General features: G+C 40.6%; 19 protein-coding genes and 1 long non-coding RNA gene across 49 annotated transcripts in view; 11 read left to right on the plus strand and 9 right to left on the minus strand.

The window, feature by feature from the left end:
- Positions 1 to 15,069: 15,069 nt before the first annotated feature.
- On the plus strand, positions 15,070 to 47,420 carry LOC130436424 (cysteine-rich motor neuron 1 protein-like). Of its 2 annotated transcripts, none has more exons than XM_056767064.1 (15): positions 15,070 to 15,621; positions 19,177 to 19,338; positions 19,665 to 19,832; positions 26,284 to 26,523; positions 27,660 to 27,839; positions 29,539 to 29,742; positions 31,098 to 31,226; positions 31,541 to 31,694; positions 35,542 to 35,663; positions 38,183 to 38,377; positions 41,041 to 41,259; positions 41,696 to 41,917; positions 43,685 to 43,795; positions 45,130 to 45,293; positions 45,446 to 47,420. In XM_056767064.1, exons 1-15 carry the CDS (start codon positions 15,309 to 15,311, stop codon positions 45,620 to 45,622), a joined length of 2,760 nt encoding a protein of 919 aa, XP_056623042.1. In that variant the 5' UTR covers positions 15,070 to 15,308; the 3' UTR covers positions 45,623 to 47,420. The 2 variants fall into 2 exon arrangements, with proteins under 2 accessions (XP_056623042.1, XP_056623043.1); XM_056767065.1 differs by having other exon boundaries at positions 41,044 to 41,259; positions 45,446 to 47,419.
- A 544-nt stretch (positions 47,421 to 47,964) lies between these two features.
- Positions 47,965 to 73,402, minus strand: eif2ak4 (eukaryotic translation initiation factor 2 alpha kinase 4). Of its 5 annotated transcripts, none has more exons than XM_056767776.1 (39): positions 72,749 to 73,399; positions 71,743 to 71,858; positions 71,511 to 71,613; positions 71,265 to 71,438; positions 71,109 to 71,189; positions 70,906 to 71,030; positions 70,725 to 70,825; positions 69,531 to 69,688; positions 68,731 to 69,266; positions 68,298 to 68,413; positions 67,753 to 67,907; positions 67,248 to 67,681; positions 67,087 to 67,159; positions 66,923 to 67,009; positions 66,722 to 66,844; positions 66,522 to 66,626; positions 65,701 to 65,764; positions 64,417 to 64,496; positions 64,237 to 64,338; positions 64,105 to 64,155; positions 63,791 to 64,027; positions 60,755 to 60,830; positions 60,108 to 60,229; positions 59,969 to 60,018; positions 59,727 to 59,895; positions 59,524 to 59,640; positions 58,721 to 58,786; positions 58,468 to 58,641; positions 58,253 to 58,387; positions 58,063 to 58,170; positions 57,852 to 57,980; positions 53,221 to 53,307; positions 53,036 to 53,145; positions 52,891 to 52,949; positions 52,707 to 52,804; positions 52,365 to 52,433; positions 50,716 to 50,760; positions 49,233 to 49,348; positions 47,965 to 48,208 (listed from the first exon to the last, which is right to left on the minus strand). In XM_056767776.1, the coding sequence occupies exons 1-39, from the start codon at positions 72,845 to 72,847 to the stop codon at positions 48,151 to 48,153; spliced, it is 4,908 nt and encodes a 1,635-aa protein (XP_056623754.1). In that variant the 5' UTR covers positions 72,848 to 73,399; the 3' UTR covers positions 47,965 to 48,150. The 5 variants fall into 5 exon arrangements, with proteins under 5 accessions (XP_056623754.1, XP_056623755.1, XP_056623756.1 ...); XM_056767777.1 differs by having other exon boundaries at positions 72,666 to 73,399; XM_056767778.1 differs by lacking the exon at positions 57,852 to 57,980 and having other exon boundaries at positions 72,749 to 73,400.
- A 2,738-nt stretch (positions 73,403 to 76,140) lies between these two features.
- actc1b (actin alpha cardiac muscle 1b) lies at positions 76,141 to 79,690 on the plus strand. Its single transcript, XM_056768417.1, has 9 exons — positions 76,141 to 76,241; positions 76,987 to 77,134; positions 77,284 to 77,412; positions 77,741 to 77,851; positions 77,948 to 78,032; positions 78,644 to 78,805; positions 78,914 to 79,105; positions 79,184 to 79,365; positions 79,451 to 79,690. The coding sequence occupies exons 2-9, from the start codon at positions 77,006 to 77,008 to the stop codon at positions 79,592 to 79,594; spliced, it is 1,134 nt and encodes a 377-aa protein (XP_056624395.1). The 5' UTR covers positions 76,141 to 76,241; positions 76,987 to 77,005; the 3' UTR covers positions 79,595 to 79,690.
- Positions 77,925 to 78,752, minus strand: LOC130437199 (uncharacterized). The gene is made up of 3 exons (XR_008909149.1): positions 78,612 to 78,752; positions 78,134 to 78,200; positions 77,925 to 78,060 (listed from the first exon to the last, which is right to left on the minus strand). It is a non-coding gene; the product is annotated as an uncharacterized LOC130437199 (long non-coding RNA).
- Positions 79,691 to 79,790: 100 nt separating the features above from the next.
- On the plus strand, positions 79,791 to 87,539 carry arhgap11a (Rho GTPase activating protein 11A). Of its 3 annotated transcripts, none has more exons than XM_056768414.1 (12): positions 79,791 to 80,737; positions 81,912 to 81,982; positions 82,076 to 82,172; positions 82,256 to 82,512; positions 82,664 to 82,827; positions 82,915 to 83,055; positions 83,147 to 83,221; positions 83,643 to 83,813; positions 84,081 to 84,198; positions 84,304 to 84,412; positions 85,263 to 85,407; positions 85,671 to 87,539. In XM_056768414.1, the coding sequence occupies exons 1-12, from the start codon at positions 80,618 to 80,620 to the stop codon at positions 86,903 to 86,905; spliced, it is 2,703 nt and encodes a 900-aa protein (XP_056624392.1). In that variant the 5' UTR covers positions 79,791 to 80,617; the 3' UTR covers positions 86,906 to 87,539. The 3 variants fall into 3 exon arrangements, with proteins under 3 accessions (XP_056624392.1, XP_056624393.1, XP_056624394.1); XM_056768416.1 differs by lacking the exon at positions 79,791 to 80,737 and adding an exon at positions 81,038 to 81,173; XM_056768415.1 differs by lacking the exon at positions 83,147 to 83,221.
- Positions 87,540 to 90,230: 2,691 nt separating this feature from the next.
- grem1b (gremlin 1b) lies at positions 90,231 to 92,433 on the plus strand. Its single transcript, XM_056768302.1, has 2 exons — positions 90,231 to 90,366; positions 91,070 to 92,433. The coding sequence occupies exon 2, from the start codon at positions 91,072 to 91,074 to the stop codon at positions 91,600 to 91,602; it is 531 nt and encodes a 176-aa protein (XP_056624280.1). The 5' UTR covers positions 90,231 to 90,366; positions 91,070 to 91,071; the 3' UTR covers positions 91,603 to 92,433.
- A 919-nt stretch (positions 92,434 to 93,352) lies between these two features.
- LOC130436926 (formin-1) lies at positions 93,353 to 137,934 on the minus strand. Of its 2 annotated transcripts, XM_056767972.1 has the most exons (19): positions 137,834 to 137,934; positions 135,436 to 136,934; positions 129,569 to 129,741; positions 122,473 to 122,593; positions 121,747 to 121,808; positions 119,809 to 120,602; positions 119,168 to 119,309; positions 112,922 to 113,009; positions 112,015 to 112,076; positions 110,583 to 110,671; positions 110,093 to 110,222; positions 109,762 to 109,908; positions 108,926 to 108,985; positions 108,724 to 108,844; positions 101,823 to 101,915; positions 98,236 to 98,287; positions 95,637 to 95,786; positions 94,567 to 94,648; positions 93,353 to 94,485 (listed from the first exon to the last, which is right to left on the minus strand). In XM_056767972.1, the coding sequence occupies exons 2-19, from the start codon at positions 136,802 to 136,804 to the stop codon at positions 94,441 to 94,443; spliced, it is 3,780 nt and encodes a 1,259-aa protein (XP_056623950.1). In that variant the 5' UTR covers positions 136,805 to 136,934; positions 137,834 to 137,934; the 3' UTR covers positions 93,353 to 94,440. The 2 variants fall into 2 exon arrangements, with proteins under 2 accessions (XP_056623950.1, XP_056623949.1); XM_056767971.1 differs by lacking the exons at positions 129,569 to 129,741; positions 135,436 to 136,934; positions 137,834 to 137,934 and adding an exon at positions 123,891 to 126,324.
- Positions 137,935 to 140,015: 2,081 nt separating this feature from the next.
- LOC130437255 (ryanodine receptor 3) lies at positions 140,016 to 235,548 on the plus strand. Of its 10 annotated transcripts, none has more exons than XM_056768514.1 (105): positions 140,016 to 140,144; positions 151,726 to 151,845; positions 154,782 to 154,883; positions 155,984 to 155,998; positions 158,591 to 158,665; positions 158,735 to 158,813; positions 158,896 to 159,008; positions 159,132 to 159,231; positions 159,340 to 159,433; positions 161,047 to 161,121; positions 161,195 to 161,351; positions 162,233 to 162,397; positions 162,600 to 162,721; positions 163,873 to 164,053; positions 164,185 to 164,320; positions 166,108 to 166,203; positions 166,318 to 166,436; positions 167,070 to 167,203; positions 167,636 to 167,877; positions 167,953 to 168,145; positions 168,324 to 168,540; positions 169,724 to 169,828; positions 173,098 to 173,201; positions 174,878 to 174,961; positions 175,300 to 175,459; positions 175,763 to 175,910; positions 176,064 to 176,266; positions 176,366 to 176,540; positions 176,641 to 176,849; positions 176,996 to 177,192; positions 180,269 to 180,335; positions 180,418 to 180,578; positions 180,641 to 180,806; positions 180,919 to 181,005; positions 181,094 to 181,320; positions 181,604 to 182,408; positions 183,518 to 183,718; positions 183,947 to 184,049; positions 184,173 to 184,307; positions 187,069 to 187,342; positions 187,485 to 187,599; positions 188,871 to 189,003; positions 189,098 to 189,201; positions 189,553 to 189,688; positions 191,090 to 191,276; positions 191,353 to 191,461; positions 191,567 to 191,687; positions 191,845 to 192,014; positions 193,027 to 193,247; positions 193,366 to 193,456; positions 194,079 to 194,219; positions 194,324 to 194,487; positions 196,874 to 196,952; positions 197,041 to 197,130; positions 197,214 to 197,360; positions 197,487 to 197,549; positions 198,188 to 198,263; positions 198,345 to 198,465; positions 198,555 to 198,670; positions 198,754 to 198,821; positions 200,267 to 200,388; positions 200,533 to 200,582; positions 200,702 to 200,762; positions 201,910 to 202,148; positions 202,291 to 202,372; positions 203,725 to 203,855; positions 203,924 to 204,247; positions 204,323 to 204,563; positions 204,789 to 204,876; positions 205,308 to 205,400; positions 206,498 to 206,512; positions 217,113 to 217,283; positions 217,362 to 217,421; positions 217,503 to 217,637; positions 217,725 to 217,837; positions 220,035 to 220,134; positions 221,219 to 221,328; positions 221,436 to 221,487; positions 221,567 to 221,620; positions 221,833 to 221,932; positions 222,013 to 222,092; positions 222,183 to 222,259; positions 222,354 to 222,427; positions 223,125 to 223,142; positions 224,415 to 224,495; positions 225,780 to 225,868; positions 226,021 to 226,149; positions 226,399 to 226,503; positions 227,558 to 227,639; positions 228,273 to 229,588; positions 229,661 to 229,716; positions 229,795 to 229,969; positions 230,066 to 230,152; positions 230,907 to 231,101; positions 231,300 to 231,430; positions 231,512 to 231,554; positions 231,669 to 231,796; positions 231,962 to 232,022; positions 232,092 to 232,238; positions 232,394 to 232,528; positions 232,743 to 232,899; positions 232,983 to 233,047; positions 233,122 to 233,222; positions 233,377 to 233,428; positions 234,738 to 235,548. In XM_056768514.1, exons 1-105 carry the CDS (start codon positions 140,097 to 140,099, stop codon positions 234,831 to 234,833), a joined length of 14,667 nt encoding a protein of 4,888 aa, XP_056624492.1. In that variant the 5' UTR covers positions 140,016 to 140,096; the 3' UTR covers positions 234,834 to 235,548. The 10 variants fall into 10 exon arrangements, with proteins under 10 accessions (XP_056624492.1, XP_056624494.1, XP_056624493.1 ...); XM_056768516.1 differs by having other exon boundaries at positions 222,354 to 222,421; XM_056768515.1 differs by lacking the exon at positions 220,035 to 220,134 and adding an exon at positions 220,343 to 220,439.
- Positions 235,549 to 252,373: 16,825 nt separating this feature from the next.
- On the plus strand, positions 252,374 to 264,159 carry chrm5a (cholinergic receptor, muscarinic 5a). The gene is made up of 2 exons (XM_056768062.1): positions 252,374 to 252,597; positions 261,424 to 264,159. The coding sequence occupies exon 2, from the start codon at positions 261,484 to 261,486 to the stop codon at positions 263,008 to 263,010; it is 1,527 nt and encodes a 508-aa protein (XP_056624040.1). The 5' UTR covers positions 252,374 to 252,597; positions 261,424 to 261,483; the 3' UTR covers positions 263,011 to 264,159.
- A 1,334-nt stretch (positions 264,160 to 265,493) lies between these two features.
- On the minus strand, positions 265,494 to 267,844 carry zgc:194887 (uncharacterized protein LOC571819 homolog). Of its 2 annotated transcripts, none has more exons than XM_056768064.1 (3): positions 267,666 to 267,844; positions 267,458 to 267,621; positions 265,494 to 266,496 (listed from the first exon to the last, which is right to left on the minus strand). In XM_056768064.1, exons 2-3 carry the CDS (start codon positions 267,576 to 267,578, stop codon positions 265,802 to 265,804), a joined length of 816 nt encoding a protein of 271 aa, XP_056624042.1. In that variant the 5' UTR covers positions 267,579 to 267,621; positions 267,666 to 267,844; the 3' UTR covers positions 265,494 to 265,801. The 2 variants fall into 2 exon arrangements, with proteins under 2 accessions (XP_056624042.1, XP_056624041.1); XM_056768063.1 differs by having other exon boundaries at positions 267,458 to 267,593; positions 267,666 to 267,836.
- A 145-nt stretch (positions 267,845 to 267,989) lies between these two features.
- Positions 267,990 to 269,663, minus strand: emc7a (ER membrane protein complex subunit 7a). The gene is made up of 5 exons (XM_056768065.1): positions 269,271 to 269,663; positions 269,027 to 269,146; positions 268,737 to 268,875; positions 268,568 to 268,648; positions 267,990 to 268,483 (listed from the first exon to the last, which is right to left on the minus strand). Exons 1-5 carry the CDS (start codon positions 269,501 to 269,503, stop codon positions 268,331 to 268,333), a joined length of 726 nt encoding a protein of 241 aa, XP_056624043.1. The 5' UTR covers positions 269,504 to 269,663; the 3' UTR covers positions 267,990 to 268,330.
- A 417-nt stretch (positions 269,664 to 270,080) lies between these two features.
- On the plus strand, positions 270,081 to 278,030 carry acp7 (acid phosphatase 7, tartrate resistant (putative)). Of its 2 annotated transcripts, none has more exons than XM_056768699.1 (15): positions 270,081 to 270,205; positions 270,299 to 270,361; positions 270,500 to 270,671; positions 271,732 to 271,932; positions 272,010 to 272,192; positions 272,290 to 272,315; positions 272,486 to 272,583; positions 274,602 to 274,664; positions 275,616 to 275,730; positions 275,804 to 275,917; positions 275,993 to 276,059; positions 277,072 to 277,139; positions 277,226 to 277,297; positions 277,379 to 277,516; positions 277,584 to 278,030. In XM_056768699.1, exons 3-15 carry the CDS (start codon positions 270,566 to 270,568, stop codon positions 277,647 to 277,649), a joined length of 1,317 nt encoding a protein of 438 aa, XP_056624677.1. In that variant the 5' UTR covers positions 270,081 to 270,205; positions 270,299 to 270,361; positions 270,500 to 270,565; the 3' UTR covers positions 277,650 to 278,030. The 2 variants fall into 2 exon arrangements, with proteins under 2 accessions (XP_056624677.1, XP_056624678.1); XM_056768700.1 differs by having other exon boundaries at positions 270,148 to 270,205; positions 270,296 to 270,361.
- A 38,719-nt stretch (positions 278,031 to 316,749) lies between these two features.
- Positions 316,750 to 324,857, plus strand: LOC130436698 (thrombospondin-1-like). The gene is made up of 22 exons (XM_056767604.1): positions 316,750 to 316,830; positions 317,041 to 317,112; positions 317,281 to 317,843; positions 318,072 to 318,147; positions 318,700 to 318,786; positions 318,875 to 318,984; positions 319,103 to 319,228; positions 319,622 to 319,718; positions 319,880 to 320,053; positions 320,128 to 320,304; positions 320,394 to 320,567; positions 320,681 to 320,808; positions 320,885 to 321,037; positions 321,120 to 321,338; positions 321,437 to 321,544; positions 321,959 to 322,118; positions 322,217 to 322,570; positions 322,657 to 322,884; positions 322,971 to 323,242; positions 323,329 to 323,426; positions 323,547 to 323,686; positions 323,768 to 324,857. The coding sequence occupies exons 2-22, from the start codon at positions 317,046 to 317,048 to the stop codon at positions 323,773 to 323,775; spliced, it is 3,519 nt and encodes a 1,172-aa protein (XP_056623582.1). The 5' UTR covers positions 316,750 to 316,830; positions 317,041 to 317,045; the 3' UTR covers positions 323,776 to 324,857.
- An 895-nt stretch (positions 324,858 to 325,752) lies between these two features.
- On the minus strand, positions 325,753 to 339,896 carry fsip1 (fibrous sheath interacting protein 1). Of its 4 annotated transcripts, none has more exons than XM_056767608.1 (13): positions 339,721 to 339,896; positions 338,675 to 338,755; positions 338,536 to 338,596; positions 338,095 to 338,279; positions 337,962 to 338,019; positions 337,699 to 337,850; positions 337,547 to 337,622; positions 337,275 to 337,361; positions 336,325 to 336,446; positions 335,386 to 335,508; positions 332,992 to 333,150; positions 329,448 to 329,585; positions 325,753 to 326,193 (listed from the first exon to the last, which is right to left on the minus strand). In XM_056767608.1, the coding sequence occupies exons 2-13, from the start codon at positions 338,741 to 338,743 to the stop codon at positions 325,981 to 325,983; spliced, it is 1,443 nt and encodes a 480-aa protein (XP_056623586.1). In that variant the 5' UTR covers positions 338,744 to 338,755; positions 339,721 to 339,896; the 3' UTR covers positions 325,753 to 325,980. The 4 variants fall into 4 exon arrangements, with proteins under 4 accessions (XP_056623586.1, XP_056623584.1, XP_056623585.1 ...); XM_056767606.1 differs by lacking the exon at positions 339,721 to 339,896 and adding an exon at positions 339,009 to 339,585; XM_056767607.1 differs by lacking the exon at positions 339,721 to 339,896 and adding an exon at positions 339,009 to 339,582 and having other exon boundaries at positions 337,962 to 338,016.
- A 1,192-nt stretch (positions 339,897 to 341,088) lies between these two features.
- Positions 341,089 to 352,129, minus strand: LOC130436660 (TOG array regulator of axonemal microtubules protein 1). 3 transcript variants are annotated; one of them, XM_056767517.1, is made up of 24 exons: positions 351,955 to 352,128; positions 350,346 to 350,593; positions 349,449 to 350,255; positions 348,982 to 349,030; positions 348,650 to 348,781; positions 348,338 to 348,580; positions 348,019 to 348,194; positions 347,716 to 347,939; positions 347,553 to 347,629; positions 347,315 to 347,479; positions 346,645 to 346,710; positions 346,398 to 346,561; positions 346,154 to 346,283; positions 345,881 to 346,078; positions 345,619 to 345,736; positions 345,275 to 345,380; positions 344,497 to 344,732; positions 344,206 to 344,364; positions 343,996 to 344,122; positions 343,786 to 343,877; positions 343,519 to 343,705; positions 343,213 to 343,432; positions 343,013 to 343,099; positions 341,089 to 342,927 (listed from the first exon to the last, which is right to left on the minus strand). In XM_056767517.1, the coding sequence occupies exons 2-24, from the start codon at positions 350,466 to 350,468 to the stop codon at positions 342,641 to 342,643; spliced, it is 4,173 nt and encodes a 1,390-aa protein (XP_056623495.1). In that variant the 5' UTR covers positions 350,469 to 350,593; positions 351,955 to 352,128; the 3' UTR covers positions 341,089 to 342,640. The 3 variants fall into 3 exon arrangements, with proteins under 3 accessions (XP_056623495.1, XP_056623494.1, XP_056623493.1); XM_056767516.1 differs by having other exon boundaries at positions 343,519 to 343,702; positions 349,449 to 350,593; positions 351,955 to 352,129; XM_056767515.1 differs by having other exon boundaries at positions 349,449 to 350,593.
- A 576-nt stretch (positions 352,130 to 352,705) lies between these two features.
- Positions 352,706 to 360,310, plus strand: LOC130436661 (kelch-like protein 28). Of its 2 annotated transcripts, XM_056767518.1 has the most exons (7): positions 352,706 to 352,821; positions 353,069 to 353,117; positions 354,436 to 354,696; positions 355,238 to 355,875; positions 356,021 to 356,464; positions 357,390 to 357,598; positions 357,704 to 360,310. In XM_056767518.1, the coding sequence occupies exons 3-7, from the start codon at positions 354,436 to 354,438 to the stop codon at positions 357,865 to 357,867; spliced, it is 1,716 nt and encodes a 571-aa protein (XP_056623496.1). In that variant the 5' UTR covers positions 352,706 to 352,821; positions 353,069 to 353,117; the 3' UTR covers positions 357,868 to 360,310. The 2 variants fall into 2 exon arrangements, with proteins under 2 accessions (XP_056623496.1, XP_056623497.1); XM_056767519.1 differs by lacking the exon at positions 352,706 to 352,821 and having other exon boundaries at positions 353,032 to 353,117.
- Positions 360,311 to 360,476: 166 nt separating this feature from the next.
- On the minus strand, positions 360,477 to 363,666 carry c15h14orf28 (chromosome 15 C14orf28 homolog). Its single transcript, XM_056767844.1, has 5 exons — positions 363,494 to 363,666; positions 362,681 to 363,205; positions 361,674 to 361,763; positions 361,299 to 361,433; positions 360,477 to 361,215 (listed from the first exon to the last, which is right to left on the minus strand). The coding sequence occupies exons 1-5, from the start codon at positions 363,619 to 363,621 to the stop codon at positions 361,032 to 361,034; spliced, it is 1,062 nt and encodes a 353-aa protein (XP_056623822.1). The 5' UTR covers positions 363,622 to 363,666; the 3' UTR covers positions 360,477 to 361,031.
- A 211-nt stretch (positions 363,667 to 363,877) lies between these two features.
- Positions 363,878 to 404,226, plus strand: LOC130437387 (kelch-like protein 29). Of its 3 annotated transcripts, none has more exons than XM_056768759.1 (13): positions 363,878 to 364,468; positions 372,370 to 372,624; positions 374,766 to 374,898; positions 376,077 to 376,478; positions 379,112 to 379,250; positions 382,886 to 383,082; positions 384,735 to 384,994; positions 391,299 to 391,497; positions 393,185 to 393,367; positions 394,628 to 394,808; positions 398,644 to 398,837; positions 401,128 to 401,272; positions 402,236 to 404,225. In XM_056768759.1, exons 2-13 carry the CDS (start codon positions 372,382 to 372,384, stop codon positions 402,417 to 402,419), a joined length of 2,460 nt encoding a protein of 819 aa, XP_056624737.1. In that variant the 5' UTR covers positions 363,878 to 364,468; positions 372,370 to 372,381; the 3' UTR covers positions 402,420 to 404,225. The 3 variants fall into 3 exon arrangements, with proteins under 3 accessions (XP_056624737.1, XP_056624736.1, XP_056624738.1); XM_056768758.1 differs by lacking the exon at positions 363,878 to 364,468 and adding an exon at positions 365,069 to 365,193 and having other exon boundaries at positions 402,236 to 404,226; XM_056768760.1 differs by lacking the exon at positions 363,878 to 364,468 and adding an exon at positions 369,867 to 369,990.
- A 30,458-nt stretch (positions 404,227 to 434,684) lies between these two features.
- Positions 434,685 to 442,569, plus strand: cdc5l (CDC5 cell division cycle 5-like (S. pombe)). The gene is made up of 16 exons (XM_056768709.1): positions 434,685 to 434,874; positions 435,404 to 435,507; positions 435,621 to 435,782; positions 436,043 to 436,170; positions 436,242 to 436,341; positions 436,474 to 436,692; positions 436,771 to 436,915; positions 437,003 to 437,191; positions 437,278 to 437,426; positions 437,528 to 437,690; positions 437,823 to 437,987; positions 438,078 to 438,158; positions 438,521 to 438,763; positions 440,047 to 440,244; positions 441,708 to 441,920; positions 442,136 to 442,569. The coding sequence occupies exons 1-16, from the start codon at positions 434,830 to 434,832 to the stop codon at positions 442,238 to 442,240; spliced, it is 2,409 nt and encodes an 802-aa protein (XP_056624687.1). The 5' UTR covers positions 434,685 to 434,829; the 3' UTR covers positions 442,241 to 442,569.
- A 7,909-nt stretch (positions 442,570 to 450,478) lies between these two features.
- runx2a (RUNX family transcription factor 2a) overlaps positions 450,479 to 460,000 on the minus strand; it is a 46,524-nt gene continuing 37,002 nt past the window's right edge. For all 3 annotated transcript variants that reach the window (XM_056767196.1, XM_056767195.1, XM_056767197.1), the window contains 2 exons: positions 459,379 to 459,540; positions 450,479 to 452,909 (listed from right to left, as the gene is read on the minus strand). In XM_056767196.1, the coding sequence (XP_056623174.1) occupies positions 452,422 to 452,909; positions 459,379 to 459,540 (650 nt within the window). In that variant the 3' untranslated portion in view covers positions 450,479 to 452,421. The remainder of the gene's footprint in view (positions 452,910 to 459,378; positions 459,541 to 460,000) is intronic.

Here is a 460,000-nt window from a genome sequence, read left to right on the forward strand (position 1 = left end):
TAACCTGAATGCACCCTCTATGGTTCTCCTGTTTTTTTCCAAGTGGTTGATGTCCTTAAGGCAACATGATGTTTACCCCGGGACAACATTTAAATAAACCCATGGGGAGTCGTGTTACCATGGGGACAAAAATTGAGGTCCCAATGGGCAAAAAGCATATTAATCTTACAGAACATGTTTTTTTAACCTAAAAATGCAAAAAGTTTGGTAAAATATACAGTTTGTACACCCCTAGGGACCTTCCCCACCAAACCAATAGAAGTCTAGAAGTTCTGTAGAAGTACTATAGAAGTACTGACTACGGCTGAACTGCACATGTTTAACAACACATGGGTGGTGTTGTGTAGGTTTGTGTCTTCTCTGTTTAGTTCAGTGTTAAACGTCTTGGTTACGTATGTAACCTCAGTTCCCTGATGGAGGGAACGAGACGTTGTGTCGAGAACGACAGATGGGGTTCGCCCTTGAGAACCAATCAACTCTGACTACTATAGAAAAGGCCAATGAAATTTGGCGAATGCAATTTGCATGCCGGGCTCCGCCCCCGGAAATCCGGTATAAAAGGAGGCCGGCGTGCAGCATTCACTTACCTTTGTTCTGAAGAGCCTGAGACCTCTCAAACTGCAGCAGAATACGATACGTGTTCGTGGCATAAGGGACACAACGTCTCGTTCCCTCCATCAGGGAACTGAGGTTACATACGTAACCAAGACGTTCCCTTTCTGTCGGTCTCTCGACGTTGTGTCGAGAACGACAGATGGGGTTGCCTATGGAAAACGCCACAACGCTGTATCGCGTCACAATCTCTAGCGAAGCGACGGTAACAAGCCTGGGCGTGTCATCTCGAAGCTTTCGTGAGACTGTAACCTTCCAGTGTGGTGGTCGGGGGGTTCCAGAGCTTTCTTGGAGAAAGATGGGAACAGCCCTGACCGGTAACATTCATGGACGGGGCCTTAGCTCTCTATAGGCGAGAGGCCGTCCAGATCAGTTTACACCGGGTAAGCGCGACTCTTAATCAGAGTCTCTAGTCGCTACAGAGGCCACCTCCTACCCGTGGGGAGGAATATGGTGGATATAGTTATGGTCTCGTCCTTGGAGGAGAACGCATGGAACGTGCGGACTGAGTAGTTAACCGCGAGGTGGAGGTCCACCTGGGGAAGCTCATGGGTTACCAGGAGTGGGAACCATTCTCATGAGGATACATCAGACGGAACAGCCCACGGAGGGGGTGTTACAGACGTCCGGTAGCACTAGGTCCGGTTAGAGCTATCTGTGATAGCTCACATGGTATCCCGGCCTAAGGGGGAAGGCTGCTCTGCCCAGCCAGCCCCCAGGGGGTGCTTGTATGGTGATGGATGGAATGCCTATTCTTAACCAGTGTCTGGGTAAGAAGGGAGGCTGGTGAGGTACCAGTTTCTTAGCGATGTGTTCGGGTAAGAAGAAAAGGTAAATAGCACACTGACCCAACCTGTTAGAGGGTGGAAAGGTGCTCTCGCAGGCATACGCCCCCCCGGATGCCAGTCCTACATGTCGCCACGCAGGACGTGGGCTGACACCGGGTTTACGCGAAGGTTGTTAACCCTTGCGAAGGTGTTTGGGCATAGCCCAACCCGCAGCTCTACAGATGTCTGCTAGAGAGGCGCTTCTGCCAGTGTCCAGGAGGTGGCTAAACTCCGTGTGGAGTGAGCCCTCACTGCCAATGGGCATGGGAGATTCTGAGATCGGAATGCCGTCGTAACGGCGTCCACGACCCAGTGCGCCAGCCTCTGTTTGGAGACAGCCTTCCCCTTCTGCTGTCCTCCAACAGACACGGAGCTGGTCAGAGCTTCAGAGCTCTGCGTGCGGTCCAGTACGTACTGGACACAACACTAATCGGGTTGGGTCTTCCTCCCCTATGGGGAGCGCCTGCAAGTTCACCACTTGGCCCCGGAGGGAGTAGTGGGAACTTCTTGGGCACGCATCCGGGCCTGGGTCTCAAGAAAACGTGAGAGTTTCCAGGGCCGAGTTTAAGGCAATCCAGGGACACGGAGGATGCTCGGTGGTCCCCTACCCTCTTGAAGGAAGTGAGCGCCGTCAGGAGGGCCGTCTTACTCTATGAGGAAGATCGGAACCTCCGAGGGGCTCTTTGGGGGGCCCTGAGGCTCCCCAGGACCACTTAGGGTCCCAAGAGGGTATGGAGCGGAGATGAGGCGGATTCCGCCCTCTCGCTGCTTAGGAACCTGGTGACCAGGTCGTGTTGCCCTAGAAACTTTCCACCGACTGAGTCGTGATGAGTGGCAATAGCGACTACATACACTTTCAGTGTGGAAGGGAGATGTTAGTCTCCAGTCTCGTGAGAAGGGGAACACAATCCTGATCAAGCACCTCAGTGGGTCTTTCTCGTTGAGAAAGACACCAGGACGAGAAGAGGCACCGTCTAGAGGCGTGTAACCGCCTAGTAGGTGGGGCCCTAGCCTGGGTGATGGTCTCAGCCGTATAGGGGGAGTAGCCATCTTAGGATCTTCTCGTCCCGTCTAGAGACCAGACATGGGTGTTCCAGAGGTCTGATCTGGGATGCCAGAACGTGTCCTTCCCCTGAGAGAGCAGGTCCTCTGTCAGGGGAATGGTTCAGGGGGAGTCGCTGTCCAGAGCATCGGCTCTGAGGCCAAGTGCGGTTAGACCGGTGTGGTGTAACCAATAACACTTGGTGCTCCTGCTCCCTGACCTTGCACAGAGTCTGTACAAGAAGGCTCCTGGGGGGGGGAAGGTGTGCTTCCGCCCATCCCGCGGCCAGCTGTGCGCAAGGATATCTGTGCCGAGGGCAGGGACTATCAAGCGGGCAAATGGTGGTGTTACGGGAGGTGAACAGGTTTTACCTGGGCCTACCCGAACAGCCTCCATATGAGCTGGACTGCACGGGGGTGGAGTCGCCACTCTCCACGAGGCATAAACTGGCGAGAAAGCACGTCGGCTGTCTAGTTCAGTTTGCCCGGGGTGTGTGGCCTGCAGGGAACGAGTCACCTGTTGACTCCACCGGAGGAGGCGTCGAGCAAGTTGTGTTTAGCTGCTGTGTGCGAACGCCACCCTGACGATCTGTATTCGCTACAGCTATAGTGCTGTCCTCGGAACAGCACGTGCATGTCTCGCACGAGAGGCCGTAGCCTGCTCAGTGCAAGTAGCATAGCCCACAACTCTTGGCAATTGATATGCCAGCGCAGGCGGGGGTTCGTCCAACACCCCACCTGCGTGCCCGTTGCACACTACACCGCACCCCTGCAGGGAGACTTCAGTCGTCACCACAACCTGCCTCATAACCTGCTCAGAGGGACCTGAGTCCGTCGAAAAAGTCATAAAGACTAGGGGTTATGGTGCGTCGGCAGCAGGGCGGCATCACCATGCGCCTGCTGCCGGTGTGCCACGCTCTCCTCGGAACTCGACTCTGAAACCAGTGTTGGAGCGGTGTCATGTGCATCAACTCGAGGGGTATTAACCCGCGAGGACGCCATGTGTCCCAGGAGCCTCTGAATTGTTTCAGGGGGACCGCTGTCTGCCTAAAATGTTCATTTCAGACAGTTCAACACTGGTTGGGCACAACTGGACAGGTGCGCCGACATGGTGACAGAGTTGAGTTCCATACCGAGAAAGAGGATTGCTCTGCACTGGGGAGAGCTTGCCCCTCTCTTGGTTGACCTGGAGTCCCAATCGACCTAGGTGCCAGAGCACCAGGTCCCTTTGTGTACATAACAGATCTCGCGAGTGTGCCAAGATAGACAGTGTGGGCAGCTCTCGAGCTCCCAGGGACTGTGACAGGGTGACCAAGGGGACGGTCTGCTTCATCATTCCCACGGGGGGTGGTTCGTCGGCTGGCGGAGCTAACCATGTTGTGGGGAGTCCCCGGAGGGAAGGTTTGCTCCGCCTACTTACCTGCCTGGCGGGACAACGGCACGCACTGTCGGTTTGAGAGTGGTGACGGCTGTCGTATGTGTACGACCTCACGCCTCGCCAGGGTGTGAGGTCGGTTCGCCGAGCACAGTCCAGTGGAGTGTGCGATCGGCTGCAAGTAAACCCGGGGAGAACAGAAAACTCAGTGAGTAAGTGGGCGCCAAGCCCTAACAAGGGCCCGGCTTTGGTGACGAGGCAGGAGTCGTCCCGTACCGAGCGATCAGAGCCGTGGCTGTGAAGGTTCGGGCCCGATGTTGTTCTCCCTGCTGAGCGCAGTCCTCAACGGTGTTACCAACAACCCACTCTGCGAGATGAGTGCATCAAGAAAGCGGACTTCCTTGCTGTCACTCTTCTGCACAAGGTATAGCCGGGGGTGTCTCTCCTGGACCACTACCGTGGACATCGTCCGACCCAGGGCCCGTGCCGCCGCCTTAGTCGCCCGTAGAGCGCTGTCAGCGGTGGCACGGAGATCCTGCATTATACCCGGGTCGGCCTTACCCTCGTGGAGCCCTCTCAACGCCCTGGCCTGGCGGACCTGCAGGATGGCCAAGGCATAGAGAGAGGAGGCAGCCTGGCCCGCAACATCGCAAGCTTTCGACACCAGTGATGCCGAAGTCTTACGTGCTTTGGACGGTAGGAGTGGTCGATCCCCCCCAGGTGGTAGCCGTCCGCGGCACAGGTGCACCGCAGGCGGACGTTCCACCCGGGGGATCTCGACGCAGTCCTTGGCTGCCTCACCATCGAGGGAAGTAAGGGAGCCAGAGCTGGTTTCACTGGAACGGTCCGTGAGTGGAGCGTTCCAAGTTTTACACAGCTCCTCATGCACCTCCGGGAAAAACATGGCACCCGGGGTGGGCGCGGTTTGCACCGCGCACCGACCTCGGGAACCACGCATCCCCGGGTTAGCACGGATGACATCACTTCTGCTTCCTCCTGAACTCGACCGCTGGGGGTGGAGTTTGGATTCGGCAGAGTCGGATGCCAGTCTCCCTCCGATGCTGCGAGCGACATCTCATCTACGTCACACATCGTTTCCGAGTGTGTGCGTGAGGATCCGGACGGTATGCCACCGCCGGTTGGGGAACGTTCAGAGGAGCGAATCGGGGTGCGATCGGCCCGTGAGCACTTGGCTGGCGGGTTTACGTTCGCAGAGTTCCCCATATCACTAACGCTGCTAACGTGGGTGGTCATCGGGGCCGTAGCCACAGATGTCACAGCCCGGGTAGCAGACGAAATGGTGGCTGGTTCCCGTAGGAAGACAGCCACCCGTGACCGCAACTTCTGAATGACAATCTGCCCGCAGTGCAGGCAGATGTGTCAACGAACGCTGCTTCAGTGTGCTGGACGCCCAGACACCTAATGCAGCGATCGTGTCCATCCCCCTCCTCGATGAGGGTGCCGCACCCAAGAGAACAGCGGGACATGCCGCGCTGGAGAATGCTCAGTCAGTCCTGAAAAGGACTTTTAGAAAAAATCTCTAACACCTCCGGAACCGCCGAGACGCCCAGGGGAAGGTCGCTGCAGGAAGGGACGATCCGCTGTAACACGTCGTAGCACCAGCGTGTAGTTGTAGAGGATTGAATCCTGAGTTGTACTCATGAGCGATGGCTCTGAAGAACAAAAGGTAAGTGAATGCTGCACGCCGGCCTCCTTTTATACCGGATTTCCGGGGGCGGAGCCCGGCATGCAAATTGCATTAGCCAAATTTCATTGGCCTTTTCTATAGTAGTCAGAGTTGATTGGTTCTCAAGGGCGAACCCCATCTGTCGTTCTCGACACAACGTCGAGAGACCGACAGAAAGGGAATCTCTGTTTTTATGTGATGTTGTGTTGTTGAGTGGTTTCACAGTGTACTATAGTCAAATGATCAAACTTGAACCTTGATTTGTTTCTAGAACAGTCACTGCTTGAGGTTATCGAGGTCTGTGTGATGTAAACATCATGTCAACACCGGGAAGCACGTTTTACCTCATAAAGCTAAAGAAAAAGCTGATTTAACTGTCTATTTTAATGTTCATGTCACAATATGTCATACAGCAATAATTCATTTTCGCATCTGATCATTCATAGATAAGATTTTGATTTTCTTGAGCAGGCGTAAGCATGTTAGATCCTGACCTCTACTGGCCATTACATATAAAACACTGATCATGTTCTGCATGTGTGTTTAATGTGCACATGCATACTACAGGAAACACGTTTTTGTGCATAGTATACTTGTGTGCTTTACTATTTTAGTAGTTAAATAGAGTAGAAATACTAATGGTCTAATAGAGTCTGGCATGGACTCAATTGTAGAAAAAACACATTTAATAAAAGAATAAATAGGTGAGTGAATCGATGAGTGTTTCTTCTCACGGTGGATGATGACGATGTCATCTGTCTTCCTGTTGTGGTGAACATCTCACAGCTTTCTATCCAGCGATTCACAATGACGGGTCATTTTCACACTTAAGAGAAATCGCGTGCTGATATAAATCAGCCTCCAGATCGAGATCAGATACCCCAGACAGAGATCAGACTCCCGCAGGCTGACAGACGGCCGTCTAGACACTGAGCGGGCTCTTTTCCAAGCATTGTTTGCTGGCTTTTACCAGACCTGAAAACAGGAAACATGCCACACATGCACGCACAATGACTTCTGCTGATACACCAAATAATGAAAACACGACAGCCATTGTGTGAAAACCTCAAATAAAAGACTGCAGGCTTCTCTACTTCTAATGAATCTCACTTGTGCTGACAAACACATCAGCGCACCTCAAACACTAATCCACTCCAGTCTCTTCAGATTTAATACCCAAAATGGAAACATCATTAGGCCTTCAAAGTGAAAAAAAAAAGAGGTTTTATGTTTATTTTCCAAGAGGCAGAAGACAGTACAGGTGTGAGTCTCATAAAAGGACATTTTTATAAACAATTTGTTTTATGCTTTTCCATTTCGGGCAGTAACAGAATCCATAAACTGCTTCCTGAACTTTCACTGAACTTGTATTTTTTTAGGAGTGTAATAGAGAAATAGTCAGTGCTCTGACTTCTTACAGGAGGATGTTAGGAAGACGTCTATGAAACATCTTGGATACGTCGAAACAGCATCTGAATCCCCTGCACTTTGGTTATAGCTCACAGAACTGAAAGGGACACTTCACCTAAAAATGAAAATTCTGATATAATTTCCTCACCTTCGAGTTGTTTCCAAAATCTCTATAAATGACTTTGTTCTGGTGAACACAGAGAAAGATATTTGGAACAATGGTTGTAGCTAAACAGATCTTGACACCCATTGACTCCCATAGTTGTGTTGAACATAAAAGAAGATATTTTGAAGAATGTAGGGCAGCAAACAGTTCTGGGGCACTTTTGACAGCCATTGTATTTTTTCCTACTATGGGAGTCAACGGGTGTCAAGATATGTCTGGTTAAAAGCATTCTTCCAAATATCTTCCTCTGTGTTCATCAGAACAAAGAAATGTATACAGGTTTGGACCAGCTCAAAAGTGATGAAATGATGACAGAATTTTCATTTTTTGGTGAAGTATCACTTTAATGTTGTCTGATAGTCTTTCATGTCTCCTGTGTATCCAGCAAAATCCCTTTTCTACTGAGAAGTTAAACCCTGCAGTGTGTCTGATGCCTCCATCATGTCCTGAAGCTCATGAGAATTCAGTGCATGGATATCATTGTCTAATCGTTATTCGGGTCTTTTAAAAAGAAAACAGGTGCGAAAATGAATTTCCGACATTATTCACAAACCTGTGCCACTTGACAGTGATTCTGTTTTAATAGATCCTTTCATTGTGCAACAATACTGAACGCCACCAGGGGGCGTTATAGACACAGTAATGCCCTACAGCTCTTCAAGTGATCATTACAATGTGATGTCAGTAATTTACTGTAGATTTACATTTATGTAATTTACTGGCAACAGTTTGGCAAACTATAAAATAATGCAAAGCATTCTGGGATCCAAAATTAAAAACTTTATGTGGATTTCTGGTTCCAAGAATGCTTTGCATGAGGCTGTAATTTATAGTTTTTTCTGTAAGAATAAAGACTTGTTAATGTTTAATATTAATCTATCTTTGAACAAACTGTTGCCAGTAAATAAGATAAATATAAATCTACATTGAGTTACTGGCAACTAGCTGCATAACTACAGCAAAAATGTTTAGATGTCTGTTGGTAGTTTATCTGCTGTATATCACGGCACTGAATCTTTAAACCGGAACAGCAGTGTGCTGGTTTTATAAGGTCTAATTTGGTTTGCACACTGGTCTGGATCGAGTCTTTTGTAGTCTTGTCGGCTGGTCCGGTTTGTGACAAGTTGTTGTCCAGGTAAACCTGACCAGCAAACCTGACCCGTATGGTTCTGACCAGCAAACTACCATAGACTGGTTTAAACATGTTCAATATAAAAACATAAATGCGGATTGGGACAAAGATGTACTTTTAAACAGTTATAAAAATCCACATCAACTTCATGCAACTCACATGTGGTTTCGAGACATACATGACTCCCCCTTTACAAAAGTGAACCACGATATTAGTAATGTGCAAATAAAATTCAAATGGTTAAATATAAAAACAGTTCACCTATAGTGTTTGTCGTAAAACTGTGGGTAAAAGTCTTCAATCTGCCAAAAAACATGACTGCTACACTTTTACTGTAATAAAACCTGCTGCTGTTTATTAAGGGCCACGTAATGTCCCGTTTGAATTCCATGCGGTTTATCTGTAACGGTCTGCCTTTTCATTTTGAGATATTTGAACAAAACCACATTTTGCTGAATTTAAGTTCACGAATATAAGCAGAAGTTACGTGTGTCTTCACGTCCAGCCGTCAGTCTCGGGTGAAGTGATGGTTTCACCTTCATGCTTGAGTTGATGACACTGTAATTACAGAGAGAATTTTACGCCCTGAAATGAGACGATTGACATTCCTGAAGCAGACGAAGCGCAGCTGTGAATGGACTCCGTGACCCGGGGCTGATTCTTCCGTTGGAGAGGTGACCCTATACTCTGAGTTTACTGATGTCTCACACATTCCCTACACACACCCTCAGTCTGTTTACATGCGTTTAAACCATCGGTTACCGACCCTTATCTTGCCGTGTGCCAAAGGCGACGGTGTTGATGAGGACAGGTGAGGTGTGTCACTCAGAATCCACTCCGGAATGTTCATCATCACATCAAACAGATTCAGAGATCGGGTCAGTGAGAGACATTCACGCGTGCGAGGCGAGCGCGGACGCTTCAGCGTGTCAGATCAACCCACGGCCCGGGGCCGAGCACTCAAACCCCGACAGAGAACCTTGATGAAAACAACAACAATAGAAACCATTAGAGACTTCTGAAGGGTTTAATGGTTCTAATGGGGGTTGTATTGGTGGTTCTCTATACTCATAATGTGTCGGATGTTTATCTGGCAGATGGAACCAAGAGAGCACCATTACATCCCAATGGAATAACACACATCAATAAGGAATTTTGTAATGGTTTTAATGGTAAACAGCTGATGGTTTGTAATGGAAGCCATTATCATTTTCTTCATCAGGGAAATCGCACAATTATTCCCATGAATAACACAGATTATGTATTATTTGTTTTACTCTTGAGGTGGAAAACGATGGGAATCACAATCCGGCATCACTTTGAACTCTGACATTCACTTCAGTCACACAAAGTTCAACAAAAAAAATGATTTAGAAAATGGATGTCCGTCATCATTCAGGGTGAGAAATGCCTTTTGACATGCTGCACTTCAGCTCAACGGTGAGGAAAACAGGAAAACGTTTTTCTTTTGTTCGTGTACAGTATGTGTGGGAAACAGAGTTTGTTTAGGGGTGTGTGTGTCTGTGTGTTCATTGCACTATCCTCTGGCACACATATACAGTAAAGCCTGACATTTATGGGTAAATGTCTTAAATAAAAGTTTGCTTCCTAATGAGACATCACATCATTGTAATGCATTTATTGGGAGACCTAATTATATTGATTTAAAGTGCAAGATGTAGTTTACATCCCACTGTGTCGACATACAAACTGACATATACCACCACTATATATTGTGCTGTTTGTGTATAATACACTATAATACAATTTCTGCATGCATGGAAAACAAAACTCATTCTGCATCACACTTTTTCCATTTCTTATAAATATATTTTTAAATCTATAATGTAAGGGATAATGTACAGGCATCTGGTTGTGATCTCAGGAATAATATCACACTGAAGGAGCTTATTTAGCAATAAAAGCTGGTTGCATTATACATTATCCCGCTTATTACACGGCTGCCACATGAGAAAAAAATTGGACAATTTAATTTAATTTGAAATTAATTTAATTAGCTCATGTTTACCGAATGTAGAACTTAATATTAAATATGATCAAACGTTTATATACTTTCCTGTACAACCCCGTAAATAAGAATATACATTTATATTATCTTTCAATTTGTTAAGTCTTTTCATTTGAAAATAAATGGAATAATACTTTATAAAGCATTACAATATTACAATATATGAAGAGTTTGGTTCCAAAATGAGATAACTCCGTCTTTTTGTGAAATCCAACCAATCAATCAAACCGCAGTTGGTTTTGACTTAAGCCATAATAACTAATATACAGCTAACTAACACAATAAAAGCATAATTACATAATAAAAACAAGATTTCTGTGAAAAATTAAAACATGATTTATCTCATTTTGGAACCAAACTCTACATATTAATATCAAAGGTGCTGATGATGCAACAGTGATCGGACTGATCTCAGGAGATGATGAATCAGCCAACAGAGACGAAGTCCAGAAACTAGAGCTCTTTTTACCGCTCTTCCATAGAAAGTGTGTTAGTGAACTTCATCTAAACTGCAGCACACAAGAACGGCCTTTAAAGAATAATCAACACAGCCCAAAAAATCAGACAAGGAAAGCATGGCTCACTCCCATTATCTCTCAAGGACCAAAAACATCATCAAGGACACATCACACCCAGGACACCATTCGTGTAATCTTCTACCCTCAGGCCGGAGGTACAGATGCCTAAGAGCAAGAATCAGTCGCTGACAGGAGCGTTTCTTCCATCTGGACATTAAATACATATCTTGCACTAAAGGCAATGGCCATTGTAAAAATATACATAAACATTATTTCATCCATGTCATTCGACTACAGCTACTTTACTTCATTCCAATCTCTTTTCTGTCAATGTGCAACATCGCTGTCCAGCTGTTCTATTCTACTCTAATCTACTCTATTCCAAACTATTCTATTCCATTATACTCTACTCTACTCTATTCCAAACTATTCTATTCCATTATACTCTACTCTACTCTACTCTATTCCAATCTATTCTATTCCAATATACTCTACTCTACTCTATTCCAATCTATTCTATTCCATTATACTTAATATACTTTATTCCACTACTATATTCTATTCTACTATACTCTACTCTACTCTACTCTACTCTATTATTTAATCTCTACTCTACTCTACTCTACTCTATTATTTAATCTTCTCTACTCTACCTTACTCTACTCTACTCTACTCTACTCTATTATTTAATCTTCTCTACTCTTCTCTTCTCTACTCTACTCTACTCTATTATTTAATCTTCTCTACTCTACTCTACTATATTCTATTCTACTATACTCTACTCTACTCTACTCTATTATTTAATCTCTACTCTACTCTACTCTACTCTACTCTACTCTACTCTACTCTACTCTACTCTATTATTTAATCTTCTCTACTCTTCTCTACTCTACTCTACTCTATTATTTAATCTTCTCTACTCTTCTCTTCTCTACTCTACTCTATTATTTAATCTTCTCTACTCTCTCTCTCTTCTCTACTCTACTCTACTCTACTCTACTCTACTCTACTCTATTATTTAATCTTCTCTACTCTACTCTACTCTACTATATTCTATTCTACTCTACTCTACTCTACTCTACTCTACTCTACTCTACTCTACTCTATTATTTAATCTTCTCTACTCTACTATATTCTATTCTACTCTACTCTACTCTACTCTACTCTACTCTACTCTACTCTACTATATTCTATTCTACTCTACTCTATTCTACTCTACTCTACTCTACTATATTCTATTCTACTCTACTCTATTCTACTCTACTCTACTCTACTCTACTCTACTCTACTATATTCTATTCTAATCTACTCTATTCTACTCTACTCTACTCTACTCTACTCTACTATATTCTATTCTACTCTACTCTATTCTACTCTACTCTACTCTACTCTACTCTATTATTTAATCTTCTCTACTCTGCTCTACTATATTCTATTCTACTCTACTCTATTCTACTCTACTCCACTCTACTCTACTCTACTCTACTCTACTCTACTATATTCTATTCTACTCTACTCTACTCTACTCTACTCTATTATTTAATCTTCTCTACTCTACTCTACTATATTCTATTCTACTCTACTCTATTCTACTCTACTCCACTCTACTCTACTCTACTCTACTCTACTATATTCTATTCTACTCTACTCTATTCTACTCTACTCTACTATATTCTATTCTACTCTACTCTACTCTATTCTACTCTACTCTACTCTACTCTACTCTACTCTACTCTACTCTATTATTTAATCTTCTCTACTCTACTCTACTATATTCTATTCTACTCTACTCTACTCTATTCTACTCTACTCTATTCTACTCTACTCTATTCTATTCTACTCTACTCTACTCTACTCTACTCTACTCTACTCTACTTTATATTATTCTACTCTACTCTACTCTACTCTATTATTTGATCTTCTCTACTCTACTATATTCTATTCTACTCTACTCTATTCTACTCTACTCTACTCTACTCTACTCTACTCTACTATATTCTATTCTACTCTACTCTATTCTACTCTACTCTACTCTACTATATTCTATTCTATTCTACTCTACTCTACTCTATTCTACTCTACTCTACTCTACTCTATTATTTAATCTTCTCTACTCTACTCTACTATATTCTATTCTACTCTACTCTACTCTACTCTACTCTACTCTATTCTACTCTACTCTACTCTACTCTACTCTACTCTACTCTACTCTACTTTACTCTACTCTATTATTTAATCTTCTCTACTCTACTCTACTATATTCTATTCTATTCTACTCTACTCTATTCTACTCTACTCTACTCTACTCTACTATATTCTATTCTACTCTACTCTATTCTACTCTACTCTACTCTACTATATTCTATTCTACTCTACTCTACTCTATTCTACTCTACTCTACTCTACTCTACTCTACTCTATTATTTAATCTTCTCTACTCTACTCTACTATATTCTATTCTACTCTACTCTACTCTATTCTACTCTACTCTACTCTATTCTACTCTACTCTATTCTACTCTACTCTACTCTACTCTACTCTATTATTTAATCTTCTCTACTCTTCTCTACTCTACTCTATTATTTAATCTTCTCTACTCTACTCTACTATATTCTATTCTATTCTATTTTACTCTACTCTACTCTACTCCACTCCACTCCACTCCACTCCACTCTACTCTACTCTATTATTTATTCTTCTCTACTCTACTCTATTCTACTCTACTCTACTCTACTCTACTCTACTCTAATCTACTCTAATCTACTCTACTCTACTCTACTCTACTCTACTCCACTCTACTCTATTATTTAATCTTCTCTACTCTACTCTACTCTATTATTTAATCTTCTCTACTCTACTCTACTATATTCTATTCTATTCTATTTTACTCTACTCTACTCTACTCCACTGCACTCCACTCCACTCTACTCTACTCTACTCTATTATTTATTCTTCTCTACTCTACTCTACTCTAATCTACTCTAATCTACTCTACTCTACTCTACTCTACTCTACTCCACTCTACTCTACTCTATCATTTAATCTTCTCTACTCTACTCTACTCTACTCTACTCTACTATATTCTACTCTACTCTACTCTACTCTACTCTACTCTACTCTACTCTACTCTACTCTACTCTATTCTACTCTACTCTACTCTACTCAACACTGCTGTGTTGGTTTTAAGGGATAGTTCCTCAAAAATGAGAATCTGTCATCATTTACTCACTCTCATGTCTGTCAAACCTGTATGAGTTTCTTTCTTCTGCCGAACCCCCAAAAAAATATTTTGAAGAATGTCGAAAACCAAACAACATTGACTTGCATTGCATGACCACAAAACCACTGAGAAATTGCACAAAATATCTTCTGTTGTGTTCAACGGATATGAGAAACCAAACAAGAGACTTCTATTTTATTTGTGAATGAACTATCCCTTTAACTGATTTTGAAACATGACAGCTGGAATAAGGGCTTCTGGAGAACGTTTCTTCTAGCTCTTCTCCAGAGATAAGTCGAGGATACGAGCCGGTCCTGATCACCCACTTCACATCGAGTGCTGGCGGCCGCTCGCTCCATGCAGATGTTCACATAAACACTTTCGCTCCGAGAGGGAGAGCACTTACACAACATTTCACTGTCGTCTTGTCAGAAGCGTCCATCAGCTCTCACAGACGCTCTCGCACGGACACACCGCCACACTCGATCGTTAGACGAGGAGTTATCTCACTGCAGCAGCATCAGACACACCGTGACCTTTGACCTCTTCGGACCTGCTTCTCTGCTGATGTGAAGGGTCAAGTTTCCACCTCTGTGTCAGGGGTCACAGGGTCAGTGAGCACAGAAGTCTGTTATGCAAAGTAACCATCCCATGATCCTCTGCTTCAGCTCAGAAATACGTGTTTTATCTGTGTTTGGTGAGGCAGTTTCATAGCTGAACAAACCGCTGAAATTCACTCACTTGTTATTCATCCGACGTACAAACCACAATCTTGCTACTTTGTTGTCACGCAGATATTTAATATGAACAATTTTTTATAGATTTATGTTTATTTGTGTGTGTGTGTTTGTGTGAGAGAGAGAGAGAGAGAGAGAGAGAGAGAGAGAAACTCTCTCTGGTCATTCTCCTGTACGACCCTTGTCTTGAGCGCGCCCTCCTTTCTGTGCTTCTGATTGGAGGAGCTCAACGTCAATCACCGAGGAGGCGTGGCTTTGAGGTGTGTCTCCGTGTGCTCGTGTTGGCGTCTCAGTTTGAGTCTCAGATTGATACATTGAAACGCAAATCATCATCACCGCTACACTGTAACATCTTCAACTGACCGACAACTTTTCCTGATTGGATCTTACCTCAGAGACTTGAAGTTGAAAAACTTTCTTGAACATTTCATTTTACCTGCAGAAGTCTATACATCGTTTTTCCCGGATTATTTTGACTCTCTAAACATTTAAATTTCCATGTAAGAGACGCGGGGATTCTCAGTTGTTTATATTAAACGTGACGGCGCGTCAGAATGTGCGCGGGTGTGTTTAACAAGAGTTTGTTGTGGGTTTTGGGTTTGCTCGGGTTCTGCGTTCGCGCGATCGCTGCTCTTGAATGTGCGCCGTGCGCGCTTCGCTCGTGCCCACCGGTGAGTCCACTCGGGTGTGATTCGGGTCGGGTTCTGAGCCGTGACCCGTGCGGTTGTTGCGAGCAGTGCTCTCGGCTGGAGTTGGAGTTGTGTGGAGGTGCGGACTGGAGTCTGGGCTACTGCGGGTCCGGACTCACCTGCGCGGTGGTGAACGGAACCGGACCGGTGCGTTTACCTGACGCAGGTGTCTGTCAAGGTGAGTGACTGAATCTTTTTAAATGTGAATCATCTACAGAGCTCGCGCATGTGTGTGAATGGCGTTTAATGCTCTCGCGCATCTGTGTGTGAATCATCTTTGATGCTCGCCTGTCTGTTTGACAGCTGATCGATTGAGCAGGTTTGTGACTGATATTTTTCTTGATCTGTTTTGTACTCGGATTGGTTTTATTTACATGTTAGAAGGTTTTTATTGAATATGCATGACAAAACAAACACTGAGGGTAGAAGGATGGGCTGTTGTATGATACTGAATCAATCAATGCATCTTAGAAGGATCGATTAAAGTGTCTGGTAAATAAATCATTGTAAATGTCAGTTTTATTTGTGCTAAAGTGAGAAACGCCGATTACGTTTCAATCCGTGATCAATAATATTTACATGACCCTCAATATTAGAGGTGATAACACAAAAGTTCGTATTATTTATGTCTAATCAAATTAAAATATGAGATTAGATTCAGTACACGAATTTAATGATATCTCATTTGACATTAAACCCAATCTTTCCTTTAGTATGCAGAGTGTAGTATGGATAAGAGTATGGATAGCATCTACTCTTTCTCCGCATCTAAACATCTAAAGCGCTCTGGACGGAGGTGAAGGAAAACAGAAGCTTCCAGGTCTCAGTTACCCCCACTCTTCATCTTCACCCTGTGGGGTCTTTGTTAATTCATCCCGAGGGACGGTGTCCTTGATTGAGTTTCTTTTAACTGGGGTTAATCCCGGCCTGAACCCGTGACCTCTCATCACATCTGAATGAATGCTCCCCATGATTCAGTTTCTCTTCGAGCAGGTCGCGGGCTTTTCTCGGGTCGTATGCGTTGCAGGTTTGGGTGGGCGATGGTGTGAAATAATGCAGATGTAATCGGAGCGTGCGGAAGTGTGCGATGATGGTCTGGGTTAAATAATGATCCTACCTCCCCAGAAGCGGATTATAGGCGTCTCTTTTTGGCATGATAATACATTATTCATGACTGCAATCATTAATTACTTCTTTCCCCATTAGCAATGGTTTAATGAGGCCGTTTATATTCTGAGAAGACTGAAGATATCCAGCAGACCTGAAAGTGAAAGTGTGCTGAATGTTATACAACATAACGTTTTAGGGAGTTTTTGTGTGCTCGACGTAGGAATATCCTTTTCAGAATGTACGTTATGCCCTTGTTAGTTCTTGCGTTGTGAATTGAGTTTGTGTAGCCACACGTGTTTACTTTCACATACTTTTGGTTATCAGAAGTCTCAAAGACCTCCACTTTAGTAAAGCTATCAGCTGGAGGTCAGTGTTTCTCCTTCTGCCTCTCGGTGCCCAGATAAAACTGTCTCCATGATATTTAGTTTTTTATAGATTATATATCAGCATCTCTTTCACATTTGAACTGTTATCCAAAAGCTGACCTTAGAACAGCAAAATAAGATGTTTACTTGAGATTTATGTTTTTATTAAATAGAGAGTGAAAAAAACACAAAAACATTCACTGAGTTTCTAATGGGTTTAATGGTTCTAATGGGAGTAGTTTTGTTTTTTTAATGGAAACTATAATGTTGTGTTCTATTATACTAAGAATTTTAAAGTGGTAGTTCACCCAAATATTCACCTTCACTTTACATCAAATCTCTTTGGCTTTCTTTCTTCTACGCAACACACAAGAAGATATTTTGAAGAACATCGATAACCAAACAACATCAAAGCCCTCCCATTATATGAACACTAAACCACAGAGACATTTCTCAGAATATCTTCATCTGTGGTCCGCTGAAGAATGAGTCACAGATTCACAAACACGTGAGCGTGAAAAAATGGTGACTTTATGTTTATGTTGGGCTGAAATGTGATCTCATCGGTGATATCCGTCATGGGAATATTCTCAACTCCATTGCACGCTGTCTTCTCTCTATCGAACACAAACAGCAGGGAAACCTGTGATGTGAAGCAGAACTGATCTCAGATCAGCCCAGACTAAAACAGGCCCGCTTTGTGGACGGACACCCTACCAAAAACCTCTTTTGGGGTCGTGTGAAAATATGAAAATATCCTCGCAGGAAGTATTGATATGGAAAGACGTTGGCGGAGTGAACCAGGAAATAATAGAGAGGGTTTTGGCACGGGTAGACGCTGGTGGTTGAAAGGCTTGTTTGTCATGGCCCACGCGGCTTTCCACAAACGTGACGTTTCTGTGCCAAACGTATTCATATCGTCTCTCGGTTCGGTCTATGAATGCGGTTACTGTAAAAAACAGAGGGTGAAATTTGAACAAATTTGTGCGTGAAATTTAAAACCACACTCATGCAATGATCACATAATGTGGTTTGTTTGCCTTATGAAAGTGGACAGAATCGACATAATATCATATTTTTGGTTGGGGCGAGTATAATGCAAATCACTATCCTCAGGCATGAATTCATCAAAAATTAGAGGTTAAGAATGAAGGTTGGAAAGTTCAAATATACCTATAAGTTACAAAGAGTTCTTATCGAATAAGACAATGAGTTTAAAGTTGTTCTAATCTAGTGGAAATAAAAGCCCCCCGTTATGTCGATGAAGTTCTCATGCAAACCAGGTGATCTGTGTTATGCTGTCCAGCTCGATACTTTATTTTCGACAAGTTAATACAAGGAGCTGTGTCATTGCAAGTCTCTCTTGTTGTGAAAGAGAAATCTGGGAGCGTTGCCGTGTCCTCCGTGTCCACTTTCTCTCGTGGTCTCCTGGAGGTCTCCGCGTGTGCGCTTTCTGTGCTTCCATCTCACCGAGCCCTCATTTTCTCTCTGCCAGCCCCATGTGTGATAATTTAAGTCTTGAATGTCCACGTCAGCCGCAGAACCCCCTCCGGTTCCTATAGGTTCTCTAAAGACCCCCCAGCCCGCCGCATGTGAATAAACAAAACCAAACCGGGTTCCACGGCTCCTAAGGTCCCCCGTGAAGCTCTCCCGGGGCTTGGCTCACAAACCCTCTGCGAACAATGCAGAAGAAAAAGCCCTGAAGAAAACTGCAGCGCTCACTGGAGTTTTCAGTCGCAGATGTTTCTACTAAAATCACACAAATGTCCTGAAGAAAATGCGAGTGCTGTTACTGACATGAATTATGAACAGCGGTGATGGTTGACCTTGCAAACGAGTCGGTCGTTGACATGGAGTGTACAGAGATGCGGTGAATGTTGAGAGATAGATGAGAAACAAATGTAGATTGTAGAGGTAAAATGAAACTGGAATCACAGAGATGTTCAGACTCTTTTTCTCGGTAGAAACACAAAAGTGACAAACGCAAACATTTGAAACAAGCCGTTTAGAACTCTAAGAAACACCCCCCGGCCTCAATTTGCTCTCTTTTGAATCTCATTTCTTTCTTTAAGAGACATTAATGAGATTTCACAGGCATGACTTCATTCATGTAGCGGAGAGCTGGGCAACAGTGTGTCCGCTTGGGCCCCCGTTCTGTGGAACGAAAGCAAACAAATCACGACAGCAGCTGAGACAAAGCCAAAACCAGTCTGATGGATGAGTCTGAGTTACCATAGCGACGCTTGTCTTCTTCACAGTGGCACCTGACGGCACAGATGCAGACGGGGAGGACGCCCGCTGCCACCTGTTGAGCGGCTGTGATCGTGAGGACGGAGAGTGTGTTTGTGACTCCACACACTCCTGCGTCAGGACCTTCAGCTATCCAAACAGAGACGCGTGCATCCATGCTGGCAGGACAGGTGAGAAACAATCACACAACACGTGTTGAATCCGTTAAGAACACAGCTGAGTCACGCTTCACCCCTCAGTAAACCGAAATAGGAAATGAACAGAGCAGGACATGTTTTGACAGGTTCTTATTCTTGATGTGCGATATATATTAACATAAACCTTCTTGTCACGTTGTTGAAGTTTAAACTCATTTCAATCTAACATTTATTTAAATCCACTGAGGCTGAAACGTGTCCAAGTTTATATTACATTTATGGCACAATAATGGTCATCTCTGGCCTTAATCGCTCATTCTCTCTTTGTGTCTCTCTCTCTGGATCTGTCTGTCTCTCAGGGTCTCGTCGACATGAGCGCAGACACAAGGACAAGTTTGTGGGTCCTGTGAATGGGGCGTGTGTGTTTTCGGGCTGTAACCTGACAGCTCACGGCTGTGTTTGTTCATCCCATAGCTGTGACGATCACTTCATGCATAACAACCGCAGCCAGTGTCAGCGAGCAGCAGGTACAGCAACACACCCGTCTGTGCATCTGCATGACATGTACGACATCATGCGGTCCATGAGTTCATGTGCGGGCCCTGGGCATAAGCATGTGTTATGCGGGAGTATGTACGGGGCAGGAGTGCATCTGCATGAGTGTGTGTGTGTGTGTGAGTGGTTGCATGAAAGTGTGTGATGCGGAAGTGAATGTGTAGCGCATGAGCATGTTAGTGGATGCAGTAGTGCTTGTGCAGTGTATGAGAGTATGTGTGTATGTTTGGTAGATGAGTGTGTTTGTGTGTGTGTGTGTGTGTGTCTCTGGTTGCACGAGTGTGTGTGTGTGGTACATGAGTGTATGTGCGGTTGCATGAAAGTGTGTGATGCAGAAATTGCATGTATAACGCACAAGAAGTTGTGTGGATGCAGTAGTGCTTGTTCAGTTTATGAGTGTGTGTGCCTGGGTGTGTGTGTGCCTGGGTGTGTGTGTGCCTGGGTGTGTGTGTGCCTTGGTGTGTGTGTGCCTGGGTGTGTGTTTGTCTGTGTGTGCGGTCCATGAGAGTGTGTGTGTGTGTGCCTGGGTGTTTGTTTGTCTGTGTGTGCTTCTGTGCGGTCCATGAGAATGTGTGTTCCTGGGTGTGTGTTTGTCTGTGCGTGCGTGTGTGTGCGGTCCATGAGAGTGTGTGCAGTGCGCATGCTTTCACTTTTTGTATGACTGATCATGATTCAGCTGGTTAAATCACATCCATCAGATTTCAACACATTTAAAAAAACATTTAAACCACAGATCCAGTTCCAGCTCTCAATCTGATTTTAATGAGTCATGTTCACCAGAGTTGACGGTCACATTGTTCAAACTCTCAGTTTGTTAGTCAGTTTGGATCATCAGCTTTAGCGTGAGATGTTGTTAATGTATTTCAAGGTCTTTGTCTACAACTAACCAGTGTGTGTCACACAAAAGCATCTTAAACAGATATGAAGTGTTTCTGATTAGATAACTGTTTTCATTACACACAGCTCTGCAGTACAAACATCTCGTGCCAAAGAAAAACCTTCAATATCATTTCATGTTGGTTGAGTTTATTGACTTTCACCCCGTCTCTTGTTAAGATAATCACTTTTATTCTCCCGACACAGAATTATTTCCATGCGTTGGGTTGTTATGGTGGCAATCTGTGATGTTTTTGACTTTGATCTATTATGCAGTCCAGTGTGTTTATAATGAAACCGACTAATGCATCCAAATAGGACTTTCGTCGTTTCATTTTTCATGTTTGATAAAAAGTTTGATTATGAAATCTCACAGGGCCTGTTGCTGTTTAAAGCTTTAATTTCACCGTACTGTCTCTATGGAGTTGTTATTTCATACACTAACTGTCAAACGCAGGAAACATTCCAGTAATACAGTAAACAGCGTTTCGATCATCTCTCTCTGTCTCTCTCTCTCTGTGTGTTTAATGCAACGCCCCCTTCAGCAACCAAACGCTGAGCGCCACTTGTGTGGGTTACTCAAGCGCACATCTGTAGCTCATTAGCTGGTTTGCATGAGTGTCCGAGTGAGGATGTGAATGTCTGTTTGTTATCAAGCCTTCAGTGTGTAGCTTATATAACACGCTCGTCCCTAAAAACCAGCTTTCAACTGCTTAAACTACCCGCCAGAGCAGGTATAGTCCTCAAACTATAGTCCCCAAATGGACGTATACTGGTTAGATTTGCAGAGAATTGTGGGTAGATTTTATTCTGATATTGACGTAACGCACACTGTTACTTTCCTAAAACAGAAAAGTGCCGTTTAAGGTCTCCGGAGGAAATGTATTGCTCAGTGGTTTCTCTTTTATAGCTCAGAAGATTTGATGGAGTTCTCAGTTGTGTTTCATTAAGTTTCAAATTAATGGAATAGTTCATAATCAAATAAAAATGTCATGATAATTCACTCACCCACATGTCACAAGCTATTGTGTGTCTATTTCTTGAGGAAAACTTTCCAGGGTTCTTCTCCATAAAATGGACTTAAACGGGGGCTGTTGGTTAAAACTTTATCATTAAAACATAATATTTATGTTTAAAAAAGTATCTAATTTTTTGTTTTCTTGGAAAATTACCAATCGTTTGACTAGATAACACCCTTATTCATCGGATGGTGTCGTGTAGAGCCTTTTGAAGCTGTTTTGAAACTGAAATTTGGACCTTAACCAACAACTCCCCATTTAAGTCCGTTATATGGAGAAGAAACCCTGGAAATCTTTCCTCAAAAGCCTCAATTTGTTTTTGTCAGAAGAAATAAACACACAGACGGCTCGTATCACACGTGGGTGAGTGAATTATCATGTTCGTCACATTTTAATTAGACAGTGAACTACTCCTTTAATCTCAGTTGTTTCTCATTTAATTGCTTGAGAAATAAAAACAGACACGGTTGTTAAAACACATGAAGAGTCTGGAGGTGTAAATTAATGTTGATTGTAGCGGTAAAATAATCTGGATTTGAGTAAATTCGATGAGAAATGTTCATACTGAGACTTGAATAATATTGAATTTTGAGAGATCTCTATTATGTCTCATATTGTGCTCATATTTGCAGCAATATCAGTCAGAAAGGAATCTGCATAATTGATTGAAATGATCTCATAGTCTCAATCTTAGACACTTTCAAGCTTTGAGCAACAGCCGAAAATCCAGTGCTACACACACACACACACACACACAATAATTTCTGCTCATTGTTTCTCTTCACGTGAATTGTTTAGAAAATTGATGTCAAACCAGAGGGCTTTACACCGAAAACAGGCACATGGGGCCAGCTGTACTGAGACGCCTTTGTTCAGCACTGACTAGCATCCAAAGTCAGTTTGTGAACAGAGCGCACATTGTACACTGTTTCCATGAGTAAAGCCCTGCTTGTCAACACGGCCGCCTCTGCCTGCGGTGGAAGACTGCCACCCTTGTGTCCTTCACAAACAGAAAAACACCTTCACAAAGAGCCGCTTTACTTTCATGAAAGAGCGGCTGAGATCTCAGATCGGCGCATTGTTTACAAAGGGCCCTTCTGCGCTCGTAAAACCAATTTCCGCCGCCCGCGTCTCGAGGGTCCGCTCGCTTGCACGCAGCCCAGACGCTGTTGTACCGTTGCTAGGCGGCTGATACCATTACACCCTTCTGCCGTGATACATTAATGACAGTTTATCAAGCACCACGAATACATTTGGGCTTTGTAAGCTCAATAAAAAGAACAGACGCCATTGTGCTGGCCAGTTTATTCTCATCCTCAGTTAATAATCCTGTCTGAGACGCCAAACAGAAGCTCAGTGATACGCCGTCCCGTGGAGTTTCTTCCCGCCGGCAGTAATAATGAAAGCGTCAGACCGTCTGAAAATCTGAATGACAATGAAGTTGAATGACATCAATCATATTATAGACCGTTTCATCGTTCGAGCTGGCCGGGACTGCAGTTAATTTCCGGTCTGTCTTTGGCTAATTGTTTAGTCTAATAATTAAACGATTTATATTCAATTTAATTTATGTTAATATTAATTTATATTAGTATTTTATTGTTGAATAATAATTTCAAATAAACGATTTGTTGAATTTTGTTGTGTTCATATTTTTTAGATGATCAATTTGTTGAACGGTCCTGTAGTTTGGTCGCATTTAAAGAAACCGTGCGCTACACTGACATCTAGCGGTTGAGCTTGGTAACGCAGTGTAAATTCAAAATATTGGAGAAACAAGTTTAGTCAAGTAACGCTTCTTCTGGGTTTCTTTTGCTTGTTATCAGAAATAATCTACAGGAGCTCTATTGTTTGTGAATGTGTACTGGAAGTAAATAGCAGTGAACGAACACGTGCATGCGCAGTAACGGTTGTTTATGTTGTGAAACCGTCGAAAAACATACAATGACGCACATTCTCACTCACGTTTTATTAAAGCATTGATTTTGTTAAAACTTCACTGTGATAAATAAAATGGATACAAATTGTTGACGTTCGACAGCGCAACAAAAAGTTTGCCTCTCTATCGCCCCCTCTGTTTGAACGTCACCCCTGACAGCTTAATGTGTAAATCAATTTTACACAATTGGATTTTGATCCAAGTTATTTTGTGTTCATATTGAGATCTTCAATAATTTTGACTTTTGTTCGCAGATTTGACACGTCTGAGCTCAGTTTGACAAAATGTTTGTGAGATTTCTGATTCTTTTTCTCAAGCGAAATATCCGAGACGCAGACGAAAAATCTCCATTTGTTCTCTGTTCAATCTCATTGATGTCTATGAGAAATAATTGAGATATTAAATAGATCTGATCTCTGTACTTGCCTGATAGTTGTTGTTTTTTACCCAAAATTGCAGATTTAACTGTATAGCTATCAAATTGATTTATAGTCTCATTTATTTGGTCACGAACGTGAAATAATTATACTTCGAGCTCCTTTCATGAACTGTGGTTAATTCATTACCACGGTACTAAAACGGTTCAAAAAGTATTTTTGTGAGATACAGAAATGGATCCAGAGAGCATTTCTGCCGTTAACATTTTCCTCCGTGACAATATTCCTAGAGGAAGTTGGATCAATGTGAGCGTTGTGTGCAGTCAGACTTAAGCAAACAGTACAGTACAGATACTTCACTCTACCGCCGTATTTATACAGCGGTTCTGTCGACTCAGTCGCGCCCGTCACATTTCCTCCCCGAATACGACTGGGCTCACACAACCCCTCTATTCACGAGCTGTGTGTGTGACCTCAGATCTCTGTCATCTTCTTCCAGTTCTTCTGGATTATCGAGGATCCAAACGGAGCGATTGGCTTGGCGTGACTCTGCTCTTTGATTCTCTCCGTCCGTGAGACTCGGCAGAATCTCATCTCAAAGCATCATGTTTCAGGGTCAAGCGGGGGGTAAAAACCAGCAGGAAAGTCACTTCACATGTTATGTGACATAATGATGCTCTTATTTCATGTTCTTTCACAGGTCTGCAGTAGATTCTGGTGTGACTGTAAACATTTGTTTTTAATGCTTGTGAGGGCGCCAGTCCAGGGTGTGCTGTGACATGAAATGTGTTAAGAGTCGACACAATTTTCTGCATTTATACATTCTGTTGACACTTTTATTGAGTTGCAGAGACACGTTTTTTTAGGATCTGTTCTTTATACTTTAAATTCTTTTGTCATCGCCTTCAACTGTATAATATGTAGCATATTGCAGTGTGTTATAAAAATATGTGACCCTGGATCACAAAACCAGTCTTAAGTAGCACGGTAACATTTTAGGTAAAAGCCAAAAATACATTATGGTTCAAAATTATAGATTTTTCGTTTATGCCTAAAATCATTAGGATATTAAATAAAGATCATGAAGATATTTTGTAAATTTCCTATCCTAAATATATAAAAACCTTATTTTTGTGAGTGGATGGCCTGCTACAGTGCCTCTGATTAACAACTTCATAGACAATTTTCTCACTTTCGCACTTTCAGATTCCAGAGTTTTAAACAGTTGTATCTCAGCCGGTTGTTGTCATATCGTAACAACCCATACACCAGTAGAAAGCTTTATTTTTTCAGCTTTTAGATTATGTAAAATTCTCCATTTCGAAAAATTGACCCATAAGATTGGTTTTGTTGTTCACAGTCACATATGTTATATTAACTAAAGTAAATTAATAAACTGTACTGTAGTACCGACTGTAACGTTCCTTAATATTTACTATGGCATGGTTCAAAGTATCTAAGATTTTGACCACAGTGTGGTGAATACTAAAGTTTACAGTTGTGTATGAAAATGAGATTTGTAAATGATGTAGTTTATCTTCGTCACTACAATGCTATAATATCTAGAAAATTGACTATAGTTTACAACAGTAAAGTTTATTACAGTGTACTACAGTATAGAGACTATATTTCACATGGTCTGGATGAGATTTGTGCAGTTGGATGAGACGGATGAGAATGTTTTCTGTAAATCATGTTTTACAAACACTACATTATCTAGGAGTTTTACTACAGTTTACCATAGTAAATAGTTACTATTTGTACAGTTGAATTGGGCAGTTGAACGAGGGAAAATTATATTTATCTTCGTCTGTGAATTTAAAGATCAAACTACCCGTGCATTAAACAGTTTTAATGCACACCTTCCAGCCAATCAGAATTGAGTATTCAAACAGACTATGGTATAAGTCTCTATATAGAGTTATAGGTAAAGCAGCTTTATGATGGCATGGATGCATTAGTGATCAGATGAGTGATTGATGGTTGATGTTGACGTTGCTGTGGACATGCCTGTCATGGATTCAAATGAACAGAAAGCTGTAAAACTGTCATTGAAAGTCGATGAGTGTATGAACTGTGTCAACCTGCAACACGAGCCCCCTTCAGCTCTCTCTCCATCCCTCTGAACAGTGTGCGAAGTGTTGAGTCCGGGTGAAGGTGTTTGACCGTTACACTGTGTCTGATGTTCTCTGTGTGTGTTTGTGTGTCTCAGAGGAGCTGAAGTGTGCCGGCATCACATGTCCACCTCTGCCCACCCCTGACTGCCCGCCAGACACGGAGCTGACGCACATCTACACGCCACCAGATGGATGCTGCCCGACGATACCCACCCAATGCACGTGTGCCCGGTGCCCACCGCCGCCCGACTGCAGCGGAGACCGCAGAGCCGTGCTGCTCACGGAGGGCACCGGAGCGCCCGGAAACTGCTGCCACACCTACACGTGCCAAAAAGGTACCTTTACACAGAACTTGTTTTTTAACCAAGCCATTAAGAATAACAGGCCGTGTGAGACAGACAGGAAGTGATGAGGCGTGAAAAAGTGGGCGGAGTCAGCAGGAGCAGGCCTCTCTGTTGACTCTGTGTTACCGTGAAGTATGCCCCGTTTTATCAACAATCTAAATTCCCCTGCTGGGCTTCTTATCCCGGCGGAAAATGTGCTCCGTCTCCTGGAACTAATGGACTTAAGAAGAAGAGAAACGCGCCGGTCAGAAGGACAGATGCAAAGGATGATGGGAAGGTTCAGCAGGTCACCAGCCGCTGGGAATGTGAATCCGAGTGACTAGTTTTGTAGACTCCAGTGTTTCTCTTTTAAACGTTTAAAAGTCATGCCATGGTACATTCACATAGTTGATGAATCAATAAATCAATAAATAATGTTGTAAGCTAACAAAGCCCACGTGATTAAGGTGGTATATACGTTCCTCCGCTGAAGGGGTTTATGGATGTTTAATGAGGCAGTTGTTCATCTGCGGAGGTTTCCGGCTCTTACCGCAGGGTCCGTCCGCTGCCCGTCTGCCGTCAGCACACATTTCTTGGCCAGAGCCGTGGTTTTTCTTTAACCTCACACTGTGTAACCTCACACTGTGACTGTGTTTTTGTGCCACGTCTGAGAATCCAGCAGTAGTTGGCGGTGATGTTTGAACATATCGCCCGAGGCTTCGCTGAAGTGCTGAGCTCAGAATATTCAAAGGGAGCGTGTGTTTTCTGTGCTTTTATTGACGTTACGTTTAAGAGGAATTAAACTCTCATCGGTATAACTGATGACCAAGAGTCATTCATTAGTCAATCGTAGAGAAATATAAAAGAAATTATTCATTTATTTATTAGGATAAATGATGCGTTAGTTTGACTTACTTCGATAACCTCTCTCTCTCTCTTTGTATCTTTCTCTATTTTTATTTAATGTCAATTTAAAAGTACTTTATAAACATGGTTGTGTTCAGTTACAATATTGCCCAAGCATATAATTTATGGATTAAACACAAGAACCATAAAATGGCATGAAATATTCATCTCAATAACAACAAACAATATTTATTTTTTCGTAAATCTAGAGAGAGTAAATAAAAACTCTCTCTGTGTCTCAGTTTCGTCCAGGTGTGTTCGTGATGGACAGGAGTTTTCAGAGGGTGAGGTGTACCGTATGGACCTGTGTTGGGTGTGTCAGTGTCGTGGTGGAATATCATTCTGTTCTAAAGCCGAATGTGCTGAGCTGGACTGCGACAACTTCTACGTTCCGGAGGGGGAATGCTGTCCCGTCTGCAAAGGTGCGTCACTTCTGTTACATGACACACCTTCAATTGTTTGATAAACGCATCGCAGTTGATTCTGTTTTATCAAACACTAGCATCAGATGATCCGACGGCATCATTAAAATGACATAGACACCTACAACGTATCAAATATAATTCTTGCCTTTTAAAGGCTGTCAAAAGTTACAATGTAGCTTACAACTCGTGAATGTTTCCCATCAGTCTGACGGATGTTTTAGCTGCATGTCTTCATCTCACACCGGCTGACAACAGTTGACAGCTGTTCAAGAAATGCTGTGTTGAGTTACGCAAATTAAAAAGTTGTTTTAGTCCAGCTGATGACAGCTCGACAGAGTAAATCTTCAACAAAAACCGAGTAACTGACAAGTGTCCAAACCTTCACGTCCTTTTTTAACGTGACATGATGTTTGTGGATTTTTTCAAAGGGTTTTTGTGCGACAGTATTTAGTGATATGGGGTGATGTATTAAAGGTTCTGTGTGTAAGTTTCAGAGGCCACTATTGGCGATGTAGGAAATTGCAGCCTACAGCTCCGCTACCCCCCTCCCACTCCCATTAGAGAAGCTACGGTTGGCGTCACAGGACAAAAGGGTGTAGTGATAGCGGCAATTACCGGTGGTGTTGATAATTGCAATCTACGTCTCACAGACGAACAACAGACTGAAGTTACGGACACAGTACAGAGATGTAACCTTTGCAAGTCAAGTGACAAGGTTTAGTTACAAAGAAAAATAAATAAATCAAATTTACTTAATTCATAATTTACTCTAATCGATATAGTGAATAGTATATGCAACAAGGAACTATAGTACAATTACAAAGTGCCCGCGGTATATATACATAAAATGGCTCATTGTAAGGTAATATAAACATTTCGGTTCATTTTGTTCGGTTCACTCATAACATAGTTTTGTATTATATATTACATTTTGGTAAATAAATCCTTCAAAATGCTACACACTGTACCTTTAAGGTTGCAAATGAATAAAATGTGAGTTGAAATGTGCATAGACGGTTTCATCTTAACAACATAAACAAACGTTACTGTGCATGCGCACTTTTGTGACCCCCAACTAACTTTTGGTACACATTCACAAACAATCGAACACCTGCTGACTTTTTCTGATAACGATCAAAAAAACAGAGAAGAACGGTTGGCTAAACTTGCCTCCCCAGTATTTTGTATTTAGACTGCGATACCACGTTCAACCGTTAGGTGTCAGTGTGCCATGCAGCTTCTTTAAATGTGTCCGAAGTAGAGGGCCACAAATCGTTTATTTAATAAAATGAATGTACAAAATAATAGACAAATCGTTTATTTAAAGATAATAATATTAATTATTATGAACATAAATATAAATAGTTTAGACACCAGCCAAACCTAAACTGGACGTTAACTGGGGGTCAGGCGTGCATGTGTCCAGTGAGATGGTCTATACACAAATTTCCATGCACATATCGGGATTTATAAATAATAAAAAATGCGAAAGAGCTCTTAAATGCGTTTCTTGAAACTTTGGAAGAAATCTATGCAAGGCAGGGACGCCAACAGGTCATTGTTAAAAGCACATTTGTTACAAACCTAAGACAATCATTGATTCTTTGTATCATGTTTTTTTATGTTGTTCAAGAATCCGTTCACCAAAGATGATGCTGATTGATGGATTCTCTGTTGCTGTGTATCTTCTCTTTAGACGTGGAGCTTCTGTCGGCGGAGAGCACGAAGGCGAGCTGTTGGCTGAATCAGAGACTCCGCGCTCACGATGAACAATGGAAAGAAGACGACTGCACGTTCTGTCAGTGTGTGGACGGAGAACCGCACTGCACCGCCATGGCCTGTAAACTGAGCTGTCAGAACCCAGTGAAGATCCCTGGAGAATGCTGTCCGTTCTGTGAGGGTGAGAGCTCAATATTTATACACCCTATATGACTTTCTCTTCAGAACGCGAAAGAAGATATTTTGAAAAACGTCAGAGTTCGGTGTTGTTTGATTAACGGCGTTCTTCGAAATATCTTCTATTGGGTACAGCAGATGTAAGAAACACTTACAAGTTTTGTACAACATAAAGTTGAATAAATGCTGAAAGAATGTTCACTTCTGGTTAAACTATCCCTTTAAGAGCGCTGTAACCGCAGCTGTAGTTTATAGTATCTTGAAACCCTCACACACACGTTCCACTTACGTTCCCTTAATAGTGTAGAACAGCAGGCGTCTGTAGACTACAAAAGCTTGAGCTTTTACCGCTCCAAGTTGCTAAATGGAAACCACCTGCAATCCTCAATGAAACCTCATTATTCTTTTCTGGAAGAAACACCTTTTTAATTCTGTCCACGCCAACGCGGCCGCACATGTGAAGCGTCGAAGGCAGAAGTATTTACAGGCGTGTATTTGTTCATGCTACTGCTCTTCATGAGGTCATTTTAAAGCGTGTGGTCGTTCATCACGGCTGTCAGATAAGGCGCATCGCTGCGCGATAATTGCAGCTGCGCTTATATGTAATGTGTGCAGACCGCAGGCTTCTGTTCGCAGTTAAAGCTGCGCTGGGATGCCGTCGGACCCCAGGAGCGGCTCATTTCATCGACACGATAAACGCTTTATTTCAACACGCGCACATGCGTCAGTAGAGCACATGAGGATGTGTTTAACAGAAACATCCCAGCAGGGTACAACAGAGTATCAAGAAGTTCTATATTGTGGTATTCTATTCTCATTTGTTTCGATTTGTTTACAATTTTAAGGATTAAAAAAAGACATTTCACCCATAGTTGGTTTTGGACGATAAAAGCAATAGGCCATCGGCTGATAGTTTAAAAACACCCGATGACCGGGGATCACCAATTTGATGTTTAAAATTATTAGTCATTATAAGCCTTAAAGTCCCAGTGAAATTAAAGATTACAATTTCTATTTTTTCATTTAATGTTGCTGCGTTTATTGTAAATGGCTTATCAGTGAGGGTCACTCTCTTTTTAAAAATCTTTGGTGGTGTAGTGACTATCCATCTTAAATGACGTAAGATAGATGGTGTGGGCGGAGCATGTGTTAACTCCTCCCCTTCAGCTGTCAGTCAGCTCCTAGTTTCAATTCCATATGCAACGAGAGAATGAATGAGAGAATTTGAAGCATGACAACCATTGAAAGAGATTCACATTGTGATCCGTGAAGCGTCTGTCAGTGTGGGCCTTAAGATACAGTATTGATCGATTGACGTGTGTGTGTGATGTCTCATTGTGTGTTTGTTTGTTCTTCTAGAGCCTTCATATGAGACGGTGAGTCCTCTGATCTGTCCTCCGCTGGTGAACTGCTCTCTGTCCGGTCACGACTGTCCTCACGGCTTCCAGCAGGACGGCAGCGGCTGTCTTCTGTGTCAGTGTGTCACCAGTGAGTAACACAAACCCACGAGAACTGACTCGCGTGCAGACCGCTTCCAAAATATTCCAAATGCAGACGGCCCGTGACACAAACAAACACAGACTGTGGACACACAAAACAATGATCTCTGATGTTAAAGAGCAGAACACTTCCCATGACACCAATCTCTCTGAAGCCGTTACTTCTCATGTGAATTAAACATTAGTCTGTGAACGTGTGGTTTGACGTTTAGGCACCATGACGTCTGTTTAATAGAACGGTCCGACTAATTTTTTAAAAATGTGTGTTTTTGTATATAAATGGATGTGATTCATGTCTTTCAGATGAGACGTGTCCGGATTTGTCCTCTTTCTGCTCTCTGGAGTGTCTGACGGGTTATGAGAGAGACAGTCTGGGTTGTGAGGTGTGTGAATGTAGCACGTTCACGGCGAAGTGTCGACCTCTGACCTGCAGCAAGACCTGCCCTCATGGATTTGTGTAAGTTGTCTCTTCTTCATCAGCTTTTGTTTGATGTCCGGCTTCTTATCCCCGATCCAAACATACACGATCATACAAGAAACAACAGAAAGATTAAGACACCCATGAGGTTGTACACTTAAAAATACTACAGTATACTTTATGGTTTTACCTAAACCTTACAATATTATATACTACAGTATACTTCAGTATTTACTATGGTAGATACTTTAGTGTTTTTAAACCTTATTATACTACATACTACAGTATACTTCAGTATTTATGATGGTAAACTGTAATAGATACTTCAGTGTTTTAATCCTTGCATTGTGTGTACTACAGTATTTACTGTATACTATATATACACTACTGTTAATACTATAGAATACTATAGTATACCACCAATTATAGTAATTATTACATTTTCTCACCTTCGAGTTGTTCCAAACATGTATAAATGTCTTTGTTCTGATCAACACAGAGAAAGATATTTGGAAGAATGTCAGTAAGCAAACAATTCTTGGTGGGAAATCCATAGCGGGAAAATTACGTTATATGTTTTGTTCTGTTGAACACAACAGGAGATATTTTGAAGAATGTAGTTCTGGGGCACTATTGACTACCATTGTGTTTTTCCTACTATGGTTGTTATTGACGGCCAAGAACTGAACGGTTACACGCATTCATTTGGAACAACTGAGTAACTCACGACAGAATTTTCCTTTTTGGGTGAACTGTTCCTTTAAGGACAGTGTGTGAAGTGCTGAGAGAACCGTGAGCAGAATTGAGTTGTTGTCCAAACTGTCACACAGATGACACGGCTGCTGGAGATCACAGAACCTCTGGAGCCGTACGCCTCTAATGTGTCCCCGCTGTAAACCATTGATCCTGATGAAACATCTGGACTCTTGTGTCATGAAGAGCCAGTGTTCTCTTCATGAACTGATCCTCTGTTTCAAAACAGCGCTTCAGCTGCTATCAAATCCACAAAGACTTGATGGAGTTTGAGGAGATTTTAATGTGATGCGCGGGGTCTGAGGGGGTCCGAAGGGTTTCCTGGATCATTTCTGAAGACGGAAGCTTTCAGGAGTTTGAGTCTTCTGAGCTCAGCTGCACGTGTCTCTGCGGAGGAAATCTCTGTTTATAGAGGCTCGTGTCGAGAGCAGAAGATGAGATTCTGCTTTTAGAGGCTTCACCGTTGACATTTAGTACCACAGCGAGATGTGCAGACGCAACACAAAACCAGAAACCTTTACTGTAGACACACATTATGATAAATCACAGTTTTTAAACAAGTGCATATGTGAACTTCAACTTGAATTCTATCGTGCTTCTTCTAAAGTTTTTTTTAAAATAGGAATCTTGCGTGATTTGTATTGCTGTGTCCATGTTTGTGAATATGAATACAGCAGATAACTGAGCTCTTTGCAAAGCATTGTGGGTAGGGCTATGATACATTAAGATGATACATTAAGAAAAAAAATCTTTAAATTACTAGTAACATTCCCTATAGAGTGACCTTAACAGAAAAAAAGATTGATGGGATGTCAACTTGCTTTGTAGATGCTGCAAATCTGGGATCACTTAAATTAAACTCATAAACACATGCTTAAACATATGCTTTTCAAATCTGATACAACTCAATCGATGAAGAAATGTCATTTTAACGTAACCTAGTGTGCAGATCAAGGACGGTGGATGTAAAATGCTGCTGATCATCCTTATTTTTTAGAGATGTACACTCATTGCGGTTATCTGAAATAATTGCAATGAGACGATTATTGAATAATTCTGTGATTGTCTCCTATTTAAAAATATTGAATACAGTAAACTGTGTTTTTGCTTTTTAATTTAGTCATTTAGCAGAAACTTTTATCCAAAGCGACTTTCATATGACGTAAACAAGAGAAGTTCAGGAAAAAACTTGTCTCATTTAGTCCACCACAGGATACAAAGCAAAGTTTACTTTTTATGGATAGAAATACATTATATTAGTATTTACTAATGGTCATTATACTATATAGGTATACTACTGTACAGTAGACTTGTGTTTACTGTGGTAGATGATGTAGTGTACAAAAATATTTACCATAGTAAACTGTAGTAAAATTCCTGTTTCCTATAGTGTTTTTGAACCTCACACTAGTCAATGATATAGTATTCCAGTCTATTTACTACATTCATTTATTTGCTATAGTCAAAAGTCTGCAATACTACGGACATTTTCAATACTGTACTATACTGTATCTTATAGCCTTATTTTCTACTCTTTATCCATCTTGTATAGTAAACACCAGTGTTGGTGTAACTAGTTACAAATAAATTATTTATTTATTATTTATTTTAAACACTTTTCCCTTGAAAAGGTGAAGTAAGGGATTACTCTTATTTTTTCTGTAATTTAATAACAGTTACTTCTGATGTAATTAAACTAAATACTTTGTGTAATATATGTGTGCAATAGAGAAATTGACATCAAAATTCAAAGTTTAACTTTAAAATCTGTGCTTTAATGTATAATTCTAGCATTTGTAATACTTTAATATTTTAAAAAGTTTTATATTATTTATTTGAATTAATTAAAAGTTTCATGTCTATCCTTGAATCACTGAACTAATCAAGTTTGATGTAGGATATAGAAAGTAATTAGTAATAAGTAATAAAATACTTTATGGAGAGAGTCATTTTGTACAGTAATCTAATTACACTATTGAATATGTCATTAGTAACAAGTAATTCATTACTTTTTGACAGTAACTTGCCCAACACTGATTAACACTATAAACTTCTAACGTGTATTATGACAATTATACTAAACTAGTGTACTATAGTAAACTCTACAGTATGCTTTAGTATTTTTTATTTTCATGTGGGCTGTGATGCTGCTAGAAATGAACCAAATAAAGTGAATCTTGGTCTCTGTGCCCTGAACCCCTGATCCCTTCACATGTTTCTATGTACACTAGATAGACAGCTCACTAAATTAGAACAGCACAAGTAAGACGGACAGATTTAAAGAAGAAGAGCCCGGTCCGCTCGAGCCGTGTCACTGAGGTCGCCGAGCGGCTGTTTAGATTTGAGGTTTTTCACAGCTGAGCGCTCCGGGCCGCTCACAAAAGAGAGCTTAAATCGCTTCCCCTTCTCAAAGGGACTAAAGCATCATGGGATTTGAGGGGACGGCAGGAATTTGTGCGGAGTCAGCAGTGGTCCCGAGTGAAATTTTACAGGCAGACTTCAAACAAAGCGGGAGTCGGGGGTCACGTCGTTTGTGTACGGTGGATGTGTGTGATGTGTGCCGTCTCAGCACAACCGCAGATACTGTACGACTGTCCAGTTTGATCTTTTTCAGGAAAGTCAGCGAAGCATGACCCTTATTTCAATATCTCAAAGAGACTCGAGTGTCTGTGAGATAAATACGTTTGATTCTGTTAACCGTCCTTGAATGCATCTGAATACTCTGTTAGACGCGACCACTTCAGATGCGAGCTGGTGTACTGCAGAGGAAAACAGAAACAGATGTGTACGGGTTGAGCATCCGGACGGGCCGTCGCTCGGGCGATTAGAGACTTTAATGAATCAGGATATTATGAGCATGAAATGTCATTAGGTATCACCAGATCCACCTTCAAGAGAAGTTTACGGCTCTCGAGCAGTAAAGAAGAACCGTGCTTCTGTTGCTCATCACTCAACACCGGTCCAGAGCTATTTACATTCTCATCCAGTCCAGTTTAGTGCTGGTCTGGAGACTTCAGCACTGTCATCACAAGTGATATAGTTCAACATGTTATATTTGCTCTCTCTGTTATTCTTGGTGTGTTTCAGGACTGTGGGATTATTTATGAATGTCATTGTGTTTTTTATTCCTCAGGAGGAATAAACACGGCTGTGAAATGTGTCGCTGTGTTAAGTGTCCTCCGTTCACCTGCGACAAACGCTGCATCAATGGCTACACGACCAACAGAAAGGGCTGCAGCGTGTGCGAGTGCAGAGGTGAGCTCACCATGTCATCGGTCATGTGCTCCATTCTAGTTTACTGGACTCGTATCACGTGATAAGATCATTGAAGAAGCTGTAGATTTGTCAGTGGGTATTTTGAGGTGTTTACACTAAGCGGCAACCGTCCGATCTCTCTCCTGAAGCAATCCCGGAGGTGACTTAAACTTCACTTCATGGACCGGCCGCTAGAGACGGCCTCCGGTGTTAAACCTCACGGCAGAAAAACATGTTTACAGCCTGGTACATAAAAAGATTTTCGTCTATATAGCTCATTTTACCCGTCATGACAACTGTGAGGAGAGTTAATTATTTTATAACTCAACCGTTTGACTGAAATTAAGCCTTTAAATTTTGCACAATTGTGTGCGCGGCCGCTTGACTGATAGGTGGTTTCAGAAACCAGGCGCTTCAGCTCCAACCACGTCCCGCCTCTTTGCCCATTTTCCATTATCCGGAAGTGACGTGCTGCTAAGATGGCAACGGCCGGCTCCGCCCACTTTAGGCTTCAAAACAGCTTCTCAGAAACCTACTGTTGAAGTCACAGACAATTTGTGAATAGCTTATTCTATGATTTACACCAAGAATGATATCAATAACTTAACAGATATTTTTTAATTGAAGAGAATAGTCAAGTTTACCCACTTTGATAAAAATACAGAGAAACAATATATTTTTTCAGTCAAAGAATGCTCAAACCAAAGATAATAGATATTAACGAGACGTAGCATTGCCTTGGCAACGAAAGCGGAGGAATGCAACGCTCAAGATGGCCGTTTGAAAAAGCCAATTTTAGCGCAATTTAAACTTAGAAAACCAAAGTCACGGTACAGTTTGTGTCAGGTTTAAGTATTGGAAATATTCTGTTTAATTCTGATTTGGCCAGTGCTTAATAGACATATTCCCGTACACATTTACACAGTAAACATTTTACCATAGTATAACGAATGACACACTATTTACATACAGTATAACCAAGCAGCAGCAAATGTACACATAATGTGTGTAGTGCACTCATTTTAATGACACATCATTCACAAACTAAGTGTGTGAGTTTGATAGGACGTGTTGTAGTTATTCTGTGCAAACGCAGGATCAGTGTTTTTGGAGTGTATTTGTGTAATTTGGCGCTCATCTGGCAGCGCTGCTATTTTGGAACATCTGGACGAGTTTTCAGCCCGAAGTTAAATATTTAGATAAAGAAAAACTAACCATTTCTGAAAGAAACAAACATACACGCTGACTGCACTAAACATTTAAATGTTGCTTTTAGTTTCTGTGTGTTTTTACACAAGTGAAAATCCTTGAGCTCACTCAGCCACAACGTAAATATAAACTCCATGTTGACACAAATATTCTGAGGACGTTATCTATAAACAGCAGTACATTTCTGTGTATATTCTTGTCTTATTGTGGGTCTTTAAGAAATACTTTTTTGTGTGTGGTAAACAGTGTTGGGTGTAACTAGCTACTGTTATTTAATTACATTTCCCTTGGAAAAGTAAATTAAGGGATTACTCTGTTCATCTGTAATTTAATTACAGTTACTTCTGGTGTCATTAAACTAAATACTGTGTGTAACATACACCCACCTAAAGGATTATTAGGAACATCATTCTAATACTGTGTTTGACCCCCTTTGGCCTTCAGAACAGTATAAATTCTATGTGGCATTGATTCAACAAGGTGCTGAAAGCATTTTTTAGAAATGTTGGCCCTTATTGATAGGATAGAATCTTGAAGTTGATGGAGATCTGTGGGATGCACGAAGCTCCCGTTCCACCACATCCCAAAGATGCTCTATTGGGTTGAGATCTGGTGACTGTGGGGGCCATTTTAGTACAGTGAACTCATTGTCATGTTCATGAAACCAATTTGAAATGATTGGAGCTTTGTGACATGGTGCATTGTCCTGCTGGAAGTAGCCATCAGAGGATGTGTACATGGTGGTCATAAAGGGATGGACATGGTCAGAAACAATGCTCAGGTAGGCTGTGGCATTTAAACGATGCCCAATTGGCACTAAGGGGCCTAAAGTGTGCCAAGAAAACATCCCCCACACCATTACACCCCCACCATAATTACATTAATGAGAAATTGAACAGGTGTTCCTAATAATCCTTTAGGTGAGTGTATGTGTGCAATAAGTCTAACTTTAAAATCAGTGCTTTAATGTATTATTCTCACATTTGTAATGCTTTGGTCAGTTAGTAATACTGTTTTGTGTAGTTTATTATTATTGATTTGAATGAATTAAATAAGCTGTTTCACGCTTGAACTGATCAAGGTTGATGTAGGATATAGAAAGTTATCAGTAATAAGTCATTAAATACTTTCTGGAGAGAGTCATATGTACAGTGATTTAATTTGACTATTGAATATGTAATAAGTAACTTGTACATAATTACTTTTCAGAGTAACTTGCCCAACAAATCACTTGTTATTGTATTTACCTGCTGTTCACTGTGTTGGCAATAAAACGTGTTTAGAAAAGTTTGTTTGTGTATCTTCTTCAGATGTAGATAAACCTGAGCCCAGCGTGTGTCTGACGGCGGACGGGCGGAGGTTTAAGCAGGGTGACAGCTGGCACGACGGCTGTAGAGACTGTTACTGTCACGCCGGGCGTGAAATGTGTGTTCTCATCACCTGCACGGTGCCCACCTGTGCCCACCCGACGCTCAGAGCGGATCAGTGCTGCCCCACCTGTGAAGGTACAGACACAACACTGCATTTCAACACCAGTCTGAAAGACAATTAACTTTGTCTCAGATGTTTGTTTTTTCCAAAACAAAGGTCAGGGAAAAAATCTTAAGAAATTAGAGGTCAGGGAAATAAAACCAGAATCAAACGAGAAGGTAAATGGAATATGAAGGTGTTAATGAATGTAGATTGTGGAGGTAAAATAATCTGGATTTGAGTAAATTTGATGAGAAATGTTTGATGTCTTCAATAATATTGACAAATCATAGCTCAGAGAAACTCAGACATTTGTCAGATTTCTGACTCTAGTATATTCAGACACATTCACAGTTCTACAGATTCAGCTGCGAGGTCAAATTTTTTGAAGATAAACCTGTTTTCACTTGTATCATCGATTTTCAGTAAATGTTTAAACAAAGAACAAATTGCACCGTTTTCCATTATTTCCGTTAGAAATGAACGTCATGTGGGTAAAACAAACGTTTCCTTTAAAAAACAATGTTGCAAATGTTTAACAGCTGATCAAGTGAAAAAAAAAGGTTTAAACTGATGAAGTAATTGTGTTTATCAATCATGATTAATGGAAATTATCATTTGAGCCATTATAGTGCAGTTCTGCAGTATATGTTGTTTACTTCGTCTGTAATTGAGATAAAGTAAACATCTGTAAAGTACATTCTGTGTCTGCACTGGTGTAAAAAACAAAATAATTCTGTGGATCCAACAGGCCTGTGAACATTGTCTGAGTAACAAAAACATGAAGCCGTACAAAACTGTAAAGGATCTGTGGAGGAAACCCGCTGGAATGTTGCTCTTTTGTCACGGTCACATTAAGATTTGACATTTGAACAGTTTATATAAGTACAGAAGTTAAACTAGTCAAAACTTTCCTCTTGCACAACATCACCTGAGGATCTGTGCGCTCAAACGCTTTCCGTTGGGATCAACATGAGTACTGTCAGTATTAAATGATGTTTGAGTCATGTCACGATTGTGAAACACGAACTCCAACATGGCAGAAAAAAAACATTTTCCCTCCTGGAGATCATTGTGTAATCCACATATGAATTGTAAATAATAAGTGAAACTGAAGATATTTTTGATGTCATGATTCACATGAGCTAAATCTGCACATGACTAACTTCACTTTACACATTAGCTTTGGATAACAGTCTCTCAGGTCCCCTCAAAGTTATCAAAACGTTCTTGTAGTAATGTTAAATAAACATTCTATAGTAGTAATGTAATTGCTAAATGTTTCAAAGCGTTCTATAGCTGTTGGTGTGAATGGTTATTCAGCTTAATCGTATTCTTACACACAGGGTTCAAATTGAGGGGTGGCTGGGTGGTCCTGGACCCATCTTAAGCCTTAAGGGACCCCTCATAAGGTCTAAAATAATGAATTTGGGTTTTCATTAAAACTAGACTACTAAAAACCCCAAATTATTTTTTGTCGAATTTTCACGCTAAATCAAAACACTGTTGCCTGTTATTTGTCCAAATTTAAATGACATTTTTTCTGAATAATCCATGCATGCTCAAGCATCCTCACAGTGTTCGAGGAAGACATGTACAGAGATGTTGCTCCGAGACAATGGTGTGTGTGAATCCTCTTATATTGAATGCGTTTTTCTTAAACTCAACAGTTACTATCATTTTGATATGCAAGTCTTTCTTTATGTATGATGTCATCTCACCTTGTCAAAACAGATGTTACGTGTTACTAAGCTACTAATTGGACACACGGATGGTGGAAAAAACAGAAGGAGCGAAAATATTTTAAATCTTTTGCTCTCCCAAAGAATATTTTTCTACCTTGAGAAAACTTTCGCATTCCCCAGAGATTGTTTTGCTCTCCGTTCTGCAAACATAAGCTCCAAATTTGACAAATTTTCGCCCAAAGGAATGTTTTTCTTATTCTGCATTGGTTCATATGGATAGTTACATATACTTGATCTACATTATCAACAGATGAATCATGTTTAAAGCGCTCATATGCTTCTGACTGGCTGGTTTTGCAGCACTGTACATACAGACACTATTGACGCGTCTTCTCATTCACTCTTCCAATGAATTGTTATAGCCTATACATTTTCCAAAAAAAGGAACAGCAATCCATTACAGTAATATAAAGAAAAAGAATCAAAGGACAAGAAAATAAATAAATAAATAAAGGAAAAGGTAATTTTTCATTGGTAAGAAAAATGTTATCATATACAATTTGAAAAAAAAATGAAACTTATCCATAAATTTAAGAGATTGTGCAAAAGGCTAAATCTCAGCGGACATCAAACAGACATCAAACAGGCTAAATCTTAAGAAATTAGTTTTTGTGAATAAAAAAACATAAAATGCAAAATAGAAAAATAACAGCAAGATCAATAGCTCTGGTTAGGGGACCCCCAAGATTCAAACACTGCTTACATATTCAGAAATAACGTTTAAATAACGTTAGAAAAAAATTATTTTGGAACTCCTATTGTTAGCTGTGTTTTTAACGGGGGGGTTTTATGCCCCCCAACGGAAAAACAGCCTTAACTGGTTTGTTGTCTACTAAGCTAGTTTCCAATTGTCACAATAGCTTGGTTTGATGGTTTTATTGTGGTTTCGAGCAGTAAACCACTTCCGGCCGGATTAAGCAGAATTCCTCATGAATGTCTCTCATGTGTTGCAGCAGATGAGTCTGGCAGCGGTCAGCAGGAGGGTGTGGATATGGTTGTGTGTCGTGCTCCAGGCGGTGATCTCTATGTTGAAGGAGAGACGTGGAGTTTGGACGAGTGCACCAGATGCACCTGCAGACAGGGACGAGTTCTGTGTGATTCTGAAGTGTGTCCTCCTGTTCTCTGTCACCGGCCAATCAAAATCAAGGACTCCTGCTGTTACGTCTGCCCAGGTACCACACGCCTCAGCCTGTATGGCATCCAAGCCGTGATGCTTGCAAACATATATAACGTAATATTTTGATCTAGATATACACACTACATGAGTTCAAAACTCCTGACATGTTTATTCGCAGAGATTGGATCTTTCACCATGTGTTTCTTCATCTGTTCTTTTATTGATCTTGGCCAACCTTTAAAAGGAGAGAGTTTTTCGGTTTATTACCATTTTTCTGTAAAACGCCCTGAGTTACTCTGTGACCAGAAACAATAAACCAAGGGCTGTGAAATGAACCCGGGGCAGGAAAAACATGTTCCTCGCGTTTCATCTTTAGATCAAATCGGCATATCGATCACTTTTCCCTCTCCTGTGTTTGGATACTGGTGTGTTGAATGTAGGAGACTGTATGACACATTTAAAATGATTCCCTCTCTGTCGTTCACTCGCAGAGGAAGAACTCAACCCGCTGCTTCCCGTCAACAGCAGCCAACAGGAATATTGCGTTTCCACTAACGGAGAGATCCTATTGACTGGGGATTCGTGGAGATCCAACGCCTGCAGCAGCTGCACGTGTCGTAACGGGACGATCAAGTGTTTTCATCAGCACTGTCCGCCGGCCCGCTGCAGGGTTCCTGTGTTACGAAAGGGCCAGTGCTGCCCGCAGTGTTTGGGTGAGTTTACCCTCGTAAACATCTCATAACAGAGAACAGAAGCGCTCATATGATACTGAGACCAGAATGAGACTTAAGGGCTGTTTACACCAAGAACGATAGACGTAACAGTAACTCTTTTAAAACAACACATGATACGCTAGCTTTTAAACTCGCATGCTGCAGTTTCACATTTTAAATGCGAGAGCCCTTTAAATTAGAATGGGTTTTGATCGGCTGTTAATGTTTATCGTTCATCAGCTAGAATAAAATCTCATATTGTTACACCACGTTGTTATTCTTACAGCTGTGATGTTTCAAAATGTAACTTTTTTTATGTTTAGAACTTTTATTTAAAAAATGTTATTGTATCTTTATACTTCCAGCCGGTTTTATTGGACACATGTGCCTGACCCTGTGTTTGGTTATAATACATCAATTTATTTGATTTTAATTCATATTAATTTATAATATTTTATTGTATATTATTTTGGGCCTTTTTGCCTTTATTGGACAGACAGTTATATTAGAGAGGACAGGAAGCGAAGTGGATGAGAGAGAGGGGGTGGGATCGGGGGAAAGGACCTCGAGCCGGGATTAGAAATCAGGTCGTCCGGGACACACCGGCGTCACATGTCGAAGCACGAACCACTCGACCATCGGCTCCGAGTTAATGTTATATTATCACAATAATTGCATTAAATTTAAATAAAACGACTCAAATGCTATTGCTTCTTTGTGGAGGTCTACTAAAGTTAAGTTTGGGCCACATGACGTTTGTTTATGTTGTTGCTGCTGAAACCGTCTCTAGATATTGTTTTCAGTGTGAATTCAAGTCGATTTATTAATTAGTAAAAAATGTCTTAGTTGTATTTATATTTAATCGTTTACATGTATATGAATTTCTAAGGCCTGGAAAATAATTTGGTCAGTGACTTGAAACTGCTGTAAAAACATTCATTTAAAGAGCGCGCTCATAAACATCACAGTGTATTATTTGCACAGGAATTGTCAGTATGATGTAATTCACTGTAACCCATGTAGAGAAGTAAAGTACATAAACTGCGGTTCTATGTTTCAGACAGAGATGGCGATAGAGAGAAAATCTTTCGGATTCAATCATCAAGAAACTCACATTACGTTAAAACAATGTCACGAATGCAACTTTGTTTCAGTTTGCAAAATCAACGCCTAATTCAACGTTAGTAGGTTTAAAGCTTAATTCACCTGTTGCAAAGTAAAACATTAAAACAGTATAATGATTTTAGCAACAATTCGCAAAATCCAGTAGTTATCGCTGACCCATGATGTTGATTCAGCCGTGAGAGATACCTTGACACCTTGAAATACTAGCGTTGAAATCAAATGATTTGTTCTTCAAAAATGTTGATCTGAGGAATGCATGTCTTCGTTTCCGTTGTGTATCCATCTGAATTTTTAATACATGAACAAACGTCTCCGTCGTCCACAGGAAACATTCCAGTGATTTCCGCACATTGACATGAGTTTCCTCTCTGCTGCTGCTCTCAATGAAAGAGCAAAGCTCCCGTCAGCTTTTCCCTGCAGACCAATAAACCTGCTATTGTTTGTTTCATCTCGTCTTTGTTTTGATTTTAGAAAGCCGAGCACAGAACGCTCGGCTTGTTTTTCTCATATAAACTTGCATCAGATTGACGCAGATAAATCACAGACACGCCGTGATTCATGTCTAGAGCAGATCTGCTGATGGTTTTCTCTTTGCTCTTCTGACTTTTGTGCAACATTTGTTTTTGCTTTTCTCATTCTCAGAGGTCACGACATCAGTGCCAATAATGCTGTCGACCACAGCGGCCAAATCCAGAGTCACAGAGAGTCTGAACACAGTGTTCTCCAGCGTTCCTTCAGTACTTCCAGTCACAGGTACTCTTCCCATCCAACTAAACACACTAACTAGGGCACTTGTTTTCCTCTGGTTTTGCTTCAAGACCTAAATTTAATATCAAGTAGGAAATAATCCATCGCAAAGTGTTTAGAGCAGTTCGATCGTCTTCTACATCAAAAACCTTTAAAGTGAGGAATATTAAGATAAAAGAATGCTTTCTTACATTCAATGAACCGAAAACAAACTTATGTGTGTGTGTCTACCGCATAAGATCAACTTGACGTATGCTTATTTGAACACGTAAGGTTAAAATATTTGAAGTATACTTTACATTGTCAGTAAACTAATATAAATGTACGAGTATACTTGTCAGTGTACTTTTCAATAGTGTGACTTAATTCTCCGGCTTTTTTGTTGAGTGCACTTTTAAGAAACCCAACTCTTGAGTATACAACTAAATTACGACTAAAAAATGTTGGAACTGCAACTAAACTACAAGTGAATTTATAGAATTACTGATAGTTTACTAATTCAATACTTGTTGTTGATCCAAGTTCACTTTGAAGTATGCTCTATTTTTTATACTGTATATTATTTCTGCAATAAATATCCTACTAAGTTTCTTATAAGGGAAGAATATATATTTTATTTTTTAATTAAACCTTTTGAAATAGATCTGAAGTAAATTTCCATGATCACTATGTATAAAAGGATCAGCTTCAGTTTCACACCTGTTTTCTACACTAAATTAATCCACACCAAATCTAATATGAACATGTTCATTTATAACACAGTATGTGAAGTATTTAAAGAAACGATTAAACAACTGCAAGCCCAAGTCCATGTGAACCGGAAGTTGCGATTGTTTTACTTCCGTATTTTGACGCATTTCCAAGTGAATTGGAATTTGCAATGAGAAAAATACTGGCCGTTGCTTTCGTCTTTCCCTGCAATTTGATTGGATGTGTAAAAACAGCCGTTGCGTTTTGAAATGGAACTGGCAGCAGACTGACAGCTGAAGGGGCGGAGTTAACGGACGCAACTGTAATCCAACTGTTGACGTCAGCATCGTTTAGCCGTTTATTTTTTTTGTTCAACATTGAGACCTTTGACATGTTTTGGGTTGAGCTCTGGAAGAGAACTGGATCTGATCCACGTACAGTACAATCTGATAAATGAGCTAATGTACAGTTTCCACACACCGTGAGTGACATGAGAAGATTAGAGATGATTGGCTCATTGTTTCGAGCACCTCGCTCTGAATCTGCCAAGAAAAACAACTGCAGCACCATTTTACATTTCATCTGCACTGGAAATATTGACGTGCTGTCTGTGGGGAGAGATTTTCTGATGCAAACCTCCTCTCATCTAGATGGTAAAGTTCCAAGTCAGAGGGAGAGGAATATCATCTACCAATCAGCAGCCTGGATTCTGGCGGCCATTTTGTTGGCCGTGGTCATCTTCCTCTCCGTCACCATCCTCATCATCCGGAGGAAGGACTGGGTCCAGATGTCCTGCTACAGCGCTCCCAGAAAGGTGAGAGATGCTTTTCTTTAGTCAATCGCGACTCGATGGTTTTATCGTCATTTCATTTTTGTTCATAAAAATCACAAATGCTGATGATTAATGTCATATATCATACGGATAAGAGGCATTTTTATTTGATGTTAAAATATCTCTGTATATAGACGGTGATCCTCAAGAAGCACATCAATAGGAACTCGGTGGTGCACATGGAGCCGTCCAAAGATAACAAGCTCCACGGCACCAAGATCGAATCCGCTCTGAACCTCCCTTTGGACTCTGACCGGATCACCATCCCACGAGCCAAACTCACCAACGGACACGCTGAGGTCCATCGCTAGATGTCCCATCACGGACATCATCATCATCTTCATCTCCTGTCACCTCACACATCACAAACTCCCACCGTCTCATTTGCCGCCGAGCGTCAGGAGCTCCACGATGACGTCTTGGAGTTGAAACTCCTCTTGTGCCGTGACAGTTTCGTGGAGCTCCGTGCCGTGCAGGAGAGACGGAGGAGAATAAACACAGACGGATGATCTTGTAATCCATGATGAGAACTCTCACCGCTGGAGATTCTCCAAATCAATCCGATTTGATCTTACACAGACATTTTTTGGATGCCTTAAAGGACAAGCGTGTGTCCGACCTCTCGAATCTGTTTCACGCCAATTTTATATCAGTTATTCCTAGTTCGTCTTTTTAAAGCATTCGGTAACGATGGACTTAACATTCTCTGCACGCTCGTGCAATTGCAAACGTGCGTCACGATCGTGCCGTGTCTCGCGCAATCCCAGAATGCACTTCAACAGCAATCATAACTCACGAGATGGCTAATTCATATGATTTTGAATCATAGAAAACGTATTCGTTTCGTTATAAATCTAGTGGAGGCTGAATTCGGTCACATCGTGTAGCATGTGTTTTTGGTTGGCTTGTAATGTTAGTCACGGGTTCACGCACACAATGAAGTGTGAATCTGTGCAGTCACATGTTCATGAGCTCACGGCAACAGAAATCTGTTTTTCATGATATGACCTGTTTACATGTCATAGAACATTGATATCATCTCCATAAATCTCCCACAGCGGCCGGAACATTGATCCAGATTGACATCTGCGTAACTTTATCTGTCAAGAACACAAGAACATGCTCAGATTACATCATGCGCCAAATATTTTATGTAAAGCGAGGGGTCTATTTTAGGACCTTTAAAGTGACGGTTCAGCTAAAAACGAAACTTCTCCTCATGTCATGTCATGTCTAACCTGTTCGAGTTTATTTCGTCTCCTAAACACCAAAGAAGATATTTCAAAGAAGGTTGATAACAAAACAACGTTAAACTTCATTGACTTCCATATAACGAAAACAAAACCACTGAAACGTTTCTCAAAATATCTTCTTTGGCGTTTCACTGAAGAAAGAGTCGCGTACAGATGTAAAACCACTTGAGAATAAACGATGACCAATTTACAGTAATAAAACAAATCCGAGGGGCTAATCATCATAAAAATTATGAGAATTCTTCACAGCACTTGATGGTCCTCCAACAGGCTCGATTTGTTTTATTTTGATTTGGGATGGACGTTTTCTCATCAGCTTCACACAGAAATATAATCCTGCGCCGTTCTTCATATTGCCGAAAATTATTCTGATGATTTTTTAATCATCAACCCGCCAAATGATCAAACCACCGAGTGGAACGTTCTGGAAACACATGAAAGTTTTTCTCATTAGCAGATGATTGTAGTCCAGAGGTTTTTGGACTCGGCTGTATTTCAGATCCACACGACGCCAAAACAAAGAGACACCGTCAACATGGCTTTCACTACAAAGAGGATTCAACCAAATGCAGCCGTTTGCTTTACTAGATGTACAAAACACATAGTAGATGATTATTTATTTTTTCACATAGTTATTATTTATTAATACTAAACTTTAGCTGAAGTCGTCGAGTTCTCGTCTGGTTTCTGATGTTGGCTGAGAAACACAAAGCTGCTATACAGATTTTGTCAAAGTTTCTCGTAGTTCTGCTTTATACTCCTCAAGTGTATTTATTTTCTCTTTGCGACATGCACATATGTACCTCATAGATGTTCAACTGTAACATGTACACTTGTTTTTGAAATAAAAATGGATTGTGTGGAATTCCAAAGATGTTGACGTGGTCGTGAAAGTTCATTATTAAAATGCATACCAGATTGTGTCTCCAGATTTATGTAAAAGTTTTTTTTTGTCTCACAAACATCCAACTCAGAAAGTTAATGGAAACGGATGTCTCAGAAACAAAACATAGAATTCTGCACCATGCTCAGTTTAATTATTTAACGTGCCAAATGTGCTTGAACATTATTTTTTATCTTCCAAATACTGTTTCTTCAAATCTCAAATACTGCAAAGAGCACAAGTTCAGATTCACTTTTAAACAATCCAACAGTCATATTTAGACATGCGAAGATATTTCTTATGTGATTATGTGGATTTTGATCTCAGTTTTCATGTGTTTTGTCACGCTGTCATTCTTTAACTGTTGGATGACTTGATTTAGAAAATTGATTGAAACTCAATAACACTGGACTAAAATGAACCCAATTCATCCAGAAATGTTGATTAAATGAACATTTAGAATGCTTTCTTCATTTCTTCCGCGGCTGTATGAGTGTTAAATAACAACAACATTCAATAAGGGAAAATATTTATTTACTGAAATTCAGTACTGTACAGTATTTTGTGTTGGAAATGACATGATCTTCATGTTGGGATTGTTTTGTGGACCTTCTGTGAATCAGCTTTGGCATAAAGTCCTTTAAGACACATGATCATCTTCGTTTCTACAGGAAGACTTGCGTTTGGTCTTGGCAGTGAAAGATTAAAGGAGAATCTTGTAATAATCGTCCCTGTAACTGTAAAGAACCACAACAGAGATCCTGCGAAGACACAAACACATCATTATTATATATACACAAGACAACGTTCCACTGCCACTCCAAACTCCATATCCACCGTCTTTGAAGTAAATCCACAATAATAAAAGTGCAACAGTGTTCACAGAAAATAAGAAAAACCGGCTGTGAAGAAGATCCCGAATATTCCCAAATTCAGTGAAGATTTAATAAACTTCAACGACAGAGTTTAACTTGATAAAGTCGTAGGGATAAAAGTGTCTCACGGGATATTTGAGTTGAATCTGTCGCACACGTGTGAAAACGCACACACATCATTTAAAGAAACAGTAATGACCCAGAAATGACAATGAAATGTTGTTATTCATATAAAATCAGATTTTTCAGAATCGTTGTTCCTACAACATCAGTTGATCGTACACGTTCTCAAAAACTCCTCATGATCCCGAGGATCTATCACACATGTGAGCGCTGAAGATTTTCCTCATATGTTGATGATGATGATGAAAGATCTGTCAGTTTTATTTCATCACCGCCGGACGTGAGCTCAACACCTGGACTGATTTTTACAACACGAGAGAATTTCATGAGAGCTCCGGCGCTCAGGTCGGGTTTTACAATCGGAAACCAGGAAAAAGTGAGCTGTCGCTTATAAACTGCATACTTTGAAACTGTAGCTTTAATGGCTATTAGCGACTTCAGTTAATGTCTTCAATGTAAAGACGAACTGAACAACAGCACAACGAATAATCAGTGAACTACACTAGAACATGTAGAAGAGAGAAATATAATTTGACATTATTTACCTCTGCAATCACTACAGGCACAACAGAAGAAATAAAAGAAAAAAACATCCAATCTTTATTAAACACATTTGAGACGTGACAACATTAAGAACAGCTACGTGTGTCATCAAATAAACATCTCAATGACACATTCAATGTGTGAAAAAAGAAAAGAAATGTAGTATTACCAGACTACTTGCTAGAAAGGTGAGCCGGTTTCAGTTTTATTATTGAGGTCAGATGTTGGATTAAAGCTCTTTTACCTTTTGGAGATTTTGAATTGATGGATCTGTTCACAGATAGATTTGAGATATCGCTGTTTGGGCAGACGAGACAGCAGTGTTTTCACGCTCACGTTAAACTGTTCCTCACTGTCGAACTGAGAGAAGAATAACAGATATTATCATCTGTGACAGATTGACTGTATATATCAATCACTTATTTCAGAAGCCGTAAAATGCAATATGTCAGAATCAAAAACTAAATTGAAAAAAAATTGCAAATTCCTAAAAAAGACATTCCACATCCTTTCAGATTAATGATCACAAGATATTTATAGCATATGTTTTTTTTTCAATTTTAAAATAAATTATTTTAATGAAAGGGTTTAAAAGTCCTGCATTTTTACACTTTTACACAGCCGCAGAAAAAAAGAAGAGAATGGAGACCATTTCAGTTGTTCTGAATTGACTAGTTATAGTTCTGTGTTTGGGAAAAATTATCATTTGTGTCTCAAAACTACGAACAATGTTTCTCCAAAATTTTAAATATAAATCTCGTTTCTATTTGCATTTATTTGCAGAAAGTGACAAGTGGAGAAACAGGTGAAAATAACAGAAAATATCAAATACAAATACTGCAAAGAAACAAGTTCAGATTCACTTTTAAGCAACACAACAGTCGTTTTAAGACATGTATTTGGAAATGTTCAAAAATATTTTTATACTAAGATTATTATTTTTATTGATTAGTTATTGAGAACCTGGATTTTTAGACTTTATGTCACTCCTCAGGTTTGATTTAGTTGAAATTTAACAACAAAACATTTAAAATGATCTCTTAATTTTTTCTGCGGCTGTTTACTATTGCCTTTCTGTTTTTTGCATTGGTAACACTTTACAATATGGTTGTATTTATTAATAAATGCATTAATTGCCATGAATAAAATGTTATGTCAATATAATATTTAAGTTGTTCATGGTGCATTAACTGAGTCATATCTTTTGACTTCAAAAATAAATGTGTACATGTTGAAATTAACATGAACGAAGATGAAAAATGCGGTCCATGTTCATGATTAGTGTATGTTTTCCAATGCAACTCATTATTAACAAACCTCACTGCAAAATGTATTAAAAAAATGTGTGAATGTAGTTAAACAATACGAAACATGTTGTTCATAATCTAGCCTGTTGAACGTTATAATAATTCTCAATCAATTCTCAAAATCTCTAATCTGATAGCACATTGTTGATATGTTGAGCACAAACACAGCAGTGAGTATGCTGAACATGATTCATAAAGAAGTAATTCACATTCATTTCCTTCAGGTCTGGATTAAATCCTTTGTTATGTGCTCTGTTTGCTCATGTTTGTTCCTCTTTCATCCAATCAACACTTTGTGTTCCTGTTGAACGTGACTCATGTGAAAGGAACGAGAGGGTTTCCCTGTCTGCCGTTTTCCTCTCAGGATTCCCTCTCTCTCACTCACTCATAGGGCTCATAATAATGGAGGGCGGTACAAACCTCCAGAGACAGGAAGTTGATGAGCGTTTCCTTGGCCAGGTCAACCTGCGGTGGAATGTGACAGAAGAGATTGTGACATTCACAGACACAATAGAGTCTTATCTGGGTACAAGCATGGCAGCGGTCAACAGGAAAGGTCCGACAGAGTAAAAGTGAGGGTAAAAACAGCATAGGTCTCGAGTGCTTCCTGTCCACACTACCTGTTTATTTCTGTCCTTGTGTTTATCAAACCGTCTGGAAACATTAAGGCGGACACTTTCCTTAAACTGGACAAAATTCTGCGTCAAACTAAAACTTCAGTGCTGGAATCATCCCAGAGCCATTGAGAGAGAGTTCTGCCAACGGAAGTCCAAAGCGCTGGAGCATCACGTGATTCATGGACCTTCGGATAGTTCCAGGATTTTTTATTAATTAAATGGCTTTCATCTTTAAATGGGTTAGAAGTTTAGTCGCAGCTCCATGTGTTTCTAGTAAGTTCCCGGAACTATTGAAACTTTGGCTCTGATTCATCGTAACTGTACAATTGTAAACTTCATCTTAAAGGAACAGTTCACCCAAAAATGAAATTTGTGTTATTTATCAAAAAGCCATGAGGGGATTGAACAACATGTGTTGTTTTAAACCCGATGGCCTTTTTGGGGATCAAAACAGATTTTTTTATGAGGGATTGTTATAGGATTTTACAAACGTGACTTTATGTCCATAGAAAGCACATTAAATGCAAGTTTCTGGTTTCAACTAAGTTTTTGGAGAAAATAATGCCAAACTTTGGTGAAATAATGTCATTCAGTGTAACACAATGGGTACAAATTCAAACAATTTGCTATTCTGACTTGTACATATTAAAATATATCAAATAATATGTATAATTATTGCTCTAATCTTATTGACAAATGGGCAAAACCTAGGAATTTGGCAAATACATTTTTTTTTAAATTACAAATAATTTGCATTTGGGGTGAAAGTCTGTGAGAAAGTCATTTGGGGTCTTTAAATGATTTCTGGTGTAAATATGCCTGACAAGATTGTTACACTGAATGACATTTTAGTCTTTTATAATTCAGGGAAAATGTGTGATATTTATTTTTTTGCACAGAAAAACAAAAATGCAATTAAACAATTACTTCTATTGTTAACCTCATTTGTAAGTTCCTTTGGATAAAATGCTAAATGACTAAATGTATATAAAACCGAACACTTTTTCAATTCAAAGTAGTATTACACTTATTGTTTTTATGCTTAAACCCTTGTTCGTCTTTGACCCACATACCATTATTTTTAAAACCTTGACATGCGCCTCATTTCATAAAAATATCTGTTTGGGTTTTGATAACAAAGAAATCCATTAGGGGTTCTAAACAACACCAGAGTAAATAACACAAATGTCTTTTTTAGGGTGAACTCATTCTTGAAATTTTGATATTTGATATTTTTGAAGTTAATAACATTAATTATAAACGCCCTGTTCAACATCCGCTCGCTCATCTGTGAAACGTGCACATGTAAATCTAAAATCATCCTTTTCTATTTAAACTTCCGCTCTCGGTTTAAATGTTTAAAAATGTAAAGCTCATTGCTCGGAAGTTTTTTCGCTTCAGTATGTCAATTGCGTGAAAGTCTAAAAGCAGGAAGTGACATCATCGACTTACAGCCAACACTTCGATGTCGTTGCTCTTGTTCTGTAAATGACTCCCCAGGTTCTGCAGTCGCGTCTGTATCTGAAACAGAGAATAACCAACACATACACATTTAAGTGTGTTCAATCCATGCATTTTCTGTATATGTGTGACCTCTGGGGATGAAACCCCTGACCCCTGCTGCTCGAGCACGCTGAATTACACGCTAATGGTGCTGATAAATGAACACTGGATGTTTCTCATGAGGTCTCGACATCACACACTAACTCTAAGTCAAAGAGCAGCTTACAGATCGATGCAAAGTCAAGAAATATAAACATTACATGAGCGGTAAAGACGTTGGGTTGAACTGACCTGTGTCTCGTACCTCCTGCGGCAACTGCCTGAGATTTTGTCGGGCGGGACGAGATTGACGTTCATTGTGCTGCTGCTCCCGTGCGACTCCGACAGACCTGATGTAATGAACACACCGCAAGAAAATAACCACCAGAAACCCACAAACCATCTGATTTTGAATTGATGAAAGATTTGACTCTACTTGAGTTTCCCAGTTGCGATGCCTTTGGGTTCTGAAGTGAAACTCCCTCTGAGATCTCCCTGACGGACACAAAACACACACAGCCTTCAGACATCTGCCATTTCTGACACATACGTGTGCAGATGAAAAGATCTCCATCTCTCACCTGTTCCTGTCCTCTGAGAGTTTAGTGCGACTCTTCTGGATGAAGTGATCCACCAGGTCAGATTCTAGGATTCTCTTCTCCGTCTGACGGTCTTTCTCGAAGGACTTCACCTGTACGGGAACATGAAGATCTTTTAGAGTTCAGACGCACAAGGCTGCGGGTGTTTCTGTGGATGTGTGATGTACCTTCAGGTGATTTCCTTCTTTATCAGACACCAGGACCATGAAGGAGATCCCGGCCAGTCTGCAGTGTTCCAGAAGACTCTCCTGAGACTGTCAAACAACACACAACCATCAGCATCTCACACTCAAGTACACACACGACACGTGTGAAAGAGATCAAGTGTGTGCTTTACAGAAAACACAGTCGCATGTAACTGTAAACACAGTACGATTCAATACTGTACTGTCACAAGCACTTTTAATACTTTTATTAGTCAGATATTTGCAGTAACAAACACAAAGAGTGACCAATAATAATGATATATGGAGATGGAATTGAGAAATGAATTATAAAGGAACACAGTGTCAAACACAGGCAGACTGATATAGACAGAGAGAAATAAAAACAGACAGACAGATGCAGTGAGACAGACAGACAGATGAATTAAGACAGAAAGATGAAGTGAGACAGACAGATAAAGTGAGACAGACAGACAGATGAAGTGAGACAGACAGACAGATGAAGTGAGAAAGACAGATGAGATGCAGTCAGACAGATGAAGTGAGACAGACAGACAGATGCAGTGAGACAGACAGACAGATGCAGTGAGACAGACAGACAGATGCAGTGAGACACACAGACAGATGAAGTGAGACAGACAGACAGATGAAGTGAGACAGACAGATGAAGTGAGACAGACAGATGAAGTGAGACAGACAGACAGATGAAGTGAGAAAGACAGATGAGATGCAGTCAGACAGATGAAGTGAGACAGACAGATGAAGTGAGACAGACAGACAGATGAAGTGAGACAGACAGACAGACAGACAGATAAAGTGAGACAGACAGACAGATGAAGTGAGAAAGACAGATGAGATGCAGTCAGACAGATGAAGTGAGACAGACAGATGCAGTGAGACACACAGACAGATGCAGTGAGACACACAGACAGATGCAGTGAGACAGACAGACAGATGAGATGCAGTCAGACAAATGCAGTGAGACAGACACACACAAATGAAGACCGACAGACATATGCAGTGAGACAGACACACACAAATTTAAGAACAAAAGAGAGATGCAGTAAGACAGACAGACACATAAGAAGAACAAAAGAGAGATGCAGTGAGACAGACAGACAGACGAAATGAGACAGACAGATGCAGTGAGACGGACAGACAGACAGATGCAGTGAGACAGACAGACATACAGATGAAGTGAGACAGAAAGACAGATGAAGTGAGACAGAAAGACAGATGAAGTGAGACAGACAGATGCAGTGAGACACACAGACAGATGCAGTGAGACAGACAGACAGACGAGATGCAGTCAGACAAATGCAGTGAGACAGACACACACAAATGAAGACCGACAGACAAATGCAGTGAGACAGACACACAGAAATGAAGAACAAAAGAGAGATGCAGTAAGACAGACAGACACATAAGAAGAACAAAAGAGAGATGCAATGAGACAGACAGATGCAGTGAGACACACAGACAGATGCAGTGAGACAGACAGACAGACGAGATGCAGTCAGACAAATGCAGTGAGACAGACACACACAAATGAAGACCGACAGACAGATGCAGTGAGACAGACAGATGAAGTGAGACAGACAGACAGATGCAGTGAGACAGACACACACAAATGAAGACCGACAGACATATGCAGTGAGACAGACACACACAAATGAAGACCGACAGACAGATGAAGTGAGACAGACAGACAGATGCAGTGAGACAGACACACACAAATGAAGACCGACAGACATATGCAGTGAGACAGACACACACAAATGAAGACCGACAGACAGATGCAGTGAGACAGACAGATGAAGTGAGACAGACAGAAAGATGCAGTGAGACAGACACACACAAATGAAGACCGACAGACATATGCAGTGAGACAGACACACACAAATGAAGACCGACAGACATATGCAGTGAGACAGACACACACAAATGAAGACCGACAACAGATGCAGTGAGACAGACACACACAAATGAAGACCGACAGACAGATGCAGTGAGACAGACACACACAAATGAAGACCGACAGACATATGCAGTGAGATAGACACACACAAATGAAGACCGACAACAGATGCAGTGAGACAGACACACACAAATGAAGACCGACAGACAGATGCAGTGAGACAGACGGATGAAGTGAGACAGACAGACAGATGCAGTGAGACAGACACACACAAATGAAGACCGACAGACATATGCAGTGAGACAGACACACACAAATGAAGACCGACAGACAGATGAAGTGAGACAGACAGACAGATGCAGTGAGACAGACACACACAAATGAAGACCGACAGACATATGCAGTGAGACAGACAGACACATAAGAAGAACAAAAGAGAGATGCAGTGAGACAGACAGACAGATGCAGTGAGACAGACACACACAAATGAAGACCGACAGACAGATGAAGTGAGACAGACAGACAGATGCAGTGAGACAGACACACACAAATGAAGACCGACAGACATATGCAGTGAGACAGACAGACACATAAGAAGAACAAAAGAGAGATGCAGTGAGACAGACAGACAGATGCAGTGAGACAGACACACACAAATGAAGACCGACAGACAGATGAAGTGAGACAGACAGACAGATGCAGTGAGACAGACACACACAAATGAAGACCGACAGACAGATGAAGTGAGACAGACAGACAGATGCAGTGAGACAGACACACACAAATGAAGACCGACAGACATATGCAGTGAGACAGACACACACAAATGAAGACCGACAGACAGATGCAGTGAGACAGACAGATGAAGTGAGACAGACAGAAAGATGCAGTGAGACAGACACACACAAATGAAGACCGACAGACATATGCAGTGAGACAGACACACACAAATGAAGACCGACAGACATATGCAGTGAGACAGACACACACAAATGAAGACCGACAACAGATGCAGTGAGACAGACACACACAAATGAAGACCGACAGACAGATGCAGTGAGACAGACGGATGAAGTGAGACAGACAGACAGATGCAGTGAGACAGACACACACAAATGAAGACCGACAGACAGATGAAGTGAGACAGACAGACAGATGCAGTGAGACAGACACACACAAATGAAGACCGACAGACATATGCAGTGAGACAGACAGACACATAAGAAGAACAAAAGAGAGATGCAGTGAGACAGACAGACAGATGCAGTGAGACAGACACACACAAATGAAGACCGACAGACAGATGAAGTGAGACAGACAGACAGATGCAGTGAGACAGACACACACAAATGAAGACCGACAGACATATGAAGTGAGACAGACAGACAGATGCAGTGAGACAGACACACACAAATGAAGACCGACAGACATATGCAGTGAGACAGACACACACAAATGAAGACCGACAGACAGATGAAGTGAGACAGACAGACAGATGCAGTGAGACAGACACACACAAATGAAGACCGACAGACATATGCAGTGAGACAGACAGACACAAATGAAGACCGACAGACAGATGCAGTGAGACAGACGGATGAAGTGAGACAGACAGACAGATGCAGTGAGACAGACACACACAAATGAAGACCGACAGACATATGCAGTGAGACAGACACACACAAATGAAGACCGACAGACAGATGAAGTGAGACAGACAGACAGATGCAGTGAGACAGACACACACAAATGAAGACCGACAGACATATGCAGTGAGACAGACAGACACATAAGAAGAACAAAAGAGAGATGCAGTGAGACAGACAGACAGATGCAGTGAGACAGACACACACAAATGAAGACCGACAGACAGATGCAGTGAGACAGACAGACACATAAGAAGAACAAAAGAGAGATGCAGTGAGACAGACAGACAGATGCAGTGAGACAGACACACACAAATGAAGACCGACAGACAGATGCAGTGAGACAGACAGACACATAAGAAGAACAAAAGAGAGATGCAGTGAGACAGACAGACAGATGCAGTGAGACAGACACACACAAATGAAGACCGAACGACATATGCAGTGAGACAGACACACACAAATGAAGACCGACAGACATATGCAGTGAGACAGACACACACAAATGAAGACCGACAGACATATGCAGTGAGACAGACACACACAAATGAAGACCGACAGACATATGCAGTGAGACAGACACACACAAATGAAGACCGACAGACATATGCAGTGAGACAGACAGATGAAGTGAGACAGACAGACAGATGCAGTGAGACAGACACACACAAATGAAGACCGACAGACATATGCAGTGAGACAGACACACACAAATGAAGACCGACAGACATATGCAGTGAGACAGACACACACAAATGAAGACCGACAGACATATGCAGTGAGACAGACAGATGAAGTGAGACAGACAGACAGATGCAGTGAGACAGACACACACAAATGAAGACCGACAGACAGATGCAGTGAGACAGACACATAAGAAGAACAAAAGAGAGATGCAGTGAGACAGACAGACAGATGCAGTGAGACAGACACACACAAATGAAGACCGACAGACATATGCAGTAAGACAGACAGACACATAAGAAGAACAAAAGAGAGATGCAGTGAGATAAACAGACAGATGCAGACAGACACTTTAAGAGGATCATGTGATCATGCAGGAAACAGACCTGTGAGACATCATAGACGATATCTGATGAAACTCCAGCAGTCCAGAGTTTCTGAATGACTTTAATAGCTCTGCTCATGGAGGAATGTCCTACTGGAACAACCAGAACATCACAGGAGCTCACGACAGGCTGACAGACAGACAGATGAGAATGACATCATCACACAGGTCTGTAAAGATGAGAGTGTTTCTAAAGAACAGATCAGACTCACCACTTCTTCCATGTTTGCCACAGCAGAGCAGATCTTATCCAGAGCGATGCTGGCACCCACCGCTGACGGCACGGGCCCTGTGGCTGTCGGCCCTCGAAACTCCACGATCTGAAAAACATTACAGTTACACATCAGCATTCATATAATCATTCTCAAGAAACACTTTCAGAGGTTTAACAGCACACATTACCAGATGATCATAACGTCCTCCCGCCGCCAGTATATCTGGTACGATGCGCTTGCGTTTCCTGATGAACGCCACAAACTGAAAGATGATGCCGGAGTGATGCTGGACTTTATAAACCAGCCCGAGATTCACCACCACCTTCACAACACGCAGCACACACATGAGAAGAACATCACATGACGCTCATCTCACATGAATAAGAGAAAGCAGAATCTTACCTGCAGTTTGACGCCCAGTTTACAGATCAGGTTCATCACTTCCTCCAGATCTTTCAGAGCTTGTTTGGCCATCTGAGAGACGGCTGAGCTCTTCTGTTTGACCAGAGAGTTGATGAGAGGAGTGATGTCCTGTAGATCTCCCTTCTGCTCGATGAACTTATACAACATCTGTAACTGAGACATCATCGTCACATGACACGTCAGTCATCACAACACCACGTCTACACCTGTACTCTCTATGACTGAGACTTACACTGTTACTGGATAAAGACAGGTTACAGAATTTAGCTTCCAGTTCTCGCTTCGTCAGTTTTTCACTCTGTGTGTAGAGAAAAGAGAGAGATTCATTTTCTGCTATTTTATTCTGGTTCTTTCTTTTTCTTTTATCTTTAGTGAGAAAGAAAGAAAGAAAGAGAGAGAGAGAGAGAGAGAGAGAGAGAGAGAGAGAGAGTAAACATTTTATACTTCAGATTTCTAGTTTTATCATTTACCCAGCATCCTTTATTAATGCCACCTTATCGTTTGTTGTTATTGTCATATTGTATATTTATTTTCATTATTCTCAATCAAACTGCAGTTTCTAATAATAGCAACAAAAAAACACAATAAAATATGACAACATGATAAAATACATGATTTTGAGAGCTCTTGATTTGTAACTAAATACAATCATGTAAAATATTTTAGAGAAGGTGAATGACAGATGATTATCAGACGAGCGTGAGGAGAGCGTGTGAACTCTTCACAGTGTTGTATGTTGTGGTCATTCTCTACAGCGCCTGTGAATGTCCATCATTCTTCACCTCTCTCACTCTCAAACTGATTCTCTTGTTGTGTGTAAATCTACATGTATGACCTTCAGACAGACTCACAGGACTGAAGCTACAGGACGGAGGAAATCCTGCTTTCCATTACATGAACGTGTTCATATGACAGGAAATGTTTCTTAGGAAATGTTACACCTCACGCAGAGATCATTTACCGCGGTACTGACAGTGATTAGCACAGCTAGAAACACACATATATTGTGTGTGTGTGTGTGTGTGTGTGTCTCACCATAGCATCACACAGTATATTAGAGGCCTGTGTGAGTTTGTCTTCTGGTACTCCGCTGTGTAACAGAATGGCCTTTAGCAGACTGGTGTGATTCAGGTAGATGATGTAATTCTTGTCCTACATCCAAACACACATCACACAAACATTTCTGTCATCTGCTTCATCACATGATGTTAAGATGACCCTCTGAAGCAGGTTTGTACCTGTAGAGCGTTGAACTCAGAGATGATCTCAGAGACGGTGTAGATGGCCTCAGCGTCCGGCAGAAGACTGCTGTTGATGGGAATGATGATGTCAAACGCACACTCCACAAGTTCTCGAGGATGAGTTCGGTCCGGCTTCCGCGTCCTGAACACTCGCTCTATACTGTACCTACAGTAACACACATGTACAGTTACACGTTTAGCAAAAGGTTTTCGAATATGAATATGAAATGTGTATCAACCTCTTAAGATGCGAGATGTTGTTTCTGGCCACAAATCTGGCGAAGGGCAACTGAAGAAAGAGAGAAATCAAATGGTCACATAAAGCATGGTCCTGTAATAGAGCATGATCAAGTCGCTTCAGGAATGACTCGTGCTCACGCGCAGGTCATACGGCAGAGACACCAACATCCCGCTGTGATCCATAAAACTCGCCGTCTCGCATCCATCATACAGACGTCTGTTCTTGGGCAACAGCAGAGGAGTCTGTATCCTCACCGCACCTGACACAGAGACTTTATTACTATACATATTACTGCTTTTTATTTTGAGCACATTACTGTACGCACACCAGCTACACAGTATTTGGCAACACAAATGTATGGAAAGAAAGAGAAAGAAGGAAGAAAGAAAGAAAGAAGGAAGGAAGGAAAGAAAGAGAGAAAGAAAAGAAAGAAGGCAGGAAACAAAGATGAAAAAAGAAAAGGAAAGAAATGAAATGAAGATGAAGGAAAGGAAGAGAAGAAAGAAAGAAAGATGAAAGAAAGATATATAGAAAGAAATGTTATATTTCAAAGGTCTATATTTATATCTGTTTTATTGTGTTAGCAAGAGTTGTAATAACTTAATCAGATCAACCTTACTGCAGTTTGATTCATATAAACGTGTAATGCCCAATAAAACATGATTCTTGACATTAAAGACTGAACTCTTCAATCTCATTTCTCGTAACATTGAGTTTATTTTCGAGAGAAGCCGCTGGAGAGATGAGCTCAGTGTGTGTTTGCTGCTCATGTATGAAGTCTCACCGTGTCTCCTGAAGATTCTGGTTAGCGTGTCGTACACGTGTTGCTGTAGTTTAGCGCTGGTGAAATGAAAGGAGCCCTGCAGCACAACACAATGACACGCTTAACAAACAGAGGAGCATTGATGGACTTCACACAGCACGTGGATTATATAAACCAGATGATGGATAAATGACATCACGACGCCACCTGCTGGTGTTCACACACTCCTGCAACTGCAGCATGAACGTCTGTTGTGAGTTCTCTTGAGGAAACTTCACTTCTGTTGTGCGTTTAGTATTTCTTATGCTATCAATGATTAGCTATAGTAACTGAAACTGCATGTACAAGATATGAGAAGTTTGTTATAAAACCCTTTTGTGCCGACGTCACGCTTACATCACGACATTAGCTGAAGGCAAAACTGGACGCGGCCAATACAAACTAACACAGATTGGGCTACACAAAGAGATTAAAATATCATCTCGTTGTGTTGTTTAAACAGCAAAAATGACATTCTTACTAGGGCTGGGTGATCTTCCCAAAAAAGCATATCACAATCTTCATAACAAAGAATCTCGATCAACGATCTGAATTAAAATACAGGGTGGTACATTCAGTTTTTTGCACATAGCACTGGTGTTTGTTAGAACAGCCCAAACAGTTGTACAGGTCGCACAAGTTTAAAACGTCTGTTATCATCTTTGGAAAACACAAATGCACAGATCATCACATAAATAGACGGGTTATCAACAAACTAAGCCTTTAGTAAACTGCAGTAAAATTCCTAGATATATAAATATTAAAATATACTTCTAATACTACAGTTGATCAATTTACAACAAGAATACCACAATATATCAAGTACTATAGAACATTACAGTATTTTTTCATTCCAGTGTTTAGGTTATCCTGTGTTTTATTTTGAAAGGGTTGTCGTGAAAGACGCTCCCACAATAGACACTTGACCTTCAGTGTAGTAGTTCAGTGATAATAGTTTTCTTCAAACAGTTAAATTCACCTGAAATAAACTCTCAGGGAAACTCTGGACATGATGTTCATGTGTTTATGTCCTCATACAGTGACTCACAGACAAATCCATGAGCGTTAAACTGTGCAACACATTCACTCATACACGCAGATGACAGATCTTCATAGCAGGATTCGGCATCCCCATCACAGGGCTCTAGATGTAGGCTAGGCTCAATCCCAGCAAACACACAGAACGTTCCCCTAACGTTAGTTTTTGGTTGCTTTTTGGTTATTTTTTGGGGAACCGAAAAATTACATTCTAAGAACGTTCTTTTCAGGTTTTATTTTTGCAACCAGAAAATAACGTTCCCAGAACATTGCAGGCTGTTTTTTTTCATCAAAAATAATAAACTAGTTAAGCTAAATAAAAATACAATCATATATATCCATGTGTATTTCTTAAGTGTGGTTGTCTGTTACTGTATGTGTGTGCACGAGCACGTGCATTCTCTGCTCTGCCGCGCACTCCCGTCATTTAAAAATTAAAGGTCATTTTGTTTTACCTCACTCACTTAGACATTAGTTTAGTGGTTTATTTATTATATTTTTTTATTTAAAACCGTACAGATTTGAGAGTACACTTATATTTTCGTGATTTTCGATTGATTTGACACGTCTAAATCAACAGACCATGATTTAAGGACTGAAACTAAGGGTTTTGATTGTTATATCTAAAGACTGAGCCGCCCTATACAGGTGCTGGTCATATATTGAACCTTGTATTGAACCTTTTCACAATATTCAAATTTTCTGAGATACTGAATTTGGGGTTTTTATTAGTTGTCAGCTATAATCATCAAAATTAAAAGAAATAAACACTTGAAATATATCAGTCTGTGTGGAATGAATGTATTCATTATACAAGTTTCACTTTTTGATTGGTATTAGTGAAATTAATATTTGAAACTATTTGAAAATATTCTAATTATATGACCAGCACCTGTAATTCTGTGGTGAGACAAGAATATTGTTAGCCTGAAGATAATTAAATGTTAAATAAAATCTGCTTTAAATATTGTGTTGAAGTCATTGGTTATTTTATTCAATATCTATAATGTCTGATGTTGAGGTAGGTCTACACACAGTGTGGTTTTATTAGAAATGACATACTGTGCTGTCTAAATCGAAAATTAGGCTACTTCAGTAATGAAAAATGTATTATTAGGCAAAAGGAATAATCTAATGCATTGATTTCATCCTCCATATTGTGTGGGAAAATATAATTTACTTATTTTAATTAGATTAGACAAGCGATGGATAAAACACAGCATTGATGTTCATTATTGACGTGTTGTGAGGACAAACACACCCGAGATAAATATTTGAGGCTAACGTTCTGGGAACGTTCCCTTAACGTTAGTTTCTGGTTCCCAGAAAGTTTTTATAAAGTTTGCTTTTGGTTATCTTTACAGAAATAAAACGTTAGTTTCATGGTTTCTATAAATGTAGTTTTTGAACGTTATAAACTAATGTACTATTAACGTAACGTATTAAGAAATCCTTCCTGGAGAATCCAAGACAAACCTTAGAAAATAACGTTATGGGAACAAAAAACTAACATTAGACATAATAAAGTGGAATCAGGACGCCTTCAAGATCGATCTCGATATAAGACCGTCAGATCGCCCACCCGTAATTCTAACTAAGTGTTTTTGTCTGTTTTGTACTACAAATGTCGAAACATTCTTAAATCAAGATGAACTTTCGTGATAAGAAAAGTGCCCGAAGATGTTAAGTCTCTATTTAAAGAGAAAAAAATATAAGAATAAAGTAAGTTGTGGTAAAATTAAGCAAAAAAATACGCATATGGGGCGAGAAAAATAAACTTGAATAAGGTACTTAAGAAAAAGATCAAACTAAATTCAGGTGTAGTAGTGCGGTCTAGTAGTGCGGTCAGGGGGATCTGTCTGGCTCCGTCTAAGCTCCGCCCACAAAAACGCATCACAATGTTTGCTAACAGAAAAGGCGTCTAGGGAGCTTATATAAACAACTTAAGACACATAAAGCGTGCATGCTTTGGCTCTGTACCTTTTGTGCGTCGCTGTCATACGTGAAGTCCATGACGGGTGAGATGTTCTGAGAGAACAGCTGGTTGACCATGGTGCGGTAGGCTTTGCCGTTGACGTTGGCCATGGTGTGCTGTAAGACCTCATGAAGTTCAGACTCTTCCATCAGCGGTGGAGGCAGCAGATCACTCTTCAGGAGCTCCACGGCCGTCGGCCGCAGCGCTGGGTCGTGATTCAACAGCCAGCTGATCACCTTCCTCTGCAGAGAATTGTGGGTAATATAATCATCCGTCTGACATCAACGTTGACATTTGAAACGTCTAGAATAACCTTCACCTGCGTTCCGCTCTCATACTGAGAGAAGTCTTCAGGAAAATTGATTGAGTCCTGCGAGGGGGAAGAAAAACTTGATCAAACGTGACGCGAGCGAAATAATCTCTTGATGATGTGTTTGACGATGGCGCCGACCTTCCTCAGTTGACCGAGCACACAGATGCGTTCGGACGCCGTGCTCATGGGTCTGTAGGACATCTCGAACAAGATGATTCCCAAACTGAATAAGTCGACTTTCTATGGACACAAGAACATCAGTCGTCAGTTACTCATCATGTGTGCGTGATAGAACACACAAACATCGGCTCTTCGCACCTGATTGTAATTCGCTTTAGTGCTTCCTTCGACTTCTGGACCCACATAAAGAGCCGTTCCCACCATCCCGGTCATGTTATCTGCACAATAAACATCAGAACTATTGTCAAGGTTGTGTTTAAATTACTCCATAATTACACCGTCTAAAAACTCCATGAATGAGTACTTCTTCGAAATGACAAAATAGAAACGAAATCTTGACATTTCGAGTACAGTTTAAACAACTGAGCACGGCTAAAATCCTTAAAGTCGGCGTGAAACTAAAAATGATCATTCTAAATCGTTTTACTTAGTGGTCAAGTATTTAGTATAAATTATTTATTCGTGCACATCATTATTTTTTTATTAATTTGCACTTGTAATCTTTAATCGAAAACGTTTAGCTCCTCCCCTTCTTCTGGTGACGTGGAGTGGTGCGAGGGCAGGGCTACAATGACTGACAGATTGCGAACCGGCATTCGAATCTTTAGCCTTTCAACGATCCAATCAGGGGTCGGTGGATGGAGTCCCGCCCTACATTTGTTTCTCATTTCAGAAGTCGTTTCACTCGGGTGTACGTCACGATACGGAAAAAAGACAAGCGCTACTTTTTAAGAATTTGGAAAATTTAACACCAGCTTTTAAAGAATCACTATTCCAATGTCCTTACAATGACATTTCATGCAGTGTGTAGTGTTGCTGTGTGTGAATGTGAGAAGTCTGCCGAGTTGTAAAGCCGAAAGAATAGCTAGAAAGTTATTGGCTTAAGAAAAAAGGAGTCGACTCTGAATCGCTCAGTCGTTATAATTTCAGTTCCGCATCAGATTTCCGTCAATCGGTGTAATGCCCACAAAATAGACCATCTGACCGATCAGATCAGAGTAGGCTGACAGAAAGGAGGGGCTTAGACAGATGAATCACTTAACGAATCATTTGAGAGTTGTTCAAGAACAATTGGACACTTCATAAACCAAAGCAGGACATTAGAAATCACAAAATATTTACTCTTTAAAAATAATTCTATATCTGCTTAAACACGTGTAATCATACAACAAATCTCTCTTACATTAACATTACACAACATCAACAATGAATACAGAAAACAAGATTAACAAAAATTAAGCAATAGACTTTTTAACATATATATATATATTTTATGTATTTAAACCAAATTAACTAATTTCCATCTCACCTAAATGTAGTTTAAAAATTCATTGTTTTATACAGAATTGTATACACAGTATGTCATGCGTCACAAGTTATCATAATTAAATGACCTAAGATTGAAGCAGTTCTTGTTCTTACCCGATGGATCTGCTTTGGGAATAAATATTGAATTGGTTTCCTCTGCTTCCAGTTTACCAGCTGCCTAGAAACACACAAAAAACACGCAATGATGAAATATAACAGCCTAGAATAGATCATGGGTCTCCAACCGGGGGTCCGCGCCCCCTAGGGGTCTTCCGTGGAACTGCAAGGGGTCCGCTAATTACCGTTTACTCACAACTTTTTGTTAAAAATGTATGGCATGGGTACAGAAATATTACAAACAATGTTCTTTTCAAAGGAGTAGTTTACTTTCTACATAAATGTTCATGTTTATTTACTCAGCTTGTTTTTTTTGCTCTGTTCTGTGATGCGTTCATGACTTCAAAAAATACATAATTATGTTGAAGATGTCAAGCTTGACGCAGGCGGAAGCACCGAGTCAGTGTTTACAAGTTAACCGTGCAAGATTTCAACTTAATTATGTATTACGTGAAGTCATGAACGCGCATCACAGAACAGAGCAAGACGAGCATTTGTGTTTATAAAACATATTGTTTTTTTATTAATGAGCGATGGTTTCACTAGATAGGTTTAAAGTCTTTTGAAGCTGCACTGAAACTGTCATTTTCACATTCTACCGTTTGGAGTCCATTGAAGTCACTATATGGAGAAAAATCCTGGAATGTTTTCAACAAAAACCTTCATTTCTTTAGTAAAAAAAACATTAACATCATGAACATTTATTTTGAAAGTGAACTACTTCTTTAAGGTGGGCACATGCAACGCCACAGACCCCTGGACTAGATGAAGTATGTTATTGTGTTTAAAAAAAAAAAGGCTTTTCACTCATGCATTACCACATAAGCTGGGTGGTCTGTCGCCAGGCCGAAGTCTCCGATCTTCATGTGATCTTGAGAGTCTAAGAAGATGTTGACCGGCTTCAGGTCTCTGTGTATCATTCCCTGCGATAGAGACGAGAGACATTACCATACGAACCGAACACCGCAGGAGAAACAAGTCAATTCTCAGATCTTAAAAAGCATAAAAATGAGATCACCTGTTCGTGAATATACGCCAAACCGTCCAGAATCTCCCTGAAGAGTCTCCAGAGACGACTGATGTCCAGGTGCAAACCCTCATCGATCGTGTCTCTTAAAGTGCTTTTCTCACAGTATTCCATCTGACGGGAAACAACACAAATCAGTGCACACACCCAACCGTCTTCAAATGCATTCGATCGTGTCTTTTTATATTTCACCTGTATATACAGATAATGTGCCGTCAGCGGAGCGTTCTCTCCTGAACTCTCTGATGTCACCGCTGTTACACTCCTGATGGGCTCCTCCTGTACAGAGAACAAACAGGATTCAGTCCAAGTTTTGCGTTTCAAACACATTTTTGCAAAACGAATAAAGCAAATACCTGTGAGAAACTGTCTCGACTGCCATCAGTCGTACCAAAGATGATGTCACTCTCCGAGTCGCTGTCGGCCGGGCTGCGTGTCAAAACAAACAGACGACGGTGAACAAACATCCATGATAAACACACAAACAAATGCAGCATCTGTATGCGATCAGCCTCACAGGAAGGAGGGACAGAACACGTCTGCCTCTTCGTCGTCATCCTCTTCGTCATCGGTGGAGTCTGCAGCGCTGCATTTAGCGCTGGACGATCTCTCCAGAGACGTGCTCCACTCCACCGAGCTGGTGAGGGCCGCCGGCGGCGGGGCGTCGTCCTCGATGTTGTCTGCCAGGCCCAGCTCGTTCCATCTCGACGGAGCCGCGGGTCGGTGGGGTCGTTCGGGGGTGCTCTGCGTCTCGGAGGTGTCGCTGTTTGACGCAGCGGTCACGGGCGTCTCGTGCCGCTCTATCCAGGCGTTATAGTAACGGACGATGTTCTCGTGGTTGAGTCGCGAGAGCAGGGTTACCTCTCCTTTGATTCGACGGAACTGCTTACTGGCCGGGTTCACCTGGATCCGTTTCACAGCATAGTAACAACCGTCTAATTTATTCTGAACCTACACAATATAAAACCAAACGTGAGCAAAAGAAATGTTCACATATGATCAGAATGTACGGCAAAACTGACCTTAATAACGGCACCAAACGCCCCTTTGCCCAGCAGCTGAAGTTCAGAGAACTCGTTGTAATAGCGCGAGAAGCGATTCTGCACCTCCGTACTGAAGGGGGCGCTCAGGAGGTGACTGTGAGGAACAACCGTAGAGGCAAAATCAACACCTGTGTCTGAACAAAAGAGAAGAAGGGAGATAAAGATGTTTGTGTGATGTGTCACATTGACATTGGTGTACTTCACTAAACATCATTTTGTTGTACTGTATTTATGGAAACAACATGTCTTAAAGTGACGGTTCACCCCAAAATTTAAATTCTAGTTTGCTCTCGTGTCAAATCTGTATGACTTTCTTTCTTCTGCAGAACACAAAAGGAATATTTTGAAGAACGTTTTTAATCGAACAATTTACTTCCACTGTATGGACACAAAACCACAGAGACGTTTCTCAAAATATCTATTTTTGTGATCCACTGAAGAAGTCATACATGTTCTGAAGGGGAATAAAAGAAGAAGTCATTTTTATTTGTGGGCGAACAAATAAAGCTTTCTGTGCGTGTTACCCTCCGGGCTGGACTCAGGACAGGGCAGGGTGCTCCTGGGAGACGGTGGACGTAGAAAGGAATGATCCAGTAGCTGTTGAGTCTGCCAGCGGTCCGCATCATTCAGACACACACACCTGCAAAAAAACCACACGCGCGCGCATCCAGAAGATTACGTAAGAATGGTGCACTCACAGTTTGCACCCGCACAACTTAACTGCTCTTCGGTGAAAAAATCTTGAGCTAAAATGAATGACGCATCACTCACTCCAATTGAAAACAAAACACACACCACGTTTTGGTTCAGCAGAACAAAGAAATGGGGGTTTGAACAACACTTTAACACGTGTTAGATTTAAGTAAATGATGACAAACCGGACAGAATTGACAAGTCAAAGATTTGCTGCCACTTCACATTGTTTTCTAACCAACGAATGACATATCACTGACTGACCTGTTGAGAAAGTCTTGCAGATCTGCCGGTAAAGTCGTCGGGATGCTCACGGGATATTCCTTCACCTCTCGCCCCTGAGCGAGAGCCAGCAGCATCAGCCCTAAGCTCCACACATCACCTTTCTTCCCCGGGCGCGTGGGCAGCGCGTCCTCGCAGAAGCGTACGTGACCCTGCTCGAAGATGTCTTCCTTACAGACGTCAGACAGACGTTTGGCCAGACTGTAGTCCGACAGTCTCACGTCTCCATGAGCGTCCAGAAGCACGCAGGAGGCGCTCAGCTGTTTGTGTACCACTGAGTTACCGTGCAGGAAGTCCAGAGCGCTGACCAGCTGGACGGCGTGATGACGCAGTTGATCGATGGGCATCGGAACGTTACTGGAAACCTTCTGGGCCAGACTGGATCCGGGAACATGTTCTGCCAGGAGATCCACCACGAGACAGTCGTCCCGCTCGATGCAGCTGAGCCCTTGATAGTGCACCAGATTGGGGTGATGTAACTTCAGCAGGGAGTTGAGTTCACTCTCCGCACCGTGAATCTGGATGAGGAAACAATGGGCGGGGCTTAGACATCTGTACGTTGTTTCTCATTGGTCAGATACGATGAGTCTGGTATTGATTCTATTTGTGATTCACTGTGTTTTTAGAATTCAACGTTTGTTCAAGTGTCCAACTATCATTGATGTCATGTTACTTTTGTCAATGGACCAATCACAGGTGATGACTGTTTAATTGTATTTATTTTACAGAGGTTTGATCACTATAGCGAGATCTTTTACTAAAGGTGTCTGGATGCCAGTCACCTGTTTTTTACACTTGTCTATCTTCTCTTTCTCCTGGCTGGTGAAGAATTTGCCGATGGTCGTGTTCCAGCGAAGGATCCACTCGTACACAACAGCGAAATCTCCAGATGTGGAATTGAAAGCGTAATACACACTGCGGCCCAGACGCTCGCTCTCACCTGACACAAAACACACACACAATTCATTCAGGAAACACGTGCAGAAAGGTTTTTATGTGCGTACATCGTTCGTAAAGTCGTAATGAAGTAAATTTTCAGATTCATGAAAACGTTCATATACTCAAAATTTTAGTTGGTAAAAAAATAAATGTATACCTGCTCCCTACCATTTTCAGAGTTTAACTGAAGATTAAGAGGCTATATGAATTTTAAAAAGAAAATGACCTGCATTGATAAGCTGTTTCCTATAAATGCTGCAATATTTCATAAAAAAAAAGAATTGTTTTCATTTCACTGGGACTTTAATGGTTGGTAACTGTTAAGGTAATATTTTTCAAAATTAAGATACTAGTTACATGCAACTGGCAATTTTTGATATTCTAAATCACAGCAGCCAAAGCACCTCCAGAAAAACACGCAGAGCTTCCAAAGCGCTCTCAAGCGCTACCAGCTAGTCGTTTTCAGAAGAGCACCAGGTATTATTTCAACTGGCTAAATAACAAACTAACTGGTTGAATTAGTTCCACGTGAAAAATGATCTACACTAAACTACAAAATCACTACAGTAAACTACAAAACTCATAGATAGTAGTGTCTTTGAGTCTTTTCATAGTAAATATTGAAGTATACTACAGTATTTGGTTCAATTTACCCGATTGCTACAGTTAATACAACAACATATTCTAGTGCAAAGAATAATACAGTTCACTATAGTAAATAAAAAAATGTTTAATCTAAGTCTGTGTTTTTTGTATAGATTTGAATTATCTGAGACAGCATCGTGATACTACTTGGTTTTAGATACTTCAGCTGGTATAGTATCGCAAGACATGTTAATGCCGTTTTAGTGCTCGGAATTTACTCCTATATTTACGAATGTTTGGATTTTACGAATCATCATCATCTCCTTATATTTAAACATGTCACAGATAATTTCACGTAAAGCACTCAATCCATAACGTCCTTTATCCTTATGTGCTCGCTGGGAATCAAATACATGTTCTTTGTGTTTACACAATGCTACACACAGTCTCACCGATGCACTTTCCTCTGTGAACCATCACTTCACCAAAAGAGCTATTGCTGAAGTGCAGAACATCGGTTTGCCGTGCATTCTCCTCGTTGAATGTGTCACGTCTGGAGAGAGAGAAAACATCACATCCATTAAATGACATTATCACCCACTATCAACTAATCTCTATTTTCACTTATCCGACCTGTGTCTACTGCTGGATGTGGTCCGCCGTCGGTTTCCAGGCACTTTCTTGACATCGGAAGGATCTGCAGGTGAGGCTGATGTTTGTCTTTCTAAACCAGGCTGACTTGTGCTCTCCATACGCTCCTGAATCGTTCACATCTACGTCAATAACATTCTATTGTAACATTTGATTCCAGTGAAGACGAAAGTGAGACGTCTCACCAGCTTGGCCATCTCCTTCTTCTTCTTCTCCTCTCGTTTCTCCTCCTCTCGCCTTTGGATTTCCGCCAGAATCTCGTTTTGCTGCGCAAGATGTAAACGTTGGAATCAAAATCGAACAGAGAGGTTTTCATGTTGCAATGTTGAACTCTGATGTACCGTCTGTTCTTCTTGTCTCCGCCGCTGGTCCATCTTCTGTTGCTCCTCCAGGGCCAAGCGCTCCTGTAAGCGCCGCTGGTTCTTCAGCATCTCCTCGTGGAAGGAGCTCGAAGGAGGAACGTTGTGCTCAGTCAGAAAACACTGAACGAAATCTGCCAGCTCGTAGATCATCACCTGAGAGAGAGAGAGGAAACATGATAGAGATAACAGATCGCTTTGTCACATGACTCATGATGATCTCCTCACCTCTCCGCATCGCTCTTCGGCAAGTTTATTCAGCTCCAGCTGGAGGTTCTGCTGTTTGTCGTACGAGAGACCTTTAGCGTTCCTCAGCTCCAACTCTGGTGGTCTGATGTCACACAACAAACAAAAACACATCTAGTGTGTCTATAGCGGAGAACCGTACATGGCTTTTTTTGATCAGAGAATAAATCACGTTCGGTGCCGTCACACAACAGGACAGTCGGATGAGACTCACGCATCAGGATATGTGGGTGGACATTTGACCTGCAGGTCCACAGAAACAAAGCTCGTCTGACCATGACTTAGAGCTTTAGGACGCAAGTGAATGTGCATCTCCGGAGGTCTTCTGACCTGCAAACAAACACAACACATGGCAGGTCAAGCAGTCGCATCACAGACAATTGCAGCCAGAACCATAGTTCATTGATTTTTTGAAGGATTTGTCTATTTCAGTTCTTGAAAAATGATGCATTCTTAATAGGGCTGTCAAACGATTAATCGCATCCAGAATAAAAGTTTGTGTTTACATAATATATGTTGGTGTATGTTGTAAATTAATTTTGTATTTATGAACACATTCACATGCATGCATATATTTAAGAAAAATATAACAATTAATACACTTTTATTTACAATTTCAATAATTAGTAAATAAAATTAAAACATGTAAATATCACCTAAATATTTATGTATGTGTATGTTTTGTGTCATAAATACAATATAATATGCACAGTACACAGATATAAATTATGTAAACATGATGCGATTCATCGTTTGACAGCCCTAATTCGTACACTATTGTGGCTGTAATGTGCACGAGGCCATGTTTACATATCAAAGAAATGATCATTAACTAATTGATACACAGCAAACTGAGGTACAGAAAAAGACATCTAGACGAACATTACATTATATTAACGTGAATTCTTTAATAGATAGGACAGAACTGTTTTACAATGAATGGCTTATAAAATGACGTCACTTCACGTTTTTTATGACAATCCGAGATCCTAAAAAAGGCAGCAAACTGTAGTAAAGTAAGTGCTACACTTTGTTAAAGTATGCTTAAATTCTGTAGTAAACTTGAACACTTCCAGTGTAAGGTTCAAACCCAACAAGTTTGCCACAGTTTACGACAGTAAATATACTAAAGCATACTTCCGTATTGTTTCGTGTGGGCTGCTGCAAACTGATGTCTGTGAACTCGAATAAAAACAACAGAAAGATATGAAGACCAAAACCTTCCAGGGGATCTGCGATCTGACGTCTGTGAAATCTTCTCCAAATATCGATGAAAGCGCCTCGAGCTCGTTCTCCTGCTCCACCGAATGATCATTCATTCTGCATTATGAGCCCGCGTCACAAACTTAACCTCCGCACAACGTACAACTCATTCAGAAACGCGATAAACGTCAAAAAGATCAATTAAACCTGTCATGTGGAGGTATGCAATCATAACAGATGTCTCGTGGCCCGCGTCGCGCGGATGACGTTTAGTGCGGGAGCTTGATAACCTCTGCGCATGCGCAGTAGCTACAGCGACCTGATAAAATGTGATTTTTGGAGCTATTTGAATAAAAGAATCAACATTGACGGTTGATGTCAGGTTTCATTTTTGCTTGTAAATATGTTGTTTTATGGTGTTCCTAATGATTTTAAAGTTATAAGTCTCTCCCCATGTTAGTAGAAAGAACTTGGTCTTGTATGAGTGAAATAGCTGCACAGGCGCATAGACTTCTACTGAAAGGCACTTTGATTCAACATGAATGAATATTTTTTATGTTTGAAAACATGAAAAATTGTATATAAATGTTTATAAGTACAAGACCGACAATTCAATACATTTTTGACTTTCAGGGAAGAATCATGTGTTTTATGACTCAACACAAGCAAAAAACAGAAAATTTTTTTAAGACATTCTCCAAACATCTCTGCAGCTGTTTTTATAGTCTTCTTCTGTTCCTATTTTGTTTTATTATTTAATTTGTTTATAAAAAATATGACTGAATGATCATTTTTATATATTTATACTACAGGCCATTTATTAAGTAATAAGTAGCATGGGAACATTTTGAGTAAAAGCCAAAAATACATTGTATGGGTCCAAATTATCCATTTTCTTTTATGCCAAAAATCATTAGGATATCAAGTGAAGATCATGGTCCCTGAAAATACTTTGTACATTTCATACCGTAAATATATAAAAACTTTATTTTTGTGAGTGGATGTCCTGCCACAGTGCCTCTGATTAACAACTTCAAAGGTAATTTTCTCAATATTTAGATTCGTTTTTGCACCCTCAGATTCCAGATTCAGGTTCCATCTCCTCCAGATATTGTTGTATAGAAAAAGCTTGACGTCCAATAGAACCAATAGAAAGCTTGATTATTCCACTTTCATGTAAAAATCTCAATTTCGAAAATTGACCCACAAAACAGGTTTTGTTGTCCAGGGTCACGTATGAACAAAATCAAAGCCATTTAGTTTCAGAGATTTTGAGAGTTTCTTTTCATAGCTGTGCTGATGACCAAAACGTGTTTGTGAGAATTTGTGTGTCATATGTGATCCAAGCGTATCTTGCATCACATTTTCAGGTTTCATTTTTACATGATAAGTTCAATAACTATCATTGTAAATGCACGCATAAGACGCTCGCAAGATGTGAACACAAATAAAGTTTTCCTGAATTGTACATTTTTGTATTTCAAATTCCTGTAATTCAGGGTTAATGCATACTATTACTGTATGGATCCATCACATTAAAAGCTGGATCTATTGGACGGTTTCTGTTTATCATTAAAATACCTAGGAATGCTGGACGCCTCCTTCACATGTGCAGACAGAGCAAAACAGCTATTAATAGTCAAACTCTCAAACAGCCGAGTATGTGAAGGAGGAACAACTCCTCCCCTGCCCCCTAAAACCCCTTAAACCCCCCATTACCAACTGTGATATAAAATGACAGCGATCTGACACCCCCCATACACACACACACAAATCTGGCCATCAAACTCTCATTCAGCTTTGAACAAACTATTCCGATATCAAGTGTCCTTATTCGCTTATTTTAGATTGACATTAAGAACATTGTTGTCTAAAGCAGGAGAGATGTTTGATTTCAGGAACACAATGAGTCACAAACATTTTAAATCAATGCAAAAAAAGCTTTCAGTCAAGATTGTCAACATTGTTTTCTATTTCAGGACCTCGCGACAGCCTAGTGTCAGATTTTAAGAACTGTAATGTCAAAAATAAAGACGTTTTGATTAAAATGTCGTTTGAATTTGTACTTAGAAATGAATATATTAGACATTTTAGAGCAGAAATGAATGCCACTGTGTTGATATCTGAATGCAAAACAATTTTTTCTGATTTTTCTGATTAAAGTTTAATTCTAATATCATTCTCCATGTGTCTCGTAATATACATGACATCAACCGCTTTGGAGATCTGTCTCAGAAACTTGATTTGCGTGCACAAACCCTCCCAAACGACCATATGTTGCCATAGTAAGGTAGAATTTCCTAATGGGGCGCTGAGGATTGGGGGTCTGAACAACACCAATGGGAGGACGCGTCCCAAAAGCTTGACCGGGCTCACGTTCATAACACCTGATGAGAACCATGACCCTAAAAGGAGACAGCTAAACCAATCAGAGCTTAGCTACTACTACACACCAGCCAATCACAGCCGGGAAGGGGGAGAGGGCCCGGCTGGTGTTACCCCTCAGCTGTTAACCACATTTAGGGTCGAGCCCACATGCCAGCGCATTGGCCCATTGACATATACAGTATTCTTCCTGGTGAGCGAGTGAACCTTTAAGATGTTGCTAAAACGAGACCCGGCGAGTTCTAGTTAAGGCAGGTTGACATCTTAAGGCACCCGGTCTTGGTAAAAAGCTGAATAATCAAAATGATATCAAGAGGAAGTCAATCTCATGCTGTTTCCCACAGCAGCCTGAGAAGAAAAAAAACAACGTTTATTATGAGAAATATTACACTGAAAAACAACTATTACTGAAATGTCTTCTTCTTCAAAAAAACATCATTTTAATGTGCTCTGGAGGGGAAGACATGTTGGATCAAATAAAGATTAAACCTCAAAAGTGTGTCAATGTATGTAGAACATTTCTACACGAATATATGGGATGCTGTGCATTCATCTGCATTTATACAATAATACTTATTCATATTGTTTACAATACTACCTAAAAAAAGACAAATGTAGTCAATAAATGCCAATATAACACCAAAAGATGCATATTACCAAAAGTGATTTAATCATTTACATTTAATAGTATGCCACTTTTCACAAAACAAACCGTTTCGAAAGCTGCGGTGATCCGTCATAAAAATACATTTTCAAAACATTGCATTTCAAGAGTTGTGGAAATGCGCAAATGATTCGTTTCACATGAATATTGAAATCACCAGATATATCTGTCTGCGTTCTAACCCTCCGGGGAGATTCTTGGCAACCCGCCGGCTGTTTCTAAGGAAGCCCTTCTTAATTTTAGTTGGGGGGTCCGATCGGCCCGCCCGCCCCCCACTCCAGATCAGATTCATGGGTGGAGAGGGTTATTTTCTCTTTTTTTATTTTTTCTTGGATGCACTTATTTGGGCTTGTGTGAACCCGAGGCTCCGCCCCGGCCCCCGGGAGCCGGTCTTATTTAAAGGGGTCTCTCACCTTGTATCTCCGTCCCAGTGGAAGCATCAGTCTTGTGATAACAACTTGGTGAGTCCAACGAAGCAACAGTGTGGCGAAGAACCAGTAGCATGTCTTTTAAAATCTCTTTAGACCAGATGGACTTTTGGTGCTGGCGAGTTTGCGAGGACGTCAGATAGTATTCTACTTTATGAGAGGATAACAGCGGAGCAGCTGCGAGTACATTTAACCCAGTCGCCTTGAAGACATCCTACGTTTGACAGGAATAGATTATTTTTAGGATATTGTATAGAGCGCGTATCTCGCAATAAGTCACCTCGAGTAAATGAGTTCTTCATTCTGTATCATAGCTTTTTGGTTCAGAATGGCACGAATGACGCTGGCCGGTGAGCAGGCGTCATGAAATGCGCAGACAGCTGCGACCGGGGAGAGCGCTTCACTTAAATGACAGACGCACCTGTCCTTCAGTTTAACTTTAGTCTTTCTTTGGCTTTACTGTGACAGCACAAGAGATACGGTTTCATGAGTTCTTCAGGAACAGGAGGGACATGTGTCGCATAGCTGTAACCTTTAACTATTTCACGACTTTAAACTGCAACTCAAAAGTAGCTTCTGAGTGAGACTGTAGGGAATTTATAACAAAAAAACAGAATTTAAGTTTGTTTTGTGAACGTCGAAATTTGGACTTAGAATCTGTACAGCGACCAACTTTTGAGTGCTTGTCAGAAAAGTAATTGAAGCAGTGTTTAAAAGTAAGTCTGTGTTTATTAGTGTGCCTGTGTGTCTGTCACTGACCGTGCAAATTCTTTCACAGACCAACCAGAAAACCAACCATGTGCGACGACGAAGAGACTACCGCCCTTGTGTGCGACAACGGCTCTGGCTTGGTCAAGGCTGGATTCGCCGGAGATGACGCTCCCCGTGCTGTCTTCCCCTCCATTGTTGGCAGACCCCGTCACCAGGTGCATAACAACGACAGACATTATATGGGAAATCCTGTCCTATAGAGACAGAGATTCAGTCAGGCTCTAGTGCCAGATTTATTTATTCAGAATGTCCATTACAATGCCTCAGTGATGTCGGTGGCTAACGCTGATTCTCTCTCCATCAGGGTGTGATGGTAGGTATGGGTCAGAAAGACAGCTACGTCGGTGATGAGGCTCAGAGCAAGAGAGGTATCCTGACTCTGAAGTACCCCATTGAGCACGGCATTATCACTAACTGGGACGATATGGAGAAGGTGAGTCTCAACGCTAGAGAAAGTTCCCAAATGATAACGAAAACAAAAGGTTTACATGTTAATATACTACGACACTGTTTGACTGGAAACAATTCAGGATGTTCAGTAAATCTTCTTGCAGTAACGTTAAAATTGCATTTTATCACCCCCACAAGTCACTGCTAGACATTCTTAAATGTTAAAAGGAATATTCTTACATCAATTGTGGAATGTTTAAAACATTTAGAAATAACATTTTCATAGGGGAAGGTTAGCAAAATATTCTTAGACACAGTTTGTTTGTTACCTTGAAATCCACCGTTTTCATGAACACGTTTTTGGTCTTCAGATCTGGCACCACACCTTCTACAATGAGCTGCGTGTGGCCCCTGAGGAGCACCCAACCCTGCTCACTGAGGCCCCCCTTAACCCCAAGGCCAACAGGGAGAAGATGACACAGGTACGATTGATGTCTCTTCACAACACCTCTGTTACGTCCTCCAAGGTTCTTTCGAGTTGGACCAGTTTGTAACACTTGGCTTGTTTTCACTTGCAGATCATGTTTGAGACCTTCAACGTCCCAGCAATGTATGTGGCCATCCAGGCTGTGCTGTCCCTGTACGCCTCCGGCCGTACCACTGGTGCGTTCATATCATCCTTAGTTTAAAACTTTATATTCAAATTATACATAAGAACATGATTTGATCAAAACTGTGAAAATGTGAAAAGAAAGGTCTCCTACCCGGTCCAAAATTTCGATTCTCCGATTTAATTCAATTTTAGCAAACAGTCGTTTATACATCCGCGTTCTGAAACATTTGGTGAAAATGAATTAAGAAAATTGGAATTGATTAAATGTGTAAAAACAGCTTCAGCATTGATTTTTAAATGAAACTGGAAGCAGACTGAGAGTTGAAGGGGAGGAGTTAACGGATGCTCCGCCCAAGCAGTCTAATTTACGTCAATTAAGATGAATGCTCATTTCAGAGCGGAAGTGCTTTTTCAGATTTTAACTAGGGTATATGAATTTAAAAAAAGTAAAGAACCCACATTGATAAGCTATTTACTACAAACGCTGCAGTTTTTCGTGAAAAAAGAAGATTTTTTTTATTTCACTGGGACTTTAACGTCTTACTGAAGCTGCATTATAGTTATGATATGAAAAATGACTTGGATTCGAATAGATTATTGTCACGAATGTTGTTATGTACACCTGTTACCTGGCGCTCATGACGTATGTGACGCTCCGCAGGTATCGTGCTGGACGCCGGTGATGGTGTGACCCACAATGTCCCAGTCTATGAGGGTTACGCTCTCCCCCACGCCATCATGCGTCTGGACTTGGCCGGTCGCGATCTGACCGACTATCTGATGAAGATCCTGACTGAGAGAGGCTACTCTTTCGTTACAACTGGTGAGTGGCTGTAGTTTAGCATCCCGACGCCCAAAAAGTACAGAATAAAAGTCACCAGCGCATCGATTTACTTCGACTGACGGAGTTTTGCGACTTGTCTCCTCACAGCCGAGCGTGAGATCGTGCGTGACATCAAGGAGAAACTCTGTTATGTGGCTCTGGACTTCGAGAACGAGATGGCCACCGCCGCCTCCTCCTCCTCTCTGGAGAAGAGCTACGAGCTGCCCGACGGTCAGGTGATCACCATCGGTAACGAGCGTTTCCGCTGTCCCGAGACCCTCTTCCAGCCTTCATTCATTGGTGAGGTTTACAGCGGATAGTTTGCGACTCCATTCAGAAAGTTACGATGTTTTATTAAACACGCTCTTTGATGCTCAGGTATGGAGTCCGCTGGTATTCATGAGACCGCCTACAACAGCATCATGAAGTGCGACATTGATATCCGTAAGGACCTGTACGCCAACAACGTCTTGTCTGGTGGTACCACCATGTACCCTGGTATTGCTGACCGTATGCAGAAGGAGATCACTGCCCTGGCCCCCAGCACCATGAAGATCAAGGTGAGGAAAACTATAGACAAGCAGACAAAACTACATCTGTGTCGTCAAACACTGCGAGCTAAATGTTTCTCTCATCTCTCTGTAGATCATCGCTCCCCCCGAGCGTAAGTACTCCGTCTGGATCGGTGGCTCCATCCTGGCCTCCCTGTCCACCTTCCAGCAGATGTGGATCACCAAGCAGGAGTACGATGAGGCAGGTCCATCCATTGTCCACAGGAAGTGCTTCTAAACCCGCAACAATCTCAGCCTCAGCCGTACATTTGTACCGTCCCTTTTACTGTATATACATGTAATGTTGTAATAAAAACATGAAGTGATAACAAAATGCGCAGTTCTGTGCGATCATTGGCTTGCTTGGGTCATTCTACAGTGATGAGTCGTGTGAAACAAATCAACAAAAAAAGTTCAAATGTGTCCAAAATGGTCATGTGTTCAGTGTTATTAATATTTAAACAGCATCCATGCATGTCGAAATAAACAACCTACACATTCTTACAGGTTCTCTTACACATCCATTATTATGCTAAGCATTAAAACCGGTCCGGGAGGTTTTGATCCCTTTCGTCATGCAGATAACATCCCGACACATCACCAAAGACCCGCAGAAACCATTACAGTTTCAATTAAAACCACTTCAACTCTCATTATAACCATTAAGCCTATGAGAGTTTCTGCGGTGGTTATAGTGTTTTGAGTGACGTGCCAAATCACTTTATGTAAGTAAAATAATTCACGCATGTGAGTGTTTTCAGCTCAAACAAACGCGCATCTGATGAACGCAACGTGACAGAGAAGGAGAGGGCGGGGCCACTGGAGAAGATATGTCACGTGACCAGCTCTGGTTCAATCAAAGCGCAGGGAACCGTTGCGTGACGTAGGCAGGGCGAAATTTGAACGTCTCGCTCGAGCTCAGCTGCCGTTGTGAAGTGAGGAAATAAAGCAGACGGATCTGTACTCTGGGTCTATACGAACATACTGAACTAAATACGCTTTAAAAGACTAAAAAGAGATCCGAAAATGAAGTTTATTCGAGGCACGACGAGGATTAGAGATGTTTGTTGACTCGAGTCGGCCGTTTTTTATTTAAACGCGTGAGGCGGAACTGTGAGGAAAGTTTACGGATCGCAAGATTTTGTTTATTTAACAGATCTAAGACCCGCATTTCGCTTTTTAATTCTTCTAGAGCAACACATGCGCTTGTTATTCGTATATTTTGAGGTTTGGGTGATTTTAAACGGTTTAAGGGGTCATCATGAGAGTTTTAGAGAGGAATGTGGTTCGTCTGGCTGTTGTTCAGCATCTGCGGTCCGTTTACGGAATAAAAATCAAGAACTGGAACAAAAACAGAAACAAACAGACTTCGGCAAACTCGGTGAGTTCAATTAAAAATGATATTATGTGATTTAACTGTCGATTTTATGTTGGATATATTACGGAAGCTGTTGTATGTAGTGTTTGTACTCTTACGCCCGTGTTTCACCACGTAACTAAGCTCCCTAACTAGACAGCAGCAGTTTTGGGCCTCATACTGACCGAGCTGGAGGCCATTAGATTCCAAGAAAGGCTGCGTCACGAATTAACACAAATATACATGTTTTTACTCTGTTTTATGTCACAATAACTATGCGTATTTAAATGATTTCCCAATGTTGTCCAGAAAGGCCTTGAGAGAGAGAAGTGATTGATATACTTGCACGGATATCAAATCAAAATCAAATCTCTTTATTGTCACACATCATGTACACAAGTGTACTGATGGTGAAATTATTAGGTACAAAACTTTGAGCCATGGCAGTACAAGCAACAAGGTATGGAAAATGTAGAATATACATTTACACAATATGCAGTACACACATTTCCATAATATACACATAGTACACTGTATTGTCAGGAGACTTATGGGTGAATGTGTAGCATTTATATATAACATCCAGTGATGTATTCACAAATATAGATGTACACAAGATACACAAATGACATCGATATGCTATATTTATAATGTTCTTTATACATAATGCAGCCTTTTATATTAAAGCACATGACGTGTGAATAAGATCCTTTTTTCTAATGGCTATTTGCAGCTTTACTGACTTCAATAACTGCTGCTCAGCTCTGGGTTAATTTTGACACATATATACTCCGAGATAATTCATGATACAGATGATCGTGTGGCTTCTTTGCTTAGTTTTTCCACTGCTTTCCCCCTATGTGAAGTCTGCTGTGTTTCTGGGTGAAAAGTAAACAGTTCAAGGAGAAGTGCTGTTGATTTTCAAACACACAGAGCTTTATTTGTTCATGTTTTCCCTACATGGAGAGCGGGTGGAAAGTATGTCCACAATTACCTGTGCGGGTTCAAACGGAGTCCAGCCCCTGAGGCTTTAACTCTCTGCCAAGCTGATGTAGATACTCCGCTCAGCTGACTTATTAACGGTTATTAGATCTAAAAGGTTCAGTAGAATGGTCCAATGCTGCTGAAATTACAAATTGTACGGTACGCCGACTAAATTGTGTAACAGAACATTAAAACAATGCTTGTTTATTTCTAGGTGAGGGTTTTTGGGGCCCCGCTTGAAAGTCTGCCACACTGTCATGTGCTAGACTACGGAGACTTGCCATGGTAAGAGATGCGTTTAGAAATTACTCTTCTAAATGATTCCAGAATTGTGTTGGGTTTCTTTGACTGTCATTTGTGTGTATTTTCACTTCACAGTTTTATAGCAGATGTTTGCACAAGCCTGATGGACCATTTGGACACAGAGGGTCTCTTCAGGAAATCTGGTTCTGTCGTTCGGGTCAAAAGCCTCAGGGTGAGTCACTTATATCTTATGTCACAGGTGAGACTGTGACCGGTGGCATTATTTAACAGTGGTCGTATTGTTTGGACCCGTAGAGCAAACTGGACCAGGGTGAGGACTGCCTGTCCACTGCTGTCCCTCTGGACATCGCTGGACTTTTAAAACAGTTCTTCAGGGAACTCCCGGAGCCGGTTCTCACCGCAGACCTGCACAGTGCTTTCCTGAAGGTCCAGGAGCTGCCCACAGAAGAGGAGAGGACCTCCGGCACCCTTCTGCTGACCTGTGTTCTGCCCGAGAAGAATTTAAACACGCTGCGCTATTTCTTCAGTTTCCTCAGGAGCGTTTCTCTACGGTACGATGCCAAAAAGAGCAATTGTGCTGTTTTTCTCCAATCTATTGTTACGCTAATTGACGACTCTCCTTTCAATAGCCGTTTCTTTTCAAGAGGCTCTTTTGTGTCTAAACGCATGTCAAGTTTGTGTATTCCACATTGTGTGTTTCAGATGTGCTCAGAATAAGATGGACAGCAGTAATCTCTCTGTGATATTTGCTCCAAACCTCTTCCACTGTGGAGATGGAGTAGAGAAGATGAACAGCAGTACAGAGAAGAGACTAAAACATCAGGCCGCAGCTGTGCAGTGCCTCATCGACAACGCTGCAGCTCTGGGTAAACATCTCTTCAGTTCACAAACTCTTTAAGAGAGAGTTTCTTGCCTGTGTGATGTCACTTCACATGTTGTGTGGTTGTATGTAGGTGTGGTTCCTCAGTTCCTCATGGAGAAGGTTCCTGCGATGTTGGGCTGTGATGCTGGAATGTTCTCACCCTCTTCTGTGTCTCTAGAGGAGAACAACACTCACTCAGACATGAAGAAGAACAACAGACGCAGTTTAGGAGGTACATAGCTCAGAAGTGAAAGTTTACAGGGTCTGAGGTGAAGCACATGTCATGTAGACTTTGAGTTGAGTGGATTTGTCTTGTATTCCAGACGTGGTAAATGGAGCTCTGAATAAGTTTAAAACTAGTAGAACCCCAACAAATACCCCACAGTCTGACAGAGCAGGTGGGTAACAGATCAGACTTTACCGCACCGTCTGTCTCCACATGTACTGTCATTGCATCACAACTGCTTCAATGGCACTTTTCCCTCTTAATGCAATGAATTCATTCTTTAATGAACCCAATGAAAATCTTTTAGTGGATGAAATCCATCTTTCTGTACCCACTGGGGTATTACGGCTCTCGACTTGTTTGCTTCTTATTTATGTCTGTAACCGCATGAACACATTCTGTTTGTGTTGAAGAGGTTCTTCTGCTTTCTGTGGAAATGATCTTTGCTCTTTTTTTCACACACATGGCTGTTTGTTAGTCTGAAACTACATGTCTCTTCTGCCTGTTAAGCACTACCTGATGGCAAAAAAATACAATGTGAAAGATCTGTTCATAATCAATTATAGTCAATGAAGTCTGTTTCATTCCATCAGTTTTCTCTTCTGCCACACCTGTCATCATGACTCCAAACTCGAAGCGTAAGCTGCCACAGGAGTCACACACTCACGGCTTCTCCAACAAGAAACGCAGATCCATCAAGAAGAACCTCGGTCTGGAGCTGCTCCCAAACGCTCTGTTTGGAGGAACATCCACACCTGGATCAGGTGAGTCAATTGTCATTTTGAATTTCATGGACCGCTGTTACGCTCACCTCACATGCTGCAGTTGTATGTTAAATGCATGAGGATATTAACTTACGTGGAATTTGATTGCCTATTTCATTGGAATTTGATCTATATGTCAGCTGAAAAAAGTTGTCCAATATCAATCCTCTGCATTGGTATAGTTCTCGTGTTGGCTGAGAAAAATGTTTTTGTTTGCTTGTGATTGTGAAATTGTATAAATGCATATTGTTGAAACTTCTGTTTCAGCTCACAGTGCATCAGGAGTGCTGGACTTATCTCAGAACGCTTTACTGTCTTCAGTAGGCAGAAATACTCGTTCATCCCGGAGGAAAAGCAACAGGCTGCGAGGTCGCAGCGTCAGCAGGTACAACACGTCACACACACGCATGCGTGTGCTGTCTACATATCTGCTGTATTTCTCTGTCATGCACAATTTATAAAACATTGTAATTGGTTCATTTGATTTCAGAGTTGAATCAGGAAAGACGGGCTGTTTCTCCCCCAGATGTGCTAAAAAAGAGCCCTTAAGGAAATCTCTGCGTCTCCGCTTCAGTCTGGGCAAATCCAGCCGCGAGTCTGTAAGTTTAGATACAACCTCCACCAGAGACTGAACAATCCAACCTTAATCAACTGCTTAACCACCTTGAGTGCAGCAGTGATTTGCATGCGTTTAATCTGCATGATGCTATTGTCTTATTTGTTTATGTTATGCATATTTATGAATAATATAGCACTTTGTTAAAGAAAGAAATGTTAACTTGCACACATACTCTGATGGGAAAAACATTCTTTCAGTTTTGGCTCCATCTAGTGGCAGTTTAATGTAGGTACATGCTGCTGTTAGTGGTGTGCAGTCACTGTAGAGAATCTAACTTTAAATAGTGTGTATTATATTAAGATGCTGAAGAAATGAGAAATAGTGTTCTTGTTAACGGTCAGGGATTGGGGGTTGTATTATACATATTTTATGATAAAAAAATAGGCCACTAACCAGCATGGTGTGAGAAATTAAATATTTAAGATTTAGTACTTTTACTTTTAAGGAATTGAGAAATTCTGCTTGTTAACAATCCTATGACACTAAGATGATGTACTGTAATGTTTGTGTGTGTTTGCCTAATGTTGCACATATTGTCCAATGTGTTAACATTGTGACTTTAGAAAAATAAATATCTATATTTTATCTTATAACCTGATATTACTAAAAATATTTTAAGAAGAAAGAAATATTAATGTTATAACAGTTTTTATGTTTTTGGTTTTGGGTTATTCCTTGCCATTATTTACGCAACCATTTTATGCATGTATTTATGCTGAAATAAAAAAGATTATTGACCAGAAACACTATCAGTATTTCTTTCAGTAGACTCAACACCACATATATGAGTCAAAGCATTGAGTAAAAAGCGGGTGCCTCTATTTCAACAGAACAACATTACACATTCACAACTGGGGCCAAAGAGGTCAGAGGTCATAGGTTGGCGCCTAGCGACACAAGAGAGCTGTTCTGGTTTTCACTTCACCAAAGAGTCGGCGTTTAGTCCGGCGGTTTTAACCGAGAGCCCTTCAAAAGGTCAGTAGCAATGTTTACATGCCTTCAGCTTCCTCCTGCAAACTACACTGAATATGAAGGTAATAGGATAAACAACAAACAAAATATTTTATCTTCAATACTCCGTTGATGGTTCTGAGTGAGAGAACCAGATATAAAATCATTCAAATGTGATCCATCCCAGCACTCCTGGCCAAACTATTTCCTATGAAAAATAAACAATATAAGTTATCTCAGTTTGTCTGTTCGGCTTCTTATATTTCCACACATTCTCTCTTTCACAGGCAAGTTAATAAGCAAGTCTGAGAATAACCTGCTGACCCCAGATCACATGAGCTTGTGGAGTGAAGAGACTCCTCATGTGACCTCCACCTTGCCAACAAATTTGTTCTCCAACACCCCCATGAGCATCTTCCGCTCTGTGCCGGCGATCACCGTGAGTGAAACTCAGACGGTCAGCAATACACCCGAGAGCCTCTGCTGTGTCGATTCCTTCAGTGATGAACGTTCCCACACTGGTTACAAACCAGCGCAATGTGAAGAACCGCAGGATGATGTCTTTAGAAACTCTGAGGTGGTTTCCTCTCATGCGGATGTGCCCTCAGATAAATTAAGCGAAAGTTCTGGTGTTTTTGAGTCCAACACAACGGACGATTGCAATGTGACATTCGGACAGATTGAGTTTGTTCCTCTGTCGCCTCTACACATTGACAGCACTCTGTTTGAGACCGGACTCGCAGCTGAAAACATGCGTGACGGCTCTCTGTGTTTCGAAGATGAAAGCAAGTGTTACTTGAAGGAGCCTGTCATGCGTTCTCAAGACTGCAGTCAACTGATAGACGCTCTGGACATCCAGAGTCCTGTTCCCTTCAGACGGGACACATCCATCAGGGTTCAGTCCACCCCATACACATCAAGAACACAAACCGCATCCCAGTCGAAAGACCTGAACGCCTCTTCGTTGAGCGCAAACACCGACGAGCCTCAGAATAACACAGACAAACCTCAGAACTCACTCCAAACCAGCCGAATGAAAGTCTCGGACCAGATTAAACATTTCAACATGATGACCCTGAATTCACCCAAAAACAAAATGACCCGATCTCCTCTGATGTTCCAGCGGACGCCCGTGCGGCAGTCGGTGAGGAGGATCAACTCTCTGTTCAGAGATGGAAGGACCGGTATGGTCGTGGCCAGTCCGGTTACGAAGGCTGTGAGTTTTGAGAGCGGTTTATACACTAGAGCCAAGCAACAGACAGATGACCCTACATTCACCAAACCTCCAGTTCCTCCTAAGAAACCAGCCGCACGTCACGCCGCCGCGCTAGATGACATCACCAATAGAGCACCAAAGGTGAAGAGTGACACGCTGTCAGCCAATAAAAACACTGCTAGTGAATATCCCAAATCTGTCTGTCTGCACGTGGCTGAGAGCGATGGGACTCGATACAGAGGTTCACCCAGAAACCCGCTGTCGGAGGGCAGACTTCTGGCGGCGACGAAACCCATCGACCTGTAAGACATCGCTCGCATTTCTTCTGCGGGAGATTTGCATCTCTTCAGTGGTCTTAATTTATTTTGCTGGAGTGATGGATTCAGAGGTGAGAGAGACGGCTGTAGATCTCAGCATTGATGAAGAAAGTCATTTCTGAAGTGATTTTTCAGAAGCGATCGCTGGGAATTCATCATTGGATGTTTGTGATGCTGGAGTTTGTATTACTTTAGTTTGCTGAATGAAGACAGATGGTCATGTGAGATGTGTCAGGACTGTATTTAGAGTGAAAATGGCTGTAAGTTTGATTTGAAAAAGTAAAAGTTTGGTTCTGTTATTTATATTTTATGCAAACATTTGATTTTGTTGCGAAAGTCTTAAAAACAGCATTCTCGTGGTACCTCAAGAAAATGTTTGAAAATTTCAAGCAGTATTATGAACTGTAAGATCCTGAGGTGTTAATATTTTACAGTCTTTTAGGAACACGTTATCCTAATAATTTGCATTTGGACAAAGTGAACTGAAATGTTAAATGGCTCATTTGAGATGGCTTTGTTTTCCACATGGTGGCGCACTGGTGTTTGTCAGGACCACAATTCATTGAAAAAAAAAACATGTTTGCTGGACTGTTATGTGACCAAATACAGTGGAAAAGATCAAATGTGTGTTTGACTGTTATTTGCCAAAGGGATAGATTGAGACATGCCAGAGACAACAAAGTTTCACATATAAAGACCCTTGTTGTAACAAATACTGGAAATAAGACATTTGAACTCATGAATGTTTAGTTTGGTGATTTGCTACCAACAGTGTCACCGATTAAGAGATTCAGTCTTTCTGTCCGAAAGTTATAAGATTCCTTTTACATAGTTTAAATGCATTTGGTAGCCGTTTTTATCCAAAGAAGTTACTTTTTATTTGATCAGTATGTGTGTTCTATGGCAGGGGCTTCACACTATATGATGCCAAGGACCCCAAAATATGATTTTCCTTTTGTGAGGGATTCCCTTTTCTACAATATATATCATTCTATATTATTTATGTGTTAAGAAAATGTTTAAAATTTTGATAAATATTAAATAGGATATTATAAAGACAATGCATTGTTTCTCAACCTAAATAGTCAGCAATAATGTCACTGAGTCCCAAAAAAGAAACTGTAGTGAGAAAAACTCACAGGAAAAGTTCAAATGTAAACTTTTCTAGAGACTATCTATAGCAAAAAAAGCAGATAAACACTGGACTTTTATCATTTTTCTGGGGGACCCTTGCATCCTTCTGGAGGCCCCCTGGGGGTCCCTGGACCCCTGTTTGAAAAGCTCTTTCCTATGGGATTCAAACCTGTGAACTCTTATTTAAGGATTCTTGACGTAAAAAAAAGTTTTGTCATAACTTTATCAACCAATAACACTCATGACTGGCGTTATTAATCTTATCAATGTCAAGCAATGACAATAGTTTTGATAAGGTAGTTGCATTTTAAACTTGTAATTCAAAAATAAAAACAACAAACTACTTTTATTACAATGATTTTTTTTTCATTCAACCAATTAAAAAAAATTGGGTAAAGATTCACATCAATATTGTATAACTTGAGCCAATGAAAAATAACTTTTCTTTGTTATTTATCATTGGTTCAAATATAGATGTGAGATATGAATTCTATTGGTTGAATTAAAGCCTTTTTTCGGTGTTTATATTTTCATGAGAAATATTTTGGTGGGTCTGAGAGATGGAGAAAGATAAGGTATGATGGGTTGAAAAAGTTTGGGAATCTCGTTGAGGTTTCTACCTCAAATTGGGGCGATTTGGGAACAATCTTTCCTTTTGTGAAATAAACACAAAAGCTCACAGTTGGAGGCAAAACAACACTTTTCTTCAGCGGTATACGGTTACGGTTCGATATGATTCGTTTTAGCATTAGCAAAAACACGTTCGTATTTGATCCGTTATTTAATAGCCAATAATAAAAACCAATGAGAATCACGTGCTGCACACAAACCATATCGCTTCAAGAAATAATAAAACTTCACCAACGGGTTAAAAATGACACATAAACTACACGTATGTTGTTGAAATGTTCATTGTAATTATAGGTTTAGTCATTTGTTTCGACAGACTCATTTCACTCAATGAAACAACATCACTCAAGTTCAACATTTACAGAATTGAAAATAACTGTTTTTCACTCACCCTCATGTGGATCTGAACCGTTTGACTTTATTTCATTTGACGAGCAAAAACATATTTTGAAGAATCTTCATTTTTTTATTGAAGATAATCTGATCCAGTCAGCGAGCTGCGGCGACCGGATCACTGAATCAGTGAATCGCCAACCGGATGAGTGAACGAGTCGCTCGTTTGAACTGATTCTTTTCAATGAACCGTCGTGTCTGTTTGTAAAGAGAGAACGCGTTGCTCTCCACTGACCAAAAAAACAAAACAACACTTATGTTTGAAACACAAAGGTGAATAAAAACTGACAAAAGTGTGGGTAGAAGTTCGCCATCAATTTTTTTTGTATAAAGTTAAACCATCGTAACATCAAATTCGGGCTATTTGTTTCAATACAATAATTACAGTTTAGACATAGTGTTTGTTATAAACCCACGATAAGCCTTATACAAATGTTAATCAAAAAAAAGAAATACGGTTACTATAAATTATACTTTTACTATTGTAAAGTCATGATTTATTTCCCTATAATGTCATATTCCTTTAAGGTCTATAAGGGTCCAAAGGCCCATGCAACATGATTTAGTCTATTTATTTTTAAAGTGTATTTATTTTTATGATTGATTGTTAGGTTATCAATTCTTTATATTAAGTAGGTCATACATAAGTAATAATGAATGTCATTTGTATGATAGTTAAAAATTAAAAATGTGTTTAAATACTTTCACATGTGTTTTGGTGTTAAGCCATCTGTTTTAAACGTTAGTCCAGAAAACATTCATTTCAGAAAAAATGCAACCTTGTGTTTTCTTTATTTATATTATTGTTTTTTCATTATGATACGTTTCGTATCATAATATATTTCGGTTCATATTTACGTATTTCATGAAAGATATTTTTCATCCATGAACTCTTTTTTCTGTTTTTTTTAACACTTTTCAATGTTTATTTTTCACCCATACATGACAGTGTTTGTGTCTCTCAGAAAATTGTCATTTGTGTCTTAAGTTGGTCTTTGGAGATGTTCAGGTCAGTTTGGACAGACAAATAAACTCCCGTGTCTCTCTCTCTGTCTCTCTCTCAGACTGTCTCTCTGTCTGTTTGTGTGTCTGTGTTTCAGGGGGCGGATAGCTCTGATTCACTTGTATTGTTTCTGGCCAATAATGTAGAGAGATGTCGTGCGCATTTAACCAGACACAGCTCGTGGTCGGGACTCCAGTGAGAGGGTCTATGGGACAGATAACAGCCCTTCAGGACTGACAGCAGTCCTCACAAACATCTACAGACTGATTGAAATCCAAACACACCGACAGGTGAGACATCTTTATACACATTTACCTTGAATTCATGCGAGCGGGAGCAGGTGTCTGTTCATTACGCATTAAGTAAATAAATACATATTCAGAAATGACTTCTTTATCCAATGTCATTCGTTTATATATTTTTTCGTTTATATTTGTATAGCAAACTTGCAGTAGCAGAATGTTTTTTACGCAATGAAGACCACTTGGAAAAAATCAATTTTACTAAAGATATCACGTTTGAACTATGGTTTTGTAGCCAATGGTTACTATGGGTTTACCACGATTAACTATTATTATAATAACCTTGATTTTTGTTTTTATTTGTAGTGAAACAAATACATTTTCGTAAGAGTGGTTCTAATAGACCCACAGCAGCTCTCCTGAAACTTTTTACGCACTAATGATTCTCCAAAAGCGACTGGAATTATGATTTAATATAGGGCCGTAATAAATAATAAATGAAAACTGCTCAATTATTGAAACTGGAAAAGTACGAAATACTCAATAATAATTGTTGTTTCTGGACTTAATGTTTTTGGACGTAATAATGTATCGGTGTTCCCAAATGTCGCCTTTTTGCGATACAGGCCATGATTGAAGTAACAGAATGAATCCATAATTCAATATATTTTTTTTTATATATATTTATATAAATCATTTTGTTTTTTAATATTACTACTGAGACATGTGCTTCTGACTTTTCCCCCTGCAGTAATGATGGCCACATCCGTCCGGACTCTTTGCGCGCTGCTTTTCATCTGCGCCCTCGTTCCCAACCGCACCGAATCCAAGCGCAACCGCGGCGCGATTCCTCATCCCGACAAGAACAATCCGAACGAGTCAGACCAGCACCCCCGTCAGGCCGGCTCCGACTCGAGAGGCAGAACCCGAAGCTCTTCTGAAGAGGTTCTGGAGTCCAGCCAGGAGGCTCTGCACGTGACCGAGCGCCGCTACCTGAAGCGCGACTGGTGCAAGACGCAGCCGTTAAAACAGACGATCCACGAGGAGGGATGCGCGAGCCGCACCATCATCAACCGCTTCTGCTACGGCCAGTGCAACTCCTTCTACATCCCCAGACACGTGAGGAGAGAGGAGGGAGCCTTTCAGTCCTGTTCCTTCTGTAAACCCAAAAGATTCACCACCATGACCTTCACCCTCAACTGCCCCGATCAGCAGCCGCCGACTCGCAAGAAGCGCGTGCAGCGGGTCAAACAGTGCCGCTGCGTCTCCATAGATCTGGTCTAGAGAGCCTGTCTGGAGGATGTAACACGGATGGATCCACGCAGAAAGCGTCACTCAGTAAGAACACACGTTTGATCTGATGGAACTGATCTAAACAGGCGTGCGTAAAAGCTGTCCACATTACACTACTGTAGGTCTGTCCAACCAGACTCACATATCCGCTCTTTATTAGCAGCTGCTAGAATTAAAGTCAAATTCACCACCATCACGAGGAACCAGATGACTATCAAATCATCTTGAATTTGAGTTTCTTTGCATCCTTCATGTAGACTTCAACCATTTATTCGATGGACGCAGGCGCATTTTATATTCGTATAAACTGTTTTAAACATTCTGCGTTTTAAATCACGCGCACACACATTCATTCAGTCACATGTCTGTAATATTTTGTATGTTTGCGTTTCTGAAAGTCAGAAGTGGTTTTCTGTTAGGCTAATGTTAAAACTGAACTGCATTAAAAAATCTCCATTAGTTATTAAATCATATCGATTGGGATTTTACATAAAATATGTGTAACGCAATTTATAACAATTGATCACACGGCAAATTTCAATTATTATTATTAAACAGCATGTCAAATATCTCACAGTGAGTTCCAGAAGTTTGAAGTGATCAGAGGAAGGTTTTTACCCTCCATTACTATTAATAATATCAGTAATTTGAATAATAAGTGAAATTGATTTTGTAGAACAAAACTTGGACCTCTTGAAGACAGAACATAACAGTTCAGAGCTCACACGTAGTGACCACACAGTTATTTTGTGCATGGTTTGTCCGAATATTGTTTATTTTCAAGTTTAACTCAGCACATTATGGTGATGTCAGAACTTTGGACCTCACTGTACATCACCGTTTTACCCCAAATCTTTAAAAAAATGGATTGACATGTTTTTTAACTACTTACACAGATTCTGTTTGCAGGTGGACTGTAAGTGTGATGAGATGTGTGATGTTTGTGTTGAACTGAAGTTGTAACGGTGACTTGTGATTCACAGAAGTGCTTGTCTTCATTAATCTCCAACAGTTTAAAGACTGAGAGTTTCCACTATGTGGAATTGGACTCGAGTGAATATATTTAATGTTTCAAATTCAGTTTTTCTAGATGTTTCTGCTGGATTGCTGTGAATGTTTGTGGCAGACTGACCAAACATTGAGTTATTCGTCTATTTATGATACCAGTCGTGGAGATCTTTCTGTATGTTTAAGGTCTGCTGTATGTTGTTTTGGTTGATGACTGTATAAAGAACAGCTGCATGCGTTCTGTGGATGAATCATATGAATAAAACATCAGACCGTCTGACCTCTGACCTCTCTCTGACAGTCGCGTGGACGTGTCGCCGATTCACTCATTACATGCTTCATAAATAACAGCACAAACTGATTTCATGCCGCGTGAGTTACGCTCGACACATGCACATGAAACCCATGAGACGCTTTGTTAACAGAACATTCTTCAGAAGGAATCGGTAGACTGCTCTTTATGTCCTTCATTAAGAGAAGCTGCTAAACATCTCAAAGACTAAACTAGTTTCTTTCCCTCCAGACTGATGTGATCAAATTCATTATAAAAATATGAAAACATAACTTTTTTTGTTCAGGGGAGACATTTAAAACATTTGTTTTACTCAAAGAAACTGTGTCATAATATTGGTCCGGTGTAATAAAAGTAAAGAACTAAAAAATTATGTGCAACATTAAAAACTCTTTAAATATTTTTGAAAGCAATTTTTCTTTTCATGCGCAGAGGTTGATGTCAAATAAAAACAGTTTATTTCACCTGACGAGAGGCGTATGAACAAACTTAAAAGAACATTTGAAGAGTTGATTTCCAAAATAAGATAAAAAATCATGTTTTTTTTTTATTGTGCATTCCAATTAATATCATTCTAACTGCAGATGGTTTGTTTTGATTTGAGGCATAATGACTCAAAAAAGTACAGCTAACTTTCCCAATAAGAACATGATAACATTATAAAAAACATTTTAAAATCTCATTTTGGAAACAAACTTCATTTGGACCCAGTATCGGCAAACTCACACTGTGACGGTGCATTCAAATGATTTACATACACAATGTTAAAGAACTTTAAACATTAAACGTAAATAAAAGGACCAGTGACAAACATACACACAGATTCATCATGTATAAATGAATAGACAAACCCTCTCTCCAAGCAAAACATTCTTATGCATTTCGTAACAAAACCATTTGCTGAACAAACAGGGCAGTTGTTCGCTCGCTTGCACTTTAGAAAATACTCTGGGTCAACATATTTCTCTAGCGTAACATCACACGGATCATTCTACGTTCAGCAGCGTTCTGAAATAAAAATGTACAGTTTTCAGACACAATATTGCATAGGCTTCATAACCAAAGTGCGTAAAGTGCTTCACACTTAATCAAGTTTCATTTGGCAAAAACTGGAAAAGCAACACGGTGACAAATGCTGAAAGAAAACAAACAGCACTTCAACGAGCCATTAAGGGGATTCGTTTTCCGCTCAAGTACAAAGACAGATGACATCATGTCGGCCCTTGACGTGTTCATGTGATTTCAGGCTGTGACTGACGCACATATGAGGCACTGCTGTTTACATGTCCATGTAGATGTTGGATTAAGATCTACAGATCGAGTCCTGACACATTCAGCATCACTTCTGACGATTTCTTAAAATAAGAAGTTCTTTCAATCACGTGTTCTCTTAGCTTGCTGTTTTGAATGATTCAGGTTTCTCAGGAGTACACCGGCGCTGATCTGAGATCAGTCACAGATTGAACGGTCAGCAGATGATCTGAAGAAGATGTGATGTCCGAATCAGTGATGGGCGACCTCTTCTCGTCTCAGCTGGACGGCACACCTGCTTCTTTCTTCCGAAGTCGTTCTTTCTGAGAAAGCAAACACATTTGTTTTTACTCCGTATTGAAAACGACACATGACACAATATGAACACAAAACGCTCGTCTCACCAGACTGTTTGCGTTGATCTGTTTTGTCTCCACTTTCTTGTCCGCCGTGATCTTTTGGACGTTTTCTTTAGCTGCTTTCAGTCTGAAAATAAAACAGTTGTAATATAAAATCTTGTTCGCTCAAAGATGACTTTTGTCATCATTTGTTCATTCTGATCAAATTTGTTGAGTGTGCAAGTAAACACTTTCATAGTCTAGCAACAACAAAACATTTTTTATTTTCCAACACTATATACTTCTAAATTATTTAGACTGCAAAACATGGAAATATTTTCTATTAATTTGAGAAGCAAAACTTTGGGAGAACTAAACTGTGGCATTATAAAACCTGCTTATATTACAATAAAAAACATTTTCTAAACCGGTTGGCATTATTTTAAGCATAAACCTCATAAAAATAAGTATTATCTTTAACATGACGAAACACTGATCACATGTCTGTCTTTCTATCTGACAAATATGTAAACTCTTAAAAATAAAGGTGCTTCAATGCCATAGAAGAACCATTTTAGCTTCCACAAAGAACCACTTTTTCTTTGTGGAAGTCACTTTTTTATAATCCAAAGAACTTTTGTGAAACAGAAATGTTTCAATGGCATCGAAGCACCTTTATTGTTAAGAGTGTAAATCATATTACTGCTGTTCAACAGCTCATCATCTCTCTGTCCTCGTCTCCAAAACCAGATTCCATTCTTTCGCTCTTTTTTTCTCACGAGAGCTCTCACAGAAAACACGGGGCTCTGTAACCCGTCCCAGACTTGCGCTGTCGCCGTTTTGCGCTTCAAATGAGCCTCGAGACAAATAAAAATCAACAAGTTTGGAGTGTTATTAAAGCACGAGGCGCATCAAAGAAAAGAGCGGGCGGGTCCAGAGCGCAGTCACTCGCTGGCTGGATTTATGATGTCACTCTTGACCCGTGCGTCCAGTTAGCAGAGCTCCCCGCTGGGGGACAGAACCTCTCTCCACATCCCTCGGCTTTTACTGGAGATGTTAAAGGCGGCGCTTCACTGCTTTACTACAGTAAATACTGAAGTGTACTACACTTGATATAGATTTCTATAAAGGCTCACCTCTCTTTAGACATGGTTTTAATCTCACGGTTCCAGGTGTTCTTGAAGTCGTTGCAGAACTCGTACCAGAGCATGAAGATGTGGTTGGGAAAGACCTCTTTTTCTCCAGACTTTGGTTTGAGCCCAAAGTACTTCACCACTTCCTGAAAGCTAAAGGAACACAATCACACCCGTGTCTTTATCATACAGTTTCATGAGTCTCTGAACACATTAAACACATCAGATGTGACGGAGGAGATGACCTGCAGACTGAGGATCAATCTATTACTCACTCTTCATAACAACTGCGTGTTTAGGAAATATTTGGTGCTCGATCTCATGTTTGAGTCACACTTCACATCAACACTAACAACAAACAAAAGGTAACCGCGCAGAGATTTTTTTCATTCTTGATGTTTGTTCATGTGATTCTTTTTCGCTCCGTTACAACACGAGAAACATAAAAGTGAGTGAGTTTGGTTTCTACGGGAGGTCAGACTGAACTCATGTTACTCAACAGATGCTGTTTAAAACCCCATCTGATGGATTTTCTAACGTGATTCAAAACGGTAACAGATCTATTAAAAACCAAAAGCATTCCACTGAAAGAAGTGAAATAAAGAGGAATAAACTGGAGCGTGTGTTTCTGCTGAAGTGTGTTTAATATGTCATCATGCAAGAATGTGATGAATGTGTTGATACGGTGGAAGAGAAGCGTCAGCTGCGTGTGGATGTCGTACTGATGTCATCATGAGTGAAACGCCATGAAAACACCTCAAACACAACGAGGCAGAAAATCACGTTCAGTGACCACAAATCAAGTAAGAGACGGTGATTAATGACAACATGGTGCACTGATGTGTGGGATTTAAAACACACACACACACACACACAAACTCTCTCTCTCGCTCTCACTCTCTCACACACACACATGATTGCAAACACTACCTGAAGCTCTCTCTCACTCACACTCACTTTCTCAAACTACCTGACATGCATACTACATAACACACACATTCTCTGTCACACACACACACACTCAAATTTACCTATTGTGTTACACTGTTATACACACAGACACTCTCTGTATCACACACACATTCAGTATCTGACACACACACACACGCACACTCACACGCTTTCTCACAAAAACACTACCTTAGAAACACTCAACTCACACATTCTCTCTCTCTTTACACATGCACACACACACAGTCGCACGCACACACTCCTCAAACTTACACACAACACACACATTCTCTCCCTGTTACACACACACACAAACACTACTTGACTTCTAAAGCCCCCTCCAGACTGACACACATCCATCAGGCCTCGCTCACCTGTGCATTTACAAAACACAACTATAGAGACTCCAGGACTTCTCACGGGCTGTTCTCTGATCTAATGACTACACAACTGTTTCTTTCCGGCTCATTTCCTGTGTTCAGTTTTGTGATGAACGTGATTTCTACAGAAGAGATGATGATGAACATCAGTCTGAGTATGTAATAAAGCTCTGACGTGTCATCTCAATCTCTCACAACATCTGATGGCAGAAATATCCTGAACGCGCTTCAAACCCTCTGCGTCAGGCTCTAGATGTCTCTCTTAGGTTCCGCCCCTCTTGTAAGATCAAAGGCGCTGGTGTAGCTCAGCGTGTTCGGCAGCTCGCTCACACAGTGGATGTGTGTAAAGGTGATGCCCCTCTGCTTGGGCCACATGTGGACGCCCACCCAGGTCCCGGACGAGTGCCCGAGGCCGCCCGTATCCATCACCCGCGTGTCACTTTAACGAGGTGCGTCCATGGGAACTCTGGGAAAGCCTCACTTACTGCTCCTGTAGGTTCGGCCCGCGTGTGGAGCAAATTAAAGGGAAATTAAAAGAGCGGCTGGACCGATTGATCAATACCGCTCAATTCCACACCTTCGTGCGGTCAGACGTGCCCGAGTGGCGCCGTGTGCGTGGGATCCTCGTCTAAAGGTCTGAAGTCTGGCCCACCACCGTCAAACATGTTTTTTTCTTTGAAACACGGTCTCCGTCTTGTTTATTTGGGAAATGTAAACAAGGGAAAATAATCAATATGATTCGTTCTAGACATTTTCAATCGTGCAGCATCTGGCTGGTGAATATTTTGACGTGAATCAGAGCGGAGAGGTTGTGTTGTCGACGCATGATAACGTTACATGACACGAGCAAGCAGGAAGTGTATTTGAATATGTTATATTATAATATTATGAATATGCACACAGAAAAGACTTGAAATGTGAATCGAGCCTTATTCAGATTTGAAGGAGTAAAATGAGCGCGCTTGATCTGGTCACCTGATAATAAGCGACAAGTTTTAAGTCTTTTAAATGTTTAAAGGAATGTTTGTGAGAGCCACATTGATCCCTTAGAAGTCTGCTCCCTATGTAGGCAGCTCACGAGGGTTTGGAACAGAGCGCTTGTGTCTGTGGACGCAAAGACGTGTCATGTTTTTTCTTATCACTTCAGACTAATAACTACAGACAGCTCATACAACTCTGAAGTGAACACTTATCAGAGCACCACACACCCCACATCAATCACCCTCTTTCTCAAAAGAGCCGCTCGGGGAGATCCAGTCAGGATTTCTCACCTCTTCTGTGCAGCTTGCAGACGCTGATCTTCAGTCGTGTGGTCAGACTGAGCTGTAGAGAAGAAAACACAAGATGAACATTGTTTCAAATATCGTGTGAAGAAACTAAAACATGAGTCGACTTTTATTACATTTAACACACAATCACATTCACCAGAAATAAAGAAAAGACCCGCAAACATTAAACCATCAGACAGAAATCAGATCAAATGAACAACCCCCCCCCACACACACACACACGCGCGCGTAAAACACACAAACAAACATGCACACACACACACAAAGACACGCACGCACAAACACGCACACACACAAACGCATGTACAAACATGCACAAACGCACGCACACACACGCACACACACACACACACACACTCTTTCCAGCAGGCATGTGTGTGATGTTGTTGATGTGTCTGTGGCTTTGAGGTGTGTGTGTGTGTGGCTCCTGTGGAGTTTCTCCATGTAAAAGTGTTTAAATGTAAGGCAGATGTGTGCGGCGGACGGCCGAGGTGCAAGAATTGATCTCAGGCTGGAGAAACCGCTATGATCTCAGATTTATTGCATTTTCCAGATTCATCTCCCTTTTTTTTACTGTGATGGGGGCCTTTCCCACTCAAGATTTAAGAGGGGGAAGTCTCCAAGAAACTGTTCAAAGGCGAGTTTGGGGGTCTTTGGTGGGGGCCGTGAGGAGTGTGAACACGCTTTCTATTTTTCGAGCGTGTGTGTGTGTGTGTGTGTGTGTGTGTGGGGCTGATTGTCTCAGGCTAATGAAGGCAAGGAGGGGTGTCGTGTTGTAACGGGCCGAGCGGGGTGAGCCGTGACCAATGGCGTTGGTCTCAGCAGGGGTGGACTGGCGCCTGTGGTCTCGCTCTGTGTATGTGTGTGTTTGTCGTAATTAAAAACAACAACAATAATAATAAACGCATTTAAAAACACTTCAAAACACATGATGGTGAAGTAAGACATTCAAGTACAAACAGCAAAATTATTAAATGACATTGACAGGTGAGATATTAGGATCTGTGTGTGGTTTTTATGAGCATGTGTAGTTTTGTGTATCAGTACTGTTTGCATATCTATGTTAGCATGTACATGTGTTTGTTGCATGTATTTGTGTGTTTGTGCGCTCGTTGCATGTGTGTTTTGGGCATGATGCAGTCAAGAAAGGAGGTGTGTGTGTTTATCATTACGTGTGTGAATGATCTTCTGTGTGTGTTCTGTTTGTGTTGTGTGTTTCCTGTGCATGTGACGGTGACCTGGTGCCTGTGTGTATGTAGTGTTTGTGCGTGTGTGTGTGTAGTTTCCGTGCATGTTGAATACAGTGTAGTGTGGAAGAGAATGTTTAAATGTATGTGAATGTTTTTGCCTGTGTGTGTTTTAAGTTACTCTTGTGTGTGTGGGATCACATCATAACAGAACTACAAAATACCAACAAATTACAAAAATATCAGTGAAAAAAAGGAAAGGACTCACCCACGTGAGACAAAACAGACAAAGAAGTATAAATCAACAAACAAATAATTAAAGCATTAGTGCTTTCTCTCCTCGTGACATCATTTAACACACAACTTCAGAGTGAAACTGAATTCTGTGAGGTCACCGTGAGCTGAAACTACGAGACAAGACAGCAGCTCGCATCTGTAGATGACAAAACATCACCCAGCACTTTCCATCAAGTACCCATAATCCTCAGCACGTTTCTGTCCCGTGCCTTCGCTCTGTATTAACTCTGAGACCAAAAGCTCTTAACCCCCCTCCATCATCTCTCGCCTCCGTTTCAACACCCAAATCTCCATTTGTGTTGTGTATTCCAGTCACGACAAGACCGATGTGGGCAGTAAAACCTGCCGCGTGTTTATAAAAGAGCGCGGGACAGAACGTTTACACTTCTGCGAAATGAAACGGCCCTGTAGACACTCACGGCTTTGAGTGTTGCCAGATTGGAAATGTCCAAGTATTGAACCAGAAGCTTAAAACTCGTATTTGGAAGAAAATGATCGTCAAACGTACAGAATACAGCCATTTAACTAGACAAGCTATTTTTGACACGACCTGAAGAAGGGGTCATTACCTGAAACGGGTCTTAGCCATCCTACAAAACTGGGGTCCTTTTCCCACTCAGTTCTCACTCAATTTCCCCTCAAACCTTCCTTTTCAGGACCAACCTAAGCGCCGGAAATGACTTGTCCGCAGGAACACTATCTTTCGCTCATGAGAGAGAGTCAGTGCAGTTACGCATGTGAGGCATGCGTACCTGCACGTTCTTCTCACAATCCTGCCAGCAGACGTAGGATCCACAGCGAGATCAATGAGCAGGGTGAATGGGGTAAGTTGATCCACCCACTGTATCTCAGCAACTGAATGCTTTTGTTTACCGCACATTTTGGAATCAATCTAATTTTGCTAAATAGTAGCCTGAATTTGTAATCTCGCTAGTTTCTTCCAAAGGGGCAGCAATGGGGCAAAGTGAGCTACATCCAGTGGGTTAAATCAAGTGGGTAAGTTGATCCACCCACTGTATCTCAGCAACTGAATGCTTTTGTTTACCGCACATTTTGGAATCACCCGTTATGTTGGTGAGAATGTGAAGCACATGGGAGAACTGGACAGCATCAATTGACTTTATAAACGGTTTTCGGCTCAAAGTAAAAATTTTGCATATCAGCTGTAATATTGTGTATACTCAAAGCAAATGTATCTAGGTCTAAAAACATTTATGATGTATGTTGGTGATTTACCAACATGTAAAACAAATAATTTGGCTAAATAGTAGCCTGAATTTATAATCTCGCTGCCTTCTTCCAAAGGGGCAGCTATTGGGCAAAGTGAGCAACATGCTGTGAGTTAAATGGAGGCAGTGTCGACACTTAAGTTAACTTCTATTTCTTATTTTTAAACCTGTATCATTTCAATGAAACTTAAGTCACCTACATTTACATTTATGCATTTGGCAGATGCTTTTATCCAAAGCGACTTTCATTGCATTAACCTATACATTTATATGTAGGTATGTGCAATCCCCTGGGATCGAACCCACAACTTTGCATTGTTATGAGCTACAGGAAAGCTAAGTGGTAAGTCACCTAACATGTTTGGTGTTAAAAAAGCACCGTATAATGCCAAGGTAAAAATTACAATGTAAATCTTTAAAAACATGGTCTTTATTCCAATTAATTTGCATGCTCAGTATATCTCCATGTGGTTCAATTTACCCCCTGACGCAGATCATCTTATTGTGGGGCAAACTGAGCCGCAGGAGCACGCTTTTATAAGCCATATTTTTAAAACCATAACCTATAATAAATGTGTTCTTATAATTTAGATTGATAGGAAACATCCTGACATTAGATTAAATATTTTTATTGCACTGATGCCACATTTTCTTTCATCTTGAGGACCGCGTAAGTAAAAAATGGCTCATCTTACCCCTATTGAAGCCATATGATTACTACGACGATCATTTTGATTATTGATTGTACATCATGCAGAGGTCAAAATGACAGTACGTCTGGGAACACTTCTCGGCTCTTCCCGAGGACGATGACAGGCACTTGATGACATCATTAATAACACCTCACATCACTCACCTGTGCTGATAAAGGTCTCCATCTTGTCTTTAAAGGGTTGGAGATGTTCCTCCGAGGAGTTCTCGCACACCTGCCGGACCTCCTTCTCACAAGCTGCGTGAGACATGAAGAGAAACACGTCACAAGACCTGACAGAGAACAGTCGTGGCACAATAATGAAGAGTGGTTGGATTAGGCACATCACATGTACGGCACGTTCGTAAATGTCGATTTAAATGAGAAACACGAGGACGAGGCGCGTGAATCCCCACAACAGATTACTATTAAAAGACGAACATGTTTGAAACGCGTTCAAAACGTAACAAGAGAAAGAATGCTTTTGATTTCTGCATCTCAACAACAGATTTGTTCTGGTGGCAAACGCTGGAGAGATTTTATGGCTTTTAACGAACTCAGTGTTTGTAGCTCATTATGCAGTCGGGAATCTGAGCTTTGTTTCCAATCGCTGGAGTGTTGACCTTCAGTCCATTTCAAGCCTTTCTATAAACATCAGTATTCACATAGACGCCGCGCTCGACCAGGAATCAAAATCACATTGTTGGATATTCACACACACAGTCAACACAGTCTTGGCCTTTGACTGTTCCAATATGGCGGACAGAAAGAAAAGAAGAAACATGCGTTACTGATCCATCTATGAACACACGTCTACGTTTGATAAATCTCCTCAGTAAACTGGAGATCGTATGGTTTTCATGTCTTGTTTGATGGAGATATGGATGACGTCTGATCTCAGACCAGTTTATGTCTACGAACCAGAAGCAGATGCTGGGTTGAGTTTGAACCTCATTTGCGTTGTTTGTGCTCGATCGGGTCTTTGTTGTGCTGCCAAACAACAGCTTTCACACAAACTCAAAGAAGTACAGGAGGAATACCTCAGATCTGTGCTTTCAATAAACATCTACATGCTTGTGTATAATGTTCACCTGTTTATCATTAAGGGATGCAGTTAATACACACGTGTTGTCGATTGGATGTGGATGTGTCCATGAGACATTTATGAGAAATGAGATTTTAATAAAGAACGAGCGTCTCACTTCTACACAGAACAGATGCATTATGATTCAAACAAACTTTTGAATTGTGCATTGTGTTGATTGAATTAAATATCCCACGAGAAAGAAAAAATCTCTTTAATATCTCAAGTATTTTCCCGAGACATCAATGAGATTAAAATAGAAAACGAATGGAAACTTTTGCTGCGTCTCAGATATTCCTTGTGAGAAAAATGTCATCAAACCAAAGCGTAACAACAAACCACAATCAGCGGGTTAAAGGGAACACTTGCGGTTTTTCGTTTTTTGTGCTTGTTTGTCTGTGGTCTCTGAATTGTCAAAACACTTCTCAAAATGCTTGATACGGATGCGAAAAGCGTGTAAAATCAAACACAGTCCGAATTTACGTGAGGTCATATTGATTTTTTAATGTGTCAAAATTTCGGGCTGTGCAATGGCCTTAACGGCGGTGTGCATTATTTCCAAAGAATTCAACGGCCTGTCGTCAACTATTCCTTATATAAAACAAAAGAAAAATCATAACAATGCTCCTCTATCATGTCAGTATGAGCGGGTTGGTTTATGACGGTCAAAAGGGTAACAGTCAGGATTTATACATGGCTCTGGGGTAATGAAGATTATCAACAGAAATTCTTCAGCGTGGCTTTGATGGAAAAGATCCACCGCACGCCGTATAACTGCAGACAAACATCTCGTATCCCAAAACATTTTCCAAAACATGATGTCTGAGAGGCTCTGCGTGCAGAAACGTGTTTTTCATTAATGCGGTCTTTCGACATTCATAACCGTTGAGGATACAAGGAACCCATCCGTTGTCTTTTGTCTTGGCATATGGGCTCGATCGATGCGCCTCTTACTTTCTAAAAAAAACAATACCCCGCATTGCTAGAACACAAACTTCTAGAGAGATCTGTAATTAAAAGATGTTGGAAAAGTCAACGAACAGGAGAAATCACACAAAGATTCGAGGCCTTGAGAACGTGTAAACTCCTCAGACATGAGTGAGAGAGTTTCATCTGGAACCGCTCAATAATGACCAGTCTATCCGGCCTGTTATTCTTTGATAATCATTACTCATACGCTCATGTTTGCCTTCTGTCATTAAACTGTAGAAAAACAGCTGTGAACTTTCCGTCTCGAGTTGTTTTGTCTTGGTTTCGTTATTTTTGCCTAAAGTCGCCTGGATATTCCGTGGAAACAGTTAGTGGGGTCTTGCGTTTGGAGCTGTGGTCACACTTCTCAGAGAAACGACACGGCTCACCCGTGGAACATTTAAGAGACTGTCTGACCCGAGAAAGGTTAACACTTGTGTTAATTGTGTCTGGAGACAAACATTTCTGACTGAGAAAAATCGTATTGCTCGGCAGATTTTAATTTAAGGATTAACTTCGTGTCAGATCTTCCTCCCAAAGTTCCTCATGAGAAATAAAAAGAGAATCAAAGAAGATTGTTGAGTCTGGAGGTGTAAATGAATGTAGATTGTAGAGATCAAATCATCTGGATTTGGGTAAAAATGTTTGAGTTGATATTGAGATTAGGGCTGGGCGATAAAACGATATTGATATTTATCGACGGTACAACATTGTCGATATCAATATAAAAAAAAGGTTGATATAGCGCTAGATAATTTCCTTTAAATGTGCACGCCCGTGACGTCCGAAAATCTTAAACAGCCTATAATGTTTTGTTACATGAGCGTGCTACGATTGACAAGCAAACAACCAATAAAATCGAATTTGCGTTAGGCTCAATTTGGTTGCGTCATCGCCATGTTGACGTTAGAACATGTGCAAGATAAGTGCCGTGCTTGCCGTCAGCACGGAAATTGTGAACAAAAAGCGAGATGTCAGCTCGCCAGTGTGACAGTTTTTTTCTTTCTTTCTTCCGACCAACATCAGAAGAACGTAGTGTGAAAGCGATGTAAAAAGAACGTCCCGTCCAAGCAAGGAAATACAAGCAATTTATTTCACCATCTAAACCGCTGCAACCCTTTGGAATATACATCATGTCGCCCATCTACCTCAAGTCAACAAACAACCCACAACCAGTACACGATGGAGAGGTACTCGGTAACAATGCCATATGATAAATCTTCAAAGCGATATAATGACATAACCCATGCAATAGCGTACTTCATTGCAAAAGAAATGCTGCCGTTCACCATGGAGGAGAAGTCAGGCTTTTGTTTACTGTTATAAGGGTTCGTTGGTATTACTTATTACAGATGCTGTTGTTGATCTACCTCAAAGTTTGCCTTGATTGTTCCATGTTTACATTAAATTAAGTGGAAACATTTTGTAACATTTTAAGTTCAAAGTTAAAGTTCGTTTAAACGTTTATCTTAATATAAGTAGAGTAAGACATAAAAAATATATTTTGTTTTACTTTTTTTTAATGCTAAAACTAATTTTATTTGCTGTACTGCTTAATAATGTGGGTCAGTAAGGATACAGTGGTTAAATACTTACTGTTCTACTTGTCATTTTTACTTAAAAAAAAAGGTCAATAATTATCGATATCGAACGATATGAAGCATCATATCGTTGATATATTTTTTAGCCATATCGCCCAGCCCTAATTGAGATCTTCAATAATATTGACTTTTGATTGCAGATTTGACACATTGTCGACATCTCTTCTCAAACTCTAATGGCAGACACATTTGTCAGATTTCTGACTCTTTCTCTCAGAATAAACATCTGAGACACAGACGAGACTAGTTCACATTTGGCTCTCCATTATATCTCACTGATGTCTAGAAGAAATAACTGAGATAGAGAGATCTCATCTGTGATGTTTCTTTCTTATGGGCAGTGTTTGGTGTAACTAGTTACTAATTACTAGTGGTGGGCCGTTAACGGCGTTAACACAGTGAGACTCTTATCGCGCGATAAAAAAAATGTGGCCGTTAATCTATTCTCAAAGTTGGGTTGGGAGCTGGGTCTATACTATGCAAGCTATGATGACTTTCACCTTGATATTTTAGCGCGGATGTATACCAGCTTAACTGCAGTGTACGGGGCGAGAACGAGATTTTTCAACTCGCGTGATTCGCGTCATTCGCGCCGCCTCATCATCTCATAACCAGGGCTTCATTCGCGCGATTCGCGCAGCAAGTAGGTCTATTGGCTCTTTGCATTAACATATAAATCACTCGCGCTTGACACGCCATTCGCGTTTGGTCTGAACACAACATAACATTACTGTGAAATTACCGCATCAAACGGGATCTGCTAACATGGATGCAGCTATGAAGCCGCCGGGTTTGCTTCAGGGAATATTCATTTTTAAGAAGCTTCCCAATAGAAACATCGACAAGACTAAGGTTGTTTGCACCTTGTGCAATGCGGAATTGGTTTAAAAAAAACACTTTCTCTCAACAGGTAGTGGTCTAGCTTTAGTTGAAACCAGTAACTTTGTATTGAGATCTAATGTATTATGGCTCCTGTATGACAGGTCGCTTGTTGCTCCCTCACTCTTTGTAAATTGCTTTGGATAAAAGCGTCTGCTAAATGACTAAATGTAAATGTACTGTAGGAGCTCTTCCAGTCTCAAGTACCACCTAAACGCAAATCATCCCTTAGCTAATGCGGAAGTAAACACAAGTACATCTTATTGAACATAATTTAATTTTCTTCACCAATTATCATAGTAGAACAGCTTTCTCAAGCAGGTTGTGATGCATTTTGGAAACAGGAGATGAGCCCCTGGTCTAATGCGCCACCTGGCTTAAGAAACCCGTTCCCAAAGACTTACTTTTAGTCATTATTTGGGTAGCACACATATTCTGAATGCCTTCGGCAGAATTCAAATGAGCCATTTTAATCTAGATTAATCTAGATTAAAAAAATGAATCTATGCCCACCACTACTAATTACACTGAAAAAAAAATTGTGCCTTTCAACTAAAATAAATGATTCAAATATACTAGATATATGAATCATGTTCTTGTTTTTCACGAAAAATTAAGAGTTAAAAATAACGTACTATAAAATCTATTAATTTTGGTTGTTACATTTTTTATTGTTTTGTTCGAGTAATTTTACTTAAACTAATTATAAAGTAAATCCAACTCAATTTTATTATGTTAAACCGATTTAAATTGGTTCGATTAAGTTGACTTATTTATTTTGTGTTGAGACTACACAAATCATTTTTGTAGATATAACTAGCTTGACAGTTGATCTGTAGTTCCAAGACTGCATCTATGTTGTAAAAAAAAATATACAGCGATATGAAAGTAAGTGAACCGTGAAGTTCGAGTTAGACAAGTTTTTGTTCAATGTGATTATTTTTGGCTTACTTTAAGTAATATTGACTAAAATGTTAACAAATACTAAATGTATTTAAAGAGTAAAATGTACTTTATTCTGGTTAGTAAGTTGTACATTTTACTTTGAAAAAAGAAGGAAAAAAATTTATTTCATAAAATCCTCGTTATATGTGCACAAATATTTTTAGTGTAATTTGATTACTTTTCCCTTGAGAAAGTAAAGTAAAGGATTACTCTTATTTATTTCTGTAATTTAATTACAGTTACTTCTGATGTAATTGATACGGTGTAATATAATTTTGTTGTTGTTTCCACTATTGAATACAAATATAACTTTAAAATGTATGCTTTAATGTGTCCCGCTCACATCTGTATACTTTGGTCAGTTAATAAAAATATTTTTTGTAGTCATTTATTATTTATTTGAATGAATTAAAAGAGTCGTTTTACGTCTATTCTTGAATCAATTCCAATCAAGGTTGATGTAGGATATAGAAAGTTATCAGTAATAAGTCATTACATACTTTTTAGAGAAAGTGACTTGTACAGTAATCTAATGACACTATTGAATATGTAACTAGTAATTCAATAATTTTTCAGAGTAACTAGTCCAACACTGGTTATGGGTCACAAGCATCAAGGAAACAGAGGATTTTCAGGCGTGTCTAGAAAAAAGTCAAGCACATAAACATACAGTAAAGTGTAAAACGGTCGACAAAATGCGTAAAAGAGTGGGTTTAAGTAAATCTATAAACATGAGACACAGAGCGAGTGCAGATATAAAGTCTCTTGTTAAAGAAGATCAGATTTCTGGTAAAAGTTGAAGAGAGCAGCGTCGAGGGCAGAGGGCCAGTCAGACTGTCTGAGGTCATCTCTGTCTCGCTCTAGTCTCACAGTTCAGACGTCTGAGCGGCCCCTGCGACTGACCCCGTGTCACGACCCCTCAGCCAGGCCATGTCACACGCCACGGGTGTAAAATCAGCAAACACCAACACTAAAACACACACACGATTCACGGCACGGCACAGCGCACAAGCTTATTTCAGGAGCACTTTAAACAGAAACCACAGCCGTTCGTTTATTCAAGCACATAAATATTTAATCCTGTCATAGGTGCGCCGTTCTCCTTAAAATCTTGTGCCAACACCCCGAGGACTCGCAGGCCAGACATTTCCAGTCTTTTGTTGTGGTGCGGATCAAATGCTCCGGCTCTTATTCTCCATTTACTGTCTTCCATTTTTCCGCTCTATTAAATGAGTGACAGGCGTCTCTAGGTGGGCCGTTGTGTATTTTCCCCCCGGGGGTCACTGAGGATCGAGGTTTTTAACAGCGATTCTCAAATGGAGGGGAATGAGAGGAGAGCAATTCTAATTGCTTTCATATGCCGTGTTATTGGCTGATTTAAATAATTGCAGACACCGGGGGCTGGCGGGGGGGACGTGGGGGAGCGTGACCCACGACCCCTCCGGTGGCCCGGAGCAGTACAGAGTACACCGTGAGTAAGACGCTTTTGTTCAGGGTACAAACTTTTAACCCCACTTTAATTGACAGTCTGTGTGTAATGAGACCGACGGCAACATTTCTTGCAGAATGTTTACTTTTTGTTTGTTACCTGTCAGCTCTTTCTTTAACTTGCGGAGGTCTTTTGAAAGATCTTCAAACTTGACCTGAGCGGCGTGAAAGAGATCCTGAGGTTCAGGAAGAGGGAAAACGCTCTGGTCTGAGGCTGCGTTCTGAAACACGAGACAAGTTCATCTGTGACACCCACGTGATCTTTCATTACAGAAGACAAACTCATTGTGTCAAGTTCTCACCTTGTCAAAGTTCCGAAGGTAGTAAGACGCCACGTAATCCACCAGACTTATACGATTGTCCTAATGGAGAAACAGGATGTTAAAATGTCACATCACAGAACATAAAATTACAATTCTGACACAAGGAGTGCGTTAACATGCAAAAAATAAACGGATATCTACCAAAAATCAGCTAACAATAGAAACCAATTTGCACTTGTTTACATGCATAGTAATAAACCGGCTACGCAGAAAATATTTCACGAATCAGAAGTAAAGCGTGTCGTAATATGACTTCTTTGGGTTGATCTGTGTTCGTGTTAGGTAGTTGAATGGCATCAATAAATTTAAAGTCCCCGTGATCCGGAAGCTGTGACCGTTTTTACTTCTGTATTTTGACGCATTTCCAAGAGAAATGGAATCAGAAAAATACTGTACATGGTTTTCGTATTTCTTTGCAATTTGATTGGATGACAGATGCTTCGGCTAAGCTGTCTAACATACGCTATCTAAGATGGATTGTCATTACAGGATGGAAGTGCCTGTTTAGATTTTTAAACTAAGGATTATGGGGTACACAATTTTTTAAAAAGAGACATGCATTAATAAATTATTTACAATAAATGCTCCATTATTTTGCGAAAAAATAGGCATTGAATTTTTTATTTCACTGGGACTTGAAATAATTAACTCAAAATAATTAACTCAAGACTAAATCAATAATCAGTAAGTCATGCCATCAATATATTCTGATTTATAACATTATACCAAAATATGCTACTTCATGTTCATAATTTAAGCCTCTAATTATAGAAATGAGATGTGTAGGTTTATGGTTAATGTAAAGAAATGCATACCCTGCTTTTGACATCCTTTAGTTTGGGAAGAATCTCCAGTCCAAACCCGTCCGCCTGGCCTCTGGTTCGGTTTCCACCGTTCATGTAGTTTCCAAAAGCCAAAATGAGACCGATCACATCTTTAACGCTGTCATTGTCCAGAAGCGCCTGCAGGAGAGCACAGTACACCGCATAAAAAAATTCAGATAAAAAAATTCAAGAAACTGCCCGGCTCAATGTTTTGTGTTTTTAGACACTAATCCTTTATCTCTCATGCTTTACGTGACAGTAAATCAATCAGGACTCATTTGCGTATAAATCAAACGTATTTGTGTATAAATGGTGTGTTTACCTTGCTCACGGTAGAAATGATGTCCACTTTCCGACGGACAGAACTCACGGATTCCACAAAAACAGACTGAAAGATCATACAGTGAGCACGGCCGGCGAAATCTGGAATCTGTGACAGCTCGTACAGGAACCTTCAAGAGAAGATAAAAGAGCTGAACGCACAGTTTCACATCATCATCATCATCATCATCATCACAAGAAACAGACAATCTGGGTATAACTAAATTGAGAGTGGAATATTAGCGACGCGAGTCACACAGGGTCTTGATCCACACGCGATCACCACTTCCTGTTTCATTAGCATAATAGACAGACTCACACCGACTCAATACAGTGAGAGGTTAAAGGTCACAGACGACTTATTCATCCGTTGAATGTTCCATCCGGTTTGTGGTTTTAACCTAAAACCAGCAGAACTCAAGTGAAGCTGAGTTTCTAATTCAACGTTAAATGATTTGAATCGCTGGTTGTCATGTTAAAAAGCGACCTACTGTTCAGGTTTATCCAGAAGTTTCACCTCCTCTTCTTTAGACGTCTCGTAGTGTTTCTTGATCTTTTGCAGCTCATCGGCTTGAGCTCTCTACAAACACAAAGAACCTCACATCAGTTATGAGGGAAGCAATGATGGTATTTAATCAATAAAATTGATTTATTTTTTCCTTATAAAAACTCATTGAGATTAAAATCTCTTTTACAAGAGGGACCTGCCCAAGACAGCAGCAAATCACTTTACAACAATCATAATTCACCACAACAAGCTTGAAAGGAACGAAACACATCATTTGTTTAAGGTGTCTTGAACTTGTGATGGTGAAAATCACAAGATATGCTAATATACACAGCAGGCACAATCTTATTGAGCGTTCACACCAGATGTGGTAAATAGTTTTTGCGAATTCGCATCATGGGAGGGGCTTCTGCGTGTCTGAGACACCAGATTGTCCGACCTCCTCACTCTCTTTCTTCCAAACAAGATCCTTTTTATTCCCGTTTCGATTAAAGTAAGAAGATGTATCGTTTTGGATTTCTGCTTCTGCTCGCCACGTCATAATCACGTCACTAGTAGAGCAAGCTCCTGATTGGTTAACGCGGCGAGAATATTCGCAAATGTAACATTTTTCAGCTTGCGTGAATCAGGCGTTACGCACATCAAACAGCCGAAAAGCTCCATTCGCGCAATTCAAGCTGCAGGAGCTCCATCACGTCTTTGCATCGACTTAACATATAAATCACTCGCACGTTAACGCTTCATTCGCGTCTGGTGGGAACGCAGCATGAGGATCTTTCTCTTTCTTTGCTGTTTTAATATGTAAAAGGATGATGTTCTTGCTTTTTAAACGCCGTTGTTGTACGAATATAAATATTATGAATTTACTATATATACATTTAACTGTAACTAAATAAGCAAATCAATCACATAATGAACTGAAGTTAGATTGACAATTAAAACTAACAAAAGATTGAGCGGTGTAAAGAGTATTTCAGTGATGACCTCAGATTATCAAGACATCTAAACAGCCGTCTGTCAGTTTATACCAGCGTCGACTCAAGCGCTGATGTAAGTCTCTCTATGTGACAACTATGATAGATTTTTATAATAAAAGGTTTGCGGCTATCCCGCCCGTCACCCAAATGAAGGCTTCAGAAATCCATCTGCTTAGTGTCTCCTGCACATGACCTCAAACTAGGTAATGAGCGCCTCACATTACCCGGATCAAAAATTCATGAGCAGAATTAAAAGTCGGGCTATAAAAAACCTGTAATGAAATATATAACGGCATGTTTATGATCAGGAGAAACAGCTGGAGCTCTTTTCAAAAATGACTGCAGAAAACAAACAAAAGAGAATGAAAATCAGGTGTCAAGCTAGTAAAAATTCTCTGGCGCTATCAGTTTTCTTTAAAGAGGAGAAGTGATGCTTACATTTTCATATAAAGCTTCGATGGTCTCCAGATCCACATTGGTGTGATCCACAGTGAGAACAGCTGCAAAATAAATCACACCACACATCACAGCGGCACTACACAATCTACACAAAAACCTCTTTCTAATAATTAGAAGATATCTAATATCAGTGAATATGTTAAAGTGTGAGAGAGAGTGTGCAAGAACGTGTGTGTTAGAGCATGTACGAGTGAGCGTGCAAATCTGAGATTGTGTGTGTAAGAGTGTGTGGGAGGATTCAAGCGTTTGTGTGTGTGAGAGAAAGAGTGTGTGTAAAAATGGAAGTGTGTGTGTGCGTGTGTGCAAGAGTGTGTTGGTGAGCATGCACAGTAAGTGAGTGTGTATTTGTGTGTGTGCGTGTAAGACAGTGTGTGTGAAGATGCAAGTGTGTGTGTCTGTGTGTGCACGTGTAAGAGAGTATGTGCGAGTATGTTGTGCAAGTGTTTTTGTGCATGTGTGAGAGTTTGTGTAGACATGCAAGTGTGTGTGTCCATGTAAGTGAGTGTGTGTGTGTATGTGATTGTGTGTGAGCATGTAAGTGTGTGTCTCTCTAAGAGAGTGTGTGTGACCATTTAAGTGTGTGTGTGCATGTAAAAGAGTGTGTTAGCATGCAAGTGTGTGTGTGAGCGTCAGAGTGCTTTTGCAAAAGTGTGTGTTTAAGAAAGTGTGTGTGTGTGTGAGAGAGTTACATTTACATTACATTTATGCATTTGGCAGATCCTTTTATCCAAAGTGACTTAGATTGGATGATACTATGCAGTTTCTGTGCTTGTGTGCACGTGTAAGAGTGCATTTGTAAGAGCATGTGTGTATGTGTGTGTGTGTGTGTGTGTGTGCGTGTGTGTGTGTGATAGAGAGCGTTTGTATGTGTGTGTGTTTGTGTCACCTTGCTGTATGTCCTTCATCTCCAGGTGTAGACTGGATATTAATATTCCAACATTCTGGGAACGTTTAGCATCCAGCAGCTTGATAATCTGAAAGTGTAAATGTCCAGCATTAAAACAGCACTTATACAAAATTAATTTAAAATGGCACTAATATGAAATCATTTGTTGTTTAACTGAAGAAAGGAAGAACATTTTGCCGTGAAGTAAACTTTTAAAGCTTCACTGATCACGCTCAATGAGAATGTCAAACACACAACAGCCGAACAACCATCACAGTCACTAAAGAACATAGCGAAACCGCACCATAAACTGACAACTGCACAAGCGCCTAGAAGATTTTATAACAAACTATAAATTCACAGGATTTTTATTTCTACCGACACATGTTCACAATTACTAATGACTGAATTCGCTCATAAAGGCTACAACAGTTTCTGGCACGGTAAAGAGCCGCTTTAAAACTTAATGTCTCTGTCTTCTTCATTAGGTAGCGACGGGTCGTGATTACAGTCGTTCTGCTACCGCGGCGTTCGGTGGGAACCAGCGCGACGGCCCTTTAGAAGTGAGTATTGCGTTACAGCGGAGATACGCTCACACACGCAGAGACGCCGTCTCTTAACACCTCTAATGAACGCTACAGTAAAAGCAAACAGCTTGAGAAAAAAATCATCCCGTGATGTTCTTCATGAGGTTCACTGGGGCTGCCAGGTGTTTGATTTGACATATTTATCAGTATGTTTGGCCAAACATTCTTCAAATGTGAATTGTTCAAATACGCGGTCGGTCGTCAAACGGATCCAAAAATACTCCGGCAATAAACAGGAGGCGTTCGAGGCCCTAAGTCACTTTTGAAAGTCTGAGTCAGAAACAATTAAAACGTCCGATTGTTTAAGAACCTTCGTGACCGTACACGCTGAATATTAATAATGATTCATCTCGCTGTGTGATGTTTACATACTTCACAGGGCCGGACGAGACGCATACCAGACCCTCCTGAACGCAAGAAGAGAGAAAGAAATGACGCTTGTCTCCATTTGAGTTTCTCAACGATGACACAAAACGGGCTCAGATGTGTCAAGTGTCCAATCAGAAGTATTAAAGGAACATTCCTCATCGAATTTACTCAAATCCAGATTATTCCACCTCTACAATCTACATTTAAGTTGGGTGCTCACACGATGCCATGTGTTAGTCATTAGAGCTCTTCTAAAGAGCGGATGAACCTGACAGAGGCTCCGCCCCCCGCGTCGTCCTCACCGCACTTTGATATGATAATCAGAAGAGAGAAAGGGCACATGACACGCATTAGCTGGCCCCGAGAAGAAGATTTGCGCTGCATCTTCCCGAAACACTTTGAAGAGTGTTTTCCATAATATCTACACGTAACCCGGCCCACCAAAACAACCGTCTACCAGCCCCCAAAGTATTTCATTTCCATAATGTCCGCATAGATCAAAACACGCGGGCACTCTCTCGAACCCCTCACGGATGACATTCATTTCCTCTCCCAGAAGACTAAAGCCTGCAGGCAGCAGGTCTGCGCAGATCTGGGAGCGTTTTCAGTCGTGGGACGTTCAAAAGTGCCCCCACTGTCATCAGTGATGTGACACCGCACACGAGACATCACCGTCTCGGCTCACAGACAGAAGGCTGATGGATGGCAGCCAGACCGTCGGCTCAGCCGGTTTCTGCACTATTGCAAACTAAGGACAAGACATTGACACAAACCCTCGCCGGGCTGTCCGGGGCTTTTTCCTGGAGGTGGTTACCGGGGCAGTTTCTCAGAAGGGTGATTCAGAAAGAGTAAACACACATCTGCTGACGTGTCACTTTTGTTTAGCTGTCCTTTCAAATTTGACGTCAGTTCGCCAAGACCTGAGTTCCAGAATCTATTTGTCTTTCCACATTTGCCAAATGAGACATTAAAACTTAGTAATGGCTTCATAAATCACAAAGGATTTCTGGTAAATCACACAGAAACATTGCGCAAGCTAATGTGAAACCTTGAGGTCTACCTTTGCATCCACGCATATATCATTTACATTTCACATAGGTATTTGCAATCCCATGGGATCGAACCCACAACCTTGCGCAATGCTCTTCCCACTGAGCTACAGGAAAGCTATCACAACATATCACAATCTATACCACAATACATCACAGGTTTACAATCTATACATTACATACTATATATCACAATCTACACAACAATATACTGCGATCAACTTAACAATAAATCTGTATACGGCACAACCTACATTCACATTATATCGCCACCTATTCCACAATATATTTCGTTCTATACCACAAAACATCTGTATACACTACAGTCCACGCATATTCACACTATATCACAATTCATCACCACCTATACCACAATATATGGAATTCTATATCACAATATATTGCAGCGTATACCGCAATATACCATGGTCAACATGTCCTTACACAACACAGCATATACCACGGTATATTGTTGCTTGTGGCCCAATATATCTCGATCCATACCACAGTTCATCTATATACACCACCACCTATACCACAATATATCACTTCTTATATCACAATATATCTTGATCCATGCCACAAAACATCAGTCTACACCATAAGCTATATTCACTCTATATCACAATACATCAGTACTTATATCATAAACATGGCGGATAAATAATATTCTCATGTCCTAAAATAACCTGTGTTCTGGTTCAATATACCCATGCGTGTCTAAAGTTTAATATACAGGTTTGTGGCTCTTCATTTCATTTTTTAATTCACCATTGTAAAGTGATATTTACTGATCTATTATAGGACTCAAATCGAATCAAGAGCTTGTGAATCGGAACATCAGACTCGTTACCCAGCCCTAGTCACAATATACCAGGATATATATATAATCTCTCTCGCGCACCTTCTCTGGATCTGTTCCACCTATGTGGAATGATCTGCCTGCTGCTACAAGATCTGCAGATTCTGTAGACATCTTTAAGAAACGTCTGAAAACACATCTCTTCCGTCAACATCTGACTGATCTGTTCTGACTCTATTTTCTTCTCTACTCTTTAAAAAAAAAAAAATGGTTCTGTATACTGTGTTGAGTTATATGAGACCAGCCCTCTTTTTTTTTATTGCACTTATGCTTTTGATGTCCTTATGCTGTCCCAATTGCTTCTATTGCCTACCCCACCTGTAAGTCGCTTTGGATAAAAGCGTCTGCTAAATGACTAAATGTAAATGTAAATATACCATGATAAAAGGAAGCCTGCTTCACAATATACAGTATAACAATCTCAACCACAATGCATCAGAAATTTTCAGGAGATTTGAAAATGGCTCATCCAATTAAAATGTGCAAATGTCTGACCTTTATGATGACGTGACAGCACAGCAAAATAATATATAAAATCACAACATGTTCAGAGCAGAAAAAAACTGTATGTTAGACTTAAAAGACTGAGGCTCCATGTCTGCGGTCAAATGCTGATGTCAGCTAGAGCCCTGAGTGACCACACACACACACACACACACACACACACAGGACCTGGAGCCCCTGCGATTGATCAGAGGAGCTGTGTATGGATCTGAACAGACCTGTGGGTCCAGAATGAATTTTTAACTTCTTGGACGCCAGATCTCTAGCCTTCGCAGTTAGATTGTTGAGAAGACAAATGAGCTATAAAACAGCACATTGCGCAGCGCTGACCCCTAAAATGACTTTCAATGACAATCATAAACTAATGCTTTCACGAATTTAAGAGAAACTCCTATATCGTGATCAGCGTTTAATCCATGATGTGAAGGTTTGCGAGACGTCTACCTCATCCAGATGTGCAGACCTGTGCCATCTGATATCCTGCCGTGACCCACATCTACAATCAATAGGGTTGGGGGGTACACGTATCAGAGCCCGGGCCGGCCAATGAGAGGTGGAGTAACAAACCATCTACCGCTGGCAAATGAGGAATGCTTCAAGATTCTACAAAAACTCCATTTAAGGAAGACTGTTGACTGCCAGGGAAAGCACAACTCTGTAGCGAGCTCAAAAGCTTAAGAGATTTAAAGACCCACATCTTACTTTAAACAAACTCTGATTGATCCAATGAATATTCAGGCTGTCACAGCACACACATCTTCACTGGTCCATGACGTGAACTGAGGTGCTGTTAAATATCAACGCCCCATTTAATATTATACGTTACGAAGTGTGACGATGAAAACAAGCAGCTCAAAGTAAAGAGGAACAATGTAGCTTTTGACATTTAAATGCAGTGATTTGAAGCCAATCAATTTGTATTTGACCGAAGAGATAGTCACATATATTTATATGGGGAGGCATGAGGATTGAAAATTATTCAGAACATTTTGGTGAGATCTATACCACAATACTTCTGTAAACACCACAATCTATATTCACTATCACAATTCATCACCACCTATACCACAATATATGACAATCATGTCACAATATATACCACAACACAACCTATATACATTACCATCGATACCACAATATACCGTGATCTATACCACATCACATCAGACGACGTCACAATTTGAATCCGCAATATATCATAATATATGCCACAATCTATCACTATCTATATCACAATATAGGCTATCGTGATCTATACCACAAAACATTAGTCTACATCACAATCTATATCCACAATAGATCACAGCCTATATCACAATATACCGTGATCAATACCGCAATACATCAGTATACATCACAATCTATATCCACAATAGATCACAGCCTATATCACAATATACCGTGATCAATACCGCAATACATCAGTATACATCACAATCTATATCCACAACAGATCACAGCCTATATCACAATATACCGTGATCAATACCGCAATACATCAGTATACATCACAATCTATATCCACAATAGATCACAGCCTATATCACAATATACCGTGATCAATACCGCAATACATCAGTATACATCACAATCTATATCCACAATAGATCACAGCCTATATCACAATATACCGTGATCAATACCGCAATACATCAGTATACATCACAATCTATATCCACAATAGATCACAGCCTATATCACAATATACCGTGATCAATACCGCAATACATCAGTATACATCACAATCTATATCCACAATAGATCACAGCCTATATCACAATATACCGTGATCAATACCGCAATACATCAGTATACATCCCAATCTATATCCACAACAGATCACAGCCTATATCACAATATACCGTGATCAATACTGCAATACATCAGTATACATCACAATCTATATCCACAATAGATCACAGCCTATATCACAATATACCGTGATCAATACCGCAATACATCAGTATACATCACAATCTATATCCACAATAGATCACAGCCTATATCACAATATACCGTGATCAATACCGCAATACATCAGTATACATCACAATCTATATCCACAATAGATCACAGCCTATATCACAATATACCGTGAACAATACCGCAATACATCAGTATACATCACAATCTATAGCATGAATACCGCACCACATATACCACAATATAATTGGTCTACATCACAATCTTTATCCACAATACATCACATTGCCTCACCACCTGTACCACAATCTATCACTATTTATATCACAATATTTCACGGTGTCTACCACAATACATCAGTCTGCAGCACAATCTACGTTCACATTACATCACATTCATACCTACATCACCATCTATAACACATATTAAAATGTGTATATATGCATATATGCAATAAACTGTATCAAACATCACAATATATTGCAAATGATACCACAATATATTGTGATTTACTGTACATCACAGTGTCAGAATATACCAGGATATACACAATGATAAATCACAGCCTATTTCACAATATATAACAATCTTCACTGGTCCATGTGAACACTGGTGTGGTTTAACATCAACGCTGATTTATTCTTATATGCTACGAAGGGGAAACGATCAATACAAGCAACACAACATTTAAAAAGGTACAGTGTTGCTTGTTTTTATATTTAAATGCAGTGCTTTGAAGCCAAACAATTAGAGTTTGACCAAAGAGATGAAGTCATATATATATATAGGGGAGGCATGAGGCTGGAACATTTTCATTTTCGGGTGAGATATTCTTTAAATACACAAGATTCTCTGTCAACATGTGAGACTGACAAGTTTCTGTACGGCGAATAGTCCAACCCTTAATTTTCTGACCAAACAGCAAACGTTCTGTGTGTGAGGACCAACAAACCTTCTTGGGTTTGTTCTTCTTCTCGTACGTATCCGACAGGGGTTTCTTTTTGGGCTGCACGCTGGCTTTGGAGAACAGCTCCTCAAACTCTGTGGTGTTTACGATATCGGGCTCCTCCAGAGCATTCCAGAGCGTGCCATTACTGCAACACACACATGTGAGGTTATCTGTGCATGTTCGACACATTGTGACACATCAAACACTCTTAACATAACACATCTGACAGAGAAACAGAAAACGGATGATCCAGAGAAAGCTGCGCTTTACAACATCACGTTTGTGGATTATAGTAATCGATGTTGATTTGTGTGTTTTCTGACAGACTCTTGTGATCTGAGAGCGTCTGGCTCTCCGGCTGATGATGAACATCACCGTGGATGGGAAGTATTTGGTTTCTATCGTTGCTGAGAAACACGAGCAATACAAACAGGCGGACGGTGTGCAGGGGAGTCTAAAGCGAGACTGTGTTTTCCATCGCCTTCTCTTGAGCGGGATAACTGATTTTTTGAGAATACAGAAACATAGCCACAACAAGAGCCGGATGATGCCGTTACAAACATTTCTCACATTTAATTATTTCTGTTTCAAGGATCAACTAAAGCATCTCAAAAACCGTGTGCAACAGACCTCACTGTACTCACTTGTTCTCCTGAATCTGAATGCGCGTCCAATAGAGCGGTTTCATGGGACACGCTGGCTCCATGGCCGGCTTACGTGGCGCTTTCTCGGCCGCCTGTCCGAACCCAAAACCCCCGAAAGCCGGAGGTGGAGGAGGGGCGCCAGCACCCGGCATGGGCGGAGGGGGCGGAGGAGCTCCCGGCAGACCTGGTGGGGGGGGCGGAGGAGCTCCAGGGAGTGGGGGAGGAGGGGGCGGTCCAGGTGCGAGTCCAGGTAACGGAGGTGGCGGAGGAGGCCCGAAGCCACCGGGCAGGGGAGGGGGTGGAGGTGGTGGGGCAAAGGGTTGACCCGGAAGAGGAGGAGGGGGTGGAGGCGAGGCGTAGGGTTGACCTGGAAGAGGAGGGGGTGGGGGCGGGGCGTAGGGTTGACCTGGAAGAGGAGGGGGTGGGGGCGGGGCGTAGGGTTGACCCGGAAGAGGAGGTGGGGGCGGCGGTGGAGCTCCAGGGCTCACACCCAAAGTGGATGTGATGGAGTCCAAGTCGAGTTTTTTGGGCAGGTTGGTGTTCACCGCCGGTTTGGTGGCATCGCCGTCGGGAGTTTTGATGAAGGTCTCGCGGTCGGTCTGGACGCACACGTTGCGGAAGGTTTTGGTCGGCACGTCTTCCTCGGTGGAGACGGACACCTCCTGAAGCTCGCCATGGTCCTGAATGGGGTGACACTCATTCTCATTCTGCAACTTGACAATGAGTGACTCCAGGCTGGACACAGTCACTGCGTGCTCGCCTCGAACACGGAAAATCTGTAGCTCGAAGTCTTCCTGGATTCATCAAAAAACACAAATTTTAGATACTAACTCTGATCTAAACGAGCCTTCATACACAGAACACGTATCATGGTTTCAATACTGAAAAGGACAGTTCACCCAAAATTAAAATTCCTTCATTAATAATCTCATTTCAAACCTGTATGACTTTATTTCTTCTGCAGAACACGAAACCAAAAAAGACATTTCTCAAAATATCTTCTTTTGTGTTCCACCGAACAACGAGTCATAAACTGGTTAACAACCACATGAGTGTAAAAATGATGACAGATTGATTTTTATGTTTGGTGCACTGTCCCTTTGAATATTCTATATATTTGAATATTTGTGTGATATTCTCATAAACATGTGATCTAGAACACCTGAGATGCGCAAACAAAGACTTTCACGAAATCTTGCTTTCTAGATGTCTATCATGATTTTCTTAAAAACACTTGTGTACTTCATTTAAAACAAGGTATGACATGTTTAAATGCATTCATTTCAAACTTTTACTATTATAGTTTAACACTATAAATAAAATATCAAATTAAAAACCATTTTAAACAGTCAATCTCATAGCAATATTTTGCCAATAAAAGCCAAGGCATGATGCACGTTTTGATCAGAATTGCACAATAAGACATTGTTGAATTATACTTTAATAGAATATTATATGTGTAAAACAACTTGACAACTCGAAAATGAGGAGGGGAACGCTCTACAAAGCGTGACACAAGAATATTACGTTTTTAACTTAAAAAATATAAAGTAATTTGTTAAATTGTTAGCCATTGAAAAGGTACCAGTAGATGGGTTTCTTTACATAAAATCAAATTGAAAATATCTTTGTTTGAGTTTAAACAATCTTTAAAAAACACTACGGTCTACGGAGAATATCAGTCCTGGACACTTCTTCTTTCCACCATTTCTTTATTTTGAACTATACTGTTATATACTATAGTGTTATCAAACTGTGTCTTATAGTTCAAATCCTCACTGCCATGATGTTTCAGCGGTTCAGTGAGAATGACCCTTATACAAACAGGGCCATGAGTAAAACAGCAGTTAGTGTACATGTACAGTATGTTTGTCTCTCATGACATCTGGTGTTTGTTTTCTGTACTGCAGGTGTGATGAGTGTAAACGTGAGACTTACACGCAACTTCTCGATCTCATCTTTAGACTCTCTCTTCAGCTGAAGGAGGGCGGCCTGATGCTCTGAAACAAATGTGTTTCCTTCAATATTTAGATTCATAGATCATTTTAAAGGGATGAAATTACAACTCACTGCACAGTGAATCTCACTGCTGTCTAGGAGAAATAACAGAGAGTCATATAAGTCAACGACTGTTGTTTTGATGGTAAAAACATGATGAAACATCGCTCATGCGTGTTCACCCGGCCATAGTTCACACTAATTCAAAGCCTACGGAGTTGATCTTTAGTTTGCATGACTTCTTTGACATCAGAAGGTGAGCTGGATGTACCAGTGCGGCTGGTTTTGTGTCGTCAGCTGAAAGCATTATGGGCGATTAACCGGCTTTGGGCTGAATTCAAATTGCATCACACTAACCAGAGCTGTGCAAACACGCCGCACAAATAAAAGTGTGACTACTTTTAATTCGCATACTTCACACGCTACAAGTATGCAACAGCAGGACACCCAAAACCAGTTAATCTGTTTTCTGCGTGATGTTTTGTACGATAGATAATCAGATGCAAGCATGGACATCTATAGTGCATAGCATATCAAACAACATTTTCTCAATCTACTAATAGGAGACTTGCAGAGCGTCTAGGACGGATAGTACAGTATGTGAACTGAGACAGCCCCTGGCGTCTGACGAGTGAAAGTTTGTGTGTTTGTTTCGCATGTGCCCACCTGCTTCAGTGTATCGCAGTCCCACCTTCTCGTCTGCATCTTTGGGTTTGGGTGGAGGCCAGACGGCCTGCAGACGTCCAGGGGTTCTGTCATCACCGTCTGATGGAGACGTGACCTCACACTAAGCAAAAACAGACAGAGACGGTCATGTTAAAAGTCCAATTTGACATTTATATATTTCACTATTTAATCTTTAGCTAGCATCATATTAAAATACCAACATACTGTTTGTTGTTATTTTTATGTTGCATATTCCTTGTGTTTCTTATAATGCATTGGCAATTTTGCAATAAACAAAGCACATAATATCGAACTGAACTGGCAGAAAGATTGAAGGGATAATTTCACCCAAAAATGAAAATTCCGTCATCATCTCCTCACTTCAGAGTTGTTCCAAATGTGTATAAATGCCTTTGTTCTGATGAACACAGAGAAAGATATTTGGAAGAATGCCTATAACCAGACAGATATTGCCACCCATAGTAGGAAAAATTACGTTATAATTATTTTTTTCTTCTGTTGAACACATCGATATTTTTAAGAATGTAGGACAGCAAACAGCTCTGGGGCACTCTTGACTACCAGTGTATTTTTCCTACTATGGGAGTCAACAGAAATATCTTTCTCTGTGTTCATCAGAACAAAAGACATTTATACAGATTTGGAACAACTGGAAGGTGAGGAAATGATAAGAATTTTAATTTTTGGGTGAAGTGTCACTTTAAATGCCATTTTTCTCTAACATGTCCCGGCCAGGATTTCAGGTGTTGTCCACCGCACACGTCAACGAAGGATTTCCTAAAAGCAACAGTTTTATTTCAAGGTAAGAATGTTCATTTGATAATGTTGTTTTAATACTTGATGAGGTATACGACAAATTGCAACTTCCGGAGGACGCACCCGAAATCTTGGCCAGGTGGTGTGCGAGAAAAATGTCACTTGTGGTCACCCTTATTAAACATTACATTGAAATTTAGAGACAAAGAACGAGAAAGACATTGAAAATAAAATTGAAACTATATAATATTTCCCCTCTTTTCTTAATTTTTTTATATTTCCCCAAATATTTTATCCTTTACTTAGCACCTTTCCTTTCGATTCCACCTTTCTTTTTGTACTTATTGTATATCTATTGTTTTATAAGTGATGATTTGGCAGTATTGTAAGCGCAGACACAAATGAAGTCAACGAAGTACCTTTTCAATTAAAACTGACCGAGACAGAGAGAGACAAGAGAGATTAAAAATTCAACTGAAATTGAAAGACAGCAAGAGAAACGGAAAATGGAAAGAATCATTTATCAAATCACCTCACAATTATTGTTTTTGCATTCAAGAACTGTCAGTCTACGCTTTTTATCGGCTCCTCAGACAACATATTAAAGTGGCTTTGGACGAAAGTCCTGCAGTAATACATACATTGACCTCAGTGGGACTCTTGCTCTCCGTCGTCTTGATGCTCGACTGTCTCTCGAAGATGGCTCTCAGCAGCTCTTTCTCGTTCTTCTTCTTCCTCCTCACTGCCTCCAGGTCCAGTGCGGCCTCCAGAGGATCTTTCTTCACCGGTTTACTTCCAAACAATTTCGACCTCAATGCGTCAAACGAATCCACTGAAGATTTGCTGCTGTTCGCCTGGGAGTCAGCGTCCGGCTCGACTGCGTCCTCTCGGCTGCTCAGGGTTTCCTCGTTACGGGCGGCCTCTGCGTTCGCCAGCTTCTGCAACTGACTGCTAACTTCAGACAATGATTTTGGCTCAGGCTTCGGTTTCGAAACAGTGGTGTTAGACAGCGGCTCGAGTTTAACTTTGTTGACGTGTTGCTTGAGGCTGAGGAGGGCTCGATCCGTGTCGCGCTGTTTGATCTCTTTGGTCTCTTTTTCGTCTCGCAACGCACCTTTCTTGAGAACGCGAAGGCCGCTGAACAGAGCGGGCATCTGGTATTTCTCGCTGAAGGAGGCCGTTTTGGGGCTGGAAGTGTTTCGTTGAGTGTCTCTCGAAGGCTCCGGGGCGGTCACTGAAACAGTTTCTGAAAGACCTTTCGTCTCCGGCTCAACACCTGAACTTGTCAATACGGATGAGACCGGAGATGCTGAAGACAAAAAATCCCCCATAGGTGTGTTTTGTTTCAAAGGATCAGATGGGACACTATGCTCAGACTTGGTTGGGGACTGTCCCAATAAAACCATTTCTGAAACATCTTTATTTTCTGACTCTAGACCTGAACCTGTCAAAACAGAAGAGACTAGAGATGCTGGAGACAACATATCCCCCGTAGGCACGTTTTGTTTCAAAGGATCAGATGGAACGCTATGCTCAGACGTGGTTGGGGACTGTCCCAATAAAACCATTTCTGAAACATCTTTATTTTCTGACTCTAAACCTGAACCTGTCAAAACAGAAGAGACTATAGATGCCGGAGACAAAAAATTCCCTGTAGGCGGGCTATGTTTCAAAGGATCAGATGGGACGCTTGGCTCAGAGGTGGTTGGGGACTGTCCCAAAACTATTTCTGAAACATCTTTATTTTCTGACTCTAGACCTGAACCTGTCAAAACAGAAGAGACTGGAGATGCCGTTTGAGATTTTGCCGGTGACTCCGGTCCTTCATTCCCTTCTTTATGAGAGAGCCGATCACCTGATGACACATCCTCACCCGTCGTCTCAGATTCAGGAGGTACAGACAGAGGAGCTCTTCTCCTCCAGCTGCCGTAGTCTTTAACCTCATCTCCATCAGACTTGTTCATCTCTGTGGGACTGTGTGACGTCGATCTGGCGTGAGCTGCCTCCAAGCTGTCCGGCTCCTTCCGAGACAGATCCGACAGAGACGAGGACAATTTCAACAACCTGCTCAGGACCGAGGGGTTTTTGAGTGACCGCTCGACCATACTCTCGGCCGTGGGGACGAACTTGAACTCTTCATGACTACCGCTGCTATAGGTGCTTTGCACATCTTCGTCATCATCGATGTACGTTTCTACTCTGGTTACCTGCACCAGATCTGATGTGTTTTCGGGAGACCTCCACGAAGGTCTTTCTGTACCCCACGGCTCTGTCTTCATGCCATCCGTCCCTTCCAAAGCATCTGTCACAGCGACATCCTCAAAGCGTGTGGATTCAACGTTGCTCTGGTGTGAAACTTTGTCAGCCAGCGTCCTGAATGAGTCTGATGTTAGAAACCTTGTCGAGATTCTGGCCGGGTATTTTCCTTCACTCTCCATATTATTGATTCGTTCAATCCTATAAAAAGACAGCTAATAAAAGCACAAACAGAGCAGTGAAACGCAGTGCACCAGTCCACAAACACTGGCTCTTTCTTTACCTACACCTGAATGCGCTCCAGTTTCACATAGTCGAGAAAACAAAAGCGTTCTCAGTGAAAATCCTCGGGTTTCTCTCTCTCTCTCTCGCTCCAGGGTGTGCAGTTATACTCCGTCAAAGAGCCTCCTATCATTTAAACCCTTTGGAATCGCTTTGCTGTGTTGCCAACACGTCAGAGAAGTTTTTCGGCGATAGGTTTAACATGACGTTTAACATCAACTCTCTCCTTTAGGAAAACCGGTGATCCAAACACACGTGAGCACAGCGAGTAATCCCTCCCAAAAACAACAGTTTAAATCGCTCAGTGTGGCCCACGTCCAGCTGTGGAAAACTCTGCAGTCTCTCGTTTATTTACAAAAAGGTTCAGAGGTTTGCTTTAAATATTCCCAAATATCTTCCAGATTGTGGTAGCATGGAAACTTCCTGTACTTCTGTGTTTCTGCCGGAGAAAGTTCAGCGCTGCGGTGAAGAGTTTTGAAATGGGAGGAGTTACACAGGTCGGATCACCTTCCTGTCTGACCACTCCCTCACCCCTCCCTCCAGCTCTCCAAACCTGCAGGAGATTCACCTGTAAGTGTCCGATTACTCAAAGATCAGAATGCGAGCTCCTCCTATTCCCTCTCTCTCTGTGTCTCTCACTCTCTCTGAGGGTGTGTCTGACAGTGTCTCTCGCTCCCTCTCTCTCTGCATGCGTGTGTGTGTGTGTCTGTCTGTCTGTCTCTGCCTCTCTGTGTGCGTGTGTGTGTGTGTGTGTGTGTGTCTCTCTCGCTCTCTTTCTGTGTCTCTCTCTCTCTCTCTCTCTCTCTGTGTGCGTGTGTGTGTCTCTCTCTCTCTGTGTGTGTGTGTGTGTGTGTGCGCGTCTCTCTCACTTTCTCTGCGTCTCTCTCTCTCTCTCTCATCTCCAGTATGGTCAGGTGAACTGGGCGGTGCTTCGGCATTACAACACCAGCTATAATCAGCTCTGGTGATGTCATTGACCACACCTTCTTCATTGCCATGGCGCTGACAGAGCACAGGGTAATGAATGCACATTAAAGTCAGTGACCAGAGGTTTTGTGAACTTTCTAGAAAAACATGTCAAACTTGCTATGCCTATAGTTATATTTTACTATAGTTCCAAATAAAAAAAAAACATAGTATTAGAACAATATAAAGTTATAGTTGTATTAGACAATGTTGGTGTTTTCTGTCTAAAAATCCTCAATGCTTTAAAACTGGAAAAGACACAAGCTGTTAAAAAAGCACTTTAAATAAACTAAATAAACAAAAATGGATTTGATAGCATAAAACTAAAGCCTGGACGAATCACCACACAAACATTGACCTTTTCTTGTGTGCACCTGTCCCTGAAATAACAGAACATGAGAATAAGCACTTTGTGGACTTTTTAAGGAGTCGTAGTGATGCCCTTTTAACACAGAGATCCTGGAAAAAGTGTCCAAGATTTTGTCCCGAGATGATCCATCATCCCAAGAAGATCCAGTAAACACATGTGACTTAGTCCCAAAAATAAGGTGGATCTCGTTGAAAGAAATTTCCTTGGTGCTTTAGGCGGCTAAATAGAGCAAGTTAATATTATTACTGCGTTCCTTTATTTAGTGCCAAATAGGCCTAAATAATCTTTCTTTCCTTATTATTCTTTTGTAGCATATATTGATGCTTTTTGTCATATGAAAAATCAATAAAAGCTAATTGTTATGGGTTGTTTGGTGCAAAATAACAGAGCCTTATGGAGACACCCTCTTAACGTGTATAGATATCTTTGTTCTGCTGAACACAAAAACATATTTGTAAGAACATCAGTGATCAAACAGATCTCATCCCCCATTTCCTGCCATTGTAGAAAAATAAATACTATGCAAGTCAATGGGGTATTAAACACGTTTGATTTCTGACATTCTTACAAATATCTTTCTTTGTGTGCAGCGGAACAAAGAAATGTTTATAGGTTTTGAACTATCTGAGGCCGAGTAAACGATGACAGAATTTACATTTTTGTGAGTTTACATTTTTTTTTTCTTTTTATTAAATAAAGTTTGAGAAAAGTGTTCTAGCATTTAGCTTTTGTAACCGCACAAGATAAGATCACACAGATCGAATGAAAAACCCGCTAATAAAGCAGATAGCACATAATGCTTTAAAAAAAAACATAAATTAACACTTATGTGGGTATATAGTCATCATCATCAACAAAACCATTCAAATATAGTTAAGAAAGTAATTTATATTCGCAAGTTAATCGAAAACTACAAAATACTATTTGTCTTGGAAATCATGGATGAATGCAAGAGTCTTAATAAACAAATGAACAATTAAACATCTCATTTTGGAAATAAACACTTGATTTGTTTTTACAGTCAAATTATACACAATTTATTATTGATGCATGTCATCACTACAAGGCTCTTACGGCCTTTTGTTCACACAGCCACTTTTATGTACCAGGTCCTATATCCAGAATCCCTTTTGGGATGCGTTTGCGTTCACACAGTAGGCACTCTGGCAATTTAACGGCAATTTTCTTGGATCAGCGGTCTGTGTGAATGGGGTTGAAGTGTTCTCTAGCCTCTACAGCTCTGGATTGTCACGAGCGGATGTTACGTCTGTCTTTCTAAAAATATTGATGATATTGAAGCATCTTTAAAAAGAAAATGACATGTGCCAAAGACACAAAACCTAGTTATACTGTTATCAGCAAAAATACTTCACAATCATATCACAGATCCTTAAAACTACTGTTTAGTGAACTTATAAATCCTATGTTATTCTTGCATGTGCTGTTATCCAAGCAGGCGACCTATATTATTAAGAGTCTTCTAAATCGCTCAAGGCCTCCTGTGAGGTTCTCTTACATAAGAAAAGACTTTAGCATGAGCACAGAGAGGTTTAGATGTGACACATTCATCTACGTTCAATAACCAACGGTTTAACATTATATTATCAGGCTGAATAGAACAATGAAAGTTCTGTGAGAGTTCACATCTGTTACTCAACAAACAATAGAATCCAACGTCAAAAACAAACTATGACAATAACTCTTTTATTTAAACCAGTAATACCACATTAAATTAATGCTAAGCCTTGACATCCTGAAAAAGTTCTGAGACAAAGCTAAATCATCACCAGACATTGTTACACGGGTGACGTTCATCACTGACTGCCTTTTAACTATGTGCCACACCCGTACGAGCTGTTCTGAGATCAGCGCCGTTCAGGTTTATTTCCAGTCTGTTGTCAGGGGTGTGTCGTGTTTTGACCGACAGGGAATGCTGTTATTTTACAGAAGGTTACTGATGTTTAACACAATTGGCTCGTGGAGACTGTCCTAAATATCTGTTTCTAAATGGGTCAGACCTCTTAAAGCCAGAGGGCCTCCCGCTTGAGAAATCTGGATTTTCTAACATGACCTCTGGACTTATAACACAAAGCCTGCATGTATGTGAATTACAAAGCTTTAGTTCAGAAAAAAAATGCAGAAAAACTATATTTCTGATTGAATAAGTCACGATTGCTTCCACAGCAAAACTGAAGAGGAGAGTGTTGGCAACGGCACGGTCTTAGGTTTGATTCCCGAGAAAGAGACTGAAAGACCCGTAAAGCTCAAATGACACAAAGACCCGTCTGCCAAACGCATGCACACAGATATTAATTCATGTTTTTTTTACATTTAGTATACTGTTGATTTTGAAGATTAGCCCCTCGTGCTATCTAACCAGATTAAATATGTAGGGGAGGTCCTCACAGCATCATATAAACAAGATCGTGTGTGCGATTCACTCACTGTCACTCCAAGCTTTGGGTAATATGGAGTGTCTCCGATAATGTCATCCTCTGGAGGAGTGATTCTCAGAAAGTCCAGGTGATCAGGTCTGTTGGGGCGACACAAAGGCTCCTGGGAGATAGAGTCATCTCCATCCAGCATCCAGATCTCTTCGGGTCGCGACAGAGAATTTTCTGTACAACACAAACGATGACATGCTGTCTGATCGGTTTCAAAGCCAGAATACAAAACACGCTAATGGGTCAATCCTGATAGTCTAAACAAATTAATAAATAAAAAGATAAACCCTTTTCAATGATATTTGTTATTTTGAATAAGAATTGACCTCTTTGATATAAACTTCTGCATGTAATTGATAAAAAAATAAATGGATCAGTCTCTGAAAAGAAAAAAGAAAACAATGAAAATCATTCTACAATTTAAAATACCGTTAAAAAAAATATATATATATAATATATAAAAAAGGGTAAGACTTATTCAAGCAGTAAATAAGATATATACATCATATAGAATTAAATAAGATCATATCATACAAAAATCTTTGTTTAAGTTATTGTGATGCTATCTTTACACACCTGTTTTATCTAAATGCAATTAAACTCATGCACAACATTAAAAAACAATTTAGAGAAAATCACAAAATTCATAATATTGGATTAATAAATGGATCTGTTTGTGCTGTTGTATGTGCTATTGTAAATAAATGCAGTAACATCGGAATACAGAATAATGCAATTATGTTCATCCGAATAAAAGCAACAGCAGCCTCCGTGATCAGACATGTCTGATGTCAAATAACCGTTTAACATGCACATGATAATCAGATCACGACTGCTGATAATCACACACAGATGTCCGACTCTGTGATGTTTCCTCGGGTGTTATATTAAAGATCAAACTCAATCCGATGCGCTGTGTGTACTTTGTAATACGATTAAAACATCGCTGTTACCTGAGGGACGTTATTGAAACATCACACAAGACGAAGTTCAAACACTCCGCAGTCTTGACGACGTTCTGTCTTCGGCCAATCAGATCGCTTTTAGCTGCTCTGCGTCATTCTCAAAGCCAATCAGCTGGATAGCACGTAGTTAGTCACGTAACACGTAGTTGTTTAACTACCTGTGCTTTTCACAACTAATATTGTAGTGACTGTAAAAGATAAGTGGGAATAAATAAATCCAGTATATTATTTTTACGTTTGACATTAAAATGGAGCGGTTGTGCACGTGCTCTGCGCCATGCGTGTCTTTGGAGGTTGAGGGGGCGTGTCCAAAAGAAGGATATCAGAATATTAAATAACGTTCGACACCTATACGAAGCTTATTTAAGCGTATTAAAGTCCTAGATAGTATGGTGATTACATCCGATTTTAGAGACATTTCACAAACTGTATTTAATGAGTCCCTGTAGCTCAATATAAAGTGACTTATTTGTGTAGTTTATATTTACACCGGTAAACGAGTAACTTCTGATAAAACACACGCGTGGTTAACGAGCGATGGCTGCAGTGATGAACTATTGATTCTTCATTATGATAAAGCATCTTCAGTGCCGGTGCAGTAACAGTCCATCAGTTTATTGCACACTGCAGCATATACTGGTGTGTCTCTAAATTACCGACATACTCATGGAATTAAGAATCAGACTGAATGCTGTCCATCTGAAAATGAGCTTATAGGATTTCTGTCTTCAGTAATAGAGTAAAACACAATCTGTCTGACTGTTTTAACACAGGTATACCTTTCACGCACGCACGCACGCGCACAGAACCAATGAGCTCATACGCAACTGAGCAGCGCCACATTGTGGACAACAATTTCATTTAAATGTAATATAATGTAGTATACAGTGTCATGGTGGTATTGTAAACATCATAGTGGTAATTGTATTCCGGTAAAGAGTGTAATTTACTTTTGCTGCTTTTAAGACTGTGTCCACTAAAGATTAAGCCTGAGGTTGAACGATAAGAAGTAAATGGGATACACTGTGGCTTTTAGGCTAATGACAGACAGAAAGAAATAGTCAGTCAGACAGACTGAATGAATCAGATAGACAGAAAGAGTAAGACAGACAGACAGACAGACAGATAGACAGAAAGTGACAGACAGAAGGAGTCAGTCAGATAGACACAGATAGAAAGACAGAGAGACATAAAGAGTCAGACAGAGAGACAGAAAGACTCAGACAGACAGACAGAAAGAGTCAGACAGAGAGACATAAAGAGTCAGACAGAGAGACAGACAGAAAGAGTCAGATAGACAGACAAAGAGAGTCAGAATCAGACAGAAAGACAGAAAGAGTCAGACAGATAGATAGAAAGACAGAAAGAGTCAGTCAGACAGAGAGACAGAAAGAGTCAGACAGACAGACAGAAAGTGTCAGACAGAGAGACAGAAAGAGTCAGACAGACAGACAGAAAGTGTCAGACAGAGAGACAGAAAGAGTCAGACAGACAGACAGAAAGTGTCAGACAGAGAGACATAAAGAGTCAGATAGACAGTCAGAAAGAGTCAGACAGACAGACAGACAGAAAGAGTCAGACAGAGAGACAGACAGAAAGAGTCAGATAGACAGACAAAGAGAGTCAGAATCAGACAGAGAGAGTCAGACAGAGAGACAGACAGACAGACAGAAAAAGAGAGTTAGAATCAGACAGACAGAAAGAGTCAGACAGACAGATAGACAGACAGACAAAGAGAGTCAGAATCAGACAGAGAGAGTCAGACACAGAGACAGACAGAAAGAGTCAGACAGACAGACAGACAGACAGAAAGAGTCAGACAGACAAAGAGAGTAGCATTAAAAAGATGGTGATGATACAGTAAGGTCTTGTTTTAAGTTGAATCATTTCATTTTGGATTTTTGTATCGTAGGATCTTCTAAGTTCATAGGACAAAAGCACAAACCATAGAAAACAATATTAACTTTATTTGAATCTCTCATTCGGCCTTCACTACAAACAAAATCAAACTGCTGAACTGCTTTCTGCCTCATTCACATAGAAATATTACAGTCTGGATTCTCATTTCATCTGTAAGCCTGTAATTCCAGTGAAATGAGAAAGTCAAGCGAGGGATGAGCGTGAGATGAGAGTAAAGAGGTTTATGGAGGTGAGCAGTGACGTGGGCATGCTCTACAAATCACAAATGGATTTGGATTTTTCCATAAAGACATTAGAGCTCAAAACGATAGACTTTAAAAGCACTGAGACTGACAAAGCTTTTATTATAGCACATCGAGTTTCTCAGATGCGTTTAAACTAACCTGTGTTTAGCAGAAATAAAACATAGAAAAGAATCAATTACTGACAGCGAGGCGTAAAACGAACAACAGATCGTTTGCTCATGAAATTACTCAAATGACCCTCTTGAAAGACATCTCTAACCACAAACCACTTTTTAAAATCTGTTTAAATTGCGCAACAATTTGGTAAACAACAGTTGAATTAATAAATAAACGTGACATTGACATTGACACAAACTGCAGACCCCGCACACACACACACATACACATGCGCACACAAACACACACACACACATTCATGTTTTATTATCTCCTTGGGGACAGTCCAAAGGCGTAATGAGTTGTATACTGTAAAACTGTATATTTTATCCCCAACCCCTAAACCTAAAGATCATAGAAAACTTTTTGCATTTTTAGATTTTCAAAAATGATATTTCTGTAGAATTTATGAGCTTTTGTGGCCGTGGGGACCTCAATTTTGGTCCCCACACTGACACGGGTCTCCATGAGTTGGTGTGCATTCAGGTTTAGGTCCCCACTAACATATAAAAACCAAGTCACATACACACTCACACACAAATGTGTGGAATGTCCCCGACATATGTGTCTTATTAAATGTCAGATATTAAAAAAAGCAACAACCACAAAAAGGTGAAATGATCGGTCTGTTGTCACTGATGAGGGTCATGGGTCGTGTGCATGATGACTTTATTAGATTTAAATTATACAGAGAAACCCACACTGGTCATGAGCAATAAGACAAGAAGAAGCAAACAACACAGTCTTCCCTTGAGAACATCCAGCTGCTCATTTCATTCACACAGTTTGTTGAGATTCTGCGTTTCTGAGAATCCCACTGACTACAGGCTTCTGCATTAACTGGTTAAAGTCAATAATGTGAGTGTTTACTATCCTGAGGAACTGACCTGTTACACTGTCCTGATATTTATAGTGTCATATTGATTGATGAAATATAATACTGTAACGCAGATAAATTCTTAACCCAATGACTGCTGTTAAACAATCTATAAACCTCTTTAATATACAGCACAAACCTCTGGAAGAACTACAAAGAAATCTAATAGCTATTTACAATAATCACATTTCGTTTCACCCACACACGCACACACACTACTTGAAGCCCCAAACAGAAATGCCCCGGCGACCTCCACATGCCCCTCAGCATCAGGTTGAGGACTTCTGCACAGAAAACACCACAGACACCTCAATATGTGTGCTGCTTGACTTCAAACGCAATCAGCTTGTTTTGAGACGATGATCAAATCAAATTGAGCACTGTGATGTCATAAAGCAGACATGAAGGTTCATGGGAAATGTTTCCTCTGTCATCACAACCATGAGATCCGGCTTATGGCCCTCAGAAGTTCTTTCTTCTGCTCAAGCAACAAAGCATCTTAATCCTTTTCCTCTCATTAACGCACTGGACTTCTGAAGGAACCAATCAAATCTTTTAAAGCCGACACAGGTCGCCTCCCTCCGTTCGGCTCAATGGGATGTTGTTCTGCACATCACATTATTTTCATGACAAGCACAAGGGTTTGAACCTGAACCTGATGACTCAACACACAAACACAGTCACACACACGCAATCACAGTCACACACACGCAATCACAGTCACACACAAACACATGCAATCACAGTCTCACACACACACACACACACGCAATCACAAAAACACACACGCATTCACAATCACACACAAGCAATCACAGTCACACACAAACATGTGCAATCACAGCCTCACACACACACACACACACACACACATGCAATCGCAAAAACACACACGGATTCACAATCACACACAAGCAATCACAATCACACACACACAAATTCAATCACAGACACATGCAATCACAATCACACACACACACACATGCAATCACACAAACAATCACTGTCTCTCACACAAACACGTAATCACAGTCACACACACAATCAAAGTCACAGAAGCGCAATCAAAGTCACACACACGCAATCACACATGTATTCTCAGTCACACAATCACAGTCACACACACACATGCAATTACAGTCACTCTCTCAGACACACAAATCCAATGACAGTCACACACACAAAAAGTCACAAGCACACATTTAAACACACAGTTTTACACACACACACACACACATACTATTTTTTTGACTCACACCCGACACACACCATCACACAAAACCTCTCAACAAACACAGTTTTGGTATTTGCCACAGACACACCACACATTCATGAACACACACGCTCATTTACACAAAATGTAATAATGGATCTCTGGGTTGTTGGCCTGCTTGTCCTCGAGCATTTGAGGCACATGACAATAAGGACCCATTGACTGAACTCAACGCTGGATTCAATTCAAGTCCTGAAACAGTTTTACTGAAAACTTCTCTCATTAACATCAAATATTTGTGTCATATCTGAGCTCAGAGAAACTAAACGCATTATATTTAGTTTGTTAGAAGCGCTAATCTTCCAGCAGCGCTTGTGTCCTTAAATGATCCTGTAATCATGATGTAATATCACCCTAGTAACCATGATAGCAGCACTCACCAACCACTCCAAACCCCTTTGTAACCAATGACATGTTTTTCATGGAACTCACCTGAGACCGTGGCACTGGATGTGCTAGCACCGTTTACATTGACGTCCTGTCGGCAGACGTCCAGGTCCAGTCTCGTGATCGTCCTGCGGTTTCCGTTCCTATCCATGACCTCTGTGGTGGTTTTGGACTGGTCTCTGGAAGAGCGTTGGTTTCCATCGTCCTCCTCTGGTAGCAACACGATACGATGATTCATCTGAGGACTGGGCAGTCTGGACGATAGTGGCGACAGGACGGGTGACATGCTCCGAAGACCGTTGCTTGGAGGATAAGACACATTGAAAACGCCGGAGAGAGAGGATGATGTGGGACTCTTGGTCCAGGCCCGAAGGTTTGAGGTTCTTGAACGAGCATCGATGGGAGATGATGGCGTTACGGTCGATGGCCTGTTCCTCTCATGTTCCGGAACGAAACTCTCTTTTAAGTCTTTGGAGAGCAGAGAAGCAGTGTTTTTCACCTTTAGATTGTCTGTAAACATAAAGTCTCTCCGGTTGTCGTCATCACACAGTTGAACTCCCGTCTTACCTCCAAACTCCTGATGCGTGCAGCGGTTGTCTTCAGTCTCACGTGCATGATTTCTCTCCTGTAGGACACTCACTGGGTTCCCGATTTCATATCCCGGACAGAGCCGATTGTCAAACTCCACCAGATCAGAACAAATATCCATCTCAGACTCAAAACCTTGAGGTTCCTCCATGAAATCCCAGCCATCGTGTGCGGCGTGATAGTGCTCATCCATGGGAAGAAGGGGCTGGCTGGATACACTGACCTCCGATCCCCCAGTGTCCGCCTCACGGATGGAGACGGGCGTTCCGGGCCCTTTTGGATCCTTCGGAACCTCTGAGGTCTGCATCTTCTTTTTCATTTTGTTTTGCAAGGAGTCCTCCGCACGGTCTGTCCGTTTAGAGGCCAGCTTCTTTAACTTCCGAACCCTGGAGGCCGCTCTCTTATGCTCCGGGGATAAAGACGGGTGACCGCTGCTGACATCCCATCCAAGTTGTTCTCCGTACCCTTCCGGCTTCCCGTCCTGGTTACCCATCCTCAGCCTGTCTGCGCAGCCGGCGCATAAAAACAGAACGTCCGTCAGCAGCTGAACGTGTTCTGCGGCCAACCAGTGAAGCTGTGCAAGAGCTCCTTTTGTTGCCTCGCAGGACTGCAAGATCTCAGCAGCTGATTTGTAAGACTGGCCTCTTTGTTGAGTCTCGCCAGTGTCTTCACCCCTCAGGTCACGTTGATGTCTGCACGGAGGCTGGACATCCCGAGCGCGGTCACGTGATGATCCGCGAGACCTCCTGGCAGGAGAGTACAGACTGACGAAACACATCTCCTTGATGGGCTCGTACAGACGCAGCACTGTGTGCGTGCCTTCCATTACCAGAGCACTTTCAATTAATCACACTCTGAAATTAAGTTGGCGGCTGTCTCGAGGGTCTCGTCTCGAGTCGGGCACGGCCCGGAGCAGACCGACAGGGTGGATTTTCGTCACCTGGGCGATCGAAGGCCTGTCAAAACAAAAACGCAGAATACATTTGAAAATAGTCTGTATTCTCTTAAAACCCCCAAATAAGCAAGCAAGACAATAATGCATGATAAACAACTTCTACAAACATTTCTTTTGTCATATTTTATACAGTTGTGCATCGTACGTAGCTGTGCCCGGCCTTCAACTCTGTCCCAGACACACAGTGTGGCCAACGAATAAACTGTGGCCAACAATATGCATGAATTCATATTGACGTAAGCCAGCAGTGTGTCAACACAACACACAATGTCTTTTGGTATTACAGGCTTTGAACTCAGCACAAATTATAATATCAATGGAGATATCCTTGAAACAACCCGTAGAGCACACATCAATCTCACCGGCTCAGAATAATTCAGCCATTAATGCACAAAGCATTTCAAAAGAGTCCAGTCTTTTATAAGCTGCAGTGAATGAATATGCACCAACACAAAATCCATCTCATATGTGCAGAACAGCAGTGCATTGCAGTGAATAATCTGCACTATTTTCGGCATCATTTATTATGCAGAAAGTTATTTTTGCGCTGCAGCCGCATCACTGATGCTGCAAACATGCATACAGTCCACCTTTTAAATGGCATTGCTGTTGCATTAGATTTACATTTTATAAAAATGCTTTTCCTGTTTATGCCAGTAATTATTATTTATTAAATCAAATAAAAATCTAGAAAACATTGACACAGTCACTTGATTGCTGTGCACTCAGCAATAAGTCTAATTAAAAAATCAATAAAATACGATTATAAATATTTATATGACATCTGTGATAAAACACAGTATTAAGTCTCCGACCACATTTGCATTCACGTTCAGCTGATATTAAATGCATGTTTAACAGCAATAATCATGTGTTATATGAAGTTAAAGCGCATCTCACCGTCTGATCTTCATGTCTGATCTGCGTCTGTCCTGCAGCAGCGGAATCGAGTGTCCTGTAGGACGGCGCTCTCGCACTGTGATTGACACACGTGCGCACCAATCAGAGACGGTCTCCTCGCTTGTGATTGGTCGGTGGTGGACGGCGCTGCGTACGCTCGTTTAGCTGCAGGATGTCACATTAACTGCAGCCGCAGCAACTTAAAGGGAAAGATGACAGTGATTTATTAAAACAATTTAATTCAGTCAAAGTGTTTAAGCTCGTTATGATCTTTATTCAAACTGTGTTTATAACTGTTCTAATTTATCCACCGTCCATCTATCCATCTGTCTCAAGTTTTTTATGATTTAACATTCCTAGACTATAGTTTACACATTTAGTTATTGTTACGATAAAACATCTAAATAGAGTTAAGTTATCTATAATATCTGATGTGAAAAGTGAAATAACTTACAGTGCACGAAGAAGATCCTTTAGTCAAGTTTATTGTAGTAACAGTAACTATGTACCTATAGGCCACCCTGGCGGAAATGGACGTGAGGAGAACCAGTAAAACATGCTTTTATTTTAATCTTTAGTGTAATCACACATGCATTAAATACATTTACTGTATATTAAAGACTACTGTTGATTCCTGTGAGTTGTGAACAATTTAAATATTTTCAAGCAGTGAGAAGAATAATGTTTTTTAACGCAAACAGTAACCCCTGTGAATGGGCAAAATTACTTGATTAAACAATATATAGAGACAGTTTTTCTCACATTTTACGTGAGCCTGTTCTCGAGAACATTAATTGTTAACAATAATTTAATTTAATAAAACAAACAAAAAAAAATTTTTTTAGGTCATATACATTTCACAAATTTGAATATAAATGTCCTGCGATGGGTTGGCACTCCATCCAGGGTGTATCCTGCCTTGATGCCCGATGACTCCTGAGATAGGCGCAGGCTCCCCGTGACCCGAGGTAGTTCGGATAAAGCGGTAGAAGATGGATGGAATATAAATGTCCAACAGTTTTTAAACTTATGAAATGTGTCTTTAATAAGTTTAGTTAGGTCACTTTCTAAAATAATAAATGTGTTGTTCTGCAGTTACACCACAGTGGTGCAGCAGAGGATCAAACTCTGTAGTATCCTCTCTATCAGGCTGATAAAGAACCACTGTGTTGAAAAATCCTAATGTTTTCACTCTTTTTTATTTATTTATCATATTTTCATTTTACTGAACGAGCTAAATTAAAGTTGACCAAAGGACGCACTTTCACTTTGCGCAACAGAGAGGTAAACTGCGACAGAACAATAGAAAATATACATCCATTACAAATAGGCTACTATTACAACCATTATCGAACCTTACAGTATACAAATGAAACCCATTTCTGTGATGGTTTCTATTGTTTATTTCAGTGGGAATGTCTCTAAAGAACTCTGAGGAGTCTTAAGAGTCTCCATCATTTTCACAATGACCTTGAGAACAGCAGCAGGCTGTGTCCCAGTTTTACAAGGAAAAAAAACGTCATCTACCTGGTGGGCGTTACTACGGTTACAGACTGACCAAGACGGACAGGGCAGTGAGCCAATCAGCGTCGCAGATCTATGACTTCCCTCAAGTGATACTTCACCTGAATTTGGCGTTCCTCTGTCCTCCGTCCTCGTTTGATTCAATGTTCTCTCTGAAACGTAACCCACTGCATTGGTGTCACTGTTAGATAATGTTTCGTCAGAAGAAACCCTGTTAAATAAAGAGTTTGTTTATATATTTGAAGTCGTAATACTCGAACAAAACCAATATTTTTATATTTACGCATTTGACACTTTTAACCAGTTACAGTAGACTTACAATGCATTGAAACTATACACATTTTATCAGTATGTGTGTACCTATTGAATCATGCAGAATATTTTGTCATTTTTGTGCGGTCAGTTACGTCGCTTATTATGTTGAGAATGCACTGACAGTCACTTTGGTATCCCCAGAGAAATCGCATCTGCTTCCACGTTTTTTCCGGTGTGTTCTACACCGCAATTCAATTCAAACGCCCCGCGTTTAGCTCGGCATTAATATTAAAATGCGCCTCTCTTGACGTCAAAGGCTAAACCCCAATGCGGTCGAACGGGACGCGCGCGCATGCGCACACGCGCCCTCTCTCCGCTGTTTACGCACACACACGAAGCCCGTTGGACATCAGTGCGCGGCGCGTCTCTATGGCTGCTGTGGACTGACGGAGCGCAGCCGGACAGTGAGCGCTCATCAGCGGCCATGGCTGAAGGTGGAGACGCGGAGGATGAGATCCAGTTCCTGCGGACCGTGAGTAGCCCTTTTCTCTTTTGAATTTCTCATGCTCATTGATTTCCAATGGGCATCACATGAGACACTGTGTGTAAATCATTCCAACGCGAGCGACGCGACGCAACCCCGTTATAACGCTGTCCACACTGCAGGTGCGCGAAATTGGAATACGGGGACCGATGTTATGTCGCAAAATGATCCGATAGTCTGGGACTCTTTTGCGCATTGTGTCTGATCTCGTTCAACTTCGCACTGACGCGTCTGATTTCTGCATCTTTTGTATAGTCAAAATCTTTAGATAATACGAGTTTCATTTCAACGTATTTTAGTAAATTCCTGTTTATTCATGATTTGTATTTGCTGCAGGGCGCGTAGAGGATCAGCCAATTGTTTGTGAAAATGCAACGAGATCAAATAAGATGTTTTGTTTTTAGAGAAAGAAATAAAATGTATTTTTTTTGCCTCCTATCTATTGATCAAAGTATTGATCGTGCATTTGTTAATTCTGTGTCTAGAGATCCTCTCCATCCACAGCTTTTAAACTATCAATGCACTATTAGTTTGAGATCATATATTAGGTGAAAACGCTCAAATGATATATTTGGCATTATAAAACATATGATGTGAAACATAACCATGTGCGTCTAACAGTCTGTTTGTTAATTGAGGTGCTTCTATATTAGTATATTAGACTGGAATTGGTGACAGTCCACATGATAAACATCCAAACATGATATTTTGAACGCACATGTTTATTATTTGTTGGAATAAAAAGGCTCCAGTATGACAGGCGGCAGTGATGTCTCACACACACCATGTTAAAATGTAAAAGGTCACGGCTGAGATGAGCACGCACTGAATTGTTTACTGTGAAATTGGGATGCCATTCCCAGTTTGAAATATGTTTTCTTGCAATATGCAACTAAAATATTGTTATAGAGTGAGGTGGATATAACATGAAGTGTTTTAAAATGCGAAAGAAAGATGTGTCTATTTCAAGTTGTACTGTAATGACACACAGAGTCAATTAAATGTGTGTGTGTGTGTGTGTGTGTTGTGTCGACTTCGCTGCTGCATTTTGTTCTCTGGTGCTGTAGTTCATCAGTGTTTGTCAGGTGATGTGTCAGGTGTTATAATGTGTGATGGATTCACAGTGTTTCACTGCAGATCACAGCTCTCTCTTTCTCTTTCTGTCCCCCTCTTTCTCTCTCAATTGGTGTGTGCACATTAAAACCCAAAGGGGTTTATCATATGTAACTCTTGGCTGTACACAATCATTTTATTTTTATGCAGGATTTCCGCTTTACTAATAAACAGCATGTGAACCTTGAAGATGAAGCATTGATTTGATTTCTTCATCAGTATGTGCAGTTTGTTAAAGATGCTGTTAAAGAATATTGTTTCTTTTCGTACTGGTTTCTAAGAGCTGAGGGTGCTCTTGCACGTGAATGTTCTGGTGCGGTTGTTTGTTTGTTTGTGGATGAGTTCAGAGTGATTCTGTGACTGAAGTCACTCAACAGCTTGTTGCATTTCTCCACAGGAGTGGCGGCGCACTGCTGTGTGTGTGTTTGTGTCTTCAGGCTGCAGCAGCAAAGTGTGTATTAGCAGCTATGTTTCACTGCAGGAATATCTCGAGCTGCGCAATATATCTAAAATATTCCAATTAGGCATGGGCCGTATGCCGGTTTCAAGGTATATCATGGTTTGCAAACATCCCAGTTATAGAACCACTCAAAGTTCCTGTTTTACCGTTTCAAAGGAATGAGCTGTTTTGTACAGGTATCCATCAGGTTCTATGCTAGATTCTTTTTATGCTTAATTAGTTGTTTGCTCATCTGCATTTAATTTATTTATGTAAGTTGATTACTGGAAATGCATGTAAAAGAAGACTGGAAAGGGGTGCCATGCTTTCAAGATGTTGGGGAAGCATTGATTTAACCTGACATAGAGATGTTTATTGTTGTTCCAGACATTTTATGTTGCTTATACATCGAATCTATTGTGTTCAATGTTTTCTACTCTATAACACATTTTAAATTCCATCATACCTTGAAACTGTGATAGTTTGGCATAAGGTTACCATACCGTCAAAATGTGACATAACTGACTGTAATTTGATGTATAACTTGCGTTTAAAGTTTGTAAAAAGCTCATACATTTTTTTTTCAGAATGTTTTAGAGGTGGAGTTGTTTGTATTATGATTTTTATTTCTATTTGTCTCGATGTATTGTAAAAAGTACAAGAAAAAAATATCAGTAAGCATATTGCATTAACAGAATAATTAATTTTTTAAAGGTATACATAAAAGTTATGTTAAGACCACATCGCTTTGCGGCAATTCTGGACATTTTTAATCAAAAACATATTCAGTTGCCGGGATGCTGGAACATCAATTATTTTGGTTGGTGGTCTTCATACTATTCATGATAAATTTCTATATTTCCAGCAATCTGTCGCCCCCCCTGAATTCATCTTGTGGCCCTCCAGTTTGAGAACCACTGATGTAAACAACGCTGAGCCAACGCTCCAGAAGAACTTCCTGTTTCACCTTTGTAACACTACACAGAGTTTGACCAAAATATAAACAACAGAACATTTTTAACCTAATATAAATGTTAACCCAATATCTTTAAGTTTAATTTTACATATGAGATTTAAATAAAGAAATACATCTGACACAGCAAGTGCTTCTGGACCTGTGTTTACATCTTGTGAAGTTCTCTATGGTTAAAGTTTTAGGTTGATGCCAACAGCAGAGAGACTGTGTCTGATGTGTGGAAGATGATCAATAATCAGAAATAGTATATGTTTGTTGATAAAAATATATTTTTAAAACTTAAACCATTATTGTATTGCATCGTATATCAAGTTTTTCTTTCTTAATATCGTTCAGTCCTATTGGTTATACAGGTATACATTTTTTACTATATTTAATGCAATTTAAATTGCTATCAGTTAAATAAATATTGTATAGCATATCAAATATTGCATTATTTAGCATGCTATTGCATTTTTCATTTTAAGGCATTACCTGTCTGTCCCTCTTTTATATCAGCCCGGACAAACAGACACATATCACTGTGTTTGTATGTGTATTGATTTCAGATGTGTTTCTGCAGAGTTTTGCCGGTTTGTTTAGTTTTAATATCTGATAAACGCTCCATTTGCATAAAAACAGCCTGTGTTCCGTGTTGTGGAGAGCTGGTACTCAGCACGCAGAAGGTGAATGTGTTTCCTCTGCTATACTTCACCGTTGTATTGAGAGATGTCAGATCTGCTTTAGTCCCAGAGGACAGAAAATCCCACAACCTCTTTAATATCTCCACTGAGATTAAGACAAACCTTCTCATGAGAGGTCTCCTGCTTCTCAGATGTTTCTCCTGATAAAAGACTCCAGTAATCGCTCTGTTTCAGCAGAGAGCTCTGTGTTTTAAAACTGTGCTCAGAGTTCCCTGTCGAAAAAAACAGCATATGTTGGGATAGTTAGGTTTGTGCTGGTTTAAACTGGTCACATGCTGGTTTAAGATGGTCACGTGCTGGTTTAGAATGGTCACGTGCTGGTTTAAGATGGTCACGTGCTGGTTTAAGATGGTCACGTGCTGGTTTAGAATGGTCACGTGCTGGTTTAAGATGGTCACGTGCTGGTTTAAGATGGTCACGTGCTGGTTTAAGATGGTCACGTGCTGGTTTAAGATGGTCACGTGCTGGTTTAAGATGGTCACGTGCTGGTTTAAGATGGTCACGTGCTGGTTTAAGATGGTCACGTGCTGGTTTAAGATGGTCACGTGCTGGTTTAAGATGGTCACGTGCTGGTTTAAGATGGTCACGTGCTGGTTTAAGATGGTCACGTGCTGGTTTAAGATGGTCACGTGCTGGTTTAAGATGGTCACGTGCTGGTTTAGAATGGTCACGTGCTGGTTTAAGATGGTCAAGTGCTGGTTTAAGATGGTCACGTGCTGGTTTAGAATGGTCACGTGCTGGTTTAAGATGGTCACGTGCTGGTTTAAGATGGTCACGTGCTGGTTTAAGATGGTCACGTGCTGGTTTAAGATGGTCACGTGCTGGTTTAAGATGGTCACGTGCTGGTTTAAGATGGCCACGTGCTGGTTTAAGATGTTCACGTGCTGGTTTAAGATGGTCACGTGCTGGTTTAAGTTGGTCATGAGCTGGTCATATGTTGGTCATGAGCTGGTTTTGTGCTGGTTTAATCTTAAACCAGCACAAATCAGTAAACCAGCAACAGGAACATACCTAACCCAGCATATGCTGTATTTTTTCAACAGAGTTGTCAGTAGATGTCAGAGATCTCAATATGAAGTGTTCTGTACAAAGTGTGAGTCTACACTCATTTGTGTCCGAAACATCTGATGGATATTTGAGAGAAAACACAGCTGAAGTCTTCTTTGAAAAAGAACCACGTGTGAGCACATAATGTTCCACTCTGTGTCACTATGTGTGTCTGTTTGAGTTGTGCCTAAACATCATTTAAACCAGAGTCAGTGTTGTGTGTGTGTGTCTTTATACTTCCATTTATGTGTGTCGCACATAAATGCGCACACACACACACACACACACACACACACCAGTCTCAGATGTAAGTATCTTGACTCTTTTGGCTCTCTGCCATTGTCATTGACAAGTGCTTGACAGCTTTCTCTTTACTGTGAGTTACAGCGTGCATGTGTGCGTGTGTAGACTGCACATGAGACATGGTAAGATCACACACTCTAAGAAATGTTGGGTTATTTCAATCCGTCGTTGCGGCACACATGCACATAGCAACCTTTAGGTCATAAATGAACCTATGCTGGGTTGTTTCAAACCCACTGTTGGTTCGGGTTAATTTAACCAAACTGTTGGGTTTGTCCATTTTTTTGACCCAACGATGAACCTTTTTTTGAGTGCACAAGGGATGCAGCGATTCACAAAATCCACAGTTTGGTTCGTATTACTGTTCTTTGGTCACAGTTTTCAGTTTGATTCGGTATACTAATGTTAATTAATGTTTTTTCTCTTTTTATACTCCAGAGAAACCATACATCAGCACAAAGTCTCAACCTTATAATCCTCCATTTACAGTATTAAAATTGCATGTCATCAAAAAACTGATATAAAGACGCAGCTTGATTTTAGGCGTAGACACTGACAATCATGAATTAAACTATAGGTAAGATTCTGGTACAGCAACAGGGGAGATGTTGTTAATTTCAACAAAAAGAGAACAACCAAAGATGTTAATATTAACAAGATGAGCCACTGCTGTTACAATGGATGGTAAGGAATGCAACCCTCAATAAGGCCGCTCTAGCGAAGGAAGTCCCGCCTTCCAGTAAAACAAGCCAATCGTCAATCAGTAAAGACTGAGGATTCTCTGGGTCTTGTGAGGAGTTTGCCAGCCTGTGCGCAGGCGCAGTAGATGAGAAGACCTCGAAAAATGTGATTTTTAGCACAATTTAAGCTTATCAAACCAAAGTTATGATTCAGATCATGTCATGTTTAAATATTGATTGGAAATTTGCTGTTTAAGTGTGTTTTTGCCAGCGATTTTAGAAATATCGGCCTTGCCCCATTAAGTTAGATAGGACTGTGGACTTGCTATGACATAAATTGCTGCCCAGAGGCGTTGCAAACATGGCCGACGAGTGGCACAACTTCCGTACTATGGCAGTCAACATTCTTCCAATATTTTCTCAGTGTTCATTTAATTTATTCAAGTATGAAATGACATGAGGGTGAGCAAATGATGACAGAATTTTCAGTTTTGAGTGAACTGTCAATTTAAGTCCCAAAAGCCTTAGTGTGAGCACAGTGTGTTAGTCAATCCATTGAAGTAAGCAGCGACCATGGGTGTAAAGAAAGGTGGTTGCTTGTCAGATTCTCCCAACAAACTACAATATTTTTTTTTCAAAGCCCCGCGACTCGTGCTGCTAAGTTGTGCTAAAGTTGGCCTAAGTCTGTGCCACATGGAAAAAAAGCATGTTGTGCATTTCAGGACCGAACAACACACGTACATCTCGAACTATGACAAGTGAATTGGATGGAATGAACCGTTCATCCCCAGAGTGCACATTGAGATGTGAGTTCGGTGTGTGTTTGTAAAAGATTGTCGTTGTTTTTTTACACTTTTTGCTTATGGCCTTCAGGCACCAAATGAAACCTCTTTTATTTAAGATGTCTTCTCACTTTTAGGAGAACACAACATGTTGGCCTGAGAATCACTAACTTCTCACCTCTCACAAATGCAGTTAAAGCGACGCCAAACCATTTTCAGCTTTATTTCTTTTAAATAGATCTCTGTAAGGTATTCTCAGCACAGTTCGACAGTTATTATTCTAAAGTATTAATAATTCTGAATCTTTTAAATTAATAATCATCATTAAGATCTCATCTGCCAACATCTGTTTCAGTTTTCCTTCTTTCTGTTGGCTCATGTGATATATTCAGTAATAAAGCTCTCGATGGGTAGGGTGTTGCCGTATAGATCCGTGCATTGATCATCCAGAACAGCGAGTCTTTTAACATATTCATTTTGAAAATGACATATTTTACAGTAATAGCATCATATTGATCACCTGCATCTCACAGTAATATATTCACAGTCACCTTCATTCATAAGCACTGAAATCACACCGATGATTCAGTAGTGTTGGAGGAATGTTACGTGTCTGACGGTGAACATTCAGAAACAGGTGACATTGAGTGTGTGTGTGTGTGTGTGTGTGTGTGTTTGTGTTTGCGTGTGCTGTAATGAGCTATTGATCAGCTTAATGAAGAAATGTGGGACTGTATCAGCACTGACAGACACACAGCAAAGATTTTTTACTTATAAAATGATATAAAAAGATAAAAATTCAAGCATAAAGATACAATACTAGTATATTTTATTATTTACTATATTGTAAGCTGTGGTAACATTCCTCAACCTTACTTTAGAACATACTAAAGAATGCTATAGTAAGTAGACTAAACTACTATACTGTACAATTACATACTACAGCATACAAAGAATTACTACAGTTGCTAATTTATACTAGAGTATTTTTATATACTCACTTTTTTTAAAGTGACCTAAAGAAGTTGTCACTTATGTTGCTTGTATTTGTCAGCTTTGGTTTAGATGTTTATTAAAAAGATTTGTAATAAACAACAATGGGTTAATTAGGGGTGTATGGATACGTTCAGCTCACGATTCAATACGATACACAATACGAATTACGAATAACCTTAATTTATTCATAGTAATTAATTAACAACTAATTTAGTAACATTTGTTATTTTGTTCAATAATTGACAACATTTAAGGTTAAATTCAACCATTTTAATGTAAATAATATAAACTGAATAGATATGCCAAATTCAAGTCCATTTTATTTGTATAGCACATTTACAACAGCCAACAGGCTGACCAAAGTGCTTTACAGGAGAAAACATTTATTCTACATATAGGAAAACAGACCATGCACAAATTTAACACAACCCCATTGGCTATATCATTGTAGTCAACAGTTTAAAACAACCTGATTAAAATTTTTAAATGGCCAAATTACAGTAGTCAATACACTAAGGAAAATAAATACGTTTTTAGCCGAGTTATCTCTTCATTTAAAATCCAACGGTTCCCACCAAAGATGAGTTATTACGGCAATCTGTGTTTGTACTGTTGTACAGCAGTTGGCGCTTTAACACATCTTTGGAAATAACTTATATATTAAATATGTTTTAAATAATAATTTTTATCTAATCTGGGTGGAGTCTTTGACAAAAAAAGCTTATCATCTTCAATCAAAATTATGCATTTTTTAAGAAACCTACCCAAATTTAAGAGGTGATAAAAAAAGAAACGAATAGAAGAAGATAGAAGAAGACTGTTTCCTTTATATAAAAGCAGAGACTCTGTTCTTTCATTTGATATATTACTTGTCCATATTCATTACAGAAAATGTACCGTAAGCCATCACATTAAAGTCAAAATGTCCAAAAATGCTGGCGCTGACTGGCAACTTAAAAAAAAGTCTGGCAGGGAATGAGTTAATAGCTTTACTATATATACTGTATCTTAATGTTTTTTTATTTAGATACTTTAATACATTGTTGCACCCCTAATACAGACTAAAGAGCTATAAAATAAATGTGAATATATTAATTTAGTCTACATTAAGATGATTAACTTTTCATATCACAATTAGGAATCTATGCTAGGACAATTGAAATCTTAACGACTTTAGATATGTATTCAAAATGTAGTTTTTAAAGTATGCATGTTCCTTGAGAATCAAACTCAAAATCTTTGCTGCTAACGCAAAGCTCTAGCATTGAGTTACAGGAACATTGTATCGCCCTATTTAAGATTTTATTGGGAGCGGAAACGCTTTGCTAACGTCAGTCCTAAAGGAGAAAACAAAATATTAATGTAGTGTGTGTGTTTGACGCTTTTATTGAAGAGCATGTCTCACGACACTCGACAGACGTTTGGCTCTGGAAACGCTCGCTGACATCAGCTGGAAAATCTGAGGCTGCAGGTGAAGGATATTAAAACACGCTGAGATCTGCACTGCTCAGATCTGTAACATACGTGTCTATACCTGCTTGAGTCAACGTGTTTCTCTTTCTGCTTTCATCCCGTGTCGTCTCTAGATTATTTTCAGATTCGAATGGCTGTGAGATGTGTTGTGTGAATGACAGTAAAGTGCTGATAGATGCAGATAAATGCAGACAACTGAGAGTCATCATGTTCGCACAGCACATCTCGACGCGTGCGCTGCTGGATCTGCTGTCTTTACTGGACCCCGGCCGGAGATTGTGTTTATTGCTGTGTGTCTCGGTTCAGTATCTGCTTGTTTCATTACAGGAGAATCTGAAAACGTCAGCAGATGTCTCTCATTTGGATCTGCAGTTCACCACATTTCTTTCCACAGGAGACTGTTGAGATATTGGAGATCTAAGTTATGATTTTTGCCCTGTTGATGAATGACTTGAGTTTTTATTTGTGGTGATGGAACATGTGCGTAAAGACCTTCAGTGGAGAATTAATGTTTGTTTATCTGTGAAACTATCTATCACAGTATTCAATTCAATTTGATTTATATAGCGCTTTTCACAATGTGCATTGTTCCAAAGCAGCTTTACTCGAGAAAATAAAAAGGAAAACGACTGAAAAACAAAGAAAAGGTAAAACACAGAACAGTGCATGGTGTTTGTAGAAAAAACAAGATCATTTTGTAAAAGCGATGTTACCAGAATTTTTGCTGAACCTTTAAAGCTAATCTAATATCAACGGTCTCCCGGTGATCACGCCGAAACAGCCATGTGACGAGGAACACAAACTCCAATCAAAAAACCTCAGGAAAAAACAGTCTCAGCAGGGAGGGCAGTCTCAGTCTCAGTAGGGAAGACCAGTCTCAGCAGGATGGACCAGTCTCATTCTCGGCAGGGATGGCCAGTCTCAGCAAAGAGGGCCAGTCTCAGACAGGGGGCCAGTCTCAGCAGGGAGGGCCAGTCTCACCCGGGAGGGCCAGTCTCGGTCTCAGCCAGGGGGCCAGACACAGCAGGGAGGGCCAGTCTCAGCAGGGAGGGCCAGTTTTTGTCTCAGCCGGGAGGGCCAGCATCCGTCTCAGCCGAGAGGGCCAGTCTCCGTCTCATCCGGGAGGGCCAGTCTTAGCAGGGAGGGCCAGTCTTAGCAGGGAGGGCCAGTCTCAGTCTCAGCCGGGAGGGCCAGTCTCCGTCTCATCCGGGAGGGCCAGTCTCAGCCAGGGGGCCAGTCTTAGCAGGGAGGGCCAGTCTCAGTCTCAGCCGGGAGGGCCAGTCTCCGTCTCATCCGGGAGGGCCAGTCTCAGCCAGGGGGCCAGTCTTAGCAGGGAGGGCCAGTCTTAGCAGGGAGGGCCAGTCTTAGCAGGGAGGGCCAGTCTCAGTCTCAGCCGGGAGGGCCAGTCTCCGTCTCATCCGGGAGGGCCAGTCTCAGCCAGGGGGCCAGTCTTAGCAGGGAGGGCCAGTCTCAGTCTCAGCCGGGAGGGCCAGTCTCCGTCTCATCCGGGAGGGCCAGTCTCAGCCAGGGGGCCAGTCTTAGCAGGGAGGGCCAGTCTTAGCAGGGAGGGCCAGTCTTAGCAGGGAGGGCCAGCATCCGTCTCAGCCGAGAGGGCCAGTCTCAGCCAGGGGGCCAGTCTTAGCAGGGAGGGCCAGTCTTAGGAGGGAGGGCCAGTCTTAGCAGGGAGGGCCAGTCTTAGCAGGGAGGGCCAGTCTTAGCAGGGAGGGTCAGTCTTAGCAGGGAGGGCCAGTCTTAGCAGCGAGGGCCAGTCTCAGTCTCAGCCGGGAGGGCCAGTCTCTGTCTCATCCGGGAGGGCCAGTCTCAGCCAAGGGGCCAGTCTCAGCCAGGGGGCCAGTCTTTGCAGGGAGGGCCAGTCTTTGCAGGGAGGGCCAGTCTTAGCAGGGAGGACCAGTCTTAGCAGGGAGGGCCAGCAGCCGTCTCATCCGGGAGGGCCAGTCTCAGCCAGGGGGCCAGTCTCAGCCAGGGGGCCATTCTCAGCAGGGAGGGCCAGTCTCAGCCGGTCACAGTTCATTTTTATTAATTTAGCAGATGTAAAGAAATGAATTCAGACTCAAAACAAGGAACAACCCAGTTTTATTATTTGGTTTAAACTTCAATAGTTTCTGCCTACTAATCTTTTCTTGATGAGACATGACATGCTTGTTTGTTTGTGGGAGTTGTTTATTTTTTTCATATCGGTGATATGGTATGGGTGGGACATTTTCATACAAATCACGACAGACCTGGTCAGCTTTACCAATCAAAGCGTTTCAGAAGGAGGGATTTTATGTACACCGAAAAGAAATCCAGTCGTTTTGTGAGAAGAGGGACAGCAGTTGAACAATAGACTTGAAATATGTGAAATATAAAGCGTTTTTTTAAACTTGAAACATGAACATCCATTGATAAACACCAAAAAAACATCATCAATGCTTCGAAAAACAGCCAAAGAACAGCTCCTTTAAAGATTTATTTGGAGATATATGTGAGTGCACTTACTTTAAGATTCATCTTGATTCCTCTTATTCTTCAGATTTAGTTATAAATCTGGTTATTCTTCTGATTCAAAGATTAATCTAGAGATTTATCAGGAGATTCCTTTGATTCAAAGATTCATGTTGAGATTCCTCTGATTAAAGGATTCATCTGGAGATTTCTTCTTTTTCCACCAATTTAAAGATTTGTCCGGGAATTCCTCATAATCAGAGGAATCTCCAAAGGAATCTTTGGATCATACAAATCTTCAAATGAATCTTTGGATCAGACGAGTCTACAAATGAATCTTCGATTGGAGAAACCGAAAGATCTGCAGATTGACCTGCAACATTTTGGTGGCTTCATGAAGATGCTCACATCATATCTCTAAAAATATATGTCTGCATTTGCATATGTGAAATTGAAACGTCATCTCATGTTAGTCACGTCTGAGTGTTCACTGTGTGCATGAAACGGCGACTGCTTTATATAAAAACCCTGGAACATCATAAAGCAGAAGATGTTAAAATTTCAAACAGAAAATGTAAAAACTCAAGGCAGTGTGTTGTTATCATTGTGTGATGTCTGTGTTTGTCTCACAGGATGACGAGGTGGTCCTGCAGTGTGTGGCGTGTATTCAGAAAGAAAACCGGAAGTTCTGTCTGAGCGCTGAGGGTTTGGGAAACCGTCTCTGTTATCTGGAGCCCACATCAGAGGCCAAGGTCAGAACTCACACACACACATTTTTATATTAAAAGTGTGTTATGTTGTGTATTTTCCACCTGTATTTTGCCTGTTGCCATTTGGTTGGCTAGTGATCATTCATACCTAATCCTACATGTGTTGTCCCGGCACAGCCGGTTGTTGATTTATTCTTGTATTCCAGCACACGGCAGCTGAATATATGGATTTTTGTTTGTGTTGGAGAATTTACAGGCGTGAGATCGGGCAACTGACTCTTGATTCTCGGCACAGGAGAATGTGGTGCGATGGTCATTGGGTGAGACAGGGATGATGTATCGTCTCTCTCACTGCCGGTTTGTCTTCATTGTGTGTTTGTATTGTATCGGCCCTCAGGGAGAGAAATAATGATGTAGCTTTCATACCCCGTGAGCTTCTGTACGCAGACACATGAGCATTGATTCCATTGTGTTTTTAAGTGGTTTGTAAATGAAGGCACAAACATTTGATGCATGTTTATTAATAGCCAATCAGATGCTCTGAAATGAGCAGTCGAGATTATATAGATTACGATAAGAGACGGAACCCTTTTTTTTACTCCGTGTAGATCCTAAACCATTGATACAGGCTGAGAAGTGTAAATGTTGTTTAGATTTTTATCAAAGAAAGAGTCTTGCCCTTCACAATATGGTAGTACTGTTGACCCAATGTCTTAATGGGCCACAGAGTTTAATATGGCATCTGGGTACATCCGTGGCTTCATGTGCCAGTAAAGCAAACAGAGGGATGTGAGAGAATGGGAAATGTGTGAACACAGCTGAACAGAGGTGGAGCAAGTTGTAACGTTCTTTTTATAGGGAGCCGCAGAGAGGACATATTTTTGTAGGCCATCCCAGAAGTTAGTGCAACGGTGATTCCCTTAAACCAAAAGCCTATGCAGTTTTCCCATGGATTTTTGGAAGATCACAAAAAAATAAGCTCTGTGATTAACAAAAATGTATGATGTTTAGATGTTTTTTTCTATCAAGATAATCTTCACAGATTAACACATTATTAGTTACTTTTGAAGCCGAAATACAATCTGCAGAAATGAAAAGCTAACACGATGCTAGAAACACTTAACGTCGCTCGATATCAACGTCACCACCAGTGTTGGGTGTAACTAAGTAATTAAGTACTGGTATTAAATTTAGTTTCCTTTGAAAAAGTAAAGTAAGGGATTACTCTTACAATTTTTTTCTGTAATGTATACAATACAAATACAATCTCTGGAGGACGCAGCTTTCAAATTGGGATGCAGCTGCTTTGTTTAACACCAGTTATAATAAAGATGTTCACTTGCCAGTTTCCATTACAGATTGGCGCAACACTTTCGCAATATCTTTAAAATGTAGATTAAAAAACATTGCGGAATGACTGTTTCCATTAATCTATGTTATGCAATCATAGTGTTTTTAGTTTCTTCTTGCGATAAGTCAGGCTGTACTTCTTCTTTGTACGTTTTATAGCAGGTTGCAAACCAACTTAAGTGCATAGTGCCACCTACTGTGATGAAAGTGTCAAGAGAAATGTCTACATTTCCTTATATATTTTCATATTACCTTACTGTTCTTAAGATATCTCCATACTGCACTCACTCGTTTTCCTGCGTATAAGATATTATGTTATTTAAACTCCTTACATCCTATCCGTCCATATGTTCTGTCAAAACAAACCACGAATGGTCATATTACTTTTTTTTATACGCAAAAAATATGACAGATAATGTTTCCATTGCAGTTTTGCGATATTGTGAATTATGCCTTTATCGTATTGCCTGAAGACACACCTCATGTGAGCGCAATAAAGTTTTGGCGTTACATGGGAGTTTTACATGTGACAAGTTTTTATTGGCCGTATTTTCAATTTTGTATTTTCAACTAGACACATTTTTTGTCGGAGGGTGGTCTGAGCGGGATTTGGTATATGAGTGTAACATGAGTGGAGCGTCCGCTACATGCTCTGGTTCTGGATGGATATACATGTTATTGAACTTTTAGTGAGAAAATTTTTTTTAAGCTTGTTTACAGAACAGTCTTGACCTTTCCAATATGGTGGCGCCATGACTGATCCAAAGCTCTCTGTTTATGTTGAGCACTATTAGAGAATTTTACAGTCATGATGGTAGATTTCATGTGGTTCTTTTGTACGGGTGACATCTGTGTCAGTCTGTCGGTTTAATGTCATCAGAATCGGCAGCTGATGATCATTGGCAAGTATTTTCACAGCCGCTGTAATGAAAGAGTTATGAGGTGAGATGCTCGGCTCTATGGAGGGCAGATTAAAGCTCTATTAAAGTGAACTGGATTTTCTGAAAGTGATTTATAAAGAGCAGCATGTTACTGCAGTCTCACGGCCCGGGCCAGTGTTCTGAAAACCCAGATTCTCTCTCTGCAGTGCAGTTCACATCACTGAAGCTCATTCAGCCGTGTGTCCATCAGTACAGAACACGCTTCAGTCATGATGTCACGTGTTTTTATCCCACTTAAATGATCTGGTGTGTTCAAAGCTGGTTTATTGTGTGGCCCATCGTCTCTTCTGAGTTTCTGGATCTGTGTGGATGTCATGATCTGGTTTCTGAAAGTTTGGGTTTTCTGCAGGTTTCATTGATCTTGTAGCAGGTCTGCGTCTCTTTGCTCACCTCAAACTCTCAGCGAGCCTCTTTGGCTTCAGTCCCGAACCTCGCGGATCATCTAATGACACAGGACATGAAGTCGGGTATTGAGCTGAAAATCATTACATCTGACAAATAACAAAATGCAGATGTGTTAAGAGTAGAGAAACGGTTTCCTTCAGGACAATCTTCTCTGTGCTAAAGGTTTGAGGTTTCCTTGAGTATTCCCTCTCATGACCTACATGCACACAAAAATGAGCGACATATTTATTCAAGCGTGTGTTTTCCATATCTCTAATGATGTTTTCTCTGTTTGTGTGTCAGTATTATCCTCCAGATGTGTGTATCTGTAGTTTCGTGCTGGAGCAGTCTCTGTCCGTGCGTGCGCTGCAGGAGATGCTTGCCAAAACTGGACAAAACAATGACGTAAGTATAAAAATCGCGACACTTTTGCACGTTAACCCCAAAAGCAAAGTTTTTCCTGTTGTTCTGTCCCGTTTTACACATTAGCGTCGTTCACGATGAGAAGGATAACTACGATGACTAATTAAGCCAAAGATGATAACATTATGATTTTATAACATTAACACTGTTTTATTGATCATCAGCTGAACAAAACACCCACAATATAGTAATGGGCTCCACTATTCTTTTTTTTTAAATAATGATTTTTTTGTTATTATTAGTATCATCTTTGGTGTGAATGGATGTTGAGCGTGTGATTGGTTCAGATGAAGCTCATAATAAACACACACGTGTCAGAACAGATCACACAGCAGGAAGTTTGGTTCATAAAGGTTTCTCATTGGCTGCTGTGAATCTGATGAGGTGTGACAGCGCTGATATTTGCATCAAGCCTCAGTTCTGGTGTCACGCGGGCGACTCATCGCTGCAGACATGAGGCCCTGCGGCTGGACATCACAGCAGTAGAAAGGTCAAACAGCTCCAGTGAGCTCCAATGTGACCTCTGACCTCTGGATATTCTTCCTCTTACAGATCAAAGTGTTTGGTGACGGGGATATCAAGCTTTATAACAAACACGATCATTCCTACAGTTTAACCATAATATTTGTAGAAAAAATATCATCAATCTGCACGAAAGAAACTTTTACTGTAATAAATATTACATTTATTGAGATCTTTAGAAAGACTTTTCCTGTTTTTTTATATTAAGTATTAAAATAAAAAAACGTATACTATTTATTATTCACTGTGTAATTTTTATTCTTTACATTGTTTTAGGTACAGCAATTGTATATAATTACCTTTGCTCATAAAGTTTGATTGTATCATGAATAAGTTTGCCATATATCGCCTTTAGTGCTGACATGACATTAAAAACAAATAAATACATTTAATGTAATAAATAAATTATAACTTAATCTAAAACAGGATGGTGTTGATTTTGTCCAAATTTTACATTTGATTTTTGTGATGTCTGTCTATGTATCCGCAGTGATGTTGGTGATGATGGATTTTGTTGTTTCAATTATTTTTCCTTTTGTTGTCTCTCATGCGTCTCACAGCAATTCATTAGAAAGGTGAGCGATTCTTACCATGTCTGATAGAAAAACACATTTCACATTTACTGACATTTAGTTTATATCAGTTTACTGTCTTGATCATCGCTACATGAATATCTGAAATTATTCACCACAAAAAATATTTGTATTACTCTTTTTTTATGTCTCGTTTCCAATACAGCTCTAAATATCCTTAAACAAGTGTATATTTAAATATATTTACTTATAAAGTAAAATCAAACAGGATGTGTCTTGCTTTTCAGAGAAATAGTTAATGTATGTTGTATGTAAATGTACAGCCGCTGAAAAAAAATAAGAGATCATTTCCATTTTTTTTTTTATGTTCTATTTATAGGTTTGTTTTTGGGTAAAATGATGATATTTGTTTTCTACTAACAACATTTCTTCCAAATTACAAAGAAAAAATCTGGTTTCTATGGCGATTTATTTGCGGAAATGTGTAGAAACAGGTGAAAACAACAGAAAAGATGCTCTGTATTTTGATCAGACCTCAAATACGGCAAAGAAAACATGTTCAGGTTCACTTTTAAACAATACAACAGTCATATTTCTACATGTATTTAGAAAAAGTTATTTTTATTCCAGTTTTGTCTTGCTGTCAGAGTGCTGTTGGATGATTTAGTTGGTTTGATTTTGTTAAAATTTAACAGACAATCGACTGGAACGAACACAATACATCTAGAAATGATGATTAAATGAACATTTGGAATGGTCTCTTCATTTAATTTGTTCTACGGCTGGATGTTGTTGTAAAGATGTTCACAGCCAGTAATGTTTTTCTTACATTTGTAGTATTTTTGTTGTGTTTCCTATTATACATTTCTAAACTTTCTTAAATTAAGATGCATTTACTTGACAGGCAAAAAAGGCATTAAGACATTTCTGAAAGTTTTCTGAAAGTAAAAGTTGTTGTTTAAAATAAGCTGCCATAACACAAAGGGTTTCTGCCAATCTCATATTAATCTTGAGTGCCTATAGAGTAGTATTGCATACATTGTATCTTCGAGTATTTAGTTTGATCACATTTATAAAAGAGAGATACAGCTGTACGATTATTTCCAAAAACACACAACATCCTGGGGCTGTGCGGGGGGAGGAGCTAAATCACGAGTACACAACACATCATTGCATAATCTCTGCATATTGATTCACTATACATTTGTGTTGTTTACATTATGCACGTACACGCCGAATGCCAACAAAACAAAGACGTATGACTTAGTGACTCATATCCGGCATGTTTTAGCACTGGGACTGCTCCATCTATAAGTGTCAAACCATCTCCAAATCCAGCGTTTCTATAACATCCATCACTGAAATGCTATGAAAAAACAAACACACCTAAACTTCTCTCACTATTGCAAGAGTAACGAGCTGCAGCTGCAAGCCCAGGGCGCAGCCGATCTCGACACAGCGCAGCCAAAAGTGGGTAAGCGGTAGGCAGGGCTTCCCATCGCTCATCGGTTGATGCGTGGATGGGCTATTTCTTTCACCTTGCCGTGCGCTTGCTTTTTCCAGGACAATTGTCCATAAGGGACTTAGAGAATTTGTTACGCAACTGATTAACATTAAAGACTTTCCAAAACCTATACGAATGGGAATGTTAAGAGCACAGAAATACTATGTCATACGTCCGTGTGTGTGTGATGGTAAATCTGTTTGTGTAAGATTGTTTATGTGCGAGTTTGTTGGTACATTAATTTGTGTGTATGCGTGTGTGTGTGTTTGTATGTAAGTTTGTGAGTGAGTGTGTGTGTTTGTTTGTGTCTGTCCATGTGAGTGTGAGTATTTGCCAGTGTGTTAGTTTGTGTGTGTGTGTAGGTAAATCTGTGTGTGTTAGTGTGTGTGTTTGTATGTAGGTTTCTGTGTGTAAGTGTGTGTGTTTGTTTGTATGTAAGCTCGTATGTGTGTGTGTGCGTGTGTGTCTATGTAAGTGTGAGTGTAAGTAAATCTATTTGTGTAAGAATGTTTATGTGTGTGTTTGTCATAACAATAATTTGTGTGTATGTGTGTTTGTATGTAAGGTTATGTGTGTGAGTTTGTGTGTTTGTTTGTTTGTGTGTGTGCATGTGTCTTCGTAAGTGTGAATGTTTGCAAGTGTGTGTGTGTTTAAGTAAATCTGTTTGTGTAAGATTGTTTATGTGTGTGTTTGTGTATGATCGCTGTGGGAGTGTATCGAGCACACAAACAGTACGTCATACATCAAACTCGTTTTTTTAAAAGTTGAGCATGTTAATCATGAGACCGCACTTTTAACATAGTAAAGATGCATGAAACACCATTGCATGGCCCCATAATAATAAGAATACCAATGCGGTAACAAAATGTAACGAATTCAAATGTATAATTACACGATTTGATTTGAATGCATGTTTTATACACATGATATCTCAAGGCATTATGCATCTCAAGTAAACTTGAGACAATTTAAAAACTGATACTGGAAAACAGCACAAAAATGCCAAGCAAGACGTTTCTTGTTTGCAGTATAAACGTGTTCCTTCATAAGAGAATCGCATTCATGTCATCAGATTTTGTCAGAATGATTTTTTTTAAATACCCAATCGTCTGTGTCTGTCATGTCTGCAGGCGGCTCACAGCGCAGGACACAGAACGTTACTGTACGGTCACGCAATCCTCCTCAGACACTCCTTCAGTGGAATGGTGAGCAAACTCTCATCTCACACCCTAAAATACTTAAGACTTCTTCACAACAGCTCTCTTGTCTTCCAGTATCTGACCTGTTTGAAGACATCCAGATCAATGACAGATAAATTATCCTTTGACGTCGGACTGCAAGAGGATTCAACAGGTAAAAAGTGTGTCGAGTTGTGCGCTTGTGTGAGCACAGACGCTGTTTCGTGTTTACTTCAGATGTGTGTTGTGTGTTTCAGGTGAAGCCTGCTGGTGGACCATTCACCCGGCGTCCAAACAGAGATCTGAAGGAGAGAAAGTTCGTATCGGTGATGATCTCATTCTCGTCAGTGTTTCATCCGAACGCTATCTTGTGAGTCAGTCGATCACTTATTTTCACATATCCCATAATGCCTGGCGTGTACCTCTGCATACAGTAGAGCTGACCTAAGTCTGGAGGATGTGTTGCCATAGTAACACTTGCATCCCTCTGCAGCATCTGTCTATATCCAACGGCAACATTCACGTGGATGCGTCTTTCATGCAGACGTTGTGGAATGTGCATCCCATCTGTTCAGGAAGCAGCGTGGAGGAAGGTGCGTCACATCACACAAACCATGTGACAATGAGAAACAAACAAACATCACTTTTATAGTTCCTCAATTATTGTTTTTACGGTATCTGATGTGTGTCTGGTCCTGTAGGATATCTTCTTGGCGGTCACGTGTTACGTCTGTTTCACGGTCATGATGAGGTTCTGACCATCCCGGCCTCTGATCAGAGTGAAGAAGAACAGAGGTAGAGACTTCATCATCATGTTTAATGAGCTCACATCATCATCATGGATGTTTGTGTAGGTCAATCTGTCTGTGTAAGGTTGTTTATGTGTGTGTTGGTTGGTACATTAATTTGCGTGTGTGTGTGAATTTGAGTGTGTGTGTCTGTGTGAGTGTGTGCTTGTGTGTGTGGGTGTGTGTGTCTAAGCTTATATGTGAGTGTGTGCATGTTTTTATGTGTGTGTGTGTGTTTGTTTGTGTGTGTGTGTGTGTGTGTGTGTGAGTGTGACCATGTGGGTGTGTGTGTGTCTAAGCTTATATGTGAACGTGTGCATGTTTATATATGTGTGTGTGTGTGTGTCTATGTGAGTGATTGCAAGTGTGTGTGTAGGTTAATCTCTTTGTGTCAGAGTGTTTATGTGTGTGTTTGTACATTAATTTGTGTGTGTGTGTGAGTGTGTGTGTAAGTTTATGTGTGAATGTGCGTGTGTGTGTGTCTTTCTAAGCTTAAATGTAAGTGTGTGCATGTTTATATGTGTGTGAATATTTATATGTGTGTGTGTGTGTGTGTGCGTGTGTGTGTGTGTGTCTATGTGAGTGATCGCAAGTGTGTGTGTAGGTTAATCTGTTTGTGTAAGAGTGTTTATGTGTGTGTTTGTTGGTACATTAATTTGTGTGTGTGTGTTTGTGTGCGTGTGTTTGATTGTGTGCGTATGTCAATGTGAGTGTGAGTGTTTGCAAGTTTGTGTGTGTGTGTAGGTAAATCTGTTTGTGTTAGTGTGTTTATGTGTGTGATTGTTGGTACATTCATTTGTATGTAGGTTTATGTGTGTAAGTGTGTGTGTGTTTGTTTGTATATAAATTTGTGTGTGAGTGTGTGTGTCAGTCTCATCTAAACACACTCATTTGACTCTAATAGTTTTATGAATCAGAGTCTGGATGTTAAACGGCTTTACACAGAAGAAAGAGAGTCACAACTGAACCTGCGTCTGCCACTGTGAGCGTCAAAGATGATGATCAGATCTTGTGATCAGACTCTCTCTCTCTCTCTCTCTCTCTCGTCCTCACAGGGGTTTCGGTCTATTTTTACTGCTCTGTTGCGTAGCACGTCATCTTTTGGATCTGATATGATTCAAAAGATGACGTCAATGTCAGTTGAGGCCTGTGGGACCGTGTCCTTGAAATCTAATCAAAGGAACTTTCTCTAAATCTTCTGTGTTTGACCTCCTTCACACATATCAGACATCTGTCAGAGCAGAGGGCACGAGTGAAAGATTTCTGTTATCGTTTGTGTTGTGATAGTGTTTGTGAATGACGCGCTCAAGATGCTGTGAGGTGATCGATAAATCAATTAACTCACGCTTTGACCTTCAACGTCCCTCTTAAAGAGATTCAAGTAAGACACTGCAGCACAATGGAGGATGATCATTATTAGAAACAAAACAATGGCGTTCACAACAAAACTATAACAATACAGAGAAAGTAATTGTATTGTTGTTGATGTGTGATAACCGTTGTGTCTCGTCCAATCAGACTATATTTTGATATGTATTTTGTGTTGATGTTTTGTATTCATTCCTGTGGATGTTATTTATAGGCTGAACACGTCTGTTGTTTTATTTGGTGTTTTGTCAGGATAGTGAACTATGAGACGGGGAAAGCAGGAGCTAAAGCGAGATCTCTGTGGAGGCTGGAGCCGTTACGCATCAGGTGTGTGTCCGACCGACACTCCAGCTCAGAGAAATACCCATAAAAACTGGAGTTTGTGTGTTTGTTTGTGTAGCTGGTGTGGCAGTCACATCCGCTGGGGTCAACCCTTCCGTCTCCGTCACCTGACCACCGGTCACTATCTGGCCCTGACGGAGGACAGAGGGGTCGTTCTGCAGGACCGCGAGAGATCAGACACCTCGTCTACAGCGTTCTGCTTCAGAGCGTCTAAGGTCTGAGACTCAATCATCTGATGTAATGAGCTCGTGTGATGATGAGTGTGAACACGGCCTTCTGTCTTTGTGTCATATGATTCAGTTCACATTTATTATTACAGTATATTTGATGCATTTTGATCTCATGTTATTATTATTTTTTAATATTATTATTATATTACTTTATATATTGTCACATTATATATTTCATATACTATGTTATTAGGGCTTGCTGATGGAAAAAATTATCATTTGTTAAAAAGTGCGAGATAATGATAACAATTTGAAAAATCAAGTTAAAATATATAAATATTCTGTCTTCTCAAAAAATAAAACCATACAATGTATAAAAATGATGAATGAAATGATTTTTCATAATTATTATATATATATAAATATTACGTGAATAAATGTTCCCTGTAAAATTATAGGATATAAGGATAAATAATAATCCTAAAACATGTTAAAAAGACTGAAATTTTCTGGCAACTGGGGCGCAAGAAATATACTGTAAAATTACATGTTTCCCCCATTTTTATTGTATATTTGCGATCTTTTATGCAATTATACGATATTTCAAAAACACATAAAAATATATATCTGTAAGAAACAATATATATTCAGTTTTTTGACAATATACATTGAAATTCTGTTAAAGAAAATAACGTAAAAATGACATATATTTGACAGTTTATGGAGGAACATTAAACTATATAACTAGTATTAAAATGCTTCCATTAGTGCACTTTAATGCTCTTGTGAGATGCACTTTTGTGAAAGTTCGATCATTTGTATTATTTTGCAACCCTGTTTGTCATCTTGTTTTTGAATCAAATTTTCATCTTTATTTTAATGTTGAAGTTGACGGACACGTGTGTTTCTGTGGCGTGTTTGTTCAGGAGAAGCTGGACTGCAGCGTGAAGCGTGATGTTGAGGGGATGGGCGTGGCAGAGATCAAATACGGAGATTCTCTGTGTTTTGTGATGCACGCGGCGACGGGCCTGTGGCTGTCCTATCAGGCGCCTGATGTCAAATCAACACGTCTGGGTCCTCTGAAACGACGCGTGAGTCACAGAAGAACAAACATCCTCACCATAAACCTGCTGCTGTTGACAAACATGTTGATATTCATCATTTGATTCGTTGTTTTGTTTTTGGAGCGTGAAATCTCAGTCGAGAAGTGTGATGTGCATGTAATACTACATTAAAGAAATTAGATTAGTCTGTTTAATGTGTAATTGAAATGTGTGTGTCTGTGGTGTGAAGGTGTGTCTTCACTCAGAGGGACATATGGATGATGGTCTGACTTTACAGCGATGTCAACATGAGGAATCCAGAGCCGCGCGAATCATCCGCAACACAACACGACTCTTCAGTACCTTCATCAGGTAACACAACACACACACACACATACTGTAGTGTACAGTACACACGCAGGCACATATGTGAACACACATATATGTACACACACACATGCAAACTTGCATGTATACACATACAACTTAAAAGCCATCTTCTTTCCAGATGGTGCAGTACACACATACGACACTAAACACTCATGTATGTATGCACCTACATACCTACATACACACACACACACACACACACGCATGTACACACATAAAGTATGCACAAACATTTACACACGTGCACACACAGACACGCAACTAAACACACATGTACGTATGCACCTACACACACACACACACACATCCGCACACACATCCGCAACTAAACACACATATACGTATGCACCTACATACACACATGTAGACACACATACAGTATAGACACGCATTTACACACACACATACACACACACACACAATCATAACCACATGTCTATGGAAATGATTAATTTGATATAATTATACTGTTTAAGCCATTTTCTTTCCAGATGGAAAATACACACACAGACACACACAGAGTTTTCAGGATATTTTTAGATCTCACATGTATCATGAGTGTTCTGCATGAGTTGAGTTGTGTTCCTCAGGGCATCATGTTCAGCTCTCTATTTTCTGCCACTGTTTTTTATCACATATGTTTTATAATGTTACATAAGTGATGTCATTGCGTCTGGAATCAGCAGGGAACTTTTTCTTATTCAGGTAATGTCTCATTACTGTCACACACTTTGTATTCATGAGATATTTCTGTCTGTTAGTTTGAGTTCACACACACCTCCGGGTTCTATTCTTGACATCCGCTCTGAATGAGACGACGCTAATATCAAATGATGATTCAGACAGCGCTGAAGTGTGTCCATTAATCAAAATATTTCTCACATGAAGAAATTAAGATGTCTTTTTTTGAATAAAACATTTCAACTTCACATTTCACATCCAGTTTTTTTCTCATGTGGCAAGTACCCGTGTATTAAACAGTATAATGTACCTTCAGTCACACTGTCGGGGGTTATTTCTGCGGCTGCCTGTACATTATCCCTCTCATAACGTAATACTGTGAAATCATTGTCTAGTTTAAAGCGGTTAAAGCTGATTTCTGAGAGTGGACTTCTGTGATCTTGTTTTGGCAGAGAGCTGGAGAGTTTGAGCAGTAAGAACCATGTGTTTGTGGTTCTGCCCATTGAAGAAGTTCTTCAGACGCTCAATGATCTGATCGCGTACTTCAGACTGCCCGATGCTGAACTGGAACATGAGAAAAAACAGATTCAACTGCGTTCCCTGAAGAACCGACAGAACCTCTTCAAACAGGAGGTGAGCTGTGGACTTTCATTCACTGTGTCACAGTTTGATGTTCTTGGTTTTAAGGCAGTGTTTTGAATAAGCATGTGTGTACGTGTGTGATGATAATATCATATGAATGGTTGTGTGTGTATGTGTTTCAGGGAATGCTGTCTCTGGTGTCTAACTGCATCGATCGCTTAAGTGTTTATAACAGCGCCGCTCATTTTGGTGAACACGCTGGTGAAGATGCAGCTGCAGCGTGGAAAGACATTCTCAACCTGCTCTATGAGCTGCTGGGTGAGAAATACAAGAACATGAAGGTTATCATAGGATAACAATAGCACAACACCAAACATTAACGTTAGCACAACACCGAACGTGAACATTAGCATAACAACAAACATGAACAAGCAGACAATACTGAATTTGAACATTGGTATAACATCGAACGTTACGTAAGCACAAAACCGAAGGTGAACATTGGCGTAACACCGAACGTTACATTAGCACAACAGGGAAAGTACCAGTAGAGCCCCACACCGAACTTGAACGTTAGCGCAACATCCAACTTGACTTTGGCACAATACTGAATTTGAACATTAGCACTACACCGAACATGTAGGTACGAACAACACTGAACATTTACATTTCCACAACACAGAGCGTGCGCGGGAATCTGTATAACGTTTGCGCAATAGTGAACATGAATGTTTGCACAATTACAAGTGTGAAAGTTGGCACAACATCGAATGTGAACATTAGAACAACAATAGGCATGAACGTTGCCGCAATACCAAGGGTGAATGTTGGCACAACACCAAACACGTTACAGTTACACAACACAAAGCCCTTAACATCAAACCTGAAAGTTAGCACAGAACCGTAGCATCAGCACAGAAAGAAAAAGTCATGACTTATTTTAATATCTGGTGTATTAAACAGGCAAAAATTAATGTGTGGGAACAAAATATGAATTCTATGTAAAAGCGAATGCTCACTCAGACCTGCCTGAAACACCTCGTGTAACCACACCTCCACAAATCTACATCAATTCATGCTGTGATGTGACTAAGACCGCCCAAATGTATACGCAAGTAAAGTGGTGTACCTGTCAGTACAATTGAAGAGGAACCTGATGTTCCAAATATGGTTACATTTCCCTCACACGCTTGCAGTATTCCACCAATCACTACACACTGGTGAACTGGACAGCACACCTCACTTTTCAGAGCCATGAGCTTTGTTAAAAATCTGCGTGTTTCAGAGAGGCGGAGCAAAGAGGAGATACAAACAGCTTTCCTGTAGCTCAGTGGTAAGAGCATTGCGTTAACGACGCAAGGTTGTGGGTTCGATCCCAGGGGATTGCAAATACCTATGTATAAATGTATAGGATAAAGCAATGTAAGTCGCTTTGGATAAAAGCATCTGCCAATTGCCTAAATGTAAGTGTAAACATGCACGGTGTGTTGAAAATACAGCGTTATTGGACCTTAAATCGTGTTTACACATTACATTACATCTAAAAAAAACATAATATTAGTTTTAGCTATGTCATGTGAATCCAATTAAGATATTTTTGACTTCCACGGAGACAAAAATGAGAATAAAACGCAAGATTTGTTCATAAGTACATGTACAGATTTGTGCGGTCTAAACTTTCCTCACAGTCCAGAGTCTCGCGCAGATGGTCCCGCTGTGTCCCGACCCACGTCTCATCTCTGTCTGTCTTCAGATGAAAGATTCTCTCTCGTCCTTCATGAAGAGTGATCACAGCTCTCAGAGGAATCATTACTGTGATAATCACGTCTCCAGCAAATACACAAACACACACATCCTCTCAACTGAATTTACACTGCGACTCGTGTCCAGGTTTTCCCATCTGTGAGGTGACCCGATCCGTCGGACGTCCTTGTGTTCGGACCTCATTGAGAAGATGCGGTCATCAATATGCATGAAAGCATCTCCTCAAGGAACTGATGCTCTGTCCTTGGATGACTTTTACTAAGACGTGAAGTTTTCTAGCGCAGTTTTGAGCTGTGATTATTTCCAACGCATAATTGAAACGGACCTGTGATCTCTCGCAGCTTCTCTCATCCGGGGAAACAGAAATAACTGCACGCAGTTTTCACAGAATCTGGACTGGTTGGTCAGTAAACTGGAGAGGTTAGAATCATCTTCAGGTGGGCAGTTTGCTTAAACTCTTTTTAAAATATACTCGATTAGTTGTTTATTGATTTAAGAGTAAATGACAGCCTGCTCTGAGTTGATGATAAACGGTGGGTTTTGTTTGTCAGGGATCTTGGAGGTTCTTCACTGTATTCTGATCGAGAGTCCTGAAGCTCTGAACATCATCCAGAGAGGACACATCAAGACCATCATCTCTCTTCTCTACAAACACGGACGAAACCACAAGGTCTGTCCATCATTAATGCTATTTATACAGATGGGACTGACTCATACTTGGTGTTTTATATGAAATAGTGACAGAAAACTGAGATAAAACTGAAAGCAACAGTTCTGTCAGATACGGTGAATTATGTCCATTCATGTTTTATCTTAACTTGTGAATCAGTTTATAATTTTGTGCCAGATAACCGATATGCAGAGCCGATATTTATTTACTGTTAAACTGCTTTAGTTTATAAAGCAGCACCAACGCTTATATTAACAATATAGGAAAAATAAATGTAAAAAGTCTGATGAACGTAAACGGCAGGGAAGGTAAGAACGGCAAAATTTGCAAATATTGTATAATTTATTTTACAAATATTACAAAAGAAGATATTTTTAAGAATGTTGTTAACATCCCCATGTTCACTTGCATTGGTTACATTAGAAGTGAATGGGGGGGGCGTGCTGTTCTGTTACCAACATTTTTCAAAATATCTTCTTTGGTATTCTGCGGAAGAAACAAAGTCACACAGGTTTGATATGAAAAGAGTACATGATGACAGAATTTTCATTTTGAAAGTGAACTACTCCTTTAAATGTATAATCTTATGTTGGGTGATGTGTAGTAATTGAAAGTTTGTTTGTTTGTGCTCAGATTCTGGACGTTCTCTGCTCTCTGTGTGTGTGTAACAGTGTCGCTGTGAGAGCCAATCAGAATCTCATCTGTGATCACCTGCTGTCCAGGCGAGACCTCCTCCTGCAGACACGATTGGTCAACGATGTTCAGAGGTGACGCATGTTCACTTTTCATCTCCATTGAGTAACAAGACTGCCTCATTAAAAAATGTTAATGGTTTAATATTTCAATATAAATAGATTCAAAATAAATAGATATATTGAAAACGTTTTCTTTAATTCGTGAAAAGTTTTTGGCAAATGCTTTTTAAAAGGCAATTTAAAACAATGTTTATTTTTTCATTTACCTACGTTTTAAAACATGAATTAAACAACCAGCTTTAAATATATTTATACATTGTTTTATAGTTTAACTACATTTTAAAACATGAATTAAAGAAATTCAATGAATTGGTCTATTTATAAAGCCATTCATTTATTCATTACATCTTTATGTTTGATTAATTGATTCTTCTTTTTTTATTTGTCTCGTGTGATTCGTCCTAAATGAGCGTCAGTGAGTTTGTTTGTAAACTCTGTTTGCAGTATGCGACCCAACATCTTTGTAGGAGTGAGTGAGGGCTCGGCTCAGTACAGGAGGTGGTATTTCGAGTTGGTGATCGATCACGTGCATCATTTCATGACCGGCGAGCCCTCGCACCTGCGGGTGGGTTGGGCCTCCACGAGAGGTTACGCCCCTTACCCAGGTGGAGGAGAGGGCTGGGGGGGTAACGGAGTCGGAGATGATCTGTACTCCTACGGCTTCGATGGACTGCACCTGTGGTCGGGTAAGTCGTCCGTTTCTCACAATCAGATTTTGCGTGAGGAACCCGTGAAGAAAATGTGCGTTGCTCGTCCTGCAGGGCGGATCTCTCGTACCGTAGCGTCCGTGAAGCAGCACGTGCTGACGTCTGATGATGTGGTGAGCTGCTGTATGGATCTGAACGCTCCCAGCATCTCCTTCAGGATCAACGGCCAGCCGGTTCAGGGCATGTTTGAGACCTTCAACTCCGACGGGCTGTTTTTCCCTGTAGTCAGCTTCTCCGCTGGGGTCAAGTACGCACAACTCATTTCATGTAACGGTGTGCGTGTGTGTGTCTGGGTGTGTTAAGCTCTCAGAGATGAAACTCGCCATCATTACTTACAGCAGAGTAACATTGGATAGAATATTTATTATTGTGTTAAATCAGAATTATTAGTTAACATCTGTTTCTCTGATCTCACCTCTGCTCAGGGTGCGTTTCCTGTTAGGTGGTCGTCATGGTGAATTTAAGTTCCTGCCGCCGGCCGGTTACGCACCGTGTTACGAGGCTCTGCTGCCTAAAGAGAAGATGAGGGTGGAGCCAGTGAAGGAATACAAACGAGATGTGGGCGGAGTCAGAGATTTACTGGGAAACACCCATTTCACATCACAGGCCTCGTTTATACCTAAACCTGTGGACACGTCTCAGGTACAGACACACACAGACACGCACACACACAAACTCTCTTTCAAACTCTCTCTCTCTCACACACACACACACACACATACACACAGACACGCACACACACTCTCTTTCAAACTCTCTCTCTCACACACACACACACACACACACACACTCTTTCAAACTCTCTCTCTCTCACACACACACACACACACACATACACACAGACACGCACACACACTCTCTTTCAAACTCTCTCTCTCACACACACACACACACACACTCTTTCAAACTCTCTCTCTCACACACACACACACACTCTTTCAAACTCTCTCTCTCACACACACAAACACACACACACACACATTCTTTCAAACTCTCTCTCTCTCTCACACACACACACACACACACACACAAACACTCTTTCAAACTCTCTGTCTCACACACACACACAGACACGCACACACACAAACGCTCTTTCAAACTCTCTCTCTCACACACACACACACACACACTCTTTCAAACTCTCTCTCTCACACACAGAAACACACACACACACACACATTCTTTCAAACTCTCTCTCTCTCTCACACACACACACACACACACACACAAACACTCTTTCAAACTCTCTGTCTCACACACACACACAGACACGCACACACACAAATGCTCTTTCAAACTCTCTCTCTCACACACTCTTTCAAACTCTCTCTCTCTCACACACACACAGACACGCACACACACACACACACACACATTCTTTCAAACTCTCTCTCTCTCTCACACACACACACACACACACACACACAAACACTCTTTCAAACTCTCTGTCTCACACACACACACACACACAGACACGCACACACACAAACGCTCTTTCAAACTCTCTCTCTCACACACTCTTTCAAACTCTCTCTCTCTCACACACACACAGACACGCACACACACAAACGCTCTTTCAAACTCTCTCTCTCACACTCTTTCAAACTCTCTCTCTCTCACACACACACAGACACGCACACACACACACACACACACACTCTTTCAAACTCTCTCTCTTTCTCTCTCTCTCTTGCTCTCTCTCTCACACAGACACACAAGCACAAATACACACAGGATTAAATTATGGCACACAATGTTAGAAATGATGTGATACAATAATGAGTACAGGATGATTTTAACACAGAAAGTGATGTTTGTGTTTCAGACCGTGATGCCTCCTCACCTGGAGAAGGTCCGAGATCGACTCGCCGAGAACATTCATGAGCTGTGGGGTACGAACAAGATCGAGATGGGCTGGTCATACGGAAAGGTATAACTGTGTGTCTTCCACACGCTCTCGTCATTTCACACGAAACAGAATTACTGAAGAACTTGTGTTTCATGTGACGTGTAGTTTGTTGAGTGCATGTCTGCTTTCTCTTTTATAATTTGCTCTTCAAATAAAACAGCGGGTAAGTGATTCTATCAACATCATCCAGTTTCATTGTGCCGTCCTCATGAGCGTAGAAAGATCAGATCCATTCTATGTCCTATCATTGATGTCATTGATGTTTTTATATCTGATTTACTCCAATAAGGGGCCCAATGACACATTTTTATCTCTTTTTTTCTTATCTTTTATAAAGTCAATAGTTTTTTTTGTATATCAAAGCATTTTGGGCTCTTTAAAGCAACAGAAAATCAAATGTACAGATGAATGTGTTTGTGTTATTTTATTGATCAAGGCTGCGTTTCCTGAAACCTTAACGCTACGTTGTTCTTAAGTTATACCTTAAGCTGTACCTTAATATGTGTTTCCCTTAACTTTCTTAGTTAAGAACATCTTCTGTAAGTCATACCTTCATACCATATCTCGGCAGCAGATACAGCAGATATAGATCTTGTTGGTCCGACTTTGTTGAGAAGACCTAAAATCCAGCTGGTGGCTCCTCTCCTCTTCCTGTCTTTTTCTGCTATGGCTGCATTTTTATTGGATCAATGAAGACACCATGGCAACATATATTATGATAATATAAATCAGGGGTTCTCAAACTTTTTCAATGGGACCCACATAGACCCATCTACTTTATTAAATAGAAATATAAGTAAAAACCAGTGTTATCTAAGTTACTCAGAAAAAATTATGTGTTACTAGTTACATGTTACATATTCAATAGAGAAATTAGATTACAGTACATATTAGTCTCTCCAAAAAGAATTAAATTACTTATTACTAATTCATTCCTATAGCCTACATCAACCTTGAGAAGTTAAGTGATTCAAGGATAGACATGACACGGCTCTTTTAATTCATTCAAATAAATAATAAATAACAACATAAATTATTCTTGTTAAGTGAACAAAGTATAAAGATCTGAGAGTGACAAATTAAAGCATACATTTTATATAATTTATATACATTTATTATTTTGATGTCATTTCCAGTATTGTATACATTACACAGTATTTAATTTATTTACATCAGAAGTGACTGTATTAAATTACAGAAAAAATAAGAGTAATCCCTTACTTTACTTTTTCAAGGGAAAAGTAATAAAATTACAGTTACTAATAACTTAGTATCTAGTTACACCAACACTGTAGGCTACATTTGGGTTGCGGGTTAGCATTTCAAAACGAAATAAACGATCAAAGGTTGGATTTAATTTGCAATTAGGGTTATTTTAATGATTTAATGATTTTATCTATTTCTGAAGTGCGTCTTTTATTAATGAAAACCGCTATCTTACATGATGCAGTGAACGATATCCATTAATTCAGCACCACCGCTATTAGCAGCACCTGTTAATGTGGCACGTAGGAAAGTTACCCCCTAAGGGGGATTCACATTTTGCATCTAAAACCGTGCAGAAAACGCCGGGCGCAATGCTTTCTGTAGTCAAAAACGCTGTGATGCGTTTGCGGCACTCTGTTAAGTTGAACTATTTCCATCTCGATGCGCCACCTGTTACTGCATTCTAAGTCTGTTTGTTTGTGGGAGGAGTTGGTGAGTGTCTCTGTCCAGGAAGAAACCTGATTGGCTCCTGCAGACTGATCGTTGGTCAAAGATGACACCTGCAGCCTATAAAGAGCCGGTTTTTACCTCTTTCAGGAACTATTGTGCTCACTTGATGTGTTTTATACTGGGTGTTGTTTAATTTGTGACATTTGAGAATTAAGAGCTTGTTTGAAAATTGAACTGTGATATTAGACATTGAGTTTGCCTTCTGTCCTGATCTGTACATTTTTTCTTCTAAATTCTTCAAAAAATGTGTAAATACTGTTAATCTTGTGAAAGTAGGGAGTCTGACCCTAGACGTGACTGCGTCGCTCCCTATTTACGCTCGCCTACCACATGTCTACATTTAAAATACCTCACTTGTGCGTGCAAAAGACGCTAAATGTGAGTCGCCCTAAGGTGCGGTTCGGGGAAACACGGCTAGAAAATCTGAAGATAAGGTGTACCTTTTGAGTCTTCGTAGCACGCTAAGACAAAACGTTATCTGGAAACGCAGCCCAGTCATCGATCTGTCTTTATCTGATATTTGATGTTCAGTGTCTGTCAGATAAGATGGGTTTGGCATGAGCTCAGCTGCTTTGTGTTTAAAATTAGAGCGTGTTAGGTGATTCAGAGTAACAGGGACCAATAAATTCAGTTTACACGCTAATGCCAAGAGTGACTGTTTCCATTGATCCGTCTTCATCTGTCCTTCCACCAGCACTAATGTTATAGTAGATTATAGATTTGATCTGAATATCTCAAAGGTTTTTATAATGTTGCATCTACGGTCTTATTTCATTAAGAAGAGTTGAAATTATTGTTCGATTGATTTTATTACAATATTTATACATCTTCAGTTTATGAGCAGCTACTGTAAACTTCACATTACGATTGTCACAGTTTTACAACCAGAGTTCCAACACCGGAGATATTAAAGGACTCCTATCATCATTTTTGTATAATTTTTTTTTTTCACTTTTAATGATCAGTTGAGGGTTTTGCCAACAGTCATATTGTGCCAAAGGTATTCATCTGATTTTGACCTTAGAATTTAATGGGCTGTTTCTCTGCTGCTACACCTTTTACTATGATGGATACTTTATTTCCTAAAAAGATCAAAGAAAATCTGTTTCGTCATATGTTTTTAAACCTGTCAAGTTTCATATAAACTTGCGTTTGTTTGTTCAAACGCTGTGTTTCAGAAAGCTTCGCTTTACTATGGTATAACTGTAGTAAACATAGATATTTGGTTAATGTGTAATGCGAAATTTGTTAACCATGATTCGTATAGTAAAACTATGGTAACGCATCAGAATCATGTTAGTTACTACACTTTTGCTATTATAAAACCATGGGTAATTTGCTAAAAAACACTGGTGTAAATGTCGATCATGTTCTCTTGGGTTTTGAGCGGACGTTCATGGGTCTTTACAGCATGTTTATAGAGTTTTACTGTGTTCTTAAAACTCTTCAGCCCAAATCTCCCAAGAAACATGTGACGTTCATGTGTTCTGCTGCAGGGCTCCACAGATTGTTTTTGTTCTCGTGTGTTTTGTTCTGTCCGGTGTGCTGCTGATAAATGTTTGTTCATTCCTCAGATCCGAGAGGATAATAAACGTCAGCATCCATGTCTGGTGGATTTTTCCAAACTGCCAGAGACAGAGAGGAGCTACAACATACAGATGTCAACAGAAACGCTGAAGTAAGATCAAGGCTGAAGAGATAGTCAGTTGTTTGAAATCATGTGTATTTTGAGTTCAGGTTCATTAAGCTCATTATGACTTCATTTTTCCCCCCCTCTTGTTTTATGTGCAGCAGTTTCTTACATCACAAGAGGACATATACCCTGTTATTAAATGTTTCTTTAGAGTCAGTGATCTAAATCCTTACATTATGGCACAAAATGACATTTAGCATTTTTGTCTTTTTTTATAGCATCTAAATCATTTTAAATCAGTTGACATTTCATTGACAAGAAAATTCACCTATAATATTTAGTGTTGTTTTATGAAAAAATATAAGAATTAGGGTAATTTTTGTTTAAAATAAGCAAAAATCTGAGAAAAGAATTAGGTACATAAGAAAAAAGTTAAACTATTGTTCTCGCCCTATTGGCAGATTTAAAAATAATATATCTTTAGAATTTTTTAAGAAGTTTAAGATATTTTTGCTAGAAAACAAGACCAAAATGCTAAAGAAATATAGTTTTTCATACTATATTTTCATGACTTTTTCATTATCTGTCATCGTCTATGATTTTGACATACATGATCGTATAAGTTAAACGTATGAGTTAAACATAAGTTATTAATTCAATGTTTTCTAATAATGTTACTAAGGGGGGGGCATGATATATGGCATGATATATGGCAAGGGCCCTAATACCGATCCTTGGGGTAATCTATAGTTAACCGGAGTTTGATTTGACGATTCTCCATTTAAATGACCAAACTGACATCAGTCAGATAAACCATTTTTGAAACATTGCCAGGCTTGGCCCTGAATACCGATGTAATTCTGTATCTGTATTGACTAAGGTCAATCAAAACTAGGAGAGAAATGCAGCCTTGGTCTGATGCTTTAAATGATATTTGTTATTATAACATGTGCGGTTTCCATGCTATTATGTGGCCTAAAGCCCAACTGAAATATTTCGAATAGGTCATTTTTTGTAAGAAAGAGCACATTTGACCCGATGCTACTTTTTCCATTTTTTTTAACTGATATTGAAGATTTGATCTATAGTTTCCTAGTTCATTAGGGTCCTAGTGCGGCTTCGTAATAAGAGGCTTAAAACAGCTAGCTTAAAGGGTTTTGGAACATGACCTAGGGTGAGTGAGGAGTTTATGATGTTAAGAATGGGCTCTACTCAACCGGTAATAACTCTTATTATAGTCTAGTGGGTATGGGGTCTAATTAACATGCTGTCGGTATAGATCCTGTTATAATTTTGCTTATCTCTTCCTAGAATATGGGTAAGAAACATAGCAGCCATTCTAGAGGGGTGATAGTTGAGGTTGATTCATAGACAGATTTAAAGGATTAGCATTAACTATATTTTCATATATATATATATTTTTTTTTTCAAATTTCTCATTTATTGTAAGACGAGCTGGAATATTCTGATCAGATGTCTGGTTATTTGTCAGTGGCTACCGCTCTATATAAACACCTTGGATTGTTTTGGTTGGTGTCTATGAGGTTCCGTAGGTGCTCAGCCGATATTAGTTTGTTATAGAATGTCCTGTTCGGAAAACACACTAAGTTTTCACCTTTCATTTTACTTTTCATGTTTAAACAATAAGACATTAGATAGCTTTTGTTTTTGTTCATCTTTTCATATTCACTGTTCTAGAGTTTATGTTGTGTGTGTTTCAGGACTCTTCTGGCTTTGGGTTGTCATGTAGTTCAGGTGAGGGTCAATGCCGAAGAAGACCTGAAGAAACTCAAACTCCCTAAGAAGTGAGTGTCTCAAACCTGCTATGAGTGAGTAACTGGACCACAGGTGTCACCAGATGGATATTTAAAATCATGAGGGTCATTTGCAGGTTCAAGCTCCTGTGACCGTGTTCTGACTAAATGAATATCAAATTATATTGAGTCATTTATAGAACGCTCTATCGGACAGACGTGCCTGGCCCAAAGTTAACCTCCGGTCTGTGTTTGGTTAAAATATAACCATTTGTTTAATTTACATTTTTTAAAAGATATTAGTATTTGATTGTAGATATTAATATTATTGTCTGGTTTCACTAGCTCGTGTCGTGTCCCGTCTAGCGCTTTGTGTGGTTTGTCTGCAGCTACATGATGTCTAACGGTTATAAACCAGCGCCGCTGGACCTGTCTGATGTCAAACTGACCCCAGGTCAGGAGCTGCTGGTGGATAAACTGACAGAAAATGCCCACAACGTCTGGGCCAAAGATCGCGTCAAACAGGGCTGGACCTACGGCATACAGCAGGTACCAAGCCCACAGGATTCTGGGACATTAGTTATCCATTTTTATTGACTTTCTAAATAAATTGCATCATTTACTCATAAGCGAGAGTTGATTCTTGGACTAACCTCCCTTCAGCAGAATAATAGACACGTGATGCTGGATGTGTAATTGTGTTTGGTTTGCCTGCAGGACAGTCCAACAGTTCAGCACATTTAAGTTTGATCAATAGCGTGATAATGAAGAGAAATGAATTCCTCATTTAGTCCAGATCGCCCCGGAGCGTTCAATCAGAGTCAATGACAGCATGTCTTTCCGTCTCCATAGGATGTGAAGAGTAAGCGAAACCCTCGCCTTCTGCCATACGCTTTACTCGACGAGCGAACCAAGAAGTCAAACCGCGACAGCCTCCGTGAAGCCATCCGCACTCTGATTGGATACGGCTACAGTGTTGAGCCGCCCGACCAAGACGCTGGTGAGCTTGTGTGGTTTCATTAAGGCGGAATAAAAACTCCCTTTACTCACAACTCTTTCCTTGTTGTTATGTTGAATCTCATCAAGTCTCGAGATGGGATTTATGTTATCGATGTGCCGTTTGAATGGACTCCCTTTGTTTTTGTCTCGTCAGGTCACGTGGTGGAGCGGTTGAGCATCGATAAGATCCGTTTCTTCCGCGTTGAGCGGACCTATGCGGTGAAGACGGGGAAGTGGTATTTCGAGTTTGAGGTGGTGACGGGTGGAGACGTGCGGGTGGGCTGGGCTCGGCCCGGCTGTAAGCCCGACGTGGAGCTCGGAACAGATGATCAAGCGTACGTCTTTGACGGACACCGGGTGAGTTGTAAACGTTGTCACTCAAAATGTGAATCGTGAAAGGTTTGTTTATTCATATCCCATGTGCATGCAAAACTTATGTTAATTGTATGCTAACAGGGTCATCGACTCCACATGGGCGGTCGGCTCTTCGGTCGCTGCTGGCACGCGGGTGATGTTGTGGGTTGTATGATCAACATGGAGGACAAATCCATGATCTTCACCCTCAACGGAGAAATCCTGATCACTAACAAGGGCTCAGAACTCTGTTTTGCTGACTTTGACCTCGATGACGGTTAGAAGGCATATTTTAGTACACTTCACTTTTATTACGCTGACTTTTATCATGCGTTTGCTAAGCATTCAGAAATGAAGTTCGTGAAATCTGCCTGCAGGTTTCATTCCGGTCTGCAGTTTAGGACTATCTCAGGTGGGCCGTATGAATCTGGGGAAAGACGCCAGCACGTTTAAATACTACACAATGTGTGGACTGCAGGAGGGCTTTAGACCTTTCGCCGTCAACATGAATCGTGAGGTGACCATGTGGTTCAGTAAACGTCTGCCAACCTTCTTCAATGTGCCCAGAGACCACAGCGACATCACGGTGAGGAAAGACTTCAACCTAAAACCAATAATCCTCATATCAGTTATTCATACTCGTGTGTTTGTTAACCTCTCTCTTCCATGCAAAAGAAGATATTTTGAGAAATGTGTGTTTTGTCAATGGGGTTTAATGTTGTTTGTGTGCAGGTCACCAGGATTGACGGTACTGTCGACAGTCCGCCCTGTCTGAAGGTCACTCATAAGACGTTCGGGACTCAGAACAGTAACTCAGACATGGTGTTCTTCAGACTGAGCATGCCCGTAGACTTTCAGTCCACCTTCAGAAGCTCCACCAGCCACATGAACGGAGTCTATGAGGAGGAACCGCTGAAACTCAGACACAGGTGAGCGCTTTAGGAGAATTAGGAGAACATGTTAACCTCCTGATTATGACAGCGTTTTATTTTTGCGTCTGTTTTTTTTACACGTATTAACTCTTTCACCGCAATTGACGAGTTATCTTGTAATTTAAAAAAAACGGTACCCCGCCAAAGACGAGTTATTACGGCAATTAGTGTTAGTACTGTTGTACAGCAGGTTGCGCTATTACACACCTTTGGGAAAAAGTACAGACTCCCAGAACCTGGAACGTACAGTTCTGTTCAAAATTATTCAACCCCCAATGCTGTAAATGGTTTTAGGGAATTTAGTGTACATTTGTAATTGTAATCAGAATGAAATCCTACAAGGACTTCTTAAAGAACCATATGCAACTAAAATGACATCAATTAGTTTTGTAATACAGTAGTAAATGTTTCTTTTGTGAATTCTTCATTGACATAATTATTCAACCCCTTAAAGACTACCACTCTGAAGAACAGAGGTTCAATGAAGTGTTTTCAATCAGGTATTGAAAACACCTGTGGATATCAGGGAGCAGCAATAAAGCCTAATAAGCACCAATTAGGCAGCTTTAAAATGACTGTGATCCTCAGCTCCTTCTAGACATTTACTGGTGTGGTTACAAACATGGTGAGGTCAAGAGAATGGTCCAGGAAGACAAGAGAACAGGTGATTACTCTTCACAGGAAGGGCAATGGCTATAAGAAGATTGCAAAGATGTTAAACATACCAAGAGACACCATAGGAAGCATCATTCGCAAATTCAAGGCAAAGGGCACTGTTGAAACGCTACCTGGTCGTGGCAGAAAGAAGCTGCTGACTTCGACTGCTGTGCGCTACCTGAAGCGTAGAGTGGAGAAAAGTCCCCGTGTGACTGCTGAGGAACTGAGAAAAGATTTGTCAGATGTGGGTACTGAAGTTTCTGCTCAGACAATACGGCGCACCCTGGGTAATGAAGGCCCCCATGCCAGAACTCCCAGGCGCACCCCCTTGCTGTCCCCAAAGAATAAGAAGAGTCGACTGCAGTATGCCAAAAGTCATGTGGACAAACCACAGAAGTTTTGGGATAGTGTTCTGTGGACTGATGAAACAAAATTAGAACTGTTTGGGCCCATGGATCAACGCTATGTTTGGAGGAGGAAGAACAAGGCCTATGAAGAAAAGAACACCTTGCCTACTGTGAAGCATGGCGGGGGGTCAATCATGCTTTGGGGCTGTTTTGCTTCTGCAGGTACTGGGAAGCTTCCGCGTGTGCAAGGTACCATGAATTCTCTTCAGTACCAGGAGATATTGGATGCCAATGTGATGCAGTCCGTCACAAACCTGAGGCTTGGAAGACGTTGGACCTTTCAACAGGACAATGATCCCAAGCATACCTCCAAGTCCACTAGAGCATGGTTGCAGATTAAAGGCTGGAACATTTTGAAGTTTCCATCGCATTTACCAGACTTAAATCCGATTGAGAACCTCTGGTGGGACTTAAAGAAAGCAGTTGCAGTGCGCAAGCCTAAGAATGTGACTGAACTGGAGGCTTTTGCCCATGATGAATGGGCGAAGATACCCGTAGATCGCTGCAAGACACTTGTGTCAAGCTATGCTTCACGTTTAAAAGCTGTTATAACTGTAAAAGGATGTTGTACTAAGTACTAAGATTGAATGTCACTTGGGGGTTGAATAAAACTGATAATGATGTGAGCTCAGAAAAGACATTTGTGGTTATTTCATTATAAATGTTATGTTATATTTGTCTGACCTACACGTGTCTCTTTGATTTAATTGTAAGCAGGATGACTGAATGATCATAATCAATGTCAAACCGACCAAAACAATCAATTTCAGTGGGGGTTGAATCATTTTGAACACAACTGTATGTTTTATCTGTTTTAATGATTGTTCTGAGTGTAATCTGGGCGGAATCTTTGACAAAAAACGTTAATTATCTCAGCTGTTTAATCAAAGTGATGTATTTTTGAAGAAATCTTCCTACATCTACAGAGCGATAAAAAGCAAAAAATTAAGATAGAAGAATACGGTTTCTTTTGTTTAAAAGCTGAGACTCTGTTCTTTCATTTGACATATTGTTTGTCCATATATTCTTTATAGAACATTTACTGTGAGCCATTAAATTTAGGTGAAAATGTTAAAAAACGCTGGCGTAGGCTGACAACTTTTGTTTTTAAAAAGGCTGGGAATGAGTTAAGCAAATAATGATATTTATAAAGGCATGTTTGTCATACTGAAACTTAACCAAAACGTGGTGGTCAAAAAGGATATCCACACATAGAGTATATGACCTTAGAGGGAAAATTGAAGCTTTAAGATATGAAGTGTATGGTACAAAATGGATGAAACACTAAACTTTTAGGTATTTATTTTAACAAAAATGATTATTGTTTACATTTCTTTAAAAATGCACAGCATTTATATTGCATATAAATAACAGCTGTCTGATCATTCATTTTATGTATAAACATATTTAGGAAATATTTGCATGTATATATTAATATTTAAATTAATTATAAACATTTATTAATTTTTAGGGTTCATATTGTTCTTAAATATGTGCATGAATACGTATGTGTTTATAAATACAAAATGAATACGCACAGTACACAGACATATATTGTAAATGCAAGCTTTTATTCTGGATGCGATTCATCGCGATCAATCGCTGAACAACCCTAAATTATAAATAATTTTATTGTGAACAATATCAAATGTTCACTGCTTACTTGCTGTTTTTGTTCACTTTTGTTACTTTTTGAAAACTCAATCGATTTATGTAGAACAAAAAAAACGAGCAATTCAGTACTGTGATAAAACCATATTCCATAATAAAAACCCAAGCAATTATCTAATTATTATTTTTTATACCATAGCTAAGTTTTATTAGTTATTAATATTTTCTTGATTCTCTCTTGTCTTGACTACACCTGACATTCTCATTGATGTTTTTTTTTTGCCAAACCTCCTTAAAGTCATCTCAAAGCTGAGCTTTATTTTGCATGCCAAACCTAACTACACCAAAGTTTCTATTTGCGTGAGTGTGTTTGAATAAAGTTCATTGAACCTCTCCAGGTATCCGGTGAAGTCAATGAAACACTCGGAGGAGAGCAGAAGAATCGACTACAGCAGCATCACCACGGTAACATCAATATGTGTTCAAACACGGTACTCATTAAAAATGACAAATGTCTAGGTGATGAATCTTGTATTTTATTCTGCAGTATTATCATTCAGTCCGAATATTCGCGGGTCAGGATCCGTCCTGCGTGTGGGTCGGTTGGGTCACCCCCGACTATCATTACTACAGCAACGACTTTAGCCTCAGCAAGAACCGCACCGTGACGGTGACCCTCGGAGACGAGAGGGGTCGTGTGCATGAGAGGTGAGCGTCAGTCGGTTTCATCTTATTGGTGAGTCTCAGTACTAATCTCTCTTGTCTCACAGCGTGAAGAGGAACAACTGCTACATGGTTTGGTGTGGAGATGTCGGCAGCGCGGGGCAGACCGGCGGCAGAAGTAATGCAGATTTAGAGATGGGCTGTCTTATCGATGTGGCCACCGGTCTGTTGACCTTCAGCGTGAACGGCAAAGAGCTTCCAACTTCACACCTGGTACTGTTGGATGAATTTTAACATCTGAACATCTCATCAGCTAATCTGGTTAAATATCAAATAAAAAAGTTAAAGAAAGTTCAGATAAATGTTGATGAATTTCTTTGTCCAGGTGGAGCCCAGCACAAAACTCTTTCCCGCTGTGTTCGTGCGTCCGACAAGCTCCAGTCTTTTCCAGTTTGAACTGGGCAAAATCAAGGTTAGTGAGTCTTGAGTTGACAGAGCTGTCGTGAATAGATCGGCTCGGTCACTGGATGAACATCTTCATATTTTACACTCTTCTCCAGAACACCATGCCTCTGTCATCAGCCATCTTTAAGAGTGAACACAAGAACCCGGTTCCTCAGTGTCCACCCCGTCTGGACGTCCAGACCATCAGCTCGGTGCTGTGGAGCCGCATGCCAAACATATTCCTGAAGGTGGAGACGTCCCGGATCAGTGAGAGACACGGATGGATGGTCCAGTGTAACGAACCCCTGCAGATGCTCGCTGTACACATCCCTGAGGAGAACCGGTACACACATCTCTCTCTCACACACACACACTCGCTCTCTCACACCGCACACACACAGACACACGCACTCTCTCTATATCACACACTCGCTCTCTCTCTCACACACATACACACACACACGCACACACACACACACACACACACACACACTCTCTCTCTCTCTTATACACATACTCTCAAACACACTCTCTCTGACGAACACACACACACTTTTTTATTGCAAATGAAAGAATTGTGAAAGAAATGTGACTTGAGTGAATCTCATCTGTGTTTCTCGCTGCAGATGTGTGGACATCATGGAGCTTTCGGAGCAGAAGGAACTGCGTAAGTTCCACCATCACACACTGAAGCTTTACTGCGCTCTGTGCGCTCACGGCAACACGCGCGTCGCTCACGCCCTGTGCAGCCACCTCGACCAATCCCAGCTCCTGTACACCATCGACAACCAATACCTTTCCGGCATGCTGCGCGAGGGCTTCTACGGCGTCCTCATCAGCGTTCACCTGGAGACGGCCCGAGCCGCTCGGCTCATGATGAACAACGAGTTCATCATCCCCGTCACCCCCGAGACGCGCAGCATCCAGCTCTTTCCAGACGCGTCCAAACGCCACCGGCCCCCCGGCGTAGGTCTCAGCACGTCCCTGAAGCCCAAACTCAACTTCGCACCTCCCTGTTTCATCAGCGCTAAACGAAACCAGCACCTCTACAGCCCCGAGATCCCGCTGGACGTGCTGAAAGAGAAAGCCATCAGCATGCTGACGGAGGCGGTTCAGGGCGGAGGAGATCACATCAGAGATCCCGTGGGAGGAAGCGTGGAGTATCAGTTCGTGCCCATCCTGCGCCTCATCAGTACTCTGCTCACCATGGGCATCCTGACCAGCCGAGACGTTCACAAGATCTTACTCCTCATTGAGCCCAATGTGTTCGGAGAACGCAAGGAGGAGGGCTCAAGAGAGACGGGGGTGAAGGAAGGTGTGACGGGAGCGGAGGAGAAGACTGTCGAGACTGGAGAAGAAGAACCAGTGAAGGGTAGAAAGGTCATGAAGGGACTGCTGGAGAAGAAGTTACCTGAGTGTGTCAAACGACAGGTGAGAATCTGCGCCAATGACGACCAAAAGTTCAAATAAATGACTGATTTAAAGGGACAGTTCACCCCAAAATGTAAATGTTGTCATAATTTACTCCAGACCTGTACACATGTCTTTCTTCTGCTAAACACTTTTCAGGGCTGTCTTTCTGTCTTTAGCTTTCTTGATCTCTTTGTTAATTAAATTTATTTAGTTAAAATTAAGTAAAAGAGACATCTTTTTATTATTTATGAATATATTTTTAATAAATAAATAAAGTTGTATCAGTGCATAACATGGATTTTTTACTTAAAATAATCCCTAAATCTTGTCATCTCAAAAAGCTTATTTCTGCTAATAAATTGGTAAAGCTTTATATTTATATACGCAAATATTATTTCTCTTTTTAAGCACTTTTTACACCTAATTTTCAGAAAACAAGATTTAGGCAGTGTTCACATTTGACTTCTTTTTTGAAGTGCAATCAGAAGTTATTGAAAGTGAAAATTAAACTTACATTTATACAAAACTGTTCCAACTGACATTTCGACCGCCATTTTATTTTTTCGAGCTCGAGCCTTCTCTAACCAATCACGTTCCTCACATGTTTTATGGAAACAACGTTTTTTTTTAAAGAAACGTTTACATTTTTTCAACGTGAAAAGACGCTCTGAGCTGCAAAAAAAGCCGCTGGCGTTTAAAAATGCACTCAGGACTTTTTTTGAAAACACGGTTTACTCTATAGGATTATAAATTAAAACAGACGCTAGAAGCTTCAAAAAAGAAGTCAAGTGTGAACATGGCCTTAGGTTGTCTTGCTTCTTGAGTACATAAGTAAGCACAAATAGAGTAATACATTTGTTTTAGTCATGTACAACCAAAAATTGTTAACATCTTTTAGATTAACTTGTTCAAAATGTGGTATTTTACACCCAGTATTGTGTATTTTATTAAATCGTGAGCTGATTGCGTCACTACACCCCTGCAAAACACTTAATAAATAAATCCTAGAAGATGTTTTTTAGACTTCCATGAATTATTTTCTGACGAGGAAAAGTTTGGAGATAATGAAGATAAAGCAGCGTGTGAATAACTGGTGGTGTAAATGTTTCTCTCTGTGTTTTCTTCAGATGTGTGATCTGCTTCATTATTTCTGTGACTGTGAGTTGAGGCACAGGATCGAGTCGATCGTGTCGTTCTCCGACGGTTTCGTTTCCAAGCTGCAATTCAACCAGAAGTTTCGCTATAATGAGCTGATGCTCGCGCTCAACATGTCTGCCGCCGTCACCGCAAAGAAAACCAAAGAGTTTCGCTCTCCTCCACAGGAACAGGTACATTCACATCTGTTTATAACCTTATTTAGAAATTCCGGAAATGAGGATTCGACCTCCAGATAGTTGAATTGGGAACCGATGTATGTTTGTTTATAATTGTTAGCATTAAAAAGTTTAGGTAAAGTCTCTTTGTAACTCTTGAATGTCAGAGTTGCGAGTTTTTCCTTCTCATGAACATGCACATTAAACTTCAGAACGGTCTCAGTCGTCTGACGTTTGTTTCAGATTAACATGCTGTTGAATTTTGACATGGGCGAGGGCTGTCCGTGTCCAGAGGACATACAGGAGGAACTCTATGACTTTCACACTGAACTGCGGCTACACTGCGGTACAGACACATTTATTATGTATCTTCATGTTTACAAGCGATTTGTTGATGTTTTGATTTGATTGATACAGAAACAGACGATCAAATGTTCACGTGACCTTCTGATCTGATTTCTCCCTGCAGGAATCCCAGTGGAGGAACCAGAGGAACATGAAGACACGTCTCTTAAAGGTCGTCTGCTCGCGCTGGTCTATAAGATCAAAGGTCAACCGCAGAAATCTGACACACAGCCCCGGGAGAAAGAGCAAACAGCACCAAGTGAGACATAAAGTAGTTTTATGAGCATTTTTCAAAGACGTTACGACTTTTATTTCTCACAAACGGAAGATTCTATAAAACGCCTGTATTCATCTTAAAAAAACACAAGTGCAGGTTATCACACGAATAGACAGGTAACTGACAAATTACATTAAAGTCCCCGTGAACAGGAAGTTGCGATCGTTTTTACATCCGTATTCTGACATATTCCCAAGTGAAAAGTAATAGGCCCTTTTTACATGACATCACGCGTCTTCCGTTCTGTCGCGAACCAGTGTAGCGTTACTTCCACTAGCGCCTCAGAATGGAGTTTACCAAGTCCCTTGCACAGCTGCCGCAAATACGGCTAGATGATGTACAACATCTTGCAGACAAATTTTCGTTTATGACAAGATCAAAGCAAGATAAAGGATTCAAATACTTCATTGAACAGTACCTGCTTGAGAAAGTATTTTGTTTTCTTTTTGTGTTAGCGAAGGTGCTATTTTCTGTCACTGTTGTTAAATTCTAGCACGACGGCAAACGTTCTTCTTCTTCTTCTTCTTCTTTGTTGCAAGACGGATGTCATGATACACTGCTTTGCGAGATGGCAGAAGTTAAGTGAGGTCATTGTGAAAAGGGCCTATTTCAAAGGAGAAAATGAGTGGGCATGGCTTGCGCTTTTCATTGTGAAATGATTATATATGTAAATCAGCTGTTGTATTGATTTTGAAATGAAACTGACAGAAGACAGTTGAAGGGGAGGAGTTAATGGATGCTCCGCCCACTCATTTACTAGTCTTATTTATGTCATTTAAGATGGATAGTCATTTCAGGGCAGAAGTGCATTTTCAGATTTCAACAGAAAATCAAGTGTAAGTGAATTAAAGAAAGAAAATGACCCACATTGATAAACTATGTACTATAAATGCTGCAATATTTCATGAAAAAAAAAGAATTGTCATTTATTTATTTTACTTTGACTTTGATAAATTAGGGCCATTTCATTTTTAGTTTACCTTAATTATTTTTCATTTTGTTAAGTTCTGTACTACACAAAAGTAATATGTTTGTCTACATAAAATTACTGTAGTATAACAGGGGTTTTCAAACTGGGGTCCAGGGACCCCCTGGGGGCCTCCAGAACATTGAAAGGGACCCCAAGAAAAATAATTAAAGTCCAGAGTGTTTATCAGCTTTTTTTTGCTATTGATAGTTTCAAGAATTGTTTACATTTCAATCTTTCTAGTGAGTTCTTATCACTGTAGTTTCTTTTTCGGGACTCAAAGTGACATTATTGCAAACTGTTTAGGTTTAGAAACAATGTCTTGTCTTTATAATATCCTATTTATCTAACAAATTTTAAACGTAACTTTACACAGAAAACAGATAGATTGATAGAGATTTTAGAAAAGGGGGTCCCTCACAAAATATAAATCATATTTGGGGATCCTTGGCAACATAAAGACCATATACTATCACTATTGTATTTATTATATTAAACTGCAGTAAAAGTCTTAGATTCTATAGTATTTTTGAATCTACTATGGTATACTACAATTTTACATCAGTTTATCAATTTACTACAAGGGTACTACAATTATCTGTAGCAAATTCTATTTGATTCTATATGATTTTTTTCATCGTAGTGTTCAGTTTCACAGGATTTTTGTTTAAGGCCTGGTAGAAAAAAATATTTTGGTGTATATGGCTCATTTTGCCCTTCATGACAACTGTGAGGATGGTGAATTATTTTATAACTCCTGTTTAACTTTTATTAAGCCTTACATTTTACATTTACATTTATTCATTTGGCAGACGCTTTTATCCAAAGCGACTTGCAAGCAGGAGAGCATATAAACATTTAACAGGAGAGCATATAAACATTTCGTCAACATGCTAAACAGTACCATTAGTTTTCAAGGCCACGCTACTAGAGGATTAAAGCTGGAGTAATCAAAGCAGCAAAAGAACAAAACATATGTTTCTTTTGGACTGACAGAGTTATTGGTTAGTCAAATAAATGCGTAACAGGTAAGTCTTGAGCTGTATTTTTTAACTTGTGAAGGATGCTGCCGTTCATATGGAGGCTGGTAGTTCATTCCACCAAAGGGGAACCGAATAAGTAAAGGTTTTTACAAGCTATTTGGTGCCTGGCTGTGATGGTACAACCAGGCATCGCTCATTTTCACTTGAGTAACACGTCCCGCCTCTTTGCCCATTTTCCATTATCAGGCAGTGACGCGCTGCTAAGATGACGCCGGCCGGCTCCGCCCGCTTTAAGCTTCAAAAGAGCTCATCAGAAACCTACTGGTGACGTCACGGCATATTAAATACAGACAGATTTTTTTGTAGCACATGTCGCACTGTCCTACAGCCCTGCTCAGTATTGCTGAGTCTCGAATAAACCCCACAGAAGATTTAATTCCGTTTACACTTGAACTCTCCTGAACTCAGCGTTTGATTTATATCCGTCGACTCAGCGGGATTGTAAATGAGCGAAGCTTCTGATTGGCTGCCCTATAAAAGCTTATTTATAAGTGATGATCCTGTGTGCCAGAACACACTTCAAGACATCACAACGCTTACATTACCAAAATGGTCCTCACCTTGATATTACCGTAGTATTGTTGGACGTTCACTGTCAATACCATGGTTAATGAATATCGTATAATTTTCTAAATAGTATAGTCAGTATGCAGTAGGAGAGAAGCTTTGGCCAAACATTTCTAAACGCTAGAAATTAAACAACTGTTTTGATGTCTTTCTGTGGTGTGTGCAGCCAATCTGAAGGAGCTGATCTCTCAGACGATGGTGAGCTGGGCTCAGGAGACACACATTCAGGATCCCGAGCTGGTGCGCGTGATGTTCAGTCTGTTGAGGAGACAGTACGACAGCATCGGCGAGCTGCTGAGAGCCATGAGGAAGACGTACACCATCAGCGCCGCCTCCGTGAGCGACACCATCCACCTGCTGGCCTCACTGGGACAGATACGCTCGCTGCTGAGCGTCCGCATGGGTAAAGAAGAGGAACAGCTCATGATTGATGGCTTGAGGTGAGAGAGTTCTAGATAGACACATCATAAATTAAACGAACTCGATCCTTTTTTACGTAAGAACATTTGCTGGGTTTGTTGTAAAGCTCATGTTCCAGCTGGACTTTGAGTGATGTGATGTGTGATCTTCTGTCCGTCTCAGTGACATCATGAATAACAAAGTCTTCTACCAGCATCCGAACCTGATGAGAGTTCTGGGGATGCACGAGACCGTGATGGAGGTGATGGTAAATGTGCTGGGAGGAGGAAAATCACAGGTGCTGACATGAACATCACTACAAACGTTTGAATCAACAGATCAGATGAGATATCACAGCATTGTTCCCATTAATCAAAATGGCTCCAGGGAGTCATTTGTTGTCATGTAATTAAATAACCTCTCGGTTTGATCGATTGATTGCTGTATTGATTTAAACCGCACTCTTAAAGATGAGGTAACACGCAAAGTTTCTGCCAATTTCTTATTAATGTCGAGTACCTTTAGAGGAGTATTGCATACGTCGTATCTTTGAGTATTTAGTTTAATCACATTTATTAAAGATAGATACAGATGTACGATTATTTCTGGAAAAAGACAGAGCTTGGAGGCGTACAGAGGAGGAAGAACTACAGCGCCACCACACAATACATCTCGCATTGATTCACTATAAGTTTGTGTTGTTTACATTATGCTGATTGCAAACAAAACGCAGAGGTATGACTTAGTTTGACTTACTGCGTGCGGTTCATGTCCGGCATCTTCTACCACTGGGACCGCTCCATCTATCAGTTTCAAACCATCTCCAAATCCAGCGTTATATCCAGCGTTTATATAACATCAATCACTGAAATGCGAGCAAACAAACATATCTAAACTCCTCGTTACGAAACGTTAGAAAAAAACTTTCCGAAACCAGTAGGAACCCTGGCGGAAATCGTAACATTGACCATGTTAAGCTTGAGAAGCTGTGCAACAGTGTAAAGAAATCAGAATGACTGAAATACTGTTTTACCTTCGCTTTAAAAACAAAGGTGCTTAAAATGATTTCACAGCAATGCCATAGAAGAAATTCTCAAAGGTTGTTTGTCAAAGGTTGTTTAAAGATCTCTTTCTTACATTTTTATAATCTCAAGAACCTTTTTTCGCCACAAAGAACCTTTAATGAAACAGAAGGTTTCTTTATGAAACCATTCGGACAAAAAAGGTTCTTCTATGGCATCATGAAGCACTTTTATTTTCAAGACTGTATAACGCACACATACTGTCTGGTTTATTATCTCGGTGAGGACAGTTTACGCCTTACAGTTTACACCTTACGCCTACGCCTTACGTCAGCACCAGTCAATAGGCGTAATGATTTTTATACTGTAGAAACTGTATAACTTAAAGATCAAAAATTGTTCTGTATGATTTGTAAAAAAGGTACCTCAATTTTGGTCCCCACGGTGACACATGTCCACATGAGTTGGTTAGTATTCAGGTTTAGGTATAAAAACACGCATATCAGATGTGATATTTCTCTGTTAACTCATGTGATCTCTCTATCAGGAAATCGCTTTTCCCAAAATGGTAGCGAGCTGCTGTCGATTCCTGTGTTACTTCTGTCGAATCAGTCGAGAGAATCAGAAAGCCATGTTCGATCATTTGAGTTATCTGCTGGAGAACAGCAGTGTTGGACTGGGTGAGTACAGTGCTCCTGCACAAACAGGTTACATGTTTAATCTGTTGCTGAATGACATGCTGCTCTGTGTGTGTGTGTGTGTGTGTGTTAAAAGCATCTCCATCCATGAGAGGATCGACACCTTTAGACGTAGCGGCTTCATCCGTCATGGATAATAACAGTCTGGCCCTCGCGCTGGAGGAACCCGACCTCGACAAGGTGCATTAGCAATGCTGCTTTATGTTTTACTTTCGCCTCTCTGTCGCCATCTGTGTTTAAAACATAAGATTGCGGGATCCTTTGCTTATCTTTATCTTCAAGTCAAGTAAAGGTTTCTCTCAAAATCCTGCTCGACCGTTGTGAATAAGGGTTGAGAGATGTTTTTATGGACTTGCTCAATAGCAGATTATTGTATATTTAAAAAAAGGTTACGGATTTTAGCATTGAGCTATTTTACACAGCGATTTCATTTTGAACAATTACATTGCAATATGCAATAAGACATTTCTTTATATATAAATGACTTCCAAATATCTCAAAACCAGAAATAATGTGTTGAGGTGTTTGCAGGTGGTAACGTATCTCGCCGGCTGTGGGCTGCAGAGTTGTTCCATGCTCGTGGCTAAAGGATATCCAGATATCAGCTGGAACCCTATCGAGGGTGAACGCTACCTTTCCTTCCTGCGGTTCGCTGTGTTTGTCAACGGTAAACAAACACAAACATCTATTTAACACGCACGGATTCCAAATGGACCCTCCTCCAGCAGGGCTGGGAAGGTTACTTTTTAAAAATGTATTTCACTGCAGATTACAAAATACATGCTTTAGGGGCGATTCACATTTCAAGTCTAAAACTGCACGGAAAACACAACCCACGCCACTTTCTCTGTAAATGACCCTCACTTCGAAAAATTAAACTATTTCCATCTCGATCACGTCTGCCATTTAACTCATTCCCCGCCAGCCTTTTTAAAAAAAAGTTGTCAGCCTACGCCAGCGTTTTTTAACATTTTCACCCAACTTTAATGGCTCACAGTAAATGTTCTGTAAAGAATATATGGACAAACAATATGTCCAATGAAAGAACAGAGTCTCAGCTTTTAAATAAAAGAAACCGTATTCTTCTATCTTCATTTGTTCGTTTTTTATCACTCCGAAGATGTGGGTAGGTTTCTTCAAGGTTTCTTATGTCAGAGATTCCGCCCAGATTACACTCAGAACAATCATTAAAAACAGATAAAACATGTACGTTCTAGGTTCTGGGATTCTGTACTTTTCCCCAAAGGTGTGTAATAGCACCACCTGCTGTATAACAGTACTAACACTGATTGCCATAATAACTCGTCTTTGGCGGGTAACCGTTTTTTTTTAAATGACGAGATAACTCGTCAATGGCGGTGAAAGAGTTAAAATAACCAATATGCGAAAAGACACGAAATGTCTTAAAAAGTAATCTGTCATTTATTTTGTTAAAAGTATTGTAACTTAATATAAATACTTTAGAATATTTGGGAAAACTCATAAGGTACATTAAACAAAGCGATCTTCAGACACAGGACTCTTATTATTATTTAAAACAACGTCAGTTTTAAAGTTCTACCTCATTAGATATTATAGTCCACAATTCTAAGAAAATAAGTTATAAACTCATGATTTTTGTGAGGAAAAAGTCTGAACTGTAAGGCAAAAAGTTGCCATTAAGCTAAAAAATACTTAAACAAGAAACTCACAAACAACTAAAAAGGAAGAGTTTGTAAGAATTTTGCAGGTAAAAAATCCAAAACCCACTAGGCCAATGTTATATATTTTTTTCAGCTGAGTACTTACAATATCTAAGTCAACAAGTTATGCCATTGTTGTTGTTTTGATCGTGCGCCTTCTAGAGGCGATTTCTACAAACTGTACCTTCAAGGCCACTGCACATTGAGTAAGAAATTTGCTTTCGAAATTTCCACACGTTGAAACATAAATACGACCTCACATTTACACACTGAACAGACTTGTGTATAGATTGACTAGTTTTCGAATGATGGCGTTAAGAATGAAACAATAAAAAATAAATGTATACACACACGCTAATCGCTTTCCACGTGTCGTCCGTGTGCAGGTGAGAGCGTTGAAGAGAACTCCAGCGTGGTGGTCAAACTTCTGATTCGCCGGCCGGAGTGTTTTGGCCCCGCCCTGCGAGGAGAGGGTGGAAACGGGCTGCTGGCAGCTATGAATGAGGCCATAAAGATCTCAGAGAACCCAGCGCTGGATCTGCCCACCACGGCCCCGGGACACACGTCAGACACGTAAGATACACACATGTACACACATGTGCCTGATGATACCAGCGGTGATGATGATGATGTCATCTCTCTGCTACAGGTCCACTGAAGGTGAGGAAGAGGAGGAGGTGGTTCACATGGGGAACGCCATTATGTCCTTCTACTCGGCTCTGATCGATCTGTTGGGCCGATGCGCTCCCGAGATGCACGTGAGAACATTTATTGTGGATCAACTCAAATCTGAAAGACACATCGGACAAAAAGTGTTTGTATGATGATGTGAAGTTAACTGATGTCTTGTTCCTCACACACAGTTGATCAATAAAGGTAAAGGTGAAGCATTGAGGATTCGTGCCATCCTGCGATCTCTCGTGCCCATTGAGGACCTGGTGGGCATCATCAGCATCCCTCTGAAAATGCCTGTGCTCAATAAAGGTTTGAAACTCTCTCCTGATTCACATTTACACACCTTCTGCTTTAAAGTCATTTCTTTAGAAGAGACACAAACCATCCCTCCAAATATCTGATCCATTACCTCCTTCAGAATAATCCAGCAGACATTTATACTGTTTGAAATCTGTCTGTCTGTCAGATGAGAGTGTGACAGAGCCTGACGTGTCTGCCAGTTTCTGTCCGGACCACAAGGCTCCCATGGTGCTGTTTTTGGATCGCGTGTACGGCATCGAGGATCAGAGTTTCCTGCTGCATCTGTTAGAGGTGGGATTCCTGCCGGATCTGAGGGCCGCTGCTTTACTCGACACGGTGAGACACAAACCTCGAAAATAAAAATGTGTTAAAACTGCAGCATTTTAAAGCCGTTGTAAGCGTGAGAGCTCATACTTCTTGTACTTTTTTTCTTGTTTTCCAGTAAATATGTCTAAAAATTCTTGAATCAAGATGCATTTTCTTGATGAGCAAAATGTCCTAAGAAAACAAGTCTTGTTTTTAGTAAAAAAATATGAAATGTCATTGAATTTGTGCTTAAAAAAAGCATAAAAAATCTGCCAATGGGTTAAGAAAAATATTCTTGAATTAAGGTTTACCTTTTCTTAGTCATTCAATTCAAGATTATTTTTCTTTCCCCGTTGGATGAATTTTTAGACATTTGTACTGGAAACCAAGAAAAAAAGACTAAGTAAGAAAGTAATTTTTTGCAGTTTATATTCTACATCTACCCTGATTAGAATTGATTCAAGGATTGACCTGAAACGGCATTTTTAATTCATTAAAATAATAAAAAACTACATAAAGTATTCTTATTAACTGACCAAAGCATACAGGTGTAAGAAAGATACATTAAAGCATACACAAGTTATCATTTTGAAGTAATTTCCACTATTGAATATAGTAAATGGAATTTAGTTTAATACATCAGAAGTAACTGTAGTTAAAATACAGAAAAATAAGAGTAACCCCTTACTTCACTTTCTCAAGATAAAAGTAATTCAATTACAGTCTTAGTAACGAGTTACATCAACACTGGTCTTAAGAATGTTTAGATACTGGTACTGAAAAACTACACGGAAATATGGAGAAATTATCTTTTTATTTGTTATATGGTCCTTGAATTTGTCGGTTTGTAAATTTAAGTTTCTTTTGTATCGATGTGTGAACAAATTACAGCAAATTTCAAGAAATCTGTTGAGTTTCTCATCCAAACCAAAAGGAAAACACATTGCTCTCATGGCATCTCGTGTGGCTTTTTCTGAGTGACTTCTGAATATGTCTTTGTGAAAGTTGTGTTTGAAATCATGTTGTGTGTGTTTATTGTCAGGAATCTGTGCGGACGACCGAAAGCGCTCTAGCAATGAACAGGTACATCGGTTCTGCCATGTTGCCTCTGCTCACGCGCTGCGCTCCTCACTTCACCGGCACAGAACATCACACAGCGCTCATCGACTCAACGCTTTACACCATCTACAGATTGTCCACATGCTGTTCGCTCACCAAAGCTCAGAGAGACGCCATCGAGGAGTGTTTACTGGCTGTCTGCAGGTGAGGAATCATTACAGTCTGTTATCCGGAATTCAGCTTCAGCATTTGTGGAAACTTGAACCGTAAAACAGTGTTCACCAATAAGATCCCTCATCAGTGTGCTTTGTGTCTCTTGAAGGTATCTCAGGCCGTCCATGTTACAGCCTCTCTTACGCCGACTGGTGTTTGACGTGCCGTTGTTGTCCGAATACTGTATGATGCCTCTGAAGGTAAACACTGTCTCAGAGCTCCTGTCATGTTGTGTGAGTGTTGTCTGCGAGTTGTGTGAGTGTTATCTGCGAGTTGTGTGTGTTGTGTGAGTGTTTGGCGAGTGTTGTCTGCAATTGTTTTGTGAGTGTTGTCTGACAGTTGTCTGCGAGTTGGGTGAGTGTTGTCTGTGAATTGTGTGAGTGTTGTGTGAGTGTTTTGTGTGTTGTCTGAGTGTTTTGCGAGTATTGTGTGAGTGTTGTCTACGAGTTTTGTGACTATTTGCGAGAGTTGTCTGCGAGTGTTGTCTGCGAGTTGTTTCAGTGTTATCTGCGAGTTGTGCGAGTGTTGTCTGCAAGTTGTGCGAGTGTTTTGCCAGTGTTTGGGAATGTTGTCTGCAAGCTGTGCGAGTGTTGTCTGCGAGTTGTGTGAGTGTTTTGCGAGTGTTGTGTGAGAGTTGTCTGTGAGTTGTGTGAGTGTTGTATGAGTGTTGTGCGAATGTTGTGTGAGTATTGTCTGTGAGTTGTGTGAGTGTTGTCTACGAGTTGTGTGAGTTGTGTTTTATTTGTATTAGTCTGTTGTTTGTTTTGTCCCTCATGTATCAATAAGCCTGTATGAATGAAAACGTCTCTTTGTTGGTTGCAGTTGTTATCGAATCATTACGAGCAGAACTGGAAGTATTACTGCCTCCCGTCCAGCTGGGGCGGTCACGGTCTGCCGTCTGAAGAAGAGCTTCTGCTCACCAAGAAGATCTTCTGGGGCATCTTTGATTCTCTCTCTCAGAAGGTGAAGACACTAGCTGTACATGACATGATGTGATACTGACATTTAAAATGTGACATCTGATTCCAGGCTAAAAGATCTAAACGTGTCTGTGTGCTTTTGTTCAGACGTACGATCAGGAGCTGTTTAAAATGGCCATGCCATGTCTGAGCGCCATCGCCGGAGCTCTTCCACCCGATTACATCGACCCGTCGCTCAGCACCGCGCTGGAGAAACACGAGTCTGTAGACACGCAGGGCAACTTTGACCCCAGACCCATTAACACGGCCAAGTATGAGCGAGTGAGAGAGAGCAAGTGAGAGAGTGAGACAGTAAGCATAAGACTGAGCAACACATAAAGAGAGGGAGTTGGAGACCGAGTAAATGAGACAGAAAGTGAGAGCGGTCGAGCAAGAGAACGAGTCAGAGACAGAGGGAGCAAGCAAGGGAGAGAGAGAGATACACCGAGAGCGGTTAGGAGAGATTGACAGAATGAGCAAGTGTGAAAGAGTTAGAGCGAGTTACAGACATAGAGAAAGATAGTGAGAGCGTCAAGAGTACAAGAGAGACAGAGAGTCTCGCAGTGTTGTCTGAGAGATATGTGAGAGTTGTGCGAGTGTTGTCTGCGAGTTCTGCGAGTGTTGTCTGCTAATTGTGTGATGTTTTCTCTGTGAGTGTCTGGTGTGTGTTGTCTGCGAGTTGTGTGATTGTTTTACGAGAGTCTTCTGTGAGTGTTGTCTGCGAGTTGTGTGAGTGTTGTGCGAGAGTTGTGTGAGTGTTTTGTAAGAGTTGTCTGCGAGTTGTGTGAGTGTTGTGCAAGTGTTTTTGCGAGAATTGTCTGTGAGTGTTGTCTACGAGTTGTGTGAGTGTTGTGTGGGTGTTGTGTGAGAGTTGTGTGATGGTTTTTGTGTGTGTTGTCTGCGTGTTGTGTGAGTGTGGTGTGAGAGTTGTGTGAGAGTTGTGTGAGTGTTGTGCGAGTGATGTGCGAGTGTTTTGCGAGAGTTGTCTGTGAGTGTTGTCTGTGAGTTGTGTGAGTGTTGTGTCAGTATTGTGTGAGTGTTGTGCGAGCGTTGTGTGAGTGTTTTGCGAGAGTTGTCTGTGAGTGTAGTCTGTGAGTTGTGCGAGTGTTGTCTGTGAGTTGTGTGAGTGTTGTGTGAGTGTTGTGCAACTGTTTTGCGAGAGTTGTCTCTCAGTGTTGACTACGAGTTGTGTGAGTGTTGTGTGAGAATTGTTTTTAGAGTTTTTGTGAGTGTTGTCTGCGTGTTGTGCGAGTATTGTGCGAGTGTTGTGCGAGTGTTGTGTGAGTGTTGTGCGAGTGTTATGCTAATGATGTGCGAGTGTTTAGCTAGAGTTGTCAATGAGTGTTGTCTGTGAGTTGTGGGAGTGTTGTCTGTGAGTTGTGTGAGTGTTGTGTCAGTATTGTGTGAGTGTTGTGCGAGTGTTGTGTGAGTGTTGTCTGTGAGTTGTCTGAGTGTTGTGTGTGTGTTGTGTGAGTGTTGTGTTTGTGTTGTGCGAGTGTTGTGTGAGTGTTGTCTGTGAGTTGTCGGAGTGTTGTGTGTGTATTGTGTGAGTGTTGTGTTTGTGTTGTGCGAGAGTTGCCTGTTAGTGTTGTCTGTGAGTTGTGTGAGTGTTGTGTGAGAGTTGTGCGGATGTTGTTTCAGATTTGTGCGAGTGTTGTCTGTGAGAGTTGTGTGAGAGTTCTCTGCGAGTTGTGTGAGAGTTGTGTGATAGTTGTGTGATAGTTGTGCGAGAGTTGTGTCAGTGTTGTGTGAGTGTTTTGCGAGAGTTGTCTGTGAGTGTTGTCTGTGAGTTGTGTGAGTGTTGTCTGTGAGTTGTGTGAGTGTTGTGTGTGTGTTGTGTGAGTGTTGTGTTTGTGTTGTGCGCATGTTGTCTGTGAGTGTTGTCTGTGAGTTGTGTGAGTGTTGTGTGAGTGTTGTCTGTGAGTTGTGTGAGTGTTGTCTGTGAGTTGTCTGAGTGTTGTGTGTGTGTTGTGTGAGTGTTGCGTTTGTGTTGTGCGAGTGTTGTCCGAGTGTTTTGCGAGAGTTGTCTGTGAGTGTTGTCTGTGAGTTGTGTGAGTGTTGTGCGAGAGTTGTGCGAGTGTTGTGTCAGTTTTGTGCGCATGTTGTCTGTGAGAGTTGTGCGAGAGTTCTCTGCGAGTTGTGTGAGAGTTGTGTGAGAGTCGTATGAGTGTTGTGTGAGAGTTGTATCAGTGTTGTGTGAGAGTTGTGTGAGAGTTATGTGAGAGTTGTGTGAGAGTTGTGTGAGAGTTGTTTGAGTGTTGTGAGAGAGTCGTGTGAAGGTTCTCTGAGAGTTGTGTGAGAGTTGTGTGAGAGTTGTGTGAGAGTTGTGTGAGAGTTGTGTGAGTGTTGTGTGAGAATTGTGTGAGTGTTGTGTGAGTGTTGTGTGAGAGTTGTGTGAGAGTTGTGTGAGAGTTGTTTGAGTGTTGTGAGAGAGTCGTGTGAAGGTTCTCTGAGAGTTGTGTGAGAGTTGTGTGAGAGTTGTGTGAGAGTTGTGTGAGAGTTGTGTGAGAGTTGTGTGAGAGTTGTGTGAGAGTTGTGTGAGAGTTGTGTGAAGGTTCTGCTAGAGTTGTGTGAGTGTTGAATGAGTATTGTGCGAGAGTTACACCAGGAGAACACAAGATGACTGTATTGTATTGTATTTCATGTTTGTTCTCACAGTGTTTGTCTGCCGGAGAAGCTGGAATACACCGCCAACAAATACACTGAACATTGTCATGAGAAATGGGCTGCAGAGAAGGTCTGAGATCCATCACATCTTCATTTCTGTGGACAGTCATGGTTTACTGTCACTTCATGTGTTTTCTCTTGGTTTCTTCTGTGTGCAGGTCATGCTGGGCTGGAAATACGGAGAGAATGTCGACGAAAAATTAAAAACACACCCAATGATGAGGTCCTACAAAGCTCTCACAGAGAAGGTAGAAAAAGAGCCGTGTGTTTATCTTTATGACATCAACACATTATCTGCATTGTTTATTCACACCTCTGTTTCCACCCGCAGGAGAAAGAGACGTACCGCTGGAGCGTCCGTGAGTCACTGAAGAGCATGTTGGCAATGGGCTGGACAATAGACCGAACCAAAGAAGGAGAAATGACCTTTCAGCTGAGAGAGATTGAGAAGATGCGCAGGACTTCTCAAGTGTCTCAGGTACATTCACAATCAGAAAGATTACACTTTAGAAACTCTATATCTGATATTATTTACTTCACACAATTCATGTGGATCATCTTTATTTTGAAATACGTGCATGAATGTGATGGAAATTGTTTTCAGGGTAACGGCTACAGCCCGACACCTCTAGACATGAGCAATGTGCCTCTCTCACGAGAACTCCAGGTGAGACCCAGATCTCGGGTGATTTCATTAAAAATAATGTCAATTTCTTTCCCATTATCCTCATTTGCCCACTGTAACAAAATTGTGTTGGGTTTACTTAAATATATCAGTTAATTTGTAAGGGTTGTTGATAAAAATTACTGGAATGTGAAAAATATTCATTCCACATTTATTTATTTTCATCAGTCTTGGGTGTAACTAGTGACTTAGGAAAAGTTATTTAATTACATTAAGTAATTACTATGAAAGTAAAGTAACAGATTATTTTAATATTTTTCTGTAATTTTATTAGTTATGAATATGAAATTGGATGTTTCAATATGAAAAATAACTTTTATATAGATTCAATGGATTCATTGTATTTTAAATTAAAAAATTCATGGATTTATTGCAATGTGGGGAACAAAAATATCCATTTTTATAATAAATGGAATGCAATGTGAAATTTTGAAACAGAAAATAGTTTTCATCTGTTTTCATTTTTACCCAAATTAATCTAAATGGATTTATAGCAGATTATATTGGAACCAAATTCTTCATTTATTGAATTATTATATGATCTGTCAATAAAAGCAATGTCAAGTAGACCTGTAAATAAATCTGTTCAGAGTTGTTGGTGATGTGTTTTGTGTCTTCAGTCGATGGTGGAAGTTCTGGCTGAAAACTATCACAACATCTGGGCCAAGAAGAAGAAGAGCGACCTCGTAGCCAAAGGTCAAGTTCAGATACTGAATGTTACGTGTTAGAGCTCAAAGGTCACGTGTTGACATGTTGTGTGGCGATCTGTGACTGCAGGTGGCACTCATCCTCTTCTGGTGCCCTACGACACACTCACAGCTAAAGAGAAAGTCAAAGATCGTGAGAGAGCCCAGGATCTTTTCCGCTTTCTGCTGATTAACGGACATTCGGTCAGCAGGTGAGAACATGCGTGTGCTTTAACACTCATACTGTCAAACGAAGAGTGCAATGACGTGCGATTGTGACGTGTGATGGTTGTCTTCTCAGGGGATTGAAGGACATAGAACAGGACTCCTCCTCTATGGAGAAACGATTTGCTTATAAATTTCTCAAGAAGTTGCTGAAGTACGTGGATTCTGCGCAGGAATTCATCGCTCATCTCGGTACACAAAGCGGCTTTCTTGAATCAGATCTTCCGGTCTGACTATGGCCTGTGAATTCATCGCAACTGTCGGTTTTGTTACAGAGGTCATGGCTAGCAGTGGACAAAACAACAGATCTCCGCATGAACAGGAGATCAAATTCTTTGCTAAGGTGTGAGATTTGTCTTTATATAGAGCCGTGGAAATATGTATGAGTCCAAATCGTCATTTAATCAGCATTTTAGAGGTGTTGTGGCCATTCAAATTTCAACAAAATCAAACCTCAGGAGCAGGGTTTAAATTGAGGTGGACTGGGGTGGTCCCGGACCCCCCACCTCCAGCTAAACAAAACGCTATCCACTGTAACTTATTTAACTTTTAACTGTAACTTGTTTAAATTCAAAAAGACGCAAATCGAAATAACATTTTTAACTGAACAATTCATGCATTTTCAAGCGTGCCACATGGTGTTCAATGAAGACACGTATAGAGACGTCGCACCGAGAGACTGATCACAAGCTGAACCTCTCATATTGAAAGCATTTATCTTAAAACTCAAGAGTTACTATGGTTTTGATATCAAGTCTTTCTTTATGTTCCCTGTTATCTCACATTATCAAAAAAGATGCAACGCAAGCCACTCAAAGGACAACAGATGGTGTAAAAAATAGGAAAGGGAGCAAATATGTTTGACATCGCTTGCTCTTCCCAAGAACATTGAGTTCATTTTTTTCCCCAAAAAGATTTTTCTTCCCTCTTTCCCAACTTTCCAGAGATTATTTTGCGGATTTCATTTTTACATGTGCTCTGATTTTGACAAGAAGGCTTTCGCCCAGAGGAATTACATTTGTTTTTCTTTTCCGTTTCGTCTCGAAATCCGGTCTCGAATGCCTTCCCTGAGGTTACCCTCCGTCTGTTCATGAAAGGGCACTTTGGGCATGAAAAATGGCACTTTAGGCAAAGGGACAGGTGCTAGTGGTTTACTTTATATAAAAAAAATACTTAAACCTTTTTAATTTATAGAAGTTGTATAATTAATTGTTATAAAGTATTTCTATTTATACACATAGCTTTAAGTATTTATGTAAGTATTTACAGTTATAAAAACTCGCTGATTATTGAAAATTACTGCTGCAAAATCCACTATTTTGATCACAAAATTCTCAATATATACATTCACAATATATAATTCCTGGTGGGACTGGTTAGAGGACCCCAAGAGCTTTGACACAGTTGGGACACTGCTCAGGAGTGACGTAAAGTCATCCAACAACAATGTGAAAGACTGACAGCATGATGAGACTGTGATAATTTATTTTGCTTTTCCTCAATACCCGTAGAAATATGTCTGTTGTGCTGCTTAAGTGAATCTGAACTTGTTTTTCTGAAACACGGAGCATCTTTTCTGTTTTTTTCACCTGTTATTCCCATTTTCTGCATATAAATGCAAATAAAAAATGTAAATTTGGGAGAAATATTGTTAGTAGTTCACAGAACGAAACACACACCTAGAAAAAGTAATTTCAGAAGAACTGAAAATCATTTTGAAATTTTTTCATAAAGGATAATAAACATTAAGAGTTTCATCTTGAATGTGTTGTGATGTGTTTTCCGCAGGTCCTCTTGCCTCTCATAGATCAGTACTTCAAGAATCACTCGCTCTACTTTCTGTCCTCGGCCACCAAGACGCTGAGCAGCAGTGGATACGCCTCTAATAAAGAGAAAGAGATGGTGACCAGGTGAAACATCACATGAGATTACTGTAGAAAATAAGATCTGATTAACACAAGTGTTTTTATTTCTTCACCTGCTTCAGTTCTTCTTCTTTCTCTCTTACACTGAATCTTGACTTCCGTCTATGTGTCTGTCTGTCCGTCTGTCAGTCTCTTCTGTAAGCTGGCCGCTCTGGTTAGACACAGGATCTCTCTCTTTGGTAAGATGATGATTTTCTGTCCGCCTGTCTTCTTCTTCTCTGGTGCTCGTGGCTCTGTGTGTTGATGGGACGTTGATGGAGTTTGTGTTTTCAGTCGCTTGTGTTCGTTGTGTTTGTAGGAAGTGACTCCACTACTATGGTCAGCTGTCTTCACATCCTCGCACACACATTAGACACCAGGTATGATCAAGACACCTCGGAGGAAAATCTGATCGCTCACAGGTTGCTCTTTCATAGCTCAGGAGATTTGATGGAGCTCTCAGTTGTGTTTCATTTAAAGTCCCAGTGAAGTAACAAAAATACTTTCTTACTTAGAATGTTTGTCTTGTTTTGCAGTACAAATGTCTAAAAATTCTCTTTTTTAGACTCTTTATTGAATATTTTTCTAACCCATTGGTAGATTTTTTTGCTTGTTCTAAGGTCAATTTGCACATCAAGAAAATGCATCTTGATTCAAGAATTTTTTCACATTTTTACTGGAAAACAAGACAAAAATACTAAGTAAGAAAGTCCTTTTTTGCAGTGTACATAGTATTTTTGTCTTGTTTTGCAGTAAAAATGTCAAAAAGTTATGAAACAATTTAAGAAAATCGGTCTTGTTTTTAGACAAAATAAATATTAAATTTCAGTGAATATCTGCTTAAAAAAAGCAACAAAATCTGCCAATGGGGTAAGAAAAATATTCTTTAATTAAGGTTTACTTTTTTCTTAGTCACTCAATTCAAGATTATTTTTCTTATGCCATTAGAATATTTTGTTTGCTTGTTTTAAGCACAAATTCACTGACATTTTATATCTTTTGTTTTTAAAACAAGACTTATTTTCTTGAATTTTTTGACATTTGTACTAGAGAAAAATACAAAAATACTAAGAAAGTCATTTTTTGCAGTGCAATGCCTATTTTTCATGAAATATTGCAGCGTTTATTGTATAATAGTCTATCAATGTGGGTCATTCTCTTTTAAAAATTTGTGTGCCCCCATAATCCTTAGTTAATATATGAAAATGTACTTACCATCTTAAATGATCCGTTAACTCCTCCCCTTCAACTGTCAGTCTGCTCCCAGTTTCATTTCAAAATGCAATATACATCCAATCAAATCGCAGAAAAGATGATAGCCACGCCCAGTTTCTTCTCATTAGAAATTCCATTTCACTCGGAAATGCGACAAAATACAGAAGGAAACACGATCGCAACTTCCGGTTCACAGGGACTTTAAGTCTCAGATTTTCTTCTTAAAACTACTTTGGTAGTAAAGGAATCAAATGAGAGCGTAATTGTCAGAGGTGTTTGACGTATTGTATCTTCCTCTGGTTGGTCTTACAGGACGGTGATGAAATCGGGATCTGAGCTGGTGAAAGCGGGTTTGAGGACGTTCTTTGAGAACGCAGCAGAAGATCTGGAGAAGACGTTGGAAAATCTGAAGTTGGGGAAGTTCACTCACTCTCGCAGTCAGATGAAGGGAGTTTCTCAGAACATCAACTACACCACCGTCGCTCTTCTGCCCATCCTCACGGCTCTGTTTGAACACATCACAGAACATCAGTTCGGCTCTGATCTGCTGCGTGAGTCTGACTCCAGTATTAGCAGAGCCAGAATTCATCATATCAAAATATGATTCTTAGGGATTTATGCTCCAAACAAAATGAGTGAAATATGAGTGATGTTTGTGATGTTGAGTTTGTTCATCTGTTTGTGTTTTATCAGTGGATGATGTGCAGGTGTCCTGTTATAGAATTCTGTCCAGTTTATATTCACTGGGAACTGGAAAGAACATCTATGTGGAGCGGTGAGTGATGGACAGTAGAGATGACTGTAAACACACTTGAGCTCGTGACTGGTGAACAAAAGAAATACTTGTCTCAAAAAATGTGTACTTGTGTGTGTGCATAGGTGTCCTTGTGCTCTTTGTTTGTGTATGTTTCTCTTTGTGTGTCTCTGTGCTCTTTGCTTGTGCATTTTTGTTTGTCCCTGTGTGTATGTCCACTGTTTGTGTGTGTTTGTGTTTCTCTTTGAGTCTCCGTGCTCTTTGTTTGTGTTTACATATGTGTGTTTCTTTTTGTATGTCTCTATGTCTTTATTTATTTGTGTGTGTGCATCTTTGTGTGTCCCTATGTGCCTGTCCACAATGTGTGTGTGTGTGTCTCTTCTGTTTGTGTGTGTTTCTCTGTGTATGTGTCTGCATGTACATGCGTATGTGTGTCTACATATTGTGTGTGTCTATGTTTTTTTGTCGATGTGTGTGTGTGTATCTGTCTTTGTGCGTTTGTGTGTGTTTGTGTCTCTCTTGTTGTGTGTTTTTGTATGTATGTGTGTATCTCTCTTTGTGTGTATGTGTGTGTGTTTGTGTCTCCCTCATTGTGTGTTTTTGTATGTGTGTGTGTCTCTTTGTGTATGTGTCTCTGTGTTTTTGTCTGTGTATGTGAGTGTCTCTTTACTAATGGGTTTTTGTCAGTGTGTGTCTCTCTTTGTGTATGTGTCTCTGTGATTTTGTCTGTGTTTGTATGTGTGTGTCTCTTTACTAATGGGTTTTTGTCAGTGTGTGTCTCTCTTTGTGTATGTGTCTCTGTGTTTTTGTCTCTCTGTATGTGAGTTTCTTTTTGTGAATGTGTCTCTGTTTTTTCTCTGTGTCTCTCTCTTAGTTTGTGTAAGTGTCTCTGTGTTTTTGTCTGTGTGTGTGTGTGTCTCTTTACTAATGGTTTTTTGTCTGTGTGTGTATCTCTTTGTGTATGTGTCTCTGTGTTTTTGTCTGTGTGTGTGTGTGTCTCTTTACTAATGGGTTTTTGTCTGTGTGTGTGTATCTCTTTGTGTATGTGTCTCTGTGTTTTTGTCTCTCTGTATGTGAGTTTCTTTTTGTGAATGTGTCTCTGTTGTTTCTCTGTGTCTCTCTCTTAGTTTGTGTATGTGTCTCTGTGTTTTTGTCTGTCTGTCTGTCTGTCTGTCTGTATGTGTGTGTTTGTCTCTTTTTGTTTATGTGTCTCTTTTTTTGTCCCTTAGTTTATGAATGTGTCTCTGTGTGTATTTCAACTTTGTCCGTGTGTGTGTCCCTGCGCTGCGTGCGTTTGTCTCTCGATTTCAGACGTGGATGTCAATTTTCTCTCTGTGGTTGTCTGTGTGTGTTTGGATGTGTGCGTGCTGCAGGCAGTTGCCGGCGTTGGGCGAGTGTCTGGCGACTCTGGCGGGTGTGATCCCCGTGGCGTTCTTAGAGCCTCCGCTGAACAAACACAACATCTACTCTGTGTTCAACACGAAGACGTCTCGTGAACGTGCAGGTGAGCGACACACAGGCATAACGGCACTCCTTCATCAGTCAAATCTTCATCTTGTGTCTGGTGTTCAGTCGCAGGAATGCCGGAGTGTGTGGAGGACATGTGTCCTGAGCTCCCTCGTCTGGACGGTCTGATGAAGGACATTAATGACATGTCTGAGTCCGGCGCTCGATACGCAGAGATGCCTCACGTCATCGAGGTGGTTCTGCCCATGCTCTGTAACTATCTGTCATACTGGTGGGAGAAAGGACCGGAGAACTGTTCTGAGAACAGAGTGTCCGTCTGCAGCACCACCGTCACATCAGAACACCTCAGCATCATCCTGGGCAACATCCTCAAGATCCTCAACAGCAACCTGGGCATCGATGAAGCCTCATGGATGAAACGCATCGCAGGTCAGAAGATTGTCTGAGACTTCCTGTAATTGTGATGTCATGCAGCGCTCAGATGGATTTGTGTGTTTGGTGTAGTTTACGCTCAGCCCATCATCAGCAAAGCCCGCGCCGACCTGCTGAAAGCTCACTTTCTGCCCACGCTGGAGAAGCTGAAGAAGAAAACGGTGAAGGTGGTGGCGGAGGAGGAGCTTCTGAAGGCTGACGGCAAGGGCGACACCCAGGAGGCGGAGCTTCTGATTCTGGATGAGTTTGCGGTGCTCTGCAGAGATCTGTACGCTTTCTACCCGATGCTCATCCGCTACGTGGACAACAACAGGTAACGCACAAACACAGACGCACACAGACACACGCAGACGGACACACACGCACACACAGACAGACGCACACACACACGCACACACAGACGCACACAAAGTCTTTTCTCTATTAAAAAACATGTCATGAGACATGGCACTTATTTGAATTGAAATAAATGTATTATTTATTTATTATGATGAACCCTTCCAGATGTAGCATCTTATTGTCATTTATTTTGTTTTAGGTCTCGTTGGCTTAAGGAACCCGACGGCGATTCACACGAACTCTTCAAGATGGTGGCAGAGATTTTTATCCTGTGGTGTAAATCACACGTAAGGTTTAATGTTTTACACTTAAAAACCTTTGAGTTAAATGACTGATGTAATCTCTTATAGTCAATATTTAAATGACAGAGGGTTTAATGAGAAGTCAGTGTCAGAAGAGATTCTGCATTAATGCATCTCTGTTCACTCTCTGAAGTTCTTCAGCCGAAGCAAATTACATTTTGACCAAAAAAGCTTTTCTGTCCTGTTGACGATTTTAAATAAGATGTTTTAAAAAATCACTCTTGTTTTTTTTCCATTGGGTTTTCCATTTTTTGTTCCTCAAACAATGCTCTTGTGACTTTTTATATTTTACATAACTACAATTTGTCTTTTTTTGCATTGATCTCCCATCTAGGCTATTGAATCTATACCAAGTGTTCAAATCATCATCTCTATTTTTCAATGTCAGTCTCTTTCTGTGTTTTGTTTTCATACAGAATTTCAAGAGAGAAGAGCAGAACTTTGTGGTTCAGAATGAGATCAACAACCTCTCGTTTCTCACTGGCGACAGTAAAACTAAGATGTCGAAGGTAAGACTGCGAGGGTTGATGTTTATTCAGAAGGACTTCAGATGAACAACCAGAAATAAACTGCACAGGCTCTTACACAAACCACTTGTCAAAGTGGATCTCTCTCTCTCTCTCTCTCTCTCTTATTATTATTATTAATAATAATACTTTTTCAGTTCAATCTAACCTTCATGTTTTTCCTCTCTCAAACACAATTACTAAACCATGAATAATATCATAAATACAGTGATAACACCGATAACGGAAAATTTTAATTCTCTCATCATTGACTCACCATCTGAATATATGTTTTTGTTTTGATGAACAGAGAGAAAGATATTTGGAAGAATGCGCATAACCGACAGATTTCCCCCCCATTGACTCCCATAGTAGGAAAAAACACAATTGTAGTCAAAAGTGCCCCAGAACTGTTTGCAGTCCTACATTCTTCAAAATATCTTCTTTTGTGTTTAACAGAACAAAGACATTTATTCAGAAGGTGAGTACATGATGACAGAATTTTCCTTTTTGAGTGAATAATCCCTTTAAAGGTGAATTTATCATTTCTGTCTCCTGAAAAGTTTAAAAATGAATAATTTCCGTTTGCTATTGATTGACTGCAAGTATGCCCCGCCCCCAAGCTGGTATCAACCAATGAGCCAGTGAGTGTAATGATCACACAAACTCTGTTTGGTTCTGTTGAATGGAGCAGAAATGATGAACTTTAGCTTTAAATGATCTCAGATCAGCTTCATCTCTGTCAGACTGTTTGTTTTCATAGTAAAACAAACCCGTATCACTAACATTCTGACGCAACCGAACATTATTTTACTAAAACGCATGATTTTAATTTCAATGAAAAGCTTTATTAACAGAGCTTCCTCACACTATAATAAATAACATGAAACATTTAAGGACTCTCACAGGAAATGACAAATCTAATGTGATATTCAGATCATTTTAGTTCTGATGAAGTGAAATTGAACAGAATTATTATCTCTAAATCTGCATTTTCATATTAATTCTCTGGATACAGACACACGTTTCTATGTCTGTTTCCTGTGTGACGATGTTTTTCTAACTCTGCTGTTTGTTTTTGTTGATTTTCTTCATCACAGTCGTATCTGCAGAAGGTAAAGCATGACCACTACATCCGCTGTTAGGAAGTCTTCCATCATCACATGTTCTGTATCACACACGTCTGTCTTTCTCATGTCTGTCTGTCAAACTGTAGGAACAGAAGAGAGTGACATCAGTTTTATCAGACTGTGTTCACAAAGCGTCAGACAGATGCTGGTTTTCTGTGTGATGCTGTGTATCGACATCACTCTCTGTCAGTCTTGGGGACATAACATGTGTGTTGTGTGATGCTGTTTGTATCTCTGTGTGTCACTCTGATGGTCAGAATGTGTGGTTGTTTAGTGTTATGTGTTGTATATTGTGTAATGCTGTATGTGTGGATTGACAGCTCCTTCTCTGTCAGTCTGAAGGCCAAGACGTGTGTGTCAGTCTGGAAGTCTGGCTGTGTGTTTTGTGTTAGTGTGTGATCTTGTGTGTATGTGTGTCAGTCAGGAGGTCAGGCTGTGTGTTTTGTGGTAGTGTGTGATCTTGTGTGTCAGTCAGGAGGTCAGGCTGTGTGTTTTGTGGTAGTGTGTGATCTTGTGTGTATGTGTGTCAGTCAGGAGGTCAGGCTGTGTGTTTTGTGGTAGTGTGTGATCTTGTGTGTATGTGTGTCAGTCAGGAGGTCAGGCTGTGTGTTTTGTGGTAGTGTGTGATCTTGTGTGTATGTGTGTCAGTCTGAAGGTCAGGCTGTGTGTTTTGTGTTAGTGTGTGATCTTGTGTGTGTGTGTGTCAGTCAGGAGGACAGGCTGTGTGTTTTGTGTTAGTGTGTGATCTTGTGTGTGTGTGTGTCAGTCTGAAGGTCAGGCTGTGTGTTTTGTGGTAGTGTGTGATCTTGTGTGTATGTGTGTCAGTCTGAAGGTCAGGCTGTGTGTTTTGTGGTAGTGTGTGATCTTGTGTGTATGTGTGTCAGTCTGAAGGTCAGGCTGTGTGTTTTGTGTTAGTGTGTGATCTTGTGTGTGTGTGTGTCAGTCAGGAGGACAGGCTGTGTGTTTTGTGTTAGTGTGTGATCTCGTGTGTATGTGTGTCAGTCAGGAGGACAGGCTGTGTGTTTTGTGTTAGTGTGTGATCTTGTGTGTGTGTGTGTCAGTCAGGAGGTCAGGCTGTGTGTTTTGTGGTAGTGTGTGATCTTGTGTGTATGTGTGTCAGTCAGGAGGTCAGGCTGTGTGTTTTGTGTTAGTGTGTGATCTTGTGTGTGTGTGTGTCAGTCAGGAGGACAGGCTGTGTGTTTTGTGTTAGTGTGTGATCTCGTGTGTATGTGTGTCAGTCAGGAGGTCAGGCTGTGTGTTTTGTGGTAGTGTGTGATCTTGTGTGTATGTTTGTCAGTCAGGAGGTCAGGCTGTGTGTTTTGTGGTAGTGTGTGATCTTGTGTGTGTGTGTGTCAGTCAGGAGGTCAGGCTGTGTGTTTTGTGTTAGTGTGTGATCTTGTGTGTATGTGTGTCAGTCAGGAGGTCAGGCTGTGTGTTTTGTGTTAGTGTGTGATCTTGTGTGATCTTGTGTGTCAGTCAGGAGGTCAGGCTGTGTGTTTTGTGGTAGTGTGTGATCTTGTGTGTATGTGTGTCAGTCAGGAGGTCAGGCTGTGTGTTTTGTGGTAGTGTGTGATCTTGTGTGTGTGTGTGTCAGTCTGAAGGTCAGGCTGTGTGTTTTGTGTTAGTGTGTGATCTTGTGTGTGTGTGTGTCAGTCAGGAGGTCAGGCTGTGTGTTTTGTGTTAGTGTGTGATCTTGTGTGTATGTGTGTCAGTCTGAAGGTCAGGCTGTGTGTTTTGTGGTAGTGTGTGATCTTGTGTGTATGTGTGTCAGTCTGAAGGTCAGGCTGTGTGTTTTGTGGTAGTGTGTGATCTTGTGTGTATGTGTGTCAGTCTGAAGGTCAGGCTGTGTGTTTTGTGTTAGTGTGTGATCTTGTGTGTATGTGTGTCAGTCTGAAGGTCAGGCTGTGTGTTTTGTGTTAGTGTGTGATCTTGTGTGTATGTGTGTCAGTCTGAAGGTCAGGCTGTGTGTTTTGTGTTAGTGTGTGATCTTGTGTGTGTGTGTGTCAGTCAGGAGGTCAGGCTGTGTGTTTTGTGTTAGTGTGTGATCTTGTGTGTGTGTGTGTCAGTCAGGAGGACAGGCTGTGTGTTTTGTGGTAGTGTGTGATCTTGTGTGTATGTGTGTCAGTCTGAAGGTCAGGCTGTGTGTTTTGTGTTAGTGTGTGATCTTGTGTGTATGTGTGTCAGTCTGAAGGTCAGGCTGTGTGTTTTGTGGTAGTGTGTGATCTTGTGTGTATGTGTGTCAGTCTGAAGGTCAGGCTGTGTGTTTTGTGGTAGTGTGTGATCTTGTGTGTATGTGTGTCAGTCAGGAGGTCAGGCTGTGTGTTTTGTGGTAGTGTGTGATCTTGTGTGTATGTGTGTCAGTCAGGCTGTGTGTTTTGTGGTAGTGTGTGATCTTGTGTGTATGTGTGTCAGTCAGGAGGTCAGGCTGTGTGTTTTGTGTTAGTGTGTGATCTTGTGTGTATGTGTGTCAGTCAGGAGGTCAGGCTGTGTGTTTTGTGGTAGTGTGTGATCTTGTGTGTATGTTTGTCAGTCAGGAGGTCAGGCTGTGTGTTTTGTGTTAGTGTGTGATCTTGTGTGTATGTGTGTCAGTCAGGAGGTCAGGCTGTGTGTTTTGTGGTAGTGTGTGATCTTGTGTGTATGTTTGTCAGTCAGGAGGTCAGGCTGTGTGTTTTGTGGTAGTGTGTGATCTTGTGTGTATGTGTGTCAGTCAGGCTGTGTGTTTTGTGGTAGTGTGTGATCTTGTGTGTATGTGTGTCAGTCAGGCTGTGTGTTTTGTGGTAGTGTTTGATCTTGTGTGTATGTGTGTCAGTCAGGAGGTCAGGCTGTGTGTTTTGTGGTAGTGTGTGATCTTGTGTGTATGTGTGTCAGTCAGGAGGTCAGGCTGTGTGTTTTGTGGTAGTGTGTGATCTTGTGTGTATGTGTGTCAGTCAGGAGGTCAGGCTGTGTGTTTTGTGGTAGTGTGTGATCTTGTGTGTATGTGTGTCAGTCAGGAGGTCAGGCTGTGTGTTTTGTGGTAGTGTGTGATCTTGTGTGTATGTGTGTCAGTCAGGGGGTCAGGCTGTGTGTTTTGTGGTAGTGTGTGATCTTGTGTGTGTGTGTGTCAGTCTGAAGGTCAGGCTGTGTGTTTTGTGTTAGTGTGTGATCTTGTGTGTGTGTGTGTCAGTCAGGAGGTCAGGCTGTGTGTTTTGTGTTAGTGTGTGATCTTGTGTGTATGTGTGTCAGTCTGAAGGTCAGGCTGTGTGTTTTGTGGTAGTGTGTGATCTTGTGTGTATGTTTGTCAGTCAGGAGGTCAGGCTGTGTGTTTTGTGGTAGTGTGTGATCTTGTGTGTATGTGTGTCAGTCAGGAGGTCAGGCTGTGTGTTTTGTGTTAGTGTGTGATCTTGTGTGTATGTGTGTCAGTCAGGAGGTCAGGCTGTGTGTTTTGTGTTAGTGTGTGATCTTGTGTGTATGTGTGTCAGTCTGAAGGTCAGGCTGTGTGTTTTGTGTTAGTGTGTGATCTTGTGTGTATGTGTGTCAGTCAGGAGGTCAGGCTGTTTGTTTTGTGTTAGTGTGTGATCTTGTGTGTATGTGTGTCAGTCAGGAGGTCAGGCTGTGTGTTTTGTGGTAGTGTGTGATCTTGTGTGTATGTGTGTCAGTCTGAAGGTCAGGCTGTGTGTTTTGTGTTAGTGTGTGATCTTGTGTGTATGTGTGTCAGTCAGGAGGTCAGGCTGTGTGTTTTGTGTTAGTGTGTGATCTTGTGTGTATGTGTGTCAGTCAGGAGGTCAGGCTGTGTGTTTTGTGTTAGTGTGTGATCTTGTGTGTATGTTTGTCAGTCAGGAGGACAGGCTGTGTGTTTTGTGTTAGTGTGTGATCTTGTGTGTATGTGTGTCAGTCAGGAGGACAGGCTGTGTGTTTTGTGTTAGTGTGTGATCTTGTGTGTATGTGTGTCAGTCAGGAGGTCAGGCTGTGTGTTTTGTGGTAGTGTGTGATCTTGTGTGTATGTGTGTCAGTCAGGAGGTCAGGCTGTGTGTTTTGTGGTAGTGTGTGATCTTGTGTGTATGTGTGTCAGTCAGGAGGTCAGGCTGTGTGTTTTGTGGTAGTGTGTGATCTTGTGTGTATGTGTGTCAGTCTGAAGGTCAGGCTGTGTGTTTTGTGGTAGTGTGTGATCTTGTGTGTATGTGTGTCAGTCAGGGGGTCAGGCTGTGTGTTTTGTGTTAGTGTGTGATCTTGTGTGTATGTGTGTCAGTCAGGAGGTCAGGCTGTGTGTTTTGTGGTAGTGTGTGATCTCGTGTGTATGTGTGTCAGTCTGAAGGTCAGGCTGTGTGTTTTGTGTTAGTGTGTGATCTCGTGTGTATGTGTGTCAGTCAGGAGGACAGGCTGTGTGTTTTGTGTTAGTGTGTGATCTTGTGTGTATGTGTGTCAGTCAGGAGGTCAGGCTGTGTGTTTTGTGTTAGTGTGTGATCTTGTGTGTATGTGTGTCAGTCAGGAGGTCAGGCTGTGTGTTTTGTGGTAGTGTGTGATCTCGTGTGTATGTGTGTCAGTCAGGAGGTCAGGCTGTGTGTTTTGTGGTAGTGTGTGATCTTGTGTGTATGTGTGTCAGTCAGTCAGGCTGTGTGTTTTGTGGTAGTGTGTGATCTTGTGGGTATGTGTGTCAGTCAGGAGGACAGGCTGTGTGTTTTGTGTTAGTGTGTGATCTTGTGTGTATGTGTGTCAGTCAGGAGGTCAGGCTGTGTGTTTTGTGGTAGTGTGTGATCTTGTGTGTATGTGTGTCAGTCAGGAGGTCAGGCTGTGTGTTTTGTGGTAGTGTGTGATCTTGTGTGTGTGTGTGTCAGTCAGGAGGACAGGCTGTGTGTTTTGTGGTAGTGTGTGATCTTGTGTGTATGTGTGTCAGTCAGGCTGTGTGTTTTGTGGTAGTGTGTGATCTTGTGTGTATGTGTGTCAGTCAGGAGGTCAGGCTGTGTGTTTTGTGGTAGTGTGTGATCTTGTGTGTATGTGTGTCAGTCAGGAGGTCAGGCTGTGTGTTTTGTGTTAGTGTGTGATCTTGTGTGTATGTGTGTCAGTCAGGAGGTCAGGCTGTGTGTTTTGTGTTAGTGTGTGATCTTGTGTGTATGTGTGTCAGTCTGAAGGTCAGGCTGTGTGTTTTGTGGTAGTGTGTGATCTTGTGTGTATGTGTGTCAGTCTGAAGGTCAGGCTGTGTGTTTTGTGTTAGTGTGTGATCTTGTGTGTATGTGTGTCAGTCTGAAGGTCAGGCTGTGTGTTTTGTGGTAGTGTGTGATCTTGTGTGTATGTGTGTCAGTCAGGAGGTCAGGCTGTGTGTTTTGTGGTAGTGTGTGATCTTGTGTGTATGTGTGTCAGTCTGAAGGTCAGGCTGTGTGTTTTGTGTTAGTGTGTGATCTTGTGTGTGTGTGTGTCAGTCAGGAGGACAGGCTGTGTGTTTTGTGTTAGTGTGTGATCTTGTGTGTATGTGTGTCAGTCTGAAGGTCAGGCTGTGTGTTTTGTGTTAGTGTGTGATCTTGTGTGTGTATGTGTGTCAGTCAGGAGGTCAGGCTGTGTGTTTTGTGGTAGTGTGTGATCTTGTGTGTATGTGTGTCAGTCAGAGGTCAGGCTGTGTGTTTTGTGGTAGTGTGTGATCTTGTGTGTATGTGTGTCAGTCAGGAGGTCAGGCTGTGTGTTTTGTGGTAGTGTGTGATCTTGTGTGTATGTGTGTCAGTCAGGAGGTCAGGCTGTGTGTTTTGTGGTAGTGTGTGATCTTGTGTGTATGTGTGTCAGTCAGGAGGTCAGGCTGTGTGTTTTGTGGTAGTGTGTGATCTTGTGTGTATGTGTGTCAGTCAGGAGGTCAGGCTGTGTGTTTTGTGGTAGTGTGTGATCTTGTGTGTATGTGTGTCAGTCAGGAGGTCAGGCTGTGTGTTTTGTGGTAGTGTGTGATCTTGTGTGTATGTGTGTCAGTCAGGAGGTCAGGCTGTGTGTTTTGTGGTAGTGTGTGATCTTGTGTGTATGTGTGTCAGTCAGGAGGTCAGGCTGTGTGTTTTGTGTAGTGTGTGATCTTGTGTGTATGTGTGTCAGTCAGGAGGTCAGGCTGTGTGTTTTGTGTTAGTGTGTGATCTTGTGTGTATGTGTGTCAGTCAGGAGGTCAGGCTGTGTGTTTTGTGGTAGTGTGTGATCTTGTGTGTATGTGTGTCAGTCTGAAGGTCAGGCTGTGTGTTTTGTGTTAGTGTGTGATCTTGTGTGTATGTGTGTCAGTCTGAAGGTCAGGCTGTGTGTTTTGTGTTAGTGTGTGATCTTGTGTGTATGTGTGTCAGTCTGAAGGTCAGGCTGTGTGTTTTGTGGTAGTGTGTGATCTTGTGTGTATGTGTGTCAGTCTGAAGGTCAGGCTGTGTGTTTTGTGGTAGTGTGTGATCTTGTGTGTGTGTGTGTCAGTCAGGAGGTCAGGCTGTGTGTTTTGTGTTAGTGTGTGATCTTGTGTGTATGTGTGTCAGTCAGGAGGTCAGGCTGTGTGTTTTGTGTTAGTGTGTGATCTTGTGTGTATGTGTGTCAGTCAGGAGGTCAGGCTGTGTGTTTTGTGGTAGTGTGTGATCTTGTGTGTATGTGTGTCAGTCAGGAGGTCAGGCTGTGTGTTTTGTGGTAGTGTGTGATCTTGTGTGTATGTGTGTCAGTCAGGAGGTCAGGCTGTGTGTTTTGTGTTAGTGTGTGATCTTGTGTGTATGTGTGTCAGTCAGGAGGTCAGGCTGTGTGTTTTGTGGTAGTGTGTGATCTTGTGTGTATGTGTGTCAGTCAGAGGTCAGGCTGTGTGTTTTGTGGTAGTGTGTGATCTTGTGTGTATGTGTGTCAGTCAGGAGGTCAGGCTGTGTGTTTTGTGGTAGTGTGTGATCTTGTGTGTATGTGTGTCAGTCAGGAGTCAGGCTGTGTGTTTTGTGGTAGTGTGTGATCTTGTGTGTATGTGTGTCAGTCAGGAGGTCAGGCTGTGTGTTTTGTGGTAGTGTGTGATCTTGTGTGTATGTGTGTCAGTCAGGAGGTCAGGCTGTGTGTTTTGTGGTAGTGTGTGATCTTGTGTGTATGTGTGTCAGTCAGGAGGTCAGGCTGTGTGTTTTGTGTTAGTGTGTGATCTTGTGTGTATGTGTGTCAGTCAGGAGGTCAGGCTGTGTGTTTTGTGTTAGTGTGTGATCTTGTGTGTATGTGTGTCAGTCAGGAGGTCAGGCTGTGTGTTTTGTGTTAGTGTGTGATCTTGTGTGTATGTGTGTCAGTCAGGAGGTCAGGCTGTGTGTTTTGTGGTAGTGTGTGATCTTGTGTGTATGTGTGTCAGTCAGGAGGTCAGGCTGTGTGTTTTGTGTTAGTGTGTGATCTTGTGTGTATGTGTGTCAGTCAGGAGGTCAGGCTGTGTGTTTTGTGGTAGTGTGTGATCTTGTGTGTATGTGTGTCAGTCAGGAGGTCAGGCTGTGTGTTTTGTGGTAGTGTGTGATCTTGTGTGTATGTGTGTCAGTCAGGAGGTCAGGCTGTGTGTTTTGTGGTAGTGTGTGATCTTGTGTGTATGTGTGTCAGTCTGAAGGTCAGGCTGTGTGTTTTGTGTTAGTGTGTGATCTTGTGTGTATGTGTGTCAGTCAGGAGGTCAGGCTGTGTGTTTTGTGTTAGTGTGTGATCTTGTGTGTATGTGTGTCAGTCAGGAGGTCAGGCTGTGTGTTTTGTGGTAGTGTGTGATCTTGTGTGTATGTGTGTCAGTCAGGAGGTCAGGCTGTGTGTTTTGTGTTAGTGTGTGATCTTGTGTGTATGTGTGTCAGTCAGGAGGTCAGGCTGTGTGTTTTGTGTTAGTGTGTGATCTTGTGTGTATGTTTGTCAGTCAGGAGGTCAGGCTGTGTGTTTTGTGTTAGTGTGTGATCTTGTGTGTATGTGTGTCAGTCAGGAGGTCAGGCTGTGTGTTTTGTGTTAGTGTGTGATCTTGTGTGTATGTGTGTCAGTCAGGAGGTCAGGCTGTGTGTTTTGTGTTAGTGTGTGATCTTGTGTGTATGTGTGTCAGTCTGAGGTCAGGCTGTGTGTTTTGTGGTAGTGTGTGATCTTGTGTGTGTGTGTGTCAGTCAGGAGGTCAGGCTGTGTGTTTTGTGGTAGTGTGTGATCTTGTGTGTATGTGTGTCAGTCAGGAGGTCAGGCTGTGTGTTTTGTGGTAGTGTGTGATCTTGTGTGTATGTGTGTCAGTCAGGAGGTCAGGCTGTGTGTTTTGTGGTAGTGTGTGATCTTGTGTGTATGTGTGTCAGTCAGGAGGTCAGGCTGTGTGTTTTGTGGTAGTGTGTGATCTTGTGTGTATGTGTGTCAGTCAGGAGGTCAGGCTGTGTGTTTTGTGGTAGTGTGTGATCTTGTGTGTATGTGTGTCAGTCAGGAGGTCAGGCTGTGTGTTTTGTGGTAGTGTGTGATCTTGTGTGTATGTTTGTCAGTCAGGAGGTCAGGCTGTGTGTTTTGTGGTAGTGTGTGATCTTGTGTGTATGTGTGTCAGTCAGGAGGTCAGGCTGTGTGTTTTGTGTTAGTGTGTGATCTTGTGTGTATGTGTGTCAGTCAGGAGGTCAGGCTGTGTGTTTTGTGGTAGTGTGTGATCTTGTGTGTCAGTCAGGAGGACAGGCTGTGTGTTTTGTGGTAGTGTGTGATCTTGTGTGTATGTTTGTCAGTCAGGAGGTCAGGCTGTGTGTTTTGTGGTAGTGTGTGATCTTGTGTGTATGTGTGTCAGTCAGGCTGTGTGTTTTGTGGTAGTGTGTGATCTTGTGTGTATGTGTGTCAGTCAGGCTGTGTGTTTTGTGGTAGTGTGTGATCTTGTGTGTATGTGTGTCAGTCAGGAGGTCAGGCTGTGTGTTTTGTGTTAGTGTGTGATCTTGTGTGTATGTTTGTCAGTCAGGAGGTCAGGCTGTGTGTTTTGTGGTAGTGTGTGATCTTGTGTGTATGTGTGTCAGTCAGGAGGTCAGGCTGTGTGTTTTGTGGTAGTGTGTGATCTTGTGTGTATGTGTGTCAGTCAGGAGGTCAGGCTGTGTGTTTTGTGTTAGTGTGTGATCTTGTGTGTATGTGTGTCAGTCAGGAGGTCAGGCTGTGTGTTTTGTGTTAGTGTGTGATCTTGTGTGTATGTGTGTCAGTCAGGAGGTCAGGCTGTGTGTTTTGTGTTAGTGTGTGATCTTGTGTGTATGTGTGTCAGTCAGGAGGTCAGGCTGTGTGTTTTGTGGTAGTGTGTGATCTCGTGTGTATGTGTGTCAGTCTGAAGGTCAGGCTGTGTGTTTTGTGGTAGTGTGTGATCTTGTGTGTATGTGTGTCAGTCAGGAGGTCAGGCTGTGTGTTTTGTGGTAGTGTGTGATCTTGTGTGTATGTGTGTCAGTCAGGAGGTCAGGCTGTGTGTTTTGTGGTAGTGTGTGATCTTGTGTGTATGTGTGTCAGTCAGGCTGTGTGTTTTGTGGTAGTGTGTGATCTTGTGTGTATGTGTGTCAGTCAGGCTGTGTGTTTTGTGGTAGTGTGTGATCTTGTGTGTATGTGTGTCAGTCAGGCTGTGTGTTTTGTGTTAGTGTGTGATCTTGTGTGTATGTGTGTCAGTCAGGAGGTCAGGCTGTGTGTTTTGTGGTAGTGTGTGATCTTGTGTGTATGTGTGTCAGTCAGGAGGTCAGGCTGTGTGTTTTGTGTTAGTGTGTGATCTTGTGTGTATGTGTGTCAGTCAGGAGGTCAGGCTGTGTGTTTTGTGGTAGTGTGTGATCTTGTGTGTATGTGTGTCAGTCAGGAGGTCAGGCTGTGTGTTTTGTGGTAGTGTGTGATCTTGTGTGTATGTGTGTCAGTCAGGAGGTCAGGCTGTGTGTTTTGTGGTAGTGTGTGATCTTGTGTGTATGTGTGTCAGTCAGGAGGACAGGCTGTGTGTTTTGTGTTAGTGTGTGATCTTGTGTGTATGTGTGTCAGTCAGGAGGTCAGGCTGTGTGTTTTGTGGTAGTGTGTGATCTTGTGTGTATGTGTGTCAGTCAGGAGGTCAGGCTGTGTGTTTTGTGGTAGTGTGTGATCTTGTGTGTATGTGTGTCAGTCAGGCTGTGTGTTTTGTGTTAGTGTGTGATCTTGTGTGTATGTGTGTCAGTCAGGAGGTCAGGCTGTGTGTTTTGTGGTAGTGTGTGATCTTGTGTGTATGTGTGTCAGTCAGGAGGTCAGGCTGTGTGTTTTGTGTTAGTGTGTGATCTTGTGTGTATGTGTGTCAGTCAGGAGGTCAGGCTGTGTGTTTTGTGGTAGTGTGTGATCTTGTGTGTATGTGTGTCAGTCAGGAGGTCAGGCTGTGTGTTTTGTGGTAGTGTGTGATCTTGTGTGTATGTGTGTCAGTCAGGAGGTCAGGCTGTGTGTTTTGTGGTAGTGTGTGATCTTGTGTGTATGTGTGTCAGTCTGAAGGTCAGGCTGTGTGTTTTGTGGTAGTGTGTGATCTTGTGTGTATGTGTGTCAGTCAGGAGGTCAGGCTGTTTGTTTTGTGGTAGTGTGTGATCTTGTGTGTATGTGTGTCAGTCAGGAGGACAGGCTGTGTGTTTTGTGTTAGTGTGTGATCTTGTGTGTATGTGTGTCAGTCAGGAGGTCAGGCTGTGTGTTTTGTGGTAGTGTGTGATCTTGTGTGTATGTGTGTCAGTCAGGAGGTCAGGATCAGGAACGGAAGCACAAGAAGCGTCGTGGTGATTTTTACTCCATCCAAACCTCTCTGATCGTGGCGGCGCTGAAGAAGATGCTGCCCATCGGTCTGAACATGTGTACGCCGGGCGATCAGGAGCTCATCATGCTGGCCAAGACTCGACACAGCCTGGTACTGAGCTTCTTAGGGTCAAAGGTCATTGGATGTGACGTTTGTGTTTGTGTGTAATGTTTGTGTCTCTTTGTGTAGAAGGACACAGATGAGGAGGTGAAGGAACACATCAGACAGAATCTTCATCTCCAGGAGAAGGTCCAACAGCGAACACACAACTCTACACTTTACAGACGTGTGATGTGATTGGTCAGTAATAGCAGACGTGTTGTGTTGCAGTCAGATGATCCTGCTGTACGCTGGCAGCTCAATCTTTATAAAGATGTGATCGTGAAGAACGAGGGACCTCCAGACCCGGAGAAAACGGTCGAGCGGATCCACAGGATCTCAGCGGCTGTGTTTCACCTCGAGCAGGTCACACACTCACTATTGCTACACACTGTGTGTTAGCATCACACATTAACACACACACACACACACACTCTCTGTCTCTCTCTCCAGGTTGAACAGCCGTTAAGATCAAAGAAGTTTGTTTGGCAGAAGCTGTTGTCTAAACAGAGGAAGAGAGCTGTGGTTGCGTGTTTCAGGATGGCACCACTGTACAACCTGCCCAGGTAACACAACCACACACCTGTCTGACTCTGTCTGTCTGACTCTGACTGTCTTTCTGTCTGTCTGACTCTGACTGTATGACTCTATCTGTCTGTCTGACTCTATCTGTCTGTCTGACTCTGTCTGTCTGACTCTGACTGTATGACTCTATCTGTCTGTCTGACTCTGTCTGTCTTTCTTTCTGTCTGACTCTTTCTGTCTGACTCTGTCTGTCTTTCTTTCTATCTGACTCTTTCTGTCTGTCTGACTCTGTCTGTCTGACTCTGACTGTATGACTCTATCTGTCTGTCTGACTCTGTCTGTCTTTCTTTCTGTCTGACTCTTTCTGTCTGACTCTGTCTGTCTGACTCTATCTGACTCTTTCTGTCTGTCTGACTCTGTCTGTCTGACTCTGACTGTATGACTCTATCTGTCTGTCTGACTCTGTCTGTCTTTCTTTCTGTCTGACTCTTTCTGTCTGACTCTGTCTGTCTGACTCTATCTGACTCTTTCTGTCTGACTCTATCTGACTCTTTCTGTCTGTCTGACTCTGTCTGTCTGACTCTGACTGTATGACTCTATCTGTCTGTCTGACTCTGTCTGTCTTTCTTTCTGTCTGACTCTTTCTGTCTGACTCTGTCTGTCTGACTCTATCTGACTCTATCTGTCTGTCTGACTCTGTCTGTCTTTCTTTCTCTCTGACTCTGTCTGACTCTGTCTGTCTGACTCTATCTGACTCTTTCTGTCTGACTCTATCTGACTCTTTCTGTCTCTCTGACTCTGTCTGTCTTTCTGTCTCTCTGACTCTGTCTGACTCTTTCCGTCTGTCTGACTCTGTCTGTCTGACTCTTTCTGTCTTTCTGTCTCTCTGACTCTGTCTGACTCTTTCTGTGAGTCTGACTCTGTCTGTCTTACTCTATCTGACTCTTTCTGTCTCTCTGACTCTGTCTGTCTTTCTGTCTCTCTGATTATGTCTGACTCTTTCTGTCTCTCTGACTCTGTCTGTCTTTCTGTCTCTCTGACTCTGTCTGACTCTTTCTGTCTGTCTGACTCTGTCTGTCTGACTCTGTCTCTCTGACTCTGTCTGACTCTGTCTGTCTGACTCTATCTGACTCTGTCTGTCTGTCTGACTCTGTCTGTCTTTCTGTCTCTCTGACTCTGTCTGACTCTGTCTGTCTGACTCTGTCTGTCTTTCTGTCTCTCTGACTCTGTCTGACTCTGTCTGTCTGACTCTGTCTGTCTTTCTATCTCTCTGACTCTGTCTGACTCTTTCTGTGAGTCTGACTCTGTCTGTCTGTCTGACTCTTTCTGTGAGTCTGACTCTGTCTGTCTGTCTGACTCTGTCTGTCTGTCTTTCTGTCTGTTTGACTCTGTCTGACTCTGTATGTCTGTCTGACTCTGTCTGACTCATTCTGTCTGACTCTGTCTGACTCTTTCTGTCTCTCTGACTCTGTCTGACTGTTTCTGTGAGTCTGACTCTGTCTGTCTGTCTGACTCTGTCTGTCTTCCTGTCTGTCTGACTCTCTCTGACTCTGTCTGACTCTTTCTGTGAGTCTGACTCTGTCTGTCTGTCTGACTCTGTCTGTCTTTCTGTCTGTCTGACTCTGTCTGACTCTGTCTGACTCTGTATGTCTGTCTGACTCTGTCTGACTCTTTCTGTCTGACTCTTTCTGTCTGACTCTCTTTCTGTCTGACTCTCTTTCTGTCTTTTTCAAACTTTGCCTGTCTGATCACCTGACTATTTCTGTCTTTCTATTCATATCTGATTTTCTGGCTCTGTTTATCTGATTCTGTCTGTCTATCTGACTGTCTGTCTGTCTGTTCGACTCTTTTCTTGCTCTCTTTCTCACCCTGTCTATCAGACTCTGTTTCACTCTTGTCTGTCTTATAAGACATCGAGACCCAAACCATGAGGAGGGGGTTGAGATTTAATTTGACTTCTTTATTTTAGGACACGAACAACATGAGCAGTCATTATAAATTAACAAATGGTAAACAAAAACAATCATGGTATCAGAATGTATCCGTCAATATCACATCAGTCAGTTTTCAATTTGACCAACATCTAAACCAACATAGATTCTGAAACATTCTTCATCTTCAGAGCTTCATTCACTGTTTGCGCTGCTGTTGACGGACTGATGAAAACTGATCTTCATGTTTTTTTCTGTTTTTTGTTTGTTTGGCCTTTTCCTGTCTTTACATCAACACTGTATGTAGGCACACAATTAACAATTACTTCCTGAAATCATACCAGTGCTTTTGGCTGGACAGATTTCTAGAGAGTTCTGACCGTGACAGTCTGCTCACCATCATCACGGTAATAAACGCTCATCGAACGCTTGGATTCCTAAAACTCCCCCGTAACTGAGCGATGGTTTGAAACTAACTCTCACAAACAATCTCACCCGTCAGATTAACCCAAACTAACAAACCATCATCCCTCGCGCACTTTCCAAAGCTTTCTTCTCAGCATCCTCCCTGGTTGCTATGGTAACCCTGCCTAATGTCTCCCGCCTCCCTCTCAGGCACCGCTCCATTAATCTGTTCCTCACGGGCTATCTGCGCCTCTGGATAGAGGCCGAGACTTACGCGTTTGAGGAGAAACTAGTGCAGGATCTGTCTGTAAGTAACGTCTGCAGAAGCTCGCTCTGTGGGTGTCGTGGGATGTTTGTCATACTGCCTCCTCATTACATCACCGTCAGGGGGCGGGCCATGTTTCTGAATAGCCAGTAGTTATTAGAGACGTGTTAATGTGTCGAATTTGTTCCTATGTTTCTGTCAAGCGTCTGTTTCTTTAAATGCAACTTGACACCTGAGGCTCTTTTTTTATCACTTTAAAGGGATTGTTCATCCAAATGTGTCGTCATGTTACTTAAACCTGTATGAGTTTCATTCTTTTTCAGAACACAAAAGACGATATTTTGAAGAATGTTGAAATCCATTGATTTCCATTGTATGGACACAAAACCACAGAGACATTTCTCAAAATATCTTCTTTTGTGTTCCTCTGTAGAAAGATTCACAAACAGAATTTGAAGCACATAAGGATGAATAAATGATGGCAGATTTTTATTTTGGATGAACTGTCTGTTTAAATTGTGATGTTGTGTTTCCGTGTTGTGAGGAAAAGCTTCCTGCATGATAATAAACTCTTGCATGTTTAGCATGCTTCAGATTCTAAACTATTTCAGTTGAGCAAACCTTAACGTTTTGGCCGGTTGTGTATGTGAGCATGTTGTGCAGCGTCTTTTTTCAGTAAGCAAAAGTATCATTCAAAAGAGACTTTCAGCTGTTTTTGTAGTATGACTACAGTTTATTTTCATGAAAGTCAAAACAAACTACTCATTGTGTACACTGCTGACGTGATGTGTGCGTGTGTGTGTGTGTGTGTGTGTGTGTAGAAGACACAACCGAAGACAGACGAGGAGGAAGATGAGATCAGAGAGACACAACCAGATCCTCTTCATCAACTCATACTGCACTTCAGTCATAATGCACTGACAGAACGCAGGTGAACACACAAACACACACACACACCTGTTAAACTGAACAGCGTTATGTTTGATGATGATGTTTTAATGATCTTCATCATGAGGGTGATGTTCTCTGACATTTCAGTTCTGTGGAGGATGATCAGCTGTACGTGGCTTACGCAGACATGATGGCGAAGGTGAACAATTCACACCCATGTGTGTTTTATGTTATAACATGTTTTTGTTGTGTGACATCAGTGCTCTCATCTTCATCAGAGCTGTGCTGAGAATGAGGAAGATGATGATGAAGAGAAAGAGAAATCATTTGAGGTGAGCAAAGAGTAATTTACAGATTTTATTTGGTGGACATGCAGACGTTTCTGACCTGTATGTGTATTTGTGTGTTTGTTTATGCGTGTGTGTATGCATGTGTATTTTTTTTTTTTTTGCTTTTCTGTGTATGCGTGTGTGTTTTTGTGTCCGTGTGTGCATTTGTGTGTGTGTGTTTGTGTGTGTGTGTGTATGCGTGTTTGTGTGATCAGGAGAAGGAGATGGAGAAGCAGAAGACTCTCTATCAACAGGCTCGACTTCATGACAGAGGAGCAGCAGAAATGGTGCTACAGATGATCAGTTCTAGTAAAGGTAAACACACAAACATAAACACGCACACAAACATACACGCGCACAATGACACAATGGTTTGTGTTGTGTGTGGTATTCAGGGCGTTTGGGTCGGATGGTCACGTTCACACTGAAACTGGGCATCTCTATTCTGAACGGAGGAAACGTGTTAGTTCAGCAGGTGAGTGATGATGTCACTGCTCACCGTCATCACATCAGTATCAGCTTGATGTTGGTGTTTATGTCAATGATGATGTCATTTACTGCACAGAAAATGCTGGACTATCTGAAGGAGAAACGAGATGTGGGATTTTTCAAGAGTTTGTCTGGACTCATGCAGTCATGCAGGTGCTCAACACAACAAAATCTGATCCTGTGTGAAAATAGTACTTGTCTGTTTATTGCAGTAAGTGTTTTATTCATGTCTTGTGTGGTTTTGTAGTGTTCTGGATCTGAACGCATTCGAGCGTCAGAACAAAGCTGAAGGTTTGGGGATGGTCACTGAAGAAGGTTGCAGTGAGTTTCACTCTGATGTTGTAATGCCGATGGTCATTTTAAAGGGATATTTCAAAGGCAAAACAAAATTTCCCCATGTTTCCCCATGTTTGACATTCTTCTTGAAAAATAATGCAGATGGAGTTTTACGTTTTTACTATCATTTTACGTCCAAACGCTATAATCGTAGTGAATGGCTCCAAAAAGTGCATCCATCCATCAAAGAACGGCTCTGTGGTCTCATCCAAGGTCTTCTGAAGTGAATTTTTGCGTGTGTTTAAGAGGAATATCCATATTGAAGCGCTATTAACATTAATGTCTAGCTCTCGAGTGAACCAGAGGCTTGTTTTGCCTCTGAAATATCGCTTTAAGTTTTAGGAAAAACTTTGAGGTGCATGTTTTAAATGTTTATTTAAAATGATTTTATTATTTAAGATTTTCGATTTCCCATTATTTTGTAGATTTTTCTTTAGCGGCTTGAAGGTGCATCTTTGATTTTGTTTCATATTAAATCTTTAAGATTTAAAAAGCTGCTTATAAGACTTGTGTACATGTGAAGTTTGTGTTGGAGCGCTCATTCATCATTGGTCAGTTTAGTGTCATGTGATTCAGGCATACGTGAAACGCTGTGTTTGATATCTCTGTTTCTGCAAGTTTCCTTGACTTATGTCCGCTGTGTTTCTATGTTTATTTCTTATTGTTTTGTCATCGGTGGCAGTCAACATGAGAGAACGGGGTAAATACACGGTTTACACCCTTATCTGTGTGACATCACTGCTTCTGTCTCTCTGTCCTCCCTCCCTCTCTCTCTCTCTCTATCCTCCCTCCCTCTCTCTCTCTCTCTGTCCTCCCTCCCCCTCTCTCTCTCTCTCTCTCTCTCTATCTCTTCCTCTCTCTCTCTCTCTCTCTCTCTCTCTGTCCTCTCTATCTCTTCCTCTCTCTCTCTCTCTCTCTCTCTCTCTGTCCTCCCTCCCTCTCTCTCTCTCTCTCTGTCCTCCCTCCCTCTCTCTCTCTCTCTGTCCTCCCTCCCTCTCTCTCTCTCTCTGTCCTCCCTCTCTCTCTCTCTCTCTGTCCTCTCTATCTCTTCCTCTCTCTCTCTCTCTCTCTCTCTCTCTCTCTGTCCTCCCTCCCTCTCTCTCTCTCTCTGTCCTCCCTCCCTCTCTCTCTCTCTCTGTCCTCCCTCCCTCTCTCTCTCTCTCTGTCCTCCCTCCCCCTCTCTCTCTCTCTCTCTCTCTCTCTCTGTCCTCTCTATCTCTTCCTCTCTCTCTCTCTCTCTCTCTCTCTCTCTCTCTCTCTCTCTCTGTCCTCCCTCCCTCTCTCTCTCTCTCTGTCCTCCCTCCCTCTCTCTCTCTCTCTGTCCTCCCTCCCCCTCTCTCTCTCTCTCTCTCTCTCTGTCCTCTCTATCTCTTCCTCTCTCTCTCTCTCTCTCTCTCTCTCTCTCTCTCTCTCTCTGTCCTCCCTCCCTCTCTCTCTCTCTCTGTCCTCCCTCCCTCTCTCTCTCTCTCTGTCCTCCCTCCCCCTCTCTCTCTCTCTCTCTCTCTATCTCTTCCTCTCTCTCTCTCTCTCTCTCTCTCTCTCTCCGTCCTCCCTCTCTTTCTCTCTCTCTCTCTCTCTCTCTCTCCGTCCTCCCTCTCTTTCTCTCTCTCTCTCTCTCTCTCTCTCTCTCTCTCTGTCCTCTCTATCTCTTCCTCTCTCTCACTCTCTCTCTCTCTCTCTCTCTCTCCGTCCTCCCTCTCTTTCTCTCTCTCTCTCTCTCTCTCTCTCTCTCTCTGTCTCTCCCCTGTTAAACATATTAATATTTTATGTTGATAAGAAATAAATATTTTATTTGAAATGTTCATAGTATCAGTCAAGCGCTATTTAAACGGAGCAAATTCTGCCCACATGAATCTGCCCAGCCTGTGTTTTTCTGCTGGAATGAGTAGACTTCACTTTATAATGTCGTTTCTGAGAAATCCACATTACTCTGTCCTGACGAATGGTGATTTTTTTTCTTCCGTCTCTGAAGGTTCGAAAGTTCTTCAGAATGATGAGTTTACCAAAGATCTTTTCAGGTTTCTGCAGCTGTTGTGTGAAGGACATAATAACGGTAAGAGCGACACACTCGAAACCAACAAACTTGAAACGACACAACAAACAAACACATGACAGAGTCAAAGCGGGGTTGGACAAACCTTTTGAATATTCAGTTTCAAATGAGCACACTTATATTAAATATACAGGACAGTATATATGAAGAGTTGGGTTCCAAAATGAGATCAAAAATTATGATTTTTATTGTGTTTCTATCCCGTTCAAATTATCTCATTTTGGAACCAAACTCTTCATATATATACATATTAGGGGTGTAACGGTACGTGTATTTGTACTAAGCCATCATGGGGAAAATTCCAAATGAAGTCATCATTCCAATGCCCTACTCCCTTCAGAGGGTAGAGCCCTTTGAGTTTAGACATTTGGAATGCACTTAGCAAAGGAAGCGACGTCATTTCCTCATTATCTATCCTCGTTATGTTTTATATATATATATATATAAGTGTTTATACATTATACAGCAAATTTTAAAAACTAAAAAAAATATATAATATATGTTTATTCTTTTATTCATTTTAATTAATTGAATGATATCAAATGAATTACATGATGTGGTGATATATATATCTAATTAATCGCAAATCACACATCACATTTGGGGCCAAAATATAATTTAAAGCCGTTATAAGACAATACAGAAAGTAGCTGAAGATGTTCAGAATATTATATTTGTATATAATTATAGACCAAAATAGTTTGATTACCAAACATCTTATTTTTTCCCAAAGAAATGGTAATTCAGGTTTAAAATGAAATGAGGGTAAGTAAATGTAAATAAACAGATTTTTTTTTGAAAACTACCAATTTATTAGTATTGTAATTATTTTGTTATGTTGTTATAATACTGTTTAAATTCTTTGAAGAATCAAAGACTGCCATTAGGTGGCAGTAAATGTCATTAATTCCCTGAATTTGTTTGAAAAGCAGTAAATGACTCTTTATAAATGAGCCACTGATTAATTGATCTTCAATTAGAAACAAAACAAGGTTTTTATGTAATATTTTTGTTAAAAATTAAGAAAACGGACAATGCTTATAAAATATATCTTAATATTAATGGGATTGGGAAAGGACCATGAGGCGAGACTCAAGCATGGGGCACCTGGAGCACAACAGCGTCATATGTCAGAGCACTACAAACAAATATAAGAGCAGATGTGTAATATTCACTCTTGAAATAAAACACTTTCTGGTATTAAAATCTGAGTAAAACATTTGGATGAAAGTGTCATGATAGGGCAAAAAGCATTTTGATCTACGGAGGTGTTTTGTGTTTCAGATTTTCAGAACTTCCTCAGAACACAAACAGGAAACACGACCACAGTTAATATCATCATAAGCACTGTGGACTATCTGCTCAGACTGCAGGTGAAAACACACACACACACACATAAAGAGTCTCTTTAACATGGTATAAAGAAATATTTGATCAGTAAACAGTAATGAAGTCACTTCTGTTTGTGTGATGTTGTGTTGTGTTGTGTTGTGTTGTGTTGTGTGATGTTGTGTTGTGTTGACAGGAATCCATCAGTGATTTTTACTGGTATTACTCTGGTAAAGACGTCATGGATAAAGCGGGGCAGCGTAATTTCTCCAAAGCTCTTGCCGTAGCAAAACAGATCTTCAATTCACTCACTGAATACATCCAGGTATAACACACACACACACACACACTCACACACACACACTCACACAAATGCACAAACTACAGATGTCACAGTTTTATATGCGTACTTAACATTACAACACATGATTAAAAAATCCTTAACTTTTTTTAACTTGTCTCTCTCTCTCCCTCCCTCTCTCCCTCCCTCTCTCTCTCTCTCTCTCTCTCCCCCCTCCCTCTCTCTCTCTCTCTCTCTCCCCTCCCTCTCTCTCTCTCTCTCTCTCTCTCTCAGGGTCCGTGTATTGGGAATCAGCAGAGTTTGGCTCACAGCAGACTCTGGGATGCTGTTGTTGGATTTCTTCATGTTTTTGCTAACATGCAAATGAAGCTGTCACAGGTCAGAAATCTCACGGCACATGTACAGTGAGCAGGGTGGCCCATGAAAAGTCTTAAAAGGTCTTAAATAAAGTTTTCCTCACATAATGCCTTCAAAACAAAAACAAGGCTGTGCGAGGAGAATACCTTTCCTAACGGCATTAATCCAACGCGACGTTCAAACAAGAAGAACATGCTCATATGTTATTGATTCGGCATTTCATTTTGTTTTTATTGATGAATATTAAACTAAACCCGTCAAGATGACTCGGAGCACTTACAGATAGACTTGGTTTTCTCAGACTGGGTCACATACATTTTTTTAAAAACCTCTTAATATATCTAAAAATATTTAAGTATTCTGAAAAACAGTTTTCCCTTTTCATTTTGTGCAAATATAAAGCAATATTTTTCTTTTGAATTTGGGTGAAATTCTGTCAGTCAGTGTATATGAAATAAAAATGTTTCAGAATGTGTATGTCCAGCGCAGGTTTGGTCTTATATTTCAGATAAAGTTGCATTAAAATGGCCTTAAATAGTCTTAAATTTCACTTGCTTATTATATCTCTAAACACCCTGAGTGAGAATCTGAAGCTATTAAAATACATCTAAACATGTATGCGTTTTTAAGATAAAGCCATTGCCATAATTACAATGAATTTTTAAATACATTTGAGCATTATTTCTCAGTTTATTTCTCCACATCAACTGGATTAAGAAGCGTTGCCGTTACGGTCACAGTTGCTTAAAATATGTTTGAAACATCCCAACTGTCATCGGTTCAGTTCACAGGAAACGCTTTAAATAAAAAAATACAAATACTGTAGAAGAACCACACATGGTAACATGGTAATACCATGATGCTTTTATTCATAAGTGATGCAAACACAAGATGTCTCTGTGATCACATGACCTACGTGAACATCAGTCAGCTCGTGTTGAAGAGTCCTGTGCTTTAATGGATCAGGTTTGGTTTGAACAGTTGGATTGAGCTGATGAAAGCTGCTCTCAGAGCTTCAGACCTTTAATCTTCCTCTCAGCAGGATTCCTCATCTTCATCATTGTTTCTCTGTCAGGACTCCAGTCAGATCGAGCTGTTGAAGGAGCTGTTGGATCTACAGAAGGATATGATTGTCATGATGTTGTCACTTCTGGAAGGTTCAAACTTCATTAAGAACATTACTAAATGTGCATCAGCTGATGATGAGATTGCACTGCCATATCCTCAAATCAATATTTCATACAAAAATGATTTACTTTGTGTGGGAGCTCCAAAATACTCAAACATCCATTATTAAATGATTTCAAAGAACACTAATCAAGCAATAAAATTACTGCGGTATACTTTATAGTGTTTACCATAGTAAACTCTAATAAATTAATTACTTAGTTAAATGCTGAAGTATACTGCATTATTACATTGGACAAGTAGACAAGTATTGTTACAAGTAGATGTTAACTAAGTGCAATATTTATTATAAATACTACCATATACTTAAATTTACTACAGTGTACTATAGTAACAGTATTTGCGATAGTTGATCAATTCACTGTAGTTATTATTACACTATACTGTAGTACACATTAAAGTGTGATAATTACAACAGTACTTTACAGCATACTACAATTTACTTCAGGTTGCTATAGTAAATGTTAAAGGATACTGCAGTAGTTACTACAATTTTTAAGTTACTATACTTAATAATTCAGAATATTATAGTACATGTTAGCATAGTGCAGTCATTATTAAAAGTATACATCTTGAAATACTGTTGATTTGTTCTCTCTCAGGTAATGTTGTGAACGGGACTATCGGTAAACAGATGGTGGACACTCTCGTGGAATCCTCCAGCAACGTGGAGATGATCCTGAAGTTCTTCGACATGTTCCTCAAGCTGAAAGATTTGACCACCTCCGACAGCTTCAAAGAGCACGACCCCGACCGCAAAGGAGTCATCTCCAAGAAAGAGTTTCAGAAGTCCATGGAAAGCCAGAAGCAGTACTCGCAATCCGAGATCGATTTCCTGCTGTCCTGCGCCGAGGCCGACGAGAACGACATGTTCAACTACGAGGAGTTTGTTGAACGCTTCCATGAACCGGCCAAGGACATCGGTTTCAACATGGCGGTCCTGCTCACCAACCTATCAGAGCACATGCCCCACGACGCCCGTCTCGCCACCTTCCTGAACCTGGCTGAAAGCGTCCTGAACTACTTTGAGCCCTTCCTGGGCCGCATCGAAATCATAGGTGGAGCTAAGAGAATCGAGAGGGTTTACTTCGAGATCAGCGAGTCCAGCAGAACTCAGTGGGAAAAACCGCAGGTCAAGGAGTCCAAGCGACAGTTCATCTTCGATGTCGTCAACGAGGGCGGAGAATCCGAGAAGATGGAGCTGTTCGTCAACTTCTGCGAGGACACCATTTTCGAGATGCAGCTGGCGTCTCTGATCTCCGAGCCGGACGCGGCGGAGAGGCCGGAGGAGGACGACAATGACGACGCACTGAGCGTGACCGAGAACCAAGAGGAGGAGGAAGACAACGCGGCGTTGGAGTCGTCCTCGGCGTTCACTCTGGCCTGCGTCTCCACAAGGAAAAGTCTGTCGAACCTCAGACGGATGCTGTCGCTGAAAAGCATTAGAAGACAGTACCGAAAGCTGAGGAAGATGAGCGTGAAGGAGATGATACGAGGCTTCTTCTGCTTCTTCTGGACGATCTTCGTTGGCACGTTCCGCTTCCTCTACAATCTCCTGTGGGGTTTCTTTCACATCCTCTGGTCCACCCTGTTCGGCGGAGGTCTGGTGGAAGGAGCCAAGAACATGAAGGTGACGGATATTCTGGGGAACATGCCCGATCCCACGCAGTTCGGGATCCATGGCGACGTTCTGGAGATGGAGAAGCTTGAATACTGTGACGCGTCTGAGGCATCCGAGCTGGGGTGCCAGTCGGTCGGTGAGCGGGCGGAGATGGACCTGATGTCAGAACTGATGAACGTTCAGCCCAGGAGAGAGGGAGGCAAACACGGGATGGAGCCGGGACTGGGAGACGTGTCTGAGGTGGTCGGGGTGGACGCTCCTTCTTTGGCCAGCGCTGTTCACCAGAAGAAAGCTCAGGTCAATGTCAACCTGACAGCTCAAATCAAATTCAGCCGTTGTTCATTGTTGAAAGGTTATTGTTGTTTGCAGGAAGCTGCGATGAACGCTGCAGAGTCTGAAGCCAAATGGGAGTCCGAGAAGGCCGAGTGAGTGTTCTTCTGATGATTTTCTTGTGCTCGTTTGTCAAGTCTTGTGCTGTAACTGTGTTGTGTTTATGTGGTCAGTGTTGAAGACAAAGAGAAGACATATCAGGGCAGGAGAGATGAACCTGTGTCGGGGCCAGCGGCATATAAAGAGAGGAAGCCTGTGAAGAACAGAGGTGGACTGAAGAAAGAAACGCCTGACGCTTGCATGGCTTCGTTTTTAGCCGGTCTGGACGTCTATCAGACTAAAATGCTGGTGAGTGCTGATGCTGTATGTGTTCAGAACAAGGTGTTTTACGTGTTTAAAAATGTACAGAAATGTAATGTAAGATGTGTTTGTGTGTGTCTGTAGAATTATCTGGCTAGAAACTTTTACAACCTGCGTTTTCTGGCACTGTTTGTGGCTTTTGCCATCAACTTCATTCTGCTCTTCTACAAGGTGACGCAACATTACATCTGCACTTCACACTTATTCATTCTTCTACACTCTTATCCAAACACTGCAGTGTGTTCAGTGTGTGACTGTGTGTGTTTCTGTCTGTGTTCGTGTGTTTGTGTCTGTGTGCATGTGCATGTGCATCTCTGTGTTCGTACATATGTGTGTGTTTGTGTCCCTGTGTGTGTCTGTTTCCCTATGTGTGTGTTTGTGTCTGTGTGCGGGTGTTTTTGTGTCTATGTGTGTGTGTGTCTGTGTTTGTGTCCCTGTATGTGTGTTTGTGACTGTGTGCATGTGTGTTTGGGTCTGTGTGCATTTCTGTGTGTGCCTGTGTGTCTCTTTGTGTGTGCTTGTGTTGCCCTGTTTGCGTGTGTGTGGGTTTTTTTCTCTGTGTGTGTGTTTGTCTCTGTGTGTGTTTGTATTCCTGTGTGTGTTTGTATCCCTGTGTATGTTTGTGTCTGTGTGCGTGTGTGCCTGTGTGTTTCCACCTGTGTGTGTGTATGTTTGTGTTTATGTCTGTGCGTGTGTTTGTTTACACGTCTGTGCATGAGTGGGTGTGTGTGTAACTGTATTTGTGCATCTGTGTGTGGGTTTGTATTTCTGTGCCTGTACATGTATGTATGTGTGTGTATTTCTTTGTGAGTATGTGTGTGTTCTTTTTTGTGTTGTTACCAAACATATCTCCACAGAAAGATGCACCTATATTGTACAGTCGTTGTTTCTATGGAAAGTGTTTTGTGTGTGTGTGTGTGTGTAGGTGACAGGCGAGGACTCTGATGATTTGGATCCGTGGGTTCGGCGTGGTGGTGCTGGTGCTGGTGATGATGATGGTGTTGTGGAGTATTTTGTTCTTCAGGAGAGCAGTGGTTATATGGCCCCGACTCTCCGCTTCCTCGCCGTCATGCACACGCTCATCTCCTCTCTCTGTGTGCTGGGATATTATTATCTGAAGGTATTCACCTGACCAGCACAACACAACACAAATCTAATTAACACGATAATTGAATGCATGTAAATATTCCCATAATAAATCCTCTCAAAGATATAAAAGTAAGTGTATACAAACACACAAATGCATTATATAAGTTATACTATAGAGTACAAAACAATTAATTAATTAATTTAATTGGGTAATTTTCATGCTTTTCAGGTTCCGCTGGTGGTCTTCAAGCGTGAGAAGGAGATTGCACGTAAACTGGAGTTTGATGGGCTGTACATCACTGAGCAGCCGTCAGATGATGATATAAAAGGACAGTGGGACAGACTCGTCATCAACACACCGTGAGTCTGAAGAATTGAAATAAAACGTCTTTCGTGTCTAAAGAAAATACATTTCTGTGCTGATCTTTCTCTGTTTTACAGATCTTTCCCCAACAACTACTGGGACAAATTTGTGAAACGCAAGGCAAGTGAGAATCTTACCGACACTAAATAACAAACGTGTTTGAGGTGGTAAAAAAGAACGTGCGAGGCGCTGTTGTGAAGTGTCTTGTTTGATGCCGTTGTGTGACTCCTGCAGGTGATAAACAAGTACGGAGATCTGTACGGTGCCGAGCGGATCGCAGAACTGCTGGGTTTGGATAAAAGCGCTCTGGATTTTAATCCCACCGAAGACGCCGTTATGAAAGACGCCTCGCTGCTGTCCTGGTCCGAAAATCACTCATTCAGTAACACAATGAATCAGCTTTTCCTCAGATTTGTGTTTCATCTTTCAGCTGTTTTAATCTGACTGTTGCTTAAAAGACTCGTGCATGTTTCTGCCTGTTCAGTTGTTCCATATCAAAGATGCATTTTCATATCTTGTTTGTTCAGGTTAAGCTCCATCGACACCAAGTATCACGTGTGGAAGTTGGGCGTAGTCTTCACAGATAACGTAAGTGTTCTATGTATGAACAGCATATGTCCGGTGACCTCCCGTGACCTCTTGTTTTTTCTCCTCCAGTCTTTCTTGTATCTGGTCTGGTACACCACGATGTCTGTACTGGGACATTATAATAACTTCTTCTTCGCCGCTCATCTGTTGGACATCGCCATGGGCTTCAAAACCCTGCGGACCATCCTGTCATCGGTCACACACAACGGCAAACAGGTTCATCAAACACAATCACGTTTTCTGATTCAGGAGTTGTGCTCTGAGATTCTTTCATTGTAGATTTAAGATTTTACAGTCTGGCCCACAACACTGAATCCACGTGAAAATCATTTAGAAATAAAGCAATGACATGTCTGTCTTCTGATCTTTAGTTGGTGTTGACGGTCGGTCTGCTGGCTGTGGTTGTCTATCTCTACACCGTCGTGGCTTTCAACTTTTTCCGCAAGTTCTACAACAAGAGTTCAGACGAGGACGAGCCCGACATGAAGTGTGATGACATGATGACTGTGAGTGATGATAATTGAATAATTCTATATTATACACTATATTACAATACATCATTTTGTACTTTATCCATCTTACTTTTCTTTTATTGCACACATTGTTTGAGATACAAACGTCTCTTTGTCTCACCAGTGAAGCACTCCTAAATTGGAAAACAGAAGAGGAGAGATGTGGTCACTCGCTGACCCTAAAGGTGTCTCTTTCTCTCTCTTTCAGTGTTACCTGTTTCACATGTACGTTGGCGTCCGTGCTGGTGGAGGTATTGGAGATGAAATCGAGGACCCCGCGGGTGACCCGTATGAACTCTACCGCATTCTTTTTGACATCACCTTTTTCTTCTTTGTGATTGTTATCCTGCTGGCTATCATACAAGGTACAGCGTCACACCGTTAGAATCATCCATGTTCCTCCAGCGTGTGTATCATCGTCTCAACTGTGCTGTTTGTGTGGATGCAGGTTTGATCATCGATGCGTTCGGAGAGTTGAGAGATCAGCAGGAACAGGTCAAAGAAGACATGGAGGTACGGGAGGTCTTCTGTACGCTTTACAGTATGGCGGTACACGTCACTTAAGAGTCGCTTTACTCTCTTCACAGACTAAATGTTTCATCTGTGGAATCGGGAACGAGTATTTCGACACGACGCCGCATGGCTTTGAGACTCACACGCTGCAGGAGCACAATCTTGCCAACTACCTGTAAGTACTGTGACGATAAGAGTCTGTGATGACATCAGAGTGTTGATTTTGTTTTGTGCCCCTTTTGCTTAAACTCTATGTCGCTTGCTAAGAACGACTCGTTCTTGTGATGTGAAGATTTTTCAACTTTGAATTTTTATCTCTGATCTTGCAGATTTTTCTTGATGTACCTGATAAACAAGGACGAGACCGAACACACCGGACAGGTACGATGTCCCGTAATCACAGATGAGATATCTTTCATTTCTCAATTATTTCTCAGAGACACATTAATGAGATTTAATAGAGAGCAAACATAAACGTGCGTCTCATCTGCGTCTCAGAGATTTTCAAATGTGTCTGTAGAGAAGAGATGTCAACAATGAGTCACACCGAGTCAATTTGTCTCGTCTGCGATCAAAAGTCAATATTATTGAAGATCTCAATATCAACTCAAACGTTTCTCATCAAATTTCCTCAAAGCCAGATTATTTTTCCCCTACAAATTTACTTTAATTTTACACCTCCAGACTCTTCATGTGTTTCGCAAGTGTTATTAAGATAAAAACGATTGATAATTTATTTTTTTCGTAAACTGAAATAAAATTCCATTCCATTCCATTTTCTACCGCTTATCCGAACTACCTCGGGTCACGGGGAAATAAAATTAAAAACAACTAAAATGATACTAAACTAACGACAGTTGTTTAAAAAAAAACTAAACTAAAATAATAATTATCAAAAATAAATAATTTCCAAATGTGGCTTATTCTGGCTTGACTGTAGCAGCAGCTGTTCTATACTAGTGTTAAGGTCATTTGCGTGAAGAAGAAGACAGTAGGATGCCTGCCTAGTCGAAGACGATAGAGCACCACTTTGGATAATTTCGGGTTTTCGACTGAATCTGGATGAAGAAGACACATTATTGAAGGCTGGTGGAAAACGGGAGTGCCCTGTTTGGGACTATCTCGAGTTTTCGTCTGAAACTGAAAAAGCACATGTAGCCTATTGTCTTGGTGCAAGATAAGATTTGTGGGGCTGAAATATGGGGGAAAAAATCCAGACAAACCTTAAAGTAAATTTGCAATCGAATCACCGTGTGGAGTACAAAAACTTCATGAACAATGATTCGGAAATGAGGAGTAATAAAAAACGATGACGTCAGATCGTGCTTTCAAAGATCCGGGGGTTCGGCCAAACAACAACTAGCTTACATTAAATCTTTCATTTGGAAATTGGTCTCTTGTCACTCTGTTGCACTACAATTACTAAAACTGAAACTAAAATATATAAATACTAAATAGAAAATTGTTTACATAATAAAATCTAAATTAAACTAAAAATTCAAGAATAAAACTAACTAAAACTAAACTGAAATTTGTAGAAAATTTGAAAACAATATTAAAATAATAACTAATTTTAAAATAACCTTGGTTTCACCAATTACACTCATGCTTGTTTTTGTTTGTACTTCTCCTTTAATGAGAAACATCTGAGACTAAACGATAAAACAAACGACTCTTTCTGTGTCCGCAGGAGTCGTACGTATGGAAGATGTATCAGGAGAGATGTTGGGATTTCTTTCCCGCCGGTGATTGTTTCCGTAAGCAGTATGAAGATCAGCTGGGCTAGACCAGATCCAGAAACGATCCGTCCAACCTTATCTTCGACAGAACTCGTTTCCTAACCATGACACAACAGCACACGTCGGACCGAACTTACCTCGAAATAAAACGACAGCCGTGCCAATCTAGTGGAACCTCCTTCGCTTCTCTCCGGACATTTTCTTTCGTTCGTTTTCGGTGAGAAAAACAAACTCAAACGACTCGTTGCCTTCTTTGACCCATTGCACAACGTCTCTCGCGTGGAACTCTCGGACGCGTGGGGTTATCGAGCGACTTCTCAGCCGTATATGCACAAGAAAAACTTCTTCGGTATTTGGAGAGCATGATGCCAAAAGAGCCGGATCGGATGATATTTATTTCAGATTTTCTTTCAACTGCCTGCTGATGTGAGTTTATAACGGGGTTGGTTGGTCTTGCTGTGATTTTCCTAATAAAAACCTTCTCAAAGTGCCTTACGTCCATAACATCTGAGCTATGCAAGATCTGCTGTTCCTCTCCGATGTCGTGCCGCGGTAAACGTGTCTGGTTTCGTGACCTCTGGACCGGTGTTTGAACGGGAGATTTGTAGCGTCGGCTGGGGTTTGTGGGTTGTTGTTGTCGTTCCGTCATGTGGTTTTAATGACACAGAAGGTGAGATGCTGTCGTTTGCCTGTTGGTGCTGTATCTAGTAGCTTTGCTGAATTGTGCATTTCTTTTGAAGGACGAATAAAGAAATCGTTGCAATAATACACTCCTGTTGAACAAGTCTTCATTTTTACATCACTACATATGTTTTACATTTGAATCTGAGATTTTACAATATTCTATATTCTTCAAATCTAATCATATCTTCATAATTTTCCTCAGACATGGTTGGTGCTATTCATGAACTTTGAGTCTTCTCTTAATGTTCACAAATCCCGTCCACTTCACACACAGATGCTTTTCTTTAATTGAATCTAAACACACCTCTGGCTTCTTGTGACCTTTAAGTGTTGGTCAGAAATAAAGAAATAATCATGCGATTCTCTTCCACGCGTCTGTAAATCAAGGATGGAAGTGTGTGCCCTGAGAGAAGGCTTTGAAGACAGTTGTCCATCAATGTGTGTGTTTGGACGAGAGTGATCTTGAACTCAATTTATGAAAATAATAGAAGCCATTGTGGCCGGTCTGCTGTATTTTAAAGTTGTTGTCTCATGTTTTGACTAAGCCGCTTATTTTCTTCTGCAGATCCATGAGGTTTCTCTTCCCTCTACATCAGTACTGTGTAATGTGTTTACTGGGGCTTAATGAAGATTTAAATGTCTGTCACTTCTAACCTGAAGGTTTGATCAGACTTAAATAAAATCATCAATTGATCAAGATTACGGCCATTTATAGCTTTAATTGTCATGTAATTGTGGGCAGAGAGTCTGTGTAATCGTGTAACACTGTGAGAGCTGCAGTGAGACCTAAAGGAGAGTCAAATACCTGCAGTGAGAGGTCAGAGTTAAATATCAGAGAGCTGCAGTGTGAAATCACTGAGAGATAAATGCAATGAGTCTGCAATGAGACATCAGAGAGCAACAGTGCAAGTCAGAGAGTTGCAGTGAGACATAGGCGATAATCAGTGAAGTGAGACATCAGCGAGAGTCAAGGAGCTACAGTGAGACATCAGCGAGAGTCAGAGAGCTACAGTGAGACATCAGCGAGAGTAAGAGAGCTGCAGTGAGACATCAGCAAAATAATTGAGAGTGAGAAATATGCAGTGAGAATAAAAAGGGGGCAGTGAGACATCAGCGTGAGTCGGAGTCTGCAATGAGATATCAGAGAGCAACAGCGAGAGTCAGAGAGCTGCAGTGAGACATCAGCTAGAGTCAAAGAGCTGCAGTGAGACATCAGCGAGAGTCAAAGAGCTGCAGTGAGACATCAGCTAGAGTCAGAGAGCTGCAGTGAGACATCAGCTAGAGTCAGAGAGCTGCAGTGAGACATCAGCGAGAGTCAGAGAGCTGCAGTGAGACATCAGTGAGAGTCAGAGAGCTGCAGTGAGACATCAGCTAGAGTCAGAGAGCTGCAGTGAGACATCAGCTAGAGTCAAAGAGCTGCAGTGAGACATCAGCGAGAGTCAGAGAGCTGCAGTGAGACATCAGCTAGAGTCAGAGAGCTGCAGTGAGACATCAGCTAGAGTCAGAGAGCTGCAGTGAGACATCAGCGAGAGTCAGAGAGCTGCAGTGAGACATCAGCTAGAGTCGGAGAGCTGCAGGGAGACATCAGCTAGAGTCAGAGAGCTGCAGTGAGACATCAGCTAGAGTCAGAGAGCTGCAGTGAGACATCAGCTAGAGTCAGAGAGCTGCAGTGAGACATCCGTGAGAGTCTGAACATTTCATTGAGATGTCAGTGAGAATAAGAGGGTTGCAGTGAGACATCAGCGAGAGTCAGAGAGCTGCAGTGAGACATCAGTGAGAGTCAGAACATTTCATTGAGATGTCAGTGAGAATAAGAGGGTTGCAGTGAGACATCAGCTAGAATCAAAGAGCTGCAGTGGACATCAGCGAGAGTCAAAGAGCTGCAGGGAGACATCAGCGAGAGTCATCAGCGAGAGTCAGAGAGCTGCAGTGAGACATCAGCGAGAGTCAAAGAGCTGCAGTGACACATCAGCTAGAGTCAAAGAGCTGCAGTGAGACATCAGCTAGAGTCAAAGAGCTGCAGTGAGACATCAGCTAGAGTCAAAGAGCTGCAGTGAGACATCAGCTAGAGTCAGAGAGCTGCACTGAGACATCAGCGAGAGTCAAAGAGCTGCAGTGAGACATCAGCGAGAGTCGGAGAGCTGCAGAGAGACATCAGCTAGAGTCAGAGAGCTGCAGTGAGACATCAGCTAGAGTCAGAGAGCTGCAGTGAGACATCAGCGAGAGTCAGAGAGCTGCAGTGAGACATCAGTGAGAGTCAGAGAGCTGCAGTGAGACATCAGCTAGAGTCAGAGAGCTGCAGTGAGACATCAGCTAGAGTCAAAGAGCTGCAGTGAGACATCAGCGAGAGTCAGAGAGCTGCAGTGAGACATCAGCTAGAGTCAGAGAGCTGCAGTGAGACATCAGCTAGAGTCAGAGAGCTGCAGTGAGACATCAGCGAGAGTCAGAGAGCTGCAGTGAGACATCAGCTAGAGTCGGAGAGCTGCAGGGAGACATCAGCTAGAGTCAGAGAGCTGCAGTGAGACATCAGCTAGAGTCAGAGAGCTGCAGTGAGACATCAGCTAGAGTCAGAGAGCTGCAGTGAGACATCCGTGAGAGTCTGAACATTTCATTGAGATGTCAGTGAGAATAAGAGGGTTGCAGTGAGACATCAGCGAGAGTCAGAGAGCTGCAGTGAGACATCAGTGAGAGTCAGAACATTTCATTGAGATGTCAGTGAGAATAAGAGGGTTGCAGTGAGACATCAGCTAGAATCAAAGAGCTGCAGTGGACATCAGCGAGAGTCAAAGAGCTGCAGGGAGACATCAGCGAGAGTCATCAGCGAGAGTCAGAGAGCTGCAGTGAGACATCAGCGAGAGTCAAAGAGCTGCAGTGACACATCAGCTAGAGTCAAAGAGCTGCAGTGAGACATCAGCTAGAGTCAAAGAGCTGCAGTGAGACATCAGCTAGAGTCAAAGAGCTGCAGTGAGACATCAGCTAGAGTCAGAGAGCTGCACTGAGACATCAGCGAGAGTCAAAGAGCTGCAGTGAGACATCAGCGAGAGTCGGAGAGCTGCAGAGAGACATCAGCTAGAGTCAGAGAGCTGCAGTGAGACATCAGCTAGAGTCAGAGAGCTGCACTGAGACATCAGCGAGAGTCAAAGAGCTGCAGGGAGACATCAGCGAGAGTCAAAGAGCTGCAGTGAGACATCAGCTAGAGTCAAAGAGCTGCAGTGAGACATCAGCTAGAGTCAAAGAGCTGCAGTGAGACATCAGCTAGAGTCAGAGAGCTGCACTGAGACATCAGCGAGAGTCAAAGAGCTGCAGTGAGACATCAGCGAGAGTCGGAGAGCTGCAGAGAGACATCAGCTAGAGTCAGAGAGCTGCAGTGAGACATCAGCTAGAGTCAGAGAGCTGCACTGAGACATCAGCGAGAGTCAAAGAGCTGCAGGGAGACATCAGCGAGAGTCAAAGAGCTGCAGTGAGACATCAGCTAGAGTCAAAGAGCTGCAGTGAGACATCAGCGAGAGTCAGAGAGCTGCAGTGAGACATCAGCGAGAGTCAAAGAGCTGCAGTGAGACATCAGCGAGGGTCAGAGAGCTGCACTGAGACATCAGCGAGAGTCAGAGAGCTGCACTGAGACATCAGCGAGAGTCAGAGAGCTGCAGTGAGACATCAGCGAGAGTCAAAGAGCTGCAGTGAGACATCAGCGAGGGTCAGAGAGCTGCACTGAGACATCAGCGAGAGTCAGAGAGCTGCACTGAGACATCAGCGAGAGTCAAAGAGCTGCAGGGAGACATTAGCGAGAGTCAAAGAGCTGCAGTGAGACATCAGCGAGAGTCAGAGAGCTGCAGTGAGACATCCGTGAGAGTCTGAACATTTCATTGAGATGTCAGTGAGAGTCAGAGAGCTGCACTGAGACATCAGCGAGAGTCAAAGAGCTGCAGGGAGACATCAGCGAGAGTCAGAGAGCTGCAGTGAGACATCAGCGAGAGTCAAAGAGCTGCAGTGAGACATCAGCGAGGGTCAGAGAGCTGCACTGAGACATCAGCGAGAGTCAGAGAGCTGCACTGAGACATCAGCGAGAGTCAAAGAGCTGCAGAGCTGCAGAGCTGCAGTGAGACATCAGCTAGAGTCAGAGAGCTGCAGTGAGACATCAGCGAGAGTCAGAGAGCTGCAGTGAGACATCAGCTAGAGTCAGAGAGCTGCAGTGAGACATCAGCTAGAGTCAGAGAGCTGCAGTGAGACATCCGTGAGAGTCTGAACATTTCATTGAGATGTCAGTGAGAATAAGAGGGTTGCAGTGAGACATCAGCGAGAGTCAGAGAGCTGCAGTGAGACATCAGTGAGAGTCAGAACATTTCATTGAGATGTCAGTGAGAATAAGAGGGTTGCAGTGAGACATCAGCTAGAATCAAAGAGCTGCAGTGGACATCAGCGAGAGTCAAAGAGCTGCAGGGAGACATCAGCGAGAGTCATCAGCGAGAGTCAGAGACCTGCAGTGAGACATCAGCGAGAGTCAAAGAGCTGCAGTGACACATCAGCTAGAGTCAAAGAGCTGCAGTGAGACATCAGCTAGAGTCAAAGAGCTGCAGTGAGACATCAGCTAGAGTCAAAGAGCTGCAGTGAGACATCAGCTAGAGTCAGAGAGCTGCACTGAGACATCAGCGAGAGTCAAAGAGCTGCAGTGAGACATCAGCGAGAGTCGGAGAGCTGCAGAGAGACATCAGCTAGAGTCAGAGAGCTGCAGTGAGACATCAGCTAGACTCAGAGAGCTGCACTGAGACATCAGCGAGAGTCAAAGAGCTGCAGGGAGACATCAGCGAGAGTCAAAGAGCTGCAGTGAGACATCAGCTAGAGTCAAAGAGCTGCAGTGAGACATCAGCTAGAGTCAAAGAGCTGCAGTGAGACATCAGCTAGAGTCAGAGAGCTGCACTGAGACATCAGCGAGAGTCAAAGAGCTGCAGTGAGACATCAGCGAGAGTCGGAGAGCTGCAGAGAGACATCAGCTAGAGTCAGAGAGCTGCAGTGAGACATCAGTGAGAGTCAGAACATTTCATTGAGATGTCAGTGAGAATAAGAGGGTTGCAGTGAGACATCAGCTAGAATCAAAGAGCTGCAGTGGACATCAGCGAGAGTCAAAGAGCTGCAGGGAGACATCAGCGAGAGTCATCAGCGAGAGTCAGAGAGCTGCAGTGAGACATCAGCGAGAGTCAAAGAGCTGCAGTGACACATCAGCTAGAGTCAAAGAGCTGCAGTGAGACATCAGCTAGAGTCAAAGAGCTGCAGTGAGACATCAGCTAGAGTCAAAGAGCTGCAGTGAGACATCAGCTAGAGTCAGAGAGCTGCACTGAGACATCAGCGAGAGTCAAAGAGCTGCAGTGAGACATCAGCGAGAGTCGGAGAGCTGCAGAGAGACATCAGCTAGAGTCAGAGAGCTGCAGTGAGACATCAGCTAGAGTCAGAGAGCTGCACTGAGACATCAGCGAGAGTCAAAGAGCTGCAGGGAGACATCAGCGAGAGTCAAAGAGCTGCAGTGAGACATCAGCTAGAGTCAAAGAGCTGCAGTGAGACATCAGCTAGAGTCAAAGAGCTGCAGTGAGACATCAGCTAGAGTCAGAGAGCTGCACTGAGACATCAGCGAGAGTCAAAGAGCTGCAGTGAGACATCAGCGAGAGTCGGAGAGCTGCAGAGAGACATCAGCTAGAGTCAGAGAGCTGCAGTGAGACATCAGCTAGAGTCAGAGAGCTGCACTGAGACATCAGCGAGAGTCAAAGAGCTGCAGGGAGACATCAGCGAGAGTCAAAGAGCTGCAGTGAGACATCAGCTAGAGTCAAAGAGCTGCAGTGAGACATCAGCGAGAGTCAGAGAGCTGCAGTGATACATCAGCGAGAGTCAAAGAGCTGCAGTGAGACATCAGCGAGGGTCAGAGAGCTGCACTGAGACATCAGCGAGAGTCAGAGAGCTGCACTGAGACATCAGCGAGAGTCAGAGAGCTGCAGTGAGACATCAGCGAGAGTCAAAGAGCTGCAGTGAGACATCAGCGAGGGTCAGAGAGCTGCACTGAGACATCAGCGAGAGTCAGAGAGCTGCACTGAGACATCAGCGAGAGTCAAAGAGCTGCAGGGAGACATTAGCGAGAGTCAAAGAGCTGCAGTGAGACATCAGCGAGAGTCAGAGAGCTGCAGTGAGACATCCGTGAGAGTCTGAACATTTCATTGAGATGTCAGTGAGAGTCAGAGAGCTGCACTGGGACATCAGCGAGAGTCAAAGAGCTGCAGGGAGACATCAGCGAGAGTCAGAGAGCTGCAGTGAGACATCAGCGAGAGTCAGAGAGCTGCAGTGAGACATCAGCGAGAGTCAAAGAGCTGCAGTGAGACATCAGCGAGGGTCAGAGAGCTGCACTGAGACATCAGCGAGAGTCAGAGAGCTGCACTGAGACATCAGCGAGAGTCAAAGAGCTGCAGGGAGACATCAGCTAGAGTCAGAGAGCTGCAGTGAGACATCAGCTAGAGTCAAAGAGCTGCAGTGAGACATCAGCGAGAGTCAAAGAGCTGCAGTGAGACATCAGCGAGAGTCAGAGAGCTGCAGTGAGACATCAGCGAGAGTCAGAGAGCTGCAGTGAGACATCAGCGAGAGTCAAAGAGCTGCAGTGAGACATCAGCTAGAGTCAAAGAGCTGCAGTGAGACATCAGCTAGAGTCAAAGAGCTGCAGTGAGACATCAGCGAGAGTCAGAGAGCTGCAGTGAGACATCAGCTAGAGTCAGAGAGCTGCAATGAGACATCAGCGAGAGTCAGAGAGCTGCAGTGAGACATCAGCTAGAGTCAGAGAGCTGCAGGGAGACATCAGCTAGAGTCAAAGAGCTGCAGTGAGACATCAGCGAGAGTCAAAGAGCTGCAGTGAGACATCAGCGAGGGTCAGAGAGCTGCAGTGAGACATCAGCGAGAGTCAGAGAGCTGCAGTGAGACATCAGCGAGAGTCAGAACATTTAATTGAGATGTCAGTGAGAATAAGAGGGTTGCAATGAGACATCATAGGGAGAGAGAGCTTATGAAAGTCGCTGTTCATATACTGTTCATGTCAGTCTTAACTGTGTTTGTAGACAGATGGACAGTCAGTGTGTGGTTGTGTAATGTGTGTGGGTGGAACACCTGCTCATGTGTGTTCTCACACACACACACACTAGTGAATCTGTGTTTTATGTACCTCATGTGCTACTGTGTTTTCTACATGCATTTACCACAGTAAAAGATTTGAGCCCTTCTGTATGTGTATGATGAATACCAGGTTATGGAAGATACTATTGTATTACCGTCTGATTCAGTCACTGTACCGTGGTATCACTTCATTGGCGTTTAATAGGGGGTGAAGATCGAGGCAGTGTGAGATTTAATTATTTTTGTACTGTGGATTGTAAATATGTTGCGTTGTATTTTCCCAGCAGTCTTTGTTCCTACACACTAACTGCGATGTTGTTTAGTGTCTGGATTGACAGCACAGCGTTCATTGACCTAGAAGTGACAGTAATTACGCAACAGTTTGAGGGATTAATCTCCACATCCGACCGGGTCACTGACCTGCTCCTCTGGAGTCCAGCTCACATCCCCTTCTCAAATTCCTCTCGTTCCCTTAATGAACGACACATGAACGGATCACCTGCGGCCCGCTTCACGTGACTCAGAGTTCAGAAAGCAGAACAATACTGAGGTGTGTCGAAATACTGATGCTTTATCACTGCCTGACACTGATGAATCCCTCACATCGTCTTACAGATTTCCTCTCAGACCTTTACGAAAGACCTTTAGAAACGTCTCCCGCTGGAAGGTCTTGCTGAGTTAAGACCGTTTGAAACCGCCTGGTGTTTTATTGCGCTGATGGGGCACACAAGTGTCCTTCAGACGGACCGACCCCTGAGCTTCACCGCGGGCATGCGCGCTGCTAAATAAAGAGTGTCGACGTATGACATTTCCAGCGGGCGTGCGTATAAGCCCCAGCTCCATATGCTCCATAGTGGATAGTTTTATAAATGAAAACATCTCACACACTCTGGATGAAGATTCTCACCTATGTGTCAGCGTGTTTCAGCCAGCCAACACCTCGTTTCTCAGATCTTGTGAGTGCGTTTGTGAGCGTCGGGGCGGGGCGGTGTTCAGCACCGAGCAGAAGATTTGAGCATTTATAAGTGTGTTTAGAAGCTAATGTGTGTGTTTTTGTGTAGATGACAGTGTTAGAAAGTTGGTTCTGTGCTTTTTCAGATGGAACACCAACTTTGATGGAAATCAAAGAAACTCTAGAAACCCTAGAAACTCACGTTCATATCATATCACAATGAAATAAAAACTGGATTACTTTTGTTTGTTCTTTGAATTTTTAACATTTTAGATTTGTGGTTTTACAATAGTAATACTTGACTGAAAAGCTCCACATCAACAGAAAAAAACCTCCATCCAGAAAGCTAAAGTTCAGGTATGCGAGAGATTTAGTGCCTATGCTCAGAAATGAACGAGAACGAGGTATATGCATACAGGCCGATGAGCTACTTCCGCTTCAATCTCAGCCACTTCTGCTCTCTTTGCACTGAGGTCATTTTTCATCAAGTGATAACCATGTGTGTAGTAAGAAAACATTCAAATTTCAGCGAACAGTAGCACTACGGCTGAACATTGCTTTGCGCCTTTGTCATCATGCATCGAGTAAGTGCAAAAGTATTCTCAGCTTTTCTTCTTATTTCTGAATGTGTTATAGTCATTGTAAGTGCATTTGAGATTTTAACAGAAAATTATGAAAATTACATAAATAAAAAAAAAAATGACAAACATTGAGAAGCTATTTTACTCTAAATGCTGGAATATCTCGTGAACATTTTTTGTTTCACTGGGACCTTAAGTACACATTTTTAGATGTGAGAGTTTGGTTCCAAATGAGATAACTCCGTTTTTAAAAATATGAACAAATTATGTTTTTTATTATGTTATCATGTTTTTATTGTGTTATTTAGCTGTATTTTTTTATTGTTATTTTGGCTTAAATCAAAACAAACCAACTGCTGTTTGATTGATATTAATTTGAATGCACAATAAAAAAAACATGGTTTCGTCACCGTCATTTGCCAGAAAAACAAGCCTCCGGTTCACGCGCAGCAGCGGGATAACTGAAGCTAGACATCAACGTTAATATCGCTCTCAATATGGATATTTCTCTTAAACAAACGCATGGATTCACTTCAGAAGACCTTTGTTAAGACCACAGAGTCGTTTCGAGCAGTTCTTTGATGGATGGATGCACTTTTTGGAGCTTCAAAAAATCGTCTCCCATTCTACCGCTTGGAAGTAAAATGGTTTTATAACTCCGACTGCATTATTCTTCAAGCAGAAATTCAAATTCAGTTAGGATGCCTTGAGGCCGAGTGAAACATTGGGGAAATTGAGTCCCTATTAGTCTCATCTGCGTCATAGAAATTTCTCCAGAGAAAAAGTCAGAAATGTGTCTGTCATTATCGTTTTAGAAGAAATGTGAACCATGTGTCAAACTGAGCTCAGATTTCTTTTAATTTCTTCATTTCTCATCAAATGTACCCAAATCCAGATGATTTTTCATTCATTCACACCTCCTGATTCTCTCTTTTAGGGCTTTGCAATTAATTGTAGTCGTCAACTTTGGCCACAGGATTATATATATTTAAAAATTTTATCTGACCGCATATATAGCGCACTCCTTTCCCAGTTTAAAAGGCTAGTTTTTTTCAGTTTTCTATGTTGTTCTTAATTAAGGTAACGAGTAATCGTGTTAAATAATCGGGATCTCAATATTGGCCAAAATAATCGGGATTATGATTTTTGTCATAATCGAGCAGCCCTACTCTCTTTATTTCTCCTGAGCAATTTTAGTAGAAACATCTGGACTAATTTGATACTTTAAACCTTAAATGAAATCTCAAATAAAAAAATTCAATCTTAAATTGAATTTAATTAAATCTCACCCGTTCATTCAAAAACCGATAGCATCGACACCATTGGATAATAATGTAAAGTTCAGTGATTTATTACATTTTAATGTGTTGCTTTAAATTTGAAAGGTTGCTGTATGTGAGATGATGCTGATGGCCGTTTCTAGAAGCCTGAAGTGACTCCGGACGGCGCGCGGTGACTCACGAGCGTGTTTATCGTTCACCTCGCGCTGAGGGCGACTGACATGTCACGCGGGGTTTGGGGCTAAAGCAGAAGAAGGTGAAGTTAATTCAGTGCAGAGTATCCGAGGCACTCGCGTCTTCTCCGGGTTCTTAAAATAAACATCAGAGTCTCAAATCATCCGTGATCCCGGCGGGATGGAAAAGACCTGCGGGCACGTGATGGATCTCTGACAGATCGCTGCTGGTGCAGTTCAAGAGAGAAATTGTAGTTGATATTCAAAGGTTCATAAAGAAACACATGAATGACGTCTTTGTCGTTTATTCAAGAATATTAAAGTCCCCGTGAACCGGAAGTTGCGATCGCTTTTATTTCCGTATTTTGACGCATTTCCGAATAAAATAGAAGTTTTAACTGTCTGTGACATGTGAAGACTTCTTTCCTCGATGCTTTATGTATAATGTTTGAAATAAAGTATAAAACCTAAAATAAATGTGAAAAATAGTGGTCGTGGCTTTCATCTTTCTAAGCGATTTGATGTATAAAATGCATTTTGAAATGGAACTGGCAGCAGACTGATAGGGGAGGAGTTAACGGATGCTCCGCCCAAGTCGTCTAACATGCGTCATCAGGGGTGAATAGTTACAGGTCGGAAGTGCATTTCAGATTTTAACTAAAGATTATGAGGGCATACAAATTTAAAAAAGACAACAAATTAAATTCTGTTTACAATAAACTCAGTAATGAAAATTTTCATTTTTAATTTCACTGGGACTTTAATAAAGATTTTTTTTGCGTGATGTGTACTTAGCTGAACGATTTTGTTTGCGTGTTGTGAAGTTAGCTTTAAGAAGAATGACACATAATATTTATAGTGATAATATCGCAAGCGCCTGTGACATAAAGCTGTCTGTAATTCTTATGCATTACTGTTTTTATTACATATGCGTATACATACTAAGACACAAATGTATAGTTTAATAAAATGTAAGGCACTTTGGACAAAAAGCGTCCTCCTAATGCATAAATAATGTAGTGTAATGTATATTTAACACACAGAGCGTTAAACAACATAGATGTGACGTGCTTTATGTGTTCAATATATTTCAGTCCTTTGAATGTGTGACTGTCTTGACATTAAGCAGCTCATGAAGTCGATGGCGCCATTAGATGTTTATTTGTTCAACATGCTACATGTGAATAATGCAGGAGGTGTGAAGGGCACACATGCCGCATGATGTCCTGAAGATCAGGAGCGATAATGGAGAACATATAACACGAGCTATAACGCAGTTACAGTAAATCAATGACACACATAAACTAGTCACAAACTGGTGTGAGATTGTGTTGGTGTGATTATTATGATTTATTTGTAAACAATGAAGAACAGTCAATGGCCAACTGAAATAAAATCAGATTTATTTGACGTGATGAGCAGCAGATTGATGATATAACTCAGTCAGAGGTCAAAGGTCAGTCGGTGGGCTCAGGTGCTGAGAACAGAACATGTGCAGACAGACGCAGAGCGACAGGCCGTCAGAGAGAAAGAGAGATGAAGGATTGCATGTTTTTTGTTGCTATTAAAACACGCTCCCCCACGGTCACAGAAACACATGACGATGAGAGAACATCACTAATACAGTCGACAAATACACACAGATTTACTTTCTGAGGGCGAAAATAAGATTAGCATCACATTAACCTTTTACGCTTTCTTTCTGGTGTGTGCAACGTTCAGGGACACATCTGGGTGATATTAAAGCCTTCATGTGGAAATCTGGGTCAAATGGTTTGGTGAGGTGAAGACACTGTGAAAGAATTGTGTCTGTAAATATAACCCTGGATCACAAAACCAGTCATAAGTAGCACGGGAATATCCGTGGCAATAGCCAAAAATCATTGAATGGGCCAAAATTAAGCCTATCGATTTATATTTTATGCCAAAAATCATTAGGATGTTAAGGAACGATCACGTTCCATTCCATTCATTTTCTACCGCTTATCTGAACTACCTCGGGTCACGGGGAGCCTGTGCCTATCTCAGGAGTCATCGGGCATCAAGGCAGGATACACCCTGGATGGAGTGCCAACCCATCGCAGGGCACACACACTACGATCACGTTCCATATAGATATTTTGTAAGTACACAATTTCAAATATCAAAAGATTATTAATGTGAGTAACGTGCTAAGCTAAAGACTTACAAATACATAAATTGAAAACTTATTTATTCACCTTTCAGATGATGTGTAAATCTCAGTTTTGAAAAATTGACCCCTTAGGCCATGTTCACACTTGACGTCTTTATTGAAGCTGCAAGTTTCTGTGTTACATTATAATCCTATGGCGTTAACTGTGTTTTCAAAAAAGTCCTTAGTGCTTACTTAAACATCAGCGTTTTTTTCTACAGCTCAGATTGTCTTTTAAGGTTGAAAAAAGTGTAACTTTTCTGGAAAAAAAAACCTACGTCAAGCACCTTTTGCACAGCTAACCAATTGACAGAGAGCTGTCGTTTCCATAACAAAATGCAAGGAATGTAATTGGTCAAGAATGCTTAAACTCGAAAAAATGGCAGCCAAAACACACATTGGAGCATAGTTTTGTACAAAGGTAAGTTTGATTTTCACTTTCACTGTTGATTGCTTTTCTAGTGAGAATATAGTATCGTAGTTTTTAAATATGTGATTGGTTATAGCAAAGGTGCTCTCTGTTTTTAATTCAAATAGAATTCTGTTACGCTGCCAATGAAACCTGTCTCTCTAAGATGCACAGACGCTATCTTGAACATTGCAGGCTGCTATTTGTAATCACAACGGTGCGAGCCATTGTCAACTTATGCTTGTCAAATGTGGACACAGCCTAACACTGGTTTTGTTGTCTAGCATCACAAACAGATTATTTGTTTAACTGGAATCGATTATCAGATGTTTGTTTTGGGATTTTTTTTTAAAGAGAAACAAATAATTGTGATTGTAGATGAACGTGGATTGTAGAGGTAAAATAATCTGGATTTGAGTAAATGTGATGAGAAATGTTTGAGTTCACGTTGAGATATATATATTCAATATAATGACTTTTGATTACAGATGAGACAAATCTGAGCTCAGATTGACACATTCTTGACATCTCTTCTCAAACTCTAATGAAAGACACATTTCTGACTCTTTTTCTCACAAGAAATATCTTTCTTGATATGAAAGTTTTTATTCACTCACCGTTTCATCTTATTAATGTCTACTGTAGGAGATATAAAAGAGATATTTTTATTTCTTATGGTTTCAAATGCAAAAAATAGAATGTGTTAAAAAGCAAAAGAAAGAGAAGATTGATACGTTTTATCATCAGTAGTTTCATAATCTCCTCTGCGCTTTATTGAACGCTGATCTGATATCGGTGTGACACTTTTTTGATGATCAATAACAGCCTGTTTGTTTGACTCTATTTGATTTAAAAATCTGATTTTGGTTTATTGTCGAGCTCATTTTACAAGAGATTGAAGCCCATAATAAGAGGAGACTGTTGTGACCTTTCCACAGCCAGCGTCTGTGTGACACCATTCATCGCTCTTCTGCAATATGAGGGAGATATAATGGGTTTATCAAAATCAGATGTCTTTGTTTTTGTGTGTGTTTGAGTGGATGAAGAGAGGCGGGGCCACAGACACACACACAGCTAAAGCAGATTAAAATATAAAGCTGAAGAGAGAAAATCTGCCATCAGAACACAGAGCTGAAGAATGACAGATTGACCCGCAGTTAAAATCCACTCTTTAATCCAAACACTGAATTGAGTTAACCTTCTTTAGACATCACCCGACACTCACTACAGCACTGACGTCTTACAGATATATTTCAAACGTGATCTGTGTTGTGTGTATTGACTTTCAGGGTTGTATTGTAATGGACTGAGATAGAGGAAGTCAATCGGGCGCTCTGTCTGGAGTCGAGCAGGACTGGAGATCAGGATCTCTAATGCGTCTTTGAACACATGTGATAGTGATTTAAACCTGTTTCACTCATGCTGTGATATCAGGAGTTAACAGAAGACGCATCGCATGTCGCTTTTGTCTTCTCTTACCGGAAAGGCAACAGTTGTACAGCGTGTGTGCGTGCATGCGTCTGATTGTCTGTCTGTGTTTTATCAACATATGTGTGTGTCTGTTTGTTCATGTGTGTCTGTCTCTCTGTCTTCTATCTATGAGTGTGTGTGTGTGTGTGTGTGTGTCTGTTTGTATGTGCACGTCTGTCTGTTTGTTTGTCTCTTTGTCTGTCTTTCTATAAATGTGTGTATTAGCATGTGTGTGTCTGTCTCTCTGTCTTCTATCTATGAGTGTGTGTGTGTGTGTGTGTCTGTTTGTATGTGCACGTCTGTCTGTTTGTTTGTCTCTTTGTCTGTCTTTCTATAAATGTGTGTATTAGCATGTGTGTGTCTGTCTCTCTGTCTTCTATCTATGAGTGTGTGTGTGTGTGTGTGTGTGTGTGTCTGTTTGTATGTGCACGTCTGTCTGTTTGTTTGTCTGTTTGTCTGTCTTTCTATAATTGTGTGTATTAGCATGTGTGTCTGTCTCTCTGTCTTCTATCTATGAGTCTGTATGTGTGTGTGTGTGTCTGTTTGTATGTGCACGTCTGTCTGTTTGTTTGTCTCTTTGTCTTTCTTTCTATAAATGTGTGTATTAGCATGTGTGTGTCTGTCTGTCTTTCTATCAGTGTGTGTGTGTGTTTGTTTGTGTTTGTCTGTATGTGCATTTTTCTGTCTGTCTGTTCATGTGTGTCTGTCTATCTGTCTTTCTATCAGTGTGTGTGTGCGCATTTGTGTTTGTGCGTCTGTCCGTGTGATAGTGTGTGTATCAGTAGGTGTCTGTCTCTCTGTCAGTCTGTCTGTCTGCCTGTCTGTCTGTCTGTCTGAAACAGCATGTCTGTTTCTGCCTGTGTGAGTGTGTCTGTGTGTATCTGTTTGTTTGTGTTCTGTCTGTCTGTCTGTCTGTCTCTCTGTCTGTATGTCTCAGTGTTTTGTCTATGTGTGTGTGCACACGCACATCTCACACATCTTGCCAGGACTGGTCTCTGTCAGCTGTGATTAATAAATCATTCTTGTTTGACTCTCTTGAGCATTAAGGAGTGTGAACATCTTCATGATTGTGTCTTCAAATGTCACGCAGCGTGATGATGACACATCTGATTTTATTATTTTCACTCATTTAACAGAAGCTTTCATCCAAAACCACTTCTAAACACAACAAAACAATTCTTCATAACGCAGCATTTACGTGAGTCGCATGACAAGATCTGAACATCACCTAAAAGTGAGAAAGAGATCTCAACCTTTGCACATGACAACTAACACAAGCGCTCATGTCTCCATTGTTTATTATTTATTTCTTTTAGCTTTCATTGCATGAGAGGACCTTTGATGTTCCAGAGGTTTGAAACAACATGAGAGTGAGTAGATTGTGTTTTTTGTTTTTGCTATCAGAAGATATCACACTTGTGTTAAACATGCTCGTGTCTCTTATCGGCTCACACACGCTCTGAGATGCAGAATGAGCAGGTGATGGAGAGACGGAGCTCAACACTGTCCAAATAACACCACACAAATCAATCTTTTGTAGCTGCTTTATCTCCGCACGCGTCTGTGCGTCTCCGGCCAAAAGCTGAAGCTCACCACGGGTCATTAACCAGCTAGTGTGACTGACCACTATCTCTCTCTCTTTCACACAATTGTTTTATCATCCAGTGTTTTTCTTTCACCTTTTTAGCATTGTCTCCTGCTCCTCAATATCCATGAGCGTTTCAGCTTCGTGAGAAGGATTTTTATATTTTGATTGAGTCTGGTTGGTCTGTTGTTCTCCATTTTCCCCCTCTCTCCTTCTCCGTCGCACCTATACGAATGAAATCACAGATGAGATCTCTTCAATATCTAATGTATTTCTCCAAGATATCGGTGAGATTAAATGGAGAGCAAATGGAAACTGAAGTGTCATCTGCGAGAAAACTAGTCAGAAATCTGACAAATGTGTCTGTCATGAGAGTTTGAGAAGAGATGTCGTCAATGTGTCAAACTGAGCTCAGATTTGTCTCGTCTGCAATCAAAAGTCAATATTATTGATGATCTTAATAACAACTCAAACATTTCTCATCACATTTTCTTTCCACAATTACACTCTCATTTGATTCTCTTTTTATTTCTCCTGTAAGCAATTTTAGGATACACAACATTTAAATGAAACACAACTGAGAGCTTCATCAAATCTCCTGAGATATGAAAGAGCAACGTCTGATATATAACATTCTCTCTCTCTCTCTCTCTCTCTCTCTCTCTCTTTCTCTCTCTTACTCTCTCTTACTCTTACTCTCTGTCCCTCCATCTCTCTCTCTCAGTTTTGTTCTCTCTCTCTCTCTCTCTCTCTCTCTCTCTCTCTCTCGCTCTCAATTTTTCAATTTGAGTGTGCTTTATTGGCATGACAAAATGTACATTCGTATTGCCAAAGCATTTGCAGCGTGCAAATAGTGCAAGTATGTATGCAAACGAAAAGAAAGATTATAGTAATAAAATAAAGTTTGATGTTTGTTGTGCAACATAAAGTTGTTTATAATTAATGTACATATATGAAAACAGAAATAGAAAAAGTAGCAAAATAAAGGGATCTCTCTCTCCTCTCTTGCTCTCTCTCTCTCTCCCCTCTCTCTCTCTCTCTCTTTCTCTCTGCTCACTGTCCTGGAACATAATGCAGCGTTGCGCCTTGTGGGATTTTTCTCTCTCCAGTGCGTTGTCAGCTGAACGTGCGCCGGTCAGAGAGCAGCGGTGCTCATGTTACCTTTCTTTAATATGCTGGAATAACTAACAGGAAATGCCTTTGTTTTAATGTAATATGTGCAGGCAATTCTGCATACTTTGGATTTACAACCTGACGTGACAGCACTGGACATCTCTGTGATGCTGGAGGAGTAAAACTGGAGACTTTTTTTACCATGTTTACCTGCGCACGGAGGAACTTGACATCTGGTGTTGTGGAGTTCATCTGTAAGTGCAGCTTTATTTGATTTGTTTAAACAGAGCTAGAACTTTAAGAAACACGTGTCTGTTTTATGCAGTATTTATGTGAAAGGAATTATAGGCTGTTTAATTATTGTTCAGTATTTTAACAGTAACGTCCCCACCCCAAAGTATTTGTGAAACAGCAAGAATGCAAAAGCTAACTGCAGATGGGTTTCCATGATGTATATATAATGCAGGTTTCCATGATGGTGAACCTGCATTATTTAAAACAGAGAACAAACCCAACATGTCTGTTGAAGACTAATCAGAACCCCCAGAGAGCATTTCTTAATGATAAATACTATAAATAACAATTATTTAGACAATTACTCTCAATATTCAATTAAATGCAAAGCATTCCGTGAGCTGACAGTTGTGACAACTGTTTTAAATAAATGTTTAAATTAAGTAAATTGAACAGGAAATAAAATGAGTGTTTTAGGTTCTTTATTGAAACATGTTCTTTTAAAATGAAGACATTGAGTTAAGCCAAAGAGTTACAGTTTCAATTCAGTTTACCATGATGCAATCGTTTTTGAGTGGGAATTTTCATAAATCGTATTAAATAAAAATGTATTGTTTAAGTAAAGTGAACAGCATCAAAATTGTATTTATAATACAGCAGAAGTGAATTGTGAAAATCCCCACAGACACACAAGATACACACGGATTGACAAAAGTGTCTGTAGAGTACCAAATGTAAACTAAAAAATAATAGCAATCCAGAAATAGAACACTTGTATACAATATATAATAGTGAAACTGTGAAAGTTGAAATCAGTATATAAACTATGACCGCATCGCATAATACCGCACTGCACCATATCGTTTTTATTGCATAGTGTAGTGTAGTATGGTATGGTATGGTATGGTATAGCATGGCACAATATAGTACTGTAGATTGTAGTATAGTATAGCTTGGCATAGCATGGTACAGTGTAGCATAGTATAGCACAGTGTAGCACAGTATAGTATGGTATAGTATGACATGATATGGTATTGTATAGTACATTATAGTATAGTATAGTATGCACTGTATTGTATAGCACTGTACAGTAAAGTATCAAGTATAATTGTGTCTGTATAGTATAGTATATAGTACAGTATAATACAGTATAGTATAAAATGTTGTTGTTTCAAACAGTCTAGGATGGTATAGCATAGCACAGTATAGCACAGTACAGTATAGTACAGTACAGTACATTACATTATATGATATAGGATTGTATGAATTATATAGATGATATACAGTGGAGTATGGTATACTATTGTATATCACAGTACAGTAAATGATGGTATGTCTTGTCTAGTGTAGTATGATATAGTATTGTATTGCGTGGTTCAGTTAAGTATAGTACAGTATACTACTGCATACTCAAGTAAATCGTTTTGTTGGTCAGTGGTGTCTGGTTATTATGTTGGAGTTAAATGGTTTAAATATATTATATATTACATATTTATACATATTTACACCACTGCAGACAACATCATCATCTGATGACTCCTCTGAAACACATTGTGGTCATATATCAGATGTCACATATATCGTTGATGTTGAGTTTTGAGCAGCTATGAAAATCTGTTTGAATGACTGTTTGAACCTGGTTTGTAGCTGTCGACCGTGACACAGATTAGAATTGGTCAGCCGTGATTTGAAGCAGTCCATGCAGAGAGCTTAAATAAAGAAACACTGTCACGCTTTTAGACCCGAGACACTTTAAACAGAGGAGACAGTTCAAGTCAAATCCTGTGTGTTCTTATAATGACTACACAAGATTAGATTGAACCTTGTGAAAAATAACAGCTAAGTCCTGATGTAAGATTAAAGCCTGTTATAAATAACTAAACTATTAAACACTGAATTATTCTACTCTCTTAGACGCGTATATAGAACGAATATGACGTAAACAAATAAAATAAACTCTTATGGTCTTTCTGTTGATCTAAATGAAGCATGGGCCATGTCGACAATATTTTCTGCTCAGGATAGATAAAGTCGTTTTTTTGACATTGTCTCTTGTAATGAACAAGAAAGCAGTTTTAAGAAGTCCATATGGAGCAGAAATTAATACACTAAAAAAAATGACTTTATTAAAAAAAAAAAATCTGCCAATGGGGTAAAAGAGAAGAAGAATCCGGAATTAAGGTTTACATTTTCTTCAAGAAATTTTTTTACCCCATTGGCAGATTTTTTTTCTTATTTTAAGCACATATTAACAGACATTTCATATTTTTTTGTCTAAAAACAAGACTTATTTCTTACGTCATTTCTCTCATCAAGAAAATGCATCTTTCTTCAGGAATTTGTATACATTTGTACTGGAAAACAAGACAAAAATACTATACTATACTATAGAAAGTATTTTTTGCAGTGTAGAAAAGTGAAACAATGACGTTTGAATAACTTCAGAAAATAATATTTTTGTCTATATAAGAATATTTTTTGCCATTTATATCACAATATCGTATCCTAATCTTTGAACAACTCTACAAAAATTGTATCTTCAATGGTTTGTCTTCACCGTATACAATTCAAGCACAGATTAAAACAGAATAAATTAGTGTGATTGAATAAAATAGAGGGTGTTAGAGCGAGACCGATGTGATCATGTGACTCAAACACTAGAACAGCAGTGATGTTAGACGTGGGTCAATACACACACACTCACTGAGAGAGAGAGAGAGAGAGAGAGAGAGAGAAAGAGAGAGAGAGGCTCACAGGCATCTAACAGCAGTGTCTCAGAGGTCAACGGCAGTTTGGGGCAAAACATAATATTTCTATTTCACTTGTATAAAAACTCTCATTCAAGAGAAGCGGTTGTGTTTGAGCTTCTTAGTTTCATCAGGAGTTTCAGAAGAGCATCTCCATCACTTTCTCTGGCAGCACTCGATGTAATGTGATGTGCAGAACAAGTCACTTTTCACATTACAGCTCTTTGGCTGTACCTGAGGTTTTGGAAGTTATAATATATTTTAAGCAATTTAACAATCACCCAGAACATCATAGGTTCACATTTTTCCAAGTTTCAAGTTTTTTTGTCATGTGCACAAGATGAGTGAACCATGAATCCTTAAATATATAAAGAGTAAAGTAACATTAGATTTAGTCAAACACATAGGTCACATTATTTATGTATGTGTAGTACTTTAAAGAGGTCACATGACACGGCTAAAAGAGATATTATAGTTTGCTTTAGATGTAATGTAATGTGTAAACACGATTTAAGGTTCAAAAACGCTGTATTTTCCACATACTGTGCATGTTTGTATCTCCTCTTTACTCCGCCTCTCTGAAACGTGCTGATTTATCACAAAGCTCATCGCTCTGAAAGCGTGGTGTGCTGTGATTGGCCAGTTCACCAGTGTGTAGTGATTGGTGGAACACTGCAAGCGTGTGAGGTAAATGTAACACCTCTTAACATATTTGGAACATCAGGTTCCTCTTCAATTGTACTGACAGGTACACCACCTTACTTTTGTTTACATTTGGGGGTCTTACTGTGTGTTAAGCGCGAGTGATTTAAATGTTTCTTAGTCAATGCAAAGGCGCGATAGGACATCCTGCGGTGCGAATGAGTGTTTCGCGCGTTTGACGTGTGTGATTCTGAATCTGGACTTTGCCGAAAATGTACCCTGCGTTAACCAATCAGGGGCTTGCTCTAGTAGTACTCTACGTAGCGAGCGGACACAGAAATCCGATACAACAATGGATGACAAAATGTACGATAAATCTTCCTTTTATCGAAACAGGAATAAAATGATCTTGCTTGGAAGAACGTGAGTGTGGAAGTCGGACAATCTGGTAAATTAAAAAAAATGCTCTTTACTCAATTTGAGCTTTAGATATATATATATATATATATATATATATATATATATATACAAGACTGGAGCCACCAGCAGAAGCCCTTCCCATTACGCGAATTTGCGTCTGTTTTGAAGTGAATTTCACGCACGAATGAAGCGAGTAAACTCAAAACGTTTAAGCGTCCAACTATGCGCGAATAGCGCGATTTATTTGCGCAAGTCGGGTCTGGTGGGAACGCTCTATGAGTCAAATCAGACCACCAATTAACTTAGATTTGTGGGGGTGTGGTGACACGAGGCATTTCAGGCAGGTCTGAGTGAGCATTCGCTTTTACATAGAATTCATATTTTGTTTCTACACTTTCATTTTTGCAATTTTACGTGTCTAAGACATGCATGGGCAAATTATAACACACCAAAGACACAGAAAAATATGTATTCGCGCCATATGAGCACTTTAAAGGCCTGTCATGTGATGACTTCATATAATCTTTGAGTTCACATTGAGATCTTCAATAATATTGACTTTTGATCACAGTCTTGACAAACCTGTGCTCAGTTTGTGAAGTAAGCATGAACGTGTAGTTTGATGGAGGAAGAGTCTTGTCTTTCTTTAGTCTGAGGATGAGGAGAGTCTGACATCAGACTGTCAGTCAATAAACTGTCATCATTTATTCAGTTACTTCCTCAGAAATCTGCCCACGCCACCAACTGCCAGCACGAGAGCAATCTTTAACATTCCAAACCTAATGAAACCAAATACTTTCGCTCTCTGAAGACTCTCTGAATTAAACCCCACTCGATCTCTTCTGGTTCTATTGATAAATATCGAGGTTCACAGATGCGAAGTTATTACAGTGGCCATAAAAGCTATTTGAACACTTAAAGTCCCTGTAAAGCGGAAGTTACTATTGTTTTTACTTCTTTGTTTTGAGGCATTTCCAAGTGAAATGGAATTTGGAATGAGAAAATAGTGGGCGTGGCGTTCGTCCTTCTCTGCGATTTGATTGGATGTATAAAAACTGCCATTGCGTTTTGAAATGGACCTGGCAGCAGACTGACAGTTGAAGGGGAGGAGTTAACAGATGCTCCGCCCAAGCCGTCTAACATACGTCATCTAAAGGCTGTGTTATACTTCTTTATTTTATGCCAGTATACTGCTTACGGATAATACGTGTACACATGGGTTTTGATGCATGCGCATAACAATATTGCAATACCTCTCCAGGCCTACAGGGGTCAATTTTTCTTCTACTACCTTGAGTTGATGCTCCCAGGACACGGTTGCCACCTAGTGGTTAAACTACTAACTGCAAGAAATGGCATGCGCAACCTGTGCGTACTTTGTACACAAGGTGACAAAATTCCGGCGTACTATTCTGACGAAGAATAATATAAAACAAATACTGACTATATCATCGTACTTATAGGTAAAGTCAAAGTCTCGCACCATGTTTGCTTCAAAATGTGTGGCGAGAACTCTTAAACCAAGATTCTGTGATCACAAACAGAACTCAGTCCCTTGAAGTGACCGTGGCATGTGCTAATGGACTTCTGAAAGGGCCTTTCGCCAAGGGATTCAGGTGTACACCGCTACAAATGACATCCTCTTCGCGAAGGGCCCTTCAGGACGGTAGCTCTCCAGGAGCAGATCGACAGCCCTGATCGACAGATTAGATAATTCACTGGAACTCTTCACTTCTTTCCGTAACTCTTCATATCATGAAAATGTCAACAACATAATGAGAGAATCAATTATACAGTAGAGGTGAAAGTGTCTAGAAGTGTTGAGTGTTTATATCTGAAGTGTTGAAAACATCTAATCTCATATCACCAGGGGCCGGTTGTTCAGAAGCAACCTGATTGAGTTTCAACTATAGGGTTGGATCAAAACTTAAAAAATGTATTATGGCTCCTGTATGACATATCGCTTGTTGCTCCCTAACTCTTTGTAAGTCGCTAACTCTTTGTAAGTTAGCGTCTGCTAAATGAGTAAATGTAATGTAAATGTAAAAATAGGTTGCTCAGAAGCAAAACATGGATCGTGAATTGGGATTAGATCACAAAATCCAATCTATGTATTGGTCTGTATCAAATTGTCCTTTTGTGGTGTTCAAAACGTTTTAGTGAGATTGGGATGTGTTTGAGCCAAAAAAGCAGGATTATACTGATCCCACCAGAAGGATGGATTTCAGGATCAAAACTATTACAAAACTAGTCAAAAATATGACGATTAGATCATGCAATATACACACAGATATGCTTTTATTTTTTGGCGCCATATATATGTGTAAAGTGTTTTTCACCTTTTTTAAACTACATTGGCACCAGAACCAGTGATCAACCGGTCAATATATATATAGATAGATATAGATTCCTATTGATTTACAGTTTCCATTCCAAATTTGAATTAAAACATTTTGATATCAACCTATATGGTCATTTCGCCTGCCTATTGACTTGATTTTTATGAGCACGGTTTTGTGTATATATAGACATAGAACCATCTTTTTTCTGATTTATTTCAGATTTTAAGCAATAAAGAATTCAGGAAATTAAAAAAATAAGTATTTTAAAACTAGTAGCTATTTTTGTCATGATCATACATTTTTATTTGAATGATTTTAGGATTGCTGGTCACATTTTTTTTTTAAATTTATTATTGCGTAATTTTAATGTGTAACATCAATGTTGATCTCATGAGACTATAATGAAGTATTTCAACAGTGGTTTGATTTGGATGTTTATGGCATGCATTTCACTCATAAATATTTTTACATTTTTCTTACTATTAACCCTTTATTCCCCAGACTTACATATTGTTCTCCTTTACCTACAGATATGTACTGTAGATGTACATTATTGCAACAATTAGTTTCGCTGTAAATTTTGTTTAATGATGCAGTTGTTTGCGGGTCATAATCTAAAACGTTACCAATTTGTATCACCATAGCCAAACTACATCATGGTTAAACTGTAGTAAGTATAATAAATCTTTGGTTTATTTGCAGTTCCTGTGCTTTTTTATTGGACCACTTAGGACAAAATAACCCCCCCCCCAAAAGTAAAGATGAAATGTATATTAAAAACAAGCTTGATGTCGTTAAGATACGATCTTTGTGATTGCAATGAAATAAGATTTAAATCTTTTTTTCTTGAAGGACAAAATGATTATCAGTTTGTTTCAGCATTTACAATAAATAAAATATATATTAGGGACATACACGTAACAGAAATCAATAAGATCCTGTATACTGTTTACTTGTTTGTGAGTAGATGTTAAAGGTTTACTTTGTACTTCTCAGTTACAAGTACAAATGTACACAAAAAGTACACAGTCTTGTCTTACATGTTGTTGTTTGTGTCGAGTACAGTATGTGCTCAGAGAATGACACCACAAACATGTGACACACACACACAAACACACTTCAGGTGTGTGTTAGATTTGTCTTTATAGCATCTCTCGACCGTTTCCCTCTGGCTGAGATGATATTGGCTTTGTCATTCAAAAGAAATCACTCCTCCGTTTCCCTAGAAACAAAAATCCGGAGTGAAAACACAGATGTCACTGTCCTGACCATCATGCAGCTTCACGTGTGTGACGTCTGGGAGAAAAACTTGAGCGTGTGATACTTGAACACGATCCCTAAAACACAGATGCTGTTTTATTTTTACTGTATTTAATAATCAATGTTCCTAACGGTCAATAGTGTAAATAATGTTAGATGAGGTGTCCACTCATTTACAAATGATGCGAGGACTGAAAAGCATCTTTGGTTACACTGCAAATTTATCACGGAAATTATTCATAAAAAAGGTATTGGTTGTAAAATGTATATTATTCATAGATTCTCATAATAATATGAATTCACAGGATATAAATGTATTTCTTTTCATATTATTTGTTACATTATGTTAATTCTTTAGATGATATTGTTCTCAATTTTATTAATAAATATTAGTTTGTATTCTTCTATCGTGTAGTTGTATTTCATACTGAAGGGTGGAGAACATGCAACGCATTTCACTATTAAGTGAACTTCTGCCCTCTAGAGGCTATTTATTGAAAAACCTTAAAACCTGGGTAGGATTTAAACCTTTTTAATGAATATTAAAAGATTTTCTTTAGACTTTTGAAAGATTTTTGTCAGATATCATAACATAGTGACAGCATTACATTTTACAAGGTTTAAAAGTAAAAAATGGAAAAGATAGAACATTTATTTTCGTGATGTATTCATTAATAAAAGGTATAAATTGATGGGCATCAACTGTCCTGCGCATTCAAAAATTGGACTTATGGACTTCGGATGAACAAAAGTTGAAGTTTATTAATCAGAATACAGCGCGCTGGGCTGTCTCAGACCAAAGAGTCTTCACCGAGAGTCAGCAACGCTTCAAAAGTTTACGTCATTTTTATATGTATGTGAGAGGGTGTATCTTCTTTCTTCAGGCCGTGCCTCCCCCGAGCGCCTCCACATTTACTGCTTTCTTTGTGTCCCATGGAGTGATGACACCCCTCGTGCTCATTCCGGCCGCACCCTTCTTCTTTTACTATCTGCAAAACAGCATATTCCCCCCCCCTGGTCTCCACATAAACTTGTTTCTTCCAACCCGCGCTATATGGGTATGTGCCTTGCATGTACAGTATGACCTCAGGTCAAACAGCTGAGTTCTCGTGCAAACCCTCAAACTGCTGACCCTCTTCTTTGCACGCAAAGCTGCACACACACACACATAATTGTTCACACTAATACACACATTCCACTATTGATTATATATAAGCCATAAAAAGATAAAATGTAATTAAAACATAGATTGTTATTAAAACCCTTCAAAATACAGTATGTAGATTTTGGTATTCCAGGTAAAACCCTTCTTTTAAGTATGCTTGTATTTTAAAGTATGTTTTTAGTATGTAATTCCAAAATGAAACATCATAAAATGAAATTAAATGTTTTTGTCTGTTTGTTCTGGTCAAAACTATTGTTTTGTTTCCCTCAGGCAATGTCAGATTCAAGCTGTCCGTCAAACTCTTATATTGACCCACTGCCATCATAAATCATGGATTTGGGAAACGTCACCATCACTGGGAACGTGTCGGACGTCCACCTGGTCACACACAGTCTGTGGGAGGTGGTCACCATAGCGACCGTCTCCGCCATCGTCAGCTTCATCACGATTGTCGGGAATGTTCTGGTGATGTTGTCTTTTAAGGTGAACAGCCAGCTGAAGACGGTCAACAACTATTATCTGTTGAGCCTGGCCTTCGCTGACCTCATCATCGGCCTTTTCTCCATGAACTTGTACACCTCTTACATTCTGATGGGTTACTGGTCTCTGGGCAATTTGGCATGTGATTTGTGGTTGGCGCTGGATTACGTGGCCAGCAACGCCTCCGTGATGAACCTACTGGTCATCAGTTTCGATCGATACTTCTCCATCACCAGACCTTTGACGTACCGAGCCAAACGGACACCGAGGCGAGCTGGCGTCATGATCGGCCTCGCGTGGCTGGTGTCATTCATTCTTTGGGCTCCTCCAATCCTGTGCTGGCAGTATTTGGTTGGTAAGAGAACGGTACCTGAGAGACAGTGTCAGATCCAGTTCTTCTCTGAACCCGTCATCACTTTCGGAACGGCCATAGCGGCTTTTTACATTCCCGTTTCCATCATGACGATCTTATACTGCCGGATATACAAAGAAACCGAGAGGCGCACAAAAGACCTGGCCGAGCTGCAGGGGGTCAACTCCTCGACAAACTCCGGCAGCACCGCCCAGCCTCGAAAAACCATCCGGTCCTGTTTCAAGATCAAACATCTGAAGAACGCTTCACGGCGGAATCAGACGTCTTGGTCCTCCTCGCATCACGCCGATGTGCCAGAGTGGCCGAAAACCCACCAACTTGCCAACTTCAACAGCTATGGCTCTTCTGAAGATGACGAGCGCTCTGTGTCTCCCGCCGTCGTCCAGACGCCCTACAGACATCAGCAGAGCAAAGCGGAGGCGTCCAATGGCAACTGCGAGGAAGATGCCGTCTTCCCATCCTCCCTCAAAGAAAGTCCAAGGAACAAGAAATGTGTTTCTTACAAGTTCAAGCCGGTTTCAAAAGACACAGGATTGCAGCAGAACGCCGATGGTGAAAGGAAGGCCGCGACCTCTTCGTTCTCATCCGCCGAGTCCGTGAATGCGCCTTCCTCTTCGTCTTCATCCAAACCCGCGGACGGCACGTTGAAAAGCCAGATGACCAAGAGGAAGAGGATGGTGCTGATCAAAGAGAGGAAGGCCGCTCAGACTCTCAGCGCCATTTTGCTGGCGTTCATACTGACGTGGACGCCCTACAACATCATGGTGCTCATCTCCACCTTCTGCTCGGACTGCATCCCGCTGGCACTCTGGCATTTGGGCTACTGGCTGTGTTACGTCAACAGCACGGTGAACCCCATGTGCTACGCGCTGTGCAACAAAACCTTTCAGAAGACCTTCCGCATGCTTCTGTTGTGCCAGTGGAGGAAGAAGAGGGTGGAGGAGAAACTCTACTGGTGCGGACAAAATCCTGTGGTCGGCAGCAAGTTAACCGGAGCGACATGAACGTTCACAGAAGAACGGGAAAGCTTTGATAGAAAGCACATTCTTTTATTAGTTATTCACCCTCATGTCAAACCTGTGCGAGTTTATTTCTTCTGCAGAACACACAAGAAGATATTTTGAAGAATGTCTATAACCAAACAACACTGGAACCCATTGACTTCCATGAACACAAAACCACAGGCATTTCTCGAAATATCTTCTTTCGTGCTCCACTGAAGAAAGTCTCACATTCAGATTTACAACCAAACAAGAGTTAAGAAATAATAACGGAATTATGTGAAACATTCTTTTGGTTTAGTTTAATGTCTACAGAACAAACGTGTTGCCCGGTTGTTCTGGTGCAACGTCACATAATCAACAAGGTGCGTGGAATGATGAATGCACACTTTACAGATAATACCAGCAACACTCGTGATAACAAGGGGTCAGAAAAACCCCCAAAAGATGATATTCTTATTTTGCCAACGCGTTTCGACACACAGGCCTTCATCAGGTTACAGGTGTCAGGTGTGAACAAATTCCTTTAAAAAACTTGCAAGCATCCAATAAGAAAGTGGATGATGTCCTATACCAATCACAAACTAATCAAACAAACAATCATACATTGACCAATATTCCACACCGAAAAAAAAAATGATTATGTGCCTTAGTAGATATGATTAAAATATACTTATTAGAATTACAGAAAGTTCCTGTTTTTAATAACAACAAAGAAATTAAAATAACGTAAAAATCTTTGAAATAAAATAGACTAATTTTGGTTGTTAAGATTTTAATTATTTAGTTTGAGTCATTTAATTTAACAAATTATCAAGTAAATCCAACACAATTTTATTATGTTAAACCCATTTAAATAGGTAAAATTAAATTGACTTATTTACTTTGTGTTGTGAACTTGTGACTACATAAATGAAATGTTATTTTACTCACTGAGCAGTAACTGTGCTAATGCTAGTATTATATCACAGTCTCTCCGCATAAGTTCATATTTTGTAAAAAATAGTATACAGTATTTCATTATGAAATTAAGTGAACCGTGGAGTTAGAAGCATGTTTTTGTTCAAGGTAAATGTTTAGGTTAAGTAATATTTACTTAATATTTTAACAAATACTAAATTTATTTAATAAGTATCATTTACTTTATTCTGGTTAGTAAGTTGTACTTGAATTATAGCAGCACACTTTACTTATGTATTCGTGCAAATTGTTAAGAGGATCTTATTAAGTAATTCTAAAATGTATCTTTTTCAGTGCACACACAATTAGAACGTATAAATAGAAGAAGTGGGAAAAAATAAATATATCAACACAATTTAATTGTTAGTAAATCACGTAGAATCACAAATATACAAGATGTTAAGGCATTTTTATCAAAGCGACATAAATATCTGAAATCAACTAAAGCATAGTCCTGAATTAAGATAAACCGTGTCTTTGAAACCAGGCCATTCAATTTTCATGATTGTTTTTTTGATCAGTTTGTGATTGGTATATGACGTCATCTGTTTTCTTATTGGTCGTTTGTAAGTTTGAACATTCTGATTGGTGATGGAAGGTTTGAAGTTTGCTTCTGTTTCTATTTCATTCACACTCGTGACCTTTTAGCCCTGATGAGGGCCCGTATGCCGAAACGCATTTGCAAAAAAGACAGAATCTTTTTCAACCTGATTTATTCTGACCCCATATTATCACAAGTGTTGCTGAACAAACATGAAATCATTTTTCGGGATGTGTTTATTTGTGTTTTAAGGGCTATTTGTCGTGTTTGCAGTATCAGTTGTATCACTCCAAATGCCTTCATGTGCCATTACTGATCTTTTAAACTTCAAACGGACACTTCACAGAACACAATAGAAAATGACTTTGTTGTTACAATTGTTACAATAATCAAAAAGTAAGTGTCACGTCGATGTTTAAAGGCTCAGGTGCGTCTTATATTGTCATGTTGATGTGTTGCTGGTGTGTGTCTCATACACTTTTAAATGTTAAGGTTCCTAAAATATTCTCTTTGTTGGGCTGAATGGTTCCATAAAGTATCTTGAACATCCACTAAGCTTTCTCTATATTTGAAAAAGGTTCAACAGACCATAAAAATGTAAGAAAGCTTTCTTTTAAGAACCTTGGATTGGAAGACTCTTTGGGAAACAAACATTTGATCTTCTATGGCATTACTGCAAAGAACATGTTTAAGCATCTTTATGTTAGATGTGTACAATGTGTGAACCTCCGCATTTCAGAAAACAAACAGTTTATATTTAAATGTGACTTTCGTCTCTAGGTGCTTGAAAAAACGATGTTCATTGTAAATATACAGTAAACGTTGAAAAACATATATTGACTTGCTAGTTCACTATAACTTGTGTGAACTTTCTTTTATAAATCAGCCAATTAATAATAATTTAATAAATACACTACAATTTATAATAAATAATACAATTAATTCTGACATTTAAATGTCTGTTGAATCAAATATTTCTTCTGAATAATTGATCATAATAATGTGTTTAATTCATCCCTATGTTAACATTTCACGAACGTTTTGAAATTAAAGGGACAGTTCACAAAAAATGTATGTTCTTTCAACAATTATTCACCCTCATGTTATTTCTTTCTTCTTCAGAAGACAAAAGAAGATAGTTTGAAGAATGTGATAACCAAACAACATCGGACCCCATTGACTTCCATTATATGAACACAAAACCATTGAGACATTTCCCAAAATATCTTTCAGAGTAAAAAAAAATGTTTTTTTTGGGGGGCGGTTGGGAACTAACCATTTAAGCTATTGAGATCACAATTCATCTTTCTTGCAGTCTCCGCCATAAACCAGCTTCACATGATCCGAGGGTTTCACCATCATCCAGGCGTATTTACACAGATGTTCTTTATTACAGTCCTTCTGCCAGTAGATGACGTTCCTGCGATTCAGATTGGCACCGGCGCATGCGTCGTACCACCACCCGCCGCCCGGAACGCCCTGGAACTCCAGCTTGGCACAGTTCTGGAAGTAGTTGTCGTTATCTCTGTCTTTGGTGGTGAACCTCTGGTTGTCATGGAGATAGTTCTCCGTATCCACAGTGAGAGCATCCACCGCCGTGCCTCGAAAGAGACCCAGACGCAGACGATACTGAGCATCCTCGTTCTCCACCAGCACCGGGTCGTACTCGCCCGTCTTGGTGATGCCGTCTTTATCGACCAGCTTGATGCCGAGTTTGTATCTCGCCGGGCCGCCGGTGAGCTGGTGCAGGTAGCCGTTACCCAGCCAGTGGTTGCCCGTGAGGAATCCGAAGCCACGCTTGTATTCGTCCCAGGTGCGGTCGAAGTCCACGCTGCTGTTGACCGTGATGTGCTGCACGACCGTCCAGCCTCCCTCGTGCATGGCGCAGTAGACGGCGATGGGCGCGTCTGCGGGTTTGATAAGATACAAACCATCCCGCGCGTGCCCGCCGGACTCCTGCCACAGCTCGTAGCAATCTGTGGGAATCTCTGCGTGAGAACAAACAAGTCGTTAATTTTACTTTTCTTTTTCAATGACTTCATCTCAACTTCACGGTTTACAGACCGGTTAACCAAAACATGCTTTTTAGATCATGACATCTTTACACGGGTTCAGCAAACAGTTTACTTTTGCACATGCTATCTCTAGCGAATGTTAAACCGAAATAATCGTTCCTCATTATCAGAGGTGAACACACCCTGGGCTGTCTTTGACCTATGACCTTTGCCAGTTCTTTATCATGTCATTTGCATGAATACAAGTCAATGATTCTCAAAAAAAAAAAAGTTGAACAATACTTCATGTTCATTTCATGTATTTTTTGTATACTTCATGTATTCCTGTAATACTATATCTATGTACTAGTAGGTTATTAGTTTCACGGATATAATTATATATTATTATATATTTCGCGGAATCAAATTGGCACACTTTTTAATACACTTTAAGGGTGACAGCAGTAAACTTGGAGTACAAAACAAGTTTCCTATTTTTTTTTACTTGCCACACTTTTTTGTATTCTCAGTAAACCAGTGTTGCACTTAACATATTACGTTCCTGTTTAGGTATTAATTTTTATATTTGAAATACACTTTGAAGTACACTTAAGTGTGCTGTACGCTTATTTACAGAACTACATAAAAAGTAGTTTGTCATTTGTTTTCAGTTTGAAAGAGCACCGATTTTCTGCATTTGTGAATGATGTTCGATAGTTTCAATGTAACATGAATATTATTGAATTTAGAAGTGAAATCATATGTCTTTGTATATCCAAACGAGAGTAGGATTTGAAGGATCTGTATTGTGATGTCATTCCAAGCAAGCAACAAGGCAAAACAGATGTAAAAACTCACTTTGAAACTTCTGGATCTTGAGTATAACGCATGCCGGCGAGTTTGTGTTCCAAGTAACATGTAAAGTATGTGAAACAGGATTAATGCCGCAACAAACCTTTATGTCCAAGATTCAGTATGAATTTGTGTTCCTCCGGATCGAGCATGTGGATGTTTTCCACAGATGGTTCGGTTCGAACATGTTCCAACAGAACCAGACAAACCCACAACACCAGCATGATGGTTTAGGATCTCTGTCGCACAGGATAAAAATAAAAATGACTACAAAATAAAAACTCACGCGAATTAAAACCATAAAGACTTACCGTTCACATCGAAACAAAATCCGAATGTCTGGCTCTAAAAGAGAACTACCAGCTCATATCCCAGAATCCAGTGGGGCACTATCAGCGTCGGACTTCAGCCCCTTCACATCAAGGGTTAAAGTCTTTGATCGGAATACTAGATGAGTTTTTGTGCTGGATTATTTTATCTGATCCATTTCAGCCTTTGACTCTTGTGTTGTAACGCCCCCCACACACACAACAGCGGCTATATTTAGATTCAGTCTCTCCTTCATAAATGTGGCACGAGCTCATTTGACTAAAGCACAACAGGAACCATCACGATACAAAAAGAAGACACATGGAAAGACTTCAAACTTTTATTAAGCTTCTCATCAAATAACTTTAGCCTGTATTAAATACTTCAACTGAACTTTCATGACATTTTTTATCCACAGGGTCAGCCAACTTGAATAACATTATAAATAATGAGAATACAGTAGATTTGCATATGCAAATTACAGTCTGGGCCTAACAGGCCTGCTTTATTGAAATATTAATACGGACTCATAATATGTTCTGCCTTTCTGCCTTCACTGGCACTATAGAATTGGTTTCTATAAGTGTTTTCATCCGTTTCTGGTTTCCACCTCAGATGAAATAAGGTCCACATCTGCCATGACATCAGCCTCGTGTGTCTCTTGTAATTACCTCCTTTTCGGACCTCCGCCCTTCAGGACCCGAGTTCCACCTCCAGGCTTCTTTTGACTTTTGGGTGGTGAAAAGAATTTGGTCATGAGCTCGGAAACATCTGGAAGCTCGGGATTTGGGTTCAGCATGCTCATAGATTGCTCCATTTCCTTTAAATAAAACAAGACGTTTAAGGAAACATATTTTATTATAACACAGACCGCTGTAAAAATTTAACTTTTAGGAATGAATACCCTTCGCATCTCCGGGTCACTCGGGTTGATGACTTTGGGAAGGAGAACAATTACGAGAAGGGGTAGAACCATCATATACACCTGATAGAAACACAAGAGCCCGTTTTACATCAATGCTTGAATTCTTAAAAGAGTTTGATGCATATATTTATATTTTAGAGAGGCCTACCATTGGATTCATGAAGAAATCGGACCAGCCCCAAGTTTCTCGTTGTATAAAATAGGAGTGAGGTCCAGCGTATCTCATCTGAAGAGGATACGGCAGCTGGATGACTTCTGAGGTCTTGATGTAGTTCAGCACACGAGCCCTAGAAACAAGAAACCATCAAATATTAATAGACAAGTCTTTGAAAACAGACACAATGGTTGATTTTAAAATGTTTTTAGTAAACGTTGAAAGTAACGTACAAAAATCAAAAAATGCTTTGTAGGTTGTTGGATGAAAACTGATGTGAGCACCTAATTTTGCCTGCGCTGGTGATGTCAACTCTCACAGGTTGAAATCTGTATGTCGGAGATGAGATGTCCAGCACATATGATCCAGAAGGCACATCACTGACACTAAACCCTCCATCAGACCTGCAGAACCCATGCCAGAAACAGTGAAGTAATGTAGTGGTCCCACAGTATAACTCCAACCAAACACACTGCTGTGATACCTCCAATCATTGTAATTCTGTCGCGTGCACGTTTATTTATAGACCTGAGAAATCCCACGTGTTTGTCTCCATCGAGCAGAACCCGAGCAGATGAGATCCAGTCGTGAGTTCTGACCCCAGGAACCACAGCTCGACCCAACACCTGAAACCTGACATCCTCTGCTCTCACGTCATCGTTATCACCTTCGAGCGTTACGTCATTTGTCAGCTCGAGAGAGATCGTCACGTGAAACCCAAACAACACAACCCATACACGTAAACAATGATTCATATGCATGTTCGGAGGAGGATTAATTTCATGTAGATCAGTCACTTAAACGCGATAGTTAGACAAATAAAAGCACAGATATCGGTGGCGAGTTCGTCCCGCGTGCTGTCAAAGTTTGTTTCTTTTCTCGCGTGCTGTCAAAGTTTGACAGTCAGACGCACGGCGATGACGTCACAGGACAAGTGCGCCTCGTTTGACTTTTCTCTGTTCCCCCTAAATCGTTTGCGAATTATACTTCTGCTATTTAAAGTTGTACAAATGGAAAGGTATCAAAACTGTTAATCTGTACACAAAACGTTTTCCCCAAAAAAATAAGTTACTAACTCAAAGGTTTTGTGTGTTTGTAATTGTATCGTTTATTTGTTAATGTATTAATGTTCCTTGCTCCCCTGGGTATAAAATGTATGCTTGACGTTATTTCCCTACTCTAATACAAATTAATACATTTATGTAAACTCAAGGCGGCACTGCGCAGACCGATCGGAGTAAGTATCGCGAGAGCGGTTCATCAACACACGGAGTGGTTTACTCTCGCGGTACTTTGATGTCACACTCTGATCGGTCCGGGCAGCGTCGCGTGAAACAAGTGAGTCTGCGCAAACTTGGGGCACTACTGTCACGTGATCAGCAAATCACGTGATTCATAGGATCATGTGACAGTCCGGAAGAAGCGATACACCTATTTCGCACCTATCGACAATAAACCCACAGGTTTGTTAAGCAGTCGCTTATTTTAAAGAGTCGCGTAGTTAGATGCTCGTGTAACGTTAGACGCACTTTGACTTTTCTTCACTGTTTTAGCAGATATATTTCCTCAGAATGAAAATAACGCAGACAACGCAACACACTTCAACAGGTGTCACTCAGGTAAAGAGAAATCTAAAGAACTTTATTTGTGTTGCAAATGTTCCTACGTGCTACCTCATATAAAGAATGACCCATGATGCACCCGTGTGTTGTTTATGCTGTGACAGCAAACAATGTTTTGTGTTTATCATGTGACAGACAAAGAAAGCATCAGCAGACATCACGAGACTGTCCTGATTCATCACACACAAGGTTTTGAGAGACATGGCGCGTGCACTCGTGTGTGTGTGTGCTCTGATCTGCGCTGCTGCGGCTGCTTATGTGCCGCCGATAGGAACTCAACCTGAGCAGGTGCACATCTCATATCCAGGTGAGATCTGACAGCCATCACATATTTGCAGGTTTTATATCGAAAGTGGAGTTATTTTGTGTTGTTTGTTGTGTCATTTCTTGGATCCAGCGTTGAAACAAGTGACGATATCATGTTTTGCTGTTATTTAAAGGGATACCTTACCCAAAAATTTAAATTATGTCATGATTTACTCACCTTCGTGTTGTTCAAAATCTGTTTAAATAAAAAAAAAGATATTTGGAAGAATACTTACAAACAGATCTTGCCCCCCATTGACTCCCGTAGTAGGAACAATTACTTAATCATTTTGAAGAATGTAGGGCAGCAAACAGTTCTGGGGCACTTTTGACTATCATTGTATTTTTTCCTACTATGGGAGTCAATGGGGGCAAAATCTGTCTGTTCATACGCATTCTTCCAAATATCTTTCTCTGTGTTTATCAGAACAAATATATTTATGTAGATTTGGAGCAACTCGAAGGTGAGGAAATATGACAGAATTTTCATTTTTGTGGGAAGTATCACTTTAAATCTGTCATGTTTAAAGACATGTTTGTTATAAAACATGTTTCTTTTTGTTAATCTTATATTCTGTGTTGCCTAACAGTTGTTTTTTCAGAAATAGCTTTTGCAGAATTTTGTTTGAATCTGTCATTTACAAACATGTATAGTCATGTGCAATCCAAACCTGTATCGACTATATCACAAGAGCAGTTCCAGTACAAATTCGATCCTGAAATCAACAGATTAATAATTTTACATCTCAAATTTTTTTATTAAATTAAATTATATTAGCAAGTAATGCATTCGGATGAGAACTATGTTTAAAGTGATGTGTGCAGTTTCATTTAATTGCAACAGGAAGACTATTAATATCACAAAATCTCCAGTAGTGTTGTTTTAAGGCACACAATTTGACTTTTAAAGATATTATTTTTTAAATAAGTATCCTAATGTAAACTGTAATTTGTGTTTTTGTCTTTGAATTTCAAGACCAAAGTAGTCCTTCTGTTTTCCAGGATGGGTTTACACATTACAGAGCAATAAAACGTGTTGCTGTGTTTTTTTGGGGGGTCAGGTGTAAAGAACTCTATGGTGGTCACATGGTCGACCTCCAATCAGACGGAGAGTGTTGTAGAATACAGTCTGTGGGGTGATGCGCTCTTCAGGAAGAAGGCAAAGGGAAACTACACCATCTTTACTGATGGAGGGACAGAAAACAGGACATCCTACATTCACCGGGTCACTCTGACTGACCTGAGACCAGGGTCGATTTATGGTAATCTGCAAACTTACTCTCCGTTTTTTTACGGATTTTGTTTAAAGACACAGTGTGTAACTATGTGTGTGTTTCAGTGTATCACTGTGGCAGTGACGACGGCTGGAGTGACGTCTTCTATCTCACATCTCTGAACGAAAGCTTGAGTTTCAGCCCCAGATTCGCTCTGTACGGTGACATGGGCAATGAAAACCCTCAGTCTTTGAGTCGACTGCAGAAGGAAACTCAGATCGGGATGTACGATGCTGTTCTGCACATCGGTGAGAATCAAAACACCTGTTTCGAAATCAAACACTTGTGTGACACTTTCACTTCATAGTTAGTTTTTCTTTCATATGTTGTGTTTTTTTGTCACAGGGGACTTTGCCTATGACATGCATGAGGTAAGATCTACACCATCAGCAAAGTCACGTTCATAAATCAGTCACATCCCAGTACAACCAGTTCTTTCATTTTTATCCAAAATGACTTGCTGTGCATTTAACGTGTTACAGTATACATTTGATCACACCTTTCATGTAATCAAACCCGTGACCCGTGTGTGTGTTGTCAGGACAATGGCAGGATCGGTGATGAGTTCATGAAGCAGATCGAATCCATCGCGGCATACGTGCCCTACATGACATGCCCGGGTAACCACGAGCAGGCTTAGTAAGTGTGTTCTGATGTGTTCATGCTTTATATACACTATGAGCATCATTCTTCTGTAGATTTTATCTAAATCATAAATCCAATATTTACAGGATCAAGATGTTTGTGAAACCTTTCAATCAAATGTGTGGATTTACTGCAAATTTTTTGTTTCACTTGAACTGTTTCTAAGAGCATTTAGTAAAAATGTGAATGTCACAATTTTTGTTATCTTTTAAGCACATGTCGGTATATCACATTTTGCAAAAAAGGAACACTGATAAAAAAGTGATTTTTTTACATCCATTCGTGTGATTTTAAAGGAGTAGTTAACCTTGCAAGATGAAAATTCTGTCCTCTTGTCCTCTTGTCATTTCAAACCTGTATAACTTTCTTTCTATCGCAGGACACAAAAATAAGACGTTTTGTGTACGTGCTGTTCGGTAATGTTGGCAGCTGAACAGCACAGCCCCCCATTCACTTCTATTAAAAGTTGTAACCAATGTAGGTGAAAGAGGGGGCTGTTAAAAACATTCTTTCTTTTGTGTTCTGGGGAAGAAAGTAATAAAGATTTTAATTACAGAATGTTCATTTTGAAAGTGAACTACTCCTTTAATGGGAAGAATATCTGGCAGCGTGTGTTCAAATATTGTGTGTTGATGTTTTTCTGCCTGCGGGACAAAACGTGAAGATGCTTCGGTGCTTTCATTCAGGTGTTTTAACTGATGTTTAGACAAACCACACGCAGTCCGCTGGACGTCTGCTGTGATGCTCTTAACCTCGGGGCATTCACAGAAAAACTGGGTCAGACTTTGGTAGGCAGTTTCTGAGAACTATTCTGGGTCACAGATGCTTGTCAGCGTCTTTCACAAATCTTTTTGTTCTGTGTGTGCGAGTAAACCGACGGAGCGAGTGCTCTATATCAAAAGCATCTTACTGTCACTGCAGGGCGCGTACAGTTGATCTCAAACTTGTGTGCGATATTAAATCTGTCAAGATGTTTTCCACCTGATTCAACAAACAGGCTGAAGCTTTTCACTTTAAATGCTGGATGTCAAACACGATCTGATAAACATCTGAACGCATGAATACATCAAATGATCAGACATCGCCTGCCCTAAAGCATAGAGCACACGTGTGTGCAGTTTTACTGCTGACCACCAGGGGGATGTATGAACCTGTGCTATGATTAGATCACACCAATAAGTGCATTTCTTCCGTTGTGAATGGAATTGATACATTGAAGTTTTTCACAATGTGACCAAATCTGCAGCGAGAGCTCTGACCTCATGACCTCATGACCTCAGTTCATTCATATCAACATGACACACAAGAAATGATTCTGACCTTCCCATCCTCTTAACCTTTGACTTGTCGGACTGCGCCCCATAAATTAACTGTGGATTCAGTCGGGGTGTGCACAGTTTATAAAAACATTTTGTGACCCAGATTAAATGCAGAAAAGTTCTTCTGTTTCAAATGTTTAAGGAGTATGTTAACAGACCAGATGTTAACCTCTGGATGATGTCTGGATTTGGGGGTGTTTGTGATTCAAGAATGTGCTCTCACTTTCCAAACCTCTCACAATTCAATTTTTTATTCACTTCAGATTTATTTCTGAAACCTTAAAAACAGTAAGGTTTGTGATCAGATTAAATGTGTGTATTAAACTTTTGTATAAGATGTATAGTAGCAATACTAGTTGTAAACATAATTGTAAATAAAGATGATATTAAGTAATAATTCTATTTCATCTTAATGGACTTTTTCTTTTGTAAATTTGGACTATTTTTCTAAAAATGGCCAATTTTAAACAGCATTTCACTGCATGTCGTACTGTGTATGATTGTGTACCTGACAAAATTCGAATGCGCCGTAAGATGTAATCGGTTTACATGACAACTACATCAAATTTAAACCTTTTTCAAGAAAACGACGAGCATCTCAATAGCTGTCATTTTTGACATGTGTTTGTGAATATGCTTGTATATCAATAACATAGCTAATGTGTTTTTCTCTTTCCTCGTTTATTTTTCCAGTAACTTCTCCCACTACAGATATCGGTTCAGTATGCCGGGACACACAGAGAACCTCTGGTACAGGTACAAGAGTACAATTTTTTTATCAATAACTTGCATATAAAAGCTCATATGACTTTTGTGTGTGATAAAATACGTGATGAAATTATTTCATAGCATCTTAACTAACTATAATGTGTTGTTTAGTCTATTGCTTTATGTTTTCACATGTTGTTGACGCATTGAATTGTTGTGTTGTTCTTCCACAATCACAAGTGGTGTATTTGGTCTTCCTCTTTTTCTTGTTGTGTCTTTGAGAAATGAGAAATGGAATGTTTCAATTCAGTCCTGGTTGATTCTTCAATCTTTATATCAAATGTGTGTTATATCGTAAGACTGTTTCACTTCTTCATGCTGCGTTCCCACCAGACGCGAATGAAGCGTTAAGTGCGAGTGATGAACATGTTAAATTAATGCAAAGACATGATAGGACGTCCTGCGATGCGATTCGTGCGAATGATGCGGTGCAAATTGACCTCTTCTGGTGTTTGATGCACGTAACACATGATTCGGCCGAGTGGAAAAATGTGAACTTTGGTGTACATTCGTGCTGCATTAAACAATCAGGAGCTTGCTTTACTAGTGACGTGATTACTTGCAGAGGCAGAAATCCCAAACAAAATTTCGAATTTCACGTGTGAAGGAAGTGAGTAAACTTAAAATGTTAAGGCGTCCAACAACGCGCGTCTGGTGTGAACATTCAGTTAGTCCTTTTAACCAAAAATGACCATTAGCATGTTTAAAAGACTGAATAATAAAAAACAATGAAATGTTATTGAGTTCCAACACAGCTTATTTTTTCTGCATTCATTTCTGGAGAATCTGAAACATGGAGTTTTATAAAGCTATGCTCATGGAGAAACCGCTTACGCTTTGCTTCAAAGTCAAGGAGCATTTCTGATGATGAAACTGTGAACATGGATTACAAACAGCATTATTAAAATAACGATTGTTGATGTCCTTGTGTTTGTGTAGCTGGAACATCGGGCCTGCTCACATCATCTCGTTCTCCACCGAAGTTTATTTCTATCTGGAATATGGTCTGGATCTGCTCTTCAGACAGTACGAGTGGCTCAAGAAAGACCTCGAGGTATGAAGTTTCACTTGACTTTACATTGATTTGATTGTGAATGATGATCTCTCGTGTGCTCTTATTTATGCAGGAAGCAAACCGACCCGAGCAGAGAGCCGAGCGTCCGTGGATCATCACCATGGCACACAGACCCATGTACTGCTCCGATGATGACGGGGACGACTGCACACGCTTCCAAAGTTACGTATGTATCTGGACGAGATGTGATATGGAATGCAGATCTATTGCAATGTCTCATTCACAGTTCCTCCTATTTTAGGTTCGCCGTGGACGCAATGACACAAAGCCCATCGCTCCTGGACTTGAGGATTTATTCTACAAATACGGTTAACATTTTCTGTGAAACAACAGGACAGATCCTGTTTCATGCATGTTGAACATTGAACATTGAGCCGAAGTCGGCTGAATTATTGAATCAAGAAGAGTTCATTAAAAAAAAATATATATATTTAAATTCAAGAAGACCTTTTTCGTTTAAAGACATTCGATTAGCTGCAGTTTCACATTTTATATGTATGAGCCGTTTAAACACAAACAGATTTTGATTGGCCGTTTTGTTGATTTTCAGCTAAAAAAGATCTTAAATTGATCCCAAACAAACAGTTTTTCTGTATTTTTATCATGTGAACTCAGCATTTACATTTCAACTTAAAACGTTCTCTCTCGCTAAAATGATCATCCTTGGTATGAACAGGTCACACACTCTTAAAATAAAGGTGCTTCAAAGGTTCCTCGCTGCGATGCCATAAAAGAACCACATTTGGTTCCACAAAGAACCATTCAGTCAAAGGTTCTTTCAAGAATCATCTTTCGTACCTTTTTAAAGTCTCATTAACCCTTTTCCACCACAAAAAACTTTTGTGAAACATAAAGGTTCTTTGGATGTTAAAGGTTCTTTATGGAACCAAAAGGTGCTTCTACTGCACCTTTATTTTTAGGAGATATCTGTATCAATATTTTCTATTTAAACGCTTAAAGAACGTCAGAAGGTTCTTCGATGCCTATAGAAGAACGTTTGGGTTCAATAAAGAACCTTTAATATCCAAAGAACTGTTCCGTTTCAGAAACTGTTCTTTGTGGTGTAAAAAGGTTCTTCACATGATAAAAGTAAGAAATAGATCTGTTTCTTTAAAGTACCTCTGACCCAATGATTCTTTGTGGAACCAAAATGGTTCTTCTATGACATCGCTATTGATTTCAAGATTGTACCTTAAACATCATTAGAAGGGATGAACCAGACTTTGTTGGGACAGTCTAACAACAGTAAACCAAGATGATCACAGGTGAGGTGAGAGGACATCTGGATGAGTGTTAATATATCATCTGATGTGTTTGCAGGAGTTGATTTGGAGCTGTGGGCACATGAGCACACGTATGAAAGACTCTGGCCCGTGTATGATTATAAGGTCTGTATGTCAATCACCAAACACGGACTGTAATGCACCAACATTGTGCTGCGCTCAGATTATAGCTGTGTGTGTTTTTATTGCAGGTGTATAACGGAAGCTCTGAAGAACCGTATGTGAATCCTAAAGCGCCTGTGCATATAATCACAGGTTCTGCTGTGAGTATCACTTCAACAGCACCACATCTTTCATCTGAAACCACAAATTCATTAATCAGAAAGTTATTTTGTTTTTCTCAGGGTTGTAGAGAAAAACACGACGGCTTCATTCCCAAACCTCGCAGCTGGAGCGCTTTCAGAAGCACAGATTACGGCTACACACGGATGCACCTGATCAACTCCACACATCTCTATCTGGAGCAGGTGTCTGATGACCAGGTAAAGTCTTGAGCGAAGAACCTCACTCCTGTTCATATCTCACCGTCTAATACGCTCATGTCTGCAGAATGGGAAGGTTATCGATGACATCATGCTGGTGAAGGAAACACATGGACCAGACGCGTGGCTCTGAAGATTCATGGATTCTGACGGAAGCGATCAAACGCTACGTCTCTGGAAAACACTGTGAATGGAGATCGACATAAACAGGATCGACCACATGTGAAATTTCAGGCTCTCCAAAGATCTTATTGGAACGTGTGATTCTTTAAAACTCTTTCAGACTAATCAACACTTATTTCTTGAATCATTGTAAATTAATGGATAAGGGATTTTCAGAGAAGTTATTGGAAAGATTATGAACAAGACTGAGACCATTGCAAACATCTTTATGTTGATAGAACTGAACCAAATGAAAATTCCCTCATGACTTTGTGAAGCGTGACGCTGTTAAACTGTGACCCGTTTTCTGTGAAGTTCTGTGAAGTTGAAATACAGTTTCTCTTTTATTTGATTTCTCAACGGATCAGCTCTGTTTCCAGACTTAGTGATGAGGAGTTTAAGCGCAGATCATTCGTCTGCAGATTGTGGGAAGAATAGAAACGCTGTAGTCTTAGATTCCTTTATTTGACCATATTGCAAACCAGCACATGTTTCCTTGACCCAATGTTGGGCTAGTTACTCTGAAAAAGACATCAATTACTACTTACATATTCAGAAGAGTAATTAGATTACTGTACAAATTACTCAAAAAGTATTTAATTACTAATGACTTTATTACCTACATCAACCTTGATTAGAATTGGTTTAAGGATAGACATGAAACAACTCCTAATTCATTCATATAATAATATAAACTACAAGAATTATTCTTATTAACTGACCAAAGTATACAAATGTGAGCGCGATTACATTAAAGCATACATTTTATAGTTAAACTTTGAATTTGGTTGTCAATTCATATTTTATTTACAGTTTTAGTTCAATTACATCAGAAGTAACTAATTAAATTACAGAAAAAATTCAGAGTTATCCTTTGCTTTACATTTTTAAGGGAAAAGTAATTAAATTACAGTTACTAATTAGTCACTAGTTACACCCAACACTGCCTTGACCAATATTGCAATCCCAGAATGCATTGTGACTATGTTGCCTGTGAGTACATACAATAGTGGCCAAAAGTGATGTCTGGACTCCGGAGGCCATATTTGTATAACTCAGGTTACATTAAGCCATCAAAATATGAGACATTTGGGGAAACGCTAAACCACTTGGTTAATGTATTTTATTTTTGACAAAATGATTTGCCTAAACATGCAAACTACAGCACATTGAGAAAATGCACAAAAAGCATAAAAAAACATGAATTTATTTTTATTAGTTATTATCATTAGGTCCTCTCTAGTTTTTGATTAAATGTTTCCCAGTATTTAGATTTCTTTGCACCCTGCGATTCCAGAGTTTGAAACCGTTATATCAGTCCAATATTGTATGATCCTAACAAACCATACATCACGGGGAAGCTCAATCCTTCAGCTTTCACATGATGTTAAAATCTCAATTTAGAAGTATTCACCCATAAGACTGGTTTGGTTGTCCAGGGTCATAAATAAGGTTTGATCAAGTGTATATATTATTTGCCAGACCTTCATTAGTTCTTCTCTGAGCTGAGCTTCACTTTACACTCCATATACAACAAGCACACAAATGGGAAAACGTTATTAAAAATGGTTTAATAAAGACCAAACGCGTCACATCACTTTTGCTCACAACTGTATATTTTGTTTAATACAGTGAGTTAAAATAGGTAGATTTATTTCAAATGGACAATATGTTTGTGATGGTTGGATGTTCGTTGCTTATTAAAGTATCATGTCTTTAGATAAGTAACATTATAATGTCACTTAGAATGAGTTTTTAGTTTAGTGCAGTGCAGTGCAGTACACTAGCGCCCTATGTAAATTTTCTCTCTGAAATCTCAGAAATGCTGCTTTGAATGTGTGAACTTTAATAAATCTACTGATGGTCTTTATATACAACACAAGAGTTGATGTTTTACCCGGTTAAACAAAAATATTTTTGCTCTTTTAGACCATAGACGAAACGTAGTTACATGGACATCGACAGAAGACTATTCCCAATGGCAACATGTCTGAGAGATTTGCGATATTTTTTGGACAATTCACATCATGCAAATGTATTTGAATTAGTTGTCATGTAAATGATTTCTGACTTCCTGTAAGATCAGACTGGCAAAGGCATGAAATCACCTCAGAGGAGTTCTGTTTCAACTTAGAGGTGCACGCGTCGACCTTTGACCCTTGAGCCGTGGACTGTTTTGAACAGCCCGAGGCCTCTCTCAGGGTCACGTTTACTGTTTTTGCGGATTGTAATTTGTCAGACGGGTTCACTGAAGACACGGCACTGCTGCAGCTCACCTGTGAGAAATCTTGTGACCTGTAAACAACTTATCTGATGTTCTAGTGAAGTGCTTTTCCGGAATAACGGATAGAAATGTCCGATGTAATTACACATCTCTCTAGAATACTGAGATTTGTGTGTAGTTGACGGTGAACCGCAGAAGTAACAGAAGAAAAAATATTTTTTACGTTTATTATTATTTCTTCCATAATATTTAAACATTCTTAAGTCAAGATGCATTTACTTGGAACCTAAGTCTCTTTGAACCAAGATCTTACTCTTGTTTTCTAATAAAAATATATATGATATGAAAGTAAATTAGTGAGTTTATGCCTAAAACAAGAAATATATCAGAAAGCAAATTAGGAAATATAATTGTTTCCTATTATATCTCATTGGCAGATCTTTTTTTCTTGCTTTCAGCAAAAACTCATTTTTGATATTTTTTCGAACACATGAAACGGAAGATCGAATGAGAAAATTAGAGGCCGTGGCTCTCGTCTTTCTGTACAATTTGATTGGATGAATAAAAACGCTGCAATATTTAATGGAAATGTTTTAATTGAAATTTCAGTGGGACTTTAATATTTGAATTTGTTTCTTGGGTAAATTATGTCTTGATTTTAGAATTTTTTGATGTTTGTTCTGGATAACAGGACACATTTTTTTTCAAGTATATTTTCATTTGAAATGGTCAATATCATTGAATCATTGGAGTTTGGGTTCCTCGCCACAGCAGGGCAGTGTTGGTTTGCTCACCGGGAGACTGCATTTATTTATTTTTATTAATAAGATATTATCTATTAGAATGATCTTGCTTGTTCTATAAACACCATGCACTGTGCTGTGTTTTACCTTTTCTGTTTTTCCTGTTTGCTCCTGTAAAGCTGCTTTGGAACAATGCACATTGTGAAACGCGCTATATAAATAAACTTGAATTGAATATTTTGGCTTTTTGGTTAAACCACAAATGTCAAACAAGATTTAAACACTAGCAAAAATATTGTGATAAGCAGAAATTCTTTACCAAAGTTTGGGACCCCATAAAACACTGTTGACCCCCTGCTGGTTAAATCTTAAGTGTCCTAAGAGACTTCAGGTGAAAGGAAAAGTCATTTCATATATTCTTTAACGTACAGTAATGAATCATGTGCACCAGGTCGTGTATTCAGAGTAAATCAGGTTTTGTTTTGATTTCACGTTAGCTTGATTTCATGCACGTGGCTTTGTGTAATTCTAGATATGGGGCTTCTGTTAAACCCACAGAATGGCTCTTTCTCTTCTCACGAAGGCTCACAGACACATTTAAATGACTGTACGGTGAACAGTGATTCCTGAAGTTTATCTGATCTGCTTCCATGTAACTCAAAGCAGGAATGTTGATCTGGCTTTGGATGAAACGGATCTCCAGCACTGGATCTTGTGTTCCAAACCCAAAAACAACACACCGCTTACAGTGGAATCATTGACTCTCAGACACTCAGATAGCAGCCTTCCTCTGGACAGGCTCAGGTAAACCTCACGCTATCTCTGTACACTTTTCCATGTTTAAAACCTTCACCGTCCCCGGAGAACAGGAGGGAGTGAAGCGCGTGGTGTAGAATGAGCTCATCACTCCACACAGGAAGTCAGAGAGTCAAGCTGAGAGGACGTAGATCTTCTTTCAGCAGACGTCTGCGATTAGATGTCTGACTTCACAGAGAAAAACACCACCACAACCAGACGCTTTTTACCGTGCTTTGTGTCTTTAGGTCGTCTTTTGTGCGTTGTTGTGGATCTGGTTGTGTGAAGTCACGTCTTGTCCATTCAAGTCCTACGTGGGTTTTGTCACTGTTTAGTTTCGTTTACCATTCTCACATGATCAAAAGAACAAAACAAGAGGGATAGTGAACAAAACCTATTAAGCAGATTGATAGATGTGACCCTGGAGCACAAAACCGGTCTTAAGTAGCACGGAAACATTTTTAGTAAAAGCCAAAAATACCTTTTATGGGTCAAAATGACCCATTTTTCTTTTATGACATAAATCATTGGGATATTTAGTAAAGATCATGTTCCATGAAGATATATTGTAAATTTCCTACCGTAAATATATCAAAAGTTAATTTTTGTGAGTAATATGCTATGCTAAGGTCTTCATTTGGACAACATTAAAGGCGATTTTCTCAATATTTTGATTTGTTTGCACCCTTACATTCCAAAGTTTTAAATAGTTCTAACAAATCATACGTCAACGTATTTATTTAGCTTTCAGATGATGTTTAAATTAAGGCATTTTTTACATTTTTTTTATAAATTGACCCATAATTTGTTGGCCAGGGTCACATATGATTCAATGTAATAGCTTGTACGATGTATACACTATAAAATCACTCTGTAGAAGTTACATTATTAGCGCAGCAGTTTGCCAGTAACTTACTGTAGATTTATATTTATGTAATTTACTGACAACAGTTTGTTCAAAGATAAATGAACATTAAACATTAACACATGTTTATCTTTATAAAATAATAACAGCCTTATGCAAAGCATTCTGGGAACCAAAGAATTGAGAAATGAGAAAAAAGGTTGATGTTTTTTCTGTAAAGATAAAGACTTGTTAATGTTAAATATTCATTTATCTTTTATAACTGGTGCCAATAAATTAGATAAATCTACTAAGTTACTGGCAACTAGCAGCAAACTAGAGCAATACATACATTGTACGGGTCAAAATTATAGATTTTTCTTTTATGACAAAAATCATGATGTTCCATGAAGATATTGGGTGTTTATAGTCACGTCCTCGACGCTCTCCAAAAAGGTCAATAAGAAATGTTGGCGTATCATACGCAAGCAAGATTGGATTTTGGTGTTTGTATTACACGCAATCAGAAAGCATAAACTAAATTGATGAGACCGGGTTACATATTTTGTAAATTTCCCATCGTAAATATATTTACACTGTGGATGCAACAAAAGTTTCCGGAAACACGTCAACAAAACATCACTCGCTGCTGCCCACTCTTTGGGAATTACCCACTCGAGTTTGTTATCTGTGTAAAGTTTAGAATTTCTGTCTTCTTTCATGTTAATCTGCTCTCCACAACATCATCACAGCGGTAAGCCAATGGAGAGCATTAAAACAAACCTGTTTTTTTCTGAGCAACGGCCTGCTACAGCGCCTCTGATGGACAACTCTAAAGGCCATTTACTCAATGTTCTGATTTTTTGTAACCTCGGATTCCAGTCATATCTCAACAAATATTGTACTATCATAACAAACCATGTATTAATAGAAAGATTATTTATTTAGCTTTCAGAAAATGTAAAAAACTAAATTTGTAAAAATTGACTGGTTTTGTTGTCTAGGGTCAGGTCACCTATATTAAAATGTGGTGGTATGTAAGGTGTATATTGTGTTGCCATTGTCATCAGGTGGTTGTTATACATCTGATGTTTTTCATTCTTCGAGGTTGTGGCCAAAGGAAGCTTTGTGTTCACGTGGCTTTCGCAGGCATTCGGCACAAAGGTCCCTTTACGACCCCCTGGCCGAGGATCTCAAGGGACGGATGTCAGGCGTACCTGTGTCCCCTGATCCCAACACAACAACTCTTCCAAAAAATCTCAGACACGCATGTGTTTTCTTCATTTTGCGTGTCTTTTATTTGTGCAGATCTGTTGTCATGAAACTGCAGGAACTAGAACCCAAGTGCAGACAGCTCTCAACGAAAATACATTTTATTGGACATCGGACAAAACATAACTCAAAAATCCCTTGAGGGGCAAAACAGTATCAAAACACTTTATCATAACAAAACTTAACTTAAATACAGACTATGGGGCAACAGGACAAGATGGGGATGAAGACAAACGATCAAGCACAGGACAGCAAACACAAGGACATTAAATAGAGGTGGCACAAAAGAGGCATAAGGAGGGCAACAGGTGAAGGGCGTGTTAATGAGATAATGGGATAATGAAAAAGGAAACAAGGGGGTGGGGCTGAGACGGGAAGCACAAGGCTCAATCAAACGCGTTGGGGTTCCAAAACAAACACAACTAATGGGGCTTTCATGATCCTGTCGACCGGAACTAGACACAGCTGCTAGGAGGGCGGGATCATGATTACTGTAGTCTAGATCACATGGATCTATTCTGAAAGCGTAAAAACAGATTTTCTCAGTTGATCCATAAGGAGCCGCTCACAGAGAAGTGTTATATAAACCTGTTTGCTCTCACTGAAGGCTTCATGTGGTATTTCCACAATTAAATAAACAAATGTTTCCGATAACGAAACTGAGCACAATGATTGTTCTCTAGAGAGGAGGAGAAATTGAACATTATGAACGATTGTCGTGGTTATTTTAGTTATTCCATCAGATCTGTCCTGTAAACCGATGTTTGAGCGCTGACAGCTGTCTCATGTGTATTTGATTTTTATATTTATTCTCTTCTGTGGCGCATTAAGCATTTGTTTGTGATCAAACCGTTTATATAAGTCTTAATTCTTCACTTACAGAAAGACATAGAGAATTAATTTGATACATGAACATAAAGACACATTTGACATGATCAATGATAAAAAAGCCAAAAGGGACAGTTCCCCCCTCCAAATAAAGTTCTGTCATCATTCATTCCCCCTCATGTGGTTTTAAACCTGTACGTCTATCTTTCCTTAGTGTGACACAAAAGAAGATATTTTGAGAAATGTCTTCGTACAATGGAAGTCAATGGATTTCAGTGTCGTTTGGTTATCAATGTTCTTGAAAATGTCATTCAGGTTTGACACGATTGAAAGATTTAACAGTTTCTTGTGAACTCTCCTTTTAATTCAAGTGATGTGTATTGGTAAGAGCAGCTCATATGATCTCAGTCGTCTCCAGTGAGCTCAAGCCGAGACTAAATGCCGTGGAGAACTGTTGCTTCATTCCAGATTGTTTCATCTTCCTCATCGGCCGGTTTGGATTCTGTTGAGACTCCAGCTGTGGGAAAATCTGTTTATTCTGAGAATAAAATCTGAGCTCATTTTTTGACTCCTCGGGGTTTTAATGAAGAATTGTGTGAGGGGACATGCAACTGCACAGCAACACACTCAGTACACCTTAGCAACCGCACAACCATGATCTCACATGGGGGTGAATTTTGAATTTGGGCAAGAAATCATTTGCTTCTACTCGTCTAGTTTTACTCTTAAAATTGGTGTTACAAATATTGAATATTTTAGATATATTTAACAACTGAAACAGTGTTGATGTCTGTCATTTGTTACAGATGACTGCTGACTTCCAGTTTGTGAGGAATGATATGGAAAATTGTCATTTTTAGTGTTTTAATTACATAAAGATGAATAACAGTACTCTTAAAAAAAGGTGCTTCAAAGGGTTCTTCGATGCCATCGAAGAACCTTTTGGTACCATAAAAAGATTATAAAGATTATAAAAAAGGTAAGAAAGAGATGATTCTTTAAAGATCCTTTGACTGAATGATTCTTTGTGGAACCAAATGATTGGTTCTTATATGGCATCACTGTGAAGAACCTTTTAAGCACATTTATTTTCGAGAGTGTGGATTTTTAGATTTAATATTAGAAATCAATATTTCTTTTAATAAATAATCAAATGTAATTATTTATCATTTGTGTAAAAATGATGCAGGGTATTAGTGCAATAACAAAAACAAGGTATTCTAACAAGGTATTTTGCTGTACTTCACAGTGTGTTTTTCCTTAATTTTGTACAGTTTGTCTAGATGTTGTGATGTAAAAGGTGTGTGCATTTTGGAAGCAGTTTTCAGGTGCATTTGAAGAGATGATACATGTGTGCTGAAAACTGGGAGATTCAGGGACGACAAAAAATAACTTGAAGTGAGTCATTTATTTATTTATTTGTCTTAAAAAACTTAAAAAAAACTCTTTCATTTTGAATGTGGGATTATTTATTGAAAAATGATTAAAATTATTTAGAATGTGGGTATCTGATGATGCTGTCTGACCGGCTGTTATATATTAATGAATATCTAATATATTATTATATCAGATTTATTTACACTTGTCTCATCTGTTTAAAAAGTTTAGAATCACTAATGAATATTTTTTTACATTTTAGAATAATGTTGAACTCATCAAATTCTGTAAAATAACACAAACGTAACTTTGGAAATGATTTTGTGACAAACAAATCTGAAATAAATCAAAACAATGTTTTTATACATACTCTCACTTAGCATTTCAAAAAGATTCTTAATAAATTACATAAAATAAAGATTTTAGTGAACAAAATGTTTATGTTTGCACTATTACATTTTTTCGTCTACAAAACTAAATTCAGACATTTCAGCAAACGCTCTCAGATGCATAGATTTGTAAACTCAAAAGAAACATTTCACTAATTGAGACACCTGACAGATGTTCAGCACACAGAGAGTTTGTCTTCATCTGACTCCTCCTCACATTAATACACACAAGATGTTTTCATTGTGTATGTTGGGTAAATAACTCAACTGTGTGGTCTGATGTTTATCTCCATCTTTAGAAAACGTTCTGTTTAGAAAACGATCTGTTTGAGGGTCATTTAGTTAAGGGTTTCCTCTGGAAACTGTGTTAGTATCTCACTGTAGAGGTTTTCAGAAAATGAGGTCAATTTTCATACAACTGTTCTTACTAGAGACGTTTACTGTGCACTGTAAATAAAATTGTAATCAGTTTTTTTACAGACTTTCCACATAGAATTAAAAAAAACTTTTCTTTTTACTGTTTTTTACTGCATGAACTACTGAGTTTTATGAACTGTTTGAAATACAGTAAAAATGTAAAATTATAGAAAAAGACTGCAAATTTAAAAACTGGGAAAATGTAATTTTACAGGGAAAAACGGTTCTTTTACAGTTAAGTAGTTAAAAAAAATTTTTATTCAGTCAAAAACTTTACAATTACAGAAGACAACACATTTACAAAAAAAAAACGGGGAAAACTATTTAATATATATCCTTATATCCTTACATCCTATAATTTCACAGGGGAATTTTCCTTTTTTTTCAGTTTCTCCAGTTTACAGAAAATGTCTGGATTTTTTTACGTGATCAGGAGTAGAAGGTTTACAGTGTTGATGTAAAATTCTGTATAAATACTTAATAACCTGATGGAACATGCAAATCGAAACTTAACAAACCTTGACAAAGAACGGTTTAACGTTAAAACTAGTCATGTTTTATTTCTTCTCTGAAAGCAACACGATTTGTGATTTCAGAAGTGAGCGGCGGAGGAGATCTCGGGAGGTGTTTCCGCTCGGTCGGGTTGTCTATAAAAGGAAGATCAGGAAGTGTTCATTGAACTCCTCTGAGGAATTTTGGGAGATTATGACCAATAAATTGCAGCAGCTGTTCAATGTGTGAGTCATATTTACTCCCATAAACTCTCACTGTCTCAACAGAACAGATTATTGGAGCTCAAATCCCAATATCACTTCCAGTAATGGGTGTGAGTGTTAAAAAACATCCGGGTTATCGTAAAATAGATTCCAACAGGGTGGTCCGGGCCCCAACGCATTACTAATTTTGCAGCTACTTGTACAACTATTAAGACGTAAAATATCAATCTGAAATATTTTATGAGCTGATTGCAACAATGAAATGAGCAGAGCCAGCGGATACGTTAGACATATAACCGGATGAGTCGTGTGCTATTAGTTTTAGTCGTTGTTATTATTGACCAATCGGAATCAAGTATTCTAGAAAGCATTTTTTTGGCTTTGGCTCTTTTCCATGCATGCGGCCTGCAAGTGCTTTTAATATTGATGTTGTTTAAGCTGCTTTTTTGATAAATGTACAAATATTTTTAGTCCAATAAAAACGTCTAATAAAAAACTCCCATAAAAAAGTCTAATAGCATAGAACAGAGAGTTCAGATCAGGAAAATTTTAACTACGATTTTATTATAGTAATGTTTTTTCAATCAAACCATAAGTGATGGATTGCCCTTTATATTGCCATATGAATACCGTGGTTAAACTATGGTTACCGTAGTAAGAGCACAGATCATTTGTGGCAATGCTTTACAAATAAAAGCAAAACTCCATGGTTAATTTTTTAAGGCTGGTTTTCGTTCTTGATCTTTTGAAGTTTCGACTTCTGAAAGTCTCTGTATGTTTATATAGGACAGTTAACTCCATTCTCCTGAAGAGATCAAGGGATGTTTGATGTGTCCTGATTCGGGTGTTTTAATACAGTAATTGGTGGGGTCTCAGATGGTTACAGTAAAAAAGTGGGCGAGGGAGACGGGCAGGACTGTTGTGGTGTTTGTTGTCCATGGTGACGGGAGGGCTGTTATTGCACAAGACTTCACTTATCAGAGGACTGGACCGTCATGACATCCGTTCAAGTGTGTTTGCAGAGAAATCTCAGCATTCATCCACTTTAACGTGCCTTCAAAGGCATCGGTTCACTTATAAAACATACTTTAGCTTTGAAGCAAAACGTTTAAGGCGAGTGTAGTAACTGTGAGATGGAACTGGGGCACAGATTTAAGACATCATTTATTTTGCAAAACAAAAGCATCCGTCTCCAGTCAACCCTGCTCTGAGATCTGCTTTGTTGAGGGATTTTAACCATTGTTTTGGCTAACAAATGAAGATATGAATAGTCTGCAAAGGTTGTTTAGACGTGAACGAAAGTGTTTTCAGAGCTCTAGAGTGAAATCGGATCATGTTGTAGATACATTTCACATCAGGAGTAAGAATTAGCTTTAAAAACAGAACAGATATCAACGTTTTTCTTGAATCAACTTGAGTCGTTTAAGTATAAACAACTATGCAGTGTTTGTGCTTCTGACGTTTATACCTATATACTGTATCACCCTTACTCCTATGAAAGTCATCTACAGCAGGGGTTTTCAAATTGGGGTCCAGTAGGAAGCAATTGGTCCCCCAGAACTTTTCTAGGAAAAGATTAAGCAAAAAATGATAAAGGTCCACAGTGTTATCTGCTTTTTTTTGCTATGGATAGTTTCCAATTGATTATATTTGAATCTTTCTAGTGAGTTTTTCTCACTATAGTTTCTTTACACAGAAAAATATATATTTTAGAAAAGGGGGTCCCTTACAAAAGGTTGATCCTATTTGGGGGTCCTTGGCATCATAAAGTTTGAAAACACCTGATCTAGAGAACAGAATATCTCTCAAAATCATTTTTCATGGCTTTTGTTTGGACTCTGAGTTGACTTCATAGTGTTTGGTGACCTTCGGTAAGATCTTTGAAATGATTTCCCACAAAAGACAAAATATAATACTGTAGATTGCACACGTGGCTGTGATGAACGTTTTGTGAAAAGTCAAGAGCGCTTCACTGTGAATGAGAAATGTAAGAGTGTTTCTCAGCGTTCTGTCTGCGTGTGAATTTCTGGAGTTCATCTCCTGATGCCTTGTATGGACACAAACATCCGCGCGTTTGCTTTCTGAGTCAGTGTGATGAGAGACCGGCCGTGCAGCCACGAGTTACACAACATTTAGCGGAAATCTGTTTGGAACCACGAACTTTGATTTGTCACCGAATCAGAACGACAGGAATTAATTTCTCAAGCAGTTTGTGCCACAACAGATGGGATCAAAAAAACGATTCTGCCCGGACGGACTGCGTTCTGGATCTATAAATGTACCTTTCACATACTAACTGGATTTATTTTCAGTAAATCTAGATAGCACAGGTCCATCTGTAAGATATCTGCTAGAGATCTGGAGATCTGGAAATCATCTGCTGTGTAAAAAGATCTTGGAAAGAGCTGTTGTACATCCATTCTAAGTCATCTTACAGACATCTTCTAGAGGTCTATCTGACAGCAGACGTCTCAGAGATGTAGGACAGATTTGTAGACAGCATCTGCCAGACATCTTGCAGATGAAAATCAAATAGATGTGTGCCAGATGTGCGTGTGCTATCAGGGTCAGGGCCCAACACCATTTAAACGAGTGTTAAATAGATAGTCGACCAAAAACTTTAACTTCTGTAATCATTTATGCACCCCATGTCACTTAAAACCTCATGCTTCAGTGAAACACAAAAAAGGAGATATTTTGAGAAATGTCCCAGGGCTTTTGTGTTCGTACAAATGAATGAAATGGGGTTCAATGTTATTAGGTCATCTACGTTCTTCAAAATATCTTCTTTTGTGTTCTGATGAGTAATAAAACACGAGGGTGAATAAAAGATGGTAGAATTTAAATTATGAGTGAACTATCCCATTAAATGTGTTTAAAGATCCCTTCAAAACTGCTTTTGTAGTTTTATTACACACTACACTAAAAAGTATTTTAGCCATTGAATTGAAATGCAAATGTGTCTTTGTTTCTAGTTCTTGCAGTGAATCCAGCCAGTGGAATCGTTCGCTCAGTCTGTGTTGCTGATGCTGGATTCGTCCCGTTGGGCCTGGACTCAGACCGGCGGTGTCTCAGATTCACTCCAGCTCATGCTAAAGATGCCTGTTGAATGAAATGTACAGAGAATGTGCGGTCAGCACACAGAGCTGAATTTAGATTACGGGGTGTGTTTACATTCTGGTGTCATAACTGTGGCTAGCCGAAGTCTTTCTGACACTGGAAACATCTTTCTGAACACACACGAGAAACAGATGAATGTGAGCTGATATCAGACTTGTGTGGTCCGCTCGCATCAGGAAACCATCTCGACCTTTTCACATTTCCATGTTATGTTAGAGATGACCCGCCACGGAATGTTTTATATTTCTGTGAAGTTTGTGGCCAACGTCGATATGATCATTCATATACGAGTTCTTCTCTATGGAACAAATGAAAGGATAAAAGCGTCTGCCAAATGCACAAATGTAAATGTATTTATTCTAGCTTGTAAAATGTCTGGAGAGGCGAGATCGCACTTGAATAACTCATTGACGTGGACATCAAGGGGTAGGCTATAAAGTGAAACAGATGAAGACTTTTTATGTCTACAATACAAGATTTTTATGGAGGCGCAGAAGATGGAACGCATCACAATATCTGATGAATCTGAGGTTCTTAGGCTGCGGTTCTGACAGCTTTAAGACATTCGTGTAGAAACGTTTTTCAGCGTGACATTCTAGGAAACCGTGTGTTGGGTAACTGCGCAGTAAACTCTTGTTTCTGGGGTGTAAAGTCGTGCGATAAGCACATTCATGAAGAGTTTGTGTTTGTTGCTAAGTGATTTCAAGGCCCCGCGTTTAGTAGACCATTAAAACCATGGCAATATCTGAAATAACAAACAAACTCTAATGACCCTTTTATAGTCAGTAAACTCAACTAAACATGTTTTTCCTAGTCTGAGAAAATGAAGCATCTGTGCAGTGATATTACTTTTACATACTGAACTTGAACTCGTAAGAAAGAGTTGCATGAGTGAGGAATGTAATGTGATGATTTATATGTTTTTCTTTGACAAAAATTGCTTGCTTTAATGTCTGGTGGATGTTTTTAGGTGAAAATGTAATCCATCAGATATGGCAGGTTCAGTAAAGTGATGCTGTTTTTGTTGTTGTTGACGTTAATCCACTCATAGGAGGTTGGCAGAAGATCCGTTTAAAAACAGAGTTGCGACATACTTTGATCTCGTCGCCGCATGGTCATGTGGTTCATGGAGCACTCGCTGGTTCCTGCCTGTCAGTCTATTTGAATGGATTTAAGCGAGGGAGACAGTGTATTTGCCACAAATTTCAATAAAATCATAACCCAATATATGCATTGATTACTATGTTGATTAAATGTATAATAACATTTCGTTTGATGAATGTTAGAGTGAGCAAATTAATCAGTTTTGTGTGTTCAATTTGACGAGGAAGGATGCATAATGTGCAGCCTATGGGCCCACCTGTTTAGAAGCCTCTGATTGGATTATTTATTTATCTGCGCGATAATGGAAAATACAAAGAATAAAAGAATAACGTGAGTAAGAGAGCAGCAGGAGGACTGGAAGCTTGCATTGGCTAACATCGATGCTGCGGTTGAAACAACTGCAGAGGGATCCTTAGCTGTTGCAGAATTTAGCTCATCGTGTACTCGGGAATACTTCCGGGAGTTATTCCACAACGACACGCATATTATACAGGTTGGTTTTTAATTATGGCTTTGTTTTTACACAGTTTATGAAATGCACAGTTGTTTGTGTCTCAGTAAAGATCCACCGAGGCTTATTAGGGGCCGTTTATATTTCGCGTATACTTCTACTTCATGGTGTTCGCCATTGGAAAGTAACCCTGAATGTAGAGGAAACACTGTTTAGTTGATGTGTGTCCAAGTGCTTCCGTGCGACTGTTCTGACGCCCCTCGCAACGTTGGTTTGTGTCTATCAAACCCTGGTGCGTTTGAATTCATCTTATGTTATCACGAACATAATGACTTGATGCTATTATGCACAGCACAGAGTGAACAAAACTTGGTTTTACTGTATGTTCGCTTACAGAGTTTTTCTATTGCTTGCAAATAGACTATATATCAGGACTATTTTGAAATCTGGAAGCATCACCGCTCTGATTCCACTCGCAACGTGCAAAACCATGCAGGCTCGCTCTTGCTCAAAGCCAAGGTAAATGGTAAATGGCCTGACCACCTTAAACCGACCATGCAAGTGTCTCAACTCTGCTTTTCAACAGCTCCGGTCGGTCTTATGTGGGTCAAAAAACAATATCAGTTGAACGGTTTCTCTGAAGAGAGAGAGAGAGAGAGAGAGAGAGAGAAGAGAGAGAGAAGAGAGAGAAGAGAGAGAGAGAGAGAGACAGAGAGAGAGAGAGAGAGAGAGGTTTACATTCAATCCATAAATGAAAGTTTTATGTACAATGTTGAGTATTAAATCATAATCGATTCCTTTCTAATCACTGAGCAATCATGAAGCCCCGCCCCTAAACTGATGTGAAATCACATTTTACTGATTGATACAAAAGAAATCGCACAAAGATCCACGTCTTTACACATGACTTGTTTACCTTCTTTACTCTCTTCTTACACATTGACTGTGGTGCTGTTACAACATTGATCAAAACTGAGAACCGATGGCTAAATTCTTCAAAGCCGCGTCAGTCCATCTTCTGTTCATCTCTACACACTTTTCCTTCAATTCTTGAAATATAATTTGTTCTCTCAACATTTCCATTTCCAAACATCACCGCGCACCGCGCAGCAAAACAATGAAGAAACCTGAATGTTGTTTCCGTTTCTTCAGCCGTTCCTGATGATGACGTTGGGATGGAAAAGTGTAAATAGAGCCAAGCAGGACGACAGACCTGAAGGATGTGCGGCTCTCACAAAAACATCATAAAAGACTGAAGCAGCGTCCAAACATGACGTCCTCTAAACCAATCGTGTGTCTCCCTGCAACATACCCCTCAGATGACTGTGTGTGACGTGATCAGCAGATCTTACACGTCTGTAGTTTTGAGTGAGTGCTCTATCTGCCCATCAGCAATGCCAAGAACTAAAATAACAAACTACTTTTTCCTACATTTGGATTTCAGGCATGTCATTTTGCTGCTGAAAAGCCCAGTTTTGTTCACCAAGATTTTATGAGCTGGTCTATGCTGGTCTGCATGTTTGTGCTGATTTATTGTGCCACCTCTGTGCTTTTCTCTGCAGGTCTATCTGCTGGTTTGTGCTTTACTCTGCTGGTCTAAATGCTGGTTTGTGCTTTACTCTGCTGGTCTAAATGCTGGTTTGTGCTATTCTCTGCTGGTTTATCTGCTGGTTGGTCTTTTCTCTGCTGGTCTAGCTGCTGGTTTGTGCTATTCTCTGCTGGTCTAGCTGCTTGTTTCGTGCTTTTCTCTGCCGGTCTAGCTGCTAGTTTGTGCTTTTCTCTGCCGGTCTAGCTGATAAATTTGTTCTTTTCTCTGCTGGTCTAACTGCTGGTTTGTGCTATTCTCTGCTGATCTAGCTGCTGGTTTGTGCTATTCTCTGCTGATATAGCTGCTGGTTTGTGCCATTCTCTGCTGATCTAGCTGCTGGTTTGTGCTATTCTCTGCTGATCTAGCTGCTGGTTTGTGCTATTCTCTGCTGGTCTAGCTGCTTGTTTTGTGCTTTCCTCTGCCAGTCTAGCTGCTAGTTTGTGCTTTTCACTGCAGGTCTATCTGCTGGTTTGTGCTTTACTCTGCTGGTCTTATTGCTGGTTTGTGCTATTCTCTGCTGGTTTATCTGCTAATTGGTCTTTTCTCTGCTGGTCTAGCTGCTGGTTTGTGCTATTCTCTGCTGGTTTATCTGCTGGTTGTGCTTTTCTCTGTTGGTCTAGCTCCTGGTTTGTGCTATTCTCTGCTGGTCTAACTGCTGGTTTATGCTTTTCTCTACCGATGTAGCTTCTGGTTTATGCTTTTCTCTACCGATGTAGCTGCTGGTTTTTGCTTTCTATGCTGGTCTAGCTGGTGGTTTGTTGCTTTTCTCTGCTGTTCTACCGGATGTTTTTTTCCTTTTTTCTGCTTGTCTAGCTGCTGGTTTTCTGATTTTCTCTGCTGGTCTATTTTATGGTTCGTGCTATTCTCTGCTGATCTAGCTGCTGGTTTGTGCTATTCTCTGCTGATCTAGCTGCTGGTTTGTGCTATTCTCTGCTGGTCTAGCTGCTTGTTTTGTGCTTTCCTCTGCCAGTCTAGCTGCTAGTTTGTGCTTTTCACTGCCGGTCTAGCTGCTAGTTTGTGCTTTTATCTGCAGGTCTATCTGCTGGTTTGTGCTTTACTCTGCTGGTCTTATTGCTGGTTTGTGCTATTCTCTGCTGGTTTATCTGCTGCTTGGTCTTTTCTCTGCTGGTCTAGCTGCTGGTTTGTGCTTTTCTCAGCCGGTCTAGCTGCTAGTTTGTGCTTTTCTCTACCGGTCTAGCTGCTAGTTTGTGCTTTTCTCTGCTGGTCTATCTGCTGGTTTGTGCTATTCTCTGCTGGTTTATCTGCTGGTTGTGCTTTTTTCTGCTTGTCTAGCTCCTGGTTTGTGCTATTCTCTGCTGATATAGCTCCTGGTTTGTGCTATTCTCTGCTGGTCTTGCTGCTGGTTTGTGCTTTTCTCTACCGATGTAGCTGCTGGTTTTTGCTTTTCTATGCCGGTCTAGCTGGTTGTTTGTTGCTTTTCTCTGCTGTTCCACCGGATGTTTTTTCCCTTTTTTCTGCTTGACAAGCTGCTGGTTTTCTGCTTTTCTCTGCTGGTCTAGCTGCTGGTTTCTGTGAGTTTTTGTTGGTTTGTGCTTTGGTTCTATTTTATAGATACTGGTATTTGTTTTCTGTGCTGGTGTAGCTGCTGATTTGTTCTCCTTCGTAATGGTCTAGTTGCTGATTTGTGCATCTCCCTGGTGGTTCCTCTGGGTTTATGCTTTTTTATTCTGGTCTAGCTGCTGGTTTCTGTAGTTTTTGCTGAATTGTGCTTTTGTGTTCTGGTCTGGCTGTTGGTTTGTGCTTTTCTGCGGTAGTCTAGGTGCTGGTCTGTGATGGTCTAGCTGCTGTTTTACTTTTATCAACTCTACATTTTGATCTGCAGTTTCTTTCTCAACACAGAACATCTTTGGTGCTCCAAATCTGACCAAATGGTTTCCGGCTTGATTCTGTAAGACTGTTGACATACATGCAGACAGACAGACAGACAGACAGACGTATTTGACCATTTCATAACAGCTTACGCAGCATCACGATAAAGAACACCCATTGAGCAGCCTGGTCCGGTTTGAATCCAGACAGTTTTGAATCAAGCATGTATCAGCAGTTCCCTTTCTGTCGGTCTCTCGACGTTGTGTCGAGAACGACAGATGGGGTTCGCCCTTGAGAACCAATCAACTCTGACTACTATAGAAAAGGCCAATGAAATTTGGCGAATGCAATTTGCATGCCGGGCTCCGCCCCCGGAAATCCGGTATAAAAGGAGGCCGGCGTGCAGCATTCACTTACCTTTTGTTCTTCAGAGCCATCGCTCATGAGTACAACTCAGGATTCAATCCTCTACAACTACACGCTGGTGCTACGACGTGTTACAGCGGATCGTCCCTTCCTGCAGCGACCTTCCCCTGGGCGTCTCGGCGGTTCCGGAGGTGTTAGAGATTTTTTCTAAAAGTCCTTTTCAGGACTGACTGAGCATTCTCCAGCGCGGCATGTCCCGCTGTTCTCTTGGGTGCGGCACCCTCATCGAGGAGGGGGATGGACACGATCGCTGCATTAGGTGTCTGGGCGTCCAGCACACTGAAGCAGCGTTCGTTGACACATCTGCCTGCACTGCGGGCAGATTGTCATTCAGAAGTTGCGGTCACGGGTGGCTGTCTTCCTACGGGAACCAGCCACCATTTCGTCTGCTACCCGGGCTGTGACATCTGTGGCTACGGCCCCGATGACCACCCACGTTAGCAGCGTTAGTGATACGGGGAACTCTGCGAACGTAAACCCGCCAGCCAAGTGCTCACGGGCCGATCGCACCCCGATTCGCTCTTCTGAACGTTCCCCAACCGGCGGTGGCATACCGTCCGGATCCTCACGCACACACTCGGAAACGATGTGTGACGTAGATGAGATGTCGCTCGCAGCATCGGAGGGAGACTGGCATCCGACTCTGCCGAATCCAAACTCCACCCCCAGCGGTCGAGTTCAGGAGGAAGCAGAAGTGATGTCATCCGTGCTAACCCGGGGATGCGTGGTTCCCGAGGTCGGTGCGCGGTGCAAACCGCGCCCACCCCGGGTGCCATGTTTTTCCCGGAGGTGCATGAGGAGCTGTGTAAAACTTGGAACGCTCCACTCACGGACCGTTCCAGTGAAACCAGCTCCGGCTCCCTTACTTCCCTCGATGGTGAGGCAGCCAAGGACTGCGTCGAGATCCCCCGGGTGGAACGTCCGCCTGCGGTGCACCTGTGCCGCGGACGGCTACCACCTGGGGGGGGATCGACCACTCCTACCGTCCAAAGCACGTAAGACTTCGGCATCACTGGTGTCGAAAGCTTGCGATGTTGCGGGCCAGGCTGCCTCCTCTCTCTATGCCTTGGCCATCCTGCAGGTCCGCCAGGCCAGGGCGTTGAGAGGGCTCCACGAGGGTAAGGCCGACCCGGGTATAATGCAGGATCTCCGTGCCACCGCTGACAGCGCTCTACGGGCGACTAAGGCGGCGGCACGGGCCCTGGGTCGGACGATGTCCACGGTAGTGGTCCAGGAGAGACACCCCCGGCTATACCTTGTGCAGAAGAGTGACAGCAAGGAAGTCCGCTTTCTTGATGCACTCATCTCGCAGGGTGGGTTGTTGGTAACACCGTCGAGGACTGCGCTCAGCAGTTTTTTGACGGCGAAGCAGACAGTGGCAATTAACCACATTTTTTTCACGCCGCGACTCGGCCGCCTACAGGCCTCCGAGATCTCACGTGACGTCTGCTTCCCTGCAACCCAGGACCCTTTCGACATCGGCTCCGGTTCCTGTGCCCCCACAGGCGGCACCCCGGAAGCAGAGGTCGAGGGGGAAACCTCCACCCCGTCAGCAACCTCCTCGCGAGAAGGGACACTGACGGGAAGACCCCAGGGAGAACAACATCGGGCCCGAACCTTCACAGCCACGGCTCTGATCGGTCGGTACGGGACGACTCCTGCCTCGTCACCAAAGCCGGGCCCTTGTTAGGGCTTGGCGCCCACTTACTCACTGAGTTTTCTGTTCTCCCCGGGTTTACTTGCAGCCGATCGCACACTCCACTGGACTGTGCTCGGCGAACCGACCTCACACCCTGGCGAGGCGTGAGGTCGTACACATACGACAGCCGTCACCACTCTCAAACCGACAGTGCGTGCCGTTGTCCCGCCAGGCAGGTAAGCAGGCGGAGCAAAAACCTTCCCTCCGGGGACTCCCCGCGACATGGTTAGCTCCGCCAGCCGACGAACCACCCCCCGTGGGAATGATGAAGCAGACCGTCCCCTTGGTCACCCTGTCACAGTCCCTGGGAGCTCGAGAGCTGCCCACACTGTCTCGCTGGCTAATGAGGGCGGTCCGTCTTGGTTACTCGATCCAGTTCGCCAGAGACTCACCCAAGTTTCGGGGCATCATCTCTCCCTCTGTCAGAGGCAGGGACGCCTCCGTACTTCGGGTAGAGGTCACCACCCTTCTGGCAAAACAGGCATCGAGTTCGTCCCTCAAAACCAAGATGTTCAGTGGGTCACCACCCGCACTTCATCGTTCCCAAGAAAGACGGCGGGTTGCCCCCAAAGGCTGCGTACCCTGAACAGAGCACCTTCACAAGCTGCCATTCAGGGTGCTCACACAGAGGCGCGTCCTGACATCTATGAGGTGTCAGGATTGGTTCGTGGCAATCGACCTGAAGGACGCTTACTTTCATGTCTCGATCCTCCTCGACACCGGCCGTTCCCACGGTTCGCGTGCGAGAGGCGGGCATATCAGTACAGAGTCCTCCCTTTCGGTCTGTCCCTGACCGCCCTTTCTCCCTGAGAGGAGGAAGGCGAGCGGGTACTAAACTATCTCAGCGACTGGCCTATCTTGGCACACTCGCGAGATCTGTTATGTACACAAAGGGACCTGGTGCTCCGGCACCTAGGTCGATTGGGACTCCAGGTCAACCAAGAGAGGGGCAAGCTCTCCCCAGTGCAGAGCATCCTCTTTCTCGGTATGGAACTCAGCTCTGTCACCATGTCGGCACACCTGTCCGCAGTTGTGCCCAACCAGTGTTGAACTGTCTGAAATGAACATTTTAGGCAGACAGCGGTCCCCCTGAAACAATTCAGAGGCTCCTGGGACACATGGCGTCCTCGCGGGTTAATACCCCTCGAGTTGATGCACATGACACCGCTCCAACACTGGTTTCAGAGTCCAGTTCCGAGGAGAGCGTGGCACACCGGCAGCAGGCGCATGGTGATGCCGCCCTGCTGCCGACGCACCATAACCCCTAGTCTTTATGACTTTTTCGACGGACTCAGGTCCCTTTGAGCAGGTTATGAGGCAGGTCGTGGTGACGACTGAAGTCTCCCTGCAGGGGTGCGGTGTAGTGTGCAACGGGCACGCAGGTGGGGTCTTGGACGAACCCCCGCCTGCGCTGGCATATCAATTGCCAAGAGTTGTGGGCTATGCTACTTGCACTGAGCAGGCTACGGCCTCTCGTGCGAGACATGCACGTGCTGTTCCGAGGACAGCACTATAGCTGTAGCGAATACAGATCGTCAGGGTGGCGTTCGCACACAGCAGCTAAACACAACTTGCTCGACGCCTCCTCCGGTGGAGTCAACAGGTGACTCGTTCCCTGCAGGCCACACACCCCGGGCAAACTGAACTAGACAGCCGACGTGCTTTCTCGCCAGTTTATGCCTCGTGGAGAGTGGCGACTCCACCCCCGTGCAGTCCAGCTCATTTGGAGGCTGTTCGGGTAGGCCCAGGTAAAACCTGTTCACCTCCCGTAACACCACCATTTGCCCGCTTGATAGTCCCTGCCCTCGGCACGGATATCCTTGCGCACAGCTGGCCGCGGGATGGGCGGAAGCACACCTTCCCCCCCCCAGGAGCCTTCTTGTACAGACTCTGTGCAAGGTCAGGGAGCAGGAGCACCAAGTGTTATTGGTTACACCACACCGGTCTAACCGCACTTGGCCTCAGAGCCGATGCTCTGGACAGCGACTCCCCCTGAACCATTCCCCTGACAGAGGACCTGCTCTCTCAGGGGAAGGACACGTTCTGGCATCCCAGATCAGACCTCTGGAACACCCATGTCTGGTCTCTAGACGGGACGAGAAGATCCTAAGATGGCTACTCCCCCTATACGGCTGAGACCATCACCCAGGCTAGGGCCCCATCTACTAGGCGGTTACACGCCTCTAGACGGTGCCTCTTCTCGTCCTGGTGTCTTTCTCAACGAGAAAGACCCACTGAGGTGCTTGATCAGGATTGTGTTCCCCTCCTCACGAGACTGGAGACTAACATCTCCCTTCCACACTGAAAGTGTATGTAGTCGCTATTGCCACTCATCACGACTCAGTCGGTGGAAAGTTTCTAGGGCAACACGACCTGGTCACCAGGTTCCTAAGCAGCGAGAGGGCGGAATCCGCCTCATCTCCGCTCCATACCCTCTTGGGACCCTAAGTGGTCCTGGGGAGCCTCAGGGCCCCCCAAAGAGCCCCTCGGAGGTTCCGATCTTCCTCATAGAGTAAGACGGCCCTCCTGACGGCGCTCACTTCCTTCAAGAGGGTAGGGGACCACCGAGCATCCTCCGTGTCCCTGGATTGCCTTAAACTCGGCCCTGGAAACTCTCACGTTATCTTGAGACCCAGGCCCGGATGCGTGCCCAAGAAGTTCCCACTACTCCCTCCGGGGCCAAGTGTTGAACTTGCAGGCGCTCCCCATAGGGGAGGAAGACCCAACCCGATTAGTGTTGTGTCCAGTACGTACTGGACCGCACGCAGAGCTCTGAAGCTCTGACCAGCTCCGTGTCTGTTGGAGGACAGCAGAAGGGGAAGGCTGTCTCCAAACAGAGGCTGGCGCACTGGGTCGTGGACGCCGTTACGACGGCATTCCGATCTCAGAATCTCCCATGCCCATTGGCAGTGAGGGCACATCGCTAAGAAACTGGTACCTCACCAGCCTCCCTTCTTACCCAGACACTGGTTAAGAATAGGCATTCCATCCATCACCAAACAAGCACCCCCTGGGGGCTGGCTGGGCAGAGCAGCCTTCCCCCTTAGGCCGGGATACCATGTGAGCTATCACAGATAGCTCTAACCGGACCTAGTGCTACCGGACGTCTGTAACACCCCCTCCGTGGGCTGTTCCGTCTGATGTATCCTCATGAGAATGGTTCCCACTCCTGGTAACCCATGAGCTTCCCCAGGTGGGCCTCCACCTCGCGGTTAACTACTCAGTCCGCACGTTCCATGCGTTCTCCTCCAAGGACGAGACCATACCTATATCCACCATATTCCTCCCCACGGGTAGGAGGTGGCCTCTGTAGCGCTTCTCTGATTAAGAGTCGCGCTTACCCGGTGTAAACTGATCTGGACGGCCTCTCGCCTATAGAGAGCTAAGGCCCCGTCCGTGAAAGTTACCGGTCAGGGCTGTACCCATCTTTCTCCAAGAAAGCTCTGGAACCCCCCGACCACCACACTGGAAGGTTACAGTCTCACGAAAGCTTCGAGATGACACGCCCAGGCTTGTTACCGTCGCTTCGCTAGAGATTGTGACGCGATACAGCGTTGTGGCGTTTTCCATAGGCAACCCCATCTGTCGTTCTCGACACAACGTCGAGAGACCGACAGAAAGGGAACGTCTTGGTTACGTATGTAACCTCAGTTCCCTGATGGAGGGAACGAGACGTTGTGTCCCTTATGCCACGAACACGTATCGTATTCTGCTGCAGTTTGAGAGGTCTCAGGCTCTTCAGAACAAAGGTAAGTGAATGCTGCACGCCGGCCTCCTTTTATACCGGATTTCCGGGGGCGGAGCCCGGCATGCAAATTGCATTCGCCAAATTTCATTGGCCTTTTCTATAGTAGTCAGAGTTGATTGGTTCTCAAGGGCGAACCCCATCTGTCGTTCTCGACACAACGTCTCGTTCCCTCCATCAGGGAACTGAGGTTACATACGTAACCAAGACGATCTCTCCAGCCCCTCAAACACAAGCGGCAGTAAGTGATCGAGCAGAAGGAAATCGCTCGTACTCGCATGAGGAAGCACTAATGTTACGCATAATCGCCGGGGTCAGATGTGCTCTCTTAACATGTGGAAAATCTCTGCTGAATGATCATGTGTGATGGTCATTATGTCGAGCAGGGGGGCAGCGCAGCGGGTCGGCCGATGTGGTGGACTGTTTCCAATGTTACAGGTCCAAAGCCTGAAGTGTAGCTCAGAGGACTGTTGGGTTGATGTGGGTAATGTATGTAACACGTGCTGAAGACAGATGTGTGGTGCGGTGGTTAAAGCTCACGGGTTTTGTGCTGTAATTTAAGCTATCCTGGGTTGTTTTAAGCCTAAACGCTGGGTTGTTTTAACCCATTGTCGGGTCAAACGTGAACATTTTAGTTCATTTAACATAGCGGCTGGGTTTGTCCCGTTTTGACCCAACGCTCAGTTAAAAAAAACCCAGCATGTTCAGAGAGTGGCATTTATTTATACAAATCCATTTAACACATTTCATGTTTACGGTCACGTTCCTGCTGTTTGTTTTCTCTTGAGGTTACTCTTCCATCTATATAGAAGAGATGTATTTAATTTTCTTTTTAAGAAGAGAGAGATTCTGTAAGGACTGATGACACATTAGAAATTCAGGATTCAACTCGATCAGGTTGTGTTTATGTTATTTTTTATTTACGCACAGATTCAAGGCTTCAATGTAAATCATTCTGTCTTAAAATCTCAGCAGCTCAATGAAACTTGATTCATGTTTTCATCTTCAGGCAATATAAACGGTCACGACACGGAAAATAAGAAACTCTGTGAAAGTGTGAATCTTTGGTAGAATAATATCACACCATGACAAAACAAACCTTGTGAGTTTAATTCCTTAAATACGGTCCTAATCAAAGTAGATTTTAAAGGATTTTTATGCATTTATAGTATTTATCTAGTAATAGTGTTATTGTATCCTTTTCCCAGCATCTTATTTAATACCATTTTATTGTTCGTCGTTATTGTAATATTGTTTATTTCATGTCATTACTTGTTGTATGTATGATGGTTCAGCAATATAAAAAAACACAATCAAATAAAGTATTTTAAATTAAAATGAAATACAATACCAATATACAAGATCAATGAACTTATGTCTCTCTCTCTCTCTCTCTTTCAGTTTAAATTTCAAGCTACTTTATTGGCATGATTGTGTGTTCTTACAATATTGCCAAAGCATTGAACATATAACAAAGGACATACAATAAGTACGAACATTAGAGCAAAATTTAAATAAGGTGCTGACTAATGGATAAAGTATAGAATGAAATATAAAATAAAGTATATATAAAACAACAAATGAAATGTAGAAAATACAGACATATGACAATGGAATTTATATGTCTTGACCTTTTAAAAAAGGGAAACATTTATGAATTTTTCTCTGGTGATTAAAGAGATGTTTAAAAGTCAAAGGGTCTCTCTCTCTCTCTCTCTCTTAAATCCCAGCTCGTGGTCCTTCGCCCGGCTCCTGTATCCCTCTCTCTCATCCAATCGTTTCATGTCTCTCTTCACTGTACTGTCTGGTGAAACTATAAAATGCTAAACACTGACAAAAGAACAATAGAAATATTATAAAATAGTGTGTAGTGCAAACTTAAAGTGAATGAATCTTCTCTCTGTGCATCTCTCTCTCTCTCTCTCTCTCTCTCTCTCAGCTCGAGTTGAAATGTGATCGTCTCTGGAGAGACTCATAAATTCTTTTGGTGTATAAATGGAGGTTAAAGTAAGAAATCACATAAAGGAAGTAAGTTTTTCATGTGAGCTGTTTTGAAACTGAGAATTTATTTGAAGACGTGCAGACTGAAGTACTTTGAGATTCAGATGGCTTTGTGTTGATTTTGTGTGTCTGTTTTATGTTATATGAATCCAAATGTAAATGACGATGAACTGCAGCGTAACTTAAATTGACTTTAGTCTTTGATGAATGTAAATGTTTATCTTTGAAAAAGTCTTTGGCTTTTCACATTTTTACAAACACATTAGAGATGAAGAGATGTCCCTGTTGCTCTGTTTCTGTTTTGTCTTTTACTAAATGTCAAATCACCTCCAAATAACCGCACAATGTTCCTCTCCGGCTCAGAGGAAGTTCTGGCTGTTCCGTCGAGTACTAGAGATGATTGTTGGATTCATCACGTGTGTTCATTCTTACGTTCTTCACATATTGTTCTTCTGATACACAGAACTGATGTGAAAACTAATGCTGATCCTACAGACGTCTGGTGAGATCTGTCCTCACGTCTGAAGTCTGTGAGACGCTTCACATGTGACATTGATCCTCCAAACCCGAGTCTTTCTCCACATGGTTCTGATGTTCTTCTGTCACTGCTGTCTGTCGTTGCTGTGTTAACAGTTATTTAAAAGAACATTTACCCTAGAAATACAAATTCTGTCATCATTTTGTGGAACACAACACAAATTTGAGAAACGTCTCAGTGGTTTTGTATTCAGACATTGGAAGTCAATTATATTCATTGATGTTTGGTTTTCAACGTTCCTCAAAATATATTCTTGTTCTGTAGAAGAATGAAAGTGGCACAGGTTTGAAATGACACGAGAGTGAATAAATGATCAAAAAAACCTACTCATTAACCTTGAACTTTAGTCAAAAATAAAGATCAAAAATGTGTTCATGTTTGATGGGTGTTTTTATAAAAAAAGTGTTTTTGTTTACAGAACCGACACATACAAAGTGAATTGTAAACTTTTTGTCAACAAAAGGTCATCGCCCTGAGGAAAAAAAACATCATCAGCTTCTACACCTGTGAGTGTCAGTGTGAGTGTCAGTGTGAGTCATGTGACTCATCATTTCTGATAAAGATGAGTTTTTGTGATGTGTGTTGTTTTATCTTATATCTCTATTGCTCAATCATGCAAAATTCTATTGATCTGTGTTTCATCTCACCTGTCACTCATTATTAGATCAATAATCTGTGATTGTTTTTCGTATGTACATTTACATTTGCTTTTATCAAGGAAAATATTTGGTTGTGTAGGAATAGTCACTGCTGGTTCAGTTTTACTGTATATTTATGCTCAGGTCTGTGATGGTAATGTAAATCTTTGCAGGAGGTCGTGGCTGCGGTTGATCCCGTCAGAACGATGTTACGTCTCCCACTGGAACAGCATTCCGGAAATCCAAACGCCGCAACCAATCAAAATATTCATTTTTTACCATACGGTTCAAAGGCGTTATGATAACTGTAAGGCCTTTAAGAAGAAATCTCGTAAATACAAGTCGTATTGAGGAGGAGGAACCCTTTGTGTGTTTTAAAGCTGCATTAAAGGTTCTTTGCAGCGATGCCAAAAAACCACTTAGGGTCTAGGGTTCTATAAAGAACCATCTCTTTCTTACCTTTTTATCATCCGAAGAACCTTTTTCACCACAAAGAACCTTTTTGTTCTTTTGGATGTTAAAGGTTTTTTATAGAACCATTTAGACAAAAACGGTTCTTCTATGGCATTGTGAAGCGCCTTTATTTTTAAGAGTGTGGTCATGTGGCCTTCATCATGTGCGTAAACGGCAGCGATTTCTATTAAAATTGTTAGTGCAAAAACGTTTATAGAAATGACATGCAAATGAGCTCTGTGCGAAGATTTGAGACTTTCTATTTGATAAATTATAAACAGGCCACAGCTTGACCAGACATCAGATTTATCTGTAACGGGTTATGTTTGGTAACTAAGCATAGTTTCCAGCAGACGGCTTTGAGTTAGACGTGCGCAGCGTCTGTCAAACAGATGCACGGGCTGTTCGACGTTTGGAAAATGACGTGGTTTGACGCGCTGCGCGTTTGAGGACATTCCTAACGGTTCATCACGTAAACGAAGAGTCCGCGGCGAGTGTCTGATCTACGACTCCCTTGGGCTCGACACGCACATACAGCCCAGCTTTACCGTAACTGAATGATCACAGAGAGTTGAGTTAAAAATACACCAGGTGTTGGGTGGCTATCCTAAGATGTGTCAAGAAATAGTTAAATTTGGAACATTCCATACGTCGCCTCGTGTTCCAGCAAAGTTGATGTATGTTGGATGGAGTTTTGTGTGTTTCCAGCAATCCTTTATTTTTAACAAGACACTCGAGTCGTGAATTTTATTCCACTGTTCAGGTCACGAGCCAAAACTATAAAACTAAATTATGTCTTTTCCCCTCCAGACAAAACGTACATGTGGGACACAGACTGAATGGAGGTTGATAAGCGATCACCCATCCAAATCTCAACAATATGTTGTTAAAAAGCAATTGCAAAAAAGTACTCTATTTATTTCGTTTGTGAAGTGTTATAGACATTAACTGATCTGAAGTAACAGATATTACGACAAGAAATCAAGAAAGTGGAAAGGGATTCTGAATTAAAATATTAGCTAATATGAGTGACCAGATGTCTCGTGGTTTTTAGTTTATAGGCGATAACAGGAACTTACGAATTGGGTAAATATTTCAGAACGTTCAATGAACAAACCTTCAATCGATAATGTTTGCCTCTATATCGCCACCTCTGTTTGAAACATACAATTGCAGGTTGCTTTGCGTACTTTCTGTGGTCAAACACTTGCAAAATCGCTTAACTTATAAATCATTATTAAGCGCTTATCAAGGAGACCGTTTCTAATGCATTTGGTCGAAAAATTATCTTAAAAAAACTTAATTGCAGATATTTTGACCCCCAAAAAGGTATGTTTTGTAGCTTTGATGAGCGAATGAGTCTGGAGACTGCGAAATGACATCTAGAAACTGCAGTCAGCGATGCATCATGCATTTCTGTACAGTTTTGAAATGTGTGCCTGGAAATGCCGCAGGTCTGTGATCAGCTGCGTCACGACAGACGTGAATCAGAAACCATTGGTCATTTTTACCCATTTTGCCTAAAGTCACATATTCATGCAGAGCATCACATCCACGTATTCAATCAGAGAGACAATCGTTGATTTTAAACATTGTATTTCAGAGACATCTGTGGTGTATTATTGTCCAGATTTGTTTTACAGTTCATTGGTCGTCTAGCCTTACTGAAAAATGATTTCTGTCAATGTTTGATGCAATCGTGCCATAATAATAACACGGATCAACCGAGACAACCGCAGCACACAGAGGTAAGACACACTGCAGTTTGGTGTTTTATTATGTTTACTCTTCAGCTCTTTCCATCAAGCACCGTTTCTGTTTAATCTGAGTACGTTCTTCATCATCACTGGCTATTTACAAAAATACGTTCGCATTAACAGCTCGCCAAAATATTAGAGAGAATTTCCCCTGAAGCACTCGTGCAAGAAAAGACACGTCGCTTAACTCTGAGCTCATCCAAAGCTTTCCAGAAGAACTAAACTGAACCTGCACTCTTCATAACACCACTCCAGGTCAAAGGTCATCGTGGCTTTGATTCGCAGTGAACACATATAGCCTACTGATATAATGTATAGACTGAATGCACTATACATATCTGCCAAATGCATGACTGTAAATGTCGATATAGAGACTCTTGCGGCTGAGAATTGGACAGAATCCAGTGTAAATAAAATTGAACGTGTCTGTGCTTTTGACCCAGAAATCCAATAAATCAGAACATTCTGTGTAGAAGTTAAAGGTTCCAAGCAATCTTTTCATCACAGTTTTATTGGATTAAAACTGACGTACATTTTAATGTGAGAGAAGCCAAGTTTGAACACTGACAATTTTAAATCATTCGTTGGACGTTGTATACCAAAGAAACATCAAACAGATGTGATGGATGTGAATCATAAACCATATACTTAACAATTTAACCCACAAATGTACTGTGAATTTACACTGTGAAAAATCAAAAGTCATTTTGTAGAATTTTACTGTTTTTTTGACAGATTTTTTTATGTATGATGTAAAACAAAACTGTAATTTAACAGAATTTCACCCACATTTTTTAATACAAACTTTTCAAGTATAAAGTAGAAACCTGTAATTTTACAGTGTTTTCACATCTTTTTGACACATGGTAAAAAACGATTTTACTGTATTTTTTGCTTCCCAAGCTGCCCATAAAAAACTGATTTTTTATATTGTAAATTATAGAAACATTAACAAGAATAACATGAAAAGTATGCCACTTTCAGAAAATTATATTTTATTTACATAGCGCTTATTACAATGTGCATTGTTTCAAAGCAGCTTTAAGACCATTCTAATTTAACTGTAATTAAATGGTATTTATTTCAAAAACATGTAAATGTGTTAGTCATCATAAAAATATCTAATAAATAAATAATGCCGATTTGAATGAAAAAAGAATGTCTTTACATTGTCTCATCATTTATCTACGAGGACATCTGTTTTAGTTGAAGTTCATAAATCCATCATGCTGTCAATCACTGTTCCTTTGGGTTTATCTCCATCATCCTATTTATCACAAGTTCTGTTTCTTTTCATCCACATAAGGAAGGGAGAAGTCTGGAGGTGTAACGGTCCTGTCTGCCCCTTTGTGTTCCCCTGCCAGCTTTCCCTGTGTTTTCACTCCATGGACTCTTATTCACCGCACCTTTAACAGTCACGGACTACACTCCCCATAATCCTTTGCATCAGTTTGTCACCATCTTTGATAACACCTGCACCTGAGACTGATGATTGCACCCGCACCTGATCTTCATTCCCTGGACCCTTTATATTCCTTTTGTTCTGTTTATTGTCAGGACTTGTTGTATTATGGTTGTTTCATAACCCTTGAGACACTTACTGTTACGGCACTTACTTCTGTTCCTGTGAATGTTCACCCTGTGTGTGTGTCGGTTCTGTGGATGTTCACCCTGTGTGTGTGTCGGTTCTGTGGATGTTCACCCTGTCTGCGTCGGTTCTGTGGATGTTCACCCTGTGTGCGTCGGTTCTGTGGATGTTCACCCTGTCTGCGTCGGTTCTGTGGATGTTCACCCTGTGTGTCGGTTCTGTGGATGTTCACCCTGTGTGTGTGTGTGCGTCGGTTCTGTGGATGTTCACCCTGTCTGCGTCGGTTCTGTGGATGTTCACCCTGTGTGTCGGTTCTGTGGATGTTCACCCTGTGTGTGTGTGTGTCGGTTCTGTGGATGTTCACCCTGTGTGTGTGTGTGGATGTTCACCCTGTGTGTGTGTGTGTCGGTTCTGTGGATGTTCACCCTGTGTGCCTCGGTTCTGTGGATGTTCACCCTGTGTGTGTGTGTGTGTGTCGGTTCTGTGGATGTTCACCCTGTGTGCCTCGGTTCTGTGGATGTTCACTCTGTGTGTCGGTCCTGTGGATGTTCACCCTGTGTGTGGTTGTGTATCGGTTCTGTGGATGTTCACTCTGTGTTTCGGTTCTGTGGATGTTCACCCTGTGTGTGTGTGTGTGTGTGTGTCGGTTCTGTGGATGTTCACCCTGTGTGCGTCGGTTCTGTGGATGTTCACCCTGTGTGCGTCGGTTCTGTGGATGTTCACCCTGTCTGCGTCGGTTCTGTGGATGTTCACCCTGTGTGTGTGTGTGTGTGTGTGTGTGTGTGTGTCGGTTCTGTGGATGTTCACCCTGTGTGTGTCGGTTCTGTGGATGTTCACCCTGTCTGCGTCGGTTCTGTGGATGTTCACCCTGTCTGCGTCGGTTCTGTGGATGTTCACCCTGTCTGCGTCGGTTCTGTGGATGTTCACCCTGTCTGCGTCGGTTCTGTGGATGTTCACCCTGTCTGCGTCGGTTCTGTGGATGTTCACCCTGTCTGCGTCGGTTCTGTGGATGTTCACCCTGTGTGTGTGTGTGTGTGTCGGTTCTGTGGATGTTCACCCTGTGTGTGTGTGTGTGTGTGTCGGTTCTGTGGATGTACACCCTGTGTGCCTCGGTTCTGTGGATGTTCACCCTGTGTGTCTCGGTTCTGTGGATGTTCACCCTGTGTGTGTGTGTCGGTTCTGTGGATGTTCTTTGTTTCCTTGGGATGTTTCATCATACCAGATCTAAGTGACTTTTGGTGTTGGTAGTCAACATGTGTCAGGACCCACTCACCTTCGTAATCATACTTTAGATTTAATACTTTCTTATGGTATAAATGTGGACGATGTTAAAATCGTTCAGCAGAGTGAAGATATTTCGGATCATTATCTGATATTATGTTTGCTTCAATGGCCTACGGCTGCAAATCAAACTCCTTGTTACAAATATGGTAGAACGATTACTTCAACTACCAAAGATGCGTTTCTCGATAATCTGCCTGAATTGTCTAAAATATCCAGCATGAGTAATAACGTTGACGATTTTGACACTACTATTGAAAATTTTAACTCTACTTTCTCGGAAATATTAGACACAGTTGCTCCTCTGCGTTTAAAGAAAATTAAAAATAGCAGCCCAACACCGTGGTATAATGAACACACTCAGACTCTAAAAAAAGCATCCCGTAAAATGGAGCGCAACTTTAAGAAAACGAATCTAGAGGTATTTCGTATAGCATGGAAGGATAGTACTCGAAATTACAGGAATGCAATAAAAACGTCTAGATCCGCCTACTTTTCAACACTAATAGAGGAAAACCATCACAACCCTAGGTTCTTATTTAACACCGTGGCTAAATTAACAAAAAATAAGTCGTCATCGACGTCAGATTCTGATTATCAGCATAACAGTGATGAATTTATGAACTACTTCACAAGTAAAATCCAAGATATAAGAGAAAAAATTATAACAATGCAACCTGTAGTGAAATCCGCTGAACAAACTAACTACAGCACCCCTAAGGAGAAATTGCAATTATTTTCTACAGTAGATCACGATGAACTGTCTAAAATCATTAAATCATCTAAATCATCAACATGCATGCTAGACCCTATACCTACAAAACTACTGAAAGAAATGCTCCCCGAAATTATAGATCCTCTTCTTAGTATTATTAACTCATCTCTGACATTAGGACATGTGCCTAAAGCATTTAAGGTGGCTGTTATAAGGCCTCTTTTAAAAAAACCCAAACTCGACCCTAAAGAACTAGGGAATTACAGGCCTATATCGAATTTACCTTTTATATCTAAAGTTCTGGAAAAAGTAGTTTCAACCCAATTATGCTCCTTCCTCCAAAGGAATGACATTAATGATGAATTCCAGTCTGGATTTCGAGCATGTCACAGTACAGAGACTGCTTTGATCAGAGTTACAAATGATCTGCTTTTAGCGTCTGACCGTGGCTGTATTTCGTTATTGGTGCTGCTAGACCTCAGTGCTGCATTTGACACCATTGACCACAGCATACTTCTACATAGACTCGAAAATTACGTCGGCATTAACGGAATAGCATTGAAATGGTTTAAGTCTTATTTATCCGACCGTTTTCAATTTGTAGCAATAAACAATGAGGTGTCCCGCAAATCACAAGTCCAGTACGGTGTACCACAGGGCTCAGTCTTGGGACCCCTGCTCTTCGCATTATACATGCTACCTCTAGGAGATATAATAAAGCGACACGGAATTATCTTTCACTGTTATGCTGATGATACTCAACTTTATATTTCCTCGATGCCTCATGAAACCCAGCAGTTTCATCGAATAAAGGATTGCATAGTTGACTTAAAAATGTGGATGAGTAACAATTTTTTACTACTAAACTCGGACAAAACAGAATTGTTACTTACTGGACCGAAAACTGCTATGCGTAACAACCAAGAATACTGCTTAACGATTGACGGATGCTCCATAAAATCCTCGTCATCAGCTAAGAATCTTGGCGTTGTATTTGACAGTACTCTCTCATTTGAAAGCCATGTCGCAAACACCTGTAAAATTGCATTTTTCCATCTTAAGAATATATCTAAATTACGTCATATGCTGTCACTGTCAGATGCAGAGAAATTAATTCATGCATTCATGACATCAAGACTAGATTACTGTAATGCACTTCTAGGTGGTTGCCCTGCGGGCCTATTACAAAAACTGCAACTGGTTCAAAACGCGGCAGCTCGAGTTCTTACACGTACAAAAAAGTATGAGCATATAACCCCGGTTCTGTCAACCTTGCACTGGTTACCTATAAAGCATCGCATTAACTTTAAGATCTTGCTTATTACCTATAAAGCCCTACATGGTCTAGCGCCGCAGTATTTGAATGAACTTCTATTGTATTACAGACCACCACGTACATTACGCTCTAAGGGGTCCTGTCAGTTGGTAATACCTAGAATTTCAAAATCAAGTGCAGGTGGTAGATCCTTTTCTTATCTAGCACCTAAACTTTGGAATATTCTTCCCTGCACGGTCCGGGAGGCAGACACACTCTGTCAGTTTAAATCTAGACTAAAGACTCATCTTTTTAATCTTGCATACACTACACCTCCATAATATTAATCCTCAGAGGATTTAGGCTGCATTATTTAGATCAACCGGAACCAGGAACACATCCAACAACAAATGATGTACTTGTTGCATCAAAGAGTGCAGAACAGTACTCTACTCTCAGCCAGTCTTGTCTCTTTGTTCCAAGGTTACCGCAGGATGCAGTTCATGCCCAGACCTGATGGCAGAGCTGAGAATGGGAAGCGGTGACCTGACAAGTGCTAAGAGGATAGAGCTGGATAAAGGACGCGACAACTTTGTTTTTTTCTACAACATTTCAAATGCTATTAGATTGTTAATGATAATCTTTAATTTTTATATTTTTATTAAGCCTTGTTGTGCAAGCACTGATGAGCTTGTGCAGAGGCAGCAGCTTTTGCCAGAGGGGAACTGGAATCCCCTGGTTGGGCCTGGGTTCCCCTGAGGTTTTTTTTCTCGATGGGAGTTTTGGGTTCCTCACCACCGTTTGCATATTGTTTTGCACTATCTGCCTGGCCGGGGGGGCTGCTTTAGAATTCATACTTGTATTAAATGTGTCTCATGTACAGCTGCTTTGTAACAATGAAAATTGTAAAAAGCGCTATATAAATAAAGTTGAGTTGAGTTGAGTTGAGTTATCTTGTCTCTCCCCATTGTGAGCCATTATAGGAGTCAGATGTCTGAAAAAGCCCTTTATAGATCTAGAAGACTGTAAGCAATCTGCATGACCTGTGGCCTCAGTCTCACAGTTCATTTTCATTCATTTCTCTATTTTTATACAATAGCGCCTTTTTTATTTTATCCAGCAGCATGAATTTGTCAAACAGCGTGCTGTCAGTAATGTAAGTCTCACAGATGTTTCCTGTTGAATGTCATGGCGAGTTTTTCCTCCTCTCATTCTCATCACTGACCATAAATGAAAATTCAACATGAGAACTTTAAGGAAATGTGAAAGTTATCGCTGAACGTGTTCATTTGATTGGGATTTTATTATTCAACAGTTCAAGAATCATCTCATGCCACATTTAAACAAGCAATGACTGGACTCCAGCACAGCAGAAAAAAATTGTCATTTTATTAAACAAATCCGGTTTAATATCAAATTGTCACATTGTTTGTGTTTAGGGGTGGGCTTCGAGAAAACGTTGAGAATGAAGATGTGTTTGTAATATTAACAACTTTCTGTGTAAACTCCAGGTGGAAGCGAGGCCTCGGAGAGAATCAGATCCAACATTATCAGACACTGACATCAGCTCCATTATCATCAATCTCTCACATGCTGCTGTGGACTTTCAGAAAGCTTTTATTTCTCAGACAGCTGAACTCATCTGATCTCCGGTCTCCATCACTCAATGCTGTTTGAAACGCAGCGTAAACCTTCTGTCTCCGAGCATCATCTTCATGTCCCCTTCCTGGAAGTTCAACATATATGAGCAGCTCCGGAGGTATTTAAGGTCAACCATGTGCTCTTTCTCTCTCTTCTTTAACCAAGAAAATAAAAACCCCAAACTCCCAGAAACGTTCTTTTGAGAGTGAGCGAAGCATCACGTCACCACCGACAGCATCACGTCATCACCGGCAGCATCTCTTTCATAAAGTTTCCAAGTTACACATCAATTTGTTCAGTTATTCAAAAAGAGCGGCTAACTTTTAATGTATTTCAGTTGTTTGTTGAAGACATCTCTCCCCTTATAAAACACACCCTCGGAAGGTTGCAATGCCATCGAAGATCCATTTTTGGAACAAAGAACTATTTAGTCAAAGAACCGTCTCTTTCCGACATTTTTTTTATCATGAACCCTTTTTCACCAAAAAGAACCTTTTTGTAAGACAGAAAGAAACACATTCTTTTATTTTTAAGAGTGTATACCTCAAGTTCATTTTATGAAGTATACTTGAGTAAAGTTCAATTATATTTTTTATTAAGTAAGTAGTATATTAATATCAGTGCACAAGTTTTGCACATAGACTAGACTGAAAGCATAATTTCTTTTCTGTTGAGAAGACACGTATGGCACACTTAAACTATGGGCCGTCTGTGAAGGATAAAATTCTTCCTCATGAGATGATTTCTGGACAAATAAAAGCAGTTGCAAAAGATGATGTGAAGTGTTTAGATTGTCTCTTAAAAGCCAATTCAAATGCAAACTCTATTTATTTAGTTTGGGAATACCTGAAGGTCCAACAGAATTGCCTCCTATATACCTCACTTCATCATAGGGACGTTGATTTTGGAAAGATTTCAGTTCTTTGTATAAAATGTTTCCGGAGAAAGTTCTTGAGAATCTGAATTTGTGCCTTTGTTTGAGCATGAAAATGATGCCCGGGGCAGAAACGGGATCACATCCAAACAGAGCTCCGTGCATAAGCTCTTACTCATCAGTTATTGGAAAGTTTCAGGCCCAGAGGGGAAGCAATTGATCATGTCTCATGTTCACACTGAGAGGTGTGACAAGAGTTTCGAAAGATCTTCTTTATTGTGTTCTTCAGTGACGCAAGTCTGTAAATGCAGGTTGACAGATGAGATGCTAACCAAGCAGGTAAACGTTAAGAGCGCTAACTGTGTGTTTAAGTGTTGCTGACACAATGTTGTTGCTAGGTGCCATTCAGAGAAGTCAGCTGTTCAGCGACGGATCAAATTGGGTTTTAGTTGGTCGGAAGTGAGATGACTAAACGATCGGAGCAGGGCACATCAGATGATGCTTGTCTCCGTAGCAACCACGCAAAATCATACATCACTCATGGTTTTGTGTTGTTTTTGAGTTTCGTGTTTGTTTCATGTTCACAGCCCAACGGTAAGTTCCACATGCAGCTTCACCTGAACAAACATGTATTGAGAATTCCTCTGACCTATTTAAGTCATATTTAGATTTCACACCAGAACGCTGCTCAGTGCGTCCTGGGTCCAACGAGGCAAACATGATTTGACAGGTGATTTTTACTGAAGGTATACATTTTAACACAGAGTTCACAAGGCGGATACGGAATGGGAAAGAAAAATGTGTTCAACTAAAATCAAGTGCTTTGGGGCGAATCATCACGTCTAAAACCGCACACGGATAACGCGAGTCACGTCATTTTCTTTGTCACATGACCCGCGATGCGCACGCTGCCCTCTGAAAAGTTGAAATACGCATTTTGCGGGTTTCACAGCAAACGTGAACAAACTCTTAAACTTCGTAATTTTCGCGAGAGTGTCGCGCACTGACAAATATTTTCAACCTACGCGGGAGACGAGATTGACGAGATCGCGGTAATCGCGCCGCCTGATTCGCGTCATTCGCGCCGCCTGTCGCCAGTTCTTGTCTGTCTTTGCATTGACTTTGTATGTAATTTACAAGCGCAAATCGCTTATTCGCGAAAATAACAAACTTGCGAGCGCCAAAGATGCGAAATGTGAATCGCCCCTTACAGAGCCATGATAAAACAATCAGAAGCAATATTTCAATCTATGATTAATCTTAGTTTGCTCATTCACAAATGTTTTGTTAAAATGTGCAACTTTCTTTGAATGCCACTTTTTACGCTTTGATGACATTCAGCTTTTTTTAGGGACTGAAATGGTGATTTAGGCCTACTCTTCATCCTCATGTCTTTCCAAACCTGTATGACTTTCTGTCTTCTGCAAACACACAAAAAGATATTTTTAAGAATCTTGTAACCAAATAACTCTAAACCCCATTGACTTTCATTCTATGAACACAAAACCACTGAAACATTTCTCGAAATACTGAAGAAAGAGTCACTAACAGGTTTACAACCACAGGAGGAAGAATAAATGAATGATGACAGAATTTAATTTCTGCGGTGAACTCCTTTAGGAGCAGTCTAACTCATAAATATGTTTTGAGATGCTGTTGTTTATATATCAAAATATTTTGAGCATTTGTAATTTCAAAACATTCGTACCACTACATGTTTTATCATCTGGACTCATTGGCAAGAGATGATTCGGATGTTTGTGTTAAAGGTGAGCTGATATTAAACAGAGGTTTTCCATCGAGGTCTCTGTGTATCAGGAGAGAATGGGATGGAAACATTGAGCTGTTGTGTTAGAGCCGCCTCCACACGTCAGCGTGCCCGCGCCTCTCGCGGCAAGTTTTATACGCAGTGATCACATCACTATAACATCTGATTACTTTCCTGTGTGTTCACACGAACACACACACACACTTCCATTAATAACTCTTAAAGCCACCAAACCTTTCAAACTGAACGTAAAGCCAGGTTCAAACTGTGTCATTACTGAAATGCCTTCTGATTGTATAATGATATCTGATTGGAATAAATTGTATTTATAAACACATTGTATCAAAACATCTAAGAAATCTAGAAGCTCCTCTCGGAATGCCATTCTGGAATTTCTATTATAAACCAGACCGAATGAGATCAGACAAGAATTCGTTCAAAACAAGATCCTGATGGATGATCGGAAATACAGATATCAATATGGGTCCTTTTTCTCTTTTACATTTTCCTTATTTTAAAATGATTTTAATAAAGAAACACCATTTTTATTCATTTCATATCATTTATTTTGGTACCCTGATAGTCTTGAAAAAGGTTTCTGCTTACTGCAAGGTTTTTAATGTATATATTATATCAATATTTAATAATGTAATCAGCACAATAAATCATCAATCAACTGATTTTCAATCATTGTAATTTTTGTAATTGCAATAGTTTATTTTAGTTATGACATCTCGTCTTTATATTTTTTATTTTAATATCGTTTTTCAAGAAAATACCAGTAACTATTAAAATAATGGTTATTCGTATTCTTTATCTTGTGGGCACATTTTCGGTCCCAATGAGAAATACTGCTCATAAATCTTTTTTCAAACCCAACGTGTTTGTGAGTGAATTAGTGGAATGTGCTCATTTTGTGATGTTGGATCTGAGAGTATGCTGAGCGCTGATTGGTCGAGAGCGCAGCTGAAGAATGCGTGAAAGCGCATAAAAAGAGTTTGACTCTCGTGAGCGCACAACAGAAGAAAGCGCACGCACAGGGAAGAATAGTTTTGTGTTTTCTTTCTCTCTTGAGGTGAGTGTTCTGTAACATCTTTTTGGGTCATTTTAGCTGAGTTGTGTGTGTGTGTGTGTGTGTACGTGTACATTTTATTTCAGATGTATTAATGTACACAAGTTTTCATTGAAAGCAGCTTTACAGAAAAAACTGAGCCAGATATTACAGAGAATAAAAAATATGAAAAAGGAAAATCGTATTAAAACATATGGCGTGTGTGTGTTGTAGGGTAAATGATGTCTTTTAGAGCCCTACTTTTATGTGTCGTGTTATGGAGTTCAGACTGCAGCAGACAGGCTGGTGAGAAAAACCTTTTCATTCATTTTTAATTCATTTTAATGTATTTAACTTAGTACAATATAGTAAAGTTTCTTGTAAATGATGCTGCTGTTTGTTTTGGCGCATCTCACTTTTCTATTCCCAGAACTCACAGATGCATCTTTCTTTGTTCCCTCTTTATATGTACAGAAATGGTGGATGATAACACGGTTTATGATCTGTTCGAGCTCGCCAATGTCCATAAGAAGCATCACGGAGTGAGTTTAGTAAAAGGACCCGACGCAAACAGCCCTGCGTACAAGATCCTAAATCCGAACCTGATTCCCTCAGTGCCCGAGCTCTCCTTCAGGGACCTGCTGTTCTCCATCCAGACGGAGCGAGGCTTCATCTTCAGCGCTAACCTCAAGCAAGCCAAGCGCACCAGGGGAACTCTGATCTCAGTGAAGAGGACGGACGGTTCCGGATCACTCTTTGAAATCATCTCTAATGGAAAAGCCAACACTTTAGATGTGGTGTACGCAAGCGCGAGCGGACAGCAGGTGGTGTCGATTGAAGATGTCGATGTGGCAAACGGACACTGGAAGAACATCACGTTGTTTGTTCAAGAGGACCGAGCTCAGGTTCACGTGGGCTGCGAGGAGATCAACATCCAAGAGCTGGATGTTCCGATACAACAGATTCTGACTCAGGAGGTCGCGGACATCTCCAACCTGAGGATCGGGAATGGAGCGGCCAAAACTGATCGATTTATGGTGAGAAACTTGATGTCGGGTTTTATGTGTCATAGAGTTGGAGATTAGAGCTTTATCTGGGTTTTACGTATCGTATATGTTCCGTTTGGGAGCGCGTAAAGACTCACCGAATGCGCACGAATGGTTTTAATTTAGATTCATTGCCTCCCCTGTGTAATAGTAGATGTAGGAAACGTTGCACATTTTTTTGAAAACCGATTTGGATGATTTTTTCCCCCATGATTCCAGGGAGTTCTCCAGAACGTGAGATTTGTGTTTGGCACGACGCTGGACGCGATTTTACGCAATAAAGGCTGTGAGAGCTGTGAGTATTCCTGTTTTTTGCAAGCTTGAGAATTCAATATATGACACCAACAACACTACACACTAGCAGTCAAATGTTGGACAACCAGCTCATTCTTTTATTCTTGCCACAACTTCCCAAATTTTACAATAGAAATTGTGATACAATTGAAATGGATTTAGAACTTGTATATTACTTATTCTCTCACTCGACTTCATGAGGAGCAGCGTAGGATGATTAAAACAATGCTGCTGTTTCAACCCATGGGTGGGTAAAATATAGACAAACCGAACAGCTGCTTTAAATTAATCTAAAAATGTTCAAATCTGACCCAACCATGGGTTGTAACCATCCAACATTTTGTAGAGTATTGGATGATTGTTGGATGCTTTTCTTCTCTATGTGCCCCAACTCGGCCATTGAAGTGTAATATTCATACAAACTATCTATATTCTACACAACTGGTATCAAGCATTTAAGAACAAGCCATTAGATTAAAACAGGTATATTCAAACTTTCGACTGATCTTTTAAAAAAAAGACTAAACCACTCAATGTTTGTGTGTCGATGCAGCGATCTTCATCACCGAAGTCATGACCTTACCTGTAAATGGATCCAGTCCGGCCATTCGCACAGACTACACTGGACACAAGTCTAAAGGTGAACTCATATTCATGTGTTTCAGATGATCGTCTCGGGTTTCGTCACAGACTCGTGAATTTAAAGTCGTAATAATTTTGTTCTTCAGATTTACAGGACATCTGTGGTTTCTCCTGCGAGGACCTGACCAGCATGTTTAAGGAGCTCAAGGGACTCGGTGTGGTGGTGAAGCAGCTGTCAAATGAACTCCGCCAAGTGGTGAGAATGAAATTCAGTCGGCCTGAATAACTCTGTTATGTCATGGTTTCTTCAGTTGGTGCATGCCTGACATTATTAGCCTCTTGACTTGACAGCATTTTTTATCCTCTCATTCCAGACAGCAGATAACAACTTAATCATGACCCAAATTAAAATCCACAGTGGAGTTTGTCTGCACAACGGCATTGTTTACAGAGATCAGGATGAGTGGACTATGGACAGCTGCACACACTGCACGTGTCAGGTACAAATGCACTGCAGACATACTAACTTATATTAAAGTGACTGAAATGTGCCAAATTAATCTTATGTGGTGAGAGTATTCTAGTGGGACAAATGAGCTTTTCAAATTTCTAGGTCCAAAACACTTTCTTTCTCAACACACATGGTACATTTTAAGCCCAGGCGTGGGGATGTGTGTCCACTGATTCACTTTGTATTCTCCACCCTAATGCTGACCACACTAAAAGACTTTATTGGTCCCGACCGATATATGGTCAGAATTACATCACCACAGGGTTTCCAGCCCAAGCTAGAGGTCATTTTATTGGCAAACACCAAGCCAGCAGAGAGTTTTTTTCATTTATTTTATTGTGTAGCTTGACCTTGAAGTTATTTTGATGATTATATTTCCCAGAACTCTGCCACGGTTTGCCGTGAGATATCTTGCCCTCTGATGCCTTGTGCCAACGCAACTGTCCCAGATGGTGAATGCTGCCCGCGCTGTGGAACACGTAAGTTAAGCTCCTTTAAAATAAACCATTACAGACATAAGAAGTCTGTCGAAAACCACATCTCAAAATCTTAGTTTACAACCAAGAGCAAGTGTCAACCCAAAAGTGAGAGCATGAGTATCCATCATTTGACGATTTTCTCTCCTATTATCTTCCCCTAGTGAACGATGATGCAGATGACGGCTGGTCACCCTGGTCAGAATGGACGCATTGCTCGGTGACGTGCGGCAGGGGCGTTCAACAGCGCGGACGTTCTTGCGACCGCATTAACAGTAATTGCGACGGCACCTCGGTTCAGACCAGAGACTGTTTCAAGCAGGAGTGTGACAAACGCTGTAAGTCAACAAGTCAACTGCACATTTCATGTTCCCATCAACTCGCACATGTCTAACTGATGGTTTTCATGCAGTCAAACAGGATGGAGGCTGGAGCCACTGGTCTCCTTGGTCGTCCTGTTCCGTAACGTGTGGAGACGGCGTCATCACAAGGATCCGCCTGTGCAACTCTCCTACGCCTCAGATGGGTGGAAGAGACTGCCAGGGAGAAGGCCGGCAGACCGAGCCATGCCAGATGTATCCATGCCCAGGTATTTTGAATACATGCATGTCTTTGTATCCTATTACCAAGCTTGGCATATGTCAAAACACCCGTTCTTCTATTATCTCTGTGGAACAGTGAATGGAGGTTGGGGACCTTGGTCACTCTGGGACTCTTGTTCTGTCACATGCGGTGGAGGACTGCAGCGTAGACATCGTCTCTGTAACAACCCTGCTCCAAAATACCGTGGAAATGACTGTCTGGGAGACTCCAAAGGAAGCCGTTTGTGCAATTCCCAATCATGTCCTGTTGGTAAGCAATAAAATCCTGTTTCAAAAGTCCTACATGTTGACCTGTACATTGTTCCTCAACTTCTGTGTCTAAATGTAAAGCCACAATGTCAATTCTATGCTTCTCATCAACAGATGGATGTTTGTCCAACCCGTGCTTTGCTGCCACCAATTGCACCAGCTTCCCCGATGGCTCCTGGAAGTGTGGGGATTGTCCAGTCGGATACACCGGGGATGGAGTCAACTGCCAAGACATCGATGAGGTAAGTGTCTTACGCAATGAACAAATAATTCTCAGTAGAGATGTTGGATGGACTTCATTATTTGTCATATCTGCAGTGCAAAGAGGTTCCAGATGCCTGCTTTGTGCTCAATGGAGTCCATCGATGTGAGAACACGGAACCAGGATACAACTGCCTGCCCTGCCCACCACGCTATTCCGGAAAGCAGCCATTCGGAAGGGGAACGGAGCAGGCCATTGCCCATAAACAGGTAAGACCCATCTTCTTGGGAGTACAGTAGGAGTAGCCAATTGCCCGTTGCTTAAGTTTAACCTAAATCAAATCATCCCCAGGTCTGCACGCCGAGAAACCCATGCGAGGATGGAACACACACCTGCAATAAGAAAGCTAACTGCATCTATCTGGGCATCTTCTCCGACATCCTGTATCACTGTGAATGTAAACCAGGCTATGCTGGAAATGGTCACATCTGCGGAGAGGACACAGACCTGGATGGCTGGCCGAACACTGAGCTCCCTTGTGTGGAAAACGCAACTTACCACTGCAAGAAGGTAGAAAAACTTTTTCTTCACTGTATACCTATACCTAAAACATGCCATGTTGTGTAGTTGAAGTTTTAAATTCTTCATTGCAATATGTTATATTGTAGGACAACTGTCCTGATCTTCCCAACTCTGGCCAAGAAGACTATGACAAGGACGGAACTGGCGACGCTTGTGACCCTGATGATGATAATGATGGGATCTCTGATGAAGGGGTAGGTTGAAAACACATTTTCTTCTGGAAGATTGTTTGGAGAAGAGTGTGACTGAAAAAGAAAATTGAAAAAAAGAGACTTTGCCAGTAGCAAAACAACAGACTGTCTTGGATAGATTTAGTCCAACGGTTCTGGATTTCTTCGTTGTATATAAATAATTCAGATTGTACATTGGGAGAAATTTTTGGGCAAATAAACAGTCATCAGCTTCAGCCGAACGTTGCGTTCAAGCACAGCTATGTTCCAAACCGTCACACTAGTTACATATAACTTCAAACATGAATTTTGTTTGGCTCGCTATGGTGCACAAGCATATTTATAAAGTCCTGTCTGTAGGGCACAAAACGACTCCAGATGTTCTTTAAATTTATCCAATCGTTTCATCACTGACTGAGTCTTCTCCTTCTGAAACAGGACAACTGCCCGTTAGTCTTTAACCCAAGACAGTACGACAACGATCACGATCAAGTTGGCGATCGATGCGATAACTGCCCCCATGACAGTAATCCAGAACAGACAGACACAGACAACAACGGGGAGGGAGACGCTTGTGCCATTGACATTGATGGCGATGGTAAGACACTCAAACCTTTCAGAATGGACTGAAGATAACATTGAGAACTTGGAAACCCTTGAATGAATGTACTAATGGCATTTCAATTCATTGTCCAGGTATTCTGAATGAGAAGGACAACTGCCCATATGTGTACAACACTGACCAGAGAGATAGTGACTGGGACGGAGTTGGTGACCATTGTGACAACTGTCCATTGGAGCACAACCCTGACCAAGTTGATTCGGACTCTGATAACATTGGTGACAAGTGTGACAGCAACCAGGACATCGATGACGACGGTCATCAGAACAACCTGGACAACTGCCCCTACATCTCCAATGCCAACCAGGTCGACCACGATAAAGACGGCAAAGGTGACGCTTGCGATCACGACGATGACAACGATGGAATACCTGACGACAAAGACAATTGCCGACTTGTCAAAAACCCAGACCAGCTCGATTCTGATGGTAAGAGAGAAGCACTTGCACAAATTTCTGTTCTTTTGTTTTTTGGCTTTCACACACAAATATTTTACTCCTTTGCACTTGACCAGGTGATGGCCGAGGCGACGCTTGCAAGGGCGACTTCGACCAAGATAATGTGCTTGACATTTACGACGTTTGCCCAGAGAACTATGCCATCAGTGAAACAGATTTCCGCAGGTTCCAGATGGTTCCTCTAGACCCCACTGGTACTTCGCAGATCGATCCCAACTGGGTCGTCCGTCACCAGGGCAAAGAACTTCTGCAGACAGTTAACTGCGATCCAGGCATTGCTGTTGGTAAGTGTTCCAAGATATAAGCGAAAAAATTCAACCACAGAAGGTTGTGATCACAGAATCTAAACTTTGTTTTGCTTGTCCATCAGGTTATGATGAGTTCAACGCTGTTGACTTCAGTGGCACGTTCTTCATCAACACTGACCGCGATGACGACTACGTCGGCTTTGTTTTCGGCTACCAATCCAGTTCTCGGTTTTACGTGGTGATGTGGAAACAGATCACACAAACCTATTGGTCCCATACCCCCACCAAAGCACAGGGTTACTCCGGACTGTCCATTAAAGTTGTGAACTCAACCACCGGACCGGGCGAGCATCTCAGGAATGCCTTGTGGCATACTGGAAACACTCAGGGACAGGTATGCACCATTTTCAAGCTGTAAATACGTGACAATAAATTAGAAACAAATTTGAACATCTTGCTTACCTTCTGCTTGGATTTCAGGTGCGTACCCTGTGGCATGACCCCAAGAACATTGGCTGGAAGGATTACACTGCCTACAGATGGCAACTGATCCATAGACCCAAATCTGGACTCATTAGGTAAATGTGATCATTATAGACCAACCCCTACCAGATATCACTGATGTTTTATTGTTTTTTCTCGACATTGAGTCAACATTAAACAACAAACAGATTTACTCACAATGTGTCTGCTTTTAGGGTTATTATGTATGAAGGTAATAAAGTCATGGCCGATTCAGGAAGCATCTACGACAAAACGTATGCGGGTGGAAGACTCGGCCTCTTTGTCTTCTCTCAAGAGGTGGTTTACTTCTCAGACCTCAAATATGAATGCAGAGGTAACACACTTTTGTTATTGTTCTCAAAAACCCATGTTTGTCCAACACAATGTGCTCATAAGATTTTTTTATCTTTTACAGACGTATAACAGTTTTCCTTGAAGATCTGCTGGTTGTCAATTATCATCTGTCTGTCTTATAAAACTTCTGTGGTGGGACCAAGAACCATACATGGAGCTGGAAAACATCTAAATTTCTAAATGAGAATGACAGGAGCCTGGAGATACAGTATCTAAACACAATCATCTCACGCATCTCCTCGGCTCTCAGTGAGAACAAAACATCATATCAGGTTCTCATGTCTTATGATTGGGTGGGTACATTTTTTTGTTGAACGAAACCTCAGATCTGCTGTGGACTATGAAGGAAGGAGTGCTCGTGAACAGGAGCTTCTCCTTGATTCGGGTGGGTGTCATCCCCCGAGAGGAAATGTTGAGGAGTGACGCACAGGGTGGACGTGTTTTTTTTTGTGAATGTGTGGATCTTTTTCTTTGAGACTTTGAGACCTGCAGGACTAAAGTAAAGTGTGACTTTTATCATCCGGCGTTGATGTTGATATTTCTCAGGGCTAGATGGACCTACAGTGCTAAGAGATTTGAGGATCGGAAGGATAAAGAAGGTTGTGATATTATAGAGAGAGATTGGATGATAAAGATACTTTCAAAACAAACAAAACTGGAACTGGAGTTTTCTTCGGTCTCAGCGGATTAATGAAAATGAGCAACAATACATGATGATGATGATAACACAAATATTACCTCACCATTGTACAATTGACATCGATAACAAAATATATATTTTACCATTGATAGTTCAGTCCTGTTTATTCTACTGTAATGCAGTAAGATTATTCAATCTGTGAATAATGCAAAACACAATTTTTGATGCTATGCCCCAATACAACACGAATAGAAAGTTGTTTATAGAAACGCGTGCCTAATGAATGAATGATTGAATGAATGATGCCTTTATAAAATAAGTTATTATTAAATTTGTTTTTAATCTATTTTAAATGTCATGTGTACATATATGCTATTTAAATAATTTATAAGGAAACGTAACCTGACATGGAAAGTGTTTGTATAAACTGTTTGCACACTGATATGAGAAAGTGTTGGTCATTTTTTGTTTTCTTTATTGTTCTTTTATTATTAAAGAGTCTTCAGTTTTACACAGAATAATGTTGTTTTACTACTTAAAACCATGTGTCACATGAACAATAAATAACTGACAAAGAAACAAAAATGACCGGCCTTTGAAAACCCCACAATGGTCACATTAATACATCTGAAATCAAAATCACAAGCTGTGACGTTTATACTCAATATACGGTCAGTTAATGTAAAATGATCATTAATTCAAGTAATTCGCAAAAAAACGTCAATGTTTCTGTTGGTTTAGGGGTTTAAGGGTAAATGACTCGCATCTATTGTTAACATAAAGGTTAATGTGATCCATATCTGTTTTGGAAAGACTCATTTAAAATCTATGGTTCTTTATTCAGTAAACATATGGTGTATCTTCAAGGTCAAGAATGTGTGGAATGCCGGAGTCTCCGTAACGCGTCCATATGTGTGCAGTTGCTAAGGTGGTCTTAAGGTTTTTGTAATGTGGGGTGGCTGTTTCAATGTTTCTGGCTGGATTTAAATAATAACTTAATGGCCCAAATGATAAGAAAAATACACCTTACTCTCATCTCTAAATGAAACCAAGTCAACACATTTTCCACCCATTTGCAGATTGGATTGTTTACATAAAACCATAGAAAATAGATCTCTCCAACACGTGGTGAATTTAAGACATCATGTATGTTTATCACAAGTATGCAGTTTAAGATACACGCTTACGTTTAATACGTAAGATCAAATATGAACATTAGTAAAGTGTTGTTATGCAACAAGTTATTTGCAAATGTAGTTTGCAAACCTACACAACACAGCTGAACCTGTTTCCAACTAACCTTTCATGAAAACCCAGCAGATAGAAGCAGGGGTCACATGTCTGTACAGATCTTTAAAACCGTTTTTTTGGTTAAGTTCATGGCAATAAAGGAAAACACATGCTGGTTTCATTTTAAAAAGGAACATTTTATTTTGTTCGTGCGTACTATTTCAGCGTTTGGAGCTTTGAATCGGATTCACAAGTCTGATTCTGATAATGACACTGGCGCGCAGCTCAGGGCAAAATCACAAACAGACCGTTTGAAAAATGTTGTGCAACTTTAAAGGACGGAAGCCAAGACTATGAACTAATGCGAGATATAAAACAGAAGATCGAAGACTTTTTCCCGGCGGTCAGTCTGAAGGAATCTGGTTGTCAGTCTCTGCTCCTGGCAGCAGGTCGGATAGATTGGAGCTGGACGGCGGTGGAGAAAAGACTAGCGGAGATGTGTTGCGAGAGTCCAGAGCAGAAATCAGTCCTGACGAAAGATCTGAAGATGACTGGACCATTTCTTCCTCACATTTCAGCAGAAGATTCTTTAACTGATCATCAGACAAATGAATCAGCTGTGAAAAGAGAACAACCAACAGTTATACATCAGAAAATGTTCATTGTTCATCTCGCAAAGTCAAACTATCATAAGTTCTTTTACCCAGAGGAAAATGTTATTTCTCAGATGTTTAAAAAATAAAATACAACGTAATGAGAGTTTAATTGTTCAAACACAGGAAGAGTCTGGAGGTGTGAAATGAATTTAGATTGTAAAGGTCAAATCATCTGGATTTGAATAAATTTGATGAGAAAAGTTTTTCAGTAATCATTGGGGGCTTCAATAGTTGGTCTGGGACCAAATAGATTTCCCAAAAATTCAAACCTTGATCATTTTTAAAATAACTTTCACTGGCTAATTGTGGTGATTTCTGGCATGACCTCAGGGTGATGAAATCACATGCGATTCAATGATTTGTTCACTTAAGATGTCGATAACAGATCTGCCTGTGGTATTTCCCGACAATAAATCAACCTGTTAGCACAATTCCCACCACAACCTTCAGTGTATCCAGCACAAGGACGGTCTCCTCGTGGCCGACAGAAACACGTGCAAAAGCAGACAAGTGCTTTTTCAATCTGGAAGCTGAAGAACACGGGAGCATTCAAGGGCAGGGAATGAAGCAGCACGTGTATATTGTAGTTCATCGAGATGCCAAAAATGATGCAGAGCACAGAACGGAGTTATGATTATTAACAATTGACAAAAAATGTCTGTTAATTTACATAAAATATAGGCTTAATTATTCGTTGAAAAAGTTCAAATAAAATTGGAAATGTTGCCTAAGCGAGTAAGTTTAAATTTAAACACGGACATGGTTAAAAGAAAAGAAATTAAGTTTTAAGAAAAACAAACAGTAATATTAAAAATAAGTAATCGCACATCAAAAGTGCATAATAAAATATGGCTAAAATGTATGGCGGCTATATAGACCGAAATGATCGAAATAATGCAATATGCATATCACAGTTTTTTGCAACAACGGAATTTTTTAAAAAATTCAATAAATAACCTATAGACCACTTTGGATGGCGTAAACACCCCTGATCCAAAAGTGGTCCAAAAGAACTTCCTGTTTCTGTTTTTTAAAACTACCCATTCAAAATGTTAAACAAATATCTTTAAGTTTCAATTGATATGTGAGATTAAAAAAATGTAAGAAAATCAAAATCAAACTGGAGGGGCTTCTGGACCAGTGTTTACGTCTTGTGAAGTGGTCTATAGTCTATACGTTTTAGGTTGATGCCGATAGCAGAGAGACTTGTGTGGAAGATAACCAGAAATAATGTAAAACATGTATGTTGGTTACATCATTTTTTGTTTTTTAACTTGAACCATTATTCTATCGCACATCGTATTATTAAATCAAATTACTGTATATCACATTTTTTATATCATGCAGCCCCAAGGTTATATCATTTTAATAATTTGAATATATATTTTAATAATTTGAATATATATTTTAATATATTTGAAAACTATTTTGATTGATTTTAGAAAAATAACTATTGTATCGCATATCGTATTATTTAGCATTCTTTTGCATATCGCATTATTCTTAAATATTGCACAGCCCTACTAAAATGTAACTGAAATGAACATTCAACTAAAATTATTAAAGCTAATTCAAAATATTAATAAATCAACAATAAAAAACATTAGTAACCTAGTTACATATGTAACTTGATGACTAAACAAAGGTAATTGAAATTAGTTTGAAATTTCATCATGAGAAACCTCTCACACCTTCAGTTTAAAGTCACTGCAAGAAAGATTAAATAAACAAAAGTTAACATTTCTCAATCTCTTCTGACACCGCCAAAGACATCTATAATCTATACGGTGGTACTGACAGCGGCGTCGGGTCGAATGGCCTCCCTCGGGGTGTGAGGAGCGCCGGAGGTTGGGTTAAGAGTCACCGCTGACTCACAGAGCAAAACTCAAAGCATCAGTTACACTTACAGCAGACTTTCATTTTTCAAACCCTTGGCCAACTCTGAAAGCTCAGTCATCACATACTCATCCTCATAATAAACCAAAATTCAACTGCTGTCTTTCTTCTGTGGAACACAAGGAAAGCCGTATTTCTCTTTTAAATACAATAAAAGTTTACTGAGCCAGATATCAGTCAGAGCTCTTATAAAATATTCTTCAATTTCATTTATGAGCTACACTTAATATGTAGTATACTAATATAAATATACTAGTAGTATACTTCTAAGTCCACTAATTTACAGAAAATACTACTTGTGACTAAACTTAAATTTTAGGCTGCGTACGAAATCACCTACTTCCATACTATGTAGTAGGCGAAAATGAATACGAGTCATGAATGGTGAGCTGATCGTTTCATCACACCCCTATTTATGACATTCAGAAATGCAATGAAATGTGAAATGTAACGAAAGTAACTGATGAATATTAAAGCTTTTTTAAAGATGAATCACTGCTTCAACCTTCTCCACGAACACAAACTCCAGCGTTTCAGACTAAACACTTCTGACACAAGAACGTCCCTCTCATATCAAAAACACATAGAGAAGAAACAGCACACAGTGAGCTCTTCTCATTTTTTCCAAGAGGACTAACACCTGCTTTCAGTACAGATGTAATGGGCCGCTCTCACTCAACCTGTTTATGTGAATCATGGAAGCGAGAGATACATGGTTGGTCTGATGTGCATCAGTTTACTTTGGAGGTAATTACGTTAACAGACCGGACTCGGAAAGCTGGTGATAATGTCATAGTTTTATTCTTCTAGACGATTTAAAGGTCAACCCGTAAAATCTGAACTGGATCAAATTCGGAACATAACTTAACCCACAACATTTACGAATGCGGTCTCAAACCAAAGATCAAGCATTCTGATGGGATATCAACGTGACGATCACAGATACGTCTTCCAACTGAATAAAAAGAAGAATTTCTGATGTCCACATACAGCTAGCGGCTCGACCGCAGTGCGGTTAAAGCTGAGTCTGGCACTGCATGAATACGGAGAGAAACACAAATCAAACAGCATGTGTTTCTCTTTGTGCTTCCAGAAAATCTGTTCTCAGAAACACAGGGTGATGTAGTTTGAACAACACACATGATGTCATAGGTCAGTACAGCCAAGAGTCACTTATCAATCATTTATTCTGAATGATGCAAACATCACACAAACCTGCTTCTAAAACCAAATTAATGATCACTCGTCTTTAAAATACGGAAACTTTGCTAAATTCAGTTCCTGTGTTGTATTAGCTCTGACACTCTGTCTCAACTCACATCGGTCTCCTCCAGGACCTGCAGCTGCTGTTTGATTTCTCGTAGACGACTATCTTGTTCTCGTGTCTCTCTCACGTCCAACAGGACTCTTTCTCCTCTGTCTCCCATCTTCATCTCATCCAAACTCAGAAGTCTCATCTAGAAACACAGCAGAGAGCTTCTGTGAGACTTTGCAAGAACTCTGAAGTCAGAGATGTGGAAAGTCAAAAAGCACTTAAAAGGATGTTAGTTGAGAAAACAAGCAAGAAATTGTATTTGATTAGTCCTACCTAGAGCAAACTTAATAATGTATATATGATAATTAAAAAAAGGAATGTGTTTCGTCAGCACCAAAACGAGCATTAAACATCTACCATGAGTCAAGAAGAAACTCCACAAACTCTGATCAGAAGTTCTTTGTACAGATTACAGCTCGGCACAATCTGGTGCTCGAAATTGACTATCTGCCTTCACTTAATCATTTCATTCTGTACAGAAATCCATACACAGTTACAATATACTGTTTACGTCTCTACAAAACTAATAACTATAATCCTTCAGATGTGAGGAAAAAGACTGCTGTATTTCGCACACAGTCCCTCAGCAGAAGTCTGCATAACGTGCAGCCTGAAAACTGGCGCTTCTCTCAGAACAACAGGCCATATGAGTCACATTGAGTCTGAACAAGAGCTGGACCTTCAGTCAACGCCACGTGGAGTCAGGAATAGAGCCAGAGTTACCCTGAGCAGCCCCACCAGCAGCACAGCTCTACTACATATCAGATCAGACCTGTTTAACAGACACATCAGATCAGACCTGATTCACAGACACATCAGATCAGACCTGATTCACAGACACATCAGATCAGGACTTATTCACAGACACATCAGATCAGGACTTATTCACAGACACATCAGATCAGACCTGATTCACAGACACATCAGATCAGGACTTATTCACAGACACATCAGATCAGACCTGATTCACAGACACATCAGATCAGGACTTATTCACAGACACATCAGATCAGTTCTTATTCACAGACACATCAGATCAGACCTGATTTCACAGACACATCAGATCAGGACTTATTAACAGACAAATCAGATCAGACCTGATTCACAGACACATCAGATCAGGACTTATTCACAGACACATCAGATCAGACCTGATTCACAGACACATCAGATCAGGACTTATTAACAGACAAATCAGATCAGACCTGATTCACAGACACATCAGATCAGGACTTATTCACAGACAAATCAGATCAGACCTGATTCACAGACACATCAGATCAGGACTTATTCACAGACACATCAGATCAGACCTGATTCACAGAAACATCAGATCAGGACTTATTCACAGACACATCAGAAGATCAGACCTGATTCACAGACACATCAGATCAGGACTTATTCACAGACACATCAGATCAGGACTTATTCACAGACACATCAGATCAGACCTGATTCACAGACACATCAGATCAGGACTTATTCACAGACACATCAGATCAGGACTTATTCACAGACACATCAGATCAGGACTGATTCACAGACACATCAGATCAGACCTGATTCACAGACACATCAGATCAGACCTGATTCACAGACACATCAGATCAGGACTTATTCACAGACACATCAGATCAGGACTGATTCACAGACACATCAGATCAGACCTGATTCACAGACACATCAGATCAGGACTTATTCACAGACACATCAGATCAGACCTGATTCACAGACACATCAGATCAGACCTGATTGACAGACACATCAGATCAGAATAAAAAAAAAAAAAGAGGTTTCTTTTGACATGTAGAGTCATTGAGACATTCTTGGAGTATTAGACAATAAACCTGAGGCTCATCTGGATTTGTGCATGTCAGCAGATCAAAACCACATGACAAACTAAATAAAATATAGAAATTTTCCATGTGAGAGAAACTTGAATGTGCAAAGAAACGTGAGTCTGGGCAGCGTGGAATAGTACTCTTGAGGATGTGAATAATTTTCCACCTCGAACCAAAAATCCTGTTCAAACAGTTTGCATCCATTCACTGAACAACAGAAAAACAACAACATCCAGCAGAACAAAAGTCAATTCTCTGTGTTCTAGAGTCTTCAATCCACGGTCATTTTGTAAAGCAAACGTCCCGTGCCAAGAAAAATATCTCAGAATGACCTGATTCAAGAGTTCCGCTTCACCCGTCTCTTTTAAAGCAACCGTCCAAACTTTTCTGCCAGTGGCTGAGATGTCACTGACCATCATCTGTGACCTACATTTCTCATCTGGTCTCAATCTCTGCACTTTTCATTGATTAGATTCACCATGAGACGTCCACATAACCCGTTACACAGAAGTTATGGAAACTTTCTCTGTTGGAAAACCACAAAATGTGTTTAACATGATAATAAACAAATATGAACATAAGACTGGAACTTGGGTAAGGGTGCCGTGCACATCCAACATTGTCCTCCGGGAGTTACGGGCTTGTGTTCAGCGCACCAAAACACACACAGACAAACTTTAACGTTTAACACGTGTCTTGTGGACAACTGTGCTGCGTTTCAGATGTTTATAATTAAGCTAAACCGTTTAAGAGGTTACCAGTGTTGACTTTCACAAACAAACCCAAACACAGCGTCTCCAAATCCGTTTGGATCTCCGGAGAGCATCTGCAGTGTTCGTAAACTCATGTGCTGCTTTAATCAGAGAAACATCACATCACATATTTATCAGTCTGACAGTTTCTACAATGTGCTTTGTGTAATGAAGCTCCTTCAGCATGATTCCACGCTGAGCACAACATGTTCTAGTATACCAAACAAGTAAAGCACGGATGAGATCTCCTTCAGATCTTGAATATTTCCCTTCGGACACAAATGAGATCAAACGGAACGCAAATGGAAACTTTTATTTAAGTGTCATCTTTTCTCATGAGAAAACGAGTCAGAAATCTCACAAACGTCTCCGTCATTAGAGTTTAAGAAAAGATGTCGACAATGTGTCAACCTGAGCTCAGATTTATCAAGTCTGCAATCAAAAAAAGTCCTCAATATCATCTTAAACATTTCTCATCACATTTACCCAAATCCAGATTATTTGATCTCTTCAATCTACATTCATTTACAGAATTCAGTTTTCTGAATTTCAGTCTATGAAACATCTGAGACCCAAACGAAACAGCTGAGCACTCCGTCAGATCTCCTGAGCTATGAAGGAGCAAAATAAATTTCCCCTTTGGGGACAGCAGTGAGAATTCTGGGTGTTTTCCAAAAGAGAGATATTCCATTTAATATCACCGATGTCAAGAAGCAGGGGCGGACTGGGAAGCAAATTTGGACCTGGATTTTTTTGCCCACAATGGCCCTCAAACATTTCTGTCGAGGGGGGGTGTTGTATGTAACGTCTCCCCTGTCTAGGAGAAATATTAGAAAATTGTGATTTTTCTTTCTTATGGGTAGTTATCATTCTTGGGCCTTTTTACAGAGCATGAGACCCGTGAGCTGAACAAAGAGATAAACTTGTGTGGAGTCAAAAAAAGATCGGTACAGACCGGTGAGGAGCTGAAGTCGGCCGGCGGGCTCCTCGCAGACAGGAAGTCCTTCAAAGGAAGTAGCAGCTGCAGTCTGGAGTCAATATAGAGGAGACTGTCGAGTTCAGAAGGTTCGGGAGTGAAACCTTCACCGGACACAAGACACAGAGACGAGACCGTCTGAGAAATAAAACAGCTTGTCAATGTCAACATTCTGCTATTAGGGAAGAACCTTATACAACATACATAAATGTCAAATCAGCCTTCTGCGTATTTTCTAGTTCAATTAATATGTGCACGTTCAGTATCTACGATAAAACAACATCTGTGTCCTTTTTGTCTCTTTCAGAAGCCATCTTGTGAAAATCAAGTCCAGCGGGTTTCCTGCAGCTGGTATTTGCACTTTTGGACTTCAGACAATATTCTGATTGCTGCTCTCAGACACTCCGTCCAAAGACCTAAATAACTAAAGCTTGACTAATCTCTTCTGTTTCCCAGTGAGGAAATCTCCCATCAGGCCGAGCGGTGCTGCAGTGGACCAGCGAGCGCAGGGGTACGGCAGGGGTGAGGTAAGCTTTGGCAGGCTGCCCGTGAGCAGATCGCGCAGCCGAAACGGAAGGCCGATCATAAGTCTCTGTGTAATTACGGTGACCTCACAGAGCACCGAGACGGGATTATAATGTAGGAAAGTGTGATGGAAAAAAACTGCAGGTTTGGATAGTTCACAATAACACACTGTGACTCTGAGAGGTGGCAAACGTGAGAAAAAAATTCTACCTGACTTTTAAAACGTTCTTATAAATAAAGGAAACAAAACATTTAAGACAAACCTTTTTCTTTTAAGTTGTATGGAAGTTATAGACAAGACGAGTTTAGTCAGTATAAGGTAGTTTAGTACTTAAACTAGGCACAATGTTCAAAATGCAAACAGTTTATTCACAATAAAAGTCTGGCATTTATAATTATAATATAGGATATATAAGGATACTATTTTACAATCTGTCCCCATTTTAAGAGAATACAAAGATAAATATTACAATAACAATAAAGAAGAAGGATATCAGAATCCAATTTTAAGTGATTAGTTTCAATGAATGAACGAGAGAACATTGACTGACAATCAAACTCCTTTAGAGTTTAACAAAGCTTAAAGTCCCAGTGAAATTAAAAAAGACAATGCCTATTTCTTTTATAAAATATCGCAATGTTTATTGTACATAGTTGATCAATGTGGGTCGTACTTTTTTAAAATTTCGCGTGCCCTCATAATCTTCAGTTAAAATCTGAAAAAGCCCTTCCTTCATGTAATGTCTATCCATCTTAAATGACGTATGTTAGACGGCATGGGCGGAGCATCCGTTAACTCCTCCCCTTTGACTGTTAATCTGCTGCCTGTTCCATTTCAAATCGCAGAGAAAGATGAAAGTCACGCCTACTATTTTTCTCATTAGAGATTCCACTTCCTTTAAAAAAGCGTTGAAATATGGAAGTAAAAACGATCACAACTTTAAATTCACGTTGACTTTAACATTTGGTGTGAATGGTCATGAACCCATCACTTTTTTTTTTAGCAAACTGCATATGCTTTTTTTACATCAATTTATTTCAGAAATAGTGTAAGTATTGTGCACTGTTGAGTGTAACTAGTAACTTAGTAAAAAGATACTGTTATTTAATTACTTTTGACTTGAAAAGTTAAGTAAAGGATTCTTTTTTATAAGAAAGAATTTCACTAAATACTTTGTAATATGTTCAATAGTGAAAACAACATCAAAATTATAAGTGTAACTTTAAAATGTAAGCTTTAAAGTATCCATCTCACATTTGTACACTTTGGTATTTTAATAAAAATAATTTATGTAGTTTTAAATTATTTATTTGAATGAATCAAATAAGTAATTTCATGTCTATCCTTGAATCATTTCTAATCAAGGTTGATGTAGGATATAGAAAGTAGTTAGTATTAGTCATTCAATTCTTTTTGGAGAGAGTAACTTGTCCAGAAATCTGATTACACTTTTGAATGATTTACTGAGAGTAATTTACTCAACAATGCGTATTTGCGAGAATTATATGAGATTAAACCAAAGCGTGACAAAAGTAAATCATAACAACACAAAGTGATCTTTGTTCAGCTATCAGAACGCATTTTCTCTGTTCTCAGAGTTCAGGACGGAAACAGACGAGTGAGTCAAGGCCCCGTTTAAATCCCAAATCACAATCTGTCTCTTTAAGAAGAATGTGTACTACAGAGTGACTCAATGTTCCTGCGGCTCACTGTGTATTTATTACACGTGCAAGTTCTCCTTAGTGTCTGGATAGGTAAATGTGCAACATATAGAAACAGATTTTATTCTCGGCGTGTAATACAATAAATGCACATTCTGTCATTTCTCTTTATTTCGGTAAATGTACCTTTGGTGTGTGACTCGATGAATCTGTATTGTTCTGATCTTCCTCTAGATCTTCCAGTAGTTCCTCTAGTCTCTCTCTCTCGTGTTGTGTCAGGAGCACCGATGTGCCTGCAACACCTGCCAACTGAACACACAGCATCTATTAGCACCTGGCCTTAAATTCATCTGTCAATCACGCAAACATTTCATCTTTGTGCCAAAGAAACTAGGAACCAGATTTGGTGAAAGGAAAATGTAACATATGATCAGATCAGATTTCCCGAGTGAACATCACATCCAACCATTCTTTAAACATGACATCGTGTAATTTTCCTATCAAATTATCTAAAAAAAGCAAAAAGCAAAATGAGTTTTGCTGAAAAGAAGGTCAAATATCTGTCGATTGGGTTGGAAAATAAATCAAAAATACCTCTATGTTAAGTACTTAATTCAGGTTATTTTTCCCATAATGGTTAGCACAGATATCAATGCTTGTTTTATGCATAAAACTCCCTTGATATGAATCATTTCCATAAAATAATACAATCTTAGGTCATTTCGATTCGCAAATAAATGTAAATGTTTAGATATTTCCATAGAAAAACCAGGTGAAAAATACAAAGTAAGAATTTAATGTGAGCAGTGTTTACTAATACACAATGTACACCGTTAGACTTTACATTTACAGTATTTCATCATCTTGGTTAATTCGAATGTTCTGGAAAGAAAATGTCTCCTTTCCTAATACAAACTGACATGGAAGAGGGATATAGGATAGTGAATACATTTTTCAGGGCTGTAAGCCTGGTTGTTTAAAATGAGATAAATTAATATAGATCCAATAAAAATAGATAAATATAGAATAAAGACGGGAAAGATAACTGCCCTGTATAAGATCTTTAAAGCTTCTGCATGTGTTCAGTCATACGGGTCTAATTGGCCTGACGTGACCTCCGCATACCTCAATATTTTTCTTGACAAAGTCTTGCCTGCGCTTGCCGTGAGCAACTCTGTGCCGTCTGCTGTCTGGAGACTGATCTTCCATCACCTGCTGACCCTCTTCAGGCACGTCACACGTGTTTTCTGTGTCAACACACACAGTTAACTGATGAGATGAATGATTAACATGTTATTCACTAATGAAGGCACTCTGCATTTATTACATCATACTGGACCTGACCAAACACACACGCACACAACCACACACAAACGCACAAAAAAACGCGCACACACGCAGAGTCGCAGACACACGCACACAAACGCACGCTCATGCACGCAGACACACACACAACCATATACACACACACACAAACACGCACACACAACCACGCACGCAGACACACAACCACACACACGCAGACACAAACACACGCAGGCACGCAGACACACACACAACCACACACACGCAGACACAAACACACGCAGACACACAACCACACACAGGCACACACAGGCACACACGCACGCAGACACAAACAGACACAGGCACGCAGACACACACACAACCACACACACAAAGACACACATACATACACACACAGACCACATTTACACAAACACATACGCACCTAGACACACACACACAGGTCATTCTGATCTCATGAGCTATAAAAACATATTTATAGTGGCATGACGCCCTCTAGTGTTAAAACAACGACATGCAATCGGTAAAGTTACAGAAAATATTTCTTTACTTCTAAATGTGAAAAGTATCCTGTCATTAATTCAAATAAAAATCAGTATTTCCTAAACACATATTTCTTACATACTACCACAATATACGCTTTATTAAATTGTGCAGCTTATAAATAAAAACATCTTAGATTTTTCACAAGAAATAAAAAAGGAGCTTTAGTATCAAATCAACGTTTGAATTACTTATATATATATTAATATTTTCTTTCACTTCACCTTCCTTCTGCCATCTCGGATTGGAATCTTCGAGAACTTCAGTCCCAAACACAGGCACAAAATCCACTTCCTCGCTGCAATCCTGAGCTGAGAGAATAAAGGTCCACAAACAAGAAAAGACATGAACACATGAAGGAGATTCTTTCACGGATTAGATTTGCATCTACATCACGCATGTTTGATTTATGTCACGCGATTCATGACAGAGATTCCTAAGAGCGCTCGTGACGAATGACTGCGCACACACAGCTTTCTGCTTCAATCACACTTACAGCTGTCGGGGGTCAGCGCGAGAAAGCGTCTGGTGTTGTCCATCTCATCGCTGCTCTCGGGACTCTGTCTGACAGCCTGTAAAGAATGGCTAAATTACAAAAGGATGAGACGTTTGAGTCCATCACCGATGCGTTGGAGCGTAAAAACCCACCTGAAGCTCCTGCCAGAGTCTGAGATGAAGCTCCCTGCCTTTCTGCTTCACCTGTCTCTCCGCTGACAGTTTGCGAGCCAGAATCCGGTCCAGTTTCTTCATTTTCTTGATGGCTTTTCTCAACTCTGGATCTTCGTCTTCCTCATCAGAATCTTGTGAAAAACAACAGAAGATTTATGTTCTCACATAGTTTACTCAGCCGTCCAGGTCAATAACACTGTCGACCGTTCGGCCTCGAAGGAACAATCAGATCTCTCATTTACCTTCATCAGAACCGTGTTCTGCACACTCGCCGACGCCACGTGTGTTCTCCTGAACCTGCTTTATGATTTATGTCATTAACGCCTACTGTCATTGGGCTTTTAAACATTTTAACAAAAATATATACAACTTCACCGTAGTATCCTTGACATCAGGGCTGAGGACCTCCAGAGATCTGTGGCCGTCTCGACTCGCTCTCCTGATCTCGGAGAAAGACTCTCGACTCCCGGCTTGAGAACGTTCACTGCTGGCCGGTCGAGATATATCATCCAGGCTGCCTTTGGTGATGTCCATGTAATCCACAGCGACTACAACATTTACTGTTTGAAAAGCATTTTTTTAGAGTTACTGTTTGTTCCTTCATCACCACATTATTTAACACTAAGAGTAAAGGCATGTGTGCTTTCTGAGGCTTTCTGCTCTGCTTTAGAATTCAGAACTTCAGAGCGAGATATTAGGATTCAAGACTTTCTGATTATTACACGTTTCTTACACATATACTTTTAAGATTGACAATAAGCACTTCATGGATCACAATGACATTGAAAATATACAATCGCATTAGTGCAGCATTACCCTGACACAAGGGCAGATTCTCTGATGGACATCCCATGTTTTCCTGTAACCTCTCTGGATCCTATAGTGATAGATCATGAGCATCATTAGTGAAGATAAAGATGGTTGTTTGTGTGTAATGTGTGTCACATGTTTGTACCTGCAGGGATTCTGGACCCTCATAACTGACCCGAGAAATCACCTCCAGACGACCCTCGGCTGCATCCATTTCATCTCCACGCTGGGGGGTATTGCACAAAAGTAGAAATTAGAAAGCCAGGATAACTGGAAAATCCCGGTTTATCCCTTATCTTGGTTTTGTGCAATGTGATCTCTGTCACCTCTCAGGCTGATCACAGCCCATCATAACTCGAGGAAAAAGTAACGTTTGAAAATACGACTTAATGCATTGCGCATGATCGGCCTTTACGTTTCGTTGGCATGGCGACGCTCAAACTGTTTAAATGAAGTGGATTGCTAAATGTTTTTCTTACCCTGTGAACTTCACACGAGCTGTTTTTCATCCTGTTGTGCACAACAAGCGCGAGGTATCTAAGGACGCTTTAAGTTACCGGATGTGGTAACTGTGGCTGCGTAATGCTCGACTCCCATTGGGCCGCTGCGCAGACCGAACGGTGTATGACGAACGTGTGCGCGGTCTTAAAACGATTCCCAAACAGATGCTGCGTCCCAATCCGCAAACTATCCGTTCTTAATAGTATTCGAAGGTAGAATTAGTATGTCCCAAATCGTAGTTTGTAGTATATTCCGGTAGAAATTCGAAGTGCAGATGGATAAGAGACATCAGCTGCGTCCCAAATGACATATAAACACACTATGCACAGTGCACTCAGCCATGTAGTGTATGAATTGTAGAGGGGTAGTATCGTCCTAATTTAAATACTAAACTGTTTTGCGCAAATGACGTCAATCGCACGGCACAATGCATGTGAAAAAAATCTATTTGTGCATTGTTTTGCCTAGAAATACTTGTCATCATCATTTCCACTAAAAAAGTGCATCATCCGGGCTCTAAAAGTGCACTTCTTTTTTAAGAGTTCTAAATGTCATGTGAACGCACTACTCACACTATTTATACTACAAAATGGCGTAGAATCGTGCACATAAGCTGCCTCCGTTAGATCGTTGGCACTCAAAACACCAGCAATGTGAAATACATAATATTATTGAAAATGAATATTTCACCTGTTGATGATTTCATAATTCTTAACCTTTTTTGTTAATCGTATAGTGCTTTAGTTTTCATGTACAGCTGCTTCCCAGCAAACACAGAACGTTCCTCTAACGTTTGTTCAAAGGCTGGGGGACGTTCCCCTAACCTACAGGGAACGTTCTATTAACGTTAAGAAAACTTTCCTGGAAAACCAACAGGGGACGTTAGAATATCTGTTCTGGGAACCGTGCGATAACGTTGCCAGAACGTTTTGGGAACCAAAATTTGTTTGCTGGGTTAGACCCAATACTCTCTAGAAAATATTTGCCCAGTGCTTCGTGATATACCCGGCGTTCCATTTCGTAGGGCTGATTCCTATGACGTAAGCCCTTCGAATGGTTTATCCTAATGAGTGAGAGCTTTGAAGAGTCACAGGGTGTAGGGGACCAAACAACTGTTTATTGAAGTACCTTTCTGCGTCTTCATCCCACGCCCATAGGGGGCGTCCCCGCGCAAAGAATCATGGGAGCCCGAAGTGAAATCCTTCATTATGAAAGGACCTTTCATTCGTCCAGTTATGAGCACTTCGGTTTGGAACGATCCTTCAGTTCAGGGCCCTTCAGATGGCGATATTTATCCCAGTTGTAACGCAGGGATAGTTTGTGTAGGAACAGTATGCCTAATTTAATAACTTCCCTGCTGAATAAAATAATAGAGCCCTGCTTAAAACACAATAAAATGTCATAGACTTCATGGTTATAATGGAAATTGTATTGATTTTAATGGAAACTGTGATGGTAAGTGATGTAATTTATTGGTGGTGTTGTCATACAGATGGGAACCCAGGTCCTGTCGAGAACATCGGTTCGCGGTATCCTGGCGACTGATTTGGCCTGCTGCCAGCCCACCATTTGTTCCCTTTATTGATTAAAACCTTTCTTCAGTTTCACCCGTTACTGCATGCGCGAGCAGCGCGTTCCCATTGCGCACGCAAAACACACAAGGAGAGCCCCTGCATCATAAGACCCCTTCAAATCACTGCTGCTGTCCGATTACACATTTGCTTTGCGTTACTTTAAATACTGTTAATACTTTAAATACCTCTTCAAAAAGATTATTTTACGACACGTTGAGTATAAAACCCCATTGGCGAATTTTTTTGCTTAATTTTACCATAAATTTTTATATTTGTCTCCTTAAAGAGACTGAACATCTTAGGTCACTTTCCTTGTCAAGAAAGTGGATCTTGCTTTAAGAATGCTTAGATATTTTAAATACAAAACAGACAAAAATGGAGAATGATCACATCATTACGGTTTGAATCTCTTTCTTAAAGTCAAACAAATGACAGCACAAGTGTTTACAGAAATAGTACACTTTATTATATAGATGAATCTCTGTCTCATATAATTTATTTTGAAATCTCATAAAGGCCTTTGGATTTGCTGGCACTACACCGACACCTACAGCTGGACATGACTGTATCATTATTATATTCACATTCACTGTTTCACATCCAAAGCTGAGAAATGCATCTTTCTGTATGAAAATACAACCTAGACAAATATTGATGCCGCGTGTCCCTTTTTAAACCCCACCAATAATTTTGGTCATGCAAAAATAAAACTAGGAGTAGGACGTGTCTCACTTAGAACAGACCATAATCACTTCATTATTAAGTCATTACAAATATGTCAAAATAGAAGATAGAATGTACCGCAACAACATACAGTATACATCCAGCTAATACTGAGCTAATATACAGTACAAAAGTATTCTGTAAATCTTTAAACACACGGTTTGATAACGAACACATACTTAGAAATGTTACACAGCACAGTTTACAAAACAACAACAATTGTGCAAGTGCTGCTGTCTTACAGAGAAACAGCAATCACGTGAAGATTCAGTCACCATGACAACGGTGATAATGATAGCATTACGATTATCCTAAAAGTGCAAAAGTCAACCCGCTGTGCTGATACCATCAGATCATATGCGCATGAACATTATTTCATCAAGTATATATTTGGTTTGAATAGTGTTCTTGCTTTAATAATTGTGTTATGGTAAATTAAAGATCGGGTAACACAAGCAGTTTCCAATCTCATAGTAATCTTGAGTACCTATACAGTAGTATTGCATACGTCGAATCTTCGTCTTAGTTTGATCAAATTAATAAAAGAGAGATACAGCTGCATGATTATTTCCGGAAAAACACGAGCGGGCAGTGGGACGGAATTACAGCACGAGCACACAACACATCATCGCATTAATCCCTTTGTGTTGTTTACATTATGTGCGTACACGCCGATTGCCAACAAAACACAGACGTATGACTTAGTTTGACAAACCACGTCATGACCGGCATGTTTAAGCACTGGGACCGCTCCATCTATCAGTTTCAAACCATCTCCAAATCCAGCATTAATATAACATTAATCACTGAAATGCTGTGAACAAACAGACACACCTAAACTCCACTATTGCAAGAGTAACGAGCAGTAGCTGCAGGCCCACAGCGCAGCCGATCTTGACACAGCACAGCCGATCTTGATAATCAGCTCTTCCTATCGCTCGACGGTTGGCGTGTGGGCAGGCTATTTCTTTCGTCTTACCCTGGGTGAGCTTTTCCGGACGAAGTGCTGAATAATGGGAAGAGGATCCCTGTTACGAAACAGGGATCCAGAGTTATAAAAGAACTTTCCAAAACAAGTTGGAGTGCTAGGGGAGTGTATCAAGCACAGACATCCGATGCCATGAGTCCATATAGTTTTTTAACAAGTTGTCCATGTTAAGCATGAGAAGACGCATGTTCAACAGTATAAAGAAGTTAGAATGCATGACATAGCATGTTACCCGATCTTTAAACGTTTTTATTTAGAGTCACTCTCTTTTAAAATCAAAAGAAAACAAAGACAAAATCCAGGCACTGTGGGAGATGCAGGAACATTATGTTTCTATTAAGGTAGAATCGGTGCGTGTGGTAGAGAAGGTCCTCAGGAGCTCATTGAAGTCACACTGAATGTTTGGGCTCTGTGATGCGGCACATTCCACCAGCGTTCGGCCCATGTGAGCGTACAGTGCTTCACCCAGTTTAGCAGTGGCCATGCGGACGCTGCTGCCACGACCATGAGCTGCTCCGCTGTTACTGGAGCAACTGAGCAGGTGCCAGAAGAGAGGAAGAACCTTCTGCTCCACCAGCTGAGGTTTGCGTGGATACAGCTCCATCACAAGCTCTGCACAGCACAGAATCACACATCAACACATGATCAGACTGTTCCTGGTCTTATTGAAACCCAGCTTTTGAATTCTCTGACTCACCTGCCACTTTCTCAATAAGATCCAGCTTTGCTTTCCCGCTCACATACTGAGCCTTTGAGCAGAAGGGTTGTAGGAGCAGACCGTTGTCTAAACATATAAAGTGACATATAACAAATCAACACATAAGTAAACGTGAAACAGCTTTTATACCTTCAGGACTGTAACTTATCTGTGAAACATGAACAAAAAGTGAGACGCACCGATGTTATCCACGAGCGCCTGGACAGCCCCCAGCGCTGCCCTGTAGATGGCGTTGTTTTTGGAGTTAAGGTGATTGTCCACAATGGCTGGAATGAGAATATTGAGCACTTTTGTGAGGTTGTCCTTGAGCAAACGGATGATGTTCTGCAAGGCCTCCAGCGCCCGCAGGTTCACTTTGCTGTTGGACTCCTGCAGACGCGCCTTCAGAGCATCAAACACCTGCAGTAGATCAAGCACACAGTCATCGACACCTCAGAACATCGTCTGCAGAAGACAAACAGTCACATAATGGACAGTTCTCTCACAGGCAACATGCTGCTGATGACCAGAGACGGGTTCTCTTCACAGTCAGCCTCCAGCTGATCGATGGCTTTGATTCTCTCTCGGAAATCCTTGGAGTTCAGCAGCGTCTTCATCTGTTTGATGTATTCGCTCCTGTCTGCGAGGCTGTGGAAGGCTCCTTTACTGATGATGAACTGACCGCAGTCTCTGCTGAACACATGACCACACACGTCATCGTAACAACAACACAGATCTGATCCTGTTCTGAAGAGACGCTATCTGTAACCCACCTGTTAGACACCAGAGGCGTGAGGGACGAGGTGCCCGGGAGAGAACGCCTGCCCCGCGCTGATGGAGCGTCCTGAGGCATCTCGCCCAAGCCCTGAAACACACATGTATGTAAATGAGTGTCTAATATCATGTAATCATTGTCCGAGATCAGCTCGAGGGAACACTGGAAATGTATTTCAGATCATGAAAACTGTAAGGAGAGAATGTACCTTAGTCTTGAGAGTGAAGACGGCGTCTCTGATGGTGGGCAGATCTTTAGCAGTGACGAACTTCTCCAGCATTTTATCAAAGTCACGATGAGAAGATAATAGCAGAAGCATCCTCCGACCGAAGTACCTGACAGAAACATCATCGTGATGTGTATGAAGGGCGGACAACGTCAGAGCGTCTGATAAAGTGACCTTTGACCTATGACTCACCTGGCCTCTTGAGATGAATCCTGAGACAGCTTGGAGACGGCAGGCAGGAGGCGGTCGGTCAGATCTTTCGCTCCAGACAGGGAGCGGGCGGCTCCCACCCTCTCCACCAGAGAACACAAATGCTGAGCGGTGCACTTCCGTACCATTGAGTTCAAGTGACTTTAGATCAAACAAACATCACAAATAACAATCAAAGATTTATCAACATCACCTTTGCAAGAATCCATCCTTAACTACACTAAAGACTTGTAATGAAGTGAAGTTTAGCTCTGCAAATGCGTGTTTTCTGACCCGAGTCCTCCGACGAGCAGCGCGTTCATGCTGCGGGTTGCTGTGCAGTTCTGCACCATACTGTCCAGCGCTTTGTCCACATCCTGTCTGATGAATGTGTTGGTTTCTCCGGCTTTATTGAGCAGAGCTCTGACCGTTCCCTCAAGCTCCTGGTCCATCCCCTTCTGCAGAACAGCGAACATCTCACTCAGCGTGACCAAGGCAACACGAGACACTCCGGAGCGCAGGTTACGAACCTGAAAAAAAAATCCTTCAGCTGTGCTGGACAGGACACTGTATTCTACTGTACACTTTAGTGGGAATGAAACAAGCGAAATGAATCAATGAATGTGTGAATGATTCAATGAATGTGTGAATGATTCAATGGATGAGTGAATGAATGATTCAAAAGATGTGTGAATGATTCAATGGATGTGTGAATGAATGATTCAGTGGATGTATGAATGAATGAATGTGTGAATGATTCAATAGATGTGTGAATGATTCAATGGATGTGTGAAGTAATGAATGTATGTTTATATGATTCAGTGGATGTGCACATGATTCAATTGAAGTGTACATGATTTAATGTATGTCTACATGATTCAAAGGATGTGTAAATGGTTCAGTGGATGTGTGAATGAATCACTGGATGTGTGATTGAATTAATGTATGTGAACATGATTCAACCAAAGTGTGTGAATGAATCAACGGATGTGTGAATGGATCAATGGATGTGAACATGATTCAGTGGATGTTCAAATGAATCAATGGATGTGCACGTGATTCAGTGACTCACCTCCTGAATGAGCACAAGACAAACATCATGAGTTCTGCTGATGAGAACATCGTGGTGATACAGAGCCAAACTTCGCACGATGTTCAATCCCTCGATCTTCTTCTCCCTACACAAACATATTGAACAGAATGTGCACTTATCAATAACTGGTTCTCGTTCATAATTTCTTCTCCTCTGGTTTTAACTTGACAGTGTGATACGGCAGATACTGTAGCTCTTCTTTGGAAAAGAAATGTAAACATGCAAAGAGGTACAGACAGAGTGAATGTTTCTTTGGGTTTCTGAGTAAATACTGAATCAACATCTACAGACTAAAGCTTGAATCAGCACTGATGATGTCTCACCAGTCGTCTGAGGCGAGCAGTCTGAAGCTCTGAGTGAGAGACAGCTCTGGTTTAGAGAAAGGCCGCAGGACTGTCTGATCCTGACCCTCTTTTTTAGGAGTCTCAGGAATCTGCTCATCTGAGAAACAAACAAAAAACAGCGACAGAGAGATCAGCATTTATAAATGACAACCTTGATGACGTCACATGATGTAATTTCAGACACGTAATTGGGATTCTGTCTAATAACAGATGAATGTTTAATCGTTCAAGTGAATCTCACCAGAGCCGTGTGACGCTACAGGACGGGTTTGGGTCCTGGTCAGACTAGACGTCCGTCTGAGTCGGGGCGGCGCGTTTCTATTAGGTGGGCCGGTCGGAGGGGTGGGCTGATGGGCGGGGCTTAAACTTTTGACAGGATTTTGAGTTAGGCTGGAGGGAGTTTTGCCTGAGAGTGACTCGGAAGCGTTCAACCCCACGTCTGCAAATACAGAAACATGTCAGAAGTCAACACACTATCAGCAGAGATGAGGATCACCGGTGTTGAGCTTTTTACCTTTCATGCAGTCAACATCATGAGTGAGTGCATGCGTCAGATGGCGTCTCATTGGCTCATTGGATTCCTGCTGCTGAAGACAACGCTGTCGCATCTTCTCACGTGTGAACTTTGAGAGTTTGATCCTCTCCTGTTACACACACACAGACATACACGAGTATATCATCATTCATCGAAGATCAGACAGTTAATAATAAACTTCAGACTGCTGATTGGTTCAGCTTTAGTGCGAATAAATGAGCACCTCCTCAGGCTCAGGACTGTCATCAGAGTCCATGCGACCAGCGATGAGTGCGTGGCCGTACACCCCTGACGGAATCTCGCGGGGGGGTTTGTTAATGGAGTCGCCCTGCTCAGTAGACGCTGTCACACTGAGACGACCGGACGGAACAACAGATGCAAAAACTCCTGCAGAAACCCAAACACCAAGATCAAACATGACATCTGCAGTCTTTCACTTTAACATTTGTGATGTGAGAAATCAAAGCAACCTCGTCCGATCACTCCCTCTGACATCTCGTGATCGCTGCGTAGCTTCGACACCTGCTGCTGAGATCCTGAGAACACAGAACAGAGCTGATATCATGAGAGATACACGAGAAGCCAAAACCTCTGAAAGACAAACAAACATCCAGAAGGGAAAAAACTTTTTTGACTTGAAACGAGAAAGTAAAAGGAGAGTTTTTAGAAGGACAAGATCCATCAGCATGTGCACTGGTGTCTACTCATTTACACTGATGAAATTGGTTCTTCTGCTATCATTGAGCTTTGACATGATGGCTACATTTATATTTAGAGGGACAGTGGGCTCAAAAATGAAAAATTCTGTCATCATTTATTTACCCTTAGGTTGCACAAACCTGCATACTTTTCTATGTTCTGATCAACACAAAGGAAGATATTTGGTAGAATGTCATTAACCAAACAGATCTCATTCCTCATTTACTGCCATAGTATGAAAAATAAATACTATGTGAGTTAATGGGGAATGAGATCTGTTAGGTTTCAGACATTCTTCCAAATATCTTCATTTGTGTTCAATCCGAAGGCGAGTAAAATATGACAGAATGTTCACTTTTGAGCGAACTATTCCTTTAAGATGTGAAGAATGTGATGTCTCCTTAAACATTTCAGCAATGGTTCCGTGCGTGAGCTGGTCACCTTTAGAAGGTCTGAGGAGGCGGAGCTGGTCGTGCCCGGCCCCTCTTATCTGGGTTGATGATGTCATCTCTTCATCTGGATCTGATGGTCTGTTTGAGTAAATGAGCCTCTGACCCATGATACTGACATTTCCATCGGCGACGCATTTATCCTGCTCTGTCACACCTGCACACACACACACAGCTATGGCATGTTTGGACTTGTATGTCTGGAGTGCTCGTGTGAAATCTGCATTTACCGTCAGCATCCCCTGAAGCCTCTCTCACTTGTCTCCCTGACGACACGCTCATCATGTGTGCTTTTGAGTTCACAGGGCTACATGAAACAGATTTCACACCCATGAGACCTTTATTTCAATGTCGGTTCTATTATATGAGAAGAGATGAATGAGTATGTGTGACCTGCTCTTGATGCCGGTGGGTGTGGGAGGTGAGCAGAGACTGCTCAAGCCGCTCTCACTCAGAGGACTGGCGACGGACGGGGAAATCCGATCCGGAGAGTCAGGAACCAGCTCCAGTTTTACAGCCGAGTCAGGACTGTCGGGATCCGGGTCTGAGCCGCTCACGCTGACTGCCGCCCGCTTCTTAGCAGCACTGTTCCTCAGCGAGCGCAGAGAGTTCAACATCTGAGAGATTAACACAAACCGTATTAGATGGAAAGTCAGATGTGCTGCAGGACTGCAGTGATGTCGCCCTTCTCCTCACCTCCTCCCGTTCCAGCGCCTCCTCCTCGGGTTCTCGTGCTCTGCCGAGAGACAGATACAGATGCAGGTTTCTGTCTGATGGTGGAGTCGATGGGGGCACAGAGGGTCTCCGATGGCCGGATGAAGCCCGCGCGGTACGAGGAGGCAGCGGAGACCGCTTACTGGAGCTCACGTCACCTGTGACATCATCAGAGAGGAGTTTACAAAGATATTTGCGGCATCATTAAACGAAACAGTAAAATGCAGCTGTTAACAATCATCAGGATTCATGAACACAACACAGTCAAAAAACAACAGCGCGGCAGAAAACATGTTCTGACCCGTGACGTCCCTCCGGAGACGAGGGCTGATCTCACGTTTGTTCGGCCACGTGTTGGAGGCGGAGAGCGAGGACTCGGTGTGATTTCTGCGGGGTAAGGTCGGGGCGAGCAGACTTCCTGTCACTGGGGTCAGAGGATACGAGGGCAGAAGGAAGGACCCTGGAGGTATTGAGTTGGAGGGGAGGGAGAACGTGCGCTCCACACTCGGGCTACCAGACATGAATCGACTCATCTTGGACAGACCTGAAACACGTCAAATATGAAACAAACAGAAGAAATTCCCAAATCACGCAAGAGCGTTTCGCTGGTCACCTTTCTCGGAACCACTCAGATTGGCCATTTTGAAAATCTCTGGATCCGAGTCTAAACTTCCGCTGCGGCGATGTCGACCCAAAGAGCGCCGCGTGCTGGCCGGAGAGCGAAACTGCAGAAGTTCTGATGAACCTGAAGCCCAACAGATGACAGAAGAGTTATGTTTACATCACACATTTAACATGCACAAGAGACCACACCCACAACTCCACCCCCCACATCTGTTCCTACAGAGCCAAGGAAATACAGATTAACAATCAATGTCTCCATTGAGTTGTGAAGAGTGAACAGTATGAGTGCAGTGAGGACAGATGGAGAGTCAGTGCTCTTACTGGATTTGTCAGCTGTGTGCTGATTGGTTCTGAGGTCTTCACTGCTCACCTGTGAGGAGAAACACCAGTGAGGTCACAACCATCAAATATCTCCTCATTTCTGAAGAGAATCATCATAAACACAAATGACAGCAGCTTCGCACAAAACATCAGGTCTGATATCACACAATTGTCTGATTATTTTAAGCGTGTTACACAGATGATCTCACGTCATCTCCAGTTGAGCTGAAGAAACATCAGACACATACACTTTCATACATTAACATATACAGAAAAATACAGATCTCATCTGAACACTTCATTCTACTTTTAAATAACATAAAAAGATTTGATGAATAAAGAGCAATGATGTGTTCTCTTGGGCCGTGCAGCAGTCGCTGTGTTCTGATACAAGACATCTCTGTAATAAGAGTTTCCAAGACGTTTGTTAATGCCTGCAACATGAAGATGGTGATGTCATCACTCACCTGATCAGGTGACTTTCCGTTAGACGTGTCGGAGACCTGTCGGCCTCCAGAAGAGGACAGGGCAGATTTCTCCCACGGCAGTTTATTTTTCCCCGCGCTCACGATCCTCCTCTGTTGAGCAATGTTATCTGTGAGAGACCCCAGACTGCCGGACATCTGATCCGAGTCTCTGCCGCTCTGAAGACCGCGAGAGCTGTGAGCTCGACCTCCGTTCAGAACCCAGTTCAGATCGGCACCGGAGCCCACCTGAGGTGAATGTCTCTGTCCTGGTTTGGGAAGGACGAGAGCGTACTCCACCATCCCGTCTGGAGACAGCCGGGGGAGGACGTGTCGAGTTCTGCGCGCCTGCACGGCTGCCATAAGCCCGTCGGCCTCTCCCGTCAGCTCCGCCCTGTCGATGGCTTTCATGAGCGGCTGTTTCTTGCCGGTGTCCAGACAATAATCCAACACTGCGAAAAGCTCCAGGGCCGCGTGACGCACCTTCTTCTTGTTGTCGCCGAGGGTCGGAGCCGCTTCCAAGCACAGAACGGGGATGTTAAAGTCCTTGCGGGGATGCGTGAGCAGGGCGGCGATGATGATGTTAAGAATGTCCTCTCGAACCCTGGAGTTCTTATGCCTGAGCTGACCCATCATGAGGTCCAGCACTCTCTGCGGTCCCACCATTCTCATCAGCTGCCTGAAAACATTCATGTACTCGTGCCGGGTGACGTTACGAGAATCGCCCAGAGTTTTCAGCGTGACAGAAATGATCTCCTTGTAATATCTGTCCACGCTGTACTCCAGTTTCTCTATCAGCAGGTTGATGACCTGCAAAGTGCCGTACAAGACCTTAAAGTTGTTGTCATCCAGAAGTTTCCGTAGAAACTGGATGAACTCTGTGATGCTGCCGGAGGTCACCTGGTTGAGATCCAGCTCCAGGAGAATTTTCTTCAACTTCTCCACCCCATTGGTCCGGTTCTGGTAGTTCTGGTGGTCCAGGAGCTGCTGGTGTAACTCCTGAGGTATTAAACCATAAATCATTATGGAAGATGGTGCTGCCGCTCAGAATCCAGTCAGAGGCGGACTTGTGTCATGATGGCGAGGGATGTAGAGGTGTCACATGATGGGACTGTGTTTGTGATGTGAACATTGTAGCAGCTCCACAACTAGAGAAGAACACAAAGATGTTTTATATGAACTGAACGTACACACCCACAGGAAAATTACCCACGGTTTATTATAGTTTTTGGCCGACACATTTCTATTTGTATAACCACAGTCTTACTACAAATACTATTACAGTAGGATCCAGTACAATGAACATTATTCACTTTTGGTTGCCGTGGTTTAATTATAGTAACTACGTTTTTGTTTTACAGTAAGACTATGGTTTATTTTAGGGACGCATTATAAATTAACGGCGGAAACGATAACATTTCAAATGACCATTTATCGGCCGATACCGATATGGCCCGATATTTTATGGTGTATCCCAAAAATAAACCATAGTTTTACTATAAAACAACTACAATAAAAATGTAGGCAGATATATTGTAGCTGATAAATTATAAATCATTTCCTCTCACAGTTAAAATACAGATCAGTACGGCCTTTCTGTCGTGATCATTCACTTACTGCTATTAGCCAAACATTGTCGACGTAGGTACAGTATGAAGATATTTATGGATGTGTAAATTATATGAATCAGGCTGCTGTCTGAATGCTTTCTGTCTTGAGACCTGTTGGACGCGTGGCTATTAAGAACATTTTTTCTGGGTCGCTCTGGAAGAACATCTAGAATTTGTTTATTTAATAAACATCATACCAGAAACCTTTAAAAGTTAAATCATATTTTATTAGTGTAAAGTAGGCTTGGTACATGATTTTCAGGTAAAAGATATGAATTGTCTGTCACAGAAAAATGTATATTACAATTTAGATTATGTTGATATCAGACAATATATAGGTTATCAGCTTCCAATGGCGAAGAATTATCGGTTATGATATACAAAATCGGTGCATCCCTAGTTTATTTCCATAAAGACTGTTTATCTCTATGAATCACATTACGTCTGTCTATGTAGAAAAGAAAATACCATAAAAGGACTGAAGTGAATGTGCTGTGTTGGTTAAATGCATGAATACTGTGAATGTTCAGTGTGAATTAGACTGTAATTCATGAAGAGTTCATTTCTAAATGACTCCGAATCATATGACAGAGAGAAACCACCTGTAGCGCGACATTCACTCCACATCATGTTATACATTCATTATGTGTAAAGATTTAACGCTGTTATCGTCATTTCATCACGACTGATGTTTGCTTTATATTTTCACATCATGCATTTGTACTTTCATCGAAGCAGTTTTTGTGTGAAACTCGATGATTCATACACACTATAACATCACGGACACACTGACATGGGCCCGATATTCACATTATAAACATGGAAATCACGAAAGTGTAAAAAAAACACTGTGTTTTATGAGTATGCTAAGTGTTTGTGTGTTCGAGGTAGAATCAAACCTGTTATTGACGATAAAAACGCGTCCAGATGATTTCGCTCCAGATTGTGTCTGACTCTCGCTCCGGTTCACTGTGATGATATGAGTCTGAGGTCAAACGGTATGATTTCGGTCTGGTTTTGGCTGTTTTTCGGTCTGATGTTGGTTTTCTCGCTGCTTCCATCGCAACACTCAACCAAAATGGCGCCGATGTCACAAACCATCCGCTGCCATGGCGACGTGACCTCTGACCTCTCAGCGGGCTCACTTGCGCTGGGTTTGTAGGAAGTGTAGTCTACAAGTGTAAAGTCCGCGACCCACCCTGACATGTCCATGGAACCATACACAAATGCGTTTAAAATATATACCATACAATAGTGTGTCATATATGCTTTGATTTGTTTTATTTGTATACCCAAATGTCATGGAAATTACTTTTTAAAAGCAGTTCTACATTTACATTAAGTCATTTAGCAGACGCTTTTATCCACAGGGACTCACAAAGAGTTCAGGGAGCAATAAGCGATAGTTCATACAGGAGCAATAATAATAGGTGCTAATAGAAAGTTACTGGTTTCTGTATGTCAAATATTCACAGAAGAAATGGGTTTTAAGTTGTTTTTTAATGTTGTGAGAGATGTGGTTCACCGGACAGAGTTAGGAAGAATGTTCCACCATGAAGGAGTTGTGAGTGAGAATGAGCGGGAAAGAGATTTACAAGACGCCGCCGCTGGTCTGCTGAACGCAGGGATCTTGATGGGTGTAGCAGGGCAGGAGGGTATGAAAGTGAGCCGGTGCAGATCCAGTCATAGTCCTGTTGGAAAATTCCCATTTTTAGAGACTTAAATGTCTATTAAAATGCAACATATATAACCCGATGTGTGAATAAGTGAGTAATTCTGATCCTATCAATACATGTTTAAGCTCAATGTAGTATGTTAGATAGATGAGGTTGTTGTTGTCATTGTGTTTTAGGAGCCTTTTTGTTAATAAATCATATTGTGAATTTAATGTTTAATTACAGCAGTGTTGTAGTCAGCAGTACATGTGTCGTATTGTGATAAAAGGCTTTTTTCACCGCTGACTGGTTTACCGGAAGTGACGCATGCGCTGATTTGTGTTTGTTTTCCTGACAGCCGTCGCCGCTTTGAGCTTCAAACTGTCAGACATCCCTCACAAATACAGGTAAACACTCCATGAACATGTTATTTGTGCATTTTCCGTGGCTGAAGTAAATGTATGGACGGTATAAATCAAAGTGCAACCGCGTGTTGTGGTGCACCGGAGCTCTATATGCAGATGCTAACGCTAGCACTTCTCTTCATGGACATTATTCATGATTAACGTGATTCATATCACTCTGTGATGAAGGTGATTTTAATCTGTGTCGGCGACTAATGAACGTGTGAGGGTTCTCTCATGTTGTCAGTGAATATATCTCATGTGATTACTGTCGTTCTAACCAACCATAGATATGGTTCTAACAGCCTATTGAACCGAATCTAGTGCGCCTTTTCCGCACCGTCGGGCATCTGTGTCTTAAAACCTACAGATCTTCATCTGACGTTGAAAGCATTCTGTCCATCATTATCAGTCGAGGACTTCATTTGGGGTCTAAAAGGACGATCACTAGCTTTTGATTCGCGACTATAGTAATGTAAGTTTTTGTAAAAATGAGGACTTTAAATTTGAAACTTACAAAACATTAATGTTGTGACCTGATGCTTGCAGGTTTGTTTAATAAGAGCCTCAGTTGAGATAAAGTCTGTGTTTGAACTCCTCCATCACTCTTATTGTTTGTTCATCTGCTGCTCCACTGAGAGTCTAATGTTCCCTAAAGATCATGACCTAGTAAGCTCCCCATCTAGACAGCATTGTCAACAATCATAGATCGTGTTTTTGTCTTTGAATTGATTTGGTTGAGAAAATTGGTGTTTAGCTGTGTCTAGAGCCGCTTCAAACGATGCTTATAAATTCGGCCGGTGGTCCATGAGACATGTTGTGCAGCAGAACTTTGGGTGACCCGAGTTGGAGTCCCAGCTTGTAGTCCATTCTCTCATCTCATCACTTCCTGTCTCTCTCCCACTGTCCTATATAAATAAAACCGTTATAAGGGCCAAATAGAACAAAAAAGCATGTGCATCTCTTCATTTTCCATCTTTCTAGGACAGACTTCTCCGTGTTAAATGTGTTGCCAAGCACAGAATCAATAACAGGGAAAGAGTGTGTCATCTAGAGTTTGTGTTTGTCATAAATTTGTCCGTAGTCTGTGCTGCTGTTAGTTTGACAAGTTGATGCAGCGGCAGCGTGTCATGTTTGGGATGGAAAATTCAGTTTTGTGTTACAGTTAATGGTCATAACCAGTTGTGTTAGTTTGGGCTGGAAGGATGTGAAAAAATACAGAATATGTTTGTTTGCTGCATCTTTAACAAACTTCACAAGAATGTTGGAAGTGGCCTTCATGTAGTAAGGTAACGTGAAACTTCACTTTTGTGTTTGTAAGATGGACCAGTCGGCAAAGTCGTATATGTTTGCCAGTCTGACGCGTCCACACTCCGAGCAACTCCTGCAGGGTCTACAGCTCCTGCGACAGGACCATGAGCTCTGTGACATCGTACTGCGCGTGGGTGATGCCAAGATTCACGCCCACAAAGTGGTGTTGGCCAGTATCAGCCCGTATTTCAAAGCCATGTTCACGGGAAACCTGTCGGAGAAAGAGACCTCAGAGGTGGAATTCCAGTGCGTGGACGAAGCCGCTCTTAAGGTGATGAGCTTTTGTTTAATAAAACATCCACATTACTCGTTCACTTCAAGAACTATTTCAGATTATTCCAGGTCCCCTTTCATCTCAAAGAGAAGAATTAGGTCCATGAATGCATTAAGCATTTTGAATCGATCCATTGTGTTTTTTAATAGAACACCATAATCTACTGAGATAAATACTCAAATCACAGTCTTGAGTCTTGTGCTCATCATCATTTGGAGGGATCTACATTCAAAGTTAAACATCCAGACCACATAGCCATAAAAACGTTTAGTTTTGCATATTATGATAATGAGAGATTGAGGTGTGATGCGTTTGTCATGGAAGTAATAGTCTAAAAATATAAACGTCCTAAATGAGAAATGTAAAAACAGAATAGTTTGTCTTCTTCTGACTTTGGGGTGAAACGTGGATGTGAAATTACACAATAGTCCGATCCTTGGCACACACAGCTGCTGTGTCGAATTGTTCCAGCCTGCAGTGAAACGCACTCATAAGTATGTAAGAAGTTGTCTTCACGTGTTGTGTGTTTCTTCATCAGGCCATCGTGGAGTATGCGTACACGGGAACCGTGTTTATCTCACAGGAGACGGTGGAGTCTCTGCTCCCCGCCGCGAACCTCCTACAGGTTAAACTGGTGCTGAAAGAGTGTTGCAGCTTTCTGGAGAGTCAGCTGGACGCAGGGAACTGCATCGGCATTTCACGGTTCGCTGAAACCTACGGCTGTCACGATCTCTGTCTAGCAGCCACTAAATTTATCTGTCAGAACTTCGAGGAGGTGTGTCAGACAGAAGAATTCTTTGAACTGACGCGGACTGAGCTGGACGAGATTGTGTCAAACGACTGCCTGAACGTGGTGACGGAGGAGACGGTCTTCTACGCGCTGGAGTCCTGGATCAAATACGACCCGGCGGAGCGGCAGCAGTATCTGGCGCAGCTCCTGCACTGCGTGCGACTGCCGCTGCTGAGCGTAAAGTTCCTGACACGGCTCTACGAGGCCAATCACCTGATCCGTGACGATCACGCCTGCAAACATCTGCTCAATGAAGCCCTCAAATACCACTTTCTGCCTGAGCACCGCCTCTCTTACCAGACCGTGCTGTCTACACGCCCGCGCTGCGCTCCTAAAGTCCTGCTGGCGGTGGGAGGAAAAGCCGGTCTCTTTGCCACCCTGGAAAGGTGAAATAACCATTCACTTTCCTGCTTGGGTTCAGCTTGAATTGTGTGTGTCACATACACAAGTGATGTTCACAGTATTTGCTTTAATTTGATTGAAAATGATATGATGTCAAAAGTTGATGTGTTTGTGTGTTGTGTGTGTCAGTATGGAGATGTACTTCCCACAGACGGACTCGTGGATCGGTCTGGCTCCTCTTACGGTTCCACGTTACGAGTTTGGAGTGGCGGTTCTGGAGCAGAAGGTTTACGTGGTGGGCGGGATCGCCACACACATGCGTCAGGGTATCAGTTACCGGCGACACGAGAGCAGCGTGGAGAGATGGGACCCTGACAGTAACACGTGGTCCAGCGTGGAGCGGATGGCCGAATGCCGGAGCACTCTGGGTGTGGTGGTGCTGGCTGGGGACCTGTACGCTCTGGGGGGATATGACGGTCAGTATTACCTTCAGTCTGTGGAGAGATACGTGCCCAAAGTAAAGGAGTGGCAACCTGTGGCGCCCATGACCAAATCGCGCAGCTGTTTCGCCACGGCTGTGCTGGACGGGATGATTTATGCCATCGGCGGCTACGGCCCTGCGCATATGAACAGGTACCAATGTTAATTCCTCAGCTGATGCATTCTGGGAATTGTGCGGTTTGTGCGTTGATTTGTTAAGTGTTCTTTAACGAGCGTCAGTGTTCACTCGTGGCTCATGTTGTGTTGTGTTTCTATGATCACAGTGGCTCTCTTGAGAGAGTCTGTCCCTTGAATCATGTCTCTTAACACATGAAGAGCATGCTGGGGGTGTGCAAACACACTTGGCCTCTGTCATGTTTTCTCTGTTCGTTTAAAGTCATTTCTCTATTTCACGCAGATGATTCAAGCTCATCTGTCATCTTTAAATGAAGGAACAGATTTTTCTAATTAGTTAGAGTAATTTAATGACTTTTCACTTGAAAAAGTAAAGGAAGTTATTACTCAGATTTTTTCTGCAATGTAATTACAGTTACTTCTGATGTTATTGAACTAAATACTGTGTAATATATAATCAATAATGAAATTACATCACAATTATAAGTCTAACTTTAAAATGTATGCATTAATGTGTCTTTCTCACATTTGTATTCTTTGGTCAGTTAATAAGAATAATTTATGTAGTTATTTATTTGAAATAATTAAATAATACGTTTCATGTCTATCCTTGAATCACTGAACTAATTAAGGTTGATGTAGGATATAGAAAGTAATTCGTAATAAGTAATTAAATACTTTTTGAAAAGAGTCATTTTTACAGTAATCTAATTACACTATTGAATATGTAATTAATAACCATTTCAGAGTAATTTACCCAACACTCCGGCGTCAGTTTAAACAAATCCTTGATTCAGCATACACCTGAACAACATGATTCTGACATCACAGATGTTTTCAGATAATCATATGGATGATAAAAGTCTTAAACACAGACTCGCGACACTAACATGTTCAAAGTCACATAAGTTTGATGTTTAACAGCTCTTGTGTTCATATACAGTGTGGAGAGATACGATCCAAGCAAAGACTCGTGGGAGATGGTGGCGTCCATGGGTGATAAACGCATCAACTTTGGAGTGGGTGTGATGCTGGGCTTCATTTTTGTCGTGGGGGGTCACAACGGCGTTTCTCATTTATCCAGCATCGAGCGATTCGATCCTCATCAGAACCAGTGGACGACGTGTCGGCCGATGAACGAGCCCCGCACAGGTGAGCATAACCTTTTTATGATTATAATAAAACATCATTGTTGACGGCAGGCTGTGATGAAAATAAGCGTGAGTGGAATAAAGGTGATGTTCTCTGTGTGTGCAGGAGTCGGGTCTGCTGTGGTGGATAACTACCTGTATGTGGTGGGCGGTCACTCGGGCTCCTCGTACCTGAATACGGTCCAGCGTTACGATCCAATCACGGACAGCTGGCACGACTCTAGCGGGATGATGTACTGCCGCTGTAACTTCGGCCTCAGTGCCCTTTGACCCCGGGCTCATGGCTGCCGCTTTTCAAGAGAGGACGAGGGGAAACATGGCTTCTATTTCTGCGGCGTGTTTCCGCTCATCTACGTCACATTCTGACGATCACGTGGAGTATTTAGGACACGCGCGGGGGCGGCGGGACTGCCACACGCCAGCACGGCGCCGAGAGCCTTCCGGAACCCGCAGAGGACGTGGAGCAGCGCGTGTGTGTGAGGCGTTCCTGTACTGCCTCTGAGCACTTTCCCCTTTACGTTTGACAGATCCAGTCCCGTGTGTGTGTGCGTGCGCGCGTGCACGTGTGTGTACTCTGTGATAAAGGGCTGCCTCGTGTCTTGTATATAGCGTGAGCTGATAGTAAATGTGAACGTGTGCTGTACTCATCTAACTAATGCACTGACATACTGATGATGACTGTGTGTTGTCTCTGAGAATCCTCCGTATCACATGAAATATCTGCCTCATATTTCACCCACCGTTCAAGAGAAACATTCAGAAGGCGTACAGAATAAAGAAAGTGAAGCTGAGATGTTTTGCGTTGTGGTATTGTGTTCATGTTATGGCACAATGCGCATCCCCCCGCAAAATTATTATTATTATTAACCTAATGAATACAATTATTCTCTGATTGTTCTGTCATTTTATGATTTATATTTATGAATTAACTATATAACATCAAGGGAGTACAGCATATGGATTGTTAGGTAAAAATTTGGAATATCATAATGAGAAATCATGATGTTCAGCTTCATGTTCTTTATACACAATTTATTACACGGATTTAACGTCTTTTCCACGTGGTAGGTCTGCATTCTCTAAACATGAGCTAATCAAATATTTCAAATTCACATTTCATGTCCAGTTTTTTTCTCATGTGTTTAGTAGCCGTGTAATAATCGGGACAATGTACAAGCACTGTTGGGGCTTATTTCTGCGATAACAACCGACTGCCTGTACATTATCCTATACGTTAAAGATTCTTGTGTGTGTGTGGGTTTCCTGTATGACTGAAGCACACACACAATGACTGGTGCTAATTTCAGGATTCTGTGGTTTTGTGTTTCTCATAATGTGACTTTCTCATCTTTGTTTGTGTTAAAATGCTTTAAGTAGCATCACCCAACTGCTCGCCACAATCTACATGAGATTTCTTGCCGTATAAATCCATTAACCCATTCATCTTATTACACGTTTAGTGACGAACAGGTAAAAACTGTCAAACTTATGTGTTTAAGTCTCATGATCTCACCTCACGCCAGTGCCAAAACATTTCAGCTTTCCATGCGCAGTCAATCAGAAGGAGCATCTCCTGTATTTTCTGTTTGATTTCACTTCAGTTTCATTTAAACGGAGCGTCAGTAGGAATCGGAAGCGAGTCTAATATTCAGTTACAGATTCCGTTTGATTCATTCCTCGGAGATTCACTGAATGAAGGAATCGGAAGAATTGTGCACTTACAAAACCATTTTATACTTTGTAGATATGAATATTTATTTTGAAGGCATTCTGACAATGCAATAATACAATTTCTCTTTTTTTATCATCAAATTGCCAAGGTGTTTTACTATCCTGTGACTGATCGAATGGCACGTTGAGTCTGCTTTGTTTTTTTTACTGTTTCCCATCAACATTTGTTTATGTCTGTTTTTACAATGAATATGAGTTTATATTTATGTTTAAAGTTTGATAAAATCACTTTGATTGGCTATGAGATATTAAAATCACGATCTTTACTTTATTGTGATTATACTGTCATATGGCTACACATTTAAATGTCAACGGTAAGATTTCAAAGGTCAAGAAGGAAAAGGTTTGTGTTTGACTAGCAATAAGAACTGTGTCTTTGTGTCACGGACATCTGAAGTGATTCACACTGACCAACATCTCGTCTGTGTTTGATTCCACGTGAACAGAAGTCGCACACGTGTGTTCATTTGCTATAAGTTGATCACATGACTGCAGTCTGTAGTAATGAATGAATGCATCTCATGTAATGAAATGATGATGACATCACGCTCTTCTATTGCAATCCTTCGGTGATGCTGTCTTCTCATTTCAACTGAAATCTAATGGCCATAAATGTAAAGCTGAAAACATGAAACTGCAAAATAGTGGATGTGTTTAAATGTGTGTTTTATTGTCCTGACCGTCGCTGCGTTCACCAAAGTGCTTGTTTATGAATGAAAGTGTACAAGTTTGACCGTTGTTCACATTATGTCTATGTCGGGTTTTTCTCGTGAGGAAATCGGTCCGCTTTGTGTCTGGATTAGAATGATTTTTTGATAAACCTGTGGATTGTTACTGGAACTAAACCGATAATATTAGCTACAGATGCACTATTTGTTTTTTTTTACATTTATCAAGCATCGAGGGAACATAGCACACCTTTTTGCCAATTTATTTATGTGTTGCAGCTGATCGAATCTTAAATAAAGGCCTGGAAATGTGATTCTGTGTTATTTTCAGTAAATCACCCAACACTGGACGAGATATTAGAAATACAAACCATATAATGCATTGATATTCTGATTCAAATCCTCAAATAATGCACTAAAAATAAATATCTGGAACTTGAAATATTCAGGAAAATTAAGAAATAAAGATGAAGACACGGGAATTTTTCAAGCATATTTATGCAAGATTTACAAACAGACAATCGGCATCAGTTACATGTAAAACCAGAACTGACTTAAGAACAATGAACCAACGTAGAAGTGATAGAAAATATTGAATTGACCTTTAACAATTTGTGTAAAACAAGCACCCTGACTGTTTCGGACAGAAATAACACGGCATTGCATGACTTTGGCTTGTGTTTGACTGGATGTTGAATGCAGTTTTTTCACTTTCATAATTCAAAAACTATTATAGTTCACGTCAATATTCTTGGATTCCAAGCACGCCAGAGAAAAGCTCCACAAGGCCTTACAGAGCAATTACAAAAGAATGATATATATAAGAGTATAAAATTTCACTAGAACCGTCCTCTGATACCATCTTATCGCCTCATACACAAAAATATATTCTAGCATGAAAAGTAATATTGACAAACAAATACAGAAATTAGTGTTCGATGGACAACATAAAACACAGCGACAGCAGGACTGAAGGGATAAAAATGAAATATTTGAAAAGGTTTGTGATCGTAAAATAGTTTATATTGGTGGCGTTTATTTGTCTGAAGACCTGATGTAAACTAAAGAGGAGAGCAGCAGGAACTCCGGTGGTTTGTTTAAAAGCACCAGATTGTCCGATCGGAGGCCGTCATAATGCATCCAGAACCCGTCCATCTGGAATACGGCAGAATAATGATGCTCATCTCTGTTGAAGAGCGTAGCGCCCTCTAATGAGTACCTACAGCACACAACATCAATGTCACACATCCACAACATCCAGTAAAGCACTGTAAGATCTCTAGAAACACAGCTGAGATATACCGTTGATCAGACAGTTCCAGACGATACGGTACATAAGACAGATCCTCAGACTGCCACATCTGCATGTTGAGAATGATGAAGGGAGGTGGACCGTGACAAAACACACGCTGACTGAATTCTCTCAACCCGCTACATCTGAAACACATGACCATGTCCATTCAGTCATCTCAACATAGCAATGACAAGTGAATAAACGTACTTAAAACCGCAACAGCAAATTTTCTGTTTCCTCCTGAATAGCCAACTGCTTCATTCACCAATAAAACACAAAATATCACTGAACAGCGGACGTTTTGAAAATAACACTTTGAAGATATGAAAGAACCCATAAACGCTGTCAGAATCAGTGACTTAAAGAGAAATCACACGACTCACTCGTATTCTTCACAGAGTTCCAGACGCGGGCAGAAAAACTCATCTACTGCCGTCTGAATGAGATCTTTATCAGGCAACTCATGTGGAGGACTGAGAGAGAGAGAGAGAGATTAGAGTGTAATTTTGTGTTAATGCTCCGTGTGTGTGTGCATGATTGTGTATGTCCATGCCTGCGTGTGTTTGCATGCATGTGTGAATGCGCGCATATGTGTGTGTGTGTTTGCACGCATGTGTGTGTGTGTGTGTGTGTGTGCGTGAATGCGCCCACGCATGTGTGTTTGCATGCATGCGTGCCTCATGTGTGTGTGCATGAATGCGTGTGTTTGCATGCATGCATGAATGCGCGCATGTGTGTGAGTGTGTGTGAATGCGCCCACGCGCATGTGTGTGTTTGTTTGCATGCATGCGTGCGTATGTGTTTGTTTGCATGTGTGTGTGTGTTTGTGTGAATGTGCGCATGCGTGTGTTTGCATGCATTTTTGCATGCGCGTGCGTGCGTGTGAATGTGCCCTCGCGTGTGTGTTTGTTTGCGTGCATGTGTGTGCGTGTGAATGTGTGTTTGCGTGCGTAAGTGCGTGTGCATGCATGCGTGCATGTGTTTGTTTGCATGCATGCGTGCGTCGTTTGCATGCATGCGTGCGTCATTTGTGTGCATGAATGCGCGCATGTGAGTGTGTACATTCGTGCGTGTACAGTATGTGTGCGTGCGTGCGTGTGTGTGTGTGCACAAAGATCTGCAGAGATTGTGAGTGAATCTGATGCACCTTATATGGCAGCGACGCTTTCATGCCAACACCAGACCGAGAGACTTTGAGATGAAGCCAAACATGACACAGACATCAGGAGCTCAAGCATCAATTACTCAACAGAACACAGCTGTTATAAACCTGAAGCTGATGGAGTTTCCGTCTCATCTGTTTAAATCTGTACACACACACACACACGTATGTTTTTCAGAAGTGAAGCGGCCTGTAGAAGAGCATCGAGAAGCTTCTGGACGCACACACCTGATGCTGATGGTCTTCTGAAGATCCTCCTGAAAGCGCGCCGGACAGTCCCAGGTTGAGCACCAGCTCTCCTGCATGCTGGACATCAGGTTCTGCAGGTTCTTGGTGAAGTTCTCGTGCTCGTTGCCGAAGAGGTCGATCTCCAGAGCCGCGCTGTGGATCTCAGAGCGGTACTGACGCTTGGACATGCGGTCCCAGATCCACAACATCTTGACGGTCGTGTAGTCGTAAGAGTCCATGAGATACAGAAAGCGTTCCACGAACTGCTTGCCCAGGAACGCTGCCACCTCTCTGGGGAAGCTGTGGTTGTCTCTCAGGATGACGTACAGGAGCATGAGGAAGCCGTCGATGGTGCACGTGTTCTTCAGGTTGATCTTCACGTACAGAGGTGTGCAGGCGATGGCTTTTCTGCCCGCTCTGATGGGGTAAACTCCTCCCCAGGGCAACACCGGCCGCCAGAACCACACATCGCCCTTCTCCTTGGTATTGATGGAAGCCCGAATCTCTTCATACAGGGTCTTGGGTCTATCAGCAACACATCGACACAATGTTTTAAACTTTCACTTCTGTAACTCTACCACATATGCGGCATTTCAAATGTTCAATGATGAAAAAACACAATGCTTTATTTTGTCCTGCGCGAGGAGTATTTCACACAAATATATAAGAATAGTATTTTGTACTGAGTTGATAAAGTTGACGTATCCCAAGAATTTAAATAATACACTTTTGATTCACATCTGTCAGTTTGGATGAAGCTCGCTCGATGTAAACGGCGACGCGCGTTGAGATGCTAAAATGATCCGGACTCACCTCTCAATGCTCCCCGTGTGTTCCGAGTGTGCTATGAAGCTCCGAAGCTCGTCTGGATCTGTTAAACAGATGAAATCGCACTCCATAATGTCACGAAAATCTTCATTTCTGTGCAGCCAACATGGCATCTGTTTACCAGCGCAGCGCTCAAGCCCCGCCCACTTCGAGTAGTCACGTACCAAACCGATGAAGACGCCCCGCCCACACGAGCTAATAGGGCTCCGATCTATCAACGCCAGAATATTACGCAAATATAAATATCATCACGAATGATTATTTACAATGTAACAATAACGCGGCTAACGGAGAACTTACTTAAAACATCTGATGTATCGATATGTAATTCATACAATTACTATGTAACATGTAATTGTCCTATAAATATTGTAAATTGCTCTAGTGTTGAATGATAAAAGTCTGACAGCTGCACTAACACGTCATGACCAGCAGATGTCAGTCACGTGTTAAATGTGAATCTGAAAACTTTGAAACTCACATTTGGTCAATTAATGGTTTTCAATTCTAGCAATTTCTCTGAATCTTAAACTTACTGGTAATGTGTTGAGTTCTGTTATGGTTGAGGAAATCCTTACTGGAATAAAACCCAACGCGTTGTACTGCTTGTGACAGTAAACATCTCATGAATCATGATGGTATTTTTAATGGACTTCTATTGTTTTTTATTCATCAGGACGGCCGAAGAGTAAACTAAATAAATAACGGAAGAATCGTTTGGTTTAGTGATGATGTTAAACATCCGACAGGTGGCGCTATGGGGCCAGTAACAGTGGTGAAGGGGCGGGGCAAACACACACACCGTGGAGCTCAGCAGCAGCAGCGTCAGCAACATCCTCATCCTCACATCGATGCTGTGTACGAGCGCCGCCAGAAGACTGATGTCTGTCGGTCTGATACAATGAAACACGCGCGTGCCGCGTGTCTGATTCACACACGCGTTTAAAGAAGGACACGAAGGTAAGACAGTTTACACATCACACTTCTGTGAGAGGTTATATTTACCTGATCTGAGATCCGTCTTGGTTATATATTGTTCATAAAGGGGGAAGAGAGTAACTGCACGCGCGTGTTTTTAACACTTCTCAACAGTCACAGGTGCGCGCACACCTGCACTCACTCAGTCCTCTCTATATAGAGGTGTGATAAAATGACATTTAATGTTGAGACGAAACAAAAGTCATAAATCATCAAGCCTTCATGTGGAAATGTTGGTGGTTTTATATGGTTTAAGGTCAGATTAGGTCAGAAGAAAGTGACATGCCTGATTTATTCATGTTCTTCTCACTTGTGTGTGTGTGTGTGTGTGTGTTTGCGGTGTCGTATTTTGATAGTTGTTTATCAGAACAGTTTATTTTCTGATTGATGCCCTCCAGGTTTGGGACAGGTTGATTATGATCTGTCCTTTGAGTTTGTATTTTGTAAGCAGTAAAAATAATATTGTGATTCATTCATCTGAAATGTGTTCATTTCTCAGAGTGTAGTTGTAACTGTTTACCAAACGTGTGTCGGTCTCTCTGATGATTTGTTGTGGACAGTTTCCTTATTGTGACAACATGCCCCGCTGAAGCTCATGATGTGGAGAATTCCTCAGTGAAGGAGGTTTGATGATGAAATCACTTGGGCTCTTCTTGGCATTCGCAGGAAGCCTCTGTCTTCAATGTCTTTAATCTTTAATGTTGAAGGTAAATGTCTGTGTAAAAATGACTTTTTGATAATACGCATCTTATGTGCAGTCTGGTGTATTAAGGAACATTATCTTTGTTTTAATTGTGGTATTAGCTTCTAGATTGCAGTGTGAGCGACAGAAGTGAATGCGTAAAGCACAATTGTGTTTTGGAAAAGATGTTAATTGACTTTATATTGACTGTGAGCTTTTTGAAGATCTTGTAGATTTGAGGATTTCTGAAGATGTGCCGGACATCTTTTAACTCATTTACAGTCATTCTGTGGTCATGAGAGTTGAGATGAGACTGAGTGAACCAAACACATTATAACATTAAAACGTCTGTATGTCTTCTTCAACAAAATCATGATTTCACAAAACTATTGTTTAGTTGAAGTCGTATGTTATATATTTTGTTTGTTTTTAAAGGTATAGATGGTTGTGTTTGGAGAGGGTTTGTTGTGTTGAGGTGTGTTGTGTTGTGTTGTGACGTTGGGGTCCCTGCTGTGTGATTCTTACATCCAGACAACTGAATTACTGTATGAGTGGACGTATGGACAGAGATGAGAGATGTGTGTATCATATGATCAGTTGAGAGATTAACTCTTACAGGATCTTAAACCAGAATGTTTCACTTCCAGCAGAAGAATATGAATCGTTATGTTAATAAATGCTTGTTATGCTAATATCATGAATTAATTTGAGTATATTCACTGATATTCATGTCTAGTTTTAGTTTTGAGGTTTATAGGGTACCTGAAGGTGAAATGATATTCTATATTTCTTATTGTAATGTGTGTGTGTGCGTGTGTATGTATGTGTGTGTGATTTATTCAGCAGTGGCTTTGTCTGACTGAGTTTGTTTCAGCTCAGATATGTTGAGATGACATCACTACTGTATGTGTTGTTTATGAACTTGGGGACGTTTCTCAGTTCATCTGCAGGAGCTGTTTGCTTTGTTCCAGGCAATCTCAGGTTAAGTGCCCTACAAAGTAGACATCACAGTGTTTTTGCTCATCTGCTGTGAAATGTAATGGCTGTAAATGTTCTGCTGCTTTAACCCAGGAAACTGCTTTGCATTCTGGGATTGCATTAGAAATTGAAGTGAACAGTCTTACTGACAGCATCGGGTTGTTTTATACCGCGTGAAACACGTCTATGATCGATTCAAATGTTTAATGTTGGAGGTTTGGAAACGGAGCATTGGATCTATAAGAACTCTTCTCCTGGAAACACATTGTGTTGTGAGAGAGTTTGTTTGTGTGTTGTCATTGGTTGTGGGTGAATATTTCAGATGCTGGTCTATTGATTGTGTTTTTACTCTTCGAGAGCTGATGGCTAAAGTGTTATTGTGTTGTTCATGTTATTGACGTTTGTCATCATGTGATTCTTCAATATAGATCTGTTGTGTCATGTTTTAAACAACAGAGGCCTTGAGCCTTCAGTTTTAAGGACATGTCGGTGATGACACGCATGGGCGCCGTAAAGGGGTGGAAGGTTAGGACGATTCTAAGGGCCCAGCCTGATTTAGGGCCCAGAAGAGCAGACCCCCTTTTTATTTTCCTACTTCTTTTCTCTTTTTTTAATACATACATTAAATATGCTAGGGCCCCTCGTGCACTAAATGTGTATTTTGTCCGTTTTGACCATAGATTTAATATTTAAAAAACAAATAATGTATTTACTGTTTCGGTCACAACCCTCCCTGCTCCCTCTCACAATGGTTCATTCCACCTGCGCTCGCTAGTGTAGCGTCTCTTGCTTATTGGACTTGCCGCAGACAGTGACACACGCAGACACGTCACATCAAAAGTCAGGGAAACAAAAACGGAAAGAAAAGAAGTCAAGAGAAGACAGAGAACGCCAAAGTCGACAGTATGTCACACAGTTTTTCAAAAAGAAAGGTAGCTTGACCTATTCCTGTATTCCAAAACTTATTTTTGTTGCTACATGACCTGCTTTTATCTAGCGAGCTTAGTAAAATAATTACTGAATTATGATTTACATCCAACAATAATAACATCTCTGCTGTCTCCGGGACGGGTTATCATGTCTCGTAGACACAGATTCAGCGGCTGCTGCACACCCACGTACTCCTTCCCCCACGTCCCCGTCTCAGCCGAACAAGGTGAGCCTGAGCACGAAACTTCGCGAAGATTGAAGCCTCTAAACACGTCTTATCTACTGTGTTCGCCACATGATGATAACTTCGCAAAACAAAAAGTGATCTACACGCTTCAAAAATTACAAAATTAGTTTGCCGTGTCGTGTGTTCTGTGAAGTGACAGTGCGGCTGCTAAGATCGATGCTGTCAAACTTGACGTTCTTAATATGAATAAAATGCCCCAGAAAAATATAATATAAAATTGAATAAAACGTGTCTCTACTGTAGCTGATGTTTCCTGAATGAGCAGTTTGACCCAGCTAAAGCTTGTTCATGTTAAGTATATGTCAATACATAATGTTCTCTTGTGCTTGCAATTGCAATTGAGATAATAAATGTTCTCCCTTTTATGTAAACAAGTACATATTTCTAAAAAAAATTCTTGTTTTTGTAGGCTTTGTACTCATCTTTAGACATTTTAACTATGCAATGTGCTAAGTATCTTTTTTTAAGTATACAGGGCATGTTTATTGGGTTAAATTTTATCTGTAAAAAATGTAGGGGGCCCAGAAATTTTGGTTTCCATAGGGCCCAGAATTTCTGCCGGCACCCCTGATGACACGTGTTGATAAACTCGTGAGTTTTGCGTTCAAGGTAATCTTTCAGGCTGGTTTGGCTTCAGTTGACTCCTCTGATATCAAAGAACTTCTGAATGTTTTCAGATCCCTCAGTGTGATGTTGAATAAATGCTGTAAAATTGATTATAATAAATTACTCAACATCGCACAACTTATTTTGCACTTATCATCAAATATTTCTTCAGTGATTTATGTATTTTTCATGAAACGAGATTGTCTTCAAATATCAGTAAACGTTGTTGAATTCAGTCTGATCAGATGATTGTTGTCAGATTTCCTGTGGTTGCTTTTCACAAATCAGTTGTAAGAGTCGTTTGCATGTGCGTCTGCACGAATGCGTGTGCACATCAGAGTCGTTCACATGTCTTGTGTTTCTCTATAACCTTCACGTGAGAGTGTTGTGTTCTTCTGTTACACATGATGAACACAGCAGAACGTTATTCTACTCTGATGAATCTGTGGAACGACACATCCTGTAAATGATGAAATGTGATATGAAGAGTTTGGATCCAAAATGAGAACTGTTTTTAAAATGTTTTAAAAATCATGTTTTTTATTATGTTATCATGTTTTTATTGTGTTAGTTAGCTGTATTTTTTGAGTTATCATGGCTTTAATCAAAACAAACCAGCGGTAGTTTGATATTTATTGGAATGCACAATGAAAAAACATGATTTTTTAACAATTTGGAACCAAACTCATATTAATCATATTAATAATTCATATACTGAATGGTTTCTGCTTTGTTTTATTTATTGGTGTTGTGTTGGTCTTGAAAGGGTTAATGTGTAAACCTCTCATGACCTCTGACTGACCTCAGCGCAATGACATCATACTGCCAACCATCAGCACATGATTCCTGCACTACAGCTTTTAACATGGATTGTTAGGCTGGGTCTCGATTCTGATGTTTCGATTCGATTCCGATTCACAAGCTCAAGTAAATGATTATAGATTTAAGTCCTATAGTCCTATAGGTATTTCTGAAAAAGATCAATAAACATAAGATTACAATGGTGAATTAAAAAAGAAATGAAGAGCCACAAACCTGTATATCAAACTTTATTTTGGGGTACACTTGGGTATATTGAAACAGAACAACCTTGATCAAAGAGGCTCAGTTATTTTACATCCAAGATATAACAAACAAAATTGCAGAAAATTTGATAAATTATAAATAAATGATATAGATAAAGAGAGGCTGCAATCACATGAACCGCTGCTTTTAAGTGAAGGTGATGTTAAATTCGATGACACACACGCATCTGCCATGTTTATTGAGGAATGGATGAAAGATTTGCTCCCTGTTGTAACCTCCACCCGCTTTTTTTAAAACAAAAGTGACATCTAGTGTATATTGGATCGACGGCATTTAAAGAAAAAACAATTATTATTTTTTGCCCGGCCCTGATAAATTGATTGAATAACACGCATATGATAATCTGTGTTATTGGGCCCTATTGGACACCCGGCGCAATGCGGCGCAGCGCAAGTGTTTTTGCTAGTTTCAGCCCGACGCAGATCTAATCCGAATTCCACCGTATAAATTGCGAATCTCCCATGGGGCGACTGCAACTGGCTTTTATAGGGACCGACCGTTTTCCCGACGTTAAACTAGCAAAAGTGGATTCGGACACTCTCTGAGTGCACCTGCGCTTTAGTCCATGAGCTTAGATGGTGAAGATGGGGCCCACAGTGTTGATGTTCAGCAGTAGAGAAGCTGATAAACATTGGCTTCGTATTTGTTTGTACTGCTCAACATATTGAGAGAATGCGATCTCTGTTTTTTATTTTAAATAGAAGCTCCATTGCTTTGACTCGGATGTCTAAAGTGGGATAAATAATAATATGACATTAAAAGAAATAACACTTGGAGCAGATTAATATGACATCAGATGTCAGGTGCATGCATGAGGTTAGACAGATCGCTTCTCTCGTTCCTCCCGTCAGGTTTCATGTGTGTGAACAGTTTTCAGTGGTTGATCCTGTCCGTCAGGTTTACAAGACGTAAAGAAACTCATTTGATATAAAGTGTTGATCACACACAGCAGCTTGACGACACTCTTCAGAGCTCGTAAGATATTTTGATATCATTTTCATGTTTTAATGCGTGTGTGTGCAACTCATAATTTGCGTCTTTACACTTCTGCTCTCTGCTTTCAAAGAAAACATTTAAATAGAAACTAGTTTTGTTCAACATTGTTGTGTGTCTGTGTGCAGTTGAGTGTCAAGTGTTGAACATGCTTTATAAGAGCGATTTTCTTTTTATCATGATGGAATCTGTGTTAAATATAGAACTGAAGCATTTCTTCTAGAGGTCTCGGACTGTTTGTTATTTTTATTACTTAGACACACGTACAGTCATAAAGCTTGCGTGATCTTGTGCTCTCAGGTCCACATTTATAAACGCTCAGATCAGATTTCTGCAGCGAGTGATATTTTATACCGTAACACAATCTCTGACCTCAAGACATGATTCCTGAACGCTGAACTTCAGCTTCATCTCACACGTTCATCAGGTCAGCAGGTTTACGGTGTATCATAAACTGATACGTGGTATTTGTTGATTGATATGTATGATATGATGAGTATTAACGTGGTAGTCTGCTGGAATCATTGTAATTCTTAAAGTCCCAGTGAAATAAAAAATGACAATGCCTTTTTGTTCATGAAATTATATGTAATAGTTTATCAATGTGGGTCGTTCTCTTTTTCAAATTGGTGTGCTCTCATTATCTTAGTTAAAATCTGAAAATGCACTTCCTTCCTGTAATGTCTATCCATCTTAAATGATGTATGTTAGACGGCTTGGGCGGAGCATCCATTAACTCCTCCCCTTCAACTGTCAGTCTGCTGCCTGTTCCATTTAAAAATGCAACGGCTGTTTTTATACATGCAATAAAATCACAGAACAAGACGGATGCCATGCCCACTATTTTTTTCTTTACAAATTACATTATATTCGGAAATTCGTCAAAATACGAATGTAAAAACGATTTCAACTTCCGGTTCACGTGGACTTTAAAGAAGTAAATCTTGTAGTTGTGTATTTTTTGGAGGAATTGATTAGGGATGCACCGATATGTACATTTTGTCCGATAAAGAAAACCGATAATAATTTAAAGTTTGAAGCCAAAAATCTATATATTGGCCGATATACAACATCTTAATATTATATAACATTTCCTGAGACTGAAACAAAAGTCAAAAAGTGGACAAATGCTTTTATATCACTGCAGAAAACAAAGTGACCATTAGTTCTCTTTTTTTCCTGAAAATCATATGCCAAGCCTACTTTACACTAGTTAAAGATTCTTTAACTTTTAATGAACAAATCCTAGATGTTCTTCCAGAGCGACTGACAGAAAGACAGCAGTGATCTGTGTTTTAACAGTGAGCAGCTTAAGTGGTTTACCGGTGGAGTGGTTGATTTGGAAAGGTGCTAACTTTAGCCTGCTGGCACTGACATTATAATCCCACCCTCTGTGCTACGCCGTCTAAAGCGACACCTCCTCAAAGCACATGAATGTATTTTGTAAATCTAACTTTTTTCAAACTACATCCATTTAATTCTTCTGGAAGCATGTACATACCTGTCCAAAAGAAAGAGAGCAACCATGGTATCATCTTTCAGACCCTTTGCCTGCTGGAGCTCCATCGTGTAAAGATGAACGGATGTTAATTCCAGTTTTTCCTGTTTCATGATACAGACGTTTTTTCGTCACTGCTTCTTCAAAAACTGACTTTCGTTTTGTAGACTTAATTGTTGTCAGTTCGAGGGAAAGTTTGATTGTTGCTGATTGTCCAGTCACAGCATTCGGCCAGAACGTTTTGATTGGGCGAACGTTTTTTGGTAATACACCTTTCACAGACGATATATAATTCTAAACATATATAATACTATACCAACATGACAAAAATGTTTCTCGACAGGATCACCTATTCTGCCTTTAAACTCTTTCTCTCTCTCTCTCTCTGTCTCTTTAGTGCGACTGTAGGTTTTTTAAAGCTGATGTTGTAATAAAGCTTTAGTGAGCAGCTGTGGCTGATGCTGTGTTCTTGCCAGAGACTCACATTGTACTTATTTTCTTCTTTCTTTCCTGCTGTTGTCGTGCTTCATCATCATCATCATCATCCCATGTGATCACAGACAGTGAGAGAGAGCGAGAGAGAGAGAGCAGATATATTTACACCTTTACATCTGAAGAAACATGGTGTATATGAGCCAATAAACATCTGAAAACACATTTCTGTTTTCTCTTGAGTTCTGTCTCATATTTATGGTCTCATAAATGTTTTTGTGAGGTGATCAGTCTGTATTGCGCGATAAGTCGATAAATTGACTATCGTGACAGGCCTAATCCTATCTGTTCTTATAAATTGACCCTTTTACCTTTAAGTGCTTCTGTAGTTTAATATCAGTCTACATAAGATGTGTTTTTATTGTTTTGAGGTTGTTCCTGTCATGATGTCTCGGTATCATCAGCGGTTCGAACGGGATTTGCGGAGCACATGTGAGCGCAGAGCTGCATGTGCGGTGAAGAGCAGCTGTGCAGGAGCGGTTAACGGATGCTTCTCTTCGGTCTCCAGCATCAGTAACAATCGTCCAGGTCTCCTCCCGCTGCCCATCATCCCCTCACTGCTGACCTCGCCCGTCCCCAGCAGCACACCTCACACTGATCTAACCTGCACCACCTCCGTCACCAAGGTAACGTCTCTTATGAGGTTAACGTGTGCTTATAACTCTAACCCGTGATCATATGTTTTCATGTTGGACAGAATGTGTGAGCTGCTGTTTTATAAACTGTTATTTATACTTTACCCATTCATTAAATTTGCTCACCCTGTAAAAATGTATTTTTTCTGATGAACATTTGTACAGCACCTTGGTCAGTGTAATGCTGAATTTAAATGTGCTTTTTAAATAAATGTACTTACTTACTGTAGAAAGGTTAAATAAAAGGAAGGAAGGAGACGGGTACCGGAAGACATTTAAACATTTAATAAAGCAATAACAGCCGGCGGCCCCTCACGGCCGACCGCCGGCTAACAAAACAATAAATACAAATACAAACATGTTTGGGCCCTGGTCCTCTCTCTTCGAAGGTCCGGTCGCTCGTTCTCTTATATGCTCCCGATCGCCTACGTGATTCGAGACCGGTGCGCGCACATGTCTCGAACCTCAGTCTCGCCCCGCCTGCTCCACTACACTTACTTACTTACCATGACAACAAAAAGTACCATTGAGCAGGATAAATATTGAGTTTAATGAAATTCAAATTACTGGTACAATCTGAATGGTTTGGATTAACTCCAAAAAGTTTAGTCAACTTTACTTAATATTTCTTTTGTTCACACAATCAAATCATTAATTTTAGAAACTACTCAACATATTTGCATGGAACCACTTATTTATCTAAATCCAATTAATATGTTTTTTGAGTATAGATGTGAATCCTCTCCCTAAAATGATGTCAGTGGTTGAATGAAAACCTTTTTTCAGGACTGTCATTAAAGGTGAATTTCTTCAATAGAATCGATGCTTTGTTGATTTCTGTTTTTCTGAATGTTTCTTGAAGGTCACGCGTTGTTCAGGACCTTTTCTTGCATGTATTGTGTTTGTTGTGTCCGATATCCCTGCAGACAGATCTGTGTGATGTCAGAGAGAAGTCCTCATACGATCAATAAAGTGATGAAGATTTGCAAACATCTCGAGTCAGAAGCAATAGATGCATGCGTATTTAAATGTGCTTTTTAAATAAATGTACTTACTTACTGTAGAAAGGTTAAATAAAAGGAAGGAAGGAGACGGGTACCGGAAGACATTTAAACATTTAATAAAGCAATAACAGCCGGCGGCCCCTCACGGCCGACCGCCGGCTAACAAAACAATAAATACAAATACAAACATGTTTGGGCCCTGGTCCTCTCTCTTCGAAGGTCCGGTCGCTCGTTCTCTTATATGCTCCCGATCGCCTACGTGATTCGAGACCGGTGCGCACACATGTCATGTTTGTGCTCTGAGCTTCTTTATTACCGTAAATATTATGGGCTTCATGTAAGTAAGAAAGCGCGCTGTGAAGACTGCATATGAAATGATCCGTCACATTGTGAGGAGGTCGAGGTCGCATGTCTCGAGTCCAAAATCAATTCTGCTGAACCACTCAAACGGGTCCGTTTATCTCATTCACATTCAGAAGAAAAGATCATCTCACTCGAAAGTGCTTCAGATGATTTAAAGCTCATTTTTGTAAATGAAAGCTCATGTTTTATTTTAGTGTTCTGCAGAGGAAAGAAACTTGAAATGACATGAGGATGAATAAACCATGAAAGAATTCTCCTGTTTGGCTGAACTATTTCTTTATAGTCAAATTTCAATCTTGTTATCAGTCTGAATACCTTTATTATAATGAAGTATGATTTGTTCGTTTAAATACTGCTGTTTTGGTCTAAATTTAAGGTTTGTACTGATTTTAACAACTGAACTGCGTATAATAAATCCAGTGGTGATCGTCTCTGTCTTGTGAGAAATGTGTCCGTGGTTTTGTGTTCATACAATTGAAGTCAATAGAGATGTATGATTATCAACATTCTTCAAAATATCTTCTTTTGTGTTGTGAAGAAGAAAAGAGGCACTTCTTGTTGGTCATGGTTTGCAGATAAGAATGATCTGGCGCGGTGTTCTTTATATAGATGTGAGTGTTAAACTGCTGTTCCTGCATTATTGATGTTTTAATCTGGAAGAGCTGAATGGAGAATGAACACAGGGAAATAACGTGTTTAATGGGCTGTAAATGTAGACGTCATTACAGGTGATCTGTTTACTTGACACGGTCTTCTTGAACACAGGTCTCTGTTCAACCGTTAGGAGAAGCACAAACTCAGGGTCCCGTCCGCTGGGGACGGACGCCTGTTAACCAATTTACACCCTGGGACACGGACGAGCCGCCTGCCAAACAAATGAGAGAGAAAGACATCACAGGTAACAAACACTCCTAGAACACTAAACCAACGGCAGGAGGTAATCAACGGAAGCGATCGAGCCGCCATCTTGGATATGCCCAACTGACAGAGAGCGCCATTGACTTTCACTCCAAACGACCTTCTAAAATAAGCAGTTCTTCAGTTTTCTTATTATGCGCACGACTCGTTTTTAATCCACATGTGTTCAAATGACTTATTACTGCTAGGAAATAGTCGCAATTATTTCAGATAGGCGCAATTATTATTTTTCGGTTACGTTCGCATGACATTTCTTCATCATTTGAGTTGTGTCAGATTTGTACTTGTAAGTGATTCCTCACATCACAGTTTTATGCTATGTTCACTCTATAGGGGATAGTTATTAACCAAATTTTCACATTTCTTAATGTATCTATCCTTTATTAATTGAATAAATGTATTGTAATTAATTATTATAATTAACCTTTAAACAAACAATTCATTGTTTAATAGATAATTAATCAATGTTATAACTGTGACGGCCCTAGTTACTTCTGATGTTTTTTTCCAATGTATTTTGGGCAGAAAAGCGATGTAAAGATGTGTGTATATGTCTAGATAATAAAGCACCATGACATAAAGAACATAATCAACCTGTATTTTGATTTCAGAATAAGCTCGTTTGTCATAGGTTGAGGTGTCATATTTGAGAAGATTCGCATTTCGCGTCCTGCTCGTGCATGTCCGTTATTTTAAATGTAGACAAGAAAATAGGGAGCGACGCGTCGGCGCCGCATCGAGATGGAAATAGTTCAACTTTTCAGAGAGCCGCGAGTGCACCGTGCATTATCTACGCTACTCCAATGAAAGCGAATTTAACCCACTCTATATCTAATAAGACGGGAAAATTCCCGACTTTAAATAATGAAACATTTACATGCTTCAGACATTTGGGTTGTGAGACTTCAGATATAAAAATGGGGACTGGAAAGTTACTGTTTTATCGATTTTTTTTATTTAATAGGCCGTTTGGGCATACCAAAATGGTGGCGCGGTAGCTTCAGTGTAATGACGTCATGAGCAATCCACTCATTTATATAGATAAGTGGATCTGATGCCAGGTCATAGAAAAAGCAACAATGTTCTGGAAACTTAAATAAAAATGGCTGAAACACTAAAGAGAGTATACAGTAGTGTTGTGTGTTTGTGTGTGTTCAGCTGTGTCACTGTGGCCTCCTCCGGCGGTCAGTCAGGCCACTCTTCTGTCTCACGCGTATGCTGTTCCACGCGCTCCGGCGTACAGTCAGGGCACGAGTGTCCAAGCACACATCACCCCCCCTCATCCGCATATGCCTCATCAGTACCAGCTGCCACAGCACACCTCACACACGCTCCTCAACCATCACAGCCAAACCCTGCCCGCCGCGCCCGCTGTCTGCCAGATCACACACCCCGTGCCCAACGGTCACCTCACACATCCCATGGTGCACTCTGCCACCACCAGCTCATCGCCGCTGACCAACGGCCAGCAGAACCCTCGAGAGACGTCCGGCGGGCTGCAGATGCTGAGGACGGTTGGATCAGGGAAATATGAGTTCACGGACCGCTGGCACCCCAAAGGTAAACCGCACACAACACGCCATCTGTTTCATAATCGGTTCAGAAAGTTTTCTATGGAGTTCTAATGTTTCGTTGCGACGGCGGTAAAGCAATTACCATTCCTTTCTTCAGGCCGCACCAGCGGATGATGTTGAATACATTTATTACCTCACAGACGTTCACTTTCAATAAAACCCTCCATTCATCCACACCTACACGAGCACACAGTGTTTTCCTGTGATTTGAGGAATCCAGCTGTGATCTAAGAGAGCGTGTGTGCGATCAGATACATTTACTGAGAGAAATCATTTCCAAATCGATGGGAAGCTCATGTAAATACAGTGTAAATGAAATTCACTTCATACATCAACACCGCAGAGAGAAAGACAACCGCTCATTCACTAAGAATAGTTTATTATAAATGTGCAACTTAACACACTCTTTAAAGAAAAGGGAAAAATAATATATACATTTATATACATAATATATATCTATAAATTATTGAAAAATAAAAAAAATGAAATTTCATTTTTTTATTGTGATTTCCAATTTATATGAATCAAACTGCAGTTTATTTTTTAAGCCCCAATAACTCAATAAAACTCAATAAAAACAAGATGACATTTGAGTTATCTCATTTTGGAAACAAACTCTTTATATATAATCGGACAGGGTTTTTAGGAAAGGTAAGGGTGTCTGTAAAAGAAGAAATGTTTAGCGGTATTTCTAGTCTATTATTAAAATTTATGACACTGACCAAGTGAAGTTCTTTGCAGAACAACTTTTTTTTTTTTTTTTTTACTCCTCTCAGATTCTGCGGGATCATCTTCACTTCTTCATATTCACTTTATATTAACATTTCATTTATTCCTTGTGCTGTTCATGTAATTCACGCGAGTTCTGATCTGAGATTATTAGATCATTATAGATTGTTTAGAAACACACTGAACATTGTTGTTGACATTGTCATATTTACATATTGAGCATAATGTTTCTATATTTTTTGGGACTAATCATGTTTTATCTTCTTATAGTATGTTCTCTTGTAAAAGATAAAGCGGTGCATTGTGTGATGTTAATCACTAAAGACACATTGGGTGTTTTTATTTTAAGATTGATGTGATATTGTGTCTTTTTAACGTCTGAATCATCGGTCACACTGTTGAGTGAGTATTAATCTTCTGAAGTTGACGGAACGTGTAATCACTGTGAGGCATGATGGGAAATAAGATGAAGTTTATACATTATAGATGTTTTCAGATGACATGAACAGCGGCTCATTATTGAATATTGTCACGTCAGAGAGTGTAGAGGTGTTATGTGGGGGCAAGCAGGTGTTTTAACCCTTATCAGGTCTTCATTTGGGGTGTCTTTGCAACAGAATGTAATTTTGTTAGAGAATAATAATAAAATGTAAACAATTTTTTTCTCTCTGTTTATTAATGTTTTTGCTTCACATTTTTGGAAGATTTGTTATATTTTATATAAATAAATTATAAAATAAAATTGTAATAGGTTTTTATACAAAACAGCATATTCACTTTATAAAAGACCCACATTTCTAACTTAAATTTTGGAGGGTAACATGGATAATTTGGCATAGTTTAGTGTAAGATTTTTGCCCATCTTTTGGAAAATGTGGTTTTAAAAGTGAAAAATTATCACTTTTACTAGTAGAACAGAGATCCACTATTTGTGTGCTATTAGACCAACTGAATGATATCTTTTCACAAGTTATAGATTTTTATTTTGTACTTATTGTAGATTAGATTAATACATATTATGACATCACAATTTTAACAAAAAAAATTTGTCAAGGTTTAGCATATTTTCTTATGCTTTTTTTCAGTACCGTTGAATTATGATTAGAATCAAACATGAACAAGATGTAACAAAGATAAAAGTCTTTAGGGTTAATCATTTATTTCAATCATCTTTTTCCATATAATTCTACAAATTTAATCTAAATATTAGTTACTAACTGAGAACTATGTGTCTGTGCTTCATTGTTTTGCCTCATTCTTTTATCTCTCTCTAACATAAAATCAAGATATCATTCAAATACATTTTTTTATTTGTAGATCTAGAAAGAGTTGACCACTGTACAAGCTTTCATGCCATTTGGACAAAGAAGACATATTTTATTTTAGCAAACGTCATTTATGGGTCAAAAAGATCCAGAGGACCTCATAAGGGTTAATATCATCCAGACTATATAAAGATGTGTGCAGTTTTTAAAAACACTTTTATTTCAAACCTTCTTAAGAGTTCAGATGAAAAGAGTGCTGTGATCTAGGTTTCCCAGTCATTCACAGATCTTTTGTACTGAATGAACTGAAGCTTTATTCTCTTTTTCTGCTCACAAAGACCTCTCTCCGTCTCCGTCTCTACATACATTTGTGACCTGTAGGTGCAGATCTACTGCCAGATCAACATGATTCAACACGGTTTAAATACATTTATACACAACACAAGGAAAAACATACAGAATGATTTACACCGAAAAGCAAAGGAGATCACTCACTCACTTTCTACATCCTCCGAATCTTTCACAGCAAACAAATGATTTCCCGATCTGCTGTATTTCTGTCTTAAAACTGCCGAAAAAACCCATAAAGACTGTTACTGTTTGTTTTCTTTCTCTTGTCCTACAGAGATGTTGAAGGAACTGAATCAGCAGCGGCGAGACAAAGAGTTTACAGACCTGAAAATAATTGTTGAAGGAAAAGAGTTTGAAGTCCATCAAAATGTTCTCGCTTCCTGCAGCTTGTATTTCAAGGACGTGGTGAAAAGGTTTGATCTTCAGCTCTTTTCATAGGCCTCCGTCTTTCTTCTCTTGCAGGTGTGAAGATTGTGCCGGTGGTTTCTGTCACAGGGCCAGTAGCCATTCACACGCCTCGCCCGCTCCGACACTTTCATCTTCATTTAGAAAGCATTTGAATGGGTGCAGAAGTTCCATGACTGGGGTGTTTTTCTTTGTTAATGTGTTTGGTTTATTTGAGAATGTTCTGGATGAGCCGCTGTCATTGTGTCCGCATCTCAGTGAAGATCTGCACCGCACGCTTTCTGTTTCTCACTCAGGGTTTTCTTTCAGAAGACTTTCAGCTGTTCAGTGTTTTACTGCATCTTCACCTCATGCGCTCTGAATAATGTTTATATTTTCACAAATCATGTTCTTTATTATGTTATCGTGCTTTTATTGTGTAAGCTTTTTGGGGGTGGGGAATTATGGCATAAATGAAAACAAACCAACTGCAGTTTGCTTGATATGATGGGAATGCAGAATAAAAATACATCCCCTAAAGAAGCGGCACACAAGATTCACCTGTGCGAAAAGCACTTTTGATCACATGTGAAATGTGTGTTTTTGGAATATTTTTGTCTGAATCCCATGTAAAACCCCTGGGCTCGCATGTAAAAACCCTTGGGATCACATGTGCAAACATGTATGTTGCATCCCATGGGTTTGACATTGGAATTCACATGGGTTTCACACAAAAATATTCCCAAAACAAACTTGATGTGATCACGTCTTTTCTGTAAGGGATGATTTTTGAGTTCTCTCAATTTGGAACCAAACTCTTCAGATGACCTTCACAATCACTACAAACAAAATCACATTTCCTAGATATTCAAAATGATTACAGGACATTATCTTTTGATTATAAATATAAAATATTATATGTATTGAACGAATTTTTGGCAGATATTTGTGTTCGCTAAATTATAGATCGGTAGAAAGAAACGAAGTGTTTGGCTTTGAATCATTGCATCAGAAGCTGTGGAACATAAAGAAGAAATGTGTAACAAATGGATTTCATTCGGTGTGTTTTCATGTGCGATAAGCTGTAAGGTTTTCACATCACTGTACAGTACATCATCATTCATCTCTTATAAGAGGTGTGTGAGCGTTTGATGGTGAATGTGAGTTCAGGTCGGCTTGAGTCGAGCACCAGCAATGAAAAGTGCATTAGGAGCAATAACACACAGCGGAGATCTCGCTCTCTTCTCACTGAAGCAGAAAATGTGCTGATACACCTCACAAACATATTTCTGTGTGTGTGTCAATGGAGAATATCATCTCAGTTGTCCAGAGAACACAGAAGAGATGTTTCTCTTGATATTTTTTCTTTCTCTGTCTCATCAACATTCTAATGCTTGACTAGACCTTTTCTTTCTTGATTATTTCTCCTCCTGCACTGAAGCCTGACAGCAATAAACTTTTGCATTTTTGATTTCTTTTCAGGAACAACACTCTTGTTTTTCAGCCACCTCAAGAGACGTCGCGTCAGTCTGTTTCTTCTCATACACACACACTCAGTGTAATATTTAATAATATTCATACACAGGCGGTGCTCAACTTTGTTTTAACAGTAAATCTATGGCCCAGTCATGGAAATCAATCCCATCATTCCCTGTAGGATGGCTGCTGGCTCCCTGTGCCTGAAACCCATCATTCATTACCTCCCTGCTTACATCATCCTGTCTGTCTGACTCTCTTTATTTCTGTCTCTCTGTCTGACTCTCTTTCTATCTGTCTGATTCTCTTTGTCTGTCTGTCTGTCTGTGACTGTTTGTCTGTCTGACTCTCTATGTCTGTCTGTCTGTCTCTGTCTTTTTGTCTGTCTGACTCTGTCTGTCTGTCTGTTTGTCTGTCTGACTCTGTCTGTCTGTCTGACTCTGTCTGTCTGTCTGTCTGTCTGTCTGTCTGTCTGTCTGTTTGTCTGTCTGACTCTGTCTGTCTGCCTGAATCACTCTTTGTCTGATTCCTTCTCTCTGTCATTCTGTCTGACTCTTTCTGTCTCTCTGTGACTGTCTGTCTGCCTGACACTCTCTCTGTCTGATTCTGTCTGACTCTCTCTCTCTGTCTGTCTCTCTGTCCTTCTGTCTGACTCTCTCTCTCTGTCTGACTCTCTCTCTCTGTCTGTCTCTCTGTCCTTCTGTCTGACTCTCTCTCTCTGTCTGACTCTCTCTCTCTGTCTTTCTGTCTGATTCTGACTCTCTTTGTCTGATTCTGACTCTCTGTCTGTTGGACTCTCTGTATGTCTGACTCTCTGACTCTCTCTGTCTGTCTGTCTGACTGACTCTCTCTCTCTGTCTGTCTCTCTGTCTGTCTGTCTGACTGACTCTCTCTCTCTGTCTGTCTCTCTGTCTTTCAGTCTGATTCTGACTCTCTTTGTCTGATTCTGACTCTCTGTCTGTTTGACTCTCTGTCTGTTTGACTCTCTGTCTGTTTGACTCTCTGTCTGTTTGACTCTCTGTCTGTTTAACTCTCTGTTTGTCTGACTCTCTGACTCTTTCTGTCTGTCTGTCTGTCTCTGTCTGTGACTGTCTGTCTTTCTGACTCTTTCTCTCTGTCTGACTCTTTCTGTCTGTTTGACCCTGTCTGTGTGTGACTGTCTGACTCTCTCTCTCTCTGTCTGATTCTTTCTCTCTCTCTGTCTGATTCTTTCTCTCTCTCTGTCTGATTCTTTATCTCTCTCTGTCGGTTTCTTTCTCTCTTTCTGTCTGTCTGTCTGTCTTTCTGTCTGATTCTGTCTCACTTTGTCTGTCGGACTCTCTCTGTCTTTTGTATCACTCTCACTCTGTCTGTCTTTGTCTCTGTCTGTGTCTCTCAGTCTTTCTCTGTTCATCTGTCTTCACATGTTAAATGTGTCATGTTGCACTATATCATCACACACAGTCTTGTCTTTCTATATTTTGAATCATTTAAAAGGTGAAGTGTACACGTTTCAATGTTAATATACATGTTTCTGTTTAAATGGAACAACAACACCTGTAAAATCTAACTGTATGTTCGGGTACACATTAACAAGTAAACTGCCCTTGAGAGCCTTTAGTGTTGCACATTCAAAATAAACATAAAGTTATCCAGAATAAGAAATCTGTCAAAATCAAAAGAAAAAAAAACATTCGGTCCAGCAAAGACACTTTAACATGAGCAGAGAGTCACTTTCATCAGCAGCTTGATAAGAAAATGAAAACCTCAGCACTAAAGGTGAATAAAATCTTGTTATTTCTGCAGTTTTCTTTGCAGTGACACACTTCACCTTTAATAAAAGTGTTCTGCTCAGTGTTTATGTGAAGAAAACATTGATGTTTCATCATCTCTCTCTCTCTCTCTCTCTCTCTCTCTCTCTCTCAGACGGATGTTTTGTATATACAGTAAATGTATAGTGGCTCACTTCAGTTTTAAAGGAAAAGTTCACATCAATTTTGTGTTATGTTTTACTCACCCACATGACGTTCAACATGTTTTAAGACCTCCCGGTGTCTTCAGAAAACAATAAATATATTTTAACACTGAATGTGTTGAGCTGCTGGTCAGTGCTTCACAATGACTCTCATGTTTCTTCATGGACAATTATATTTTACATCATGGTTGATGTGCATGAGAGAGATATAATGTTGTCTGTGTTGTGTTACAGGTTATGGGTGGAGAACCGAAGCGGTGAGAAGATGGAGTTGACGTTGAGTAATATCAGCGCTGATGTTCTCGAGCTTCTGTTGGAGTTTGTTTACACCGGATCTCTCATTATCGACTCGGCCAACGCCAAAACTCTCCTGGAGGCCGCCAACAAGTTTCAGTTCAACACTTTCTGTAGAGTCTGTGTGTCTTTTCTCGGTGAGTTTCATGTTCTCCAGACTCATTAAGAGCCGCTATTACAATGTCCTTATAATGAAATTTCATGCGGTGTGTAGTGTTGCTGTGTGTGAATGTGAACCGTCTGAAGAGTTGTAAAGCCGAAAGTGAACGAATAACAAAGTTTTTGGCTTGAGAAAAAATGAGTCGACTCTGAATCGAGTCGTCTGTCGTTCTAATTTCAGTTCCGTGTCAGATTTCCATCACTCGGTGTAATGCCCACCTACATTCCATTTGCAATTGACCTATCACAGCAGACTAGACCATCTGACCAATCAGATCAGAGTAGGCTGACAGAAAGGAGGGGCTTAGACAGATTAATCACCGAACGAATCATTTGAGAGTCAGTCAAAAACTGAGGAAATAATAACTACCTATTATTAGAATATTAAAGTGTTTTAACAACGTGTATAAATAAACCAAAGCAGGACATTAGAAATCACAAAATATGAACACATTTGTCAGATTGAGTTTGAATATGTGTTGTTTGGTCATGGTGACAGTGTCAGGGTGTAGATTTCAGTGATGTTCATTCAGTCTGTACCTCACACACTTCCTCTCTAAAGAGACTCAAGCTTGTGTTGTGTTGATTGACAGCTGTTCCACACACACACAATGTTCTTCATTACAGCTCTCATGATCTGTTGGGTTTGTGCAGAGATGTGAAGTCACTTATGAGTTTCAGATCAATATATTACTGAACGGATTGATCAGTTGCTCACGTGTATATCGGTTTGACTGAATCAAGAGTGAATCTTTTAAATGATAGATGATTTATTTTCACCATAAGTGTAAGCGCTCGCCTGAAATGAGAGTATATAAAGTGTTTCGTGACAGTCATGAATTATGCGCATTCAGATTTGCTGTAGATGGAAATGAAGGTGAATAATGAGTTTGGCTTTGTCTGGTTTGGCAGCTTTGACAGATTTGTTTTTTTTTATTCTCAAGTGTCTCTTCCCATAAACCCCTGAGATCTGGAGCTTATTAATCTATCAGCACCTCGACATTCAGATCTCCCTCTACACAAACATGCACATCAGTGACACAAAACCAGTCTTAAGTAGCACGGGAAAGACAAAAATACATTGTATGGGTCAAATTGATAGATTTTTATACATAAAAACTTTATTTTTTGTGAGTGGATGGCCTGCTACAGCACCCCTGATTAACAACTTCAAAGGCAATTTTCTCAATATTTTGTTTTTTTTGCTCCCCCAGATTCCAGAGTTTTAAACTGTTGTATCTCCGCCATATATTGTCTTATCCTAACAACCCATACATCTATAGATAGCTTTATTATGTAGCTGTCGGATGATGTAAAAATCTCAACTTCGAAAAATTGATCCTAAAGACTGGTTTTGTTGTCCAGGGTCACATCTGTCCTTACAGATTTTCTTATTATCTCAGATAAATCGTCAGATGATCAAATCATCATTTATTCTCTATTGTGTGGTTGTAAGCATGAGTGGAACACAGTGAAACACAACAGAAGATATTTGATATTTAATGGATGTGTGAGCTCAGCTCGCTGTCCTGCTGGCTCTTGAGATATCATTCAGCTTTTCCTCGGCAACACTTGGATAAATGTAATCTTATTGATGGCTTTTACAGTTCGTGTGTGTGTGTGTTTGTAGAGAAACAGTTAACAGCCGCTAACTGTCTCGGGGTTCTGGCGATGGCGGAGGCGATGCAGTGCACAGAACTTCACAACATGGCCAAAGCTTTCGCTCTTCAGAACTTCCCTGAGGTGGCTGCTCAAGACGAGATCCTCAACATTTCTAAAGAAGATCTGACGAGCTACATGTCCAATGACCGTCTGAACACTAAAGCTGAAGAGCTGGTGTACGAGACCCTCATCAAATGGATTAAAAAAGACCCCGACAGCAGAGACCAGGTGAGAAACCACAGCCACGTCATTCATTATGTTCATAAATTCATATTTCCAATTGCTTTACATCATTCTGAATGTTTACCCACGACTGAAACCTCATCTCCTGTCTGTCTGAAGCTCCTGTCGTTGTAGTGTCAGTGAATGTGTCTGGATGGATTTTTCATGAACATCAAAAAGTTTTTTTTTTTTTCTCTTTGAGGAAAACTTCTCTCTGTCCTGAGAATCGCTCTTCACTTCTTCACTCATGTTCATGTGTCTGGGAAAGAATCCTGTAATACAGAAGATGTTGTGCTCATCACAATGTTTTTTTTATTTTTACGTTTTAAAAGAAAATATCAGAGGAATGCAAACAACAGTGTTTGTGAGAGTGTATGATGTCTGATATTTCACTGGTCGAGTATGACACTTACATTTCTTAAACATCTTGTCTGGGTTTATACAAAACGTAATTATATCAAATATAAGTGTGTTCTATAAAAGATGTGTCAGGAAATGCCAGGGACATCATCAGCCATCCAGCAGGTGTAAATATGACATGAGCTCAGTGCACTAGTGATTCAGCAGTAGATGATGATGATGATGACACGTGTTGTTTTGACTTTGATTGACATGTTTAACATTCAGGGTTTTAGGGTGGTGGCATCCTTATCTTGTAAACACACGCATGTGTAGACCTTCAGTACCTTTAAGTGGCGTACTTTATGTATTGAACCATAAAAATTAAATGAAAATTACAATTATTACGTTATATAATAAATTACTTTTATTCAAGCAAACAGAAATGTTTTTATATCAAATAAAGCTTTTCACGCTTTTCAACTAACATTTCAGTCCACGATAGATAGCCAACTAAATGAACCAGTCGTAATACATTAGCAAAGCTCATTCACAACCTGGCATTCTCTGAATGGTTCACTGATCTTTTTATATTCGCTAGTGACTGAAAAGTGTCAACAGTTCAAACGAACCGGTTCAAATGAGTCATTTGTTTGCGAGTCGTTCTGATCGCAATGTGGGTTCATACTGACGAACTCGCTGTGTCCAGTTTTTGGACGAGAGACTGAGGCGGCACAAATTTTGACAGAGTCGTCCGCCTCCAGTTTTTCTATGCAGGAAAAACCCTGACATCGGTTTACTTATTGAAACGTGACGGGATTAAATTTGTTCGTTTTAAATCCGACTGTAGATGAGATTTGACCCGCTGCTAGAGTGCTGGAGATTGATGCCGTGACCTGATGTTTATTGTTTGTCCATCGAGGAAATCAATGTGAACTCGGGCAGAAATGAACTTCTCTCTCCTCTGAGCTTTAGTCAATGAACTCACATATATAGAACCCTTCTCTTTTGTTATCACACTCTGTTCATCTGCCCGTCTCTCTCTTCTTTCTTTCGGAGTGTTATCGAAGTGTTTTTCTGCTGGTTAACGGACCGCTGCTGTATATAAATCAAGCGTTTCACAGTTTTGCTCGTGGGCTCGGTTCGACGGCTCTAAATCTGAAAATGTTTGTGTGTTATTATGTAAGTGAAGAGAGATTTATTCTCTAAAGTCTTGATCATCTGAAAAGAGCCTCCGGCTGTTGGAGAACGTACAGTAGCTGAAAATAATAGTGTTGCCGTCTGTTTCTCTGAACTCATCACTGTTTTATGACTTCATCAGTTTGTAGATTCATATCATTCAGTTTTTAAATACAGATTCAGTAAACCCACGGTCTTACGTTGTGATGTCATAAAAACACCTTTAAAACAATATTGTGACTTTTTAGAATATTTTTTATATTTATAATGAAGTCTTGAGGGGGATTTGTGTTTATTTTTGACTGTCTGTAGGGACTCTCTCTCTCTCTCTCTCTCTGTCTCTCTGTCTTTCTCTCTCTATCTCTCTCTCTCTCTCTCTCTCTCTCTCTCTCTCTCTCTCTCTGTCTCTCTCTCTGTCTCTCGGTCTCTGGTTTACAGTTGCTGAGTGTTGTGACGCGAGGCTGTTTTCACAGGTCATTTTTCACAGCGAGTTGGAGACGTTTGCTTTATCTCCACACACAGACGTGCCGCTGTCTGCTGTGCCAAATATTCCACACACACACACACACACACACAGAGAGAGAGAGAGAGAGAGAGAGAGAGGGAGAAAGAGAAAGAGAGAGAGAGAGAGAGAGAGAGAGAGAGAGAGAGAGAAAGAGAGAGAGAGAGAGAGAGAGAGAGAGAGAGAGAGAAAGAGAGAGAGAGAGAAGTGTTTCTGGACATGTTTAATCTGTCTTCTTCTCAGTCCTGCACTTCTCCACATCCATCAAAGCTCGCTCGCAGCGGCCTGCTGTCCCGTCGCAAGAATAAACCCTCCGTGTGCGTCTCCTTATCTAATGTATTTTTAATGCCTGCTTGAGTTTGAGTGTGTGCCAGTGTGTGTGTGTGTGTGTGTGTGTGGTTGTCTCTCTCTCTCCTGCACAATTTTCACTTTTTCATTTCGTTACCAAACTGTCGCCCTCCGGCACAGAAACAACGCACATACCGGGAAACTTTTCCGAATTTCACTTTCTATTAGCATCTGTTCCTGGATTCTCTCTGAGAGCGACTGCACTTCTTGATTTATGACTCTGACAGACGCATTTTATATTTACAAGCAGCAGAATAAACATCGCAGATTTCATTCTGGCATGTAGCATCTTGCCCAGGGGACTGTTGTTTATTCTATGACTTGATAATGTGAAGAAGGCGGCGAGCGTGAAATGAAATATTAGCGAGATTAGCCGAATGTCAGTTGTCTGCTGGGCTTTCTGCAGCTTCTTGTTGCTTTCTGTTCTGTTCGGTTCTGTTCTTCATCACTTTTTTATTACTCTTCCAGCAATTCAGTCCTGCGTAGCCCAATGTTTGACCATCTGCATATCCCATCTGATCCAATACACCACAGCTGTACAGAAAACACTCAAAATCATCAGAAAATGCGTTTTCAGAGAATTCTGAGCACAACACACACGTCTGCTTTTAGATCTGTAGTGACCGTCGGCATATTTACCAGTGCAACCTTTACTTTATGAGGCTTTCGTTGAGAAATGTTTGACAGTTTTGTGAAACTGTGGCTCTCGATGAGGTCACACGCTAATTTACATATTTGTGACGTCATCACATAGTTTTAATACTTTGTTCAAGACGCCTCTGAAGTGGGATATTTCCCAACAATAACGCGAAAGTAACATCTGGACAGTGTTGAGTAAATTCCTCTGAAAAGTAATGAGTTACTAGTTACATATTCAATAGTGTAATTAAATCACTGTACAAATGACTCTCTCCATAAAGTATTTAATGACTTATTACTAATGACTTTCTATATCCTACATCAGCCTTGATCAGTTCAGTGATTCAAGGGAAGACATGAAAGGCTTATTTAATTCATATAAATAAATAATAAGTAACAATAAAAATTGTTTTTATTAACTGACTAAAGTATACAAATGTGAGAGGGACACATTAAAGCATACATTTTAAAGTTATAATCATTTCCACTATTGAATATATGACTCAGAATTTAGATCAATTACATCAGAAGTACCTGTAGTTAATTTACAGAAAAATCTGATTAATCCCTTAATCTACTTTTCAAGAGGAAAGTAAATGGAAATACAGTAACAAATTACTTAGTAACTGGTAACACCCAACACTGCTTCTGGATTTACTAACATTAAAGTTTTCCTGTAGCTCAGTGGTAAGAGCATTGTGTTAACAACGCAAGGTTGTGGGTTCGATCCCAGGGGATTGCACATACCTACGTAAAATGTATAGGATAAAGCAATGTAAATCACTTTGGATTAAAGCATCTGCCAAATGCATACATGTAAATGTAAAGGTATTTAATGTTTGAAATGATTTAGTAGCATTAAAACATTACAAGTATCATTTAACGTTTAAAGAGTACCGTTCCATGAATTATTTCAAGTTTGAAGTGGGAATTTTCTAATTTCCGAGAGCGTGTGAAGGCAGCAAAAGTCGCATCTTCAGACGCATTTCGATTTTACTCTCTGAACATTACATACAGCATATTGCCCAATAAAGCCCTTGTCATTGAAATATTTTCTGTTGTCAGTTCTGTTTTATAACAAAGACACATCGTCTGATAAAATCACACTCACACCTTAAAGAGCCGAAGCCAGGACATCAGCATTAGCCGCTACCCTTCTAGACTAAAGGTTGTAGGCTTTCCGTGCAGAGTATTTGGCTCTTCCCTGCCGTCAGACTCTCGCTCACAGATGTGTCTCTGAGAGGGCTAACCCAACTGGGGAAGTAGCCTACTGATGACATTTTCCCAATGAATGAACAGTTTATCCAAAAAAACGCTAGGTTTTCGTTAGAACAAGTCACTAAATCTAGTGAAAGAGTTGCAAATTTAGCAACAATGGCTGGACAAATTATGGAAACTGTAGTCATGGTGGGGAGGACCTTTGAAGTGGCGGCCCGTAGCGGAAATACTGACAGAATATTTGGCCAAGTGTAAAATGAAATCTCAGAACAGATTCATCTATCAGCCCTTCCAGAGGATTTATTCAAATCTTAAATAAAGGAAGAAGTCAACAGGTTAGCATTATAACATGACCCACACATCAGCCGCAGTTCTCATGAAAAAATGAGAGCGAGAATAAGATGTTCAGTGTGTGAATGTGGTGGTGATGATATTACTGTAGAGCGAGCGAGTGATGAGTTGGATTCTCACATCATTCTGTTGAATCTTGTCTGTAATCAACAGGGATTTCTCTGACATCACTGGAAACACCTTTTCACATCCCGCTTCTCATTTATTTCATTGGTTGTCATACAGTGAGCGATGTGGAGCTTCAAGCTGAAATGGCAGATTGATAAAGTGAATGTGAATGAATGATGCACATCTCTCCAGTTCACCAGAGACTCCAAGTCAAATGTCACCGGTATCTCGGCTAACGTCTTCAGTCCACCAGAAGACTCGAGTGTGTGTGACGGAATAAAGATGAATGAATACATCATCATTCTCATCATATGTGTGACCAAATCAAACGTGTTTAGTTTAGTTGATTTATTTTTATAGCACCTTTAATACAACTTAAAATTGACGAAAGTGCTTTACAAGACATAATGAAACAACTGAATCCAACGCAAGTAAAATAAAATAAAAAATACAAATATACTAAAACATAAAAGCATAATTTTTACATGATCAGTGATGCATTTAAAAATACTCAGAAATTACATTTTCACAACATTTTCAATAAGAATGTTTGTAAGGGGCGATTCACATTCACACGTGAGCTGCGCTGCTTTCTCTTGTCAAATGACAAATGAAACGCGGCATTCTGAAAAGTTTAAATGTTTCTCAATGCGGAAAAATGTGCGGGGTTTGTAGATGAGACATTCTTTAATACTTTTTGTAATCTCAGAAGAAGTTAGAACTGGTGTTTCGCAGCACAGGTGTGTTGCTGTGCAGTTGTTGAGGTGTTGCGCGTGATCTCTTGATAGTTTAGAAAAAGTCATCGGAGAGTTCATCAGAATTGTGTTAAGTTGTAAATCACTTGTTCCCTCTACAGTTGAAGAGTGTTTGTTGTGTGTTTATAATTGTGGTGATGTGGATAAAGACCTCGCCGGAGATGCTGCGGCATCAGGAGCGTTTCCGTGTTGGAAAAGATCTCCATGGCAACCGCTCACTGTTGACCATGTAGGAGAATGGAAATTTGGAGTGAATCTCTGGTGTGTCAAGCTGCTCTGTCATCAAACAAATACAGTCATAAAATCTGTTTTTATTACTACACAACTGCTGCTGAGACCACATGTTGGATAGAAACAGAATTCTTAACTGTATCCAGCTCTTCTTTTCTCACTGTTCAGATTCTAAATGAACTCTTCTTATGTTTTGTTCATTCTTTATATTCTGGTTCAGGACTCTTAATTTTTTTTTAGTCCCTGTGAACCGGAAGTTTCGATCATTTTAACTTTCGCATTTTTATTTGAGCATTGTGTGTAAAATGTGTGTATAAATATGACTTGTCTGGTTTTCTGTCAGAGTGCTGATAAACTCTTAAAGTTTAATTTCATGTGTCGGATTCTCATTTGATTTGCGAGGTTTTTGATGTGATGTGTGTCATAGATTTCTGTGACAGAATCAGTTTATTTCTGTCAGTTTTTCCATCACCTGATTGTGTCAGAAAACTGCTTTTTCTACAACATATACAATTACTGTAAATCTTTAGTCTTAAATACCTTATTCTTTATGTAAAGTGTTTTGTTTTGAAGTTGTTCATGAAGTTCATTGGTTTATTATTAAGTTTATTTCTCTCTCTCTTTCTGTGTGTGTTTGCAGCACGTGTCTGAGCTGTTGGCTGTGGTTCGTCTTCCGTTTATTCACCCGAGTTATCTGTTGAATGTTGTGGATAATGAAGAGTTGATCAAATCTTCAGAAGCGTGCAGAGATCTGGTCAATGAAGCCAAACGTTATCACATGCTGCCTCACGCCCGTCAGGACATGCAGACGCCCAGAACTCGCCCTCGACTCTCTGCGGGTATGTCACCATAAACATCTGCAACATCTGACATTATGACATGAAACATGTACACTTTGTGTCATCAGATTCCGTCTCATTCTCCTCCATACAGTATCTGATATTTCACATCATCATTCACTTAAATCAGTTTGTTTTCTTGCGTTTAATTTAATGTTGTGCTCTACTGACTGATGTACAGAAAGTACAGAACTGTACTGACCAATCGTGTGTGCCTGCGCGTCTCTCTCTCTCTCTCTCTCTCTCTCTCTTTAATGTCACAGTCAGTAGAGAAGAAGTGAAGACAGCAGGGTTTCATCGTGAACTCATCACACAATAACACACAACACTGAACACATACTGAGATTAACAAACACACTGTTGTCTGATGCTGATTTTGTCATATAATCACTTATTAAATCCGTTAAACACTTCAAGATTATAAGAGAAGCATAAAGAACGTAAACAAATACAAATACACAACATGACCTGCTTCAGGGGTTATTTTTGCAAACAAATCTTTCTTTTTAGTGACATGAACTCTATGTGTGATGTAGATATTCATTCCTGAGACTTCACTAATATCATTATCAATGCATTAAAGTCTCAGTATAGTCTCTTCACTTCATTCTCTGTCTGTCTTCAGTTTATAACATCTTTAAATGGAATAGATTTCTGCCATAGAATGAAATCCTCATTCATTTTTACACGTTGGTTTGTGAAGGTCTCATATTTCTTTACTTTGTCCCTGAAGTGAACATTGACATTTCATTTTGTGTCTTCACAAAAGCTCGACCCGTCCTGCCCCCCACGAGTCACTGCTATTATTTAAGGACAATGTATGTATGATGAATTTTAATGTGGATGATAAGATCATGTTTGCTTCTGTCCGCTCACACAGAGGATCTGAACAGAAAGAGAATAATCTCATTCTTTCTCCTTGTGAATCTGGACTCTGTATTCTTTAAATAGAAGAAATCTACTTTAAAAAATGGTCATTTTTACTAGCGCTGTTATTTCTTTACTTTCTACAAATACATATCTTCACAATACACATTCTTTAAATCTTATCTTGAAACAATTTCACATAAAAAATTTAATTTGACTTTGCAAATGATTTTTGGAACAAAATATCATGCCTTATTTTTTCTGCTTACAAGAAGCTTTTTATTCTTGATATAGTTCATGTATTGTTTTTGGGAGACAGTGTGGATGAGTGTGGTATAGCTCATAACTCTTTGTGGTGTATTTCATCTTATTGTGCCAAATATTTTCATTTTTTTATGACTTCGCTTGATAGGAAAGCTATGAAAAAATTCATCAGACACCACTTTGTGTATTTGTTTGTTGTTTTGTGATTGTAATAGGAAAGTCTTTCTTGTCCATGCACTCAAACAAATACCATGGTAAAAGTAGTAAAGTCTTGGTTAATCTGTGGTAGCCATGCTTTAACTATGTGCTTTTAAATGTTATTCTCTCTCTCTCTCGCGCTCTCTCTCGCTCTCTCTCTCTCGCTCGCTCTCTCTCTCTCTCTCTCTCTCTCTCCCCCTCGCTCTCTCTCCCTCCCTCTATCTCTCTCTCCCTCTCTCTCTCTCTCTCTCTCTCTCTCTTTCTCTCTCCCTCCCTCCCTCCCTCCCTCTATCTCTCCCTATCTCTCCCTCGCTCTCTCTCCCTCCCTCTATCTCTCTTTCTCTCTCTCTGTGTGCAGGTGTTGTGGAGGTGATCGTGCTGGTTGGAGGTCGGCAGGGGGTCGGTATGAACCAGCGTTCGCTGACAGCCGTCACTTGCTTTAACCCTCAGAACAACAAGTGGTACCCGCTGGCCAGTCTGCCGTTCTACAACCGCGAGTTCTTCTCCGTCATTTCAGCGGGGGATAATATTTACCTGTCAGGTGATCAAACTCACAGCGGGTCACTTTTTGATTTAGCAGCTCGCGCTCACAGACACACGACACTGACTTCTTCAGCTGTGAACAGAACAGAGCCCTTGAACAATCCATCATGATGAAATCAACATCCGAGCAGATCAAAGAGACTCTAACGGTGATGTGTTACGGGTCTATCATGTTGAGTGACGACCGCTGTGTTCACGATACATCTGAAGTACACACTATAGATAAAGGGATAAACTACTAAACTACTAAAACTACTACTTAAAGAAGTAGTTCCCTTTCAAAATAAATGTTCATGATCATTTACTCACCCTCATGTCATCCATGATGTTTATGTATTTGTTTCTTTACTGGAAAAGAAGTTTTTGATGAAAACTTTCCAGGATTTTTCTCCATATAGTGACTTCAATGGACTCCAAACGCTTGAATGTTAAAATGACAGTTTCAGTGCAGCTTCAAAAGACTTTAAACCATACCAGACCATGAATAAAGGTCTTATCTAGTGAAACCATCGCTCATTAAAGAAAAACAATATGCTTTATAAACACAAGCTCTGTTCTGCGATTCAAGTTCATGACTTCAGGTAATACGTTATTGCGTTGAAGAGGTCACGCTTGACGTAGGCAGAAGTACAGAGTCAGTGTTTATAAGATGAATGTGCAAGTTTTCAACGTAATTATGTTTTTTGTGAAGTCATGAACGCACATGATTTTTTTTTTTTAAATGAACGATGGTTTTACTAGATAAGACCTTTATTCATGGTCTGATCTGGTTTAAAGTCTTTTGAAGCTGCACTGAAACTGTCATTTTCACATTCAAGCGTTTGGAGTCCATTGAAGTCACTATATGGAGAAAAATCCTGGAATGTTTTCATCAAAAACCTTCATTTCTTTTCCAGTAAAGAAAAAAAAAAAACATATTGGATGATGGGGGGGTGAGTTAATTATCATAAACATTTATTTTGAAAGTGAACTACTCCTTTAAGGGGCGATTCACATTTTGTGTCTTTTGTGCGCGCACGTTCGTTATTTTAAATGTAGACACGTGGCATGCAACATTTTTCTAGTCTCTACGGCGCCACATCGAGATGGAAATAGTTCAACTTTGACTAGAGAAAACAGCGTGGCTGGCGTTTTCCGGACGGTTTTAGACGCAAAATGTGAATCGCCCCTAATGCAGCACATGGAATCAAGTCATGGTTACAGATACACAAATATATAGATTCAGTAAACAATTTTATGTTTTTTGCTCCCGCTGTAGGTGGCACAGAATCTGGAGTGACGCTGGCAGACGTCTGGTGTTACACGTCTCTGTTGGATAACTGGAATCTGGTGTCACGGATGACGGTGCCGCGGTGTCGACACAATAGCGTGGTGCATGACGGCAAACTTTACACCATCGGAGGACTCGGAGTGTCTGGAAACCTGGAGAATGTGGAAAGGTACCAGCCAACAATCTAATGTGTAATGTTTTGTGTACAGACGTGTGTTTCTGTGCTGCTGCTGCTGCTGGTCTGATGATTGAATCTCTGATGTATTTTACAGTCACATGACTGTGATGCATTCAGAGTCCATCGAGACTACAGGAATAATCCATCACTTCACACACATTCACTTTAATAGACACACACAATGTGAAACTATAAGACACGATGAACATATATCAACATACACGGAACAGAAGTTTATAACAGATGTTTGTCCTGATTTGCATAATTAGCATAATAATTACCTCTGGTTTGGTTTCTTTTCACATAACTTCACAAAAATAAATATTGACAATAATTATTGACGTTTGAATAGAATAAAAACAAATGTGTGGACAAATTACTTCATAAGCTGTCTGTATGCGTGTCTGCGTGCATGTGTCTGTTTGCGTGCGTGCATCTGCATATGTCTGCGACCTGTGCATGTGTTTGAGTCTGCGTGCTTGTGTGTTTGTCATCGTGCATGTGTCTGCATATCGGTGTCTGCGTGCGTGTGTATGCGAGTGTCTGTCTGCCTGCGTCTGCGTGCGTGTGTCTGGCTTCATGCGTCTTTGTGCGTGCATCTGGGTACGTGTGTCTGCGTTCTATGTCTGCTTGCGTCTGCGTGTTTGGGTTGGGATTAATTTTTTTAATCTCTATTCTGGAGTCATTAGTAATGTGTGTCATTCTAGTCACACCTGCAGATACAGTCCTGTATTAATGTATTAGAATTAGCGCTGTCAATAGATTACCATTTTTAATCATACGCACACGTATAGTGAAATTAAACATACACTATTTATTTGGTTCATTTTAGTGTTATCAATCGATTAAAAAAAATTAACTAACTAATCATACACAGCTTTTATGTTTTTAAATATACTTTTACATTCTAATAATTTCACATTTTATCTCCAAAAGTATTTTTTTACTATGGTAAAAGAACAGAACACTTCCTGCAGTTGAATTTGAATGTGTGTGACATATTTAACTATTGCTGCATGAAGAATTTAATTGAAACGATCAGTTCAGTGTTGTGTTGTGTGAGACGGATGTATGTGTTGTGAAATCATTAGACACTAACACAGATTAAATACAAAACTTTAGATCATGAACACAGAGAAAGATATTTGGAAGAATGCGTATAACCCAAGAGATTCCCCCTCCCTCATTGACTCCAATAGTAGGAAAAAATGCTTTACAATTTTTTGGTTTGTTTATTTTCTGTTGAACACTGAAGAAGATATTTTGAAGAATGTGGGACATTAACAGTTCTGGGGCACTTTTGACTAACATTGTATTTTTTCCTACTATGGGAGTCAATGGGGGGGGGGGACTCTTTGGTTATACACATTGTTCATCAGTACAAAAAAACGTTTATACAAATTTGGAACAACTCGAAGGAAAGTAGATGATGACAGAATTTTCTTTTAGGATAAAGGATACCTTGAAATGAATTGAAATGTTTGGGGTTTGTTCATATTCCTTCAGAGCACTGACAGTTCAAGTGCAGTACCCTACAGTAGTGAACACTATCAGGGATGTACAGTAAGCGCTCCGTAATATTATTCTGTTTTTACAGTCAGATTCAGTAAGAGGATTGTGGGTGTTGTGTGGACCCTTGACATGAAGGGATCTCATCAGACAGCACTAGTGCTGATTTATTTTAAGAAGAACATTGAGCAGTTTTTCAAACTCTCCAGAGACTGTGAGAACACACGGAACTATGAGGAGAGAATCTGTCTGTAGGGGTTATAGGCCGTTAACTTCCGGTCTGCGTTTGGCTAGTTTCTAGTTATATTACTATTTCATTTCATATATGTAAATATTCATTTGTATTATTATTTATTGTATAATAATTGTATTAAATATTTGTTGTTGTTTTATGTCCATTTTATTAAATAAATAATATGTTGAATGTGTCCTGTAGTTTTGTCGCAGTTAAAGAAAGCGTATGATACACGGTGGAGCTTAGTATCACAGTCTAAATTCATAACATTGGAGAGACAAGTTTAGCCAAGTAACGCTTCTTCTCGGTTTCTTTTGATTGTTATTAGAAATAATGTACAGTCGCTCTGTTGTTTGTGAATGTTTACCGGAAGTTCAGCTGGTATCACAAAAGTGTGTATCCGCAGTAACGTTTGTTTATGTTGTTAAGATGAAACAGTCTTATGTGTGCGTGTGAATGTTAATCAGTGGTGTTAATGAAGTCTGTAACATTGTAACAAACGTGTGTGATGTTAAAGTCATGTAACATTAGCTGAAGATCATGTGCATGACAGGTTTGGTATGAATGTCAGATGAGATGACAGTCTCGCTGCAGTTTGCCAGCTCATCGCATGTTTTACGTGTAGTCTGACCCCATGGCGTGTGTTGTTGACTTCTTCAGCTGTTTGCGTGATCTTTGAGCGTTGAGAATGTGAGGTGGATCATTTGATCCAGAGGCCGTGTGGCATGACATCTGATTCAGGAAAATATTCACAGCCGCTTTAAAACACTGAGAGACACAGCAGAGAAACATCAGCTGTTTGTGTTCTAGAAATAACATGTTTATATACATTAAATACATGAATGTGACACGCATACGTCATAGAGCTCTGAATATAACAGTCTGATTAAATCCCACAGACAGTTATTGACCGACAGATTATAAAGCTCTCTTGTGTAACATCTACAGATGAAAGACATGTTTAAATGTATAGATACAGTAACTTGAAATAATTTATTTAATTTGTGTGTTTCTGAAGGTTTACACTTATTCAAAGTAAGCAAGAGAGAGAGAGATTTCTGAAGATGCTCTGTTTGAATGTTTCTGGATATTTTACAGTAGAACCACAACAACAAAACCTCAAACACCTCATTAGAGTGTAAATGAAAGCCACATATTCCTCATCATGTTCCTGAAAACACAAGTCATGATCACATCTCATGTTTCATACAGACATGTTTATATCTTCTGGCGCTTCACTTTCATCAGACAGAAGATGTCGAAACAAGACGAGATGTTTCATTAAACTTACGTTACTTCTGCAAGCCCACAGGAAGAGTCTCATTAAAAACAACTTCTCTGTGTGCATATGTATATATGTATGTGTGTCTTTCTGTGTGTGTGTCTTTCTGTGTTTGTGTGTGTTCATACAGTATATGTGTGTCCCTGCATATGTGGGTCTGAGTGCATATGTGTGTGCGAGTGCATTTGTGTGTGATTGTGTGCAAATGTGTGTGTCCCAGTGTGTTTGTGTCCATATGTGTGAGTGCGTGCAAATGTGTTTGTATGTGTGTGCGTGTGTGTGTGTGTGTGCGTGTGCGTGTGTGTGTGTGTGTGTGTGCGTGCATGCAAATGTGTGTATGTGTGAGCGTGCATACAATATATGTGTGTGTGTGTGTCTGTCTCTGCACATGTGTGTGTGTGCGTGTTTGGGTGAATATGTGTGTGTGTGTGTGTGTGTGTGTGCGTGCAAATGTGTTTGTATTTGTGTGCGAGCATACAGTATATTTGTGTGTGTGTGTGTCTCCCCGCATATGTGTGTGTGTGTCCAAATGTGTGTTTATGAGTGTGTATATGAGTGTTTGTGTGTGGGTGGATATGTGTGCGTGTGTGTGAATCTCCACACAACACGACATCTGAAATCTGGAATAAATTTCAATTGAATTTAAGATATCTACAGTGAAATGTAAACACATTTTCTCTTTTGTACTTTCTGTGTTGCTGCTGCTAACAAAATCATATTTCACTCTTTTTATTTTCATGTCTTTAAGATATGTTAAGAAAACGATGGTCTGATGGTTGTGTTGCGTTGTGTCTCTTTAGGTATGACACCATCACTAACCTGTGGGAGACGGTGTCTCCTCTGCCTAGAGCGGTTCATTCAGCCGCAGCTTCAGTGTGTGGAGGAAAGATTTATGTGTTTGGAGGAGTGAATGAAACCAGTCGGTCTGCTGGAGTCCTGCAGTCATATCTGCCACAAAACAACACCTGGACCTTCATTGAGTCACCCATGATCGGTACTAAAACATGCAACAGTCCTGTGTCTGAGTGTTTCTGCATGCATGCGTGCGTGCACGTGTCTGTCTGCATATGTGTGTCTGTGTGTGACTGTGTGTGTGTGTGTGTGTGTGTGTGTGTGCGCGTCTGTCTTTCTAAGTGCATGTGTCTCCCTACGTTTGTTTGCCTGCATGCATCTGCATGTGTGTCTGCCTACATGCGTCTCTGTGTCTGTGTATGTGTGTCTGTCTATATATGTGTGTATGTCTACATGCATCTGCAATCGGTGCGTCTGTCTGTCTGCCTGCCTGCTTGTGTCTGTGTGCATATCTGCATGCGTGTGTCTGCGTGTGTAGATCATAAAAATGCAGGTCGGGGGTTTATTGTATTGTGTTTTAATCTCTTTTCTGGAGTCATTAGTAATGATAGTGTTTATCTGTTCATAGTCACACCTGCAGACAGTCCTGTATTAATGCATTATAATGTAAGGTTATCAGAATATAGCATAACTTCGCTGTGCTGCTGGTGTTATCTGAGGATTATTTCGACATGCAGAAATAAATCTCCACATTAATTGGCACAATGTAGATTTTTTGACAGAAAATCATCATGTGTGAAGAACAGCTCTCACATCAGCTGAAGTATATATGTGACCTGTCAGGCAGCTCAGAGAATATCACACTACAGCAGATATATTCAGAAGAAACTGTTCTGAATGTGAAACTCTCACAGGATGTGTTGAGGGACACACGGATGTGTACTACAGAACAAACACACCTCATGTTTCATTGACCACAATCATCAATCAGATTCTGTAGTATTTTTTTCTGCTATTATTTCTAAAGTTTGTCCGTTTCTCCTCATATTCATGTGTGTAAACGCTCAGACATTCTTCTTAACATTCAGCATAAACGCAAGTGAACCATAACAGCGTTTTCATTTTTGCTTAAACTGTTCCTATAAATAACACGTGTAACAAGCTTGTAAATGAAAGTTAAATGTGTAATCGTCATTTGCATAATGTCCTGTGCTCAGCTGCTAATGGAGATGCTATTAAAGTTAATGTCATGTTGAGCTGAGACATCACAGATTTCTGTTCGTTCACTTTAACACCTCGTGATTTCTGGGACGATGAGATGGTAAGATGTATACGAGCCGTCGTGGGCCGAGGATAAACGTTCACTTGAACTCCACGTGTTAGTCTAAGACTCGCCGGAGGTCATGTGTGTCGTTCTCAGATCTGAACTCTCTCATATCATATCACGTCACTGCTCTCGGTGTTTATCCATCTGGTGTTGCTATGCACTGTGAGGCGTTTATTGATTTTCATGTCACGGCCGGAGGAATCGGTGCTTATTGTGTCTCGCGCAGCATCTGTTTGTGTAAGGAACAGCAAAGGCTCAAATTCATAAGCTAGACACCTTTCGTTGTCCACTTATTTGACTTCCACCTCAATCGATAGAACCATGAACACAGTCAACATTAATAAAAGTGGAATGAAAAGACTCTACAGGACTTTTGATTTAAAGGGACACTTCACCCAAAAAACGAGTTGTTCCAAGTCTGTATAAATGTCTTTGTTCTTATGAACACAGAGAAAGATATTTGGAAGAATGTCCGTAGCCAAATTGATTCAACAGAACAAAACAATTATGAAGTATTTTTTCCTACCATCGGAGTCAGTGGGGAAAAATTATATATAAATATATATGTGTGTGTGTCTGTGTGTGTGTTTCTGTCTGTGTTTGTGTGTGTGTGTGTCTGTATATATATCTGTTTGAATTAGTTTGGGCGTGTGCATGCATATGTGAGTGTGTGTTTCTGTGTGTGCATGTCTGTGTGTGTGTGTCTTTGTGTGTGAGTGTGTGTGTGAGTGTCTGTGTGTCTGTGTGCGTTGTTGTTTTGTGTTGTGTTCATGTCATTGGTATTGTCGTGATAAGGAGGTTGACATGTTCTCTGCTGAGGGTTTATTTATGAGTTTTCTTGCACACATCAGAGAAGTTTATTAGTACAGCGTTCATGTCCTTAGATTGTGTGAGTTGTGTTGATGGTCAACACACTGACCCCGTCTGCTAGTGTCAGATCTGTAAAGAGTGTTTTATATTCTGTATACTGTAGGAATGAGTACATTATAAGAGATACTGATTTATAACATGTTAGAGGCTTTTTACAATACACTATTTTATTCAGATACCACAGAACTTTATCTGGACATATGTCATCCTTAAATCCACAGAACATGTGATCTGTCTACTGTAATGTTGTGATGAAATGTGAACTGGACATGATTTGAGTGTGTTTGTGTTTCAGATAATAAACACGCTCCTGCTGTGACACTGAATGGATTTATATTTATACTGGGAGGAGCGTATGCGCGAGCGACCACCGTCTATGACCCAGAGAAAGAAAACATCAGAGCAGGACCCAACATGAATCATTCCAGACAGTACTGCAGGTAAAATAACACAACCTTATTTTAGTTACTAAAAATAAAACTTTGAAATCATTTCGTGGTTATTGAAATCAATCAAATATTGACCTAAAAATTATTGGAAAAACTTAACTCAAGGAAAAATCTAAATGTTGCCTCAAAAATAAACTGAACAAAGTTTAAAGCTGTAAATTATAATAACGAAGAAACATTCAAAAAATCTCAAATAAAAATGAATTAATCTTATATAGCAACATAAATAATATACCAATAAATTATAAAATGACAAAAGCTTATACCAAAATTGCTAAAACTGTAACTAAAATCAACAGAAAATATATTAATAAAGATATCAATAAAGCTAAAATGTATTGCACACATCTGCTTTTGATTACTGATGTCTGATAAAAGCAGAATGACTGTGACTTAAACCCCAGGATGAAATCTTGAATCCTGAAAATTATTCAAGTAAAATTACCCTCTGGATGATTTAATAGATTAATTTATTTAGAAACGTACTTTAGTTTCGTCATGTTTTCATAGTCTACATCAGTTGCGTGTTGTCACTCTTGCGCGCCTGCTTGCACACTGCAGTTGTTGGAAGGAAATGCGGACGGACAAAATTCGTCACAAGTTTGTGTTTTCGGACCGGTTAAAGTGTACGATTGCGTTGCTTTTACAAGAGGGAATTAGGTAACGATGTTTCATATAGATCTGTTTTCGCTGCCGTTATCATTGTAAATGATTACACTGACAAATAAAGTATACTGTTCATACGTAAACTTGAACTTTATACTGGGGGACAGCAGATTTATACTAAGGCACATGCCCCAGTGACAGGGGTCCAGCGACGTCCCTGGTCTGTGTATTTGAAGTCGTGTGCACAGCTCATGAAGGCGTTATGTCTTTGATGGATGTGTTTTTGTGATCTGATGAATAATTGTTTGAACAGAAGCTCTTCATGGATGTCTCTGTCGTGTCTTGCAGCGCCGTGGTTCTGGACGGGAAGATTTATGTGAGCGGTGGGATGGTGAGCAGCGAGGGTCCGGCTCTGGGAAGCATGGAGTCTTTTGATCCCGGTGTGAACGCGTGGACGCTGCAGCAGAATCTGCCCTGTCCTCTCTTCAGACACGGCAGTGTGGTTATAAAGAAATACATTCAGAGCGGCTGATCCTGAAGCGCACCGAACGCTCTCTCTCTCGTTTCACATGAATGTAGGAACTACACCTGCCGGAGCTCAAGCCTTAATGCTCTTTGGCTGTCAAGAAAAAGCCTTTTGTCATCTTTTGCGTCATTTTATTTTTCTGTGAAAGGACTCTGTCTGTCTGGCCTCCTTTGATTTCATCATCTCGCACTGTCTCACTTCTGTTTAATAACACGACTTGCACAAGCACAAAAACCTCAGTCGACCCTTCGCCAAGCTCCGCCCCCTCTTGGTGATCGTCCTGTAGGAATAAATTGGATGGTGCAACATTCAGTACAGTTGGCTTCATTTTAATTTGACATTTTTCTTTTAACAAAATCCAATATGTAAATGAAGCGAGCTTTATTTGGCTGGAAGATTGATTTAAGAGATGAGGAAAACATCACACATGTTCTCTCTGGTTTCAGAAGTCGACAGTTTGGGGAAGGGTCAGTAATAATTGAATGTTATATTGTTCAATCGTTATATTGCTATGGAAAGAGTTTGTATATGTGAAGATGTTTCAGTGCCAGGAGGAACAGAACAAACTCTCAGCTTTCTCCAACAGCATCTGTAAAACTTTTAATTGGCAGCCTCTCGGGCCGTTTTGAGTTTCACGCTTCTTTTTTTGCACACAGCCAAAGCACAATTCGTCTGAGTTTCAGAGAGAAACCGTTTGCCGTGTTTTCTGCATTGCCAAACGTGAAGACGGCACAACAAACTGTCTGACAAAAAGTTTATTTTAGAAACCGTACAGACTGTTTGTATAGACACATGATGAAGAATTGTATTGTACAAAATAATAATCAGAAGCTGTTGTTGTTGAAATAAATAATACGCCTTATTCACTCGATGGAATAATAATACGTATGCAAAAATACATTCATAATGAAAGCGGCATTTGTCTCTCATTGTTTGTTTGTTTATCACATCAGGGAGCAACATTTATTTTATAATAACAGAAGTTATTCCACGCAAGTTGAGTCGGGCCCCTTCACCACTAGGGGGCCCCCTTGAGTACCGAATCAAAAACACTATAATGTAAACAAGACGCGGATTCAACTTGCCTTCGGAGTGTTCTGTTACAAACTTAACAGGAATCATTTGTAAATTTCCTTTTTAATACTTAATTTATTTAATTACTGTGACATTCTCGGACATCATGCAGTGCGCAGGTGATGACATGCACATAATGTGATGATGCGTCTTACATATGGCTTCAAAACGAAGCTGTCAATAACAAAAAGCAACAAAAAGAAGCAAAGAGAACAAGATCTAGAAGCTATGTGTTTTTGTACTATTTTAAAGTCTTATTTAGTTTAGTCAACTTATGCAAGTACCTATTTACAAACAGTTGGTTTGACTGGACGTTCGATAATTTAGGGACCGTCTCCAAAGTTACATACACTTTAATATTGTAACTTCAATAGGATTTACAGGGAATGTTTGTCAAAAAATCAGCTGTACAATGTTCATGTGAGTATCCGCTATAATATATTTTGTTTGCCCATGATAGTAAGTCATCACATTTACAAAAAAATTGATATGTTTTGTTTTTGAATGCTAAGCTTTCTTGAGTAAACTATATTTATCATGTTTTGTTTTTGTTAATCATTCATTTGGTTAGTAAAAACACAGCATTTGCATGTAAAGTTTTTTTGACAGCTGTGTTAATTGATTGATTATTTTACAGTTATGTTTATCTAAATTTAACTATGACAAGGCCCCCAGATGTCTGGGATCGGCACTGCCTGGCAACCACTCGCGATCGCATTGTGTCATTGATTTTGTATTAATGCAGCATTCAGGAACTTTTAACTGGTACATGCTGACATGAGAACAAAAGAGGTGATGGTGTTATTCTGATTATATTATACGTGTGTTACGATGTTGACATGATCTTGGCTCGTAACCTCAAGCTGTCACGCTGCATGAATAAAACTGGCCGTTGGCTTTATGCCGTCTTCCCGTCCAATGTTTACTGATGTGGAACGGTTGGTTTTCTCCTCCAGCTGTCTAAATGAAATGTCCACCTCCATCTCTTGCCATGAGCGGGTGGGCTTCTCTCCTTCAGATCAAACACAAGCACCTCATCCATCAGAGACCCCTTCTGGCACTTAAATCAGCTGATCAGCGTCCTCGTGTCTCATATCAACTGGCTGGGTTCATTCACCACACACTGGCTTCTCATGGATCTTTGTTTGGAAGATGTGTTCCTGTGTTCTGAAGAGTCTGAAATTAACCCTAAAAGGGACTTTGAACAAACACTTATGTTATTTGGGTGGAAGTCTGATGATATGACCTCAAACTCAAATGTTTGACTTGATTTAATTCCTCTTTTAGACAGTTTCAATATCGTTTTTCCTACAGTTTAAACTCAACACTGTTATTTCTTTTTCGTGGTTATTTCACCAGGATAGTCACATTGAGAAGTCAATCTCTTCTTCCAGTGATTCCTGGCCAATATGGCAGCAGAAGAGTTTGGTTCCAAAACTCAGTTTAAAATATAAAATATCTTCATTGTGCATTACAATCAACCTGTAGTTGTTTTGTTTTGATTTAAGCCATAATAATAATAAAAAATACAGCTAACTAACACAATGAAACCATAATAACGTAATAAATAACGTGGTTTTTGAACAATTTTAAAAAGAGCTTTTAAACTCTTCATATACTCTTTGGGATTTTTAAAAGCAGTTTAGTCTAAGATCTAGTCGTATAATTAAAAGTGTGATAAGATAAAAGACTACAGATATAATTGTGTAATAAAAGTTATATTTCCATCGTCTTCATGTCCAGAAGAATCTAAGTGTTCTATTCTTGTGTTTTCATTATTCAATTAAATTGTATGTATATAGCGCTTTAATTGTTGCAAAGCACCTTTACATACATCATAATTATAAAAGGGGAAAATTAAAGAAAAACATGGTTTTAGCTGAATATGATCATCTTCCACTTTGATCTGCTGTTATGTTTCCGATGTAAACCATTTATGAGGTTTGCAGATGTTTAGTGTTTGCTTTTGGTTAATGTGGACTACACATCATCTTTCTGAAGAGGTGAGAAAGAACTGGGTCTTTGGGGAACATCTTTACTTCTAGACCTGTAGAGTAATATTAAACAAAATATTAGTACAGAACACAATCTCTTACATGAGAAAATGAACCGTGGTTTTACTATAGTAAAAGTGGAGTATGGATTTAGGGCAGATTGTTAAGCATGTGTATGACCACACTTTTACCAGCGTTGTAGTCTGCCACATTTCTTTCTCTGCATCTATTTGAATGACACTGGTCCTGAACTGGCTTAGTGGTTAGCACGTTCGCCTCACACCTCCAGGGTTGGGGGTTCGATTCCCGCTTCCGACTTGTGTGTGTGGAGTTTGCATGTTCTCCACGTGCCTCGGGGGTTTCCTCCGGGTACTCCGGTTTCCTCCCCTGGTCCAAAGACATGCATGGTAGGTTGATTGGCATCTCTGGAAAAAAAAAAATTGTCCGTAGGGTGTGAGTGCGTGAGTGAATGAGTGAGTGTGTGTGCCCTGCGATGGGTTGGCACTCCATCCAGGGTGTATCCTGCCTTGATGCCCGATGACTCCTGAGATAGGCGCAGGCTCCCCGTGACCCGAGGCAGTTCGGATAAGCGGTAGAAAATGGATGGATGGATGGATGGATGGTCCTGAACTCCAGCAACTGCGAAATACACCATAAATCAACCCCTAAAAACTACTAGAGATGTACCAAACTTAATACATAGATGATTTTCTACACTTACTTGTCTTTTCATTTGTGGGTTTTTAGCCCCTGCCTTCATGGAGTCTCTTAGCTGGAACTTTCCTGGCGGAGACATAGATATTTCCTCCGCAATGTCTCATAGTTAGTCCTGCAACATGCTTAATAAAAAAATAATTCAGATTAGTGACAGAAACGGTTCAAATTAAAATAAGGATAAAAAATGAGGGTCATAATAATAATTACAATACTATTTTTATGATGACCTTTTATACACTCTCTGCATGCCTGCATGTACAAAAGTCGTCTTTTATTCCTGCAGCAGATAAATCATCACTGCCTGATTATGAGGTGAATTTATTCTGTGTTGGTAGAGAGTCGTGTGTCATTAATTACATTTAAAATAATTACACAAAACCCCCATAAAAATAGCATTTTAGAAAAACAGCAGTCTTACCCAGTTTGTGGATCCAATTTATTAGTTGTTTTCCAAATTGGGAAGGTGCCTTACAGCTTATTGTTGAATTAAAATGCTTTTATACATACACACATACATGGGAAACAAAGAGTTTTCAAACAACAACATACACTACAGACGTTACAAAATGTTTAATAATGTGGACACCAACAACAACAACACAAGGGACAAAAAGCAGTTGTGTAGTGAAGCGCTATCTTGGCGAGGTATTATTTACACCCAGGGGCGTGTCTATCATTTTGGGGGCCCTAAGCAAAGTCAAGACCATGGAATTAATGAGACATATATAAACTTATTTTACATTGAATCACACAACAGCACAAACTTCTCTACAGTTTGTTATAAGAATAAACCTTTTTGGGTTTGGGATGAAAAAATGTCCTTTGATTTATTTAGAATAATACGGAATGCTTTTAGCTACAGTATAAGAAAGTTAAAGGTGCAAGATTCTTATTTTCATGTTTCTTTTCATAGCATTGTTTTGCTATATTCGCAAAATTAGTATAAGATTCATATTCTTTTGCATTCTTTCGTTTTTGAGCACCGCTTTGTTAAGTGCGCTTCATTGCTGATATCCTAGTGTCAAGTGTCAAATGATTTTACCGCTTGTGGCTACAAGGGGGCCCCCTAAGCATGCGGGGCCCTACGCTTTTGTGTGGTGGTTAACAAAGCTTCTGTTTACACCTATATGGTCGGCCAATATATAACAGAACTTATGGCAATGCCCACTTTACATACTGAGTCGTTAACATACAAAAGGCCTTCACAACTGCATTTATACATTTGATAGACACTTTTATCCAAAGCGACTTACATTGCATTTTCTTACAGATTTTGTCTCTAAGTACGTGCAAACCTCTGGGATCCGACCCATGACCTTGCCGTTGTTACCCACTGAGCTACAAGAAACAACAATCACACCTCACAGCAATTCCTAGGAACTTCCACCGATTCCTGTATACATCCACATACATGAGGCATCTGGTTGTTTCATGAAATGGTTGTATACAGTACTTCTGTATGGTACCTTTCCAAGCACTCTGCCTTAAACATCTGGCAAGCTTGAAGTTAAGCTGGGATTTCACATGCTCGCATTTGTCCGGATCCAGCTCATTTCATGCAGTGACGGCTTTAACGGCACGTTTGTGTCAGATTTGATGTCTCTGGTATGGTCCGGCGGTTGTGATGGGATTTTATGTCTCTCCTCTCATGTTGGTGACATATCTCACTGTGATTCCTCCGAGACTCATTTGTATTGATGTATTCAGACTGACGCTCGCGTTCCAACAGTGGCTTTGTTTTGTGGTGTCGTCCTCTTGAATTTGAAGAGCAGTAAGTAAGTGACTCTTGTCAACAGAGCTCTTTACAGGCGGAAGAATTATTCACAAAAACCCAAGCGACGTCTCTGCGCTCCGGGTCATTTGGGTCAATGTAAAGGATCCGTGTCACATTATTTATTCCAAAGATGTTAAAATGCCGTCACTCTATGTGTCCCTTAAGGCTGAGAGACGAACACAAGAACTGAAGGAAAAAGAGGTTAGAAATCAATGAATATTGATGTGAGGGTTATTCCGAGTCTCAAATCAATATCACATATGCCTTTCAAAAATAAAGCTGTGGCTGTTACATTCAGAGAAGAATCTTTGTGTAACCATGATGCGGTTTTGTCTGTGTAGAGTTCTCGAGTCGTTTGTTGTTTGAGGTTCTTCACGTCCGTGTTTGTTTTGGAGGATAAAAGTGATTTGAGCATCCATAAAGCTGTGTTCGCATCTAATTGGAAACTTTATTTTTGGAATGATGAGAGAGATTGATGCTCAGAGGTCTTCTGGCTGGTGTTATGTGAGGGATTGCTGGTGTGTTTGTGTTCTGGTTGTGATCAGGTCACGTCTCTTCATTAATCCGTATAAAGACCTCACACTGAAGAGAGAAACCCGACTCTGCCCTCGGCCGTGTCCTGTCTCACGCTCAACACTGATGTGTCACACAAATAACAACAGCATCTGTCTGCCTCTCTCTATAACAAGCTCCTCTGCACCATCTCATTCTGATGCTCCTCTCTCTCTCTTTCTTTCTCTCTTTCTCTCTCTCTCTTTCTCTCTCTCTCTCTCTGTCTTCTGCAGTCTTTCTGACAGATTTTTGTTGAGGCTCATACGAGGAAAGTTGTTTTGCAAATGGCAGTGATATTAAACAGGTCGAGCTGCTCAGTGCTGCGTGAGAAGAATAACAAAAAAATCAACTAAAGAAAATCCAGGTGTTTATGTTTACACAATGTCAGGACAAAATGATCAAACTCTCTGGGTTGGTTTCCCAGACAGGGATTAGTTTAAAGAGTACATAACTAGACATTTGTATCCTACTTTGGCTTATGGAGTGTCCAGCAGCAAGTTTATGTACAAAGAAGGTGTAATGATTTGTTCCCTAATTCACCTGCAATCCCCTCCATTCCGCTAGCCGAGTCTGATGTGATTGGTCTGCTGTGAATGAGGGTCAAGAGCTACAGGGGGAGAAGAGTGAAGTTTTGCCGGGCAGTCCTAGCAAAACGTAGGCGGGGACTTTATGTAATGACGTAAATCCGCGGGGGTGGGTGAATCGGACTAGGGACGACTCGTTGCGTGATTCAGAGTCGACTCCCTTTTTCCTAACCTTATAACTTTGTTATTCATTCACCTTCAGATTTACAACTTGGCAGACTGCTTACTATTAAACACGCCAACATTACACACTGCATGAAATGTCATTTTCATGATCTCATGATATCTACTCTTTAAACTAGGACTAGTCCTTAGTTTAAGTAGGTTGTTAAGTTGTTTTTAAAAACATACTTTACAAAAAACATTATTTGCTTGAGACAAAATAATTGCATCGATATGTTTAAAGTTAATGTAAGTTGTTTTCGACAAAGACACCTTTAACATTTAAGTTAGTCTGGGACTGTCCGGGACACCATCATACAGGTTTCGGAAAGTTTTTTTTTCGAAGATACATAACTGTTTCGTAACAATTTTTCTTAGACCATTATTGGGCAATTCTCCCGGAAAAGCATGCGGCACGGCCACAGGAGAGCTGGAGAAGGAGCATGCGCAGACGTCACTTTCACTTGAGAGAGAGAGAGAGAGAGAGAGAGCATATCTTGGTGAAGTTCAGGTGTTTGTTTGTTCACTGCATTTGGGTGATGAATGTTATATAAATGGTGGACATAACGCTTAATTTGGAGATCATTTGAAGCCGTACCAGCGCTCAAAGATGTTGGACATGTGATGAGTGAAACTGATGTTTGTGTTTTGTTGACAACGGGTGTGCACAAGCTTTGGTTCGGTCTACCCCTCACCCCCGCAAGCGCAGTATGTTTTTGGAAACAATCGTACAGCTGTATTGTTCTTTTATAAATGTGATCAAACTAAAAACTCTTTGAAGATACAAAGTATGCAATACTACTCTATAGGTACTCAAGATTAAAATGAGATATGCAGAAACCCTGTGTGTTACAACCACTTTAATATATTTAAAATAAAACACTGATATTTATAACATTCATTTAATCTGTTTATTCTCAAAAAGTAGAAAATAACTGTCAACAAGAACAAACACAAGTATATATGCATACACTTGTGGCATTAGCGGTCACTCTCCTCCAACTGATTCTAATCAGAAAGTTGATTCACATTGTATCATTGGAAATATGAGTGAGATGTACACTCAAAATCAGAATGCATTGTGGATGTGAAAAGTAGTGAACAAATGTATGGAATGTGTTGTTTACTCAGAATTCGGACAATACTACCAAATAGCAGACACCCGATATAGTGCACTATATACGAGATAGTGGGCGAATTAAACACAGCTAGTGATACGGCTTATTCATTAAAGAACGAAGCAAGTGTTTTGATGAAAGACTCACTGAATCATTATATCGTCCGAGTCATTCAAAACACAAATTCATATAGGAGAGAAACACCGCTAAAAGACAAATGAAAGTTTTCAAATGAATGTTAATGCACATGCAGTATGCAACATTATTTAAGGCACTACAGTACATCCATTTAAAAAACCAAGCGGCATCACGGGAATTTTGTAGCTTTAGCATCGCGATGCTGTTGCACAGGTACACTGTCCAACCCCTTCATTCAACACATCTCCAAGTGTGTGATGTCTAGTTTAAAAAAAAAAACCTCTTCAGGTTTTAAAAGTTATGTGATGTATTCCAGCCGTTAAAGTCCAAAGTGAACGCTGTTGTCCCACACTGAAAATAGATTTATGGACTTGAGTCATTTGCGTTCATTACAGTTTTTCTCAATTGCTAAAACACTAAACCCTATTGTCTGAACCAAATGCTTAGTTGCCTGAACCCACTGATTAAATCAATCACTCTTTTGGCAAAAACATAAGCACTTTTCACCTGCTGAGACACAACTTGCCAACACATTTTCATTGTGATGCACCCGTGCTGCATAATGGTAAGCACAGGTGACAAAAGTCAAACACAATTAAAGCACAGGTGTCACCATTTGAACACAACAACTCAAAATAGATCGCACTTGTGGCTAATGATGTGAGGGAACATATACAGTAAGCCAGTTCAGAGAGCACTGTTTTCTGAGGCCCTACAGTGGATAGAAATATAAAAGGAAGAGTGTGTGTGAGAGGAGGTCGAGGAAGTCGAGGAAGTCGAGGAGGTCGAGGAGGTCGAGGAGGTCGAGGTGGTCAAGGTGGTCAGCGAAGACAAAGAACAGTAATATCTGATGAAATCAGAGCTACTGTGATTGACCATGTTCTTGTCTATGGTATGAGCATGAGGGAGGCTGGAAAAATGCTACAACCAAACATCAGTAGATTCACTGTGTCCACCATAATGGGAAGATTTAGAGAAGAGAACAGGTAATTACCTTTTTTTGACATTATAGTACAGTATGTAAATGTTGACAGCAATTACTGCATGGCATACTATATACTGTGCCACAGTATACTGTAAGTAAATATATGTTTCAGTACATCACTGTACCAATGTACTGTAGTATTGTAATGAAGGGTTGGTCTAACTGATAGGCCTTGTCATTGCCATTTCTTTTGTTTTAAAAACATCTGTAGAATCTTAAAGTTACCGCAGACAAATGAACATAGTTCTGATAATGCCAGAATCTGTTTCACACTCCAGAGAATCTCAGAAAACTCTCTGTTAAAAAAAGAGTTTGTGTGTGTGTAGCCAAAAGAACAGAGACGAAAATAAATAAAGATTGGCAAGAGTGAGATATGAGAGATCGGTGCTGCTGTTGTTACTGGGAGGCAATAAAAAAAGAGAGAGAGAGAGAGAGAGAGAGAGAGAGAGAGAGAGAGAGAGAAAGAGAGAGAGAATAAAATGAAGAGTAAGGTATTATCTATCTGAACACTTGGTGTGTGGATGGATAATATGGTTATAAAGGAGAGAGAGGGAGCGAGAGAAAGAGAGAGAGAGTGGGTGGATTAATGGAAACTGAAGGATAAAATGAAGGTTGCAAAATCTGAAGCTCATGTAATTATATATATTGAATTCCACATCCAGTAAACAAAAGTGTCTGATTTCAAGAGAAACTGAGAGATAAGTTCTCTTGACTAAACTTAAGATGTAAAATAAAGTTGTGTCCATAGACAATGCAGAAGAACATTGAAGTTTGAAGTGTGTGTTGTGATGTATACTTTGCAGTATGCGAGTATTACACATTTTAATCAGCTTCAGTTTCTGTGCACACAAATTAAAAGCAAAACTCTTCTGTAGTGAATCAAGGGAAGAATGTTCATTTCAAGACGAGTGTTTGTGTTAATGTTCTCGTGTGAGACACAAACACACAAACGTGACACACACAAATTGACACACTGATGTTCTGTCTGAATGGATGTTGATGTTATGCTGGTGATGATGGTCTGTGATGGTAAATGTGTAGTAATAATGAATGAACGATATGTTTTATGATACTATATAGGTCACTGTGTATCAGATCAATATCATTCGATCGGTCTGATGGGTTTTCTTTGAATCCAGCGTCACACATTCAGCTTTATAATATGAAGGAAGCTTTTAGATGACAGAATCGATGTTTAGTGTCTGATGTGATGTCATGATTCAAGAGGTCACAGAGTTAATCTGGAGTGAATAAATCACTGTGTCCAGTCCACAGCCGCACATAAATTTCAATTTATTGAACCCAGTGTCTGATGTGACCCAACACGGATTGTTTGTGTTTAATATGTGTCATTTAGATGCAGGTTTATGTGAAATGTCTTGTGTGGTATTTTAGGGATGTAACGATTCACAGTGAGCCGGTTGAAAACCGATTATAAGAGCCTATGTGACGATTTTAAATGGTTCAGTTGAGTTTTCCTGTAGCTCAGTGGTAAGAGCATTGCGTTAACAACGCAAGGTTGTGGGTCGATCCCAGGGGATTGCACATCCCTATGTATAAATGTATAGGATAATGCAATGTAAGTCGCTTTGGATAAAAGCGTCTGCCAAATGCATAAAAATGTAAAAAATGAGATGTGATAAAAATCGCAGTACATGTTTTGAAAAGCAGGGGCAAACGTGCGAATCGTGGATATGCTGATATTTCTTAAAAAAGCAAAAAAAAGTCTTTGTTTGTTAATATTAAAGAGAATTTTGTGTTATTCATTTTTTATTTGAATTGGAATTTGTTTTAAAACTGCAAACTTGACATAGAATAAATAATTATTTTACAAAGAATTGTGCAGCATTAGAGAAATAATAAAAAGCAGTTGTTTGTTTTAAATTTTCCTCGCCTCATTCTGTAAACGACTCATAAATCGTGTTTAAATCGCATCTTGAGATCAGAATCGTGAATCACATCGTGATCTGAGGGAATCTTTACATCCCTGCTTGTATTCTTCGCTTCTTCATATTCTGGAGGCTTTACAGGATTTGTGTAAAACCAAATCATGTGTTCATGTGAATAAGATAAAGCCCTGTTGAAATGAGACATGAGGAGGTTTTATTTTCATCATGTCTGGATGAAACATGACACACCTCTTCAGTTTGACCCTTTAGTCATTTATATAAATATAACTCTTTGAATGCTGTTGGTTTCAATAGTGCTTTACTTTGGTGTACGGCTGTTGAAACACAAGCGTTTATAAACCTCTGTGACATACACTTGTGTTCAAGCAGCATTAAATAAAGAGAGAGAGAGAGAGAGAGAGAGAGAGTAACGCTGTCAGCGGGAGATTTTTCTCTATCAATAGTAGCTCAGGAAGGTCAGTTTCTCTCAAAGATTTCTTTGTGTTTGAAAAACATTTGAGTGACTGACTCTTATGTTTCTGCAGGGCTTTTAGTCAGAATAAGAACATGAGAGAGAGAGAGAGAGAGAGAGAGAGAGGGGGAAAAGATGTATTATGAGCGTTTTGAAGTGTTTCTCATGGGTAAGATGTGAGGAGTGTTCTGACAGATATGAAATCAATCAATGCATTGTGAAAAACATATTCATGTAATCATGGAGCTCATTTACGTCTTTGACTCTATGTAGTCAACTTGAATTTATATCTGATTGTGTTATGAAGATCAGAAAGACAGAGATGTCATCGATCTTCTGAGATCTTCACACAGATTGATGTTTAATAGCTGACGTGACGCTCCAGACATGATTTTTAGCTCGTTCAGTGTTCATTTCAGGCTCGGCTGGAGCTCACTTCAATCTTCAGATGGCAGTGATGATGAGACATTCTCAGGCCTGTGAACCGTGACGGGCGGCGATCTCCAGAGATGTGTTTTCCTGAACTTTAACTCCCGCTGAGACCCGCGGTCACCTGAAAGATTCAAACTCTCTTAAAGTTTTTTATGAAACTTTTCATGAACGTGACCAGCTAGTAATCCTTCTATTTTGGTGTCACAGGTGTGTTGCACTTCTTGACACTGCGTGTGTTTTATTTTCAGAAGCGTGAACACACAACAGATCTCCAGGACTCACATCAGCATCAGTCAAACAGCAGGAGGTTCTTTCCTCTCTCTTTTTAAACTTGTGCCTCAACATACTCTGAATCACAAACAAGGCTTCGTTGGTCTTTATTTGTTGGACTTTGTGACTGATATCACCCTTTATAACGTCTTTAATTCATCACAGAATTCATCATTGACACCTCTGTGACCTTCACGACTGTGTCTCCTGATCATGATATCAATTAAACATCTTTGTTTATCCCGTGAGACGACGTCCCAGTCATTAACGCTGAGAACAGCTGTCTCTATCTTCTTTAACACATCTTTACAGGTCAATCAGCAAAAGCTCGGCCAGACACAGAGCTGAACATTCTGATGTTTGAAGGTTATTTGAATGACAGAATTTAATTCTAAGAAGTAAACATTTGACTGGTTTCTCTCTGTCTGGCTGTTAATGTGTTTTGGGTTCTGAATGAATACTGGAAGCTTGTCCATCATCCATCATCGGTCCATCAGTCCCGTGACACACAAACACACGTGTTAAATGAATGTTCACAGACTGATCTGTGTCAGTGGGACGCTGGGCTGCTGTGTTTGGGATCTTTAGGATTTTACTTCCCATGGTCATGAATCAAAGTGAAGTGATGTCAGCGGCTACTCCAATTAAACCACTGCTTTCAGAGAGAGAGAGAGAGAGAGAGAGAGAGAGAGAGAGAGAGAGACAGAGAGAGAGAGATAGAGAGAGAGAGAGAGAGAGAGAGAGAGACAGAGAGAGAGAGATAGAGAGAGAGAGAGAGAGAGAGAGAGAGAGAGAGAGAGAGAGAGAGACAGAGAGAGAGAGATAGAGAGAGAGAGAGAGAGAGAGAGAGACAGAGAGAGAGAGAGAGAGAGAGAGAGAGAGAGAGGGAGAGACGGAAGAAACCAAACTAGATAATGAAGGAGTACACTGCAAAAAGTGACATTCTTACTACGCATTTTTGTCTTCTTTTTAGTAAAACATTCTCAAACTTCTTAAATCAATATCCAATTACTTGACAAGAAAAGTGACCAAAGATATTTAGTCTTGTTTATGAAAAATAATATAAGAATTAAGTCAATTTTGGTCAAATTAAGCCAAAAATCTGCCAATGGGGTGAGAAAAATACTCTTGAGTTTAGTTTGAACTTTTTCTCAAGTGTCTAATTCAAGTAGATTTTTCTCACCCCCTTGGCAGATTTTCGCTTAATTTGACCAAAACTCACTTAATTCTCATATTTTTCTCTTTAAAAAGAGACTAAACATCTTTTTCTTGTCAAGAAAGTGCATCTTGATTTAAAAATGTTTTTTTGCAGTGTAGAAAATAACAGGCATGAAAAATGTATAGAGTGCACTGCAAAAAACTGATTTAAATAATAAGAAGCTCAGAGTTTAGATGAGCGAGCAGCACATTGTGTTGTTGTTGTGATGAAACTTTGTCTTCTGCCTGACGGGTGAAACAGAGAGCTGAATGTCACAGACACATGAGGTGACATCATGGTTGGTTCTTTTTTATTGTCGCAGATGTGCTGCTGGTTTCAGATTATTTTCAGGTGAGCACTTGAACTGCTGCTCTTCAGCAAACAAACAAACAGCCCTCACGCTGAGTTCTTTCTTCAGCCGTTCTAGAAAGGGATTGCATCGCATGAAGTGCCCTTCATATGTAATGAAAAGGCGGACGGTCGGATGGATGAGATGTGGAGATGAACTGAAGCGTTTCAGTAAAAGATGCATGCTGTGTTTCTGCTCGAGAGCTAAAGTAAAAAACTCATTCCACACCAGAGACACAGATTCACAGAGGCGTTCTGCTGAGCTTAACAAACAGCAACACGAGCAGTTTGTGTAGGGAACGTGAAATCCCTCATGACTGAAAGAAAGATGAAAAACAGTAGATCTACAGTAAAAACACAACTCATTCACATCTGCTTTTAGATTAACGTCATTTAATTCAAGATCACTTTCAAGGAATAGTTCATCCAAAAATCTACATACATTTCTTTGTTCCGATGAACACAGAGAAAGATATTTGGAAGAATAATGACAATTTTCAGTTCTGTGGCATCATCCACTACCATATAGGGAAAAAAATTTTTTTGATCTGTTGATCACATAATGAGATATTTTGAAGAATGTAGGAAACAAAGAGTTCTCTGGCACCCGACTACCCCTATGGTAGTGGTTGATTGAAAAGGAATTTCAATGGAAAAAATAAGTGGGCGTGGCTTGCGTTTTTTACAGTGATTTGATTGGATGTGTAAAAAAACAGCTTTCGAATTGCTTTTCGAAATGAAGTTGGCAGCAGACTGACAGTTGAAGGGGAGGAGTTAATGGATGCTCCGCCCAATCCGTCTAATTTACATCATTTAAGATGGATAGACATTTCAGGGCGGAAGTGCATCTTCAGATTTTAACTGAAGATTATGAGGGTACATGAACTTTAAAAAGAGAACAACCAATACTGATAAGCTATTTACTATAAATGCTGCAGTATTTCATGAAAAAAATAAGAATTGACATTTTTAATTTACTGGGACTTTAAAGATAATTTGTCTAAACTAGTTTACTTCAAAGTGTGCTATCAACTGAAAATGTGCCACAGTTCTAAAAATATGGATTAACAAAGCTGCACTTCAAAATATACTTTTATTAACCAGAAGTGTGCTGATTTCAATTAGTAATAAGAAATTACACTAATATTAGTATACAACATAAAGTTGACACACTTATAATATTGTATATTTGAAGAGTTTGTTTCCAAAATGAGATTTGAGACATTTTTCAAAAATCATGTATTTATTGTGTAACTATGTTTTTTTATTGTGTTTTTTGGCTGTTTTGTTAGTTAGCTGTATTTTTGAGTTAATATGGCTTAAATCTAAACAAACCACCTGCAGTTTGACTGATGTTAATTGTAATACACAATAAAAAAACATGATTTTTGAAACATTAGGGAGTTATCTCATTTTGGAAATAAACTCTTCATATAGTATGTTTGATAAAATGAACTTGAAGTGTAGCCTACTTCTTTTCAAAACTATTTCTGTACTTCACCATCCATTGATGGGGTGTCATGGTGGTTGGCGTGGTGTTTCTGTGAGATGTTCAGATAAATATATTCACATTTGCAGGTTTGTTTTCTCATTCCGATATCTAAACCTAATAAATTCCCTGAAATTCACCTCCTCATTCCTCTTTATTGACTTCTCGTGTTCACCGTCTCCATTGAGATTCATTTGAAATGTCACCTTGAAACATGCTGTAATTATTCATGTCTGTTCATTTGAAAGTCTTCTTCCTGGTGTCACTTTAACCTTTGGATGGCAGAAGATATTACACAGTGAGTATTTTCTCTGTATCGCGGTTATTAATTGCTTCTTTGGACTGTTTATATACACAGCGGGGAAAAGGACAAGCGGCTATTGTTAGAATTGATGGAAAACAAAGGTAAATGGGTTTTGTGCTGCATGTTGTGAATGTTAATGTTGTTCTGCTTGAGGAGCTCTTGTACATGTGCTCGCATGTGTTTATTATAAAACAACAAGTCATCAAGCAGAAACAAATGCAGCGTGAACACTCGCGTGTGGAATATAAATGCACCACATACAAACACATCGACTATTCTACATTTGTGACGACACAGGTTTGTTGTTTGGATATTAATCATTGAATACTGCCAGACAGAAGTCGTGAATTAAATACAGCACAAGAACAGTTGATGTTTGGTTTCTCAGGTCTCATTTATGTATCATCTCAGTCTCAGATGTTCCTCTCAGGAAAAAGAATGAAATGTGTGATTGTGTAAACACATGAAGAGTCTGGAGGTGTAAATGAATGTAGATTGTAGAGGTCAGATCATATGGATTGAGAAATGAGTTGATATTGAGATCTTGGTAACACTTTATAGTAAGCATTTGTAATGCATTATAAAGTAGTTATAACTGCATGAATAAAAAGAGGGTTTGTAACAAAATACCTGCCAAATACTGAGCCATTTTAACTCGCATGTTAATTCATTCATTATTTATTTGACTCGAAAGCAGATTCGTTCTTATCTTTTTTTGCAAAACGGGCTGTCAGACTGGAGAATGTAGGATGTTAGGCCGTGTTCACACTTGACTTCTTTTTTTAAACAAGCTGCCAGCGTTTGTTTTACATTATAATGCAATGGAGTAAATCGTGTTTTCCAAAAGAGTCATGAGTGCTATTTTAAACCACCGCCGGCGTCTTTTTTTGCAGCTCCGTGCACCTTTTTGAGTTAAAAAAGTTCAACTTTTCTAAAAAAAGAACCTACATCACACAAGCCAGTAGCGAGACCTGTCGTTTCCATAACAGCATACGAGGAAGGTGATTGGTCGAGCAGGATCTTTCTCTAAAAAATAAAATGGCGGCCGAAACTATTCTTTTAACATATTTTTATATCAATGAAAGTTTATTTTTCACCTTTAATAACTTTCGATTGCATTTCTAGCGAGAAATTGTATTTTTAAAATATGTGGTTGGTTTTCAAATAGACTTCTGTTACTCTGCCTATATGAATCCTGTGTGCTGAGCTTCCTTCATGCACAATCACTGCCAGCTTTTCTTTTTACTAAAAAAGACGTCAAGTGTGTTCATTACCTCTTGTTTTTGGTTAGAATCCAACCTTTTATTCATGCATTTATAATAGCTTATAACGCATTTGTAAATGACGTATTAATAATTAATGAACACCTTTATAAATGCTTCATAAAGGCTACCTTAATGTAAGGTGTTACCGAGGTCTTCAATAATATTGACTTTACATTGCAGACTTGACAAATCTGAGCTCGGTTTGACACATCAACGATCTCTTCTGATTCTTTTCTCAGGAGAAATATCTGAGACACACATGCACTGCAAAAAGTGACATTCTTACTACAGATTTTTGTCTTGTTTTTAGTAAAAATATCTCAAACTTCTTAAATCAATATCCAATTACTCAACAAGAAAAGTGACCAAAGATATTTAGTCTTGTTTTATGACAAATAATATAAGAATTTAGTTAGTTGGGGGTAAAATTAAGCAAAAAAATCTGCCAAATGGGGTGAGAAAAATTCAAAACTTACTTAATTCTTATATTTTTCTCTTTTAAAAGAGACTTAAAATCTTTGGTCACTTTTTTTGTCAAGAAAGTGCATCTTGATTTAAAAATGTTTAGATAATTTTCTACAAAACAGACAAGTACGAATGTCATTTTTCGCACTGTGAGACTTAAACATCTGCTCTCTGTTCAAGCTCAGTGATGTTTAAAGGAGGAATAATTTGAGGTTTGACATCACCGTGGTTTTTCTCCAGTACTGTACAGTATGTTTGTGTGTTTTTTTGTTATGATAAGACAATCATGTGTGTGTGGCGAGTTGAATGTAAGTGCATTGAGATTTAGGTCTCAGATGAGCGGCGGTGAGTCTCACATGAATAATTCAGGAAATGTATGGTAGCACAGAGAGGACGGTGTTAATGTGCGGCTGAAGCCAGGAAAGATTCATTAAAGCCGTCCATCACATGCATTAGTGATATTACAGCAGACTAATGTCTATTGATAAAACGCAGTGGTTGTTATTATAGAATGTCAACCGATGAAAACTGATCTCAAGACATAAGACAAATCTATTTCTATTATAAGATCAGACGGATAACAGAGAGAGAGAGAGAGAGAGAGAGAGAGAGGAGGAAAGATTTCAACCTGCGTCTGTATTGATCTGGTGGCTGTGAGTAAATGACTTTAGTGCATGTGTCTTTAAAGTGCTCCATTAGACGCTTCGGCTCTTTCTAAATGACCGCTCACTCTCCTCCATAACACCACACAATCTCACTGGAGATGAAGGAATAAAGTGAGGATTAAAGTACACCACAAGAGTCGTGTCACAGCCCTTTCATTTGTGTACAAACTCCCTCAAGACCAGAGGATGTCATTATGAACCCAGCTTAGAAGTTAAGATATTTTTAAATACTTAAGTACTGGTTGACATGGCTATTTATTAAAGCGTTACTGGTTTATGTAAAGGATGTTTGACCTGCATTAAAGTCTTGGATGCATCTCATCCATCACACCTTCACAATATGTTGCTGTATGTTTTGATTCAGTATTGATCCAGACGGATGTGTACACACTGTCAGGTGACGGATGGGCTTTACAGATGCTGGCACTGGAATCATTTATTCTCATTTTCGACAGGTGAGTTCTTCAATAATGCATTAGTGTGGAGTTTGGATGCATCAGAACGGACGTCTTTTTTTCACGTCAATGATTTTCAGACAGGCTGCGTTTTCTTTATACAAAATACAATTCTTTGTTTCTTTATATGGATGTAAAGATTCACCAGGAGCTGCTAGAAAATCGATTTTAATACATGAGGATTCAAGCCGGTTGAGATGTTACTTGAATCGCAATATATGTTTTGAACAGCAGGGGCCGCTTTGTTTCTAGGCAAGGCAAGGCAAGGCAAGGCAAGGCAAGTTTATTTATATAGCACATTTCATACACAAGTGCAATTCAAAGTGCTTTACATAAAATGATTGACAGAAAGAAATAAGTCTTATCTTTAAAATGCAAATGATTTAAGATCACAAAAACTTTAGATTTTAAGAAACTATAAAACAGCAATAAAATTGATAAAAAAAATGTGACTGTGTATATAAAAAGAATAAGAGCAAATAAAAATAAATTAGAAATAGAAGTGCAGTTGATGTAAAGTAGCACAGTGCTCAGGTTGTGAATGCACAGCTAAACAAGTGTGTTTTAAATCTGGATTTAAAAGTATCTACTGTTGGTGAACGTCTGATATCTTCTGGAAGCAGATTCCAGCTACAGGGGGCGTAATGACTAAACGCTGACTCGCCCTGTTTTGAGTGAACCCTTGTTATCTCTAACTGACTTGATCCTGATGATCTGAGGAGTCTGTTTGGTTTATATTCAATGAGCATATCTGAGATGCATTTGGGTCCTAGACCATTAAGCGATTTATAGACAAATAATAATACTTTGAAGTTGATTCTAGAAGTAACTGGTAACCAGTGTAAGGACCTGAGGATTGGAGTGATATGGTCAGATTTTTTGGTTCTGGTCAGAATCCTGGCAGCAGCGTTCTGTATGAGCTGTCTGATGGTCTTTTTGGGAAGACCTGTAAGGAGTCCATTACAGTAATCTACCCTGCTGGTGATGAAAGCATGAACTAGTTTCTTTAAATCTTGGCTTGAGACAAAACATCTGATTCTGGCTATGTTTCTGAGATGGTAGTAGGCTGATCTGCTTATTGCTTTGACATGACTGCTGAAACTAAGGTCAGACTCCAAAATGACCCCAAGATTTTTTACCTTACTTTGTGTCTTTAGACCTCTTAAGTCAAGGTATGTGTTTACCTTGTTAGTTTCATCCTTGTTACCAAAAACAATGACTTCAGTTTTGTTTTTATTTAACTGAAGGAAGTTTTGACACATCCAGCTGTTAATTTCATCAATGCATTGGCAAAGAGAGTCAATAGGCCTGTAGTCATTGGGTGAAAGGGCTAGATAGATCTGAGTGTCGTCTGCATAGCTGTGGTAGGCAATTTGGTACTTTTTCATTATTTGGCCAAGTGGGAGCATACACAAATTGAAGAGGAGCGGAGCAAGAATTGAGCCCTGTGGAACACCACAAGTCATGGGTGTCCAGTCAGATTTATGGTTGCCTATATTCACATAGTAACCTCTCCCTTGAAGGTATGACCCAAACCATTTAAGTACCAATCCAGAAAGCCCTACCCAGCTTTCCAGCCTATGTAGGAGTATAGTGTGATCTACCGTGTCAAAAGCAGCACTGAGATCTAATAAAACCAGAACTGATATTTTGCCTGAATCAGAATTCAATGGAATATCATTAATTATCTTTATGAGCACTGTCTCTGTGCTATGATGCTGACGGAAACCAGACTGATAATTGTCCAGGTAGCCATTTGAGTTCAAGAATTTGGTCAGCTGATTGAAGACAACCTTTTCAATAATCTTGCCTATAAAAGGAAGATTTGATAATGGTCTGAAGTTAGACAGAAAGGTTTTGTCTAGATTGCCCTTTTTTAGAAGAGGTTTGACAACTGCATTTTTTAGGGACTCTGGGAAAGTTCCTGAGAGCAGTGAGGTATTTATTATTTTTAGGAGATCTGCTTCCAAACAGTTAAACACTCTTTTGAAAAAGGATGTGGGAAGTGTGTCAAGTTTGCAAGTTGACTCCTTAAGATGCTGTACTGTTTCCTCCAGGGTTTTGAGATCAGTTGTCTGAAATTCAGACAAAGTAACTAATTTCTGATGTACTGGAGTCAGACAGACCTGACTGCTGCATGGAGCTTTGGCGATTTCCATTCTGATATTACTGATCTTTTGAAGGAAAAATGTTGCAAACTCATTGCATTTGTCATCAGACAACATTTCCCTGGGAACTTGACTAGGGGGATTTCTTAGTCTCTCTACAGTTGCAAAAAGGGTGCGAGTGTTATTTATTTTGCAGTTTATAATGTTAGAGAAAGAATTCTGTCTAGCTTTGCCTAAGTCAACATTGAATGCATGCAGACTGTCTTTATAGATGTTATAGTGAACTTCAAGTTTGGTTTTTCGCCACATACGCTCAGCTTTTCTGCATGTTCTTTTCATGCTTTGTACTTCTGGTGTGTTTCTCCAGGGTGCTTTACGCCTGCCAGTTATCGCCTGACCTTTACTGGAGCAATGGCATCGATAGCATTTTTAACTTTTGCATTAAAGCTATCGAGGAGAACATCCATAGAGTACAAACATGAAAGACGTGGATGTGCTGATATTTCTTAAATGTAAAAAAATCCAAGGAAATTTGTTGTTGGTTGTTTTTTAAAACAGACTTTTGTATCATTCATTTTTTATTTGATTTGGAAGTTGTTTTAAAATTGCAGTTTAGTTTTGATATTGGACATAAAATATATTTGTATGCATCTTTTGAGGAATTATATATAGTTGCTCATTTATCATTTGTCTCAATTCATTTTTTAAAAATAAACCGTGAACATATCGTACCGTGAGATCAGTATCATGAAGCTGGGTGAATCATTAAATTATTTAAAATTCTGGTTGAGATATAATTCAGACATTTGCTGGCAGCTTTGCAGGTTGTTCATTCTTCTAAACATTCATCTTGGGACAATTACGAAACAAATAAATTCAACGAGAATTTGTGATGTTGATATCAACCTTATCACTGCTTTTATAAATAAATCAAATCTCATTGTCATTTGCCGCTCAGTTTATTTTGGAAATATAATCGACCGTTCTTTGTTTACATCTGAATCATTTCTCCCTCATACCTCTGCTAGAACAGATATTGAAGTATAACTGAAAATCAAATTTACTTTTGTATATTGTGATGATGGCAGAGCGTTTGTCTCCACTGAGAAAGATGCTTTTCCCTGATCTCCACAGCTGATGTTTTCCTTTAGAGAATCTTCCTCATTTCACTCTAATAATGTGAGGTGACGCGGCGGCGATGAGAAAATTAAGAGGCAGCTAAAGCCTCAGACGTCAGCCAGTTCTCTGTGTGATTTACCTCCACTCATTACTTTCTGGGAGCGCGACACTTTGCTTTCTATTAAAAGCAGAAAACTGGCAGAAGGTGAAAGAATCCTGCGGATCGATGAAGCATCATATCAGACAGATATCAGATCCTGGTGTCTCGCTGCAGGCTCTGCGTTTAGAACATCAGTCGTCTGAGATTTCATACGGTCTCTCTACTGCTCACAGAATAATGAAAGAGACAAATATTCATCCACAGGAGCTTTAATGCTCACTCTATTACAGTCATTTCTCTCTCTCTTTACCACACATCCCTGTGATGAATCCTTTTATCGATGTCCTCTCAGCATCTGCTGAATGAATAAATGTAAATGTAGTCCGGCTGGTCACTGTACTTAAAGTTTACTGGATAAATGCATGAATGTTGAGTGTCATTGTGATGTTTAAACAGCGCTGACCATTGATGAGTTTCACACAGATTTGATGTGTTCATGTCTCTAGTGATGCAGGACACAATGTTTGCCGGCCTGATGGAGCAGCACAGCATCACTGTGTGTCTGTTTGTGTGTGTCTTTGCGTGTGTGTGTGCGCGTATGTGTGTTTGTGCATGTGTGTGTGTGTTTTGTAAGCAGGATGGAGTTTAGCCCACAGGGAGCGAGGCTGTCAAGCTTCCATGTGAGAAGCCACAGGGATAAAAACTCGGCACAGGTGCTAATAAAGTCAGAGCGTCTAACAGTGGAAACTGATGGCCAGAGAAGTCTTCTGTCCGCTCGGCCGGTTACTTCGCCTGCATGTGGAAATGTGGAGAGAGAGAGAAAGAGAGAGAGAGAAAGGTGGTGACTGAAACAGAAGGGGCAGATGAATGGATGGTCTCCTGAGGTGAAGATTTCTTCTGTTGGGGTGGGTGTAAAGTGCCTCTGTGTTTGCTCACATTCTAAACTGACTGTTGTGTGATATCATAGCCAGAGTTTTCCTGTTCCTATGAAGTCTGGTTCACATTGAGTCTTATTCATGCCAACAAATCACCCCGTCTCATGTCATATATGTGACCCTGGACAACAAAACCAGTCTTATCGGTACAATTTTCAAAATTGAGATTTTACATAATCTGAAATCTGAATAAATAAGATTTCTATTGATGTATGAGTTCAGATGAGTGTCCACTAATGAGACAGATCAGTGGACAGTGCAACAGATCTGTGGACAGTGAGACAGGTCATTGGACAGTGAGACAGGTCAGTGGACAGTGAGACAGGTCAGTGGACAGTGAGACAGATCAGTGGACAGTGAGACAGGTCAGTGGACAGTGAGACAGGTCAGTGGACAGTGCAACAGATCTGTGGACAGTGAGACAGGTCATTGGACAGTGAGACAGGTCAGTGGACAGTGAGACAGGTCAGTGGACAGTGCAACAGATATGTGGACAGTGAGACAGGTCAGTGGACATTGAGACAGGTCAGTGAACAGTGAGACAGGTCAGTGGACAGTGAGACAGGTCAGTGGACAGTGCAACAGATCTGTGGACAGTGAGACAGGTCAGTGGACAGTGAGACAGATCAGTGGACAGTGAGACAGGTCAGTGGACAGTGAGACAGATCAGTGGACAGTGAGACAGGTCAGTGGACAGTGAGAGAGGTCAGTGGACAGTGCAACAGATCTGTGGACAGTGAGACAGGTCATTGGACAGTGAGACAGGTCAGTGGACAGTGAGACAGGTCAGTGGACAGTGCAACAGATATGTGGACAGTGAGACAGGTCAGTGGACATTGAGACAGGTCAGTGAACAGTGAGACAGGTCAGTGGACAGTGAGACAGGTCAGTGGACAGTGCAACAGATCTGTGGACAGTGAGACAGGTCAGTGGACAGTGAGACAGATCAGTGGACAGTGAGACAGGTCAGTGGACAGTGAGACAGATCAGTGGACAGTGAGACAGGTCAGTGGACAGTGAGAGAGGTCAGTGGACAGTGCAACAGATCTGTGGACAGTGAGACAGGTCAGTGGACAGTGAGACAGATCAGTGGACAGTGAGACAGATCAGTGGACAGTGAGACAGGTCAGTGGACAGTGAGACAGGTCAGTGGACAGTGAGACAGATCAGTGGACAGTGAGACAGGTCAGTGGACAGTGAGACAGATCAGTGGACAGTGAGACAGATCAGTGGACAGTGAGACAGGTCAGTGGACAGTGAGACAGATCAGTGGACAGTGAGACAGGTCAGTGGACAGTGAGACAGGTCAGTGGACAGTGCAACAGATCTGTGGACAGTGAGACAGGTCAGTGGACAGTGAGACAGGTCAGTGGACAGTGAGACAGGTCAGTGGACAGTGCAACAGATCTGTGGACAGTGAGACAGGTCATTGGACAGTGAGACAGGTCAGTGGACAGTGAGACAGGTCAGTGGACAGTGAGACAGATCAGTGGACAGTGAGACAGGTCAGTGGACAGTGAGACAGATCAGTGGACAGTGAGACAGGTCAGTGGACAGTGAGACAGGTCAGTGGACAGTGAGACAGGTCAGTGGACAGTGAGACAGGTCAGTGGACAGTGAGACAGGTCAGTGGACAGTGAGACAGGTCAGTGGACAGTGCAACAGATCTGTGGACAGTGAGACAGGTCAGTGGACAGTGAGACAGGTCAGTGGACAGTGAGACAGATCAGTGGACAGTGAGACAGGTCAGTGGACAGTGAGACAGGTCAGTGGACAGTCCAACAGGTCTGTGGACAGTGAGACAGGTCAGTGGACAGTGAGACAGATCAGTGGACAGTGAGACAGGTCAGTGGACAGTGAGACAGGTCAGTGGACAGTGCAACAGATCTGTGGACAGTGAGACAGGTCAGTGGACAGTGAGACAGATCAGTGGACAGTGAGACAGGTCAGTGGACAGTGAGACAGGTCAGTGGACAGTGAGACAGGTCAGTGGACAGTGAGACAGGTCAGTGGACAGTGAGACAGATCAGTGGACAGTGAGACAGGTCAGTGGACAGTGAGACAGGTCAGTGGACAGTGAGACAGGTCAGTGGACAGTGAGACAGGTCAGTGGACAGTGAGACAGGTCAGTGGACAGTGAGACATATCAGTGGACAGTGAGACAGGTCAGTGGACAGTGAGACAGGTCAGTGGACAGTGAGACAGGTCAGTGGACAGTGAGACAGGTCAGTGGATTTGAATGTCTGCTGGTTTATTTATATTCAGTGTATAGTGTGGTGTGTGCAGCTCAGGTTTCTGATGATCGGCTGCTGGCATGAGTGAACGCTGAAGTATGAAACATGAGAATGTTGTGTTGATTTTAATGTATGTCACACTACTGATGAGCATCATCATATCTGATGTCATCTCATCATGTCTGGACATTAACAGACACGCAGAAACCTGAATCATTTGTAGTGTGTTTCTACAGTGCTGTGGTTGGTTGTCAAGGCGGTTGTTAGGGTGTTCTGTAGAAATACAGTATGAGGTACAGTCACAGAGATGTGTGTATGTCATTTATCCGTCACATTAACATTCATTCTTTTTACAGACTCTTTTGTTTAAAGCAGGGTGTAACAGTGTTGGGAGGAGCTAATAACAGGAACAGTCTGTGGTTTTTCATTTTCAGATTGGGCTTTGCAGCTTGAGGCATGAACAGCACCATATGGGATCTTTGCCGACAGCGATTTGATGTAACCGCCGATCAACCGATGAGCACGAGGATATTTCTATCAGGATTTTTCTACATTGTTTCTTTTTTATGCTTCATGTCTCGGAGTCCAAAGGGCGAGTCATGTCACCTAAACGGCCTGTGAGCTGATTGGCTGAACGCTGGGACAATGATTTCCCGGTGGGATTTGCAGGGGATTTTATTAAGTGGAGAACAAGCGCAGGGCTTTATGTCCGGCTCAGGGAGTTGAAGCGCGGGACAAGAGAGTCATTACATTAAATCTGTCTCGGGTCAGTCGGGCACAAATCCTCACAACAGCTGAACGAAGGCTTCACGTCACAACACACCCTAAAAACACACAAACATACAGGGGTCATACAGCAACCACACAAAATATTTGTAAAAGTGTTTTAATGTCATCGCATTAAAAACCCTAAAAACCAACCAGCAATTATGACAGTTCATCAGATGTGTGTTTGCAGCTCATGACTGACAGTAATTGATGTTCTTATTTCCATCCGGCAGGTTAGTTTGATAACTTCTACAAATGTTATAGACTGTCTGATCCCTCAAAACAACAAACTATCAGGAGTCATTCTTTACAGCAGCGAGAGAAACAGAGAGTGAGTTTGTTTGAGTTCTCATCCTTCAGTTCTTTATTACCTTCGGGTTAAATGAAAGCTCAGAATGTTTCTGCCTCAGAAGCCACACGGCTTTAAAGAATCCCTGCGAGCTGTCTGTGTAGAATCAAAGCTTCAGTCTGTTTGATTTAAATAGATTACCTGCACCTGGAGTCTCCAATAAGAACCCAAAGGAAAACTTTAATCTCGCTTCCCAATGAGTAAACCTGTCAACACATCAATACGCACCCACACACACACACACACACACACACACACACACACGCACTAAAGGAGATGTGAATCCATCCCGGGAAACTTGCGCCACCTTGTGGTAGTGTAGAGACTTTGATTTGCTGATATTTACACAAAGACCTCACTTGATTATACTTTTAAAGCAAAAATACATGTATGGGGTTTGTTTCACTGACACACTAAAGCAAAAGATATAAAGAAATAATAAATATGTTTGGTGATTTGTGTTTTACACAGTGGGCTACTGTACACAAATATAAGAAGCTTGTCATTGTGTTTTTATTGCTAAGATCAATTAGTGATTTTTGCAACATGCATTGATTTCTTTTTAATGCTGCTGCTAAGATGAGGTTTAGAATGATGATAATGTTCCTATCGTTCTTTAAATGAAATGAAGATCTCAGCTCAGTAGTGGAGACTGTTAAAAGTAGACCTTTAATGTGTTCTAATGGTTTCTGCAGAGAACCGTGACAGAATCTGAGTTCTGGACTAAACGGCTGGCTGAGGAAGATTACAAACCTGCTGTTTAATGCCAGGCAAAGTCTTTACTTCTATACAATATTTATATAAATCAAACTTTGTTATTTTTTTTATCTAGTTCATGAGAAAAACCTTAACAACTCTCTGATGATTTTCACAGGTAACCACAATATTCAATCAATTGAAGTTTATGTGGTGACTACTGTTTTTTTACTAAGTCTTGGGCTGTGTTGGGTAAGTTACTTTGAAAAAGAAATAAATTACTAGTTGCTAGTTACATATTCAAGAGTGTAATTAGATTAAAGCAAATGTTTTTAAAATGTATACATTAAATTGTATACATAAAACAATTTAACAATTTATTAAAGCTCAATTACATCAGAAGTAACTATAAAAATAAATAAAAAAGAGTAATCCGCTACTTTACTTTTCAGGAGTACTTTACTTTTTGATCACGTAGTAACTAGTTACACACAGCACTGGTCATGCGGTCAAATCCTCATCTCTGGATACAGGATGTGTTTGAAAACTGCTGTCAAGTTGTGTTTCTCTCTCCAGTGCCCCAAAACTGAGAAATATCCCTGAACGTGTACTGCTCCTGTCACTCACAGAGAGATGGAGGATGAGGAGGATTAGTCCCAGTACAGACACTCTGACAGAAAACCAGTCAATCACATGACATGTGAGTTTCACAACACACACACACAGAGAAAGAGAGAGAGAGGGAGAGAGAGAGAGAGAGAGAGAGAGAGAGGGAGAGAGAGAGAGAGAGTGAGAGACAGAGAGAGAGAGAGAGAGAGAGAGAGAGAGAGAGAGTGCAAACTGTAGCGGTCACTTAAGAGTATTCTCTCTTTTTGTTTTTGCGACCAATGTGGAATATCATCATCTGCCGTATGCTGATGAGGATGACAGTGTGCAGCTTTATTAAACCCGAGGATAAGTCCATTATTTTCCATATTCTCTCTGCATAAACGTAAATATCCCAACTTTTGCATTACAACACTCAAAAAAAGTAGCATGATGTTACATACAGTCATTTAGTAACAGGCCTACTCTTCAAAAAGTTATTCAGTACATGACAATCTTTTCTGGACAGAAATCACAACCAGTGTGTTAGGCTTTATAAACATAATTATCTATATATTAGCTATATATGTAAAGTTTACAATAACAGTTTTATCAGAATGTCATTCTATTATAATGTCCCTTTTAACATATTTCAGTCCATTGAATAGAACTACAGAAGATACAGTATATGTATTACAGTGAAATTAAATTTCAAATTAGAAAATCGGGGGCGTGGCTTTCGTCGTTCTCCGCTTTGATTGGATGTTTAAAAATAGTCGTTGCATTTTGAAATCGAACTGGCAGCAGACTGACAAGTTGAAGGGGCGGGGTTAACGGATGCTCCGCCCAAACCGTCTAACATATGACATTCGAGACGGAATGTCGTTAAAGGAAGGAAGTTAATTTTCAGATTTCAACAAAAAAAATTGAGGGCACATGAATTTTAAAAAGAGATTAATACTACATTGATAAACTATTCACAGCAAACGCTGCAATATTTCATGAAAAAAAATTCCATTGTGATCTTTAGTTTCACTGGGACTTTAAACATGCTGGCAGGTTGGCAATACAGAAGAAGAAGGCGGAGCTTTGGAGAGAGGGCGTGCCAGAGGAATATTACCATATTTGACACATCAGCAAGTTCACTGTTTCAAAATCTCAGCTTACTGATATTGAACATTACACTGCTGTAAAGAAATGGATGCAATACTGTTTATAAATGTCTTCCATTTCTCTTTTGTTGAAACATATAAACTCAAAAGCCATTACATGCAGACAGATAATGAAAACATGGACAATGTTAATAATGACCTCCTTTCAGGATTTCAAAGATGTTTTATATTCTAAACATCATCACAGCGTAACACACTTTCCTCTCTCGAAACTGCCACTTAAAACCCACAATACATTTAATTTTACATTTACATTTACATTTAGACATTTAGCAGACGCTTTTATCCAAAGCGACTTACAAAGAGTTTAGGAGCAATAAGCGACAGTTCATAGAGGAGTCATAATACATTAGGTGCCAATACAAAGTTACTGGTTTCAACAAAAGCTAGACCACTACCTGTTGAGAGAAAGGGTTAGTGTATTTTTTTTTCAATACTCGCAATCTGTTCCAGAGTAATGACTGTGGAGAGAGCCACACACATATCCCACAATCCTCTGCAGGACGTGCAAAAAACTGTCTTTCTGGAGTTGTGTGACGTTCGATGGAGTTTTGCCTGCAGCTGTGGTGTCAGTCTGTCTGTTTTCATGACTGACAGCATCGCCTCCACCCACACAACCTTCAACCCAACTCGCTCTGTGCTGCGGGAGACCATCATGTCACAGTGGGTTAAGGCACTTTTCTGCCCTGAAACTTAAAGAATAACATCACGAACGAATCGATACGTTGTGATGAAATGCTTCTAACATGTGACAATTACAATAGAGATCATAGGAGTTCCTCAATGAAACCAGAACCCTTTTATAGTGCAATTTTTAAATTCACATTTTGTGTTGTAATAGTACTTGTCACAAACCTACAGTACAAATTCGTAAATATCAAACAAACTTACAGATGAAACCAAACTTGGTTTGTGTCAGTTTCCTATCAACAAGAAGTCAAGTGTAAAGTGTAACAATTATATTCAATTATCTCTAAACTTAGCGGCTGTGTGACCTGTATGGTGTGTTGTGTGTTTGTTTTTGACAGCCGTTGTTTCCAGACGTGATATCTATGAGACTGCCTGAAGCTTGAGGAGGAATAAACCGTCTCTCTGCATTCACAGCTGTTACCCAGAATTCCTCAGTGCTACTCGGGCGGTGATTGACAGCTGTCTGATGGCTGAGTCTCAATGGAGGGCTGTCATTGCTCTGCACATCTTCATTAAGTCTTGAGAAATACCGAATGGCCATGAGTTTCAGCAAACAATCCGAAACAGATTCTTTAAAAACATCACAAACTCTCTGAAAGATTCGCTTTCATGTTTAACGAACTCATTTACTGATGGAATTAAAATACTTGACATTTTAAACAGGTTTAAACCATGAAACAACGACACACTTGTTATTTTCATTTTTATAAAAATAAATAAAGACATGTACTGTACTTCAACATACTCTATCAACTATATGATCAACTAGAATATGGTGTTTGACTTCTCAGTAGTGTCGGGTACTGTAAAGATTTGCTGTAGTTTTACGGCAAGTTTGCCAGTAACTTACTGTAGATTGAATTACTACTTCATACTACTTTCCTATAAGTACTGTTTTCAATAACTTTAATCAAAATGAAAACAATTTGACTTTTGAGAAACAAAATGAGCAAGAACAGACAATAAATGCAAAATAATGACATTCTTCATGAGCATTTTTGTCCTTTTTTTGTAGAAAAAATAGTTTAAACTTCTTAAATTACGATACATTTACATAACAAGAAAAGTGACCTGACACATTTCGTCTGGTTTTATGAAAGATAAATATATTAACTAGATAAATTTGTAATTGAAATCTACAATAAGCTACTGACAAACCTGCTGTGAAATTACAGCAAAGTTTTACAGTGCAGCTACCAAGTAATTAGTTACTGTGATTGAATTAGTTTTCCCTTGAAAAAGTAAAGTTAGGGATTACTCTTAAATTTATTTGTTACGTGAGGTGTAATTAAACTAAATACTGTGTGTGCAATAGAGGAATTATGTATAACTCCCACATTTATATACTTTGGTCAGTTATTAATACTTTATATAGTTTTATATTATTTATTTGAATGAATTAAATAAGCCATTTCACGCTTGAATCACTGAACTAATAAAGGTTGATGTAGGATATAGAAAGTAATTGGTAATAAGTAATTCAAAACTTTTTGGACAGAGTCATTTGTGCAGTAATCTAATAAATATGTAACTAGTAACTAGTAATTCATTACTTTTTCAAAATAAATGAACCTACACTGCTTGTGTCTCATTATAGGTCTCAACTTATCAAGCCTCATTGCTTATAGGAGAAACAGAGAATGGTGAGTTCTCTCTTTTACACGCTGTAGAAAATACGTTTTCAGGGTTTATTATGTGTAGTGTGAATGGATTTGAGGAAGGAATGTCGACAGCGTCTCAGATGAATCAGTCCGTCTGGATGGACGTGTGGGGTCAGGAGAGGATTCTCATGATGGCTTCACCTGCTCTTTATTCTGTCTCTCTGAGTGTATTTTATTGTTAGTGAAGGAGTGAAATGGAGTCTGATAATGAGGCAGAACTGATGCTTGAGATGAATAATGAAGTCGACACTCGGCTCTGAATATTAAACATTCACCTTGAAAGTTTCTGAGACAAACTTGATATAATCACTGCTTTCTTTCACAGAACATTTATGATCAAGAACCGCAGGCTACACAAATGAACATTTCATGTCAGAAGGCTGACCTCATACGATTACTGTAAGACACTTCTTATATAACTGCATGTATTCTAGACTTCTACACATTATTATTATTTTTTAACTTATAATATTTGTCGACTTTGTTTCAAGACTAATAAACCAATAAACAAACTCTTGAGGAGTGATAAGCGAAACTTATAAAAAAGGACTGGAATCAACAAGCAATGATTTTAAATGATTCTCTCCCTCACATTCTGTTGCTCACTACACGATGAATTATCAATCCCTGAATAGCCCTACATCACACAATCATTTGTTTTTAAAGAGTTATATTTATATTAAGATACAGTTTGATTGTAATCGTATATGTTCAGTGTAATGACTGTGGGATTGACAGTAAAGCCGGACAAGCACAGAGAGATCTTTCATGACCTTTTACAGAGTTTATATGCCTGCTCAAATCTATGTTTTCATTACATTCATTCAGACCATTGAACATTAAGATTCCTGTGGGTTTCATTGTCATTTTTAATAAAACATGTAAAAAAATATGTTCATTAATTTTTTTGATGTTATTTGTAATAAAAATGTAGAAAAAATGTGTTTTATTAAAATTTTATGAAATGTGTAAAAAATGTAAAAAATTATGTTTCATAAATTGTTTTAATTTTATTTGTAATAAAAATGTAGAAAAAATATGTTTCATTAATTTTTTTTATCTAATTTATTATAAAAAAGGTAAAGAAAAATATGTTTCATCATAAGTTTTGTAATGAAAAATGTAAAAAAAAGTATCTTTCATTAAAAATGTTGATGTAATTTGTAATAAAAAACGTATAGAAAAAAGACACAAAAAATCATGTGCTCCAGTAATCTTAGACTGTCAAAGTTCATTGTGTGTTGAGATGTTGTGTTTTGCAAATACTACGGCAAAATCTTCTGTAGAATGACGCAAATAATACAAAGGATATTGTTTACTAATGCAGTGCGATTTTTGTTGCATTGTTTAACGTTTGTGTATTTTTTGTGTGAGTTCCTGCACGACACAATGTAATGTTTGCGTTGAGCGTGTAGTGTCACTCTGTAACTTTAGAGGGCGCCAGCGTGCTGAAGCGTCATGACGCAGCGCGTGTGAATCGCTAGACGAAGAGTGCGTGATAACCCACAATTCTCTGCACTGGGAGCCATTTCTGTGTGTAACGCGGTGCAGCTTCGCCTAAACGTTAAAACACAGTTTTCGGGTTTTATACCAAATTTCAGAAGAAGATTTTACTGCTCGAGCGCGTGCGAGGACTTTAAAGCGCCAAGATGCCGCGAATTATGATTAAAGGAGGCGTGTGGCGGAACACGGAGGTTTGTTTATAACGCACACCGTGTTTTCATTATTAACGTCACACTCTACTCGATTCATCAACACTGTTTCGTTCTTTCTAAAGTGTTTTCACTTCTTCATATAAGTTACTTGTTTTTGATTGAACGTAACACAACTGTACTGTGCTCGCTATATTTGATCTGTTTTATCTGATGTGACGTAGACATTCTGTCAATAACTGCACAAAGATGTGTATACTTTTTTGAAAAAAATTTAGTAGATCCATTGATTTCTTGTATACATTAAAAGCTTGTGTATATACATTTATACATCAGAGTGAATGAAATTTTAATGGATCTACTGTGTTTTTTCTAAAATATACACATTGCTGAACGCTGTGTTGTTGTGATGTTGCAGCGCACAGTTTTGTCATTAAACATGTTGAATTGAGTAAATACATTTCAATCTGTAGTCCTGTTGTGAAATCAGTCTAGCTCTTATATTTTATTAACCTTGCCTATGTGTTTATTTATAAATGATTTCTCTTGTCTTTCGTGGTTTTCTTAACAGGATGAAATCCTCAAAGCGGCTGTGATGAAATATGGCAAGAACCAGTGGTCTCGAATCGCTTCCCTGCTGCACCGCAAATCTGCCAAACAGTGTAAAGCCAGATGGTACGTTTACCTTTGATTCGGGCTCTTTCGGGTACATTAGATTAGAAATGTTGGCTATGTAGGGAACTTGAGTGACAAGAAGATTGTTCAGGTCGAGTGTATTTGTGCTGCAGGTACGAGTGGCTGGACCCCAGCATTAAGAAGACAGAATGGTCACGTGAGGAGGAGGAGAAACTTCTGCATTTGGCCAAACTGATGCCCACTCAATGGAGGACCATCGCACCCATCATTGGCCGGACGGCCGCTCAGTGCCTGGAGCATTATGAATATCTGCTGTAAGTACAGTTGAACATAAACGCCATCAAATAAAGATCATGTTTTGGGTTTTAGGTGTGTTTAGCCTGTACAATCTCCTGCCAGAGAAACATTTTTTCTAAAAATAATACAAATCAGTAACGACAAATTATTGGGACAGATTATTATTTATATTTCTTTTTGGAAGCTGGTGACCTTCTTGAAGTTGATTGATATTGTCATTCATACACGTCTCTGTGGTAATAAATGAACGCTGAGCATAAATCTTTCCTGACTCCAGAGATAAAGCCGCACAGCGAGAGAATGAAGATGATGTCGGCGATGACCCTCGCAAATTAAAACCAGGCGAGATCGACCCCAACCCTGAGACCAAACCGGCTCGACCGGACCCAGTGGACATGGATGAAGGTGTGTGTGTGCATGAAAGTGCTGCAGACAGCTTTCGTAACATTACATGACGTCTATAAATGTGCCTGTAGATGAGCTGGAGATGCTGTCTGAAGCAAGGGCTCGCTTGGCCAACACACAGGGCAAGAAGGCAAAGAGAAAAGCCAGAGAGAAGCAGCTGGAGGAGGCTCGGTGAGACATGACGTATTCTTTCTCTCTGTGCTCTCGTCGGATTGGGGAATTCTTGCAAAAAATTACTAACATCTTTATTTTGAGGTTTTTATTATGAAAGCATCCTCACTGTCTGTCTGATGTGGTCTGCAGGCGTCTGGCTGCGCTTCAGAAGCGCAGAGAGCTGCGAGCTGCAGGCATCGACATCCAGAAGAAACGCAAGAAGAAAAGAGGTGTGGACTACAACGCTGAGATCCCCTTCGCGAAGAAACCCGCACAGGGCTTCTACGATACATCCATGGAGCAGTATGACCCGCTGGAACCTGACTTCAAGCGTCTGCGTCAGCAGCATCTCGACGGAGAGCTCAGGAAGTGAGTTGTGTTCGTCCAGCGTCACATCCCGCCGCAGGAGGCTCCGTGACTCACCCGTCTGCCCTTTTGTCTCTGCAGTGAGAAGGAAGACCATGATCGTAAGAAAGACCGACAGAAAATCAAAAAGAAAAAGGAATCAGATCTTCCCTCTGCCATCCTGCAGACCAGCGGCGTGTCCGAGTTCACGAAGAAGAGAAGCAAACTGGTGTTGCCCGCACCACAGGTAAGAGATCAGCTCAGAATGATGCCGTTGTGAATGCATCACAGAAATACGCAACGTAAACTCTGTGTTACTGCTTTGTGTTGTCAGATCTCTGATGCTGAACTGGAGGAAGTGGTTAAACTGGGTCAGGCTAGTGAAATCGCCCGTCAGACGGCTGAAGAATCTGGAATCACTAACTCTGCTTCCAGCGCTCTTTTGTCTGAATATAACCTCACTAATAGCTCAATGGCCCTGCGCACACCCAGAACTCCAGCAGCACAAGACAAAATCCTACAGGTTTGACTTTCAGTGTGTTGTGTTATACTGTAGCGCTTTGACATGTCTTCTCTAGAGTCTCACCGCGCCATTCCTTCATCTCACAGGAAGCTCAGAATCTCATGGCGCTGACAAATGTGGACACTCCTCTTAAAGGTGGTCTGAACACGCCCCTTCATGAGAGTGACTTCTCAGGGGTCACACCTCAGAGACAGGTGGTTCAGACGCCCAACACCGTGCTCTCCACACCCTTCAGGTAACCACACACAAACACGAACATTACATTTCTAAAGCTGGAGGAATGATATTTTAGTGATCTGCTTTGTGTGACGTCATCTTCATTTCCGTATTTCCCAGAACCCCCAGTCACGGATCGGAGGTCATGACCCCGCAAGGTGGAATGACACCCAAACCCCCGGTGGGCGTGACCCCCGGCAGGACCCCTCTGCGTGACAAACTCAGCATCAACACTGAAGAGGGTGTCGTGGATTACAGCGACCCGTCATTCGCTAAACTCTTAGTACGTTACACCCGTGATGATGGACTTGTGATCTTTTGTTGTTTTGATGATCGAGTGACTGCAGTGTCGAGGCTCTAATTGATGGCAGCTGTGTGCGTGTGGTCTTTGTGTTAAAATGTTTGTGTCCTGCAGCAAAGAGAGTCCCGTGAGCAGCTCAAACTGGGTCTGATGTCTCTGCCCCTGCCCAAGAATGATTTTGAGATCGTTCTTCCTGAAAACGCTGAGAAAGAGCTGGAGGAGGCCGAGGTGGACGAGAGCTTCGTGGAGGACGCCGCCGAGATAGAGCTATGCAAACAGGTCAGAGGTCACACACGCTAGCCATTAAACAAACGCACTGTTTGAATGTATTGTTATATGTTGTGTTTGACTCGCGTGATGTTTCTACAGGCCGTCAGAGATGCAGAGAAAGAGAAGGAACTCCGTCAGAGACACACGGCTGTTCAGAAAGATTTACCAAGACCCTCAGAGGTGACATCATCACACCTATCAACCAATCGCAGAGCTCAGTGCAGTATTGTTGGGTTATACTGTGTTTAACTTGACCTGGCATCTTTAAAACATCAACTTACTTTCTGATTTGATTCAGATTAGAATGCTTCGCTTACAAACCCGTTTAGATTTTTAATGCTGTATATAAAACATGTTTGTTTCTGTATTGACGTCTGATCCACAATATGTTTTTTTTTGTAAAGTTGTTTTGACAGAATGTGAACTTGTAAAAACTTGACTGACGAATCATGCAAAGTGAAAACAATAGAAGTAAATGGTTTCAATGTACATGCATCGTGTTTGTTTTGAGACGTGATGCTGATGGATGTGTTTGTCATCAGGTGAATGAGACGATCCTGCGGCCTCAGAATGTTGAACCTCCTCTGACGGACCTCCAGCAGGCTGAAGAGATGATAAAGAAAGAGATGATCACTATGATTCACTTTGACTGTCTGCATCATCCCTTCAGTGAGGCTCAGATAAAGAAGAATAAAGGTGTGGGATCCAACTCCAACAGCACTGATCACGTCACATACCTGGACAAGACCCCGTACCACAAGATCTCTGAGGACGAGCTCAAAAAGGTCTTTAACATTTTTATTTACTCATTCAACATGTCAGTGTGATTTGTGTTCCTGTATGATGCTTGTTTGGAGGGGAAATGTGCATATGTGGTCACAGGGTCTCGTAAACAGCCTTAACACTTGAACTCCCGGAAATCTATCACTTCGAGAATGGCAGCAGAGGTCATTTCAAAATCTCATATTATTACATTCAAAGCTTCTTTTGAGATTATATTAATGTCTGTTATCATATATTATAATGTTATCACTCTAAAAAGCCTCAAATTCTCAAAAACATCCTGAACTCAGATGGGCATACAAAGTACAATCGTTTAAAATTAAAAATTGATGTTTCATTTTTGTATTCATTAAGCAAAAGGGACAAGACCGCGCCAGAAGGTGTGTGCCTCACTTTGTGTCCGGTGTTCTGTTTTAGGACACCGGCAAGAGGAAGTTTTTTCACCGCAATCAAAATGTTGTTTTAAATAGTCTAAACCGCAACAGATATGGATTGATTCAGAATATTTTGTTAGATAAAACATGTTGTGAGTTTAAGAAATGATAATATCTATCCTTTTCAGTATATTTAGACTTTTGGATTTTACAACGCTCAGGATCTATATTTGGATCACACGAGTGCACCCTTATTGAACATAATTAGTAATAAAATATGAACAATGTGCATTTCATTGCATACTAAATACCATCATAAACACTTATGGACGTTTGACAGAATTAGCAGGATCAAAAACGGTTATAAAAAAGTTTTGGCTAACCATTCAGGAAAACAAACTGATTTAGAAAGCTGTATTTCTTTTTTGATGACATTTTGAGGGTAAGCTACGTTAAAGCTTAGCAATAAAAAAAATCAGATAATAAGTTGCTAGGCAACAGTGGAGCAAATCTTCAATGCCGGGAAAGAGCGCTGAAATGATCTAATGTCTGTAATGTATACGGTCAATTTGACCGCCATGCCAGTTCGAGGTAGAAATACTCAGAACTCTTTTCTGCTTCGTCATTTTTATAAAGCTATAATGTTAGAATAAAATATACGTATATTTAAGAAGTCAGGGTACTCAAGTTAAAATATATATTTTGTATAATTATTTCAACAAAGTTGTTACATTGCAAATAATAAAACGGTCAAAATGACTGCCTTTATTTATTATATTATTTATATAATATCAAAAAATTAATTTGATATTATGGTGAAATATTTCTTAAACTATTCACTTGTGAAGTGATTGTGTTATTGAGTTGTCGTGAGATGAAGCAGGTTTAGATGGTTGTGTTGTGTTTGACAGGCCGGAGAGCTGCTGCTTCAGGAGATGGAGGTGGTCAAACACGGCATGGGTCACGGTGATCTGTCTATGGAGGCGTATAATCAGGTGTGGGAGGAGTGTTACAGTCAGGTCCTGTACCTGCCCGGACAGAGTCGCTACACGCGTGCTAACCTCGCCAGCAAGAAGGACAGAATCGAATCTCTGGAGAAGAAACTGGAGGTAAGAGAAACTCATTTGATTCCAGCAGATGGCGCCGTAGGATTACAAGTGCACAGTTTATTCAGACACTATTATGGTATCAGTGCAGAAATAATCCCCTTTCATTTCCTTTAGAATGTGATGTTATTTAACATTTGTTTTTGTACTATAGTAAAATCACTGTAGTGTTTAGCCTTGGTTGGTTTCCGTTTATATTTTCAGTGATCATGAAAGTCTCTCAGTGGATGAATCTTGTAATGTACTAGAAACAGAGAAACCGAGCACGTTCGTGCTGCACAGAAATGACGGTCACCAGAAGATGGCCAGTCGGCAGTTTTTGAGTTTCGGTTGATCGCGACCGCCCCCCCCCACTCTCACAAAGAGTACGTCTGTTTCAAACGTCTTGGCAGCGTTAGGCGCAAATTTGGAGCGGTTTCACGCTCTAGCACGTTCAGAGATGAGGGGGAGTTTGAGTTTCTGTAGGAAGACGAAACTCCTGCGCTGGATTTATGTGAACACCATCTGCAGCGCACATTTGTGTGCATCTCGCTCTGTGTCAGAGCCCATAAACACCTTCAACAGCTGGACTCATGTAGATCTCTTCCGCTACACTAAAGCACGGAAACACAGACAGCGTTGATCATCTTCATGTTAATAGCCATTTATATTTTGACTTGTATCCAACGCGATTTACCAACACACGTACAGTATGATTTAATTTTAGGATGTGCAATCCCTGGAATGGAACCCATGACCTTGGGGTTGCTAGCGTCTCTCTCTAACCACTGAGCCACAGGAAAGGTTGTATTCTGTTTTAATTTCTTTTCACGCAAATATTAACAATGTCAGCCAGACCATCTACCAATAATCAGCTCTGTTGTTTTATGGGCCGAACTCTAGTGTGAATGAATGGTTTTACATTAAGACTAAATCAGTTTCATGCTTCGGTCGTGCTCGGCTGTGTTGTCTCTCTGCTCATCTGAAGATGTTTTACTGCGAGATGGTCGGTCTGAGGACACTTACTGGAAGTCTCCCGACTCCAGAATGAAAACAGATTCGTTATAATTGCATAATGGTTTGTTAAGAAGCGCTGGCGTGGCGTGTGTATGCGAGGTTTGTGTTGACGTTGGACGTTTGTTTTTGTTTCCGTGTCAGAGCTGTCGATAGAACTTGCCGCCGCGTTGCATTATTGAAGAACCAAACGTCTGAAAATGGTTTACGTTAGCGATGGTTTCAATTGTACGCGGTTCCGGCGTCTGGCGGTAAAATTGAATCCTGGTCTTTCTCGTGGCAGCTTGACAGCAGCAGCCGGTTAACTGGAGAACTTCAGCGAATGGTTTGTTTAATGCAGAGATTCAGTTGGCATCTTTTAGAGACGCATGATGTGAATAAAGTCTGTGCTGCTGTGGAAACTTAACAATAGCATCTCATCAGTATGTCTCCGCTCACTGTCTTGTGTACTCCCTTCCCGCATGTGTTGACAGGTCAACAGAGGTCACATGACCACAGAGGCCAAACGTGCAGCTAAGATGGAGAAGAAGATGAAGATTCTGTTGGGAGGCTATCAGTCTCGCTCGATGGGTTTACTCAAACAGCTGAGTGAACTGTGGGATCAGGTGGAACAGACTCATACGGAGCTTCACACCTTCGAGGAGCTGAAGAAACAAGAAGATCTGGCCATTCCTCGCAGACTGGAGGTGAGAGAAAGCACCACGCCACAGCGAATGAATGTTTAACACATAATTCACTTCACAAGACTTGCCCAATGTTGATCGATTTATAGTTGAGAACAGATGGTTCTTTAGAAATCCGTCTCTGTTTGTCACTGATATCATGAAATCTCAGTTAAAATGACGATGCGGTTGATTTGTGTATCATGGCTGTTAATCCCTCACAACTGTTTCTTATTCAGGCTCTGAGAGAAGATGGTCAGAGACAACAGGACCGAGAGAAAGAGCTCCAGCTGAGATTCGCAGACCTGATTCTAGAGAAACAAACTCTCTCACAGAAGTTCTGAATCATGTGACGTTTATCTCTTCATTTTCTCTGCTCGATACAGTACATGTCTGTGTGTTACCTTCACATGAAATAAAATAACATTTTTCTGTCTGACCGTAGCGTGGTCATCTGCATGTGCCATGTGTTCATTCTGTGAAGCTTCCTCGCACCCTCGCCGACTGTTCTCATGGACCACAGAGAGGTCTTAACTCGCTGAAATGTTGTGCTTTTTCTGTTCTAAAAAATAAGTGTAAATATTTTGTAACGTGTCAACTTTGTGCTTCAGGTTTTCAGGTTTAAATTGGCATTGAGATCATACATCATTTACATAATAAATCATTGACTATCGGTTGTGTCAGTGTCCGTTTTTCCACAAAGGATCAATTAATTCATATTTTATTTAACATGAGAGGAAGTTTATGCAGCTAATAAATAGAGATGACCTCACGGAGTCGCGTAGCTAAGCCTTCAATTCATCTCACATTAAAGACGTACTTTACATGAATTAAATGAAACGGCCATGAATTAATTCATGTGGTAAATAAAAGAGCTTAATTTAATTAGCTTTGTTGTCTATGCTCATCATTCATGTTGCTGTTCATTTACTGAGTTGTTGCTCTGGAAGTTTAAGCATGGCCACAGCAAACCCCTATTTCACTTCAATAAAAATTCAGTTGATAAGACTGACAAAAATATTATTAATGTAATACCAGTTCAGGAAGGGTTTTTTACTTTTTTTTATTGGTTAGATTAATTTTTGAACAAAGACACCTTATTGACAGTCCACTTTATTTTTTGTACTCTTTCAGACCCCCTATTGATTTATAAACGCTAGTTGGTTTGTTTTGTATGAAAGGAGGGAGTGATTGTTATAAATAAAATGGTTTGTTCAGTTGTGTCGTAATCAGTGTGTCAAAACAGAAGTATAACAGTAAATATACAGCGGCTCTGCATATGGGGTATTGGGCACAATAACATGAAAATAATTGGTATCTGTATATTGGTTAAAAATAGATGTCTGTCAATCACTAATCAAGAAGTCTTCAATCTCATTCAAGCTTATAAATGTTTAAAATGTAAAAGAAAGAACATCTAAATAAAAATCCTTCTGTTTCTGAAGTAGCTTTCGTTCATTTCTGCATTTCGTGGCATAGAAACGATATTTGGAATATTAATTAACACAAATATCCCTATTTTTTCGTGTCAGTGAGCACAACTTTCAATACACAGATTGCCTGTGTATTTACATTTTCGTATTTATAACTTGATATCAAAACAAGTCGTACATACACTGATAAATGACTTCGCTAATCCCGTCACTAAATTTGAGGTCAAAACGTACCAATGAGATCGTGGGGAAGGAATTCCCATCAGATTACGTTGATATATATTTAAACATTTGAAACATCCTGCATTTTATAATACATTTGATTGAAAGTCTGGATGACACGACAAAATTGGGAAATTCGTGTCAGTAAACACGAATAATTAGAATACAGTTTGTGACAATGTCACGAATTTCTATGAGACTGTGTTGATATATGACATGAGTTGAAAAGTTGAGAAAATCTCCAACATCTTCATTTGTTTCATATAAATTCAACATCCTTTGAGGTTATGGGTGGTTTTGTTGAAGATGGAATATAATGGAATTAAAATGAACTGTTCTTACAATTCTACCAGAAAGACTCGGAAGGCCAAAGTTGAGTATTCGACATTTATTTGACAGCTGATAGACAGAATATATATGGTTATAATAAAAGATGGTAACAGTTCTTTGGGGTAGGCCCTGTCCGTGGCTCGCATCCGGAGGGCCAAGAAGTCCTCCACTTCCCGCCTTGAGATGGTAAGGCGGGGGCGTAGCCAACCCCCCTGGGGTTATATTGACAGGGACCTCCTGGTGGTGGTGGGGAGGATGGTGGGGCTAATCACGTTGCTCCGACTGCGGACATAGGAAGGGGTAAGTGGCGATCTTTTATGTTCCATGTTGGAAGGTGATTGGTTGGGTGATGATTGGCCATGAGTGATACAGGATTGAGTCTTCCTGGCAGAACTAGCGCTGAAGCTACATTTCTTATAAAATATTATCTCTGAACATGAGCTAAAAGTACAAGTGCCCTTATTGAGGAAGATTGATAGAATACAGTGAATGAGAGTTTTCAGAGTCATTTAGAAATGAACGTCTGTGTTTGAGAGTCACAGGATTAAAAACAGCTTTTCTGGAAGCATCACAGCACTATCAGATATCTCTCAGACTGAAGGATTGTCTCAATGTCATTGTTTTCAATCTTGGATAAAAATGGTTTTAATAAATGTTATGCCGTGTGGCAGACATTGTTTTTTCTGCTTCAGTGCAACATGAATGCGGCAGACGACAATATTTTCTTCTCTTAGCGTTTTGATTCGTTCCATTCAATAAACACTCAATGAGAAACACTCGAGATGAGGTTTCCTCAATGTTTTATTCTTGTGGGCCATTTAGAGTTCAAAATACAAGTTAGGAAACTCATCCTTTTTTTACAATTCAACTTTTTTAATTGTTCAACATTCAAAACTTTTTACATCACCACAGTATTCAATGGTTATCTGTTATTAAAAATGTGTTTGGTCGTAAAAAATGTGAATTCCTGGGCAAGTAAATAAATAATCAGTGTTGAAAACTGTCTCCTCACCTTGATTCAAATTGAGCTGTCAGTTTGACGTCCAGATGATTTTGTAAATGAACCTGATGTTTGATGTTTCAAATAGAAATGACAATAGAGATGTTGTTGTGTTAAATGTGAGATTTTTCATTCCAATCTTTCAGAGATCAATCTGAATTTGAATTCAAGTCTGAGAGAATGAAGTTTAAAGACACAAGAACAAAGACTGGCTTCATAATGGCCGGATATGTGAGTTAAACAATGACCGTCTCTTCTGAAGATGAAACAGAAATAACGTCTGCTGTTGTTGTTTTGGAGAGCTCTTTTTGTCTCTCTGGTGTACGAGACTAAAGTGAAGGTCACATCAGAATCAAATCTACAACATCTTCAACCATAAAAACCATCTGTAGCACATCACAGTTCTGTTTTGTCTTTCACATCAAGAGAATGTTGAGAGCAGACCGGGTGACTCTCAGGCCTTATAGATCCCTGATTCTACAATACTGGTCATTTTATTTAAACAATTCATTTTGTTTTAACACATTTGTATTAGGTTTTATGTTCAAACACAGGTGCAATGTGTTAAACGGACTAAAAACAGTCATGCTTTGGCTTGATTAAATGTTTACATTTTAAATGAACAGGTTTCAATCAAGTGGATCAAAAAATATTTGATACTTGTTCAATTTAACACAACAATTATTTTGAACCACTTTACTTAATCCGTTTGTGTTGAGATCCATAAATCATCTGAGCAAAACTTTTAAAGATGTTGTGGGGTAACGAATTTTGTTACACTTTTTTAATTTTGTTATATATTAAATATTTCTGTGGCAAAGACCAGACTAAATTCCCCCCAATATCAGCCACACACCTATTGTAATTATACACAGCATTTGGACAGGAGTCGTTTACTGTGACACAGTGACTACTTATAAGCAAGACACCTGGTTTCAATAACATAAGTTGTAAAATAATATAATAATTCTTGTAGTTTATTATAAGAACAGGAAGTTGTGATCGTTTTCACTTCCGTATTCTAACACATTTCCGAGTCAAAAGGAATTTCAAAGGAAAACATGAGTGGGCGTGGCTTGCGTTTTTCACTGCGAATTGATTTGATGTGTAAAAACAGTTGGAAGGGAGGAGTTAACGGATGCTCCGCCCAAGCCATGTAATTTACATAATTTTTACCTCTCGGGTAGGTCCTTTAGAGTATCTTGGAGAGGTGAGGTGTCGGAGTCCCATCATCTCGACACAGGTGTGCCTCAGGGCTCAGTGCTTGGTCCGTTGCTATTCTCTGTATACATGACATCCCTTGGCTCTGTCATTAGGAAACATGGCTTTTCCTATCACTGCTATGCGGATGATACTCAACTCTACATGTCTTTTCGCCCTGATGATCCGACTGTCTCTGCACGCATCTCAGCTTGCCTAGTCGACATCTCGATCTGGATGAACGCCCATCACCTGCAGCTGAACCTTCCAAAAACAGAACTGCTTGTAATCCCGGCTGACACGAAGACTCATCACAACCTTTCCATTCAACTGGGCTCATCAACCATCACACCTTCCAGAAAAGCAAGAAACCTGGGAGTGGTGATCGATGATCAGCTCAACTTCACGGATCAAGTTGCCACCACCGCCCGGTCCTGTAGATTCATCCTCTACAATATCAGGAAAATTAGACCCTTCCTATCAGAGCATGCTACACAAATCCTTGTCCAGTATCTTGTCCTGGCCAGACTAGACTACTGCAATGCACTACTGGGAGGACTTCCAGCTTGCACAACCAAACCTCTACAGATGATCCAGAATGCTGCGACAAGAGTTATCTTTAATGAACCAAAGAGAGCACACGTCACTCCTCTACTCATTAAGCTACATTGGCTTCCCGTAGTCGCTCGCATCAAATTCAAGACTCTGCTCCTGGCCTACAAGACTACTACTGGTTCGGCACCACCTTATCTTAAATCGTTAATGCAGACATATGTACCTGCCAGATCCCTACGCTCTGCAAACGAACGACGTCTTGTGGTGCCATCCCATAAAGGTAGAAAATCTCTCTCGTGCACCTTCTCCGGATCTGTTCCACCTATGTGGAATGATCTGCCTGCTGCTACAAGATCTGCAGATTCTGTAGCCATCTTTAAGAAACTCCTGAAAACACATCTCTTCCGCCAACATCTGACTGATCTGTTCTGACTCTTTTCTTCTCTACTCTTAAAAAAAAAAAAAAAATGTATGAATGGTTCCGTATACTGTGTTAGGCTATATGAGACTAGTCTTCTTTTTGATTGCACTTATGCTTTTGTTGTACTTATGCTGTCCTAATTGCTTCCATTATCTACCCCACTTGTAAGTCGCTTTGGATAAAAGCGTCTGCTAAATGACTAAATGTAAATGTAAATGTAATGTAATTTGAGATGGATAGTAATTTCAGGCCGGAAGTGCATTTTCAGATTTGAATTGAAGATTATGAGGGTACATACATTTCAAAAAGAAAATGACCCACATTAATAAGCTATTTACTATTAACGCTGTAATATCATGAACAAATAAGAATTGTCATTTTGAATTTCAATTTCGGAAGTTAAAGTAGCGGCGGCCGTTCTCAACACGTTACAAAAGGTTTTTTTCCATGTCATGTAGAGCATTTGTCCAACCAAAGCACCATTTGATTTCATAAATCGGCTGTTATGTGTAAGTGCATGACAGAAGATGATATTATTACTGAACTCCGAACACAGATCTTATGATAAACAGATGAAAAGTGAGCTCTCACATCTGACGTTCAGTGATACAATAACACAAATAATATTCCGTCACATGTCACAGGATTGACATGACTAAAGAAGTGCATCTTTGATTCTGTACGGACCGTAAATGATTCTGAATGTTGATGTTTGCCCCTGTTTTAAACAGCAGCAGGGAATTGTGGGTAGGCAGTAGGCACTTCAATGCTGTCTGTCAGCACCTCACGGAGAGCTTTCAGTTTTAATGATGGAAAATCAAAAGTCTCCATTCCGACGGTGTATGAAATGTCATTCATCATTGTTTGCTTTGGTATGAATACTTTGCTCTGGATTGGTAGTTTGACTTTGTGGATTTAGTGACGTACAGAATTGCAGCTCTATCTGCTTGAAGTTACCATTTGACTGTATGTGTACGTTATAATTTCATGATCTGCTCTTCTGTTCACTCGTCTGAGTATGTTAGATCTGTGTCCTCCTGTCATGTGTTTCTCTGACTTACTCTTACAGGAATACTTCATCTGAATCTGTTTTCTGAGGTCATTTTAAGATGCTAGACTTTTGATCGTTGTTTTATATTCTGACTTTTGACATAATCACTTCACCTCTATACAAATGGAGCCTTGAATATTCTCTCGTTGTGTTTTACAGAATGGACATTTTTAGATGAACCGATCCTTTAATTCTGTGTTTGAAATAAGGTCGCTCTGACGCATGTGGTTTTATGTCATCTCAGGTTTTGATGATGTCACTGAAGACAGAAAGCTCAATGTCGACAGCTGAGAGAGGGTTTGTGTGGTTTTCGTCTGGGGCGTCTCGGGTCTGGTGCATGCTGGGAAGGCAGATTGAGAGGGTGAGAGTGATGAGGTGAAAGTCTCACACATGTGTGTTTGTTTAGGATTTGGCTCTTGACAGTTTGGAGGTGTCAGAACAGAGTCTCTCTCCTGCTTTACACATTCACTTTCACAGAAAACACAACCCTGGACATCATGATGCTCGGAGAACTGGACGCTTGTGTACAGTAAGTGACTTCACATCACTCGGATTGTTCACACATCACAATGTTTGCTGTGATTGATCGGCGAGTTTACAGGTGTGATGAGATAACATTTCTCATTGAGTTCCAGGTGCTCCCGTGAGATTCACACTTCATTTGTAGAGAAAATCTCCCGGTGCGGCAGTAAATACTTCACCGGCGCTGCCAGAATAAATCACCAGAGCCGCACAACACAGAGACTCTCTGTGTTCAGACATCAGACCGCTGGGACAAACCTTTAGTTCAAGTGTGACAGAGGCGTGTGTGCGGCATTGAGTGTTTGACCTTCAGAACAGAGTCGAACCGGAAGACGTGCAGTATATTTCATCCGGACACGACAAGAGAGAGTCAAATCTACTTCAGCTTTATCTTCAATAAAGAGAAAACACTGCAGCTTTACATCCTCTCAGTCTTCAGATCTCATGATGTCTGACTCACTTTTGCACATCACTCACCACATTAAACTGCGTTGAGCTCTGAAAGATGACAGTAAGAGAGAATGTGTATTATATGTGACCAGTCCTTAGGGTCCATTTTTTGACAGTGAGATTTATTCATCATCTGAATGCTAAGGGTGGGACGAGATACATCTATTTGAACATCTGAGGGAGAAAAAAATCGAAATATTGAGAAAATTGACTTTAAATTTGTCCAAATGAAGTCTTTAAAACACACTTTAAAAAACATCCTAAAAAATTCTCTAAACAGAAATATACCGTAAAATTATTTTCTGTAAATTTACAGGATATGTATTAAATGGTTTTTCTTGTAAATGTGTTGTCTTGTTCTGTAATTTTATAGCTTTTTTTTAAATAAACTGTATAAAAAATAAATCTTTTCTGGCAGCTGAGGCACCAGTAATAAATGGTAAAATAACGGTAACGGATCCTTTCCCCTTTTTCTTCTAGTAGATAAAAAATACATAAAAGTCTGTAAAGAAAACTTTACAGTGTAGAATGTTACTCACAAATATAAAGCTTTTATATATTTACTGTTGGAAATTAAAAAAATATCTTCATGGAACATGACCTTTATTAAATATCCTAATGATTTTTGTCTAAAACGTAAAATTTTGACCCAACATATCTTCTTTTGTGTCTAGAATAACAAAAAAATGTTTTTTTACCATGGTTGTCATTGGCTAACATTTATCCAATTATCTATCTTTGCGTTCGACAGAACAAAGTAATTTATACGAGTTTGGAAAAACTTGAGGGCGATTAAATCATGACAGAATTTTCATTATTGGGTGGACTGTCTCTTTAACAAGATGAAGTTTAAACAGAGCGGTGCCGTTCTTCAACTCAGAATACTTTTAAACAATGAATAACTAGTTACTGCAATTTTATTTATTTTCCCCTGAAAAGTAAATAAAGGGATTGCTCTTATGTTTCTGTAATTCAATTACAGTTGCTTCTGATGTAATTGAAGTAAATACTGTGTTATGTATTCAATACTGGAATTGACATCAAACCTCTCTAACTCAAGTCTAACTTTAAAAGGTATGCTTTAATCTATCTATCTCACATTTGTGTACTTGGTCAGTTAATAAAAACAATTTATATAGTTATTTATTTGAATGAATTAAAAGTAATTTCCTGTGTATTCTTGAATCACTGAACTAATAAAGGTTGATGTAGGATACAGAAAGTCATTATTAATAAGTCTTTAAATGCTTTTTGGAGAGAGTCATTTGTACGGTAATCTAATGACACTATTGAATATGTAACTAGTAACTAGTAATTCATCACTTTTTCAGAGTAATTTACCGTTGGGTACTGACACACAAATGAGAATAAGGAATTATAACAAAAAAGATGTTTTTATTCTCAAAGACAACTGATACAATCATTAGAAATCTCACAATGTTTACTGGATTGTTAGTCCCCTATGAACAGATGAAGGTTTGACACACACACACACACATCTGTACAAGATGAGATGATGAATTCTGTCACTGCTTAAAAAACAAATCAGCTCAGGAGGTTATCTCTGTAATATTAAACATATCAACACATTTTGACCTTCAGTCACGGCCGAACATGTGTTCATCTCATATTAAAGCAATGAAACGTAGAAAGTTAACAGTGCAGAAGGTTTGTACAATTGCAGTTTTTGTAAACGTTGTGTAAACATACGGCTCTCCGCACAACCAGAAGACACCCGGGTAAAAACCAAACAAACAAGAGGAGTGGATTAAGAGCGGTGTAAAAGATGAAATCGTGAATGAATTACAGGAGTTTAATACTGTACAGAAGAGAAATGATCTGTTGTGTTGAGTTCACTTCAGGTTTTGTCTTTAGTGTCATGACCTTTGACCCCAGACAAAGAGCTGCTGTACATGTCCAGGTGAAACATCAATCTGCGATTCTCTGAATGCGAGCGAGGAAGAACTCTTCTTTGTTTTGATGTCGGGCTGACGTATGAGACTCTTTCTTGGATATTTACGCTTTGTTCATTTTCCGTCCATTAAAAAACAGAAGTGCTTTGATTTACACAAAAACCAAAAAAATAATAGAAAGACAAACAGATTTTCCAGGGAGCTGCCAGCAGCCGAGTTACAAACATTTCATTTCAAGTACCGCTTCAAAGTTCTCAGACGAACACATACTGTATCAAAACAGTTTCATCCCAATTTATGCTTCGTTCATCATTCCAATAAATAAACGCTATAACTAGAAATGGAGATGATCTTTAGTAAACATCCGCTGTTTCATTTAAACTTCAGATTGTCTGTTTGTGTAACATTTGTTTGTTTGATGTAACATAGTTCAAATGAAATGTGCAGTTCTTTCAGATATTGTGAGATTGTGTAGTAAGATTAAAGCTTAAAGCACACACTGTGTAGAAAACCAGCAGACACTTCTGAGATGCTACGTTTGATTGTATCGTTGAGTTTGCATAGTGTTTATGTGACCTATAAAAGTCCAGTTTAACAACAGAGAGGAACACATTTTCAGCCCCAAAGCACCGCTCACAGAGTCTGGTCACAACAAAAGCTTTAAATAAAAACTCCATCTACAATAAATTAACGTGATAAACATCCCAAACTAAAATCAAACCTCTCATTTATACACATATCATATCAGACTCGACTTCTTATTGCTTTAAACTTCATGCTTCTGATTATGAAGACATTATTCTACGATTGTGTCCTTCCTTCATAACACACGTACCACTGGAGATTGTTTTTACAATTGTTGCTTTACAATAGCGAAAATAAAAGCCAAACATTTAAATTAAATGTATAAAAAGAGAGTAAATATTTCATTAAGTTAATAATAATAATAGATGACCAACAAACAATATTCAAACATCTTCAGTTTTGTCCCTCTAAACACGTTGTATAATTTAAAGTCTATATGGCTTTTATTGCTTCTGAAATCCATGTTACACATAAATTAACACGAGGGAATGAGCCGTAGTCAAAACGCTTAAATAAAGAAAAATCACGTTCAGTGTTAACGAATTCTAAATTATACAATGGTAAGAACATCTACAAATATTCAGTGGACCTGTTACTACTCTAGGCCGGACAAAGCAACAGGTGGTCACTCTCATGTCATTTCAAGCCTGTAATATTTTCCCTGTTCAGGTTTGTAATGGATTTCTTGAGTGACTGTCGTCTCGTGTCGTTGACTTTTTAAGTGGAATGATGAATCATACACGTACACTGCCACCATCACAAGAGTTTGTGCTTCATATTCCCTTCACGTTGTACAAATGCACCGCGTCTTTAAGCCTAACAGCGTTGGTAACTTTGACCTTCTCAATATGGCCGCCAGACAGATTCGTCCATCCGACCGCTGGAGTTGAGCACCGTCGGTGAGCTGCTGTGACTGCCGTCCGCCTCACTACCGTCTGTTTGGTTGGGATTGATGATGGTGTTTCCGGCAGACGCGCTGGTACACGGCGGCAACATCCTAGATGGGGATCGGTCTCCACCCGGGACCATGGAGAACTGGTAAGACCCGGACGAGGCGCCGTAGTACAGATATGGTGTGCTGCTGGTCTGGAAGGGCCCGCTCTGGTTTTGGGTGGATCCGGGGTACGGCGGAGGCAGATAGGTATGGTAGTGGGTGGAGCCGGACATGCCGAGGGACATGCCGGAGGTGACCGGTGTGGGTGTGTAGGTGAACGTTGTGGGATAGTGCATTCTGGGATTGGAGAATCGGCTCTCTGCGAGAGAAGAGAGGGCGGGAAATTGACGCTCGAACTGGCGCGGGTCAGCCGAGAACGGGCTCAGATCTGATGTACCTGACAGAGAAAAAAAGAGTTTTGCAGTCAATAACGTTCATTAGGAAAGTTTTAATATCATCAACTGTGACTCTGTTATCAGTGTTGGACAGAAAATAACTAAAGCGAAAATAATGTTAATTTGATACAGCGTATTTAAAATGTACTAGTGTTATTATTAATGTCTTAAAATGTGCATCTTGAAAGCTGTAGTTTGAGAGGTTCTTCAGAACAAAGATTCAATGAACTGTTATGGACTGAAGAGGGCGCTAACAAACCTAATTCACATTCACAAAACTTTTCTTCAGAAACTAAATGTGTACTGTATCTAGAGTAGAGCACATGGCAATATCTACATGTATGTGCGTCCAATGCATGCAGCAGTCATATGTAAAATAATGGATGTCATTTTTACCCCCCAAATTGATTAAATAAAATAATAATGAATTCTGTTTATGTTCAAATAAATATAAAAAACGAATCTTTTGCCTGGTATTTTAGACTATGAAAGTGTCAGATGTTTATAGAATAACACTTCATAGGAAAAAAACATGAAGTTTGTATTCTTTCTCATTTATAAAATACCCTGCAATAAATAATGGAGTGAGCGTCAGGTTTTGAGTGTCAGAGGTTTAATGAATGTGTTTGGGTTCATTCAGGGTCACATCACAGATCTCTTTAAGTGTCAGAAACACCAGATGATCTGTTGAAAGCTTTGGAGTATTGCTTCTGGCTGTTTGTTTCTTCAGAACACACAAACACACACAAACACACACACACACTGCATTCATATGAATATCAAAGAGAAATGTGGGGATAAACCGGGAGCACAGATGGAAACACTTAGAGGAGAAACACAGGACACATAATGAGCCGTTTCACTGATCTCCTCTCACACAACCCAAACCAATTCTTTCAATTATAAACCCACTAATGACCTGTGACTCCCCCAAACCTCAGCAGAGAGAGAGAGAGAGAGAGTGTGTCCCAAAGGAGAGAGAGAAGTGTCCCGGAAGACAAGAGAGCATCGCAGAGGATAGACGGGAGTTTCTCAGACAGTCAGAAGAATCCCAGAGGTGCACTGCCTCTCCTTCTCTGGTCTTCTCTTTATCTGTGTTGCTGATGTACAGTAATATTACAAGCGGTCAGCAGAGTAGAGTGCAGAACAGTAGAGAAGAGTTCAGTTTAGTAGAGTGCAGTATGTTAGAGTACAGTAGAGTAAAGTACAGTACAACAGAGTAGAGCACGGTACAGTAGAGCAGAGCACAATAGAGTGGAGTAAAGTAGAGTAGAGTTGAGTACAGTACAGTATACTATAGTACAGTACAGTAGAGTGGAGTAAAGTAGAGTACAGTTGAGTGGAGTACAGTACAGTGGTGTACAGCAGAGTGGAGTAGAGGATTGTGGATTAAAGTACAGTAGAGTGAAGTACAGTAGAGTGTAGTACAGCAGAGTGGAGTAAAGTGCAGAACATGAGAGCAGAGCCGAGTAGAGTGGAGAACAGTAGAGATGATAAAACTACAGTTCAGTGGAGTGGAGTATTGTGGATTAAAGTACAGTGGAGTACAATAGAATACAGTATAGTTGAGTACAGTACAGTAGAGTAGAGTATTGTGGATAAAAGTACAGTTGAGTGGAGTAGAGTATTGTGGATTAAAGTACAGTGGAGTACAGTAGAGTGGAGTACAGAAGAGTGGAGTACAGTACACTAGAGTAGAGTACCGTAGAGTAGATTACATTAGAGTGGAGTACAGTAGAGTGGAGTACAGTAGAGTAGAGTAGATTACAGTAGAGTAGATTACAGTAGAGTGGAGTAGAGTAGAGTAAAGAACAGAAGAGTAGATTACAGTAGAGTAGATTAAAGTAGAGTAGAGTACAGTAGAGTAGATTAAAGTAGAGTAGAGTACAGTAGAGTAGATTACAGTAGAGTGGAGTACAGTAGAGTATAGTAGAGTAGATTACAGTAGAGTGGAGTACAGTAGAGTACAGTAGAGTAGATTACAGTAGAGTGGAGTACAGTAGAGTGGAGTACAGAAGAGTGGAGTAGAGTAGAGTAGAGTACAGAAGAGTAGATTACAGTAGAGTGGAGTACAGTAGAGTGGAGTACAGAAGAGTGGAGTAGAGTAGAGTAGAGTACAGAAGAGTAGATTACAGTAGAGTAGTGTACAGTAGAGTGGAGTACAGTAGAGTGGAGTACAGAAGAGTGGAGTAGAGTAGAGTAGAGTACAGAAGAGTAGATTACAGTAGAGTGGAGTACAGTAGAGTGGAGTACAGTAGAGTGGAGTACAGAAGAGTAGATTACAGTAGAGTATATTAAAGTAGAGTAGATTACAGTAGAGTGGAGTAGAGTAGAGTAGAGTACAGAAGAGTAGATTACAGTAGTGTGGAGTACAGTAGAGTGGAGTACAGTACAGTAGAGTACAGTAGAGTAGATTACAGTAGAGTGGAGTACAGTAGAGTGGAGTACAGAAGAGTGGAGTAGAGTAGAGTAGAGTACAGAAAACTAGATTACAGTAGAGTAGATTACAGTAGAGTGGAGTACAGTAGAGTGGAGTACAGAAGAGTGGAGTAGAGTAGAGTAGAGTACAGAAAAATAGATTACAGTAGAGTGGAGTACAGTAGAGTGGAGTACAGTAGAGTACAGTAGAGTGGAGTACAGAAGAGTGGAGTACAGTACACTAGAGTAGAGTACCGTAGAGTAGATTACAGTAGAGTGGAGTACAATAGAGTGGAGTACAGAAGAGTAGAGTACAGTAGAGTAGATTACAGTAGAGTAGATTACAGTAGAGTAGATTACAGTAGAGTAGATTACAGTAGAGTGGAGTACAGAAGAGTGGAGTACAGTAGAGTAGAGTACAGAAGAGTAGATTACAGTAGAGTGGAGTACAGTAGAGTACAGTAGAGTGGAGTACAGAAGAGTGGAGTACAGTAGAGTGGAGTACAGAAGAGTAGAGTACAGTAGAGTAGATTACAGTAGAGTGGAGTACAGAAGAGTGGAGTAGAGTAGAGTAGAATACAGAAGAGTAGATTACAGTAGAGTGGAGTACAGTAGAGTGGAGTAGAGTGGAGTACAGAAGAGTGGAGTACAGTAGAGTAGAGTAGAGTACAGTAGAGTAGAGTACAGTAGAGTAGATTACAGTAGAGTGGAGTACAGTAGAGTACAGTAGAGTAGATTACAGTAGAGTGGAGTACAGTAGAGTGGAGTACAGAAGAGTGGAGTAGAGTAGAGTAGAGTACAGAAGAGTAGATTACAGTAGAGTGGAGTACAGTAGAGTGGAGTACAGAAGAGTGGAGTAGAGTAGAGTAGAGTACAGAAGAGTAGATTACAGTAGAGTAGATTAAAGTAGAGTAGAGTACAGTAGAGTAGATTACAGTAGAGTGGAGTACAGTAGAGTGGAGTACAGAAGAGTGGAGTAGAGTAGAGTAGAGTACAGAAAACTAGATTACAGTAGAGTGGAGTACAGTAGAGTGGAGTACAGTAGAGTGGAGTACAGAAGAGTGGAGTAGAGTAGAGTACAGAAGAGTAGATTACAGTAGAGTGGAGTACAGTAGAGTACAGTAGAGTGGAGTACAGAACAGTGGAGTACAGTACACTAGAGTAGAGTACCGTAGAGTAGATTACAGTAGAGTGGAGTACAATAGAGTAGAGTACAGTAGAGTAGATTACAGTAGAGTAGATTACAGTAGAGTGGAGTACAGTAGAGTGGAGTACAGAAGAGTAGAGTACAGTAGAGTAGAGTACAGTAGAGTAGATTACAGTAGAGTGGAGTACAGTAGAGTGGAGTACAGAAGAGTAGAGTACAGTAGAGTAGATTACAGTAGAGTAGAGTACAGTAGAGTAGATTACAGTAGAGTGGAGTACAGTAGAGTGGAGTACAGAAGAGTAGAATACAGAAGAGTAGATTACAGTAGAGTGGAGTACAGTAGAGTACAGTAGAGTGGAGTACAGAAGAGTGGAGTACAGTACACTAGAGTAGAGTACCGTAGAGTAGATTACAGTAGAGTGGAGTACAGTAGAGTCATTAGAGTGGAGTACAGAAGAGTGGAGTACAGTAGAGTAGAGTAGAGTACAGAAGAGTAGATTACAGTAGTGTGGAGTACAGTAGAGTAGAGTACAGTAGAGTAGATTACAGTAGTGTGGAGTACAGTAGAGTGGAGTACAGAAGAGTGGAGTACAGTACAGTAGAGTACAGAAGAGTGGAGTACAGTAGAGTAGAGTACAGTAGAGTAGATTACAGTAGTGTGGAGTACAGTAGAGTGGAGTACAGAAGAGTGGAGTACAGTAGAGTAGAGTACAGAAGAGTAGATTACATTAGAGTACAGTAGAGTTGAGTACAGTAGAGTACAGTAGAGTAGATTACAGTAGAGTTGTGTACAGTAGAGTAGAGTACAGTAGAGTAGATTACATTAGAGTACAGTACAGTTGAGTACAGTAGAGTAGATTACAGTACAGTTGTGTACAGTACAGTAGATTAAAGTAGAGTAGATTAAAGTAGAGTAGAGTACAGTAGAGTAGATTACAGTAGAGTAGATTACAGTAGAGTACAGTAGAGTTGAGTACAGTAGAGTAGAGTACAGTAGAGTGGAGTACAGTAGAGTACAGAAGAGTGTAGTTTAGTACAGTATAGTGGAGAAGAGTACAGTGGAGTATGTGTGTTGGTGGTGTTGAGAATATAAAACTACTGCCAATTCCATATATGTGAGCAGTGGCGTGTCCTCTGGCCTGTGAGCAACGGCTCAGCAAAGGTTTGAGAACATGTGTGTTCAATTATGAGCAGATTGTCTGTCCACATGATCAACTCTTGACATTTGAAAGCAAACAGAAGAGAGGCTTCAAGGGGACAGTGGAGCATAGACGAGACCCATTTCCAAAACATTGACAGAAAGTCATATATACATTCAATCAACATTCTATAGCCTCTTCACACACACAACATGTTCATTTAAATAAAGAAATTGTGCTATCAGCTCAGCTCAAACCTGTCTGACCAAACCCAATATCTTATGCTGTTACTGTCACTTACTACAGTATGAGATCTGAAAACTTAAAGTGATTTCTTTCCTCCACAGAACACAAAAGAAGACACTTTGAAGAATGTTGTTAACTTGCCCCTATTCACTTGCATTGGTTTTGCGTCCATACAATATAAGCGAACGAGTGCCGGCATTGTTCGGTTACCAACTTTCTTCAAAACATCTTTTGCATCCCGCAAAATGTCACAAGGGTTTGAAATGAAAATAGGGTGAATAAAAGATGGCAGTATTTTCATTTTTGGGTAACTGTCGCTTTATCATCTGAATCCAGCTGTTCACAAACGACTATACACACATTTCTTCGCATTTTAAGGCGAAGTTACATGTTTATCCAAAGTGATTTTTAATGGATTCATTCGATCAGTGCATGAATAGGAAAGTCAATGTCAAGTTCAGATATAAAAACAGAAGAGGCACTTTTATTTGACACTTGCATTAAAATCAATAAAAATGGTTCGTTTGAGTGTAATAATAATTCCTGTGACATGATGAATGTTTTTATCTGTCAGGTTATCATTCAGCAGCTCTCTGGCCCATAGCTCCAGAAACCTGGCAGTGTCCAGCGGCCTGACGGCAGTCGGAGTCATTCTCCCGTGAGGAGAACAGAGGGCATTAGGACCGAGAGACGCGTGCGTGTGTTTGAGGAGAGAACAAAGGCTGACATGTGTAAGATGAAAGCTGAGTGAAATCTAAACTAATCAAACCCAACGAGACAGCTGGAGCCGGTTCAACACACAGACATTTAAACGCTCACATTCGCTCCGGGCTGAAAGAAAACAGTGAGGGTAGAGGGACGACAAAGAAAAAAACTTGATACGCTGGCCGAGAGTCAAACAGGTGTATGAAAGAAAGCCTCCTCATGGCTACAGTATGCGTTTGTTTGAAAAGCAACACTAAAGGACGGGCGGACACTAATAATCGCACGGCCACGGCACTTGTGACTCACAAACTTCTCTGGCTTTTCTTCTCTCTATTCAACAGCGTTCAAAAGAAACTCCAGTTCAAAGCGTCACGTTTTCTTTCAAACGCTCTCTAGTTTTAAAGGAGCTCTCGCTTAGAAAGACATTCGCCTGCGGCGGGCCGCTGGACCCATGCTTACAAAGCAGATAGTTAACGACGGAGAAACGCTTTGATTCAACTTCAGGAGAGACACCGAGCACAAGTCAACACAAGTACACACCTTCAAACTCTCACCGTCCCATCATGAGCCAGAGGAACATCAGGTCGCTTCACTTAAAACAGACCTGTCATGTTTCTTACTTCTGTAATGTGACTGAACATTCAGCGACAGATCCAACGCTGGCGAACAGATATTTTGTGATGTCAGAGATGATTAAAGATTACAAATCCTAACACGAAACGAACGCAAATGTTTGATTTCAAGGTCTCTTGTTGAGAAGCTGGAGATCTCCGTTTGACTTTCTAGGACGAGGCACCGAGGTGTTTGCGTGATTACCCGAGAGACGTCGTGGCACGTCGCTGATGGTGGGCAGACCGGTGGCACGGGCGGATGACAGCGGGGTGGTGGAGTGGATGGATGGTGATGTCATCTGGCTCAGGTAAGGGGTGTAGGGCTGCTCATAGGACCAGGGTGGAGATGACTGAGTCTGACGTGGATCTATGGAGATGAGATATAGAGATCAGACCCATCACATCAATCATCATAGAAACCTGTCCAGGTCATATACTGTTCTTCATAAACCCAGAAGCAAATGAAAAGCTTGACTTGTTTTAAAATGCGACATTTCTTTCAGGATAGTCGAGCACATTTCCTTCTTTCTCATTATTATGATAAAATAAAATGCTTGTCGTAAACTAAAACACAGATTGTTTAAATTCTATCGTTTATTTTATATTTAGTGTTTTTCTAACGATGACACCAATGAGATCGAACAGAAAGGCAAATTTTTTTGTGAGATTCACATTGCTTAAAAGTGTATTTAACACTTCGCCACAGGAAAAAAGTGTCTGAAAACCCCTCGCAACCCCTCGCCATCCCACAATGCACTTTTGACTGGCTTTTTCCCATGATACAACACCCGACAACTGCTTGATTAGAATCAGCTGAGAGATTAAAG

The sequence above is a fragment of the Triplophysa dalaica genome, chromosome 15 (genome assembly GCF_015846415.1).
Source record: "Triplophysa dalaica isolate WHDGS20190420 chromosome 15, ASM1584641v1, whole genome shotgun sequence".
NCBI classification, from domain to species: domain Eukaryota; kingdom Metazoa; phylum Chordata; class Actinopteri; order Cypriniformes; family Nemacheilidae; genus Triplophysa; species Triplophysa dalaica.

What these genes read in the sequence shown, in the direction of transcription:
- LOC130436424 (XM_056767064.1), top strand. Translation starts at nt 15,309, where the DNA reads ATGTGCGCGGGTGTGTTTAACAAGAGTTTGTTGTGGGTTTTGGGTTTG. An exon ending in CCAGTGTCAGCGAGCAGCAG is followed by an intron (nt 19,833 to 26,283) that starts GTACAGCAACAC and finishes TGTGTGTCTCAG; the next exon opens with AGGAGCTGAAGTGTGCCGGC. An exon ending in ATGCTGTCCCGTCTGCAAAG is followed by an intron (nt 27,840 to 29,538) that starts GTGCGTCACTTC and finishes TCTTCTCTTTAG; the next exon opens with ACGTGGAGCTTCTGTCGGCG.
- eif2ak4 (XM_056767776.1), bottom strand. Translation starts at nt 72,847, where the DNA reads ATGAATGATCATTCGGTGGAGCAGGAGAACGAGCTCGAGGCGCTTTCA. An exon ending in CTGCAAGACTTTCTCAACAG is followed by an intron (nt 68,414 to 68,730) that starts GTCAGTCAGTGA and finishes GTTTTTTTGCAG; the next exon opens with GTGTGTGTGTCTGAATGATG. An exon ending in TCGTCTATGATGTCTCACAG is followed by an intron (nt 53,308 to 57,851) that starts GTCTGTTTCCTG and finishes GTTGTTTGACAG; the next exon opens with TCTCAGGAGAGTCTTCTGGA.
- actc1b (XM_056768417.1), top strand. Translation starts at nt 77,006, where the DNA reads ATGTGCGACGACGAAGAGACTACCGCCCTTGTGTGCGACAACGGCTCT. An exon ending in ACAGGGAGAAGATGACACAG is followed by an intron (nt 77,852 to 77,947) that starts GTACGATTGATG and finishes TTTCACTTGCAG; the next exon opens with ATCATGTTTGAGACCTTCAA. An exon ending in CGCCTCCGGCCGTACCACTG is followed by an intron (nt 78,033 to 78,643) that starts GTGCGTTCATAT and finishes GACGCTCCGCAG; the next exon opens with GTATCGTGCTGGACGCCGGT.
- arhgap11a (XM_056768414.1), top strand. Translation starts at nt 80,618, where the DNA reads ATGAGAGTTTTAGAGAGGAATGTGGTTCGTCTGGCTGTTGTTCAGCAT. An exon ending in AACAGACTTCGGCAAACTCG is followed by an intron (nt 80,738 to 81,911) that starts GTGAGTTCAATT and finishes GTTTATTTCTAG; the next exon opens with GTGAGGGTTTTTGGGGCCCC. An exon ending in CCCACAGTCTGACAGAGCAG is followed by an intron (nt 83,222 to 83,642) that starts GTGGGTAACAGA and finishes TCATTCCATCAG; the next exon opens with TTTTCTCTTCTGCCACACCT.
- grem1b (XM_056768302.1), top strand. Translation starts at nt 91,072, where the DNA reads ATGATGGCCACATCCGTCCGGACTCTTTGCGCGCTGCTTTTCATCTGC.
- LOC130436926 (XM_056767971.1), bottom strand. Translation starts at nt 125,687, where the DNA reads ATGGAGAGTGAAGGAAAATACCCGGCCAGAATCTCGACAAGGTTTCTA. An exon ending in ACCTTCGGAACTTTGACAAG is followed by an intron (nt 108,845 to 108,925) that starts GTGAGAACTTGA and finishes CTCGTGTTTCAG; the next exon opens with AACGCAGCCTCAGACCAGAG. An exon ending in GTTAAAGAAAGAGCTGACAG is followed by an intron (nt 101,916 to 108,723) that starts GTAACAAACAAA and finishes TGTCTCACGCAG; the next exon opens with CTTGTGAGAAGGAGGTCCGG.
- LOC130437255 (XM_056768514.1), top strand. Translation starts at nt 140,097, where the DNA reads ATGGCTGAAGGTGGAGACGCGGAGGATGAGATCCAGTTCCTGCGGACC. An exon ending in CGCTACGTGGACAACAACAG is followed by an intron (nt 204,564 to 204,788) that starts GTAACGCACAAA and finishes ATTTTGTTTTAG; the next exon opens with GTCTCGTTGGCTTAAGGAAC. An exon ending in GATGTTGTCACTTCTGGAAG is followed by an intron (nt 227,640 to 228,272) that starts GTTCAAACTTCA and finishes GTTCTCTCTCAG; the next exon opens with GTAATGTTGTGAACGGGACT.
- chrm5a (XM_056768062.1), top strand. Translation starts at nt 261,484, where the DNA reads ATGGATTTGGGAAACGTCACCATCACTGGGAACGTGTCGGACGTCCAC.
- zgc:194887 (XM_056768064.1), bottom strand. Translation starts at nt 267,578, where the DNA reads ATGCTGGTGTTGTGGGTTTGTCTGGTTCTGTTGGAACATGTTCGAACC. An exon ending in ACTGAATCTTGGACATAAAG is followed by an intron (nt 266,497 to 267,457) that starts GTTTGTTGCGGC and finishes GTTCTCACGCAG; the next exon opens with AGATTCCCACAGATTGCTAC.
- emc7a (XM_056768065.1), bottom strand. Translation starts at nt 269,503, where the DNA reads ATGCATATGAATCATTGTTTACGTGTATGGGTTGTGTTGTTTGGGTTT. An exon ending in ACCAGCGCAGGCAAAATTAG is followed by an intron (nt 268,876 to 269,026) that starts GTGCTCACATCA and finishes TCTTGTTTCTAG; the next exon opens with GGCTCGTGTGCTGAACTACA. An exon ending in ATTTCTTCATGAATCCAATG is followed by an intron (nt 268,649 to 268,736) that starts GTAGGCCTCTCT and finishes TGTTTCTATCAG; the next exon opens with GTGTATATGATGGTTCTACC.
- acp7 (XM_056768699.1), top strand. Translation starts at nt 270,566, where the DNA reads ATGGCGCGTGCACTCGTGTGTGTGTGTGCTCTGATCTGCGCTGCTGCG. An exon ending in GAGACCAGGGTCGATTTATG is followed by an intron (nt 271,933 to 272,009) that starts GTAATCTGCAAA and finishes TGTGTGTTTCAG; the next exon opens with TGTATCACTGTGGCAGTGAC. An exon ending in GGATTTATTCTACAAATACG is followed by an intron (nt 276,060 to 277,071) that starts GTTAACATTTTC and finishes ATGTGTTTGCAG; the next exon opens with GAGTTGATTTGGAGCTGTGG.
- LOC130436698 (XM_056767604.1), top strand. Translation starts at nt 317,046, where the DNA reads ATGATGTCTTTTAGAGCCCTACTTTTATGTGTCGTGTTATGGAGTTCA. An exon ending in CACTGGACACAAGTCTAAAG is followed by an intron (nt 318,787 to 318,874) that starts GTGAACTCATAT and finishes TTTGTTCTTCAG; the next exon opens with ATTTACAGGACATCTGTGGT. An exon ending in CTGGAAACACTCAGGGACAG is followed by an intron (nt 323,243 to 323,328) that starts GTATGCACCATT and finishes CTTGGATTTCAG; the next exon opens with GTGCGTACCCTGTGGCATGA.
- fsip1 (XM_056767606.1), bottom strand. Translation starts at nt 339,038, where the DNA reads ATGAAAAACAGCTCGTGTGAAGTTCACAGG. An exon ending in GCTCGTGTGAAGTTCACAGG is followed by an intron (nt 338,756 to 339,008) that starts GTAAGAAAAACA and finishes AATACCCCCCAG; the next exon opens with CGTGGAGATGAAATGGATGC. An exon ending in CATCGAGTCACACACCAAAG is followed by an intron (nt 333,151 to 335,385) that starts GTACATTTACCG and finishes TTTATTTCTCAG; the next exon opens with ACGGTCTCGTCTCTGTGTCT.
- LOC130436660 (XM_056767515.1), bottom strand. Translation starts at nt 350,468, where the DNA reads ATGATTTATGGTTTAATACCTCAGGAGTTACACCAGCAGCTCCTGGAC. An exon ending in ACGGAAAGTCACCTGATCAG is followed by an intron (nt 349,031 to 349,448) that starts GTGAGTGATGAC and finishes TTCTCCTCACAG; the next exon opens with GTGAGCAGTGAAGACCTCAG. An exon ending in TCTTCACTCTCAAGACTAAG is followed by an intron (nt 343,878 to 343,995) that starts GTACATTCTCTC and finishes TGTGTGTTTCAG; the next exon opens with GGCTTGGGCGAGATGCCTCA.
- LOC130436661 (XM_056767518.1), top strand. Translation starts at nt 354,436, where the DNA reads ATGGACCAGTCGGCAAAGTCGTATATGTTTGCCAGTCTGACGCGTCCA. An exon ending in CTCTTTGCCACCCTGGAAAG is followed by an intron (nt 355,876 to 356,020) that starts GTGAAATAACCA and finishes TGTGTGTGTCAG; the next exon opens with TATGGAGATGTACTTCCCAC. An exon ending in GGCCCTGCGCATATGAACAG is followed by an intron (nt 356,465 to 357,389) that starts GTACCAATGTTA and finishes GTTCATATACAG; the next exon opens with TGTGGAGAGATACGATCCAA.
- c15h14orf28 (XM_056767844.1), bottom strand. Translation starts at nt 363,621, where the DNA reads ATGCCATGTTGGCTGCACAGAAATGAAGATTTTCGTGACATTATGGAG. An exon ending in CAGAAGACCATCAGCATCAG is followed by an intron (nt 361,764 to 362,680) that starts GTGTGTGCGTCC and finishes TCTCTCTCTCAG; the next exon opens with TCCTCCACATGAGTTGCCTG. An exon ending in GAACTCTGTGAAGAATACGA is followed by an intron (nt 361,434 to 361,673) that starts GTGAGTCGTGTG and finishes CATGTGTTTCAG; the next exon opens with ATGTAGCGGGTTGAGAGAAT.
- LOC130437387 (XM_056768758.1), top strand. An exon ending in GAGAGAGAAAGACATCACAG is followed by an intron (nt 374,899 to 376,076) that starts GTAACAAACACT and finishes GTGTGTGTTCAG; the next exon opens with CTGTGTCACTGTGGCCTCCT. An exon ending in AACCTGGAGAATGTGGAAAG is followed by an intron (nt 394,809 to 398,643) that starts GTACCAGCCAAC and finishes GTGTCTCTTTAG; the next exon opens with GTATGACACCATCACTAACC.
- cdc5l (XM_056768709.1), top strand. Translation starts at nt 434,830, where the DNA reads ATGCCGCGAATTATGATTAAAGGAGGCGTGTGGCGGAACACGGAG. An exon ending in CCCAGTGGACATGGATGAAG is followed by an intron (nt 436,171 to 436,241) that starts GTGTGTGTGTGC and finishes ATGTGCCTGTAG; the next exon opens with ATGAGCTGGAGATGCTGTCT. An exon ending in AAGCAGCTGGAGGAGGCTCG is followed by an intron (nt 436,342 to 436,473) that starts GTGAGACATGAC and finishes TGTGGTCTGCAG; the next exon opens with GCGTCTGGCTGCGCTTCAGA.